Here is a 456,501-nt window from a genome sequence, read left to right on the forward strand (position 1 = left end):
GAAAATTGAGGATGATTCCCATGATTCAGTCATCGACCGGAAATGTTAACTTTCTGTTTCTCTCTCTCCACAGACGCACAGCCTGACCTGTTCAGTGTTTCCAGCATTTTCTCGTTCTTTTTTGCCTCTCAGTGGTAATGTCAGGAAGCCCTTCTTCACAAAAAGGCTAGCGGAACAATCTGAAACTTTCTTTTCCCAAGAATGCTATTGATCTATCGGGGGGGGGGGGGGGGGGGGGGGGGGGGGGGGGGGGAGACGGGGGGGGGGGGGGGGGGACAGAGGGATGGGGGTGGTCAATGCCAATCGAACGCTTTGAAACTAGGATTGATAGATTTTTGTCAGAATGTGATCAAAGGCTATGGGGAGAAAGCAGGATTAGGCTATTGAGTTGGATGATCAGCCATGATCGTGATGAATGGTGGAGCAGGCTCGAAGGGCCAAAAGGCCTCCTCCTGCTCCAACCTTCTATGTATCCATTTATCTATGTATGTAAAGAGGCACGTTCAGAGACTTCATTAGATATTTATCAATAATAATTGTAGAGCAGCCACATGAGTTGTAGCTAGTTCTCAAAATTTCTCTGCCCATGAGCCTTTTTCACCATGGGTGATTCCACACTCATCCTGATTGGTCGCAAAGGCCATGTGATCCTTACTCTGCAGTGTTGCCCTTGAAGAGACAATCACCACATGCTTCCCCCTTTAGCTCCTTTATACAATCTTGAATAACTAATTCACTTAGTCCTAAATACGAACTAAACTTTCTGGAGATGAGTTGGACAATTATAAGTCGAGTCTGTGAAGAAATTTTCTGTTACTTGTGGAGCAGCGTAATTCTGTCTGAGATGCTTCCACAGGATCGACGTTAACCACATCTGTAATAATGGGTACCCCTTCTGGCGTAGGCAATTCAACACTATTTGCTTCTTCGGAGACATCAGTTATGTCGATCATGTAGTTTGATGCTTACGGATTCGAAGACACTGACTGCTGCAGCATCTCTCTACTCCTCAAGTGGTCCATGTGTTTATGAATGATCTGTCATTCCACATCCACTTGGTATGAAAGGGGCCTGGTCTTAGAGACAATAATTCCGGGGATCCAACTTGATCCACTACTGAAATTTCTCATGGATATGGCTTCACTTACCATAAATAATCCTGCTGAACTATATGAATCATGGCTTGCTTTCTGATTACTTTGGCTGGCTTCTACCCTCCCTGGCAAATTTGGAAACATGAGGCTCAGTCTCGTCTGAGAAGCTGCTTCATTAGCAGTGCTGGTGGAATGCCTGTTGTTCTATGTGGAGTGGTATGAGAGCTAAGGAGGAAACGTGAGATGTTAGACTCCAGGGTTCATCCTGATAGTTAGTTTGGGCCAGACTTGAAAGTTTGGACAGCTTGCTTAACTAGTCTGTTTGATGCTGGGTGGTAAGACACAATTTTAGTGTGATTAGTATCATTGAGAGTGGTGAAGGTTTGAAACTCAGCACTTGTGAATTGTCTGATACCATGGCTTCAGGTGATCCGTGAGTTGAAAAGCACTGGCATAATTTTTTGATGGTAGAATGCGATGTAGGTGACATCACCTCAAAAATGTCCATCCATTTAGAGTGTGCATTCATCACGAGTAAAAACATTGTGCCCAGGAGTGGACCAACATAATTAATATGGATTTGTACCCTTGGCCGATCAGGCCATTCCCAAGGGTGGGGTGGGGCTGTAGCAGGAAACCTTTGTTGCAGACTCAAATTTCAATATCGGCATCATTACCAGGCCACCACACATAACTCCTGGCAAACATCTTCTTAGAGATGCCAGGATGAGTGCTATGTAATTCAGCTAGGAGTAGCTTTTTGCCTGGTACAGGAACGACTACTCTTGCTCCCCAGAGTAGGATACCATCCTGACAACTCAATTCATTCTTGCAGATAAAGAATGGTTTAATTTCCTTGGAAACGAGCTCATTTACCCATCCTATAAGTATTTTGTCTCTCACTTTGGACAGAAGTGATTCTCGATTGGTCCAGTTCCTGATCTGTCTCGCTGAGACTGGAACTGTGTCTAAAGAATTTAATACCATGATAATTACTTGTGGTACTGCAGTAAATGTGATAGTCTCTTGCAAGGGCAGGCGGCTAAGAACATCCACATTCGTTATTTGTGTTCCATGTTGGTGCCATGTTCTGTAGACTGGCTGAAGTGAATGATGAACTGCAGAACGTGTAGTTTAAAATAATTTATTGTAGAACAACTGCGTGGTACGATAATGAGGATAAATAAAATAATAAACAACTAACACTAAACAACTATTGTGGAACTACTGCAAGTACATCTATCTCCCAGCACGACCTACTCCCAACTCGCCAGATCACAGGGTCGCCTGATGGATTTACAATGCCACCTAGTGGTCGGAGGTCGTGCATAACATTATGTACAAACTTGCCTTCTGCATATCATCACAGTTGGTGCTTGAAAGTATTCATAGGCAGACAGAATTAGTGCCCATCGTTGAATTCTTGCCATGGCGATTGGTGGGATATCCTTGTCCTCTTTGAAGAGACCCAAGAGCGGTTTGTGCTCAAAAACAATGGCAAAGTGTCTTCCTTTTTAAAAAAAATGTATTTTATTACAAACATGTATCAAAACAGGTTACAGCAAATAAACACCCCAGGAAACATACTTCCCAACAATCAACTATACAGTCTGTACAGATTCTTCCCCTTTTTCACCCTGTCATCATTCTATGCACCACCTTAAACTGTATCATACTCATCCTTGCACAATAACAGGTCCTGTTTACCCTACGCAGTGCCTCACTCCCAATTAATCTCCCCTCCCAACTCCGCTTCCCATTTTTCCTTGATCTTCACCAGCCGCTCACCTCTCTGCTCCCTCAGCCACTTATATATGTCCCCAATTTTTCCCTGCCCTTCCACATCCGGAAGCAGCAGTCGCTCCAGCAGGGTGTATCCCGGCAACCTAGGGAACGCCCTCCAGACCTTCCGTGCAAAGTCCCTAACCTGCAGATACCTGAATTCACTACCCCTCGGCAGGTCTACCCTCTCCCTTAGCTCCTCCAGACTGGCGAACCTTTCCTCCAAATACAAATCCCTCACCTTGACCAGCCCCGCTTCCCTCCACCTCCTGTATACACTAACCATCCCCCACTGGCTCAAACCCATGATTCTCACACAGCGGCGTTAGCACCGACATCCCTTCCACCCTAAAATGCCTCCTCAGCTGATTCCATATTATGAAGGGAATAGATAGGATAGATGCGGGCAGGTTGTTTCCACTGGCGGGTGAAAGCAGAACTCAGGGGCATAGCCTCAAAATAAGGGGAAGTAGATTTAGGACTGAGCTTAGGAGGAACTTCTTCACCCAAAGGGTTGTGAATCTATGGAATTCCCTGCCCAGTGAATCAGTTGAGGCTCCTTCATTAAATGTTTTTAAGATAAAGATATAGGGCGGAATTCTCCGCAACGGCCGACGGCGGCGTGAAACCCAGAGTGTTTCACGATGGCGTCGGAGGCTGCTCCTCGCCCCCTATTCCCCCCCCCCCCACCCCCGGGGGCTAGGAGTGGCGTTTCGTCAATCCCGGCCGCCGGGCCTTGACACTGGCGTCAAGGCGGTGCGCCGAGAATGACGCGGCCGGTGGCTCCTAATGACGTCAGCCGCGCATGCGCAGGTTGGCCGGCTCCAACACGCGCATGCGCGGCTGCCACCTTCCCCTCCACTGCCCCGCAAGACGTGGCGGTTTGATCTTGCGGGGCGGCGGAGGGGAAAGAGTGCGTCTCTTGGAGACGCCGGCCCAACGATTGGTGGGCACCGATCGTGGGCCAGTCCCCTCCCGAGCACGGCCGTGGTGCTCACTCCCCTCTCCGCCCCCCACAGGCCCCAAACTCACCTTTCGTGTGCTGTTCACGCCGGCAGCGACCTGGTCACGCCATTTGGGGGGGGGGGGGAGAGAATAGCGGGGGGTGCCAGAGCGTCCCTCCCGCGATTCTCCCACCCGGCCTGGGGAGCGGAGAATCGCGCCCATAGTTTTTTGAAGAATAAAGGGATTAAGTGTTATAGTGTTCGGGCCGTAAAGTGGAGTTGAGTCCACAAAAGGTCAGCCGTGATCTCATTGAATGGCAGAGCAGGCTCGCGGGGCCAGATAGCCTACTCCTGCACCTAGTTCTTATGTTCTTATTATGTTCTCGTATCTTTGCCGTGGAACTTTTTCCTCCTCGCCAATCCCTCCACGGTGGGCACCCTCGAATATTCCCTGTCCACCTCCACTATCTCACTCACTAGACGGTCATGTTCCACCCTCCTTTCCTTTTCCGCACAAACTGTAAATGAAATAATTTCTCCCCGGGCCACTGCCTTCAGTGCTTCCTAAAAAATGCCCGCCGACACCTCCCCATTCTGATTCAACTCCACATAATCCTTAATCGTCGACCGCACATTATCACAAAAACTTCCATCCGCCAACAACCCCGAGTCAAACCTCCACGCCAGCCCCTGCTCACATCCTGATCTAAACCGAATATCCAGCCAGTGGGATGCATAGTCCGAGATTACTATCCCCGCCTACTCTGCCCCCTCCTCCTCAACCAAAATCTCCCGACTCACTACAACATAGTCAATCCTCGAATTAAACCTTATGGATATGTGAAAAGAAGGAATACTCCCTTCCGCCTGGGTTCTGAAAACACCATGGGTCCACCATACCCATCCTCTCCATAAACTGCCCCCAGCTCCCTCGCCATTCGTACCTTACCCATTGACCTGGGGCTCCAACTATCCACTCTCGGCTCCAGGACACAGTTAAAATCTCCTCCCATGATCAACTGGTGCGTGGACAAATCCGGGGTCGCTGCCAGCAACCCCCTCATAAAACCCACATCATCCCAATTTGGGGCCTACACGGTAAAGTGTCTTTCATGTAAGTACTGATAGAATTTCTTGAAGCCAGGGCAGCACGGTGGCGCAGTGTTTAGCATTGCTGTCTCACAGCGCCAAGATCCCAGGTTCGATCCCAGCTCTGGGCCACTGTCCGTGTGGAGTTTGCACATTCTCCCCGTGTTTGCGTGGGTTTCGCCCCCATAACCCAAAGATGTGCAGGGTAGGTGGATTGGCCACGCTAAATTGCCCTTAATTGGAAAAAATTAATTGGGTACCTTAAATTTATTTAAAAAAAGAAAAAGAATTTCTTGATGCCGGAAACTATTGACAGTCCTTCCTTGTCGATTTGTGAGCAGCCTTTTTCAGTCTCTGAAAGGGTTCTTGACACAAATCCTATCGGACTTCCAGAGCTGTCATCCCACTCATGGGACAACACTGCACTAACACTATGTGGAGAGGTGTCCGCAGATCAATATCAGTTCTGTAGATGAGTCAAAGTGTACTGACAGGTTTGAGGAAGGCTGCAATTGCTTTACTCTGTTGAAAACTGCCTCCTCTTGGAGGATCTTCCAGGATCAACAATGGTGTTTCGCTAGCAGAATATGTAAGGGGGGCTATGGTGGTATGACTAGGAGGTTTACGGTACCTCAGAGTAGTGCTGCCATTGGTGCAGAGGACTCGCTGCCCATTGGCTCAGGCTGGTCATGTGCCTCTTTGCCAATTGCCTGAGGTCAGTCATGTGACTGCTCGCCGATTGGCCGAGAGGCCAGTAGCCCCTCCTACGAGGCGGGGGTATAAGGACCCGTAGCAGCCGGCAGTCGGCCTTTCTCTGTAAGTCGACTGCCGGGCACACAACTAGTTAATTAAAGCCTGATATTTGGAACTTCTTCACGACTCGAGTCCAATTGATGGTGCATCAGGGGCCAATACCTGCGATACATTTGGTGAAAAACACATCCATAGTAGTTTACCATCCCCACGCAGCCAAGAAGGATTGGTCCTTCAACCATCACTGTTTTCACTCGGAGCTGGAGAGACTATTGTCCATAGCTTACATGTACCATTGTGATGTCTTTTATTTTTATTACTTCTCTCGTATAAGTCTTCAACTTGGCAGAAATGCTCTTCAAGTTCAATGGTTGGACTCCCTCTCTTAGGTACTGAAATGTATGCTCACCTATCACAGTGGTTGATGCCCCTGTATCCACTTCAACTTAAAAGGCTTGTCATTTACCCAGAGCACTCCATTAATAGGGTCTACCTTGCCTGTTTTTAGATTAAACAGAGAGTCGATACCAGAAGCACTGGTGCGAGGTTCTTCCACAGTAGATACTTGTACCATCTTGGTTGATTGATTACTCAGCAAACTTCACTTAGCTCTGCGCTGCTTTATCAAATGTCCTCTTTTGTGCCAATAAAAACACTCAGCCTCCTTAAATGACACGATTCGTGAGCATGAGCATACCTCCACATCGGTAACATTCCACTTTAAAAAGTACTGACTGATTGCATATTCTGTACCTTTTTGTTTTATTAGTGGCCAAAATTGTTTCCAGCTGTGTGGCTACTTTGGCTGTTTTGGCCCCAATGGCTGGCTGCAGGTTTCTGCTTAACACATTTTGTGTGCTCTGCAGCTCTTGTGCACTTCCCTCAATGCTTTCCATGGCCAGCACTATCTCCATTGCTCATTTCAAATTTATGTCAAACTCTGCAAGCCATCTGTTTTGATTAGTGTTGTTCTAGGGCAGCACGGTGGTGCATTGGCAGCATTGCTGCCTCACGACGTCGAGGTCCCAGGTTCGATCCCGGCTCTGGGTCACTGTCCGCGTGGAGTTTGCACATTCTCCCTGTGTTTGCGTGGGTTTTGCCCACACAGCCCAAAGCTATGCAGGGTAGGTGGATTGGCTACACTAAATTGCCCCTTAATTGGAAAAAATGAATTGGATGCTCAAAATTTATTCAAAAAAAAGAAGTGTTGTTCTTCATGCTACTGACTAACCTATCCCACAACATGTTGTCTTAGGGCTGCTCCAAAATCATAATACTCTGATAATTGCTTCAGTTTCGCCACTAACAAGTCGCCATTGATGTACCTGGGGCTCTCACCCTTGAATTAAATTTGAATCTCTTTTGTATGCAATTGAGCCTTCACTAAATCCATAAGCTCACTAAATGATTTGAAGTCGGGCATGCTTGGAGCTGTAAGACTGCGCATCAGGTTATAGGTCTGAGTTCCACAAACACTTAGAAAAATTGCTTTGTGTTCCGCCTCCTCCCCTATTTAATTTGCTGGGAAAAATACCCAAGGCGCTTGATATACTGTGTCCAGTCCTCCGTGGAGGAGTCAAATTCATCAATTCACTCAAAGAGAAGCATTGGGGTGAGTACTTCTTTTCCTCAGATTAAAAGAGGATAGTCACAGATATCGGGCCAGAGGCAGTATCAGGGTCATTTATCCTAATCGCCAGATGTAAAGATGGATTTTCACGAATCTCAGTAGTGAATACAAAAGGCATTTATTAATAGGAACTGTACAACAGCCTCAAGGATGTGGCCAGCTCCTCAAAATGTCTCTGCCTAGTAGCCTCTCTCACCCTGGTTGATTCCACACAGGCCGTGTTATCCTGTCTCTGCTGTGTTGCCCTGAAAGGGACAATTACCGCACCCCTGTTTTAAGCTGTTTTCAATGCAAAAGGTAAATTCAAGGACTTGATCACATTTGCTCCTTCCTTGTTGAAAGCCTGCTCAGTCGGTACTCCGTATGTTCTCCACTTCTGGCCTGATCCATTGTGCTTTATGTTGAAGCAAACTGATGGCAAGGATATTGGCCAGTAGGTTAACGGCAATTTTGGGTCTTTGGGAGGCCGATGACTTTCGACACAGATCAGGATTTTGGCAGTCTTCCCTTGCACATGACCATTGTCAAGAATTGGGCCAACCAGGAGCCAAGATGTTTTAGGAACCAGCAGCAGTGCCCAACTTGATCATTTCTCCAACTCTGTTCAACTCCAGGATGGTGAAGGGTTCGCATCCAGAGTTGTGCTGCTTATGGAAGGATCTCTACTTGCTCTGGATTTGCTTCTTCACTATTTTTTCAACGTTTTCTTTCCCAAGTGAAGGAGACAGCTCGCTACCCAATTGGCATTTACCTTTTAGGTGGTTTGGCCTTAATGGTCACTGAGCAGCTCCGAGGTGGCATCGGACTCTCCAACATTTCTGACTCGAATGGGCAAAGTCCAGATTCTTTATTGTATTTTCCCTTCTAGTTTGGCGAACACAGTCCAAGGATTTAATTAGATGGGGCTAAATTCGCCGTTCCTGACACTAAGTGCAGGATTCGTGGACTTCCGCGACAGCAAAACTGCCGCTGGACCTAGACCGATTCAGTGACTATTAAGGTGCTAACACTGGCGCCACGTGGACCGCAATCGATTCCAGAAAGAAATGGTGGCGGGTTCGGTGGATTCGCAATTGACACTCAGGAGGCTGACGAGCTGCAGGTGCACACTGCACTCCACACACACCATCCCAGTCAACACGATGGCGCTGGTTGTGCTGGAGCACGCCCATATAGCTGATGGGTCGGCTGGGGCCAGAGGGCAGCAAGTGGGGTGGCCTGGGGAGACACCCATATGACCCATGACCCTAAGTTCACAGTGGGCAGTCAGCAGCGTGTGCGGCTGCATGGCTGCCTTGCAGACTGCGGCAATGGTGTTCTGTGCCCGTCCACCCCAACACCACAGCCCACCTCCTGCCAACTCCCGCTACTACCCCCAGTTCTGGCAGAAGCCCCCTGGCCAGCGGAACAACTGTCAGCAAAGTATGGCGATGTTGGACACTTTCCGCACCCCCTCTCTCTACCCCTCAGAAGGCCACGATGCCGGTTTCACAATATTTAAAAGCACAAGTGAACCGAGCCATCATGAATCCGGCCTATTGGAGGTGGAGAATCGCGGAGGCCCTGGAGAATACCGGGTCAGGCCCACTAAGATAGGCCAACGGCATTTACGTTCTGGAACACATTGACACTGCTGTCGAGGCGATGGAGAATTAAGGTTTGGCGTGAAACCGGTGTTGGTTACCATTTTGGCATCGGAACTGATTCTCCATCCAATCACGTCTTTGCTGTAAAATTCTATGATTCTATGTTGGGAAGGACTAGGCCATGGAGGGATGTGTTGATGAAGAGATGGCCCCTAAAATAAATTTTTTTGAACAAAGCACTTTCATTTCAAGACCTCAAGACAAGCCAAACCACTTTACAGGCAGCAAAGTGTTTTTGCACTGTGCTCACTGTTATTGTACTGGAAATATATTCGGAGAACCGTGGGCTGGGGCTGGCAGAGACTGCAGTGTTTGGTGAATCAAACGCTTTGTAACAGGCCGGGAAGTAGGAAAACATCCAATCTCACGTAGGTGGGTGTCTGTTACCAATCAATTCACTGTGAAGCATGGGCAACATGTGACGCAGTGGATAGCACTGGCACTGCGGCGCTGAGGACCTGGGTTCGAATCCCGGCCCTGGGTCACTGTCGTGTGGAGTTAACACATTCTCCCCATGTCTGCATGGGTTTCCAGCCCAGAACCCAAAGATGTGCAGGTTAGCTAGATTGGCCATGGTAAATTGCCCCTTAATTGGGAAAAAAATAATTGGGTACTCTAAATTAATTTTTAAAAATTCACTGGGAAGCAGTCTTACCTCAAACATGCCTCTTTGTACTCTGCCTGGTTAAGAGTGGGAAAACCAAAAGGAACAGTAGATGGCACTGCAAGACAGAGTCCAATACCTGTATCTGACCTGTCTAGTCAGTATAATGGGATTCCCGAGATTTCATTCAAAGCCTATTGTTAATTTTAGTTTCTGTAGACTGTGATTGATAGAGAACTGTTGACAAATTCCAGGTCAGTCATGCTGGGCAGTGACTCCAACTGGATCATGGGATGATCTGGCAGCACTGATAGCAGACTGGACTCCAGACTCCTGGGGCGGGATTCTCCGACACCCCGCCGGGTCGGAGAATCGCCCAGGGCCGGCGTCAATCCCGCCCCCGCCGTGTCCCGAATTCTCCGACCGGCAAAAAGTCGGCGTGGCGTCAATCCCGCCGCCCGCCTCGGAGAATGGAGGGGGCTGGCGGGAGGCTATGGGTCCCGGTGCTGCCCGTATTCTCCCGGCCGGATGGGCCTAAGTCCCGCCGACGTGACCATGGGGACCTGTCCGGCATCTCACAGGCATCGGTGCACCGGTGCATCCGGGCAGTGACAGACGCCCGTTATGCAATTGCGGAACGCTAAATCCGGTTCCCTGTGGACCGGGCAAGCCAGGATGCCCGGGCAGTGGGCTTCGCTGCCGTGGCTGGTTTTCCCATGGTCCAGGGGGCGATCGATGGGATCGTGCGGCCACCTGCAGACAACAGGGCTATGTTCACCAATAGGAAGGGGACGTATTCCATGAACGTGCAGGTGGTCTGTGACCACCGCATGAGGATCCTGCACGTCTGCACCCGATACCCGGGCAGTGTTCACGACTCAAACATGTTGTCGCGGTCTTACACCCCTGGGCATGTTTGAGGGACGCCACCCTGGCCGAGGGGCTGGTTGCTGGGCAACAGGGGTTACCCGTTGTGGTCGTGGCTGATGACGCCTATACGGAGGCCACAGAGTGACGCGGAGAATCGCTACAACGATGCCCATGTAGCGACAAGGGGTGTGATCGAGAGATGCTTTGGGCTGCTGAAGATGCATTTCAGGTGCCTGGACACCTCTGGGGGGCCCTCCAGTACCCGCCAGATAGGGATGGCCGCATCGTTGTGGTGTGCTGTGTCCTGCACATCATCGCCCAGCAGAGGGGCGATGTGCCGCAGGCAGAGGAGGGGGAGTGGAGGAGCAGGAGGAAGAGGTGCGGAGAATTTCCCCCCCCAGATGAGGGAAATGGGGGGCAATGGTCAGGGCAGACAGGCTGGACATGGGCGGGTGGCTGCCCACCGTTACTGGCTGGGCCAGCGGGCACGGGACAGGCTGATAGCCGCCCGGTTCTCTCACTAGGGGGTGTACAAATCGGAGAGTATGGCCACATACCGCACACCATGGCAACATCCGACCACCCTCACCACCCCCCCTCTCACCCACCCAGCACCAACTCCCTAACCCCCCCAACCACCCCCACCCCACCCGCATGCACACCACCCCTCCATTGCACATCCACCTGCGTCACGACAGGCCGGGCTCACACGGATGCTGGTGGAAGCATGTCTATTGCAGGCCATGGAGGATGATGACGACACGCTCTGTGATGAGCTCCTGGCTCCAGATCATTGGACAATGTCTGACTAATGGCCACAGTACCACCATCCACCTGGACCATCCCTGCATGCGGCCGTGAGACTGCAGCGCACAATCCCATTCTCGGCCCGGGGGGATGGAGAGGGCGGCCCAGGTGGAGGGGGGGAACACACCTGGGGCCGCGTCAGACCCCCCCTCACACACGCACACTGGCGCTCAATGTACATGACACCCCTGCATGCTTCGGAAAGAACACAAAGGCAGCTTCTGCAGGTGTGAAAGTGATTTTAATTACAAACTGTCCACACATGTGCCCTAGCCCCTAAAACTCGTTCGTGCCTTTCACCCATGCCAACTTACTCAGTGCCTAATTGTTTGGCCTTACGGGCCCTTTGACTACGCCGAGGTGGTTCCCCAGATGGTACAGCAGAACTGGAGGTGGACTCCTGTGATTCCTGCCCTGTGACTCGGGATCCCTTTGGCGGTCGTTTCCTGGGGCGGCCTGGCCTAGACGGGCCAGGCTGCGGCTCGGGAGACTGGGATGGTGAGCTGCCAGCCTGTCCTGCCCGCTGCCCACCAGATGCACCTGGGACGGAAGGGGGGAAGTCCGAGGTGCCGCGGTGTTCCGGGGCCTCCCCTACAGGGGGACCCGGGACGGGCCCCAGCACCTCCTCCTCCCTCGAGGTGCCCGATGGCCCCCAGGCCTCCACATGGGTCGGGGGTGTGAACGGACCGGCCATCCGTCACCCCCCCCGACACCTGGCACTGCCAGTCCTGGAAGCTCGTGCTGGTATTGACAAGGGTCTGTAGCCATGGAGCTCAGGGAGTTGGCCATCCCTGTCTGTGTCTGGGCAACACCGGCCAGCACCTGGGCAATGGCGCCGATGCCCCCAGCGATGGCCTGTTGAGACTGGGCCATGGCCTGCTGAGACTGGGCCATGGCCTGCTGGGACTGGCCCATGGCCTGCTGAGACTGGGCCATTGCCTGCTGAGACTGGGCCATGGCCTGCTGAGACTGCGCCATGGCCTGCTGAGACTGGGCCATGGCCTGCTGAGACTGGGCCATGGCCTGCTGGGACTGGGCCATGGCCTGCTGAGACTGCGCCATGGCCTGCTGAGACTGGGCCACAATGTTGAGCGCCTCTGCCATCTGCAGCTGGCTCTGGCTCATGGCTTCCTGTGCGAGGGAAGCCAAGTCCTGGGCCACGGACGCCGCCTGCACGGAAAGCCCCAGGTCCTGCATCCTCGCATCCTGCTCCCCACATCTGACACCGTCGGCCCCATTGCCACCACCGCGGACGCCACCCGTGCAGTTTCGGCCTGGGTGGCACGCATGCCCAGCACCACTCCCAACTCCTGGGCGCGGGTGGCCTCCTCCACCTGCTCCTGCAGCCGCCGCAAGCCAGCCATCATCCTCTTCCTTCGCCTCAGGTTTGCATCGGGTCTATGGGTGGGTGTGGTAACACCAGGAACCGGTGACCTGTCTGGGAGGCAGATGTTCGCTTGCGCCAGGATGCCTTCCGACCTCCCGGCCCCTCAGCTGCTCCTACCTCCACCTGCTGTACCGGTATGGCAGTGTTGTGCGCACCAGTGAGTGTACCAGAAGCCTCATCACTAAAGTGCCCAACCGAGGTGAGTGTCTGCGATGGTGGAGGGTGTTGGAGAAAGCAGTGGCGTTGTGTCGTGCGCATCGTCAGACTCCGAGTCCATGATCCCCTGGGGTGGCGCCTCATCTCCACCCGTCCGCTGTGTGTCACTGTCCTGTCGTCCAGTCTCATGTGTGGCAGTGTCCTGGGTAGGGCTGTCCTGGGTAGGAGTGTCCTTGGTAGGGCTATCCTGGGTATTGGTGTCCTGGGTAGGTGTGTCCTGGGTAGGGGTGTCCTGGGTAGGGGTGTCCTGGGTAGGGCTGTCCTGGGTAGGGGTGTCCTGGGTAGGGCTGTCCTGGGTAGGGGTGTCCTGGATAGGGCTATCCTGGGTAGGGGTGTCCTGGGTAGGGCTATCCTGGGTAGGGCTATCCCGGGTAGGGCTGTCCTGGGTAGGGCTATCCTGGGTAGGGGTGTCCTGGGTAGGGCTATCCTGGGTAGGGCTGTCCTGGGTAGGGCTATCCCGGGTAGGGGTGTCCTGGGTAGGGCTATCCTGGGTAGGGGTGTCCTGGGTAGGGGTGTCCTGGGTAGGGCTATCCTGGGTAGGGGTGTCCTGGGTAGGGGTGTCCTGGGTAGGGGTGTCCTGGGTAGGGCTATCCTGGGTAGGGCTGTCCTGGGTAGGGCTATCCTGGGTAGGGCTATCCCGGGTAGGGGTGTCCTGGGTAGGGCTATCCTGGGTAGGGGTGTCCTGGGTAGGGGTGTCCTGGGTAGGGGTGTCCTGGGTAGGACTGTCCTGGGTAGGGCTATCCTGGGTAGGGCTATCCTGGGTAGGGCTATCCTGGGTAGGGCTGTCCTGGGTAGGGCTGTCCTGGGTATTGGTGTCCTGGATAGGGGTGTCCTGGATAGGGGTGTCCTGGGTAGGGGTGTCCTGGGTAGGGCTATCCTGGGTAGGGCTATCCTGGGTAGGGCTGTCCCGGGTAGGGGTGTCCTGGGTAGGGCTATCCTGGGTAGGGGTGTCCTGGGTAGGGGTGTCCTGGGTAGGGCTGTCCTGGGTAGGGCTATCCTGGGTAGGGCTATCCTGGGTAGGGCTATCCTGGGTAGGGCTGTCCTGGGTAGGGCTGTCCTGGGTATTGGTGTCCTGGATAGGGGTGTCCTGGATAGGGGTGTCCTGGGTAGGGGTGCCCTGGGTAGGGCTATCCTGGGTAGGGCTGTCCTGGGTAGGGCTATCCTGGGTAGGGCTGTCCTGGGTAGGGCTATCCTGGGTAGGGCTATCCTGGGTAGGGCTGTCCTGGGTAGGGGTGTCCTGGGTAGGGGTGTCCTGGGTAGGGGTGTCCTGGGTAGGGCTATCCTGGGTATTGGTGTCCTGGGTAGGTGTGTCCTGGGTAGGGGTGTCCTGGGTAGGGCTATCCTGGGTAGGGGTGTCCTGGGTATTGGTGTCCTGGGTAGGGGTGTCCTGGATAGGGGTGTCCTGGGTAGGGCTGTCCTGGGTAGGGGTGTCCTGGGTAGGGCTGTCCTGGGTAGTGGTGTCCTGGGTAGGGGTGTCCTGGGTAGTGGTGTCCTGGGTAGGGGTGTCCTGGGTAGGGGTGTCCTGGGTAGGGGTGTCCTGGGTAGGGTTATCCTGGGTATTGTTGTCCTGGGTAGGTGTGTCCTGGGTAGGTGTGTCCTGGATAGGGGTGTCCTGGATAGGGGTGTCCTGGGTTGGTGTGTCCTGGCTCGGCTGCGACGGGGGCCTGTGGTTGCTCCCCTCGTCGCTGGGTGTCACACGCCTGCGTCGCTGCACCCGCACGAGACGCGGGCGTCGTCTCCGTGGTACTCCATGTCTCTCCCTCTTCCATGGCCGCCCTGGGGGGGGGCCTGCGGGCATCGCACGCCAGATGGGCCGGGTCTCTCCCTCCTGTGGCCGCCCTGGGGTGTCCTGCGGGCGTCGCACGCCAGAGGGGCCGGGTCTCTCCCTCTCCTGTGGCCACCCTGGGGGGGCCTGCGGGCGTCGCACGCCAGAGGGGCCGGGTCTCTCCCTCTCCTGTGGCCACCCTGGACCATCCTGCGGGTGGTCGGCATCCGCGGGGACGGGTGCCTCGACGGGCAGTGATCGGGTGATATGGAGGAGGGGGGATATGGGGAGAGGGGATATGGGGGAGGGGGGATATGGGGAGAGGGGATATGGGGGAGGGGGGATATGGGGAGAGGGGATATGGGGGAGGGGGGGATATGGAGGATATGGGGAGGGGGGATATGGGGAGAGGGGATATGGGGGAGGGGTGATATGGGGAGAGGGGATATGGGGGAGCGGGGATATGGAGGATATGGGGGAGGGGGATATGGGGGAGGGTGGGGATGGGGGAGGGGGAAGGGCTGTGGGTGGCTCACTTTCTGGTGGGTCCCCAACCTCTGCATCGGCAACCTCCCGGTCTCAGGTCCACCTACCAGTTCCAGGGCCCTTTCCTCATGGACGGAGAGTGGTCTCTCATCAGCTGTGCCCCCTCTAGTCCTCTGATGCTCCCTGTTGTTGTGTGCACGCTTCTCCTGTGGGGGGCGGGCAGGTGGGTGGCAGGGGTAAAGGGCAACAATGTTAGACAGGTATATGACTGCACGACAGCGGTTGCGCATATATTGGCAGAGGTCGCAACACATTAGGGTTAGGGTCAGGGTTAGGGTAGATTCAGGGTTAGGGTAGAGTCAGGGTCAGGGCTAGAGTAAGGGTTAGGGTTAGGGTAGAGTCAGCGTTAGGGTTAGTTGCATGTGGGGGTGTGCCGCTCATCGGGGGGGGGGGGGGGACTCACCCTGGCTGTCCTGACGAGGCCGTTGACCTTCTTGTGGCACTGGGTGCCTGTCCTCGGTGTTGCAGCCACAGCGCTAACGGCCTCTGCTACCTCCCTCCACAGGCACCAGCTGAGGCGTGGGGCGACCCTGCGGCCGTGTCCGGGGTACAGGGCCTCCCTCCTCTCTTGAACAGCGTCTAAGAGCGCCTCGATGTTGCGCTCCTGGAACCTCGGGGCTGTGCGGCGGCTGGCCATGTTTGGAGATCTTCCGGAGGGGAGGGGGGAGGCCATCTTTTGTGCTGTGATGCCGAGCGGCGTTGATTACGTCGCCCGGCGTCAAGTGATGCGCCGCGTCCACAGCGGGTGACGCCATCGCGAATATCGTCACGCCGCTGCTAGCCCATTTGGGCCCGGAGAATTCGCGACGTTTAGGGGGGCCCAACCTCGGAGTGATCCGCGCGGTTTTTGACGCTGGGTCCCGGCCATCGCGCCGATTATCGGAGAATCCCGCCCCTGATGGAAAAGGTAAAAGATGCTGCACGACATCTTTAGCAACTCTACAGGCAAAAGCTCATCATAGATATACCTGGTCACGGTTGGTCCGTCCGCTCCAGGATAGACTTCCTGTTTGTGTCCCGGGCTTTCGCGGTCACATCCACCGACCTCAAGCCGATGTTCTTCTCTGACCTCTGCCTCTTATTGGCCGACTGTCACTTGCAGGAAGACCAGGAGAGGTGGCAGTGGGACATGGAAACTTAACGTGAAACTGTTAATCCCAGAGGTCCTCGAGGAACTCTAAAGGGATTACAAAACTGGAGAACCATGAACCTCTCTTTGAGTCTCTGTCACTCTGGAGGGAAGTAATTAGGGTGAACAGCACATGGTTTTTCATCCTTAAAGGTGTTCAAAGGCGACAGAGAGCTGGGGGAGATGTCCCAAAACCAGAAAGACATGCTGAATGTGCTCTGGCTGCAGTCAATGGAGGTTGATGTCAAGGAGGATCTCCAGGAGGTGATGAGCCAGCAAGGTTCATTTTTTGCCTTGGAGACCTTCAAGGTAACCTTGAGTCCAGAGTCCATCCCGTGATAGATAGAGATAGATAGAGAAATACAGCACAGAACAGGCCCTTCGGCCCACGATGTTGCGCCGAACTTTTGTCCTAGGTTAATCATAGAATTTTGGACAATTTGTCATGGCCAATCCACCCAACCTGCACATCTTTGGACTGTGGGAGGAAACCGGAGTACCCGGAGGAAACCCACGCAGTCACGGGGAGGATGTGCAGACTCCACACAGACAGTGACCCAAGTCGAAATCGAACTTGGGACCCTGGAGCTGTGAAGCAATTGTGCTATCCACAATGCTACCGTGCTGCCCTTAAGAAGTTAACCTACACTCCCTTATTCTACCCTAATCCAAGTACCTATCCAATAGCCGCTTGAAGGTCCATAAATTTTCCGACTCAACTACTACCACAGGCAGTGCATTCCATGCCCCCACTACTCTCTGGGTAAAGAACCTACCTCTGACATCCCCTCTATATCTTCCACCATTTATCTTAAATTTATGTCCCCTTGTAATGGTGTGTTCCACCCGGGGAAAAAGTCTCTGACTGTCTACTCTATCTATTCCCCTGATCATCTTATAAACCTCTATCAAGTCGCCCCTCATCCTTCTCCGTTCTAATGAGAAAAGGCCTAACACCCTCAATCTTTCCTCGTATGACCTACTCTCCATTCCAGGCAACATCCTGGTAAATCTCCTTTGCACCTTTTCCAAAGCTTCCACATCCTTCCTAAAATGAGGTGACCAGAACTGCACACAGTACTCCAAATGTGGCCTGACCAAGGTTTTGTACAGCTGCATCATCACCTCACGGCTCTTAAATTCAATCCCTCTGCTAATGAACGCTAGCACACCATAGGCCTTCTTCACAGCTCTATCCACTTGAGTGGCAACTTTCAAAGAACAATGAACATAGACCCCAAGATCTCTCTGCTCCTCCACATTGCCAAGAACCCTACCATTAACCCTGTATTCCGCATTCAGATTTGTCCTTCCAAAATGGACAACCTCACACTTGTCAGGGTTAAACTCCATCTGCCACTTCTCAGCCCAGCTCTGCATTCTATCTATGTCTCTTTGAAGCCGACAACAGCCCTCCTCACTATCCACAACTCCACCAATCTTCGTATCATCTGCAAATTTACTGACCCACCCTTCAACTCCCTCATCCAAGTTGTTAATGAAAATCACAAACAGCAGAGGACCCAGAACTGATCCCTGCGGTACGCCACTGATAACTGGGCTCCAGGCTGAATATTTGCCATCCACCACAACTCTCTGTCTTCTATCGGTTAGCCAGTTTGTTATCCAACTGGCCAAATTTCCCACTATCCCATGCCTCCTTATTTTCTGCATAAGCCTACTATGGGGAACCTTATCAAATGCCTTACTAAAATCCATGTACACTACATCCACTGCTTTACCTTCATCCACATGCTTGGTCACCTCCTCAAAGAATTCAATAAGACTTGTAAGGCAAGACCTACCCCTCACAAATCCGTGCTGACTATCCCTAATCAAGCAATGCCTTTCCAGATGCTCAGAAATCCTATCCCTCAGTACCCTTTCCATTACTTTGCCTACCACCGAAGTAAGACTAACTGGCCTGTAATTCCCAGGGTTATCCCTATTCCCTTTTTTGAACAGGGGCACGACATTCGCCACTCTCCAATCCTCTGGTACCACCCCTGTTGACAGCGAGGACGAAAAGATCATTGCCAACGGCTCTGCAATTTCATTTCTTGCTTCCCAGAGAATCCTTGGATATATCCCGTCAGGCCCGGGGGACTTGTCTATCCTCAAGTTTTTCAAAACGCGCAACACATCTTCCTTCCTGACAAGTATCTCCTCAAGCTTATCAGTCTGCTTCACGCTGTCCTCTCCAACAATATGGCCCCTCTCATTTGTAAATACTGAAGAAAAATACTTGTTCAAGGCCTCTCCTATCTCTTCAGACTCAATACACAATCTCCCGCTACTGTCCTTAATCGGACCTACTCTCACTCTAGTCATTCTCATATTTCTCACGTATGTGTAAAAGGCCTTGGGGTTTTCCTTGATCCTACCCGCCAAAGATTTTTCATGCCCTCTCTTAGCTCTCCTAATCCCTTTCTTCAGTTCCCTCCTGGCTATCTTGTATCCCTCCAGCGCACTGTCTGAACCTTGTTTCTTCAGCCTTACATAAGTCTCCTTCTTCCTCTTAACAAGACATTCAACCTCTCTTGTCAACCATGGTTCCCTCACTCGACCATCTCTTCCCTGCCTGACAGGGACATACATATCAAAGACACGCAGTACCTGATCCTTGAACAAGTTCCACATTTCACTTGTGTCCTTCCCTGACAGCCTATGTTCCCAACTTCTGCACTTCAATTCTTGTCTGACAGCATTGTATTTACCCTTCCCCCAATTATAAACCTTGCCCTGTTGCTCGCACCTATCCCTCTCCATTACTAAAGTGAAAGTCAGAGAATTGTGGTCACTACCTCCAAAATGCTCCCCCACTAACAAATCTATCACCTGCCCTGGTTCATTACCAAGTACTAAATCCAATATGGCCTCCCCTCTGGTCGGACAATCTACATACTGTGTTAGAAAAGCTTCCTGGACACACTGCACAAACACTACCCCATCCAAACTATTTGATCTAAAGAGTTTCCACTCAATGTTTGGGAAGTTGAAGTCGCCCATGACTACTACCCTGTGACTTCTGCACCTTTCCAGAATCTGTTTCCCAATCTGTTCCTCCACATCTCTGATGCAGGATGAAATGTGCTCATGTTTCTTCTTTCAAAAGGTACATAGGCAGAGCTCTGCAATCAACAGCCTGAAGGAAGAAGATGGCTGAGTAAAGTCATAGCAGTCTGACATTCTGAGGATCAGCAAATCCTTTTATGCTGGATTGTATGACCTGAAGCCAAGAGACAGCACGGCCTCCCAGTCCTTCCTGCCCTCTATCACATAGGTCTCAGACAGCAGCGAGCGAGAGAGCCTGGAGAAACCGCTAAATCTGGATGAGCTGATAAAGGTCGTCAAGTCCTTTGTGACAAGTAAAAGTCCCGGAACGAAGGCTTACCGGCTAAGTTGTATTCGACTCTGTGGGATTGGATCGGCCCAGATCTGCTGCAAGTGTATGAGAATATGCTTCTGGACGGCAGCGTGTCAGAATCCATGAGGAAAAGCATCATCACCCTCATCTACAAGCGGAAGGGCGAAAGGGAAGAAATTAGAAATAGGCGACCCATCTCACCGTTGAACGTGGATTATAAAATTCTAGCCAACGTCATTGCTAACCAGGTCAGACCTGCTCTGGAGTTGGTGATCCACCCTGACCAGACCTGTATTGTACCCAGCAGGAAGATCATTGATAACCTCATGTTACTCAGCGATGCAATTGCCTGTGCGCAGGACAGGAGGGTGGCCACCTGCCTCATCAGCCTGGACCAGGAGTTCCTGACAAGGACCTGGTCGCCCATTTGAAATGACCTGTCTCCTTTGTGTGAAACATGCTGTTTCCTCTGGGTGGTCTGCTGTGCCTCCGCCCTATCTGCCAGATTCAGGAAAAGTAAGTCCGATCGGTCTGCAGAGGATGGCCCTTGAGTAATTCCACTGGTGTATCATCAGTGGTGGCATGGGGAGACCGTTTTATAATATAGAAGAAAGTTGGCCAACCTAAGGTGTAGTGGTCGGCTGGACTGCTTCTTCATGGCTGCATTGAATGTTTGCACAGCTTTCTTCGCTAATCCATCAGAGGTGGAGTGATCGGGGGCTGTCCTCATATGGTGGATGCCATTTGTTCAGACAAAGTGCTGAAACTCTTATCCATTGAACGGAGTGCTGTTGTCAGACACTATTACTTCGGGGTGGCCATGGGTTGCAAAAATCCACTGCAGGGCCTCTATTGTGGCCAATGGGATTGTTGACCATATTATTTTGAGAGGGCTTCAACCATGATAAGGAACATTCTGCCCAAGAAAGGGCCTGCAAAGGCCCCGTGTTCCCATGGGCGACCAGGTCATACCCATCCCCAGGAAGGACTTTAATTCTGCCATGTTCTGAGGTGCCAGGACTTCTCTTGGGGCTCTCATGTTGTCTTCGAGTGGGTGCAGGCCTTTAGAGTTCACATTAAACCCAAGGTAAGTGGCCTCGCTAGCTTGAAAAGTGCACTTCACGCACTTTAGTCAGATTCCCGCATTTGTAAATCTTCTCAGCACATCTTCTAGGCTTGCTAGGTCCTCTTCATGTGATGTTCATATTACTCAAACATCATCCAGGTAGATCACCACCTTCGGGATGCCCTGGAGCAGATTCTCCATTGTCCACTGGAATATCGCACAGGCTGAGGAGATGCCAAAGGGTAACCTGGTGTATTGAAACAGGCCTTTATGCCTGTTAATTGTCGCAACCTTCCGGGAATCTTCATCCAGGTCTAACTGCAAATAGGCATAGCTGAGGTTTCGCTCGAGCGAGAGCACAGCGAGGCCGGAGAATAGCGGAGAGGCCAAAACCGAGAACAGCGCCAGGTGCCAAACTGTTTGCGATGCAACCGGCCTTCTCCTGTAGGCAAAATCAGGATCCCGCCGTAGCGTGGCGAGAAACCAATAACCACCATTAAAGCCCTATTTCCATACAACTAAAGGTAGCCACCCCATATCCAATGGCCTCCCATGATTCATCGGCCTCCCCTGGTCACGCTGACGCCAATTAGTACTCCCTGTTAAAATGTCAAACCGGTTGAATGGCTTCTATGTGGCTGAGTACCAATGCTGAATTGACTATCATGGTTAGCTGAGCACTTCACACATCCCAAGTGGATTCTGGTGGGTAGCATGTGGCATGTGGGAGACATTGCCCAGCATCCCAATCAGACTGTGATGCCTGGACACTGCGTCTGAATGCTATCCATGGCTGGAGGGTGGGTGAATGCAACGGGGAGGAGATCGGCGCCCGGTCCAGGTAACGTCATGTGCGGCTGTCAGAGGTACAGGGTCTGGGGTCCGCTGAGTGGAGGAGGGACACTGTGGCTGGGGGTGCTTAGGGCAGTGTGTTCCAGATGTGGGGCAGGGGGACTCAATGGGGGAATGGAGGGTCCCGGGTGGATCTAACACCTTCTCCCAATTCCTTACAGATCTTGAACGGTATGGACAGTATTTTGGACCCCATAGAACAGCGCCTAGTGATGCTGCTGTAGGCCGGGTGGCCAGGCACCAGAGATGGCGGCAGCGACGTCTACAGAGGCTCGAGGTGGTAGCCTATGTGCCAGACCTCAGCCCTCACCCTGAGGATCCGCTGACCATCAGGCCAGGGAGAGGCCCAGATGAGGAGGCCTGTGATGGCCCAGGGTGTACAAAAGTCGCTGGTTGTTCGAGCAGATGATAGATAGCACATGCCGCAGGAGGCTCCACTTCAACAAGGAGACAGCGTGACACCTGTGCCATGTCCTCGTGGACCTGGCAGCACATGAAGAAGGAGGACACCTGCTCTCAGCCAACCTTTACACCTCGGGATTCTTCCAGGGCTCAAACGGGGACCAATGTGGAACTCGCAGGCTGCAGCTCACAGGTGCATCCAACAGGTCATAGAATCGTAGAATTTACAATAAAGAAGGAGGCCATTCGGCCCATCGAGTCTGCACCGGCTCTTGGAAAGAGCACCCTACCCAGGCCCATATTTCCACCCTATCCCCATAACCCAATAACCCCACCGAACACTAAGGGCAATTTTGGACACTAATGGCAATTTATCATGGCCAATCCACCTAACCTGCACATCTTTGGACTGTGGGAGGAAACCGGAGCACCCGGAGGAAACCCACCCACACACGGGGAGAATGTGCAGACTCCACACAGACAGTGACCCAAGCCGGGAATCGAACCTGGGACCCTGGAGCTGTTAGCATTTGTGCTAACCACTATGCTACCGTGCTGCCCATAGGTCATGGATGTCTTGCTTGTCTTGGCAGAAAACTAGATGAACTTTAACATGGCCAAGCCCAACAAGGTGCTCGGGCAGCAGTATTCTCCGGTATTACCAGGATGCCCCAGGTCCAGGGACTGATATACATACAGCCTGCATACATGTCGCCTTGTGCACACCAGGCCAGCTGCGAGTGCCCTACATTAACAGGACGGAGTTCCACTCCTTGAATATCCAGCTCATGTGCGACCACCACACGCAGATCATGCACGTGTGCGTCCGCTTCCCAGAGCGTGTGCACGACAGCTACACCTTGGGACATCAAATATCCCTGGCCTCTTCGAGTTGGACATTCCGCTGAGGCCCTCAGACATGGTGGTCACCAACTGCTGCTGACGTCGTGCACCAGGCTCTCCACTGCGGTCGCCACCCTGGCAGTGTTGGCCTTGGTGCCAAGCATTGAGCCATCTCCTGCGCCCGTTGCCTCCGCGACTCCTTTGATTGGTTATGGGTCTGCTCGACTATTCCTGACATCTACCTCTGAATGTCGAGGCCACTCCCTAAATATCTCCATCAGCTCCAGGATAACCTGGTCCATAGGCTCAGCATCTGGCTGGGACCCAGCTGGGATCTGGAATCCAGCAGACCTCCGACTGCTGTCTCTCCTGGGCGTGTGATGCTCATCAGATTGTGACCCAGAAGCCTGACCCCTAACGTTGCCAACCGAAGTGTTTGTCTCTGCGCTGGTGGAGAGTGGGGTTGACAGCTGTGGCCCATCGATTGTGGCATCCTTGGAGCTCCCCTCTGAGGTGGTCTCAAAGGTCGTGAGGGTCCTTATGTCCAGCGCCTCTCTGCCAGTCTGGGCCTTCTCCTGGCGATTGTGGGAGAGCTTCTCCTGCAGCGGCACAGAGGGGGCATTGTCAGCCACATGGTGTGGGGGAGGGGGTTGGGGGGGGGTGAAGGAAATGTTGGGGAGATTGGAGCGGGGGCACATGGAGGGTTGGGGGGCTGCTCATGTGGGGGGTGGGAAGATCCGGGGGGGTGGAGTGTCAACTCACCCCTGTGGCCTAGTGTAGATCATTGACCTCCTTGCAGCACTGGAGGCCAGTCCTCCTGGTCACGCTTCCCGAGCTGACGGTCGCTGCCACTTTGTCCCCGGCAGCAGTGGCTGCCCTGTCGCTCACCCTCTGGGACCCTCAGGGTAACAGTACATCCTTCTTGGCCTTGACAGCATCTAGGAGTCTCTCCAGGCCCGTGTCTCGAAACCTTGGGGCTGGGCGTCTCGGCGCCATGGCCGCGAGCTGATTGGGGTTGGCTGTGCAAGTGCCGTTTAAGTGTTTCCTGATTTTGTTAGCAGTGGGCTGGCCCGGCAAATTGGCTGGCGAGCCTTCATTTGCGGTGTGAAGCCCATGGGACCTCATTCAGTGGACTAATTAACGTTGTATTGCATTGCCAGCCTTGCCGTGCCGAACGTCGGGAAACTCGCGGCAGTTCCCACTCGCCGCCAATCTTTCCAGAGAATTGTGTTTTATGATGCCATTTTCAACTTCTCTGTTTGCGGACTATGGCTAATTACTTACCTTAAATCATTCATTGTACACTTTTTAAAAATATCTATTTTTATTGAATTTCAAAGGGCGATAAGGAGCAGACAGACAAAGTACAATACAATACAATGAAGTAGCTCTCCGCCAGTAAACAAACGCACACAGAAACTATGAAGAAAAGAGAATAGTTTAAAGGTTGAAGGTTATTAACAGTTTAAAGAAAGAAGCAAAAGGCTGCCATCTACGATAACATTTCTCAGTAGATCCTCTTATAGTATATTTAATTTTCTACAAATAAAGAAAAGACATCAAATCTTCTAACCAGGAGAAAACAGTGGGTGGCTTGGGGAACTTGCAAACTAATAGATTCTGTCTGCAGGCTATAAGTGTAGCGAATGCAATGATGTCTGCCTTAATCTTAGTAGGACTGGCCAGTTCAGATCGGATCCAAATATGGATTTCAAAGGATAAGTCTGCAAGTCAATATCTAGGGCTTTGGAGAGAGTGTTAAAAAAGATGACCAAAAATCAGCCATCTTCGAGCACGAGCAGTATTACGAACCCAGACCAGGGGCTGGATTCCCCCCTTCCCGGCGGGGTGGGGGGTCCCGGCGGGACGCAGTGGCGTGAACCACTCCGGTGTCGGGCCGCCCCAAAGGTGCGGAATCCTCCACACCTTTAGGGGCCAAGCCCTCACCTTTAGGGGCTAGGCCCGCGCCGGAGTGGTTGGCGTCCCGCCGGTCGGCGGGAACGGCCTTTGGCGCCATGCCAGCCGGGGCCGAAGAGACTCCGCTGGCTGGCGGAAGTCCGCACATGCGCGGGAGCGTCAGCGGCTGCTGATGTCATCCCCGCTAATGCGCGGGGGGGTCACCTCCGCGTCGGCCATCGTGGAGGAATAGAGTGCCCCCACGACACAGGCCCGCCCGCGGATCGGTGGGCCCCGATCACGGGCCAGGCCACCGTGGGGGCACCCCCCGGGGCCAGATCGTCCAATGCCCCCCCCCAGGATCCCGGAGCCCGCCCACGCCGCCTGGTCCCGCCGGTAAATACCTTGTTTAAGCAGGACTTCGGCCCATCGCCGGCCGGAGAATCACCGGGGTGGGGGGGGGGGGAACGGCGACAGGCACAGCGCGATTCCCGCCCCCGCTGAATATCCAGTGCCGGAGAATTCGGCGGCCGGCAGGGGCGGGATTCATTTCGGCCCCCGGCGATTCTCCGACCCGGCGGGGTGTCGGAGAATCCAGCCCCAGACCTCAATGGTGGCTAGAATACTGGACTGAAACCCCAATATTTGAGTTTATTTGTAAGACTGCGGAAAGAATGATTTGTTCCAGGAGTGATTGCATGAAAAAATGAGGCTTAGGTATTTTTAAAACAAAACTTCATTATGAATACAATATTGAACTTTATAACTCCACACCCAAAAAGAACAGCTTACAATTACTCCTAAAACACTACTGCCTAATTTCCCGTTAAGCAACAAGAAAAGAAACATACAGCTCTCAATCTATCTTACTGTGGACTTAGCGTCAGGCATATCAGACTTCAACTCCTCTCTCCAAAGTTTCTCGAAAAACTACCTCTCTAAAGCTTTTCAAAATGTCTCCCTGTATTCCTCGGCTCCACCCAACAATGACCTCATCTCCCCAAGCTGAAAAACAAATGATCTCTGCAGGTTGCAAAGCACCATTATCTCCCCAGGGACTTTCCCAGTCAAATCACAGTCCATTAGTCCAGACTGAAAAACACATTCCTTTGTCAATTTCACTTTCTGGCTGCTAAAGCACCCAGGTCTTGCAAACAGGATTATTTTTGAAAAAGTCGATCACTGCAGTCAAACACCTTTAGTCTAACCTAAAGCGTGTAAGCCTTAAATTGCCCAATATTTACAATCCAATATTCCTAAAGTCTTCCACTTGTCACACCAGAACATGTGGGTGTGGTCCGCAAGGGCAAGTGAACCCTTGTCACATTTGCAAAACGTTAAACTGAATTAAGCTTAACTGAGCACAGGAGGATGTGGAGTTGACCATAAGAAGGGCTTCCTCCAACCAATCGTCCGCAGGGTCAAGTCCAAGTTCCGCTCCCAATCATCTCTTACCTTGCGAACAGAAGAGGGCCCAGAGGATAGCGTGATATTATACAATCTTGAGATTAGACCTCCGCGAGTGAGGGGAAGTGACAACATCTCTTCCAATAGTGTGTTTGGACAATGATGAGGTCATAGAGATGAGGAAAGGATAAGCAATGAGATTGAATAAACCCACAGGTTGGAAAATTACAGTAAAGACTAGATTGAAGCCAATTAAATTTGACAGCAAGCTCGTTGAAACTGGCATAGGTCCCAACTACAAACAGATCAGTAAAGCGTTCAAGTCCCCTCTCCCTCCACAAGACAAACGCCAAGCTTGGAATACAAGAATAAGTGGGTGTTACAAATAGAGCCCAATAAAGGAGTGGCAAATTTAAAATGTTGATTAAATTGTTTCCATATTTTTAAAGTAGAAATTACAATGGTGTTTGACGTGTTTGAAGGAGATGGCAGGGCACAAATCAAGGCAGGAAGAGAGGAGAAGCCGCAGGAATGTGCTTCCATAAGACACCAGTTTATACTTGGAGCGTGACACCATATTAAAATATTTTAAATATTGGCTGCCCAATACTAGTACAGCAAGTTAGGTAATGCTAACCCACCATCCCATCTCCATCGCTGAAGTATCGTTTTATGGGTTCTAGGTGTCTCACCTGCCCAGGTAAATGTTGAAATCAGCTTGTTTACTGTACCCAAAAATGATTTTGGTAAAAAGATTGGGAGACATTGAAAGGGCAGGATGTTCATTTTTATAGATTGAATTCTGCCAGCTAAGAGACAAACTATCCCAGCGTTGTAAATCTGCTTTAATTTTGGTGGCCAGGTTTGTAAAGTTTCTTTCATGAACTGAAGCAAGAAAATGTGTTATATTCACACCTGAGTAGCGAAAACCAGCATCAGATATACGGAACAGCAAAGCTTTTGGTGGGATTTGCTTGGCAATAGAACTGACCAGAAAACATTCACTTTTGTTGATGTATAATTTAAAGCCAGAAAATGAGCCAAACATGTTCAGACTATTCATTATGTCGTCAACACATGCAACAGGATTAGTAATATATAATAGGAGGTCATCAGCATGTAAGGACACACAGTGCTCCACAACAGCTCCATGGATACCCTTTAACAGTGCTGACGACTTTAAGGCAATGGACAGACTCTGCACAGACAGTGCCCCAAACTGGAAATCGAACCTGGGACCCTGGCGCTGCGAAGCAACAGTGCTAACCACTGTGCAATGAGCCACATTCTGCAGGGTTCCTGTCTTTTTTGAGTGTAAGTGAAATGGAAGCGTGAGTCAGTGTTGGGGGCAGAGAATCGTGAGACAATGAGTCATTAAACATTTCTAATAATAAGGGAGCAAGCAGAGTGGAGAACCTTTTATAAAAGTCAATAGGAAATCCATCAGGGCCTGAGGCTTTGCCACTTTGCATTACCTTAATACAGTTTGTTATCTCATCCAGACGCAATGGATCGTCCAAGTCTCTGCTCATGCCTGCATCCACAGATGGAATGTCCAAATTATTTAGAAAGTCAGCCATTGCGATGGCATTTGCCGGGGGTTCCAATTTATAACGGTTACAGTAAAAAGAAGAGAAGGTTGAATTAAAATCAGAGGGGTCAGTAATATAGGAGGAGTTGTATACCTGGGAGATAAACCGAGAAGCAGACTGGTGCCTGAGACGGTGGGCCAGAAGGTGACCAGCTTTGCCCCCATATTCATAAAACGCCCCCCTTGACCATTGTACCATGTACTCAGCTTTACTTGTGGAAAGTAAGTCAAATTGAGTTTGAAGTTTTAGCCTGTCTGCACACAGCTCAGGAGTGGTGGTGATGGAATATTGATGGTCAGTTTCTAAAATTGAATCCACCAATTCTTGTTGCATTAACTTTCTTTGTTTGATAATATATGCATTGTAAGAAATTATGTTCCCCCGGAGAACTGCTTTGAGGGTCTCCTATAGCACTGATGGAGTGGTGGATTCAGATTCAGTTGTTTTTATAAAAACATCTATATTGGTGGATTTAAATTTACAAAAATCTTTCTCAGATAGTAAGATTGCATTAAGTCTCCATGAAGACTGGCCTTTAGATTTGGGAGTGAGAACCAGGCCAAGGGAGTGGTGGTCATGGTCTGATATAACTATGGCCGAATACGTGACTGTTTTAACTGTGGGAAGGAGAGCTCTATCTGAAATGAATTAGTCAATACTTGAGAAAGCATAGCAGACATAAGAGAAGTATGAGAAGTCCCTTGTAGATATCTGGAGGAAACACCATCGACCAATATAACTCATTTCAGTCACAAATGTGGAAAGAACCTGATGCACGATTAATTGCACAAAGACGAGAGTTGAATACAACTGAGGCTTTATTGCTTTAAGATGTGAGGCCTCCCACAGCAGCTGGCGAAATGGCTGCTGCACGGAGGACCCACATATTTATACTCCGCTTACTGGGCGGAGCCAGCAGGCAGGGACTACCGCCGTATCTGTAGTACAGATCCTACCATACATCACCTAATATAGGTGCAACAGTGGTTTACCACATTCACCTCTTGTTAAAATTGAGTCCAGCAGGGGTGGTGGAGAACTATATACAACAACTGAATTTTACATATCCAATATTTGTGAGAGAAAAAAAATGTCTTTTGAAGTCCAGTGGACCAGTTAGAGGTTTAACCAGTCCGGGGCCTTGATGTGCTGCTGGGAGCGACGCGGTGGTGGTGGCAATGCCGATGCTGGTCTGGTCTTCGGTGATTCCACGAGCATGCCAAAATCCTCTTCATCCTCGGGCGTGGGCAGGGGGTGGACGGATGGTCCTGGGGGGGTTGCTGCTGGGAGCGCTGGGGGAGGGGAGGGTGGCGTCGAGCCGGGGGGGGGGGGGGTGTGTGTGTGTGTGTGTGTGGAACCTGATGGTGCCAGGTCCCTGAGGGAGACCGTATCCCGGTGGCGGTCGGGGTACGTCATGTAGGCATACTGGGGGTTCGCATGGAGCAACTGCACCCTCTCCACCAACGGGTCTGCCTTGTAGAGTCGGACATGCCTACGGAGAAGGACGGGTCCTGGATCTGTGAGCCAAGTTGGGAGTGACACCTCGTATGTGGACTTCCTAGGGAAGGCAAAGAGACGTTCATGGGGTGTGTTTGTGGCGGTGCACAGTAGTGACCGAATGGAGTGTAGTGCATCGGGGAGGACCTCCTGCCAGCGGGAGGCCGGGAGGTTCCTGGACCATAGGGCCAGTTTGATGGCCCTCCATACTGTCCTGTTCGCCCTCTCTACCTGTCCATTTCCCTGGGGGTTATAGCTTGTCGTCCTGCTGGAGGCGATACCCCTGCTGAGCAGTTACTGAAGCAGCTCATCACTCATGAATGAGGAGCCCCTGTCACTGTGGTGTGGGCTGGGAAACCGAACAGAGCGAAGATTGTGTTGAAGCTTTGATGACGGTGGCAGACGTCATGTCGGGGCATGGGATGGCGAAGGGGCATCTTGAGTACTGATTGACCGCACTGAGAAAATACGTGTTACGGTCAGTGGAGGGGAGGGGCCCTTTGAAATCCACGCTGAGATGCTCAAGGGGGCGAGAGGCCTTCACCAGGCGCGCACGGTCCGGCTAGTAGAAGTGCGGTTTGCACTCCGCACAGACCTGGCAGTCCCTGGTGATTGTCCGTACTTCCCCGACGGAGTAGGGCAGATTGCGGGCCTTTATAAAATGGTACAACCTTGTGACTCCCGGGTGACAAAGGCTGTCGTACAGGCCCCGGAGTCAGTCTACTTGTGCGCTGGCACCTCGGGATAGGGCGTCTGGGGGCTCGTTGAGCTTACCGGGCGATACAAAATCTCATAATTGTAGGTGGAGAGCTCGATCCTCCACCTCAAGATCTTATCATTCTTGATCTTGCCCCGCTGTGTGTTATTGAACATGAAGACAACAGACTGTTGGTCAGTGGGAAGAGTGAATCTCCTGCCGGCCAGGTAATGCCTCCAATGCCGCACAGCTTCAAAGATTGCTTGGGCCTCTTTTTCAACGGATGAGTGCCGAATTTCTGAGGCATGAAGGGTGCGGGAGAAGACTGCCATGGGTCTGCCTGCCTGATTGAGGGTGGCGGCTAGGGCGACGCCTGATGTGTCGCTCTCCACTTGAAAGGGCAGCGTCTCATCTACTGCGTGCATCCCAGCCTTGGCTATGTCTGCTCTAATACGGGCGAAGGCCTGTTGAGTCTCGGCCGTCAGGGGAAAATAGGTTAACTGTATGAGTGGGTGGGCCTTGTCCGCATAGTTTGGATCCACTGGGCGGAGTATGAAAAGAACTCCAGGTGAGCGTTTGTGGGCCTTGGGGCAGTGGGGCAGCGGGAGCTCCATGAGGGGGGCGCATGTGGTCGGGATCGGGCACCAAATCTCTGTTCTGGACTGCATAGCCGAGGATGGCTAAGCAGTTCGTGCTGAACACGCACTTCTCCTTGTCGTAGGTGAGATTGAGGAGAGTGGCAGCGTGAAGAAATTTGGCAAGGTTGGCATCGTGGTCCTGCTGATCATGGCCGCAGATGGTGACGTTGTCTAGGTACGGAAAGATGGCCCGCAAACCGTACCGGTCGACCATTCGGTCCATCTCCCTTTGGAAGACTGAGACCCCGTTGGTGACGCCGAAGGGAACCCAGAGGAAGTGTTAGAGACGACCGTCTGCCTCGAAAGCGGTGTATGGACGGTCCGATTTACGGACGGGGAGCTGGTGGTAGGCGGATTTGAGGTCTACTTGAGAAGATCCGGTGCTGTGCAATCTGATTGACCATATCAGATATGCGTGGGAGGGGGTACGCGTTGAGCTGCTTGTACCGATTGATGGTCTGGCTGTAGTCCACGACCATTCTGTGTTTCTCCCCAGTTTTAACTACTACCACTTGGGCTCTCCAGGGGCTGTTGCTAGCCTCAATGATGCCTTCCCGAAGCAGCCACTGGACCTCGGACCTGATGAAGGTCCTGTCCTGGGTGCTGTACCGTCTGTTCCTGGTGGCGACAGGTTTGCAATCCGGGGTTAGATTTGCGAAGAGGGAAGATGGATCGACCTTTAGGGTCGCAAGGCCGCACACAGTAAGGGGTGGTAGGGGCCCACCGAATTTCAGGGTTAGGCTCTGGAGGTTACACTTGAAGTCCAGGCCTAGTAGTAGGGCAGCGCAGAGATTAGGGAGGACGTAGAGGCGGAAGCCGCTGAATTCTATATCTGGACCGCGAGTGTGACCATATAGTACCCCCGGATCGACACGGAATGGGATCCGGAGGCCAGGGAGAGTCTTTGATTGGCGGGGTGTACCGCGAGGGAACAGCGCCTTACTGTATCCGGGTGGATGAAGTTTTTGGTGCTCCCGGAGTCCAGCAGGTAAGAGGTCACGTGTCCGTCGATCTTAACGCTGGTCGATGCGGTGGCCAGGTTGTGTGGACGAGACTGGTCTATGGTCACTGAGGCGAGTCGTGGTTGGTCGTCACTGGTGTCGGATGATGGGGTGCCTGGGAGGCACAAGTCCTGGAACGCTGGTGGTGCCTAAAGATCTTGGGGAGGACAATATGGCGGGTTTGAAAATGATGGCGACGCCCATGTGCCGCGCGTGTTGCGCGGAGGGGAGTTTGGCGGCGCCCACTGGCCGCGCTTGGTCTGAGGGGGTGAAGATGTCAGGCCGTCTGTGGGGTCCATGATGCGTAGGAGGGGTGGGCCGCGCGGCTGGGAGTGTAGGCCTCAATGTTGCGTGAGGCGACCGTCATAGAGAGCGCTAGCTTCTTTGTCTCTGCGAGGTCGAGCGTGGCCCGTTCTAAAAGTCGCTGGCGTTTGAGGTCTGACCCAATCCCTGCAACAAAAGCGTCCTGCATAAGGAGGTTAGAATGTCCAGTGGCCGTAACAGCCTGACAGTCACAGTCCTGGACTAGTGGGATTAGGGCCCACCAGAAGTCTTCTATGGAGTCACCAGGGAGTTGAGAGCGAGTGGCGAGTACATGCCTGGCGAAGAGCATGTTCATCTTCTGGGCGTAATTTTCTTTAAGTAGCGTCATGGCTGCGGTGTTGTTTGGTGCGTCCTGGATCAGCGGAAAGACGTTGGAGCTCAACCTCGAGTACAGTATCTGTATTTTCTGAGCCTCTGGAACAGGGCTTGGCGCCGAGTTGATGTACGCCTCGAAACAAGCTAGCCAGTACTGAAAGTCCTTTTTGGCGTTGCTTGATTGCGGATCCAGCTGCAGGCGATCCGGCTTGATACGGAGGTCCACCGTCTGAAAATCTTAGAGCAATAAATTGATGCACAATCAATTGCACAAAGACGAGAGTTGAATACAACTGAGGCTTTATTACACTAAGATGTGTGGCCTCCCACAGCAGCTGGCGAAATGGCTGCAGCATGGAGGACACACATATTTATACTCCGCCTACTGGGCGGAGCCAGCAGGCAGGGACTACCGCCCTACCTGTAATACAGGTCCTACCATACATCACCTAATATAGGTGCAACAGTGGTTTACCACAGAACTCTGGACACAGAGGGGTGAAAAGACTTTAGGCTTCAGTGGTCGAGCCCTGGATCCATAACACAGTTTAGATCCCTTCCAAGATTGGGAAGGGAGGATAGAAGTGATGTAATAACTCCTGTATCATCCCAGTTAGGGGCAGAGACATTCACCAATGCCACGGGGGTTTAAAATGTGTGCCACTCAGAGGGAGAACGGCATTCTTTTGTTAATCAAAACTTCTGTCTCCCTTAGCTCTACTGTTAAACTTGGAATGAATCCCCTGGCCAACCCATGCTTTATGTAATCTGGTGTGATCATTAACACAAAGGTGAGCCTACTGAAGGAATGCAATATCACTTTTAGGGCTCTTGATCTGTGAAACGTTTGGAACGTTTAACTGGGGCCACTCAAACGCCTGACTTTCCGTGTGACTCGTCTGATTAAGAGCCATGCACCAACCTGATCATCTGAGCTAGTCCTGTGTATAAAAAGACTTTACTAAGGGATCGGTAAAATGAGAGGAAAAAGATAAAGTTTGAGAGGATCCATTACAAAATGAGAATGGCCAAATCCAAAAAGGTCCTTGGTTACTGTCAGTCATAAAAAAAACTTCCTCTACCTTCCATCCCCGGAACAAGCACCACAGTCCCAAACCATTAGAAATTAAACCAAGCTGTGTGATGATAAACCTTTAGCTCGATAAAACCGTAAGTTAAATCCTAAGCTCACCATGATGGACAAAACGAGCAGCAGGTATTCAATCTTTCAGAGCATCCGTTGACTAAAGAAACTCAATAATGGGGCATGCTCCCGCCAAATGAATTATATTATGTAATACACCATTTAAAAGTTGCTCGTTTCAGTCAAATAGTAAGAGCTCAATGCTGTCAAACACGCCCTAAGATTTGGACCATAGCAAATGACCAATACAGGCATTCAAGTGCGAGATAATGTAGAACAACGACAAAAAAATGTAACAACCTCTTGGTTAGCTCAGTAAATAAACCTGGCTATGTTTAACCTTTCAGCTTAATCCAGGGTAGCCTAATATTCCGTCCATAACTGACAGTATCAGTTCAAAATCACCTCAAAGGAATGGGGATGTACAGCATTAAATTGCCATGAAAATATAAATCTTAGAAGTCCGGTGTGGTCGCTTCCCAAAACTGGAAAACGGTCCAAGATGAAAAACTGATCCACAAATCCACATTCAACAGGTCCGTCTTTAATGACCCTGAGTGTAAACGACAAAGGCCAGGTATTGAAAAAGCATAATTTCCAGATATTGCTCCCATAGAATCCACTGGGGCATCATGGGGCAGCACGGTATCACAGTGGGTAGTACTGTTGCTTTGTGGGCGGCACGGTAGCACAGTGTTTAGCACAGTTGCTAAACAGCTCCTGGGTCCCAGGTTTGATTTGCGGTTTGGGTCACTGTCTGTACGGAGTCTGCACGTTGTCCCCCTGTCTGCCTGGGTTTCCTCCGGGTGTTCCGGTTTCCTCCCACAGTCCAAAGATGTGCAGGTTAGGTGGATTGGCCATGCAAAATTGCCCTTAGTTACCAAAAAGGTTAGGAGGGGTTATTGGGGATAAGGTGGAGGTGAGGGCTTAAGTGGGTCGGTGCAGACTCGAAGGGCTGAATGGCCTCCTTCTGCACTGTATGTTCTATGTTCTACACTGTAAATTCTATGAATATTCACAGCTCCAGGGTCCCAGGTTCGATTCCCGTTTGAAAAAGGCCTAGGGATCAAAATGGGAAGGCACTGGAACACAAAGAGAAACCTCGGAAGGACCGTCATTTTAATCGACTGCACCCTACCCGCTAGTGAAAGTGGCAACATATCCCATCTTTTAAAATCCTCCTCCATCTGCTCCACTAGCCACGTCAAATTGAGTTTATGCAGGGCCCCCCAACTCCCAGCTACCAGGATCCCCAGGTACCGAAAGCTCCTTTCTGCCCTCTTCAGTGGAAGCTCGTCTATCCCCCTTTCCTTGTCCCCTGGATGCACCACAAAGAGATCACTCTTCCCCACGTTGAGTTTATACCCCGAAAAGTCCCCAAACTCCCTAAGGATCCGCATGACCTCCGCCATCCCCTCCACTGGGTCCACAACATATAACAACAGGTCATCGGCATACAACGACACCCGGTGTTCCTCTCCCCCCCAAACCAATCCCCTCCAGTTCCTGGACTCCCTCAATGCCATGGCCAACGGCTCAATTGCCAATGCAAACAACAAGGGGGATAAGGGACCCGCCTGCCTCGTCCCCCGGTACAACCGAAAGTACTCCGACCTCCGCCGGTTCGTAGTCACACTCGCCACAGGGGCTTTGTATAGTAGCCTGACCCAACTTATGAACCCTTCCCCGAACCCAAACCTCTGCAGCACTTCCCAAAGATACTCCCACTCCACCTGATCGAAGGCCTTCTCCGCGTCCATAGCCGCCACTACCTCCGCTTCCCCCTCCACCGAGAGCATCATAATCACATTGAGGAGCCTCTGCACATTAGTATTCAGCTGCCTACCCTTCACAAATCCCGTCTGGTCCTCATGAATCACCCCCGGGGCACAGTCCTCAATTCTCATGGCCAAAACCTTCGCCAGCAACTTAGCATCAACATTGAGGAGCGAGATCAGTCTATACGACCCACATTGCAATGGGTCCTAGTCCCGCTTCAAAATCAAAGAAATCAGTGCCCTGCACTTTGTTGGGGGCAAGGTCCCCTCCTCCCTCGCCTCATTAAAAGTTCTCACTAACAACGGGCCCAGCAGGTCCACGTACATCCTGTAAAATTCAACCGGGAACCCATCCGGCCCCGGGGCCTTCCCCGCCTGCATGCTCCCCATTCCTTTAACCAGCTCCTCCAGCCCAATCGGTGCCCCCAGCCCAACCACCTGCTCCTCCTCCACCCTCGGGAATCTCAGCTGATCTAGGAATCGTCGCATCCCCTCCTCCCCCACTGGGGGCTCAGACCTATACAGATCCCCATAGAAGTCCCTAAATACCTCTCCACCAATCTCCCTCGCCGCCTCCCTCTTACGAAGCTGATGTGCCAGCATCCGACTCGCCTTCTCCCCATACTCATATGCCGCCCCTTGCGATTTTCTCCACTGCGCCTCTGCTTTCCCTGTAGTCAGTAAGTCAAATTCCGTTTGGAGGTTCCGTCGCTCCCTAAGTAGCCCCTCCTCTGGGGCCTCTGCATAGCTCCTGTCCACCCTTAATATCGCCCCCACCAGTCTTTCCCTCTCCCTCCTCTCTCTCTTCTCCCTATGGGCCCGAATGGAAATTAGCTCTCCCCTAACCACCGCCTTCAACGCCTCCCAGACTACCCCCACCTGCACATCCCCATTGTAATTGGCCTCTAAGTATCTTTCGATACCCCCCGAATCCGCCCGCACACCACCTCATCCGCCAACAGTACCACATCGAGGCGCCACAACGGGCGCTGGTCCCTCTCCTCCCCCAGCTCCAGCTCCACCCAATGCGGGGCATGATCCGAGATGGCTATGGCCGAATATTCCATTCCCTCCACTCTCGGGATTAGCGCCCTACTCATGATGAAAAAATCTATCCGGGAGTAGGCTTTATGAATGTGGGAAAAAAAGGAAAATTCTTTGGCCACCCAAGTAAACCTCCATGGATCCACTCCTCCCATCTGGTCCATAAACCCCCTGAGCACCTTGTCCGCAGCCGGCCTCTTACCCGTCCTGGACCTAGAACAGTCCAGTGCTGGGTCCAGCACCGTATTGAAGTCCCCCCCATTATCAAGCTTCCTACCTCCAGATCCGGAATCCGACCCAACATGCGTTTAATAAATCCGGCATCATCCCAATTCAGGGCATATACGTTCACCAGCACCACCCGAACCCCCTGCAACCTACCACTCACCATCACGTATCGACCTCCATTATCCGCCAAGATGTTCAGCGCCTCGATCGACACTCGCTTGCCCACCAGAATCGCCACCCCTCTATTCTTCGCATCTGACCCCGAGTGAAAGACCTGCCCAAACCACCCCTTTCTCAGCCTAATCTGATCTGCCACCTTCAGATGCGTCACCTGGAGCATAACCACATCTGCCTTCAGTCCCTCTAAGTGCGCGAACACCCGGGTCCTCTTGACCGGCCCGTTCAGGCCCCTCACATTCCAAGTTATCAGCTGGAGGCCCCCCCCCCCCCCCACCCCCCCCCGGCCGACTAGCCATCTACTTTTTTAGGCCAGCCACGTGCCCGCGTCTCCCGCACCCTCAAGTCCCCCAGGCAGACCCCGCCCCGACTCCCTCGCCTACCTCCAGCTCCCCCTTGGCCAATGCAGCAGCAACCCAGTTCCGCTCCACCGCCGCCCCCCCCAACCCCCCCAGCTAGATCCTGATCTAGCCATTTTGCTCCCCCCATGGCACTCACGTACGTCAGCTGACTCCTGCTGACCCCGGCCTCTCCCGCCATTCCAACGACCCCCCAGTGTGAGAATCCTCCCCCCCAACTCCCCCTGGCAATCAGTGTGCGATCCTCTCCAGCACCGCCCTTCCCCCCGGCCCCGCCCCCTTCCTTCCCTAGCGCGGGAAAAAACCCACGCTTTCCACCCAAGCCGGCCCCGCCCCCTCTGGCGCAGCTCCCTTTTTGCGGCCTAACCTGATGAGACCATCAATTCACAAGACACGTGATTGGAAGTGAACAGTGGTTTTAATAGTCTTACAACAGAGCCTGCCTGCGACGAGATGAACTGGCAGCAGGCTCACAACTGCAGATCTTTATACTTCCGGTTAGTGGGAGGAGCCATGGGCGGAGCCAAAGGTGGAGCCCAGTACAAACTCATCTGCCCCTATGGGCAGAGCTGCACAACGGCTTGTATACAGAGCCCACAAGGACATAATACATATGATACAACACAGCGTGAATTACTAGGTTTTAAATTCACCACATAACCCCAACTCCCCCTCCCCGGGCCTCCAACCCCCTCTTCCTCCGCGGGGCCCTGCCCCTCCAACTCCGATGCCCAGGGGCTGGTTTAGCTCACGGCTAAATCGCTGGCTTTTAAAGCAGACCAAGGTAGGCCAGCAGCATGGTTCAATTCCCGTACCAGCCTCCCCGAACAGGTGCCGGAATGTGGCGACTAGGGGCTTTTCACAGTAACTTCATTTGAAGCCTACTTGTGACAATAAGCCATTTTCATTTCATTTTCACAAAATCACACAGCCCTCACAAATCCATTCACCCAACTCCACCCAGCACCAAACAAAAACAGTACATTCCGAAAAACACATTCCCAGTAACCCCCATAAGCACCTCCCCCACGACAAATCCTCAGTTCGAGTCCAACTTTTCAGACTGGATAAAGGTCCACACCTCGTACTGCGTCTCAAAGTAGTGGTGTTGATCCTGAAATGTGACCCACAATCGCGCTGGCTGCGATGGAGAACCGCCTTAGCCCGATTGAAACCAGCTCTCTTCTTGGCCATCTCCACACTCCAGTCCTGGTAGATTCCGTATTCTCCCACCTGCTGCTCCATTCTTTTTTGGCCCATCTCAGGATGCACTCCCTGTCCATGAAGCGGTGGAACCTCACCACTACAGCCCTTGGCGGCTCGTTGGCTTTGGATCTCCTTGCCAGGACTCGATGAGCCCCGTCCAGCTCCAGGGGCCTCGTGAAAGCTCCCGCAACCATCAATGAATTGAGCATCGTGACCACATATGCCCCGGCATTGGACCCCTCCACTCCCTCAGGGAGACCCAGAATCCGAAGGTTCTTCCTCCTCGACCGATTCTCCAGGTCCTCAAATTTTTCTTGCCACTTTTTATGCAGCGCCTCGTGCACCTCCACCTTCACCGCCAGGCCCAAGATCTCATCCTCGTTCTCTGAAGCTTTTTGCCGCACCTCCCGGATCGTCGCCCTTGGGTCTACACCAGCTTCTCGATCGATGCCTTCATTGGCGCTAGCATTTCTGCCTTCAGCTCCGCAAAGCAGCGTTTGAGGAACTCCTGCTGCTCCTGTGACCATTGCGCCCACGCTGCTTGGTCTCCACCCGCCGCCATATTGCTTCTCCACCCTCGCATTTTCCGCTGCTCTAAAATCACTTTCTTGACCGCTCCACTCCTGGTCCACTCCATATAGTGCCGGGGGAACCGTGCTGTCACCTTCCCACACTGGGAACCGTCAAACAAATGCTGTTGGGGCCCCTCAAGAGAGCCCAAAAGTCCGTTCCTGGCGGGAGCTGCCAAACGTGCGACCTACCTCGGTATAGTCGTAACCGGACGTCCAACTCACTCACTCATAACAGATAAGACATGTTACTGAACCAGACAATTTACACAGTTTAACTCAATTCTGCAGCATTTAATTAGCAGTTTATATACTCTAACTCTCACTCCCATCACTCTAATCCCCTCACACCCATCACTCTCAGACCCTCACTCCCATTACCCTAATTCCCTCACTCCCATCACTCTCAGACTCTCACTCCCATCACTCTAATCCCCTCACACCCATCACTCTCAGACCCTCACTCCCATCACTCTAATCCCCTCACTCCCATCACTCTAATCCCCTTACTCCCATCACTCTCAGACCCTTGCTCCCATTACCCTAATACCCTCGCTCCCATTACTCTGAGACACTCACTCCCATCCCCTCACTCCCATCACTCTGACCCTCACTCCCATCACTCAAATCCCGTCACTCCCATCACTCTAATCCCCTTACTCCCATCACTCTCAGACCCTCACTCCCATCACTCTCAGACCCTCGCTCCCATTACCCTAATTCCCTCACTCCCATTACTCTGAGACACTCACTCCCATCACTCTAATCCCATCACTCTAATCCTCTCACTCCCATCACTCTAATCCCCTCACACCCATCACTCTGACCCTCACTCCCATCACTCTAATCCTCTCACTCCCATCACTCTAATCCCCTCACACCCATCACTCTGACCCTCACTCCCATCACTCAAATCCCGTCACTCCCATCACTCTAATCCCCTCACTCCCATCACTCTAATTCCCTCACTCCCATCACTCTAATCCCTCACTCTGAGACCCTCACTCCCATCACTCTAATCCCCTCACTCCCATCACTCTAATCCCCTCACTACCATCACTCTAATCCTCTCACTCCCATCACTTTAATCCCCTCACTCCCATCACTCTGACCCTCACTCCCATCACTCTAATCCCCTCACTCCCATCACTCTAATCCCCTCACACCCATCACTCTCAGACCCTCACTCCCATTACCCTAATTCCCTCACACCCATCACTCTAACTCTCACTCCCATCACTCTAATCCCCTCACACCCATCACTCTCAGACCCTCACTCCCATCACTCTAATCCCCTCACTCCCATCACTCTAATCCCCTTACTCCCATCACTCTCAGACCCTCGCTCCCATTACCCTAATACCCTCGCTCCCATTACTCTGAGACACTCACTCCCATCCCCTCACTCCCATCACTCTGACCCTCACTCCCATCACTCAAATCCCGTCACTCCCATCACTCTAATCCCCTTACTCCCATCACTCTCAGACCCTCACTCCCATCACTCTCAGACCCTCGCTCCCATTACCCTAATTCCCTCACTCCCATTACTCTGAGACACTCACTCCCATCACTCTAATCCCATCACTCTAATCCTCTCACTCCCATCACTCTAATCCCCTCACACCCATCACTCTGACCCTCACTCCCATCACTCTAATCCTCTCACTCCCATCACTCTAATCCCCTCACACCCATCACTCTGACCCTCACTCCCATCACTCAAATCCCGTCACTCCCATCACTCTAATCCCCTCACTCCCATCACTCTAATTCCCTCACTCCCATCACTCTAATCCCTCACTCTGAGACCCTCACTCCCATCACTCTAATCCCCTCACTCCCATCACTCTAATCCCCTCACTACCATCACTCTAATCCTCTCACTCCCATCACTTTAATCCCCTCACTCCCATCACTCTGACCCTCACTCCCATCACTCTAATCCCCTCACTCCCATCACTCTAATCCCCTCACTCCCATCACTCTAATCCTCTCACTCCCATCACTCTAATCCCCTCACTCCCATCACTCTGACCCTCGCTCCCATCACTCAAATCCCGTCACTCCCATCACTCTAATCCCCTCACGCCCATCACTCTAATCCCCTCACTCCCATCACTCTAATCCCCTCACTCCCATCACACTGACCCTCACTCCCATCACTCTAATCCACTCACGCCCATCACTCTAATCCCCTCACTCCCATCACTCTGACTCTCACTCCCATCATTCTAATCCCCTCACTCACATCACTCTGAGACCCTCACTCCCATCACTCTCAGACCCTCACTCCCACCACTCTAATCCCCTCAGTCCCATCACTCTAATCCCCTCACTCCCATCACTCAAATCCCCTCACTCCCATCACAACAATCCCCTCACTCTCATCACTCTGAGACCCTCACTCCCATCACTCTAATCCACTCACTCCATTCACTCTAATCCCCTCACTCCCATCACTCTAATCCTCTCACTCCCATCACACTGACCCTCACTCCCATCAATCTAATCCCCTCACTCCCATCACTCTAAACCCCTCACTCCCATCACTCTGACCCTCATTCCCATCACTCTCAGGCCCTCACACCCATCACTCTAATCCCCTCACTCCCATCACTCTGAAACCCTCACTCCCATCACTCTCAGAACCTCACACCCATCACTCTAATCCCCTCACTCCAGACCATCACTACCATCACTCTAATCACCTCACTCCCATTACTCTGACCCTCACTCCCATCACTCTAATCCCCTCACTCCCATCACTCTAATCCCCTCATTCCCAGACCCTCACTCCCATCACACTGAAACCCTGACACCCATCACTCTAATCCCCTGACTCCCATCACTCTGAGACCCTCACTCCCATCACTCTAATACCCTCACTCCTATCACTCTAATCTCCTCACTCACATCATTCTGATCCCATCACTCCCATCACTCTAATCCCCTCACTCCCATCACTCGAATCCCCTCACTCCCATCACTCTCAGACCCTCACAACCAACACCCTAATCCCCTCACTCCCATCTCTCTATTCCCCTCACTCCCATCCCTCTCAGACCCTCACTCCCATCACTCCCAGACCATCACTCCCATCGCTCTAAGACCCTCACACCCATCTCTCTAATCCCCTCACTCCCATCACAATGAAACCCTCACTCCCATCCCTCTCAGAACCTCACACCCATCACTCTCAGACCCTCACTCCCATCACTCTCAGACCCTCATTCCCATCGCTCAAATCCCCTCACTCCAATCCCTCTCAGACCCTCACTCCCAGACCCTCACACCCATCACTCTCAGAGCATCACTCCCATCACTCTAATCCCCTCATTCCCATCACTCTCAGACCCTCACTCCCATCACTCAGAGACCCTCACTTCCATCACTCAGAGACCATAACTCCCATCACTCTAATCCCCTCACTCCCATCACTCTCATCCCCTCACTCCCATCCATGTCAGACCCTCACTCCCATCATTCTCAGACCCTCAAACCCATCACTCTGACCCTCATTCCCATCACTCTCAGGCCCTCACACCCATCACACTAATCCCCTCACTCCCATCACTCTGAAACCCTCACTCCCATCACTCTCAGAACCTCACACCCATCACTCTAATCCCCTCACTCCCAGACCATCACGACCATCACTCTAATCACCTCACTCCCATTACTCTGACCCTCACTCCCATCACTCTAATCCCCTCACTCCCATCACTCTGAAACCCTCACTCCCATCACTCTCAGACCCTCACACCCATCACTCTAATCCCCTCACTCCCAGACCATCACTACCATCACTCTAATCACCTCACTCCCATTACTCTGACCCTCACTCCCATCACTCTAATCCCCTCACTCCCATCACTCTAATCCCCTCATTCCCAGACCCTCACTCCCATCACACTGAAACCCTGACACCCATCACTCTAATCCCCTGACTCCCATCACTCTGAGACCCCCACTCCCATCACTCTAATCCCCTCACTCCTATCACTCTAATCCCCTCACTCACATCATTATGATCCCCTCACTCCCATCACTCTAATCCCCTCACTCCCATCACTCGAATCCCCTCACTCCCATCACTCTCAGACCCTCACAACCAACACTCTAATCCCCTCACTCCCATCACTCTATTCCCCTCACTCCCATCCCTCTCAGACCCTCACTCCCATCACTCTGAGACCCTCACTCCCATCACTCTCAGAACCTCACAGCCATCACTCCAATCCCCTCACTCACATCACTTTCAGACCCAAACCCATCACTGTAATCCCCTCACTCCCATCAGCCTTATCCCCTCACACCCATCCCTCTCAGACCCTCACACCCATCACTCTCAGACCCTCACTCCCATCACTCTCAGACCCTCATTCCCATCACTCAAATCCCCTCACTCTAATCCCTCTCAGACCCTCACTCCCATCACTCTCAGAGCATCACTCCCATCACTCTAATCCCCTCATTCCCATCACTCTCAGACCCTCACTCCCATCACTCAGAGACCCTCACTTCCATCACTCTGAGACCATAACTCCCATCACTCTAATCCCCTCACTCCCATCACTCTCATCCCCTCACTCCCATCCCTGTCAGAACCTCACTCCCATCATTCTCAGACCCTCAAACCCATCACTCTCATCCCCATCCCTCTCAGACCCTCACTCCCATCACTCTCAGACCCTTTCTCCCATTACTGTCAGACCCTCACTCCCATCACTTTAATCCCCTCACTCCCCTCATTCTAAACCCATCACTCTCAGACCCTCACTCCCATCACTCTAATCCCCTCACTCTAATGCCCTCACTCCCATCACTCTAATCCCCTCACACCCATCACTCTAATCCCTTCACTCCCATCACTATCAGACCCTCACTCCCATCACTATCAGACCCTCAGTCCCATCACTCTCAGACCTTCACTCCCATCACTCTAATTCCCTCACTCCCATCACTCTCAGACCCTCACTCCCATCACACTCAGACCCTCACTCGCATCACAATCAGACCCTCACTCGCATCACAATCAGACCCTCACTCCCATCACTCTCAGACTCTCACTCCCATCACTCTCATCCCCTCGCTCCAATACCTCTCAGACCCTCACTCCCATCACTCTCAGACCCTCACTCCCATCACTCTCATCCTCTCACTCCCATCCCTCTCAGACTCTCACTCCCATCACTCTCAGACCCTCACTCCCATCACTCTCAGACACTCGCTACCATCACTCTAATCCCCTCACTCCCATCACTCTAATCCCCTCACTTCATCACTCCAATCCCTTCATGCCCAGCACTCTAATCCCCTCACTCCCATCAGACTAATCCCCTCACTCCCATCACTCTCAGACCCTCACTCCCATCACTCTAATCCCCTCACTCCCATCACTCTAATTCCCTCACTCCCATCACTCTCAGACCCTCACACACATCACTCTCAGACCCTCAATCCCATCACTCTCAGACCCTCGCTCCCATTACCCTAATTCCCTCACTCCCATCACTCTAATCCCCTCACTCCCATCACTCTAATCCCCTCACTCCCATCACTCTAATCCCCTGAATCCCATCACTCTAATTCCCTAACTCCTATCATGCTCAGACCCTCACTACCATCACTCTGAGACGATCACTCCCCTCACTCTAATCCCTTTACTCCTATCACTCTCAGACCCTCACTCCCATCCCTCTCAGACCCTCACTCCCATTACTCTCAGACCCTCACTCCCATCACTCTCATCCCCTCACTCCCATCACTCTAATCCCCTCTTTCCCATCATTCTAATCCCCACACACCCATCACTCTGATCCCCTCACTCTAATCCCCTCACTCCCATCACTCTCATCCCCTCACTCCCAGACCCTCACTCCCATCACTCTCAGAGCCATCACTCTCAGACCCTCACTCCCATCACTCTAATCCCCTCACTCCCATCACTCTCAGACCCTCACTCTCATCGCTGTCAGACCCTCACTCCCATCACTCTCAGCCCCACACTCCCATCACTCTGAGACCCTCACTCCCATCACTCAGACCCTCACTGCCATCACTCTCAGACCCTCACTCCCATCACTCTCAGACCCTCACTCCCATCACTCTAATCCCCTCACTTCCATCACTCTCAGACCCTCACTCTCATCACACTCAGACCCTCACTCACATCACTCTCAGACCCTCACTCCCATCACTTTCATCCCCTCACCAATACCTCTCAGACCCTCACTCCCATCACTCTCAGACCCTCACTCCCATCACTCTCATCCCCTCGCTCCAATACCTCTCAGACCCTCACTCCCATCACTCTCAGACCCTCACTCCCATCACTCTCATCCTCTCACTCCCATCCCTCTCAGACTCTCACTCCCATCACTCTGACCCTCATTCCCATCACTCTCAGGCCCTCACACCCATCACACTAATCCCCTCACTCCCATCACTCTGAAACCCTCACTCACATCACTCTCAGAACCTCACACCCATCACTCTAATCCCCTCACTCCCATTACTCTGACCCTCACTCCCATCACTCTAATCCCCCTCACTCCCATCACTCTAATCCCCTCACTCCAATCACTCTAACCCTCACTCACATCATTCTGATCCCCTCACTCCCATCACTCTAATCCCCTCACTCCTATCACTCTAATCTCCTCACTCACATCATTCTGATCCCCTCACTCCCATCACTCTAATCCCCTCACTCCCATCACTCGAATCCCCTCACTCCCATCACTCTCAGACCCTCACAACCAACACCCTAATCCCCTCACTCCCATCACTCCCATCTCTCTATCCCCTCACTCCCATCCCTCTCAGACCCTCACCCCCATCACTCTGAGACCCTCACTCCCATCGCTCTAAGACCCTCACTCCCATCACTCTAATCCCCTCACTCCCATCACAATGAGACCCTCACTCCCATCCCTCTCAGAACCTCACACCCATCACTCCAATCCCCTCACTCATATCACTTTCAGACCAAACCCATCACTGTAATCCCCTCACTCCCATCAGCCTTATCCCCACACCCATCCCTCTCAGACCCTCACACCCATCACTCTCAGACCCTCACTCCCATCACTCTCAGACCCTCATTCCCATCGCTCAAATCCTGTCACTCCAATCCCTCTCAGACCCTCACTCCCAGACCCTCACTCCCATCACTCTCAGAGCATCACTCCCATCACTTTAATCCCCTCATTCCCATCACTCTCAGACCCTCACTCCCATCACTCAGAGACCCTCACTTCCATCACTCTGAGACCATAACTCCCATCACTCTAATCCCCTCACTCCCATCACTCTCATCCCCTCACTCCCATCCGTCAGACCCTCACTCCCATCATTCTCAGACCCTCAAACCCATCACTCTGACCCTCATTCCCATCACTCTCAGGCCCTCACACCCATCACACTAATCCCCTCACTCCCATCACTCTGAAACCCTCACTCCCATCACTCTCAGAACCTCACACCCATCACTCTAATCCCCTCACTCCCAGACCATCACTACCATCACTCTAATCACCTCACTCCCATTACTCTGACCCTCACTCCCATCACTCTAATCCCCTCACTCCCATCACTCTGAAACCCTCACTCCCATCACTCTCAGAACCTCACACCCATCACTCTAATCCCCTCACTCCCAGACCATCACTACCATCACTCTAATCACCTCACTCCCATTACTCTGACCCTCACTCCCATCACTCTAATCCCCTCACTCCCATCACTCTAATCCCCTCATTCCCAGACCCTCACTCCCATCACACTGAAACCCTGACACCCATCACTCTAATCCCCTGACTCCCATCACTCTGAGACCCTCACTCCCATCACTCTAATCCCCTCACTCCTATCACTCTAATCCCCTCACTCACATCATTATGATCCCCTCATTCCCATCACTCTAATCCCCTCACTCCCATCACTCGAATCCCCTCACTCCCATCACTCTCAGACCCTTACAACCAACACTCTAATCCCCTCACTCCCATCACTCTATTCCCCTCACTCCCATCCCTCTCAGACCCTCACTCCCATCACTCTGAGACCCTCACTCCCATCACTCTGAGAACCTCACACCCATCACTCCAATCCCCTCACTCACATCACTTTCAGACCCAAACTCATCACTGTAATCCCCTCACTCCCATCAGCCTTATCCCCTCACACCCATCCCTCTCAGACCCTCACACCCATCACTCTCAGACCCTCACTCCCATCACTCTCAGACCCTCATTCCCATCACTCAAATCCCCTCACTCCAATCCCTCCCAGACCCTCACTCCCATCACTCTCAGAGCATCACTCCCATCACTCTAATCCCCTCATTCCCATCACTCTCAGACCCTCACTCCCATCACTCAGAGACCCTCACTTCCATCACTCTGAGACCATAACTCCCATCACTCTAATCCCCTCAATCCCATCACTTTCATCCCCTCACTCCCATCCCTGTCAGAACCACACTCCCATCATTCTCAGACCCTCAAACCCATCACTCTCATCCCCATCCCTCTCAGACCCTCACTCCCATCACTCTCAGACCCTTTCTCCCATTACTGTCAGACCCTCACTCCCATCACTTTAATCCCCTCACTCCCCTCATTCTAAACCCCTCACTCCCATCACTCTCAGACCCTCACTCCCATCACTCTAATCCCCTCACTCTAATGCCCTCACTCCCATCACTCTAATCCCCTCACACCCATCACTCTAATCCCTTCACTCCCATCACTATCAGACCCTCACTCCCATCACTATCAGACCCTCAGTCCCATCACTCTCAGACCTTCACTCCCATCACTCTAATTCCCTCACTCCCATCACTCTCAGACCCTCACTCCCATCACACTCAGACCCTCACTCGCATCACAATCAGACCCTCACTCGCATCACAATCAGACCCTCACTCCCATCACTCTCAGACTCTCACTCCCATCACTCTCATCCCCTCGCTCCAATACCTCTCAGACCCTCACTCCCATCACTCTCAGACCCTCACTCCCATCACTCTCATCCTCTCACTCCCATCCCTCTCAGACTCTCACTCCCATCACTCTCAGACCCTCACTCCCATCACTCTCAGACACTCGCTACCATCACTCTAATCCCCTCACTCCCATCACTCTAATCCCCTCACTTCATCACTCCAATCCCTTCATGCCCAGCACTCTAATCCCCTCACTCCCATCAGACTAATCCCCTCACTCCCATCACTCTCAGACCCTCACTCCCATCACTCTAATCCCCTCACTCCCATCACTCTAATTCCCTCAGTCCCATCACTCTCAGACCCTCACACACATCACTCTCAGACCCTCAATCCCATCACTCTCAGACCCTCGCTCCCATTACCCTAATTCCCTCACTCCCATCACTCTAATCCCCTCACTCCCATCACTCTAATCCCCTCACTCCCATCACTCTAATCCCCTGAATCCCATCACTCTAATTCCCTAACTCCTATCATGCTCAGACCCTCACTACCATCACTCTGAGACGATCACTCCCCTCACTCTAATCCCTTTACTCCTATCACTCTCAGACCCTCACTCTCATCCCTCTCAGACCCTCACTCCCATTACTCTCAGACCCTCACTCCCATCACTCTCATCCCCTCACTCCCATCACTCTAATCCCCTCTTTCCCATCATTCTAATCCCCACACACCCATCACTCTGATCCCCTCACTCTAATCCCCTCACTCCCATCACTCTCATCCCCTCACTCCCAGACCCTCACTCCCATCACTCTCAGAGCCATCACTCTCAGACCCTCACTCCCATCACTCTAATCCCCTCACTCCCATCACTCTCAGACCCTCACTCTCATCGCTGTCAGACCCTCACTCCCATCACTCTCAGCCCCACACTCCCATCACTCTGAGACCCTCACTCCCATCACTCAGACCCTCACTGCCATCACTCTCAGACCCTCACTCCTATCACTCTCAGACCCTCACTCCCATCACTCTAATCCCCTCACTTCCATCACTCTCAGACCCTCACTCTCATCACACTCAGACCCTCACTCACATCACTCTCAGACCCTCACTCCCATCACTTTCATCCCCTCACCAATACCTCTCAGACCCTCACTCCCATCACTCTCAGACCCTCACTCCCATCACTCTCATCCCCTCGCTCCAATACCTCTCAGACCCTCACTCCCATCACTCTCAGACCCTCACTCCCATCACTCTCATCCTCTCACTCCCATCCCTCTCAGACTCTCACTCCCATCACTCTCAGACCCTCACTCCCATCACTCTCAGACACTCGCTACCATCACTCTCATCCCCTCACTCCCATCCCTCTCAGACCCTCACTCCTATCATTCTCAGACCCTCACTCCCATCCCTCTAATCCCCTCACTCCCATCACTCTCAGAGCCTCACACCCATCACTCTAATCCCCTCACTCCCATCACTCTAATCCCCTCACTTCATCACTCTAATCCCTTCATGCCCAGCACTCTAATCCCCTCACTCCCATCACTCTCAGACCCTCACTCCCATCACTCTAATCCCCTCACTCCCATCACTCTAATTCCCTCAGTCCCATCACTCTCAGACCCTCACACACATCACTCTCAGACCCTCAATCCCATCACTCTCAGACCCTCGCTCCCATTACCCTAATTCCCTCACTCCCATCACTCTAATCCCCTCACTCCCATCACTCTAATCCCTCACTCCCATCACTCTAATCCCCTGAATCCCATCACTCTAATTCCCTAACTCCTATCATGCTCAGACCCTCACTACCATCACTCTGAGACGATCACTCCCTCACTCTAATCCCTTTACTCCTATCACTCTCAGACCCTCACTCTCATCCCCCTCAGACCCTCACTCCCATTACTCTCAGACCCTCACTCCTATCACTCTCATCCCCTCACTCCCATCACTCTAATCCCCTCTTTCCCATCATTCTAATCCCCACACACCCATCACTCTGATCCCCTAACTCCCATCACTCTGATCCCCTCACTCTAATCCCCTCACTCCGATCACTCTCATCCCCTCACTCCCATCACTCCCATCACTCTCAGACCCTCACTCCCATCACTCTCAGACCATCACTCTCAGACCCTCACTCCCATCACTCTAATCCCCTCACTCCCATCACTCTCAGACCCTCACTCTCATCGCTGTCAGACCCTCACTCCCATCACTCTCAGCCCCACACTCCCATCACTCTGAGACCCTCACTCCCATCACTCTGAGACCCTCACTCCCATCACTCAGACCCTCACTGCCATCACTCTCAGACCCTCACTCCTATCACTCTCAGACCCTCACTCCCATCACTCTAATCCCTTCACTTCCATCACTCTCAGACCCTCACTCTCATCATACTCAGCCCCTCACTCACATCACTCTCAGACCCTCACTCCCATCAATATCAGCCCCTCACTCCTATCACTCTCAGACCCTCACCCCCATCACTTTCATCCCCTCACTCCAATACCTCTCAGGCCCTCACTCCCATCACTCTCAGACCCTCACTCCCATCACTCTCATCCTCTCACTCCCATCCCTCTCAGACTCTCACTCCCATCACTCTCAGACACTCACTCCCATCACTCTCAGACCCTCGTTCCCATCACTCTCATCCCCTCACTCCCATCCCTCTCAGACCCTCACTCCCATCACTCTCAGACCCTCACTCCCATCCCTCTAATCCCCTCACTCACATCACTCTCAGACCCTCACACCATCACTCTAATCCCCTCACTCCCATCACTCTCAAACCCTCACACACATCACTCTAATCCCCTCACTTCCATCACTCTAATCCCCTCACTTCATCACTCTAATCCCCTCATGTCCATCACTCTAATCCCCTCACTCTCATCACTCTAATTCCCTCAGTCCCATCACTCTCAGACCCTCACACACATCACTCTCAGACCCTCAATCCCATCACTCTCAGACCCTCGCTCCCATTACCCTAATCCCCTCACTTCCATCACTCTAATCCCCTCACTTCATCACTCTAATCCCCTCATGCCCAGCTCTCTAATCCCCTCACTCCCATCACACTAATCCCCTCACTCCCATCACTCTAATCCCCTGAATCCATCACTCTAATTCCCTAACTCCTATCATGCTCAGACCCACACAACCATCACTCTGAGACGATCACTCCCCTCACTCTGATCCCTTTACTCCTATCACTCTCAGACCCTCACTCTCATCCCTCTCAGACCTCACTCCCATCCCTCTCAGACCCTCACTCCCATCACTCTAATCCCCTCTTTCCCATCATTCTAATCCCCACACACCCATCACTCTGATCCCCTAACTCCCATCACTCTGATCCCCTCACTCTAATCCCCTCACTCCCATCACTCTAATCCCCTCACTCTCAGACCCTCACTCCGATCACTCTCATCCCCTCACTCCCAGACCCTCACTCCCATCACTCTCAGACCCTCACTCCCATCACTCTAATCCCCTCACTCCCATCACTCTCAGACCCTCACTCTCATCGCTGTCAGACCCTCACTCCCATCACTCTCAGCCCCACACTCCCATCACTCTGAGACCCTCACTCCCATCACTCAGACCCTCACTGCCATCACTCTCAGACCCTCACTCCTATCACTCTCAGACCCTCACTCCCATCACTCTAATCCCCTCACTTCCATCACTCTCAGACCCTCACTCTCATCACACTCAGACCCTCACTCACATCACTCTCAGACCCTCACTCCCATCACTATCAGCCCCTCACTCCTATCACTCTCAGACCCTCACCCCCATCACTCTCATCCCCTCACTCCAATACCTCTCAGACCCTCACTCCCATCACTCTCAGACCCTCACTCCCATCACTCTCATCCTCTCACTCCCATCCCTCTCAGACTCTCACTCCCATCACTCTCAGACACTCACTCCCATCACTCTCAGACCCTCGTTCCCATCACTCTCATCCCCTCACTCCCATCCCTCTCAGACCCTCACTCCCATCACTCTAATCCCCTCACTCCCATCACTCTAATCCCCTCACTCACATCACTCTCAGACCCTCACACCATCACTCTAATCCCCTCACTCCCATCACTCTCAGACCCTCACACACATCACTCTAATCCCCTCACTTCCATCACTCTAATCCCCTCACTTCATCACTCTAATCCCCTCATGACCAGCTCTCTAATCCCCTCACTCCCAACACACTAATCCCCTCACTCTCATCACTCTAATCCCCTGAATCCCATCACTCTAATTCCCTAACTCCTATCATGCTCAGACCCTCACTACCATCACTCTGAGACGATCACTCCCCTCATTCTAATCCCTTTACTCCTATCACTCTCAGACCCTCACTCCCATCCCTCTCAGACCCTCACTCCCATTACTCTCAGACCCTCACTCCCATCACTCTCATCCCCTCATTCCCATCCCTCTCAGACCCTCACTCCCATCACTCTAATCCCCTCTTTCCCATCATTCTAATCCCCACACGCCCATCACTCTCATCCCCTCACTCCCATCACTCTGATCCCCTCACTCCCATCACTCTAATCCCCTCACTCTAATCCCCTCACTCCCTCATTCTCAGACCCTCACTCTCATCACTCTCAGACCTTCACTCCCATCACTCTCAGACCCTCACTCCCATCACTCTCAGACCCTCACTCCCATCACTCTCAGACCCTCACTCCCATCACTCTCAGACCCTCACTCCCATCACTCTCAGACCCTCACTCTCGGACCCTCACTCCTATCACTCTCAGACCCTCACCCCCATCACTCTAATCCCCTCACTTCCATGACTCTGAGACCCTCACTTTCATCACTGTCAGACCCTCAATCCCATCACTGTCAGCCCCTCACACTCAGACCCTCACTCCCATCACTCTCGGACCCTCACTCCTATCACTCTCAGACCCTCACTCCCATCACTCTCAGACCCTCACTCCCAATACTCTCGGACCCTCACTCCTATCACTCTCAGACCCTCACTCCCATCACTCTCAGACCCTCACTCCCATCACTCTCAGACCCTCACTCCTATCACTCTCAGACCCTCACTCCCATCACTCTCAGACCCTCACTCCCATCACTCTCAGACCCTCACTCTCGGACCCTCACTCCTATCACTCTCAGACCCTCACTCCCATCACTCTCAGACCCTCACTCCTATCACTCTCAGACCCTCACTCCTATCACTCTCAGTCCCTCACTCTCATCACTGTCAGACCCTCAATCCCATCACTCTCAGCCCCTCACTCCCATCACTCAGACCCTCACTGCCATCACTCTCAGACCTTCACTTCCATCACTCTTAGACCCTCACTCCCATCACTCTCAGACCCTCACTCCCATCACTCTCAGACCCTCACTCTCGGACCCTCACTCCTATCACTCTCAGACCCTCACTCCCATCACTCTCAGACCCTCACTCCTATCACTCTCAGACCCTCACTCCTATCACTCTCAGACCCTCACTCTCATCACTGTCAGACCCTCAATCCCATCACTCTCAGCCCCTCACTCCCATCACTCAGACCCTCACTGCCATCACTCTCAGACCCTCACTCCCATCACTCTCAGACCCTCACTCCCATCACTCTCGGACCCTCACTCCTATCACTCTCAGACCCTCACTCCCATCACTCTCAGACCCTCACTCCTATCACTCTCAGACCCTCACCCCCATCACTCTAATCCCCTCACTTCCATGACTCTGAGACCCTCACTTTCATCACTGTCAGACCCTCAATCCCATCACTGTCAGCCCCTCACACTCAGACCCTCACTCCCATCACTCTCGGACCCTCACTCCTATCACTCTCAGACCCTCACTCCCATCACTCTCAGACCCTCACTCCCAATACTCTCGGACCCTCACTCCTATCACTCTCAGACCCTCACTCCCATCACTCTCAGACCCTCACTCCCATCACTCTCGGACCCTCACTCCTATCACTCTCAGACCCTCACTCCCATCACTCTCAGACCCTCACTCCCATCACTCTCAGACCCTCACTCTCGGACCCTCACTCCTATCACTCTCAGACCCTCACTCCCATCACTCTCAGACCCTCACTCCTATCACTCTCAGACCCTCACTCCTATCACTCTCAGACCCTCACTCTCATCACTGTCAGACCCTCAATCCCATCACTCTCAGCCCCTCACTCCCATCACTCAGACCCTCACTGCCATCACTCTCAGACCTTCACTTCCATCACTCTTAGACCCTCACTCCCATCACTCTCAGACCCTCACTCCCATCACTCTCAGACCCTCACTCTCGGACCCTCACTCCTATCACTCTCAGACCCTCACTCCCATCACTCTCAGACCCTCACTCCTATCACTCTCAGACCCTCACTCCTATCACTCTCAGACCCTCACTCTCATCACTGTCAGACCCTCAATCCCATCACTCTCAGCCCCTCGCTCCCATCACTCAGACCCTCACTGCCATCACTCTCAGACCCTCACTCCCATCACTCTCAGACCCTCACTCCCATCACTCTCGGACCCTCACTCCTATCACTCTCAGACCCTCACTCCCATCACTCTCAGACCCTCACTCCTATCACTCTCAGACCCTCACTCTCATCACTGTCAGACCCTCAATCCCATCACTCTCAGCCCCTCACTCCCATCACTCAGACCCTCACTGCCATCACTCTCAGACCCTCACTTCTATCACTCTCAGACCCTCACTCCCATCACTCTCAGACCCTCACTCTGATCCCCTCACTGACTCTTTCTGCCCCTCCCCAGTGTGGATATGGTGAGGCTGACCTGGGCTTGGCTGGCCCGGGGTAAATGGCCCAGTCAGACCGCAGATGGAGTCGGTTGAACAGGCGGGGGAAGCCTGGAGGCAGTGCCCGTCAATCAGAGCGGGGCACTCAGCCTCTGCTCCCGGGGCCGCTGCTGGTTAAACTCTGTCCCCTTCCAGCGCGAGGGGCTGCAGCCTGCAAGTGTAGGCAACCCCCCCCCCCCCCCCCCCCCCCCGGGCCGGCATCCTGCACCATCCACCCAGCCAGAAATAACCCTGTGTGTGGAGCAGCGGGAAGCAGCTTCAAGCCCAGCTCCGAGTCCCTGAACTCAATCGGAGCTGCTGCTGGAGTCTGGGCTGCTCTGGGATCTGCCGGCACTGACCCGGATCTGTGATGGAGTCTGGCGGGGGGGGATAGAGTCTCGGTGTAAATTTACACCCACTCCCCCCACAAACTCCCGTCCCCACAAAGGGGCAGAGCACGAGTTGGGCTGCTTCCAATCTCCAGCGAGGATTGAGAGTGTGAAACAACCCCCCCACCCGGAGCTGCAGCCATGTCCCCCCGTCAGTTTCCAGCTGATTTGGGAATCTCCTGGTTGCCGAAATTGACCTGAGAATCTCCAGGAGAGAGAGAGGCAGGGAGGGACAGGGCGGGAGGGGCTGCTCCCTACTCCACACTGCCGCTAGCCATGGGTTACTGTGGCAGGAAAACTAAAACTTTGGTCTCCACTTGTGTAATCCTGAGCGGAGTGAGCAACCTCCTCTGCCTCATCTATGTCGGCTGGGTTACCAACTACCAGGGCACTGGCTCCATCAAAGTGCAGCCGCCGTTACCTGAACTTAAACTGGAGGAGGACAAGAAGGAGAACGTGAGGCTGAGGGAGAGGTTGGATCGGCTAGAGAACGTTGTGAACCAACACTTACAAGGTAAGAAGATTCGGCTCCATCAACCCCAGAGTCTGTGGACCCAACCTCCTCCACCCCCCCCCCCCCCCCCCCGTCCCACTCTCCTACCCCTATGTTTAGGTTAAATGTCAATATGGCTCTGACCTTGTTTCACAATTGTAATACTCTGTTGCTTTACATAAAGGTCCCCAGGCACTCCGTAAAGACACAGGTTGTGTTCTTAATCCTGGAATAGGTTAATGCCCCATCAGTCTGTCCCCCCAATGCCCCATCATGTCTGTCCTCCCAATGCCCCATCAGTCTGTCCCCCCAATGCCCCATCAGTCTGTCCTCCCAATGCCCCATCAGTCTGTCCCCCCAATGCCCCATCAATCTGTCCCCCCAATGCCTCATCAGTCTGTTCCCCCAATGCCTCATCAGTCTGTTCCCCCAATGCCCCATTAGTCTGTTCCCCCAATGCCCCATCAGTCTGTCCTCCCAATGCCCCATCAGTCTGTTGCCCCAATGCCCCATCAGTCTGTCCTCCCAATGCCCCATCAGTCTGTCCTCCCAATGCCCCATCAGTCTGTCCTCCCAATGCCCCATCAGTCTGTTGCCCCAATGCCCCATCAGTCTGTCCTCCCAATGCCCCATCAATCTGTCCCCCCAATGCCCCATCAGTCTGTCCTCCCAATGCCCCATCAGTCTGTCCTCCCAATGCCCCATCAGTCTGTCCTCCCAATGCCCCATCAGTCTGTCCTCCCAATGCCCCATCAGTCTGTCATCCCAATGCCCCATCAGTCTGTCCTCCCAATGCCCCATCAGTCTGTCACCTCAATGCCCCAAAAGTCTGTCACCCCAATGCCCCATCAGTCTGTCCTGCCAATGCCCCATCAGTCTGTCCCCCAATACCCCATCAGTCTGTCCACCCAATGCCCCATCAGTCTGTCCTCCTAATGCCCCATCAGTCTGTCCCCCAAATGCCCCATCAGTCTGTCCCCCAAATGCCCCATCAGTCTGTCACCTCAATGCCCCATCAGTCTGTCCTGCCAATGCCCCATCAGTCTGTCACCCCAATGCCCCATCTGTCTATTCCCCCAATGCCCCATCAGTCTGTTCCCCCAATGCCCCATCAGTCTGTCCTCCCAATGCCCCATCAGTCTGTTCCCCCAATGCCCCATCAGTCTGTTCTCCCAATGCCCCATCAGTCTGTCACCCCAATGCCCCATCAGTCTATTCCCCCAATGCCCCATCAGTCTATTCCCCCAATGCCCCATCAGTCTGTCCTCCCAATGCCCCATCAGTCTGTTCCCCCAATGCCCCATCAGTCTGTTCCCCCAATGCCCCATCAGTCTGTCCTCCCAATGCCCCATCAGTCTGTCCCCCAAATGCCCCATCAGTCTGTCCCCCAAATGCCCCATCAGTCTGTCCCCCAACGCCCCATCAGTCTGTCACCCCAATGCCCCATCAGTCTGTTCCCCCAATGCCCCATCAATCTGTCCTCCCAATGCCCCATCAGTCTGTTCCCCCAATGCCCCATCAGTCTGTTGCCCCAATGCCCCATCAGTCTGTCCCCCCAATGCCCCATCAATCTGTCCTCCCATTGCCCCATCAGTCTGTTCCCTCAATGCGCCATCAGTCTGTCCTCCCAATGCGCCATCAGTCTGTTCCCCCAATGCCACATCAGGCAGTCACCCCAATGCCCCACCAGTCTGTCCTCCCAATGCCCCATCAGTCTGTTCCCCCAATGCCCCATCAGTCTGTCCCCCAATGTCCCATCAGTCTGTCCCCAAATGTCCCATCAGTCTATTCCCCCAATGCCCCACCAGTCTGTTCCCCCAATGCCCCATCAGTCTGTTCCCCCCAATGCCCCATCAGTCTGTTCCCCCCAATGCCCCATCAGTCTGTTCCCCCCAATGCCCCATCAGTCTGTCCTCCCAATGCCCCATCAGTCTGTCCCTCCAATGCCCCATTAGTCTGTTCCGCCAATGCCCCATCAGTCTGTCCCCCCAATGCCCCATCAGTCTGTCCCCCCAATGCCCCATCAATCTGTCCCCCCAATGCCCCATCAGTCTGTTCCCCCAATGCCCCATCAGTCTGTCACCCCAATGCCCCAACAGTCTGTCACCCCAATGCCCCATCAACCTGTCCTCCCAATGCCCCATCAGTCTGTCACCTCAATGCCCCAACAGTCTGTCACCTCAATGCCCCATCAGTCTGTCCTGCCAATGCCCCATCAGTCTGTCCTCCCAATGCCCCATCAGTCTGTTCCCCCAATGCCCCATCAGTCTGTTCCCCCAATGCCCCATCAGTCTGTCCTCCTAATGCCCCATCAGTCTGTCACCTCAATGCCCCAACAGTCTGTCACCCCAATGCCCCATCAGTCTGTCCTGCCAATGCCCCATCAGTCTGTCCCCCAATACCCCATCAGTCTGTCCACCCAATGCCCCATCAGTCTGTCCTCCTAATACCCCATCAGTCTGTCCTCCTAATGCCCCATCAGTCTGTCCTCCTAATGCCCCATCAGTCTGTCCTCCTAATGCCCCATCAGTCTGTCCCCCAATACCCCATCAGTCTGTCCACCCAATGCCCCATCAGTCTGTCCTCCTAATACCCCATCAGTCTGTCCTCCTAATGCCCCATCAGTCTGTCCTCCTAATGCCCCATCAGTCTGTCCTCCCAATACCCCATCAGTCTGTCCTCCTAATGCCCCATCAGTCTGTCCCCCAATGCCCCATCAGTCTGTCCCCCAATGCCCCATCAGTCTGTCACCCCAATGCCCCATCAGTCTGTCCTCCCAATGCCCCATCAGTCTGTCACCCCAATGCCCCATCAGTCTGTCACCCCAATGCCCCATCAGTCTATTCCCCCAATGCCCCATCAGACTGTCACCCCAATGCCCCATCAGTCTGTCCTCCCAATGCCCCATCAGTCTGTTCCCCCAATGCCCCATCAGTCTGTCACCCCAATGCCCCATCAGTCTGTCCTCCCAATGCCCCATCAGTCTGTTCCCCCAATGCCCCATCAGTCTATTCCCCCAATGCCCCATCAGTCTGTTCCCTCAATGCCCCATCAGTCTGTTCCCCCAATGTCCCATCAGGCAGTCACCCCAATGCCCCATCAGTCTGTTCCCCCAATGCCCCATCAGTCTGTTCCCCCAATGCCCCATCAGTCTGTTCCCCCAATGTCCCATCAGTCTGTCCTCCCAATGCTCCATCAATCTGTCACCCCAATGCCCCATCAATCTGTCCCCCCAATGCCCCATCAATCTGTCCCCCCAATGCCCCATCAATCTGTCCCCCCAATGCCCCATCAATCTGTCCCCCCAATGCCCCATCAATCTGTCCCCCCAATGCCCCATCAGTCTGTTCCCCCAATGCCCATCAGTCTGTCACCCCAATGCCCCATCAGTCTGTCCTCCCAATGCCCCATCAGTCTGTCCTCCCAATGCCCCATCAGTCTGTCCCCCAATGCCCCATCAGACTGTCCCCCCAATGCCCCATCAGTCTGTCCTCCCAATGCCCCATCAACTTGCCCCTCTCATGCCTAAGGTCCCATTCTTAGGTGATCCAGTCAGTAGGTAAATGAAATATGTGAGTTGGTTGTTCCTCCAGAGCAGCCTTTTGATAACATCTCCTGGATGCATTGGGGAACAATTAAGGCAAAGCAGTATGCTGACCCCTTTGCTCCCCTTCCTCAGCTCCTCGGCATTTTTTGTTATCCAATGTTGACATCAGTCGAAATAACGGTCCCACGCGGGTGATGAGTTATAAATCACTCTGATGAAGAACATTGGGTTGTTTCTTTTAAGGCAGAATTGATAAAGTCCGGCACAGACTGAAATTTGATAATGAATGAATGACCTTGGGAATATCGCCCAAGGCAGAAAGTGTGATTGTAGCCCAGGGACGGTTCCAAATGGCTGTCTAAATCACCCCAGGATGGAGGATATAGAATCCCATAGGATAGAATTAAACACAAAACCAATTCTTCATAAACAGGGTTACACACTACATCTGTTTGAGTGCACTGGGCGAACTAATAATAAACAGCATCTGAACTCTGAGTAAATGGGCTTGGAGTTTGAAAACTGATCACAATATCGATTTAACTGGAGAAGATAAAGGTATTACAGCGGTGAAAAGTCCATTGATGATGTAGCAGAGAATGATTAACGTTGTTAAGTAGATTCACTATATATTATTTATCCCAGACATTTCATCTTGCAGGTGTCTGGTTGTTGAGGGCCTCAGTATAGACTGGAAGAAGCCTCAGAGGTTTAGAGGTTGCAGACCACTCTCGCTGTTTGGGTATGCAATGTTGGCTGATACAAGGGTTTTAATCAGTTTTTATTGCTGTCAGACATGGCTCAATATGTAAGAAATAGGAGCTGGGCTGGGCCTTATGGCCCCTTGAGCTGGTTCCGTCTTTCAGTATAGAGTCCAAAACTATGAACAGCACTCCATGTGTGGTCTCAACAGAGCCCTGACAATTGTAGCAACATTTCTTCATTCTTATACTCCAATCCCCTGTGTAATAAAGGCTAGCATGCCATTTGTCTTCCTAATTGCTTGTTCTACCTGCATGCTAATTTTGTTAGTCCTTGTACAAATACACCCAAGCCTCTCTGAACATCAACATTTACAAATTTCACAAACGGTTAATGTCTCATCTTAAAAATGGCATCTTTGACAGTGGAGCACTCCCTCAGTACTGCGCTGGAGTGGCAGGCTGGATTTTACGCTCACATTTCTGGAGTGGGACGTCAACCATCTTACTGAGTTCTACTCAGAATTTCTCATGTGTTTCATCACCTCTCACACAGGCACATCTACAAAGACCCAGGAAAAAGTTATGAATGAATTATTATTTTTTAAGCTTTTCCACACATGCTGTTGTTACTATACTGTTCATTTGCTCTGCACAGTGTATTCTGGGTGAATTCGTATGAAAGTGTCGTAGGCTGGCATGGAGAATATCAGTGGCCATTGAGAATAGGTGCAAGGGCATAATTGTTGGTGCCTGGAATGAGGTTGAAAATCCTAGAATTGGGTCCCTCTCACTATTTTTAAAGTCGGCATAATCTCCCGATTCCACTTTCATGGACAAAATTTAGATGTTTCCTTTTACTGCCTGTCATGTTCAGTATGTTTGTGTCATAGGGCTGAACTTTCTTACCCTCAGGGTGAGAATCTCAATTAACTAATTACAGAAGCAAAGATTTTAGTGAGTTTAAAAATAAAATAGTTTATATATCGCACACTTGCCCTGGAATTTAAAACATGATGACTCACTCAGCTGCCTCACAGACACATTTATACATAAGCAAAGACTAGATACAGATGAAGGAAAATCAAAAAGTTTGAACTGATAATTATCATTGTCTCTTTCATTGCAGTCCTGTAGTTTCTTGGATTAACTTGATGCTTTGGTTGGAGTGACGCTTTTGTAAAGTAGAGAATTTTTAGTAAGATGCGAGGCGACTTGTAGTCAAATTTCCAGGAGGTTGGTTGAAGTTGGAACCAGTTTTGGGGGAGGTGGTGGGAAACAGTCCTCCCACTTTCAAGGTATTGCGGTTTATTATCTTGACTGTTTGGATGACTGGTGTCGGTGGAATTCAGTCTATAGAACAGGATCTGATATTTTTAAAAGCAACGAGAAGGTATGGCTGTCTCATCATGTGACTTGCACAAATTTAAACTCCTTTTCCAAAAATACGTGAGTGGTTAGGTCAAATATACATCCTGTATCGTGGATGTCACAATCATCAGAATTTGAGACAGCCTGTAGCCTTTGTATTTGAAAGGCCATTCAATTAATAACGCTCTTTTGAATTTGTTTCAAGAAAAGCACTGAGCCAGCATCAGTCTGGAAGGTTCTTTTTGTTTTATCTTGAAACAGGTGATCCTCAGGTGGCCAGTGTTTTGTAGCCTTTTGTGGTCGTTTTATAAAATTATAAAAATCAGTCTGAAGTACAGACATGCAAAAATCCGGCCCATATTTTCTGCCTCCTTTGCTGACGCAGGAAGTGAATCCCACAGCCTCACGCCGATCTGTGTGAAGAGGTTTCTCCCGCCCACTGGCCATTGTTCAAAGTGTCTTACATTTCAGCTTGTATCATTGCCTTGTTAGTTGCATGTTAATTGTATTGAATTGTATGCAGAAAGTAAGCATTAACAGGGGATTCGCTTGCTCTCCTATAGATAGGAACACATTGAAACTGTGCTTCATAGAAACAGAAGATGCTGGAAATAGTCAACAGGTGCGCAGCATCTGGAGAGGGAGAAACTGAACTCTGTGGGCAGAATTTTATCTGTGGCACAGCTTTTTAAAAAGAATAATTCATGGGCATTGCTATCTTGGCTAACATTTATCATCCATCCCGGCCTGATCGCCCATGACTGAGTGACTTGCTAGGCCATGTCAGGGACAGTTAAGAGTCAACCACATTGCTGTGGATCTGGTGTCACATGTAAGCCAAACCAGGGGAACACAGCAGATTTCCTTCCGGAAAGGAAATTAGTGAACCCGGTAGATTTCTACAACAATCGGCAATCATTTCATGGCCATCATTAGACTTTTAATTCCAGATTATTTTTATTGAACTCAAATTCACCTTCTGCTGTGATGGGATTCAAACCCAGGCCGCCAGAGCATTACCTTGGGTCTCTGGATAACTACTCCAGTGACGATACCAACTACGTCATCACTGTTCCCAACGGCGACACAGAAACTGCGTGCCACTTCTGCTCTCTTGCTTATTGCTGGTCCCCACGCGATTAAAATTCTAATTTGAAATGTACCAGATCGCACAGCGGGAAAGTTGCTCAGAGGTCAAACCCACCATGAGCTGACAATGCAGCAAGTACGGGTGAGTTTTAAAAGAGCCTGCTGGTGAAACAGGGGGCGCGATTCTCCGACCCCCTCGCCGGGCGATTCCTGCCACACCGCCCTGGCACCCGCACGCGATTCTCCCATCCCCCCCCAAAACGGCGTGCCGTGTTTCAGACAGGCCGCTCGGAGAATCGGCGCTCGCCGTTTCTAACAGGCGAGCGGCGATTCTCCGGCCCGAATGGGCCGAGCGGCCTGCCCAATCCGACGGGTTCACGCCGGCGCCAACCACACCTGGTCACTGCCAGCCTCAACAGCGCGTGAACGCTGCGTGTGCAGCCTGTGGTGGGGGAGGAGGGAGGATCGAGCACCAGGGGTTGCTCAGTAGGGGTCTGGCCCGCGATCGGTGCCCACCGATTGGCAGGCCGGCGTCTCTACAGGATGCACTCTTTTTCCTCCGCCGCCCCGCAAGATCAATCCTCCATGTCTTGCAGGGTGCCCGCGGGGAGGCCGGCAACCGCGCATGCACGGGTTGGCACCAGCCAACCTGCGCATGCGCGGGTGATGTCATTTAAGCGCCGCTGGCCGCGTCATTTATGCGGCGCCGCTTTGATGCGGCGCCAAGGCCCGGCGTGCGAAATTGACGCGGCGCCGCTCCTAGCCCCCTGGGGGTGGGAGAATAGGGGGTGAGGAGCGGCCTCCGCACCGGAGTGAAACACTTCGGTTTTCACTTCGGCGTCGGCACTTAGTCTCCCTTTGGGAGAATTGCGCCCAGGGTTTCTTCATCATGGCCACAACTTTGTTGCCCAACTCCATTTCAATTAACATAAGGCTTATTGAGAACACAAAGCTGGCAAGGCTGTTATCAAATGTAAATTTCACTTATTAATATCTCACATTATATTTGCTTCACTGCATGATTCATCATTTGTTTATTGACTAGTTTAGTCAGAAATGTACTGGCATGTCTCAAGATTGACATGCATCATGGGTACTGGGAGATGAGGGACATTTCCTTCTTATGTGTTAGGATACCAGACCAGACCCCAATTTTTGTTGGGGTACCAGACGAGAAACCCCAAACAACTTGAAATTTGTGAAACTGTGGAGAAAGGATAATTCACCCCAGGTGCGATTACTGTAACTAATTAGTATCTTTTATGTTAAAACAAACTTTAATTTAAATATAGATTAACCACATTAACATCAAAGAAATAGATTTACAATTACGGGAGTACTGTGGTCAGCACTGCTGCTTCACAGCACCAGGGTCCCAGGTTCGATTTCCAGCTTGGGTCACCGCACCGTCTGTGCGGAGTTTGCATGTTCTCCCCCGTGTCTGCGTCGGTTTCCTCCGAGTGCTCTGGTTTCCTCCCACAAGTCCCGAAAGACGTGCTATTAGGTGAATTGAACATTCTGAATTCTCCTACCATGTATCGGAACAGGCGCCGGAGTATGGTGACTCGGGGATTTTCACAGTTACTTCATTGCAGCGTTAATGTAAGTCTACTTGTGACAATAAAGATTATTATATTATAGATAATGTGGTATTTCTCTGCACTGTGAGCACCGGGAAACACCCTGGTAAATGTGCTCGCCACAGGACTTTGTTGCAATTTGGTTAGATCAGACCCAACATTTCTGCCACAAAATATAATATGTAACAATTTCTTACATTCATCACACGTGAAGAAACAATGAGACTTGACATGCCACCAATATACTTATCTCTGCATCTCAACAAATTCAGTCACCCCATGTGCCATGTTTCCTGTTCTTACAGACTCCATAAAATACCCCCCATTTCTCTCTCACCACAGATACTGCCAGATCTGCTGAGTATTTCAAGGACTTCTGTTTTTACGTTAGATTTATGCAATAAGAACAGAACATAGGAACTAGGAGCAGGAGTAGGCCATCTGGCCCCTCGAGCCTGCTCCGCCGTTCAATGAGATCATGGCTGATCTTTTGTGGACTCAGCTCCACTTTCCGGCCCGAACACCGTAACCCTTAATCCCTTTATTCTTCAAAAAACTATCTATCTTTATCTTAAAAACATTTATGAAGGAGCCTCAACTGCTTCACTGGGCAAGGAATTCCATAGATTCACACCCCCTTGGGTGAAAAAGTTCCTTCTAAATTCAGTCCTAAATCTACTTCTCCTTATTTTGAGGCTATGTCCCCTAGTTCTGCTGTCACCCACCAGTGGAAACAACCTGCCCGCATCTATCCTATCTATTCCCTTCATAATTTTATATGTTTCGATAAGATCCTCCCGCATCCTTCTAAATTCCAACAAGTACAGTTACAGTCTACTTAACCTCTCCTCGTAATCCAGCCCCTTCAGCTCTGGGATTAACCTAGTGAATCTCCTCTGCGCCAGTATGTCCTTTCTCAGATAAGGATACTCCAGGTGTGGCCTCACTAACAAATTATACAATTGCAGCACAACCTCCCTAGTCTTAAACTCCATCTCTCTAGCAATGAAGGACAAAACTCCATTTGACTTCTTAATCACCTGTTGCACCTGTAAACCAATTTTTGCGACTCGTGCACTAGCACACCCAGGTCTCTCTGCACAGCAGCATGTTTTAATATTTTATCATTTAAATAATAATCCCTTTTGCTGTTATTCGAACCAAAATGGATAACCTCACATTTGTATTCCATCTGCCAGACCCTAGCCCATTCACTTAACCTATCCAAATCCCTCTGCAGACTTCTGGCATCCTCTGCACTTTTTGCTGTACCACTCATCTTAGTGTCGTCTGCAAACCTGGACACATTGCACTTGGTCCTCAACTCCAAATCATCTATGTAAATTGTGAACAATTGTGGGCCCAACACTGATCCCTGAGGGACACCACTAGCTACTGATTGCCAACCAGAGAAACACCCATTAATCCCCACTCTTTGCTTTCTATTAATTAACCAATCCTCTATTCATGCGACTACTTTACCCTTAATGCCATCCATCTTTATATTATGCAGCAACCTTTTGTAAAAGCTTTCTGGAAATCCAGAGATACCACATCCATTGGCTCCCCGTTATCTACCGCACTGGTTATGTCCTCAAAAAATTCCTCAAAATTAGTTAGGCATGATTTGCCCTTTATGAACCCATGCTGCGTCTGCCCAATGGGGCAATTTCCATCCTGATGCCTCGCTATTTCTTCCTTGATGATAGATTCCAGCATTTTCCCTACTACCGAAGTTAGGCTCACTGGCCTATAATTACCCGCTTTCTGCCAAGCTCCTTTTTTAAACAGTGGTGTCACGTTTGCTAATTTCCAATCCGCCGGGACCACCCCAGAGTCTAGTGAATTTTGGTAAATTATCACTAGTGCATTTGCAATTTCCCTAGCCATCTCTTTTAGCACTCTGGGATGCATTCCATCAGGGCCAGGAGACTTGTCCAGCTTTAGCCCCATTAGCTTGCCCATCACCACCTCCTTAGTGATAAAAATCATCTCAAGATCCTCACCTGTCATAGCCTCATTTCCATCAGTCACCGGCATGTTATTTGTGTCTTCCACTGTGAAGACCGACCCAAAAAACCTGTTCAGTTCCTCAGCCATTTCCTCATCTCCCATTATTAAATCTCCCTTCTCATCCTCTAAAGGACCAATATTTACCTGAGCCACTCTTTCTTATTTTATATATTTGTAGAAATTTTTACAATCTGTTTTTATATTCTGAGCAAGTTTACTCTCATAATCTATCTTAGTCTTCTTTATAGCTTTTTTAGTAGCTTTCTGTTGCCCCCTAAAGATTTCACAGTCCTCTAGTCTCCCACTAATCTTTGCACTTTGTATGCTTTTTCTTTCAATTTGATACTCTCCCTTATTTCCTTAGATATCCACGGTTGATTTTCCCTCTTTCTACCGTCCTTCCTTTTTGTTGGTATAAACGTTTGCTGAGCACTGTGAAAATTCGCATGGAAGGTTCTCCATTGTTCCTCAACTGTTTCCCCATAAAGTCTTTGTTCCCAGTCTACCTTATCTAGCTCTTCTCTCATCCCATTGTAATCTCCTTTGTTTAAGCACAAAACACTAGTGTTTGATTTTACCTTCTCACCCTCCATCTGTATTTTAAATTCCACCATATTGTGCTCGCTCCTTCCGAGAGGATCCCTAACTATGAGATCATGAATCAATCCTGTCTCATTACACAGGACCAGATCTTGGACCGCTGGTTCCCTCGTAGGTTCAATGAGGGAGGATTAATTCATGATCTTATAGTGAAAGCGCCCCAAGGAAGCAAAAACCATAATATTTTGAGGGTGAGAAGAATAGATCCAAGACTAGTATTTTAAACTTAAATAGGGGCAATTATGAAGCAGAACTAGCTAAAGTGAACTGGCAAATGAGGTTGAGGGATCTGTCAATAGAGATGTTGTGGTGGACAATTCGAAAGATATTTCATAATACTCAAAATGGATACATTCCAAGGAGCAGATTCACCATCTGTGGCTAAGTTAAAAAAATTAAAGGCAGTATCAAACTTAAAGAAAAAACATATAATCACGCAAATATGGGTGACAGGTGCGAAGATTGAATCCATAAAATCCCTACAGTGCAAAAGGAGGCCATTTGGCTCATCGAATCAGCACTGACCCGCCAAAAGAGTACTCTACCTGGGCCCACTCCCCCACCCTATCCTCATAACCCCGTGTATTGATCATGGCCAATCCACCTAACCTGGACAGAACATCAAAAAACAGCAAAGACGGAAATGAAATGAAAAATGAAAATCGCTTATTGTCACAAGTAGACTTCAAATGAAGTTACTGTGAAAAGCCCCTAGTCCCCACATTCCGGTGCCTGTTCAGGGAGGCTGGTACAGGAATTGAACCCGCGCTCCTGGCCTGCCTTGGTCTGCTTTAAAAGCCAGCTATTTAGTCCTGTGCTAAATCAGCCCTGTAATGACTAAGAAAATTGATAAGTCAGGAAAAATTAGAGTACAAAAGGGAGCTAGCTAGAAATGGGAGGCTACACTAAGAGTTTCTATTGCTATTTAAAAGGAAGAGTTGACAAAGTGAGTGTTGGTCCCATAGAAAGCGAATCTGAGAAATGAATAAGAGAGGGTAAGGAGGTGGCAGATGATTTGAATAAGTATTTTGCATCGGTCATCACTATAGAGGATACACGTAATATTTTGCAAATAGCTGTAAATCAGAAATTGGAAGGGAAGGAGGAACTCAGGAAAATCACCAGAAAAGTGTCAGCAAATTGTTGGAGCTGTGAGCTGGCAAATCCTCAGGTCCTAATAGACTTCATCCTCGGGTCTTAAAATAAGTAGATCGTAAGATAGTTTCTTGAAAAATATTTTTATTAAGGCATGTATAATTTTAACAATTTTCAAGAGGAAAAGCAACAAAGTAAATAGCACCCACCCAAACAACAATCAAACCCAGCCAACATAGCTTACATACACAATTCCCCAATGCCCCTTACCTACTAATTGATTCCCACCTCAACCAACCCCCATGCCTCCCTCCCTCCCTCCCTCCTTTTACCCCCCCCACCCCCCCCCCACCCCCCACCGACAGCTTAATTTTCTCCAAAGAAGTCGATAAACGGCTGCCATCTCCGGGTGAACCCTCGTATCGCTCCCCTCAGGGTGAACTTGATCTTCTCAAGCCTGAGAAAGCCGGCCATGTCACTAACCCATACCCCCGATTTTGGGGGCTCCGAGCCCCTCCACGCTAATAAGATTTGTCTCCGGGCTACCAGGGAGGCAAAGGCCAAAACATCAGCCTCTCTCGCCCCTGGACACCCGGGTCTTCCAACACATCAAAAATCACCACCTCTGGATTCGGAACCACCCGTACCTTCAGTGCCTTTTTAAAAAAATTCAGAGTACCCAATTATTTATTTCCAATTAAGGGTCAATTTAGCGTGGCCAATCCACCTAACCTGCACATCTTTGGGTTGTGGGGGTGAGACCCACGCAGACATGGGGAGAATGTGCAAACTCCGCACGGACAGTGACCCAGGGCCGGGATCCGAACACCTTCAATACCTTTGACATGACATCGACAAATCCCTGTCAAAATCCCCTAAGCCTTGGACATGCCCAAAACATATGGACATGATTTGCGGGCCCACCCGCACACTGCCTGCATCTGTCCTCCACCCCTTCAAAGAACCTCCTCATTCGGGCCACAGTCAAATGCGCGGTCGTGAGATAGTTGATACGTTGGTTTTAATTTTCCAAAATTCCCTAGATTCGGGGAAGGTTCCAGTAGGTTGGAAAATAACAAATGTAACTCCTTTATTCAAAAAGGGAGGGAGACAGAAAGCAGGAAACTACAGGCCAGTTAGCCATTCATCGGTCATAGGGAAAATGTTAGAAGCTGTTATTAAGTATGTTATGATAGGGTACTTAAAAAAATTCAAGACAATCAAGCAGATTCAACATGGTTTTGTGAAAGGGAATTCATGTTTAACTGATTGGAGGTCTTTGAAGGACGTACATGTACTGTAGATAAAGGACAACCAGTGGATGCACTGTATTTGGATTTCCAGAAGGCATTTGGTTAGGTGCCACATCAAAGGTTATTGTGGAAAACAGAAGTTCATGGTGTAGAGGATACCATATTGGCATGGATAGAAGATTGGCTAGCTAACTGTTGGCATAAATGGGTGTTTTTCTAGTTGGCAGGATGTGAGGAGTGGTGTGCCACAGGGATTAGTGCTCGAGCCTCAACTTTTTACAATATATATAAATGACTTGGATGAAGGAATTGAAGGAATGGTTGTTATATTTGCTGATGACACAAAGATAGGTTGGAAAGTAAGTTGTGGCGAGAACATAAGGAGGCTACTAAGGGTCTTAGATAGGTTATGCGAGTGGGCAAAGGCCTAGAAAATGGCGTATAATGTGGCAAATATGAAATGGTTCATTTTGGCAGGAAGCATATTGTCTAAATGGTGAGAGATTGCAGAGCTGAGGTGCTGAGGGATCTGGGTGTCCTTGTGCATGAATCACAAAAGGCTATTATGCAGGTACAGTAATGGGAAGCACGGTGGCGCAATGGTAGCACTGCAGTCTCACAGCGCCGAGGTCCCAGGTTCGATCCCGGCACTGGGTCACTGTCCGTGTGGAGTTTGCACATTCTTCCCGTGTTTGCGTGGGTTTCACCCGCACAATCCAAAGATGTGCAGCGTAGGTGGATTGAACATGCTAAATTGCCCCTTAATTAGAAACAAATTAATAGGGTACTCTAAAAAATTTTTTAAATGCAGGTACAGTAAGTAATTAGGAAAGCTAACGGAATGTTATTTATTGTGAGAGGAATTGAATATAAAAGTAGGGTGGGGTTATACAGGACACAGGGCGGCACGGCAGGGTAGCAGAGGGCGGCACTAGCATAGTGGTGTGGTGAATGTACATGTAATTCACACTGTATAGTATTGCGTTCACACTATATAGCATTGTGTCCTGGTGGGCTCTGTCTGTGAGCCGTTGCATGGCTCTGCCCACAGGGGGAGATGAGGAGCTTGTACAGGGCTCCACCCTCGGCTCCGCCCATGACCCCTCCAACTACCGGAAGTATAGAGTGCTGCAGCCTTGTGAGTCTGCCCTCAGTTCTTCTGGTCGCAGGCAGGCTCAGTTGTAAGTCTATTAAAACCACAGTTTACTTCCTATCGAGTCTCGAGTAAATTGATGGTCACATCAAGTGGTTAGCACAGTTTCTTCACAGCTCCAGGGTCCCAGGTTCGATTCCCGGCTTGGGTCACTGTTTACATGTTCTCCCAGTGTCTGCGTGGGTTTCCTCCGGGTGCTCCGGTGTCCTCCCACAGTCCAAAGATGTGCAGGTTAGGTGGATTGGCCGTGCTAAATTGCCCTTCGTGTCCAAGATGTTAGATGGGGTTACTGGGTTATGGGGATAGGGTGGAGGTATGGGCTTAGATAGGGTGATCTTCCCATGGCCCTGTGCAGACTTGATGGGCCAAATGGCTTCCTTCTGCACTGTAAATTCTATGATTTATGGAAAGACCAGTTTGGTAGTGAGACTTCGAAGTTCCCTTCCTCAATAGACAGTGGGAGCAAAGTTTAGAATATTTTAAAGGCAGACCTAGATAGATTCTTGCTTAAAAAAAAGTTATTGAAGGTAGGCAGGAAGTTATATTAGATCAGCCATCATCTAACTGATTGGTGCAGCAGGTTCGAGGGCTGAGAGGCCTACACCTGCTCCTAATGTGAGGTTATCCGTTTTCAAATGTGAGGTTATCCATTTTCAAATGTGAGGTTATCCATTTTCAAATGTGAGGTTATCCATTTTAGTAGAAATAACAGCAAAAGGGATTATTATTTAAATGATAAAATATTAAAGCATGCTGCTGTGCAGAAGGACCTGGGTGTCCTAGTGCATAAATGGCAAAAAGTTGGTTTACAGGTGCAACAGGTGATTAAGAAGGCGAATGGAGTTTTGTCCTTCATTGCTAGAGGAATGGAGTTTAAGACTAGGGAGGTTATACTGCAAATGCATTTTTTTCTTCCTTTACTGTCACAAGTAGGCTTACATTAACACTGCAATGAAGTTACTGTGAAAAGCCCCTGGTCACAACATTCTGGCGCCTGTTCGGGTACACAGAGGGAGAATTCAGAATTCTCAGCTGGTTCGAGAATTGAACCCGTGCTTCTGCCCTTGTTCTGCTCACAAACCAGCTGTCTAGCCCACTGAGTATAAGGGGTGGGATTCTCTGATCCTGAGGCTAAGTGTTGACGCCGTCGTCACCGCCGTTGCGTTTCTCGATGGCGTCAACATGGCCTCAGGAGCAGTGATTCTGACCCCTACAGGGGGCCCGCATGGCACTGGAGTGACCCACGGCACTCCAGCTGCCGATCCCCGGTGTCATATGGGCGCCGCAGGTCAGCGCATGCGCAATGGGGCTGGTGCCAACGCATGCATGTGTAGTGGGAGCGGCGCGATTGCCGCGTATGCACACTGGCTCCCTTCTCCTACGCTGGCCCTGACGCAACATGGTGTAGGGCTACAGGGGTCGGCGCGCAGCAAAAGAAGCCCCCAGCCCGAGAGGGTGGCTCACCGATTGGTAGGCCCCGATCGCGGGCCAGGCCATAGCGGAGGGCCCACCCCCCTGGGTTCAGGCCCCCTCCCCCACCACCAGGCCGCCCCCGGATGCATCCATGCCGAGGTCCTGCCGGGTAAGAGCAGGTGTGAATGGCGCCAGCGGGACTCGGTTTTATTTGCGTGGCTGCTCGGCCCATCCCGGGCGGAGAACCGCGTAGAGCGGCCCCCGACTGGCGCCGTGCCAGCACCAATGGCACCGATTCTCTGCTCTCCGGAGAATCGCCGGACCGGCATTGGGGCAGTGTGGCACGATTCGCGCCCGTCCCAGCGGTTCTCTGGCCCGGCCCCGGGTTGAGATAATCCCACCCAAGGTGTTAGTGAGGCCACACCTGGAGTATTGTGTTCAGTTTTGGTCTCCTTACCTGAGAAAGGACATACTGGCGCTGGAGGGTGTGCTGAGGAGATTCACTAGGTTAATCCCAGAGCTGAAGGGGTTGGATTATGAGGAGAGGTTGAGTAGACTGGGACTGTACTCGTTGGAATTTAGAAGGATAGAACATAGAACATAGAACAGTACAGCACAGAACAGGCCCTTCGGCCCTCGATGTTGTGCCGAGCAATGATCATCCTACTCAAACCCACGTATCCAACCTATACCCATAACCCAACAACCCTCCCCCCTTAACCTTACTTTTAAGGACACTACGGGCAATTTAGCATGGCCAATCCACCTAACCCGCACATCTTTGGACTGTGGGAGGAAACCGGAGCGACCGGAGGAAACCCACGCACACACGGGGAGGACGTGCAGACTCCGCACAGACAGTGACCCAGCCTGGAACCGAACCTGGGACCCTGGAGCTGTGAAGCATTTATGCTAACCACCATGCTACCGTGCTGCCCTACATCGGGATGTGGGAGGATCTTATAGAAACATATAAAATTATGAAGGGAATAGATAGGATAGATTTGGGCAGGTTGGTTCCACCGGTGGGTGAAAGCAGAACTAGGGGGCATAGCCTCAAAATAAAGGGAAGTAGATTTAGGACTGGGTTTAGAAGAAATGTCTTCACCCAAAGGGTTTTGAATCTATGGAATTCCCTGCCCAGTGAAGCAGATGAGGCTCCTTCATTAAGTGTTTTCAAGATAAAGATGGATAGTTTTTAAAATAAATTTAATGTACCCAATTCATTTTTTCCAATTAAGGGGCAATTTAGCGTGGCCAATCCACCTAACCTGCACATCTTTTGGTTGTGGGGGTTAAACCCACGCAGACATGGGGAGAATGTGCAAACTCCACACGGACAGTGACCCAGGGCCGGGATCCGAACTCGGGTCCTCACCGCCGCAGTCCCAGTGCTAACCACTGCGCCCCATGCCGCCCCCAAGATAGAGTTTTTTGAAGAATAAAGGAATAAAGGATTATGGTGTTCGGGCGGGAAAGTGGAGCTGAGTCCACAAAAGATCAGCCATGATCTCATTGAATGGCGGAGCAGGCTCGAGGGGCCAGGTGGCCTACTCCTGCTCCTAGTTCTTATGTTCTTATGTAATTTGTATGGTTCTATGTATTCGCAGTTTACACAGGGAGAGATACTGGCTGTTCATGCCGGCGGGATATCCGGTCCCACACTGGCACACGGATTTCCCGGCAATGAGGAGTGCAGTCATCGGGAAAATCCCGTTGACAATGGCGGGGTCGGTAAATTCCGCTGGTGAGCCATGTCTGCCGCTGAAAAACACACGGCAGGTTGGTCGGTAATACCCGCCAATAGTGCTTTGCTTCTGAAACTGTGGTTATTGGGTTTGGAGGTGTATGCTTGTACTGTGTCTCTGTAATTAAAAGCAGTAAAGTTTAAGCTGTAGTTTCACTGCCTGTCTATCTTAACTAGAACATTGCTGGCGAAGAAGGTTGAGAGTAAGAAGGGTAGCAGCACAGACTGACAAAAAGTAGGAAGTGGTGTGCCACAGGGAAGTTACAAAGAAACTTAATATGTAACAAAAACCTGCCAGCATTATAGTTTCACGGTGCTATATGCTCCCTTTCTGTATATGACCCAGACTTCGAGGGATCAGTTTGGGTACAGTGGGGTTTGGGGAGAAATTAATCAGGAAAACCTTTAATTATTTTTTCGGTGCTCCATATACTCCTCTCTCCCTCTATAAAAGCTAAGGGGTCCTGAGAAGGTGAATTCAAATGGCAATTTATTTTAAGCCAAAAGAAAAGGCTGCAATGTGGCACAAAGGTTCCAACCGGAACTACCGATCATGACGGTCCCAATCTGGGCCGGTCCTTTGCCCATCAGCGGGGGAGCTCGTATTCTCTATGGGGAGATCTATGGGGCTGTCCCTGTGGGTCTCGTGGGAGTTATTACACCCTCCTAATTGGCCCATGCAGGGTACCAATCCTCTGGAGGGGGCGGGGGGGGGGGGGGGGGGGGGGAATTGGGCAGAGATGTGGATGGCAGTGGCCCCTACAACAAGCACTCTTTGGGGTTATAGTCACGTAACGATCATTTTACTGGACTAGTGATCCACAGTAAATGAGTTCAGATCCCCAACATAATATTCAACCTTTTTTAAAAAATAAGTCTGGAAATAAAAACAATCTGGTTATCAATAAAAATGCCAATGGAGCAAGACTCATGGTTAATAGTTCCAAAAGATTCACCCACCTTCTCAAAAGCAATTAGGAATGGGCAATAAATGGTGTCCCTGCCTGTGATACCCTGAATGAATAGTACATTGCTTCCAGCCATGTGAATAGGTAAACAGCTGGGTTGAGGACAGTGGGGATTCTAGTTCAGGAACAAGTGCTGCATTTTTTCAATTTAAGAGAGTTGAGTAAACAAAGAACCAGTTCCAGTTGCAGGAGGATTGGTAAACAGAGGACATTGATTTATGGCGATTTGAGGAAATTATTTTTTAAAATTGTTAGCACACTGGGCTAAAATGCTGGCTTTGAAAGCAGACCAAGGCAGGCCAGCAGCATGGTTCGATTCCCGTAACAGCCTCCCTGAACAGGCGCGGAATGTGGCAACTAGAGGCTTTTCACAGTAACTTCATTGAAGCCTACTCGTGACAATTAGCGGTTTTCATTTCATTTCATGCTGTGATCTGGAATGCGCTGCCTGTAAGAGCATCAGCGGCAGATTCAATAATAACTTTCAAAATGGAATTCAATAAATACTGTGCTGGACGATATGGGAAAGAGCCTTCTTTCAAAGAACTAGCACAGGCATGATGTGCCAAATGGCCGCCTTCTCTTCTGGATCATTCTCTGCTTGATGTAGCTTTAAGAAAGATGGGAATGAATTTCCCAGCCCCTCAAAATACTGCAGGTGCTGACAGTGGCTAGAATGAAGATGGGGAATTTGTGACTGTAACAGCTTTAAATAAGTAAGCCCTTTATTCAGAAGCAAAAAGAGCCCATGGGATTTATTCATCACCACATTCATTAGCTGCAGCTCAACATATTTTGCATCACAGCCATAGATATCTGTACAAGTGGAGAATGGCTAAGCAGGCTATATATAGACAGCTATAACCCCCAGGTATAAATCACAATGGATATTATCAATGCAGCAATCTTTAATGCATAGGATGGAGTAGATTCTCTTTGGCGTTTTGAGAACCTTTGGAATATATGTAAAATTAATTTGTGATGGATCATTTCACCATCCCTGGTAAATACTGCGTAGGGTGTAAGGCTAATGAAGATCATTTAGAGCTCCCAACAACCCTTTCTCAATGATAGATTAGCCTTCGAGTGCTGCATAAAGCAGTTTCAATCATGATTAGAATCATATGGGTACATCTCACTTACCTGTAGTGGAACTCAAGACACTTTATATTGCTGCCTAGAAACTGTATGAAGATGCTGCACAGGTTTGCCTGTCAGTGACGCACAGATTACACTTTCAATTACTGACTGCATTCCAACGAAGCCAAGAAGTTGCTGTTCTGCACTATAAACAGGTTAGAACAAGACAAATGAGAAGGGAAGCAGGGGAGCAGAAACCAGCTTTGAGTTCCTGTCTCAAATAAAGGAATGGATTGAATGGCAAAATGCACCGTGTGTGCCTGCTGGATTTGTGTGTGGGTTCAATTGGGATCCATCCTGTTGGATGCATTGTCAAATCCTGGGCTCTGGGGAAGGGGTGGGGGGGGGGGGGGGGTAGAGGGTGTGGTGGCTGGGTATGGATGTTGAAGACACACAATGCCACGGAGACTCTGGAACCAGGCACTGTGTCTAATTCCATTGGCTCACTGATTGTATAGGTCCAAACCTTTCAGCAGACTGATGCTTCTGTGAGAGGCACGTTTCTAACGTTGACAGTGTTTTGTCAGAACCCTCAGGGCACAAACACAAGTCTTTCAACAGTTGCGGCATGTACACCATCCGTCTGCTGCACTTCCAAACAGCCTTTCTGCAACTTCTGCAGAATAATCGTGCGAAAGGTTTAATGCGTCGGAGTCATTTGATTCAGAAGTTCAATTTTTGGTGACAAGGGTGGGCAGTTTAATCAGTACACGTTCACATTCTATTCTCACGATTCTAAGTCAAGTAATTGGGGTGGATTATGACAAGGTGGCAAAGTGCCAATAGTAGCAATAATTTACAAAGCATGATTTATCAACAGCTTTGCTGGCAAAAATTCAGATGAACTTTACTGATCTCCCTCAAGCGCTGAAGATTTACGATCCTCGTTATTTCATTTGAAATTATTGAAAGAAAATGGCAACAACTCTTCAAAACCGAGTGTTGACGCATTTATAGCACACTCCTTTGCCAATTACCTTGACTCACAAGTAAAGGTATGTAACTGTGCACTAAAGGTGGGGTGTTATCCTGGACTGTGCTCCATGTTTTTCTTCAATGTATCCCGAAGGAATGTGAGCAGACGGTCCTTGACTGACCTTTAAACATGATGTGGAGATGCCGGCGTTGGACTGGGGTGAGCACAGTAAGAAGTCTTACAACACCAGGTTAAAGTCCAACAGGTTTGTTTCAAACACGAGCTTTCGGAGCACTGCTCCTTCCTCAGGTGAATATATCTTCACCTGAAGAAGGAGCCGTGCTCCGAAAGCTCGTGTTTGAAACAAACCTGTTGGACTTTAACCTGGTGTTGTAAGACTTCTTACTGTGACCTTTAAACAGTCTGCAGGGTTAATGCAGGAACAGTTCAAATATTTGGACTGCAGCGCGGAATTAGCCCTGCACCAATATTGCCCGCGGGCTTCCTGCTCGAGTCTGAACGGCAACCTTGAAGGTTTCAGACTCTCCAGTGCACCCAGAATGGTTAGTGGCGGACTGGCCAGGGTGTCAGCTTGCCCGATGGCAAGTGGGCCCCTGATGGAGTGGGCCCCCTATATCAAATAAAAATGCAATAAAGAAACAAACACAGACAACTGTTTTAGTAATAAAAAGGAATAAGAAAAAAAAGAGAACAGGACACAAATAAGCAGTGCATGAAAAGGAACGAAGCAGGGGAGGTAGTGGAAGGATGTGGAATAGGGGGGCCGGGTCGGGCATAATTAAGGAAATTCCATGTTTTCAGCAAGAGTGTGTAAATTTAAAGATAAAGTTACAATTCGTGATTTGAGATGGTCGGCAACTTCAAAGGATATCAAGCAGTAGTCTTGGTTCAGCCGGTACATCGGTCCGGAGAGCCAAGAAGGGGCCCGTGAATCTCTGAAGGGCGCTTAAAAATTATAATTAATTAGATAAATAAATCTCCAACTTCTTTCCTGAGATTTGTATTCTAACTTAATAAAATATAATTGTTTTTAAAAAGAGCAATATCAAATAAAAATGCATTAAAGAAACATACAAATAATCACTCAGTGTATGAAGGAACAAAGCAGTGTTAAACGGATGTGAAAAGGAGTGGAGGGGGGTGGGGGGTGGGGGGGCTGGTTCACCTGGGTTGGACATAGTTGGAAATCCACGTTTCTAGCAAGAGTGTGTGAATTTAAAGATAAAGTTACAGTTCGTGATTTGAGATGGTCGGCAACTTGAAAGGATATCAAGCAGTACATAGGGTCGTGAGGTCACCGAAAAGGAGAAGCAGTACCTTTGACCGTGAATCATAAGGTCAAAGATATTGAAGTGATAAGCCATGATCGGTAAACTCAAAGGGTTGCGACTTGTAACACTACACTGGTATCAAACTGGACATGTTAACTTTGGTCGTGGGACCATTCTTAATGTCTTACTATAGTCGGACCAAACTTCTAAGTTTCAACAGTTGTCTCAGTTGCTTGCTGGTGTGAACACTGGACAGTGGATTGTCTCCTCTTCTGAAGCTGCATAGGCCACAGTAGTATTGACTAATGAACATAGCCTATTGAAGTGTAAGTAAGTTATTTTATATTTTTTATCAAGTAGGGGTTTATCTGGCGTTCCTTCAAGTTATTCTTGCAATCATCAATATTCATTTTTCCCAAAGTGGGCTATTTTTAATTAAGTTTTTATTTCAGGAATATTACCCCTACCAGCATGGAAAAGAAAAAGCATAAATCTGGGTCACTAAAACGCAAAGAACCAAAAGAAGCAGAAAGGAAGGAATCAGCCAAGCGATGCAGGCCTATTACAGAGTTTATAATACCACAAGCACAATCCACATCAATATCCAGTTCTGCAACAAATAATCAAGAAGCAAGAAACAATGCTCATGGTGATGATGCAATGACATGCGAGTTACAAGAACAGAGAAGAGCTACTTTGAATGTAGAGACAAATACAAGTGCATCCATTACTAATCAACCCAGGCCCAATATTTCTTCTGGCTTCCTTGTTCCAGTATCTGTACTGCCTGTAGTTGCAACATCTGAACACATAGCTTCAACTAGTGACAGGGAATCAGATATTCCTTCAAGCATAAATGACTTGGTTTCTGAAGCACATCCTGTAAATGAACCTACGCAAGAAAATGAAAGATCAATTACTGAAATCTTCCAATATCCATCACGAGCAAAGCTAAAACAGTTTTTTGCTGAACATCCACTTCAGCCACTTGATGATCTGCCATTTGATGCTCGTTTGTATGAGGGGAAAATTATGAATAACTCAGTCCCAAAAAAATGGCTAAATAACAAAGAAAATAGATGCTTATATTGTTCATACTGCTTAGCCTTTGAGTTTCCCAACACTTGTAATCCATCACCCTTTGTACGTGGCTTTAGTGACTACAGGCGTATTAGCCAGAGCTTGACTTTACATGAATCGACAACAACACATGTCAGAAATGCTCAGCAATATATCAGTGTGGTTAATGATGGCACCTTAGATAAATTTTTTGCAGCATCACTAATTAAAAGGAAAGAAGTATTGAAGCAGAGAAGTATTGTCATGAGGATTATTGACATCATAAAGATGTTAGGCAAGCAAGCACTTCCTTTTCGAGGTCACAGAAATGAATCGGCCTACACTCTAGATAATGAGGTTCTGAATCATGGCAATTTTTTAGCTACAGTGCAGTTGATGGCAAAATATGACCCCATTATGGCAGCTCACATTTCTGCAGTGCAAAACAAGTCTAAACAAAGAATCAAACGATTAGAGCAACAAGGAAAGGCTCAAAGTAAAGGCCGTGGTGGACTTGTTACATACCTGAGTAAAACAACTATAAACATGTTAATCAAAATTATGAAGAATATGATACAAGAAAGAATTAGTCATGAAGTTTCTCAAGCAAAATATTATTCTATTTAGGTTGATTCAACACAAGATAATTCATCCATCGATCAGTTTAGCATTATTATCCGGTATGTGCTTAAAGGTATTATCTGTGAGCGACTACTTTCAGTTGTGCCAAGTAATGATGGTACAGGACAGGGACTTTTTGATCTATTGATTGAAACATTACAGTATCTTAAAATTGACCCCCAAAAATGTTTATCTGATAGCACAGATAGCGCTGCAAGCTACCATGGCCAGTATAATGGTTTACAAAATAAAATTGCTGATGTGGCTGATCAACATGTTCATATATGGTGCTATGCCCATGTCTTGAATTTGGTGATAACTGAAACAACAAAATGTTGCGTGCCTGCAGTTTCTTTTTTCAATTTGCTCCAGAATATAGCAACTTTTCTGAAAGCATCATACAAGAGAATGGCTGTATGGATAAAAGTTGTTGGAAAACATCTAGGACAAGAAAAAATGAAACGATTAAAGCTAATTGGTGAGACCAGATGGTCAGGAAAATCCAATGCAGCAACAACTATATTTGGACGTTTTGATGATGCCGCTGCCAGTACTTTCGTAAATCTATTGACATGCTTATCAATGATACAAGATTCAGAAAAGTTTGATGCAAAAACAAAACATGAAGCAAATGTTTTACTTCAAAGTCTTCTAAAGTTTGAAACCATATTGACAGCATTTACTTACTTGTATATATTTGAAATTACAACCCCGTTATCAAGTTATCTACAGACAAGTGGTTTAGATATGTTTACTGCATGGAGTTTGGTAGATTCAGCTACAACAAAGTTGAAGGAACAGACAAGAACATTTGATAACGTTCACAGCAAGGCTTTGGAATTTGTAAATAAATGTAATGACAGGATTTCACAGATGAATATGGATGAAAATCAAACATTGGAAATTGATGCGTTGGAAACAGCATTGCCAGTTAAGAGGCAGAGGAAGAAGAAAAGAATGGCAGATGAGCTTATTGATGATGAAAGAAATTCCTCAGATTCTCTAGCTGATTTTCGAGTAAATGTGTTTAACCTAATAATGGATCGCATTGTCCAGTCACTAGAATCACGCTTTGTAAAACACAAACAGTTGTATAAAGATTTGTCCTGCTTGGACCCAGCAAAGTTTAAAACTATTGCAGAGAAGGGCCTTGAAGATGAAGCATTGGAAAGTATTATTAAGCTGTTTCCACAAATCAGCAAACATCAAGTAATATTGGGATTGTTTTCTTTTGCTTCAAACTTTGATGTATTAAAGCTATTGCTTAATGATGGTGAGAATATGGATTCCAGTTGCAACAATTGTAAAATTTGCAGCACTTGCCCATCGTGTGTACTAAAAATTCTAGCATCCAACAGACTTCATGACAAGGCATATGATAACCTTTATGAACTTTATAAAGTCATCTGCACACTGTCAGTTACTCAAGTCCAATGTGAGAGGACATTTTCAAAGCTAAAGATCATAAAGACAAGGTTAAGAAATTCGCTGTCAGAGGAGAATTTGGAATCATACATGTTGCTATCCATTGAAAAGGAATTGTTAGATGAATTGGATGCTGAAGCAATCATTGGCAGATTCGCACAATCATCTAGCGAACACAAACAATTGCTCTTAATATAGTGGACTGCATGCAATGCTCTATTGTGCTTTTGAACTATCTGTTAATGTGTAAATTGTGCAGTAAACTATTTAAAAATATCAACCAATTACTTAAAATTTAAAAAAATTAATAAAAAATTCAATTATAACATTCTGTATTTACATTTGGTATCTACTGCCAGTAATATGTACAGTACATGTACACTGTAATTACTAAGAAATACACATTTTTTTCCACAAAAATTTTAATTGTACCCTTTTTTCCACATGTATTTTTTGAAAATTTTATTTATTCGTTATGAAAATTAAATGATAGCATTCTAGTTGTGGGTGGGCCCCCTTTGTCTCCTGGCAATCAATATTTTTAGACCCAGTCTGCCACTAGTTAGAGCATAGTGTCGGCATGGTTACATCGTTCAGAGGGAACCATGGTTTAACTTTATACCCTGCAAACTACACCCTGTGTTTCTTTTGGTTAATTAAATCAACAGATTGAGGGATAAATTAAAAATGCAGCTCCTTAAAGGGATACTGCATCAACGGAATCCCAAAGGAAACTTGAAACATCAAAACAAAATGTGATTGTAGGGGTTGATAATGCACCCCAATCCCCATGGTGCCCGCCGGGCACGGAAGGTCTCGATGGTGCCAGCAGATATTACGTGCTCCGTTTCCGGGAAAAACCTACATACTGGGCGCGATTTAACGATGGGGCGAAATTCTCCCCTACCCGGTGGGGCAGGGGTCCCGGCGTAGCGGAGTGGCGCCAACAGTGGCGCCGAATTCTCTGCACCTTTAGGGGCCAAGCCCTCACATTGAGGGGCTAGGCCCGCGCCGGAGCGGTTGGCACCACTCCGACTGGCGCCCAAACCGGCTCCAGCGACCTGTGACGCCCGCCGCCGGGGCTGGCTGAAAGGCCTTCGCCAGTTTTTCGCATGCGCTGGTGCGTCAGCTGCCGCTGACGTCACCACTGGCGCATGCACGCTGGGGGATTCTCTTCAGCCTCCGCCATGGTGGAGGCCGTGGCGGCATGGGAAGAAAATGAGTGCCCCCACAGCACTCGATCGCGGGCCTGGCCACTGTGGGGGCACCCCCTGGGGTCCAATCGCCCCACATCCCCCCCAGGACCCCGGGGTCCCGCTCGCACCACCGATCCCGCCGCCACCAGATGTGGTTTAAACCACGGCAGCGGGAGAGGCCTCCCAGCGGCGGGACCTCAGCCCATCGCGGGCCGGAGAATCGCCGCAGGGGGCACACCGATCAGTGGGGCGTGATTCCCGCTCCCGCCAATTCCCAGGTGGTGGAGAATTCCGGCCACGGCAGGGGCAGGATTTACTCCGGCCCCGGGCGATTCTCCGACCCTGCAGGGGGGGTCGGAGAATTTCGCCCCCTACGATCAGATCTCCCAGGCCTTTTGATTCCAAGCCTTGGAGTATTCCAGCGCAGACACATTTAAGTGAAACTAACTGCTCACTTCCTATACAAATCTGGATCTTGCCCAGTGAGGGCGAAATCCAAATAGTGCTTTTTTGCATCACCGAGTCAGGTACGACAAGGCCGCATGATTCCAGCCCCTGTGTGTGTGCAAGCAGTTGTATGCACACAAAACAACATATGTGCCTTTGGGGAGAGCTGCATCTGCATATTTGTGTGCATTTCTGCTTAAATATGTCATTGCACCTGAAAAATGTTTTTAAAACAGGCACATTTTCTGCTGCTACAAGCAAATTGAGTGATGCAATACCTTATGTTGTCCTGAGAACCAAAATAAATCTTGTGTCGAAGAAGGGAAGATCTGTGTTTGTTTTTATACAATTTTAAATAGAGTTACTTAACAAACAGTGGATGATGGGTCAGTTTGGCTCAGTTGGCTGGGCAGCTGGTTCGTGATGCAGAGTGAGGCCAACAGTGTGGGTTTAATATCCCTTTATTGGCTGAGGTTATTCATGAAGGTCCACATTCTCAACCTTGCCCCTCATCTAAGGTGTGGTGATCCACCACCAGTCAGCTCTCCTCCCTCAATGGGGAGAACAGCTTATGGTCATCTGGGACTATGGTGACTTTACGTTTAGGATGATGGGTATTCAACCATGGTTCAGTTCTTCATTGTCTGGTTTTAGCTCTTGATACAGTTTGTAGAATTGATATTTGGACTCTATGAAATGGGGCAAGACTATCACCTCACCTGGAAAGAAAATTAGGGAAGTCTTTGAAGACTATTTCTTCCAAAAATCATAGCAGGCTATCAAAATGCGCAAAGGCAATAAGACCTAATGATCTATTGTGGGCCAAATCAATCTTTAATTGATAAGTATTTGAACTATTGATAACATGTAGTGTTTTTCTGCTGCTGCATTATCTTATTTTTAAATACATGTTTTGAATTCATGAGCAATTCCCCTGCTCACAGAAATTGTCTTCCATGAACTTCAATTAAACGTATTGTGAAAGGGTTAGAATTGTAACATTCAAAGATTTAAAATAATTGGTTAAAGAACTAAAGAAAGCGAAGAAAACATTATTTCATAAAGAGGACGTGTGATTGAAGTCAAATTCACCATGTGCTCAAAGGGATTACAGGGCGATGGAGAAATTGCTGGTGTAGAACTAGTTGGAAAATAGTCTCAGAGAGGTAGCACAGGCATGATGAGATGAATGGTCTGCTTCTGTACTGTCAGGTTCTTGGATTCAATGGTCAGCCAGCACTCAGTGCATTATTCTGGTGCTAAAATGGAATTATGTGTAAAATCACCTTTTGTTTAAGATCTAATGAAACTCCCTGCCTGGGCTTAAGATCATTCAATTGCTGTTTGGTGGGCAAAGTTTGCAAGTTGGAAGCTAATTTTTCAGAAAACTAACATACCAAGGCCAGAGCAAACTATACCGGATTATGGCAGCAGGTCAATAGATATTTTCATCACAAAGCCAAACAATATTGTTACCTCAGAAAGGTGATTAAAGTAGAATGTCAGTCTTCAAACTTTCCAAAAGATATTGCACACACATAACCTCCCCAAGTCAGATTGTGAAGTTCACAATGTTCTTCCAAACCAAGGACAGCAAATTCTACAGATTGGCATTTTGAAAAACCAGCTTCCACAGATGTATTTTATAAGATGTACACAGCTGGTGCAGTGGATGAACTCTGTATGAGTGCTTTAGCTATCAGCTGGTACTTGATGGGTAACCAACCTTTTTTTGCTAATATGTATTTCATTCATAAAATATTTGAAAGAACATCACAAACATTTCAAAATGGTCATCTCACAAAGTGCAATCATTTTTTCTACAAACATCATTGTTGCATTCTTTGCAGTCAAAGAAACATTAGACATTTTAAAATAGTCGTTACAAATAGTGCAAAGGTGTTTAATTGATCAAGTTGGACTCTTGAGGTGATTCGTTGCACCCCTGCAGTGACTGTCCAAAGCTTTAGTGCATCCCTCAGCACATAGTCCTGGGCTTTGGACTGTGCCAGTCTGCAACACTCAGTCGGGAACAACTCTTTGCACTGGAAAATCAACACGTTTCAGGCAGATCAAAGAGCGTCTTTCACCAAGTTGATGATCCTCCAGCAACAGCTGATGACTGTCTCAGTGTGCGTCCCTGGGAACAGCCCATAGAGCACAGAGTCCTGCGTCACGGAGCTGCTTGGATAGAACTTCGGTACGGTGGTCCCGTGGTTAGCATTGCTGCCTGACAGTGCCAGGAACCTTGGTTCAATTCCAGCCTTGTGGAGTTTGCACATTCTGCCCGTGTCTGCGTGAATTTCCTCCAGTTGCTCCTGTTTTCTCTCACAGTCCAAACACGTGCAGGTTAGGTGGATTGGCCATGATCGATGTGCAGGGTTGCGGGGATGAGGCAGGGGGGTGGGTCTGGGTGGAGTACTCTTTCAGAGGGTCGGTGCAGACTCAATGGGCCGAATGACCTCCTTTTGCACTGCACAGATTCTATGGATCTATGGAAAAATCACCTCCTCTCTCCAGACCTTCTTTGAAAAATTCCACAAGGAGGTGGACAGTGAGCTCGCCCCTATCACAGCCACCTCAGGGGCAATGTGTGGATGGAGTAAGACTCTGGGCATATAGGAAGGATCTGACGTGGAGCACCTTTCTCACCACTGGCCAAGCTAGGTCTTGGTGATTGTTTGAAATTTCTGGTAATGATGCAATCTGCCAAATGACCTTGGCAGGCTCCTCAGGGAACTGACAGGAACCACCGTCTCCACATCCAGTAGGACCTCCAGGACGTTACCTGCAGACCACTGCCTGGTGAACTTTTTCACAAGGGACAGATGGTACTGCACGGTCCAAGTACTTGGAGCGTTCCACAACAGCGTGACCAGACCCATCCTTCACACCACTGGGGACAGGTAGAATCTCAATACGTAATGACACTTGATGTTTGTGTACTGAGGATCTACACACAGCTTGATGCATCTACACACAAAAGTGGTCATCAGGATTAGGGGTATATTGGGCACGTTTCTTACCCCTTTAGAGGTGTGTGCACCAAACACAATCCATTTACCACTTCCAGGTGAAGGGGAAAATGGTCCAGGTGATCCCCACAGCACAGGAGTGAGGAATGGGACAGGTCTGCACCACGTACAGCAACACCGAGAGGGCCTTACACCTGATAACCTAGATCTTGCCTGCAGTGGAGAGGGAACATCGCTCCCATATGCTCAGTTTTTTTTTCATTATATGTACTCGCTCCTTCCAGTTTCTACTGCATGCCCTGGTCTCTCTGAACTAATCCCCAGCTCCTTCAGGCAGTCTGACTCAGCTGATAGTACTCACCTCCAAATCAGAGGTTTGTGGGCACACATCCAACTCCAGAGACTTGAACAATGCACCCAGTGCTGTACTGAGGGAGCACAGCACAGTCAGAGCTATTGTTTATAGAACATAGAACAGTACAGCACAGAACAGGCCCTTCGGCCCTCAATGTTGTGCCGAGCCATGATCACCCCACTCAAACCCACGTATCCACCCTATACCCGTAACCCAACAACCCCCCCCTTAACCTTACATTTATTAGGACACTACGGGCAATTTAGCATGGCCAATCCACCTAACCTGCACATCTTTGGACTGTGGGAGGAAACCGGAGCACCCGGAGGAAACCCACGCACACAGTGGGAGGACGTGCAGACTCCACACAGACAGTGACCCAGCCGGGAATCGAACCTGGGACCCTGGAGCTGTGAAGCATTTATGCTAACCACCATGCTACCCTGCTGCAAGGTCATTTGGCAGATTGCGTCATTACCAGAAATTTCAAACAAGCACCAAGACCTAGCTTGGCCAGTGGTGAGAAAGGTGCTCCACGTCAGATCCTTCCTATATGCCCAGAGTCTTACTCCATCCACACATTGCCCCTGAGGTGGCTGTGATAGGGAAGAGCTCACTGTCCACCTCCTTGTGGAATTTCTTTTGGATGAGGTGTTAAAATGAGCCTCTACCCATCTACTCAGATTTTATTTTTGATTATAACATCTCTTCCCTTTTAGTTATCATATCCGCTGCCTGTTTGTTTTATTTTTTCTATTTGTTACTCATATTTCCCTTTCTTTGCATTTGATTGGCAGCTATTCAAAATTCAGCCAGTCATGTCACCTCTAGATACATCTTTTGTTTCTTTAGTTGTCCCATTGCCATTCTCTTGGGTTTTATACCATGAAACTTTTTGTCATTTAATCTCTCCTGTCTTCCACCCTATCACAGACCTTCCCTTTATTCTTTTTCCCACCTTTATTTCCTCAAATCCTATCACAGTATTATCTTTCCGTCATTCTGCTGAGAGATTGCAGATCTGAAACATTCGCCTGAATTTTACTGTGAGCCTCAGGATACAGATATGGGGACGAAGAGCCGATCCCGAGAGCTGCACTTTCCGGCAGTGGGACCTGCTCAGCAACTTTATCACAGGGGCCTCCTAATTTCCTGTCTGTGTGTCCACCATCCAATTAAGGACAGAGGCTGGGCTCCTGATGCCGCCAGACCAAAGATGGGGCCCACAGGCCTAAGCCAAAGCAGCACCACCAAGTGAAGTGGTGGTTGCCAAAGCAGCCAGGAGACCTCGATCCACCCACCGGAAAACTAAAAAGGTAACATCCCGATGACCAATGACCAAAAGGCAAACCCTTTTCTGCCTGTGGCCCCCTCTTTGAACCATGAAGCTTCTGGTTTTGATGTCCCATTCTCTCTTTCCCCCCCCCCCCCCCCCCCCCCCCCTCCGCCCAACGGCCTTGACTGATGGGATGAAGACCGAGCCTGCTGTCTCTTTCTCCTGTTTATTTTGCTATGGAGTGAACACGAGCACAGTGGTTAGCACTGTTGCTACACAGCGCAAGGGTCCCGGGTTCGATTCCCAGTTTGGGCCACTCTCTGCGCAGATTCTGCATGTTCTCTCTGTGTCTGCGTGGGTTTCCTCCGGGTGCTCCGGTTTCCTCCCACAAGTCCTGAAAGACGTGCTGTTAGGTCATTTGGACAATCCGATTTCTCCCTCTGTGTACCCGAACAGGCGCCGGAATGTGACGATGATGGGATTTTCACATTAACTTCATTGCAGTGTTAACGTGAGCCTACTTGTGACAATAAAGATTATTATTATAATAATTAATAAGCTGGGGAATTGTTTCTGGAGTGCTGTATTCAGTCAATGCAGCTCTCTTGGAATCTATTCTCAGAGATGTGTGACCAGGTGCAGTGCAAATGAATTTGGGTGTCAAGATGTACAAATCAGTAAAAGTTAGTTCAGGGAAGCTTAAGTGGGAAGAGGAGCTCGGAGGTGAGATAGAAGAGGGCTTATGGGCGGAGGCGTTGAGCAGGGTAAACGCGACCGCAATATCCGCCAGGCTCAGCCTGATTCAATTCAAGGTCGTCCACCGGGCCCACATGACAGTGGCCCGGATGAGTACATTTTTTGGATTGGAGGACAGGTGCGCTAGATGTTTGGGAGGGCCAGCGAACCATGTCCACATATTTTGGGCATGTCCAAAGCTCGGGGGGTACTGGCAGGGATTTGTGGACGTTATGTCCCGGGTACTGAAAGCAAGGGTGGTGATGAGTCCAGAGGTGGCCATTTCTGGGGTTGCGGAGGACCCGGGAGTCCAGGGGGAGAGAGAGGCTGACGTTTTGGCCTTTGCTTACCTGGTAGCCCGGTGACGAATTCTGCTGGCGTGGAGGGACACAAAGCCTCCGAAGTCGGGGGCCTGGCTATCAGATATAGCGAGCTTTCTCAGTCCGGAGAAGATTAAGTTCGTTTTGAGAGGGTCACTGTATGGGTTCGCCCGGAGGTGGCGACCATTTATCGACTTCTTCGCGGAAAATTAATCGTCAGCGGTGGGGGGAGGGGGTTAGGGTAACGTAGGTTAGAGGGGTAGTTCGGCTGGTCCTTGTGGGAGGGGAGCTGGGTTTCTTGCACTATAACGATTGTTTTTTTGCACACTGTTTTATATTATTGTTGTTTATTGTTACAAAATGTCTTAATAAAATTGTTTATCAAAAAAAAAGTTAGTTCAGAGGCACAGCAACTAATCAAAAAGGCTGGTGGAATGTTGGCCCTTATCTGAAGGGGGTTGGAATACAAAGTGATGCTTCAGTTGTACAGGCCCTTGGTCAGACCCCATCTGGAGTAACAGTTCTGGGTAACACACCTCAGCATGCACAGCTTTCACACGTCTGGAATCTTGGTGTCGGGAATTTCAGACAAATATTTGCCTCAGGCAACTCAGGTAGAACGTTCATCGGAAATGTCAGAGCAACCTCCACACCTTAAACTTTGGGAATGCCAGGTGAAAGGAATGAGTGAGCAAACATCCAGACATGCTTCAACGTCACAAGCTGGATTCTCACCTTCCATCCTTTAATTGAGGTTTTCATTAGGATGAAGAACCTCTGTGTTTACCACTCATCTGGTTATTTGGTCCCCCCCCCCCCCCCCCCCCACCAGCTACATTGTCAGCAGTTAGTATTTCAGGGTAAGACTCTGCAGCACTTTTACTGGGGCAGAGCAATGCAACATCTGCTGATTCAGCTCCCAGCCTATGCTTGAACCTTGACCTCAGACTGAGCACCGCCTACTGTGCAACTTTGAGAAACTCGATTCTTTCTTTTTTAAACGTGACCAACTGTATATCAGTGGAGTATAAAAACAAAAACGTTACACTGATTACAGTGCTTAAGTGTCCAGTTCCTTGCATATTGTGCTCTCAACACTAGATGGCTATCTGATGTTCCCTTGCATTGTTCGATTTATCCTTTGATGGATTTTTCTCAAGGGTCTGAAACTAAAAGCAGCCAGTTATTAGCAGGCCAATTGGAGTGTTTATTCAGATGCAGCATTAGTGACCATCTCTCTGGGGCTGCCAGCTGGGAATAAGCTGAAAGCACTAAAAAAGACACAGCCATTATGGGATGTTTTGAGCAGACATTTCCTTCATTATCTGCCAATTTAAGATGCACTGAAAGAGAAAAGAGACTTGCATTGATAACGTGCCTTTCACAACCTCAAGATATCAATATATTTTTGAAGTTAGGTCACTGCAATGAAAGGGGTTGTGGCAGCAACATCCCGGAAACAGCAATAATGTGATGACTAATAAAATCATCCCTTTTAAGAGCAGCATGGTAGCACAAGGGCAGCACGGTAGCACAGTGGTTAGCACAGTTGCTTCACAGCTCCGGTAACCCAGGTTTGATTCCCGACTTGGAGCACTGTTTGTGTGGAGTCTGCACGTTCTCCTCTTGTCTGTGCGGGATTCCTCCGGGTGCTCCGGTTTCCTCCCACAGTCCAAAGATGTGCTGATTAGGTGGATTGGCCATGAAAAATTGCTCTTAGTGTCCAAAATTTTTAAGTGGGGTTACTGGGTTACAGGGATGGGGTGGAGGCGTGGGTTTAAGTAGGGTGCTCTTTCCAAGTTCCGGTGTAGACTCAAGTGGCCGAATGGCCTCCTTCTGCACTGTAAATTCTAAGTGCTGATTGAGGAATAAACTTTGACAAGGAAACCAGAGAAACTCACCTGTTTGGGTGGGATCTTCTTTTACCAATACCTCAAGAAGGCAGATGGGGCATCAGTTCAATGTCTCATCCGATAGATGGCGCCTCCGACAGTTCAGCACTTCCTTAGGACTGCACTGGGAGTGTCAGCCAGGATTCAGCTACTGCTTCAGTTGTGTCAGCACCACAGACTAATCCGCCAATGGCTTGAGTTAAATCAGACATGACCTGCTGAGAAGGTAGTTCTTTTTTTTAAATTTAGAGTACCCAATTATTTTTTTTTCCAATTAAGGGACAATTTAGCGTGGCCAATCCACCTAACGTGCACATCGTTAGGTTGTGGGGGTGAAACCCACGCAGACACGGGGAGAATCTGCAAACTCTACACAGACCGTCAAGGTGTTGGCTAATGTAGACTTGAGAGATGAACAGACACTTCCAACACTGATGAAGGTTCAACTCAATTTTATTAACTAACTTCTAACTAGCTAACACACGATGACTGTGGGTCCAAATGATGCTAACTTAAACTAGAGACAGCCTTGTCCGAACCAGTTGATTCTCTCAGCACGTGTTGTAAATCTGTGCTGGGCTGGATGAGTTCTTGTTACACTCAGAGGCAGAACCCAGAATGAGCGGGAACCGTGGTGCCCTCTGCCTTTATAGTGTGTGTATTCTAACTGGTGATTGGCTGCAGTGTTTGTACATGTTGATTGGTCCCTGTGTGTGTCCATCAGTGTGGGTCTGCACCATGATATATTGGTGTATATTATGACAACAGTGTGAGAGGGTAGTTCTGATGATGGAAACTTGTACCTTCAGTCTTGGGGGTGACACTTGAACCCACAATTTCCAGAGTCAAGGCAAGAGAGTTACCCACTTGACAAGATGGGTGACACTAATACATCATCACGAATACTAATGAAGAAGCAAAATTGTGCCCCAAATACTTTCAACTGTTACTATGCTGGAGACATCTGGGGCGGGATTCTCCTCTACACGGCGGGACGGGGGGTCCCGGCGTAGGGGAGTGGCGCCAACCACTCCGGGGTCGGGCCTCCCCAAAGGTGCGGTATTCTCCGCACCTTTGGAGACTAGCCCCGCGCCGGAGCGGTTGGCACCACGCTGACTGGCGCAAAAACTGGCACCAGCGGCCTTTCAGGCCCGCCCGGCAGCGGGGCTGGCCAAAAGGCTTTCGCCGGTCCGCGCATGCGCCGGCGGTGACGTCAGCAGCCAGCTGCCGCTGACGTCACCACCGGCGCATGCGCACTGTGGGTTTCTCTTCCGCTTCCGCCATGGCGGAGGCTGTGGTGGAGGCGGAGGAGAAAGAGTGCCCCCAGGGCATTGGCCCGCCCCCTGATCGGGGGGCCCCGATCGCGGGCCTGGCCACTGTGGGGGAACCCCCCGGGGTCCGATCGCCCCGCGCCCCCCCCCAGGACCCCAGGGGCCCGGTCGCGCCGCCGATCCCGCCGCCACCAGAGGTGGTTCAAACCTTGGCGGCGGGAGAGGCCTCCCAGCAGCGGGACTTCGGCCCATCGCAGGCCGGAGAATCGCCACAGGAGCCTCGTCGATCGGAGTGGCGTGATTCCCGCCCCCGCCACTCCCCGGGTGGCGGAGAATCTCTGCCACGGCAGGGGCGGGATTTTCGGCGGCCCCAGGCGATTCTCCGACCCTGCTGGGGGTCGGAGAATTTCGCCCCCGTTCTCTTTTTGTGTATTTGTTGAAGTTATTCTCCTATCTTCTAGAGTTTAGACTATCATCATCATGTGTATTGTGCCCAAAGGCGAATCCTTGCCTCATGGCAGTATTTCCGTTTCTCTCTGCCCTGTGCCTGTCTTTTCATTTGCCAATAGCTTCCTTTAATTTTCCAGCTGTTTGAATATACATCAATGTATTTTGAAATTCTGTTTTCCTGATCATGATAATCAGTTCCTTGGAGCCAAAAGGATAAGAATCCTGTCTTTTCGATCGAATGTCCGTGAAACCCGATGTGATTATACCTGAGCTGCAGCCTAGTGGGTTATGGCCCTTGTGTCACTTACCATTCCCCCAACCCAGCACCTCCTGGCCAAACAGCCATTGTTCCCTAATCTCCAATATTTTTCGAACTGTTAAACAAAAGAGTTCAAAGCAAAAAAAATCACTCGAGCAATTATTTTTAAATCATCAGGATTATTTTCTTTAGGTGTTACCTCAGTGTCCCAAGGATTAACCTTTCATTCCTGGAAGATTAGCAAACCTATTCAGGGCACACATAATTCCGTGGTGCCTTGGGCCACACTGCCAACAAAATGTGCAGTTCTGGAATCCACCTTATAGGAGGGATGGAAAGGGTGCAGAGGAGATTTACCAAAATGCTGCCTGGGCTGGAGAGTTCTAGTTATGAAGAGAGAGTGGATAGACTTGGATTGTTTTCCTTGGAGCAAAGAAGATTGAGGGGTGGACATGATTGAAATGTATAAAATTATGAGGGCATAGATAGAGTGAACAGAAGGAAATATCCCCCCCCCCCCCCCCTCCCCCGGTGGAGGGGGCCAATGCCAGTGGGACATAGATTTAAGATAAGGAGCAGGTGGTTTAGAGGGGATGTGAGACTCGATGTGTGAAATGGCCTCCTTCTGCACTGTAAGTTCCATGAAAGCTATGGGCCAAGTGCCGGAAAATGGGATTAGAATAGTTAGGTCGTTGTTTTTGACCAGCGTAGAAGCAATGGGCCGAAGGGCATTTTCTGAGCTGCAGACCTCTATGACTCGATGGTAGAAGGCAGCAGCTGTCAAGAACTGAGTTTTCGGGGTGATTTTAAGACTGTTGAGGGCATGTTTGGTGTGGTGAATGTAATATATAGACGTATATATGTAAATTCACACTGTCGTTGTAAGCGCAGTAGCGCCATCCTACCACTAGGGGTCACTACTAGTAGCGCTGGGAGCACTCAGGAACTTGTACTGGGCTCCACCCTTGGCACCGCCCACAACTCCTCCCCCTAGTGCAGCTGTATAAATACCCTTGTCCAGAGTCAGCCTGAGTTCACTACGAGTTCATCAACGGGTAACAGGCTGGCTCTGAAGTAAGTCGATTAAAGCCTAGATTCATATCGGCAACACGTGTCTGGTGAATTGATGGTTCCATCATTTGGTAAATCCGAAATGAGAAGGACGGGTGTGAAACGGGATTGAGAAAAATGATTCAATTTAAACTCAGGTTATGTTACCTTCTGCTACAGCCAGCAGCAGTTGATTTATGAAGCACTGGTGTCTGCGTTCCCCTGCTTCTGAACAGCCCTTTTAAAAAAAATATTTTATTAAAGTATTTGAAAATTTGTATAACAGTAACATAAATAATGACACCAACATGGTAAAATAAACATTTCCCCCCCCAACCCAATCTTCATGCACCTCAACCATACAACAACAACTCCCCCCCCCCCCCCACCCCCCCACCCGCTTTGGAATACTGCATCTGCTGACATTTTAAATTTCCCCGAGAAAGTCGCCAAACGGCTGCCACCTCCGGGAGAATGCCTAACATTGAACCTCTTAAGGCAAACTTTATTTTCTCGAGACTGAGAAACCCAGCCATGTCACCAACCCAGGTCTCCACACTCGGGGGCTTCGAGTCCCTCCACATTAACAGGATCTGTCTCCGGGCTACCAGGGAGGAAAAGGCCAAGACGTCGGTCTCTTTCGCCCCCCTGAACTCCCGGATCTTCCGACACTCCAAAGATCGCTACCTCCGGACTCGGCACCACCCGTGTTTTTAGCACCGTGGACATCACCTTAGCAAAACCCTGCCAAAACCCTCTAAGCTTCGGGCATGCCCAAAACATGTGGACATGATTTGCTGGGCTTCCTGCGCATCTCGCACACCTATCCTTAACCCCGAAAAATCTGCTCACCCTAGCCACTATCATGTGTGCCAGGTGGACTACATTAAACTGTATCAGGCTAAGCCTGGCGTATGATGAGGAGGGCCCATCTGCTTAGGGCATCTGCCCATAGATCCGCCTCTATCTCTCCTCCTAGCCCGTCTTCCCATTTGCCCTTAAGCTCCTCCATCGGGGTTTCCTCCACCTCTGAAAGCTCCTAGTAAATATCTGAAACCTTGCCCCCTCCCACCCAGGTACTGGAAACTATTCTACCCTGTAGCCCCCATGGCGGCAGCAGCGGAAAGGCCGGTACATGTGTTCTCAGGTAGTCACGCACCTGCAAATACCTAAAACCATTCCCTGTTGGCAATTCAAATTTATCCTCCAAGGCTTTCAAGCTGGGAAAGCTCCTGTCTATAAATAGATCCCCCATCCTTCCAATTCCTGCCCTCTGCCAACCCCAGAACCCGCCATTTAGCCTACCCAGTACAAACCTGTGGTTATTAGAAATCGGGGTCCAAATCGATGCTCCCTCCACTCTCTTATATCTCCTCCATTGCCCCCAGATCCTCAATGCCGCCACCACCATCGGACTTGTGGAGTACCGGGCCGGCGAGAACAGCAGAGGTGCCGTTACCAATGCTCCCAGACTGGTGTCTTTACCTGGCTCTGCCTCCATCTGCTCCCATGCCGACCCCTCTCCCACTATCCACTTCCTAATCATGGCTATATTAGCTGCCCAGTAGTAATTACAGAAGTTCGGCAGCGCCAACCCACGCTCCCCTCGACTGTGCTCCGGTAACACTTTCTTCACTCGTGGAGTTTTACTCGCCCACACAAAGCCCAAAATAATCTTATTCACCCGCTTGAAAAAGGCCTTAAGGGTGAAGATGGGGGGCACTGAAAGACAAACAGAAATCTGGGGACGACCGTCTTTTTCACGGTCTGTACCCTCCCCGCCAGTGACAGCGGGAGCATGTCCCATCTCTTAAAGTCCCCTTCCATTTGTTCTGCCAACCGGGATAGGTTTAACTTCTGTAGTACCTCCCATTTCCGGGCCATCTGGATTCCCAGAAACCGAAAGCTCTTCCCGACCATTCTAAGCGAGAGCTCTCCCAGTGTCTTCTCCTGTCCTCTTGCCTGGATCGCAAACATCTCGCTTTTCCCCTTGTTCAATTTATAGCCCGAATAATTGCCAAATTCCCCCAAGATTCACATTACATTCTCCCATCCCCTCCAACGGGTCCGCAATGTACAGGAACAGGTCATTTGCATAGAGCGAGACCCGGTGCTCCACAACACTCCCCCCCCCCCCCCCCCCCCCCTTCTCCCCCCCCCCCCCCCCCCCCCCCCCCCCCCCCGCCCAGCCCTTTCCAGTTCCTAGAGGCTCTTAACGCCATGGCCAATGGCTCTATGGCCAGAGTAATGGGGAGAGGGGGCACCCATGCTTCGTCCCTCGGTGTAGTTTAAAATACCCCGACTTCAGCCGGTTCGTACGCACACCCGCTACTGGTGCCTGATAGAGCAACCGCACCCAGTCAATGAAGCCCTCACCAAACCCAAACCTTCCCAGCGCCTCCCACAGGTAATTCCACTCCACGCGATCAAAAGCCTTCTCCGCATCCATCGCTACCACCACCTCCGCCTCCTCTCCTTCTGAGGGCATCATAATAACATTGAGCAGCCTTCGAAAATTGGCCTTGAGTTGCCTGCCCTTGTCAAATCCCGTCTGGTCTTCCCCTATCACCTCCCGGGACACAGTCCTCTATCCTTGCGGCCAGTACCTTAGCCAGCCTTTTGGCATCCATATTCAGTAGAGAAATCAGCCTGTATGACCCGCATGGCTCCGGATCCTTTTCCTGTTTCAGGATCAATGAAATCGAGGCCTGCGACATTGTTGGGGGCAGGACACCCTTCTCTCTTGCTTCGTTAAATGTCCTCATCAGCAGTGGGCTCAATATCTCTGAAAACTTCTCATAGAATTCCACCGGGTAGCCGTCAGGCCCTTGCCCAACTGCATGTCCTTCAGCCCCTTGATTATTTCCTCAATCTCAATTGGGGCCCCAGCCCCTCCAATAGGTCCTCCTCCACCCTCGGGAACCTCAACTGATCTAGACATTGCCTCATCCCCTCCACTCCAGCCGGGGGTTCCAACTCATATAATTTACTGTAAAAGTCCTTAAACACCTTGTTCACCCCCGCAGGGTCTAGGACAGGATTGCCGTCCCTCCTCTTTATTTTACCTATCTCCCTGGCCGCCTCTCTTTTCCTGAGCTGGTGCACCAACATTCTGCTTGCCTTTTCCCCGTACTCATAGATTGCCTCCATTACCTTCATCAACTGTTCCACTGCTTTCCCTGTCCAAACTCCACCTGTAAACTCTGCCGCTCCCTCAGTAGCCCCGGATCCGGGGCCTCCGAGTATCTCCTCTACTAATCTATCCCTCTCAGTCCATTCCACCTTTTCTCTGCGGGCCCGTATCGAGATTAATTCCCCTCTGACTGCTGCCTTCGAAGCTTCCCAGACCGTCGCTGCAGAGACCTCCCCCGTATCATTTGTTTCCAGGTAGTTCTGGATGGACTTATTAACCCGCCCACAGATCGCTTCGTCCGCTAGCAACCCCACATCCAGTCTCCACAGTGGGCATTGCCCTCTCTCCACACTAACCTGTAGGTCCACCCAGTGCGGGGCATGATCCGTCACTGCGATTGCCGAGTACTCAGTATCCACCACCTTCGGTATTAGCGCCCTGCTCAGAACACAAAAGTCGATGCGAGAGTATGCCTTGTGGACATGTGAAAAAAAGGAAAACTCCTTCGTCCTCGGCCGTGTAAACCTCCATGGGCCTACTCCCCGCATCTGTTCCATAAAACCCTTCAATTCCTTTGCCGCAGCCGGCCTCCTCCCAGTCCTGGATTTTGACTGGTCCAATTCCGGATCAATGACTGTGTTGAAGTCAGCTCCCATGATCAGGTTATGTGACCCCACGTCTGGGATCTTACCTAACACCCACCTCATAAATTCCACGTCATCCCAATTCGGAGCATATATGTTCACAAGTACTACTCGCACCCCCTCCAGCTTCCCACTCACCATTATGTACCTACCCCCCTTGTCTGACACGATTCTCCCTGCCTTGAATGCCACTCGTTTACTGATCAAGATCGCTACTCCCCTGGTCTTTGAGTCCAGCCCTGAGTGGAACACTTGGCTTACCCACCCCTTCCTCAATCTCATCTGGTCTGTCACCTTTAGATGTGTCTCTTGTAGCATTGCCACGGCTGCCTTCAGTTCCCTCAAATGCACGAACACGCGAGCACTCTTGACCGGCCCATTCAGTGCTCTCACGTTCCATGTGATCAGCCTGGATGGGGGGCTTCCAAACCCCCCCCCCCGCCGACGAGCCATCACCCTTTTTAGGCCAGCCTTGAGCTCGCGCCCTCCCCTTCTTCGAGTCCCCACTCGGGCTGTCGCCGTTCCCGACCTCCGATTTGTTCCCTAGTAACAGTTCCTCCCCTGTCAGCAAAGCAGCTCTCCCCTCTCCCCACTTCTCCCCCCCCCCCAAGCAACAACACTAGAAACCCAATCCCCCCAAGTCAAGCTCTAGCTAAACACCTGCTCACCCCCCACCGTGCTTCCAAGAGTCAGCTGACCCACGCTGATTCAATAGCGCCCGCCACGGCACCAAGCAGTCTGTCTCCCTATTGTACACTCCTCTCTCCCCCTCCACATGAATAAATATTTTAAAAGCATCACATTCCCCAGTAAACAAACAACAGAAAAAACAGTGAAGAAACAGTTACTTCAGAAAAATAGTTACCCAAAAAGCAGAATTAAATTCAAAGCCCATCTCCCCCCACTAACAAGGTCCCTGCAAGACAGATCAACATTTAACCATCCACACAGCCCATTATTTCACTTAAATTTATACAATCCAGCGCCACAAATCACTGCCACAGTACTTCTCCAAGGCTTAATTGTCTTTTAATTCGCCTCCAGATTCATTTCTTTAATAAAGGTCCAGACTTCGTCTGGCGTTTCAAAGTAGCAGTCCCGTTCCTCATCTGTGACCCACAGACGGGCTGGGTACAGCATCTCGAACTTCATCCCCTTCTTAAAGAGGGTCGTTTTTGCCCGATTGAACCCAGCTCGTCTCTTGGCCAAATCCCCTCCCAGGTCCTGACAGACGCGCAACTCACAGTTCTCCACTTGCTGCTCCATTCTTTCTTGGCCCACCGCAAAACCTGTTCCTTGGCCATGAAACGGGGAAAACGTACCACCATGGCCCTCGGCGGCTCGTTCGCTCGGGGCTTCCTCGCGAGGGCTCTGTGCGCTCTGTCCAATTCCAGGGGCCGAGGGAATGGACCAGCTCCCATCAATTTTTCCAACATGTCCGTCACATAGGCCCTCGCATTCGATCCCTCACTGCCTTCAGGGAGGCCAACAATTCTGAGATTCTGCCCCCTGGACCTATTCTCCGCGTCCTCCAGCTTCTCCTGCATTCTATTCTGGTGGTCGTTCATTATCCCCACCTTGCTTTCCAGCACAGTTATATACTCCTCGTGCTCGGACACCTTTTTCTCCACCTCCTGCATCACTCTCCCGTGGGTTTCCTGATCCTGAACTACTTGATCAATCAAAGCCTTAATCTGCTCCAGTGTGTCCTTCTTCAGCTTGGCGAAGCAATCCTCGAAAAACTCCACCCGCTGCCCCGTCAACCACTGTGCTGTCTCTCCGCGACCCTTACTCTCCGCCATGCTGTCCCGTGTTACCAGCTCTGCTCACGTCTCCCTTATAGGACTTTGTCGTCTCACACGGCCACTTCTGGTCCAATTCCCCATACACCAGACGAGGATTTCTCCTTCCTGTCTCACTCTTCATTGATTTATCCGATAAAATCTGAAAGCAAACGGGGGAAAAAGGTGCAAACGTCCGTTACAGGCGGGAGCTATCAAAGGTGTGCCCTACTCCTCCATGGCCGCCACTGGAAGTCCCGAACAGCCCTATTGCTGGTCATGGCCTGCTTCCTAATAGACTGACACAACCATGGAGTAAGTGAAATCTATGATACCCATGGATCGGAGCAGGTCCCCGAGCTTCTGGTCTCTGACTGTGCACTGTTTCACAACTTAGAAAAGTAGAAATACAAAGAATATTAGACCACAAAAAAAGGTGATTCAGCACAATGGTCTTTGTAAATGTTTTTAATCCCCTCAAGCCTCCTTCCATTCTCACTTCACCCACCGCATCAGCATAACCGTCCAAACGACTCAAGCCACTGTACATATTGACACACTGTCGGGGACCCACTGTAAATACTGACACACTGCCGGGGACCCACTGTAAATACTGACACACTGCCGGGGACCCACTGTAAATACTGACACACTGCCGGGGACCCACTGTAAATACTGACACACTGCCGGGGACCCACTGTAAATACTGACACACTGCCGGGGACCCACTGTAAATACTGACACACTCCTGGGGACCCACTGTAAATACTGACACACTCCCGGGGACCCATGTAAATACTGACATACTCCCAGGGATCCACTGTAAATACTGTCACACTGCCGGGGACCCACTGTAAATACTGACACACTGCCGGGGACACACTGTAAATACTGACACACTGCCGGGGACCCACTGAAAATACTGACACACTCCCGGGGACCCACTGTAAATACTGACACACTGCCGGGGACCCATTGTAAATACTGACACACTCCCAGGGATCCACTGTAAATACTGTCACACTGCCGGGGACCCACTGTAAATACTGACACACTGCCGGGGACACACTGTAAATACTGACACACTGCCGGGGACCCACTGAAAATACTGACACACTCCCGGGGACCCACTGTAAATACTGACACACTCCCGGGGACCCACTGTAAATACCGACACACTCCCGGGGACCCACTGTAAATACTGACACACTCCCGGGGACCCACTGTAAATACTGACACACTCCCGGGGACCCACTGTAAATACTGACACACTCCCGGGGACCCACTGTAAATACTGACACACTCCCGGGGACCCACTGTAAATACTGACACACTCCTGGGGATCCACTGTAAATACTGTCACACTGCCGGGGACCCACTGTAAATACTGACACACTGCCGGGGACCCATTGTAAATACTGACTCACTGCCGGGGACGCACCGTAAATACTGACACACTGCCGGGGACCCACTGTCAATACTGACACACTGCCGGGGACCCATGTAAATACTGACATACTCCCAGGGATCCACTGTAAATACTGACCCACTCCCGGGGACCCACTGTAAATACTGACACACTGCCGGGGACCCATGTAAATACTGACACACTCCCGGGGACCCACTGTAAATACTGACACACTCCCGGGGGCCCATTGTAAATAATGACACACTGTCGGGGACCCACTGTAAATACTGACACACTCCCGGGGACCCACTGTAAATACTGACACACTGCCGGGGACTCGCCGTAATTACTGACACACTCCCGGGGACCCACTGTAAATACTGACACACTGCCGGGGATCCACTGTAAATACTGACACACTGCCGGGGACCCACTGTAAATACTGACACACTGTCCGGGGACCCACTGTAAATACTGACACACTGCCGGGGACCCACTGTAAATACTGACACACTCCCGGGGACCCACTGTAAATACTGACACACTCCTGGGGACCCACTGTAAATACTGACACACTGCCGGGGACCCACTGTAAATACTGACACACTCCCGGGGACCCACTGTAAATACTGACCCACTCCTGGGGATCCCACTGTAAATACTGACACACTCCCGGGGACCCACTGTAAATACTGACACACTCCCGGGGATCCACTGTACCCGGGGTCCCACTGTAAATACTGACACACTGCCAGGGACTCACTGTAAATACTGACACACTGCCGGGGACCCATGTATATACTGACATACTGCCAGGGACCCACTGTAAATACTGACACACTCCGGGGACCCACTGTAAATACTGACACACTCCGGGGACCCACTGTAAATACTGACACACTGCCGGGGATCCACTGTAAATACTGACACACACCCGGGGACCCATTGTAAATACTGACACACTGCCGGGGATCCACTGTAAATACTGACACACTCCTGGGGATCCACTGTAAATACTGACACACTCCCGGGGACCCACTGTAAATACTGACACACTCCCGGGGACCCACTGTAAATACTGACACACTCCCGGAGACCCACTGTAAATACTGACACACTCCCGGGGATCCACTGTAAATACTGACACACACCCGGGGACCCATTGTAAATACTGACACACTGCCAGGGATCCACTGTAAATACTGACACACTGCCAGGGACTCACTGTAAATACTGACACACTGCCGGGGACCCATTGTAAATACTGACTCACTGCCAGGGATCCACTGTAAATACTGACACACTCCCGGGGACCCACTGTAAATACTGACACACTGCCGGGGACCCACTGTAAATACTGACACACTCCCGGGGACCCACTGTAAATACTGACACACTCCCGGGGACCCACTGTAAATACTGACACACTGCCGGGGACCCACTGTAAATACTGACACTCTCCCGGGGACCCACTGTAAATACTGACACACTCCCGGGGACCCACTATAAATACTGACACACTCCCCGGGACCCACTGTAAATACTGACACACTCCTGGCGACCCACTGTAAATACTGACAGACTCCCGGGGACCCACTGTAAATACTGGCACGCTCCCAGGGACCCACTGTAAATACTGACACACTCCCAGGGATCCACTGTAAATACTGACACAGTCCCGGGGATCCACTGTAAATACTGACACACACCCGGGGACCCACTGTAAATACTGACATACTCCCAGGGATCCACTGTAAATACTGACACACTGCCGGGGACCCACTGTAAATACTGACACACTCCCGGGGACCCACTGTAAATACAGACATACTCCCAGGGATCCACTGTAAATACTGAAACACTCCCGGGGACTCACTGTAAATACTGACACACTCCCGGGGACCCATTGTAAATACTGACACACTGCCGGGATCCACTGTAAATACTGACACACTCCCGGGGACCCATTGTCAATACTGACACAGTCCCGGGGACCCACTGTAAATACTGACACACTCCCGGGCACCCACTGTAAATACTGACACACTCCAGGGGACCCCTGTAAATACTGACACACTCCCGGGGACCCACTGTAAATACTGACATACTCCCAGGGATCCACTGTAAATACTGACACACTCCCGGGGACTCACTGTAAATACTGACACACTCCCGGGGACCCACTGTAAATACTGACACACTCCCGGGGACCCACTGTAAATACTGACACACTCCCGGGGACCCACTATAAATACTGACACACTGCCGGGGACCCACTGTAAATACTGACACACTGCCGGGGACCCACTGTAAATACTGACACACTGCCGGGGACCCATGTAAATACTGACACACTCCCGGGGACCCACTGTAAATACTGACACACTCCCGGGGGCCCACTGTAAATAATGACACACTGTCGGGGACCCACTGTAAATACTGACACACTCCCGGGGACCCACTGTAAATACTGACACACTGCCGGGGACTCGCCGTAATTACTGACACACTCCCGGGGACCCACTGTAAATACTGACACACTGCCGGGGATCCACTGTAAATACTGACACACTGCCGGGGACCCACTGTAAATACTGACACACTGTCGGGGACCCACTGTAAATACTGACACACTGCCGGGGACCCACTGTAAATACTGACACACTCCCGGGGACCCACTGTAAATACTGACACACTCCTGGGGACCCACTGTAAATACTGACACACTGCCAGGGACTCACTGTAAATACTGACACACTCCCGGGGACCCACTGTAAATACTGACCCACTCCTGGGGATCCACTCTAAATACTGACACACTCCCGGGGACCCACTGTAAATACTGACACACTCCTGGGGACCCACTGTAAATACTGACACACTGCCAGGGACTCACTGTAAATACTGACACACTCCCGGGGACCCACTGTAAATACTGACCCACTCCTGGGGATCCACTCTAAATACTGACACACTCCCGGGGAACCATGTAAATACCAACACACTCCCGGGGTCCCACTGTAAATACTGACACACTGCCAGGGACTCACTGTAAATACTGACACACTCCCGGGGACCCACTGTAAATACTGACCCACTCCTGGGGATCCACTCTAAATACTGACACACTCCCGGGGAACCATGTAAATACCGACACACTCCCGGGGTCCCACTGTAAATACTGACACACTGCCAGGGACTCACTGTAAATACTGACACACTGCCGGGGACCCATGTATATACTGACATACTCCCAGGGATAAACTGTAAATACTGACACACTCCTGGGGACCCACTGTAAATACTGACACACTCCCGGGGACCCACTGTAAATACTGACACACTCCCGGGGATCCACTGTAAATACTGACACACACCCGGGGACCCATTGTAAATACTGACACACTGCCGGGGATCCACTGTAAATACTGACACACTCCTGGGGATCCACTGTAAATACTGACACACTCCCGGGGACCCACTGTAAATACTGACACACTCCCGGGGACCCACTGTAAATACTGACACACTCCCGGAGACCCACTGTAAATACTGACACACTCCCGGGGATCCACTGTAAATACTGACACACACCCGGGGACCCATTGTAAATACTGACACACTGCCAGGATCCACTGTAAATACTGACACACTGCCAGGGACTCACTGTAAATACTGACACACTGCCGGGGACCCATTGTAAATACTGACTCACTGCCAGGGATCCACTGTAAATACTGACACACTCCCGGGGACCCACTGTAAATACTGACACACTGCCGGGGACCCACTGTAAATACTGACACACTCCCGGGGACCCACTGTAAATACTGACACACTCCCGGGGACCCACTGTAAATACTGACACACTGCCGGGGACCCACTGTAAATACTGACACACTCCTGGGGACCCACTGTAAATACTGACACACTGCCGGGGACCCACTGTAAATACTGACACACTCCCGGGGACCCACTATAAATACTGACACACTCCCCGGGACACACTGTAAATACTGACACACTCCTGGCGACCCACTGTAAATACTGACAGACTCCCGGGGACCCACTGTAAATACTGGCACGCTCCCAGGGACCCACTGTAAATACTGACACACTCCCAGGGATCCACTGTAAATACTGACACAGTCCCGGGGATCCACTGTAAATACTGACACACACCCGGGGACCCACTGTAAATACTGACACACTCCCGGGGACCCACTGTAAATACTGACATACTCCCAGGGATCCACTGTAAATACTGAAACACTCCCGGGGACTCACTGTAAATACTGACACACTCCCGGGGACCCATTGTAAATACTGACACACTGCCGGGATCCATTGTAAATACTGACACACTCCCGGGGACCCATTGTCAATACGGACACAGTCCCGGGGACCCACTGTAAATACTGACACACTCCCGGGCACCCACTGTAAATACTGACACACTCCAGGGGACCCCTGTAAATACTGACACACTCCCGGGGACCCACTGTAAATACTGACACACTCCCGGGGACCCACTGTAAATACTGACACACTCCCGGGGACCCACTATAAATACTGACACACTGCCGGGGACCCACTGTAAATACTGACACACTGCCGGGGACCCATTGTAAATAATGACTCACTGCCGGGATCCACTGTAAATACTGACACACTGCCGGGGACCCACTGTAAATACTGACACACTGCCGGGGTCCCACTGTAAATACTGACACACTCCCGGGGACCCACTGTAAATACTGACACACTGCCGGGGACCCACTGTAAATACTGACACACTGCCGGGGTCCCACTGTAAATACTGACACACTCCCGGGGACCCACTGTAAATACTGACACACTGCCGGGGACCCACTGTAAATACTGACACACTCCCGGGGACCCACTGTAAATACTGACACACTGCCGGGGACCCACTGTAAATACTGACACACTCCCGGGGACCCACTGTAAATACTGACACACTCCCAGGGACCCACTGTTAATACTGACACACTCCCGGGGACCCACTGTAAATACTGACACACTGCCCCCGGGGACCCACTGTAAATACTGACACACTCCCGGGATACATTGTAAATACTGACACACTCCCAGGGACCCACTGTTAATACTGACACACTCCCAGGGACCCACTGTAAATACTGACACACTGCCTGGGACCCACTGTAAATACTGACACACTGCCGGGATCCACTGTAAATACTGACAGACTGCCAGGGATCCACTGGAGACACTGACACACTCCCAGTGACAACACTGTAAATACTGACACACCCCTGCGGACCACTGAAAATACTCACACTCCGGCGGACCCACTGTAAATACTCACGAACCCCCGTGGATCGACTGTAAATAACCAGAATCAGATGGGAGATCATGTTCAGTAGGATCCCTGCCTATTTGTGTCTCTGGCTGTCTCTTCCGTGTAAGAAAGCAATCCACCCTCACAGTCCTCTCGCTTCGCTTGCTAACAGCTAGAAGATGGAAGAAGCTCTTCTTCATGACTCCATGCCACTCGCAGGCGCTTGACGTCAAGTGTACTCGCAGGGCGCGCTGACCTGCTCACTGCTGCCAGAGGACTGCCCACAACCTCATTTTGTTTTCATTTTAAAATGGTAGCGGCTGCCATTCTCAATTTTAATGTCAGTAGCGGCCAATGGGCACATTTCCCCCGATCGGGTCCATGCGGGAAAGCCGCGACTGTTTGTTTCACGACCCTCCCAATACCCCCCTGCGACCCACCCATGGGTCACAACCCACATTTTGAAAAGCCCTGATCTAGATGATATTCTCGTCACCGGTTTAAGTGAACAAGAATATTTGCAGAACTTGCAAGCTACTCTGAAACATCAACAAAACTATAATCTCCAAGTTAAGAAGCAAAGGTGAGACTTTGTCCAAGACATCCATTAATTACCTGCGTCACATCATGGACAAAAAGGGCTTACACAAGAAGCCGAAAAGATGAAAGTGATCTTCAATGCACCATGTCCTCAAAATTATAGATGTCTCTGGGATTAATCAATTGTTATGGTAAATTTGTTCCAAATTTAGCAACATGATTGAAGCCCTTACACACGTTGTTAGTGCCAAACAGGTATGGCACATGCCAGAAGGATATGAAAGTGCATATCGTGAGCTAAAAGATGCCTTGGAAAAGTCAGAGCTCTTGGTTCACTACATTCCAAAGCAGAACGTACTGTGATGTGTTACCCTATGGGGTTGGCGCAATTGTCTTGCACATTTTGCCTTCAGGAGAGGAACGACCGATAGCATTTGCTTTATAAACTCTTCCTCGCACAGAAATGAATTATTCTCATCTAGAAAAAGAGGTTTTGAGCATCATTTTCGGGATAAGAAGGGTTAACCATCACCTTTATGGATGTCATTTACTCTTGACGACAATCTTTGGGCTGGATCACGGTATTCCTTCTTTAGCAGCTAGTAGGTTACAGAGTTGGTCTTAGATATCATCGGAGCACACTTGCGATATTCAATATCGTAAATCGGAGCAACATGCAAATGCAGATGCTTTGTCAAGATCATTCCAAGTCAAGCAAGAACCTGAAGAACATTTGGTCAACATCCGATATTTCTCACTCATGGAGAATGTACCTGTCACTTAATGTCAAATTCAGAGATAGACAAGAACCGATCCAGTGATGGGGAATGTGATGGGCGCTGCCAAAAAAGAAAGATGACAGACCTACATTGTAAAAATCCAGACCCCAAGAAGACTTGAGTTGACAGTCCAGAATAAAGTTTTATTATGGGAAATCCAAGTGGTTATTCCTCCGTGTCTTTGACCAACTACCTGAGGGACATCCTGGTGTGGTGAGGGTGAAGAAACTTGCACACAGCTATTTTTGTCGGGCAGGATTAGGTGCTCAAATCAAAGAGATGGGGCAGTAATTGCGTGGAACTAATTTGCTCTGTTTTCTATGAACAGGCTATACCTGTGCAATTTCCACATTTTTGGGTAGATTGCTTTATTGGAATATCTTGGTTAAGGACTTGGTTAGTTCTGGAGCACAGTGCCACAGCCAGAAGGTTGTCAGGATCCATAGTCATTTCTTGATATCACATGGAGTGCATCAAATTAGCTGAAGACTGACATCTGTGATGCTGGGGATCTCAGGAGGAGGCCAAGATAGATCATCAATTTGGTATTTTCACATGTTTGCAAATGCTTCAGCGTAATCTTTTGCACTAGCATGCTGGGTTCCCCTGCCATTCAGGATGGGGATTGTTGTAAAGCTTCCTCTAGCTAGTTATTTAATTGTCCAAAAACCGTACATGACTTTGATCTTATCAATTGGTTGTTAGATCGCTTAATGCAGGCTCCAGCAGGCTCCTTCCGCAGTTTAACATGTATTTATTCCTGTATCTTAGCTTTACCAGATTTGCATCTTTTTGTTTAAAGCTGTTCCTGGCATGCTGCCCACACTCCTCAGAGAACCAGAGTTGATCCCTGGTTTGATGGTAATGATAGAGTGAGGTAAGAGCCATGAGTTTACAGATTGTGGTTGAATATGATGGTGGAAATAGTTGGCCATTGCGTCTTTGAGTATCAAAGGCTGAATGTAATGTATATTCTGTGCAATATTTATTAAGAGTGGGCTCTGTATAGTTTTAAGATTGTAAAAATTTGAATTAAGTTTCTGGCATACCCAAAGTTGACAAATTCCCACTCGAATAGTCTCTAATTCTCGCCTGGCAACTGCACCAGTTATTATAAAACTGAAGCCCATTAACAAAAAAAAAAAAAAACACTTTTTGTGGAAACCTTGGAGGCTGGTTTGAATGGAATGAGCACTGAACAAACTATTGCTGGTTAAAGTTCGAATGTAATGTTCGAATGTGGTTTAATTACTGAAGTTGTAGAACAAAAATGTAACAATTATTGTGACCTTACTGATAAGTTTCCTGTATCACACGATTGTTTTATTTCTGTCAGTTCCCAGCACTGTCTGTTGGACGCTGAGACACTATTAGTGATGCACTAGCAATTTGTATTTGTTTGGTTATTACCTCTAATGATGGTGCGTGTACAATGCCTCTCATTGTATTGGCTTGTGCTGTGGTAATACAGAATGCTGCTCATGCCTTGGAAGAGACAGAGCGAGCAGGCAGCGAACATGAGATCAGTCACATTCACCTATAGAAGGAACAGAATCCAATACCTCAAATATCTGACGGCACATTAGAAAGATTGCATTCAGAAACTAACATTTAGTGACTCAGCCTGTAAGTCATTTGAGGCAAGAGATCTAGTAAACTTAATGCGCTTGGAGGATGGTGTGGGGGGAGAGAGTGGGTAACTTTGGACCAATTGTTCCCAAAGCCCTCCATCACTTGGGTCTCTGCAAGAACAGTTTGGCTAGCTCCACTCCACGGACCCTTCACCGTATCCCTGCAAATACTTCTCTACAGGTGCTAATCCAATATCTTTTAGATTCTGGAAACACAGAATTGTTAAGATACAGAAGGAAGCCATTCAGCCCATCGTGTATGCACCAGCTCTCCAAACGAGCATCATGGTTTAGTGCCATTCCCCTGACTTTTCCCATCCCCCTGTACATTGCTTCTATTCAAGTAATCATCTAATGCCCTGTCGAATGCGTTGGATAAACCTGCCTCCACCACACTTCCAGGCAGTGCATTCCAGACCCAAACCACTCGTGTGAAAAGGTTTTTTCACCTCACATTTGCTTCTTTTGCAAATCACTTTAAATTTGTGCCCTCTTCTTTTTGATCCTTGTATGTGTGGGAACAGTTTCTCTGATCGGCCTCCTCATGATTTTGAACATCAAATCTCATCTCAGCCTTCTCTCCAAGGAGAACAGGCCCCACTTCTCCAATCGATCCTCATAACTAAATGTTCTAATTCCTGGAACTAGCCTCTTCTGCACTCTCCCCAATATGTTCAGATCCTTCCTATAGTGTGTTTCCCAGAACTGTACAATATTCCAGCTGAGGTCTAATTAGTGCCCTTGTATATGTTCAGTATAAACTCCTTTCTCTTGTATTCCATGCCACAATTAATAAAGGCCACAATTGCTATCTGCTGTTTTTACTGCTCTTTCCACCTGTTCTAACACCTTCAATGATTTATTGTTATGATTCCAGTTGGTGTTACAACTTTAAAACATAGAACATAGAACAGACAGGAAGATCCTGGAATGGACCCCGGCTCAAAAGGTCGCACCTTTTTTTTTAGAAAACATGGAGGAACAGGACTGCTAACTACTTTTAACATGAAAAAAACATTTATTAAACATGAAATACTGGATTATAATAAAATACTCCTTTACTCCCCCCTTAGCTTAACAGATATACACAAATTTAAAGATGAAGTAGGATTACAAAGTACATCTTAAGCGACAATGTTCTCATTAACACAAAGGGTCCCTTTTAAGCACACAAGACGACTGTGATCAATTACACTCTCCACTTATAATAATAACAATCTTTATTGTCACAAGTAGGCTTACATTAACAATGCAATTAAGGGCGGCACGGTGGCCTAGTGGTTAGCACAACCGCCTCACGGCGCTGAGGTCCCAGGTTCAATCCCGGCTCTGGGTCACTGTCCGTGTGGAGTTTGCACATTCTCCCCGTGTCTGCGTGGGTTTCGCCCCCACAACCCAAAAATGTGCAGAGTAGGTGGATTGGACACACTAAATTGCCCCTTAATTGTAAAAAATAATTGGGTAATCTAAATTTATAAAAAAAAACACAATGCAATTAGGTTACTGTGAAAAGCCCCTGGTTGCCACACTGGTACCTGTTCGAGTACACGGAGGGAGAATTGAGAATGTTCAAATTACCTAACAGCACGTCTTTCAGGACTTGTGGGAGGAAACCGGAGCACCCGGAGGAAACTCATGCAGGCACAGGGAGCACGTGCAGACTCTGGACAGACAATGACCCAAACCGAGAATCGAACCTGAGAACCTGCCGCTGTGAAGAAACAGTGCTAACCACTGTGCTATCGTGCTGCCCTTTGTACCCAAGTTAGTGTCATTTCTCGTCAGAATTCCCACAGATAATTATCAAGTGAGAGTTGCCAGACTCCACTCCCACGAAAAATCTTTGCTCACAGTAATTCTTTCCAATGGCACAGTGATTAGCACTACTGCCTCACAGCGACAGTGACACCTCTTCGATTCTGACCTTGGGTAACTGTGTGGAGTTTGTATGTTCTCCCCGTGTCTGCGTGGGTTTCCTCCAGGTGCTCCGGTTTCCTCCCACAGTCCAAAGACCTGCAGATTAGGTGGATTGGCCATGATGAATTGCCCTCAGTGTTCAAAAAAAAGGTTAGGAAAGATCATTGGGTTATGGGGTAGGGTGGAAGTGAGGACTTAAGTGGGTCGGTGCAGACCCGATGGGCCGAATGGCCTCCTTCTGCGCTGTATGTTCTATGTTCTAAAAGCAAGCGTCCCAACACTGACTCCTGGGGAACATTACTACAAACCTTCCTCAAGCCCAAATATATCTATTGACATTACTCTCTGCTACTTATTATTCAGCCAATTTTGTATCCGTGTTGCTGCTGTCGCTTTTATTCCACGAGCTGTAAGCTTTCTCACAAGCCTATTGTGTGGTACCATATTGAATTGCTTTTGAAAGTCCATGTACATCACATCGACAGCATTAACCACATCGACCCTTTCCGATACCCTTCAAAAAACTCCAGCAAGTTAGTTAAACATAATTTTCCCTTCAGAAATTCATGCTGGTTCTTTCTAATCAACCCACTTTTTTTCACGTGACGAATAACTCAATCCCGAATAATGGTTTTGAGAAGTTTGTCCACCATTGATGTTGAACATCCTGATCTGTAATTACTGGGCTTATCTTTACAGCACCTTTTGAACAAGGACGTAACATTTGCAATTCTCCAGTCCTCTGGCACCTCGCGAATCCAGAGAAGATGAAGATTATGGCCAGTGCCCTTGCAATTTCTATTCCAACTTCCTTGAAAACTACTATTGTTTCCACCACTCAAGATATAAAAGATGTTTTTCCACACGTTGCTGTTGGTTCTTTTGTAATCACGTTAAATCTGGGTCCTCTGGCTCTTGCCTCCTCCATATTAAGAAAGTTTTAGTTCAGATATCCCTCAGCAATAAGACCATAAGACCACAAGACATAGGAGTGGAAGTAAGGCCATTCGGCCCATCGAGTCCACTCCACCATTCAATCATGGTTGATTTCAACTCCATTTACCCGCTCTCTCCCCATAGCCCTTAATTCCTCGAGAAATCAAGAATTTATCAATTTCTGTCTTAAAGACACTCAATGTCCCGGCCTCCACCGCCCTCTGTGGCAATGAATTCCACAGACCTACCACTCTCTGGCTGAAGAAATTTCTCCTCATCTCTGTTCTAAAGTGACTCCCTTTTATTCTAAGGCTGTGCCCCCGCGTCCTAGTCTCCCCTGCTAATGGAAACAACTTCCCTACGTCCATCCTATCCAAGCCATTCATTATCTTGTACGTTTCTATTAGATCTCCCCTCAACCTCCTAAACTCCAATGAATATAATCCCACGATCCTCAGACGTTCATCGTATGTTAGGCCTACCATTCCTGGGATCATCCGTGTGAATCTCCGCTGGACCCGCTCCAGTGCCAGTATGTCCTTCCTGAGGTATGGGGCCCAAAATTGCTCACAGTATTCTAAATGGGGCCTAACTAGTGCTTTATAAAGCCTCAGAAGTACATCCCTGCTTTTATATTCCAAGCCTCTTGAGATAAATGACAACATTACATTTGTTTTCTTAATTACGGACTCAACCTGCAAGTTTACCTTTAGAGAATCCTGGACTAGGACTCCCAAGTCCCTTTGCACTTTAGCATTATGAATTTTGTCACCGTTTAGAAAATAGTCCATGCCTCTATTCTTTTTTCCAAAGTGCAAGACCTCGCACTTGCCCACGTTGAATTTCATCAGCCACTTCTTGGACCATTCTCCTAAACTGTCTAAATCTTTCTGCAGCCTCCCCACCTCCTCAATACTACCTGCCCCTCCACCTATCTTTGTATCATCGGCAAACTTGGCCAGAATGCCCCCAGTCCCGTCATCTAGATCGTTAATATATAAAGAGAACAGCTGTGGCCCCAACACTGAACCCTGCGGGACACCACTTGTCACCGGTTGCCATTCCGAAAAAGAACCTTTTATCCCAACTCTCTGCCTTCTGTCTGACAGCCAATCGTCAATCCATGTTAGTACCTTGCCTCGAATACCATGGGCCCTTATTTTACTCAGCAGTCTCCCGTGAGGCACCTTGTCAAAGGCCTTTTGGAAGTCAAGATAGATAACATCCATTGGCTCTCCTTGGTCTAACCTATTTGTTATCTCTTCAAAGAACTCTAACAGGTTTGTCAGGCACGACCTCCCCTTACTAAATCCATGCTGACTTGTCCTAATCCGACCCTGCACTTCCAAGAATTTAGAAATCTCATCCTTAACGATGGATTCTAGAATTTTGCCAACAACCGAGGTTAGGCTAATTGGCCTATAATTTTCCATCTTTTTTCTTGTTCCCTTCTTGAACAGGGGGGTTACAACAGCGATTTTCCAATCCTCTGGGACTTTCCCTGATTCCAGTGACTTTTGAAAGATCATAACTAACGCCTCCACTATTTCTTCAGCTATCTCCTTTAGAACTCTAGGATGTAGCCCATCTGGGCCCGGAGATTTATCAATTTTCAGACCTTTTAGTTTCTCTAGCACCTTCTCCTTTGTGATGGCAACCATATTCAACTCTGCCCCCTGACTTTCCTGAATTGTTGGGATATTACTCATGTCTTCTACTGTGAAGACTGACGCAAAGTACTTATTAAGTTCCTCAGCTATTTCCTTGTCTCCCATCACTAGATTACCAGCGTCATTTTGGAGCGGCCCAACGTCTACTTTTGCCTCCCGTTTGTTTTTAATGTATTTAAAGAAACTTTTACTATCATTCCTAATGTTACTGGCTAGCCTACCTTCATATTTGATCCTCTCCTTCCTTATTTCTCTCTTTGTTATCCTCTGTTTGTTTTTGTAGCCTTCCCAATCTTCTGAATTCCCACTACTCTTTGCCACATTATAGGCTCTCTCTTTTGCCTTGATGCATTCCCTGACTTCCTTTGTCAGCCATGGCTGCCTAATCCTCCCTCTGATAACCTTTCTTTTCTTTGGGATGAACCTCTGCACTGTGTCCTCAATTACTCCCAGAAACTCCTGCCATTGCTGTTCTACTGTCTTTCCCACTAGGCTCTGCTTCCAGTCGATTTTCGTCAGTTCCTCCCTCATGCACCTGTAATTACCTTTATTTAACTGTAAAACCTTTACATCTGATTCTACCTTCTTTCTTTCAAATTGCAGACTGAATTCTACCATATTATGATCACTGCTTCCTAAGTGTTCCCTTACTTTAAGGTCTTTTATCAATTCTGGCTCATTACATAACACTAAGTCCAGAATAGCCTGTTCCCTCGTGGGCTCCATCACAAGCTGTTCCAAAAAGCCATCCTGTAAACATTCAATGAATTCCCTTTCTTTGGGTCCACTGGCAACATTATTTACCCAGTCCACCTGCATATTGAAGTCCCCCATGATCACTGTGACCTTGCCTTTCTGACATGCCCTTTCTATTTCGTGGTGCATTTTGTGCCCCTGGTCCTGACCACTGTCAGGAGGCCTGTACATAACTCCCATTATGGTTTTTTTTGCCTTTGTGGTTCCTCAACTCTACCCACACAGACTCCACATCGTCTGACCCTATGTCGTTTAGTGCTATTGATTTAATATCATTTCTAATTAACAAGGCAACCCCGCCCCCTCTACCCACCTCTCTGTCTTTTCGATAGGTTGTAAATCCCTGGATGTTTAACTGCCAGTCCTGAACCCCCTGCAACCACGTCTCTGTGATGCCTACCACATCATACCTGCCAGTCACAATCTGGGCCACAAGCTCATCTACCTTGTTCCGTACACTGCGGGCATTTAAATATAGCACCTTTAATTCCCTATTGACTGTCCCTTTTTGTTTTCTTAGTGTGGTGGACCTTGGTTTACTGAGCCTTTCCATACACTGTGTCATATTTTGTGAGATGGGGACTATCGTAACCTCTCCTGAGCTCTGTCTTTTCGTGATTTTTTGTAATCCTAAGGAGCTACGCTTCCCACTGATCCCTTCACCTCTTGGTTCCCTGACTTTCCCTTCCCCCCCAATCTCTAGTTTAAAGTCCTATTGACCACCCTATTTACTCTTTTCGCCAGAACACTGGTTCCAGCTCGGTTCAGGTGGAGACCATCCCAACGGTATAGGTCCCCCCTGTCCTGAAATAACTTCATTTTCTTCATTTCCTGCCCGCCATGGAAGTTGTAATTCCTGCGAATTCCCACCAGCGTGAAACCAATTTGCATTGCAGTTATGGGATGTAGATGATGACCTGATCAGAATTGACACCTCCCATGCTAAATTGTCCATGCCATTAGTGGGAAATCACGTGGCAATTACATATCGGCACTTACCTTCAGAAGGCTTGGAGCTGCGTCCAGAATTCGGGAAGGAGGCTCCAGCTACCATGGACCCTGGAGCCTGTAGCAGTGGGTGGGGGGAGCATCTATCAGGTGGATCTTCCCGATTCAATGTCTTCAATGAGGTCCGACATCCAGCTTCAGTGTTCCTGGAGATCTGCTTCTTTCTTAAGGAGCACCACCTTCTTCAATGACTGGTCAGCTATGTCCAACGCCTTTTCAAAGTGACCACCGGACATGATGGCATTTAAAATATATTTTAAAATAATTTACAGAATGTGGGTGTCGCTGGTTAGGCCAGCATTTATTGCTCATCCCTAGGTGCCCTTCAGAAGGTGGTGGTGAGTTGCCTTCTTGAACCGCTGCAGTCCTTGAGGTATAGATAAACCTGTTAGGGAGGGAGTTCCAGGATTTCACCCCAGTGACAGTCAAGGAATGGTGATATCATTTCAAGTCAGGTTGGTGAGTGACTTGGAGGGGAACCTCCAGGTGGTGGGGTTCCCAGGTATCTGCTGCTCCTGTCCTTCTAGATGCTAGTGATTGTGGGTTTGGAAGGTTGTGTCTAAGCTTGGAAGGTCAAGCTTCTTGAGTGTTGTCGGAGCTACACTCATCCAGGCAAGTGGAGAGTATTCCATTACATTCCTGACTTGTGCCTTGTAGATGGTGGACAGGACTTGGGGGGGTGGGGGGGGGGGGTGGGGGGGGGGGGGGGGGGGGGGGGGGGAGTTAGGAAGTGAGTGATTTACTTGCCATAGGATTTCTGGCCTTTCACCTCCCTGGTAGCCATAGTATTAATATGGCTAGTCTAGTTCAATTGCTGATCAATGGTAACCCCCAGGTTGGGATTAAGTGCACCTCGCGGTGTATTCCCCGCTGTTGCCCATAAATGAAGTCGAGCCCCTTTCTTGGTACTGTCAGCACCGGGAAACACCTGGCTAAATGCGCCTGACATTTACGTTAAATTGTATCATCGTAGAATTTACTGTGCAGAAGGAGGCGATTCGGCCCATCGAGTCCGCAGTGGAAAGACCAACACACCTAAACCCACAGATCCTCCCTATCCTCACAACCCAGTAACCCCACCTAACGTTTTTGACACTATGGGCAATTTAGTATGGCCAATCCACCTAAACTGGTTTAGCACAGTGGACTAAACAGCTGGCTTGTAATGCAGAACAATGCCAGAAGCGCGGGTTCAATTCCCGTAATTGCCCCCCGAACAGGTGCCAGAATGTAGCGACTAGGGGCTTTTCACAGTAACTTCATTGAAGCCGACTTGTGACAATAAGCGAATATTATAATAATTATTAAACTGCACGGGCGCGATTCTCCGCTCCCACGCCGAGTGGGAGAATCGCGGGAGGGCCGCTCTGGCACCCCCCGCGATTCTCCCACCCCCCCCAAAATGGCGTGTCGCGTTTTGGGACACACCGCTCGGAGAATCGTGGGCGGCCCGTGATTCTCCGACCCGGATGGGCCGAGCGGCCTGCCGTTCCCGACCGGTTCACGCCGGCGGCAACCACACCTGGTCGCTGCCGGCGTGAACATGGCGCCAATACCTGGTTTGTGGCTTGTGGGGGGCGGAGTGGGGAGTGAGCACCACAACCGTGCTCGGGAGGGGTCTGGCCCGCGATCGGTGCCCACCGATCGTTGGGCCGGCATCTCAAAGGGACACACTCTTTCCCCTCTGCCGCCCCGCAAGATCAAGCCGCCACGTCTTGCGGGGCAGCGGAGGGAAAGACGGCAACCGTGCATGTGCGGCTGACGTCATTAGGCACGCCGGCCGCGTCATTCCCGGCAGCCAAGATTTACGGCACAGCCCTCCTAGCCCCCCGGGGGGTGGGAGAATAGGGGGCCAGGAGCGGCCTCCGACGCCATCATGAACCTCTCCGGGTTTCACGACGGCGTCGGGCCTTGCGGAGAATTCCGCCCCACATCTTTGGACTGTGGGAGGAAACCGGAGAACCCGGAGGAAACCCACGCAGACAAGGGGAGAATGTGAAAACTCCGCACAGACAGTGACCCAAGCCGGGAATCGAACCTGGGACCCTGGCGCTGTGAAGCAACTGTGCTAACATGTAGACGATGACCTGTCCAGAATTGACACGTCCCATGCCAAATCCCACTGTGCTATCGTGCTTATATAATTGTGGCATATATAATTAGTGTACGATCTGCCTTGCCTCAACAGTCCAGTCCAGTGATTTATTTTTAAAATATTCTTTCATGGGATGTGGGCATCGCTGGCTGAGCCAACGTTTATTGCCCATCCCTAATTATCTTTGCATTTAAAAGTCAAACACATTGCTGTGGATCTAGGGTCACATGTAGGCCAGACCAGGTAAGGATGGCAGATTTCCTTAACTAAAAGACATTGATGAACTAGAAGGATTGTTTTTATGACAGTTGACAAAGGATTCATGGTCATCATTAGATTGTTAATTCCACCATCTGCCATGGTGGGATTCAAACCTGGATCCCCAGAGCATTACCTTGTGTCTCTAGATTACTAGCCCAGCGACAATACCACTATGCCACACATTTGCAAGTGATTTATTCCATCCACCTTAAATGGCAAAAGCAAAGGTCAACATGACTACCATCAGAAGATAAATCAATAGCAGTCCGACATAATAAATTTCAGGACAATCTGATTAACTCTTCCCCCACAGTTCAATGTGGGAAAAGTAAATTTTCATCTGCATTTGAAAAGGCGATGAGGCCCCAGGGACTAGTTTACAAGAAAAGGTGTGTGTTGCAAAAATTTGAGTCTTGTTGTTGCTTACCTAGATCTTGCACCGAATCATCAGAGAATGTTACCATGTGGTCAGAGCAGGATGAGATTTGGGAGTGTGTGAGGTGGGGTGGGGCGTGAATTTGGCGAGCAGGCTGGGTGTGGTGGGGTGGGGTGGTGGAGGAAAGGGGTGTTCAGTGTCTTCACCTCTTCTGTGGCCCAAAGGAGGTGCACTCCTACTTCTTCAGTGTCTGAACAGGTTCTTGCTGTCATTGCTTTCACAATGAGCATCCCTCTGACTTGCTGCTTAAATTGGCGGTGGGCTGCCACCCATGAATTAGGACCCCATCTTTGCATAAATGCATTGTGCTCCTGTTCATTTCAGGCATTTACCTTTCCCCTTAATATCTTTCATTCACAAAAGTCGATAAATGTCATTTAAAAAATTTAAGAATTAATCTTGCATTAATTGTGTAAAGAATGGTACCAAAAATTGTGAACAGTCCAACAATCAGCAGAGACCCCAATAGGCTCAGTTATGCAGGATAGGAAATCAGGAGAAATTGCTTCGGTTGCAGGGAAGAATATGGGACTTGCTTACATTTGGGGGAGAAAAATCTAAAACCAATAAATAACTAATTAATGGATACTTACTGTAACTTTATATTGTCTCCTTAAAAGCCCAGAATATATGTAATGGTTATCCTTAATGCTGGAACTAAAGGCACTTTACCACTTCCAGTAAAAGGCCAACAGTTGATAAATTGATTGCTCAAAGTTGCCATTAACCCCCACAAATACACTTTGATGTAAAATGTCCTTCTGCCATCGGCTGGTTATATTACATTGAGGGGGTGGTCCTCTGCATTTGGCACATACATAGATTCCTGTTTGATTGTGAATTGCTGTGAATTCTGAACATCATGCTGTAATAACTCACAGGAGAGCCATTATCAACCACCTCCTCCTCACACCACACCCTTAAAGGATGAAATAATCACAGGAAATATTCTAATTTGAACCTTTTCTACATTTGTAAAATTCACCTGCAGGTGGTAAGATCAATTTCTTCCAGAAAATAACATTTTGGGATGTAGGAGAGGAGGAATTTATGATGTACTCTACGGTAGGTGCAGTATGTGTAGACACTAAAAGACCCAGATCCATCTAGTTCACCACCCTGGTCATCACGTGACCCAATAATGGAGTTGTTGACCAATCATAGTGATCAATCCCTATCGATGAGTCTACAAAAGACCTATTGAGCCAAGGGGTGGAGAGCTTTGGGAATCATAGGTACAAAGTCACCTGTTCCTCCTGAGACTCGCCGCACATCAAGTCTCAAATTACTCACAGCTGGGGGTCTCAAATTTATTTAAGGTTTCTTATTGAAGATGATAGAGTTAAACAACTTACTGATTTGCAGACCCAATCTTATTATGAACCCCGCTGATGTTCAATCTAATTACATCCCAAATCCTAGAAAGGAAACTTGGAATGCCGGTTCTTATCTGTTTATTTTTGAGATTTGGAAAAAACGTGAGTAAAGAGATGAAACCTGATGAGGAAAGGGATCACTCTTGTTGTAAATTATTAAAATAACAAAATGTTTATTAAACTTTAAAATGCACAACAAGAAAGGCAACTGTAAAGAACAGCATTTACAATTAACTATAATAATATTTACCCAGACAGTATATTTAAATTGCTCCCAATCCTAATCTATCTATTTTCCTAAATGCTGAGGATACACATTACCTAAAATAATATCCCATAGGTTTTAACACTCAGCCAAATCCAACAAATAATTACCACATATGACCTGTAGCTTTCTTTTGGGAACCTTTTTTCTAGTTTGGGTAGAACCTATGGGGGTCTGACACAGACAGACTTCCGTTTTGTTTTCTGCACGACAGCTTGATTCTCTGTGAGAGTTCTGCTTTGCAATTGTGTGTGGCTATGATCTAGATCCATAGACAGCTAGTCTCCACTTTGCTTGACAAAGTATCTGTCTCACCCAGCTACTGCACTAATTTGCATGCCACAAGTCCTCAGTGCAGCTAAATGCCTATCAGTTTATTTTTAATATTCTTGCCAAATAATTTGAGAAAAATGAAATGAAATCGCTTATTGTCACAAGTAGGCTTCAAATTAAGTTTCTGTGAAAAGCCCCAAGTCACCACATTCTGGTGCCTGTTCGAGGAGATATGTACTTAATCGAATGTACCGCTGATAAAAACAAGATCAGCCAATGCTGCAGTTACTCAGCAAGACAGCCATCATCTGTGGACGGAGAAACAGTAGAGTAAATGTTTCAGAATGCTAACCTTTCATCAGAACTGGGTGCTATTAGACATTGAATGTGCTAAATGAATTATCGAACCAGGGAAAAGTGGAATATAAGGGGCAGAACAATTAATGGGAAGTAACAGACTGGAAAGGTCATTGGGAAATCTTGCCAAAAGGAGAGTGCTCCAATTGTCCACGAATATATCCGACAAAGGTGGGTAATCCCTGGATGTGTTGAACACCCTTTGGCTGAAATCACCAACCCTAACACCAAATCACATTTGCATCGCTCCAAGTGACTCTATCATCTGCCGAACATTGCTCTAAGGAATTCGTGGTTACGACTTAGAAGTTGTGAAATACCAATGGTAGGAAATAACCTGACTAATCAAAAAACCCAATGTTGTTTCTCATTGTACTTAAAAGTGGAATAGTGTATATGAAGCTCAGGAAACGCATGTTTGGGCAGCTCCGGCTTATCTGATGAACAGCTGGAGTTGGTGGTCTGGACCATTTCCCTCCACCAAGTCCCATTAATAAATTCAGAAGGACACATTTGGGATTAATGTGTCCAGTTTCTGCCATTTACCATCACTGTGAGAAGTCCTCTCCCTCCCTGAGAATATTTAAATCTGGTTACTGCAATTGTTTCCTTAGCTCAGAATATTTTGTTTATTCTTCCTTGAATTTTTCAAAAACATGTTCATAAACAGCTTCTTCCCCGTAGGTACAAAACTCCTGAATGACTCTCTTATGGACTTATCTGATCTGTTCACACATCTTCTCCGTATGCTCAGCCGATGCCTGTGCTTATGTATTGACATTGTGTATTTATGTATACCCTATGTTTTCTTTTCATTTATGGTATGTTCTGTCTGGACTGTACGCAAAACAATGCTTTTCACTGTTCCTTGGTACATGTGACAATAAATCAAATCAATCAATCAATCAATTCTGAATAATACCTTGCTTTCAGTTCCCTTAAATTCAGTCACCTTATGGCATTCTTCAGTGGGCCACAAATTAGTCCAAATCCCAGCATCAGATCCCAGCCGGGTCTGCTCTGTCGTTCCATACTTTATGTAGAACTTAATCATGAATGTCCTCGGGCTCCCCACCCCTTAGCAGGGGGGGGTGGGCTTATATTCAGTGAGACCCACGGGGAGACTGATTGCTCCAACCCCATAGGTCTTGTGTGGTTTATATCAAATTCTTTCTGTCCCAATTCCCTGATTATCTGGACAGTAATTGGTTCTTTGGGAAGTCTGCCTCTTTGCAGCTCCCGTCCTGTCCAGCCGTTCTCCTGGCAGAGTTGAGAGATGCTCACCCTGCAGTGTCCTGTCTCCAGCTGCCAACAAATTCAGCTAAAACTAAGAAGAAAGGAAACCCCTTTTGTCTGGTAAGTGGCCCCCTGTTGCTAAGCAACGACTTCTCCTTCTCTGTGCTTTTATTTACTCTTCACGCTGCAGCCTTCTCTGACACAAATGAATTACAGTTGGAACTTAACCAACTCCGACACATACAAACACCTTTGTCTAGCATGAATCTAACTATAGTTTTTACCCTTCCACAGAAACATTAAACTAAACACACTTAAAACTATACCTTATTTCTAATGTTTACCAATAAAAACAGAAATCCCTTAAAACTGCCTTTGTTTTCCAAACAGCGAGATTAAAGATGTTGTGTAAATTCAACTTGTTGTCATGTATCCCTGCTCTGTACATACATTACACACTTACCTGTTTCATGAGCTGTCTAAGTAGAGCCATGATCCAACAGCCTTCCCTTCATGAACAATAGATTTACTCATCCCTTTCAATCTCAAGGTCCCCACCTAGCCTCTCAGCCCACTGCCCCACCACTGACCACACCAAAATTAACAAACACATTTAATGGAATAATTGGTGCATAGTGGAGTGAATAAAAGGTATGGGGTTTGTAGTAATCAAAGTTAACTTTGTTTATTTATAACACAAATGTAAAGCCACTCAAAAGTGGCATACAACAACAAAGCCCCAGCTCGGAGCTATCAGATTAGCCGGTCCATGTTTGGGCCGGCATTTAAAGAGTTAGCGAATCCCCAGCTGGGTAGGCCTACGCCCATTACCAGGGAAACTCGTACTCCATGAGCCTAACGGGGATATCCTTTTTTAGTTCCCCCGTGGTCCTCATGGACGTTATCACATCCCATCCTCCGGGCAGCACGGTGGCCTAGTGGTTAGCACAACCGCCTCACGGCGCTGAGGTCCCAGGTTCGATCCCGGCTCTGGGTCACTGTCCGTGTGGAGTTTGCACATTCTCCCCGTGTCTGCGTGGGTTTCGCCCCCACAACCCAAAAAAAAATGTGCAGAGTAGGTGGATTGGCCACACTAAATTGCCCCTTAATAGAAAAAATAATTGGGCAATCTAAATTTAAAAAAAAAAAATCACATCCCATCCTCATCACCAATGTAGTAATCTGGGAGATATGGCCTTGAAGGTTAACTTTGTTTATTTATAACTCAAAAGTAAAGCCACTACTGTGGCCTACAACAACATATACCCAGCCCGGGGCTACCAGATTAACTGGTCCAGATTTGAGCGGCATTTCAAGGGCCAAGTTAATGAGTCCCAGCTGGGTGGGCTTCTGCCTGCTATCACGGGAATATGTGCTCCCCGAGCCCCATGGGGAGATCCATTATTGATCCCCTGTGGGTTGTTCTCCTTAGAGCAGAGATGGTTAAGAGGAGATTTATGACAAAATAATAAGGGACATTGAAAGAATACATAGAGAGAAACTGTTTCAAATGGCATGAGGGTCAGTAACCAGATTGTAGAGATTTGAGGCAAAATACCTGCAGAGAATTTTCTTTTTACATAGCAAGTTGTTGTGTTCTGGAATGCTCTGCCTGAAAGGATGGCAGAAGCAGATTCAATAGCAACATTCAAAAGGACTCTGAATGCTTGAAAGAGAAAGATTTACAGGGCAGTATGGCGAAAGAACAGGGGGAAGTGGATGAACTGGATAGCTTTTTAAAGAGTCAGTACAGACGTGATGGGCCAAAGAGTCTCCATCTGTACTATGATTTTCTGTGATAGCACACAAACTGGCTGGGCTGAATGGTTAGTTTCTGTGCTTTAAATTCTATGGCTCTGAATGAAGGGTTGCCTCCCACAATGAGAAGCGGGCATTGTCTTTCCGAGGCTGGTCGATCCAAGGTTTGATTTTGGCGCTTACAGTCTTTGCTGCATACTATCAGAATTATTTGTTGTTTTATTATTTTTGCTCCTATTAAATTCAGATTATAGGTCTCCTCATTAACCAGCCAGTTAGGACTCCACAGTGTTTTACTGAAAGAACTGAGCATAAAGCAGAAACAATTTTCTTAACTACTGGTAACCATCACCACCGCCTTGCTGCTGCCTATTAACGCCGTCACATAAAAAGTGTTTGCACAGCTAGCGCTGTGAATGAGCAACACTCAATGCAAGATCCATCTGTTCCTCCACTGTTTATTGCCTCCCAGTTCCCCAATACATTCAAAATAAAATTCAAATCCTTGTATTCAGTCCCTTCTGTGGCCATCTCTTTGACAGTGCTGGGCAGCAGTTCTGAGTAAGCGCAAGTGGCGGGGGAAGGGAGAGTTTGGGGAGGAGGGTGTTGCCTTGGGGGAAGGGGGGGGAGGTCATAAACACAAGGAGGGGAATCTTAGGCATTGAATGATGAGAACAACAAGCTTCTTTTGTGAGCTTTCTCCCAATCCCACCCCCACAGATCACTTTTCCATAGCATTTCTAAACCACTTACCTTAACTGACTGCAGCTGTAAAGGCAAAGTCCTGGGGTATATTTTATTAACTCTACTGATGTTGCTATATGGGTTGGATGACTGTACCTTGACGTCAGTATGTTTGGATATGTATTGGCCATCGAGCAGCAAGGCAGCACAAGCTTTGACCCAGAATAAAGGCCAATGAGCTGGGGTTAGATTTACTGAGGTATGGAGCAAACCCCCAGCCATACACCCAAACTTTGACATAGAGTTGAAACTCTGGAATTTTCTTTCAGTAATTTAAGGGGGGGCACAGTTTAATGGCCATTCAGCTCATTTGAATATGCATAAGCGGTGTTCTCCCCGTGTACAGGACTTCACGGCCGTGCTTCGGAGACCTCGTCAGGGCGCCGTTTAGTACTGGTTTCCACAAATGAGGAGCGGTTGTAATGACACATGGGAGGGTCTCCCAGGCCATTAGAAACCCCAGGGTGGACGAGGACAGGGCAGGGTGGCACCCTGGCATTCCCTCTGCTACCTGAGCACCATGGCACTGCCAGACAGGCACCACCACACAGGCACCCTGGCAGTGCCAGGTTGACAGGAGCACTGGCAGAGTTCCAGGGTGATAGAGCCAGGGTGCCCAGGTGCCAGGTTGGCACTGCCAAAGACCAGGCCCGGGGAGGGGATTTTACCAGGTGGAGGGGGGGGGGGGTGAGTGATGTTCCCGGGGGCCTCCCCGAGGTTTGGGGGAGGAGGGGAAAGGAGGTAGCTGGCTGCCTCAACCTCCGATGTGCATCCTGGGGACACACTAGATGTAGCGGTGGAGCAATGAAGGCTAAGCATCATTGAGGGCACCGGGTGAGGGGCATGGGAGGGTGGTAGGGGGTGGGTGAGGGGGTGGTGGTGAGAGTGGGGAGGAAACATTGGGAGAGTGGGGCATTGTTGGACATGTGTAACACATTAAAAACCCTTCACCACAACCAGTATAATGCCTCTGTCGTTATCTTTCACAATGCGGGCTGACCGCTGAACTTGGCCCATCTCTCCAGGCACCCCCCCCCCTCCACAGGAGCACCATGTGCAGGTGATGGGTGTGAGCGAGCACTCAGCAGACAGGGCGGGGTCAGACTATGGCATAGATTGAATGGCACCAGCACTCAGCTCTCTGCGGGTTCTCATCACCCCTCTGCCCTCGACAATGACTTGTTGTAGCGGGTCTCCTCATCGCTCTGTGGCCTGCGGATAGGCGGCATAGCTATGACCGCAGTGGATAACCCCGTCACCCAGGAGCCAACTCCCCAGCCGGCTGCGGGCATCTCAAACATGTCAGGAATCATCTAGTGTGCCAGGATGAGGTGTTGTGCATAATGCCCGAGTATCGGGCACAGACAAGCATGTTGTGCAGCTGATGGTCACACACCAGCTGCAAGTTCATTGAGCGGTACCTCTTTCAATTTGTGTAGAGTGACCCCTCATCTGCAGGTCCTTGTGGAGGACATGCATCCTGTTCATCACCCCCTGGACCTGGAGCATGTCAGCAATCATGGCAACCCCACTTTCCGAACATCCTGGTGGGCCCGTTCGACATTGAAATAGATGTATTGTGCTGACTGGGCATATAGGGTCTCCGTGACGGCATGGATGCACCTGTGCACCAAGCTCTGTGAGATCCCAGATAGGTCTCCACTCGGCGCCTGGAAGGAGCCCGTGGCGTACAAGTTGAGGGCAACCATCACCTTGACGACCACCAAGAGCGGGTGTCCTCCCCCATTTCCCCGTGGTGGCAGGTGTGCCATCACCTGGCAGATATGTCGCACTGTCTCCCTGCTCAGCCGGAGTCTTCGCTGGCATGCCCGGTCCGGCTGGTTCTCAAATGACAGGCGATGCCAGTACACTCAAGGCCTCATGCGACGCCTCCTTTGCACCTCCTCCTCGGCCTGTTGGGCGGCCGACTCTCCATCCTGGGCAGCTGCCTCTTGTTCCTCTGGGGCAGGCTCCACTGTTGGAGCTTCCTCCTCCTCGAGCAGCTCCAGCTCGTACAGCCGCAGTGCAAACCCCAGGACTGCGGCAACTAGAAGGGAAGGCCGCCATTGTTGGTTGAATTTCAACATCCATTGGTAGCAGGGGGTGAAAGACTGACATGTTATCATGGTACCTACCCCTCTGCCTAACCAGGTCCACCAGGCTACATGGTGTCCCCGGATGGCACTGTGAGCTCTGCCCCCGCATAGTCCCCCTATCTGTGCACTCCTGGCCCCGTCGTTGCCCGCATCATGGGGCCTCTGGCCATGGCACCTGTCCCTGCTGCCAAGGGTGCCATCAGGTGCCCTTGCCAGTGGTACGTTCCACGGCCCCCGGGTGGCGCCCCAGGAGGGGTTACTGTGGACATTGCCCTTGAGTGGCCGTGTCATGCCATGTCGATATTTGCCGGCTGGGTGGGTGGGGGTATGGCAGAGGGTGGGGTACATGAGTGGGGAGGTGGGTGCACCCACACAGCCGGTGTCACTCTGCAGGACCAGGGACCAAGGTAGGTGGTTAGTGAGAAGGGGTAGACTGGGTTAGGATGGAGGAGGAATCTTGTAAGGGGACTTGTTTAAGAGCTATGGTGATGGCAGCGTTGCCAATGGCTCCGAGTAGGTATTCAGGGAGCCCGGTGGTGCAGTCCATGGTGAAGATTTGAAATAAGTTGAGAAGGAGTTTTAGGGTGGAAGGGATGTCGGTGTTAATGCCGCTGTGCGAGAATCATGGGTTTGAGCAGGGTGGGGGGGGGGGGGAATGGATAGTGTATACAGGAGGTGGAGGGAAGTGGGGGTGGTCAAGGCAAGGGATCTGTATTTGGAGGAAGGGTTCACCAGTCTGGAAGAGCTAAGGGAGAGGGTAGAGCTGCCGAGGGGGAGAATGAGTGGGTTCGTTCAGGGGGTAGCAGATGAGTGAAAGGTGTGGGCGGGGCCAGCGAATCACACGCACATGTTTTTGGGTTGTGAGAAATTGGGAAGATTCTGGGCGGGAGTGTTTGCGGTCTTAGCCAGGATAGTGGAGGAGGGAGTGGACCCGGACCCTTTGGTGGTGATATTTGGGGTCTCAGAGAAGCCGGGGCTCATGGAGAGGAGGAAGGCCGATGTCTTGGCCTTCGCCTCTCTGATTGCATGGTGCCAAATTTTGCTGGAGTGGCGGTCGGCATCGCCACCGGGGGTAGCAGCTTGGTTGGGTGACCTGTATGACTTCCTGCAGTTAGAGAAGATAAAGTATGAGTTAAGGGGCTCTGCAGAGGGATTTGAGAAAAGGTGGGGGATGTTTGTGACTGTGTTTGAGGAGCTGTTCGTCGCGGGGGGGAGGGGCGAGGGTGGAAAAAGGGAAAAAAAATGTGTACAGACTGGTTGATTGCTGGGATGTATGTATTTATCTGTTGTAACCTGTTTTGATACATGTGATAACAAAATACATTTTTTTAAAAGGTGGGTGGTCAGTGGGGCGTGCAGCAAGATGGCTGCCTTGCAGGGTGCAGCAATGGCGGTCCGTACCTGGACACCACCCCAGTCCCATGGGGGGGGGGGGAGTCACCCCAGCCACTCAGCCCGCTCCCCGCCCCAGTCACATGGGGGGGGAGTCACCCCAGCCACTCAGCCCGCTCCCCACCCCAGTCCCATGGGGGGGGGGGGGGGGGGGGGGGAGTCAATCCAATGAATCAGCCCGTTCCCCGCCCCAGTCCCATGGGGGGGGGGGGGAGTCACCCCAGTCACTCAGCCCGCTCCCCGCCCCAGTCCCATGGGGGGGAGGGAGTCACCCCAGCCACTCAGCCCTCTCCCCGCCCCAGTCCCATGGGGGGGGGGGGGAGTTACCTCAGCCCGCTCCCCGCCCCAGTCCCATGGGGGGGAGGGAGTCACCCCAGCCACTCAGCCCGCTTCCCTGCCGCAGTCCCATGGGGGGGGGGGGGGGAGTCACGCCAGCCACTCAGCCCGCTTCCCCGCTGCAGTCCCATGGGGGTTAGGTCACCTCCATACCCAAGGTGGGAGGCACACCCCGCAATCCGGGGGTGGGGGGGCTGATGTGCGGGGAGGGTATCAGGATCAATTTGCGATGCGGGTGGGAGGGGGTTCATGGCCGATTTACGCTGCAGAGGGGAGAACTCCTCAGTGCAGGGCAAGATTGGGACCACACCTTGATTAGATCTCAGGATCTCATATCAGAGTGAGACTAGCTGTCTCACCCTAATATGCAGATTTGCCAGAAAGTGATGCCGCCTACAATGAGTGGGATTCACTTTACGACGTTTCGCTAGATCGCATTAGATCCCGTGAGGCAGTGCGAGCCAGATAAATCCCGGAGGTGGGATCGTACGGCGTTCCACCGCGTCACGCTGCTTTTCGGGTGCAACGTGACCGGTAAATCCCGCCTGATACCTTCAATCCTGATACCAGATTAATTGATCTATAATTATACGCTCACCCCATCACACTCAGTTTATTTGTGTTAAGCTTTATTTTCTTTTGCTACTTGCCAGAGGTCCAGTACAATGCTCTGTTTATAGAATTCCCATATTTGCTAACTAATTTCCTTACTCATTCCCCACAGGACTCAACTAAACCAGATGGTTTCCACACCCGATTTTCACTTTGATTTCCTGCATTATACATGAAGTCATAACAAATTTATTTCTGACAACATCAGATGTATATTTCCACATGTCATTCTGGGATCTTTGTAGAGATATTTCATTTAGGCAGACTGTTGTCAGACTGCGTTCAGCCCAACTGGCACTACTTGATAGTTTCCCTTCCCCACACCCTCCCAATCCCAGACCACCAAAATCTAACAACCCTGAAACATCAATTTTCACCATTAAATCTCCACCATTCCAGAATGAGAGGAGAATCTCGGGCCATTCCTTCACAAAGGCAAGTGGAACACACATTGGACATACCAATTGAAAAGCAGAAGACTGCAAATACTGGAAATCTTACGACGCAAGAGCGAGGTCGGTAATCAGAGGCTTTAATCTACAGAGAACAGGACAGCATTCGTGAGAAGTGTGCTCGCCACATGGAGCCTTATCCTATATACCATTTCCTGGGGGCGTAGCCAGAGGCGGAGTCCCCCAGGGTTCCAAGCCTCTTAAAGGGGCAAGGTATTAAAGGTCAGGTACCGTTTACGGCAGTTATTAATACCGTTCATCACATTCACCCCCTGTTTAAAAAAAACACATAGTGCATCAGGGGTGAAGTGGAGTTATAAGTTCAGTCTTTGTTGTGGTCTGATCATCCGTGCTGACTTTCGCTGCTCCGGTGGTGGCGCCGTGGATGCGGTCGGTTCCGATGGTGGTATATCCGGGAGCACGGTTGACTGAGCTTTTGCCCGCCTTGGAGGGTAATTAGGGTGGTCGGTGCCGGCGCCAGCTGGGGGACAGGGGGCGCTATGGGGGGCGCTGTCGGAGTCGGCGGTCGGTGCGGGGCGGGGAGCGTCGGTAGAAGGGGGGGGTCGGTGGGGAAAACATCGGGGTCGGTGGGAGAGTCGGTGGGAGAGCCAGCGGGTGCCAAGTCTCTCAGGGAGACGGTATCCTGCCTGCCTTCGGGGTGCTCGACGTAGGCATATTGTGGGTTTGCGTGCAGCAGGTGGACCCTCTCGACTATTGGATCCGTTTTATGGCTCCTCACGTGTCTCCGGAGTAGGACTGGACCCGGACGCGTCAGCCAGAGTGGAAGCGAGACCCCAGAGGTGGACTTCCTGGGGAAGACAAACAAAAGATTGTGAAGGGTCTCGTTCATGGCCGTACAGAGGAGCGACCTAATGGAGTGCAGGGCATTGGGTAGGACCTCCTGCCAGCGGGCGATAGGGAGACTCCTTGACCGTAGGGCTAGGAGGACAGCCTTCCAAACTGTCGCGTTCTCCCTCTCCACTTGCCCGTTTCCCCGCGGGTTATAGCTCGCCGTTCTGCTCGAGGCGATGCCCTTGCTGAGCAGGTACCAACGCAGCTCATCGCTCATGAACGATGTACCCCAGTCGCTGTGAATATAAGCGGGGAAACCAAACAGTGTGAAGATGCTGCGCAGTGCCTTGATAACGGAGGCCGAGGTCATATCGGGGCAGGGGACAGCAAAAGGGAAGCGGAAGAATTCATCGATGATGGTGAGGAAATAGATGTTGCGGTTGTTGGAAGGGAGGGGCCCTTTGAAGTCCACGCTTAGTCGCTCAAAGGGCTTAGAGGCCTTTATCAGGCGGACCTTTTCTGGTCGATAGAATTGCGGTTTGCATTCCGCACAGTTCTGGCATGCCTTAGTCATGGCCTTGACCTTCCCTGTGGAGTAGGGTAGGTTGCGGGACTTGATGAAGTGGGCAAGCCGGGTGACCCCCGGGTGATAGAGGTCATCGTGGATGGATCTCAGGCGGTCCAATTGCGCGTTGGCGCACGTGCCGCGGGACAGGGCATCTGGAGACTCGTTGAGCTTCCCTGGGTGATATTTAATATTGTAATTATAGGTGGAGAGCTCTATTCTCCACCTCAGAATTTTGTCATTCTTTATTTTGCCCCGTTGTGCGTTATTGAACATAATGGCGACCGACCGTTGGTCGGTGATGAGGGTGAACCTCCTACCAGCTAGGTAGTGCCTCCAGTGTCGCATGGCCTCCACTATGGCTTGTGCCTCCTTCTCGACTGCAGAGTGCCGAATTTCCGAGGCGGTGAGGGTTCGGGAGAAGAACGCTACTGGTCTGCCTGCCTGGTTGAGGGTAGTAGCCAGGGCGACGTCTGATGCGTCGCTTTCTACTTGGAAGGGAATGGCTTCATCCACCGCGTGCATGGCGGCCTTGATGATGCCGGCCTTGATACGGTCGAAAGCCGACTGGGCCTCATCCGTCAGGGGAAAAACCGTGGTCTTAATGAGTGGCCGGGCTTTGTCCGCATATCTGGGGACCCACTGGCCGTGATAGGAGAAAAGCCCCAAGCACCGTTTGAGTGCCTTGAGGCTATGGGGGAGGGGGAGTTCCTTAAGGGGACGCATGCGGTCGGGGTCCGGGCCTAGGACCCCGTTTTCCACGACGTAGCCGAGGATGGTTAGCCGGGTTGTGTGGAACACGCATTTCTCTTTGTTGTACGTGAGGTTAAGGGCCCGGGCAGTCTGGAGGAACTTCCTCAGGTTTACGTCGTGGTCCTGCTGGTCATGGCCACGCGTTGCGTGGTCTGTGAGACCGGGAGCTTGATTTCTGGGCCTGGTGAGGGTTTCGTTTGTGGCCTTTGGGGCCAGCCAGGCAGACTTTAGCGAAGTGCCCTTTCTTCCCGCAGTCGTTGCAGATCGCGGAGCGGACCGGGCAACGCTGACGTGGGTGCTGGCCTTGCCCACAGAAATAGCATGGGGAGCCCCCGGAGTGAGCGGATCGCCGCGCGCACAGGCCTGTAGCGTGGCTGAGTCTGGAGGAGATCGAGAGGGGTTCGCAAGGTCCGCGGAGAATGTACGGAGGTTATGGTGGGCCGTTTCGAGACAAGAGGCGAGCGTTACCGTGCCCTGGAGATCCTTTGCCCCGTCTTCTAGGAGCCGCTGCCGGATGTACGAGGACCTGATACCGGACACAAGGGCGTCGCGAATATGTAAGTTCCTGTGTTCGTCTGCCGTCACTGCTTTGTGGTCGCAGTTCCTCGCGAGCGCATTGAGTCTTTCCACGAACTTGTCCAGCGTATCCCCAGAATGCTGGCTGCAGGTTGAGAGCAAATGTCTGGCGTGTACCTCGTTAGTAGGTTTTATGAAGCGTTTTCGATCACGGCGGAGAGTCGGTGGCCCACCCGGCCATGTAGTAAACGCAGCTTGCGAGTGCTGTCGACATCAGTAGTTGAGGAGTCCAGGTAGTCCTCGAAACACCGGAGCCAATATTAAAAAATTTCCGGGGCTTCACGCGACCTGGCATCCAGGTTGAGTTTCTTCGGTTTTAGAGATCAGTCCACCTTGATGTGTCTGTAGATTAAATTGAGGCCCCCTCAATTACAACGCGAGATCGAGGTCGGTAATCAAAGGCTTTAATCTACAGAGAACAGGACAGCATTTGAGAGAAGTGGGCTCGCCACATGGAGCCTTATCCTATATACCGTTTCCTGGGGGCGTAGCCAGAGGCGGAGTCCCCCAGGGTTCCAAGCCTCTTAAAGGGGCAAGGTATTAAAGGTCAGGTACCGTTTACAGCAGTTATTGATACCGTTCATCACACATAACAAATTTATTTCTGACAACATCAGATGTATATTTCCACATGTTATTCTAGGATCTTTGTAGAGATATTTCATTTAGGCAGATTGATGTCAGACTGCATTCAGCCCAACTGGCACTACTTGATAGTTTCCCTTCCCCACACCCTTCCAATCCCAGACCACCAAAATCTAACACCCTTTAAACATCAATTTTCACCATTAAATCCCCACCCATGCAGAATGAGAGGAGAATCTCGGGCCATTCCTTCACAAAGGCAAGTGGAACACACATTGGAAATACCAATTGAAAAGCAGAAGACTGCAAATACTGGAAATCTAGCCATAGCCACAGGCCCTAGAAATAAAAATAGAAAATTCTGGAAAGAACTCAGCAGCTAATTAACATCTGTGGAGAAACATTTCAGCTCTGTGACCTATCATCAGAACCAGCATCACCAAATCCGGCAGGATGTATTCTGGGAAATGTTAGCTATGGTAGTCAAGGAGGAGTCCGGAAAGGAAAGTCAAAAAAGGTTTATTTCCAACCCTTGCTTTAGGAAAAATTTATATAAGCACCAGTTCAAGTCCCAGCCGGGACTATTCTGTGAGCCGGGCTCCTATCAGGGCTGGGTTTTATCCTGCGGAATTAACGGGCCCGCTGACGGGTCTCCGACCCTCAGTGGGGAAGCCCGTACTCCACGAGGCTCATGGGGAGATTAATTGGATCGCCCCCTTGGGGCTTGTGCGGGTTATAGCATCCTTCCCCACCCCCTAAAGTCTGTAAGTCCCTCTGAAGTAGGGAGCGTAGGAGGTCGTCTTCTCCTCTTTGCCTACAGCTTCACCTCCTGTGGCTGCGGGGCTGGGGCGGTGGGGGTGTGGTGTCTGGGGAATCGTTATTTCTTGGACGACCATCTAGGGGGTACCGCTGGAGACTGCTCCCTGGTAAGGTCTGGGTCTCCATCTTGGATTCTGAATTCATCACATCTTGCATCTGTGCCAGGGCCCCCAGGGGCAACACTCCCAGGCCCCCATGTGGTGGGCTGATGTGGCTCAAAGACAGTTCCTCTGGTGGGGCATTCACTATCATTGGCTCCCTGCACCTGAGGTGATCAAGGTGCTGCCGCACTGTCCGTTCGTGAATCGTTACAGTCCGTGTGCATCTGGCGTGGTCTCGTAACTAAATAGAAATCATGCTAATCTCGTTCATCCCTCTCTTGAAGGCCTGCACCGCTCGCTTGGCCAACTCATTTGAGGAGGGGTGGTATGGGGCCATCCGAATGTGTCTCACTCCGTTTGCTTTCATGAAGTGTGCAAACTCGTCACTGGTTAACGGGTACCATTGTCAGTAACCAGCACCTCCGGAATACCTTGGCTGCTGAGGAGAGTCATGGCTACTTCATGGTGGCCTCCAATGGATGAGCCTGTGCTGGCCTTGGCTTTTTGCCAGGGTAATACATGTTTTGCCGAGTCCGGCAGCATTGCCTTGGTTGTACCCGTCTGCAGTTCTTACAGTAGTCCAATAGCTGGCACTTTCATTCCTCCGGAGTGGTGCATCTGGTATACTTGGAATTATCAAATGGCGTCCTTGACTGCCAGGGAGACCTTGTGGAATTTTGGTCAAGCAATGGGCGACTCCCATAGGCACCTTCATCTAGGTATGGACTTTCTTGTGCGAGGCCCCTCCCCCCAATGTGAGGATGCTACTGTCCAATGTCCCTTACAGTTCTTGAGCCCCTTTGTCTGCATTCTCCAGGGACAGGGCTATCTCAATTACCTTTTTCAGGTCTAGATTAGGCTCTGCCAGTAACCTCTTTTGCGTGGTGACATTATTTATTCCACACACCAACCTATCACGTAGCACCTCGGTCAGGGATGGACCAAATTCGCAGCATTCCACAACCTACTGAGGAATTCAGTGACGGGTAAAATAGGCTTTTTATTTTGATGAACATTGGGGACATGCAAGATGTCAGGAGGATTACTGTGTCTGCTTCACTCTGAAGGCTGCTCAGGAATCTCGATTTTACACCTCGTTGTCAATCTAATAACTTCGCCAAGGCCAGGATTCATACAAACTTTAGTTTATTTGGACAACAAAAGTAGCCCCTGAGGTGGCAAACAATGCTTGCGTCCCAGCCCGGGGATCATTGCAAATGCCTGTCGAGGCCTGTGCTGCAGGTTTTAAACTCCTGTTGAGTAGCTCCTATTGGGTGACACTCTGCCTGTTCAATATTCTACAAACCCCGTGGGGGGATGTATCAATGATCTCCCATGGCCTTCATGGTCGCCATAACAATATCTAATTGAGAAGTAACTGCTGCATCAAATTGTAAAGCACAGATAAATCCAAAAGTGCATTGAGCAGGCTGTCACTCATTCCAAACAAAAGATGACCTCTCACACAGGAAGGACAACAACAGCCGCATACAAGTCTGATCTGTCCTCTCTCTGCTTCTCATTTTCTGAGCTGTGCGTGTCCCTCTCCAAGGTCTTTGCCCTTTCCTCTGTTTTTGTCTTCATATATTTTCATTTATTTATTTTATTTAAGTTTTATTTAGCCAGGTGAGTCAATTGCGCTCCAATTCTCATTTACTCATGACCTGACCAATATGGTTGACTCTTTAAAAAATGTCACTCAGTTCAAGGGCAATTAGGGATGGGCAACAAATGCTGGCCTTGCCTTCGACGCCCACATCCCATGAACGAATAAAGAAAGAAAAAGAGGCTAATGCCTGTGGTGAATGTAACGTAGTAATTCACACTGTATTTACCAATACCATTGTAAGCGCAGTAGCGTTATCCGACCACTAGGGGGAGTAGCTCTGGGAATGCTCAGGAGTTTGTACAGGGCTCCACCCTTGGCTCCGCCCATGATTCCTCCCCCTTGACTACTGTATAAATAACCGTGTCCAGAGCCAGCCTGCAGTTCATCGAGAGTTCAACGGGTAACAGGCTGGCTCTGTAGTAAGTGGATTAAAACCACTGTTCATATCTTAAAGCACGTGTCTCGTGAATTGATGGTTCCATCAATGCCGCAGGAGCAGAAATGACACAATACAATTAATTACAATTAATGAAATACAAATTAGCAGTGGAAGAGAATTGACAGTTTAGTAGTGTGTCTCCTCCCTCTCACCTCTCTCTCTCTCTCTCTCTCTCTCATATGCGTGCCTCTTTCCACATCTCTCCCCCTCTCAGTCTCTGTCTCTGTCCTGTGTCAATCTTTCCCTCAATACCTCTCTCAATGACCTCTCGATCTGCCTCTGTCCTGCGTGTGTGTGTTTGTATCTCTGTCTTCATCATTTGTACACATCTTTCTCTTATTTTCTCTCTCCTTGTACCAATTCCTTTGATGAGGGTAATCTAATTTCCATAAATCTGGAACAATCTTTGAGGATGTAGTGTGACGGAGCGCAGCAATATGTCAGTACTGATAGCAGAAATGCTTTTTTCCTCTCATCAATATTGAAGCCTGGGGTAGTGCATTATAGAGATATTCCAGGGTTCTGCTTTTATCGCTGTTTCTAGACTGACAGCCAGCAACATTAAAGATGAAGAGCCTGCGCTTTTAGCATATCTCCCGACACTGCAAGCAATGAGCCTGACAAGTGTAATAAAATGCGCTTTACAAAACTGATCCTAGGCTGTGATTTCTGGGGGAGATTGGTCAAAGGAATTGAGGCCAGCAACATTGAGAACCCTTCCAATTCTCTCACAAAACCCATCTCGCAGAGACAGGAGTGCACAGCTGGCAGGTTGTAAAAACATCCTCTCTGCCTTGAAGTTAGATCTCCTAACCATCGATGCTTGCGCACATTTTAGGAACTGAAACTGCCAGGGCATTGCAAATTCTGCTGCTGTTGAAGGAGTTTGCCTGTTTCACCAGAGTTGGGGAAAGTATGTAACAGGCTTGTAACGGCAATCTTGACAAAGCATCAGCATTTGCACTTTGCTCTGTCTTGCAATATTGGATATCGTACGTGTGTGCCGACAATATAATACAATAGAATCTCTACAGTGCAGAAGGAGGCCATTCATGCCATCAAGTCTGCACTGACCCTTGAAAAGTATGCTACCTAAGCCCATGCCCCGACCCTATCCCCATAACCTAATAACCCCGACTAACCTTTTAGACACTAAGGGACAATTTAGCATGTCCAATCCACCTAACCTGCACACCTTTGGACTATGGGAAGAAACCAGAGCACCCGGAGAAAACCCACGCAGACACAGGGAGAAAAATAAAATTCACACAGACAGTGACCCGAGGCCGGAATTGAATCCGGATTCCTGGTGCTGTGAGGCAGCAGTGCTAACCACTGTGCTACGATGCAAAACTATCTTCGTAGCCCACTAGCTGCTAAAGAGAGAAAACCTTCATATGGCCTAAAGATTGTTGTCAAGCATCAATGAACCGTCAAACAAGTAAAATGACACCCATCAATCTGAGTATCATTTACTTTGAAAATGATACTCAGAGCCTCTTTTTCTAGCTGAGCGTAATTTTTGTGCTGGGATGAATTTATGAAGCAAATGCTATCAGCCTTTCCTCTCCTAAATACAGTGGGCAGGATTCTCCGTCACCCAATGCCAAAATTGTATTCAGCGATCGGGTGGAGAATGGGCTCTGATGCCAAAATTGGTGCCAGTGCCGGTTTGTCACCGGTCAGCCATGCGACGCCCCCTCCAATCTGGCATCATGGTGACGTGTGCTGCACGCTGTTTCAACGCCGTTGGCGCATCATCGGCCGGTCCTCCCGCGATGCTCCGCCCCCAATGGGCTGAGTTCCCGACAGCGCGGGACACGTGTGGTCTCAGCGATCAGGAACCCGGTGCGCTGGCTATGGACTGTGTCCAGTGCCGCTGGCCATGGGGCGTCTGCGAGTGCCGGGCGGAATGCTGGGGGTGGCCAGGGGTTGGGCTGTGGGGTTGTGGATGGTGGGTCGGGTCCGTGCAGGGCCGGTGCCATATTGTATGGCGTGACCGCTGCAGGTCGTCAGCCGTGTGCATGCGCGGACCGGGACTCGGTCATGCTTTGTCTGTTTTCACCTGTGCTGCTGCTAGTCCCTCACTGGTCCCGGAATCAGTGAGGATTTCAAGCCGATTTTTTTGGCGTATAAGACCACACAGGCTCCCCTGACGCCGGAGAAAACAGCCCATTATGTGCAAGACAACTGCACCAACCCCATAGGGTGACACATCGCAAGCAAGTTTTAACTTCAACTTGGGATTATAGCGAAGCAACAGCTCTAACTTCGACAAGGCATCTTTTAGCTCATTGTACGCACTTGCGCATTCTTCTGACCAGTGCCATATCTGTTTGGCAGATAACAAAGTTTGTAAAGGCTCCAATCATGTTGCTAAACTCGGCACAAATTTACCATACTAATTGATCAATTGTGAAAAGGACCTAAATTGTGCCACATTTTGAGGACTTGGTGCTTCTAAGATTACTGTCATCTTCTTTGGTTCCTTGTGTAAACCATCTTTCATTCGAACATTCTTTCATTGCTAGCTCCATAGATGTGGCAACTTCAACAGCAGCTTTGGGAGTTTCAGTAGTACAGTGGTTAGCACAACTCCAGGGCCCCAGGTTCGATTCCTGGATTGGGTCACTGTCTGTGCGGAGTCTGCACGTTCTCTCTGTGTCTGTGTGGGTTTTCCTTCGGGGGCTCCGGCTTCCTCCCAGTCCAAAGATGTGCAGGTTCGGTGGATTGGCCATGATAAAATGCCCTGAGTGTCCAAAAATGTTAGGTGGGGTTACTGGGTTAGAGGGATAGGGTGGAGGTGTGGGCTTAAGCTCTTTCAAGGGCCGGTGCAGACCCGATGGATTGAATGGCCTCCTTCTGCACTGTAAATTCTATGATTCTAAGTGAGCAGCTTCCTCTGAATAGCTTCACTGTGGAGTCCACAAACCAGCCTATCATGGAGAATATCATCAGTATCATAGAATTTATCATAGAATTTACAGTGCAGAAGGAGGCCATTCGGCCCATCGAGTCTGCACCGGCTCTTGGAAAGAGCACCCTACCCAAGGTCAACACCTCTACCCTATCCCCATAACCCAGTAACCCCACCCAACACTAAGGGAAATTTTGGACACCAAGGGCAATTTGTCATGGCCAATCCACCTAAGCTGCACATCTTTGGACTGTGGGAGGAAACCGGAGCACCCGGAGGAAATCCACGCACACACGGGGAGGATGTGCAGACTCCGCACAGACAGTGACCCAAGCCGGAATCGAACCTGGGACCCTGGAGCTGTGAAGCAATTGTGCTATCCACAATGCTACCGTATTGCACCAAACGCGCAGTATTTCGCTGACGTTTTAAAAGTCGCTACAAATTGTAAAATGCTTTCATCTTCTTCCTGACTATGGTGGCAGATTCTAAACCTTTCTGCAAATAACAAGTCAAGGTGAGAAATGACCTTCTAAAATCTTCATTAGTTCGATATCGGACTTATCCCTGGCTTTTCTAGATGGGTTAAATTTTGTAGCAGGATAAAAAATTTACGCTTTACTGAACTGAGAAAAGTTGCGAACTTTAGGTCCTCCAGCGTTTGATTCGCTATGAGATATAACTGGAATCTTTCCCTCATACGAGTTCCAAGTCTCATAGTCTTCATCAACGTGCCTGTTTTTCCCATCATTCCAGGTCCTGGCTCTTGGGGTCTATACTTCACCCAACTCCCTCAGTACTGCGCCTCTAATAGTGCAGATCTTCCACAGTACAGCCCTTCCAACAGTGCACCACTCTCTCAATTCACTCCCTCTGACTGTGCAGCGACGCCTCAGCACTGACCCTCTGACCTTGAAACACTCCCTTAGTACTGCCCATTCGACACCGTGAGCATCGGATCCTTCCCTTGGCCTGGAATGACTTGCAAAAGGGCAGGGGTAACCCACCCGTTGATGTCTCAGGTTACACTATTCCTACAATAAATAGTTCAATAACAAAAGGCTCACTTTGGTGGAATAGCCAAAGTGTCCAATGGTGGGATTGAGTTGCATGGGAACAATATCCTGCTCTTGAAGTCACATAAGGTAAACTGAACGGAGAATGTGAAGCTAAATGTCTTGTGGGCATAATTAAATATTTACATGTCTAAGATCAGGATTTCAGTAGCTCCACTTAGTAATGTTAACTGAAAGTGACTGATTTTGAAAATCCAAAGGGGTCAGTCCAACATTGCTAGTGCTTGCATTTCTATAGCACCTTTCATAACTCTAGGATATCCCAAACCCCAGCCAATGAAGTGTATTAATGAAGTACTTTTGACATGCAATCACTATTGAAATGTAGGAAATCTGGCAGTCAATTTGTGCATAGCAAGATCCCACGAACAGCAATGAGGTAATCAGCGGTGGTGTTGATTAAGGGGTAAATACAGAGCAGGACATCGGGACGAACTCCCCTCCTCTTTTACAAAATAGTGCAATGGGATGTTTTAGATCCACTGGAGATCGCTGATTGGGCCTCTGTTTAACATTTCACCCACAAAAACCTGTTATAATCATGCATTCCCTCAGCACTGCCATCCAACAATGCATATCCTCTGTATTGCCTGCTGATTGTGCAGCATTCCCTCTGCAATACACCTCCAACAATGCAGTACCCTCTCAGTATTTCCCCTCCAACAATACAGCACTTCCTCAGTACTTTCTTACCAAATGTGCAGTGCATCCCTGTGTGCTGACCCTCTAATAATGCAGAACTTCTTCAGTACTGTCCCTCTGACAGTGCAGCACTCCCTCAGTACTGACCCTCTGACAGTGCAGCACTCCCTCAGTACTGACCCTCTGACAGTGCAGTGCTCCCTCAGTACTGACCCTCTGATAGTGCAGTGCTCCCTCAGTAATGACCCTCCGTCAGTGCAGCTCTCCGTCAATACTGACCTGACAGTGCAGCACTCCCTCAGTACTGACCCTCTGACAGTGCAGCACTCTCTCACTACTGTCCCTCTGACAGTGCAGTGCTCCCTCAGTACTAACCCTCCAACAGTGCAGTTCTTCCTCAGTACTGACCCTCTGACAGTAGAGCACTCCCTCAGTACTGACCTTCTGACAGTGCGGCACTCCCTCAGTGCTGACCCTCTGACAGTGCGGCACTCCCTCAGTACTGTCCCTCTGACAGTGCAGTGCTCCCTCAGTACTGACCCTCCGACAGTGCAGTTCTTCCTCAGTACAGCCCCTCTGACAGTGCAGCACTCCCTCAGTACTGACCCTCTGACAGTGCAGCACTCCCTCAATATTGCCCCTCTGACAGTGCAGCACTCCCTCAGTACTGCCCCTCTGACAGTGCAGCACTCCCTCGGTACTGATGCTCTGACAGTGCAGTGCTCCCTCAATAATGACCCTCTGACAGCGCAGCGTTCCCTGAGTACTGACCCTCTGACAGTGCAGCACTCCCTCAGTACTGACCTTCTGACAGTGCAGCACTCCCTCAGCACTGACCCTCTGACAGTACAGCACTCCCTGAGTACTGTCCCTCTGACAGTGCCATGCTCCAGCAATACAGGCCCGAATGCAAACTTTCATTTTATTTTAGCTTTAGTCCTGGAGTGAGACTTGAATCCAGACCCTCATGACTGAGAAGCAAGAAGCATACCAACTGAGCCATGGCTGGCACAACATTACAATCACAGAATCAAAGCATCGTATATTCATCCTACCAGTGCTGGGTCTCTGAAAAAGTGGACATGTCCAGCCTTACATTCCTGCTTTTTGTCTGTAACTCTGTAAGTTCCTCATGTTCACATACCCATCTGATTCCATGTTAAAATTATTTTTGGTATCAGCTTCCTCAGGTTGAATGTTTCAGATCTCTGAGTATGTTCAAGGCTCAGTTAGACAGATTTTTGATTGACAAAGGAATAAAGAGTTATGGTGGAGTTGGGGAGGGGTGGGGAGCTGGTGTGGAGGTGGCAGGAAAATGGAGTTCAGGCCATAATCAGATCAGCACTGATCTTAATGGTAGACCAGGCTCGAGAGGCTGAATGGTCGACTCCTGTTCCTGTTCTTTTCTCGGCAACTTTCTGAGTGAAAACATTCCCCCTCATCCCCCATCTGGATCTTTTTTTGCCATTGAATTTAAATCTTTTTAGTGGAAAATGTGGCAGCCCATTGTGCACAGCAAGCTCCCACAGAGAGCAATGTGACAATTGACCAGGTAAATAGATTTTTGTAATATTAAACGCGGGATAAATATTGACCAGGACAGTGCACCCTGTTCTATTATGCTCACTGGAATGCTGTACTTTGAATCAGAACGTTATTTAGGAGAGGAACGTAATACAAGAGCGTTCACAGTTGCCCCAGGGTTCAAACCCATTTGAATGGAGGTATATGTTACTCAAGGAGATATCTCATGTCTAACACTGCCGCTCTCTCTCTTTCTCTCTCTGCACCATCAGCTATAACACTGGACTTCATTCAGGCTGAACCTCTGTGTTGTGGTTTTGTCAAAAGAATATAGTCTGGCAAATACATGCAGCTCTGAATGACATTGTTAGATGACATTCAGCAACCAGTCAGCTCTGCATATCGGGAGTGCTGTGAGTGGATTTTTCTATATAATCGTGAAAGATTTTTTGCAACACAGAATGCATTACTTAAAATTCAGCAACAGACAAACAGGCCATTTGGCCCATCTGGCCCATGTTAGTGATTATCCCCCACACAAGCCTCCTCCCACCCCTCTTTATTTCACCCTATTAGCATATCCCTCTATTCCTTTATCTCCCATGTGCATATCTGTTTTATTCCCATAAATGCCATAGTCGCAATTTTATAGTTATGGCTCTAAGTTCTTGTCTACCACAAGAGGAAATGTCCTTTTCTCATTTATTCTAACAAATTCCGAGGCTACCCCTCAGTCTTCCCTTTGTTAAAAAGCCCCAGCTTGTTCAACCTCTCAGGTATAATCTCGCAGTTATCCCCTTCATTTTCTCCCTTTTCGGAAGGATAAGAATAAAACAGTTGTGTGATAGAAAAGGAGCCAACCAAAGGGTGACAATGAAAAGTGATACATGTACAATTTGAGTGGCAGGAAATGTGCCTGTATGTGAATTAAAGCAATCTGTCAAGTCAAAAAATGAACAGTTAGAAATTTTCACCGTTCAACACTTCAGGAATCGATTGGCACAACTTGGAGATGACAAATGCTTCTCTTAGAAAATACAAAAAATGTCGACGGTTTCACTCTACTCATCTCCTTTAATCTGACTTTGGGTTGGATAATAATATAACCAAACTGTTACATAATCAAACTGTACCGCCCCCCAAAAATAACTGGCCGAAAAGGTCTCTGGGCTCCTCTTCAGTCAGTGTGTTTATCACTTCAAGCCGCACACAACCTTAAATAATGAACCAAGAGGAATGGAAACACAGCCCCCATAATTAGAAACAGAATATACAGCACAAGATGTGGACCATCTGATCAACTAGTCAGTGCGTATGAGGAATGTGGGGGATCAGGTTAGTACTTTACTCTATGCAATAGGAGCTATAGCAGATGGCATCAGACAGGGCATTGATGAGGCTTCAAGTTCATAAAAGGAAGTCCTCCAAGCATTTGATTTGTAATTCAGTATTCAAAAAAATGTGACAATTGAGTGAGAAAAATGTAATAAGAGGCAAAAACGGGGCAAATGCATGGTCTCATTTAAAATGTCCTGTATAGAGACACAGAGCACTGCACCTGTGAGTACCTCAGAGTTGAATTAATATAAGATTCAACAGTAGTTGAGGGTCTTAGATGAAACCCTATCAGACCTTTTGCAAATGGGGGAATAGGTTAACTCTTACTTAGGAAGACAGAACTTCAGAAACTAAACCGAGGGGTTGCTCATGGGGCAATTGATGTCCTTGTGAAAAGAATGAGTGAAATATTTCAATATGTTGGACAGAAAAGAGAAGCGCAATGAAGTAAAATCGTAAAAAAGCCCACCATTCACCATCATGAGATGCTCCTTGTGTAGTGGGAAAGCCCTATGGTAGTGGGAAGAATGCCCAGCAGGGGGAGCTGGGCACCACAAATGTGGGAAGTTACAATTTTAAAAAATATTCTGCAGATCTATCGTTCCTATAGCTCATAGGAAGAAGGAGATAAGAATGAAACCAAATAAAATCCAAGAAGTGGACGAGCCACAGACAAAAAAAAATAGATAAACTTCTTAAGGGTAGTCAATCAAACAGAAAATAATTATTGGAACATTGAATTAGAAGTTGATGGTTACTCCACAGAATTCAAGCTAGACACTGGTGCAAGTGTTTCAGTGTTATCTGATTAAGTAAAAACTTCACATTATATAATATTCTTTCCAATTGCAAGGTCTAGGAGGGACTACACTAAAAGAAATAGACCAACATTTGGCAAGATTAAAGATACAAAGAAAAATAAATTATTGAACTGCTTTTAATTTTTACAGAATCAGGTGTCATCATTGTTGAGCAGGGTAATATGTTTTCAGTTGAGGCTGATTTACAAGTTTGATGGAATTCCTGATGAGCAGTCCAGTAGTGTATTCGGGAATGAACTTCCATCCCTATTTTCTGCCTTAGGAAATCTGAAGACACACTATCACATAACCTGAAGTGCAGATGGTAAACTAATATGTCTCTTCACAGTGAGTAATCATTGACTTTGGTTACTTAATTAAATATGATGAGCGAGCTGCTGATTTTGCCCACTTACAGGATTATGGGGGTAGGTAGGGAGGTGGTGGAGTTGGTAATTGCTACATTTTACATGCCCCAGACCCACTGAATACATGCTCGGTGTAGGTATGGAAAATCCAACCCTTTGATTCAACATTCTTCAGAAAATCCATTCAAGACACTTGGGGAATAGTGAAATGAAGAGCAAGAGTCCAGTAGTCAGCCTGATGGCCAGGCATCAATCACTCCATTGAAGAGTGAATCACAAATTGCCTATATATACAATGAATAGCCACCAAAGCGAACCACTGGCATCCTCCATGGCAGCACCTGGCAATAGACTTCATTGAGTTCAAAGGCAAAGTTTTCATCCTCGTCACTGACTACCACTCCAGATGGTTTGAAGTGAGTAGACTGCATAGCATCGCAGTGGAGACAGTCATTACATCATCATTACATCACTAAGAAGAAGCTTCACAACACATGACATCCTGAACGTTGTGGTGTCAGGCAATGGACCTCAGTTTGCTAATGAACTGTTCCATGACTTTGCAAAGGAATATGTTATCATGCGTGAGACCCATTCACCTCGATATCCCCAGTCAAACAGAGAAGCAAAGAGAGGAGTTTGAACGATCAAGGAATTCATGAAGAAAGAACAAACTTAGCTGTACTTAACAACATAATCTCATCACTAAAATATGGGTCCTCGGCATCAAAACTATTGATGGTAAGGCAGCTGTGAACACAACATCCAGCTTTACGATAAACAATACAATATCAAATCCTAACATTACCTCAGTTGAGTGTGAGGAATTTAGGAAGAATGAGAAGCTCCTAATTTTAACTTCAGGCATAGTGCACGAGGCCTGAAGTGTTTTAGCCCAAGGAGAGTGTGAATATAATATAAACAGAACAAAGGCATTGTAATAGAAAGGGCTCCACAGCCAAGGACTTATAGAATTGATACGGACCAGGGAAATATCAGAAGGAACCAAAGAGCTTGAATATCTTTGGAAGAAAACTAATGGATCCTTGGACACACTATTTAGATCCGGATGGGAACAAGAAATAAGTAGGAAGTCTACAATCAATTAGGTGGAAGTTGCTGCAATTAAGTGATGAGAGAGTGCAGTTTGTCCTCAACCTCGAAATGCAATCAGGACCAGCTCATGGAGATTGGTCAACGCAGCACGGAGAGTAACCCTGTGAAGTCTGAAACTTTGGAGGGAGGTACAGGAGGATGTGTATAATTGGGATGAAAGGTTGAGGAGAGACGTAAAGGATTAACATCAGGAGTACCGAGACTAATATAACTATGATGCAATGTTACATAACTAAGAGACAGATCTGGTGGGAAGCAGAAGGACAAATCTGGTGTAGAGCGGTGGTCCCCAACCTTTTGTCTGTCACAACACACTTTAATATTATAAAAGATTTTGAGGCATGTCTCCTGTTTTCTCCAACGGAGCCAGCCTCGAGCAAAAGCCTACTTCTGAAAACAAGCCAAGCCACCATTTGATGCAATTTTCATTACTTTAAGAAGTTCATAATAAAACGCCTTATCACAATTTGCTAGTCAAACAGGGAAACTCTGGCCCTTATTTTTATTAAACAGGTACACAATTTAAAAGCATTTCCCAGTAAAGATTTCAACTGTTTCCAGTTTTTTAAGTCTGTACCGCTCAATGTGAAAGTTCAGAAATGAAGGAAACACTGTGAACAGCATTTTACTGATAAGGTTAGTGTGACACCTGGGTCTACCACTGTGAACAGAGTCTATTTAGCCAGTGAGGAAATTATGACAAGGAAACTCGCAGGTCTTAATCCATGGGCAAGTGCTCCCTCCTTGTGTTCTTTACAGAAGTCAGTGCTGAGAATGCCAACTCGCACAGGTAGGATGTGGGAAACGATAAAGGTACTGCTAAAGCGCGATCAGAAATAGATGGATACTCTTGACCCACAAGCAATCAAAATGTGTCCAGAGGCAAATCTGCAAACTTTGGTGTACGATCCATCCTCAGCGCTGCAAATTCCTCTTGTTCTTTTAATGACAATTTCATTGATGATTCAAAAGAAAGTGAACTAAATCGATCACGTACCCAGTCAAAGTCTTCCATACTGGTGGAGAGAGAGCAGCATTTAAACTGCTCTTGTGGCGTTTTAAGTTGTGTGGAGATGGGGGTTGAGTATAGTTTTGTCAGCAGGATTTGCTGATGGAGCTTGAACATCTCAATTGTCCCACTCGCCACTTTTTCCTGCCAAAGGGCCAGCCTTCAAGTTGATCTGTGGCAATCTGAATGTTCTCGCTTTCCCCTGTATTTAACATTCTGCTCAGTCAGGTGGCTGACTGTATCTGGAAGTGGTGTACGACTTCTTTGATTTCACTATGGCCTCGGCCTCCTGTCCATTATCTGAACTCTCCCCCCCCACACCATGATATGTTGACTTTGCTTGAAGTTTTGTTCTCTCAGGTGCTTGAAGTACCTTGCTGGAAGGTGGATGGTGTGTTGTATTGAAATGGCGTTTCAACTTACTTGGTAGCATTGCAGCGTCCGAGAGCTTTTCCCTCTAAATTAGACATTCTGGGACAGGGCATGAGGCATTATCAGTCCACATAACTCCAAAGGCCAAGTAGCTGTTGCTGTATTATAGTGTCTGTGTATAAGGTATTTCTGGATCAGAGCGTGATTCTTCACTTCTCTTCAAGAATGTATCCACGGTAAACTGATCAAACACAACCACACTACACAATAAGTACCTTGAAGCATCAACTTACAAGCACAATTTCAGCTCTTTGGCCGATGAAAACTACTGACCTTGCAGCAGGGAGGTACAAATCTTCGGTTGCCTTGACGGATCTTCGGGTCTTCTTTTGCGGTCTCTTCGATGACTCGGGCTATTCCTGAGCCCGCCTCACTCAAGGTTTGGTCCTTGCAGCCTTTTCTCTAATTAAAGTCTGCTTCTCCTTTTTTCAGCTTCATTGGTTCCTGGTTCGTACTTCTGTCTTCTTCCCTGACTGGGAACATTGGGTGAGATCTTCTGGCTGTTCAGGCCAACGGGATCGTCCGTGGCCCTGCCATGGCTCATCCCTGCCGTGGGTTTCCCAGCAGCTTGGAGTGGATTCAGTGGGAAATCCCATTGACAGCGGCGGGACCAGAAGATCCCGCCACCCACTAACCCATCACGGGAAGGTCAGAGAATCTCCCCCATTGCTTTTTGACTTCTCCCTGTCTTCTCTCCTGTTTTTTGCCAGCCTCTCCCTGTCTCCCTCACTTCGACTGGGATTTTGTGACCTTTTTGTAGGCATCTTCAGATCTGGGGCCGGCATCTTCAAGTCCTGAGAAATCTGGGAAAAGACCACACATGTGCCTTTGTGTTTTTTACATTGGTCAGGTTGAACTCAGGAGCCGGATCATTGTAAAGGGCGTGATCTAACGGAACTGTTTCTAAGTGCAGTAGCGTGCCTGAACTGCCAGGGATTTCTTTTCTTAAATAAATTTAGAGCACCCAATTTTTTTCTGATTAAGGGGAAATTTAGTGTGGCCAATCCACCTACCCTGCACATCTTTGGGTTGTGGGGGTGAGACCTATGCAGACACGGGGAGAATGTACAAACTCCACATGGACTGTGACCCGGGGCCGGATTCGATCCCGGGTCCTTGCCATTGTGAGGCAACAGTGCTAACCACTGCACCACCGTGCCGCCCTCCTTCGCCGGGTGTTTTCTGATGGCTGACCCGGTGAGGCCATCTCCGGTATCTGATGTTACTTAGGGCATTTAAGCCTGTCCCATGGGCTTCATGACGGAAAAGACTCCTGCCAGCTGCTTCGCTTGGACCGCTCCCGGCAGCTGCCCACTAACGAGGGGTAACAGGTCTTCCGCTGATCCCCCAGGGAAAACCACAGACTGCACGCAGCCATGCCACCGCGCAGACCAGCTCCACGATTCGGAGATACCAACCTGGACAGACTGATAGACGCATTGGACTCCAGACGGATAGCCTGTTCCCCGAGGGGGTCAGAGAGTCAGCAACAGGATAGGCTGTCCCACCTGGGAGGCAGAGTCAGCGGCCGTCAGTGTGGGGAGTGTCACCAGGAAGACCGCCACCCAGTGCCGCAAGAAGCCAAACGGACATTTGTTCCCATTTTCAATATTTTTATATCTGGTAATGAGAAGTGTTCAAAGAAATGACAAGAAAACAATGTTTTTTAATGGCCCAATGATTTTCTCAAGGATTGAACACAACAGTGTACTGGAGATTGATCGTCAATCCCTGGAGACTCCAGACCAATCCAGGATGGTTGACAACGCTACTTTGGGGCAGCAAGGTAGCACAGTGGTTAGCACAGTGGTTAGCACAGCTCCAGGGTCACCGGTTCAATTGCCGGCGTGGGTCACAGTCTGTGCAAAGTCTGCACGTTCTCCTCGTGTCTGCGTGGATTTCCTCCGGGTGCTCTGGTTTCCTCCCACAATCCAAAGATGTGCAAAGGTGGATTGGCCACGCTAAATTGCTCTAAGTATCCAAAATGGTTCGGTGGGGTTACGGGGTTAGGGTGGAGATGTGGGCTTAAGTGGGGTGCTATTTCCAAGGCCCGATGCAGACTCGATGGGCCCAATGGGGATTCGACGAGAGAGGGAGACTAGGAAATGGGATTTCTAGGAGAGAAAGAGACTCAGGATTGGGGATTTCGAGGAAATGGGGATCAGAGTCTCTCTCTCTCGCTGCAGAGCCCCCCCCCCCCGTTCCCATGTCTCCTTCTCCGCAAAGTCTCTCCAGCTTTGTAGGCCGTAAGAGAGTTTGTCTTCCTTCCACTTTGACTTCTCTTTTGTGTGATAAAACAATTCTTGGCAAGTCTGGTTTTGGAGTGGCATAATATCTATTAGGAATGGAGCAGAATTCCCCAAACACATTGGGTTGGGGATCCTTGACAATAATGAAGGGATGACAGTGTTAGTCATTAAACAAAAACTTATTGCTGGAGTCAAACAGTAAGACCACAAGGAGAGTATAGACTAGTTAACATGTCGAGTTTGGAACCTTCATCTGAAAATTAAGAGGAAGGCAGGTCTTTTAATGCAATTAGTAAGAGAGGGATAATACATAATATAATATCGCAGGCAGAGCAGAGGAATCATGAGTAAAAGGGTGATGCTGATCATTCTTATCAAGTCACAGACCTGAGAATAAAAATACATTAAGTTGGCAACAGGGAAACAGCCATTCAGCCCAACCAGTTTGTGTTAGCCTTTTAACTCTTTCTGAGCAACACTCTTCCAAATTTCTTAATATTTAATCTCTATCCATAGTCCCTCATTTTTGAACCCTTAAATTACAGGACATATGTCCCCTGATTCTATGTCCCCTGCCCCACCCTTTCATTGGTTATTGTAATCTGCATTGTTCTAATGAAAAATACACAACTGTGCAAGTCTTTGTTTGTATACCTTACACCAGACATCATCCACAAGTTCTCTTTGTCTTAAAATCTCCTTAAAGCCTCAATACCTTACTTCTAAACTGGATACAGATCCACAAGTGGAACCTGACCAGCCTGGTGGAGGAAGTAAGAAAATACTTCAACGGTGGGGCTCACTCCCACTCTCCCTGGCGGGGAGAGTGCAGACGATCAAGATGAACGTACTGCCAAGGTTCCTCTTCCTGTTTAGATCCATCCCAATCTTCATCCCCAAGGCCTTTTTCCAAAAGATAGACAGGCTAATCATGGCGTTTGTGTGGGGGGGGGGGGGGGGGGGGGGGGGGGAGAGACGACAAGAACCCGAGAATTCCCAAACCGACACTGCAGAGGGAAAGTCAGAGGGGGCCTGGCTCTACCGAACCTACAATACTACCACTGGGCAGCAACGGCAGAAAAAGTGAGGGGATGGGTAGAAGAACCCGACACAGATTGGGTACAAATGGAGGAGGCATCCTGTAAAGGAACAACCCTCCGTGCCCTGGCTACAGCAGCACTCCCATCCTGCTCAACAAGGTACACAATGAGCCCACTGGTAGCGGCCACGCTGAGAACGTGGACCCAGTTGAGGCAGCACTTCGGGATAACCAAAATGTCCCTTATGGCCCTCATCTGCGGCAATTACAGATTCCCCCAGCCATGCTAGATACCACCTTCAAAAGATTGAGGCGGGACGGGGGCACACTGATGGTCGGGAACTTCTACGTAGGGCGCAGACTGGCGACACTGGACAAACTGACGAGGAAATGGAAACTAGCAAGAGGACAGGAATTGAGACACCTCCAAATAAAACACTTCCTCTGCAAAGAGACAGTAGGGTACCCCGGGGCCCTAGAAAGCACACTACTAGAGGACCTGATAGGCACAAGCAGCAAGAAGGGGGTCTATGTGGGAAAATATACGGACAGCTACTGGACAGAGCCCGAACACCACTGGACGGGGCCAGACAAAAATGGGAGGACGAACTGGGCACAGAGATGGGATGGGGACTCTGGAGTGAAGCACTGAGCAGGGTGAGCTCTACCTCTTCAAGCGCAGGGCTGAGCCTAATGCAGCTCAAAGTGGTGCACAGAGCGCACCTGACCAGAACCCGAATGAGCAGGTTCTTCCCGGAGGTGGAGGACAAATATGAACGGTGCGAGAGGGGCCCAGCCAACCACACCCACATGTTTTGGGCTTGCCCCAAGCTTGCTGGGTTCTGGACAGCCTTCTCCAAGGCAATGTCCAAGGTTGTGCGGGTGAGGGTGAAGCCATGCCCAAAAGTGGCAATCTTCAAGGTATCTGAGCAGCCAGAGCTACACATGGGGAAGGGAGCCAACGCCCTCGCTTTCGCTTCCTTAATCGCACGCCGGAGAATCCTGCTCGGCTGCCGATCAGCAGCACCACCCAAAGCTGCAAACTGGCTCGCTGACCTCTCGGAATTTGTCCACCTGGAGAAGATTAAGTACGCCATCCGAAGGTTAGAGGAAGGCTTCCTGGATACTTGGGGGCAGTTCGTCGGCCTGTCCAAAACCTGTTCGAGGCCAGCAATGAGGAGTAAGCCGGGGAAAAAAAGATGAAGAACCAAAGGACTGCGCAACCCGGGGAGGAGGGGGAGGGGGGGAGAAAAGTGGGGAAACCACAAGAGAAGAGGAAGGGTGCTGAAACCAATGGGGGAGGGAAGGGGCGGAGGAGGATGGGGATATCATAGAGCGATCTAGAGGGCAACAAAATGTACGTGCAGTTAGTCTAAATGAAGGGCAAAACAAACCTGACTAAAATAAAGCAAATTGGCGCAGGCAAGAAAAATGTAAGGTATATAAGTAACAACTGTTTATAAATATGAGAAACGCCAATAAAAAGATTTTCAAAAAAAAAATCTTACTTCTAGTACGCAGCCCAATGCTGATCACGGTACTCGAACTGTGCATTAGTCATTAAACAAAGAAAGGATATGTGAATGGCTGAGGAAGTGGGATGCCTTGGGAAAATGGTGGTCGGAAAACTTGGTGGAGGTGGGGAAGCTCAGTCAGTTGTCAAAACAAAATCGAAAAAATACTGCAGTCAGTGTTCAGACCAGGGTGGTGGTGGGGGGAGGGGGGGTGGTGGGGGGGCTGGTGGCTGCTGTGTGTCCAAGAGCATCATTCGAAGCTTGTGTGTAGGTTTCAGGGGTAATGGTGGAACAATGCCTTTGTTAGGTTGACAGGCCGAATGCCCTCCTCCTGCCCTGTAACAATGCTGCGCTTCTCTGAGTTAATTGCTTTGGGAGATGTGGTGAGTGTGAAGATGAGAGAGAGAGCAAAGAAATGATAGAGAGGGCTGAAAGTCACAAATATTTCTCTCCAAGGACAGAAGGTCTGAGCGCGATAAGGATGTAATTAACTGTACTCCCACAGACACTAGACTCTTAGATGAAAATTGTAATACCTTAATTAAATTTAAGTTCGTTTTGAGGGTGTTGCTATGGATACAGAAGTATGATGGAGGAAATGTCACCGTTCAGTGCCAGTTTGACCGCTCAAGTGTGTGAAATGTCCGGAGAACAATGGGCAACTTGAACTGTAATGCAAGTGATCACGAAAGGGATGTTATCTACGTGACTGCTCACACACTAACCTGACACATTGAACTGTATAAAACACACTCCAGATACGTTTGGACCTCTGTGTACTGTGAACGCTGGAGAATCATTAGCCTTGGCACCAGTCTGCTGAATACTACTGGTAGATTTGTGTTTATTAATAAATGTTGTTAATCCAATGTCCATAATTCCTGGTCCTTGATTCAACATTGCAAGGTGAAAATATAATCACAGCATTCAGCAACCCTAGCTGGAAAGCAACAGTGAGTTGCACCCCAGTGAGAGAGAGCTATAGTGTCAGGGCGTGATTCAGAGTGGAGAAATGGCACTGGGAGATGTTTGAGAGCAGGTTGTCAATATAAATGAAATCTGAGGCACGGAGTCTTCAATGAATAATGGATAAAATAGTTAACTTACCTTTTGGGAAAGTGACGTTCAAATACTTTCTTGTGAAATTTTGAAACTCCAGCCACTCTGGGGGGACCCCCTTGCTGCTTGTGTTACTTGTCCCAAGAAATGCAACCATATTCATGCAGGACATTTTGGAATATGGAAATGGAATAGTGCACTCGTGAATCAGCAAAAATAAAGAAAAGCACATGCGATGACTTCTGATCGCCCTGGCCGCCCGGAGTCCTGCACTGCCATTTAAAAACCGACACCTTGGGGTAAAGGGGTATCGTCACCCCCCCCCCCCCCACCCCCCACCACCACTACCCCGCCGCCCCCACCACTCACCACAATGTCCCCCTCCGATATCCCTTCCCGCACACCTCTCCGACTTGCTGCTATTTTGTCAGAGGGACATGTAAGCCTCCTGAAGCCCCACAACTCTCCGGGATCTCTGTGCTCCTCCAATTTTGGCCGCTTGAGCATTCCCAATATTAATTGCTGCACCATTGGTAGCCATGCTGCTTAGATCCCATGTTCTGGAATTCCAACCCTAAACCTCTCCACCTCTTGCTCCTTTAAGACATTCATTAAAACCTACCTATTTGACCAAGGGCTGCACGGTGGCACAGTGGTTAGCACGGTTGTTTCACAGCTACAGGGTCCCAGGTTCGATTCCCGGCTGTGCTGAGTCTGCACATCCTCCCCGTGTGTGCGTGGGTTTCCTCCGGGTGCTCCGGTTTCCTCCCACAGTCCAAAGATGTGCAGGTTAGGTGGATCGGCCATGATAAATTGCCCTTAGTGTCCAAAAAGGTTGGGTGGGGTTATGGAGACAGGGTGGAGGTGTGGGCCTCAGTGGGGTCCTCTTTCTAAGGGCTGGTGCAGACTCGATGGGCCAAATGGTTGCCTTCTGCACTGTAAATTCTATGATTCTATAATTTTTTTGTCCTAACATCTCCTCAAGTGGTTCAATGTTTTAATTTGCCTTATAACACTTCTGTGAAGCAACTTGGTTCATTTTGGCAGAGATCAGTTGGGCCAAATGGCCTGTCTCTGTGCAGTAATTTCTATCTTCCAGAACATTAAAGGCACGGTATTAAGTTTCCATGTGTCCCCTTTCAGATTCTCTTTCCTGTCTGATACCTGCGTAAATCCACAGTATGAACAAATTCTGCAGCAGGGATAAGCCACTGCCTTGTACTGGTATAAATTATGACAAGCTGCTTAAGATAATAAAGCTTCTAGATTATATCATTGCTCAGGAACGAGGCTGAGAGACGGTACCTGAGTCAAGTATTATTTGTGTCTCCAGCCTTCCCTGTACAATTGATGTTGAAACATGCTGTGTTCGGGTGCATGACACAGTATGAGCAAAACTTTGAGAGATTGTTCCCCAAAGATAAATTCTCGCTTTTAACCTTATTTAGCAATTAACAGTCTGTCACTCCAGTGTAACTAGGGCTGCTTTAGCATAGGGCTGGTTTAGCTCAGTGGGCTAGACAGCTGGTTTGTGATGCAGAACAAGGCCAGCAGCGCAGATTCAATTCCCGTACCAGCTTACCCGAACAGGCGCCGGAATGTGGTGACTAGGGGCTTTTCACAGTAACTTCATACTTGTGACAATAAAAGGTTATTGTTATTATTGTAAGCTAATGTGCAGTAGGCTGTTTCCATGGGATTGGGGGTTTGAAAACCTACATTGTATTCCATCAATTGTCAGTGAAAAATGTGGGAATCAAATGGTTATCCAGCGTACATTCTGCCTTTCTGGGTTTTGGCACTTGGGGTGGAATTCTCCGGCTGTTGGGATTCTCTTTCCTGCTGGCAAGCGCACTCCTGTACATGGGTTTCCCAGTGGCATGAGTGGCTTCAATGGGAAATCCTATTGACAAGCTGCAGGAAGAGAGGATCCACTGCCAGCGAATAGGGGGGCGGGCGGAGAATCTCACTCGAAGTGTGGGCATGATTCCCCGGTCTCGTTGTGCTCTCACTCAAGCAAAACGAGGTTGGTGAATAGCGGGAGAGGCAGAAAACGAGATCTGCGCCAGGCGCCAAACGGTTTGCGATGCAACCAGCCTGCTTCCGTAGTCATGGGACCAGCAGACCTTACTGCTGTCACGCCTGGGGGTTCCTGCCTCTACCGGATGTACATCAGCAGCAGTGTGGTGCTCACCGGATTATGCCCCAGAAGCCTGACCACTAACATGTTCCACCGAGGAGTGTATATCTGCGCTGGTGGAGGGTGGGGATGACAGCTGTGATGCAGCTATTATGCTGGCTTCCTCGGAGCTCTCCTCCGAGCTGGTCTCATGGAAGACTGGAGAGGGGGCCACCTGGGATGGCCGGCGCTGTCGGCTGGTGGACCCTTGGAAGAATGGACATGTGCTCAGTGGGAGGGATGGGTCAGTCAGTAAGGCAATAACAACTGACATTTGGTAGGTCCTCCGGGTGGGGCCCGGTGGTTCCTCACCACTGCAGCGCCGCCAACCTCCGTACTGGTGACCACCCTGTCCTCGGCCACACTGGTCACCTCCAGGTGGTAAAGATTCTGATGTTTGGCACACCACCGGCAGTCTGGGCCTGCTCCCAGCGATTACATAGAACAGTACAGCACAGTACAGTACCTTCGGCCCATGATGTTGTGCTGACCACTTATCCTAATCTAAGATCAACCTAACCTACACCCCTTCAATTTACTGCAGTCCAAGAGCCTGTCCAAGAGTTGCTTAAATTACCCTAATGACCTCTGCTGGCAGTGTATACCACACACCCTTCACACTCTGTGTAAAGAACTGCCCTCTGACTTCTCCCCTCTACCTTCCTCCAGTCACCTTAAAATTATGTCCCCTCGTGACAGCCATTGCCGCCCTGGGGAAAAGTCTCTGGTTATCCACTCTATCCATGCCTCTTATCACCCTGTACACCTCTATCAAGTCACCTCTCGTCCTTCTTCGATCCAATGGAAGAACTTTTCCTGAGGAGACACAGGGTATCGTTAGCCACACGTGTGGTTCACAGTGGTGGGAGGGGGTTGTGAAAGAAGGGTTGAGGAGGTTGAAGAGGAGGGGATGGAGGAAGGTTTGGGGATTGCATTCCGAGTTGGGGGGTGGATGCTCTCGTGGGGATGAGGGCGGGGGGGGGGTGCTGCGTTAGTGTTTACTCACTCATGCTGCCCGATGTAGTTTGTTAACCTTTTTCCTGCACTGGAAGCCAGTCTTCCTAGTCACACTCCTGGTGGCCGCCTCATCCCACTTAGCACTGCCTTCGCAATGGCTGACCCTCCTAGACCCTCAGGGGAACGGGACATCCCTCCTGCCCTCCACAGCGCCCAGCAGCCTCCCCAGGTCTGCGTCCTCAAATCTTGGGGCTGGTCTCATAAGCGCCATTTTTGCGAGCTGGCTGGGTTGGGCTGAGTAAACGCTGCTCGGTCTTGTTAGCGAGGGGCTGGCGAGCGCAATGCCGGAGAATCAACTGCAGAGCCTTCATTTGCGGCAAGAACCCCGTGAGGCCTCATTAAGTGGACCAATTAACGTTGAATAGCATTACCGGCCTTGCTGGGCCAAGCGCCTGGAAGCTCGCGGCAATTCCCGCTCGCTACAACACTTAGACGTTTTTCCAGAGAATCGCACCCTGTGCGTCAGGTGGGATTAGGGGTGACTTTCCCGCTGATTGGTGAATTGGGAGATTTGCCCATCCTTGCATTTGGCATGTCATTAATTGTACACCAGTAAGTAGCTCTCCGAATCAAATGGCAAAGGTGACCAATAATTTGTCTGCACTGCCGTAACCTAATGGGGGTCAAACGTCCTGGCACCATTTATAACTGCCAGTCGAACACACACATTACTCTCTGCAGTCCGACTGTGTGGACCACCAAGGCTGAGATGACTCCAAGGAAACAGAAAGCAGCTCCAGGGTTCAGCAATGACTCCTTTGAGGCTCTTATTCGTAGCGTGCACCAGCACCAGGATGTTCTCACACCAGCACCATGATGTCCTCTACCTGAGGGATGGTCCCAGGAGTCCACCAACCTCACCTCGCCAGCCTGGGAGGAGGTTGTGAGGGAGGTCCGCTCCATGGGCAAGCACCAGAGAAATGCCATCTAGTGCAGGAAGAGGATGAATGACCTCATCCATTCTGTCAGGGTGAGTTGCCATTCAGCTCATTCCAAACCCATCTCATAATGGCATTATATACCCAAGCATCACTCAGTTCAGGGATCTCACACAATATTAGCTGGGGAGATATCAGCATCAAAGCCTATTTACCAGCATCTCATCTATCATCCTGCACAGACATCAACCTCAGCCCTTACTGCAGAGGATTCAGTAGACACGACAGGCTCGCAGGCTTCCTCTCTTCTCATCACATCCCACTCATCAGTCTTCATGCAAACCAAGCTTTCCCACAACAAAAGGGAGATATCCCAGATTGGAAAGGGGATGGTCAATGCCCTGCTGTTCTCCAGCTCTGAGGAGGATACGGCAGAGTTGGCAGGGGAGGCCAGAGATCGCTCCTGTGCCGAAGGTGAGATTGGCCTCTCCCAGCAAGCCAATATGGATGAGTTGATCACATCCTGAAATTCACTGTGAGTGGCATGCAATGTTGTATTTAGCCTGTTCATTAACTAAATCTATGTTCTCTTTCTTGCAGGCAGCAGCAAGTCCAGACAGGCCAGCTCAGGCAACATACACCCTAGTCCCCAGGTTACCTCAGAGGAGGCTGTTGAGCAGCCTTTTGTAGAAGGCCCATCACAGCGTCCACCTGCAGCTCCAGCACTTCAGAGGCTCACACCCTAGTGGCCATAGATTTAGATTAGGCTTGGGACTATATTCTGGGGAACACCTCACTGACATATCTCCACAGCAGGCAGAGGCAGTGACAGCACAGATCTCTGGCCCTCAGGGGACTGCTAGAGAACAGCCCCACCCTCTGAGTCTGAGGAAGATTCTCTGGAAATGTCCATTGCAAACATGCTGGAGATGCAAAACGTCAGAATGTCTGATAGACTAGAATGAAGGATGGAGGAGTCTGTTCATGTTCTGTCTGATGTTGTGGATCCGACATGCGAGCACCTTGAGCTCTCCCTGTGGAAGCTGGTGGCCACTTTGGACACCTTGGCCCAGCAGGTTTTGTCGGATTTGTGCTCGGACTTTCACTCCGTTGTTATAGGCATTGGTGGAATCCATCAGTGACTAAGCGAGTGGGGCGCTGGGCACCTCAACCTCCCTCCAGGTGACCATTCTCCTCGAGGAGTTAGGTAAGGGCCTTCAGGCACCTTCAGGGAGGGAGACCAACAGATAGTGACACCCAAGGCCATCCACTCATGTGACTCTGCGAGTGTTTATCCGACCCCAGTGACCCCATCATCTCCAGTTGCACTGGCCGAGGAGGTTGCAACCGCCTCTTCCATGCTCAAATTGATCAACTACATTGTGAATCCAATGACTCCTGCAGTCTATCTATCCAGACATCAATGTTTCCAATTGCACCTTCTCAATAACCCTTTCCTGAATTCTATCAGCTCAGACTCCATTTCCAAGATGTTCCTCTAAACCAGTTTTGTCTTAATTAAATTTAACCTGGCTTTTTGACCATCTACCCTAATGTGTCTCTGTGCCAAATGTTGTTTGAGAATGCTCCTTGGGATGTTTAATTTCATGGAAGGCACTATATAAATGTGAGTGATTGTTGCTGCACCAAGTACAGTGTTATATCAGCCCCGCCAATCTGGGAGCAATGGGCTGAGTTTGGTTCAGGTACCAGCAGCTCGTATTTCCAGCTGTTCCTTACAGGCAGCCTTCATGTGGTTGAGTGAGAGACTTGTACTGAATTTTAAAATTTGCAATTTAATACCAAATGTGGGAATAATTTAATTTTTTTTACAGTATCCAATTCTTTCTTTTATTTCCAATTAAGCGGCAATTTAGCGGAGCCAAATCATCTACCCTGCACATCTTTTTGGGTTGTAGGGGTGAGACGCAGACAGGGGGAGAATGTACAAACTCCACACGGACAGTGACCCGGGGCCAGACCCTCAGTGGTGGGAGGTAGCAGTGCTAACCACAAAGTAAGGCTTTGAGGATCATCTCAAATTCCATTGGCCCTCCAGCATTGGGGAGCCTTCCCGCCTTCTCTGATTGGACCTCCAGCCCGCTCCCTGGCCTTTAATTAGCTGAAACAATTACACTGGAACCCTTAATCCCCCAGTCCCCTCCCCCTGCCCCTGCATCCCTGTCCAGTTCCCAGCCTCTGACTAAAATTCCAATGACCAACCCCTTTATCACCTGTCCTAATATTGCCAAATGCGGCTTGGAGTCAAGTTGTGTTTGCTAATGGCTCCTGTGAAGTGCCTTTGGTTTGTTTTAATATGCTGAAAACGCCTTATCCAAGTAAATTATTATTGAGAAAGGAATGGAAGGATATGTTGATTAGGTTAAGATGGAGAGAGGTGTGATAAGATTGTTATGGATCTTGGACCTGTTGGATTGAATGGCCTGTAAAATCTGTGTGAAATTGTTGTTTCTGCTGCAATATCAAGTCCCTCTTTTAAAAATAAACTCAAACACGGAAGCTGGTAATGACTGTGTGGGTTCAGGCAGCACGGTGGCACAGTGGTTAGCATTGCTGCCTACGGCGCTGAGGACCCGGGTTCGAATCCCGGCCCTGGGTCACTGTCGGTGTGGAGTTTGCACATTCTCCCCGTGTCTGCGTGGGTTTCGCCCCCACAACCCAACGATGTGCAGGTTAGGTGAATTGGCCACGTTAAATTGCCCCTTAATTGGAAAAAATAATTGGGTACTCTAAATTTATAAAATAAAAAAAATGACTGTGTGGGTTCTGCACAAGTCTAGAACTGTACCAAATGCCAGTTTACTGAAATAACAGGGAAGGCTAAACCCATGTCTGTTTGTTTAATTCTACTTTGCACACTGTTGGGTGGCACGGTGGCACAGTGGTTAGCACTGCTCCCGCACAGCACCAGGGACAAAGTTTCAATTCCGGCCTTGGGTGACTGTCTGTGTGCAGTTTGCACATTTTTCCCCGTGTCTGCGTGGGTTTCCTCCGGGTGCTCCGGTTTCCTCTCACAGTCCAAAGATGTGCAGGCTAGGTGGGATTACGGGGGCAGGGTGGGGGAATGGGCAGAGGTAGGCTGCTCTTTCAGAGATTCGATGCATCAAATGTTTTCCTACTGCAGTGCAGGCATTCTATTCTATGAACTTCTGATTTCATCTTGTTTTAGCAGAAGCTGGGTAATGTTCACCAGCTTTATCGAACAGACCCTGTGACTTTGAGAGTGGAGGATTCGGCGATGTAATGCCATTGAATGTCAAGTGTGTACAATGTCAAGAATGTCAAGTACATATGTTTGTATGTACTTTGTCTTATTTTTAATCTGTTCACATTTGAAGGTTTGGCACTGGTAGGGAGATGATGCACCATCCATACTGATGGAACCTTGTCATGTACACTCCCAGCACCAGACTCATTTCAATTCATACTATTTTGCAGAAGATTGATTTTAGTATCCATTCCACTATAGCGTGCTAACTGGGGATGGACGGGGTTTGGAGTGAAGGGATAGAGTTTGTGAATGGCGAAGAACGGTGTTGAAGGATATAGCGTAGGACCATAGGGACAGCAGGAGGCCATTCAGCCCCTCAAACCTGTTTTACCATTCATTTACGTAATGACTGATCAATATGTCAAATCCTTTTTTTATTCTCTTATGAGATCACTGGCGATCTCAGCATTTATTGTAAATTAATTGACCTTGAGAAGGTGGTGGTGAGCCACCATCTTGAACCAATGCGGTCTGTCAGGTGCAGTTATACCCAAAGTGCTGTTAGAAAGGGGACTGCAGAATTTTAACCCAGAGACACTGAATGAATAGGGACGTATTTTCAAATCAGAAGGGTGTGTGGCTTAGCGGAGAAATTAAAGTTGGTGGTGTTCCCATGTTACCCTCGTGTTTCTAGAGGTCACAGGTTTGAAAGGTGCTGTCTGAGGAGTCTTGGTGCGTTACTGCAGTACATCTTGTAGGCAGTACACACTATTACCACTGTGTGTCAGTTGGTCAAATGAGTGAATGTTTATGTCGGCGGATGGGGTGCCAATCAAGGGGGCTGCTTTGCCCTGGATGATGTTGTGGTAAGTGTGTAACTACTATAATTCACACTGTACATTACTGTGTCCCTGTGGACTCCATTTGTGAGCCGTTGCGCTGCTCTGCCCACAGGGGGAGATGAGGAGCATGTACAGGGCTCCACCTTTGCCTCCGCCCCCTTCAGGAATTATAAGTGCTGCGGTCCTGCGAGTCCGCCCTCAGTTTAGTACAGTCGCAGGCAGGCTCAGTTGTAAGCCGATTAAAGCCACAGTTTACTCCAACTCGTGTCTCAGAATGAATTGATGGTCGCATCAGATGTCAAGCCTCTTCTGTTTTGCTAGAGCTGCACTCATTCAGGTATTCCTAATTGTAGATGGTGGACACGCTTTCGGGGATCAGGAGGTGAGTTTCTCATAGCAGAATTTTCAGCCTCTGACCTGTTTTTATAGCCACAGGGTTTATGCGGCTAGTCCAGTTGAGTTTCTGGTCAATGGTGATCCTCAGGATGTTGATGGAAGGCGATTCAGTGATGGTAATGACATTGAATGTCAAGGGGAGATGGTTTGACTCTCTCTTGTCGAAGATGGTCATTGCCTGGCACCTGCGTAATAATGCAAATGTTACTTGTCACTTGTCAGCCCAAGGCTGGATATTGTCCAGGTCTAGCTGCATATGGACACTGACTGCTTCAGTACCTGAATTGAGCACTATGCAATCATCAGTGAACATCCCCACTTCTGACTTTACATTGGAGAGAAGATTATTGATAAAGGGCTATTACCGGAAGTAAGGAGGACCAAGAAAGAATGGCCCTGGAGAATGTTTGGGCCTAGGACACTACCCTGAGCAATTTGTGCAGTGATGTCCTGACATGGAGATGGCTGGCCTGCAAAAAACAACTTCCATTGTGTTAGGTGTGTTTCACTAACTTGTGGAGGCTTCTGAAGAAGCAACAGAGGTTGATGAGGGCAATGCTGTTGGTGTGGTGTACATGGACTTCCAAAAGACATTTGATACAGTGCCGCACAACAGACTTGTTAGCAAAGTTCGTGGAATAATAGGGGAAGTAGCAAGATGGATATGAAATTGGCTGAGTGACAGGAAACAGAGGGTAGCGGATAATGTGTATTTTTGCGTTGGAGGAAGGTCTGTAATGGAGTTCCCTGGATTCAGTGTTGGGACCCTTGTTTTCCTGATATCTCTTAATGACCTCTTGGTGTGTGAGGCACAATCTCAAAATTTGCAGACAACACAAAACTTGGCAGTATTGTAAATAGTGAAGAGGATAGTGCAGAACTTCAAAAGGACATAGACGAGTTGGTGGAATGGGTAGGCAAGGGGCAGATGATGTTCATTACAGAGAAATGTGAAGCGAGTCATTTTGGTAGGAAGAACATGGAGCGACAATCCAAAATAGGGGGTGCAGGAGCAGAGGGACATAAGACATTGAAAGTGGTAGGACAGGTTGAGAGAGCGATTAATAAAGCATACAAAAGGACAGCCCGGTGGCATAGTGGTTAGCACTGCTGCCTCACAGCGCCAGGACCTGGGTTCAATTCCAGCCTTGGGTGACAGTGTGTGTGGAGATTGCACTTGCTCCCCATGTCTGCATGGGTTTCCTCCAGGTGCTCCAGTTTCCTCCCATAGTCTAAAGATGTGCAGATTAGGTGGAGTTATGGGAATAAGGCGAGGAGTGGGCCAAAGTGGAGTGCTATTTCAGAGGGTCAGTACAGACTCGATGGGCTGAATGGCCTCTTTCTGCACTGTAGGAACTCTATCGTCTATTGTTCTAAAATCTGAGGCTTTATTAATAGAGGCGTAAAGGACAAGAGCAAGGAGGTTATGTTGAACTTGTATAATATAGTGGTACGGCCTCGCCTGGAGTATTGCATCCAATTCTGGGTGCTGTACTTTAGGAAGGATGTAAATGCATTGAAGAGAGTGCAGAAAAGATTAACGAGAATGGTTGCAGGGATGAGGAACTTCAGTTATGAAGATGATTGGAGAAGACAGGACTCTTTTCCTTGGAGAAGAGAAGGCTGAGAGGAGATTTGTTGATGTACTCAAAATCATGAGGGATCTGGACAGAGTCAAAAGGAGAAACAGTTTCCACTTGCGAACGCATCGGGAACGAGAGAGCACAGATTTAAAATAATTAGTAAAAGAAGCAAAAGTGACATGAGAAATAGCTTTTTCATGCAACGAGTGGTTGAGCTCTGGAATACACTGTCATAGAATCATTGAAGCCCTACAGTACAGAAGGAGGCCTTTCGCCCATTGAGTCTGCCTGGCCCTTCGAATGAGCAGACTACCCATGTCCACTCCCCCTTCCACCCACCCTTTCCCTGTAACCCGATAATCTACCCTGCACATCCCTGGAAGCTAAGCGGCAATTTATCGTGGTCAACCCACCTAACCCAAACATCTTTGGACTGTGGGAGGAAACCAGAGCACCCGGAGGAAACCCACGCAGACACGGGGAGAGTGTACAAACGTCACACAGTCACCCAAGGCCATAATTGAACCCGAGTCCCTGGCGCCGTGAGGCAGCAGTGTTAATCACTGTGCCGTGTCTGAGAGTGTAGTGGTGGCAGGTTCAATCAAAGAATTGAAAGCCAAATTTGATTTATCTGAAAAAGAAGAATGTGCATGGTTATGGGCAGAATGCGGGAGAATGGCATTAAGTAAATTGCTCATATCACTTCTCAGCCTTTTGGCTAAGATCACGCATCAGATCAGGCCCATGTTATGTTATAATCTTTATTGTCACAAGCAGGCTTACATTAACACTATAATGAAGTTTCTGTGAAAAGCCCCTAGTCGCCGCATTCCGGCGTCTGTTCGGGTACACAGAGGGAGAATTCAGAATGTCCAATTCACCAAACAAGCACGTCTTTGGGGACTTGTGGGAGGAAACCGGAGCACCCGGAGGAAACCCATGCAGACACAGGGAGAACGTGCAGACTCCACACAGACAGTGACCCAAGCCGGGAATCGAACCTGGAGCTGTGAAGAAACAGTGCTAACCACTGCGCTACTGTGCCATCTGTTTGGAATTCAATGGTATATATTTCAGAGTTATTCAATTCGAAATGAAGACACATGTAATAAATAAATATGCTGATGTTAAGAATTGAATAACGAAACAAATATTGAGAAAAGCTGGCTGAATTTTTCTGTCGGAAGATAAGAACAATGTATTAATAATTGAAGAGAAAGCATTGCTCCGTTGATGAGGTTCCATACTGTCATGGAAATCATAATAAAGACAAATTCCTCGAGGTTTGATTTAAGGAAATTTATTGACACAAATATATTTGTGGAGAGAGAGTGTTCCAGCTGCAAAAGCTAGTGCACTGCACTCTGAGTTATACAGTCAAAAACCATTATATTTAGAGTGTGAAATCAACAACTTTGAAGAGATAAAGCTTGGGAACATACGCAGGAGGAAATATGAATGTTTTGCCCTTGGTTTAAAAACAATTCGAGTACGCATTTTGTTGTCCTTCGGAAGAACAACTTATTATCATAATAAGGCCGAGTACAAGATACTAAGCAGTATTTAGTTAACATTATTTGACCTACTTATTTTCGCTCAAAAGCAGTGTTAAAATATAGTCAATATTCCCAGCATGCTTCTAAATTGGTAACTCATTAACTTCCCTTCCACACATACCTTTTCTTGTCAGCTTGGATCTTGTATGTCTCTCTTGTGAAGACCATGAATTGGCTTCAGTTTGATTTTGAACTGGTTTTTGGACCGAACAATGAGATGGATGAAGGGTTTGCCCTATCCATTGCTTTGTAACTTTAAGGATGGGATAAAAAAATTTAACTTAAAAAAAAAGTAAATCTTTAATTCGGCGATCTGGTGCCAACACGATGGGCCAAATGGCCTCTTTCTGAGCTGTAACAATTCTGTCATCAGCTGAGGGCGGGTGTGAGGAGGAACGGATTGGGTTACGAAAGGCAGTAATCAACAATGATGTGTTGGGTACTCTGGATCTGTGGAGACTGCGTTTACCTCAGCAGTAACACATACAGGCTACCAACACTTGAAATAGTACAACACTGTTTTATTAAGCTAGAAACTGTTGAACATACTTTCACTGTGACACTATGTTAGATTAAACTGAAGACCTATGCCTATCCTAACCAGTCTATACTATCAGCACATGGTAAAGATCTGTGCTACAAGCTGTGAGCTCTGTCCTTCTTAGAGGCTGCATCCCGAAAGTGCCCTCTGTCTTTATAATGAGTGTGCTCTAACTGGTGATTGGCTGCGGTGTTGTGTGTGTTGATTGGTCTTGCAGTGTGTCAAGTCAGTGTGTGTCTGCACCATGATATACTGATGTGTATATTGTGACAAACACTTTGGCTCCACAGTCCCTTCTCCAAACAAAAGTCTACCAATCTTAGTTTTGAAATTTCTAATTGATACTCAACATCAGCAGCATTTGTTTGGGCCGAATGGGTTCCAGATTTCCACCACCCCATGCATCACACGTTTACAGAAGAAAGCCCACTAACCCCTTCTGAGGTCAGGGTTGGCGATAAACGCAGGCCTCGCCAGCGATCCCAAGAATTTCTTTTAAAAATGCACAGCTCATGTTTATCCATTGTGGTAAACAAGTACAGACTGAGCAGTGCTCAGTGAGCATTTAAAAATTTACTGCATGCTGTGCTTTCTCAAGATCCAGCCGAATTGTCTGAGGGCAAAATCATATTTCTACTTCAAAGCCTGTTAGTCTGCAGCTGTCATTAATCTGACATTATGTGTTCGAATGACGGACAAGAGGAAATTCAAGGAGCAGGGATGAACGCTCAGGATTCAAAAGAAATTAGCCAACTTGGTGTTTAATCGCATCTCCTGAGAAAGATGAGTGATGCAATCCTCTTGCAGCAGCTCGATTAGTCTCTGGGGTGAATTGAAGGCCACGACATTTTCCAGTCTATTTATTCATGGCTTAGTGTACTTAGTGTGGCTTCTGCTGCTGTGCATAGCGACAGCTCTGAAATGGTTATTGTCTATCAAACATTAATCCTTTTTGGACACATTATACTGCACATATAAAAGTGAAAAGGTTTACAGGGAAACGACGGGGGAGTGGGACTAGCTGAGTTGTAGAGAGCCAGAATGGACAGAATGGGCCAAATGGCCTCCTTCCATGCCACATATGGTTCTTCAGCATTTCTCGCTTCTTTCTTGCCCTCCATCAGTTTGATAAATATATTAGTTTAACTTTAAGGATAATGATCCACACTGATCACGGCCTTGTAACTGGTGGCTGATGTGCTTCAAACTTTTTAATCAAGCTCAGCTCAGGAAAATCTTCGATCTGAGATGTCACAGCCTGTATACTTGTCTTCCAAACGCAATCATTTAAAATCCGGAATAAACTTTTCATCAGTGAATCACTGCCGCTCTGAAGGACCAAACTCTGTTCTTCCTTCTAACCAGGGAGCAGAATGATTTGACATGAAAAGGTTCTTTTTGGAGTGTAATGTTTTTGTATCCATTTGCCTGCCTGGTGGTGGCACACTCAAATATCACATTTTCGTCTGTGGCTGGAGTAATCTTACCGGTAGCAGAAACAGAAAGTGAACCATTGGAAATTCATTGCGAGTGCCTCTGCTTCACCTCATTGCTTCCCATTCCAATTCTCTTCCCATATCTAGTCATGCAGTCAGGCAGACCTTTGTCTGTTTCCATAGCTAGTTATTCCAGGAACAGGTTGCTAGTCTGTCGCCGGAGGCTTATTGTTTGAGGGCACCGCTTCACATCAAGCATTACTGATCAAGAGTCTCTATTGATCTTATCGCCAGTCTTCAGCATGTTTGGAAGGATTTGCAGGTTGACACTCAACCGAGTGCCAGAGGCAGGAATGCTACCCACTCTGCCACAAGACCTCCTTCCCATTGCTTCACAAGAAACTATCTTTACTTGATTGGATCACATGAAGACTATTTCCCCAAATAAGTGGTGGTCTTAAAGAAACAAGCGGGGGGGGGGGGGGGGGACTAAATTTCACAAGCAGTCTCCCAATCCCAGACTCTGCGTGACCAACAGCATGGCCGGACCATCAGTGAGTTTATCCAATAATGCAGAGTCTATAAGGCTGGAGATGTTGCTGTATCAGACCATCAATATTTATTTTTCGAAGGAATATGGAGCAAAGGTGGGAGGATGGGTGCAAGTGCCGATGACCTATGATCTGACTGAATGGGGCATGAGGCTTGAGGGTTTGAATAGTCACCTGCTCCTGTGAAATGGCCTGTTTGATTTATCCACAGCTTAGAATAATCTTGAAGCAGAAACACTCTCTTGACAAATTAGTCACTGTTGATCTAGAGCCGTTTTGGAAAACTGTCAATCGATTGTGAAGGATATTGTGACTATACTGTGCGTTAGACTAATAACACACAAAAGGAGGGATAGTGGATTTAAAGGACTGAGTGTACCCAGGTTCGATTCCCGGCTTGGGTCACTGTATGTGTGTAGTCTGCATGTTCTCCCGTGTCTGCGTGGGGTTTCCTCCGCTTTCCTCCCACAAATCCCGAAAGACGTGCTGTTAGGTAATTTGGACATTCTGAATTCGCCCTCTGTTTTTCCGAGCAGGCGCCGGAATGTGGCGACTAGGGGCTTTTCACAGTATCTTCATTACAGTGTTAATGTAAGCCGACTTGTGACAATAAAGATTATTGATTGCTCATTGATTGATTGCAGCGGTTGAAGAAGGTGGCTCACCCCCCAGTTTCTCAACGGCACTTCGAGATGGGCAATAAATGATGGCCTAGCCAATGATGCCCATATCCCATGAATGAATAAGAAAGAAATTTCCTTTTATGTTTAATAATGATGGTGTGATATTTAAGGCCCTATGTTCTGGTCTCCCCTGCAGCTGAAACATCTCTACATTTAAGGCCCTTCCACAATTTTAAAAGCCTAGGTCCGATCACTCCTCACTCTTCTTTATTCTGGAGAAGAGTCCCAGCCCATTCAATATCTTTCATGATAGTTATAATTTCCCAGTTCTGGTATCATCAGGGATCAATACTCAGCAGGTCTGGCAGCATCCATGGAGAATGAAAAGGATTCCTTCACCTGTTGTTCAAATTTTTGAGATAAGGCCGTTCCAGGATAATCTGAGGGAGACCTAAAAAATTTGGCTACGCAAGTGGTATTTTCCACTAGCAGAATGCTGCCAGCAGTCAAAAAGACATTCTGCCTACCACACGACTGAGCAATGTCATGTAAGAATTTTGGTGTTTTCAAATACATAGGCCGATTGGATCAAAAAGCATGTTGCTTTATCTGTTCATAACAGGAAGACAGTACAGACAGTACTCAACCATATTGCACTTGCAAAACCCAAAATAAAACATCTACTGTTAGATGTGTTTCCACAATAGGGCAGGCAGCACTTGCTGAACAATCCTGATTGCACTCAGAGCTACGCTAACAACCAAACTAATCAGTCGAGCTCAAGGCATGGCTCATTTATGCTTGCCAGAAGTGACATACGATCAGGGATATGCCCTCTGCAAAGAAAGGAATGTGTTCAGGCCTTGTAACTGTTTCGAATTTCCTGGAAGCTTGGGGAGCCTACAGGCTAAAGGGTGGCAGATTTAAAATATAAATGAGGAGAAATTGCTTCACTCAAAGGGTCGTGAATCTGTGGTATTCTGTACCTCAGAGTGCAATGGACGCCGGGAAACTAAACAAATTTAAGGAGGCCATAGATAGGCTTTTAATAAGTAGGGTGATGAAGGCTTATGGGGAGCAGGAAAAAAGTGGAGATCAGGCTCAGATATGATCCGCCAGGATTGTGTTGAATGGCGCAGCAGGTTCAAGGATCCGAATTGCCTACTCCTGTTCCTAGTCCTTATGTTGCTTTCTCCATGGCAATACCTTGGCCAATCGAAGTTCACTTGCCAGCCAATCAGGACCCTTTTGTTGTGATCCTTTGAAGTTTTGCATTCTTGCCGTCATCCTGATGGATGAAAGCTGAGGAGCATTGGCAACATGTCTCTCTTTTCAGCAATATGTGAATGCCAAGTTCTTACCAGTCTGTGTAAAGGAGTTGCTCCTGAATTCCCTATTGGAATCTTATATTTATGACCCCCTCGTTCTGATCCCCCTTTAGGTGAAACGTGAAACACGTCTACCTATCAAGCCCCTTCACAATTTAACAAATCTCTATCTGCTCACCCCGCACCTTTCCCTTTTTTGTGGAAAGAGCCCAAGCCTGTTTAATCTTTCCTGCTTTAGGGCAGCACGGTGGCATTGCTGCCTCATGGCGCCGAGGTCCCAGGTTCGATCCCGGCTCAGGGTCACTGCCCATGTGGAGTTTGCATATACTCCCTGTGTTTGCATGGATTTCGCCCCCACAACCCAAAGATGTGCAGGGTAGGTGGATTGGTCACACTAAAATTGCCCCTTAATTGGAAAAAATGAATTGGGCACTCTAAATTTAAAAAAAAATCAAAGTCATATGTTCTGTTCTTATTTTTTATATTTCCATTGTAAATTCCTATGTCCACATCCATAATAGAAAATGGCTATGTGAATGTCATGCTATAATTATACCCTTATCTTTTGCCTCAACATTCTGCATTTGACATTGTGTTTAATAACTTTAGATCATAACATCTTGATTATGTGCTCTCTTCTTTTTGTGTTGCTGCCTCGATCTTCATCTTGTTTCTTTCTTTAACCCTTAATGTTTAATTCAGATGTTTTTTATGCAGCAATACATGCCTCATTTTGACACAACCTGCATTTCTTTATTCATCATCACTCTCTTTGCCGGTTCTATTATGAAATAATTTGTTATTTAGGGATGCATTATCCTGCCGCGGGAATCATCGCCCTTAATCTCCGCTGCCCTATCCACCCTATCACTGACCTTCTCCTTGTTTTTTCTGCCTGTTGCCCACATAAAAACTCCCACATTTTTATCTTTCTCCAGTTCTCAGGTAAGGTCCCTGACCTGAAACATTTACCATTCCTCTCCACGGATGCTGTCTGATTTGCTCTGTTTTTCCAATTTTTCTTTGTTGTTATATATGCTGTCAGTGGTGGTATGAGCAGCCACATGATTTTCTGTCTTCCTGTGGCTGGCAGGTGCTGGAGATGTACCCATGATGGCCCACATATTCTCTAGCCGCTTGTAAATGGGGCAACACGGTAGCACAGTGGTTCAGCACTGTTGGTTGACAACTCCAGGGTTCCAGGTTCGATTCCCGGCTTGGTTCACTGTCTGTGCAGAGTCTGCACGTTCTCCCTGCATCTGCGTGGGTTTCCTCCGGGTGCTTCGGTTTCCTCCCACAGTCCAAAGATGCGCAGGTTAGGTGGATTGGCCATGCTAAATTGCCCTTTGTGTTCAAAAGGGTTAGGTAGGGTTACTGGGTTACAGGGATGGGGTGGCCCTAAGTGGGGCGCTCTTTCCAAGAGCTGGTGCAGATGGGCCAAATGGCCTCCTTCTGCACTGTAAATGCAATGTTTCTATGATAAATTAGGTATGAGGTACCCCCAACTAGTAAGTAAAGTCGCCATAGTCGGTGGGTTAACCTGTTTCACCACACCTCAGGCGAAGAGCAAAGTTGAGAAGGCGGGGCCTTCCTGAATAACCTCAGCTGGTACAGGAATTGAACCAGCGCTTTTTGCCTCGCTCAGCATCATGAACTAGCTGTCCAGCCAAGTGAGCTAAACCGACCCCCCAACTAACTCAGGGGTCAATACTGGATGTCACTGATTGATGGGAAAATCCTTGTGCCACAACTCAGGATTGCAGTCTGCTCTTTCTATCTTTCTCCCTGTTTTATATCACTCTACAGAGGGTGGGGATTTCCGCACCCACCCCATCCCCCTCACGAAAAGATGACAAATCCCCTGGATTTTAAAGGTAGTAGTGAGAACATTGCAAATACTCATTGGAAACCCAATGCTAATTCTCTCAGGATAACTTATCACAGAGCAATCAAATGTTAGGAAAGTGCGTCCAAAGAAGTACCATCATTTGCAAAACAATTCAACTCTGTAGCTAACACCCCCCACCCACAATCCCCTCCAACCCTCACTCCAACTTTCCCCCCCATGCCTCCTGTAACCTCTTCCTCAAACCTTCCCTCAATCCCCACTCTAACCTTCCCAAAACATTCCTCTAACATCCCCAACACTCCTCCAACTTCCCTCACCCCATCTAACTTCCCCCAACATAGGTAATTAAAATGACATAAAGAGGTAAAGAAAATACTTAGAAAAGCAAATGAAATGCTGGCCTTTATATCTAAAGGACTAGAATACAAACGGTGACTGTATTGAGTATTTAACAAGCAAAGGCGAATGGATAGAGATAAATTATTTCTGCTGTTTGGGGAGTCTTGTTCTAAATATTTAAAGCTGACCTCTCAGGAATGATAAGACATACTTTTGCATAAAAAGAGTGATAGAATTTTAGAGTTCTCATTGGCAAATCACAATCAATGCTAAATTAATTGTTAATATTAAATTTGAAATAAATAGTTTTTGTTCACTAATAGTATTAAGAGTTATGGGACAAAGGAGAATGAATGGAGTGAGGTTGCAATGATCTCTTTGAATTGGGGAACAGGCTTGAGGGGCTGAATGGCCTCCCCCTGTTCCTATCATGGGAGTGTGGGGAGATGGGGGTAATTGGTCAAAATGCCAGTTGGGGGAAGTCAGAGGCGGGGAGGACAGGTGGAGAGGGCATTAGAGAGAGTGAAGATGAGGTTTACCAGAATGGTTCTGGGATGAGAGACTTCAGGTATGAGGATAGATTGGAGAGGTTGGAACTTTTCTCCTTGGAGAGAAGAAGGCTAAGGGGAGATTTGATGGAGATGTTCTGAATCATCAGGGGGCTGGAAAGAGAATATAGGGAGAAACTGTTCATGCTCAAACAAGGATCAAGAACGAGACTGTGTGGATTTCAGGTGATTTACAAAAGAAGCAAATGTGATGTGGGGAAAAAACTTTTCCACACGAGTGAGTTGGGTCTGGAATGCACTGCCTGGCAGTGTGGTGGATACAGGTTCAATTGAGGCATTCAAGTAGGCATTAGATGATTAATTGTATCAAAACAATGTTCAGCTGTATAAGGCTCTGGTCAAACCTCATTTGGAGTATTGGGAGCAGTTCTGGGCCTTGTATCTGAGGGAGGGTGTGCTGGCCTTGGAAAGGGTCCAGAGGAGGTTCGCAAGAATGATCCCTGGAATCAAGAGTTGTCACATGAGGAGTGGTTGAGGACTCTGGGTCTGTACTCGTTGGAGTTTAGAAGGATGAGGGGGGAATCTTATTGAAACTTACGGGATATGGAGCGGCCTAGATAGAGTGGTCGTGGAGAGGATGTTTCCTCTAGTAGAAGAAACTACAACCAAAAGCACAGCCTCAGACTGAAGGGACGATACTTTGAAAGACAGATATAGATAGGTTCTTGATTAATAAGGGGATCGGGGTTATGGGGAGAATGCAGGAGAATAGGGATAAGAAATATATAGGTCATGATTGAATGGCGGGGCAGACTCAATGGGTCGAATGGCTTAAGTCTGTTCCTATGTCTTATATCTTATAGTGTACCAGAAAAACAGTAAGAAGTCTTACAACACCAGGTTAAAGTCCAACAGGTTTGTTTCAAACACGAGCTTTCGGAGCACGGCTCCTTCTTCAGGTGAAGAAGGTCACCTGAAGAAGGAGCCGTGCTCCGAAAGCTCGTGTTTGAAACAAACCTGTTGGACTTTAACCTGGTGTTGTAAGACTTCTTACTGTGCTCACCCCAGTCCAACGCCGGCATCTCCACATCATGTGTACCAGAAAAAGGCATTCAAAGGCATGATGCTTGTTTAAAGGAACAGTGCAGACACGATGGGCCAAATGGCCTCCTTCTGCACCATGACAATTCTGCGATTTGCAATCAAATGAATCATTAAATAAACTACCATTGCACTGCAGGACTATGAAAAGAAGAAAGAAGGACACAAAGGAGCAATATAACAATAGCAAAAAATCTATAATAGCCTGAGCTTCCATTACTCCACTGAATGCCCTGCTTAGTTTGTGCCACTTGTATGAATGATGTCTAGATCTGCGAGTGTCTTTGTAAGGCACGGCTAGGGGAGAGGAGTGGAAGAGCTTTGAATTCAAAAGCATGGATGGACTGAAGCTGTTTGGGATGAAAACTGAATTTTCTGTCATTCATACTCAATGTGGCATTGATCAGTACACCTAGGCCCTAGCTGATGTATAATTAGTTAGCTAACCCAATCCGATTTCTCGCTATCTTAAATCAAACTGATTTATAGATGCCCCTGATTTACTGGAGCAGTTGCCTAAGGAACATACATTATTGAACAATGCGCATCTTCCGTACATTTAGATTTGAAAACGTAAGTAAACGTGAGATCTTTTGATAATTAAGTCAGTAAATCATGATGAAAATGTGCATTACCCCTGTGATTAACGGGTATAATGGATCGATTAACTGCCTTGATCTGCATTGACTGAGAGAGTGAATGTTAGGAACTGCTCTGTGAAGAAACTCCATCTAGTTCTTTGCTCATTCTGGCCACAATTCTGAGGCCAATTGGAGCTGTCACACTGAGATTGACAGTTTTACTTTAAGAGTTATTGAGCGAGAAGGGGCAGAGGCAGACAAATGGGGTTACGATACTGATTAGCCGTGGTCTAATCTTGGCCTGTTGTGTTCCTGCCAGTTCTCTGAGAGCAACTCAGCTGGTTCGGCTGCCCCAATCTTTCCTTGTAGCTCTGCAAATCTTTTCTCTTCAGACAATTATCCAATTTCCTTTTGAAGGCCTTGACCAAATCTGCCCCCACCACACTCTCAGGCAGCACAATCCAAATACTGACCACTCGCTGCATTAAAAAAGGTTTTTCCTCATATTGTCTCTCAGGTGCTAATCACCTTAAATTGATGCCCTCTGTTTCCCAACCCTTCTGCCAATGGGAACTGTTTCTCCCCATCTGTTGAGCCTCACATTGTTTTGAATACTTCTGACAAATCTCTTCTCAACCTTGGCTTTTCTGAGGACAACAGCCCCAGCATCTCCAATCGATTCACAGAGCTGAAGCGGGCTCTTGTTTCCATTGTTTCGAATATGGGGTGAGGAAAAGCCCAAATGGGGTGGAGTCTTCCACCACTGACCACACATCATGGACAACACCTTCTGCTCACTCCAGTAGCGGGTAGCCAGATGTGCAGGAGGGCAAAACTCCGTTTCCCAACGTGGGGGAACTAGTTCGGAATCCTTTCTCCCAATTTTCATGAGGGGTGATGGGAGGTTCAGGTGTCCCGATGATCTATCTTGGGAACCACATCTCAGGAATGCTCAGTAAAAGCCCACTACATCGGTTTCTTGACCCCGTCCAAATTTAGCCAGGAGGAATTTGGGATTTTATGCTTCACAACTGTGCATAAGCGGTGTGTTTTGCTGGGTGAGCTGTACTTCTTCCTGAACTTTTGAGGTCAGTGGACGCTGCTTTTACCTTCCTTTCATGCTATCACCAAGAGATATCAGCTTCCCATGGCACATGCTGTGCCGGGGCTGGGCACAGGGGAGGGGTGAGATTGAGCTAGAGCTGGAGGAGGAGTCATAGAGCTGACTGGGTGGATGAATGGCTATCTGGGAGTCATTCAAAAATGGCGACCGGCCGTTGGTGCCTATGAGATGACGGTGGGGCGGGACACTTCCAGCCCACCCTGCAGCAAGAGTTGATGTGCTCCTCATGGCTGCATTATTAATGAGCTGAACAGCACAAGATCGCGTGTGATCTGCCAAAATCACTTTGACTTTTGCTTCCACTGCCGAACTTAGTCTCAGGAATTAAAAATTCAGCCGCCTGTCTCAAACTATGTTAGATTGTGGTAGGAGTCAGTGTTTGCAATACAAGCAGTGGGAATTAAATACAGTGCATATTTATCAATCATCTCTAGACAATTCTAGAACATTAATGGAGGGAGGAATGTGGAGCTGGCATTAGATTGGTAACTGAAAAATGTCTAATTTGGGATTAACTAATTAAAAGGATTACAGGCCAAACCTTGCAACAATGGCCTTTCCAATGTGTTTGGAGGTTCCGGACAGAGATCTGGGCTCATCATGCTCGGCTGCCTTCCCCAATCCTCCACCTAATTCCAGCTTTTTAACAGCTGGAATGTTAATTATTCCCACGAGAACATACTTTACGAGCCTCACATCCATTAATCCCCCGTACACCACAGCTAATTGGTTGCTGCTGCATGCCTGCTGTAACTGTGACCAAAGTGAGACAAATAGCTCTTGGTAGACCTGAGCTATACTGCTGGCTGTGCCATGGGTTAATTGGAGATTAGATGGAAAAAAAAACATGAAGGATATTAATGGAGTAAAGAAAGAGAAACTGTTTCCACTGACAGGAGGGTCACACAGGAGAACACAGTTTTAAAATAATTGTCAAAAGAACCAGTGGGTAAACGAGGAGGCATTTATTTATACAGTGACTTGTCAGACTATGGTACAGATGATGGGCTGAATGGGCTCTGGTGCTGTATATATTTGAATGTAAACCGACAAAGCAAGATTCCTACCGGCAGTCAAACAACGTTACGGGTTTCACTCGTTGGACCAGACCAGAGAATGGGCGCAATTTACTGGCCGCGTCATGCCGGAATCGGGGTGCGGCTGGCAGGTCCCAGGAGAGGCCTCACCCAGGGCTCCCGACAGTGGCTAGACCTTGGCACTGCTGATACCACCTGGACACCTTGGCAGTGCCAGCCTGGAACCCTGGCAGTGCCACCTGGGAACCCTGGCACTGCTACCCAGTGCCAGCCTGCCACTCCCAGAGTGTCCAGTTGACACTGCCAAGCTGGCTGGGGCACTGCCAAGGTGCCAGGCTGGCAGTGCCAAGTTGCTTGGGTGGCATTTTGCCAAGTCGGGGATTGGGCCCAGGGGTCCCCTGCCCACGTGAGGTGGGGCATAGGGGGCTTGTAGACCTCCCAACAGGTGAGGTGGGGCATTGGGGAGATCCGGGGAATGCGTTTGGGGGGGGGGGGGTTGAGACATCAGGGTGCCATTTTAAAATAGGGCCCTGATTTCCTCCTGCACTGAGGAACTCCACAGAGTGCAGTGCCAGGAATGGCCCTTCTAATACCACCCAGAACAGAATATGTTTCTTTTTGGTTAGATCGCACCCAATGGGGGCGGCACTGTAGCGCAATGGCTAGCACTGTTGCCTCACGATGCTGAGGACCCAGGTTCCATCTCGGCTCTGGGTCACTGTCCATGTGGAGTTTGCACATTCTCCCCGTGCCTGCGTGGGTCTCACCCCCCACAACCCAAAAAGATGTGCAGAGTAGGTGGATTGGTCATGCTAAATTTCCCCTTAATTGAAAGTAATTGGGTACGCTAATGTCCAAAGTCTCTTTGTTCAGGAAAAGGTCAAAAGCCACTTTCTCTGTCTCAACTCCTCCTCTAGAGCATTGTAACTGGTGAGTGGAATCAGCAAAATGGAAAAAGAAATGCCTATGTATGTACTTGGAGCATGGGGTGTGTGCGCACAAACCTTCTCAGCAATCAGTGTACATTTTTTTTTCTTTGTTAAATTATCCAATTATTTTTCCCAATTAAGGGGCAATTTAGCATGGCCAATCCACCTGTACTGTACATCTTTTGGGTTGTGGGGTGAAACCCATGCAGACACAGGAAGAACGTGCAAACTCCACACGGACTACGACCCAGGGCCGGGATTCGAACCCAGGTCCACAGCGCTGTAGGCAGCAATGCTAACCACTGTGCCGCCGTGCCGCCCTTGAATCAGTGTACATTTTGACTGGGTTCCTGTGAATGTCACCACTTTTAATATTGTTGCAAATGTGTTTTTTTATTGATATGTTTCTATTCATCATGAATCTAATGATTAATAAATGATGGAGATAATAGCTGTTAGTTTGACTGGTTGGCTGTTTATTTTGACAGGGGGGCTCTCGCGTGAGAGGTGAATGTAATAACCACTACACGACTGAAACAACTGTTGTTAAAATAGAAAATAAAACAAATTTACAGCTTATCATGAAACACCTGCGAGAAGGGACAAAAACTGTGAGCTGGTCAAGAAACAAACTATAAAAAGCATCAGTCTCACTGAGTCCCATTTGCCCCTTCAGTCTCAATCTGTGCAATGATTTTTCTCTATGGTTTTCTCTCTCTCTCTCCCTGCCTCTATGGAATATCATTGGAAGGTCAGTACTGAGCAATGCTGCACTGTGTCTTTCAACTGAGGCATAAAACCAAAGCCATGTCTGTCCGTTCAGTGAAACATCCTGGGCGTGATTCTCTAATCCCGCGGCAGAGTGTCCACGCCGTAGTAAACGCCGTCACATTTTACAATGGCATGAACATGCCAAGCCGAGGACTAATTCTGGCCCTTACAGGGGCCAACATGGCACTGGAGCGCTGCCGATCCCGGCGCAAACTGGGCACTGTGGGATCCGCGCATGCGCAGTGGCCTCCTTCAACGCGCCGGCCCCGACGCAACATGGTGCAGGGCTACAGGGGCCAGCGCGTAGGAAAGGAGGCCCCCAGCCAGAGAGGCTGGCCCACCGATTGGTGGGCCCCGATCGTGGGCCAAGCCACATCAGAAGCTCCCCCCCCCCCCCCCCCCCCCCCCCGCCCCCGGGTTGGACCTCCCCCACAGGCTACCCCGACCCTTCAACGCCGAATTCCCGCCAGCTGAGAGCAGCAGGACTCAGCGTTGTTACGATGGCCGCTTGGCCCATCCTGGGCCGAGAATCAGCGGGCCGGCCGCATAGAGTGGCTGCCGACTGGCTCTGTGGAGAATCACGTGACGGCGTCGGGTCGGCGTGGCACGATTCGCGTTGGTCGCTGGGATTCTCTGGCCCGGCCCCGGGCTGAGAGAATCCCGTCCCCTATTACATTATATGAAGAATAGTTGGAAGTCACCCACTCCTCCCCGCTCCCCTCGCCTCTGCTATCCTGGCAAATATTTATCCCTCAATCAATATCACAAAGTAAGAAGTCTTACAACACCAGGTTAAAGTCCAACAGGTTTGTTTCGAATCACTAGCTTTCAGAGCACTGCTCCTTCCTCAGGTGAATGAAGAGGTGGGTTCCAGAAACATAGACAAAGTCAATGATGCAGGACAATATTCTGTATGCGAGTCTGTGCAGGTAATTAAGTCTTTACAGGTCCAGATGGTGCGACAGGAGAGAGGGATAATCACAGGTTAAAGAGGTGTGAATTGTCTCAAGCCAGGACAGTTAGTAGGATTTCGCAAGGCCAGGCCAGATGGTGGGGGGTGAATGTAATGCGACATGAAGGAAGGAGCTGCGCTCTGAAAGCTAGTGATTCAGTGCGTGTGCATGTTTTAACAGCAGTTCAGTAAACATCCTGGTGAGTTGATATATCATGTTCCTCCTAACTATCAGCAGGGGTGTATTTGCTATTTAATTATCTCCCTCTCCGGATTTTCAGCATCCCAAGGATGAGGAGAGCAGTCCTGTTGTTTCCGCACTATCATCGCACAGAATCCACTGTCACTGCACCCCAGCAGTCAAATATCAGCCGCTAATCCCAGATAGTAATTAAAACTCAGGCTGTCCTCACCCTCTCTCTTGCATCCCCCTGTGCTTTCTCTGTCTTTGTCTGTTTCTCTTGTGCACTCTCAGTCTCTCTCTCTTACCGTCTCTATCTTTCGCTCTTACTCTCTCTCTCTCTTCTCTGTCTATTTCTGTCTCTCTCATGTTCTCTGTTTCATGCTCCCTGTCTCTTACTTTCTCTCTCTTATCCTCTCTGTCGCTTGCATTTTCACCCTCTCTCTAATGCTCTCGCTCTCTCTCTCATCCTCTAATTGTGTCTCGCTCCTTCTCTCATGATTTCTGTCTCTCGCTCTCTCTCTTCTCCTCTCTCGGTCTCCTGTTCTTTCATGTTCTGCCTCTCTTGCTCTCTCCCTCTTCAGCCCTCTGGTTCTCTCCTGCTTTCCGTCTCTGTCTCTCTCTCTCTTATCCTCTCTGGGCGCGATTTAACGGCTGCGCCGTGCCGGGTGCGAATCCGCATGAGCCAGTTAGATCACAGGAAATGGCAAAGTGGGGAACCACGCTGGACGCTGATCGATTTACGATCTAACCGGTCCGCTCCTATTGACGAGATCCCGATCCTGGCGTAGCGAGAAACCAATAATCACAAATTAAGGCCAACCTCCATCTTATTAAAAGGAAGGGCCGCCTATCTAACGGCCTCCCGTGATCTAACCAGCTCCCCAGCGATCGGTCACGTTGGTGCGGTTTAGTACACTTTTTTAAAGGTGAAAGCAAGCGAAATGGCTGCTGTGGGGATTGGAGGAGATGAGTAGCCATCTTCGGATTTGGGTAGTCAGCCTGGGGGCTGCTTCCCTGGTGCTTGGGAGGGGTGGGGTGAAATTGGTTGCGGATCGTGCTTGAGCTGGTGGGCGAGTGGTCCAGAGCCCACACGTCCGGTATGCCACTTCTGAAGCCTGGAATGAGGCAAAGGAAAGATGTGAACAAGCCTACTGCCAGTCTGTATACCCATATTGGGGGCATCTCCAGCTGCTGCCTGTCTGTCCTACCGAACACCGCCAGGATAGAGCCTTGGTAATATGATGCGGGTAACTTTAACTCCCTCTGACCGTGGCAGCTGCTGGCCGCAAAGCTGAAGACTATCGCTAATAGGGAATTGGCAATTCTAGTAATGTGAGCACTTCCCAGCTCCCAAGTGGCTTCAAGTTGTGTGTGCTCTGTGCATCTTTCTTTTGGCTGCAAAACTGCTTGAAGACCTGGGGTGGGATTCTACGATCCCCCGCCGGGCCGTAGAATCGGCGGGGGGGGGGGGGGGCGTCGTAATCCCGCCCCGCCGCCGGCTGCCCGGATTTTACGGCAGGGGTGGGAATCGCGTTGTGCCGGTCGGAGGCCCTTCGGCATTGATTGCCGTGGCTATGTTTTCTGTTACTGTGGTTTCAGGTACTGAATGTTCCTGTTTTGAGATCCTGCTGCTGGAAGCTGCCAGAGTGGGAGAGAGAGGAGGAAGGTCTGATTGCTGCTGCAATGTTTGGGGCTGTGTTTCTGCTTGCAGTTGCTTTTATAGAATTTCATAGAATTTACTGTTCAGAAGGAGGCCATTCGGCCCATCAAGTCTGAACCGGCTCTTGGGAAAGAGCACACCACTTAAGCTCACACCTCCACCCTATCCCCATAACTCCAGCTTACCTAAGGGTAATTTATAATGGCCAATCCACCTAACCTGCATATCTTTGGACTGTGGGAAGAAACCAAAACACCCGGAGGAAACCCACACAGACACGAAGAGAACGTGCAGACTCCGCACAGACAGTGACCTAAGCCGGGAATCGAACCTGGGACCCTGGAGCTGTGATTCAACTGTGCTAACCGCTGTGCTACTGTACCATCCCTTCTGCTTCTTTGACCTGGAGTGAGGCAAGGTAAGGATTTGGGCTGGCTTGTTCCTGGGCTGAAGGTGGAGGAGGGTTTGCTTTTGCAGTTTGTTGACAACTTCATTGCAATATTTTGTTTATTGACTTTTGACTGTTTATTGACTTATGTCTGGAACTGTATGTCACTTGTTAATGAGACCGTATGCCAGTACTGCAAGAGGGGAGGGGTAGGGGCCCGGTTCAACTGAGCAACTCAAAGGTTGTGTCAGGATGCCTTTGTGGACTAATGGTGGCTTTTTGTGTTAGTGGCTATCAGCTGCTCTTGGTTTGGCAGCTGTGCAGGTTGCTGTTTTTTTTTGTTTCCTTTTGTACTGTTGTTGGTTTATGGTTAATTGGTGGAGAATTGTATGCTTGAGAATTGAAATCATGTTATTGTTGTTTATTGTTTCCTGCCTGCAGCTGTGTGCCCGCCAGTTGCAGCCCCTTTTGCTTCTGTAGCCCGAGGTTTGGCAAGCTACCCATGCGCGGTTGCCGTCCTCCCCTCCACTGTCCCGGGAGAGATGGAGGATTGATCTTGCGGGGCGGCGGAGGGAAAAGAGTGCATCTTTCAGAGACACCGGCCCGACGATCGGTGGGCACCGATCGTGGGCCAGACCCCTCCTGAGCACCCTCCTGGTGCTCGATCCTCCCTCCGCCCCCCCACAGGCCCCACACGCAGCGGCCGCGCACTGTTCACGCCGGCAGCGACCAGGTGTGGTTGGCGCCGGCATGAACCAGTCGTATTAGGCAGGTCGCTCGGCCCATCCGGCCGGAGAATTGCCGCTCGACCTGTCGCAAAACGCAACACGCCGTTTTGGGGGGGGGGGTGAGAGAATCGCATGCGGGTGCCAGGGCGGCATGGCGTGAATCGCCCGGCACTCCCAGCGATTCTCCCACCCGGCGTGGGAGTCGGAGAATCGCACCCAGGGTCTACAGGCATTTAGAGAGGCAAGGACTGATTAAGGACAGTCAGCATGTCTTTGTGAGTGGAAAATCATGTCTCACGAATTTGATCATGTCTCACGAGATTTTTGGAGGGGTAACCAAGAAAGTAGATGAAGGCAGTGCAGTCGACATTGTTTGCATGGACTTTAGCAAGGCCATTGACAAGGTATCTCATGGTAGGTTGTTGCATAACGTTAAATCTCATGGGATCTAGGGTGAGGTAGCCAATTGGATACAAAATTGGCTTGACGACAGAAGACGTTGTAGAGGGTTGCCTTTCAAACTGGAGGCCTGTGACCAGCGGTGTGCCGCAGGGATCAGTGCTGGGTCCACTGTTATTTGTTATTTATATTAATGATTTGGATGAGAATGTAGGAGGCATGGTTAGTAAGTTTGCAGATGACACCAAGATTGGTGGCATAGTGGATAGTGAAGAAGGTTTTCCAGGATTGCAAAGGGATCTTGATCAATTGGGCCAGTGGGCTGATGAATGGCAGACGGAGTTTAATTTAGATAAATGTGAGGTGATACCTTTTGGTAGATCGCATCAGGGCAGGACCTACCCAGTTAATGGTTAGGAGTTGGGGAGAGTTATAGAACAAAGAGATCTAAGAGTACAGATTCATAGCTCCTTGAAAGTGGAATCACAGCTGGACAGGATGGTGAAGAAGGCATTCAGCATACTTGGTTTCATTGGTCAGAACAATGAATACAGGGAATTGGGATGTTTTGCTGAAGTTGTAGAACACATTAGTAAGGCCATAATTGGAATAATGTAAGCAGTTCTGGTCACCCTTTTATAGGAAGAATATTATTAAACCAGAAAGAGTGCAGAAAAGATTTACTAGGATGCTACTGGGACTTGATCGTTTGAGTTGCAAGGAGAGGCTGGATAGATTGGGACTCTATTCCCTGGAGCGTAGGAGGCTTAGGGGTGATCTTATCGAGGTCTGTAAAATAATAAGGGGCATATATAAGGTAGATAGTCAACATCCTTTCCCAAAGGTAGGGGAGTCTAAAACTAGAGGGCATAGTTTTAAGGTGAGAGGGGAGAAATACAAAAGGGTCCAGAGGGGCAATTTTTTCACACAGAAGGTGATGAGTGTTGGGAACGAGCTGCCAGGGGCAGTAGTAGAGGTGAGGTAAAGAAATTTGTCTTTTAAAAAGCATTTAGACAGTTTTTGGGTAAGATGGGTATGGAGGGATATGGGCCAAATGTGGAAAATTGGGAGTGGCTTAGTGGTAAAAACTAAGCGGCATGGACAGGTTGGGCCGAAGGGCCTGTGTTCATGCTGTAAACCTCTATGACTATGATTCTCTCCCGTGCTCTCCCTTCGTTAATTTCTCTAAAAGTTTTTTTTTAAGACGTTATAGAGTTATAGAACAGTACAGCACAGAACAGGCCCTTCGGCCCTCGATGTTGTGCCGAGCAATGATCACCCTACTCAAGCCAACGTATCTACCCTATACCAGTAACCCCCCCCCCCCCCAATTAACCTTATTTTTTAGGACACTAAGGGCAATTTAGCATGGCCAATCCACCTAACCCGCACATCTTTGGACTGTGGGAGGAAACCGGAGCACCCGGAGGAAACCCACGCACACACGGGGAGGACGTGCAGACTCCACACAGACAGTGACCCAGCCGGGAACTGAACCTGGGACCCTGGAGCTGTGAAGCATTTATGCTAACCACCATGCTACCGTGCTGCCCCATCCTCTGTCGGAGGAATCCTTCGGTCCGCCGGCAGCGCACCCACGGCCACGGGTTTCCAAACTTTGTGAGGGGGCCACAATGGGAAACCCCATTAGCTGGCTGCGGGAACGGAGAATCCTACTGCCGGCGGGGGGGGGGCGCCATGCCGGAAAACGCGGCTGGCGGAACAGAGAATCCCGGCCATAGTATTTATTATTATTCACAGTTTGCGGCCAATTACATAGAATTTATAGTGCAGAAGGAGGCCATTCGGCCCATCGAGTCTGCACCGGCTCCTGGAAAGAGCACCCTACCCAAGGTTAACACCCCACCCTATCCCCATAACCCAGTAACTCCACCCAACACTAAGGGCAATTTTGGACACTAAGGGCAATTTATCATGGCCAATCCACCTAACCTGCACATCTTTGGACTGTGGGGGGGAAACCGGAGCACCCGGAGGAAACCCACGCACACACGGGGAGGATGTGCAGACTCTGCACAGACAGTGACCCAAGCCGGAATCGAACCTGGGACCCTGGAGCTGTGAAGCGATTGTGCTATCCACAATGCTATCTTAAGTCCTTGTTAAATGTACCAGTATGTGCTTTTAACAGACAATGTTTGCATTAGTCTTTGTAGCCATTCTAAAGAATGCACATACTAACATGAAGTGGCCATTCAGCCCCATTGAGTCTGTTCTGCCATTTAAATAGCTGATCTGTAATTTAATTCCATCTACCCATCATGGTTCTTTAACCTTTAAGACGCCTACCCAACAAACGTCTTATCAATCCCGGGGTGAAATATACATCTAAGTTACATAGTTTGCTGTAGACTGTTAAGTTAAAATTTGAACACGGTTTTATTTAATACTTTTCCCAATTCTACTTTCTACTTCCATTGTGAACAATAACACATCAGCCAATAGTTTGAAGAGTTCAATATGATGGAAATTGTTCTGGCTTTGCAAATCTTCTAGAGAGAGCGACATGGGTCTCTGGTTTACTCGGTTGAGATTAGTCACAAAGAGCCTTCACTGTGAGCAGATGGAAGAGATTTATATTTCACTGGACTGGATATTAACCAAGGTCCCAGAGGTGAAGGATCAATGCACAAAATCACAGAACCTTTGTTCTTGTTTCTAATAGTTTGTACTCAGTTGATCTGGAGCATGGCTATGATGTTTAGTGGATGAACTGGAACTGTATTTAATCTGCTCCTTCTCTTTAAGGTTGCTTAAGTATTTCATGTCCAAATCAATAATTGTAATTGCTCTTGAAAGGTGAATGGAACTAACTATAAACACTTTAAGATCAGAGAATCAAACATAAAATGACTGGCTGTTTTAAGGATTATTTTGCATCTGTAATGGAGTGTGGGGAGCACTGGGAGTGTTGCGCGGGGTGGGGGGAATGGGACGGGAATGTGGGGGGATAGGAGTGTGGAGGTCACAAATAACAGCCAAGGCTTTGTGAGGCTGGGCAGCTGGTTTGTGATGCAGAGCAACACCAACAGCATGGGTTCAATTCCCGTGCTGGCTGAGGTTATCCATAAAGTTCCCACTTTCTCAACCTTGCCCCTCGCCTGTGGTGTGGTGATCCTCAGATTAAATCACCACCAGTCAGCTCTCCTCCTCAAAGTGGAAAGCACCCCATGGTCATCTGGGACTATGGTGACTTTACTTTAAGACTTAAAAATATGTTAATAGATTGTCACAGTTGGATGTGCAAGTTCTGATTGCTATTTTTTTTGCTGTAGATTTTAACCTGTGAAGAGCCGGGATGAGATAGTCCAGCTCAAATATCCCGTTGGATACTGGGGTGGGATTTACCGGCTGTTCATGCCGGCGGGAAATTCCGGTCCCACGCCGGTGCAGTGGTTTCCCGGTGGCGGTGGGTGCTGTCAACGGGATATCCCATTGACAATGGCAGGACCGGAAGATCCCGCTTGGGGGCTGCATTCCCCGCTGAAAAACAGGCGGTGGGGTGATCAGTAAATCCCACCCTGAATCTCCAATCTTTCACGTTCTTCAGAGGGAGCTGGAAGGCTGGTCTCACTGGTGAGAATTCTGGATTTTACTGTGGTTTCTGCACCATTGGTCTGTTCACTTCTATCAGTAGAAACAAAATGGTGTTGTTCTCCCTTCATCACAAAGGTGATAGAGGGTGAGCTGTTAATGAGTTCAGATGTTTCTCCAGCGACAAAGCTATCAGTGGATTCTGAGGGTCAGTTCGGCAGGTCTTTGGGGCTGGTACCTGTGTCATTTCTCTTGTTACATCTTAAGCTTGAGAGACCTACAAACTCAGTTACTGGAATTTTCAAGCTAGATCTTTTCATAATATCACACTGCTTGAAGGAGGCCGTTCAGTCCATTGTGTCCGTGCTAGCTCTTTGAAAGAGCTATTCCGTTAATCCCACTGCATACTCTTTTCCCATATCCCTGCAATTTTTCCCTTTAAGTATTCATCTAATTCTCTTTTGAAATTACTATTGAATCTGCTTCCACCGCCGTTTTGGGCAGCATGTTCAAGGTCACAACTACTCACTGAGTTAAAAGAAATCGCCTTATCTTTGTCCCCAGCACTTTTGCCAATTACTTTAAAACAATGTATTCTAATCACTGATCCTCACAGAGGTCCACAGCACAGAAAAGGCCCTTTGGCCCATCACATCTGCGCCGGCCGAAAACAACCGCCTAACTATTATAATCCCATTTTCCAACCACTTGGTCCATAGCCTTCTATGCCTCAGCACATCTAAATACTTCTTAAATGTTATGAGGGTCTCTTTCTCCCTCACCCTTATGGGCATGGAGTTCCAAACTCTGGCCACCTCCTTCCTCACATCCCCTCTAAACCTCCTGCTCCTTACCTTAAGTCTATGTCTCCTGGTCACTAATCCCTCCACGAAGGGGAAAAGTTTCTTACGGTGTACTCTTACTATGCCATTCATAATTTTATACATCTCAATCATGGCACCTTCAGTCTCCTCTGCTTCAAGGAAAACAATCCAAGTCTATCCAATCTCTTTTCATAACTAGAACTCTCCAGCCCAGGCAACATCCTGGTAAATCTCTGCACCGTTTCCAATGCTATCACATCCTTCCTATAATGTGAATTCCAGAATTGCACATAACACTCTGGATGTGACCTAACCAATGTTTTATACAGTTCCAGCACAGCCTCCCTGCTCTTAAACTCCATGCCACGGCTAATAAAGGCAAATATACCATATTCCTTCTTAAGCACTGTATCCACTTGCCCTGATACCTTAAGGACCGGTGTACATACACACCAAGGTCCTCCTGCCAGTGGAAATAGCTTCTCCCTCTCCACTCCATCAAAACTCTAGTGTCTGCACATAACTGAAGCCCCTCATGGCTGGTACCATTCCAGTAAATCTCCTCTGTGCTCTTTCCAAAACCTTGACATCCATCCTAAAGTGTGGTGCCCCGCATTGGACACAGTATACTAGCTGGAGCTGTTAGTTTTAGTAAAGACGTCAATGGAATTTGGTACTCAGTGAGATTGGCTGCTCCACCCAGGTCCTTGATTCTCAACAGCGTGGTTCCTCCTCTTTTTGCTGGCTACTATCTCGCCTGACGGTGGTGAGTATGGTTTCACCGAATTCAGTGATCTTCCAGTAGCTCAGCCAAGATATTCTTCTATGTGTGAACCTTAGATGTTGAGTGCCAGGAGGCTAGTCAACTCTGGGTAGCATCATAGTCCAGCCAAATCTTGTTCTCACCTGTATTCCGTACATGCATCGGCAGGAATAGAGCCAGGAATGGGGTGTCAGTTTTGATTTTGGTTTTTGCCCAGGCATGCGCCAAATCCAGGCCATTCCAGGAACATTGAGGCCAACTCTGGAGTCCCGACTGCTAATTTTTCTGAAATAAGTTAATTCAGAGAGTGGACTCATTCCTGGGAAGAAGGGCTATCTTATGAAGAAAGGTTGAACAGGTTAGGCCAATACCTATTGCAGTTTAGAAGAATGAGAGGTGATCTTATTGAAAGATCCTGAGGGAACTGGACAGGGTGGATACCCAGGGTGTGTTTCCTTGTGTGGGGGAGACTAAATGTAGCGAACATAGTATATAAAATAGGAGGTCTCCCTTTTCAGACAGAGATGAGGGGAACATTTTGCTCCCAAAGGGTCAGTTGATGTGTGGAATTCTCTTCCCCAGAAGGCTGGGGGCCGGATTCTCCATTCTGGAGACTAAGTCCCCAAGCTGGCGTGAAAACTGTGGCATTTTACACCAGGAAAACTGGCACAAAACGGCCACCGATTCCGTGTTCTAGGGTGGGCCAGCCAGACAGCATAGAGCTCCCGGCTCTAGCTGCCAAGATGGCCCGGGTCCGTGGCTGTGCATGTGCAGATTGCACCCAGTCACTCCGTACTTCATGGCGGATGCTGCTCGCAGACCTGGCCCGCGAAATAGTCCCTCCTTTGGCCGGCTCGCATGCCCCACACCACCCACCACAGTGCCCCCAGCCCCGAATATGTCCCCCCTGCCCGTGGGCGGATCGGCCCTCCCTCCCCCGACTGCGGCTGCGCTGGACTGAGTCCGCAGCCGCCACGCTGAGTTCCTGACGGGTGAGATCAAGAGAGACCCACGCCATCGGAAACTCAGCCGGTCGGGGACAGAGCATCGCGGGGCGGGCCTCAGCCAACATTCGGAGGCCGTGGATACTGCATGCGGCGTACTCTCAGGGGGCGGAGCATCGCAAAAGTGGTGCCACCCCCAATTTCGACATCATCGGGGATTCTACGCCCCATCGCCGAACGCGATTTCGGCGTCGGGGATCGGAGAATCCAGCCCTGGGACTCTGAATTTGCTTAGGGCTGAGTGAGACAGATTTTTAGTTAGGCAGGGGAGCCAAGTATTATTGGGGGACACGAGATGGGTGAGGGTTTGTGGCGAGGGCAGTGGTAGCAGACAGGGTAGTAGAACTGAGACCCCAACCAGATAGGCCATGATCTAAATGATGGTGCAAAGGGCCAAATGACCTACTTCTGTTCCTATGTTTCAGTGTTCCTATGGATAGAATTATCCCATGTGTGACAACGTTCGTGGCAGGGGCTGGAATGGGGCGTGTTTCCCACTGTGGAGGCCGACGAGAAACTATGCCATATCTTCCAGCCCAAACCTCATTAATTATGAACCTGGGAGCTTAGCACTGTATTCTGTGGTGGAGTAGCCAAGATGGCGTTCGTCCCACCATCATATCTGGGCACCCTATTGAAAATGTGCCTGGCATCACTGACCTACCATTGAAGAAAGAAGATAGACCTCCAGGAACATTCTGAGGGTGGAAGATGAACCTCCTCGATAACACTGAATCCAGAAGATCTAGCTGTAGATCTCCCCCCCCCCCCCCCCCCCCCCCCCCCCCAACCAACTGCTGCGGTGTTCTGAGGTCCAGTGCTGCTGGTGGCCTTCATCCCGAATTCCAGAGGTGGCCCTAGGCATTCTCCAGGTGAGACCTGACTTCTGCATGCCACGTTGTTCCTGACATGTTCTGGACTGGTATGATTTCCTGCTGGCATCGTGGTGAATCGGGCTTGGGTGAAAGATTCCAGTCAGGCCTTCATCTGCTTCCTTATAGCGGGATGCAAATCACGTTCACACCGGCCTCCAGCGGGTTCCCTGATCCACCGTGGTGGTCATCAGTGGAAGATCCCGTGGGAAATTCACACCAGTATGAAACCAATTTTTGGACTCCCACTGAATTCTGCCCTAACCTGCCCACCCAACATTGAACCCACTGGTGGGAGCCATGGGCAAATTCCACCCCTGACTCTGGCGATGGTGACATCAATCGCATGACATAAATCATTGTGACATCAATCGCATGACATAAATCATTGTGACATCAATCACGTGACATAAATCATTGTGACATCAATCACGTGACCAATTTATTGGATGAACCGTAACCAATCACAAATAAATAGAAGTAGCATTGCGGTTTAATAAAGCTATTTAAAAAAAACAAGCACTAGGATTCTTCCCAGAGGAAAATAATCAAAATGTCGAGATGTTATGTTATCCTTAATTAGAATGCACTTGGAGGACTTCTGGCCTCAATATTATAAAAAGGATATAAAGATAATCGAGAAGTTGCAAAAAGGATTAAAAAAGATAATAGGGGAACTGAGAGGCTATAACAATCAAGGAAGATTTACTTGTTTTCTAGAGAAAAGATGACTTGGGGGTGACTGGATAGTGGTCTTCACAATTATTTTTTTTTAAATATTTTTTATTCTCCTTTTTCACATTTTCTCCCAAATATACACCCAACAATAAACAATAATCAGTAACAAATGTAATGTCAATCCCCATATCAATAACAACAATCCCCAGGGCAGCACGGTGGCCTAGTGGTTAGCACAACCGCCTCACGGCGCTGAGGTCCCAGGTTCGATCCCGGCTCTGGGTCACTGTCCGTGTGGAGTTTGCATATTCTCCCTGTGTCTGCGTGGGTTTCGCCCCCACAACCCAAAAATGTGCAGAGTAGGTGGATTGGCCACGCTAAATTGCCCCTTAATTGGAAAAAATAATTGGGTAATCTAAATTTATAAAAAAAAAAATAACAACAATCCCATCCTCCCACGAACATTAGCCCGCATGTTCCCATTACCACATACAGTCTCCCTCCCCCCAACCCTCCCAGCCCCCAACCCCCCTAATGTTCGATGTGATCCAATTATTGAAAGTCCATAATGAATAATGCCCATGAACTGTAGAACCCTTCCATCCTTCCCCTCAGTTCAGATTTGCCCTTTTCAAGCATCAAGAATTCCAGCAGGTCCCCCCGCCACGGCAGGGCACAGGGTGGAGAGGTTGATCTCCACCGTAACAGGATCCGCCTTCAGGCGATCAACGATGCGAAGGCTATAACATCTGCCTCTGTGCCCGTTTCCAACCCCGGCTGGTCCGACACCCCGAATATGGCCTCCCGGGGACCCGGGTCCAGTTTCACTTGCACCACTTTAGAGATTACCCTAAACACCTCCTTCTAGTAATCCTCCGGCATTGTACAGGGCCAAAACATATGAACGTGGTTTGCGGGGCCCATGCCCGCAACATTCACACACGTCGTCTACCCTCTCAAAGAGCCGGCTCATCCTCGCCCTTGTAAGGTGCGCTCTATCCACCACCTTAAGCTGTATCAGCCCCAACCTCTCACACGAGGTGGAGGCATTCACCTTCCAGAGCACCTCACACCAGAACCCCTCCTCCATATCCTCTCCCAACTCTTCCTCCCACTTTGCCTTGATCCCATCCAGTGGTTCCTTCTCCTCTTCCAAAATAGCCCCATAAACTGCCAATACTACCTCCTTCTCCAGTCCCCCTGTCGTCAGCACCCCCTCCAGCAATGTGGAAGCTGGCTCTACTGGGAAGCTCTGTATCTCATTTCTGACAGAGTCTCGAACCTGCATGTATCTAAATATTTCCCCCTGCTCCAGCCCATACTTTGCTCCCAGCTCCTTCAATCCGCAAAACCACCCCCAAGATACAAATCTTTAAGTGTCCTAATTCCTTTCTCCTCCCATCTCCGAAAATTTCCATTCCATTTCCCTGGCTCAAATCTACGGTTCCCCCGAATCAGCATTTCCCTTGACCTTGCCCCCAACCTGAAGAGTTGTTGAAACTGCCTCCAAATTCTCAACGAAGATATTACTACCGGACTCCCTGAGTATCTCCCCGGGGCCGTCGGGAGCGGCGCTGTCGTTAGCGCCTGCAATCCTGACCCCCCTACCCAAACTCTCCTCCATTCTGGGTCTTTACAATTACAAAAGGACTTACATGGTAAATGTAGAAGAGGGACAGAATTCTCTGGCCATTGGGATTTTCTGTTCCCACCCGGCTTCAATAGGAAATCCCATTGACAAGCAACGGGAGTAAAGAATCCCGCCAACAGCCAACATCGCAAAACCGAGAAGCACGCGGCTGGGGAACCGGAGAATCCAGCCCAAAATGTAGCACTTCTGGGAGAGACCAGAATCATGGGCCATAAATATAAAATAATTACTAATAAATACAGTAAGGATTTCAAAAGAAACTTCTTCAAGCATAAAGTGGTGAGAATGTGGACTTTGTTACCACAGGGAGTGGTTGAAGCAAATAACATATGAGGGAGAAAGGGATAGAAGGTTATGTCGGTAGCCTGAGCTGAAGGGGATTGGAGATGGTTTGGTGGTGCACAAACACCAGCATGGAACCAGGTGGGCCGAATGGCCTGTTTCTGGGCAGCAAATACTGTGTAGCCTTGATATAGTTCATCATAAAACGAGGACAATTCTGGATATACTCAATAGGTTAGGCAGCCTCTGAGAGAGAAGCAAAGGCCGGGATTTAATACGGGGTTTATGGCCTTGTCCACCGGCTGGAATGTTAGGGACGAGTCCAATTCCACCAGCCCTGGAAACTACGGTTCTATTTTACACTCGGAAAATTATTCTTGCCCAAAGTCCCAGCAGCACCGATGAGTAACTGATGATAAGGTCACTGATGATAATTGGCCAGAAGATTGGCTCTGCCTTTCTTTATCTTTCAACACCCATGAGTAAATTAAAATCTTCATCCAAACTTGCTTTAAATGGTCCTTTTGTCCTTTTTAAGTAGGTTGCTCTTTAACATGGTAATGTTTTTTTTGTAATGAGGCAGTGACACAATGTGCTTCTTGCTCTGGTTACGTATTACTGGATTGGATGGAAGAAGAGAGACTCATTCTCAAGGACAATCTCTTCTCTCTTCAGTCTCAATTGGCACTTCCTCAATAGCTGGGAACTCTGCCTCCATCTGAAGAGTAGAATGAGCACAATTATGGACCAATTATAATCCATCCAGCCCAGGGCTTTTAAGCTTTCCAAAAGCAATCCTGAGAAGTGAGTGAATAAAGTAGATTTTTTTGCAACATTGCCTCCCCCCATCTGTTTCATGTACATTGAAAATGCGTGAACTCACCAAGCCTTTTCTGTTGAAGCTGCAGTCCCCTGGGAGATTTCAATCCCCTTCTCTTGAGAAACCAGAAACCAAATTCTTTGCACAAAGGGTTGTGAGATTGTGCGGCCCCTGAAGACCATAGATGCAGAATCAATTACGGTGCACAAAGGGGAGGAAATGCCTTATTTAGGAGGTGCGGATTGTTTTTGAAACAGAGAAGGCTCAGGGGAGATTTGATAGAAATGTTCAAAATCTTTAAGGTTTTGGTAGAGTTACATTGGGCGTGATTTAACGTGAAAAACAGTCCCATTTTGAGTGTGTATAGCGGGCGTTTCTCAGGACCGACAGCACCAAGAACCCTGTTATCTAACAAGACCGCCATTTGTTTCGGCCTCGGTGGGGAACCCTGCAACAAGGCCACACTTACCTCATTTCCTGCACTAATGCAGGAACAGTATTTGTGGCGCCCCGATTTCAGCACCCCCCCTCCCCCCTGCTCCCCACCACAGCTGCCGGACCCCCCGCCCCACTGCCCCAACTTATCTCTTTGGGGGTCCTTGAGACCCCCATCACCCCACCTCTCAAGGGCAGGGCCCGAATCCTGTCATCTTGGCCCTGCCAGCCTGGCATCCTGGCAGTACCACCTGGACACCCTGGCAGTGCCATGGTGGCAGTGCCAATGTGTCCAGGTGTCAGCGGGAGGTCTCTCGCGAGATAAAACTAACTTGTCACGTCACCATGTCAGACATTTGCACCTATCTAGTCTACAGCACAGAAACAAGCCATTCAACCCTATGGTGCATTCTAGAACCCATACAAACCTCCTCCAACCCCTCTTCATCTCATTCCACCCTTTTATTCATTTCTCCCGTATGTGTTTATCTAGATTCACCATAAATATATCTAGCATGGTGGTTAGCATAAATGCTTCACAGCTCCAGGGTCCCAGGTTCGATTCCCGGCTGGGTCACTGTCTGTGCGGAGTCTGCACATCCTCCCCGTGTGTGCGTGGGTTTCCTCCGGGTGCTCCGGTTTCCTCCCACAGTCCAAAGATGTGCGGGTTAGGTGGATTGGCCAGGCTAAATTGCCCTTAGTGTCCTAAAAAATAAGGTTAATGGGGGTTGTTGGGTTACTGGGATAGGTATACGTGGGCTTGAGTAGGGTGATCATTGCTCGGCACATCATCGAGGGCCGAAGGGCCTGTTCTGTGCTGTACTGTTCTAATTCTAAAAATATATCTATGTTATTTGCCTCAACTACTTCCCGTAGTTGTCCATACTCTAGCCACTCCTTGGGTGAAGAGATTTCTTCCACTGAAGAACGTAAGAGATAGGAGCTGGCTCGTTGAGGATAGGCTCATTGAGATTGCTCTGCCATTCAGTAAGATCATCCACCCCAACGTCTCTTTCCCATCCGACTGTCACATCCTCTGATTCCCTTAGTTCAAATCTACCGACCTCTGTCATGAATATACTTAATAATGGAGCTTGGACAACCCTCTGGATAGAGCATACAAAGAGTCACACCCCTCCGAGTGAAAATCTTTCTCCTCGTCTCAGTCGCAGATGACCAATTCTTTATTCTAAATATGTGACCATCCCCCTGCCTGTCCACCTGCCCCCATGTTCTAGACTTCCCAGTCAGGAGAAACGATCTCTCAGCATCTACCCTATCAAGACCACGAGCAATTATATAATCCCATTATCTTAAACTCCAAACAAAGATTTTATATGAACTGAAGGTGAGGTCTAGAGGTAGAATTTTAAATTTGTGCTTTCGATGTGGGGACCATTGGCAAGGCTAGCATTTGTTGTCTTCCCCTCTTTGCCCTGAGAAGGTGGTGATGGGCCTTCATGAACTGCAATTTACATGTGTAGTGAATGCGCTGTTGGCTAACAAACAACAACGGGTTTATTAACAAACAAACTATATACAGTGAACAATAATCAAAGCCTTTATTCTCAGCACAAGGATCACAACTGACTGGAAAGGCCCGATTTCTGTACTGAGATCTCTGCACTCATTTCCCATTGGCCGATCAGGTCACATGGCCCTTCAGATGTACGCCTCCCTTAGAGGGCTGAGCTACTACATCCCTCCCCCTTTAAGTCCCTTAGCACCTGGATAACTTATACAATTTTCAAAACAATAACAATAATGAATAATTTTTAAGAGTTTATCAGAAACTCAGTCTGCCAGGGGACTTCCTCTTTCTCTCAGAATGACGCAGCTCAACTGGTTGAGGTTCTGCTGTAAGATATCTTCGGATGGAGCTGCTTCACTGGAACTCTGGTGTCTTAGAAGGAGCACATCAATTTCCACTGTTTGCTCACTTCCACTGGGAGCAACACTTTGACCTGCCATTGGCTGATCAACTGCTTCACTCCTTGGACAAACAACAATGCTATTTGCTCAATGGAATCAGGCAGAATCACTGGCCTTTCGGAGGGCCCCTGTCTCTGCAAATGATCCATGTGTTTCTTCAAAAACATGTCCTGCATTTTCACTTCATAGGACAGTAGCCTGGTCCTGGCCACCAAACACCCGGGACCCAACATGGTCCACTTCCTAAATTCTTTACCAAAACTGGATTGTTTATCTCAAATGCTCCTTCCACATTTGCCGAATCATCGTTCCTTTCCTGATAGCTCTGCCTTGACACCCCCTTCCCGCCAAATTTCAAAATACCAGGTCCAATCTCGTTCTCAAGTATCGCTCCGTCAGCAGATCAGCTGGAGCTATGCAAGTAGTGGTATGTGGGTGGTTCTGTAGACTAACAGGAACCGTGCTATCTTGGTTCCCAGTAAGTAGCACAGCTGATTGCTTCTTCAGAAAAGCCTTAAACATCTGAACTGTTCATTCAGCCAACCCATTTGACGAGGGATGATATGGTGCACAAAATATGTTTTATTCCATTAAATGTCATGAACTGCTGGAACTCCACACTTGTGAACGCCGTTTCATTGCCTGAGACAAGTACTTCTGGTACACCACGTGTGGCAAAACATTGGCCCAGTTTCTCAGTTGTGGGGTATGAAGTTGTTGACTTAATTTCAAACACCTCCATCCATTTTGAATAGGCGTCCACAAGCAAAAGGAACATAAAGGGCCAACACATAAACTCTCATCCGTGGTCGGCCTTCCCAGGAGTGCAAGGGAGCTGCAGCTGGCAACTTCTGGTATGACTGGCATTGGCCACATTGTTTCACAACCCTTTCCATATCTATGTCGATGCCAGGCCCCCACAAGTAGCTTCTCACTAGTATTTTCATCTTGGACACCCCGATTGGGCGCTATCCAATTCTTCCAGCAGTGATTCCCTTTTTTGGAATGGGGATGAACACTTATGTTCCCCGAAGGATGACACCTTCCTCACAACTAAGCTCATCTTTCCTGAGTTGATAAGACTTCATTTCCTCCAAAGCTTTCTCATTCCGCCATTCATGGTGTATAATCTTTGATACCAATAGATCTCTATTAGCTCAGTACTTAATTTGTTGTGCTGTCCCAGGTAAGGAGTCCAGAAGGTTTAAGACCATTACAATATCTTGCAGTACTAGAGGGGGTTGTGTGCTTTCTGGTAACGGAAGTCTACTTGAGGGTCTGCATTGGCGATATGAGTCACCTGTATTTCTAAGATTGTTTTGTGTGTATCTCAGATGTGGCCCAGTTGGCACCACACAAGATTCTGGGTTCATGTCCCACTCTGGGGCTTGACTGCAAAAAAATCAAGGTTGATTATAGAGCAGCACTGATGGAATGGAGCGGTGTGGAGGTGCCCTCTTCTGGGTGTGGTGTTAAACCATGGTTTAATCTGCCTGTTTGGGGTGGATGAAAAAGATCCTGTGGCACTGTTTTGTTGTAGGGCAGGTGAGTTATCCCCAGTTAGTGGCTGGTTAATTTTCTCATCTGGGTTCCTCTGTATTCTAAAATGCCTTGTTACGCAAAGGGATGTAAGTGATCAAAACAACCAGGACAGTTCAGAAGCAAAAGCAGTGGAAAAAATTCCAGCCACTCTCATTGTCCCTGCTGAATTTAGTAGCTGTCGTGGTCGTAATGATATCACTCTATATTTGAAAGAAAGAAAGGCTTGCATTTATATAGCATCTTCCATGCATGTCCTAAAACACTTTCCAGCCAATGAAGCACTTCTGAAGAATAGTCACTGTTGTAATGTAGGAAAGGTGGGGGCTATTAGCACACAGCCAACTCCCACAAACTGCAATGTGGTAATGACCAGGTGAGCAGATTTCACTGATGGAGTTGAAGGATGAATGTTAGCCGGGAGACAGGAAGAACTCCCTTGCTCTTCTTCCAAATAGTGCCCTGCGATCTCTCATGCCCACTCACTTGAAAGGGCCGGTGAGGCCTGGGTTTTCCATCTCATCCAAAAGTTGGCTGCCAGACAGTGAAGCACTCCCTCAGCACTGCCCCTCCAATGCTTTCTCAGCGCTGCCCATCCAAAAGTACTCAGTATTGAGCTCCTCCTACAGTGCAGCACTCCCCTAGTACTGCCTCCTGACACTGCAGCACTCCCTCAGTACTGTCATTTTAACAGTGCAGCATTCTGTTGATAGTGCTCCCCCGACAGTGAAACAATCCCTCAGTACTGTCACTGGAAGCTTCTGGAAGCCTGTATGCATCTCGCGATGACTGTGTCTATGTATTTACATTGTGTATTTTACCTTTTCCCTATGTATTTTCTTTTCATGTACGGAATGATCTATCTGAACTCTACGCAGAACAATACTTTTCACTGTACCTTGGTACACGTGACAATAAATAAATCCAAATCCAAAAGTGTCAGCTTGAACATTTGTGCTTAAATCCTGGAGTGGGATCACATCTTCTGGCATAGACCCACTGAGCCTTGATTAACACAAATCTTATATTGAGATTGTTCCCGAGAAATTACTATAAATTGAGCACCAATAGCTTGCATTTATGTGGTGCCCTTAATGTGGAGAAATGCCCGAAGGAGCAATAATCAAAGACAGATTTGGCAGGGAAGGTACAGCTAGGATGTCCTTCAGTTGTAAATAATAGGAGCAGGAGGAATATGATGAGTCAAACAGCTTCCTGCTATGCCATAAATTACATTAAACTGGCAAACGTTCAAAAGCTGACAGATTCTGCAACCTTCTATATGTCGATGTGTTGTGAAAACCTATTGGACAATGATGCAAATGTGTGCTGCATGTTAGTTGAACTGTTAACTTGTACCACCGGTTGACATATGTAAATAAGCATCTGATGTTTGACTGACCAATCAGAACTGCAATGCAATGATTCATCTTCCCAAAATTGTCAACAATCGCTTCCGAGCCCGCAGTGATAAAGATCGATGAGAAACCGCTGCAAGAGGATCACCTTATCCAGTGAACAATGGACCCGTCATCACAAAACCTCCTTTTTCCATTTCCAATTTGCTTTTATCAAGATCTTTTCTTGTGTTTAGCCAGAGAAAATAACATAGATAGGAGCAGAAAAGTATATTAATAGATAAAGTGAGTGGGCCAAACTGTGGTAATTGGAGTTCCACATGGAGGAAGTGTGTGGTCATCCACTTTATTTCCATGAAATACAGATCATGTTGTAATGCTGAGAAGGTGGGATGTGTGGAGGAGCAGAGAAATGTAGGGTTCATAAACAAATGCTGCAAATGCAGGAAATCTGAAGCAGAGAAAATGCTTCAAAACCTTAGCAGGTCTGGCAGCATCTGTGAAGAGAGAAACAAGAGTTAATGTTTCGAGTCCTTATGCCCCTATGAACAAGTCGCCAAATCGCTCAATCCCTGCCTGCTGTCACCCCCTAAACCTCGCATCCAGCCCCACTGGTGCAAACCTATGATTATTACAGATCGGTGTCCACACCGAGGCACCCTGCAGCCCCGGAGGCTGCCTCCACTGCCTCTACACACTCAAAGCCAACACCAAACCGGGCTCGCAGAGTACCTGGCTGGTGAAAGCGGTAAAGGTGCCAACAACACAGCCCTCACACACGTACCCCTGCACGATGCCGCCTCCACCCGCCCCCACACCAACCTTTCTCCACAGCCCATTTCCTTAGTTCATCATGTTCAGCAGCCCCTCGCCCTCGCTCCAGGAAAGACTCCTTCAAACCCATTTTTAAGAAGTAGATTTACCAGTCGGAGTCCAGAGTCTGTACACTTGCAGTTTCCAGTTGTTGGATCTTATAGGGAAACTACTGGACAAAATTCTGAAGGAGAGAATCTATCTCCACTTGGAGAGGCAAGGTCTGATCAGGAATAGTCAGCATGGTCTTGTCAGAGGAAGATCATGCCTAAAACATTTGATTGCCTTTTTTGAGCATGTGACCAGGTGCGTAGATGGGGGTAGTGTAGTTGATGTAGTTTACATGGGTTTCAGCAAAGCCTTTGACAAGCTCCCACATTGGAGGTTTATAAAGAAGGCAGATGCACATGGGATATAGGGGAACCTGATAAGGTGGATTTAAAATTGGCTTAGCTGTAGGAGACAGAGGGTGATGATTGACGGCTGTTTTAGTGACTGGAAGCCAGTGTCCAGTGGAGTACCACAGGGATCTGTGCTGTGTCCCCTATTGTTTGTAATTTCTATAAACAACATAGATGACTATGTGTGTGTGTGTGTGTGTGGGAGGGGAGGGGGGAGAGAATCAGTAAGTGTGTGGATGACACAAAGATTGGCCGGGCGGTTAACAGTGAGGTTGAGGTGTTGGGTTACAGGAGGATATGGACGGGGTGGTCAAATGGGCAGAACAATGGCAGATGGAATTTAACCCTGAAAAGTGTGAGGTGAAACACTGTGAAAGGAGTAATTTGACAAGGAAATATTCAATGAATGATATGACTCTGGGAAGTTCTGAGGAACAAAGGGACCTTGGTGTGTTTGTCCATGGATCTATGAAAGCATAAGGGCAGGTTAATAGGGTGGTGAAAAAGGCATATGGGGAGCTTGCCTTTATCAATCAAAGCATAGATTACAAAAACCAAGTGGTCATGTTGGAGGTGTATATAACTTTGGTGAGGCCACAGCTGGAGTACTGTGTGCAATTCTGGTTGCCACATTATAGGAAGGATGTGATTGTACTGGAGGGGTGTAGAGGTGATTCACCAGGATGTTGCCTGGGATGGAACATTTAAGTTATGAAGAGAGGTTGGATAGGCTTGAGTTGTTTTCGCTGGAGCAGAGAAAACTAAGGGGTGACCTGATTGAGGTGTACAAGATTATGAGGGGCATGGACAGGGTGGATAGGGAGCAGCTGTCCCCTTAGTTGAAGGGTCAGTTACAAGGGGACACAAATTCGGGATGAGGGGTGGGAGGTTTAAGGGGAATTTGAGGAAAATGTTTTTACCCAGACGGTGGTGACAGTCTGGAATGCACTGTCTGGGAGGGTGGTAGAGCTGGGATGCCTCATATCCTTTAAAAAGGTACCTGGATGAGCACTTGGCACGTCATAACTGTCATGGGTGCGTCCCTTTAAGAAAGGCTTTTGTCTTATCACATGGCTTCAGTGATGTCATTGTGTGGGTGGAGCTGGGCTGTGGTTCTGTGAGCAGTTTTTGCTTTCGCTTTCATATTTGACTGCTGTGGACTCAGACAGGAGGAAGAAGTGTTTGGGCTTGTCTCTCTCTATTTCCATTTTAAATATCTGTTCCAGTAAAAAAAAACATTAATTCTAGCTACTTGCTGTTTTGGTAACTTTTAAGATGAAATGAAATGAAAATCGCTTATTGTCACAAGTAGGCTTCAAATGAAGTTACTGTGAAAAGCCCCTAGTCACCACATTCCGGCACATGTTTGGGGAGGTTGGTACGGGAATTGAACCGTGCTGCTGGCCTGCCGTGGTCTGCTTTAATATAGTTTGCTTTCCAGAAGGGTTTAAACCTACTGGTGAGACAGGGTGAGAATCTCAGAAAAAGCCAGTCTTATTCAAGTGAGAGTGCAGAGTGCTGGGCCACGCCCTTGAAAAGGGGTTTTTAATTTATGGATTTTATTTTTGATTTGGAACAGTTAAGGGGGAATTCATTAAGTGTTACACATAGATTACTGTAGCTGTGGGGTATCTTTATGTTTGTAATTGATACAAATTATTGCTGTGCGTTTATATAAATTTTAACTAAGTTCTCGGAATAAAAATTATTTTGATTAAAGTGTCCAGGGAGACTTTTGAATCACACCTCAATGAAGGCTCTTGTGCTCATCCTCGCCAAATTCAACAAAAAGTTATAGGTCAGGTGAACTCCATAATATACTTTGGAGTTTCTCAACCCTGGCATTCAAGGCTATGGGCCAAGTGCTGGCAGGTGGGATTAGGTGGGCAGGTCAGGTGTCTTTCATGCTTCAATGCAGACTCAATGGGCCGAAGGGTCTTTTCTGCACTATTATTTTGTGTTTCTGTGTGATTCTGTGCCTCTTCTTCAGAGCCATATGGACTCGAAACGTTAATTCTGTTTCTCTCTCCACAGTCACTGCCAGACCAGCCGAGTCTTTCCAGCATTTTCTGCTTTTTAAAATAAATTTAGAGTACCCAATTATTTTTTCCCAATTAAGGGGCAATTTAATGTGACCAATCCACCTATCCTGCACAACTTTGGGTTGTGGGGGTGAGACTCACAGAGACACAGGGAGAATGTTCAAACTCCACACGGACAGTGACCGGTGCTGGGATCGGACCCATGTCCTTGACCCCGTGAGGCAGCAGTGCCAACCACTGTGCCGCCGTGGCAGCATTTTCTGTTTAAAATCCAAAAACAAACTGATGGGATGTTGTCCTTCATCTCAAGAGGACCTAAATATAAAGGAGTGGAAGTGATGCTCTAGTCGTACACTGCTCAGTGCTGTGCGCCATCTGGGGTAACCACATTCAGTCCTGGACACCACAGCTCAGTAAGGATATATTTGCCTCGAGAGGGGTGCAGTGCAGTTCACCAGAATATCGGGGTTAAAAGAGTTTGAATTATGAGGACAGGATGCACGAACTGGGTATGTCTTCCCGTGAATCCTGAAGATTGAAGGGGTGGTCTGATCGAGGTGTTTAGGATGATTCACCCAGTTAGTGGGGGAGAGAGGAGGACAGCATTCCCTCTGCTGGGAGGAATCCTGAAAAAGCAGGCAGATGCTTAAATTTGAACCAGACCGTTCAGGAATGATGTCAGGAAGCAGGTCTTCACATATAGGGTAGAGGAAATCTGGAATTCTAATCCCCCCCCCGACCCCCAAAACCAACTGCTGAGGCTCGGGGTCAACTAAAAATGTGGGAACTGAGATTGATAAGATTTTTGCTGGCTAGGGGTTAAGAGATTGGGAACCAAAGCGGGTGAAGAAATGTAAGAAAGGCACTATTGTAGCGCTTTTAACGATTGCCAGACACCTCGAGGCATTTTACAGCCAATTAAGTACTTTATGAAGAGTTGTCACTGTTGTAATGTAGGAAATGCAGCAAGCAATATGCACACAGCAATGTGATAACAGCCAGACACCTGTCATTTGTGATGTCGATTGAAGGAGACACATTAGCTAAAGCATGAGCGAATATCTCCTAGCTCCTATTTGAAATAGTGCAATGGGATATTTAACATCCGCCCAAGCAGGCAGATAAGACCTCGGTTTAATGTCTCATTGAAAGACTGCACCTTTGGCCTTAACTTTCATGCTCAAGCACTGGAGAGACTAGGGCCCCAGAGCCTTGTGACTCTGAGGCAAAAGTGCCACCAAATGAAATGTGCATGAGTTAATTTGAGTTGCTACCGTGCAGAATAGCCTTGACCTCATTGAATAGCAGCAGATGTGGCTTGAGGGGCTGAATGTCCTCCCCTTGTATCCATATACTTGTGAAGGAATAATGTATTTTTGAACCTTTATTTCCATGCAAAGCTTCAACAGTTACAGTTAAGGCATAGCATGCTCCCAATGCAAGGTGAGACTTCAAATGAAGGTAGGCTTCAAATGAAGTTACTGTGAAAAGCCCCTAGTTGCCACATTCCAGCGTCTGTCCGGGGAGGCTGGTACGGGAAATGAACCGTGCTGCTGGCCTGCCTTGGTCCGCTTTCAAAGCCAGCGATTTAGCCTTGCGATGGCAATCTCCATTTCAGGTAAACAGAAAAAATGAACACACATTAATGAAGCACCTTTCAACAGCTCAGGATATACCAAAGCTCTTTACAACACTTTTGAAGGTTTTCTAAAAATTCATTCTCAAAAATATATAAAATTCATAAAAAATTGAAAAGTGCACTGCCCAAGTGTTCAAATTTGATATTATGTGATGTGCAAATAAAATCTGTTCCTTTCAAAACTGACCTTACTCACGACATTTAAAATGTCAGTTAATATTTACAAGATTCATTACATACCAAATGCAGCCTTACGGGTTTTACCCAGTTCCCATCCCCTCACTGGACTACGGATGGCAATGACCTTTCCCCTTTGCCTTTTTGGCAGCTGCCCCAAGCTTTAGTGCATCCCTCAGCATGTAGCCCTGGACCTTGGAATGCGCCTGTCTGTAATACTTGGCCATGGATAACGCTTGGGACTGGAATACCAAAGGCATCAATTGGTGCTCTCCAATTGCCCTTGACTTACCTTCTTAACCTGCTGCAGTCCATGTGGTGCAGGTGCACCCACAGTGCTGTTCGGGCAGACAGTGTTGATCTGTAATAAACGTGGCAATGATGACCTGATAAATAGCACTGACCAGATCAGCGGTTTTCGTGGGAGAAATATTGACTGGCACACTGAGAACTCAACTTTGTTTATTTGGAATAGTGACATGGGGGTGCCATTCAGCAGACATGAAACAAAGTCTGCTTTCGGGTGTGTTTGTCGGATTTGTCGGGGGGTGTGTCGGATTCACCGGCAGTTTGCCAGTTTTTATGCCTGGGGGAGCTTCACCCCGCCGACGCCACACTTTAGTGATTTCCTGCACTGTCGAACTGAGCAAGGCCCCTCACCGGGCACAACCCCTGGCAGTGCCACCCTGGCACCTGGACACCATGGCACTGCCAAGGTGCCCTGATGGCTCTGCCAAGGTGCATGGGTGCCAGGGGGAGTACCAGGTTACCACCCGGCCCTGTCCCCCGACCACCCGGGGGTCTCTAATCGTCTGCGAGACCCCCTCGAGGTGACGTCACACCTGGTCCATGTTTGTGGAAACCAGTTTTAAACACTCTCGCAGGCGCGAGCATTGACTCCTGGGCCGCGGGTGAAATTAGCATCTGGCTCATTTAAATATGCTGATCTGGATCTCGCTTAGAAAGGGTGTGATCCAGATCATGCTGGATGGTGCGAGTTGGGTGACTCGCGATTGGCCCGGCTCCCGGCGCGGAGCCCAATTTGGGACACTCTTGGGATTCACCCGTTACATGTGGTGTCTGAATTGTGCCCTGGATCCTTCAAGTCCGCCGTACTGTACAGGCCATTTCATCTGCCAGAGGGAACCACAAACAATGCAATGCTCCTTTGATACTGACCCTCTGATAGGGCAGTGCTCCCTCGGTCCTCAGTTCCTCCTGAAAGAACCTCCAGTGGTCTCATGCACAATGGCAGGAGGGCACGAGACGCTCTCATCATGACACAGTTTCAGGAAGTCCATGATTATGGAGAACCCATGGGTGACCCTTCAGGACGTGACCCCGCCTATGTGTCCAGGGAACGCGAATGGGTGAACAACTCAGGGAGCTAGTGATGAGGAGTCTCCGCATGCTAGCTGCCCATTCAATGCGGGAGGGTGATGATGACTTACAGTGAGGAAAGGGCTGCGATTTTCCTCAAAAATATTGCAAATGTCCGACTCCTGTCTGGCTGATGGCATAGTGGGATGAACTATATATAATCATCAGTGTTCTACATCCCTAAGTGCCTAACATCATCTGTGCCCATACTGTGTGACTACAATTTCTTAACCCTCCTAACTCAAACGTTACATCTAGGTGTCTCCCCAGGATCCACATCTGAGGTTGATACGGCCTGCTGTCTGCCATGCCCTGTGTCTGAGATGACCTTGACCTCCGGCCTACCTACGGGTGGTACAGGTGTTGTGGTGCCACCCTGCTCTGTCTGCTGGGCCAGAGGCACCTCGGTCTCTGGAAGGGGTCAGACAGATGGTCTGGACACTACCAGGGTCTCTTTCCCACCTGTGAGTAAATGGTTGCCCTCCTCTCCTCCGCAGCATCCACCATCTGTATCAGGGCACCCTCTGTGAACTTTGGAGTTAGATTTCTTGCTGCCATCCTCCAGGCTGCACTATGAGCAAGTGTTGTGGAGCCGATTAAATGCAGCGTCCCCTCGATTGAACAGTTTAAATGACCCCGGGGCGGCCGATTCAGACACATTGCGCCATGGGTACAGCAATATTCCTCAGGAAAAAAATGATTTTCCAAGATTCTAACAATTCCAGTCTAGGTTGTTCAAACTGCGCCTGCACATTTACTCCAGTTTTTGCACCAAAAATGGGCCAAGTTTTGGGAAGATTCCCTCCCTATTAGTTTCCATATGCACATTGATTACACCCAGCTCTAACTCACCTGCACTGTTCTTGACTCCTGCACTATTGCTAAATGATCAGACTCATAATCCAACATTTGGTATTAGATGGACTAAAATTTTCTGCAAACAAATATTGGGAAGACTTTAGTTCACCCAGTACTAGATATTAGCAACAGTGCACGAGTTGAGAGAGATGCTGGGGAGGTAGAGTTGGGTGAAATCAGTGTGCATGGGGTAGGCAATGCTGCTGTGGCTTCACATGTCACTGAAGGACAGCATAGAGATGGGATTTGGGAGAGGGCCAAAGATTGATCCTTGCAGACACCAGTGGAAACAATGTGGGAGCAGTCAGAGGAGCCAGTGCAAGTGATATTCTGGCTGCAGTTAGATAGGTAAGAATGGAACCAGGTGAGAGCACATGCACTCAGCTGGAAAGATATGGGAGATGAAAACATATGCCTGTACTTTGAAGAGGAAATGCAGGTCGGAGATAGGATACTAGTTTGGTTTTTGAGGTGATGGGGAAGCACCCAAGGCAAGAAAGCCATTAATAATATGATCAGCTAACATAGGAGTCAGGAAGTGACTTTGGGAATAGGGTGAAAAGAGCATGATCTCAAAGACAGGATTGAAATGGAGAGGGCATGAGGGGAGATGATTGGATGGTCTTATTCTTGTTGTTTGAGATGAGAATGGAGGAGAAGAGCGGTTTTAAGGAGACAGTTTGCAGAAGAGTATTGAAGTTGGGGTATCTGTTATCTGTTCTCTATGTGTGATTAGTTAAACCTGGGTATGGTGAATGAGAAATAGAAACTAAACCATTGGCAACTAGCTGGAGGGATGGGAGCAGGCATTTTAATGCATTGAATAAGGCTCCTGTACATATAGAAACGGGTATATCTGTATATCGCCAAGGCATAAAACACAACACCTGGAATGGTGAGACATTTTGCAGACAAGAGCAGGTCCCAGTGGCACATTACGTAGTCCATCCAGAAATGCCAGTGAATGGCTAAAATGGTTATTTGTCCGCAATTTCCATTTAAGTTTGTGTCCCTGGCTGTTAAGGGAATGAAGATGAGGGGCATACCGGGAGAATGACCAGGGTGAGAGAGAGTAATGGTTTTAATGGGGACCAGGGCATTGAAGGTAGAGGGCATCAAAAATACTTCTGTAGCTCTCATGGGGCATGTTGAGATTGTGAAAGGTGCTACAGAAATACAAGTCTTTCACATTCAATGAGACATTTCCATTTCCCTCGCCAGCTGTTTTGGTGATTGCACGGGGAAACACTAAATTAGTGCCCATCATATGTGATCATGGGCCATTTATAATGTGCTTTGGCACTTAATTCAATTCAGATTCCAGGTCCATTTTAGTGAGGGCATTTACAAGTGGGTAAACAGAGGTGACTCCCATATCTCTGAAGTCTGAGCCGAGTGACAGCCTCATCCCAGAAATGAAAAGGTCTATACTGAAGTCCATTCTCCCATCTCAACCTTGTTTCCCATGTGAACTCCTGTAAATAGAGTTGGCCTTTTCTATGTATTGTCTCTTTGAACAAAGTTGCAGGTGAGCTTTGAGTGTCTTGTTCTGTATCTACATTCTATAAATTTCGAACCATATCTAATGTAGATTTCTAGTTTATGATGGAAAGCTGTAAGAGAATTACATATTATGCGAATGACAAGTATCCACATTTCTTGGGGGAAAGGGTTGGCAAACAGAACCTTGCGCAATCAATAACTAATTACAACAAGCTCATCAGATTCCTCCGAGCCTTCACCATTTAATATCCACTGGCCGCGTTTAACATTGATTTAATCTTCTTAATAGAGCTCACACTCGCACCATTTAACCAAGCGATTGTTTAATTAATTCCTGACAGCATTGCAATCAGGTTCAATATATATATAGCTGACGTTTTTCCACGCATTACTGGGTTACCAGAATGATTCAATCAATTGTAAGATTATTTTTAAAAGGCTTTTTTTCCCCACAAAAAATTGTCTATTCAAACAACGTCAATGCAGTTTGAAAATCAGAGCATTTCAGAGCACAGAAGAAGACCATTCAGCCTGTGTCAGTCTCTGAGAACGCTGCACATTTCATTTGCATTCCGTCACCTCCTCATACCCTTTTTCAAAAGTACTTTCTCCTTCAAACCTATTCACCTGCCTTTTTAAAGTGACAATGGATTCCCATTTCACCTGGAATTTCTATCCTTCTCCATTTTTATGGTGATAATCTCACCTGTTCTGGCAAATTACCAATTTACCAAACAATTAGCAGTAATCAACACAGAGCAAAGGAAAGAAAGAACTTGCATTTTCTATAGCACCTTTCACAGCCTCGGGATGTCTCAATGTGCTTTACAGCCAATGGAGCACTTGGCTGAATTGCAGTAACTGTTATATTGTAGGGAATGTGGCAGCCAATTAGCATGCAGCAAGTTTCTCTAAACAGCAATGTGATAACAATCTGTTTTGCGTCTATTCTCTCTGTCTGTTCCAAAATTCTCTGTTTCCTAAGTGCCAAGGGACAAATGGTCATCATTCAAGAATTGAACATTTTAATCTACCTTCATTGCAGGAATATCTTCACTGGACTGAATTGCAGTTCTGTTGTGAAAGGCGCTGAACCAGTTAATGACTTTGCTACACAGTGTTAATGAATGCTTTCCCTAGGTCCTAGTCTGTCAGCCTCCGCAATGAATTGACTGAATACACACTTCACAATTAAAGGCATTGCTTTCCTTTCACAATTGAATGTTCAGAGCTGATGTTTAATGGACCAACTACCCCATTCTTTGAGCGCAATTGACTCAATTACCCAAATAGGGGAAATAAAATGTCGGGTTTCCATGTCTTTTTATTAAAACAGTAAAAAATATATACGGGCAGCATGGTGGCACAGTGGTTAGTATTGCTGCCTACGGCGCTGAGGACCTGGGTTCGAATCCCAGCTCTGGGTCACTGCCCGTGTGGAGTTTGCACATTCTCCCCGTGTCTGCGTGGGTTTCGCACCCACAACCCAAAAGATGTGCAGGGTAGGTGGATTGGCCACGCTAAATTGCCCCTTAATTGGAAAAAATAATTGGGTAATCTAAATTTATAAAAAATACATATATACAAGGCCAAACGGTACAAACACCAATTTTGTGTTGTACCGTCCTCTCAGTGCCAACGTATGGGGAGGGGGGGTAAGATACTCTGATTATTAAAACAGTTCACAACACAGTTGTACCAGAAGCAAATGGTACAAGCACTAAGCTTTGTGCTGGAGAGACCAGATACCCTCGCCTCTGTACCAACAGAAGGGAAAGGAAGGGGGGTGGTGGGAAGGGAGGGAATCGGGATGTTGGTGGAGCGGGGAGGGCCCAATAGGATGTCGGGTTTCCATCTGAAATATGTTCACAGAGACTTTAATTCACGCGTGTGACTGCAATAAACATGCCATCAGTTCGGAGTATCTTGTGAATACCTCTGATGGGACGCCTTGATTTTAAATGACAGATGACTCACCGAATGCATTCTGACTATTGAAGACAATATCAATGTTGCAGTATGACCAATTTCTTTTAATCTTCACTGCACTAGTTAAAACATTCTGTAAGCTGGTGGTGAACTGTGGGGGTAGCTTGGATGAATCATTTATTATTGTGACAAAGCTTCACCCAATGGCCTGTGTCGCTAACTGAGAGAGATTGTAAAATACTGCAAATGTGGTAATGGGTAATTCTGCCAAAAGACAGAGTGCACACTGTTACTCTGCCAAACATCGCTAAATTACCTTTGAAAAAAATGCCATCAAAGCCTCTTCTAATTATAGCAAGATGAGTTAGTGGCCAGTACTGGGAACAGTAATGTTTGAATGTAAATCCATAATTGTAGCTGTTCCATTCTTAACGCCTTCCAATCTCCACATGTTCACCTCGTCCACTCCAGTCCATCCAATCTCAATGTGTTTGTATAGTCCACTCCATACCATCCAATCTCCCAGTATTCGTACCTTCCACTTCAGACCATCACATCTCCATGTGTTTATATAGTCCATTCCAGATCATCCAATCTCTATGTGTTTGTATTGACCACACCAGACTACCCAATCTCAATGTGTTTGTATAGTCCACTCCATACCATCTAATCTCCCGCTGTTTGTATTGGCCGCTTCAGACAATCACGTCTCCGTGTGTTTGTATAGTCCATTCCAGACCATCCAATCTCCATGTTTTATCAGCCCACTCCAGACTATCCAATCTTCATGTGTTTATATAGTCCACTCTATACTATCCAATCTCCACATTTTCCTCTCGTCTATTCCACACCATCAAATCTCCATGAGTTTGTATAGTCCACTCCAGACCATACGATTTCCATGTGTTTGCTTAGCCCATTCCAGACTATCTAATCTCCATGTGTCTGTGTAGCCCATTCCGGACTATCCAATCTGCATGAGTTTGTATAGTCCACTCCAGACTATCCAATGACCACTCCAGATGATGAGTACTGAGGCAGCACCGCAGTGTTGAAAGGGCAGTACCGAGGGAGTGTTGTATTGGCAGAGGATGCTCAGTACTGAGGCAGTCCTGCACTGTCAATATGGCAGTACCAAGGGAGTGCTGTATTGGCAGAGGACGATCAGTCCTGAGACAGTGCCACATGTCGAAGGGCAGCACCGAGGGAGTGTTGTATTGACAGAGGACGCTCAGTACTAAGGCAGCACCGCACTGTCGAAGGGGCAGCACTGAGGGAGTGTTGTATTGGCAGAGGACGATCAGTACTGAGTCAGCACCGCACTGTCGAAGGGGCAGCACCGAGGGAGTGTTGTATTGACAGAGGACGATCAGTACTAAGGCAGCACCACACTGTCGAAGGGGCAGCACCGAGGGAGTGTTGTATTGACAGAGGATGATCAGTACTAAGGCAGCACTGCACTGTCGAAGGGGCAGCACCGAGGGAGTGTTGTATTGACAGAGGACGATCAGTACTAAGGCAGCACCACACTGTCGAAGGGGCAGCACTGAGGGAGTGTTGTATTGACAGAGGATGCTCAGTACTGAGTCAGCGCCGCACTGTCGAAGGGGCAGCACTGAGGGTGTCCTGTGCAGCCGGAGTGGTAGTTCTTCTTCATCCACTGATTTTGACTTATTGAGCTGCTCTACGTCAGCAACCTGCAAATGACCCATTAAATTGTTCTATTGGGAATGGTTGGAACTGATTTCTGTTAACATCAGATGAGATGTTAAAGTGAGGCCACTTCGGCCGTCAGATGGATGTAAAAAAATTACTGTAACTTCTGCCAACAAGCAAAAGAGTGGCAGGAGCAGTCATGCATCTGCATCCAGACTCAGTCCGCTATCACAACTATTAGAGGGACCACCTTTTGCTTGCAGCATTAAACCAAGGAATCACCTGCTTTCTCAGGAGGATGTAAAAGATCCCATGGTGCTGTATTTTGATGAAGAACAGCAGAGTTATCCCTGGTTTCCTGGCTAATATTTATCGCTGAATCACGCTCATTAAATCACTTGTTATCTGGATATGATTGCATTGTTGGATGTGGGAGCTTGCTCTGCACAAATTGGCTGCCACACCGCCTACATTAAAATAGTGACTACACTTCGAAAGCATTTCACTGGGCGACATGGTGGCACAGTGGGTTGGCAGTGCTAAACTGCCCCTTATTATCCAAAAGGTTAAGTGGGGTTATTGGGTTACGGGGATAGGGTGGGTCTGACTCGAGGTAGGGTGCTCTTTCAGAGGGTCGGTGCAGACTTGATGGGCCGAATGGCCTCCTTCTGCACTGTCGGGATTCTATGATTCTATGTTTGTAAAGGGCTATGGGATGCCCTGAAGTATGGTGAAAAGTGCTACTGCAATTCAAGTCTTTTTTTAGGTCTTTGATACTATTCAGCAGCAGGTTTGTTGGAATTATTACGTTTACCATGGCTCATTTTTTAAAATTCGCTGGTTGGACCAGCATATATTGCCCATTCCTGAGGGAATCAACCACATTGCTGTGGGTCTGTAGTCACATGTAGACCAGACCAGCTGAGGATGACAGATTTCTTTTCCTAAAGGACATTAGTGAACCAGATGGGGTTTTATGACAATGACAATGGCTTCATGGTCATCTGTAGACTTTTAATAATTCCAGATTTTTTTTATTGAATTCAAATTTCACCATCTGCCATGGCGGGATTGCCACCTGGCTCCCCAGACCATAGGCTGGATTCTCCGCCGACGAGATGCTCCGTCTTCCCGATCGGGGTTTCCCGATGGCGTGGGGCTGCATGTCAGTGGAAACCCCAATGACCGGCCGCCGTAATGGAGCATCCCGCCGGCGGGGTGAAGCGGAAATGTGGTGCGGCGAGGCGGAGAATCCAGCCCCGTGCCTCTGGGTCTGTGGATGACAAAATGCGCCCCCTGCTGGGCATTTAGTGAGTTTCAGGCCTTGGACTTTCACAGAAAGTCCAGCTGAGGATTAGAATTGGATTTTGGTGCAGCCAGTGGTATCTGCCTACCCAGCACCTGATGCTATTTACTGTGTATGTGGTGTGGGTGTGTGTGTGTGTGTGTGTGTAGGGGGTGGGGAGGGGGAGGTGGTCGGGTTTGGAGATTTTATTTCACGAATTAGAGATTTTTCTCACTCCTCCCCGTGTCAACCTCACCCCCCATCCCCAACATAGGCCCCAGCATGTGCGCTGTACCCCCATTTGTAAACTCCCTGCGAATGGTCAGTCTTCACAGCGCCAGGAACCCGGTTTGATTCCTGACTTGGGTCGCTGTCTGTGCTGAGTCTGCGCGTTCTCCACGTGTCTGCGTGGGTTTCCTCCCACAAGTCCCGAAAGACGGGCTGTTTGGTGACTTAGACATTCTGAATTCTCCCTCAGTGTACCCGAACAGGCGCTGTAGTGTGGCGACTAGGGGATTCTCACAGTGAAGTCATTGCTGTGTTAATGTGACCCTACTTGTGATACTAATAATTATTATTGTTTAGTATTCCACTCTAACTGGCTGCTGTTTGACATGTAGCCACAGTGTGAAGGAGATTGTTAACCCATGGAGCATAAACCACTAAATAACCAAATTCAATTTCAATTTCAATTAGCAGCTTTGAGTTGTTTTAAACAGTATCTCTGCAAGGTCAGACTTACAGCATTTGGACTTGCCTCACTTAGGTTACAAGCTGTTGCATGGGTTCACAGAGCTGATTAATCTCTGTAGCAGGATTCCGTACAGAGTGATGAGTCCAATTAGTGTCAAAGATTTATTTTTAAAATTATTCGATTAGAGATTTCACATTTAATAATACATTTTACAGCAAAACCCATATTACCCACAACAGATGATACACAAGCCCAACAAAACAAAAAACCCAACCAACCAGACCCCCCCCCCCCCCCCCCCCCCCCCAGCAACTGATGGTGACTAATTCCTTAAAGTAGGTAATGAATGACTGCCTCCTCCGGGAGAACCTTCAACTCACCCCTAACTGTGTACACGACTTTCTCCAGGTACAAGAATTCCACTACGTCACCCAACCATACTTAGGTGCTGGGCAGAGAGGAGGATTTCCACCCCAACAGGACTTGCCTCTGGGCGATCAACGAGGCGAAGGCCCCGGCGAGGCCTACACTCCAAAAATGGTCACCAGAAAACCAAGGCTCCAGATCGATATTCAGAATCGCTGACGTGGTGCTGAAGAAGGAGACCCAAAAGATTACCAATTTGGGACAAGACCAGAACGTGTGTGTGTGTCATGGCTGTCCTCCTGGAACACAGCTCGCATCTGTCTTCCATCTCTGGAAAAAAAAACACTCATCCTAGTCTTTGTCAGGTGCACCCTGTGTACCACCTTAAACTGGACTAGACCAAGCTGTGCGAATGAAGACATGGGGCGAAATTCACCAAGCTTCCGTGCCAAAATCCCGATCAGCGCGGGGCGGAGAATCGCTGCGAATCGGACGCGCGGTCTATGCGGCGCGGGTAAGGGACCATTGACAGAGGCCCCCGTAGCGATTCCTCGACGACAACTGGCCGAGTTCCCGACGACGTGGTTCTAACCTCATTTTGCCTGTCGGGAACGGACGGAGGTGGCTGCAGAGTCAATCCACAGCCGCCCTGATGGTGGGGACAGGGAGATCCTTCACCGGGAGGGGGGGCCTCCCAGACGGCCAGGCAAACCATCTGTGGCCACCGATCCGCGGGCACGCGCAATCTCAGGGGGGCCTATATTTACAGACCCACTCCGTGGTGTGAATCCGCCATGTCTCGCAGGGCGGCCACCGAAGGCCACTGCCGTGCGCATGCGTGGACTCCGGACCAGAAGTGCAGGGCTCCATATCGGCAGGCAGAGTTGCGAGGCCTACTCTGGGGCCCTCCTAGCCCCCTTCAGGTAGCAGAATCACTCTGGACTTACTTCAGGAAAGTCCAGAGTGAAACGCCCGGATTTTGACGTTGGAGTGGGGATAAAGCCCCATTATTGGAGAATCCCGCCCATGAAGTTCACCCTGCGAAGGGGCTCACTCCACACTTCATCATCCAGTATAGGTCCCAGCTCCCTCTCCCACTTTGCTTTCACTCCATCCACCAAGTCCAAATCCTTAGACAGAATTTGCCCATATACACCAGACGTGCTACCCACCTCCTCCTCTGATCCCGACAGCGAAAGGATCCTTTCCAACAGAGACGTCCGCGGTGCCTCGGGAAACATTGGGAAGATCACCCATATAAAATTCCCCCACAAGCCCAAACTGCACTGACATTTCCACCAAACTGGAAAACCACCCCTCAACAAACAAATCCCTGAATCCCTCAAGCCCCTTCCCTTCCCACATCCGAGCGTCCAATCTCGACAGCTCAAATAAGTGATTGTCACAGATAGGGGCCAACCTCGATGTGGATCCAGCCTAAAATGCTGCCTGATTTGCCTTCATATCCTAAAGTAGACACATCCACTGGGTTCCGGGAATACCTAGCCAGAGAAAACGGAAACAAGGTCGTCAACAATGCACCCAGACTAGATCCCCTACACGACCTCGCCTCTATCTGTCCCCATACGGTACTGGGTCACTGCACCACCACAGCACCTTCTCAGCATTAGCCGCCCAATAATAATAAAGCAAATTCGGCAATGATAGGCCCCCCGACTGCCTATCCTTTTGAACAACTACCCTACGGATCCTCAGAGTCTTGCCTGCCCACACGCAGGATGTGATCAACCTGTTAACCCTCACAAAAAAAGATTTATTGAGGAAGATAGGAAGACATTGAAAGAAAAACAAAAGTCTTTGAAGAATATTCATTTTAATAGACTGGACTCTGCTCTCCAGGGCCGGGGAAGGCTGTCCCACTTTCACAGATCTGACTTAACGTTGTCTGCCAGACTTACCAAGTTCAATTTAATAAGCCGGGCCCCCAAACGTGCCCCCCCCCCCCCCCCCCCCCCCCCCCAGCCTCCCAGATACCTGAAGCTAGAGCTGGCCACACAAAAAGGCAACACCCCAAGTTGGCTCCTCTCCTTGGGGGGTGGGAGGAAACTTTTGCTCTTTTCCAGATTCAACTTGTAACCTGAAAATGAACCAAAGCTCCTCAATAGCTCCATTATATCACCGTTGGTGAGGACCGGATCTGTAACATGAAGCAGCAGATCGTCAGAACATAGCGATACCCTATACTCCATTCCTCCCCTCTTTATCCCCTTCCACTTATCCTCAAAGCTACGGCTAAGGGCTCAATCGCTATTATAAATAGGAGGGGAGACATCGGACACCCATGTCTCATCCTCCTATTCAAATGGAAGTGCCCCAAACTCAAGGAATTGGTACAAACACGAGCCAAGGGGGTCCTGTACAACAACTGTACCCAAGAAATCAATTTTGGCCCCAGGCCGAACCTCTCCAGAATTTCCTATCTCCACAGTACCTCCACTCCACTCAAATGCCTTCTTGGCATCTAAACACACAATCACCTCTAGCTCAGGCTCCTCGGACAGGGAGAGAAGAACATTCAATAGCCTCAGAATATTGGCTGACAATTGCTGGCCCTTAACAAAACCTGTCTGATCAGCCACCATCACGTCAGGGAGACAAGCTAGAGCCTTACCACCAACACCTTAGCAGGATTTTGGCACCCACATTTAACAGAAAGGTAGGCCAGTATGACCCACACTCCATTGGGTCTTTATCCTTCTTCAGCAGCAGTGAAATAGAGGCCTGCGGGAATTTAGCCGGCAGGGATCCCTGGGACAGAGAGTCGTTAAACATATTTTCCAGCAACGGAACCAACCGATGTGCAAACGTCTTCACAGATCCCGTTTAACTGGATCCCAGTCCATTCTCTGTAACAAAAGCTTCGGCCTCCTCTGAAGTATCAAAGTAATGGTTTCTTTACCCGATGCTAACGCGCAGTCTCACAGTGTATGCCACTCCAAACCTCACTCCACTCTTGTCTAAAGCCGCTTTAGCTTTATTGCCCGCTTCATGGCAAGTTCTGCACCGACATCCTGATATATTCTAACATGACTTCCTTACCATCTTGGACTACGATTCTCCTTGGCCCACTTCAGGACCCATTCCTTCTCCTGGAAGCTATGGAGTCTGACTATAACTGTTTGTGGTGGCTCTTTCATCCGAGGCTTCTGCGGAGTGCTGACTGGGTCCTTTTCAACTCTGGAGGGGACACCAGTATCACCTCCCCCACCATCTTACCGATCATCTGCAAAAGGTACACAGTTGGATTCAGGCCCTCCACACCCTCCGGCAACCCGGAGGTTTTGTCTCCTCGACTGCTTCTCCAGGTCATCCACCTTCACCCTCAGATTCTTATTATTCTCTGCCACCACTGAGATTTCAGCCTCCAGCGAGGCAGTTTGGTCGCTGTGCCTTGGAAAAGCCGCATCCACCCACTTCCACACCTCACCATGTTCCTTCACAGCTTCCGATGTCCTCCCCAACTTTTTGCGGACAGGACACAGCGTCTCCTCAATCGATTTACGGAGAGTATCGAACATCACTTTCCATTGCCTCTCAAAATGCTTTTAAAATTGTTTTCCAAATTCAGTAGCCCAGTTGGAATATTTGTCATGATCGCGGCAGCCAGAACTGCTGGAATCGTTGTCGCCATCTTACCTGCTGAGGCTCGCTGCCAAGCCTCTGAGTCGGTTGAACAATTTCCACCCACAGACTTCTTAGTTGTAACCTTTTTCTGAATCTTCCACACTAGGACCCCTCTACTTTCTTATGGGAAGAGTTTGTCCACCAAAAAGTCACCAAGGAACTGAGCAAAAAGGGCAAAACAAGTAAACTGGCAGGAGATACCGAGTATACAGCCACCTCTTACATCCCACCACCGGAAGTTAGCAATGCCTGAGATTTCTTGACTGCAGTTTGTTCTTCGAAATTTGTGTTAGATTTGCAGAATGAGTCAATCAGGAAAAAGACCACTCGCCAATTAATCTTAGTATTTCTGAAAAAAAAAAATTGTATCCGGTTTTAGAAGTCGAAAAGACAGACTTGCATTTATACCGAGCCTCTCACAGCCCCAGGGCACCGCAAAACACATTACAGCCAGTGAAAGATTTTTTTGAAGTATGGTCTTTGTTGTAATGCATGATTACCGACACTCCTCCAAATGATCACTATGCTACAATTTCCCTAACTTTGTACCTTTTGTAACTGCTCCCAATTGAATTAATCATACAATTGGAAAGGTGTTGTAAGGTTGACCCCCTCCAGTAAATCTGACAGATACTGCAGAACACCTGCCTAATTCGACAGTTGATATCCAGCACGAGAAGCACCATTTGACCTGACTTTGTCATCTGCTCAGCAACAGTGGATCCGAGGGAGAATATTAAACAGAGCAGAAATAAAGATAATTGGAATGAGAGGAAACTTCAAAGAAGCATTGAACATCCACACCAAGAGACAGATAAAGTAGGCAATGTAGTTAGTCAACCCTAGTTATTGTGAATACTGGTGTGTAATTTTCACTGGGACACAGACCAGGAAAAGCTGTTGACCCAGTCTTACACTTCTGGTTAAAATTGTATTGTTTAGTTTATATTGTCTCTCCTCACTTTCCCCTCCAAAATGCATCACTTTGCACTTCTCGAGGATAAACTGCATCTGCCCAATTTACCACTCTGCCTCGAAATCTGTTACTTCATTGTTTACTGACATTCCTGGGTTTTGCCATCTGCAAATTTGGAAATGATGCTCTTTTTCCATAGTTCAGGTCATGGATTTGCACAGAAACATAGAAACATCGAAAATAGAAGTAGGAGGAGGCCATTCGGCCCTTCGAGCCTGCTCCGCCATTCATTATGATCATGGCTGATCATCAAGTTCAGTACCCTGATCCTGCCTTCCCCCATATCCCTTGATCACTTTAGCCCCAAGAGCTATTCTATCTTGAAATTATGCAACATTTTGGCCGCAATTACTTTCTGTGGTAGTGAATTCACCACTCTCTGGGTGAAGAAATTTCTCTTCACCACCGTCCTAAAAGGTTTACCCCTTATCCTCAAACTATGACCCCGGGTTCTGGACTCCCCCACCATCAGGAACATTCTTTCTGAATCTACCCTGTCTAATCCTGTTAGAATTTTGTAAGTTCCCTCTCACTCTTCTAAATTCCAATGAATATAATGTAATTTAATTTATAATCAAAAATAGCTGTGATGTCAACATGACTCCTGGGGAACCCCATGGAGACTTCCCTCCAATCTGACAAAAATAACTGTTGACCACTGCTCTCTATTTTCTGTCTCTTATGTAATTTTGTAATCACATGGTTTCTTTGATCTTGAGGGCATCTGTGAAAGGTGTGGGGGATGGGTGGTTGATGTTTTGTTTCTTTGTTTATATGGGGGGGAGGGGTTGGGGGAGGGACAGAGTTTATGTGGCGCAGTTGGTGAAGGGGAGATGGCGATGGACATCTTGTCAAGGCTCAGAGGGTGGGTGAGGCCTGGACCTGGGGAGGCTGGTTAAAGAGGGGCTATGGATGACCGGGGGGGGGGGGGGGGGGGGGGGGGGGGGGGGGGGGGGGGGGGAGGTGGTGTTGGGTCCCGCTGACCCGGTTGATTACGTGGAATGTTTGGGGGTTGACGAGGTCTCACATTTTCGCTCATTTGAGAGATTTGCAGGCGGAGATGCCTTTGCAAGTGAGGTTGAGGAAGGGCTGGGTGGGGTAGATATTCCATTCGGGGTTGGATATGAAGATGAGGGGGGGTGGCAGTGTTGATCAATAAGAGGGTGGCTTTTGAGGTGGGACGTATAGTGACAGACCCTGGAGGTAGATTTGTGACGGTGAGTGGGAGGTGGGAGCCTGTGGTGCTGGTGAACGTGTATGCCCAAAATTGGGACAACATGGAGTTTTTGAGGTGGGTGTTCGTAAAAATTCCGGATCTGGAGACCCACCGGTTGATTATGGGGGTTTCAATACAATGCTGGATCCTAGGCTGGACCGGTCATGCCCCAGGTCCCTGACAGTGTCGGCTATGGAAAAGGGGCTGTTGGGTTTATGAAGCGTATGGGAGGGGCAGACCTGTGGTGGTTTGAGCGGCCGAGGGCGAAGGAATTATCATACTTCTCGCACGACCGCCGGGTGTACTCCTGGATTGATTGCTTTGTCCTGGACAAGGCGCTGCAGGCGGGGATGGTTGGATCAGAGAATTTGGTGATTGTGGGGTCTGACCATGCGCCATATTGGGTGGTTTTGCGGGTGGCAAAGGGGAGTCCACAGTGGAGGCTGGATTTGGGGTTATTGGCAGATAAGGAGGTTTGCGAGAAGATAGGGGCAACTATCTGGAACTATGTGGAGTAGAATAAGGCGAGGGAGGTTTCTGCCTCCATGTTGTGGGAGATCCTGAAGGCGGTGGTAAGGGGGGAGTTTATCTCAATCTGAGCGCACAAGAAGAGGGTGGAGCGGGCTGATAAGTTGAGGCTGGTGGAGGCTATTCTGACCTGCTGTATATTTCCGACCCGGTGGGGAGCTTTGATAGGACCATGGAGCTTTTGGGTGAGCTTGGTCTCTTTTCAAGGTATAAGCTCAACATGGGCAGCACGGTAGCATAAGTGGCTAACACTGTGGCTTCATAGCGCCAGGGTTCCAGGTTCGATTCCCCGCTGGGTCACTGTCTGAGCGGAGTCTGCACGTTCTCCCCGTGTCTGCGTGGGTTTCCTCCGGGTGCTCCGGTTTCCTCCCACAGTCCAAAGACGTGCAGGTGAGGTGGATTGGCGATGATAAATTGTCCTTAGTGTCCAAAAAGATTAGGAGGGGTTATTAGGTTCTGCGGATAGGGTGGAAGTGAGGGCTTAAGTGGGTCAGTGCAGACTTGATGGGCCGAATGGCCTCCTCCTGCACTGTATGTTCTATGTTTCTATGTAAAAGTGAGATAGTTCCAATTAATGCCTGGGGGCAGGAGAGGGGCTGTGGCGGCAGCTGTTTTGATGGGTAGTTTGTATCTTGGAATACAACAGGAGCTGAGTTGGGCTCAGCTGCCCCTACAAATTGATTTTGGCATAGTTGGTGGACGGAATGAAGTGCCGGTAGCATTTTAGAATGGAAAGCATGTCCCTGTGGGTACCGATCTGCGACAATCATAAGTTTGCTTTGGGGTTGGATGCGAGGTTCCAGGGGGTGGTGGCAGGAGGGGATAGTGTAAGAGATCTACCATGCGGCATTAGTGAGAAACTTGCGACACTGAAACTCAGTAGAAATTTGAGCTAAAACTTCCCGGATGCAAACAAGAATCGTTTATTGCCTCTACTTGATTACAATTGGGAGTCACTTAAATCTTATTCTCTAATAAGTCCAGCTAGCAAAAAGGACTTAAAGAGAAGCAACTTGTACACAATTTAACTTTTAAAATAATACAGAAATGGTTTCTTGCTTACGGCACAACAGCTTGCATTTACTTCAAGAGTTAGAGCGGAAAAGTGAATAATAGAGATAGCGAATAGTTTAGATCAAAGTATAAAATGATCCGGATAAAGATGGTCATACGGACCTTCACGGTTATAGGAAATCATATCAGTCTTTAGCCATCTATCTACACCTCTAAGTCATCCTAATTGGTTTGGGTTAGAATCAAATGAGTTTGATTTGACGGTTAGCTGTCAATCTTTAATGTGCAACATTAGCTTTAAATGTTTCATGTCTGAATACTTTTGCATGTCCTGGAATGCAATTCTGTGCTGTTATCATGACCAGTTTAAACTGGACTTCTGCTGACTTAGCTGTTAGCCACAGTGTAGACAATAGCGCCTTAATGTTGCTATGGTGCCTGCCCTGTCCTTGGATTGATATCTGGTACGGCTTGTGTTTTAATGGCACACTGCCTTGCAAATGTATTTGCTAGAACAATGGAGCTCAGTAAAAGTGAATTATGCTGTGACATGCTGTTTTGTTTCTCTATTGAAGCTGTATGTTTTGAGATGACCTGAGGTTATGAGTGAACTTAAAATGGGTATTTAAAACTGGGGCTTAATATTTTACGCTAAATAGCCATCTTTTACCTATCAGGTATATTAGAAAATAGTTGGTTTCTACAGTCCCCGCTTTGATAAATCGAAAGAATAAGTGAGATATATCGCAATAAGATAAAAGATACAATTAATGCGATAAGATAGGTGAAAACGCAAAGAATAACTCATTCATATATTGTCATTGCAGTTTTAAACAATAGAGTGGACAAGCATTGCATCACAAGCATTTCAGCAAAATGTATTATTATTCTTAAAGAATCATTATTATAAAATAACAATTAATCAAATTTGATTCTACTGATTCAGTATTAATATATTAACAATATGTTAATAATACAGTCACATAATTGATTGATCAGTAACATTTCAACAATAATACTTCATTTCTATTTCATCTAATGGTGGTGCAGTAGAGTTAGTGTGAATCATTCTGACAATTGGGCCCATGCGTTTAGCGAATAGTTCTTTGATGCACTTGATACATTGGCATGTTATGTAAATGATGAATCCAGCTACACAGAGGAATAAGATTATTCTTACTGTTGACATTCCAGTGTGTCCCAACCACCCGCAAAGTTTATCCCAGAGAGAGAGAACTGGGGGTGGATCAAGTTTCTTGATTTCTTTTTAGATATGTGATGCCAGATCTTTAACTTCCTGTGAATTATCTGGAATGAAAGTGCAACACTCCGCACTAATCAGGGCGCAGGTGCCACCTTTTGCGGCTGGCACATAGTCAAGTGCCATTCGATTTTGTAATGCCACGGTTTGAATTGCTCGCATTTCGTCAGAAATTTTACTTAGGGTAGTGGCGGTGTAATCGGCTACATTTTGTATGATGGTCGTTACTTTAATCAATTCATTGGCCACCCTTACTTCCCAATAGAAAGGAATAACTCTAGCATAAATTGCGTTTCGTAATGTTATACCACTGATCTGAGAATGTTTTATTAATTGTGTTGTTACGTATGCCTGTTATTTTTGAGGACCGTTTATTTCTTTGTAATACATTTTGTATACATTTATAATCTGTGTTAATATCTAAATAATTAGTCCAAACACTATTGACCATTTTCATCCCTTCAGAGTGATTACTAATGAGGCATATTGATCCTTTTTATTTAATATTAGTTGGGAGGCTAATGTATTGAGGATTTCTGTTAGGGTTATATTTAAGTTGGTGCCATCCCGAAAAAGTGTTTAGTGGATAGCCTGCTGATTTCCATAAGTTAATAAATTTCTCTAAATAAATCTTATACCTTCCTTTTTCACATGAATATGCTCCAGAACAGACCACTACCGAGCGAGGGACGCTTTGATAGATGTACCATTCTGCTGTTTCTGAAGCATGAAAGGGAATAATTGAGAAGGGAATCCCTTCTCCTGAGTTAGTAGGGGTTGCATTGCATACCCAACAATTGGAAATGTTGAAATTTTTAGCATATATCTTAGATGTGTGAAGGAATGTGTTTTTATTTAGTTCTGGTATAACATTTACAAAGCCAATCAAATAACTGAAAATCAATATTACGGTAAACATTTTACTGATCTTAATATTTATACGTGCGCTTCACATGTGGTGCGTGGATCCAACTTTTCTTTCCTTTTAACTTTACAGCGGATTGGGTGGTGAGAAGGATTACGAATGGTCCTTCCCACTTCGATCCTCGGAGTTCTTTTTGCAGCTTTTTGACGTATACCTCTTCACCGGGCACCAGGTCGTGCCACCTTCTGGAGGATCTCCCCACGTAGCTAACACCTGTTGAGAGGCAGAACTAACAACATTTGTTATATTTTGACAATAAGTCAGCAAAGTATTACTCATTAAATGACAGTCTGCTTTCCGCAAATCAATAGTTCCTGGCAGAGACATTGGTCTGCCTGTGATGATTTCAAAAGGACTCAGGCCTGTTCTATTTGGTGTAGCTCTAATACTGCATAATACTATTGGCAAAGCTTGGACCCAATTCATGCCGTCCTAGCTGTATTTAGACAGTCTTTCTTTCAAAGTTCGACTCATACGTTCCACTTGTCCTGATGATTGTGGATGATAAGGACAGTGTAAATTCCAGTCAATGTTTAATAGTCTACAGACTTCCCTACAAACAGCACCTGTAAAGTGGGATCCATTGTCTGAGTCAATGCTAGCTGGTACTCCCCATCTGGGGATAAAGTCTTTGCATAGCATTGTGGCTGTATGGGCAGCTGTCCCTCTTCTAGCTGGAGCAGCTTCCACCCAGCTGGAGAATTTATCCACTATTACAAGGGCGTCATTGTATTGTTGACATTTAGGAAGGGTGATGTAATCGATCTATATATCCTGGAATGGTCCTGCGGGAGCAGGAGGTCTTAATTGAAGCATTGATGTTATGGGTCCCAAGTTATTCTTTTGACAGGTTACACAACGGTTGATACTAATTGTGCATGTTTTTGAATCCTTTACCACACCACCTTTTATGGAATCGATCCTTCATTTGTTGAGGTGATATATGTCCCCATTAATGAATTTGTTGAGCTAAGAAGGGCATTAGTGATTGTGGTGCGACTGGTTTATCATTTTGAACTTCTCTCCAAATATTGTCATCATACGGCTGAATACCATGATTCTAACCATGTCTATTTTTCTTCCTTTGTACAATCATGCTGCATTTCACGTAAACCATGTAATAAGGTGGTTACTCCCAATTTGTAAATGTGATTGAATTCCTTATGCCACTGGGAGGCAGCTTCCCTTGCTGCTTGGTCCGCAAGAGCATTTCCTCTTGCTTCCATAGTGTCCTCATGAGTATGGGCTTTACATTTTAGAATTGATACTTCTTTTGGCAAGGTCATAGCTTCCAGGAGGTCTCATACTTCCTTTCCATTTCGGATAGGTGTACCTGCTGTTGTGAGAAATCCTCTTTTTCTCCACAGATGGCCAAAATCATGTGCTACTCCAAAACCATATCAGTATAGATATTAGTAGTTTTATCTCTTGCCACATGACATGCTTCTGTAAGTGCCTTTAATTTGGCCTGCTGAGCTGATGTACCGGGAGGCAAACTTCCTTCAGCTGTTACGTCGTATGGGCTTGTGACTGCCCACCCAGCTTTTCTGATACCCTTGTCAATAAAAGAAGAACCATCAGTGAATAGGACTAAATCTGGGTTCTGTAGTGGCTCTTCTTCTACTAAGCGTACTTCTTCCATTTCCTCTATTATTTTCACACAGTCATGCCCTTTCCCCTCTCCACCCTTTTGTTCCTCGGGAAGCGGGAGCAAAGATGATGAGTTTACTGGACTGGCTCTGTGAAAATATAGGTTGGGACCTTCCAAAACTACTGTCCATCTCACTAATGTAACTAGGGATACTCTGTTCATGGATAGAAGAGAATGGACTGAGTGTGGACATTTAATGGTTAACTTTTGGTCCAGGACAAGGCCCGATGTTGCCATTACAGCTCGACATGTAGCTTCCATGGCTCATAAACAGCTGCCAAATGCCAGTGCCACATTGTCAAGTTTGAGGGAGTAGTTTCCAACCGGTCTTAACTGATCACCATGTTCCTGGGCCAGTACTGCAGTCATGTAACCATCTTTTTCATGAACAAACACGGTGAAAGGTTTTCCGTTGTTTGGAATACCCAAGGCTGGTGCTGAACACAGGGCCCTTTTCAAATTTAGAAATGATTGCTTCTGTTCTGATTTGAGTTTAACTGAATCTTTTGATTTCCGGTTTCCTTGTAAAAGATCATTTAATGGTTGGGATAACTGAGTGTAAGAATCAATCCAATTTCTGTTAAAACTACACAGTCCCCAAAAATGATCTCACTTCCTGAACAGTTGAGGGTCCTTTAGTGGCTTTGATGGCAGCCGTTCTGTCCTGAGTAAGTTCCCTTTTGCCTTTGGATATTTTCTGACCTAACTAGATAACTTCTTCCTGGGAAATCCGGGCTTTGGCAAAGCTAGCTTTGTGACCATTATCACTGAGGTGGTTCAGGATACTCGTACGTCTTTCTCATTATCATCTTTATTAATGGAGGCTATCAGAACATCACCTACATACTGGATAATGGTGGAAGGCAGATCAGGAAGTTGCCTGAGATCATTCTGTAGAGCCATGTGGTAAACAGCTGGGCTATTGTGAAAACCTTGCAGTAGTCTAGTCCACGTGTACCGTTGTTGATTAACGGTGAAAGCAAACCATGGTTGTGCTTGCTTGGCTAGTGGTACTGACCAGAAACCATTTGCCATGTCAATGACTGAAAACCATTGAAGGTCAAGTGTTAAAGAGTTAAAGATTGTAGATGGATCTGCCACTAAAGGAGCTTTTCTGACAATGAATTGATTTGCCCTTCTGTAGTCAATAGTAAGGTGCCATGTGCCATTAGCCTTTTAAACAGGCCATACAGGGCTGTTTGATGAGCTGTGAATGTGCACTACAATACCCCTTTCTTCAAGTTGTTTTATTATAGGTAGAATGCTTTGAATTGAAGTTTTGTTAATGGTGTGTTGTTTGGTACAAGGTGGAGCAGATCCCATGAAAGTCACTGGTTCCATTTTTAAAAGGCCACATCCATTTTTGTCTTTTGCCCAAATTGGATGATTCTGTATTTAATCTTTTTTGATGTGTCTAATGGACCAGGTGATTTTTCCATTATCAAAATTAAGTGAAGAATTTCGTTGAGATAAGATGTCCATACCTGGAAGTGCTTGTGTAACCGGACCTACCCAAATTGATGCCATCAGTTGATGTGGTCCAAATTCTAAAAGCAGTGGCTCAGTTTGTCGCAGAACTAAAGAATCTCCTCCTGCAGCAAAAGCATTAATTTTTCCTGCAGTTAGGGGAAATAAAGCAGCATTGGTTTGAGTAACACAGGTAAGTTCAGCTCCAGTGTCAAAAAGAAAATCAATATGGAAACCTCCCACTCTTAGCGAAATATAGCCCATCCTTTTCCTGTTCCAAAAGTGCATGTAGAGAAATACGGAAAGAGTGGGGTTCATTAGTTTTCTTGAACGATCAAACATAAAAACGCCTTTGAGCTGGAGTGTAGCTGTTTAACATTTCATTCATGCCGTTGTCGTCATCATGTGCATCCCTACGTGGGAACGGCTGTGAGGGTCTAGAATCCCTGTATGCAAGTTTGGGTGTGTCTTGTCGGAAGGTAACCCAAGGTGTGTCTTGTCTGTGCATGTTACGTGATTGGCCACGAGGTGGATACATATTGTAGGAATCATTGCATACTTCATTGTCCTCTCTTGACTCGAGCCGTTGTTTATGATAACATGATACCATCCAATGCCTAGTTTACCACAGAAAAGGCATTGTGGTATTTTCTTACGTGATTTTAATGGAGCAAAGGTGCATGCTTGTCCCGATGCTTCTGGGGAGGTTGTAGTTACTGCTGATATCCCTGCAGGGGCTGCAGCAGCTGCCGCTGAAGCAGTGGGTAACACAGGCTGAATTTGAGCAGCTGCAGTGTTATAGTTTGTCTGGTTATGCATACCGTGATCTATCTGAAAGCATCGGTCAACTGTCTCGCGATAGTTGGTGACAGCTGGGCCACCAGCTGTGGCCCAATTTGGTAAAATCAGATTCAAAGCATTAGAAATTTCAGGTTTAATACCTGCAATAAAAGCCGTCTTAATTGGACCTAAAGTGCTTGTGTCAGTCTCATCTTGGAGTGTCATTCCTGAATGTTCTATCCATACATGTAAAAAATCTGTCTTCGAAATCCTGTATTTCTTCAGTATATTTTTGAATGCAACATGTGATTTTAGACCAATCGGTTTCCGGAGGACAACATTTTAATAGCCTATTTTTGACTGCTAGCCAACCAGCTGCTAAAATTTTGCAAATCATCTCCAAGGGTAACTTCTACTTCTTCTCCAAGAGTTACACTGTCACGAGTGCCGACCATAATAGACAGAATTTGTACTCCATCTAATGGGTGGAGGTGATAAATGGATTGCAATCAAACCACCCCTTTTTTGGGTGTTGAAGATCTTTAGACCATCTGTCAATTTTTTCAGGGTCTGCGACCTCATGTACCCAATGATAGCCAAATACAGTTTTAGTGGTTGTCAAATTGTTTTCTTTTATTTCTTTACTTCCAATTTTAACCCGTTTGCGTCGTAAAGGGGCTAATCGAATTACTTTTGTATTTTGCATTCTAGGAACGCTTATTTCATCACTTTCTTCATCTGAGTCATTTGACAAATGAAAATTAGGTTTTGATTTATTACTAACACTTGATCTTGGCAGTGGAACTGTTGTGGTTTGTTGAATTGGAATTGTTTGAGGAACTGGAATTGTTTGTTGAATTGGAATTGTTTGAGGAACTGGAATTGGCTGTGAGATTGAATTTGGAGGTGAAACTGGAGTTGGAACTATGTTGCTCAGAGTACTTACTCCAGCATCAGAACTAACATTCACGTTTGTGCTTTGATTTAAATTATGTGCTGCAAGACAGTCTGTCAAGATTTTGCAGTGACCTTTAAAATTGCTCATTTCACCTTCCAAAACACATCTTCCCTCGACTAACTGACAATTTTGACTTTTGATTTCATCAAATTGTTTTTGTAACTGTTGGTATTTGAACTCTGATTCAATGGGCGAGGTTCTCCGCAAATGCGGAGAATCGTAAAGGCTGCCATGGGACAGGACGTGACCCATGGCAGCCTTCACGCCCACTTCCGGGGCTGATTCTCCCCCCCCCCGGGCGGGGCTAGGAGCGCGGCCTTGATGACGGTCGTCAAGGCCGCACGTCAAGCGTCACGCCAGCTGACGCAGCCGATGATGTCAGCCGCACATGCGCAGGTTGGACAACGCCACCCCGCGCATGCGCAGTTGGAGTCTTTTCCCTCAGCCGCCCCGCAAGACGTGGCGGCTTGATCTTGCGGGGCAGCGGAGGGAAAAGAGTGCATCCATTACGGACACACGGCCCGCGATTGGTGGGCACCGATCGCGGGCCTATGCCCCCCTTGGCACGGCCGTGGTACTGCCGTGCCAATCGGGCCCCCAGATGCCCTAAACAGACATCTGGCGCCCGTTTCACGACGGCAGCGAGCAGGTGTGTTTTCTGCCATGTTGAAACGGGCGTGAAGGCCCGGCCGCTTGGCCCATCGGCCTCGGAGAATCGCCGCTCGCCGTAAAAAGCGGCGAGCGGCGATTCGTGGCATGGGTTGGGCGTGGGGGGGGGGGGGGAGAATAGCTGGAGGGCGTGAAAAATGTCGGGAGGCCCTCCCGCTATTCTCCCACCCGGCGTGGGGGCGGAGAATCGCGCCCAATATTTTTACATTGTAATTCTCCAATTTGAAATAATTGTTGTTGAACTTTAAAGGTATCGTTTTCCAATAATGTTCTAATTTGATCACATTGCTCAAGTCTAGCTTTTGCATCTCGGAATTCTTCAACAACTGCGGCTAGTTGTTCTTTAGTGGACTTAATGTCATGATCACTTCTATATTTAACGATTACCTCTTGCTGTCTGCGAAGCTGTGCCATTATTGCAACAGACCATTGTGCATGTTTTTCACCGTTTAAGCGTGTGCTTATTCCCCATGCCCACTTGGTAATATCGAGGGACCACTGTCCTTTGGGGATATCATATTTTGATTCAATTTTTCTTGAAACTTCAGATAGTCCAAATTGTCTACGAATCAAAGATCCAAGATCACCCAATATATCGTCAATAGAGACTCCGGTACAGCGCGACCTCCCTTGGAAGTTGTAGGAAGTAGTTCTCCACCATTTGAAGGTTCTGAATCTATTTTAGGATTCATTTTCACCATAAACTCAACCTTACACCCAATCGTTTGGTCGCCAACTCTGTGTAATCCGTGTACACTACCGCGACTATTCTTTCAGTCCCGTTTTATTTTAGTTTCAACGACCGGCACCCGATTGAATTAACGCAGTCTATAAAAAGGTCCTGTCTAGGGGTCGAAGCACTGCTTGATGTGGCTTTAAGAGTGGGTGAAAAAGATGTTTCTTACCCCAGTCTAGCCGTTTTTCTTTGGGTCTTCCGTCCTTCTGGGCTTTCATTAGCGGTATGATCGTTCGTCTTCTGACGTCCTCTTATTCTCCCCAATCGTCTCCGGCTTGTTTCCGAACCTCTGATTTTATCCGATTTCGTCTCAGCACTCCTCCCCTTTTGCCGAACTATGCCAGTTGTAAGACATCTACCATGCGGAATTAATGAGGAACTTGCGACACTAAAACTCAGCAGAAATTTGAATTAAAACTTCTCGGATGCAAACAAGAATCGTTTATTGCCTCTATTTGATTTCAATTGAGTCACTTAAATCTTATTCTCTAATAAGTCCGGCAAAAAGGACTTAAAGAGAAGCAACTTGTACACAATTTAACTTTTAAAATAAAACAGAAATGGTTTCTTGCTTACGGCACAACAGCTTGCCTTTACTTCAAGAGTTAGAGTGGAAAAGTGAAAAATAGAGAAAGCGAATAGTTTCGATCAAAGTATAGAATGATCCGGATAAAGATGGTCGTACGGATCTTCATGGTTATAAGAAATCATATCAGTCTTTAGCCATCTATCTACACCTCTAAATCATCCTAATTGGTTTGGGTTAGAATCAAATGAGTTTGATTTGACTGTTAGCTGTCAATCTTTAATGTGCAACATTAGCTTTAAATGTTTCATGTCTGAATACTTGTGCATGTTGTGGAATGCAATTCTGTGCTCTTATCATGACCAGTTTAAACTGGACTTCTGCTGACTTAGCTGTTAGCCACAGTGTAGACAATAGCGCCTTAATGTTGCTATGGTGCCTGCCCTGTCCTTGGATTGATATCTGGTACGGCTTGTGTTTTAATGACACACTGTCTTGCAAATGTATTTGCTAGAACAATGGAGCTCAGTAAAAGTGAATTATGCTGTGTCATGTTGTTTTGTGTCTCTATTGAAGCTATATGTGTTGAGATGACCTGAGGTTATGAGTGAATTTAAAATGGGTATATATAACTGGGGCGTAATATTTTATGCTAAATAGCCATCTTTTACTTATCAGGTATATTAGAAAATAGTTGGTTTCTACAGTTAGAGTATTTTAGAGATTTATGTGTTGGACTTTAAGAGGTGGTATGTGCTGCCATTGTCGTTGGCTAGTCGGATCAGATGGTAAAGATGCCGGTGTTGCCGAAGTTCTTGTTTGTGTTTCAGAACCTCCTGATCTTTGTGACAAAATCCTTTTTTAGGAAGGGCAATGGGATGATTTTGAGGTTAGTGTGGGTGGGTAAGGTTCCACGAGCTAAGAGGGTGTTCTTGGAGAGGGGTAGGTAGGAGGTGGGGTGGTGGTTAGCGTTACCGAACGTGCAAAATTATTGTTGGGCAGCAAACATTGTAACGGTCAGGAAATGGGCGGTGGAGGAGCAATCGGTGTGGGTGGATGGAGGTGGCATTGTGAGACCAGATTGCGGGCACTTTTGCTGGTGTCCCTTCTATACTTGCCAGCTAAGTACTCCACCAGCCCGGTGATGGTATCAGCACCGATCTCTGACCATCATAGACTTGCTTCGGGGTTGGAAGTGAGGTTCCGGGGGTGTTGGCAGGTGAGGATAGAGTATTTTAGGGATTTATTTGTTGGAGGGAAGTTTGCAGACTTGGAGGATCTGGAGGGGACATACCAGTTGCCAAAAGGGAATGGGTTCAGGTATCTGCAGGTGAGGGATTTTATGAGGAAGGGGGTGCCGTCATTTCCAACGCTGCCACCCCCATCGCTGGAGGACAAACTTCTGTCTCAGGAGGAAATAGGAAAGGGCAAAGTCTCTGATATATATGGGGAACTGTTGAAAAGAGAGAGAGAGAGTGCTCCTGTGGAGGAGGTTAGGCAAAAGGAGCTGGTGATGGGCGCTAGGGGCTGGAGTAGGGAGTGAGGCTTTGCACAGGGTTAATTCATCCTCTTTGTGTGCAAAACTAATCTCATCCAGTTTAAAGTGGTACACAAGGCCCACATGATGGTGTCTCGGATGAATCGGTTCTTTGCAGGGGTGCATGATCTGCCCGGGGGCTGGAAAACCATGTTCATATGTTTTGGCCGTGTCCGCGGTTGAGCAGGCTCAGCACAAAGACAATAGAGTGGTACCAGGGCAAAAATGTTTCAATTATGAAGACTTATGTAAAATCAGGCTATGGCTCAGTTCGTAGCACTCTTAACCTCGATGGTCTGGGTTCAAGCCTCCCTTCAGGATGTTAACACAAATATCTACAGTGCTATATTGTCAGTAGTGCCTGTGATGGGAGGCATAAAGCAATTCTGTACATGATACTGTACATGACCTCTGACCAGCAGGTGGCAGTGTGGCAGTGTAAGTCTACCGTGCGGCTCTGTGCCTTAGAGGGTTGGGAGTAAGTAGTGTTGGTGGATAGACATATTTTGCAGTAGCTCTAGAATAGTTTTTTTTCAATAAACATTTTATTGAGTTTTTTTCAGCATTGCAATATAAACAATGTACATGAAAATATAAACATAGTGCAAATACCACCTCCCTCCCCAACAGGTCCCACCATTAATTAACCCCCTAATCTATGCTAACCTAAACCCCCCCCCCCATCCCCCTGCTGACAATTAAATCTCCGTGAAGAAGTCGATGAATGGTTGCCACCTCCGGGTGAACGCTAACCGTGACCCTCTCAAGGTGAACTTAATTTTCTCCAGACGGAGAAAGCTAGCCATGTCCGATAGCCAGGTCTCCAACTTTGGGAGCTTCGAGTCCCTCCAAGCCAGTAATATCTGCCTCCGGGCTACCAGGGAAGCAAAGGCCAGAATGTCTGCCTCTTTCTCCTCCTGGATTCCCGGATCCTGCGACACCCTGAAAATCGCTACCTCTGGACTCAATTCCACCCTTGTATTTAATACCTTGGACATGACATCAGCAAACCCCTGCCAAACTCCCCCCCCCCCAGCTTTGGACATGCCCCGAACATGTGGACATGGTTTGCTGGTCCTCCCACACATTTTGCGCACCTATCTTTCACCCCAAAGAACCTGCTTATCCGGGCCACTGTCATGTGAGCCCAGTGAACGACCTTGAATTGAATTAGGCTGAGTCTGGCACAAGTTGTGGTCGCGTTGACTCTACTCAACGCGTCCGCCCAAAGGACCTCCTCTATCTCTCAAGCTCGAGAATAGTTAGTGTTAGTGGTTTACTATATATTTATTCCAGTTATCTTTACCACACATAATAAATAATGTATTAATAATAAATTATTAAACTGGATATTCTGTCGTGCATCATTCATATCGGCCAGTCCACAGAACATGACAGCACCATCTTTTGGATGAGATGTTAAACTGAGACTCCATCTGGCTGCTTGGGTTGGATTGGGGGGTTGGATTGGGGGGGGGGGGGATAAGTCCTAGGGTGCTCCATTGCTAGTTTCAAGAAGATCAGGGAAGTTCTCTCTGGCCAATATTTATCTCACCCATCAACAGAAAAAAAGGAAATCACATTATCACATTGCTTTTTATGGGATCTTGCTATGCACATTTTGGCTGTCACATTTCCCACATATCACAGCAGTGACTGTATTTTAAAACTATTTCATTGGCTGTACAGCATTTGGAGAGATGCCTGGCGAGTTTGGAAAGTGGTTTATAAATGAAAGTCTTTCTTGTACTCCCTTGAGTTTAGATGGTTGAGGGAATTTGTAGGGTTGGTATTTCTCTATGTATATACTATTTCATTTAATGGGGAAATTTAGAGAAAGTCCTTCGAATTATAGCTGGCCTGTTCAGGGCTGATGGCAAGAAGCACTGCTCCACAAAGTTTACAGTGGAACTCTCTCTCAACCAAAAGCTGTTGAGGCTGGAGGACAATTAAAAATGTCAGGACTGAGATTAATGTCAGGACTCTTACTGGTGTAAAATACTGTGGGTGCTGGACTTCTGAAGAAAAAATAGGAAAACAATGCTGAAAATAGCTGAAAAGGTAGCATCCATGGAGAGAAACTAAATTTAAGATTTCAGCTGCAGTGAACGGTCACAGCCCTGACATGTTAACTCTGTTTCTCTCTGGGTAGATTGTTGCCAGGCAAGGGTATTAAGGGTTACGGGGCGCAGGGGAAAAAAAGGGAATTAATGTACAGATCGACCATGGTATGAATGAATGACAGAACAGCTTTGAGGGGCTGAATGGCCTATTCCTATGTTCCAATAAACATTCGGAGCAGCGTATCGAGCGACACGGGATCGAGTAGCTCAGTCGGGTATTGAGGAAGCACCAGCAAAGGTTTGATGGTATTTTGTAAGGTGGAATTTCGATGGCTTGCTGTGACAATCAAGGTGCGTTTTTGTCTGCATCTTGAAAACCAATGAGATGCAGATTTGGTGCCAACATCAAAGGTCACTTTCATTCCTTGTTAAAAGCCCTGGTTGTCTTGCAGTTGGAAAGTTCGTTCAGAATGAAAGCAGAGATTGTTATGTGTCCCCATGTGTCCTGTGAGTGTGGCATCCACAGCAGGAGCAAAGCCAAATCCCCATGTTCTGCTTTCCAAACCCGGAACCAGACTGCATACTAATTGGTAATTACCTTCCATTTGTCACCACGCTTCAGTGAGCAAATAAAGTGGGTCTTGAAAACAGAGAAATCAGGAATGTGCTGCCCGAAAGGGGGATGGAAGCAGAGCCAAGAATAACCTTCAGAAAGAAATTGGATAAATACTTGAGTGGAGACAAAAGGCTGTGGGGAAAGAGTACTGGGAGTGGGACTATATTGGATAGCTCTTTCAAACAGCCAGCACAGGCATGTTGGGCCGAATGGCCTCCGTCTGTGCTGTAAACTTCAATGATTCCATAAAGCAGCTCTTTGTGGAGATTGCAAACACTGCCAATAGCTGAAGTCATCTGTTTTACCGGCAGAGTTTGAAGGAAACTGCGGAAAGGACCATGTTTATGGAATTGAATTTATGCTGAGCTTTTGTCTAAGATTCCTCTCTGTTAATTCACCTGAGAATTTGTTGTAAGCTGTAAAAGACTGGCAGAGTAGCAGAGACAAATGTTAGATGGACATATTAAGACTTTGTATTGAAGAGTTGTAACCTGCTCAGGTACGGACCAGGTGCTGGAAAGTGGGATTAAAATGAGTGGCTAGATTTTTTTGGACTGGAGCAGACACGATGGGCTGAAGGGCCTCATTCTGCACCGTTATTTTTCTATGGTTCTCTAGTTCTTGTTGAATCGCACTGTACTTGTGAAGCTGATGGAAGAGTTTATGCACTGCAGTGTTATGGCTAATGGCTCACAGGAGAACACTGAATCACTTTGTTCCGAGATCCTTATTTCCTCTTTGACATGTGAGCAAGTTTTCAGTGCAGGTGAGAGCTCAAATGAGATCAACCTGTTTGAATGAAGCACTTGTGTCTCCTGTGGCAGATTTGTCCAGATGCCAAACGCATAAAAGAGATTATTTAACAAGAACAGGGGATACAAGGTTATACTTAGCTGGTTAAAAGGAAGCTATAATTACTCCTTTCCCAACAGACTTTATCAAACCCGCTTTATACATCTATATTCCAGTAAGTGCTGAGAACTCCACTCTTGTAAAGCCCTATCCCTAATTTCTAATCATTGATTTACAATGATTTGCTAAATCAACCGTACTGCAGTAAATATATTATGGATTTTTAAAAAAAATTCACGGGATGTGGGCATCGCTGGCTACACCCTGAGGTGTAGGTACACCCACAGTGCTGTTAGGGAGGGAATTCCAGGATGTTGCCCCAGCGACAGTGCAGGAACGGTGCTATATTTCCAAGTCAGCATGGTGAGTGACTTGGTGGGGAAACTCCAGGTGGTGGTGTTCCCAGGTGTCTGCTGCTCTTGTCCTTCTAGATGGTAGGGGTCGTGGATTTGCAAGGAATTTGCCAGGATTAGGCATTTGCTGCCTAAGGAATCTTGGTGAGTTCCTGCAGTGCATCTTGTTGATGATACACACGGCTGCCACTGTTCGTCGGTGGGACTTTAGGGAGTCAGGAGGTGTGTTACTTGCTGCAGGATTCCTCGCCTTTGACCTCCTCAGGTAGCTACAGTATTTATATGGCGAGTCCAGTTCAGTTTCTAGTCAGTGATCGGTTATCCCCCCCCCCCCCCCCCCCCCCCCCCCCGTCACAAGGCTGGTTTCCTGTGTTGCGCTGGTTCTCTCTCAAAGATCTTATGAATTCTCTCTTAAAAAAAAGAATAGTTTTTTTCTTCCTCCAGTAAGATTGGATGTCATTTTATTGAAGCTGCAAAGGACTGAGATTAAAATTCAGCCAAGCTTTGATGCGTGACTCACTGTGTGGCGTTTGCACGCTCTCCCCATGTCTGCATGGCTTTCCCCCCCACAACCCAAAGATGTGCAAGTTAGATGGATTGGCCACTCTAAATTTCCCCTTAATTGGCAAAAAAATAATTGGGTACTCTCAATTTAAAAAAGTGGTTTGTTGCGAGACAAAGAGTCTTAAGGGAGAAGTAGAATCAAAGGTGGATGTTTGAGTTGAAGGCCCAGTCTAACAAAGGCTAAAGTGTCTCTCCAGCAAAAATGCTACTGCCTGTGAGTTCTGAATGAATGTTTCTGCGAGAAGACCATCACCTACTGTACACTGGTGGCATATCGATCATTCAGCTGGGAGGACAGTCTGCTGCAAAGAATTCAGCATTGAAAGCAAGGACTCTTATTTTTCTTCTTACCTTAATCCCTATTATTTTTATCCCTTTCCACCCCTCTGTATTTGTTTGTCTTGTGTGTGTGTTGGTAGAGGGTGGGCCGGTTAAAGGGGGGGGGGGGTAGTAGGTTAACTTGCCGTTATTCCATTGTAATTGTTGAATATTTCATCTTTATTTCTGTTATAAATAAACAGTAATTGAGTTTCAACTTACAAACCTGGTGACTGTAAATTCTTGTGCAGCCAAGGGCCAAAGATCTTGGGAATTTTACATGAATTATTGGTTAATTCACTTGTGGTGGGACTCCGGTGCCTGTGGGGCTGAAGTTGACCGTGCATCAGCCCAGGGTGCTGTAATACTAAAACAATTTTTTTTATAAATACAATATCAAACTTTTAACTTCACACCTGAAAAGAAATGTTTACAATTACTCCTCAACACTTTCTACTCAATTTTCCATTTAACAAGAAAAGACACATACAGCTCCCAATCCACCTTAAAGTTGAGAAGGGCAAACAGTAATACTTGCTTTTCAGAACAGATTCGGGCGCCGGTTAGAATCTCAACAGACTCTGTCATAGAGTCATAGAACAGTACAGCACAGAACAGGCCCTTCGGCCCTCAATGTTGTGCCGAGCCATGATCACCCTACTCAAACCCACGTATCCACCCTATACCCGTAACCCAATAACCCTTAACCTTACTTTTTTTATTAGGACACTACGGGCAATTTATCACGGCCAATCCACCTAACCCGCACATCTTTGGACTGTGGGAGGAAACCGGAGCACCCGGAGGAAACCCACGCACACAGGGGGAGGACGTGCAGACTCCACACAGACAGCGACCCAGCCGGGAATCGAACCTGGGACCCTGGAGCTGTGAAGCATTTATGCTAACCACCATGCTACCCTGCTGCCCATCTGGCTAAATATCTTCAGATAGCTGTTTTAACTGGGTTGTTTCAACCTCTTCCTTGTCATCAGACAAGACTGCTCTGTTTTTAAAATATCATTATTCTCTTTCTTAGCTCTCCGACTGGGAAAGAAAGCAGCCTTTACTCGTGATCTAACAAAAACATGGATTGCCAGATCAGACTTCACTTCCAAAAGTCTTTCTCCAAAGCTTGGTCTCTCTAATGCTTTCAAAATGGCTCTCCGCCTTTCTCGGCTACACCCAGCAATGACCTCATCTCCCAAGCTAAAAAACAAATTAACTTTCCAGGGAATGAAAGCACATTAACTCCCCAGGGACTTTCCCAGGCAAACCACGATGCATTAGCCCAGACTGAAAAGTACATTCTTCATCAATTTCACCTGCTAACTGCTAAAACCATCCAGGTCCAGCAGAACAGAATTATAAAAAAAAAAACACATGACTATTGCAATCAAACACATTCTAATGCCAGGCTTTGAACTCTTAATTTTCCCAATACATTTATAATGCAATTTTCCTAAAATCTTCCAATCATCACATGTCAAGGTGAAATGAAATGAAATAATGAAAATCGCTTATTGTCACAAGTAGGCTTCAAATTAAGTTACTGTGAAAAGCCCCTAGTCGCCACATTCCAACACCTGCTCGGGAAGGCTGGTACAGGAATTGAACTGTGCTGCTGGCCTGCCTTGGTCTACTTTCAAAGCCAGGGATTTAGCCCTGTGCTAAACAGCCCCTTGAGTTCCCTCGAGTCCCTTGAGTGACTCTTACTGCATCTCTGGCATTTAGCTCTTTTGTCCATGTTTGAACAAAGGGTGCAATGAATTAAGGAGCTGTGTGACCCTGGCATAACCCAAACTGAGCGTCCATGAGCAGGGTATTGCTGAATAAAAGCCACTTGATAGCACTGTTGATGACCTCTTCCATTACTTTGCTGATGATCAAGAGTAGACGGATAGGGCAGTAATTGGCCAGGTTGGATTTGTCCTGTCTCTTGTGTACAGGACACGCCTGGGCACTTTTCCACATTGCCAGGTATATGCCAGTATTATAGTTGTACTGGAATAGCTTGGCAAGGGGCACGGCAAGTCTTGGAGCACAAGTCTTCAGGACGATTGCCGGAATATTGTCAGGGCCCATAGCCATTGCAGTATCTAGTGCCTTCAGCCATTTTTTGATATCAGGTGAAATAGTTTTGGGTTGTAGGGATGAAACCCACGTAGACACGGGGAGAATGTGCAAACTGCACACAGACAGTGACCAGGGACCGAGGTCAAACCTGGGTCCTCAGCGCTGATGGCAGCAGTGCTAACCACTGCGCCACCGTGCCGCCCCATATCAGGTAAAATTAATAGAATTGGACAAAGACTGACATCTGTGATGCTGGGGACCTCCAGAAACCAAGGTGGATCACCCACTCAGCACTTCTGGATGAAGACTGTTCCGAATAGTTCAGCCTTCTCTTTTGCATAGATGTGCTGGGCTCCTCCATCACTGAGGATGGGGATATTTATGGAGACTCCTCCTCCAGTGAGTTGTTTAATTGTCCACCAGAATTCACGACTGGTGTGGCAGGACTGCTGAGCTAAGACCCGATCTGTTGGTTGTGAAATCGCTCAGCTCTGTCTATTACTTGTTGCTGTTGTTTAGCACACAAACGATCCTATGTCGTAGCTTCACCAGCTCAACATCTAATTTCTAGGTGTGCCCGAATGCTCCTGAACAGAAAGAGGGCCGAGAAAGAGATCTCATTTTATCTCCGATCCGGTCTAATCGTGTTCTTCAGTTGACTTTCCAACTTTCATTATAGTCTAAAATCCCACTCTCCTGTTCATCCTTTAGTGTTCCACCCAGTCTAATCCCACTCTCCATGCTGGATTTTCAACTCGGAGGCAGGGAGCTGGAGTCGGGAATATTCCCGGCTCGGCCTGCCTGCCTCCCTCAGGAGAAGGCACCAGGTAAGAATGCAGGATTTTCATTAAATCTTTGGGGTGGGGCAGCACGGTGGCACAGTGGTTAGCATTGCTGTCTAGCGGCACTGAGGTCCGCTCTGAGTCACTGTCCTTGTGGAGTTTACACATTCTACCTGTGTTTGCGTGGGTTTCGCACCCCCATAACCCAAAGATGTGCAGGCTCGGTGGATTGGCCACGCTAAGTTGCCCCTTAATTGGAAAAAATGAATTGGGTACTCTAAATTTAAAAAACAAGTCTTTGTTGGTGTGGGGAGGAGACGGTGGGGTTTGCGCGCTACAGTTGGACCAACTGACCCAGGAAAGAGCCCAGAGATAGCCAAGGGGTCTATAGGGTGCGGGGACAGGCTGTTTTAAAAGCCTGCTTGGTGATTTGGGAGTTTGATCTGCACTCCTCACACCCTCTCATGCACCAACTAGGTCACCTTATGATCCCCCATTTCACCCCTATGGCCCCTGATGCCCACCCATGCCAAATGTACATCCTCCACACAACCCTATGGCTCCTCATGTCGTACCATATCAATCTTTGGCACTTCCACGCTCTGTCACCCACTATACAATCTATAGAACCAATGAACTGACAGCAAGATGCGCAAAAAAAGCTTTTAGAAAACAGTCATAAATGTATAACTTTCCACTTACTTTTAAAAATCCTCTTTTTATACCGGAGGACAATAAAAGTGGCAATCATCCAGACACTTTAAAGTGTATATGGAAGAAACTGCAAACACTTGGAAACTATTGTGTAAATAAACATTATGCAATTGACAGAAGAGATCAGAGAGTCAGAGCTGTCAATCTAACAGTGCTCTCCCTGAGCTCAGCTGTTTCATACTCTGGTGGATTCATGATTACTCAACCAAGTTTCATTCTTGGTTGAGAGCCCATTAAAATATCGAACCACCCGAGTCCCAGGGAAAACATTGCTGGTTTCAAAGCATGCAGAATCCTGAATATAGTGTTCAATGATTTGATTGATCTATGTTTGATTATGTTAGTCAGATCTCTTGATTTATGTCACTGTACTTGATTCCATAACCCTGTGGGTGGATATGGAGAGCTAATTATACAGAGATGCTTCTAGAGAAAATGCCTAAACTCTGGCTGAGAACATGTGTGTACAAATCCTGCAAGTGCTGAGATGTTTTAAAGTATTGTAAATGAACCTGCTATAGATTTGGAGCTAATGTCACCTCAGCATTGTTGTGAGATAATTCAGACATCTAAGATATACAGCAAACTAGCAAATGTGTTATGTACAGAGGCAGAGCACAAACATAGTGAAGCAATAGTGACCATGAGACCTTTTATGTCCAGATGGGACCCTCTCATCTGACATATGGTACCTGCGGCAATTGGCATTCCCTCAGGAATGCACTGGGTATTCTGGAGTGAGTCTTCAACCCAAAACCTTCTGACTTAAGAGGACAAAAGAAAAGAAGTACATTTGTCTCAGAAACTTAAACTTCTCAGTTTTCAACAGCAACACTACCACTGCCAAGATGGAGGCATATGGTGGGAACTTGGGACACACTGCCTGAAAGAGTGGCAGAGGCAGAAACTCTCACCACATTTAAATAGCACTTGGAAGTCTGCCTACTTGATGACCTGCAGCCTGCAGGGTATGGTAGCAGTGCAGGAAGGTGGGATTGGGCTAGTTTTGACACAGTAGGCTGAAGTTTCTACGATTTCTGTGTTACAAGCGTGGCAGTGGTTAGCACTGCTGCCTCATGGCACTGAGGACCCGGGTTCGATCCTAGCCCCGAGTTTTGCCCGAGTGGAGTTTGCACATCCTCCCCATGTCTGCGTGTGTCTAACCCCTACAACCCAAAAAGATGTGCAGGTTAGGTGGATTGACCATGCTAAATTGCTCCTGAATTGGAACAAAAGAATTGGGTACTCCAAAATTAATTTTTAAAAAATGATTTCTAGGTTACAAAATCTTTGGACAATTGGAAGGAAAGATTTATGCGGACCAGAGCCTTGGTTTCCTCAGAAAACACGTTCTTGTCTGTTAAAGCAGCAGGCTGTGGTTCCAGGGATGTGGCTCCAATGGTTAGAATTCCTGCTCCCTCTCCACGTTGGCAGCGTGTTGTTGGGTGGTGGTGTGGAGAACAAAATACTGCCCGGAAAACCAGATGATGAACGAGTGAGCAGGACTGAGACATAAAATAGACAAGAAACCGTAGCAGACACATGGGTTGCACAGCAGAAGTAGATTTATAGAAGCATCTGTGAAAGCCAGTCTATTCAAATCAATTCAACATCCTGGTAATAAATTTTAAGAAAATCCTTCAAAAGGCAACCAGACCGACTGAAAGATCTCCTTAGTTACCCGTTTGTGTTTTCGAACATTTATTGATGAAATGCTCCTGATTCTGTGTGTGGTCTCGCCTGCCCAGAATATATTCTCAGCCGTGCCTGCTGAAGCGTTTGATGGGATTACAAGCGGGACATTTTGTTCAGCTCCAGTCACGTGCGCAACACAAGATTGTTCTTGTTAGTGACAGCTCACAAAGTAAAACCAAAATAAATCTAAACTACGAAGAGTTTTGATGGGAGTTGATACAGAGGCGCTGTTTCCACTGGCGGGAGGTCAGAGATTTAAGATGATCTGCAAAAGAAGCAGAAGGGCGAGGAGCCGTTTCTTTTAAAAACACAGATTTATTGCGATCTGTGATGTGGTGCCCGAGGGGGGGTTGGAAGCAGATTCAACACTAACTGTCCAACAGGAATTGGATAAATACTTACAAAGAAAATTTAATCAGGGGGGGGGGGGGGGGGGAGAGCAGGGAGGGTGTGCCGTGGCACCGACTGGACAACTCTTTCAAAAAGCTGACACTGGAATGATGAGCTGAATTTTCTTTCAAAATTTGGCCTTGGGATGTGGGCGTCACAGAATTTATTGCCCATTCCTACTTGCCCTTGAGAAGGTGGTGGTGAGCTGCCTTCTCGAGCCTCAGGTGGCATCTGGTGTAGGCATACCCACAGTGTTCAGATTCAGCTGAGTGAATTGCTTGGCCATTTAGAGGACGGCTAAGGGTCAACCACATTACTGTGGGCCTGGAGTCACAAATAGGCCAGACCAGGTCAGATGACAGATTCCCTTCCCTCAAAGTCACCAGTGAGTCCGATGGGTTTTTGCGCCACTCTGTTAGTTTCATAATCATTTTTAATTAGATTGATTTTTCATATTATTAATTATTAATGGTTCTACTCTCATCTGCCAAAACTACCCACTATCCCAAGATCAAACATTCTTTTTAAACCCACCTCCCCCATCTTCTCCACTCTCACCTTCAACAAGTGTGAGGAGCTCATGGACTCTTTAGCCACTAAGATTGAGAGAATCTGATCAGCTACCTCTGCCATGCCACTTCCTTTCACTAGCACCCCTGGGGAAACAGCCATTAATGTTCCTCCCTTCAGTCCCCTGCACTAAACTTACATTGTTTTTTAGTTTCTGCCCTACCTCCCTGGTTACCCTCTCTGAGCTCATTCTGTCCATGAGACCCAACTCCTATTCCCCCTCAATCTCATTCCCACTAAACTGCTGATCACACAACATCCCCTCCCGTCTCCCAAGTCAGTTGATATTGTGAACACTTCTGGCTCTTCAAGTGTTGTGCCTCTCTCCCTTGAATCTGCTGTTATCACCATTCCTCAAATGATCAAACTCGCTCCATCCTTGCAAACTTCCATCCTACCGTCAACTCCTTCCAATGTCCTTGAATTTGTTTTCAACTCCCAAGTCCAATCTCATCTTTCCCGGAACTCCATATTTGAATCCCTCCAATCACGTTTCCTTCGCTGCCACGCTATCAAAGTGACAGATGACATCCCATGTGACTGTGACAAGGGTAAATTCCTATCCCTCCTCATCGTTCTTGACTTGTCTACTGCCATGGATGAAGACACCATCCCACTCTAAAGATCGTCCATTGTCTCCTAGCTCAGTGGAGCTGCACTCTTCTGGTGCCATTTTATATTTATCTAATCACAATGACTCACCTGCCATGGCTGTTCCTCCTGCTACCAAACTGTTATCTCGGCGACCCCCCTCCCCCAAGGGTATATCCTTGCGCCCCCCACTCCGGTTACTCATCTATGTGCTGCCCCTCAGAGACATCACCCAAAGGCACAGTATCAGTTTGCACATGTGAACTGATGACACCCAGCTCCACCTCCCCACCACCTTTCCCAAAGCCACCACGGTTGCTGAATTATCAGACTGATCACCTGACATCCACTACTGGATGAACAGATGTTCCCTCCAATTAAACATTGGGAAACTAAAATGGTTGGTGCGATTTTCCTCTCCCTGTGTTCTGCAGGGATGGAGGACGGCTTGCCAGTGGCCAGCAGCTTGCCATTGTCAATGGGTTTTCCCATTGAATGCACTCCTTGCCATTGTGAAACCTGCAGCAGGGGGATGCCATCGGCTGCACCGTCAGATCCCGCCAGTTTGAATGGCCAGACAATCCCACCCATTGTTTCTGGTTGCCACTCCAATTCCATTCCCTAACTCCCAACTCCATGGCAACAGCCGGAGATTACACCAGTCTGTTTGGAACTTTCAAGTCACATCTGATCCCATAATGAGCTTCGTACTCATGTTATCACAACGTCACAGATTTTATGGGCTTTCTTACTGCCTGCGATCAGCATGTTGTTTATGTGAAGAGTGTGTTTTCTTGCCGTCAGAGTGATTGTCCCAACTTAAATAATTCCAGCAGGAAGCTCTTGTGAATCTTACAATAAGGAAGGTTATTTAATATCACACACTTGTTCCAGTGGATTAAAAATGCGAAGTTGCATTCACTCAACTTACCCACTGTAATAAGTCCATGGAGGCAGAAGTTCCGTCACCAGAATTCCTTTTATTTACAAAACCAACAGCCAAACAACCATGTCCATTCAGTTTGTTGTCTGCACCGGGAATGCAGAGGATCTGACACTCACTGTTATGTACACAGAAAGGGGGTTTCCTAATTGGGCCACTAATCAGGGAACCCATATTCTAATTGACCAATCTCAATGGCCTAAGTCATTACACCCCTTCCCTCCCAAAGTCTGAGGAGCCCCCTGGTCCTTGTGACTCACGGGTCTCCTGCTTATTTTCTGGGCCGGATCCGGATCCTCCACTTCGGCCTCTGATGTGGGGGTGTAACGGATAGGCGCCCGTCTTTTCCGTTGAGAGCGCCTGAGGGGCGGTTCGCCCCCTTCCTTGGGCGACAGGGGGACAGCCGCAGCACCATCCATGGTGTCAATATCAGAGTCCGATATCTTCACCAGTGGTGCCGGAGGGGCGTGAATAGTTTGTGGGGGAGGACTCTCCACGGTCCTCGGTATGTCAGCTCCGGGGGAGGAAACGAATCTAAGGCCCGGACCTGGTCCAGGTGCTTTATTTACTGCGTGTTCTCCCACACGTATCTGATATATCACAAGTCCTGTCCTGGCCTCGACCATTCCTGCTACCCATATGGGGCCATTCGCATATTTTCTGATCCATACCTTTTCACCCACGTTAAACTGCCTTTTTCGGCAAGTGTTGTTGTGGCCCCTGCATTGGGCCTCTTGGTGTCGCTCTACACTTCCGCCTAAATTTTGGAATAGTAGACTCAGCCTGGTTTGGAGTCGTCTGGCCACGAGTAGCTCCACCGGTGCTATTCCCCTATCACTGATACGGCTGCTCCCGTGTTGACTTCCATTAATGTTGGACGTCCATTCAACCTTATGGTTAATTTAATGGGTTTTGATTTAACCATTGTTACACAATTTAGTTGTTCCTCGTCGGAGTTAGGTGGGGTTTCCAGGATGTGCATTCTCCTGTACTCTGACCTATGTGTCCTTCTCCAAGAGGTTGGTTTTGGGTTTCTATTTCTCCTCTCTGGCTCCGATCTCTGGCAACAATTACAATATATGTTGCCAGGCGAAAGGCTGCATGGGCTGCCGTCCGTCTGGCCCTAATTTTCCCTTGCTTGGGATTAGTTCTGCGAGTCGGCCTGGGTAACTTAGTATCCAAGTCATTCCTTAGGGTGGCTATGCAGTTGCCTGTCCCCCAGCGGTAGTTCCTTGGCTCAGTTTTACTGGTGTGGGCGTCGACCTCCAACAGAGTACTCTATAACTCATGTGCTCCACTTGCCGCTTTTTCTAAGGACAAAGCCAGCTACAATGCTGGTTTGCAATCCAGCTCGGCCTCTGCTAGCAGATATTTTTGTATTGTGAAATTATTTATTCTGCACACCAACCGGTCTCGGAGCACCTCATTTAGCATCAGGCCAAGTTTGCACGTCTTTGTTAATCGCCTTAATTTGTTAAAAAGTTAGTGACTAACTCCCGTGTCTCAGAATGCTGTGTAAAACCGGTACCTTCGCAGGATCAGGGTCATAGCACTCTTAGTGGGCAGCACAGTAGCGTAGTTGCTTCACAGCTCCAAGGTCCCAGGTTCGATTCCCGGTTTGGGTCACTGTCTGTGCAGAGTCTGCATGTTCTCCCCATGTCTGCGTGGATTTCCTCCGGGTGCTCCAGTTTCCTCCCACAGTCCCACAAATATGTGCGGGTTAGGTGGATTGGCCATGGTAAATTGCCCTTAGTGTCCAAAAAAAAGGTTAAGTAGGGGTTACTGGGTTACAGGGATAGGGTACAGACGTGGGCTTGAGTAGGATGCTCTTTGTAAGGGCCGGTGCAGACTCAATGGGCCGAATGGCCTCCTTCTGCACTGTAAGTTCTATGATTCTTTTACTAAGTCCACCAATTCCTGGAGAGTTTTCGTGTCCGGTGTCTCCAGAAAAGTGAGACTGCACATAATGGCAAAAGCTGCTGGCCCACACACGGTCAGCAGAATGACCCGTTGCTTTTCATCCGGAATTATATTGTTTGCTCTAAAAATGTGCTTCACCCGCTCTACATATTGGGCCCAGTCTTCCACTGCAGGGCCAAAAGAATCCAACTTCCCAAATAAAGGCATTTTGCCAGTCAGTGGCTTGCCCTCAATATATGGCGGCTGCTAATGAGCAGGTTCCTTCGGGTCATTCCGTTTTCCTCATCGCCACTGTAATAGGTCCACAGAGGCAGAAGTCCCTTCACCAGAATCCCTTTTATTTACAAAACCAACAGCCAAAGAAACAGGTGCATTCAGCTTGCTGTCTACACTGGGAGTGCAGAGGATTTGACACTCCCTATTATATGCACAGAAAGAGGTTCTCTGATTGGCCCACTAATCAGGAAACCCGTATTCTAATTGGCCAATCTCAAAGGCCTGGCAAAAGTCATTACACCCACACTGTTATTTGCACAAAGATACTAGTGTGAAAAAAAAACAAGAAAATTACAATTTACAATTGTCTCAGGCTTGTTCATTGCAGATCGGTAGTTTCTTAGATGAGTTGATCATTTAGATGAAGTGAAGGTTTTGTAAAGCAGAGAATTTTTAATAAGCTGTGAATCCTCTTGTAGTTGACTCTCCAGGAGGTTGTTTCTCAGGTGAACTTAAAGTTGGAACAGGATGGGGAGAGTCTGCCTCCCACTTTCAAGGTATGTCCTTTTATTACCTTGGCTGCTTAGTAGATGAGTGGATGGTTCTATGGCTGTCTGATGAATTTCTGTCCCCAGAATAGCTATTATTGTTTCAAGAGCAGTGAGCAAACTTAGTTAACTCACAATATGACCTGTTATAAGTCAAAAGCCCAATGGCAAATAAAGTGGGTGGTTGGGTCGATTATATATGCTGTGTAGTGACTTTCACATCGTAAGCATTTTGGGACAACTAGCGTCTTTGCACCTGAAAGATCCATTTAATTTGAAATTACTTTTTTGAATTAGCTTCAGGAAAAACCATTGAGTCCATATCACGCTGGAAAGTTCCTTCTGTTCCTTCTTCAGCTAGGGGAGTGTTTCAATCAACACAAGAAGTTGGGCAACGATCTTTTTTTAGCCTTTTGTGTGTTTTTAAAAATTTATGCAGGACTGACTGAAGGCCATAGTATATTGAAACATAATATGCTGAATGTAAAAAAATGGACTGTGACGACATTTTCTTTACATGGCTTCCTTGCAGAGCAATAGAAAAATGTATACATGCACTCTCCAACCCCTCAGACAGTCACATACAGTAGTTCAGAACAGTTACTATGTCCACTATTTGTTGCATTCCATTTTCTTACCATCCCCCAGTAATGTATTAACCAGTGAATATGTATGAACATTGGTACATGAGGTTTCGAGAATTGTTACTCGAACCGATATATGGGGCGGGATTCTCTGACCCCCGCCGGGCCTGAGAATCGCCGGGGAGCGGCGTGAATCCTGCTCCCGCCAGCTGCCAAATTCTCCGGCGCCGGAGTTTTGGCGGAGGTGGGAATCGTGCCGCGCAGGTCGGTGGCCACTAGCAGCGGCCCCCCGGCGCTTCTCCGGCCTGCGATGGGCCGATTGGCTGCCCGTTTTCTGCCGGGCCCGCCGGCGTAAATTAGACCTGGTACTTACTGGCGGGACCTGGCTCTGTGGGTGGCCTGCAGAGTCCTCGGGTGGGCAAGGGGGGATCTGGCCCCGGGGGGTGCCCCCACAGTGGCCTGGCCCACGATCGGAGCCCACCGATCCGCGGGCGGGCCTGTGCCATGGGGGCACTCTTTCCCTCCGCACCGGCTGCTGTCAACCTCCGCCATGGCTGGTGCGGAGACGAACCCCCCTGCGCATGCGTTGGGATGACGCCAGCACACGCTGCCGCTCCCGTGCATGCGCCAACCCGCGCCGGCCAGCGAAGGCCCTTCGGCGCCGGTTGGCGAGGCGCCAACCCCGCCAGCACCGGCCTAGCCCCTGAAGGTGCGGAGGATTCCACCCCTTCCAGGCGGCCCGAAGGTGGAGTGGTTCGCGCCACTCCTCGGCACCGGGACCATCCACCCCACCGGATAGGGGAGAATCTTGCCCATGAGTCTCAATGCAGTTAGCAGTTGGGGAAAATTCAAATTCCATGCTAGCTCCAAGAGTGAAGCCAGGTGTGACCAGCTTAGATTCTGTTTTGAAGCTTGCAATATGTCAGCTACCCAGATTGCTTTCCTTGATTGCCAATTGATGCACGTTCAATCACTACTGAAGGGATTTCCTGGCTGCCGCACTACACAAGCTTGTGGGGAATTTAGGGGTCCACCCTGTCCATGTGGATACCACGCGGTCGAAAACGTAGGCCTGGACGTTGCGGGAGGCTACATCTAGGCAGTGCGCAAGTTTCCGTGCCTCTTTAAGCCCTAGCATGTCGTTTTCCAGCAGTCACTGGCGGATTTTAGAGGAAAGCATGCCCGCAACAAAAGCATCCCGTATTAAGAGTTTGGGCTAAATCGCTGGCTTTTAAAGCAGACCAAGGCAGGCCAGCAGGCCAGCAGGCCAGCAGCACGGTTCGATTCCCGTACCAGCCTCCCCGAACAGGCGCCGGAATGTGGCGACTTTTCACAGTAACTTAATTGAAGCCTACTCATGACAATAAGCGATTTTCATTTCATTTTAATTTTCATTGGCTGAGTTTGTGGACAGTTACAGTTTCTACCTAACACTAACAATGCACGGTAAAAATCGGCCCATAATTCCCCTGGGATCTGCCGTCTGGTAGCTAAAAGATGCCGAGCGTATACTTGATTCACAGTGTGGACGTAGTGTTCTTTTAACAAAGTCATTGCATCCTCGAAACCATCCGCATCTTCGATAAGCGTGTAGATTTCTGGGCTCAGCCTTGAGTGGAGAACTTGCATTTTCTGTTCCTCCGTGGGGGTAGTCGGGGCCTCCTGATGTACCCGTTGAAACATGCCAGCCAATGTTTAAAAGTTTCTGCTGCATTTGCCACGTGGGGGTTGATTTGTAGACACTCTGGCTTGATGCGGAGAGCAGCCATACTTCAATTTTGTTAATTAAAGTGATTCACGATCAATCACTACTGAAGCGAGATTGTAGTCCAATCGAAGGCTTTAATGAACAAGTAGTTACCCCAGCAGCTCCGGTACAGAATGACTGCTGTGGGTGAAACACAGACTCTTATGCTCCGCCTGCTGGGCGGAACTAGCAGGCAGGTTCTACCACTCATACTACAGTATAAGGTACATCCCACCTAGGTACCGCGATACCCCTAATATAGCCTACCACACCAATCAAGTGCTTAACCCTTTCATAGTGGCGCTCACAATCGGTGAGTCTGATCATTTAGGCTCATGCCCACTAATAATCTGTACTTCTAGAATGCTGGTGTGGGGTGTATTGTTTGTAGACCCCTGTGAGCTATCTGAGTTCTCCCCCCTGCATCCTATTGTCAGTGGCCTTAGAAATTGACTTGTATTCAGGTTTTGAACCTGATTCCTGTGATGGTTCTGCAGTAAATTTTGTGTTAGCCGCATTTGTACTTCCCACGGGCGGCTAGCCAACTTTGGCACTCCTGCCCTGGGGCACTTTGACTGGGTGACGCATCTGTCTCACCGTCTGCCTGCTGGTTTGGGAACTTTCTCTGTCCCCATTAAAATTATGAAAGAAAGTGTCAGCCCCGTTTATTTTTAATTTCTTGGCCTCTTTTAAATCTACTGACTTGCATTTGTCCTCTTGAACTGTTATGGATTCCATCTTTTTAATACCAGCAGGCTCTCTTCTGGCCTCTGGAGGGTTGTCAGGCTTTCCTCTTATTTGCCTAACCCCTGGTAGGATGTTAAGCACATCTTTAGCTCTCTGTTGCTGAGCAGAATGTTTCTGATTCCCTTCTGTTTCCCCAGTCTCTGGGCATTGTGTTTGACCCTCTTGGCATAGTATCTGGTACCCCGCCAAGTTATTCCCCAATAATAGGCCCACTCCCTCTGTGGGTAATCCACTTACTCTGTAGTGAATTGCTTCGAGGGTAGCCCTGTGCCAGTAAACCCTTTTACTAGCATTGCGGTGTTGCTCTGCCTTTGGGTGGCAAGTCCGCAGCCTTTCCTCACGTGAAAACACCATGGGGTATGTTTTCTGGTCCCGCCCGCCACGGGAATTGTGGCAGGCGGGCCAGGCAGTTTGCAGTAAGCCTACTTATGACAATAATAAAGATTATTATTATTATTGTTCATATTTCTCTTCACCCTTTGCATATGCGGTCAATTTTTAAAGCTCGGACCCACCAGTCAAATGCTAGCTGTTTGATTCTCTCCAATTCCATGAAGGCTCATCACGGGAGTTACAGAATTGTTGATGGTTTGCCTCCAGTATGAGTTCACTGGCACTCAGAACCTTTGTCTGATCATAACTGGCAGAACTATCAGTATGGAATAAAGCTCACAGGCTTTTCCGACTAGCTGACCTTGTGTCAGGTGTGCCTCAAACTCTTGGCGTGTGGCAATTGAGCGGACAGTTTTTCGGAGGCTGTGAAGAAAGTTTCCATGTCCTCCTCTTCAAACTTGGGAATGTTTTAGTCAATCAAAATTTGTTTGCGGGTGAAGGGCATTTAAATAAGCACTAGGTAAATTCAGCTTCTTGCTCGCTGCTGGTTTTTCTGAGCCCGCAACTCTCTTGTCAAACCTTTCTTGCTGGAAAGCACACTCCTCCTGTCTCGCTTTCTTTCTTTTCTTGCCAGAATTCTCTCTCTCTTTTCCCTACAACTCTAACTCCCGCCTTCTCTCTTCTAGGTGAATTTTGGCTATAATATTCCGGTCTGTTTCAGGTTGTGTATCTCCTACCTCTTCTGAATATGGAGTGAGGTTGAGATTCTCGGACAGGATTGTTAGTACTCAGGTCTCGATGCTTCATTACCTACATTAGGTTCCACCTGCTTAGCTGTGCCTCTTAACTGTTAGATGTTTAGGGACGTTAATTTTTGCCAAGTTAAATCATCCTCTTGCAGAAAAGCTTTCACATCAAAAATAAACATCTTGTTTTCTACTGTTGGTATTAACAAAGCTTACAGCTTTAATCCCCTTTGTTTCTTGTTTCAACATGTTGGCTTTATGTTTCTGTTCTTTTTTCACTTCCAATTGCTTCAAAGTCAGATTTGGCTCATTTGCAATGGTTTTGATCCCAGCTGCAGCACCTAATTTGTCATTCTTACCGCCCATGATCAGTGTTGGTTGTATGAACATAAGAACTAGGAGCAGGAGTAGGCCATCTGGCCCCTCGAGCCTGCTCTGCCATTCAATGAGATCATGGCTGATCTTTTGTGGACTCAGCTCCACTTGCCGGCCCAAACACAATAACCCTTAATCCCTTTATTCTTCAAAAAACTATCTATCTTTACCTTAAAAACATTTAATGAAGGAGCCTCAACTGCTTCATTGGGCAAGGAATTCCATAGATTCAAAACCCTTTGGCTGAAGAAGTTCCTCCTAAACTCAGTCCTAAATCTACTTCCCCTTATTTTGAGGCTATGTCCCCTAGTTCTGCTTTCACCCGCCAGTGGAAACAACCTGCCCGCATCTATCCTATCTATTCCCTTCATAATTTTAAATGTTTCTATAAGATCCCCCCTCATCCTTCTAAATTCCAACGAATACAGTCCCAGTCTACTCAACCTTTCCTCATAATCCAACCCCTTCAGCTCTGGGATTAACCTAGTGAATCTCCTCTGCACACCCTCCAGTGCCAGTATGTCCTTTCTCAAGTAAGGAGACCAAAACTGAACACAATACTCCAGGTGTGGCCTCACTAACACCTTATACAATTGCAACATAACCTCCCTAGTCTTAAACTCCATCCCTCTAGCAATGAAGGACAAAATTCCATTTGCCTTCTTAATCACCTGTTGCACCTGTAAACCAACTTTCTATGACTCATGCACTAGCACACCCAGGTCTCTCTGCACAGTGGCATGCTTTAATATTTTATAGTTTAAATAATAATCCCGTTTGCTGTTATTCCTACCAAAATGGATAACCTCACATTTGTCAACATTGTATCCCATCTGCCTGACCCTAGCCCATTCACTTAACCTATTCAAATCCCTCTGCAGACTTCCAATATCCTCTGCACTTTTCGCTTTACCACTCATCTTAGTGTCATCTGCAAACTTGGACACATTGCCCTTGGTCCCCAACTCCAAATCATCTATGTAAATTGTGAACAATTGTGGGCCCAACACGGATCCCTGAGGGACACCACTAGCTACTGATTGCCAACCAGAGAAACACCCATTAATCCCCACTCTTTGCTTTCTATTAATTAACCAATCCTCTATCCATGCTACTACTTTATCCTTAATGCCATACATCTTTATCTTTTGCAGCAACCTTTTGTGTGGCACCTTGTCAAAGGCTTTCTGGAAATCCAGATATACCACATCCATTAGCTGCCCGTTATCTACTGCACTGGTAATGCCTTCAAAAAATTCCACTAAATTAGTTAGGCACGACCTGCCCTTTATGAACCCATGCTGCGTCTGCCCAATGGGACAATTTCTATCCAGATGCCTCGCTATTTCTTCCTTGATGATAGATTGCAGCATCTTCCCTACTACCGAAGTTAAGCTCACTGGCCTATAATTTCGTGCTCTCTGCCTACCTCCTTTTTTAAACAGTGGTGTCACGTTTGCTAATTTCCAATCCACCGGGACCACCCCAGAGTCTAGTGAATTTTGGTAAATCATCATTAGTGCATCTGCAATTTCCCTAGCCCTCTCTTTTAGCATTCTGGGATGCATTCCATCAGGGCCAGGAGACTTGTCTACCTTTAGCCCCATTAGCTTGCCCATCACTACCTCCTTAGTGATAACAATCCTCTCAAGGTCTTCACCTGTCATAGCCTCATTTCTATCAGTCGCTGGCATGTTATTTGTGTCTTCCACTGTGAAGACCGACCCAAAAAACCTGTTCAGTTCCTCAGCCATTTCCTCATCTCCCATTATTAAATCTCCCTTTTCATCCTCTAAAGGACCAATATTTACCTTAGCCACTCTTTTTTTGTTTTATATATTTGTAGAAATTTTTACTATCTGTTTTTATATTGTGAGCAAGTTTACTCTCATAATCTATCTTACTCTTTATAGCTTCTTAGTAGCGTTCTGTTGCCCCCTATGGGAGGAATGTGTGTTTTCTTACCCTCAGAGCATTGTCCCAATTGAAATAATTGCAGCAGAGAGCCAAATTTAAATATAAAGAAGGTCATTTATTACACACACTTGCCCCTGAGGTTAAAAATGTAATGTCTCACTCACTTGACTGACCCAAAGATGGTCTCAGTCTCTTTCACTGCAAGCCTGTAGTTTCTTAGATTAATTGATGTTTTGGTTGAAGTAAAGGTTTTGTAAAGCAAAGGGGGCGGAATTCTCCCAGCCCTGGCCAGGTCGGAGAATCCCCGTGAACGGGCCTCGTCGCCCCATGCCAGCATGTGATTCTCCAGTGGAGAATCGGTGCCATTGGCGCCGGAGTGGTTGGCGCGGTGCCAGTCGCGGACCGCTCTACGTGGCTGATCATGCAAATTCCGTATCCCACTCCTGCTTTCTCTCCATACCCCTTGATCCCTTTAGCCGCAAGGGCCACGCCCTGCTCCCTTTTGAATATATCCAACAAACTGGCCCCAACAGCTTTCTGTGGCAGAGAATTCCACAAGTTCACAACTCTCTGAGAGAAAAGGTTCTTTCACATCTCAGTCCTTACTCCTTATTCTTAGGCTGTGACCCCTAGTCCCAACATCGGGAACATTCTTCCCACATCTAGCCCGTCCAGTCCCATCAGGATTTTATATGTTCCATGAGGTCCCCTCTCATTCTTCAAAACTCCAGTCAGTACAAGCCCAGTCGATCCAATCTTTCTTCATATGTCAGTTCTGCCATCCCAGGAATTAGTCTGGTGAACCTTCGCTGGACACCCTCAATAGCAAGAATGTCCTTCTTCAAACTAGGAGATCAAAACTGCGCATAATACTCAAGGTGTGGCCTCACCAAGGCCCTGTATAACTGCAGCAAGACATCCCTACTCCAGTGGCGTGCAGAGGTCTGGTGATGCCCGGGGCAAAACTTGATTGTATGCCCCAAAGACTCAAGTATAAGGCCTAATATACTGAGAAATATTATGAGAAAGGAAAACATTTTGAATATATAAACACAGATGAAACATGAAATAAACGCTTTATTCGATTTTAATATAAATCAATCAAATTTATTAAGTTCTTTTCCCCAAATGATACCTCCTGTCACAAAACACCTGAACTACTTCACTTTTTACATCAACTGTGAGAAATTCTTTTTCAATGCTTATTAAAGCCAGGTTGGTCAGTCGCTCCTGTGACATAGAAGACCTCAGATATGTTTTTATTAATTTCAGTTTTGAAAATGACCTTTCACAGCTTGCGACTGAAAATGCGATTGTAAGCAGTAATCTGTATGAAACACACAGCATCAGAAAGACATCCCTCCCATACTGCAGTAAAGACTCCAGAGCATCTTTAGGATCAGGGGGAACTCTATTCCCTCCAGCTCGAAGGAGCATCACAAAATCAATAATTTTGTCATATAACTGAATGGCAACCACATCATTGTCATAATAATTTGCAAAGTCTGAACATTCCTTTTTTAATTTCTCTCTTTCTTGTTCATCTTCAATCACTCCTGAATTCAAGTTCAGAAGAAAAGAAAATCGGTCACTGAGTCTTTGAAGACGGACACTGCGGTCTTCAATTTCAGTTTTTAATCTGTTCACAATCTCTACCATTACTCTATTCATTTCTTCTTGTGCCGTCAGTCCACTATCTCTTGCTGACTCTCCAGGCATTATTCTTCTTCTCCTTGTTCGTGCAATTGGTATTCCCCAATTTTGACAATATTCATTGGCTAAATCTATTGCATTGTGGATAATTTCCTCATTCTTCAAATTCAAGATATGAATAAGTCCTCTCAGATCACAAGAAGCTTCATGGAACCCCATTTTCGGATCCTGCAAACGTTTTGAGACTTTATCCACTGATGATAAAACTGAGTACCAAAAATTTAATAAAGCTATAAACGGGAACTGTTGAATAGAGTTCAGTAGCGATCCTGCATCAAATTTAGTTTCCCTTGAAAATTCTCCTTCCAGCAGGTGTTGAAGGCTTGCAATAACGTTGTCACACTCTTCGTGGATTACTTGCACAGCATCATGGCTGGAACTCCATCTTGTGTCACATTGTCTTTTCACAGTCCGAGTGACAAATGATTTTAACACATCCCAACGAGAAGTAGATGAAGAAAAAAAAGTAGAGTTTTTCTAGAATGCCAAAAAATGTAACAACAACAGGTTGCACCTCACTTGCATGGACACAGGCCAAATTGAGGCTGTGGTTCTCGCAGTTCACAAACACAGCTTTTGGGTTAACTTCAAGAATTTTTTGTTGAACACCTCCTCTCACTCCAGCCATAACTGCTGTGTTATCATATGCTTGACCACGACAGTCATTCATGGAAATTTTGTCTTCTTCCAATTTTTCCTGAATTTTATTTACCAGGCTGACTGCATCTTTCTTGTTGACTTGAAAAAATCCCAGAAATGTCTCCTTTATTTCTACTTTTCTGTTTTCATCAATATGAACGTAACGCAGAATTTCAGAAACCTGATCTTCATGGGCAATATCTGGAGTTGAATCCAGCATTATGCTAAAATATTTTGCGTCCTTAATTTCGGAAATTATATTTTTCTTGACAGTTTCACCAAGAAGATTGATTATTTCGTTTTGAATTCTGTTGGACAAGTAGGTGACACTTTTTGGTTTCTCTTTCCCTCTCTGCAAGTGTTTTGCTAAGATGTCATCATATTTGGCCAAAAGTCTGATTGTTGCTAGAAAGTTTCCTGTATTTTCACTGACTGTCTCCCCTGGCTCTGATAACCCAGATATTCCTTCTCCTCGATGTCCACGATAGGCCAGATTCTGTTTTGCCAGAAAGGATATAACCTCGACAATCCGTTCAGTTATAGCTTTCCATCTTTTCTTTTCAGCAGACATTTGCTGTTGAAGTTCAGCATCTATCGTAGTTGAATGATGGAGTCGAACTACAAGGTTCAGGTATTCCCTCATGTGAGCTCTATGAGAAGGGCTTTTCTCATGGTCAGGTATTGTTGAATTTAATTTTCTCCAAGTGGAGAAACCGTCTTCCTTTCCAAAGTTTGACACAGACAACAAATGCTCCTTTGAAAGCAAAAAGCAAACAAAACAGTAGCATGCTTTCCGATATGGAGAGTATAACAACCATTTTCTCTCCACAATTTCTCCGTTTGTGGAAACTTTATCAAACCACTGTTTGGAAAATGATCTCCCATCCTTCTCAGCAAATGGACCACTTTTATTCTGATATCTTTCAGGGCCATGTTGTAATATTGTCATCTTCAAATGATCTGGAATCGGTTTCTTCAAACAGCCAAAATCGCTTCTTTGCAAAAATATGCAAATATCTTCTTTATTTTCTTCACATGGATCATCATCCTGACAACGAGACTGAGGAGAGAGAGTATTATGTTCTGACCGAGCTGAATCCGTATCAGAAAAATCCTTCTCTGCACCCACATCATCTTTTACTTCTCCAGGTTCTCCTACTTCTTCTTTACTTCTTTTTATCCATGCATCTAATGCCCCTCTTTGATGGGACTCTTCTTCGACTCTGGCCCTCTTTTTTTTCCTGTTCTGTGCTCCACTCGGTTGTACACGAAATACTCGTAACATTTCATTTTCTATCTCAAAAACCGTAAGACGCATGAGAAAATGGGAAGAAAATAGTAAACAATCGGTCAGTTGCAGACGGATAAACCATATTTCATTTCTTTGTTCCTTCGTATCAAATTATTTCACACTGATTCTCCACTGATAATTTTGTGCAATTTATATCTTGGACTTGCAAATTAGTGGTATCTGTATTCGAATATTAGCATGTTAAGGAATAAATGTCTCCTATTCCGAGATTAAATACCATAGCAGTCCTCTGATCATCCAGGCTTCACTCTTGCTACATCCCACGTAAATATTTCATTAAATATTGCCAAAAAACCTATAAAAACCGTAGTTGCACCTGTTCTAGAGCTTTTCACTGACCTGAGTAGGTAAAAGAACTAATCTAGATGCACAAAAAGCTAAAGAAAAGACGAGTTATGACTCGAGGAAACGCAGGAACGAACAGCCACGTCTGCTTGTTGCTTTTGATGGTTGCACCACGTACATCATGCGCATACGTGTGGGGGGGATGGGGAGAAGGACCATTTTCTCTAGACAGAAAGGGTATACCATGTTAAAGGAATAAAGGGCTAACAACTGCCTCTGCAGTGTGGTGAGCCTCCAAAAATTGATTTATCACCGCTGAAATTTTAAAATTACTATCTTATTTCCTTCTCTGGGGCAGCACGGTGGCCTAGTGGTTAGCACAACCGCCTCACGGAACTGAGGTCCCAGGTTCGATCCCGGCTCTGGGTCAATGTCCGTGTGGAGTTTGCACGTTCTCCCCGTGTCTGCGTGGGTTTCCCCCCCACAACCCAAAGATGTGCAGAGTAGGTGAATTGGCCACGCTAAATTGCCCCTTAATTGAAAAAAATAATTGGGTAATCTAAATTTTTAAAAAAAAATTTTAAAAAAAAAAATTTTTTTTTTTTTTCCCCTTCTCTGATTGGATGCCCCCATCCAATGGATGCCCGGGGCCAATGCACCGTCGCCCCCCCCCCCTCTGCACGCCACTGCCCTACTCCCATATTCAAACCCTCTCGCTCTGAAGGCCAGCATGCCATTAGCTTTCCTCACCACCTGCTGTACCTGCATGCCAACCTTCAGTGACTGTTCCACCATGCCACCCAGGTCTCAGTGCACTTTCCCTTTTCATAAGCTGCTGCCATTCAGATAATAATCTGTCTTTCTGTTTTTGCCACTAAAGTGGATAACCTCACGTTTACCCACATACCATTGGGCGGCATGGTAGCACAGTGGGTAGCACTGTTGCTTCACAGCTCCAGGATCCCAGGTTCGATTCCCGCTTGGGTCACTGTAGATGTGGAGTCTGCACGTTCTCCCCGTGCCTGCGTGGATTTCCTCCGGGCGCTCCGGTTTCCTCCCCGAAGTCCCGAAAGACGTGCTGTTAGGTAATTGGGATATTCTGAATTCTCCCTCTGTGTACCAGAACAGGTGCCGGAATGTGGTAACTAGGGGCTTTTCACAGTAACTTAATTGCAGTGTTGTGTAAGCCTACTTGTGACAATAAAGATTATTGTGTTATTATATTGCATTTGCCAAGTATTTGCTCTCTCAGCCAGCCTGTCCAAGTCATCCTGCAGCCTCTCTGCATCCTCCTCACAGCACACACTGTCACCCAGCTTAATGTCATCAGCAGATTTGGAGATATTGCATGCAATTCCTTCGTCCAAATCATTGATGTGTATTGTGAACAGCTGGGGTCCCAGCACTGAACCCTGTGGTACCCCCATTAGTCACTACCTGCTACTCTGAAAAGGACCCGTTTATTCCCACTCTCTGCTTCCTGTCTGCCAACCAATTCTCTATCCCGTCAATACATTACCCCCAATTTAGTTTTGCTCACTAATCTCTTGTCTGGGACCTTGTGAAAAGCCTTGTCAAAGTCCAGATACACAACATCCACTGGTTCACCCTTGTCCACTCTACTGGTCACATCCTCAAAACTTAGGGAAGATTTGTCAAGCATGATTCCCCTTGAGTGAATCTATGCTGACTTGGACCGATCCTGTCCCTGCTTTCCAAATGCTCAGTTATTTCATCCTTAATAATTGACTCCAGCATTTTCCCCACCACTGATGTCAGGCTAACCGATCTATAATTCCCCATTTTCTCTCTCCCTCCTTTTTTAAAAAGTGGGGTTGCATTAGCTACCCTCCAATTCATTGGAACTCTTCCAGAGTCTATAGACTGCTGAAAAATGATCACCAATGCGTCCACTATTTCTAGGGCTACTTCCTTAAGTACTCTGGGATGCAGAGCATCAGGTCCTGCAGACTTATCAGATTTTAATCCCATCGATTTCCCCAATACTATTTCCTGACTAATAAGGATTTCCTTCAGTTCCTCCTTCACACTAGACCCTCTGTCCCCTAGAATTTCTGGAAGGTATTTTTGTCTTCCTTAGTGAAGACAGATCCAAAGTATTTGTTCAACTGGTCTGCCATCTCTTTGTTACCCATTATGAATTCACCTGATTCTAACTGTAAAGCACCTACATTTGTCTTCACCCGTCTTTTTCTCTTCACATATCTATACAAGCTTTTGCAGTCAGTTTTTATGTTTCCAGCAATCTTACTGTTTTTCCCTTCTGAATTAAACCCTTTGTACTTCTCTGCTGAATTTTAAATTTCTCCCAGTCCTCATGCTTGCTGCTTTTTCTGGCCAATTTACATGCCTCCACTTTGGCATGAACACTACCCCTGATTTCCCTTGTTATCCATGGTTGAACCACCTTCCCCGTCTTACTCTTGTGCCAGACAAGGATATAAACAATTGTTGAAGATCATCCATGTGTTCTTTAATAATAATAATCGCTTATTGTCACAAGTAGGCTTCAATGAAGTTACCGTGAAAAGCCCCTAGTTGCCACATTCCGGCACCTGTTTGGGGAGGCTGGTGCGGGAATTGAACCCGTGCTGCTGCCTTGATCTGTATTACAAGCCAGCTGTTTAGCCCACTGTGCTAAACCAGCTCCTATGTCTGCCATTGCCTATTCACCGTCAACCCTTCTTTTTTATAAACAATTTTATTGAGGTATTTTGTGCACGTAAAACAATGACATTGTATAGTACTGTACAGAAAGAAAAGCAAATAACGCGTAGCACAAACCACAACTCCATTCTCGCAAGGACCTGCCTAAACCACCCCCTACTCTACTCTACCTTAGCCCCCCCCCCTCCTGCTGACGATTAATTCTCCGCGAAGAAGTCAATGAATGGCTGCCACCTCCGGGCGAATAGGTGCAATAGAGGTTACCATATTCACCCCCTGTTAAAACTGAGTCCGGCGGGGGTCGTGGAGAACTATATACAACAAATGGTTTTTATATTTACAATATTCGATAGAGAGAAAAAAAGTGTCTTTTGAAGTCCAGTGGACCAGTTAGAGGTTTAACCGGTCCGGGGCCTTGATGTGCCGCTGTGAGCGACGTAGTGGTGGCGGCGATGCCGATGCTGGTCTGATGTCCGGTGACTCCAGGAGCATGCCGGAATCCTCTTCATCCTCTGGCGTGGGCAGGGGGAGGACGGATGGTCCTGGGGGGGGTTGCTGCTGGGAGCACCGGGGGAGAGGAGGGTGGCGCCGGGCCGGGTGGGTGTGTGTGTGTGGAACCTGATGGTGCCAGGTCCCTGAGGGAGACAGTATCCTGGCGGCCATCGGGCTACGCCACGTAGGCAAACTGGGGGTTTGCATGGAGCAATTGCACCCTCTCCACCAACGGGTCCGCCTTGTGGAGTCAGACGTGCCTACAGAGCAGGACGGGTCCTGGAGCTGCGAGCCAAGTCGGGAGTGACACGCCAGATGTGGACTTCCTGGGGTGTATTGTTAGTGGCGGTGCACAGTAGTGTAGTGCATCAGGGAGGACCTCCTGCCAGCGGGAGGCCGGGAGGTTCCTGAACCTTAGGGCCCTCCATACCGTCCCTTTCTCCCTCTCTATCTGTCCGTTTCTCCGGGGGTTGGAGCTTGTCATTCTGCTGGAGGCGATACCCCTGCTGAGCAGGAACTGACGCAGCTCATCGCTCATGAAGGAGGATCCCCTGTCACTGTGGGTGTAGGCAGGGAAGCCGAACAGAGCGAAGATTGTGTTGAGGGCTTTGATGACGGTGGCAGACGTCATATCGGGGCATGGGTTGGTGAAGGGGAATCTGGAGTACTCATCGACCACACTGAGAAAATACGTATTACGGTCGGTGGAGGGGAGGGGCCCTTTGAAATCCACGCTGTGGCGTTCAAAGGGGCGGGGGGCCTTCACCAGGCGCGCACGGTCCGGCCGGTAGAAGTGCGGTTTGCACTCCGCACAGACCTGGCAGTCCCAGGTGATTGTCTGCACTTCCTCGACGGAATAGGGCAGATTGCGGGCCTTTATGAATTGGTACAACCATGCGACACCCGGGTGACATAGGCTGTCGTGCAGGGTCCGGGGTCGGCCTACTTGTGTGCTGGCACATGTACCTCGGGATAGGGCGTCTGGGGGTTCGTTGAGCTTATCGGGGCGATACAAAATCTCGTAATTGTAGGTGGAGAGCTCGATCCTCCACCTCAAGGTCTTATCATTCTTGATCTTGCCCCTCTGTGTGTTATTGAACATGAAGGCTACCGACCGTTGGTCAGTGAGGAGCGTGAACCCCCTGCCGGCCAGGTAATGCCTCCAATGCCGCACAGCTTCATCGATGGCTTGGGCCTCTTTTTCGACGGATGAGAGCCGAATTTCTGAGGCATGAAGGGTGCGGGAAAAGAATGCCACGGGTCTGCCTGCCTGATTGAGCGTGGCAGCTAGGGCGACGTCTGATGCGTCGCTCTCTACTTGAAAGGGCAGTGTCTCGTCTACGGCGTGCATCCCGGCCTTGGCGATATCGGCTCTGATACGGGCGCAGGCCTGTTGTGCCTCAACCGTCAGGGGAAAATGGGTTGACTGTATGAGTGGGCGGGCCTTGTCCGCATAGTTTGGGACCCACTGAGCATAGTAAAAAAAGAACCCCAGGCAGAGTTTGAGGGCCTTGGGGCAGTAGGGGAGGGGGAGCTCCATGCGGTCGGGATCGGGCCCCAATTTTGGACCACAAAGCCGAGGATGGCTCAGCGGGTCGAGCTAAACACACACTTCTCCTTGTTGTAGGTGAGGTTTAGGAGAGTGGCGGTGTGCAGAAATTTGGCACGGTTGGCGTCATGGTCCTGCTGATCACGGCCGCAGATGGTGACATTTTCTAGGTACGGAAAGGTGGCCCACAATTTGAAAAGATCCGGTACTGTGCAATCTGATTGACCATATCAGATATGCGTGGGAGGGGGTACGCGTTGAGCTGCTTGTACCGATTGATGGTCTGGCTGTAGTCCACGACTATTCTGTGTTTCTCCCCAATTTTAACTCCTACCACTTGGGCTCTCCAGGGGCTGTTACTGGCCTCGATGATGCCTTCCTGAAGCAGCTGCTGGACCTCGGACCTGATGAAGGTCCTGTCCTGGGTGCTGTACCGTCTGCTCCTGGTGGCGATGGGTTTGCAATCCGGGGTTAGATTTGCAAAAAGGGAAGGCGGATCGACCTTTAGGGTCGCGAGGCAGCACACAGTAAGGGGTGGTAGGGGCCCGCCGAATTTCAGGGTTAGGCTGTGGAGGTTGCACTGGAAGTCCAGGCCAAGTAGTAGAGCAGCGCAGATTTTAGGGAGGACGAAGAGGCAGAAGCCGCTGAATTCTACGCCCTGGACTGTGATCCCACATCTGTAAGTACCTAAAGTACCTCCCGCCAGCCCAAACTTCTCCTCCAGCTCGGGAAGCTCCCTTCCAAGAACAGATCACCCACCCTTGCAATTCCCGCCCTCCGCCACAGTCGATACCCACCGTCCATGTTCCCCGGGGCAAAACGGTGATTACCGCAGATTGGGGACCACACCGATGCTCTCACTTCTCCTATGTGCCTCCTCCATTGGCCCCAGATCTGCAGAGCCGCTACCACTGTAGGTCTGGTGGAGTACTGATGAGACCATCAATTCACGCGACACACGGTTAGAAGTGAACAGTGGTTTTAATCGTCTTACAACAGAGCCTGCCTGTGACGAGATGAACTCTAGATGAACTGGCAGGCAGGCTCCGACTGCCAAGCTTTATACAACCAGTAGGGGGGAGGAGTCATGGGCGGAGCCAAGGGTGGAGGCCAGTACAAACTTCCGTACATTCCCAGTACACCTCCCCCTAGGGGCAGAGCCGCGCAACTGCTCATGTGCCGAGCTTACAGAGGCATGGTACAACATGTGTGATAACAGTGTGAATTATGCTATTATGATTCACCACATTCACCCCCTGTAAAAAAAATCAAGTCTGGCGGGGGTGATGGTTTACAGATTGAGCCTGTCCGGTGTCGAGTTGTCCGTTGTGATCGGCAGAGCACCGGGGTTGCAGTCTCTTCTGGTGGCTGGATGATCACGGTCGGTTGGGGTACGATGGCAGACTCCGGGGGTGATTCTGTCCGAGCTTCGTACCCGCTTGGTTCGACTGGGGAGTGGGGGCGCTGGGAGCTTGTGGGTGCAGGCGCATGGAACATGTGTAGCGAGCGGGGGCGTGGGGCGCTGCGAGTTGGGTGGGATGTAGTGTGAGTGGTACCTCAGCGGTGATAGTGGTGGGGTTTGATCCTGCAGGCGCTAGGTCCCAGAGGGATGCGGTGTCCTGACGGCCGTCAGGGAACTCTATGAAGGTGTATTGGGGGTTCGAGTGTAGTAGGAGCACACAAGCTCCTACTACACTCGGGTAGCAGTGTTAGCAGTGTTTCCACAAGCGGGTCAGTTTTGTGTGCCCTGACGCGCTTCCTGAGGAGCACTGGGCCCGGTGTCTTCAACCATGCCGGGAGCGAAACCCCCGTGGTAGTGCCCCTGGAAAAGATAAAGAGCCGCTCGTGAGAGGTCTGATTGGTGGCGGTACACAAGAGGGACCTAATAGCGTGGAACGCGTCTGGGAGGACTTCTTGCCAATGGGAGATCGGGAGATTCCTGGACCGGAGGGTCAGTAGGACGGTCTTCCAGACCGTCGCATTCTCCCTCTCCACCTGCCCGTTCCCCCTGGGGTTATAGCTGGTAGTCCTGCTCGAGGCGATGCCCTTGTCGAGCAGGTACTGACGCAGCTCGTCGCTCATGAAGGACGAACCCCGGTCGCTTTGTACATATCTGGGGAAACCAAACAGGGTGAAGATACTATGCAGGGCCCTGACGACTGTGTGGGAGGTCATGTCGGGGCACGGGATAGCAAAGGGGAATCGGGAGAACTCTTCGATGACATTTAGGAAGTACACATTCCGGTTAGTCGAGGGGAGTGGCCCTTTGAAATCGATGGCGAGGCGTTCAAAGAGCCGAGAAGCCTCGATCAGGTGGGCCCTGTCTGGTCTATAGAAGTGCGGTTTGCACTCCGCGCAGATCGGGCAGTCCCTGGTGACGGCTTTTACCTCCTCGGTGGAGAAAGGCAGATTACGGCCTTTAATGTAGTGGGCAAGCCGGGTGACCCCCGGGTGGCAGAGGTCATTGTGGATGGCTTTTAAGCGGTCGCTCTGCGTGCTGGTGCATGTGCCGCGGGATAGGGCATCCGGAGGCTCGTTGAGCTTCCCCGGTCGATACATAATACCGTATTTGTAGGTGGAGAGCTCGATCCTCCACCTCAGAATTTTATCATTGTTAATTTTGCCCCTTTGCGAGTTGTCAAACATGAAGGCAACCGATCTTTGGTCGGTGATGAGGGTGAACCTTCTACCTGCGAGGTAGTGCCTCCAGTGATGAATAGCCTCCATAATGGCTTGTGTTTCCTTTTCGACCGAGGAGTGTCGAAGTTCCGAAACGGAGAGGGTTCGGGAGAAAAATGCGACTGGTCTCCCTGCCTGATTCAATGTGGCTGCAAGAGCTACCTCTGAGGCGTCGCTCTCAACCTGGAAAGGGACGGATTCATCCACCGCCCGCATGGCCGCCTTGGCGATGTCCTCCTTGATGGAGTTGAAGGCCTGGCGAGCCTCAGCTGACAGGGGAAAAGTGTGGCCTTAAAGAGTGGGCGGGCTTTGTCCGCATATTGAGGGATGCACTGGGCACAATATGAAAAGAACCCCAGGCACTGTTTGAGGGCCCTGGGACAATGAGGAAGAGGGATTTCTTAGAGGGGACGCATACGGTCCGGGTCGGGGCCCAGGACTCCGTTTTCCACGACATAGCCGAGGATGGCTATTCTGGTTGTGCGGAAAACGTATTTCTCCTTCTTGTACGTGAGATTAAGCTTTTGGGCCGTCTGGAGAAATCGATTGAGGTTGGCATCGTGGTCCTGCTGGTCATAGCCGCAGATGGTGACGTTATCCAAATACGGAAACGTGGCCCACAGCCTGTACTGGTCCACCATTCGGTCCATTGCTCGTTGGAACACCAAGACCCCATTTGTGACGCCAAAGGGAACCCGGATGAAAGAGGCGGCCATCGGCCTCGAATGGCGTGAAGTGGCGGTCTTCCGGGCGGATTGGGAGCTGGTGGTATGCAGACTTCAGATCCACCGTGGAAATAATCCGATACTGGGCTATCTGATTCAACATGTCTGCAATCCTGGGGAGGGGGTACGCGTCGAGGAGCGTAAACCGATTAATAGTCTGACTATAGTCTACGACCATGCGGAATTTTCCCCCGGTCTTGACGACCACCACCTGAGCTCTCCAGAGACTATTACTGGCCTCTATGATCCCCTCACGTAGGAGCCTCCGGACCTCGGTTCGAATGAACACCCTGTCCTGTAGGCTGTACCGCCTGCTGCGAGTGGCTACGGGTTTACAGTCCGGAGTGAGATTGGCAAAGAGAGGGGGGGGTGATTCGCAGCGTGGCTAGGCTGCAGATGGTGAGTGGGGGTAGGGGTCCGCCGAAGCTGAGGGTGAGACTCTTGAGATTGCACTGAAAATCGAGTCCCAGTAAGAGTGGGGCGCAGAGTTCGGGCGGGACGTATAGTTGAAAATTAGAGTAACTAGCGTCTTGGATCATTAGAATCGCGACGGTACGTCCTTGGATGTGGACAGAGTGGGAACCCTAAGCGAGGGAGATAGTTTGCCGTGCAGGAAAAACAGGGAGCGAACAGCGCCTTACCAGATCTGGGTGTACGAAGCTCTCGATGTTCCCGGAGTCGAAAAGGCACGGTGTACTGTACCCATTGATTTGGACCGTCGTCATAGAGTTGTGGAGATGTTTTGGGCGCGATTGGTCCAGTGTGACTGCGTTGAGTTGCGGGTCGTCGGTGGCTCGGTCGGCTGCGCTAGGGTGGCCCCGCGATGAGTGCCCGCTGAGGTTGCAGTCTTCAATAAAATTTTCCGAGTTTGGAGAGGATGGAGCCCAAGATGGCCACCCCCGTGGATCGCACGTGGCGGGCGGCGAGGAAGGTGGCGTCCTAGATGGCGGCCCCCATGAGTCGCACGTGGTCGGCCGGGTGGTAGGGGTCCACCAACATAGCGACCCCCATGGATCGCACGTGGCGGGCGGGGGCGGAGTCTGTGTATAGGCCGCAGCGTTCCGGGGCCTGAGGGCCTGCGAGTGCAGAGAGCGGTTGCTTTGTGCCGCGGGAGGATTAGGGGCTGGGGCCTTCCTTGCCAGACACACTCTGGCGTAGTGACCTTTTCACCCGCAGCTGCTGCAGGTCGCATTGCGGGCCGGGCAGTGCTGCCGCGGGTGCTGGGACTGGCCACAAAAGTGGCAGGCTGGGGCAGCATGGTGGCTGGGCAGCCGCACGGCACAGCCTGGGGCAGTCGCTGGTCGGGGGCCCATGAGGGGGTCGACAGGAAACAAGGTGAGGCTACGAAACGAGACCTCCATAGTTGTAGCAAGTTCAACAGTTTCTTCTAAAGTTTGAGCCCCTTTCTCCAGCAGTCGCTGGCGCACGTAATTCGATCTAAGGCCTACAACAAAGACATCGCGGACAGCAAGTTCTCTATGTTCACCAACATTTACTGCCTGGTAATTACAGTCCCGGGATAAGGCTTTTAAGTCTCTTAGAAATTCTTCTAGCGATTCTGTGGGGCGCTGGTGGCGAGTAGTAAAAACGTGGCGGGCGTAGACCTCATTGACAGGCCTCACGTACATTTTGTCGAGTAGGACCAGGGCCTCTGTATATGAGTCGGTACAATTAAGTTGAGTAGATATACGATGGCTCACCCTTGCGTGCAGTAGGCTGAGTTTCTGCTCCTCCGTCGTTTCTGGGGTGCTTGCTTCAGCCAGGTAGACCTTAAAACATCGGAGCCAATGTGAAAAGATTTCTTTCGCCTCTGCATCCTGTGGGTCGAGTTCCAGTCGATCAGGCTTGAGGGCTGATTCCAAAGTCGTTCCTTACTGTTTCTTAAGACGATTAAATTGATGAGACCATCAATTCACGTGACACACGGTTAGAAGTGAACAGTGGTTTTAATCGTCTTACAACAGAGCCTGCCTGTGACGAGATGAACTCTAGATGAACTGGCAGGCAGGCTCCGACTGCCAAGCTTTATACAATCAGTTGGGGGGGGGGGGGGGGGGGAGTCATGGGCGGAGCCAAGGGTGGAGCCCAGTACAAACTTCCGTACATTCCCAGTACACCTCCCCCTAGGGGCAGAGCCGCGCAACTGCTCGTGTGCCAAGCTTACAGAGGCATGGTACAACATGTGTGATAAGTGTGAATTATGCTATTATGATTCACCACAAGTACCATGCCGGCGGGAGTGGCAGAGACGCTGTAACCAGGGCTGCCAAACTGGTGCCCCTCCACGAAGCAGCCTCCATCCGCTCCCAAACCCCATACCCACCATCCATTTCCTTATCATCGCTATGTTGGCCGCCCAGTAGTAGTTGCTGAAGTTCGGCAATGCCAGCTCCCCTTCCCCTCTGCTCCTTTCGAGCACCACCTTCCTCACCCGTGGGGACTTCCCGCCCAGACAAATCCCAGGAGAATTTTATTCAGCCTCTTAAAGAAGGACCTCGGAATGAAAATGGGGAGACAAGAATCTCGGGAGAATTGTCATTTTAACAGTCTGCACCCTCCCCGCTAGTGACAGTGGGAGCGCATCCCAACTCCAAACCTCCTCCCTCACTCATTCCACCAGTTGGGACAGATTGAGCTTATGCAACCTGCCCCAGTCCCGTGCCACCTGTATCTCCCAAGTATCTGAAGCTTTCTCCTACCAGCCTGATAGGCAACCCCTTCAGCCTACTCTCCTGCCCCCTCGCCTGAATTACGAACAACTCGCTCTTAGCCATGTTCAATTTATATCCTGAAAACCAGCCAAATTCCCTCAGGATTTCCATGATACTGTCCATCCCGCCATTGGGTCCGATACGTATAACAGCAGGTCATCCGCGTATAACGAGAATTTATGTTCCACTCGCCCCCGGACCAGCCCTTTCCAGTCCCTTGAAGCAGCTCTCAGTGCAATTGGCAGCGGCTCTATGGCCAGCGCAAACAGCAGTGGGGAGAGAGGGCAGCCCTGTCTTGTCTCACGATGCAGTCTGAAGTAATCTGAAGTCCGTGTCTGTCCTAACACCAGCCTCTGGGACCTTATATAACAGCCTAACCCAGTCAATGAACCCCTCCCTGAACCCAAACCATTCCAGCACCTCCCACAGATAGTCACACTCGACCCGGTCAAAAGCCTTTTCCGCATCCATGGCTACCACTATCTCTACCTCCCTACTCTCCGGGGGCATCATAATCACATTGAGCAACCTTCTTAGATTGGCCACCAGTTGGCTACCCTTTACGAACCCGGTTTGGTCCTCTGCAATTACGTCCGGTACACAGTCCTCAATTCTAGTCGCCAAGATCTTGGGCAGTAACTTAGCGTCGGCGTTGATCAAAGAGATCGGCCTGTAAGACCCAGAAGCCTCTGGGCCTTTACCCCGTTTCAGGATAAGCAAAATAGTGGCCTGCGACATTGTCGGGGGTAGAACCCTGACCAGCACCGGCCCCATTATCTCGGCAAACTTTTTGTAAAACTCCACCGGATACCCATCCAGCCCCGGGGCATTACCCGACTGCATGACCTTCAGGCCCCCAATACCTCTTCGATCCTGACCAGGGCCCCCAGTATGTCTACCAACCCCCTACCCACTCTTGGGTAGGTCAATCCATCGAAGAATCGCCTCATCCCCTCTGGTCCCCTGGGGGGGTTCCGAAGTGTATAGCTTACTATAAAAGTCCTTAAACACCTTGTTCAGCCCTGCTGGGTCCCCCACCAGATTTCCCTCCCCATCCGCTATCCTACCTATCTGTCTAGCCGCTTCTCTCTTCCTTAGTTGTTGCGCGAGCATTCTGCTGGTTTTTCTCTCCATGCTCATATATCTCGCCTTTTGCTTTTCTAAGCTGCTGTACGGCCTTGCCTGTAGTTAGCACCCCGAACCCGGCCTGCAGCCTCTGTCGTTTCCTGAGTAACTCTGGCCTCGGGGACCCCCTCTTGGCTCCTGTCCGTCTGTAAAATTTCCTTAACCAGTCGGTCCGTTTCTGCCCTATCTGTCCTGTCCCTATGAGCCCGGATTGAGATCAGCTCCCCTCTCACCTCTGCCTTCAGTGCCTCCCAGAGCACCGCTGCTGAGACTTCTCCAGTGTCATTTACCTGCAGGTAATTCTGCATGCATCTCCTGAGTCTCTCACACACCGCCTAGTCCGCTAGCAATCCAACTTCCAGCCTCCATTGTGGGCGCTGAAATCTATCCTTACAAATCTGTAGTTCTACCCAGTGCGGAGCATGGTCCGATATGGCAATTCCTGAATATTCTGCCCCACCATCCCAGCCAGCAAGTCCCTACTTATGACAAAGAAATCGATTCGGGAATACACCTTGTGGACGTGGGAGTAGTACAAAAATTCCCACGGCCGGCTAAATCTCCATGGTCAGCTCCCCCCGTTTGCTCCATGAACCCTCTCAGCTCCTTTGCCATCGCTGGCAACCTGCCTGTTTTTGAACACGATCCGGGCTCTGGGTCCAGGACTGTTGACTAGCCCACCCAGCTAGCCTGGTGGCTCCCAGCTTTGGTGCCAGCGCGTCTTTCACCCATTGTTCCCTGGCTCCCCTCCCCCCGGCCCATCCATACCACTTCCCCGAACCAGCCCTGCTTAAACAAATACTCTGTACAAGTCAGACACATCCCCAACAATAGTGCAATTTAAATCAAACAGATAGAGATAAGAAGTACCAGGCACTTTCAGCCCTTCCCCTCCAAACACAGAAAAAGATTGCAAAAGAAATTCCCCCGAAACCCCCATCATAACCATACCTTTTTAACTATTTTATTTTTTATTTTCCCCTGACCAAAACTCCAACCATATAAGAAACCCAAAAAGGAAACATTCAGGGAAACCACGAAAAAGAACAAGAGAAACCCATCACAACCAAAATACAGCAACCTAAAAAGGTCAAAAAAACAAAAAGAATGGACCCAAGCATTCAGGCATCTCTCACAGCGAGAGAGAAACAAAATAGACTTAAAAGTTCTACCATGAGTCCAAGAGTCCTCGGCTCAGGGCCAGCCCTTGCTTCTGAACAAAGTCCATCGCCTCCTCGGGTTCCTCGAAATAGTGCTGCTGAATCTCATACATAACCCACAGTCACGCAGGAAAAAGCAGCCCGAATGTCACCTTGTTCTTATACAAAACCTCCTTCACCTGCCTGTAGCCCTCCTCCTGGCCACCTCAGTGCTCAGGTGTTGGTAAACACGCCGGGTGCTATTGTCCCAGGTACAGCTTCATGTGCTCTTGGCCATTGCAGAACCCGTTCCTTCTCCAGGTACCTGTGGAACTGGATCACCATCGCTCGTGCGGGACCTCCTCGTCGCGGCTGCCTCACCTGCACACTGTGTGCCCTGTCCACCACCGGCGGGCGAGGGAACACCTCGGGCGGAATTCTCCGCAACCGGAAAAAATCGGCAAAGCCGTCGTGAACTCAGTCGAGTTTCACGACGGCCTCGGAGGCCCCTCCTTGCCCCCTATTCTCCCCTACCGTCGGGGCTAGGAGGGCCATGCCGGGAAAGTCGGCCGTCGGGCCTTGTCCCTGGCCTCAAGGCCCGGCGCACCAAGAATGACGCCACGGCGGCGCATAATGATGTCAGCCGCGCATGCGCAGGTTGGGCAGCTCAAACCCGCGCATGCGCGGTTGCCGTCTTTCCCCTCAGCCGCCCTGCAAGACGTGGCGGCTTGATCTTGCGGGCGGCGGAGGGGAAAGAGTGCGTCTCTTAGAGACGCCGGCCCGATGATCAGTGGGCACCGATCGCGGGCCCGTCCCCTCCCGAGCACGGTCGTGGTGCTCGATCCCTAATCCACCCCCCACAGGCCCCACACTTACCTGGCACGCCATGTTCACGACGGCAGCGGCCAGGTGTGGTTGCCGCCGTCGTGAACAGGTCGGGAACGGCAGGCCTCTCGGCCCACCCGGGCCAGAGAATAGCGGGGGTGCTGGAGAGTCACCGTTCTGCCTCTGTCGGGCGACTCTCCGTGGATTTCCGCGAGTATGCCGACCACGGATATTTGGCCGGTGGGGAGAATAGCGGGAGCGCGTCGGACTGGCGTCGCGGGAAAAAACGGCGCGGCCCGCTATTCTCCCACCCATTGTGGTTGCGGAGAATCGCACCCCTCGTTCACCAGCAGCTTCTGAAACATACCCTCCACATACGCAGCAACATCCAGCCCCTTAGCCCCCTCCGGGGGGCCAACGATTCTTACATTCTGCCGGCGAGATCTGTTGTCCAGGTCCTCCAGCCTTACCAGGAGCATTTTTTGCTGATCCCTCAACCTCTGAATCTCCACATCCGTTATCGTTTGAAAGTCTGCCTGCTCCTCCACCGTCTTCTCCAGCTCCTGGAGCTTCTCAGCCTGATCATCCAGCCATTTTCCAATCGGTCCATCGACTTCTGGAGCGGCTCCAAATTATCAGGCTTCAGAGCTAAAAAGCCCTCCTGCATGGCCTGTAGCAGCTGCTCCATTGTGGGCTGGGCTGTCGGCGCCTTGCTCTGGACATCGGCCATATTGGTCTCTCTCACAGCCTCCACCGTGCCCTTGCTTGACCACTTCTTCTGCTGTTTACGGTCCCTCCGACTTCTTAGGTCCATACAACTCTGTAAGGGTTCAGTGCCTGAGTACTATTGCTTTCCAGTTCCGCGCTCAAAAGCGCAAAAAAGTCGGGGGAAAAGGTCCAAAAGTCCGACCGAAACGGGAGCCCCCAAATGTGCGACCTACTCCCTCGCAGCCACCACCGGAAGTCCCACCGTCAACCCTTTAAGTATCCTTTGTCAGCTTATCCTAGCCAATGCACCTCTCATACCATCAAAGTTAGCTTTCTTTAGGTTCAGGGCCCTAGTCTCAGACTTGTGTCTCTCTCCATCTTAATGAAGAATTCTATCATATTATGGTCACTCTGCCCAAAGGATCTCGCACCACAATTTTGGTAATTAAGCCTCCCTCATTGCACAATACCCAGTCTAGAATGGCCTGCTCTCTAGTTAACTGCTCCTTGATACCAATTCTTTGGCTACACACAGTAGTCAAGGTGACTGAGTTGACTTCTCTCAGAATCCTCTTCTGCCGCCTCTGCTGGATGGTCTTCCTCCTGTTTGTCACTGGAGGGGTTCTTCAGTTACCCACATGGCTGTCTCACCATGTGATCTGTTACAAGTCCAAATACCTTTTCTAAATAAGGTGTGTGGCTGGGTTGATTATATCTGTCGTATGATGATTTTCACACCTTGCGCGTTTGGAACAATTGGGGCTTTACATCTGAATAATCCATTCAGTTTGAAATTGCCTTTTTGAATTAGTTTCAGGAAAAGGCCAACATCAGTCTGGAAAGTTCATTGTGTTCCCTCTGGAGACAGGGCAGTGTTTCAATTCACCAAAGAAGCCGGGTGATCTTTGGGAGGCCATATTTTTTGTTGCCTTTTGTGTTTTTAGTAGAATATAAAGTAGTGACTGAAATTCTATAATATACTGGAATAGAAATACTGAGACCATCTTTTCCACCTCTGTAACATCGTTCAACTTCGCCCCTGTCTCAGTTCATCTGCTGCCAAAACCCTCATGAATGCATTCATAACCTTCAGATTTGACTATTCTCATGTGCTACTGGCAGATCTTCTACTTTCTACCCACTGTAAACATGCTTTAGAAATTATTGAGAGTAGCATTTTATTCCAGCCTTGTCAAGTATTGAATTTCAGTACCACAGCTGCCAGGGTGGGATTTCAACTCATATCTCCAGAACATTAGCCCCCGGCCTCAGGATTACACACCCAGTAATATTACCATTATGTTACCAACCCCATAACAGCTGGCTGTTGTGCTGTATCATTTCTATGAATAGCTGGCAACAGAAAAATGTTACACCTGTACATAGGTGAGAACAGATGTTGCCTCACATTAGGACATAAGTCCCAATGCAATCCTGAAGTGTATGTAGTTTTCCTGAAGTCTCATTTGCAGAGTTGATGATACACATGTGGGCTGCACGGTAGCACAAGTGGATAGCACTGTGGCGTCACAGCACTAGGGTCCCAGGTTCGATTCCCCGCTGGGTCACTGTCTGTGCGGAGTCTGCACGTTCTCCCCGTGTCTGCGTGAGTTTCCTCCGGGTGCTCCGGTTTCCTCCCACAGTCCAAAGACGTGCAGGTTAGGTGGATTGACCATGGTAAATTGCCCTTGGTAACCAGGAAGGTTAGGAGGGGTTGTTGGGTTGCGGGGATGGGGTGGAAGTGAGGGCTTGAGTGGGTCGGTGCAGACTCAACGGGCCGAATGGGGTGTCCCGCCGGCGTGGGTTACGTGTGCATGTTCCTTCTTGAATCTATCGCTCTTGATCATACATTCACCTGCACACACTTTAATGTTAAACCACAAGTATGTTTTGAGCTACAATTCTTGTTCTGTCATGAATAATCTACACAAAACTCCTCTTGACACTTCCAGTGCAATACAGAGGGAGCGTTACACTGTCAGAGGGCAAGAATTGAGGGACCACTGGATACTCAAAGGGAAAGTACTTACGAACTGCCTTGGCAAAAGGGCAGTACAGTGGAAAAGTTATACTGCTAGAGGGGCAGAATAGAGGGAAAGTTGCACTGTCAGAGGGTCAGAACAAAGGGGAAGTTGCACTGTCACAGGGGCAGTACAGAGGGAAACATACACTGCCAAAGTGGGCGTACAGAGGGTAGCTGCACAGTCAGAGGGTCAGTACTGAGGGAGCACTGCACTGTCAGAGGGTCAGTACTGAGGGAGTGCTGCACTGTCAGAGGGTCAGTACTGAGGGAGTGCTGCACTGTCAGAGGGTCAGTACTGAGGGAGTGCTGCACTGTCAGAGGGTGAGTACTGAGGGAGTGCTGCACTGTCAGAGGGTGAGTACTGAGGGAGTGCTGCACTGTCAGAGGAGCTGTATTGAGGGAGTGCTGCACTGTCAGAGGGTCAGTACTGAGGGAGTGCTGCGCTGTCAGAGGGTCAGTACTGAGGGAGTGCTGCAGTGTCAGAGGGTCAGTACTGAGGGAGTGCTGCACTGTCAGAGGGTCAGTACTGAGGGAGTGCTGCACTGTCAGAGGGTCAGTACTGAGGGAGTGCTGCACTGTCAGGGGGTCAGTACTGAGGGAGTGCTGCACTGTCAGAGGGTCAGTACTGAGGGAGTGCTGCACTGTCAGGGGGTCAGTACTGAGGGAGTGCTGCACTGTCAGAGGGTCAGTACTGAGGGAGTGCTGCACTGTCAGAGGGTCAGTACTGAGGGAGTGCTGTACTGTCAGAGGGTCAGTACTGAGGGAGCGCTGCACTGTCAGAGGGTCAGTACTGAGGGAGTGCTGCACTGTCAGAGGGTCAGTACTGAGGGAGTGCAGCACTGTCAGAGGGTCAGTACTGAGGGAGTGCTGCACTGTCAGAGGGTCAGTACTGAGGGAGCACTGCACTGTCAAATGGGGACAGTACCGAGGGAGCTTTGAACTGTTAAAGGATGCTGCACAGTGACAGAGGTATACCAAGCGAGTGGTACACTGTCAGATTTGTAATATCAAGGAGTACTACATCTGCGCAAGGGAAGAACTGATGGAGCACTGCACAGCCGTGGCGGTACTGAGGGAATGTTTCATTGTCAGAACGGGAGAACTGAGGGAATGCTGCACTGTGCTGTGGAACTGCTGCAATGTTGGGGGGGGGGGGGGCAGACCGAGGAAGTGCTAGATTGTCGGAGGGTCTACACTGAGCGATAGTTGCACCTTTTGCCCTTTTGTGGGGGCGAGGCAATAGTGAGGGAACCCTGCCAGAGGCGCAGTACTGAGTAAGTATGGCACTGTTGGAGTAGCCCTTTCTGCCCTCTCCGGAGAGCATTAATCTGAGTAACATGGGGGATTCTCCCTGCCAGTGGCATCAATGTTTATGTCTTAATCAACATCATTAAATTCTAGCTGACCTACTCATTATCACGTTGCTGCTTATCAGCACTTGCTGCATGTAAATTGGCTGCCACTTTATCCTACATGTCACTTCAGAAGTTTTTCGTTGACCCTAAAGTGACTTGGGATTTCTGAGATAGTGAAAGGTGCTATATAAATGTAAATGTTCTTTTTGACTGGAAAGGCCATGTGAGGCTGCGGAGGAGTTTTATTTAAAGGAGTTGGAGTTTTGTTTCTTGAGGACAGGGTAACAGAATCAACGTGTTTTCAATATATATATAAAGAGTCAAATGACGGTTGGCTCCTGTATAGTGATGAAGTAGTTGAAAAATGAATGAAAATCACTTATTGTCACGAGTAGGCTTCAATGAAGTTACTGTGAAAAGCCCCTAGTCGCCACATTCCGGCGCCTGTTCGGGGAGGCTGGTACGGGAATCGAACCGTGCTGCTGGCCTGCTTGGTCTGCTTTAAAAGCCAGCGATTTAGCTGAGTGAGCTAAACCAGTTAGTTGGTCACATTTTTAATTGGCGATTAATCCAGAAGAATGTGAATTTCAACCCCTCTTTAAATATTTGATTCCAGTTTTTAAAAAAATCTGGAAATAAAATACCACGGTCGGGTTTCTCCGACCCCCCCGCCGGGTCAGATAATCCCCGGGGGGGCGGCGCGAATCCTGCCCTGCCGCCCCGACACCGGCTGCCGTATTCTCTGGCGCCGTTTTTCGGGTAGGGGTGGGATTCACGCCACGCAGGTCGAGGGCTGTTGGCAGCGGGCCCCCCGGCAATTCTCCAGGCTCCGATGGGCCGAGCGGCCGTCCGTTTTTGGCCAGTCCCGCCGGCGTGGGTTACGCACGGTCCCACACGGCGGAGACCTGGCAGGTAAGTCGGTGGGGGTGGTCCTCTGGGGGGCGGGGGGGGTAATCCGACCCCGGGGGGGGGGGCACGGTGGTCTGGCCCGCTATCGGGGCCCACCGATCTGCGGCGGGCCTGTTCTGTGGGGGCACTTCTTCCTTCCACACCGGCCCCTGTGGGGCTCTGCCATGGCCGGCGCAGAGATGTGAACCCCCCCCACCCCGCGCATGCACCAAAATACGCCGGCCAGTCTGCGCATGCGCGGAATCACGCCAGCCCTTTGGCGCATGCGCAAACTCGCGCAAGTCCCTTCGGCGTCGGCTGGACTGGTGCCAGCCCCTCCGGCATCCACCTAGCCCCCAAAAGTGAGGAGGATTCTGCACTTTCGTGGGCTGTTGACACCAGAGTGGTTGGCACCAGTTCTCCTGCCGGCGTGGGGACTTAGTCCCCCAGAAGGGAGAATCCCATTGCAAATATCAGTAAATGTGACCACAAGACTGATTGTCAGGACAACCCAACTGGTCATTTATTTCAGCCTCTGTTTGACCTGTGCCATTATTCTTTCTTGCCCTTTTTTTTGACAAGTTTCTGTTTGTTCCACTGCCTTCGGGGTCACAGCAGCAAAGGGTTAGGAATCGGAGAGACAATCGATGACTCCCTCTCTCACCATTCATCTTGCTCCAGTTAAGATTATGTCTGATTTTGGTTTCCGCCTGGCTGCACATCATGGCGGGACGCAATCGTGCATACTCGACTGACGCCTTCCTCAGCGTTTGAAATAACGACGGTCCCAGATCTTTAACTTGTCACTTTGAAAAGGATTTGTCTTGATTGCGGTGTTGGGAATGCAGCTCATGTTAAAGGCATTCACGTTCCCTCAGGTTAATCACACAATGGAACCCATTGAGCAGAAATGGGATCGCACAGACAGATATTGTGCTAATTGAGGAGGCTGCCATTGGCCGTGGATCGTTGCTGGCCTTAACCCTGACTCGTTTTGTGTCATCGATATCCTGTTGTTAACTCCAGTGCTGGCAACATCAAAGGAGATATTCATTTTAAGACTGTCTTGGCTGTTATTGCAGAAAGACAATATGGCAATTTGAGCTGGGATGTTTAAATGTAGTTTTCCTACTTTACGCAATTGTTTTTTCTTCTTTCAGAAGCTGTGCAATGTACTGATAAGTGTGGTGAACGTATTGCAGTAACCATTCACCATATATGTAACTGTACCAAGTTGTTGCCCATGAGGGCTCCACCTATGGACCATTGTAAGGTATTATCTGTGATGTGTCATGTTGGTGCCTTTGTGGGCTCCGCCCCTGGCTCCTCCCCTTGAGGGGAGGTATAAAGAGCAGCTGCCCTCTAGGCGGCTCTCAGTAGCAGAGCATGTCGCAGGCAGGCACTGTTCTAGTCGATTAAAGCCACAGTTTACATCTGCACTCTGTTTCGCGTGAATTGATGGTCGCATCAATTTAATCGACTACAACACCACTATGGAATCTGCCCTCAAACCTGACTGACTGGAATTCTACCCACAGGCCGCGGAGGCCAAAGGGATTTTTTCACACTTTTTTTCACACTGGCTCCGCTGTTTCGAGGCCTACCTCGCCGCCTCCTCCTCGCCATCCGTCTCCGACGATCAGAAGCTGAGCCTCCTCCATGCCCGGGTGAGCCATCGAATCTCTGTACAACTTGAGGAAGCTGCCACCTACGCAGACGCCCTCGCGATGCTGAAGCGCCTATACGTAAGACCCGTGAATGAAGTGTACGGGGCATCTCCTCACTACTCGCCGCCAACACCCCAGGGAATCGCAGGAGGAGTACCTACGCGACCTCAAAGTTCTTGCGCTAAGTTGCAACTACCAGGCTGTTATGGCCACTCAACATATGGACCTCGCAGTCCAGGACGCCTACGTGGCTGGAGTCAGGTCCAACTACCTGAGACAGCGCCTACTCGAGAAGGGTGCCTTGGATCTGGAAGAGACGATAAAGCTAGCCTCCTCCCTAGAAGTAGCGTTCCAAACCCTAAATGCGTTCCCCTCTGATCACGCGACCCCTTGTGGACCCCCGACCAAAGAGTACCCCAGGCCTGTGCCGCACGGCTGCCCGCCCAACACGGGGGGGGCTACCCTGCTATTTCTGTGGCCAGCATCAGCACCCTAGGCAGCACTGGCCAGCCCGGAACGTGAACTTCAGCGACTGCGGGAAAAAAGGACATTTTGCTAAGGTTTGCCTGGCCAGGTCCAAACCCTCAAAATCGTAGGCCCGACCCTCAGACTCACAGGCCAGCAGATCCCACAGTGTAGCAGCTTGCCTGCCGGCTCCACTCCCGGATGCGTCATCGGCCTTGTGCTGTCCTTGGGGGCAGCTATCTCCAAGCCCGCACAACATGTGCGACTCACGGGGGCCGCCATCTTGGCCATTCTCGTCCACGCGGCACGCCACGTGCGACTCGTGGGGGTGCCATCTTGGACGCCATCTTCCTCGCCGCCCGACATGTGCGACCAACGGGGGCCGCCATCTTGGCTGCCATCTGCAATGCCGCCCGACACGTTCGACTGACGGGGGCAGGGGCTGGTTTAGCTCACTGGGCTAAATCGCTGGCTTTTAAAGCAGACCAAACAGGCCAGCAGCACGGTTCGATTCCCGTACCAGCCTCCCCGGACAGGCGCCCTCCTTTGCATGGCCACAAACGAGACCCCTCATGAAAGTCTGTTTGTTTTCCCCAGGAAATCCATCTCCGGGGCCTCGCCTCCGTCCTTGCTGAAGACACCGGGGCCAGTCCTACTCAGAAAGCACGTCAGGAGCCATAAGTCCGACCCCCTGGTCGAAAGGGTCCACCTATACACCAACCCCCAGTACGCATACATAGAACACCCCGACGGCCGACAGGATATGGTTTCCCTCCGGGACCTGGCACCCGCAGGTTCCACCACCACTGCCACCCCAACTTACCTCGCCCAACCTACGCTGACCAAGGCCCCCGCCCCTACATGGCACCCGCAGCCCCTCCCGTCCCCATTCCCCCTTCACCGACCCACAGGAACGATGCTCCAGAAGACACGCTCCCGGAGTCCGCGTCTGTACCTGCACTGGCAACTTCACTGCCCATACCCACATGGATGAGTTCGACACCCGGGCCAGCTGCGATACCAGAGCTTCAGCGATCACAGCGCACGATCCGGGCGCCGGACAGGCTGAACTTGTGAACCCTTCACCCCCGCTGGACTTCATTTTTTTAACAGGGGGTGAATGTGGTGAACGTATTGCAGTAACCATTCACCATGTATGTAACTGTACCACGCTGTTGCCCATGAGGGCTCCACCTATGGACCATTGTAAAGTATTACCCATGATGTATCATGTTGGTGCCTTTGTGGGCTCCGCCCCTGGCTCCACCCCTTGAGGGGAGGTATAAAAAGCAGTAGCCCTGTAGGCGGCTCTCAGTAGCAGTGCAGTCGCAGGCAGGCACTGTTCTAGTCGATTGAAGCCACACAGTTTACATCTAAACTCTGTTTCGCGTGAATTGATGGTCGCATCAATAAGAGGTTGAGTAATGGTGTATGTAGGGACACAGGCACCTCACCTTCATTCACATCTACAGTCTCATTCTTAATCCCCCCAATCCCAATCTCTGACTGTCCTGCTCAGTGTTCCAGCCACGCCCTGTCCCATTCCCACCTTCACTTTGAAACCTCTCCAGATGCCAAGTTTTGAACATCTGGCCTCCCCTGTGCCTTTCAAAGACCAAGAAGAAACACACAATGTTTATATTTGTTCAGGGAATGTGGCCCAGCATTTATTGCCGGCCTCCATGATTGCACTTGCACTGAGTGGCTAGCTAGGCCATTTAATAGTCAAGTGGATCTGTAGTCACATGTAGGCCAGATCAGGTAAAGGTGGCAGATTTCCTTCACTAAAGGGCATTGTTGAACCAGATGAGTTTTTACAGCAATCGCCATGGTAATCATTAAACTTTCAACATTTTTATTCAATTCAAATTTCACCATTTGCCGGGGTCCCCAGAGTTTTACCCCGAGTCTCTGGATTACTAGTCGAGCGACCATACCACTCCACCACCTCCCCACAGCACTATATAGCGCTTTTAACATAATAAAGCATCCAAAGCCACTTCCGAGGAATATTATAGAGCCACATAATGCAATATTCGAGCAGGTGGCCAAAAGCTAGATCAGAGAGGTAGGTTTTAAGGAGCATCTTCAAGGAGGAGGGAGAGGTAGAGGATTGGAGAGGGCTGTGAAAGGTGTGGTAGAAATCCGAGTCTTTTTGAATTCGCGCTAAACTGAGGGGCAGGAATAGACCAGCTGGTCCGTTGTGCCTGCCCCACCCCCATCACAACGCTGGAACTTTGTGGATAGACCCAGCCTCAGTAGCGCCTCTCTCAACCCCTAGTCATGTAACTCAGGGAAGCGATGCCATGGGGAGTTTAATGCGCTAGTCGCAAAGGGACAATTGAATAAATAACTACGCTTGGATACATCTGCACCCACTGGAACCACAGAGCCAGAATTCAGGTCCCACGGAGCCCTTCTTAGCTCTAAAACGCCGGTGCATTTACCCAATTCCCAAATTGTCCTCTCCAGCCGTTTCGCTGTGGAAACACTAGTTTATCCTCATGTGAAACGAATAAATGCATTGCTCGCGTTGGTGTGAAATTCCGACTTGTCCATCTGCCTCACTAATGTTTTTCCACCATTTGATTACTGATGTACAACCTGCTATTTGCCCTTCAAGTTTCCTACATCAGTAATCAGTGACTACACTTCAAAGCTGCAAATGCTTTGGGATATCGTGAGGATGTGGAAGGCGCTATATAAATGTGAGTTTCTTTTTTTTCCCCCCCCCAGAAGTTCCACAGAAACTGGAGGAGAATGTGGCTGCTGATGTCCTCTCTGATTCTTCCCTCTTCACTCACTGGGGCCGTGGCCTTACTCCTGAAAATCGAAGAGTTGCTTTGAAGAAGTTCCAGTATTATGGTTACAACAGCTACCTCAGCGACCAGCTATCATTGGACAGGTCTATTCCGGATCTCAGGCCTGATGGGTATGTTGTACACACAACTCTGCGTCATTATTCCCTTTTTCCAGGAAGTAGGCGAGATAACCGTGATCCTGAATTTCTTGGCCAATTGCGCTTCACTTAATTGGTGGGAAACTAGCAGAAATTCCACAGGTAATGATCAGATCCTTCCCAATAGGAAGAACAGAATTGTTGGTTGAAGAGCCCAAGGTCCATCTTATTCACCTTCTTTCGGCCTGGTGGTGCCCTGGTCCAAGGATAATGGATTTATTGACCAATCGCAGCGATCAATCCCACCAATGAGACTACAACAGACCCAGACATGAGGTGAGGAAATCCCCCAGTGGTGGAGAGCTTTGGGAACCATGGGTACAAAATCCCCTGTTCCTCCCAAACATGTGTCACTCACCACACATCATGCCCCCCCCCCCCCCTCCAGCCTCCCCCTCCAGCCCAGCAGGCCCCAATATGCTAGATTAGGTGAGCCAGCCAAAGGTCCATTTAATTTGGTGGGATCAGAAAACCCTGCCATAAGTCTCAAATTCCTCCTAGACTCTGTCACAAAACCTTATTTTCTGTCGCCCCCCCCCCCCCCCCCCCCCCCCCCCCCACCACCACCATTTGATTGGATGGTGGTAGGAATGGGCGATAGCAAATGGAAAGTCCAAGCCTCTCGAGAGAGGCAGGTTAACAATTTCGATGTTATTCGATATTACAGCGATATTGGCTCACTGTTTCGTCAGATCCACGGCTTTCCTGAACGTCCTGAAATTCACCAGTGGAACCGACACGGGGCTTTAGTAGCTCCCGTGTCTAGTCACGAGGCTGACCGTTCTCTCCTACCCACAGTCAATGTTCTTTAGCTTCACTTCAGCCTGTGCTGACCAGCTGGAGATCCAGATTGACAGTGTGGTGTCAATTCATCCTAGCTTGCCCTCTTCTTCTGCATCCAGTAGGAACCCATTGCTTGCCCCGATGGGCAGGCCACGGTGGCGGAGGTCGGGTGACATGACCAAGCTAGCTTGAACCATCTTTTGCAAATGATGGATGAAACTGGAGGCTGTTCTGAATGTTTTCTCACTCCAGTGCTGGGTATAAATTCCCACCGATGTATTGCCTAGAATCCTTCAAAGACATCTGGTATGAAAGGCATCCAGTTTCCTTTCTTGGCAGGTTTTCAGCTTCTAGATTTCACAACCATAGTGGAGGGCACATTTGCATTTCAGAACCGAAGTCTTATTTTCATGGAAAGCTTTTAACTGTTCCTGATCTTTTTCCAGTTGGTTGAAAGCTGATGATGTTTTACCTATGCCCACATTGAGGCCTTTGTCTGAGGCTCCCCGGATATTAATATTAATGAAACTGCCCAGAAAGGTGAAGTCCTCCACACTGTCAATCTTGTTTTGATTGACGTAAACTCGATGGCATGACGGATCTGGAGAGGGCTGACACACTCTCAGGCAACGATCTCAATACGTACTCAGTCTTTTTTTTTTACACTTTGGGACTTTGCTGCATCACCTCAGGATGAAAGCTGCTTTTTCTGCACGAGTTTGCAGCACTAGCAATAGAGGCCACACCACCTTGCTGTTCACAGACCTGTAGCTACACAGCAGAGGAGAGCAGTTGGGGGGAGCAGGAGATGACAGGGGGGTGGGGAGCTGTGGGGCAGGAGAAGCTTGGAGCAGGAATCGCAGGGAGCAGGAGGGTGGTGGGTGTGGGGGAAGGAGACAGGGGGAAGGAGGGGGTCAGGAGACAGAGGAGCAGGAGATGCGGTGGGAGGGGTAGTAGCGGGGTGGAAAATAAGAGAGAAGTTAAACCGGAGTGGGAAGAGCAGGAAATGGGGGGAGGTAGCAAAGGGGGAGCACTAGAGGTTGGAGGATTCGGAGGGAGAGGGGGAAGCAGTTGAGGAGGAAGACGATGAGGGGCAATGTACCCTGAGTTCCCACACTGCTTCTCCAAATGCCAGGGATGTGCTTCTTGATGCAAGATTCCTCCAAGACAGAACCTAACCATCTCCCTTTAACATTCAATGGCTGAATTCCCCCACATCAACATCGGGGAGTTACCTTGGGCCATAATCTTAACTTGATCAGTTGTATAAATACCGTGGCTACCAGAGCAGGTCAGAGGCTCGGAATCCCACAGCGAGAAACCCACCTCCTGAATCCCCTACCTACAACGCACAAGTCAGGAGTGCAATGGATTCCTCTCCACTTGCCTGGATGGGTGCAGCTCCAACAACACTCAAGAAGTTTGAGATTACTCAGGACAAAGTAGTGCAATTAACCGGTACCCCATTCCCATTTTGAATGTTCACTCCCTCCACCACTGTCACATAGTAGCTGCAGTGTGAACCATTATTGCGCCCCTGCAACTTGCCATGGTTCCGTCGACAGCACCTTCCAAACCTGCGACCTCTAAAGAGGAAGGGCAGCAGGCACGAGGGAACACCACCACCAGGAGGCTCCCTTCCAAGTCACACACCATCCTGCTCTGTCGCTGGGTCAAAATCCTGGAACTCTTACAGCACTGCGGGTGCAGTGATTCAAGAGTCCCCTCCGCACCACCTCCTCAAGGGCAGCTAGGAACGGTTCAGAATGCTGGCTTTGTCAGCTACTTCCACACCTCATCAAACAATTTTTTTAAAACTAGTAGAGTGAATTATCCATAAGATTGCAAATGTTTCACCCATTAGAAAGATTATTCAGCGGGGACAGTGAGGGATAAGATACTGAAAAGAGGTTGAAATGGATTCACCGTTGTTATGGCAATAATAATTACTGAGACAATCAATGGTGTGATGAATCACCTGGCTGTAATAGGTACCCATTCCCACCCACAGACAACCAATACAAGGGAGAGCGTGCAGACACAGATGGGACACGCATAGCCCATTTTGCAAGGGCATCTGTATAATCTTGCTGTTGGTTTTTAAAATGAACCTTCTTATTTGTTTTTCATAATTTGCACAAATTACAAACGACTCGAGCGCAGAAAATAGGGACCCACATAAATTGGCACAGAATTAACGCTATTTAAATTATTTCCAATGAATTGCCAGCTTCAGTGATTGGAATATTTAATTCTGAAGTAATCTAAATGTAGATTGGATTGTTGGAAGGTTAATTAGTTGTGTATTTTTGTGTCACTCTGGAGTACTTTCCACCTTTGTTTCAAAGTAGGTGTGATTTAAGAGTAACTGAATTTGTACTCTCCACACTCGGAATGCTGTACCCTGGAATACGCTTGGTGTAATGTTATCTGTTTTTTATTCATTTGCAGATGTGGGTGTTGCTGGCAAGGTCAGCACTTATTTCCCATTCTATAATTGCTCTTTAGAAGGTGGGGGTGAGCCAGTTTCTTATCATTACTGACACTAATATTTTTATTCCAGATTTATTTAGTTATTTAAATTTAAATTCCTCAACTGCCATTGGTTTGAGTTGTACTCATGTGCCTGGATCTTTAGTTAAGGCCTCTGGTTAAGTAGTCCAGTAATATAATCATTCTGCTTCTACCCCCTACTCCCCAAGCCCTCGCTGGGCATGATCCAGATACTGATATTTAAAAGAGCAATTAGGCTAATTTAAAATGTATGGCCTACCTGTATGCACAGGAGGTCACCGGCTGCACCAACATTTACTGCCCATTCCTAGTTGCCTTTGAAAAGGTGGTGGTGAGTGTGGTGATATGATTTGCATAGCTGTCTGCCATTGGGGCAGAACACCGGCTTACCATTGGCCCTGGTCGGTCATGTGCCTCTCGACCGATTGGTTGAGACCAGGCATGTGACAGCTCTCCGGTTGGTCGAGAGGCTGAGTTAACCACGCCTGTTTACCGAAGTATAAATAGTCGAAACGCCCGGCGGTCGTCCATTTTATTGTAGACAACCGCAGGGCTAAGTTCTAGCTTATTAAAGCCTAACTTTTATAAAGCAACTCGTCTCTCGTGCAGTTGATGGCTCATCAGTGAGCTGCCTTCTTGAACCGCTGCAATGCCTGAGGTGTAGGCTCACCCACTGTGCTGTTAGTGGGGGAATTCCAGGATTTTGACCCAGCGACAGTGAAGGAACGTCGACATATTTGCACATCAAGATGGCGAGTGACTTGGAGTGGAACCTCCAGGTGGTGGTGTTTCCAAGTATCTGCTGCTCTTGTGATCATTGGTTTGGAAGGTGCTTGCTAAGGTGAGTTCCCGCAGTGCGTCTTGTGGATGGTACACGCGGCTGCCACTGTTCGTCGGTGGTGGAAGGTTTGAATGTTTGTGGCAGGGGTGGCAATCCAGTGGGCCGCTTTGTCCTGGATGGTGTCGAGTTTCTTGAGTGTTGTTTGAGCTGCACTCATCCAGGGAAGTGGAGAGTATTCCATCACACTCCTGACTTCTACCTTGTAGATGGTGGACAGGCTTTGGGGAGTCAGGAGGTTCCTCACCTTTGGCGTACTCTGGTAGCCACAGTATTAATGTGGCTAGTCCAGTTCTGTTTCTGGTCTATGGTAACCCCAGGGTGTCGATAGTGGGGGATTAAATGATGGTAATGCCATGGAACATCAAGGAGAAATGGTTAGATCCTCTCTTGTTGGAGATGGTCATTCCCTGGCACTTGTGTTCTACAAATTTTACTTGCCACTTGTCAGCATTAGCCTGGATATTGTCCAGGTTTGCTGCATTTGGACATGGACTGCTTCAGTGTCTGAGGAGTTGCGAAAGGCGCTGAACATTGTGCAGTCATCTGGGAACGTCCCCACTTCTGACTCTATTATGGAAGGAAGGTTTTGGATGAAGCAGCTGAAGATAGTTGGGCCCAGGACACTACCCTGAGGAACTCCTGCAATGATGCTGTGGGACTGAGATGATTGACCTCAAGTACGTATAAAAAAAACTGATAGCCCCTATTTTGAGGAAGAGGAGGGGGATTTTCACCGGTCTCCTGGCCCACATTCATCCCTTGACCAGCATCACTGAAAACATATTATCTGGTTATTTTCCCATTGATATTCTTGGGATCTTGCTGTGTACACATTGGCTGCTCTGTTTCCTGCAATATGATGAGTGCATTTCGAAACGACTTCATTGGCTGCAGAGCCATTTGAGATGTCCTGAGGCCACAACATATTTCAGAGAAATGCAAGCCTCTCTTTGTGTGTTCCTTTCTTGTGTGTTTCTGGGGTCACTTTCTCCACGCCAATTTCAGATCACTTGATTTCAGAAATGTCATCTCGAGAGATTTCTGACTTGCTGGGTGAGAATCCCTTGGCAACACATCCCTTTTCATGAAACCAGCAAAATGCTTTGATTCAAGCTCTTTCTCCAAGCATTTCTTTAAATGAAAGAAACAATCTGTGCACTTGAAAACCAAGAGAGCTCTGTTCTTGGAAGAGAAGGATTACAATTCAGAACTTCATCCAGAGTCAGCACTTAGCATGTCTGCAAAACCAACACTGATGCACAGGCCAATATTCATCACTGCAGGTCCACTGCTAATCAGTGCACTTATCAAAGGAACATATTGATTGAAGCTATAAAAGAACAAATTCCCCTTCACGTGGCTGATTTGTAAAAAGATGAATACTACTCAAGGGTTTCTGCTGGCTACAGGCTGCACGCTTTCATTCAAGACATCTCTGGAACAATTTTAACCCTAAACATCCATTGGGAAATTTGTGTATGGCACTTTGAAAAGCCCAAGTTATTCACCACAATCTACAGTTGTCCTGAACAGGCGCCAGAGACAGGGCCCTTGTGGTGAATGTATTCACCATAATGCATGACATTGTAACCATTGTCTCCACCTAATGTAACCTATGACCTGGAAGTAGCGGCTTCCAGGTACTGTGCTGTCACCCCGGTGGGCTCCGCCTCTGGCTCCGCCCTCACCGGGGCCATATATAACCCGGCCACCTGCGGGTGGCACTCATCTGCATGACCGACTCTGGCTAGGCAAGTTCATGACTAATAAAGCCTTATGTTCACTCGCTCTCTCTGCCTCTTGGTGAATTGAAGGCATATCAGCCCTTCTGTTACATTTGGGTGCTGAATCTCAGACTTATTTGAGGTCCGTGAAGTACGAGTCATGGAGGAGCTGGCTTGACTCCACGAAAGTGGAGATGCCTACCCACCACGACAGTTCTGACCAGGTCAGGAGTGTAGGGTGCGAGCTCACTACCTTATACCACGCAAGCAAAAATTGGGAGCACCAGGAAAACGGGCAGAAATCCTTAAATGGGGTCCCACCTACCATTTTCAAATGGCTTTGGAGCCGTTCCGACTCTGCGAAAATCCAGGCCATGGTGTGAGGGGAATTTCAGTATCATTGCGCCCTTCTTTGTGTTATCTCTTCCAGTCTGGATGGTCTCACTCTTGTGCGGGATACACTTGTTCTTTCTGGTTTTGACACTTGCTGCTTTAGTCTCTGGGTAGTTTGATAAAAGGTCAATTTCCTTGCGCTCCAAGTGCACACTTGGGGTAGAAGAAGAAATCACACACCAACCATTGGATGGCCGCAAGGGTAACTACAGGCATTTTATAGTTCCTCTCATCTTGGAACATTTCAGTCATGGTGAGAGGGGAACAATGTGTGAAGACTCCAAAAAAAAGCACTGTGACTGAAAGATTACCTGCAGGTGAGAAAACTGCGATGAATTGTTGGAGTATCTATTTGTTGCTTTAGATATTCTATCAGTCTCTCTGTCTTGTAAAGCTTTTTTCTATCTCCCTCTCTGAGCTCTCCCCACATTCCTTTATCTGTTTCTTCCTCTTCATTTTCTCTGCTCTTTATTTCCAACGCTTCCCCTGCCAATGACTTCTTTCCCTCCTGAGGAAGGAGCTGCGCTCCGAAAGCTAGTGATTCGAAATAAACCTGTTGGGCTTTAACCTGTTGTTGAAAGATTTCTTACTATTCTTTCCCTCTGTAAGACGTATATTCTCTCCCATTCTGCTGGCTCAGTGAGTTGTGTTTAGAACATTTGCAGTGGGCTTTTCAATGGTGAAGGTCGAGACCACGTTTTAAAGCTGGAGACAATGTGCGCGATTCAGTGGCCTTGTTGCGCTCTAGAGGTCAAAAACGAGATCCATGCCAGGCGCCAAACCGTTTGCAATGCAACCAGCCCTTTCTCTGTAGGTGAAATTGGGATCTCGTCGTAGCATAGCAAGAAACCAATTATCATCATTTAAGCCCTATTTCTATACAATTGAGAAATGAAATGAAATGAAAAATGAAGTGAAATGAAAATCGTTTATTGTCACAGGTAGGCTTCAAATGAAGTTACTGTGAAAATCCCCTAGTCGCTACATTTCGGCGCCTGTTCGGGGAGGCTGGCATGGGAATTGAACCGTGCTGCTGACCTGCCTTGGTCTGCTTTAAAAGCCAGCTCTTTAGCCCTGTGCTAAATCAGCCCCTGAAAAAAAAATCGCTTATTGTCACAAGTAGACTTCAATGAAGTTACTGTGAAAAGCCCCTAGTCGCCACATTCCGGCGCCTGTTCAGGGAGGCTGGTACGGGAATTGAACCCGCGCTGCTGGCCTTGTTTAGCCCACTGTGCTAAACCAGCCCCCAATTAATGGGAGTGACCCCATATACAACGGCCTCCCGTGATCCAACTGCCTCCCAGGATTAGTACTCCTTTTTTAAAATGTGAAGCTGGCGGAAGGGCTGCTGTGGGGACCCGGGGAGGTGAGCAGACATCTTTGCTCACAGGCAACGAGCCTGGGGGTGCTGGGGTTGCTGCCCCTGTGCTCTGAAGGGAGTGGCACTGCGAGGGGAGGGCACCCTTGGCTGGGAGGGATGTCAGAGCTGAGGAGGAGGAAGAGGGGGAAATTGAGCGCTGCTCGGACATGCCAGCCCCTGGAACATGTGTACCTGTTGTGGGGCAACCCTAACCCTGCCCGTCTGTCCCACTGACCACCCATAACCCCCACCGCGGAGGCCTCTAACCGTGCAGCTGAAGGCTGTTGCTAATAGGCAATTGGCAGTTGTCATTAAGTGAGCACTTCACACATCCCAAGTCGGTTTCCTTAGGTAGGTGGGCCATTTGGCATGTGGGAGTCATTGCCTCGCATCCCAATCCGGCTGTGATGCCTGGACACTGTACCTGAACACTGTGGGAGGCAACACCATGGACACAGCAGCCAACATCCCCAGCACTAGGGATATGCATTCAGCCAGAGGGTGGGGGAGTGTAATGGGGAAGGTGTCAGCACTCGGTCCAGGTAACGTTATGTACGTGTGTCAGCGGTACAGGTCTGAGGTCTGGCAGGCTCCCGCTGCGGCTGGGCGTGTGTGGGTAGGGCATTCCAGGGGTGGGTGGGAGGTGGGGTGGAAGGACTTTCTATGCCTGGGGAGATGGGGCAAGGGTTCGGGGGGTTGGAGCTCCATCCGTATAGCAGAAGAAAGTGACAGAGTTTTCATACTGGTTGTGGTGGAGGGTCCCCGAGCAGTAGTCAGGATGTGGGGCACTAATCATGGGGGACTTCAATATGCAGGTGGACTGGGAAAATCAGGTTGGTAGCAGATCCCAAGAAAAGGAAATTGTGGAATATCTACAAGAGGGTTTTTTTGAGCAGCTTGTGGTAGAGCCCACGAGGGAACAGGCAGTTCTGGATTTGGGGACGTGTAATGAGGCAGACTTGATGAGGGAACTTATGGTGAAGGAACCCTTAGGGGGCATTGATCACAGTGTGATAGAATTTACCCTGCAGTTTGAGAGGGAGAAGCTGGAATCAGATGTAAAGGTATTACAATTGAATAAAGGGAATAAAGGGAGAAGCTGGCCAGAGTTGATGGGAAAGGGAGCCTAGCAGGGAAGACAGTGGAACAGCAATGGCAGGAGTTTTTGGCAGTTATTCGGGAAACAGAACAGAAATTCATCCCAAGAAGGAAGAAACATGCTAAGGGGAGGATGAGGCATCCATGACTGATAAGTGAAGTAAGGTACAGCATAAAAGCAAAAGAAAAGGCACACAAGGTGGTGAGGGTTAGTGGGAAACCAAAGGATTGGGAAGCCTTTAAAAGCGAGCAGAGGACAACTAAAAAAGCAATAAGACGGAGAAGATGAAATATGAGTGTAAACTAGCTAGTAATATAAAAGAAGATAGGAAGAGTTTTTTCAAAATATAAAAGCTAAGAGAGGCAAAAATAGACATTGGACTACTGGAAAATGAGGCTGGAGAACAAAGAGCAAAGAACAAAGAAAATTACAGCACAGGAACAGGCCCTTCAGCCCTCCCAGCCTGCACTGATCCAGATCCTTTATCTAAACCTGTCGCCTATTTTCCAAGGATCTACTTCCCTGCCCGTTCATATATCATATATTCTTAAATGATGCTATCGTGCCCGCCTCTAACACCTCCGCTGGCAAAGCACTTTCCACGCACATCTCCCTTAAACTTTCTCCCTCTCACCTTGAAATCGTGACCCCTTGTAATTGACACCCCCACTCTTGGAAAAAACTTGTTGCTATCCACCCTGCCCATACTTCTCATAATTTTGTAGACCTCAGTCAGGTCCCGCCCTCAACCTCCGTCTTTCCAACGAAAACAATCCTAATCCACTCAACATTTCTTCATAGCTAGCACCCTCCATACCAGGCAACATCCTGGTGAACCTCCTCTGCACCCGCTCTAAAGCATCCGCATTCTTCTGGTAATGTGGCGACCAGAACTGCACGCAGTATTCCAAATGTGGCCTAACCAAAGTCCTATACAACTGTAACATGACATGCCGACTCTTGTACTCAATACCCCGTCCGATGAAGGCAAGCATGCTGTATTCCTTCTTGACCACTCTATCGACCTGCGTTGCCACCTTCAGGGTACAATGGACCTGAACTCCCAGAACTCTCTGTGCATCAATTTTCAAATGTACAGAGGTATATTGTATTAATATAAGTAGTAATAGGAAATGAAGAAATGGTAGAGGAACTGAATAGTTACTTTGCATCAGTCTTCTTGGTGTTTATTTTTCTTCTCAAAGTTTACTTGCCCCAAATTGGCCACAGTACTCCAGCTGGGGCCTATTCAGTGATTTTTAAATGTTTGGTATAAATGTCTTTTTTGTGTATATCTCTGTTTATCAAGCCAAGCTTTTTAACAGTTTTATCAATTTGTATTGCCACCTTCAACGAACTGCATGTCCTCCAGATCTTTCTTGTTCTCTGTTCCCGTAAACCCTTTAATATTGTTGCATTAAATTTAAATAGTCTCTACTGAACTTGGAGCAAAGCAGAGTGCGATTCCTCGCTGTGTGACTCTGAATCTGAATCATTTCTTTGGAGTTGGGATGAAGTGAAGCCCCATTCACACTGTGTCGCAGTTTGTAGTTTCAGTTCAGGAGAATTCACGTGTGGGAAAAAAGAGAGAAGCGTTTAAAATGTACCCAACGCGACTGATTTCTATTTGTGATTGTGTTGTTCCAGGTGCAGAAATATCACCTACCCAGCAAACCTCCCTCAAGTCAGCGTGGTGTTTATTTTCGTGAATGAAGCTCCCTCCGTTGTTCTACGCTCCATGCACTCGGTCATATCCAAAACCCCAGCTCACCTGCTGAAGGAGATTGTGCTAGTCGATGACCACAGCAACAATGGTGAGCGTATTAGTCATTGCTTGTGGCTGGGTTGCATCATTGACTCTTAAGAACATGGCTTTTTATGCACAGCAGGAGCCCATTCGGCCCAGTTAACCATTTGCAGAGTTCACAACCGTTTCTTTCAACTGTTCCCGCCTCTCAGCAAACCCATCCACCTGCCTCTTGAACCTATCCTGCTTATTTCAAAGCCTCCCTCAGTAATTACAATGCTGATTTATTGTTCTCTACTTTTCTATAAATACTCGCAGATCTCTCATGATTGCCCACAGTGAGTCACAAATTGCTCTGCCTGATAAAGCCAGGAACATTTTACATGTACATGCATTTTACATGCATGCATGTGCATGTTCATGTGGTTAGCGTGTAAGATTTTGCATATGCATGAGCGTGGACACGTTTGCATCTGTGTGTGTGTCCCTGCCCATGTAAGTGCATGCGTGTGTGTGTGTGTGCATGTGATATGGTGAAAGGTAAGATGAAGAGCAGAGCGTGTGATTTGTTTTGATCATTGGGGTTGCTTTACATCCTTGATCACCGAATATCGCTGACGTTTAGTACATATACACTTGTGTGACCATTCATCTGAACTGCGTGTGTGATGTTTGTAATATCCTGCACGAGACTTACGGGGTGGGAATGATTATCTTCCCTGTGATTCTCGCGGAGTACGAGCTCCCCCACTGAGGGGCGAGGAAATTCCATTTAGCAACGTATAAAAGGTTGGTCAGTAAGACACTGACCAGAAAGAGACCCGGTAAGGATCTACTGGGAGGTGTACACAGTGTAATTGTAAATAAATCAAAGTTCTTTATTTTACTCGTGTCTGGACTTCCATTGACGGAGATGTGCTGATTGGTCACATATCAGGTGACTCTCCTCCGAGACACAGCAAAATAGGCACTTTTGGTTGAATTTAACCCTTACAATCGGACTCATTCATCCCCTCACCCACAGAGAGGAAAAGAATGGCAGGAAGCAGTAGCTCAAAAGGCCGCAGGGAAGCCAGAATCTACGGAAAAGGGCATGAACAGCGAGCAAGCAGGTCAGCGGACCCACGAGGCCAGTGGTTCCCGGCCACCCCCGAGAGAGGGAGAGCAGTGACCCGGAAAGCGCCCCCCCCACCACCACCACCACCACCAGGAGATGGTTGGAAGACATTCCTAACTGAGGAACTAACCACGATGAAGGAAAAGATTAAGGCGGAGATCCCAACGGTGGTCAAGGTGGAAGTGGCGGAGACACTGGCCGCCATGTGGACGGTGCTCGATGGCATGGGGAAAGAGGCTGAAAACCCAAGGGAAAACGATACAGGAACTCAAAAAGGCATCGGCGGACCACAGCGACCGAATCGTCGCCCTGGAGGCCGAGATAAAGAAGTTGGTGGCGACCCAGGGGAGCCTGAAAGGGAAGGTCGAGGACCAAGAGAACCGATCCAGGTGACAAAATATTAGAATAGTGGGCCTGCCAGAGTGGATTGGGGCAGAGGCCCCAGCGACTATGTGTCCCAGATGCTGGGCAGCCTGGTTGGAAGGGACAGCTTTCCCACGCCGCCGGAAGTCGAGAGGGCCCAGCGGTTGCTCCGACCAAAGCCCAAGGCCAGGGAGCAGCCGAGGGCGACAATAGACAAGCTGCACAGATACCAGGATCGGGAGAGAATTCTGCACTGGGATTGGTAGACGATGGCAAGCAGTTGGAAAGGACACAAGATAAGGGTGAACCAAGACATTGGGACGGACCTGGCGAAGCACAGGGCCGAATTCAACTGCACAAAGTCAACCCTGTACAAAACCAGTGTTACATTCGGGATGTTATTCCCAGCCAGGCTCTTGGTGACGTACCAAAACAAGGAGCACTATTTTACTACCCCGGCAGAGGCAGACAAGTTTGCCCCTATGAACGGACGAGACAAAAGGAAAACGAGGCAGGGATGAGAAAGACACAGAGAGAGAAAGCGATGGAAATGGACAATTTTGCACAGGACTGCACTGCCTGGCTATGAGTAAGGGAACTAGCTGAAAGGGAGGAAGGGCAGCAGAGTGCAGGGGAGGGTGAGGAGGAGACAGAGAGGACACTAACGAAATGGGCGTAGGAGGGGGTCAGATCAACCCTGGAATGCGGGCCACCACACTAGCGGGGAAAGCTAGCGCCTGGAAGCATGAGAGAGAGGGGGGCCGTGACGCATCTCCCAGCGGGGAGAGAGTGTCGGGCGGTGGGGGTGGGGGGGGGGGGGGGGGGGGGTACAGTGGTAGGGGGAGATTAGGAGGCAGATAGAAAAGGAGGGGCATGAAGGGCTCTCTCTTCAGCAGGTCAAGTTCGGAAAGATGGAACGAGACGGCACCGTAAGCAGCCATTTTGGAGGGTCCCTAAACAAAGGGAATCGCTGGGGTGCAGGGGCTCACCCACAGTTGGCGTCCATGTTGGGTTGCCCTGGGACAAAGGGAAACCGCGAGCGCAGGGCCTCATGATGACCATGCCCATTTTGGATGGCCCCTTAACAAAGGGGTACCCCGGAGTGCTGGGGCGCATCCACCAGGTATGTCTGGTTGATCCCGCAGAAAGAGGGGAACAGAAACGCCCCACCAGGATAGTCACCTGGAACATTAGGGGACAGCATCCCAGTGAAAAGATCCAGAGTCTTGGCCCACCTGAAAAGTATGAGAGCCGACATAATCTTCCTCCAAGAGATGCACTTGAGGTAGAAGTACCGACTGCAGGTAAGGACGGGCTGGGTGGGACAGACCCTATCATTCTTACTCCAGGACGAGAGCCCGGTGTGGGGTAGCAATTTTGATAAGCAAGAGGATGGTTTTCTCAGCGATAAAAACGGTTATGGACAAAGGGTGGGGGCCATATATCATGGTCAGTAGTGTCCTAGATGGTGCCCCGGTAGTCCTGGTGAACGTGTTCGCGCCCAACTGGAATGACACGGAGTTTGTAAGAAAGACCATGGTGGAAATCCCTGACATAGATACATACCGAATAATCATGGAGCGGGGAGGGGGGGGACTTTAACTGTGTACAGACTATTAGCATTGGGACTATGGCGCTAAGGACCCGGGTTCAAATCCCGGCCCTGGGTCGCTGTCCGTGTGGAGTTTGCACATTCTCCCCGTGCCTGCGTGGATTTCACCCCCACAACCCAAAGATGTGTAGGGTAGGTGGATTGGCCACGCTAAATTGCACCTTAATTGGAAAACATGAATTGGGTACTCTAAATTCATTTTTTAAAAGTGACCATTTCACACAACCCAGGTGGATTCCGGATTCCCCATAGTCCGCACCATGGTGTGGGTGGGTGGGCCATGTAGCAGGTGTCATTGCCAAGCATCCCAATCAGACCATAATGCCTGGACATTGTGCCTGAACACTGCGGGAGGCACCATCCAAACACCCAGGGGATGGGACAAAGCTGCGGGGACGGGACAAAGCTGCGGGGACATGTCCACAGTCAGAGGGTGGCTGAGTGCCGTGGGGAGGGGCCAGCGCTCGGTCCAATTGTCGTTGTGAGTTGGTGTCCAGGGTACAGGGTCTGGGGTCCGGTGAGGGGGGCCCGCTGCGGCTGGAGTGCGTGGGCAGGGCATTCCGTATAACCTTTGACATGGACCAAGCCCAACAAGATGTTCAGGCTGCAGGAATCCCGCCATTGCCGGATGCCCCAGGTCCAGGAGGTAATAGATGCCACGCATGTTGCCCTGAGCTCACCGGGCCATCTGGGGATGCCCCACGTGAACAGAAAGGATGCCCTCAGCATACAGCTCGTGTGCGACCACCAGATGAAGATAATGCTTCCCGGGGAGTGTGCACGACAGCTACATCCTGAGGCAGTTGGTCATCCCTGCCCTCTTCAAGGAGCACCCCAGGGTGGGTGGCTGGCTCTTGGGCATAAGGGGTATCAACTGAGGGCCTGGCTAATGATGCCAATATGGAGGCTGGAGACCAAAGACAAGACGCAATACAACGAGACCAATGCAGCTACCCGGCCGGTCATTGAACGGTGCACTGGACTCCTCAAAATGCGGTTCTGATGCCTCGACTGCACCAGTGGTGCCCTGCTGTACACCACCTGGAGGGTCACCCACTTTGTTGTGGTCTGCCATGTCCTCCACAAGTTGGCACAGCAGCGGGGCAACGTGCTGGAGGTTGGTGATGAGGAACATTTGGCCACCGAGGAGGGGGCCGAGGACGAGTATATGAGGTGCCGGACAAGCAGGGGTTGGAGAACGAGGCAGAGGAGGATCCTGAGGCCCATCTGGAAGCTGCACGGCAGGCGGCAGCGGTGAGGGTCCGACAAGACCAGAGGGCCAGGGAGGCGCCTATATGCCTGCTTTTCCTAGGAGATGGCCTGGTCTATGACGCATCCCCATGATGCACTCTGAGGTGGAGGCAGCCTGCTGTTTACCTCGTCCCGTGGCCTTTGATGCCCCTGGCGGGTGTCCTCTGGGGCCAGAAGGCCCCGGCTCACCATCTGCATATACACAGTTGTGCCGCCCTGTCCCGTGTGCTCACCCTGAGACGCGGCCTCATCAGAAGGGTGGGACTCGGGAGAGCTGGTGGTCACCGTCGCCATCCCATGGGACGGATCTGGGTTGGCACTCAGCACCTCCTCCTCCCGGTTTGTGTCCATAGGGCCCTGGGGTCCACCTTGGGACAAAGGGGCAGGTGGTTCGAGCCCGGCTGCTCCTGCATCATCTGGCTCTGCCATCCCTGATGGTTCCCCGTAGTCCGCACCATGGTGTCTACACCCTCGGCAATGCCCAACTGCAACCGGGACAAGCTTCACCTCTTCCATGCTCATCTGAGAGCAGGACATGTCCCACAGAATCTCATCAAGGTTGGCCTGGTACTGGGTGACATCCCCAGTGAGTCAGACATCCTTCCGAGACCCTCAACCACCCCATCACCGACTGCACGATGCCTTGGACACCTTCACTCATTGTGCCGATGTCATGCACAGGCTCTCCACTGCGGTCGCCACCCCAGCAGTGTTAGCTTCGGTTCCACTTATTGCCGGCGTTATCTCCTGTGCCCCTAGCCTCTGGGATTCCTCCAATCAGCTATGGATCTGCTGGAGTGACGTTGACGTCTCCCTCTGAACGTCCTGGTCGCTCCCTACCATCTCCATCAGCTCCGGGTAACCCTGTTCCAGAGGCTCAGCATCAGGTTGGGAGCCAGCTGGTTTCTGAGATCCAGAAGCCCTCTGACTGTTGTCTTGCCTGGGAGTTCCTGCCTCCACCTGATGTACATCAGCAGCTGTGTGGTGCTCATCAGATTGTGCCCCAGAAGCCTGACCACTAACATTTCCCACCGAGGTGAGTGTATCTTTTCTGGTGGAGGGTGGGGATGACAGCTGTGACGTGACCACCATTGCATCCTCAGAGTTCTCTTCCAAGGTGTTCTCCTCGGAGTCAGGAGAGGGGGCTGCCCAAGATGGGCCGCGCTGCTGTCTGGAGGACCTGTGGGAGAATGGACCTGGGGTCAGTGGGAGGGATGGGTCAGTGGGAGGGATGGGTCAGTGGGAGGGATGGGTCAGTGGGAGGGATGGGTCAGTGGGAGGGATGGGTCAGTGGGAGGGATGGGTCAGTGGGAGGGATGGGTCAGTCAGTAAGGCAATCACTCCTCACGTTTGAGTAGGTGGAGCCGGTGGTTCCTCAGCGTCCGCCAGCCTCCGCGTTGGTGAGCGCCCTGGCCTCAGCCACCTCCAGGGTCCGCTCCGCGAAGGCAGTAAGGATTCACAAGTCCCGCATCCCACCACCAGTCTGGGCCCTCTCCTGCCAATTGTGGGAGAGCTTTTCCTGAGGAGTCAGAGAGGGCATCATTAGCCACACGCGTGGTTCACAGATGTGGGGCTATTTTGGTGTGGGGAGGGGTGGTGGTGGATGCTCCCTTGGGGGGGTAGGGGGCACGATGGTGCCTACTCACTCTGGCTGCCCGGTGTAGATCGTTGGCCTTCTTCCTGCACTGGAGGCCAGTCCTCCTGGTCACACTCCCCGAGTTGACTGCTGCGGCCACCTCGTCCCAGAAAGCACTGGCTGCCCTATGGCTGACCCTCTGGGACCAATGGGGAACAGGACATCCCTCCTGGCCTCCACTGCATCCCTGAATCTGGGGGCTGGTCTCCTCGGCGCCATTGTTGCGAGTTGGCTGGGATTGGCTGAGCAAGTGCAGCTTAAGGGCTGCTCGACCTTTGTGTGTGTGTGTGTGTGTGGGGGGGTGGGGGGGGGGGGGGGGGGGTGGGGGTGTTGAAATAGGATGGGGACTCTGGAGCGAAGCACTGAGCAGGGCCAACTCCACCTCCTCCTGCGCTAGGCTGAGCTTCGTGCAGCTGAAATTGGTGCACAGAGCGCACCTGACCAGAACCTGAAAGAGCAGGTTCTTTTCGGAGGTGGAGGATAAATGTGAACGGTGCCAGGGAGTCCCGGCCAACCATACCCACATGTTCTGGGCCTGCCCCAGACTTGTCGGGTTCTGTACAGCCTTCTTCGAGGCAATGTCCAAGGTTGGGGCAGCACGGTAGCATGGTGGTTAGCATAAATGCTTCACAGCTCCAGGGTCCCAGGTTCGATTCCCGGCTGGGTCACTGTCTGTGCGGAGTCTGCACGTCCTCCCCGTGTGTGCGTGGGTTTCCTCCGGGTGCTCCGGTTTCCTCCCACAGTCCAAAGATGTGCGGGTTTGGTGGATTGGCCATGCTAAATTGCCCGCAGTGTCCTAAAAAGTAAGGTTAAGGGGGGGGTTGTTGGGTTACAGGTATAGGGTGGATACGTGGGTTTGAGTACGGTGATCATTGTTCGGCACAACATCGAGGGCCGAAGGGCCTGTTCTGTGCTGTACTGTTCTATGTTCTATGTTCTATGTTGTGGGAGTGAGGGTGGAGCAGTGCCCAAGAATGGAAGTCTTCGAGGTATTGGACCAGCCAGAACAACAAATAGGGAAGAAGGCTGATGCCCTTGCCTTTGCTTCTCTAATCGTCCGTGATGAATCCTGCTTGGCTGGCCATCAGCAGCACCCTTATCGGAATTTCTCCACCTGGAGAAGATTAAGTTCACCATCCGAGGGTCAGAAGATGGCTTCCACAAAGTGTGGGGGCCATTCACTAACTTGTTCTAAGACTTGTTCGAAGCCAACAACCAAGAGAGCGGGGAGGCGTGATGCACAGGAGCCATCGGAACCACAGAGAGCAGACACAAATGGGAGGGGGGAATGGGCAGGGAGAGGGGGCAGGGGAGACCAGAGGAAACAACAAGGGGGAGGCCAGAAAGCAGCCGACACAAGGACCAGAGGGGCCAACACAAGGCCACATGAAAGATCACCCTGAAAAGCAGACTGACAACAGGAGAGGAAGGGAGGGGTGGCCAAGCGACAGGGCGAGGGAAGGGAGAAGGAGGACACTGCCCACAGACAAACACCGAACAACCACCCGCGGTGAAGTAAAGGGCCAGGGAAAAGATGCTGAAACAGTGAAAGAAGGGAGGTGGAGTGGGGGGGGGGGGGGGGGGGGGGGAGCAAGAGGGGGGAACGGGGGAAGGGGAGGTAGATACCGAAAAAAACCAAGTTGTAAATTGTAATCATCTCATCTATCTTTAATGAATATACAGTGCAAAAATGAAAAACGTCAATAAAATATTTGAAAAAACTCGTGTCTTCGTGTCCTTATTAAAATATTATCTACTAAAATTAGCACATGGATTTAAAAGCCTCACTGCAGCAATTCCTTAAAACCTCTTGTAGTTTTGTCAATTTTGATTAATTTCTCAACTTTGTTCCAAATCCAGTGAGAAAGCGAAGCTTTATCTTTGACTATTTGCTCTCAACTATTGAACATCTCATGGCATTGCTCACATATATAAAGGACTGTGTGGTGGGGGGAGGGGAGAAGTGGGGGCAGGGAGTGGTGGGGGGGGGGGGGGGGGGGGCGGTGTACCATGTGTTGGGTTTTCATTCCTTCTGCTGTGAGTACTGATGGCTGGGCAGAATTCTGGGCCTGGGGGGAGTTGGTTGAGGTAAAGACCATTTTTTAAAGTAAAATCAGATAAAGATTTGAAGTGAAGGAATATACAGGACTGTTGATGTGGAGGAGTTGGGTGTAGGGATGGATGAGCATAATGGAATTAATTTACCTGAAAACCAGCACTTAGCCTATGGGCCGAATGGCCTCATTCATCTCTGTAAATTCTGATCTTACATTCCGGTTTAAAGGAAGACCAGATTAACCTCTTCAACAAAATCATTGTGAGAATTTGGAGCTTGATGCATGGGATTTTAATTTTTATTAAAATTAATTTATTCAGTGGTGCAGGAGTCACTGGCTAGGCCAGCATTTATGGCCCATCCCAAATTGTCGGTCAAAAGATGTGATGAGCCGGCCCACCTTGAACTGCTGCAGCTCCATGTGGTGTAGGCAGACCCACAGTGCTGTTAGGGAGAGTTCGGGTCTCTGGATCTTTACCCACAGACAATGAAGGCACGGCGATACAGTCCTCAATCCCAGCTGCAGGATCAATCAGTATTTACAACGCACTTACCCTTTAATGGAATACAGAGAAAAAGAGAGAAGCTGGGTTTGAAAGGGTTAAAGTGATTTGCCTTTTTACAAATGGTGAATTTCTAATGGGCTGAATGGACTCTTCCTGTTCTGATAACTCAGTATTTCCCAGTAATAGTCCCGTGTCCATTCTTGTGGGTGTGATAACAAATTTCTTCACATTCTGTAGAGTGCAGCCAAATCAAAGTGTTTCAATAATCACTTTGATGTGGCAACTGGGTGGGCCGATTATGAAGTGAGAAACCTGTGACCAGGATCTCACTGCGGCTGATATCTGCAGTCATTATTATGGGGTTTGCAAGTTATTGTCAAGAAGCTGAAGCTTTGAGCCGCTTTCCCTCCTTCATCGTTGTGTCCGCTTGTGGAAAATTCTGGAACCACTCTCACACACAGTTACTTGATCCAACGCAGCCCTATTTCCAGTCACTGGAACTAAAGGTTAACACTGGGGTTGAGACAGTCCCGAGGCCAGGCTGAAGCATAAATAGAAGTGTGGCTCATTCATTCGTATTGCTGCCCCACCCCCTCCACCATCTGGAGTTGAAGTAGTTTCTATTCAAATGTAACTAAGGAAATGGCGGTCCCTGGTGGCACCAGCTTTAACAGCGGCCATTTAGCTTTGTGAATGGGATGACTGGGCTGGATTGCCGAGGCTGGCAGTGGGAAATGAGGTGGGCACTTAATTGTGCGACAAGCAAAATGTCAGATTCTTTTTTTTTGGAAAGTATTTTTATTCAACAAATTTTCAACAGTTTTACAATACAAAACAACCCCACATATATTATAGAATTATAGAACCCCTCAGTCCACCCAACCCCCTCACCGTACCCCCCCCCCCTTCACCCCCAGAGCAAACTTCATCTTTTCCAGGGTAAGAAATTCCACCCTGCCACACCGAGGCACAGGGTGGAGACGTTGACCTCCACCCCAACAAGACCCGCCCACGAGCAATCAGCGAGGCGAAGGCTGAAACATCTGCCCCCGCACCCGCCTGCAGCTCTGGCCAGTCCAACATCCCGAATATGGCTTCCAGGGGACCGGGCTCCACGTCTACATGTAGAACCCCCAAAATGGTGCTGAACACCGTCCTCCAAAACCTTTCCAGATTCGGGCAGGACCAAAATATATGCACATGGTTCACAGGATCCCTCCCATATCACTCACAGTCATCCTCCACCCCTTTGATCAGCCGACTCATCCTAGACTTTGTATGGTACAGCCTGTATACTACCTTCAGCTGTATCAGTCCCAGTTTTGCACACAAAGTTTAAACATTTACCCTCCGTAGCACCTCGCACCAAAGACCCTCCTCCAGCGCACCCGCCACTCTTCCTCCCATTTTGCCTTAACCCCCTCCAAGGACGCACCCTACTCCCCCATGATCCTCCTGTAAATTGTGGAGACAATCCCACCCCTCCAAATCGCCCACCGACAGCACCGCCTCCAGCAACGCGGAGACAGGCACTATTAGGAAAGTGGGGAAGACCTTCCTCACAAAGTCCCGCACCTGCATACACCTGAAGCCTTCGCCCTGCGTCAGCCCAAACTTCTCACCAAACTTGCAAATCGCCCGCCCAGAAACAAATCCTTAATTTCCTTAATCCTCCTCTCTTCCCATTCCCGGTACCTTGCATCCATCCTCCTTGCTTGAACCCATGATTCCCCCGATCGGCATCCCAACGACTCCACCCCCCCCCCCCCCCCCCCCCCCCCCCCCCCCCCCCCCCCCCCCGCCAACCCCCCGACCCAGCTGCCAACCTAAAATGCTGCCTAAACTGTCTCCTGATCTAAAATGTGGCCACCACCACCGGACTCACCAAGTACTTCCCTTGGTTTCGCTCACTCGGCTGAATCGCTGGCTTTTAAAGCAGACCAAGGCAGGCCAGCAGCACAGTTCGATTCCCGTACCAGCCTCCCCGGACAGGCGCCGGAATATGGCGACTAGGGGCTTTTCACAGTAACTTCATTGAAGCCTACTCGTGACAATAAGCGATTTTCATTTCATTTTTCATTTTCATTCTCGTCGTAAAGGCTGCCGTGAAACTGCCCGTGTTTCACGGCAGCCTCCGCGCTCCCTCCCAGGACCCGATTCTCCCCCCGGGCGGGGCTAGCAGCGGGGCCCCGTGAAGCACGGCATCGCGGGCTTAGCGATCGTCGCTAAGTCCGCGCGCCTAGCGTCCCGCCGGCTGACGCGCATGATGACGTCATCACGCAGACGCGTCAAACCCGCGCATGCGCGGGCCGTCATGCCCCTCAGCCGCCCCGCGGACTGATCCTGCAGGGCGGCGGAGGAACAAATAGTGCGCGGGTATCGGACCCGCTGCCCGCGATCGGTGCCCACCGATTTCAGGCCCATGCCACCCTTGGCACGGCCGTGGTGAGGCCGTGCCAATCGGTGCCATGGTTGTCCGGGACGGCACTTTGCGGCCATTTTCACGAACGGTGAGAGCAGGTGTGACTGCGTTCGTGAAAACAGCCGTAAAGGCCTGGGAACTCGGCCCATCGGCCTGGGGAGAATCGCTGTTCGCCGTAAAAAACGGCGAGCAGCGATTCGTGTCGTGGGGCGGTCATGGGGGGGGGGAGAATAGTGGGAGGGCGTGAAAATTTTCGGGAAGGCCCTCCCACTATTCTCCGACCCGTTGTGGGCAGCGGAGAATCGCGCCCCAGGTTCGCGAAGGCGAGTGAAAGTAGCGAATTAAGGTTGTGGCGTCGAACTGAAGGTGGATTAACCAGCCAGGTGGCAAGAGTTGGGAAACTATTTTTTTTTTTTTTTTTTTAAATACTTTTTATTGAAGAAATTTTTCAGAGTACAAACATTTTAACCCCCCCTACATTTGAATTATATCAAAACAAAGTCAAAACCCCCCTACTTAACAAGAATCCCCCCCACCCCTACCCGCGCGCCCACCCCGCCTCCCCCCCCCGCCTACGAACCGGCCGCCAGACCACCTTGTCGTTTCTGGCAGTGTCCTCGGGCAGGCCTTGCCCGTGACACCACCGATACCGTGTTTCCTTCGTTGTTATCCCCCCTCCCCCCCCCTCCCCTCCCCCACACCCTCCCCCCACCCTCCCTCCCGCCCTCCCCTCCCTTCCCGGGTTGCTGCTGTCACGACCTCAGTTTCTATCTCTGATCTAAGAGGTCCAGGAAGGGTTGCCATCGCCTGAAAAACCCCTGCACCGACCCTCTCAGGGCGAATTTGATTCTTTCCAATTGGATGAAGTTTGCCATGTCGTTTAACCAGGTGTTAACACTTGGAGGCCTTTCGTCCCTCCACTGAATCAAGATCCTCCTCCGAGCCACCAAGGACGCAAAGGCTAATATTCCAGCCTCCCTCGCCTCCTGTACCCCCGGCTCCACCCCAACCCCGAAGATCGCAAGTCCCCATCCTGGCTTGACCCTGGACCCCACCACTCTCGAGACCGTCCCTGCCACCCCCTTCCAGAACTCCTCCAGTGCCGGACATGCCCAAAACATGTGTGCATGATTCGCAGGGCTTCCCGAACATCTGACACACCTGTCTTCACCCCCGAAAAACCGACTCATCCTTGTCCCCGTCATGTGGGCTCTATGCAGTACCTTAAATTGAATGAGACTCAGTCTCGCACATGACGACGACGAGTTGACCCTCTCTAGGGCGTCTGCCCATGTCCCATCCTCTATCTGTTCCCCCAGCTCTACCTCCCACTTGTCTTTCAACTCCTCTACTGGTACCTCCTCCACCTCCTGCATAATCTTATAAATGTCCGAGATCTTCCCCTCCCCAACCCAGACCCCTGATAGCACCCTATCGCTCGCCCCCCTGTCGGGAAGCACGGGAAACCCCTCTACCTGTCGTCTAGCAAACGCCTTCACTTGGAGGTACCTGAACGTGTTCCCCGGGGGGAGCCCAAATTTCTCCTCCAGCTCTCCCAAGCTCGCAAACCTCCCCCCTATAAACAAGTCCTTCAGTTGCCTAATGCCCACCCTCTGCCAGCTCAGAAATCCCCCTCCTGTATTTCCCGGTGCAAATCTGTGGTTCCCTCTTAGTGGTGCCCTTATCAAACCCCCACTTCCCCCCTGTGTCGCCTCCACTGCCCCCAGATCTTGAGGGTGGCCGCCACCACCGGGCTCGTGGTATACCTCGTGGGAGGGAGCGGCCATGGTGCTGTTACCAGTGCCCCTAAGCTTATGTTGCCACAGGACGCCCTCTCCATACGCTTCCAAGCTGCCCCCTCCCCTTCCATCATCCACTTTCGTACCATCGATGCATTTGCCGCCCAGTAATATCCTGAAAGATTGGGTAACGCCAGCCCTCCACTATCCCTACTCCGCTCCAAAAAGACCCTTCTAACTCTAGGGGTGCCATGCGCCCACACGTACCCCATGATACTACTCGTTACCTTCTTGAAAAAGGCCCTAGGGAGGAAGATGGGCAGACACTGGAACAAAAACAAGAACCTCGGGAGGACCGTCATTTTAACTGACTGCACCCTCCCTGCCAGCGACAGCGGCACCATGTCCCACCTCTTAAACTCCTCCTCCATCTGTTCCACCAGCCTAGAAAAGTTCAGCTTGTGGAGGGTCCCCCAGTTCTTTGCCACCTGCACCCCCAAGTACCTGAAACTTTTTACTGCTCTTTTGAAGGGGAGCCTCCCAATTCCCTCCCCCTGGTCTCCCGAGTGTATTACAAAGACCTCACTTTTCCCCAGATTTAATTTATATCCCGAAAAATCCCCGAACTCCGCTAGTATTTCCATAACCTCCGGCATTCCCCCCTCCGGGTCTGCCACATACAGCAACAGGTCATCCGCATAGAGCGAGACCCGATGCTCCTCCCCTCCCCTCCCCTTGTCAGTCCCCTCCACCCCCCTGAATCCCTCAGTGCCATCGCTAACGGTTCAATCGCTAATGCAAAGAGTAAGGGGGATAGGGGACATCCCTGCCTAGTACCTCGATGGAGCCCAAAATATTCTGACCTCCTCCCGTTTGTTACCACACTCGCCATCGGGGCCGAATAGAGCAGCTTTACCCACTTGATAAATCCCTCCCCAAACCCAAACCTTTCCAACGTCTCCCACAGGTATTCCCACTCCACCCTATCGAATGCCTTCTCCGCGTCTAGCGCTACCACTATCTCCGCCTCCCCTCCACTGCCGGCATCATGATCACGTTTAACAATCTCCGGACATTTGTGTTAAGTTGGCGTCCCTTCACGAACCCCGTCTGGTCTTCATGGATTACCCCTGGCACACAATCCTCTATCCTGGTTGCCAGGACCTTTGCTAACAGCTTGGCATCTACATTTAAGAGGGAGATAGGCCTGTAGGACCCGCACTGGACCGGGTCCTTGTCCCGCTTCAAAATCAAGGAGATCAGGGCCTGCGACATTGTTGGGGGCAGAACCCCCCCCTCGCGCGCCTCATTAAAGGCTCTCACCAGCACTGGGCCCACCAGGTCCACAAATTTCCTGTAAAACTCCACCGGGAACCCATCCGGCCCCGGCGCCTTCCCCGCCTGCATCTGGCCTATCCCTTTAATTAGCTCCTGCAGCTCTATCGGCGCCCCCAACCCTTCTACCAGCTCCTCCTGTACCTTTGGGAACCTCAATTTGTCAAGAAAGTTCTCCATTCCCCCCTCTCCTCTTCGGCGGTTCAGACCTATACAATTCCCTGTAGAAGTCCCTGAAGACCCTATTCACCTCTTGCCCCTTCTGCACTACGTCCCCACCCCTCTCTCTCACTCCCCCAATCTCTCTGGCTGCATCTCGCTTACGAAGCTGGTGTGCCAGCATCCTGCTCGCCTTTTCCCCGTACTCATACGCCGCACCCTGCGCCCTTCTCCACTGCGTCTCCGCCTTCCTAGTGGTCAGTAGGTCGAACCTGGCCTGTAAACTGCGCCGCTCCCTCAGTAGCCCCTCCTCTGGTGTCGCCGCATATTTCCTATCTACTTCTAGGAGCTCCCCCACCAGCCTCTCCCTTTCCTGCCTCTCCTTCCTCTCTCTGTGTGCCCTTATGGAGATCAGCTCTCCTCTAATCACTGCTTTCAGGGCCTCCCAGACCGTCCCCACCTGCACCTCACCCGTGTCGTTCGTACCCAGATAGTTCTCAATGCCCGTTCTAACCCTTCTGCACACCTCTTCGTCCGCCAACAGCCCCACATCCAGGCGCCACAACGGGCGCTGATCCCGCGCCTCCCCCAATTCCACGTCCACCCAATGTGGTGCATGGTCCGATATCGCAATGGCCGAGTACTCCGTGTCCTGCACTCTCGGTATCAGCCCCCTGTTCAATACGAAAAAGTCTATCCTGGAGTACACTCTGTGGACGTGGGAGAAAAAAGAATACTCCCTCGCCCTAGGCCTACCAAATCTCCATGGGTCTACCCCTCCCATCTGCTCCATAAACCCCCTTAACACCTCTGCCGCTGCCGGCCTCCTATTCGTCCTGGAACTCGATCTATCCAGCCCAGGGTCCAACACCGTATTAAAGTCCCCTCCCATGATCAGGCCCCCTGCCTCCAGTCCCGGGATGAGGCCCAGCAGGCGCCTCATAAAGCCCGCGTCGTCCCAATTCGGGGCATACACATTCACCAGCACCACATTCTCTCCCTGCAACCTACCCCTCACCATCACATACCTGCCCTCCTTGTCTGCCACCACTTCTGCCGCCACGAACGACACCCTCTTTCCCACCAGAATCGCCACCCCCCCGGTTCTTGACATCCAAGCCTGAGTGGAACACCTGTCCCACCCACCCCCTTCTCAGGCGGACCTGATCTGCTACCCTCAAGTGAGTCTCCTGCAACATCGCTACATCAGCCTTCAGTCCCTTCAGGTGCGAGAAGACCCTTGACCTTTTAACCGGCCCATTCAGCCCCCTTACATTCCACGTAATCAATCGGATCGCTGGGCGACCCGTCCCTGCTCCCTGTCGATTAGCCATGTTCTGTCCCTTGCTCGCCCCGGGTCATCCCCCCCTTTCTGACCCGTTTCCCATAGCGATGCCCCCCCCCCCCCCCCCCCCCCAGCTCCCCCCTTCTCGTCCCTGGTCTTTCCAGCAGCAACCCGGTATCTCCCCCTAACCCTCCCTCCCCCCCCCCTCCCCCCCCCCCCCCCCCCCCCCCCCCCCCCCCCGGCTAGGACCCCTCCTAGCCGCGATGTGCCCAACATCGTACTCCCGAGAGTCAGCTGATCTCCGCTGACCCGGCTGCTCCTGCCACACTCCGACTCCTCCCGGTTCTAGGGGGGGGAGGGGCCTCCCCCCCCCCCCGCCATTCCACTCTGACCCCGCTCCAGCGCGGGAAAGGCCGCCATTACTGGCCACGCCCCACTCTTCTCCCCTCCCCCCTCCTCTCTCCTCCATGGGAAACTATTTTTAAAGGATTAGATTGTCGTGCATACTTCTTAAAACACTTATTTTGCCAATTTAAATGATGCCTTTGCAATTAACTGTGCAGCTAACGAGAAACATGTGCCTTCAGATTCACAACTGGTTAAAGGCGGCATGCAGTGGGTGAGCTCATCTTCCTGATGGCTTTACACTGTGTAGGGGCTTTTCTTTCATGGGCAGCTTTGATGGACCACGGTGATCGAAGAAGGGTGGGTGGGTCGTGGAAGACCCACCGAGGGCACGTTGGGGGAGGGGGGAGCAAAGGGAGAAAGTTGAGCTACACATGAGAGAATGCCAATGTCCACCAGATGGTTGGATAAGCATGATCATGGACAAAGTCAGAGTTATCCAGGTAAGGTCAATGGTGAGTTCCTGAGAGCCATGGGTAACACAGGATAGGCCAAGGATGATGGACGAAGGTTCAGTTTTGACCAATGGCAGGTCAAGGGTAATGGGCGGCAGGCAAGGGTAAATGAATAGGGTGAGGGAGACAACGGCATAGTGGTAATGTCACTGGACTATTAATCCAGAGGCCCAGGCCCTTGCTCTGAGGACATGTGTGCAAGACCCAGCAGATGATAATTTGGAATTGAAAACCAGTCTCAATCAAGCACTGAACAATTGCACAATTTTTTCCCTCTTGTAAAACTGAATAAATGAAACCATCCTTTTTCTTTTTTTTTTATAAATTTAGAGTACCCAATTCATTTTTTCCAATTAAGGGGCAATTTAATGTGGCCAATCCACCTACCCTGCACATCTTTGGGTTGTGGGGGTGAAACCCACGCAGACATGGGGAGAATGTGCAAACTCCTCACAGACAGTGACCCAGGGCCGGGATTCGAACCCGGGTCCTCAGCGCCGTAGGCAGCAATGCTAACCACTGTGCCACCATGCCGCCCAATGAAACCATCCTAAACAACAAACAGATTGAGTCATTTATTACAGTTCGGCGTGTCTATTTTCTCTAAATACAAAAATACTCTTTGAGATATGAAAGTTGCTGATGATGGTGCTGAGATTGATGAACTTGAGTTTGTGGTTCTGCTTTGACCAGCTGGCAGATAATCACATGGTAGTTGTTCATCGTGAAATGAAGTGTGTCCTTAATCACTGTCTTTCGATATCATAGGCTTCTCTCCAAGCAGCATGGTAGCGCACTGGCTAGCACTGTTGCTTCACCGTGCCAGGGTCCCGGGTTCGATTCTCGCTTGGGTTGCTGTCTGTGCGGAGTCTGCACATTCTCCCCGTGTCTGCATGGGTTTTGTCCGGGTGCTCCGGTTTCCTCGCAGAAGTCCCGACAGACGTGCTTGTTAGAGGAATTGGATGTTCTGAATTCTTCCTCGGTGTACCTGAACAGGCGCCAGAGTGTGGCAACTAGGGGATTTTCACAGTAACTTCATTGCATTGTTAATGTAAGCCTACTTGTGACACTAATAAATATTACTATTATTATTATCTAGGCTTTCATTTTGTATTGTCATCCAACAGATGCTACTGAACAACTGCTTGACTGCTCTGGTCCTGTTGAGATGATAAAAGTTTATGGTCAATATTTGGCTTGTTTAATGTGAACCCAATCTCCAACGGCAAATTGTGGTTCTCTTGCGTGTGTTTGCTTGCTGAAGTACTTGCTTGCTTTAACTTGTCACTTTGCGATTTCTTCAGCTTCTTGCTCTCATTGATGGCAGTGGTGGCTTAAGAATGCCAGAGTCAGGACCAGTCGTAGGTTTGGCTGATGCCTCTCTGGCTGGGTATGGTGGAGTGGATCGAGATGTGTGAAGTAGGATGTGAATAGATTGTTCAAACGTTTTGCCCTCCAATGTACTAGGTCTCAGACTGTCCTTGATCACTGTGTTGAATCGGACAACACCACCGTTCTATTGCATGTTATATCCTGATGCCAGACGGTGGTGAATTACGTGGATTCTTAGGAACTCCGTGAACTGACTGGAATCAAATTGTGGTCCATTGTCTGGAGTGATAGTCTGACAAACCCCATTCCGTAAACAACTTGTCTGGAATATCAATGACTAAAATGGTGGTTATATAATTTGTTGTAGCAATTTCCGTCCCTTTGCTAGGTAGATCTTGAACAACAAACAAAGTAGTTTATGATGTGTTGGTATGCTGGGTCTGCGAGGACTGTCAGGCAGTCAGTACTGAGGGAGTGCTGCACTGTCAGAGAGTCACTACTGTACTGAGGAAGCACTGCACTGTCAGAGGGTCAGTACTGAGGGAGTGCTGCACTGTCAGAGAGTCACTACTGAGGAAGCACTGCACTGTCAGAGGGTCAGTACTGAGGGAGAGCTGCACCGTCAGAGGGTCAGTACAGAGGGAGTGCCACACTGTCAGAGGGTCAGTACTGAGGGAGTGCTGAACTGTCAGAGAGTCACTACTGAGGAAGCACTGCACTGTCAGAGGGTCAGTACTGAGGGAGGGCTGCACTGTCAGAGGGTCAGTACGGAGGGACGCTGCACTGTCAGAGGGTCAGTAATGAGGGAGCGCTGCACTGTCAGAGGGTCAGTACGGAGGGACGCTGCACTGTCAGAGGGTCAATACTGAAGGAGAGCTGCACTGTTAGAGGGTCAGTACTGAGGGAGCACTGCACTGTCAGGGTCAGTACTGAAGGAGAGCTGCACTGTCAGAGGGTCAGTACTGAAGGAGAGCTGCACTGTCAGAGGGTCAGTATTGAGGGAGCGCTGAACTGTCAGAGGGTCAGTACTGAAGGAGGGCTGCACCGTCAGAGGGTCAGTACAGAGGGAGTGCTGAACTGTCAGAGAGTCACTACCGAGGAAGCACTGCACTGTCAGAGGGTCAGTACTGAGGGAGGGCTGCACCGTCAGAGGGTCAGTACAGAGGGAGTGCCACACTGTCAGAGGGTCAGTACTGAGGGAGCACTGCACTGTCAGAGGGTCAGTGCTGAGGGAGCACTGCACCATCAGAGGGTCAGTACTGAGGGAGTGCTCACTGTCAGAGGGTCAGTACTGAGAAAGCACTGCACTGTCAGAGGGTCAGTACTGAGGGAGGCTGCACTATCAGAGGGTTAGTACTGAGGGAGTGCTGCACTGTCAGAGGGTCAGTACTGAGGGAGTGCTGCACCATGAGAGGGTCAGTACAGAGGGAGTGCTGCACTGTCAGAGGGTCAGTATTGAGGGAGTGCTGCACCATCAGAGGGTCAGTACTGAGGGAGTGCTGCATTGTCAGAGGGTCAGTACTGAGGGAGTGCTGCACTGTCAGAGGGTCAGTACTGAGGGAATGCTGCACTGTCATGGGGTCAGTACTGAGGGAGCGCTGCACTGTCAGAGGGTCAGTAATGAGGGAGAGCTGCACTGTCAGAGGGTCAGTAATGAGGGAGCGCTGCACTGTCAGAGGGTCAGTACGGAGGGACGCTGCACTGTCAGAGGGTCAGTACTGAAGGAGAGCTGCACTGTCAGAGGGTCAGTACTGAGGGAGCACTGCACTGTCAGGGTCAGTACTGAAGGAGAGCTGCACTGTCAGAGGGTCAGTACTGAAGGAGAGCTGCACTGTCAGAGGGTCAGTACTGAAGGAGAGCTGCACTGTCAGAGGGTCAGTACTGAAGGAGAGCTGCACTGTCAGAGGGTCAGTACTGAAGGAGAGCTGCACTGTCAGAGGGGCAGTACTGAGGGAGTGCTGCACTGTCAGAGGGTCAGTACTGAAGGAGAGCTGCACTGTCAGAGGGTCAGTACTGAGGGAGTGCTGCACTGTCAGAGGGTCAGTACTGAGGGAGCACTGCACTGTCAAATTCAGTACAGGAGGCACACTGTTCTGTCAGAGAGTCAGTACTGAGGGAGAACCACACTGTCGGAGTGCTAAAGAATATCTGATGAGAGTGGGAATTTGATGCAGAGGGTAAGCAGGTGCTAGGTACTTTACGCCAATGGGCATCAGTGAATGTGTCAATAATCTGTCCGTACGGATTTTCTCCCCTATTGCTCACATCAGCGTCCTAAAGTGTTGGCAACCCTAATTCACCTGGAATAAAGGAGTCTTCCTCTACACCAGCTCTGCAAGAGCTCGGTCTCCACACTGCATTCCAATAAGTGAAGTTTCTACTGTCTCCCAACAGCTGTATCTCACCAGTGCAAGACATTACACAGAAAAGTCAAAATAAATCTCTCCAAGTGTAGAACTGGATATAAAACTGGAAGGAGGCATTCAAATGGTTCATAAACCTTCTAATATCTTTGTCAGAGAAGATTTATGTTCTCCCCCTCCCTCAATCTGTAAATGTTTAAAATAACTGGACTACAATCGGGAATGGGAGGAGGCACCAGGGGGCTGGTCTCTGCATCAAAAAGTGTTTAAATCACAAATGGCTGTAGCTCAGGTTTTGATTGCGCAAGCTGCCAAAGAACCCCCAACCCATCTCCCCAAGCCCCATTGGACACTCCCGGAAGTAATTGAATCTCTACTGTGGTCACGTCTGAAATTTTTGTATTTATGGATTTACTTGTTTCACACAATGAGATGACAATTTCACATCCTATTGTGAAACTACATTGCCTTCTGGGAATTCTGCTGTGTTTCTGTATCATAGATTCATAGACTCCCAAACAGGCAGAAGGCGGCCATTGGGCCCATTGAATCTGCACCGACCCTCCAAAAGAGCACCCTACCCATAATCCCCCCCCCCCCCCCCCCCCCACTCCCAGTAACCTAACCTGGACACTCAGGGCAATTTAGCATGGCCAATGCACCTAACCTGCACAACTTTGGACTGTGGGAGGAAACCGGAGCAACCGGAGGAAATCCACGCAGACACGGGGAGGACGTGCAAACTCCACACAGACTGTCATCCAATATCGGAATTGAACCCATATCCCTGGTGGTGTGAGGCAGCAGGGCTAACCACTGTGCCACCATGCTGCCCCAGGTGTGCTTTCCTCTCAGTTCATGTGCAGGGTTCTCCCTCTATTGCTGCTTCTCTCTGTGCCTCTCCCTCTCTGCATCTATCCCCATCTCTCCATTGCAATCTGTCTCTCTTTTTCTCTCTCTGTCTCCCTCTGCCACTCTCTCTCCCTCTTGTCTCCAATGAGAACATAAATAGCCAGGGAATAAACAGTTACAGAACAGGATTATAAAGATACAGTGCGAGGAGCTGCTATTAAAACTACCTGTACAGCAATGCGCACAGTGTCCGATATAAAACAAGGGAGCTGGAGGCAATAACACATTGTGAGGAACTAGACATAGGAGCAAATACAAAGAATTAACAACAGAAAAATCAGGCCAGGGAATTAAAGATTGCAGCGTATTCTAACGTGTTAATAAAAGATAGAGAGGGAACAAACGGAGTTTCTGTATTTACTAGGGAAAAATAAAAGCAGGAGAAAAAAGGAGATTCAGCTACCAGCAAGACAAATTTGGAATGCATATGGACAGAGAGGAAATATAATGAAGGATTAATCACACTAATGGGTGTAATTTGCAGAACACCTATTGGCTTTTTGAAATAAAATTTTAGAGTACCCAATTTTTTTTTCCAATTAAGGGGCAATTTAGCATGGCCAATCCACCTACCCTGCACATCTTTGGTTTGTGGGGGTAAAACCCACGCAAACACGGGGAGAATGTGCAAACTCCACACGGACAGTGACCCGGGGCTGGGATTGAACCAGGGTCCTCAGTGCCGTGAGGCAGCAGTGCTAACCATTGTGCCACCGTGCTGCCCCAGAACGCCAATTGGTGGATGGGAGATAGAGGAAGAAATATGCAAACAAATTGGGAACGAGTGTGCAAAATATGGAATAATGATCACTGGAGTATCTAGGCTAGGCTTGCCCCAGGTGCAGCCCTCGAGCTGGAAGTGATCCCCCGATCCATTTTCCAAAATTCCTGCCAAAGAGGCACGTTTCAATGGAAAAATCGGCATTGAGTTGCTCCTCCAATCAGTGGTTTATTCCTCTCCCACTTCTGATAGGCTGACTAGTGAGCTTGTCAGCAGCAAATGAGGGGGTGAAGCAATCTCTCATTGGAAACGCAGCAAACCTTGGAATTGGCGATGAGGTCTTGCTGCCTAAGGGAAGTGAAGGTTACGGCGGGGTAGGAGGCCAGGAAAACAGGTTTGGTGGCCCGTGAAGGGCAAAGTTTTGTCGGGCCTGGGAAGGACTAACTTTGGGCAGGCCTGCATGGGCGATGTTTTGGTGGGCCCAAGGAGGGCCAAATATCGATGGACCCAGGGATGGCCAAGTATGTGGGAGTGGGAGTGTGTGTATGGGTGGGAGTGAGAGACTGACTGTGTGTATATGTGCCTGGGAGTGTGAGATTGACTAAGTATGTGTGTCGATGGTTGTGACTCTAGGCTGGAGGGAGTGACTGGGGATATAGAGGGGAATGCCAGAGACTGAGTGAGTTTATAGGAGTGAATGTGAGTCTGCCTTAGGCCCAGTCTCAGATTTCTCACTCACTCTCACCGCCACAGACTGACCATATACACCCCTGAGTGAAAAGGTTGGACAAACCTGATCGAGGCAATAGTGATCATAATAATATTCTATGCTTTAAGATTATGATAGGGAAGGACATAAGTATAAGGACTAAACCTTCTGGATATAATGGAAAGGAGAAACATTAATTTTGAGGGGCTGTAAATATTTTACTGAAACAAGAATTGAATTTAAAACTGGATTATCTACTAGAAATAAGATTGCATTTTCTTGTTTTCCCGAGAACTTTTTAATGTAGGAATTGGTTGTTTTCGCCACACTGAGAATTCCATAAACATCAATATGGTTTAGAATCTATGGGGGTGATCTAAGGGCCGTGCCACGACCTGCTTGGGACTCAATACGGCCAGTAAATCTTGAGAGAGGACTCTTGCGTAAGGTTGGGCATGTTTGGGGGGGGGGGGGGGGGGGGGGGGGGGGGGGGGGGGGGGGGGGGGGGGGAGTCCGGGGGTCGTTGTTGGGAAGAGCTGAGCTCCTCAGTGCTGCAAATGAAGGTATGTGCCACCTTGGCGGGGCCTTCATTGCCAAGGCCTGAAAAAAGAACAGAGTCCGTTTAATAGCGGGGTTGCTCTCAGTGCTACAAGCACTGGGAAACACCCCACTAATATGCGCGACACAGGACTCTCTCTTTCCCATTATATCAAACCCTATATTTTCTCACATAGTGCTCAGTATTGCTAATTTGTGAGCCTGCCTGATATAAATCAGATTTCCTGATTATCTATAGATGAGGTAGATAAAGGGTTTAATTAAGAAATCATTAAGAGTAATTGACTAAATCATATTAACCATGAGGGTGAGGAAAGCTGACTAGCTGGAAACTAATCAGATAAGACTTTAAATGTTCACATTTTGCAAGTTGTTCGAGACTGGCCAGAATCCAAGGCCAACGATAAAAGACTCCATTGTATGCAGATGCCTTCCCAGGCCTGCACAGATCCGTTTCCGTGGTAACAGTCAGTCAGGGTCATAATGATTTTTCAAAAATTGTGTTAATCTAATTAATGTTCAAGGCATAATTGGCAAGCCAGACTATGGAAAATTACAAAATCACACTAAAACATTTATCTCTTAAATTGACAGACAGACAGTTTGGTCGAATTGAGTGAATTATAAATTAGTTGAAGCCAATCACAGCTGTAAAGAAGACAAAAATTTAAGATAATGATCTCCTTAAAAATCAGTTGTCGGGATGGAAAAATCCATTCCGGAATGAATCTATCACTCTCTGAAACCTATGTCTTGCTGCTGCCCTTGCTATCACCATTTTTCTTTTGTTTAAATCAGTACATTATTTTGTACTGTGTATCATAATTTGAAGAAATTACCACGAGTTGTATTTTAAACGCAACCACTGTATTCGCTAAAGATAATCAATCTGACCTAAGTTTGTATTGCAACCAAGAGTTTACCAGTAGACACTAAAGCTGACAAATAAAGTTCAACGTAACTTTACCAAAACACAGCCTGAATTTCTGTTATTTGGAACTAAGAAGGGATAACGTAATCCAGGGATCCGAATAGATACAGAGATCCATCACCGACTCTGTACCCTGTTTGGTGGGAGAGTACATCACGGAGGAGTTATACCCAGACCTATTGAATATTATTTGACCTTTCTTTCTCAACCTAAAGTTGAAGGAAATCATCTGAGAAGTACTCCTGATGAGGGATTGTCCCTAAAAGGGATTAGGATTATAAACCACAGGTTGGTACCTTGATGTGACTGACTGGTTAACTGAGGTAGATGATCAATACAAACTGCTGTTAGAGGAAGATATTTGTCTATTGCTCTCATTCCAATACACAGAAACATTCTTGCCGATGTGTTCGCCAGGTCCCCTTCAATTAATGCTCTCTGTCTCCTGGATAATCAATAGCTTTTCTGAGACAAACAGCATCGAGTGTTGAACTTGATCAGTTTGAGCACTCATCTTGTGTTATTTATAGATGGTTACTGGATCATGCTGCATGCTGGGATAAAGCTATCTTGCTGATTAACTCTGCTTCCTTTCACCCCATCAGTCAGTCATTCCACACCATTAAAACCGCGGACAGTCGGATTAATCAGAATACGGTGAAGCAACTGCTCATCCAGTGTCTGCACTGTCATTCCCCCACCCCCCAGCCTTCCCCATTTACCCTCCTCCCCTTCCTTTCGTTTACTCTCCCCCTTCCTGCTTACACCCTTTTTTTTTCATATTGCTATCAAGATACAACCCAAATTACAAGATGTATTTTCCGGCCAATCCCGCCGGCGGGATCTTCCAATCTCGTCGATAGTGTTCCAACCCGCCACCCACCCCCCTGCTGCGGGTTCCCTGGTGGTGGGGCGGGGGGCTGCAAACAATGGGGGAAACCCATTGACAGCGGCGGAAGATCCTGCCGCTGGACAATTGCCTCTGCTGCTGCAGAATGCGCTGTGGGGGTGACGAACAATCCTGTCCATTGTGTACCTGTTAGTTCAGGCTTTAAGTAATCAAGTATATGACACATACATCCAGGGCCTTAACCCTGTAATTCCCGCTCTAAATTTGTCTACTTCCGTACCTCTTCATTTTAAGACACTCCTTAAAACCTACTTCTTTGACCAAGCTTTTGGTCACCTGGTCTCAGTGTCAAGTGTTGTTTGCCATTTTTAAATGTCGAACCAATCTTTAGACCCCTGTCAGCCATCCCACTGCGTCCAATTTACCTCTTCATAGGCCCTCCAACCGCCCCCACCCCCCTCATCACCCTATCTCTTAAGGGCAAGGCACCCCCGGGCCCGATCCCTGGCACGGAACCCAGGCACTTTGACACTGATAGTCTGGCACCCTGGCAGTGCCCTGGTGCCCAGGTGTCAGTGCCAGGCTGGCAGTGCCAAGGTGCCTCGGTACCAGCAGGAGTGCCAAGATTCCACCCTGCCACGTCCCCGACCCCCTGGGTCTCTAATGGCCTGAGAGAGACCCCTCCCCTGGTGCAGACATATTTAACTGAGCCCTAATGACTCACTTTAATCTGCTAATGTGGACCTCGCCCAGATCCCATTGTATCTCACGAGATGTTTCGAGCATTGCGAACCTCTTGAGAGGCCACACCTGCCTAACTTTCTGACGCGACGAGGCTGGTAAATCACACCCGACCTCTTTAGACAAGCATTTGGTCACATGTCCTAATTGTGGTGATATGCATCACTGTAAATACACAAAGGGTTAATGTAGATCCACTAGGGCACTGTAAATGCACAAGGGGTTAATGGAAATACACTTAGACTAGATAAACAGTAGAGGGAGCACCAGAGACATCATGACACACAGATATTCAATCAATAGGTCAGTAAGATAGAACACGACCAATGGGCAGTAAAGACACACCCAGAGGTGACACTACCACAAGGGGGCGAACCCATATAAAAGGACAGGGCACACATGCCTTTTCCTCTCCTTTTCCACAGGTGATCCCACTCAGAGAGACAGGGGCAGATCAGGAAGCATCACACACCCCCCCACATTGGATTAGAGGCAGACTGAGCAGCTTTTTTTTTATAAATAACTTTATTAAGATTTTCAAAAAAAACATATCAAAAACATAAACTAACAGCAAGAAAACCGTATTAACAACAACAAAAATAAATAACACCATAACTCCCAAACCAAACCCCCCCCACCCCCCCCCCCCCCCCCCCCCCCCCCCCCCCCAGTAACTACAAAAAGAAGAAATAGATAAGCACCCGGCATTAGCACCTGAAACAGGAACAAAAACCTCGGGAGCACCGTCATCTTGACGGACTGCACCCTGCCCGCCAGTGACAGCGGCAACATGTACCATCTTTTAAACTCCTCCTCCATTTGCTCCACCAGCCTAGTGAGGTTAAGTTTGTGAAGGGCCGCCCAGCTCCTAGCCACCTGGACTCCCAGGTACCGAAAGCTCCTCCCTGCCCTTTTCAGTGGGAGCCTACCAATCCCCTCCTCTTGATCCCCCGGGTGCACGACGAACACCTCACTCTTACCCAGGTTGAGCTTGTACCCAGAAAAGCCCCCAAATTCCCTAAGGATCATCATCACCTCCGGCATTCCCCCCACTGGGTCCGCCACATATAGCAACAAGTCATCTGCGTATTGTGAGACTCGGTGCTCCTCCCCACCCCGCACCAGACCCCTCCAGTTCCCTGACTCCCTCAACGCCATGGCCAGGGGCTCAATTGCCAATGCAAAGAGCAAGGGGGACAGGGGACACCCCTGTCTCGTCCCCGGTACAACCAAAAGTACTCCGATCTCCTCCTATTCGTGGCTACGCTCGCCATCGGGGCCTCATATAACAGCCTCACCCATCAGACAAACCCCTCCCTGAACCCAAACCGTTCCAGCACCTCCCACAAGTACCCCACTCAACCCTATCAAAGGCCTTCTCCGCGTCTAATGCTACCACTATCTCTGCCTCCCCTTCTACCGCCGGCATCATGATAACATTCAGAAGCCTACGTATATTGGTGTTCAGCTGCCTTCCCTTCACAAACTCCGTCTGGTCCTCATGAATGACCCCCGGCACACAGTCCTCTATCCTTGTGGCCAAGATTTCGCCAACAGCTTGGCATCCACATTTAACAACGAGATCGGCCTATATGATCCACACTGCAGTGGGTCCTTGTCCCGTTTAAGGATCAAGGAAATCAGCGCCCGTGACATAGTCGGGGGCAAAGCCCCCCCCCTCCATTGCCTCGTTAAAGGTCCTAACCAACAGGGGGCCCAACAGGTCTGCTTACATTTTGTCAAATTCGACCGGAAACCCATCCGGCCCCGGCACCTTCCCCGACTGCATGCTACCTATCCCTTTGACCAGCTCCTCCAGCTCAATGGGCACCCGCAGCCCCTCCACCTGTCCCTCCTCCACTTTCGGAAATCTCAGCCTGTCCAAAAAGCTCCCTATTCCCCCGCCTCTCCCTGGGGCTCGGACCGGTACAATTCCCCATAAAAGTCCCTGAAGACCCCATTAATGTCCACCCCCCTTCACACCACATTGCCTCCCCTATCTGTCACTCCACCAATCTCCCTGGCCGCGTCACGCTTACGAAGCTGATGCGCCAGCATCCTACTCGCCTTCTCCCCATATTCGTACACCGCTCCCTGTGCCTTCCTCCACTGAGCTTCCGCCTTTCCGGTGGTCAGCAAGTCGAACCTGGCCTGAAGGTTACGTCGCTCACTCAAAAGTCCCTCCTCCGGAGCCTCCACGTATCTCCTGTCCACCCTCACCATCTCCCCCACCAACCTCTCCCTCTCTCTTTGCTCTCCCCTCTCCCGATGGGCTCGGATGGAAATCAACTCCCCTCTAACCACCGCCTTCAATGCCTCCCAAACCGTCCCCACCCGGACCTCCCCATTATCATTGGCCTCTAAGTACCTCTTGATACACCCCCGAACCCGCCTGCCCAGCTCCTCATCCGCCAGCATCCCCACCTCCAGGCGCCAGAGCGGGCGCTGGTCCCTCTCCTCCCCCAGCTCAAGGTCCACCCAGTGCGGGGCGTGGTCCGAAATGACTATGGCCGAATACTCGGCATCCTTCATCCTCAAAATCAGCCCCCTGCTCAGGACAAAAAAAATCGATCCAGGAATAGGCTTTATGCACGTGGGGAAAAAATGAATACTTCCTGGCCCTCGGCCTCGCGAACCTCCACGGATCCACCCCTCCCATCTGGTCCATAAACCCCCTCAACACCTTAGCCGCCGTGGGTCTCCTGCCCGTCCTGGACATGGATCGATCCAATGGGGGATCCAGCACCGTGTTAAAGTCCCTCCCCCAGTATCAAGCCCCCCATCTCTAGATCCGGAATGCGGCCCAACATGCGCCACATAAAACCCGCATCGTCCCAATTTGGGGCATAGACATTCACCAGCGCCACCCGCTCCCCTTGCAACTTGCCGCTCACCATCACATACCTCCCTCCCACTGTCAGCCACCACTTTTGACGCCTCAAACGACACCCTTTTTCCCACCAGAATCGCCACCCCCCCGATTTTTTGCATCCAGTCCCGAATGAAACACCTGGCCTACCCAGCCCTTCCTCAGTCTAACCTGGTCCGCCACCTTCAGGTGCGTTTCCTGGAGCATAGCCACGTTCGCCTTCACCCCTTAAGGTGCGCAAACACCCGGGCCCGTTTGACCGGCCCATTCAGCCCCCTCACATTCCAACTTATCAGCCGGATCAGAGGATCCCTGCCCCCCTCCCCTGCCGACTAGTCATAACCCGTCCCCTGCCCGCCCCAGGCCAGCGCCCCCCCACTCGGCCCGTTCCCCCCCCCCCCCCCCCCGGCTAGGACCCCTCCCAGCCGTGCTACTCCCACCATAGCACTCCCGGGAGCTCCCGCCACACCTCCAACCCCTCCCAACGTGGGGCTACTCCTCCTCCCCGAGACCCATCAGCAGACCCTCCTCCTCCCCCTCCCGCTCTTGCGCGGGAAAAAAGCCCGTGCTTCTCAGCTCCGACCCCGTCCCCATCCACCCTCAGCGCGGGAAACCGAAGAAAAGCCCGCATTTCCCCCTGCCCGACCATGCCCCCGGAAAAAAAGACAGCACCCCACCCACCCTAGAAACAACACACAACCAGCTTAAAACAGCATGAAACTGCATAAAACAGAGACCCTTCCCACCAAAGGTTAACACAGTTCTTTACAAACCCCCGACCCTCAGTCAGAGTCCAACTTCTCGGCCTGCACAAAGTGCCGGTCTTTGTAGGTGACCCACGGACATGCCGGCTGTAACATGCCAAACTTCACACTCTTTCTGTGGAGCACCGCCTTTGTCCGGTTGTACCTGGCCCTCCGCTTGGCCACCTCCGCACTCCAGTCTTGGTAGATCCGCACTACCGTGTTCTCCCACTTGCTACTCCGCTCCTTCTTGGCCCACCTAAGCACGCACTCTCGGTCAACGAACCGGTGGAACCGCACCAGCACCGCCCGTGGCGGCTCATTCGGTTTGGGCCTCCTGGCCAGTATTCTGTGGGCCCCCTCCAGCTCCAGGGGCCCCTGGAAGGACCCAGCTCCCATCAGCAAGTTCAACAAAACGACCACATAGGCCCCCAGGTCTGACCCCTCCAGCCCCTCCGTGAGGCCCAGGATCCGCAAATTTTTCAGCCTCAACCGGTTCTCCATCTCCTCGAACCGCTCCTGCCACTTCTTGTGGAGCGCCTCATGCATCTCCACCTTTACCGCGAGGGCCGAGGCCTCATCCTCTCTTTCGGAGGCTTGTTGTCGGAGCTCCCGGATCTCCACCCCCTGGGCTGTCTGCGTCGCCAGAAGCTTGTCCGTGTTCGCCTTCAGCGAGTCCAGCAGCTCCACTTTGAGCTCCTGAAAACAGCGCTGAAGTGTCTCCTGCTGCACCTGCCTCCATTCCTCGAGGCCTCCGCTGGCCGCCATCTTGATTCTCTTCCCCCGCTTTTTCTTAGGCGCTGCCACCACTTTTCTGCTGGCCCCACTCCTCGTCAAGACCATAGACCACTGGGGATCCGCTGCAGACACCTTCCCACATCGGGAACCGTCGAGCAAGTACCGCTGGGGGCCCTTAAAAGAGCCCAAAAGTCCGTTCCTGGTGGGAGCTGCCGAACGTGCGGCTTAGCTCCGCATAGCCGCAACCGGAAGTCGACTGAAGCAGCTTATGCTACATGAAGAAGCATAAAACAACACTACTACCTTCTTAAATAAAAACCGCAAATACTCAGCAGATCAGCCAGAATCTGGGGAAAGAGGAACAGAGCTAACATTTCAAGTTAATGAGCTTCAGCAGGACTTAAAAATATCAGAGAATTAGCAGGTTTAATGTAAATACAAATTCAGGAAAAGGCGGGGGGGCGGAGGAAAAAAAGGATAAAAAGTGATAGTGACATGACAAAAGGGATGATAGCCAATGAGAGGATGGGGCAGATGCTGCGAACCTTGCCAACAATATGTTTAATTTCCAGCACCCACAGTATTTTACTTTTATAGTGATGTACGACCCTATGTAGCTTCGTAGCAATTTATGAGATCCAATTTCTGAGAAGGTCTTAGGATGTTTTATTGTTCTCAAGGCGCTAGTCGGTCGGCAAGACTCCAGTGTGACTTTACTAATGACTAATATTTCTTCAACTTGCAGACGAACTCAAAGAGAAGTTGCAAGCTTATGTTGATGAAACGAACGCACGTCAGCCAGGCTTTGTAAAGATGATCCGACACACCAAACAGGAAGGCCTGATCCGATCTCGAGTCAGTGGCTGGAGAGCAGCGACAGCTCCCGTTGTTGCCCTCTTTGACGCACATGTCGAGTTCAGTGTTCAATGGTAACTATCATTTTGTGCTGTAAATCCATGGAATTCTCACCGTCAGACTCCACCCAGCCAAAGTTGGCCACATCCTGATTTCCAACCGTGCAATGAGAATGTGACACTTAAAGAGTAAATAATCCAGGCACAGCGAAAACGTTCATCGAATGAAACTACTTCCTGTTATTATAAAGGACGGGATTTACCTCCATCGTCGCGCCCAACCTGGTGACGCGATGATGCCTTTGAATTTTGCGAGAGGCCTCCCGGGAGATTTGCAAAGCTTAGACGTCTCGCGAAATTCGTCCAAACATCACGAGATGTCACTCTCTTGATCTCGCCCTCACTGGACGTGATCCAGATCAGCATACTTAAATGAGCCATTAGACTTATTTAAATACGTCTGCGCCATATTTTCCCGGAACCCAGGAACTAAAGGCCTCCCCAGTGAGGCCTCGACCAGGCGCCGTTTAGTACTGGTCTGCACAAACGTGGACCATTCGTAAAAGCACCTGGGGATGCCTCTCAGGCCATTGGAGACCCCAGGGTGATCGGGCTCTGGGTAGGGTGGTACCCTGGGCACTCGGGCACCTTGGCACTACCAGCCTCACAACTGTTTTTCCCGTTAAATTGTGTCCAAAGCCATGCAAGAAAGAATGTTCTGGCATGTATTCAACCCGGAACATCGAGTCTGTCCTGATGTTTGACCCCACATGATTCACCCTAACCCAGTCTAATTTCCCCTCCCCCTCACTATCCAAATCTTTTAATATTTCACCCAGTCTAGTCCCACTCACCACCTCACTCCTCATCTCCCTGAATATTAGACGGGTTTCATGCCAGTTTTCTCTCACACCGAAATGAATGGGCTTTCTTACAGAGTTGGCGGGGGGGGTCTGATTGAGAGTAGAGGCTTGATAACGATATGCCGATGTGTGGGAATAATGGCCCCGACGTTGATCATCAAGAAACACATTACGTCACCAGCGGTGGAAGGGACAATCGTGTCACACTTTTATGGCGGCATGAAAGACCATTTGGGCATCTCATGGGATTTTCCGCTCTCATCCTGAAAACGGGAGCGGAACATCCTGGCCACAGTCCCAAAACTTAACTGCCTTATAAACTTCATAATTGTAACAACCCTATTGCGCCTTCCCCGCCAGTCAAAAGGATGGTGGCTGATCCTTTACCTCAGTTACACTATGCTCATATCCCTTAATTCCCTTAGTAACTAAACGTCGATTGACTTTGACCTTGAATATACTCGCTGACTGAGCATTCACAGTTCGCGAGGGTAGAGAATTCCAAAAATTCGAAACCCTTTGAGTCAAGAAATCTCACCTCCTCTCAATGCCAACTGGCCAACTGTTTACCCTGGGAGTGTGCTCCTCGTCCTCGACACTCCAGCCAGGGGAATTGTTTTATATTCTTCTACAGAATGTGAGCATGGCTGATACGACCAGCATTTGTTGTTCATCCCTAATGACATGCGAGGAGGTGGTGATGAGCTTCCTTTTTGAACCACCGCAGTTCATGTGGTGTTGGTGCACCCACTGGGTATTTTGACCCAGCGACAGTGAAGGAACGGCGATATAGTTCCAAGTCAGGATGATGTGTGACTTGGAGGGGAACTTGGAGGGGTTATTCCATGGATTTGCTGCTCTTTTCTCCGAGGTGCTGGGGGTCGCAGGTTTGGACGTTACTGTCGAAGGAGGCATATTGTGTACCTTCATATGGTGTCACGGGGCGCTGGTGGGGGAGGACGTCACTGTTGAAGGTGATGGATAGGGTGCCGATGAAGAGGGTTGATTTGGCCTGGATTGTGTCGAGTTTATTGAGTGGTTGGAGCTCCATTTATCAAGTGGAGAGTATTCTACCAAACTTCTGATTTGTTCCTTGTAGTTGGAGGCATTGGGGAATCAGGAGGTGAGCTACTCACTGCAGGATTCCCAGTCTCTGACCTGCTTTTGGAGCCATAGTATTTATATGACTAGTCCAGTTCAGTTTCTGGTCATTGGTCACCCCTCCAGGATGTTGATATTGGGGAATTCGGCAATGGTAATGCCACTGTCAAGAGGAGATGGTTGGGTTTTCTCTTATTAAGATGGTCGTTCCCTGGCATTTGTGTGGCACGATTGTTATTTGACATTTATCAGACCAAGCCTGAATGTTGTCCAGATAGCATTTAAACCTATTTGCACTCAGATTTTATGGGGGCAGGGCAGAACGGTGGCGCAGTGGGTTAGCCCTGCTGCCTCATGGCGCCGAGGTCCCAGGTTCGATCCCGGCTCTGGGTCACTGTCCGTGTGGAGTTTGCACATTCTCCCCGTGTTTGCGTAGGTTTCGCCCCCACAACCCAAAGATATGCAGATTAGGTGGATTGGCCATGCTAAATTGCCCCTTAATTGGAAAAAATGAATTAGGTACTCTAAATTTTAAAAAAAAATGATTTTATGGGGGCGCGTCTCCGCTCCGGAGACCAAGTGCCCGCGCTGTCGTAAACGCCATCGCATTCATGCCGCTCCCGCCGTGCCAACCCGCACATTTGCAGTTGGGGCAGCTCAATCCTGCACATGCGAAGTTGGGCCGCGCCATCCTGCGCATGCACGGGGAACTTCTTACGCGCGCCAGCCCCGAGGCAATATGGCGTGGGTGTTCAGGGGCCGGCCGCGGCGGAATGTAGGCCCGGAGGGGGGTAGAGGCCGGCCCGCCATTCGGTGGGCCCTAATCGGGGGCCAGACCTCTTCGGAGGCCCCCCCCCCACCCCGGTGAAGGAGCCCCCCCTCCATCCCCCCATAGGCCTCCCCCCCGAGCATTCCTGCAGAGTTCCCGCCTGCAGAGACCGGGGTGGATGGCGCCGGAGGGACCTTGTCGTGTCGGAGCGGCCGCTCGGCCCATCCGGGCCGGAGAATCGGCGCTCACCGTTTGAAGCGATTCTCCAAGCGGCCCGGCGCATTTCGCGCGCCGCTGGTTTCGGAGGGGGGGGGGGGGGGGTGGGGGGGGGTGGGGGGGGGGGGGGGGGGAGAATACCGCCCTATATATTTCATGGCTGGTCTGTGCCTCAACCATGTGGAGCCTTGGCTCCGTAGACCTTGATTCCAATACCTCACACTTAAGATGGCGGAATTCACAGCAACTCCATCTATTTTAAAACCCTTTTGCAACGCAGCACCAAAACATAGGCAGAGACCTGCGTCACCTCCCCCCGACACCCTCAATCAGGCCTTTGTCGCTGCCAGACTCCAATGCCACCCTGGCTGTTCTCCCACATTCTACACTCAGTAAATCCTGTCAAATCCTGTTCCTTTTTCTTATGTTCTCAGGATAAAAAGAAGCTTAAAAATAGCTGCAGTTCATAATAATTGTCTGTTGCCAATGGAGACTGGAAACAAACATTGTTCGGATATCAGTAGTATGGCATCAGATTGCCTAGAAAGAAAAAGGCAGCGAGCCGCTGACGCACTCAATCACAGCTGCCAAAAAGCAGCCCACTCAATTAACATGAGCTGAGAGAACAAAGAGGATGGCCCATCACAGTTAAACTATTGCTCTATTATTGTACGTCGACAGGCTTTTCTATTCACCATTTCATAATTTCTTTGATTTGAGGATTTTTCCAGTCAGATTTCAAGGGCCTCTTGTCAGGCGGAGTGGCATTGTGTAATGAAACTGGTCTCAGGAACAAACTAATTAAAGAGCTTGCAAACTCCATGAATGTTGGAAAACTAAAATAAAAGCAGAAAATGTTGGGAATTCTCAGCAGGTCTGTGGAGAGAGAAACAGAGCAAAATCAACAGCCGTGCCGCACCCGGTAAATCTCGCATGAGGCCAGTCACGGGTTTACCCAGCTTGCCACGCCTCATGGCATTATTTAACACTGCAGTAAGCAGCACTTTGGAATACATTCGCCTGAGTTACCCAGGGCACTGGATCTAACCCCCATGCCTCGGAGACCCTGAGCGAACGCCAGTTAGTACTGGTATCTGTAGTGATATTCAGATATCAATATACATGATCAACGTATGTAAATGTAGTACAGTCATTTCAACACTAGATGGCTCACAGTCAGATACTATAAGAACTGATTTCCCGCCTTTTCTAAGTCAGATGCGGATGTGATCCAGAACAGTGAACAAGCAAGACATAGAATCGCTAGAGTGAGAGAAGTTAGAACTAGTTTGTTATAATAGTATTTAGTTATATAGTTATCTGTATTGTACTTTAATTCTTTATTGTTAGTTTAGTATTGAGTAAAAGAACACAGTTTATTATTTTGTTACTCATTAAATACTCATCTTTCAACAAGAAGACTAATGGTCATTTTATCATCCTGGTGGATTCAAGAGTAATGTATATATTTTAGATAAGTCATTATTTAAAATATAACATGGTACTAGCGAGTTATAAATCTTTTAAGAAAGACTAACAAAGGTTTAGCATAAAAAAGAAGAAACAAAAAAGCACAAACGGATTCAACTATTCGACTGTAGCAATCATCGCAACTTTGAAAACTTCGACGCGAACGACCTATCAATGGACCAAGTTCAAACACCAAGACAGCTCAAGACCACTGGTAATTTAGATTTAAATTGGAAGTTGTTCAAGCAGCAATTTCAACTTTTCCTGGAAGCTAGTGATTTAAGTGCAGCACCAGAAGCTAGAAGGATCGCATTATTTCTATCTCTTGCAGGACAGCAAGCAATTGAAAAATTCAACTTGTTTCATTTTAGTGCTAACGAAGATAAAACCAAATTTGATCAAGTGTGATATCACTCTTGACTCCACCAGGGTGATAAAATGACCAATTGTCGTCTTGTTGAAAGGTTAATTATTTAATGAGTAATAAAATAATAAACTGTGAGTTATTTTACTCAATACCAAACTAACTATAAAGAAATAAAGTACAATACAGATTACAAACTAGTTCTAACTTCTCTCACTCTAGCAATTCTATGTCTTGCTTGTTCACTGTTCTGAATCACATCAGCATCTGACTTAGAAAAGGCAGGAAATCAGTTCTTATAGTATCTGACTGTGAGCCATCTAGTGTTGAAATGCTTGTACTACATTTACATACATTGATCATGTCTATTGATATCTGAATATCACTACTCTATCCACATACGGGGACCAGGAGTACCAACACTTGTGGGGGTCTCCAAGCGTATCGGGGTCCCCTGGGTGACTGGACTCTGGGTAGGTGGTGTCCTTGCATTCCTGATGCCACTCAAGCACCCTGGCACTGCCAGCCTGGCTCTCTGTCAGTGCCACCTGGGCACCCTGACAGTGCCACCTGGGTGCCACCCTGGCACAACACCTCCTCAATGCAGTAAATGGGACTGGTGTCTACCTTTCTGGCCTAATGGGCCCTAACCCTACGCCTAGGTGGATCCCCAGATGGGTACATCAGGAGTGGAGGCAGCCTGCTGTGATTCCCACCCTGTGGCCTGAGTCCCCATTGGCGGGCGCCTTCTGGAGCAACCGGGCCTGGATGGACCCGGCTGCTTGGGTGTCCCAGATGACGTGGTGCTGCCCTGTCCTGCCTGCTGCCCACCTGATGCTCTAGGAACAGGGGAGGGGGAGTCTGAGATGCTGCGGTGTTCCTGCACCTCCCCTACATCACGGGCCACACGTCCTCCTCTCTCGGGAGCCCAAAGGCCCCTGGGCTATTCCCGGACAGAGCTGTCCCCTGAGGCTCTACCACCACCTGACGCTGCCAGTTCTGGAGGCTGGCTGCCACCTCCACCAGGGTCTGCATGCCCGCCCACGGTCATGAAGCACAGGGAGTGGACATCTCCGTCTGGGATTGCGACTGTGCCACCACCGTCTGGGTCTGTGCCATATCAGCCAGTGCCTGCGCCATCTTCCTCTGGGACTGGGCCAGCTCCCTCTGTTTCTGAATCATGTCAGCCACTGCCTGGGCAATACCACCGAGTTCTCAGCCACGGCCTGCTGTTACTGGGCCACGCTCAGCAGTGTTGCTGCAATGTCCAGGTGGCTTTGGCACATGGCTGCCTGTGAGAGGCTAGCCCTGTCCTGGCCTCGGCCACCACCTGTACAGAATGCCCCAGGCTTTGGACATGCTGATCCATAGCCGAAACCCTTGCCCCCAAAGTCTCCACCACGGATGCCACCCAGGCGGTGATGTCCTGGGTGGCACGAATGGCCGGAACTACGTCCTGCACCTGCATGCGGTTGGACTCCTCCACCTGTGCCTGCAGATGTTGGATGCTCACCGGCATCGCCTCTTGTAGTCCCTGGGTCTGCGACTGCATCTCCACAATCGATGGGACTGTTCCAGAAGCCCGAGACCCGTCTGATCAGCAACTAGTCCTGGGGTTGACCTGCCCTCCGACCGTCTGCCCCCTTGGCTGCTACTCCCCTCCACCTGTTGTATCGGAGCATGTGTGTGGTGCGCACCAGATAGTGTCTCAGGAGCCTCTTCACTAAAGTGCCCAACTGAGGTGAGTGTCTCTGGGATGGTGGAGGATGTTGGAGACAGCTGGGACAGGAAATCTGTGTCATTCTCGGATTCGAACTCCGAGGTTTCCCGAGTCTCGGGTCTATGGCTCGCGTCTGTGTCCTCGTTGCTGGTCGGCACCTGCGGCTCTGGCTGTGGCTGGGACGGGGGCAGGGGACACCAGAAAGATCTGCCCCATTAGCAATACCTCCTGCAAGACACAAGACAAAACGCATAATTAGTCTGCGGGGCTGGGGGCTGTTGGGGAGCGGCGTGTGTTGGGGAGAGGTGGGTGTGTTTGGGATGGGAGTAGGGGTGGTTGTGGGAGTGGTGTGGGGGTGGTAGGGAATGAGGGAGTGATGTGGGGTGAGAGTGGTGTGGGAGTGAGGATGGTTTGGGGTGAGGGTGGTTTGGGGTGAAGGTGATGTGGTGTTGGGGGGGGGTGACACGCGTGTTACGGGGAAATGCAATTCGGCAGGATATTACTTCTTCGCCCGATGCCGATCTCCACCCCAGCAACTGCCCTTTCCTTGGGCCCGCGGACCACATCCAGGGCCCTCTGGTCTGCCGCGGTGAGGGGCCGCAAGCCCGGCAGTTCCCCTCCAGTTTTTTTCCCACTCCCAGCAGTAATGGGTGGCCTTTTCCTGGAGACGGGAAACAGAAAACGCAGTGTTAGACAATCCGATGCCTGCAGCCCAGGGGCTGGATAGCTGGTGACTTCAGTGGCCAGGGCACCCGGCTATCGTGGCCGGTATGGGTGCCGGCATGTCATGCAGGGTGTGAGTTCAAACGCCTTCCGGGTGTGGGGGGGGGGCAATGGTTATGGGTGTGTGGGGCGGGTTTGGTGCCAGGGGCACAATGCTACCCTGGCCACCCTGAGGAGGTTGTGCAGTTTCTTACGGCACTGCTGGCCAGTCCAGATAGTGTTTCTCACGGCGCGTACAGCCTCTGCCACCTGCACCCAGGCACGGTAAACAGCAGTGGCTGGCAACTGTCTTCCTGGGCCGGGGTCTCCTTCACAGCGTCTAGCAGGGTCTCAAGTTGGGCGTCTGTAAAACGGGGTGCCGCTCTCCTTGCTGCCATCTGGTTGGCTGTGGTGGTGTGTGTGGGGACTGCAGTGTGTATACGTGGCTCCAGCTTGTCAGCCTCCTGAGTGTCAATCGCGAATCCGGTGAATCCCACACCATTTCTCATTGGAATGGATTGTGTTCCGCGTGGCACTGGTGCTAACCCCTTAACGGTCATTGATTCGGTCCAGGTGTGGCGGCAGTTTTGCTGTCGTAGAATTCCACGCATCCTGCCCCGACAGTCCAGGAATGGAGAATTCCGCTGAAAATGTTTGGCCTCAATTGTTTCCTGTGGTTCCACAGGCTCACCGCTCCCTGGGTGAAGAACTTTCTCTTCAATTCAGTCCAAAATGGTCCAACCCTATCCTCAGACTGTGACCTCTGGTTCTGGACCCCCCCACCATCAGGAACATGCTTCTTGCATCTACCCTGTCTAGTTCTGTTAGAATTTTAGAATTTTATTGCTTTCTATGTGCCCCCCCCCCCCCCCCCCTCCCCCCCATCATTCTTCGAAACTCAAATATAATCCTAACCAACTCAACCTCTCCTCATATGTCAATCCTGTCATCCCAGGAATCGGTCTGGTAAAACTTTGCTTTACTCCTCCGGGTGCTCCGGTTTCCTCCCACAGTCCAGTGCAGGTTAGGTGGATTGGCCATGATAAACTGCCCTTAGTGACCAAACAGTTTAGGAGGGGTTTCTGGTTTATTGGGATAGGGTGGAAGTGATGGCTTAAGTGGGTTGGTGCAGACTCGATGGGCCGAATGGCCTCCTTCTGCACTGTATATTCTATGTTCTATTTCAAAAAACTTGTCCAGATCACAATGAAGCATCTCTGCATCCTCCTCACAGCTCACCCTACCCACCCAGCTTTGTGTCATCTGCAAACTTGGTTATATTGGGTGGGATTCTCCGACCCCCCGCCGGGCCGGAAAATCACCTGGGGGCAGCCTGAATCCTGCCCCGACGCCGGCTACCGGTTTCTTCGGCGCCGGTTTTTTGGCGGGGGCGGGAATCGCGTCGCGCCGGTCGGGGGCTGCTGGCAGCGGTCCCCCCCCCCCCGGCAATTCTCCACTCCGTGATGGGCCAAGTGGCCGCCCGTTTTCTGCCGGTCACGCCGGCACAAATCAAACCAGGTCCGTACCGGCGGGCAGGCCTGTGCCCTCCACGCCAGCTGCTGTGAGCCTCCGCGATGGCTGGCACGGAGAAGACCCCCCCCTGCGCATGCGCTGGGGTGACGCCTGTACACACTGGCGCTCCCGTGCATGCACCAACTCGCACCAGCTGCGGAGGTCCTTCCAGGCGGCTCAACGCTGGAGTGGTTCACGCCACTCCGCGGTGCCGATACAGCCCGCCCCGCCGGGTAGGGGAGAATCCCGTCCATTGCATCTAGTTCCTTCATCTAAATCATGAATATATATTGTGAATAGCTGGGGTCCCAGCACCAATCCCTGCAGTAGCCCACTAGTCACTGCCTGCCAATTTGGAAAAATACCCGTTTATCCCGACTCTTTGTTTCCTGTCAGCCAACCAGTTTTCTATCCATCTCAATACACTACACCCAAAGGCAGCACGGTGGCTCAGTGGGTTAGCCCTGTTGCCTCACAGCGCTGAGGTCCCAGGTTCGATCCCGACTCTGGGTCACTGTCCGTGTGGAGTTTGCACATTCTCCCCGTGTTTGCGTGGGTTTCACCCCCACAACCCAAAGATGTGCAGGGTAGGTGAATTGGCCACTCTAAATTATCCCTTAATTGGAAAAAATGAATTGAGTACACTAAATATTTTTTTAAAATACACTACACCCAATCCCATGTGTTTTAATGTTGCACGCTAATCTTTTACGTGCGACTTTGTTGAAAGCCGACTCAAAGTCTAAATAAACCACATCCACTGGCTCCCCCTCATCAACTCTACTAGTTACATCTTTGAAGAATTTCAATCGATTTTTTCACGCATGATTAGGATTTTATGACAATACTGGACAACTTTCAGGGTAACGTCCTCTGCTGCCTGTCCACATATTCCGCATTTCTTTATATTACCATATCATGAGCATAATGGTAGTGTAAGTCTGGGCCAACCCACACAGATAATTCCAAATTTGGAACTGATCCAGTGGAACTTTAGCTGAATATAGAAGCAGACTAATCAGGCTTCTGATGAAAGGCCACAGTTAACTCTGTTCCTCTCTCCGCATATAAAGCCAGACCTGCTTCGTATTTCGGTATTTTCTGGTTTTATTTCAGATTTACGGCAGCTGCGGTATTTTGCTGCGGTAGTAATCTGGAGGGCTGGACTAATGACCTGGAGAAATAAGTGCAAATCCCACCATGGCAACTTGGGAATTTAAAAGTTTAGTTTGTTAAATAAAATATGGAATCTAAAGCTCGCTATCAGTAATGGTGACTGTGGAATTGCTAGATTGTCATTAAAAACTCATCTGATTTCCTAATGTGTTTAAAGGAAGGAAATCTGCCGTACGTATTTGGTCTGGCCTGGATATGACTCCTGACCCTGAGCAATGTGGCGGACTCTTAACTACCTCCTGAAATGGCCGAGTATGAATTGAAGAAGGTAGTAAAGGTAGTCAAGCAGGTTGCTCATCAGCGCCATCTCGAGGTCAATAAGTGCTGGTCTTGCCAATGACATCCACATTCTAGGAAAGAAAGATCACTCATTCAATATTTCTTTACCTTTCAAGGGCTGAGCCAATTCTCTCAAGAATAAAGGAAGATCGAACACGTATCATATCTCCTTCCTTCGATAACATCAAATATGATAATTTTGAGATTGAAGAGTATCCCCTGTCAGCCCAGGGTTTTGACTGGGAACTGTGGTGCCGTTACTTAAACCCTCCCAAGGAATGGTGGAAGCTGGGAAATTCAACTGCTCCAATCAGGTAACTACCCTCCAATCAGGTAACTACGCACCAATCAGTCGTACCACCACCGGCCTGGTTTATTTCTTATTCACATCTTCGCAGTCGTTCCATCAGGAATAGTCTGATGCGGTGGACAGGGTGGCAATGAGAGCAGATAAGAAGCTGGGAATTGTGCGGTGGGTAATTGACCTCCCCAAAGCCTGTCCGGGGCACCAGAACGGGCAATTGAAACATTACCACTTGCTGGGTAAATGGTTAGTCTGTGGAAATGAAAACATTCTTTTCTGGTTTGAATTAGACTAACCCGTGATTATGTTTCCACGGGAAAAGGGACCGACCTGAACTCAACAAGCAGACCTGACACGTACTGAGCAGTGGATCAAATAACGGCCGGGATTCTCCGTTGTGAGTCTGCCCCGCTACTTGTTGCTAGCCAGGATGGAGAATTTGGCTGCACCATTCACTGGCAGCGGGATTCTCTACTCTCAATGCTTATCGATGGGATTTTGCATTGAAGCCACACCATACTGCCGGAAAATCTGCGGGGGGTGCACTGCCGATGGGACCAGGAAATCCTGCTGCTAGTAAATGACGGAAGAATTCCAGCCAATATCAGAATAGAAAACAGGAATAATTGGTGACAATTACTGCTACACTCATTCAGAGTATACACCCTCAGTAATATATCCCTTCAAGGTACCAATCCTCATCAGGGGCTGGCTTAGCACACTGGGCTAAATTGCTGGCTTTGAAAGCAGACCAAGGCAGGCCAGCAGCACGGTTCAATTCCCGTACCAGCCTTCCCGAACAGGTGCCGGAATGTGGCGACTAGGGGCTTTTCACAGTAACTTAATTTGAAGCCTACTTGTGACAATAAGCAATTTTCATTTAATTAATCTATCCTATTCAGGCTACATAACCTCACGGATATACCAACATTCAGACATCACAGTCTAACTGATCTTGCACATTCCGAGTACAGGCACTCACTGATAAACTCCAGTCAGTGCTACCCACTGTGCTATATTGGGAACTGATGGGGTCATCAACTCAACTGAGTTACAGTCCTGAAGTACACAATCAATATGGCTTTGTATCTTCCATGTGCCCATCTGACAAACCAACTCTTGTGCTTTTGTACTTCTCCTGCACACCTCCACCCTTCACAACCGCACTCTGGAACATGGTCATAGACACAAAGAAAATATAAGCAGGAAACCATTTGGTCTTTCGAGCCTACTCCGCCATTCATTGTGATCATGGCTGATCATCAAGTTCAATACTCTGATCCCGCATTCTCTCCCATATCCCTTGATCCCTTTATCCCAAACTTTAATCCCAGAACCTTTAATAACAACTGATATTCCAAAGTGTTTTACAGCCAATGGAGTCTTTCTGAAGTGTAGTCACTCATGGTGTAGGAAGCATTCAATGAAGAGGTTTTCACTTTTGACTTGTTGAAGAAATAGTTTTGTGTCATTTATGGTCATGTACGTGACATTCTACTATCTTAAATTTCAAGTTCATTTAGCTGCTTCCTCTTACAGGGTTTTACTTGTCACTGATTATGAGGCGCTAGGAGTGGATTACTGCAATTTCATGGTGGCCAGATCATCCCTTTATTTTACTGGTTAGTTGAAGGATAAATAATATTCCCAAGACACCGAGGAGAACTCTCCTGTTCTTCATCGAAATACTTTGCAGGATCTTTTCTGTCAATTGAGAGGGCAGGTTGTGCCGTGGTTTAACATCTGGGCTGGTTTAGCACACTGGGCTAAATCGCTGGCTTTGAAAGCAGACCAAGCAGGCCAGCAGCACGGTTCTTCCCGCACCAGCCTCCCCGAACAGGTGCCGGAATGTGGCGACTAGGGGCTTTTCACAGTAACTTCATTTGAAGCCTACTTGTGACAATAAGCAATTTTCATTCATTTCATTCATCTAATCCCACAGCGCTATCCGGGAGGGAATTCCAGGATTTTGACCTTGTGACGGTGAAGGAATGGTGATATAGTTCAAAGTTAGGGTGGTTGTGGCTTGGAGGGGAACTATCAGGTGGTGGCGTTCCCATGCATCTGCTGCCCTTGTCCCTCTAGGTGGTAGAGTAGTGGAGTGTGTAATGTGCTGTTGAGGGACCCGTGGTAAGTTACTGGAGTGTGTCTTGTAGGTGGCACACGCTGCTCCAACTATGCATCAATCATTTTTTTATTTTATTTAGAGTATCCAATTCATTTTTTCCAATTAAGGGGCAATTTAACGTGGCCAATCCACCTATCCTGCACATCTTTTGGGTTGTGGGGGTGAAACCCACACAAACACGGGGAGAATGTGCAAACTCCACACGGACCCAGTGCCGGGATCGAACCCGGGACCTCGCCGCCTTGAGATAACCGTGTTAACCACATGTGCCACCATGCTGCCCAACTATGCATAAATCATGGATGGACCCTCCCATAGTGCGTTCAGGCTGAGGGGGTGGGGAGGGGGGGTTGGGGGTTTGCTTCGGGGGCCTCGGAGATCAGGACACCATTTAAAAATGGCGTCCTAATCTCTCGCTACAGTGGTGAGTTCCAGTGAGCACTGAGAGTGCTGGGAAACACATGCTCGCTATCGGACTTTGTTCCCAATTAGTTGATTCGAGCCCCGAGTTATTGTTTGGGAGAATTGCGGCCAATATTCCAGATCGGCTTTTGTCATGTCATTTACATTTTCTTTCTGTCTAAGGTTACCACCAGCCCACAGCCCACTTGGTAACCATCCCAGGTCTCTTCATCCTTTCCTCATAACTCAGTCCCTGTTAATCCAGAGATCAGTCACTGCCTCCTCTCTGCTCTGTCTCCGGTGTGGTAATGTTTCTCCTTTGTCTCTATGATGAAAACTAGTGGACACAGTCTTCGAGGTGAGTTTGACCAGAACTGGACACAGTCTCGAGGACTGTGGGTCAAAATCAGAACAGAACACAGTGTCAGGATTGGACTGATGAGAATCTGACACAATTCTCAGGGTGACTCTGACCAGTACTACATAGTGTCAGTGGGTCTGATCTTAACAGTGTACTGTCTGAAAATGACTTTCGCTGACTTGCCACCAACTCTGTTTAGCTGTATAATTGATGACAAAGTGACAACCTTATGACGTAAATCACATTGCACCCACCTATTTTGTTGTGAATCTGAATTTGTCATTGGATTCATCCTCACCTACACAAAATGAAAAATATTCAGGAGCTGGTCAAATCTCCTCACACATTTTATAATTTGAGAAATCTCCACCAGCAAAGGTCTTAACTCTGCTTTATTACTTTGTATTGTTTTGTTGTTTTGTAGAAGCCCTGCTCTGATTGGTTGCTTTGTGGTAGACAGACTGTACTTTGAGGAGATTGGCTTGCTGGATGAAGGCATGGAGATCTACGGAGGGGAGAATGTGGAACTCAGCGTCAGGGTAACTATTACGCAGAGCCGATCAACCAACTTCCTTCTCCATTTTCTCTTTGAATTGGTTGTGAAACTTGGTTTGGGGAAGAGCATTGAAATTGAGGTCTAGTGGGCAGCACACTTTAGGAAAGATGTAAGCACATTAGAGAGGACGTAAAAAAGATATTTGTGAGAATGGGTACAGGGATGAGGAACATCAGTGACGTAGATAAATGGGGAAACTAGGGATGTTCATCTTTGAGAAGAGAAGGTTGAGAGGAGTCTTGACTGAAGTGTGCAAAATCATGAAGGATCTTGAGTAGATAAAGAAAAGCTTTACCCATTGAGGAGGGATCAAGAACCAGAGAAAACCGATTTAAGATGAATGACAAAAGGATCAAAGGTGTCATAAAGAAAAAGCTTTATGCACAGCAAGTGTTGAGGATCCGAAATTCATTGCTTGACTGCTGCACTGTCAGAGGGTCAGTATTGATGGAGTGCACTGTCAGAGGGTCAGTGCTGAGGGAGTGCTGCACTGTCAGAGGGTCAGTGCTGAGGGAGTGCTGCACTGTCAGAGGGTCAGTACTGAGGGAGTGCTGCACTGTCAGAGGATCAGTACTGAGGGAGTGCTGCACTGTCAGAGGGTCAGTGCTGAGGGAGTGTTGCACTGTGAGAGGGTCAGTACTGAGGGAGTGCTGCACTGTCAGAGGGTCAGTGCTGAGGGAGTGCTGCACTGTCAGAGGGTCAGTACTGAGGGAGTGCTGCACTGTCAGAGGGTCAGTACTGAGGGAGTGCTGCACTGTCAGAGGGTCAGTACTGAGGGAGTGCTGCATTGTCAGAGGGTCAGTACTGAGGGAGTGCTGCACTGTCAGAGGGTCAGTACTGAGGGAGTGCTGCACTGTCAGAGGGTCAGTATTGAGGGAGTGCTGCACGGTCAAAGGGTCAGTATTGAGGGAGTGCTGAACTGTCAAAGGATTAGTGGTGAGGGAGTGCCGCACTGTCAGAGGGTCAGTATTGAGGGAGTGCTGCACTGTCAAAGGGTCAGTACTGAAGGAGTGCTGCACTGTCAGAGGGTCAGTACTGAGGGAGTGCCGTACTGTCAGAGGGTCAGTGCTGAGGGAGTGCTGCACTGTCAGAGAGTCAGTATTGAGTGAGTGCTGCACTGTCAGAGGGTCAGTATTGAGGGAGTGCTGCACTGTCAGAGGGTCAGTACTGAGGGAGTGCTGCATGATCAAAGGGTCAGTACTGAGGGAGTGCTGCACTGTCAGAGGGTCAGTACTGAGGGAGAGCTGCACTGTCAGAGGGTCAGTATTGAGGGAGTGCTGCACTGTCAGAGGGTCAGTACTGAGGGAGTGCTGCACTGTCAGAGGGTCAGTATTGAGGGAGTGCTGCACTGTCAGAGGGTCAGTACTGAGGGAGTGCTGCATGTCAGAGGGTCAGTACTGAGGGAGTGCTGCACGGTCAAAGGGTCAGTATTGAGGGAGTGTTGCACGGTCAGCGGGTCAGTACTGAGGGAGTGCTGCACTGTTAGAGGGTCAGTATTGATGGAGTGCACTTTCAGAGGGTCAGTATTGATGGAGTGCTGAACTGTCAGAGGATTAGTGGTGAGGGAGTGCCGCACTGTCAGAGGGTCAGTATTGAGGGAGTGCTGCACTGTGAGAGGGTCAGTACTGCGGGACTGCTGCATTGTCAGAGGGTCAGTACTGAGGGAGTGCTGCACTGTCAGAGGGTCAGTACTGAGGGAGCGCTGCACTGTCAGAGGGTCAGTACTGAGGGAGCGCTGCACTGTTAGGGGGTCAGTACTGAGGGAGCGCTGCACTGTCAGAGGGTCAGTACTGAGGGAGTGCTGTGCTGTCAGAGGGTCAGTACTGAGGGAGTGTTGCACTGTCAGAGGGTCAGTACTGAGGGAGTGCTGCACTGTCAGAGGGTCAGTACTGAGGGAGTGCTGCACTGTCAGAGGAGCTGTATTGAGGGAGTGCCGCACTGTCAGAGGGTCAGTGCTGCACTGTCAGAGGGTCAGTGCTGAGGGAGCGCTGCACTGTCAGAGGGTCAATACTGAGGGAGTGCTGCACTGTCAGAGTCAGTACTGAGGGAGTGCTGCACTGTCTGAGAGTCAGTACTGAGGGAGTGCTGTGCTGTCAGAATCAGTACTGAGGGAGTGCTGCACTGTCAGAGGAGCTGTATTGAGGGAGCGCTGCACTGTCAGAGGGTCAGTACTGAGGGAGTGCTGCACTGTCAGAGGGTGAGTACTGAGGGAGCACTGCACTGTCAGAGGAGCTGTATTGAGGGAGTGCTGCACTGTCAGAGGGTGAGTACTGAGGGAGCACTGCACTGTCAGAGGAGCTGTATTGAGGGAGTGCTGCACTGTCAGAGGGTCAGTACTGAGGGAGTGCTGCAGTGTCAGAGGGTCAGTACTGAGGGAGTGCTGTACTGTCAGAGGGTCAGTACTGAGGGAGTGCTGCACTGTCAGAGGGTCAGTACTGAGGGAGCGCTGCACTGTCAGAGGGTCAGTACTGAGGGAGCGCTGCACTGTCAGAGGGTCAGTACTGAGGGAGTGCTGTACTGTCAGAGGGTCAGTACTGTGGGAGTGCTGCACTGTTGGAGGACAGTACTGAGGGAGTGCTGCAGTGTCAGAGGGTCAGTACTGAGGGAGCACTGCACTGTCAGAGGGTCAGTACTGAGGGAGCACTGCAGTGTCAGAGGGTCAGTACTGAGGGAGCACTGCAGTGTCAGAGGGTCAGTACTAAGGGAGTGCTGCAGTGTCAGAGAGTCAGAGAAGCAGTATAGAGGGGGTGCAGCGCCAACAGAGGGGCAGCACTGAGGCAATGCTGCATCATCAGAGGTGCATTACTGAAGGGGCGCTGTGATGTTGGGGGGGCAATACTGAGGGATTGCTGTGCCAGCAGAGGAGCAGTACTAAGGCAGCGCTGCATCATCAGAGGTGCAGTACTGAGGGAATACCGTGTCCTCGGAGGTGAACGCGACAGTGTTGGAGGGGCACTACTGAGGTAATTTTATTCTTCATTACTTTGTAATGAGCAAATGCATGTGTTCATGCCTTTATGATTGTTCTCTGGGATTTTAATCATTGTGGTTCCTGATGAAACATCTTGAATTCCTGGAGATTCCAAGATGAGTGTATCTCCCCCTTATTGCCCCTTCCAACCTGGATGAACAGTGGCATGATTCTCCAAAGAAAATCAGTTAATTTCCCGCTGGCTATGGCACTTGGAAACTTTTTTGGAGAGGATTGGGTTTTGCACTGGCCTTGAGAGGGCCAGGGCCTAAACTCACTAACAGGTTCCATTCAAGGTTGCCCCAATTGCAGAATAACATTGCAGCTTCCCCCCACTGACATGCCCCCCCCCCCCCCCCCCACCGAATCGCTGATACGTTCCCCCCTCAAGTGAGCAAAACCCTGTTATGGGCTCGCCAAATGCTCCCTGTCAGGACTCCCTGCCTTGAGGCCCCCCTCCTTCAGACCCCCCTCTTCATTACCCCCTCTCAGGTTCCCCCTTCAGCACCCCCCGCCAGTCCGTCCTTCAGACCCCCACCAATAGCACTGCCAACCTGATGCCATGGACTGCCAGAGGGGGGGGGGGGGGCAAGGCGGTAAGTACACTCTCTGCACTTACCTCCATGGTGCTGAAGGGACTCCTTCAAGGGAGGACGGAGGTGCTTGGGCTGGGCTGGAGGGGCTCAGGTCAGGAGTTTTTCTCGGGATGTAAGTCGTGTGGCAGATTTTCCATCTCCATATTTGAAAATCAATAAACTGTCTTTCAGCCTCTCAAGTTGTCGTTAAAAGTCTTCCTTCTGATGTGTTGGAACCGTTTAATGTCTCTCCCAGCATGTCCAGTTCAAAGATCTGTCAGATGAAGGTAAAATTCTTCCTATTGATGTGTTGGAAACATTTGAAGTTGTTTTATCACAATTTTATTCCCCTTAAACATTTTCAAGCCTCCGGGCATGCTGAGAAGTCTAAAAACTTTGACTTGCATTGTTTACATTTGATTTCACAGTCCATTACCTTTCAGAAGCCTCTGGATTGACAGGTCCAGGCTATTTCAAAGAGGGATTTAGCTTTGTTTGTTTTCCAAGCTCTTCACAGTCCATTATCTCTGAAGTGCTTCCTCTTTTGAGCAGATGTGGTGTCTAGCCACAGTTTTTTGAAAGAGGTTGTTTCTTTGTTCTGAAGACCTTCCAAATAAACCCAAGTGCTCTGTGTGAGAGCTGATCCCAAACCTGAGGGGGGATTCTCCGACCCCCCCGCCGGGTCAGAGAATTGCCGGGGGGCAGCGTGAACCCCGCCCCTGCCGGCTGCCGAATTCTCTGGCACCGGAGATTTGGCGGGGGCGGGAATCATGCCGCTCTGGTTGGCAGCCGCTGGCAGCGGCCCCCCCCCAGTGATTCTGTGGCCCACGATGGGCCAAGTGGCTGCCCACCTTTTGCCAGTTCCCGCCGGCGTAAATTAGAGTAGGTCCTTACCGATGGGACCTGGCGGTGCAGGCAGCCTCCGGGGTTCTCGGGGGGGGGGCACAGGGGGATCTGGCCCCGGGCGGTGCCCTCACGGTGGCCTGGCCCGTGATCGGGGCCCACCGATCTGCGGGCAGGCCTGTGCCGTGGGGGCACTCTATTCCTCTGCATCGGCCGCTGTGGTCCTCCACCATGGCCGATGTGGAGACGAAGGGCTCCCGAGCATGCGCCAACTCGCGCCGGCTGGCGGAGGCCCTTTGGCGCCGGTTGGCGTGGCGCCAAGTCCCTTCCCTGCTGGCCGGCGGGGCGCAAACCACTCCAGCGTGGACCTAGCCCCTGAAGGTGCAGAGGATTCCACACCTTTGGGGTGGCCTGACGCCGGAGTGGTTCACGCCACTCCTTGGGCGCCGCTGGGACGGGGAGAATCCCACCCCTGGTCTTTCTGGTCAGGACCTGTAAATCATTGCATTGTCAAAGTAATGCACCAAGAAATTCAATGTAAACAATGCAGTCCAAAGCCTTTAAAATTCTCAGCCTGCCCAGAGGCTTGAAAAAGTTAAAGAGGAATAAAATTGACTTTGAAAAAGTAGTTCAAAGGTTTCCAACACATCAAAGGGAAGACGTTTACCTTTATCCAGCTGATTATTGTTATTAACATGCTGGGAGAGACATCAAACAGTTTTAAGGCGATAGATGGAAGACCTTTATCCTCATCTGACAGATCTTTAAACTTGACATGGTGAGAGAGACATGAAAGGTTTCCAGTACATCAGACGGAAGACTTTTAACTACAACTTGACACGCTGAGAGTTTAATGATGTTCAAAGCTACAAAGGGAAGACCTGCCACACGACCCCAATCCTGCAAAAGACCCCCGACCTGAGCCCCTGCAACACAATATGAGAACCCCCCAACCCACATCTCCCCGAAGGACTCCCCTCAACATCCTGGAGGTAAGTGTAGAGAACCTACTCATCTGCTTTCCCACCCTTCAGTCATTGGCACCTGGTTCCCGCTTGTCAAGACCAGAAGAGATTGCCGCCTGTGGAACTTCCAGCTTGGGGGGGGGGGGGGGGGGGGGGTGGGGTGTGCAGGGGGAAATTTGAGGAGGCCAGAGCATCTGGTTTAAAACCTGGTAATTATACTTAAGTGCATGTAGATCAGCTGAATTATGGTTCTCGCCCGCTCCCTTTCATGCTGGCACTCACAGGCCACTTCATCCCATCAGCATCCATGGCCTTTAACCTTGCCCAAATGTAATAAGTCCATGGAGGCTGACGTCCCCTCACCAGAATTCCTTTTATTTACAAATCCAACAGCTGAACAACCATAACCATTCAGTCTGCTGTCTACACCGGGAGTGTAGAGGGTCTGACACTCCACAGAAAGGGGTTCCCTGATTGGACCACTAATCAGGAAACTCATTCTAATTGGCCAATCTCAAAGGCCTGGCCTAACTCATTACACCAAACTAATAGCATCAGGGACTGGGCCTCAATGCACAATCAGGAGCAACCCCTCAAACCCCAGGGTTGGGGTTCAGGCCTACCTGCTCCTGATTCCTCACTGATGTGACTGGACGACAAACCTGTCTATCGGGTACCAGCCAGTGAATGAACAAAAGATCTCAGCTTTGGTCATAAACCCCCCCCCCCCCCCCCCCCCCCCCCGCACCCTCCGCAGGCGTTAGAAACCTTTTCTTTAAACCTGAGTAGCCTTTTTAAAGATAAAAATGGCTAAAATAAAAACTCCTACGAGATGCAAGATGAAAATCGGCAAGAATCTCTGCTGGAGTGTATAATTTGCATATATAAGTAAAATGCATGTATTGAATTTATGTATCAAGTTTTAAAAAACAAAATTAAAATAGACCCCAACTTGTGTATTTTGATATTTATTTTTAACATACATTTTTCAATAAAGTCATCTTTAAAACAAATATTAACTGATGTATAGAATTACGGTAATTTTTCAATTATTGATTCTCGTGGTAAAAATAAAGCTACTAATAGCACGTTTAGGATAATTTATTGTCTCAGCCATATTAAAAACAATAATGGTTGAAACCAGTCAAACCTGTCAGTGAGCCAAAATATGTATAACCATACTGCAACATTTGGAACAAGTTTATTTACAGCACAATATTTTTTGTCAAATTATTCTTCTGAAAACATAAAGTGAAGCATAAGGATCAATTTCTTCTCCCCCCCCCCCCCCCCCACACACACACACACTACACCCCCATATAAACATGATTCTCACTTTTCTATGTTTTTAGGTATTTTTTATGCTAATTTCATCCAACTGGGGGCGACATGGTGATGCAGTGGTTAGCACTGCTGCTGCAAGGCGCCGAGGGCCCGGGTTCAATCGTGGCCCCGGGTCACTGTCCATGTGGAGTTTGCACATTCTCCCCATGTCTGCATGGGTCTCACCCCCACAATCCAAAGATTGGCCACGCTAAAGTGCCCCCTTTGTTTGGAAAAATAATGTAATCCAACTGGGAAATGTTGGGAGTCACAAATGAGATGTTCCGCGTGTGGCTCCGGAGGTGCAGATTGTAGATGTCCTGCCTCATAGCATTCGGGGAAACGCAACTGGGTTTACCATACAACAGTCCATTCCCCCCCTCCACCTTCCCCATAACCCACTCATGTTAACATCCAGGCTGGGAAGCCAGGGAAGGAAGCTGTGCCTTTTTTTTCAGCCGTGTCATTTTTTCCCCCAGGAGGCAATGTCAACACGTCTTGGCAGTAAACAATTTTCTTACAATAAACAAGCTCAAATCCTTCTAATTCTATTGTCAAGCCCAGCCAAAACCAGATAGATTAATCATTCATTCCTGCAGTGCGGTTCACATGATAGTTAGGCATGAGGAAGATAATTCGACTCATACTTCTTCAGTCATCCAAAACAACCTATGCTCCAGGCGTTGCATCCAATTCTACCTTAAGGGTTTCTGTGTTTGCTTCATATCCGATAGAATCACATTGTGTTTATAACTCATCATTCAGATCAATTGATCCGTGCCGGTGATTATGCGCCACACAAGCCTCCTGCCACCGCATTTCACTAAAAGTATCCTTCTATTTCTTTCTTCCTCATGTACTCTTCTCACTTTGTCTTCAAAACATAAGAAATAGTCACCTAAAATATTCTGGAGAAAAGCATGGTCAATATTTCCCTATAGTTATAACCTCTCAGTTCTAACATCTCTGTTGAGGAAAGGAGAGGAACATATTCCTGAGAAACTGGAGAACAGTCACTCGCATGCCAGTTTTGGGTCATTGCTTACAATCTATCCTCATTGAACCTGAAGCCTAAATCGTGATCCTCGTTGAGAATGGCAGTCAATTCAGTTCAGCTTCAGAGTATAAGCACTTCTACTGTTTCGGTCTCCATGGCATACAGAGGTAGAAGAGTAGGCCATTCAGTCCCTCTAGCCTGTACTTTTTAATTAGATCATTGATAATCTGAACCTCAATTCCATCTACCCACCTTTGCTCCATATTCCTTGAGAACGGGATTTCCAACTTGGGTTGAACATATTTCTGGAGGTTTCATCATGTGACATCTTGCCTCCCCTGCCACTCCTACAATTTTTCCCCATCAGTTACCAATCGCCACAATACCCTACCTTCTCAAAGCCAACTAAGGAGAACAGACTCTTCAATATCCAAATGGGCATTTCTTAACCGACAGTTAAACAGCCCTTTTCCCATCTCAGTGTCTACAGTGAGTACAGAAGCAAGACTATTTTGCTGCAGCTGTACAGGGCCCTGGTGAGACTACACCTGGAGTATCGTGTGGGGTTTTGATCTCCTTATCTAAGAAAGGATATACTTGCCATAGAGGGAGTGCCGCAAAGGTTCATCAGACCGATTCCTGGGATGGCAGGATTGTCATATAAGGTGAGATTGGATCGACTAGGCCTGAATTCCCTGCAATTTAGAAGAATAAGAGGGGATCTAATTGAAACATATAAAATTCTGACAGGACTGGACAGATTGGATGCAGGGAGGGTCTGGCTCCTCTGGCTGGGGAGGCAGAGAGTTGGGGGGGGGGGGGGGGGAGGGGTGGATTCTAGCAAGGGCTTACAGTCTCAGGATATGGGTTGGCCGATTACGATTGAGATGAGGAGAAACCTCTTCATTTAGTGGGTGGTGAGTCTGTGGGCTTCTATACCACAGAAAGCTGTGGAGGCAAATCACTGAAACATTTAAAAAGGAAATAGATACATTTCCAGGCCCTAAAGAACGGGAGAACAGTCACTCTCATGCCAGTTTTGGGTCATTGCTTACAATCTATCCTCATTGAACCAAAAGCCTAAATTGTGATCCACGTTGAGAATGGAAAGTGCAAGGAAAGTGTGTGGCATTGAGATAGAGAATCATCCATGATCATGTTGAATGTAAGCTTAAAGCACCGAATGGCCTACTCCTTTTTTGAATGTTTCTATAATAGTAAATAGTATTCAAAGTAAATGAAAAACGGGCACAAATCTTTTGGTGCTCTCTCTCACTGATGTTTGGTTTTTCCACATGGCAGTGACCTAGGGATTAATCTTCAATTGCTGGAGGATTGGCAATCCCACTGCAAATTGAATAGAAATCAATCTCAACAACACCGACCTTCATTTGAAAAGCACCTTTAACATAATAACATGTTTCCAAGATGCTTCACAGGAGCGCCAACAACAAAAATTCGACACCGAACCACATAGAGACACATGAGGACAGGAAGCCAAAAGTTTGGTCAACAAAGCTTTTTTCTTTTTTTTTACAAATTTAGAGTATCCAATTCATTTTTTCCAATTAAGGGGCAATTTAGCGTGGTCAATCCAGCTACCCTGCACATCTTTTGGGTTGTGGGGGCGAAACCCACACAAACACGGGGAGAATGTGCAAACTCCACACGGACAGTGACCCAGAGCCGGGATCGAACCTGGGACCTCGGCGCCATGAGGCAGCAATGCTAACCACTGCGCCACCGTGCTGCCCACTTCAGAAGGATCTCAAAGGAGGAAAGAGACGGGAAGAGGATTAGGAAATTTCAGAGCTTTCGGAATCAGGCAGAGGGAGTCACATTTGTAATAGGTTCCAACTGAAGAGTTAGGATTTTTTGTTGAAGCATTTCAGGAAGCAGCTGGGGGTATCCAAAGTTGTTGTTGTCTTAACACCAATACATTTACACAGGAGCCACCACACATCCACTGAGGTTCTGGTAGAAATGATTTTGATGGCTGCTGCATCATTGGACATCAGATGTCCAGTGTTCCGCTGTCCAGAATCTGCTTTCTCTGCATCAGTTTCATTTCCTGTCAAAGGACATTCCCCCCTCCAGCACAGAGGTTTCTGATTGACATCTCCAAAAATGCCCTATTTATCAAAACGTTTGGCTGATGCTCTAATCGTGAACCTGTTGGAATTCGGAGTGGGCAATTATAGTGAGCATTGTTTGGAAGAGTGCTCTATACTCACATGTTAAGTTTTCAGGTGAATCTGTATGTGTTATCTGCCCTTCCATGCCTTCTCTACCTCGAGGGTAAAATGTTGCAAATCTCTCCTGGCCACTCCCCCATCCCTCCTCAACTTTTAGCCTCTTGAGCATTGCTGGTTTTTATCCTTCTGCCGTTGGTGGCCGTGTCTTCCACGGTCTGAGTCCTAAATTCTGGAATTCCCTCTCTAACCTTCTGCACCTCCCGACGCCTCTCTCATCCTTTAAGATGCTCTTTTAAATCTACCTTGCCGCCTGTCCTGATATCTCCCTCAGTGCCAAATTCTGTTTGAGAATTGCCACTGTAACACACCTTGGGGTGGTTTCACTGCATCGCTGTTATTGTGCTCAGAGCACTGATGGCTGCCCGTTAGATACATTTTAATAAACATTGTCACTCAGAAGAAGTGATTAATTAACTTGTTTTGGGCTGAAATGCACGCATCCACATAATAAGAAGTAATCTCGACATTGATCATAGATGATTACAACCCTACACGAGCCTAATGTCCCCGATCATTACTTACAGAAATCCAAGTGGGCGATCTGCTTTTTGCTGAACATTTGTTTTTGAATGTCCTCCTTTGGCATACCCTATAAAACCTCAGATGGAGTATGAGGTACAGTTTAACAGTAGGTCGCAGATACAAGGTGAAATATTAAGAGATATAGAAGAGCGGGCTGCTGATAATGTACCATTCACTTTCAGCAATAGAGGCTGAGGCACAAGCCAATATTAACATTAGACTGGAGGAATTTTGTTCTCTTTTCCAATTCCTTGTGCTTTGTCTCAAACTCGGGGTTAAAAAGTTGACAGGATGAGGTCGTGGAATGAGTTCTATGGCCTCTTGTTTCAACCATAATCCTACATAGGCCCAGATCTCTCGCTCTCCGGAGGCACGAACACAGAAGGTATTCCGTAAAATGTACTTGGGGAGCCCATGGACGTTCACATGCTGGAACTGCACGAGAATTCAATTTGTGTTGGCAATCACTCTGCGTCTGGAATCCTCTGAAACTCCAATTTAAATTTCACTTATTTAGCCCCGTTCCCTGGACTCCCAACTAACTCCCCAATATCCCCCACAACCCTGATGTTCCCCCACCTCCGATTACCCCCACTAGACCCTGACAACCCAAATAACCCCCCCCCCCTGACTAAACTCCACATCCCCAAACCTCTAACCCCGATTACCCCTGGCAGGCTCGGGGCCTGGGTCAGACGTCAGAGAGAAATGTGCAACTCCAGCCTAAGGTAAGTGAAAAGGAATGGATTGACAATCCACTGCAATCCATGGAAGTTGCGGCCCTGAGTTTATTAAGAACTAATTGCTCGTCCATGCAGTGGAGTTTCCTATTTACCTTCATAAAACATGTCCATTTTTCAAAATTAAATAGTTGAAATGCTCCAAGTGAATTGAAAGGAAAGAGCATTCTGAACATATCTTTTCAAATGCTCATCCTGCGGTGCACTCTAAGCAAGACCGCCAATCAATCATTTAATATGAAATTCAGCTTTCTCTGGTCAGTGATCAATGACAATACAAAGGAGGTTTTTTTTCTCCCAGGAACGAGCTTTACGTAACTGCTCACCATGGCAACCAAGTATTGATGTAGTCATTAATGTTTGAATGGGAGGAAGGCAATCTGAAGACCACTGTGTAGTTTTTTAATAAAAAATTCTCAGTGTGTGTCGCTGGCTAGGCCAACATTTATTGCCGTCCCTAATTGCCTTTGAGAAGGTTATGGTTCCTTCTTGAGCCCCGCTGAGTCCATGCCTTATAGCAACACCCACAGTGTTGTCAGGAAGGGAGTTTTAGGATTTTGACCCAGTGACAGGGAAGGAACGGCAAAATAGTTCCAAGTCAGGATGGTGTGTGTCTATTTTTTTAATGTACTTTATTCCAAACATGTGTAAAAAACAACAAAATATACAAAACAAACTCCACTAAATCACGGTTTGTACAATTTTACCCCTTTTTAACCCCTCCCCTTTGGCGATGAACAGTTCCTCAAACATCGTCATGAACAACCCCCACCGCATCTCAAAGCCCTCCGCTGACCCCCTCAACTCAAACTTAATCTTCTCCAACCGGAGAAAGTTGTAAAGGTTCCCCGGCCAGGCCCCAAGCCCAACCTCCAACTAACCAGGATCTTTCTCCGGGCAATTAGAGAGGCGGAGGCCACAACATCGGTCCACTTCTCCTGCAGCAGCTCCGACCCCAACAAATGCCCACCACTGGGTCCAGCCTGACCTCCACCTACCCAATCTTAGGTAGCGTCCCAAACACCGCTTCCCAGTTTCTCTCCAGTATCTTGGAACACAAAACCATTCACGCACGATTCGCCAACCCCCACCCACACTTCACACACTCATTGGCCACCCCAATGGTCATTGACCACCCCACTCATTGGTCATCCTCGTCCAAGAGGCAGTTGAGTTCGCCCTCCGCCTCGCCTCGCACCACAGTTCCCAGCCTATTCCTCCCCCCCCAACTCTTCCTTGATAGTGTGTGTCTTGGAGAGGAGCCTGGAGGTGGTGTTCCCATGCGTCTGCTGCTCTCATCCTTCTAGGTCAATGGTTCCCAATTCACAGTAATCACATTTTAACACCTGAGAATTAACATGACCTCAGCAAAACAAAATCAACAATGCAGCACAGTAAAATTCAATACACAATTATCAAAGTTTGGATATTATAGATCAGCATTTAAGACATTATATAAACATGTTGGGCGGGATTCTCCGACCCCCCCGCCGGGCCGGAGAATAGCTGGGGGTTGACATGAATCCCGCCCCGACGCCAGCTGCTGGATTCTCCAGTGCTGGTATTCGACGGGGGCGGGAATCGGTCACGCCGGTCAGGAGCCGTTGGCAGCGGCTCCTCCCCCCTCCCCCAGCGATTCTTCCCCCCACGATGGGCCGAGCGGCCGCCCGTTTTTGGCCGGTCCCACCGGCGTAAATCAAACCAGGTCCGTACCGGCGGGACCTGGCTCTGCGGGCGGCCTGTGGAGTCCTCGGTGGGGCACAGGGGGATCTGGCCCTGGGGGGGCGGCATGGTGACCTGGCCCGCGATCGGGGTCCACCGATCCACGGGCGGGCCTGTGCCGTGGGGTCACTCTTTCCCTCCGCGCCGTCCGGTGTAAAGCTCCGCCTTGGCCGGCGCGGAGAAGAACCTCCCTGCGGTTCTCCCTGTTGGGATGGCACCAGTACACGCTGGCGCTCCCACGCATGCGCCAACCGCTGCGGCTGGTGGAGGCCTTTTCGGCGCCGGTTAGCATGGCACCACACCCTTCGGCGCCGGCTGGCGTGGTACCACCCATGCCGGCGCCAGCCTAGCCCCTGAAGGTGCGGAGGATTTCACACCTTCCAGGTGGCCTGAAGCCGGAGTGGTTCACACCACTCCTCGGCACCAGTACGGCCTCTTTCCCCCCCCCCCCCCCCCCCCCCCCCCCCCCCGCTGGTTAGGGGAGAATCCCACCCATGAAAATCTGTGGTTCAAAAGAACTTTAGAAAAATGCTATTATTTTGAGTGCTCCCAGACATTACATACAAGTTAGAATTTTAATTCTTAATTGTCTACTGAGGATTTCAAACAGCGCAAAATAATGCCTGTAGTTTCAGAGACTGCGGTTTCGATGTGGATTCCACTGTGCAATGGTTCCACTTTAATATAAAATAGATTTAGTTCACAAAGTGAATAACTTAGCTGAATTTGGAGCCATGTTCCTCACAACCGGGGATCGTTGAAAGTGGAGTGCTTCTGAACAGACGCCCCTCATTCTTGTCCGCTTTCTCTCATCTATTCATCTTTTTTCCTTTCAAAAACGTCTCGGCTATGTGCCTCAACTCTTTCGGAGATAGCGGATTCCACATTCTAACTATTCTGAGTAAAGAGGTCTCTCCATATTTCCCTTACGGGTTTATTACGCAAAGCATCGGCAACAGCAAATTTTGATTTAATCAGCTCACGGAGTAAAACATCCCAAGGAGATTCATAGGAGTGTCACCAAGCAACATTTCACAACAGGCCACTTAAGCAGATATTAAGACCCGTCACCAAAATCTTTGTCAAAGAGGCGTACCTTAAGGTGCTTTAAAGGAGGAGAAGGAAAGAGAAAGAGAAGAGAGAGAGAGAGAGGGCCAGACGTTCAGGGAGGGAATTCCAGAGCCCAGGGCCCAGGCTCTGAGAGGCACTAGTGGTGGAGAGATTAAAATTGAGGAATCTCAAAGGGCATTAATTAGAGAAGTGCAGAGATTGCAGAGAGTTGTGGGGCTGCAGCAGGTTGCAACAACCATTTACATCTGAATGAACAGCTAATATAAGAGGCACTGTTCGGGTGGGGTCAGCATTTACCCTTCCCTCTGGGGAGCATGATAAGATCCTATCCTCGGGCCAGATCTTACAGCATGCACCATGGATGGGTGAGGGGGGCTGGCTGCCCCCACCTCCCCCAAGCTGATATGCGTTTGCCCAGCGTCAGGGTGCAAAATCCAGTCCTCTATCTCTCCTCTCCATCTGTCTGTCTTTTTAGGGGGGGGATTTTCTGGCCGTTCTTGCCAGCAGGATCTTCCGGTTCCGCTGATGGTGAACCCCCACCCCAGGTTTCCCGGCGGCGGGGTGATGAATTCAATCCCATTGACAGCGGTGGGATCAGAAGATCCCGCAGGCGAGAATGGCCAGAAACGTAAGGCCCAACGTTGCACCCTCGCCCGGGCTATGGCCAATATAGGCTTATCTTCCCTTAATAAATCCCAGCAATGGCTTGTGGTCAGTGACTATGTTAAACCAACGACCTGGTGGATTTTCTTCATACTGTACATAACCATTAAGCCCCCATTTGCAATCTGGGTATAATTCTTTCTCCTTCTGAAAGGGTCCTCGAGGCAAAGACGATAGGGCGCTCCAAACCATCTCCTAATTTGTGGGATAAAACTGCCCCTATAGCATAAGGGGATGAGTCACATGACAGCACAATAGGTTTTCCCGGGTCAAAATGCACCAAGAGGTTTGAAGACTGTAATGCTGGCTTCATGACTCGGAAGGCTTCCTCTTGCGGCTCCCTCCATTGCCACTGCTGATTCTTCTTTACCAGCTGGTGTAATGGTGCCAATGTTGTGGCTAAGTTCAAAATGAGCCTTCCATAGTTATTTACCATAGCGAGGAAGGATTTGAGCTTGCTGACATTTTTGGGTGCAGGGAGGTCTCATATGGCCTTGATGTTTTCTTCCAGGGGATGCAACCCTGTCACATCAACGCAAAATTCTAGCTACGTCACTTCTGGGGCATGCAAAGTATACATTTCGCATTTTAGGCGAACCCCTGCATTCCGAAACTTCTTTAATGCTTCCTCTCGGCTGGCCACGTGTTCTTCTGGTGTAGTGCCAGTGACCAGCACATCATCAAGATAAACCATGACCGTGGAAATTCCCTGGAGGAGATTTTCCATCGTGCACTGGAAGATAGCGCAGGCTGAAGCAGCGGCAAATGGCAGTCTGGTACATTGGAAGAGGCCTTTGTGAGTATTGATTGTAGCAAACCTCTGAGGCTCCTCATCCAGCTTTAGTTGCAGGTAGGCATGTCTGAGGTCCAATTTGGAATAGATAAGGCCCCCTGCCAGCTTAGCGCAAAGGTTCTCGATTTGGGGAATTGGATACTGATCAACCTGAGTAGTCTGATTTATGATCATCTTACAATCCCTACAATCTTGGTTAAGGGCAGGGACTATCAGTGCTGCCTACTATGAAAACTGAACCAGTTTGATTATACCCAGCTCTTCCAATCTCTTTAGCTCTGCTTCAATCTTCTGATGCATTGCGTTTGGCACTGGTCTGGCTCTGAAAAACCTGGATGCCGAATCCGGACTTTGGTTTTGACGCCTTTAATCTGGCCCAATTTCTTATGGATCATGTCTTCATATCTCCTCAGGACACCTTGGAGGACGCCTTTGGATATTAGTTGAGCCTAACCTTCTGTAACCAGTCTCTTCCCATCAGATTGGGTCTATGTCCTTCTGCGACAACGAAAGGCAGTTTGGCCTCCTGCCCTCTGTAGGTTCTGAGGATCTTCAAAATTTCCCCGCTGCATTGGAAAAACATGGTTAGAAGCTTAAAAAGTGAGTTCCTGCATGAACATATTGGAAAGCCTACTCTCCCACTACGGTCACTGAAGTTCCGGTATTGACTTCCATTTTAAGGGGTCTGCCATTTACCCTTAAGACAATTTCAATCGTGGCCATCAATTAGACGGCATTTAACCAATACATTGCATGCTCTTCTCAAGCGCTCTTCTCCACTATGTTCAGTGACGCTGTGGACTGCTGCTGTCGCTTTGCCTCGTGTGGCGACGTGCTTGAATGTGCCCACTTCAGTTGCATTGTAAGCACACAAACTCACAAACATGACAGATTACCTGGGGATGCTCTCCCTTGCAACGATAGCAGTCCACCTCTGACTTGGGTTGATGCCAAAATCTTTTCCTAGTCCTTGGGTTCTGGTCCTGACCTGAGGACCGTATCTATTTCTCCGCTGTGCCTGTTGATTCCATGGCGGACCTTGCAGCCATACCACTTCTTACTTGGTTAACCTCTCCTTCAGTCATGCTTTGGAGCTTAGTGATGCCTTTTTCAGTGCATTCCATCTCCTGAGCTATTGTTCTGTCTGCCAGAAACGTCTTCTGGATATTAAGGTTATGGGACCCACAAACCAATCGATTGTGCAACATATCTCTAAACACAGACCCAAACTCAGAGTGCTCAGTCAGCTGGAAAAGCCTGGCTATGAAGGCTGAAATAAATTCTTCATGGTCCCTCACTGCAGAGTTAAACTTATAACATTGGAGGATAATCGAGAGCCTTGGGTTGAAATGTTCTTTAACCAATTTCACGATCTGGCCAAAGTTCTTTAGGTCACCTCCACGGATTTGACGTTTCTAATCAAATTACATGTTTGGGGCCCACAAACTGTCAGAAGTATTACCTTCTGTTTGTCCTCACCTGTGACATCGATCGCAGTAAAATAATAGTGGACCCGTTCGATGTGCTGACTCCAATCCTCAGCCCTTTGGTCAAATGGGTCTAGTTTATCAATGATAGGCATTTGCACTCACGGTTTGAATGATTCCGACGCTGGCTGAAGTTTCTCTATTTTCCCAACTGCTCCTTCCTTCCCCCTTCAATTGACAGCGATTGAAAACTTTTACCTCATCGCCAATGTGGTGGCTTAATACATATACTGGAAGCTTCCGGTAGTTAACAAAGGGATTTATTGATGAATGGCAAAGGCAATTAAGTAAATAACACTTCTTAACACTTCGGTTCCAATGTCCGCTGCTCAGGGTCCTGCTCTAAGGGCCCCGCCCAAACTTCCTATTGGCCGGGGTTTGCGCACTTCTGCACGGTTGGCCCCAAGCCGGTCACATGGTCCACGAAGCCTGCCCCCTTAAAGGGGCCACACTACCTCAAATTGTTTGGCCATTTCAGAGTCACATGTAGACCAGGAAAGGATGGGTTTTTAACAACAATCAATGATGGCTGTAAGGCCACTATTAGCCATAGCCCAGTGCCATTACCACTATACCACAGTCTCTCCTCAGACAAAGACTTGAAGGGGAAGATTTGCAGGGCTATAGGGAAAGCGCAAAGGAGTGAAACTAATTGGACAGCTCTTTTGAAGAGTTAGCATAGGCAAGATGGGCCAAATGGCCTCTTTCTGTGCCGTAAAACTCAATGAATTGTGAGCACACTGGACGTGACCTTTCTGTGCCTGTGTAATCAGAGCAGAGTATTAGGCTCTGGCTTCTGGGTGTGACAGTAACACTCTGAGAATATATGTTTAAACCAATAAGGTGAAACATTTCTGAAAGTTCATTTCAAGATGACATTTTACAGGGCTTGAATTAGCTTTCTTATCATATTATGAATAACAAATTCTGTTGAACAGAATAATTACACTGTATGGGCACATTGGAGATAGGAAACTGGAAAATTGATAAAGCTACACATATCAAAATGACCCAGTGTTAATTACCATTCTGAATGACGAAGATGAACGTTATTTGAAATATTTAGGCTAATCCTTTTCATACTTGGGATATGGGTGCTGATGGCGAGGTCAGTATTCATTGCCGGTTCCTTGAAAAGGTGATGGTGTGCTGTCTTCTTGAGCCACTACAATCCCAGTGGTCTAAGTACACCCATTATGCTGTTAAGGAGGGAGTTTCAGGGTGTAGTAGTCACCACTAATGTATATATAGTATACAGAAGATGTTGATATAGGTGCTTTACGGTAAGGCCCCTGTACTACAGGTACGGGAGTAGATCCCTGCCGGCTGGCTCCGCCCAGTAGGCGGAGTATAAATATGTGTGCTCCCCGTACAGCAGCCATTTCGTCAGCTACTGTAGGAAGCCACACATCTCAGTGTAATAAAGCCTCGATTACATCCTACTCTCGTCTTTGCGTAATTGATAGTGCATCACAGGGCTTTGGCTCAGCAACAGTAGCGGAACAGCGATATACTGCCAAGTGAGGATGGTGAGTGGTTTGAACATAGAACACAGAACATACAGTGCAAAAGGAGGCCATTCGGCCCGTCGAGTCTGCACCGACCCATTTAAGGCCTCACTTCCACCCTCTCCCCGTACCCAATAACCCTTCCTAACATTTTTGGTCACTAAGGCAATTTATCATGGCCAATCCACCTAACCTGCAAGTCTTTGGACTATGGGAGGAAACCGGAGCACCCGGAGGAAACCCACGCAGACACGGGGTGAACGTGCAGACTCCGCACAGACAATGACCCAGCCAGGAATCAAACCTGGGACCCTGGTGCTGTGAAGCCACAGCGCTATCCACTTGGAGCGGAACTTCCAGGTGGTAGTATTCCCATGCGTCTGCCGCCTTTGTCCTGGTAGAGGTCGGAGCTATCTGTTTTACCAGAGTGGCTGTTTTTGTAACTGCGTCTTGCTTGTGCACTTCCTTGAAAATATGTTGTGTCAAACTGATTACTGTCCATTGTGTCCGGCTCAAAGGCGGTATTAACTTTCTGGAAACAAATAACTTTCCACAAGAATTTGCCACCCTTTCTCATACAGAGAGTTCACTTGAATGTCCCATTCTCAAGAGTATTTTACTGTACAAACGCAGCCCCAGTTTTCTGCGGTGCTTAACCACACGAGGCTTTACATTATTGCAACATGGTGGAAGATCTGAGTAAGTCAAAGTGACAGCTTTGCCATGATTACAAGAATCAAATGAACGAGCGATTAATATAAATAGAGACGGCTGGAAATACTCAGCAGGCCAGACAACTTGCTCACTGCATTAGTCTGCATTGAATGCGCCCGACTATTACAACAGCAATCGGCCTACCCCCCTCCCCGAAGTAAATGGGAGACCCGCTGCTGAAAAGCCTGACAGCTAAGGCATCTAAAGCCTGCGATGAAGGCCGAGTATTTGGGAGCTTTAGTACATTGTCAGCTACACAGGCAGAACTTACACCAACTCTTGTTCATTGATACAAAGCAGGAGGCTTGTTTTTTTTTAATTTTCTCTCTTCTCTTGTATTTTTCTCTCTGCATTCCACATCCTGCTTGCTTCACGGGTGGATGATTATGTTTAGAAGAAAAACAATATTGTAAGATTTGAAAGTCCCAGCACAAAATCGTGAGTGAGCTCAGAGGTTATTGCCTCTCATGTTGTATTTGTAAGAGATGGCATGCTTGCAAAGCTAAGAAGGGGAAACTTACGCTGAAATGTTGGTTGTGCTCCAGGTGATCCCAAAGCAGCATGGATGGCATTGTGGCTGATGGAACCATCAATTCACCAGACACGTGTTTCCGATATGAATCTAGGCTTTAATCGACTTACTTCAGAGCCAGCCTGTTACCCGTTGATGAACTCTTAGTGAACTCACGCTGACTCTGGACAAGGGTATTTATACAGCTGCACTAGGGGGAACGAGTCGTGGGTGGAGCCAAGGGTGGAGCCTAGTACAAGTTCCTGAGTACTCCCAGCGCTACTCCCCCTGGTGGTAGGATAGCGCTACTGCGCTTACAAAGACAGTGTGAATTATTATATATATATTCACCACATTCACCCCCTGCAAAAAAAATCAAGGTGGTGGCCTACAACGTCAGTCTGTCCGGTGGTCGAATTGTCCATTGTGATCTGCGGAGCACCGGGGTTGCAGCCTCTTGCGGTGGCTGGATGGGTGTTGTGTGCTGGGGTACGATGGCGGACTCCAGGGAGGGTTGTATCCGAGCTTCATACACTCCTGGTTCGACTGGGGGCGCTGGGGGCTGGCCGGCGCGGGGGCGCGGAACTGGTGGAGCGAGCTCGTGGGCTCGGGAGCGTGAGGGGGCGGCGGATCCAGCGGGTGCCAGATCCCGGAGGGATACCGTGTCCTGACGCCCGTCAGGGAACTCGACGAATGCGTACTGGGGTTGGAGTGGAGCAGGCGCACCTTTTCAACAAGGGGGTCGGTTTTGTGCGCCCTGACATGTTTCCTCAGAAGTACAGGGCCCGGTGTCTTCAGCCATGCCGGAAGTGAGACCCCCGTGGTAGTGCCCCTGGACGGGGTTGGTTGGTCGCCGTGCACAAAAGGGACCTAATAGCGTGGAGCGCGCCTGGGAGGACTTCCTGCCACTGGGAGACTTGGAGCTTTCTAGACCGGAGGGTCAGTAGGACGGTCTTCCAGACCGTCGCGTTCTCCCTCTCCACCTGCCCATTCCCCCTGGGGTTGTAGCTGGTAGTCCTGCTCGAGGCAATGCCCTTGTCGAGCAGGTACTGACGCAGCTCGTCGCTCATGAAGGACGAACCCCGGTCGCTGTGTACGTAGCTGGAGAAACCAAACAGGGTGAAGATGCTATGCAGGGCCCTAATGATTGTGTGGGAGGTCATGTCGGGGCACGCGATAGCGAATGGGAAACGGGAGAACTCGTCTACGACGTTTAAAAAGTAAATGTTCTTGTTAGTTGAGGGGAGTGGCCCTTTGAAATCAATCGCGAGGCATTCAAAGGGCCTAGAAGCCTTGACCAGGTGGGCCCTGTCTGGTCTATAGAAGTGCAGTTTGCACTCCGCACAGATCGGGCAGTCCCTGGTGACCGCTTTTACCTCCTCGTTGGAGAAAGGCAGGTTTCGGGCCCTGATGTAGTGGGCAAGCCGGGTGACCCCCGGATGGCAGAGATAAGTGTGGATGACTTTTAATCGGTCGATCTGCACGCTGGCGCATGTCCCGCAGGATAGGGCATCCGGAGGCTCGTTGCGTTTCCCGGGTCGATATTTGATATCGTAATTGTAGGTGGAGAGTTTGATCCTCCACCTCAGAATTTTGTCGTTTTTTATTTTGCCCCTTTGCGAGTTGACGAACATGAAGGCAACCGATCTTTGGTTGGTGATGAGGGTGAACCTCCTACCTGCGAGGTAGTGCCTCCAGTAACGGATAGCCTCCACAACGGCTTGTGCTTCTTTCTCGACTGAAGAGTGTCGGAGTTCTGAAGCGGAGAGGGTACGGGAGAAAAATGCAACTGGTCTCCCTGCCTGATTTAACGTGGCTGCAAGAGCTACCTCTGAGGCGTCGCTCTTTACCTGAAATGGAGTGGATTCATCCACCGCCCGCATGGCCGCTTTGGCAATGTCCTCCTTGATGCCGCCGAAGGCCTGGCGTGCCTCGGCTGACAGGGGAAATCGTGTGGCCCTAAAGAGTGGGCGGGATTTGTCCGCATATTGAGGGACCCACTGGGCATAGTATGAAAAGAAGCCCAAGCACCGTTTGAGGGCCTTGGGGCAATGGGGGAGGGGGAGTTCTAAGAGGGGGCGCATACGGTCCGGGTCTGGGCTCAGGACTCTGTTTCCCACGACATAGCCGAGGATGGCTAGTCTGGTTGTGCGGAAAACGCATTTCTCCTTGTTGTATGTGAGGTTCAGTTTCTATGCCGTCTGGAGAAAACGGTGTAGGTTGGCGTCGTGGTCCTGCTGGTCATAGCCGCAGATGGTGACATTGTCCAAGTACGGAAACGTGGCCCGCAGCCCGTATTGGTCCACCATTCGGTCCATTGCTCGTTGGAACACCGAGACCCCATTAGTGACGCCGAAAGGGACCCGGAGGAAATGGAAGAGGCGGCCATCGGCCTCGAATGCCGTGTAGTGGCGGTCCTCCGGGCGGATTGGGAGCTGGTGGTATGCAGACTTCAGATCCACCGTGGAAAAGAGCCGGTACTGGGCGATCTGGTTTACCATGTCTGCAATCCTGGGGAGGGGATACGCGTCGAGGAGCGTAAATCTATTTATGGTCTGACTAGTTGACCACCATACGGAATTTTCCCCCGGTCTTAACGACCACCACCTGAGCTCTCCAGGGACTATTGGTGGCCTCTATAACCCCTTCACTGAGTAGCCTTCGGACCTCTGCTCTGACAAATACCCTATCCTACAGGCTGTACCGCCTGCTACGAGTGGCTACAGGTTTACAGTCCTTTGTGAGATTGGTGAAGAGAGGAGGGGGGGATTCGCAGCGTAGCGAGGCTGCAGATCGTGAGTGGGGGCAGGGGCCCTCCGAAGCTGAGGGTGAAGCTCTTGAGGTTACCTTGGAAGTCTAGGCCTAGTAAGAGTGGCGCGCAGAGTTCGGGCAAAACGTAGAGTTTGAATTTCGAGTAGCTAGCGCCTCAGATTGTGAGTGTCGCGGCGGTGCGCCCCTGGATCTGGACCGAATGGGAGCCTGAAGCGAGCGAGATAGTTTGCTGCACGGGGAAAACGGGGAGAGAACAGCATCTTACCAGGTCTGGATGTATGAAGCTCTCAGTGCTCCCGGAGTCGAAGAGGCATGGCGTTTTGTACCCGTTGATATGGACCTCTGCCATCGTGTTTCGTAGATTCTTTGGTCGTGATTGGTCTAGAGTGACCGCGCTGAGTTGCGGGTAGTCAGCGGCTCAATCAGTCGTGCTGAAGTGGCCCCGTGATGACTGCCCTCTGAGTTCATAGTCAAATTCGAATTATTCCGCAGTGTAGTCCGAGCGCGGAGATGCCAATCGGGCCCGTGGATCGCATGCGGCGGGCGGCGAGGAAGATGGCGTCCAAGATGGCGGCCTCCATGAGTCGCACGTGGCCGGCCGCGTGGTGGAGGTTTTCCAAGATGGCGGCCCCCATGGATCGCACGTGGCTCGAGGTGGCTGAGTCGGGGCATAGGCCGCAGCGTTTCGGGCCCCGCCTGCCTGTGAGTGAGGGGAGCGATTACTTCGAGTCGCTGGGGAGTTGGAAGCTGGGGCCCTTTTAGCGAGGCACACTCTTGCGTAATGGCCTTTTCGCCCGCAGCTGCTGCAGGTCGCATTGCGGGCCGGGCAGTGCTGCTGCGGCAGGCTGGAGCAGCATAGTGGCTGGCTGGAGCAGCATAGTGGCTGGGCGGCCGCGTGGCACAGGCCTGGGGGAGTCGCTGGTCGGGGGGCCATGATTGGGTCGCGGGGTCTGCGGGGAACGAGTTAAGGCTGCGGAAGACGACCTCCATCGTGGTAGCAGCTTCCACAGTCGTTTCTAAGTCCTGGGCCCCCTTTTCCAGCAGTCATTGGCGCACATAGTTAGATATGAGGCCCGCTACAAAAACATCGCGTACAGCAAGTTCCCTGTGTTCAGCCGCGGTAACCGCTTGATAATTACAGTCATTGGACAAATTATTGAGTTCCCTTAGAAATTCGGCGAGTGATTCTGTAGGCCGCTGGCGGCGAGTCGTGAACACATGGCGAACGTAAACTTCATTAATAGGCCTTACATAAATTTTATCGAGAACTGCTAGCGCCGCAGGATATGAACTGGCCAAGTTTAGTTGCGTAGAGTTTCTGTGGCTCATCCTCGCATGCAGTAGACTTAGCTTCTGATCCTCTGTTGTTTTGGCTGTGCTCGCTTCTGCCAGGTAGGCCTTGAAGCACCGCACCAGTGGGAGAAGCTTTCTTTAGCCTCTGCATCCTGCGGGTTGAGTTTCAGGCGTCCAGGCTTGAGGGCTGATTCCATAATCGATCTTTACTGTTCTTAAGGTGATTAAATTGATGGAACCATCAATTCACCAGACACGTGTTTCCGATATGAATCTAGGCTTTAATCGACTTACTTCAGAGCCAGACTGTTACCCGTTGATGAACTCTTAGTGAACTCAGGCTGACTCTGGACAAGGGTATTCATACATCTGCACTAGGGGGAGGAGTCATGGGCGGAGCCAAGGGTGGAGCCCAGTACAAGTTCCTGAGTACTCCCAGCGCTACTCCCCCTAGTGGTAGGATAGCGCTACTGCACTTACAAAGACAGTGTGAATTATCATATATATATTTATATGTTACATTCACCACAGTGGCAAACACTGCTGCCTTACAGCGCCAGGGACCCAGGTTCAATTCCGGCCTTGTGTCGCTGTCTGTGTGGAGTTTGCAAATTCTCCCTGTGTCTGTGTGGGTTTCCCCCGGGTGCTCCGCTTTCCTCCCATGGTCTAAAGATGTGCAGGTTAGGAGGATTGGCCATGCTAAAATTGTCCCTTAATGTCCAAAGATGTGCAGGTTAGCTGGGGTTATGGGGATAGTGTGGGGGAGTGGGGGAGATGCTCTTTCACAGGATCAGTGCAGACTGGATGGGTTGAATGGCCTCTGTAGTAATCCACGGGAGGCAGGAGTTCCGCCACCACACCAATATTTATTTACAATAACGATATTACAGGAGCAGCTACAAACAGTGCTGCTAGCAGTCCAGTCAACTTAAGACTGGTCACAAAGCCTACACAGGTTATTATATGGGCCCCCTCAATGAGCTATCATTGAGGGACCTCATACTCCAATTGGCCAACCAATAAAGCCAATTGGAGTTCATTACAGGCTCCTTCTGCACTGTAGAGATTCTATAGCAGCCTCTGGTATTCATTCCAAGTACAGAACCACCAAGAGAGCAGACCGAGCAATTGCCTGTGTAAATGTGTGGAAGATTGAACAAGCTGGGGTTCTCAAAAGGCTGAGGGGTGATCTGATAGACGTCTTTAAAACCATGAAGGGTTTTAATAGGATAGTCATAGAAAAGATGTTTCCACTTGCTCGCGAGACCAGAGTGCGGGGCCATCAATATAAAATAGTCATTAATCGACCCAATGGAGAATTCAGGAGAAACCTCTTTTCTTGTGGTGTGGTGAGAATGTGGGACTCACTACCTGAGGGAATGGTTGAGGCGAATAGTAAGATGCATTTAAGAGGCAGCTGGATGAACACACGAGGGTGAAGAGATGTGTTGATAGAGGAAGTGAAGAAGAATGGGAGGAGGCTTGTTTGGAATGGGGGGGGGGGGCAAATAGCTTGTCTGTGTGCTGTTAGCTCCATGTAATATATAACCGGTGTGAGTAACACAAGTCATCAGTGGGGCCTGGTAACAGTGAGCGACCTAATGGTACCAATTTGGGACCGTACAGATTATTTTTTTAATTCCGTTTTGGGATGTTAAGTGTCATTGGCACGGCCAGCATTTATTGCCCATTCCAAATCATCCTTGAACTGAGTCCTAGGTCATTACAGGGGGTAATTAAGACCCATTGCTGTGGGTTTGGAGTCACACATAGGCCAGACCAGGTAAGGATAGCAGATTTCCTACCCTAATGTGGACCAGAAAGAAATGAACAACAGTCTGATAGTTTTATGGTCGCCATTACTGAGAACAGCTTCTTATTCCAGATTTATTCATTAATTGAATTTAAATTCCACAAGCTGCAATGATGGGATTTGAACCTGAATTCACAGAGCAGTACCCTGGACCTTGCGACTGCTAGTCTGGTGGCATTACCACCATGCCGTCCCCTTATTTGAAACCTAATCTACTGAGATCCCACACAGGAGTCAGGTTTTGATTCAATGGTAGCTTTCCTGCTTGTGTGTTAGTATGTCCCAGATCTGAGTGTCCACTTAGCTTCAGCTCTGTCATCCAGTGGTTCCCTCTCCCTCATAGCAATTCTCAGTAGTTTTACAGTATAGTGCACAGGAGCAATAGTTAATTCTGTTGAAGGAGTTTATGGTTTGTGTGTCTCTCCACAGGTCTGGCAATGTGGGGGCAGTGTGGAGGTACTTCCTTGTTCCAGACTCGCCCATATTGAGAGAGCCCACAAACCCTACACTGAGGATCTTACTACACATGTCCGCAGAAACGCGCTGAGGGTGGCGGAGGTCTGGATGGACGAGTTCAAAAGTCATGTCTACATGGCCTGGAACATTCCAATCGAGGTGGGTTCATAGGGAGATGTTAACTAATCCAATGGCTTCATTTGATGGATTTATTCACTTGTGCTCCATGGCAAGAAGATGTTTGTACACGAGATTAGTCACCAAGGCACATTCATCGGCCATCTCCGCCTCTGCTTCAGCTCATCTCCTGCTGAAATCTTCACCCATGACCTCTAGAACTGACCATTCAAATACTCTCCTGGACAGTCACCCACTTGCACCTTCAAAAAAACTCAAGCTCATCCAAAGCTCTGCTGCCCATGCCTTAACTCACATCAAATCCCATTCATCTCTCACCTATTGTACTTGCTGCCTGTTTAGCCTCTATTTTTAAATTCTGATCCTTATTTTTGAATCCCTTCATTGCCTCGCCATTCCCCGCTACTTGTAACCTTCACCAGCCCCACAATTCTCTGAAATCTCTGCCCTCGTCCAAGTCTGGCCTCTTGCACATCTTGCCGATCCTCTGTGGGAAGATTGGGGAGTAGACTGAATAGATCGACACCAAAATATTCCCCGCCATTTCAGATGCTGATGAATAATAACGTACATTTTTACAGCACCTTTAATAAGTGAAGCAAAATGTCCCAAATGTATACAAATAACATTTGAACACAGAGAGGAGATAGTAGCTGATACAATGGGTCAAATGGTTTCCTTCTGTATCGTCCTTCTGTATCGGTGACATCACGAGCATTCCACAGGGTGCAGGGAATCCCCACTGCCGACCCACGTTCCCCTACCCCCAGCTCCCAGAGAGTCATATAGGTTAAAAATTCCAGGGACACCACTGCTCTGTAATTTGAAAACTAGTTTCTAAATCATAGGATGAAAATTAATGAAAGGAAAATCGCCTATTGTCACGAGTAGGCTTCAAGGAAGTTACTGTGAAAAGCCCCTAGTCGCCACATTCCTGCGCCTGTTCGGGGAGGCTGGTATGGGAATTGAACCGTGCTGCTGGCCTGCCTGGGTCTGGTTTAAAAGCCAGCGATTTAGCCCAGTGTGCTAAACCAGCCCCTGGTGTGGGGATAGGAGGGTTTGATCTGGACAGGAGGGGGTAATCCTGCAGCATCTGCTGATATGGTGGGGGTCTTTGGAGGCTTGGGTGAGAAGCTGCACCCCTGGGCAGGGAATGGGATATCGAGAAGAGAGTGTCCAGTCAGAGGAGTCCCTCAGAAAGGCCCACTGGATCCAGAGTATAGACGTAAAGGCCTCTTCTCCTGGTTCCACCAGCCCTCACCTGGATCTAGCTGCTGGGGTTCCTGTAGTGCAGAGAAACTGGCCAACTAGAGCTAAAGCTGAATAATTCAACAACAAAAGGCTCACAATGTATCAATGTGGGGGTTGATCTTGCCTCAGTGAAACCTGGGAATGGGCAGGTTGGAGATGGGTTTATATCAGAAATTGGATCTTAAGGCTTGAATATCCCCAACCACACGACGCAAGCTCTCCCACGCTGCGGTTAAAACTCCCCAGATGTGCTTGGTTCTCCTCGATTCTCGAATCAGGCAGTGAGGTGATTGTTGTGCTTTGATTTGAGACTGTACAAGTGGTTTTTCAGTTTAAATGTTACTTGAACAAGAAAAGCCTCTAATTTCTCCTGAGTGACATGCATGGGTTCAGTTAATAAAATCAAGCCAGGCTTGACAGACCTACATCAGCCTGAGGAAGAGGCATGTGCCACTTCAGATGGCCACATTGTTCACCCTTTGACAAGCCATTCCAACTTTACCTGTCTATGCTCTTCATTCTGCCCAATAAAGCTTCAATTATTAATGAAATAGCTGTTGGAGAGCAGGAAGACATCGGACAGTCATCCACTGAATCATATTAGGAGATGTACAAGTAATTAAAGAGGGTTATGGTTGACTGAAGTATTGAAAGTCTTGAGCAGATTTGGGACCCCCCAGGGGCTTGGCCATGGCTCAGTGGGCAGCATTCATGCTTCAGAATTAAAAGGTTCAGGTCCTAGTTCAGTGACTTGAACGCATAGGGTTGGATTTTATGCGCCCCTGCCAGCAAGTAACAGGTGACCTGTCCACCACCTACCTGCCTCCAACTGCCCTCCACCACAGTTTTGCCAGCAGTAGGATTGTCATCAGGAAATTAATACCCACTTCAGGGCTCATCCTGCCAGGACTTAATCGTCACAGGCAGCACGGTAGCACAAGTGGATAGCACTGTGGCTTCACAGCGCCAGGGTCCCGGGTTCAATTCCCCGCTGAGTCACTGTCTGTGCGGAGTCTGCATATTCTCCCCGTGTCTGCGTGGGTTTCCTCCGGGTGCTCCGGTTTCTTCCCACAGTCCAAAGACGTGCTGGTCAGGTGGATTGGCCATGATAAATTGCCCTTAGTGACCAAAAAGGTTAGAAGGGGTTATTGGGTTATGGGATAGGGTGGAAGTGAGGGCTTCAGTGGGTCGGTGCAGGCTCGATGGGCCGAATGGCCTCCTTCTGCACTGAATGTTCTATTTTCTATGTCAAGCGGCAAGCCTGGCAGATTACACTGCATGGCTGGCAGGCGGGAGACTTGCCTGCTTAATGGGCCTCCTGAGTCCATCAGAGTGACCTCCTCCAAATTGTTGCCCCCCTCCCCCAGGTTCCCATCCTCTCAAACCCTCACTCCCCATCATTGGGGTCTGCCCTCTTGGCACACAGTGAGATCCCCAAATACTTACAACACAATACAACACCTATTGCCCCCGTGTATAGTACTGGCGAGAGCCACCACTCCTGGTGGTGCTACCAGTGGTGGGCAGTCACCGGCCTGTCCTGGAGAGGCAGAAATCCCATCTCCAGTCTATTCATGGCCAGTCAGCTGTTCAATTGTTGCAGGGTGTCTGATCTTGCCCTGGGTGGACTCCTTCCTGACATATTAGCTGGAGGCGGGTGGTGCCTCGGAAACCCCAGCCCATAATCTCAGCTGATGTTCCCAATGGCTGTAGTAAGGGAGTATTTACAGTGCCTTTCTTGGGTGGTGTTAATCCAAGGCCCTGTTTTCCCTCTCGGCTGGATATAAAATTGCTGTAACCCGCACGAGACCCACGGGGACAGACCCTGAGGCCTGTGGAATACGAGCTCCCCTATTGAGGGACGGATGCCCAACGGCAGTGCTCGTTAATTCCCAGAGATAAGAGCCGGCATCTCGGGATGGTCCTGGTTGGGATTTGGAATGTTGCTTAGTTGCTGTACTTCCTAACTGTGAGTAGGCAATAAATTACTTTTGGCTTACCTTTTCGGGGTTCCTCATTGACTGCAACAAAAATATTCCCTGACACTATTTTGTGGAGGAGATGGAAAGTTCTCTCCAGTGTCCTGGGCCAATATCAACCCCTCAACAAACATCACTAATACCTGATCTGACCATTCTTATATTCCCGTGTGGGAGCTTTCTGTTCACCAATTGGCTAACGTCTTTCCTACATTTCAACAGTGACGACACTTCCAAAATGTTTCGTGATCAGATGATAGTGTAGTGGTAATATCACTGGGTTAGTATTCTAGTGGCCCAGGCTAATGCTATGAGGCCCCGAGTTCAAACCCTGCCATGGGGGCTGGTAGAATTTGAATTGAATGAATGAAAAGTAAAAATTTGAATTATAAAACTGGTCTCAGTAATGATAACCCAAGCTGTAGTTTTATTGTTGAAAAACCCATCTGGTTTCACTAAAGGCCTTTCGGGAAGGAAATCTGCCAACCTTAACTCATGGTCCTAACTATATAGGTGACTCCAGACCCAAAGCAACATGGCTGAACTTGCCAGCTCTCTGAAATGGCCTAGCAAACCGTTCAGTTCAGTTCAGGGCAATTAGGGATGGGCAATAAAAGTTGGCCTTGCCATTGATGCCTGCATCCATTGAAAATAAATGACCTTTGAGGGACTTTGGTTAAGAGGGGTGCGGTGTAAGTGCAAGGCTCTCTTGTTTCTGTGACTAAGCAGTTTTCACAGTATCATAACATTAATGATTTTTTAGAATGGCCACTCGAGGCCATGTGACAATAGTACTACTTCCAGGTCAGACATACCTCACTAAGCATCTCCCCTCAACAATGGCAGCTTGCGTTTATATAATGCCATGAAGGTAGAAAAAGGTCTGACATAGCTTCACAAAAGACATGAGGGAAGATTGATAGCAAGGCAAAGAGAAATTAAACGGTCAATCTCATTCTTGACTAAATATATAGATGTTAAGAGGGAGAGAGAGATGGAGGATCAGATAGCTTTAAAGAGGCAATTTTAGATCATTGTAAAAGCACTTAGAACTATAGAATCCTGACAGTGCAGAAGGAAGCCTTTTGGCCCATCGAGTCGCACTGACACTCTGAAAGAGCACCCTACCTAGGCCCACTTCCCCAAGCTAACCCCACCTAACGTACAGGTCAGTTTTAGTTTGGCCAATCCACCTAACCTGCACATCTTTGGACTGTGGGAGGAAACCCACGCAGATGCAGGAAGAAAGTGCAAACTCCACACAGTCACCCAAGGGCAGAATTGAACCCGGGTCCCTGGCGCTGTGAGGAAGCAATGCTAACCGCCCAAAATAAACTTGACTTTGGATTGGCAACAAATACATGTAAAGAGACCTTAACCTTGCTTAGCTCTTCATTAAGCAGAGCTCTGGATGTCTTCAAGCTCCTGAGCGAATGAATTAACTCTATCTCGCCAAACCATTTGTCAGCAATCCGTACCAACTATGAACCATTGGTTCCAAAAATCACAGCATGAGGTTATAGATGGGCTTGGCTTTTAAATGTTACTCAAAAAGATTTGATTCACAAATTCGCACCAAATCCTGTTCACCCACCACCCCATACTCACTGGCCTTATCGCCTCCTGGTTATGTAACACTTTGATTTTTTAAATTCTCATCCTTGCTTTCAAATCCCTCTGTGGCCTCACCCCTCCCTGTTCCATTATCTCTTCCAGCTCCGTAACCCACTGGGATATTAGTGTTTCTCTCATTCTGCCCTCTCTCGTGTCCCCGAATTTCAGCCCTCCACCATTCGTGGCTGCTCCTGTGGCTGTGTGGGCCCTATGTTCTGGAATTCCCTCCTCAAACCTTTCCCCCTCCCTATCTTTCTCCCCCACCTTCAAGTTGCTCTTTCAAACCTATCGTTTTCATCAAGCTTTCGATCATCCGTTCTAATATTTCATGTGGCCCAGTGTCAAATTTTGTTTGATAGCGTGCCCGTGAAGTGCCTCAGGATGTTTCACGGTGTACATCAATGCTAATTGTTTCTGTTGAGTTCTGCAAATGGTTTTCTGTCATCATTAAGGAAAGTTTTGCTCATACATGACTCTTCCTGCTGTAATTATCTGAGAGGATTGAAGACTTGAGTACGTGTCCTTTTTCATCTTATCTCTGCAGAATTCAGGGATTGATATTGGAGATATTTCAAACAGAAAAGCTCTGAGACACCGGTTACAATGCAGAAGCTTTAATTGGTATCTGCACAATGTGTACCCAGAGATGAGAATGTACACGGACACTGTGGCCTACGGAATGGTAAGGACAATTGGGAGAGAACCCTCCTCACACTTCTGGGTTTTAACTTAAGGTGCAAAAGCTCGATGCCGGTCGTGACTCAATGGCAATGCTATTGGGTGTGATTTACCGGCCTCGTCGCACCCAAACTGGTGTCACGATGGGGCCCTTGAATCTCACGAGAGGCCTTGCGAGATTCAACTGGGATTCACACTGGCGCCAGGGTGGCACTGCCAAGGGTTGGGGCCTGAGTGGGGGAACCATGCCCATGAAAGGGGGGATGAAGGAGGGGGGGGGGGGTGGGAGGAGGTATGAAGTGTGGGGGGGAGATCCTCTGGGAGATCCCCACGAGTGCTGTTCTGTCCGGTCCCCGTTTGTGGGGACCAGTGCTGAACGGTACTCGCCCGAGGTCTCTGAGGCAAAAGGATTGAATCCCAAAGCCTCAGGTTCCTCGGAATCTGCACATTAGAGCAGCCTTGCTTTAATATGCAGATTTGCTAAAAAGTGTTCCCACCCACTGTGGGCGGGATTTACATCACAACATCTCGCCAGATCGTGTTGTATCTTGTGAGACTGGATAGATCTCGGGGGTTTTCATTTTTTTTCTTTTTAAATAATTTTTATTCAAGTTTTTTAATAACAGTAACAATAACAAATTTTCTCCCCGCAATTTAAAACAAACAAGGCGTGTTTCCACACCAAAACAAGAAAAGAACAAGAAGAAAATAACATAATAAACCCATCGCCGCAAAAAAAACCCCAACCATCACCAAACCCACCCCCCCCCCCGCCCCCCCCTCTCTCCCCCCCTCCCCCCCGCCCAGTTGCTGCCGAGACCGACCACTCTCTACCCCTTCGCCAGGAAATCGAGAAAGGGCTGCCACCGCCGAAAGAACCCCTGTATCGACCCCCTCAGGGCAAATTTCATCCTCTCCAACTTGATGAACCCAGCCATGTTTTTGACCCAGGTCTCCGAACTCGGGGGGCGCGTATCCCTCCACTGTAACAGAATCCTGCGCCGGGCTACTAGAGACGCAAAGGCCAGTATGCCGGCCTCCTGCACTCCCGGCTCCGAAGCTACCCCAAAGATCGCGAGCCCCCAGCCCGGCCTGACCCTAGATCCAACCACTTCCGACAAAATCCCCGTCACCCCCTTCCAAAACCTCTCCAGAGCCGGACATGCCCAAAACATATGGGTGTGGTTTGCCGGGCCACCCGAACACCTCCAACACCTGTCTTTCCCTCCGAAAAACCGGCTCATCCTTGCCCCCGTCATGTGAGCCCTGTGCAGCACCTTCAGCTGAATTAGGCTGAGCCGTGTGCAAGAGGAGGAAGAATTCACCCTCTCCAGGGTGTCCGACCAAGTCCCATCCGCAATCTCTTCCCCTAGCTCTTCCTCCCATTTCGCTTTGAGCTCATCTGCTGAGGCCTCCTCCTCCTCCTGCATCAGTTGGTAGATAGCCGAGATCTTCCCTTCCCCAACCCACATCCCCGAAAGCACCCTGTCCTGCACCCCCCTTGGCGGCAGCCACGGAAACTCCTCCACCTGCCTCTTAATAAAGTCCCTGACCTGCATATACCTAAAAGCGTTCCCGGGGGGAGGTTCCACTTCCCCACCAGCTCCTCCATAGTCACGAACTTCCCATCCAAGAAGAGGTCCCCAAACTGTCTGATGCCTGGCCCTGTGCCAACTCCCAAATCCCCCACCCGTTCTCCCTGGCACAAAACGGTGATTGCCCCGTATCGGGGCCCAAACTGAGGCCTTCACTTCCCCCCTATGCCGCCTCCACTGTCCCCAGATTTTGAGGGACACAACTACCACCGGACTCGTGGAGTACTTTGCCGGGGGGAGTGGAAGTGGGGCTGTCACCAAGGCCTCCAGACTCGTACCCGCACAGGACGCTACCTCCAGTCTCTTCCATGCGTCACCCTCCCCTGCCGTCACCCACCTGCGAATCATCACCACGTTCGCCGCCCAATAATATCCACACAGGTTGGGCAGCGCCAGGCCCCCTACCTCCCTTCTTCGCTCCAAAAATACCCTCCTTACTCTCGGGGCCTTCTGCGCCCACACAAACCCCAGAATCGACTTATTCACCCTTCTGAAAAAAGCCTTCGGGATCAACATGGGGAGGCCCCGGAAAAGAAACAAAAACCTCGGGAGCACCGACATTTTAAACGACTGGACCCTGCCCGCCAACGAGAGCGGCAGCGCATCCCACCTCTTGAACTCCTCCTCCATCTGCCCCACCAGCCGCGAAAAGTTAAGCCTATGCAGAGCCCCCCAGGTCCTAGCCACGTGGACCCCAAGATACCTAAAGCTCCCCTCAGCCCTCCTCAACGGGAGTTCCCCTATCTCCCTCTCGTGACCCGCTGGGTGCAGGACAAACAGCTCGCTTTTTCCCACATTGAGCTTATATCCCCAAAAAGTCCCCAAACTCCTCAAGTATCCTCAGCACCTCTGGCATCCCCTCAGCCGGGTCCGTGACATACAGCAGCAGATCATCTGCATACAGCGACAACCGGTGCTCCCCCTCCAACCCTTCGAGTCCCTCAGCGCCATGGCCAGGGGCTCAATTGCTAACGCGAAGAGCAGGAGAGACAAGGGGCACTCCTGTCTCGTCCCTCTGGAAAGCTGAAAGTCCTCTGACTTCCTCCCATTCGTCACCACACTCGCCACCGGGGAGCTGTACAGCAACCTCACCCAGCTAATGAACCCCTCACCAAACCCAAACCTCCGCAACACCTCCCACAGTTAACTCCACTCCACCCTATCAAAAGCTTTCTCCGCATCCATGGACGCCACTATTTCTGACTCCCCAGCCACCGGCGCCATCATCATAACATTCAGGAGCCTCCACACGTTGGCATTCAAATGACTCCCCTTTACAAACCCCGTTTGATCCTCATGAATCACTGTCGGGACCACATCCTCCACCCTCCTGGAAAGCACCTTTGCCAACAACTTGACATCTACGTTAAGGAGCGAGATCGGCCTATCAGACCCACACTGAAGGGGGTCTTTGTCCCGCTTCAGGAGCAAAGAGATAATTGCCCTGAACATCGTCGGGGGCGGGGGCAGAGCCCCCCCCCCCCCCCCCCCCCCCCCCCCCTCCCTGGCCTCATTCAGGGTCCTCACCAGCAGCGGGCCCAGCAAATCTGAAAATTTCTTATAAAATTCCACCGGGAACCCGTCAGGCCCCGGCACTTTCCCTGTCTGCATGCTTCCCAACGCCTCCACCAGCTCCTCCAACTCAATTGGGGCCCCCAAACCCTCCACCTGCTCGTCCCCTACTCTTGGGAACTCTATTCAAAAAGCGGTCCATCCCGCCTGCTTCCCCGGGGGGTACCGCCCGGTACAGCCCCTCATAAAAGGATCTGAACGCCCCATTGATGTCCTTTCCACCCCACACTAAGTTCCCACCTGCATCCGTGGCTCCCCCAATTTCTCTAGCTGCCTCCCGCTTCGGGAGCTGGTGAGCCAACATCCGACTTGCCTTCTCCCCGTACTCATACACCGCCCCCTGTGCCCTCCTCCACTGCCCCTCCGCCTTACGGGTGGTTAAAATGTCGAACTCCGCCTGGAGACTGCGCTGCTTCCTCAGAAGCCCCTCCTCCGGGGTGTCTGCATATCACCTATCCACCCTGACCATCTCCTCCACCAGCCTCTCCCTCTCGACCCTCTCCCCCCTCTCCCTGTGCGCCCGAATAGATATCAGCTCCCCTCTAACTACTGCCTTTAGCGCTTCTCAAACCATCCCAACCTGCACCTCCCCGTTGTCATTGGTTTCCAGATACCCCTCTATACCCCTACGGATCCGCCCGCACACTTCCTCCTCTGCCAAAAGCCCCACATCCAACCTCCACAGCGGGCGTTGATCCTTCCCCTCCCCCAGCTCCAGGTCCACCAGATGTGGAGCATGATCAGAAATGGCTATTGCAGAATACTCCGCCCCCACCACTCTCGGGATCAGTGCCCTGCTAAGCACGAAAAAGTCAATCCGGGAGTACGCCTTATGAACATGGGAGAAAAAGGAGAACTCCCTACCCCCCGGCTTCAAAAACCTCCAAGGGTCCACTCCTCCCATCTGATCCATGAACCCCCTCAGCACCAAGGCCGCTGCCGGCTTCCTGCCCATCCTAGACTTTGAGCGATCCAGAGCCAGATCCAGCACCGTGTTAAAGTCCCGACCCAGAATCAATCCCCCTGTCTCCAGGTCCGGGATCAGGCCCAGCATATGCCGCATGAAGCCCGCATCGTCCCAGTTGGGGGCACAGACATTAACCAAGACCACCCGCTCCCCCTGAAGTCTCCCACTCACCATCACATATCGACCTGCCCTTTCCGCCACCACTTTGGACGCGACGAACAACATGCTCTTACCCACCAAAATTGCCACCCCACGGTTCTTTGCATCAAGCCCCGAGTGAAACACCTGTCCCACCAAACTTTTTCTTAGCCTCACCTGATCCATAACCCTAAGGTGCATCTCCTGGAGCATAGCCACATCCGCTCCCAGCCCCCTCAAGTGAGCCAAGACCCGGGATCGCTTCACCGGACCATTCAGCCCCCTCACGTTCTATGTGACCAACCGAACCCGAGGGGCCGTCCCCTTTCCTCTACACAGATCAGCCATAGCCCTTCCTCAACCCGCCACGTGCCCAGGGAACCCCCCCAAGCCCGCTCCCCACAGTGGCAAGCCCCCCTCCCAACCCCCCCCCCCCCACCCCCCCCTTCACCATCCATTCCCTCACAGTCCCTGCAGCAACAACCCGGCATCCCCCCCCCCCTCCTCCTCCCCACCAACCCCCCACCCCCCCAAGCTAGGGTCCCCCCTAGCTGCGTTACCCCCAACATTATGCTTCCGTGAGTCAGCTGACTTCTGCTGACCCCGGCTACTCCCGCTATAACCACGACCCCCCCCCCCCCCCCCCCCCGGATGCAACACAGCCGCCAATCCCTCCCTCCCAGCACCGGCCCCGCCCCCAATTCCTCTGGCGCGGGAAGAAAGCCCGCGCTTCCAACTCGAGCCCCGCCCCTCAACCCAACAAGTGGGAAAAAGACGGACACATGACCCATCGGGATCCCAAACTACTCCCCAACCCACAAGTGGAAAAAACAAAAAAAAGCACCACAGTAAATAACCAATAGCCCCAAAGAAACCCTGAAAGAACCCAAATAACCAGAACTAAAATAGCAAAAACAAACAGGAAACAACCATCAGCAAACACAGCCGCTATAGGCGAAAGGATACCTAAGAGGGCAAAGCCTCCAAGCAAAGTACATTTCCCTCCAGCCCCCCAGTCCTCAGTCCGAATCCAAGTTCTCAGCCTTGACAAAAGCCCAGGCCTCCCCCGGAGAGTCAAAATAGAGCTGGCGGTCCTTGTACGTGACCCAGAGGCGAGCCGGCTGTAGAAGGCGAAACTTCACCCCCTTCCTATGAAGCACTCCCTTTGCACGATTGAAGCCAGCCCATCTCCTCGCCACCTCCGCGCTCCAGTCCTGAAAAATCCGAAGGTCTGTGTTCTCCCACCTGCTGCTCCTCTCCTTCGCCCACCTCAAGACGCACTCCCGGTCAACCAAGCGGTGAAAACGGACCAGCACCACCCTGGGCGATTCATTTGGCCTGGGCTTCCGCTGCAGCACTCGATGGGCGCCTTCCAGCTCCAGGGGACCACGAAACGACCCCGCGCCAATCAGCGAGTTTAACATTAGGACCACATAGGCCGCCAAATCCGAACCTTCCAGCCCCTCCGAGAGGCCCAAAATCCGTAGATTCTTCCAGCGGGAGCGGTTCTCCATCTCCTCCATCCTCGCCTGCCATTTCTTGTGCAGTGCCTCGTGCGACTCCATTTTCACTGCCAGGCCCAAAAGCTCATCCTCATTCTCCAAGGCCTTGTGCCGCAGCTCCTGAATCTCCCCGGCCTGAGCCGTCTGAGTCGCCACCAGCTTGTCCAGCGAGGCCTTAAACGGCTCCAAAATCTCGGCTTTGAGCTCCTTGAAGGAGCGCTGAAGCAGCTCCTGCTGCTCCCGCGCCCACAGCTGCCACGCTGCTGCTGCTTCCCCGCCTGCCGCCATCTTGCTTTTTCTGCCTCTCGCCTCTCTCTGTGGTAATACCGACTTCTGGATCGTTCCACTGCGAGTCAGGTCCATCCATCGGCCGCTGAGCACACTGGCTGTGTTTCCCCCCGGGGGAAAAGTCGAAACAGCGCCATTGCTGGATCTTAAAAGAGCCCGAAAGTCCATAAAAAGCGGGAGCTGCCGAACGTGCGGCTTAGCTCCGCATTGCCGCCACCGGAAGACCCTCGGGGGTTTTCATCGGCTACACTGCACTGCAGCAGCTGCGTTTCTGGTGCAGCATGACCATTGGATCGCTCCCTTAGAAACGTTTTGAATGAATGACAGCAATTATATCTAAGGCCATGTGTTCAAGTCTCACTTGTTACAACACCCTGGGCTAGTGCGCGGTGAATTCCTACTTGGGGCGGCACGGTAGCACAGTGGTTGCTCACCCAGGTTCGATTCCCGGCTTGGGTCACTATCTGTGCGGAGTCTGCACGTTCTCCCCGTCTCTGCGTGGTGTCCTCCGGGTGCTCCAGTTTCCTCCCACAGACCAAAGATGTGCGGGTTAGGTGGATTGGTCATGCTATATTGCCCTGTAGTAACCAAACGTTAGGTGGGGCTGCTGGGTAACAGGGATAGGATGGTGGTATGGACTTAGTTAGGGTGCTCTTTCAGGGGCTGGTGTAGACTCGATGGGCCAAATGGCCTCCTTCTGCACGTAAATTCTATGATCCTATTTAACTTACTCTCTACACACACACATATACACACAAGACAGACAAACACAGAGGAGTGGACACGGGTAAAAATCATAAGTAACAGGAAAAAGGGTCTTGGTTCCAGATGGTAGTTTCCAGCGCTTCACTCCTCTTCAAGTTTGTGGTTTGTTGTCGGTTCATTCAGGTCTCTGCATTTTCAGAAATACAGCCTATCTGGAGAAAGAGAAAGTTCTTTCTGCTGCCAGGAGTCAAACTGAAACTACTGGGCTCTGAAAACATTCCACTGGGATAGAATCCAATCACCACCCATTATGGCAGAAAACGGCCTTTAGGGCCAATTCATTGGCCAGTGACCAATCAATCAAACCGAGTCCCACCCACTCTCTCTCCCTGGTGTTCACAAGTCTGCAACTCCTGTTTAAACCAGCTCATACTAGCAGAATGATATCTCCTGTAGCTTCTGGATTCTGCTGCTTGAATTAAAGATACAGGCTGCTTGCCTGAAAGAGACATGTCCATTAATCATCCATGGATCAAAAATAACAACAGCATAATAAAAGAAATGGGAAATAAGGGAACAAACAAGAAGGACCCTTCCACAATCCATATGTATGTAATCCAGACAAATACACCCACTGCGCTCCCGAGGGAATTCTGCACTGTTGGAGGTGCCACCTTTCAGGCAAATGTTAGGCGGAGGCCCAGTCTTCCCTCTCAGCTGCACATGAAAGATCGCCCTGCTTCTATTTTCAAAGACAATTGGGGGAGTTCTTTTCAGTTTTGTGGGGCCAATATCTTCAGTACAGATTATTGGGGATTCGCTAAAATGAAAACGTGGTTTAGGAATGCACTTTTAACCAAGGTACACCTATATAATAATTTAACGACCATTCGGGTAGAATGGCCTGTTTCCCTGCTGTGCGTTCCATATAGTGTTCCCTCACTTTATTTCAAAACAGGAAGATTGTTGAAAAACTATGTGGACGATTCTCCAAAATGGGCACTAAGTGTCCCCCCACAGGGGGCCAGCACAGCGCTGGAGCGGTTCACGCCACTCCAGCCTCCCTTCCCAACACCAATTGGGCGCCACGCCAACCCGCACATGCACAGTTGGGCCACGCCAATCTGCGCATGCGCGGGGTCTTCTTCAGTGCGCCGGCCCCTACGCAACATGGCGTGGGCGTTCAGGGACGGCCGTGCAACAAAGTAGGCCCGGGGGAGGGGGGGGGAAAGAGGCCGGCCCACCAATCGGTGAGCCCCGATCACATGCCAGACCCCATTGGAGGCTCCCTCCTGGTGAATTAGCACTTTTCCCCACCCCGCAGGCCACCCCCCCCCCCCCCCCCCCCCCCCCCACCGACCCTTCACGCAGAGTTCACGCCGGCAGCGGCCAGGGGTGAACGGCACCGATGGGACTCTGCTTTTTCCGCACGGCCGCTCAGCCCATCTGAGCCGGAGAATCGGCAGCCCCGTCGATTCCAGGCCCGCAGCCGGCGCCGCATCAAACGCACCGGTGCAAATGACGCCGATTCTCTGCACATCGGAGAATCACGCGCCAGCGTCGGGGGGTCGTGCCGCGGTTACGGTGATTCTCCAGCCCGGCGCGGGGCTCAGAGAATCGCGCCCCATATGGTACTGAGAGAGACAGAACGCGAGAGAGAATGGTCCAAAGCTTTAAGATTCAGAGAATGAAGGGGTTTGAGTTGATGCAACAGCACTTGAATCTCACGGCATGAGGTCATATATTTAGTTAGCTGTAGTTAGAACCTAATGAATAGTGCATGTGATAAATCCTGGGCAAAATCATCTAATACAACTATGTTTATTTCTCTATGTCTTTCAGCTCAAAAATGTCCTGAAAAATGATTTGTGTCTTGATCAGGGGCCAGACACAGACAATATTCCAATTATGTACATTTGCCATGGAATGACATCACAGGTATGTGCAACAAAGAAATAAATAAAATTTTAAAAATATATATTTGTTTATTATCTTTTGCCGTGGAATGACATCACAGATATGTGCAATAAACAATAGGGACATCATCCCACAATATTAGTCTTCCCTGTGAGAGGGCTGTTTGTCAGAGTGTGGGATGTACAATAAAAACATAGGAAGAAATGAGCAGACAAAGATACAGAGGCGCATACAATGCTGGACAATGAAAGACCTTCTGATGCACCCAGCCTGATCCACAGGTTAGCACACTGGGCTAAATCGCTGGCTTTTAAAGCAGACCAAGGCAGGCAAGTAGCATGGTTCAATTCCCGTACCAGCCTCCCCGAACAGGCGCCGGAATGTGGCGACTAGGGGATTTTCACAGTAACTTCATTGAAGCCTACTCGTGACAATAAGCGATTTTCATTTCATTTCATTTTCATGATACCTTGTGTATCAAAATATGCAAAAATCCCACTTAAGACCAGGCAGGGGAAAAACATCCAGGGAGTTGGGGAAAAGTAAACTTGAGAAATTCTTGTCCGACCTCTTTTTGTTACCTTACTACAGGCCATTCATAGAAGTGGCTGCAGGATTTCCAATTCATTTAACCCCTAGTAACCCAGTAAAGTGAGTTTCTCAGCATCTTGATTAGGTATTGAAAGGAGAGGGAGGTAATATGTTTCATAACAAATAGAAGCAGCGCTAACATTTCACACAAAGCGAGCCAGGGTTTGAATGGTACTGCGTCGGGTAGTAAAGTAAAAACTACCAGCTCCCGCCCTCATTGCTGGGGACTCCCTTGGAGGCTGTTGGATGTTGGTATCCCAGTAGATTTCAGATGGGCACGCTGAAGTGGGTTTAAAACGAGGCTTGGTCACGCCCATTGTGGGCGGGGTTGTGATTGCAAAACCTTGCGGGGTCCGGGTAGATCTTGTGAGGCATACAGACTGCCGGGAAGCCTGTGGGAGGGTTCTACCAGCCATGTCACACTCCCGTTCGACTGCGACGAGGCCAGTAGATCGCGCCCCAAAATTGGAAGTAGAATGAGAGAATTCTAGATATTTTAGCCCTTGCCCAGTTTATTGAAATTCCAATTCTGCACACGAATTACACCAGCATTGTAATGATGCAGTAATGGCATCTCGATATTGCTTATTCATGTTGGAATCTCTGTGCTTGTTGGCTTATGTTGGGAGGCAGTGTTGGGACCCATTGCTGGGGATGCAGTCGGACTGCAAAATCCCACTCTTTGTGTTCATCGCAGTCTCAACAGAGGGGTTTGTTGTCGATACCCCAACTCACACCAAAGTCCCGTTCACCCCACACCCATATGCTGACTGACTGATATAGGCTCTAGATCCCCCATCTGAACATGCGCATCTGTGTTTTCAAATCCCTCTATGGCCTTCTCCCTCCCTATCTCTGTCGCTGCACAATTTTCACAATCTCTGTGCTGCAGATTTTAAATGATGTGAGTGTTGGAACCAACAATTCTACGGACACGTGCTTGTAGGATTAGAATAGCGGTTTTAATATACTCACAACAGAGCCAGCCTATTAGCCATTGAACTTTCGGTGAACTGGCCGGCTGACCATGTGGCACTGAGCTTTTATACAGCAGCTTCCGGGGGAGGAGTCCTGGGCAGAGCCAAGGGAGAAGCCCCGTACAACTCGAGCATTCCCAGAGCTACTCCCCCTGGAGGACAGGTAGTGCAACTGCACTTACAATACAGACATATGTATACTGTATACAGATTATAATCCGGTGTGAATCACATTCACCACAGTGAGAAAGGAAACTTTTCACACAACGAGTGATTCGCGTCTGGAATGCACTGCCTGGAAGTGTGGTGAAGTGAGGTTCAAGCGAGGCACTAGATGATTATCTGACTAGAAACCACGTGCAGGATACAGGGAAAAGGCAGCAAAAAGGTACTAAGCCATAATGCTCATTCGGAGAGCTGGTGCAGACACATAGAACATAGAACAGTACAGCACAGAACAGGCCCTTCGGCCCTCGATGTTGTGCCGAGCAATGATCACCCTACTTAAACCCACGTAACCCGTATACCCGTAACCCAACAATCCCCCCATTAACCTTACACTACGGGCAATTTAGCATGGCCAATCCACCTAACCTGCACATCTTTGGACTGTGGGAGGAAACCGGAGCACCCGGAGGAAACCCACGCACACACGGGGAGGACGTGCAGACTCCACACAGACAGTGACCCAGCCGGGAATCGAACCTGGGACCCTGGAGCTGTGAAGCATTGATGCTAACCACCATGCTACCGTGAGGCCCCAAATGGGCCAAATTTTCTCCATCTGGGCTGTGAAGGTTCAGCGATTTAGTAATTTCGGCATCTTGCGTATCCCTGGATTTTAATTGCTCCAACATCGGTGACCAGGCTGTCAGCTACCTGATCATTAAGTTCCAGAATTCCTGCCCGAAACCTCTCCCACCCTCTTCTTTAAAATGATGCTTAAAGCCTATCTCTTTGATCAAGCTTTGGGTCATGTGTCCCAATATCTCCTTATGTTGTTCGGTGTCCAATTCCTCTTGATAAATCGCTCCCACGAAGCACCTTGGGATGTGTTAGCATGTCCAGTGTGCTGCACAGTATGAGTCCAGGTTGTGGTTGGTGTTTGTGAGAGGGAAGAAGCAATGTAAATTTACAGACTGGAGTTCCCCATCACAGCCAGCTATTAGAAATCAGAACGGAAAAGGTTGGAAATACTCAGCAGGCCAGACAGCTTCAATGGAGAGTGAAACATTTAACATTTCAGACCACTGAGTTTTCATTGGAACAGGAAGAAGTCAGAGATGCAACAGATTTTAAACAAGAGGCGGGTTGGGGTGGGGGGCAGAAGCTGGAGTGCAAAGGGAAAGGTCTGTGATGAGAGTGGAAGGTCGAAGAGATTAAATGACAAAATGGGTGATGGTGCAAGGCGAAGGGATGCAGTTTTGGGACAGCTACTGTGGTGGTTAAATGTTCAGCTGAGAGCTCCCAGCAATCGGCAGCAGCTTGTTGGATTGTCAGTAACTGTCTGTGCAACCGGCAAACATCACTGAATACGATTCACATTGAGGAGGCTCGCTCACCTTAAACCTTGTCCATCACATTCTGATTGATTATTGTCCACAGTCAACATGTAATCCAGTTGTAACTCTGTGTTATTAAACGGGAGACGGGCTTTCATCGAAGGTAACATCTGAACAGTGTAAAAGCATCTTACGTGTAATTAAAGTGTCAGAAGATGTAAATTCTTTGTATTACCGACTAGTCTTGGTAGGCTTGTGATGCCTCAGTCCACACGACACTGTTTGAACAGTACAAGCAGACTAACATGAAGAGATAAATAATCCCACAAGCCTCGTCCTCTTAGCTAATTATTTTGAACAGCCATCACCACCCTTGCTTTGATTGGTGGTTTCCTCGAGATAGCCAGTCATTACAGATCAGGCGGAACAGAAAGAACTGACATAACCTACATGGCTCACAGTTAACGAGAATCAGAATCCAGTGCTTTGGATTTCTCTCTAAGTATGTCACACTAAATAATTATGGTTCAAAAAGGGGGCTGTTAGGCATTTGTTACAAGGAAGGAACTTGACATTGAAATACATGGGGCTGGATTCTCCGATTCTGCGGCTTTGCCCGCAGGATCTGTCTGGTCATATGACCAAAAAGTCGGCGCTGCCCCCGCACCGATCCTCCGCCCAGTGGGGGGCTAGCAGCTGCATAAAGCCCCCGGCTTTACCTGCGGATACGACCGCAGAATGGCCTGGTCCATGGCTGCACATGTGCAAGGCTGCCTCTGGCAGCCGCGCTGTACAGCATGGTGCCAGCTGTGTGCGGACCCAGCCTGCCAAAATCTGCCCCCCTGCAACCTCCCCTCGCCACCCCCGGACCATCTCCCATCGGTCCCCCCCAAACCCCGCCGAAGCCCCCCCCCCTGCCAGCGGAACAGTTCCCTCCCCCGACTGTGGCGACGCTGGACACAGCCCACAGCCGCCACGCAAGGTCCCCGAAAGTTGTGAGGTCACGTGTCCCACGCCGTCGGGGACTCGGCCCATCAGGGGCGGAGCATCGGGGGAAGGCCTCAGGTGACGTCCTCCTCGAGTATGCCATTTTTGAGGAGGTTGAGCATCGAGAAAACAGCGCTGCCCCCGATTCCAACGTAAAAAGTGTCCAAACATTTACAGGCTATGCAGATAGTGCGATAGGGTGCTCTTTCAGAGGGTCAGTACAGACTCGATGGGGCAAATGGCCACCTTCTGCACTGTAGGAGTTCTGTGGTTCTATGGACGGTGTCATTCTTCTCCACACTGAACACATCTACCACAATTTTGACTCATTTAATCTTTGTAATCCATTTTTCCAACTCACTATGTATACTAATGACATGCTTGCTGGGCACACCAATCAATCCAGTTCCCCCAGAAAGGGGGTCTGAGTCAAAGACATCCCAGGGTGGATGTACAGACAATACCCTAACACCAATTCTCTACCCAAATTCCTTTTAAACGCTGTATCTTGCTGGAAGTATGAGTCAGAGGGTTTACCCTCTTCACGAGGCATCAGAGTAATAATTCACAGAATACTAGAATGATTCAACACTGAAGGAGGCCACTCAGTCCATTGTATCTGTGCTAGCTCTTTGAGAGAGCTATTCACTCCCTTGCTCTTTCCCCAGAGGGCTGCACTGGTTTAGAATGCCAATATTGATTGAACAGCATTAAAAATCTATTACGTTTGATAAAATGTCTGAGAGAAATGTGGTATAATTAACATGCAGTACGCACTCACTGTTCTGTTCAATTAATGCAAATTCATGAAAAATGCAAATTGCATTTCAATCATTTAGGACCACTGTTCTTGAATGTTAACGAGCTATAGTTCTGAGGATATAATTTTCAATCTTTGCTCCAGGGCATCATTAAGTTCATTTATATTCAGATCTATGTTTATTTCTCTCTCCCATTTTTGACTTTTGCTATTTCTTGGTCGTCCTTCTCTCTTGTGCCTGTCTACCTCCCCGCCCACTTTTCTCTCCATCTCTCTTTCTCATTACGGTATCTCACTTTCTGTCAGTTTGTTCGATTCTTCTTGATTTATTCACGTCTCCTTTTATTCTTCTTGTTTTTATTCACTTCCATTTCTCTCTTCACCTATTATTTCTGCCAGGTTCCTAGCACTTTCTGAGTGTGTTATTTATTCACCTGTTCTGTCTGGATTCCTTACTCTCATCCCTCTATTTACCCATTTTCTCCACTCTGGCTGCTCTTGAATACTATCAGAGTTCCCATCATTTCATTGGAGAATGGCTGTCTCTCTTCTGCTTCAATGACACAGTTTTTTTTCTACCAGCAATGAACTAATAATCTGCCAAATGGACACATATATCCAGTCACGCACACACGCACACACACACACACACACACACATACACACAAGTATCCAGACATAGAACTTATTGAATCACTGGTCAGGCCTCAGCTGGAGCATTGTGGACAATTCTGGGCACCAACATTTCTGGAAAGATGTAAAGGAAGATTAGACAGTTGATTAACCATGATGTAATCTCCTCTGGCTCTCCACGATCTCTGTGCTCCTCTAATTCTGGCCTTTTGAGCATTTCCGATTCGAATCACTCCATCATTGGCGGCCATCCAGCTTTGTTTCCATTAATTTATGGGAAGTGGGCGTCACTGGCTAGACCAACATTTATTGTTCACCTTTAGTTGCCATTCAGAAGGTGGTAGTGAGTTGCCTTCTTGAACCACTGCAGCCCCTGAGATGTAGATACGCACACAGTGCTGTTAGGGAGGGAATTCCAGGATTTTGACCGAGTGACAGTGCAGGGACGACGATATATTTCCAACCCAGGATGGTGAGTGACTTGGCAGGGGAATCTCCAGATGGTGGGGTTCCCAGGTATCTGCTGCTCTTGTCCTTCTAGATGGTAGTGGTCGTGGGTTTGAAAGATGCTGCCTTAGGAACCTTGGCGAGATACTGCAGTGCATCTTGTAGATGGTACACACGGTGGCCACTGTGCATCGGTAGTGGAAGAATTGATTATTTGTGGAAGGGGTCGCAATCAAGCGAGCGGCTTTGTCTTGGATGGTGTTGAGCTTCTTGAGTGTTGTTGGAGCTACACTCATCCAGGCAAGTGGGGAGTATTCCATCACACTCCTGACTTGTGCCTCGTAGATGTTGAAAAGGCTTTGGGAAGTCAGGAGATGCATTACTCATCGTAGGATTCCTAGCCTTTGACCTGCCCAGGTAGCCACAGTATTAATATGGCTAGTCCAGTTCAGTTTCTGATCAATGCTAACCCCCAGGATGTTGATTTTGGGGGATTCAGTGATGGTAATGCCATTGAATATCAATGGTCGATGGTTAGATCCTCTCTTATAGGAGATGGTCATTGCCTGGCACTTGTGCGGCGCAAATGTTACTTGTGACTTGTCAGCCCAAGCCTGGATATTGTCCAGGTCTTGTTGCATTTGGACACATACTGCTTCTGGGCATCCATGTTTTTGTCCATGTTTGAACCAAGGCTGTAATGAGGTCAGCTGAGTGACCTTTCTGGAACCTAAAATGAGTGTCCATGGAGCAGGTTATTGCTGAGTAGATTCCACTTGATAGCACTGTTGCTGGCCCCTTCCATCACTTTACTGATGATCGATGGTAGACTGATGGGACAGTAATTGGCTGGGTTGGATTTGTCCTGTTTCCTGTGCACAGGACGTACCTGGGCAATTTTCCACATTGCAGGATAGATGCCAGTGTTGTAGCTGTACTGAAACAGCTTGGCCAGGGGCTCGACAAGTTCTGGGGCAGAAGTCTTCAGGACTATTGTCGGAATTTTGTCAGGGCCCATAGCCTTTACAGTATCCATAGCCTTCAGCTGTGTCTTGATATCACTTGGGGAGTGAATCGAATTGGCTAAAGACTGACATCTGGGGACCTCGGGGGGAGGCCAAGATGGATCATCCACTTGGCACATCTGGCTGAAGATTGTTACAAATGCTTCAGCTTTATTTTTTTGCACAGATGTGCTGCACTCCCCCATCATCGAGATTGAAGATATTTGTGGAACCTCCTCCTCCAGTGAGTTGTTTAATTATTCACCACCGTTCAAATGCCTGGGCCCTAAACTCTGGAATTCCCTCCTAAACCTCTTCATCTCACTACCTTGCTTTCCTCTCTCAAGCCACTCCTTCCTCTATGGCCAAGCTCTTGGTCACCTTCTCTAATATCTCCTTCTGTAGCTTGGTGTCATACTTTGTTTTATAATGTCTCCGTGAAGCGGCTTGGGAGGTGGTGTCATTATATTAAGAGTGCTATCCAAATAAAGCTGTTGTTTCTACCTGAGACCAGTGTCTTCAGTTATGAGGAGAGTTTGGAAAAGTTAGGATTGTTCCCCTTGGAACACATAAGGGCAAGAGATGAATTAATAGAACTAATGAGACTCACCTGATGAAGGAGCTACGTTCTGAAAGCTAGTGATTCCAAACAAGCCTGTTGGACTTTAACCTGGTGGTATAAGACTTCCTGTGCCATGAATAACAACATGTTAATTACACTGATATTTCAAGGCAGTTCAATGAGTTCCTGCCTTTGAATGACCCATTTAAAAAGCTATACTGACTTCAGCCAAACTCGTCCCTGAGGCGGTTCAGTCAGCTGTTCACACCTGTTTCCAGTCCAATAGACCCAGTGATGAGGTTCTTCAACCACCGCTAATGATTAATACACGAGGGATCGCAGTGAAGTTAAACAAAGAGGCTCACTCCATTTAATAGTTTTATTGAATACTGCGTATCAAACAAAATTTTGTCAACCGTATCACAGGGAGATTATGTTAATATCACATAACCAAGGAAATTGCATTAACTGTTTTGCTTTAAAGGGGAAAATTGCATTAATAGTATCACATAATCACGGGGAAATCACATTAAGGGAGGAATTTCTGCTTTGCAGGAATCAGGGCAATTCATTTGGCAAGAGGCAATAATCTGTTTCCCGATGACGTGAGAAGTGCGCGAATTCTGTTCTCTCGACGCTCAGGGCGGGTTCAAGGCAGTTTCAGCTTCTCAATAATGTCAGGGACACCGTTTGCATTCATTAAATCACATGAGTGTTCATTCAAAGGCCACCTCGCAGGAATTAAGTTTGTCCTCCAAATGAATTTTCCTTACCAGTGAGAGCTTAGAACGTTCGGGTTTACAACTACTTACAAATGGCGTGCAACTGGCGATCTTCATCTCTTCCATGGCGTTGAGGTCTGTAGATTTTGCTTGCTCCTTCTTGGGGACAGCACATAACTTCACTCGAGTGTCTGTCAGCAAAGCCTGTGCCAAAACTGGTCTGGGAAGGTAGGTGAAGGCTGGAAGGGGGATCGGCAGGGAGGAAGGGTGGAGCCAAGGCTGGACAGGGGAGGCATTCTTCTCTGGGTAGGGCAGAAGCGTGTCCAGGGAAGAGGATAGGGGAAATGCCCGAGGGAGTGGGTGGGGGAGGGGATGGGTGGGGGATGGGAGGGAGGGGGTGGAGAAGTGGTACAGGGAAGAGGGGGGAGGGGAACGTCCCGGGAAAGGGGGGAACGTCTGGGGAAAGGGGGGAGAGTCTGTTTCTTCGAGGATGGTGTTGACGTTGAGTTAAGTATCATATATTGAGGGGAAAGTGTTGCAAGTATCACATGGAGATATTAACTCCAGTATCACGTAACATGGAGAAATCATGTTCAGTGTATCTCGGAGAAATCAAGTTAACAGTATCATGGGATGATTTAGCTCACTGGGCTAAATCACTGGCTTTTAAAGCAGGCCAGCAGCACGATTCGATTCCCGTACCAGCCTCCCCGGACAGGCGCCGGAATGTGGCGACTAGGGGCTTTTCACAGTAACTTCATTGAAGCCTACTCGTGACAGCAAGCGATTTTCATTTCATTTCATTTCATGGACCACAGGGAAATCACATTAACAGTATTGTACTGGGTTCCATGGTGACAAAGTGGTTTGCACTGCTGCCTCACGGCGCTAAGGACCCAGGTTTGGTTCCAGCTATGGGTCACTCTCTGTGGAGTTTGAATTGGTGAATTGGCCACGCTAAATTGCCCCTTAATTGGAAGAAAATAATTGGCTACTCTCAATTGAAAAATAAATGTAAAAAAGAATATCGTACACCAGGGAAATCACGTTAACGGAATTGTGTACCACAGGGAAATCACATTAACAGTATTGTGTACCACAGGGAAATCACATTAACAGTATTGTGTTCCACAGGGGAATCAGGTTAACAGTATTGTGTACCACAGGGAAATCACATTAACAGTATTGTGTACCACAGGGAATCACATTAACAGTATTGTGTACCACAGGGGAATCAGGTTAACAGTATTGTGTACCACAGGGAATCACATTAACAGTATTGTGTACCACAGGGAAATCACATTAACAGTATTGTGTACCACAGGGAAACCACATTAACAGTATTGTGTACCACAGGAATCACATTAACAGTATTGTGTACCACAGGGAAATCACATTAACAGTATTGTGTACCACAGGGGAATCACATTAACAGTATTGTGTACCACAGGGGAATCACATTAACAGTATTGTGTACCACAGGGAAATCACATTAACAGTATTGTGTACCAGAGGGAAATCATATTAACAGTATTGTGTACCACAGGGAAATCACATTAACAGTATTGTGTACCACAGGGAAATCACATTAACAGTATTGTGTACCACAGGGGAATCACATTAACAGTATTGTGTACCACAGGGGAATCACATTAACAGTATTGTGTACCACAGGGAAATCACATTAACAGTATTGTGTACCAGAGGGAAATCATATTAACAGTACCAGATACCACAGGGAATCACATTAACAGTACTGTGTACCAGAGGGAAATCACATTAACAGTATTGTGTACCACAGGGAAATCAGGTTAACGGTATTGTCTTCCACAGGGGAGTCACGTTAACGGTAGTGTGTACCAGAGGGAAATCACATTAACAATATTGTGTACCAATGCGGAATCAGGTTAACAGTATAGTATATACATTCTCTCATGTCTGCGTGGGTTTCACCTCCATAATTCAAAGATATGCAGGATAGGTGGATTGGCCACGGTAAATTGCCCCTTAATTGGAAAAAGTAAAAAAAACAGTATTGTGTACCACAGTAAAATCGGGTTAACAGTATCGTGTACCACAGGGGAATCACGTTAACAGTATCGTGTACCACAGGGGAATCACGTTAACAATATTGTGTACCACAGGGAAATCACATTAACAGTATAGTGTACCACCTGGAAATCAGATTAACAGTATTGTGTACCACAGGGAAATCACATTAACAGTATAGTGTACCACCTGGAAATCAGATTAACAGTATTGTGTACCACAGGGAAATCACATTAACAGTATAGTGTACCACCTGGAAATCAGATTAACAGTATTGTGTACCACCTGGAAATCAGATTAACACCGTAATCCACAGGGGATCACAATAGCAGTATCGTGTACCACAGTAATATCGGGTTAATAGTATTGTGTACCACAGGGGAAACACATTAACAATATTGTGTACCAGAAGGAAATTCCGTGGACAGTAAAATGTACCACAGGGAAATCGGGTTAGCAGTATCGTGCACCACAGGGAAATTGCATTAAGAGTATTTCTTATCAAAGGAAATTGTATGAACAGTTTGCATATTGCAGGGAAATCACGTGAAGAATAAAAAAGAGGTATGTGATTGTACCCGCAGGACCAATTTCCCCTGCCCCCACTGCCTATTGGTCTAAAATATTCGGAAGGAGTCTTGAATTTCTATGGATGTGCTGTGGATGATTTCTGTTGATACCAAAGATCTTATCACTTCAGGGAGTTCTTCTGCTGTTAGAATTTGTCTCTACATTTAGGCTTTCTCGACATTTGAATTCAGCTAATCATTTCCATCCTGATATACCTCATTATCTTGTTGTAAGTCTCTGCGCATCCAGGAAAGGTATGAATTGTAACCTCATTAGTCCGTGTGGCCTGAATGAAGCAGAGGACAATTACAGAATGAAGAGTGGAACTAATACAATAGTTAATTCAAAAAGCTGGCAGAGACACACTCCGCAAAATACTCCCCGAAAATGACTAAGTGTCATTGTGGGCGGGAATCACAGGATGATTTCCGCTGTGTGTATGGGCATGATTCAGATCACAATTCACCCATACTTGAGGTGCAATTTAACTAAATTTGAACAAGTCCTATAGTGAGTGCGTTTAGCTGTGTGTTTCCGTGCACTCGCAGCGTCGAGAAACACATGGCTATAAAACGAGACTCACGTTTGATAAGGGGCCTCAACAGGCAACGCGTGGCCGAGGCCACACACAGCCCTGTTTTGCACATTGAGGAGCTCCATTTTAAGACTCATTTAAATATGTTGATATGGGTGGCACAGTGGTTAGCACTGCTGCCTCACGGCGCAGAGGTCCCAGTTTTGATCCCGGCTCTGGGTCACTGTCCGTCTGGAGTTTGCACATTCTCCCCGTGTCTGCCTGGGTTTTGCCCCCTCAACCCAAAACATGGGCAGGGTAGGTGGATTGGCCATGCTAAATTGCCCCTAATTGGAAAAAAATGAATTGGGTATTTAAAAAAATATGTTGATCTGGATCACAGCCATCGGCACAAACCCCATTTAAGGGCTCTCCTGCTATTCAATAGGAATAGTGGGATCGGCATTGGGTGCAACACAGATAGAACATTAAGCAGTACAGCACAGTACAGGCCCTTCAGCCCACAATGTTGTGCCGACCACTTATCCGAATGTAAGATCAACCTAACCTACACCTCTTCAATTTACTGCTGTCCATGTGCTTGTCTAAGAGTCGCTTAAGTGTCCCTAATAACTCTGAGACTACCTCTGCTGGCAGTGCATTCCACACACTCACCACTCTGTGTAAAGAACCTACCTCTGACATCTCCTCTATACCTTCCTCCAATCACCTTAAAATGATGTACCCTCGTGACAGCCATTTCCACGCTGGGGAAAAGTCTCTGGCTATCAACTCTATCCATGCCTCTCATAACCTTGTACACTTCTATCAAGTCACTTCTCTGCCTTCTTCGCTCCAGTGAGAAAAGCCCCAGCTCCCTCAACCTTTCTTTAAAAGACATGCCCTCCAGTCCAGGCAGCATCCTGGTAAATCTCCTCTGCACCCTCTCCAAAGCATCCACATCCTTCCTATAATGAGGCGACCAGAACTGGACACAATATACAGATAGAGAATCACACCCAGTGCGTCAAATGGCATCTTTCTGTGCTGTAAGAATTCAGTTCCGCAAAAGACATTTAATAAGGCAGTACTTTGTTTCAAATGAAATCATTGTACCTTTGACTCAGACACTCAGATTTAGTAAACAGGTGCAAACACCCAGAGAAACCCAGGTCAATAAAGAAAGGATCCCATTCATTCTGTGCCGTTGGGATATTTCATTGAAGATGAGTCAATAAAAGAATATGAGAAAAATAGAGTCTGACAACAAATAAATTAGAAGCAAAGACACAAACTTTTGTTATTCTGAAAAGAAGTGAGAGAGTAAGGCAGTAATATTTGTGTCTTATTCTCACGTTTATGCTGCATTTAAAATACCACTTTGCTGATTATTTATGGCTCATGAGAATGCAACAAGAAGGCTAGCCCATCAGCAACATAACCATCACTGTTCGCAGTTCAGTAAATACATTTAAATTGATTATTTTCTGTGGAAAATTTGTCAGAAAATCCTGAAATATGGCAGGTGCATATACAGATATGCACAAATAACACTCATGTACACATCCCATATACATGCAGTTGTGTGCATATTTACTTGTGTGTTGTGACAACTGGAAGACTTTAAGAATATTGGGTTATAAGTATTGAGCAATTTAAGGGTTAAAAGGCTGGGATTAGAGTGTGTTTGACTGCAATGGTTTTTTTAAAAAATAATTTTGTTTTGTAGGGCCTGGGTGTTTTAGCAGCCAGAAGATAAAATTTACAAAGGAATGTGTTTTTTCAGTGTATGCTAAAGGACTGTGGTTTGACTGGGGAAGTCCCGGGGGAGCTAAAGAGCTTTGCAGAGATCATTTGGTTTTCAGCCTGGGGAGATGAGGTCATTGCTGTGTCGAGTCAGGGAATGCAAAGGACAAAGAACATGCCCTTTGGCCCTCCAAGCCTGTGCCGACCATGCTGCCCGTCTAAACTAAAATCTTCTACACTTCCGGGGTCCGTATGCCTCTATTCCCATCCTATTTATGTATTTGTCAAGATGCCCCTTAAACGTCACTATCGTCCCTGCTCCCACCACCACCTCCGGACGCGAGTTCCAGGCACCCTCTACCCTCTGTGTAAAAAAACTTGCCTCGTACATCTCCTCCAAACCTTGCCCCTCGCACTTTAAACCAATGCCCCCTAGTAATGGACCCCTCTACCCTGGGAAAGAGTCTCTGACTATCCACTCGGTCTATGCCCCTCATAATTTTGTGGACCTCTATCAGGTCGCCCCTCAATCTCCGTCGTTCCAATGAGAATAAACCCAGTTGATTCAACCTCTCCTCAAAGCTAATGCCCTCCATACCAGGCAACATCCTGGTAAATCTCTTCTGCACCCTCTCTAAAGCCTCCATATCCTTCTGGTAGTGTGGCAACCAGAATTGAACACTATACTCCAAGTGTGGCCAAACTAACTTGCCAATTTTTATACTTAATGCCCCGGCCAATGAAGGCAAGCATGCCATATGCCTTCTTGACTACCTTCTCCACCTGTGTTGCCCCTTTCAGTGACCTGTGGACCTGTACACCTAGATCTCTCTGACTGTCAATACTCTTGAGGGTTCTACCATTCACTGTATATGCCCTACCTGCATTAGACTTTCCAAAATGCATTACCTCACATTTGTCCGGATTAAACTTCATCTGCCATCTCTCCGCCCAAGTCTCCAAACGATCTAAATCCTGCTGTATCCTCTGACAGTCCTCATCGCTATCCGCAATTCCACCATCCTTTGTGTCGTCCACAAACTTACTAATCAGACCAGTTACATTTTCCTCCAAATCATTTATATATACTACGAACAGCAAAGGTCTCAGCACTGATCCCTGTGGAACACCACTAGTCACCACCCTCCAATCAGAAAAGCACCCTTCCATTGCTACTCTCTGCCTTCTATGACCTCGCCAGTTCTGTAACCATCTTGCCAGCTCACCTCTGAGCCCGTGTGACTTCACCTTTTGTACCAAAATTCAGAGAGACATTTTGAAAATCTTTAGAGAGGCAGTTTTTGGAGAAAGTTGTGGAGAAGAGGAGTTGAATTCTGATCTGCCTGACGCTGAGTCCACAATTCTCTCCACAGTAAGATAGTTACAAAAGAGTACTATGTAAAGCAGAGCAGTCTTGACTGTGGACAAGGAAGAGGCTGAGACAAGCCAGGTGAACCAGCTCTTTGAAGGTATTCAGCCAGAGTCTGAAGGGGTTCAAGCAGGAGTCCAAAACTGTTCAGTGATGCAGGTATCACTCTATGCCATGTTAATTTTGAAGATAGATTGAGAGATATATGTTTCTTTCCTTGTTCTTTAATGGGAATTTGAGTAGTAGTCTTCAAGGGTTAATTGTAAACTGGTCTTTTTGGATGTGAAGATAAAAAAATAATATTGTATTCATAATTATGTTTTGTTTTTAAAATATCCAAGCCCCATTGCTTCATGCAATCACTCCTGATGCAAATCAGTCTTTCAAATAAACTAAAATATTGGGGTTTTGGTCCAGTATCCTAGCTACTGTTGGGGTTTGGTCTGGGGTCGTAATAGTATGCATGTCGCTGTACATGAATACACAAGCCCTCATAGGTGGGTTCTTAGGTGGATGGGGTGAGGGGAGCATGAAATTCCCTCTGGGATCCCCCCACCCCGACTCGCAGACAGTTTACATTGGCGAGGGAAAGGTCTTGGATTGGAAAACCGCCCTTGCCCCAATCGAGGCCCCTAATTGACCAATTACTGGCTATGTAAATGACTTTTCCTGGCCAGCCTCAATTTTATAGGCTAATGGGAAGATTTACCTTGTGTGAAGAAAGCCCAAAAGTGAATGGGCCTGGGCAGGAAGGAGGGGGGGGGGGGGGGTGGGAGAACATCCATCAAATGCCCCCTTCAGACTTTGCCCCCCACCCCCACCCCCAAGGTCTAGTGACCATTGGCTCTCCCTCCCCCTCCAGTCTCTCCAACACCCCAATTACCCACCTTGCTCATCCCAGGCCTACCATACGCTCCACGCCCTGGGACCCCCCACAACTTACCTTGCCATCCAGTCCTGAGACTTAGGCTCTGCCATCCTCTCCTCTCTGGTGGGACTTCCTCCTGAGTAAGGGAGGAAACCAATCGATGCTCATCTGAGTGTTAGATGACTACCGGGCAGTTGGATTCAGTGGGAAGTGCCCACTCTTTGAATGGTGGGAATTTAGACCTCACCATCTGAAATAGTCAGGTACACACACATATATATTATCACACACCCATATGCACATACACAAAGGCATATATTCACACACAAATGAACAAACGCACATTTGGTCTTGGCAGTGGACTGGAAATCTCAATAATGCAAATGTTTTATTGGAGAGTGCTTTGCAGTATTATTAAGTAATGCTTTTATTTTTGAAAAGTAGATAGTGTGTACAATTGCTGCTGTTCAGGCTAATTTGCACAAACCTATTTTCAGCTCTTTAATGAATGTTGTGTGAAATGAAAGTCTTCAACAAGCTACCATTCCTTCAAATCCTGATGGCACCAATTTAATATCAGAATACTATATAGTCTGAGATCTAAAACTTATTATAACAGCAATCTGTGTAGTCTGAGATCTAAGTATAAAATCTTTGACAGGCGAGATTAGAGCTGTCCAGTATGTTAGTCCCTAGACACATGTGGCTAATTGAGAATCCAGATGTGCCTAATCACACTTCTGATGACTGTTATGCATAACAGACAGTGTCGTTGGTCATTGCCAGCTCAATACTTAAATGTGCATGGCGTAAGCGTGGACTTTAGCCTTTTTTGTGTATTTATTGATAAAGTCAAAAGCAGAGTGTGTGAGTGTTCATTCATTCTTGAGTCCTACCTCATTACTCACCCTTGGATGTCTATTACCTGGATCTGGAGCTCTATCAATCCTGCACTCTACTGATCGCTCCAAGGAGACATTGCTATTGATTGTGATATTGACAATGCTGCTCAATACTGAGGAGCTATCCCTCAACTGAAACATAAACATTGCCTACAGGAGATTAGACTGATACAAGATAGTTATTTTGCTGCTCTGCCGAGAGTCTGAATCTGCCTTTCAGTATCCATTAATGGCTCTTGTGAAGCAGGTCGCTGGCTTTAGGGAGTTGAGCCTCCAGTAAATATGGATTATTTGATCACCTTCAGGACTTGGCAAGGCATTTCCCAGAATTTTCCCATAAATAAGTTCCAAGATTTTCCTTTGTCAATCTCCCAACCCATAGCTGGAGGGAAGGGTCCTAAAGTTGTGTAACCTGTGTAACTACTTGCAGTTAAGTAGGTCCATTGATTCAGTTGGCTTCCGATGGGAATCCCCACAATCAGGGTGGAGAGGACAGGATTTTGACAGGGCTAGGTAGATAGGGTGATTGGTTACATATTCTTTATTGGAGTGGGAATTGTCATGTGAGAGTCCCTTTAAAAAAAAGGGTGTTTTATTAAATGTCTGCAGTGATGTCATTGTGTGGGTGGAGCTGGGCTGCGATTCTGATTTACTTTCATTTTGAGCTGGAAGCTGCTTTGTGGCTCTCAGTTTTTTGTGGGTTCGTTTTCAGTTGGGGAGCTGCATTCAAACCAAGAAGTGGTATTTTGGTCTCTCTCTCTCTGCATGCTAAAGAATGTCTCCAGACCACATGATAACTTCAAAGTAATACCTGTTTCTGTAAGAAATGCAAACCTACTGTTTAGTAGGAAAAAACGGTGTTTGGCTTATGGATGTTGTTAGGAAAATTACTAAGGGTTACCTATTGAGTACTGTATCTTGGGGGGAGGGGTATTTGTGTTGGGAGTTGATAAGATGTTTAGTGTGTGTCTATAAAATGTTAACTGGATTCAGAGAATAAACATTGTTTTGTTTAAAAATACTTAAAGATCTCTTTTGCATAACCCACTGGAAAGTGGGCCCTTGTGCTCCTCATAACCAAAATCTATTAAAAGTTGTGTCAGGTGAACTCCATGATACACTTTGGTGTTCCCTAAACCCTGGCCCATAATAAATTGGGATCCGGGTGCTCACTCCACGTCATGTGAAATGAAAATGAAAAATGAAAATCGCTTATTGTCACGAGTAGGCTTCAATGAAGTTACTGTGAAAAGCCCCTAGTCGCCACATTCCGGCGCCTGTTCGGGGAGGCTGTGAGGGTCCCTTTAAGAAAAGGGTGTTTTATGAAATAGCTGCAGCGATGTCATTGTGTGGGTGGAGCTGGGCTGTGATTCTGTCCTGTGATTCTGTCTTTTACTTTCGTTTTGAGCTGGAAGCTGCTTTGTGGCTCTGAGTTTTTTGTGGTTTTGTTTTTCCTCTGGAAGGTAACTCAACAATTTATCCCAATTTTCAAGAGCATCCTCATTTTCCAATTTAATTTGAAGGATGTCAAATTCAAAGTCATCTGGATTCAGTTCTTCACTTTGAGTTAGAATCATTAAAACCTCCTCCTTTTTCTCTCCTTCCCTTTCAAAGTACCTTTTTAGCATATTCACATGACACACTCGGTGAGTCTTCCTTCTATCTGGTGTTTGTACCATATAATTCACCTCACTTAATTTCCTTTCAATCCGTTAAGGTCCACAAAAACTTGCTTTTAAAGGCTCACCTACCACTGGTAACAGTACTAAAAATTTATCTCCACTGGCAAAAGTACGAACTTTTGCTTTCTTGTCCGCTACCCGTTTCATCACATGTTGCGCAACTTTTAAAATGTTGTCTAGCCAGTTCCCTTGCTCTATTTAATTGTTCCCTAGAATTTGACACTTAATCCAATAATGTAAATTCCGACTGCTCACTCACCAATTTTTCCTTAATTAATTTAAGTGGTCCTCTTAGCTCATGACAAAAAATTAGTTCAAAAGGACTGAATTTGGTTGACTGATTAGGTGCATCCCTAATTGCAAAAAGTACAGGTATTGTTTTGAAGTTATCACGTGGTCTGGAGACATCCTTTAGCATGCAGAGAGAGAGAGAGAGAGAGAGACCAAAATACACCACCTTGGTTTGAATGCAGCTTCGAACTGAAAACGAAACCAGAAAAAACTGAGCCGCAAAGCAGCTTCCAGCTCAAAATGAAAGTAAAAGACAGAATCACAGGCCAGCTCCACCCACACAATGACATCACTGCAGCCATTTGATAAAACACCCTTTCCTTGAAGGGACCCTCACATGACAGAATTCACTCCTGCTCCTTGTGACCCTAACCCCCCACCCGCTCCCCATGACAATAAAATGGATATTTTGAATGTTGCTTTTCTGGTCTCGAACCACGACCAACAACAACGGCAAAAAAAACAACTTCTCCTTATATTGCATCGTTATTCTAGTAAAATGCCCAACGTTTGTTCACTGGAGCCATTATCAAACAAAATGTGACAGCAATGGGATGGTTTAATACCTGTGAAATTATATGACACATGCCGACAATTTCAGACATTAATGAAACCTTCCCCAGACAATCCTGTTCAGTGTAATTAATGAAAAATATATGAAACACAGAGAGTAGCAGGATTCAGATTGATGGGGCCGTTGTCCTGCAGGGAATAAGTAAATTAATTATATGGAGCTACAATCTAATCATTAACAAGAAAGTTGTGTTCCTTCTTCTGAACTTTTCGCCTAAATCATTCAGAATCCACAAGAACCAAAACCATAAATAGGCCAAATGTTCTCTTAGTGTTCTTGGGTTGTTGGTGTCACTGGGATGGCTGGCATTTAACGTCCATCCCTTAAACAACTGAGTGTCTTCAGCGGGCAATTAAAAGTCAACCATTTGTGTGGCACTGGAGTCACACTTGGGCCCATATCTGGTAAGGACCACAGACTTCTTTCCCTAAAGGGTCATTAATGAGCCAGTTGAGTTTTTATGACAATCCAGTAGTTTTTTTGGTCACTCTTACTGATTACAAATTTTTAAAAGTTGAATTCAAATCCTCAAATGGTGGGGTTTTGAACCCTCATTCACTGGATTATTAGTCCAGGGGTATGGATAACTGATCCATTGCCACCAAACATATGCCTTTGACCAAATTAAATTTAAACTCAAAAGTGGGAGCAGGATTATTATCACAAGTCACATACATTTTATGCTGCGGTCTGTGTTTGACAGCAACATCTCGTATTTATATAACGTCTTTAGTAAAATAAAACACCCAGGAGCAATTGTGGGATCTAATTTGTTGCCGGGGCACACATGAGATATTAGGATAGGTGACCAGGATTTAAGGAATGTCTCAAAGGAGAAAGGTGAGGTAGAGGGATTTGAAAAGGTAATCCCAGAAGACCCAGGCTGCTGAAGGCAAGTCACTGCCCATCTGCAAAATTCCATTGGAGCTCTGGCAAGACCATTGTTTGCAACACCAAGCAAGGGACTGGGCGCTACAGTCAGGGAATGAACCTACCACCTTTACCAATAAAGTCTACTACCACTATTTCCAGGGGCAGCTCGAGATGGGCAATTAGGGAACGAATTAAATCAATATGTTTGGGGATGAATTGATGGGAGATGTGGCCATGGGAACTGATGTTTCTCAATTTTCCTCTTTCAGAACGTTTACTACATGAGCAACCAACAGATCCGTGTGGGGGTACTGAGTCCCACTATCGATGATGATGACAACAAGTGCCTGGTAGATGTGAACAACAAGCCCAGGCTAATTGAGTGCAGTTACGCCAAAGCCAAGCGAATGAAGCTTTATTGGCTTTTTACTCAGGTGAGAATTTTGGTGCGACCCGCTGAGAAAGATAGTTAAACATCGGGCGGGATTCTCCAGCTGCGTCCGCCAGGCGATCAGAAAATCCCGTCCGATATCAATGGATTTCTCCACTGTCGGTGTCTCGCCTGTGGTGGGCGTGGCGGAAGAATCCAGCCCATAGACTACTGGAGCCTGGAGATTTAATTCATTTACATTTCAACCTAGAATCAAAGACGCGCACAGCACAGAAGGAGGCCATTCATCCCTTTGGCGCTTGTGACAGCTCTTTGTTATCATTATTCAATTAATTGTACTCTCCTGGCCTTCCTCCCTCGTCCTGTAAATAAACTGATGTAGTATTTTAGTTCCTCCAGAGTAATCACAATTAAAACCAAACTGCTTGGTGGACTGTGCTAGTAGATCGAGGCATCCACTGATAATGAACAATCACTTCATTGCCAGGATCAACAGCTGGATCTTCCTGTGTACATTTCGGGGACAACATTCTAAAGTGGTCAATGTCCCACACAGCAAGGCTTGTGATGTGTCTCTAGGCCATTAACTTAGAGCCCTTCTTATCCTCCCAGAAGAGCCTAAGGATTTGGAGCAGGAGAAGGCCATTTGGTGCATTGCGCCTCATCTGCCATTCAGTATTATCATGGCTGACTTGGACTTCAATTCCAGTTTCCCTTAACCTTTTGATTCCCTGAGAAACCAAAAATATGTCCATCTCAGCCTTAAATATATTCAACAATTAAGCATCCACAACCCTCTAATGCAGAGAATTTCAAAGATTCATAATCTTTGTGAAGAGTGAGGAGGCACCTTCTAATCTCAGTCGCAAATGATCTACCCCTTATTTTGAAACTGCACCCCCCTGTTCTAGAATTTCCCAGCCAGCAGAAACAACATCCCAGTGTCTATCCTGTCAAGTGCTTTCAAAACCTTGAATGTTTTAATGAGATCACCTCTTATTCTTCTAGACTCCGGACAATATAGACCCAATTTACTGAGCTTCTCATCATCGAATAACTTTTCCTTTCAGGAAGCAATCTAGTGAACCTTTGCGGAACTGCCTCTAGTGCCACATCCTTCCTTAAATAGGAGACCAAAATTGCACACAATATTCCAGGTGTGCCCTTACCAAAGTCCCTTTGCAACTGCAGCAAGACTTATTTATTCTTGTGCTCCAATCCCTGTGCAATAATGGCTGATATCCCATCTGCCTTCCTAATTCCTTGCTGTATCTGCATGCTAATATTTTGTGTTCCTTGTATAAGTGTTTTCAAGTCTCTCTGAGCATCAAGATTTAAAAGTTTCCCACCTTTGAAACGATATTCTGCTTTTCTAACAAAGCTATGTGCTTTCTGCAGTTATAAAATAGGAGGGTAAAGCACTTATGTGCTTTGAAGTGGCGAGCAGCTGCCAATCAGAACAAGAACGTTGATAAGTATTGCAGTTAGGATCAATGGAGGGTACTTCAGATGCATTCAAGCGTGAAGGGAAAGATAAATAAAAAAACCTCCAGGCAGCTGTCAATCAAAGGCTGACTAAAATACGACACTTGAGATTGAATGAATTCTCAGCATTTCAAAGGATCTCAGAGGATTTCAAAGCTTTTTAAGTGTTGGAGGCTTTCTAGGAAGGCTCTGCCACTTCAAAAGGCAACAGTTTCAAACGTATAGGGCTGAGAGAGCAGATTTGAGGAAACGGTAAATCTTCCTGGCTTAAATCATCAATGAACTCTCTGATCTGCTCATCAGCCATCAGGCAGGGCAGTTCAGAGTGCGAAGGCCACTTCAGAATTTGAACAGGTCAGACAAGGATGCTGATTTTGAACAGAGGGCTCAGGGTTCAGTGCGCAAGGCTAGGGTGTCAGTGCCATGGTGCCAGGTGGCAGTGCACAATTGGCAATGCCAGAAGGTGGGGGCCTGAAGAGGTGAATTTTAAGGGAGTGCCTGGAGGGTGACTGAAGGTTGGTGGCTCAAGCAGGGGTGCTGGGGGTTTGGCTGGAGTGGGGTCGGGTCACTATCATTCATGCGTTGTGTGAGGGGGGGGGGGAAGGATGCCCTCACCTTGATGAGGGGTTGGGGGTTCTCCCCTTGTCAGCAGTGGGGGGGGGGGGGGCGGGTCAACATTTCCATTGAGGGGGGGCCGCCTCTGGATGCAGGGATCAGGGCATCCATTTGAAATGACGGCCTGACACCAGTAAGTGCTGAAAACCCAACGTGTTTGCCACCAGGCATTATTTTACAAAGCTCTGAGAATTCCACCTCGGCAATGCTCCTTACGCCAGCGGGACACAATCCCAATTCTCCGCAAATATGGAGCACTTAGGCTGAAATTCTCCAGTCGTTGCTATTCACTTTTTCCCATGAGCAGCATGGAATGGTTACAGTGGGAAATCCCATTGATGAGCAGCGGGACTATAGAATCCCAGCAGCAGCGAATGGCGCCTAGCCGAGAAACATACAGCTGGGGGTCCAGAGAATCCCACCTGGAATGAAGAATCCCACCCTTAGTCTCTGGAACAGGGAATGCCATCCTTGGGGCTTGATTCTCCGATTTTGAGGCTATGTCCAGAGGAAGTGTCTAGTATTACGATGAAAAAGTTGGCGCCACCTCCGCACCAATGCTCTGCCCGGTGGAAGGCTAGCAGCCGCGCCACGTAAACCCCCCGGCGCTCCCGTCAGAAACGGCCAGAGAATTGCCGGGTCCGTGGCCACGCATGCGCATGGCGTCGACATGCAGCAGTTGCGCCGTACAACATGGCGCTGGCCATGTGCGTACCCGGCCTGTAACCCCCATCGCCACCCCTGTACCACCCCCCACTAGTCTCCCCAGCCAGCGGAACAGCTCGCCCCCCCCCCCCCCCCCCCCCCACGCCTCCCTGATTATGGTGGCGCTGGACACAGTCTGCAGCTGTCACGCGAAGTTGACAAAAACTCAGAGCTCATGGGGTGGATTCTCCGATTTTGAGGCTATATCCTCACACCGGCGTGGGAACGATGGCGATTTATGACCGAAAATGACCGCGCCGTGCTTTTTTTTTTTTTTTTTTTTAATTTTTTTATTGGAATTTTTTGCAGAAAATATAACAAAAAGTATAGCAAAAAGCAGTAATATGCAACTAACAGCCCCATAACACCCACAATTCCCCCCATACCGTAACATCACATGTATCACATTCCCCCAACCCCCCCCCCCCAAACAAGAGAACTTAACCATAAATTAAAATTAGATAAATCAAATTTAAATAAAATAAGCTAACATAATCAACGCCCCCCCCCCCCCCCCCCCCCCCCCCCGGGTTGCTGCTGCTACTGTCCCAGTACCCTATCGTTGAGCCAGAAAGTCGAGGAAAGGTTGCCACCGTTTAAAGAACCCTTGCACCGATCCTCTCAGGGCGAATTTAACCTTCTCAAGCTTAATAAAGCCCGCCATGTCATTGATCCAGGTTTCCACGCTTGGGGGCCTCGCGTCCTTCCACTGTAGCAAAATCCTTCGCCGGGCTACTAGGGACGCAAAGGCCAGCACACCGGCCTCTTTCGCCTCCTGCACTCCCGGCTCTACCCCAACCCCAAAGATCGCGAGTCCCCATCCTGGCTTGACCCTGGATCCCACCACCCTTGACACCGTCCTCGCCACCCCCTTCCAGAACTCCTCCAATGCCGGGCATGCCCAGAACATATGGGCATGGTTCGCTGGACTCCCCGAGCACCTGGCACACCTATCTTCACCCCCAAAGAACCTATTCATCCTCGTCCCAGTCATGTGGGCCCTATGCAGCACCTTGAATTGGATGAGGCTAAGCCGCGCACACGAGGAGGAAGAATATACCCTCTCCAGGGCATCAGCCCATGTCCCGTCTTCGATCTGTTCCCCCAGTTCCCCCTCCCACTTCGTTTTCAGCTCCTCTACTGACGCCTCTTCCTTCTCCTGCATAAGCTTGTAGATATCGGATATCTTCCCCTCCCCGACCCAGACCCCCGAGAGCACCCTGTCACTCACCCCCTTCGCGGGGAGCGCAGGGAATCCCTCCACCTGCCGTCTAGCAAATGCCTTTACCTGCAGATATCTAAACATGTTTCCCGGCGGGAGCCCAAATTTCTCTTCCAACTCCCCCAGGCTCGCAAACCTTCCGTCGATAAACAGGTCCTTCAGCTGTCTAATGCCCGCTCTATACCATCCCCGAAATCCCCCATCCATGTTCCCCGGGACGAACCTATGGTTCCCCCTTAACGGAGCCTCCATCGAGCCCCCCACTTCTCCCCTATGTCGCCTCCACTGCCCCCAAATCTTGAGGGTAGCCGCCACCACCGGACTCGTGGTATACCTCGTGGGAGGGAGCGGCCACGGCGCCGTTACCAGGGCCCCCAGGCTTGTATCCCCACAGGACGCTCTCTCCATCCGTTTCCATGCTGCCCCCTCCCCCTCCATCACCCACTTACGCACCATCGACACGTTGGCCGCCCAGTAATACCCCGAGAGGTTGGGCAACGCCAGCCCCCCCCCATCCCTACTCCGCTCCAAGAAGACCCTCTTCACCCTTGGGGTGCCATGCGCCCAAACAAATCCCATGATGCTGCTGGTCACTCTTTTAAAAAAGGCCCTAGGGATAAAGATGGGCAAGCACTGGAAGAGGAACAAGAACCTCGGGAGAACCGTCATTTTGACGGATTGCACTCTGCCCGCCAGCGATAGCGGCACCATGTCCCACCTTTTAAATTCCTCCTCCATCTGTTCCACTAGTCTGGTGAAGTTAAGCTTATGAAGAGCCCCCCAACTCCTGGCCACCTGCACCCCCAGGTACCTGAAACTCTTCACTGCCCTCCTGAAGGGGAGCCTCCCAATTCCCTCCTCCTGATCTCCCGGGTGCACTACAAATACCTCGCTCTTTCCTAAGTTCAGCTTATAGCCCGAGAAGCCCCCAAATTCCGCTAACAGTTCCATCACCCCCGGCATTCCCCCCTCTGGGTCCGCCACATATAACAGCAGGTCGTCTGCATACAGCGATACCCGGTGCTCCTCCCCCCCCCGCACCAGACCCCTCCACTTCCCTGACTCCCTCAACGCCATGGCCAGCGGTTCAATCGCCAGTGCAAAGAGCAGGGGGGACAGGGGACACCCCTGCCTGGTCCCACGATAAAGCCTAAAATACTCCGATCTCCTTCCATTTGTGACTACACTCGCCATCGGCGCCGCGTAAAGCAGCCTCACCCATTTGATGAATCCCTCCCCAAATCCAAACCTCTCCAGCACCTCCCATAGGTACCCCCACTCAACTCTATCAAACGCCTTCTCTGCATCCAGCGCCACCACTATCTCCGCCTCCCCCTCCACTGCCGGCATCATGATAACATTGAGCAGTCTCCGCACATTCGTGTTGAGCTGCCGCCCCTTGACAAACCCTGTCTGATCTTCATGAATTACCTCTGGCACACAATCCTCTATCCTGGTAGCCAGGATCTTCGCCAGCAACTTAGCGTCTACGTTAAGGAGTGAAATAGGCCTATATGATCCGCACTGCAAGGGGTCCTTATCCCGTTTTAGGATCAAAGAGATCAGTGCCCGCGACATCGTCGGGGGCAAAGCCCCCCCCTCCCATGCCTCATTGAAAGTTCGCACCAGCAGGGGACCCACCAGGTCCGCATATTTTTTGTAAAATTCTGCCGGGAACCCGTCCGGCCCCGGGGCCTTACCTGACTGCATTTGCCCGATCCCCCTGACTAGCTCCTCCAACTCTATCGGCGCCCCCAGCCCCTCAACCAGCCTCTCTTGAACCCTTGGGAAACATAGCCTGTTCATGAAGCTCTCCATCCCCTCTCTCCCCCTCGGAGGTTCCGACCGGTACAATCCCTCGTAAAAGTCCCTAAAGACCCCGTTTACTTCTGTCCCCTTCTGCACTACATTTCCACCCCCATCCTTCACTCCCCCAATTTCCCTAGCCGCATCTCGCCTACGGAGCTGATGCGCCAACATCCTGCTCGCCTTCTCTCCATACTCATATACCGCACCCTGCGCCCTCCTCCACTGTGTCTCCGCCTTTCTGGTGGTCAGCAAGTCAAAATTGGCCTGCAACCTGCGCCGTTCTCCCAGCAACCCTTCCTCCGGTGCCTCCGCATATCTCCTGTCCACCTCCAGAAGCTCTCCCACCAGTCTCTCCCTCTCCTTCCTCTCCTTCCTTTCCCTGTGGGCCCGGATGGAGATCAGCTCCCCCCGGATCACTGCTTTCAGAGCCTCCCAGACCATCCCCACCTGGACCTCCCCCGTATCATTGGTAACCAGATACCCCTCAATGCTTCTCCGAACCCTCTTACACACCTCCTCCTCCGCCAGCATCCCCACATCCAGGCGCCAGAGCGGGCGCTGGTCCCGTGCCTCCCCCATCTCCAGATCAATCCAGTGCGGGGCATGGTCCGAAATCGCTATGGCCGAATACTCGGCATCCTGCACCCTCGGGATCAACCCCCTGCTCAGGACAAAAAAGTCTATCCGGGAATAAACCCTATGGACGTGAGAGAAAAAGGAATACTCCCGCGCTCTCGGTCTCCCAAACCTCCAGGGATCCACCCCTCCCATCTGGTCCATGTATCCCCTCAGCACTTTGGCCGCCGCCGGTCTCCTACCCGTCCTTGAACTGGACCGGTCCAGTGTGGGATCCAGCACTGTGTTAAAATCTCCCCCCATGATCAGGCCCCCTGCCTCCAGGTCCGGGACGCGGCCCAACAAGCGCCTCATGAAGCCAGCATCATCCCAATTCGGGGCATATACGTTCACCAGCACCACCTTCTCCCCCTGCAGCCTACCCCTCACCATGATATATCTGCCCTCCTTGTCCGACACCACCTCAGCCGCCTCAAACGCCACCCTCTTCCCCACTAGAATCGCCACCCCCCGGTTCTTTGCGTCCAATCCTGAATGATAAACCTGCCCCACCCACCCCTTCCTCAGACGGACCTGGTCCGCCACCTTCAGGTGGGTCTCCTGGAGCATAGCCACGTCCGCCTTCAACCCCCTTAGATGGGAGACCACCCTGGTTCTCTTAACCGGCCCGTTCAGCCCCCTCACGTTCCAGGTAATCAGCCGGATCAGAGGGCAACCCGCCCCCCTCCCCTGCCGACTAGCCATAGCTTGGCAGATGTTCGCCCCAGGCCAGCATACCCCGCTCGACCCGTTCCCCATGGCGATAGCGCCTCTCCTCTTCCCCCCCGGCCCTCATCGGCTCCTTCCTAGTCGTTCCAGCAGCAACCCGGTATCCCCCCCCACCCCCCTCCCCCCCCCAGGCTAGGACCCCTCCTAGCCGCGACGCACCCTCCATGGTACTTCCGTGAGTCAGCTGACTTCTGCTGACCCCGGCAGCTCCCGCCAAAACCTATCCCCTCCCGGCTTGGGGTCATCCCCCTCTTGCCACACCTCCTTGGCATTATTGCAGCGCGGGAAAAAAGACCCGTAGAGGCCCTTCCCCCATCGCAAGCTCCACCCCCCTGCCCCGCAGCGCGGGAAACCAGAGGAAAGCCCGCGCTTTCACAATGCCACACCCCATCCTTCTGACGCAGTTCCCCAAAATCCAGTTTCCCCTCAATCCCCAGCCCCGTACAGAAGAGAACATATAGAACACAAACCCCCAACACTCCCCACCTACCCCACAACCATACCCAACAGACAAACCCACCCGTAAACAGAGCAAAAAGAAAACCAGCATACATAACACACATTTCGAAGTTGAAAAAGTTGAAACAGTTGGAACAAAACAGCCACAGCGGAAACAACGCCGGCCAAAGTATGTTCCCAGGCCCTAGTTCAAGTCCAGCTTCTCCGCCTGTACAAAGGCCCACGCCTCCTCCGGGAACTCGAAGTAATGGTGCCGGTCCTTGTATGTCACCCACAGGCGCGCAGGCTGCAGCATTCCAAACCTGACCTGCTTAGCATGAAGCACCGCCTTCGTCCGGTTGAACCTGGCCCGCCGCTTAGCCACTTCCGCACTCCAGTCCTGGTAGATCCTCACTACCGAATTCTCCCATTTACTGCTCCTCTCTTTCTTGGCCCAGCGCAGCACACACTCCCGGTCACTGAATCGGTGGAACCGCACCAGCACCGCCCTCGGGGGCTCATCTGCCTTGGGCCTCCTGGCCATCACTCTGTGCGCTTCCTCGAGCTCCAGGGGCAAATGGAAGGACCCTGCTCCCATCAACGAGCTCAACAACGTGGTCACATACGCCGGGAGATCCGACCCCTCCAGCCCCTCCGCCAGGCCCAGGATCCTCAGATTCTTTCGCCTCGTGCGAACGTCCAGCTCCTCCAAGCGGTCCTGCCACTTTTTATGAAGTGCCTCGTGCAACTCCACTTTCCCAACGAGGACCACGGCCTCCTCCTCTCTTTCAACGGCCTGCTGCTGCAACTCCCGAATAGACTCCTCCTGTGCCGCCTGGGTCCCAAGCAGCTTGTTCGTAGTTGCATTCATGGAGTCCAGCAGCTCAGCCTTCAGCTCAGCAAAACAACGTAGGAGCGAGGCCTGTTGCTCCTGCGCCCACTTCCACCAGTCCTCGGGTGTTGCACCGGCCGCCATTTTGTTTTTCTTCCCACGTTTTTTTTGGGGCGTTTCTGCAGCCTTTTTCACCATATAGTGTGGGGCAAGTTCTTCCAGGCACCTTCCCCCACCGGGATATGTAGCAACAGCACTGTTTGGGGCCCTCAAAACGGCCCAAAAGCCCTTAAATAGCGGGAGCGCCGGCCGCCATTTTGTTTTTTTTCACCCGTTTTTTGGGGGGCGTTACTGCAGCCTTTTTCACCAGATAATGTGGGGCAAGTTCTTCCAGGCACCTTCCCCCACTAGGATGTGTAGAAACAGCGCCGTTTGGGGCCCTCAAAACGGCCCAAAAGTCCCTAAATAGCAGGAGTGCCGGCCGCCACTTTGTTTTTCTTCCCCCGTTTTTTTGGGGGAATTACTGCAGCCTTTTTCTTCTTCCCACTCCAGGTGAGCGACCGCGCCGTGCTTAATGGCATCGCAAAAGCGCTGGCGCCCCTGATTTCAGCATCATCGGGGATTCACCACCCCTTCACCAATGCGATTTTGGCATCAGGGGTCAGAGAATCCAGTCCAGGATTCCAGGTTTAACATAAGGGGCGCGATTCTCCGCTCCCTACGCCGGGTGGGAGAATCGTGGGAGGGCCGGGCGAATCACGACACGCCGCCCTGGCACCCCCGCGATTCTCCCACCCCCCCAAAATGGCGTGTCGCAGAATCGCCGCTCGCCGTTTTTCACGCCGACCGGCGATTCTCCGGCCTGAATGCGCCGAGCGGCCTGACGTTGCCGACCTGTTAACGCCGGCGGCAACCACATCTGGTCGCTGCCGGCGTGAACATAGCGCGAAAGTTACGTTTGGGGCCTGTGGGGGGCAGAGAGGCGATTGAGCACCGTGGCCGTGCTCGGGAGGGGACTGGCCTGCGATCGGTGCCCACCGATCGTCGGGCCGGCGTCTCCAAGAGACGCACTCTTTCCCCTCCGCCGCCCCGCAAGATCAAGCCGCCACGTCTTGCGGGGCAGAGGAGGGTAAGATGGCAACCGCGCATGCACGGGTTGGAGACGGCCAACCTGCGCATGCGCGGCTGACGTCACTTAGGCACCGCCGTCGCGTCATTCTCGGCGCGCCACTTTGACTCGAGCGTCAAGGCCCGGCGGCCGAGTTTCTCACAACGCCGCTCCTGGCCCCCTGGGAAGGGGTGAATAGGGTGCGAGGAGCGACCTCCGACGCCGTCGTGAAACTCGGCAGAGTTCACGACGGCCTTCCCAATGCTGCGCGGGAGCAGAGAATCGCGCCCAAGGTGTTTCTCATCTCTGTACAGTTGTAAATACTCCTGTAAAGATTGGGGTTTGACTATCTGCCCTTTATTCCGAACCAACGGCAGTTCATAATTCCCAGAATTTTGCACGAAATGAGAGCCTCAGTGACAAAGGGGTCATTGTTGATGACGGAACTAAAAACAGAAGTCACCCAGAATTGTTTTTGTCATTCATCCACAGGATGTATCGCTGGCAAAACCAGCATTTGCTTCCAGTGCCTAATTGCCCTTGAGAAGATGGTGGAGAGCGGCCTTCATCTTGTGTAGGTACACCCACAGTGCTGTTAGACAGAAAGTCCCAGGATATTGACCCAGTGACAGTGAAAGATGGTGGGCGCGATTCTCCGATCCCGGGACAGAGCGTCTGCGGTGTCGTGAACACCGTCGCATTTCACAACAGCGCGAAACGGGCGCGGGCAGTAGCGATTCTGTCCCCCACAGGGGGCCAGAACGGCACTGGAGCGGTTCATGCCGCTCCAACCTCACTTCCTGCCGCACTGGGGGGCGGCGCCAACCCGCACATGCACGGTGGCCTTACTGAATGCTGCGGCCCCGACGCAACATGACGCGGGGGTTCTGGGGCCGGAAGCACAACAAAGCAGGCCCGGGGGGGATGGGGGGGCGGCCCACCGATCGGTGGGCCCCGATCACGGGTCAGACCCCATCGGAGGCCCCCCCCCACACATAGGCACTCCCCCCCCCCCCCACGACCCTTCACGCAGAGTTCCCGCCGGAAGCAACAAAATGTGGACGGCGCCAGCGGGACTCTGCTGTTTCCACGCAGCCTCTTGGCTCATCCGGGCCAGAGAAGCGGTGGCCCGGCCTCGTATAGCGGCCCTCGACCGGCACCGCGGCAAACGCGCCAACGCAAATGGCATCGATTCTCCGCTCCTCGGAGAATCACGCGACAGCGCCGGGCGGCGCGATGCGGTTGCGGCGATTCTCCGGCCCGGCGCGGGGCTGGCAGAATCGCGCCCGGTGTGTGAAACTTGCAAGTGGTGGTGTGCCCATGTACCTGTTGCCCTTGTCATTCCAGGATGTAGAAGTTCCAGGTTTGGAAGATCTATTGAAGGAGCCTTAGCGAGTTGATAGAGGTTTTAATATTTGTTTTAAACTTAGACTTACATTACCCAATTCCTTTTTTTTTTCCAATTAAGGGGCAATTTAGCGTGGCCAATCTACCTACCCTGCACACCTATGGGTTGTGGGGGTGAGACCCACGCAGACACGGGGAGAATGTGCTAACTCCACACAGACAGCGACCCGGGGCCAGGATCGAACCAGGGTCCTCGGCGCCGTGAGGCAGCAGCACTAAGCACTGTGTCATCATGCCGCTCTAAAGGTTTTTAGATGATGAAGGATTTTGATGGGATAAATAGATCACAGATGGTGCAAGAGAAGCTTTAGTGCGATGCTGACCCAAACTGTCCTTGATCTGGGACTGGCACTGGCACCAGTTAAAAACATGCCTATCCACTAATGCTATTGCCCTTTGTTTTAATGCTCTGTGAATGGTCCCGTGCCCCCACTAACAGATATCCTTGTAGAATTCCATTTTTAACAGATAGAAATAACTTTAACTCAGATTTTCCATTTATCATTGTATCCAGATGCTGTAGAAAAAGCTCAAAATTCTTGGCTCATTGTAGCTAGTAGAAAGAATCTGTAATTATTTAACTGGGGATAATCAAATTAGATGCCCATTTAATACGTATCTATAAACAGTTTGGAAAATTGCATCATTTAAAAGGGTTGTTGATCTAAATGGGCGAATGGGACACAGGCACAATGGGCCTATTTCTAACTCTTAAGGGCTGCATTTTATGGGTCACCCATGGGCTTCAAATCAGGGAACCATGCCATTGGCATCATGCCCACCAGTAGCCCACTCACCACTGGCCTGCCCACCTTTGCCACAACTGTACACACTTGGCAGGGTGGCATTTGGTGGATTGCCCACCTATAGCCCAATTGAGGCCTTTAACTGCCCAATTAAAGGCCTCAACCCAGCACCACTCTGATTTAACTGGTGGCAGCCTGGCCCTGGCGAGATATCAGACCTGCCTGGATTTTGGGGCATCCATGGTTCCTCCTCTTCCTCCTCCTCCTCCTCTCGAGCCTCCTGCAATACCAGTAGTGGCCACCAAGCCTGTTGTGGCGCAGAGCCTCATTCTAATTAAAGGGCCATCGCTCAAAACAAAAACTCGGCGAGCTAGCCAAGTGGAAGCGGGCTCATCCCCGACATTTACAGTAGTGTGGGGAGAGCCTGCCCTCAATTTATAACCCAGTCCTGAGTGAATGGGTTTCAAGAGAATTTAAAACTTGCCCGTGTCTCAGTCATAGACTAGGTTGGAAGAGAAGTAAACTCACACTGAACGTGCTCTCATTGTGGGAGTGGGAGTTGAACCCATGACCTCCTGACTGAGTGCAATCACTGAAGTGAGATTACTGACTGATCGCGTGGCTGAAACCTGCAATCCGTTATGTAAGAACTTGAGAAATGGGAGCTGGAGTAAACCATTTGATCATCCGAGCCTGCTCCACAAATCAATAAGATCATGGCAGATCTATCTCAACTCTACCTTCACACTCTATTCCCACATCCCTTAGTTCCTTTGGTGTACAAAATCTATTAATCCCTGTCTTGAATATACTCGGGGACTGTGCATTCGAAGCTCTCTGAGATAGAGAATTTAGAAGATTCACAACTCTTTGAAATTCTCTTCATAAAATCACAAACTAATTTTAGATTGTCACGTTCACCGCGGTCTGTGGCGCACTAGCTAACCACCAAGGTATGAATTTGCCTTCACACTTCACGCCTTGCTGAATCATCTTTCATGGCTCATTAATCTCCATTATTGTGACTGCCCAAGTTTCCATTCACAACAGACACTGACACCCTAGCTGTCTGGTTAGAGTGAGTGTTGTTTACTGTCTTCAGGTTCCAGTGGCTGAGATGCAACAGATGAAATCAGTCCTGGAATTGCACCACAGACCTAAGTTAGCCCCGAATGCCAGTTTTCAGCAGACAACAGATTAACACACTAAGCAAGGCTGTCATTTTGGGGCAGTCCGCACTTGACACAGAACCAAGTTTCATGGGAAAATAATCATGCTATTAAATTGTCACAGCTTGGGAATGCAACACTCACGGATAAATCCATCATTGAATCATAGAATCCCTACAGTGCAGAAGGAGACTGTTCGACCTATCGAGTCTGCACCGACCCTCTGAAAGAGCACTCCACCCTATCCCAACAATCCCTTAACCTAACCTCCACATTACTAGACACTAAGGGCAATTTAGCATGTCCAATCCACCTAACCTGCACATCTTTGGACTGTGGGAGGAAACTGGAGCACCCGGAGGAAACCCACGCACACACGGGGAGAAAGTGCGAACTCCACACAGTCACCTGAAGCTGGAATTGAAGCCGGTTCCCTGGTGCTGTGGGGCACAGTGCGAGCCACTGTGCCACCATGTTGCCCTGAAACTTGTACTTTAAATTAATAAAGCACTCCAAGACATTTCATATGAGCATTATAGGCCATAATGTGACATGGAGCCACTTCAAGAAGGTATATTCTCTCTGGTCGTCCCTCGAAGCATGGAAGACGCTTGCCACAGAGTACATTTCATGCCAAGAACCTGAAAAGAACTTTTAACATGGGGAAGACAGAACAATCACACAGTTCTGGCTAACAAGGAAACTCTCCCACTCTTATCACCTGCCATGGGCATGCTGGAAATATCTGCAGATTGATGGTCATCCTGTTTATGAAAGGTCTTACTGTGGCTGTCAAGTCCCGAAGTGGGACTCGAACCCGGAACTTCTGGCTCAGAGGCAGGGACTGTACCCGCAGTGCTTCCCTTAAGGCAAAAGTAGGACAGTTGACCGTAAGTCAAAGAGAGAGAGAGACTGAGGGTTATCGGGGCAATTCTTGAGATTAGGGCCCTAACAACTAAAGGCTCAGTCACCAATCGCAGAGCGATTAAAATGCTCTTCAACAGAAATATTGGGGAGGCGGTGGCATAGCGGTATTGCCACTGGAATGGTGATCCAGAGACCCAGGGGAATACTCTGCGGACCCGGGTTTAAATCTCAGCATGGCAGGTGGTGGAAATTGAATCGAATAAATATCTGGAATTAAAAGTCTAATAATGACCATGAAACCATTGCTGATTGTCATTAAAAACCCAGCTGGTTCACTAATATCCTTTAGGGAAGGAAATCTGCCATCCTTAACTGGTCTGGCCTTCATATGACTCAGTTACCTCTGAAATGGCCTAACAAACCACTCGTCTGTATGACAAAAACCTAAAATGTCAATAAAAAGAAAAGAAACCGGACAAACCTAGACACTGGAAAAAAAATGGCAAACTCAGCCCTGTCGACCCTGCCAAGTGCTCCATAATAACATCTGGGGGCTTATGCCAAAATTGGGAGAGTTGTCTCACAGATTAGTCAAGCAACAGCCTAACATAGTCATACTCACAGAATCATAACCTACAGATAACGTCCAAACACCACTATCACCATCCCTGGGTATGTCACAGAATCATAGAATCTCTGAAGGAGGCTATTTAGGCAATCAAGTCTGCACTGACTCTTCAAAAGACCACCTTATCTCGGTCCAATCCCCCACCTTATCCCTGTAACCCCATCTAACCTTTGGACATTTAGGGGCAATTTAGCATGACCAATCCATCTAGCTTGCACAACTTTGGAATGTGGGAAGAAACCGGAGCACCCGGAGGAAACCCATTGGGGGTATGTGTTAACTCCACACAGACAGTAACTCAAGGTCGGAATCGAACACAGATCCTTGGTGCTGTGAGGCAGCAGTGCTAAACATTGTGCCACCCGGGTCTGTACTGTCTTGTCCCACCAACAGGACATACCCAGCAGAGGTGGCGGCACAGGGGTATACAGTTGGGAGGGAGTTACCCTGGGAGTCCTCAACATCGACATTGGACTTCATGAAGTCAAATGGCTTCAGGGCAAGGAAACCTCCTGCTGATTACCATGTAACTGTCCACCATCAGCTGATAAATCAGTACTCGTCCATGTTGAACGTCACTTGAAGGAAGCACTGAGGGTGACATGGCATAGACCGTACGGTGGGTGGGGATTTCAATGTCCACCACCAAGAGTATCTTGGTATCACCACTACTGACCGAGCTGGCTGAGTCCTAAAGAACATGACTGCCCAGGCAGTGAGGGAACCAACAAGGGGGAAAAAACATACTTGACCTCATCATCACTAACCTGCCTGTCGTAGATGCATCGATCTGTCCATAATTTTTCGGGCAGCACGGTAGCATGGTGGTTAGCATAAATGCTTCACAGCTCCAGGGTCCCAGGTTCGATTCCCGGCTGGGTCACTGTCTGTGTGGAGTCTGCACGTCCTCCCCGTGTGTGCGTGGGTTTCCTCCGGGTGCTCCGGTTTCTTCCCACAGTCCAAAGATGTGCGGGTTAGGTGGATTGGCCATGCTAAATTGCCCGTAGTGTCCTAAAAAAAAAAAAAAGTAAGGTTGGGGGGGGGAGGGTGTTGGGTTATGGGTATAGGGTGGATACGTGGATTTGAGTAGGGTGATCATTGCTCGGCACAACATCGAGGGCCGAAGGGCCTGTTCTGTGCTGTACTGTTCTATGTTCTATAATAGTATCAATAGAAGTGACCACCATACAGTCCTTATGGAAACAATGTCCCGTCTTCACATGGAGGATACCCTTCATCGGGCTAATTGGAATAGATTCAGAACAGATCTAGCAACTCAGGATTGGGCATCCGTGAGGCACTGTGGGCCATCAGCAGCAGCAAAATTGTATTCAGCCACAATCTGCAACCTCATTGCCTGGCAAATCCCCCACTCTACCATTATCACCATTCCAGGGGATCAACCTTGGTTCAATGAAGAGTGCAGGAGAGCATGCCAGGAGCAACACCAGGCATACTTGAAAATGAGGTGTCAGCCTGGTGAAGCTATAACACAGGACTACCGTGTGTCAAACAGCAGATGCAGCAAGTAATAGACAGCTAAACGATTCCACAACCAACGGAAAAAATCTAAGCTCTGTCGTCCTGCCACACCCAGCCGTGAATGGCGGTGGACAATTAAACAACTCGCTGGAGGAGGAGGCGCCACAAATATCCCCATCCTCAGTGATGGAGGAGCCCAGCTCATCGGTGCAAAAGACAAGGCTGGAACATTTGCAATAATCTTCAGCCAGAAGTGCCGAGTGGATGATCCATCTCGGTCTTTTCCTTTGGTCCACAGCATCACAGATGTCAATATTCAGCCAATTCGATTGACCTCACATGATATCAAGAAATGTCTGAAGCCACTGGATATTGCAAAGGCTATGGACCCTGACAATGTTCCGGCAATAGTGCTGAAGACTTGTGCTCCAGAACTTGCTGCTATCTAAGCTGTTCCAGTACAGCTACAACACTGGCACCTACCTGGCAATGTGAAAATTGCCCGGGTATGTCCTGTACACAAAAAGAAATGAAAATGAAATGAAATGAAAATGAAAATTGCTTATTGTCACAAGTAGGCTTCAAATGAAGTTACTGTGAAAGGCCCCCAGTCGCCACATTCCGGCACCTGTTCGGGGAGGCTGGTACGGGAATTGAACCATGCTGCTGGCCTGCTTTGGTCTGCTTTAAAAGCCAGCGATTCAGCCCTGTCCTAAACCAGCCCCTAAAAAGCAGGACAAATCCAACCTGGCAAATTACTACTCCATCAGTCCACTCTCAGTCATCAGTAAAGTGATGGAAGGCGCCATTAACAATGCTGTCAAGCGGCTCTTACTTCGCAAGAACCTGCTCATGGACGCTCAGTATAGGTTCCGCCAGGGCCACTCAGCTCCTGACCTCATTACAGGCTTGGTTCAAACATGGACAAAAAGCTGAATGCCTGAGGTGAGGTGAGAGTGGCTGCTCTTAACATTAAAGCAGAATTTGATCGAGTATGGCATCAAGGAGCCCTAGCTAAACTGGAGTCAATGGGAATCAGGGGGAAAACTCTCCACTGATTGGAGTCATACCAGCACAAAGGAAGATGGTTGTAGTTGTTGGAGGTCCGTCATCTCAATCCCGGGTCATCACTAGAAATTCCTCGGGGTAGTGTCCCAGGCATCTTCAGCTGCTTCATCAATGATCTTCCTTCCAACATAAGGTCAGATGTGGGGATGTTCGCAGATGACTGCACAATCTTCACCTTTGGCGACTCCTCAGACACTGAAGCAACCCATTTGCAACTGCACCAAGACCTGGGCAACGTCCAGGCTTGGGCTGACAAGTGGCAAGTAACATTGGCACTGCACAAGTGCCAGGCAATGACCATCTCCAACAAGAGAGGATCTGGCCATCATCCCATGACATTCAATGGCATTGCCATCACTCAATCCCCCACAATCAACATCTTGGGGGTTACCACAACCTGAACTGGACTAGCCACGTTAATATGAAAATGAAAATCACTTATTGTCACGAGTAGGCTTCAATGAAGTTACTGTGAAAAGCCCCTAGTCGCCACATTCCGGCGCCTGTCCGGGGAGGCTGGTACGGGAATTGTGGCTGCCAGAGCAGGTTAGAGGCTAGGAATCCTGCAGCAAGTAATTCAACTCCTGACTCCCCAAAGCTGTCCACCATCTACAAGGCACAAGTCAGGAGTAATGGAATATTCTCCACTTGTCTGGATGAGTGCAGCTCTAACAACACTCCAGAAGCTTGACACCAGCCAGGACAAAGCAGCCCGCTTGATTGCTCCCCCTTCCACAAATGTTCAAACCCTTCACCACCAATGACCAGTGGCAGCCATGTGTACCATCTACAAGATGCACTGCAGGGACTCGCCAAGGCTCCTTAGGCAGCACATTCCAAACCCAAGACCATTACCATCTGGAAGGACAAGGGCAGCAGATAAATGGGAACACCACCACTTTGAGGGTACTCCAAGTCACTCATCATCCTGACTTGTAAATATATCGCCGTTCCTTCACTGTCGCTGGGTCAAATTCTTGGAACTTCCTCCCTACCAGCACCATTGGGGGGGGGAGATGGGTGTACCTAGACCACATGGACTGCAGTGGTTCAAGAAGGCAGCTCACCATTACCTTCTCAAGGGCAATTAGGGATGGGCAACAAATGCTGGCCTAGCCAGTGAAGCTCAATGAATTTGAGAATGAATTTTTAAAAAATGTATTTATTATTACTGGCAATTTAGGGAGGAAATTGGTGTTGATGATGATATTGGAAAAGTTTTGGGGGACTTCCGGTGGCGGCCGTGGAGGAGTAGGTCGCACATTTGCTAGCTCCCGCTTTAATGGACTTTTGGACCTTTTTCTCCCGTTTTCTTCCGGAATTAATGGGATAAATCGGTGAAGCGTGAGACCATGAGGAGAAATCCCCCTCCAGTGTATGGAGAATTGGACCAGAAGTGGCCGTGTGAGACGACAAAGTCCTATAAGGGAGACGTGAGCAGAGCTGGTAACACGGGACAGCATGGCGGAGAGCAAGGGTCGCGGGGAGACGGCACAGTGGTTGACGGGGCAGCGGGTGGAGTTTTTCGAGGATTGCTTCGCCAAGCTGAAGAAGGACATGCTGGACCCAATTTAAGGCTTCGAATGATCAAGTGGTTCAGAATCAGGAAAACCACGGGAGAGCGATCCAGGAGGTGGAACAAAAGTTGTCCGAGCACGAGGAGTATATAACTGTGCTGGAAAGCAAGGTAGGGATGATGAACGACCACCAGAAAAGAATGCAGGAGAAGCTGGAGGACCTAGAGAATAGTTCCAGGAGACAGAATCTCAGAATTGTTGGCCTCCCTGAAGGCAGTGAGGGATCGAATGCGAGGGCCTATGTGACGGACATGTTGGAGAAGTTGATGGGAGCTGGGGCGTTCCCTTGGCCCCTGGAATAGGACAGAGCGCACAGAGCCCTCGCGAGGAAGCCCCGAGCGAACGAGCCGCCGAGGGCCATGGTGGTACGTTTTCATCATTAAATGGACAAGGAACAGGTTTTGCGGTGGGCCAAAAAAGAATGGAGCAGCAAGTGGAGAACTGAGTTGCGCGTCTGTCAGGACCTGGGAGCGAATCTGGCCAAGAAGAGAGCTGGGTTCAATCGGGCAAAAATGACCTTCTTTAAGAAGGGGATGAAGTTCGAGATGCTGTACCCAGCCCGTCTGTGGGTCACATATGAGGAACGGGTCTTCTATTTGAAACACTAGATGAAGTATGGACCTTTATTAAAGAAATGAAAGATGGAACACACTCCCGCTCTCCCTCGCGGGGAGAGTCCAGACGATCAAAATGAACGTACTGCCCAGGTTCCTTTTCCTGTTTAGATCCATTCCGATCTACATCCCCAAGGCCTTTTTCAAAGCGCTGGACAAACATATCATGGCGTTCGTATGGGGGGGTAAAAATGCTAGGATCCCAAAGAAGGTCATACAAAAAACAAAATCCAGGGGGGGGCTAGCCCTCCCGAATCTACAATTCTACCACTGGGCGGCAACAGCCGAGCGAGTAAGGGGATGGATCCAGGAGCCAGAAGCCGAGTGGGTGCGTGCGGAGGAGGCCTCCTGCATGGGAACCTCCCTCCGGGCCCTCGCCACGGCAGCACTCCCATCCCCACCCAAAAAACACTCCACCAGCCCAGTGGTGACAGCCACCCTCCAATCCTGGAACCAACTGCGGCAGCAATTTGGCCTGTACAAAATGTCGGACAAGGCTCCCATCTGCAACAACCATAGGTTCAAACCAGCACTGACCGACGCCACCTTCAAAAGGTGGAGGCAGGACAGGGGGACACTGACAGTCAGGGACCTATACACGGACGACAGGATCGCAACACTGGACGAACTGACAGAGAAATTTCAGCTAGCTGGGGGGAACGAGCTACGGTACCTGCAGCTCAAAAACTTCCTACGAAAGGAGACAAGGACGTACCCACAACCGCCACGACAGACACTATTGGAAGACCTACTGGACGCAAGTATCCTAGAGAAAGGGAACTGTAGTGACATGTATGACCGACTGGTAGACAGGGATGACACCGTACTGGACGCAACAAGAAGGAAATGGGAGGACGACCTGGGGATGGAGATAGGGTGGGGACTCTGGAGCGAAGCACTGCATAGGGTCAACTCCACCTCCACGTGCGCAAGGCTCAGCCTGACGCAACTAAAAGTGGTACATAGAGCCCACTTAACGAGAAACCGTATGAGTAGGTTCTTCCCGGAGGTGGAGGACAAATGTGAGCGGTGCCAGAGAGGCCCGGCCAACCACGCCCACATGTTCTGGTCTTGCCCAGACTTGTGGAGTACTGGACAGCCTTCTTCGAGGCTATGTCCAAAGTGGTGGGGGTGAGGGTGGAGCCATGCCCGATAGTGGCGGTCTTCGGGGTTTCAGACCAGCCAGATCTATTCCTGGGGAGGAGGGCGGACGCCCTTGCCTTTGCCTCCCTGATTGCCCGCCGTAGAATCCTGTTTGGCTGGCGGTCAGCAGCACCACCCAGAGCTGCAGACTGGCTGTCCGACCTCTCGGAATCTCTCCAAATGGAGAAAATCAAATTCGCCATCCGAGGGTCGGACGACGGCTTCCACAGAACGTGGGAGCCATTCATGCAACTGTTCCGGGACCTGTTTGTGGCCAACGTACATGAGGAAGAATAGTCGGGTGGCCAAGAACCAGGGGAAAATGGGCGGGAATCGGGGGAAGGTAGCCGGGGGGAGGGGGGGGGGGGGGCTACGGGCTCGGTATGGGGGTTTGATGGCAAGCCAAGGCCCAAAACCAAACTAAATAAATGCCTATAAACATGTGCCTCGGCCATATTGGGGAATGTAAAATATGTATGCTGGCTAAAGGGGGCGGCCACAATTATTGTTATGAAGATGCTTACCTGTAAATATTCATGTAAAAAATTTTTGTGTTTTCCTTTTTTTTTCTCTCTCTCTAATAACTTGTAATTTGTCATATATAAAATATGAAAACTCAATAAAAAACATTTATAAAAAAAATTAAAGAAATGAAGCTGGAGGTGAATTAAAAGACACTGAAGCCTTGAAGAAGTACGGCGGCAGCGATTTGAGGTGCTGGATTGTATAAATTTAAGTAGCGCTATGTGAAATAATGGGCTGTGAGGATGGTTAAATCTTGCTTTGTCTTGCAGGGAGCTGGTTGGGGGGGGGCTTTGGGGTTGGTTCTGCTTTTTGGGTGACTATTTTTCTAAAGTGACTGGGTGAAATTCTCCGCACCCGCGGAAAGCCGTAAAACCGTCGTAAAAATCGGGAGCGTTTTACGACGGTCGCGAAGGCTTCATTTCCCGACGGATTCACTTCCTGGAAATGGGCTAGTAGCGCGGCCGCGTCAATTACGTGCGTGATGACGACGGAACGCGACGACGACACGATCACGCCCACGTGATGCCGCCCGACGCCGTAAAAAGGCGCGGGCGACCACAGAATCTGTCGGGCAGGATGTCGGAGCCGAGGAGAGCTGCTCCTCGCTTTGTAGATGCTGACGTCGAGGCGCTGCTCGATGCCGTGGAGCAGAGGAGGGGCATCATCCGCCCGCGGAGAGGGCATCGCCAACCTGCCAGCGCGGTACGCCAGGCCTGGCGTGACGTGGCTGCTGCCGTCAGTGCTGTGGGGCGGACCCCTCGCTCAGCAGAGCAATGTAGGAAGAAGCTACACAACCTCACCAGGTCTGCCAGGGTAAGTGCCATGAGGGTGCCCCCTAGTCACAACCATCCCTCCCCCTTAACTTAAGCACCCCCCCCCCCCCCCCGGCACGGGAGGGGGGGAGGGGGGAGAGGGATTGGGGCAGAGTTATTTGAGGGTGGTTCACAAAGTTGTCACAGACCCAGCGCTCTGGCCCCGAGGAGAGATGCAATCGTCTTATGACAACTTGCCCCCCCCAAACTGTGCCAGTATCTGAACGGACTGCTGATACCTACCGTTTTGTAATGATCTACCTATGTTCCCTCCCCCAACAGGCCAAGGCCGCTCATAACCACCGTGAGCGGCACAAGACTGGAGGGGGTTCGCCCAACCTGCACCCCCTCAGCACCTTTGAACAGAGGGCCCTGGACCTTGTTGGGGGGTTTGCCACCCGCGATATCGCGCAATGCGAGGTTGGCGGAACTGCAGCAAGTGAGACAACCCTCCCTGACAAACACTCACCCCTCCCCCATCCTCTGTCCCTTCACACACCCTGCCCACTGGGACACCCCCCCCCATCCTCTGTCCCTTCACACACCCTGCCCACTGGGACACCTCCCCCATCCTCTGTCCCTTCACACACCCTGCCCACTGGGACACCTCCCCCATCCTCTGTCCCTTCACAAACTCTGCCCACTGGGACCGTCCAGCGGCCTGCCGAGCAAATCGAAATAACCCGTCTCATTCTCTTCCCTAGGACGTGATGCCGAACGACCAGGGCCGTCTGCCTCCAGACGGAGACAGGAATCTGCCGCCACCTCACCCGGGGCCTCACAACAGAGGGTGCCCGATCAGCGGGCAGCCCTATCCGCCCCAACCCAATCTGCGGACCAGGACGCACAGAGGGTTCGAAGTCCACCACCACCACCAGAAATGGCCAGGGACAACCCTCCTGTCGCTGAGCAGCCCCACACCCTGGAGGAGGCCCTAAACGTTGAGAGCGTCGGGCTTGCGGCACTGCTTTCTCCCACCACATCCATCATCCCAGAGACACACACCCCGGCGGGCCTATTTAGTGATGAGTCTCCTGGGGCACAGTCTGGTTGGCACATCACAGCTGAGCAGGTACAGCAGGTGGAGGTCGGAGCAACAGAGGGCCCGGACTGGCGGAGGCCAGACCAGGCCCAGGACGCAGCTGGCTCCCAGACGTTTTCTGAGTTCCTGGAGTTTATCAACCCACCCGCACAGCCGATGCTTCAGGAAACCCAGGGAAACAATGGCGGGAGGAGGGCAGCCTTCCTGGCTCTGCAGACGCTGTTAGAGGAGTCGAACCGCGTCCAAGAGCAGGGAGTGGTGCCGCTCATGGCAGAGACCCAGTCCGACACCGCACGGGTGGCATCCGCGGTGGAGGCAATGGGTCAGGTTATGCAAGATGTTGGGGTTAATGTGCACGCGTCATCCTCGGCCCTGGACAGGGTTGCCCTCTCACAGGCAGCAATGTGCCAGAGCCAAAACGACATTGCCGGCGCCCTGCGGGCCATGGCCGAGTCTCAGCAGGTCATGGCCCAGTCGCAGCAGTCGATAGCACAGTCGCAGCAGTCGATAGCACAGTCGCAGCAGTCGGTCGCGGAGACCATCAACCGCCTGACACATGTGCTGGATGGCGTCGTGCACTCACAGGTTGAGGTCGCACAGTCCCTGGTGGGAATGTTTAACTCCCTGGACTCCGTCTCTGCAAATCTTCGGATCCTGGTGGATACCGTTGCAGGCCTCCAGGACTGGCAGCGCCAGGTGTCGGTGGTGCGACGGGGCACCTCCCCGCTCGCACCTCTGTCCCAAAGTGAGGCCCGGGGGCCACCGGGCTCCCCGAGGGAGGAGGAGGTTTCGGGGCCCGTCCCATTAACTCCATCACGGGACGTCCCGGAATTCTCGGCCTCCCCCCGTCCCATCCCTGGTGCATCGGGTGGGCAGCAGGCAGAGCAGGGTGGCACAATGTCACCCGAGACGCCCGCAGAGCAGCCTGGCCCATCAAGGCCGGGTCGCCCCAGGAAACGCTTGGCCAAGGAGAAACGAGTCGAGGGGGGCGATTCGCAGCAATCCTCCTCCACTCCTGCTGTATCATCTGGGGAGTCACTTAGACGTAGTGGTAGGGCCCGTAAGGCAACTAAGATAGACACTGAGTAAGTTGGAACGGGTGAAGGGCACAGTTTAGTTGTAGGGGCTAGGGCACCTGTAAATAATTGTTAATATTAAACGCACTGTTCCACCTTACTTGTAATACCATGTGATTGTTCCACAGCCACAGGAATCGTGATGGTGACCGAGTGTCGCTGGGGGTGACGGGTGGTGAAACCTCGGTGCCGGGTGTGCAGTCCCTGCCCCTACCCCCTCCCACAGCTAGCCCACGCGGGCACGTGATGGAGTGTCAGTGACGAACTCAGCGGCCACCAAGGTGGATGGTTCAGCTATTGCCATGGGTCAGACTCTCTCTAACGATTCTGAGCTCACAGCTCTTCGCAGAGCGGGCTGTCATCATTCCACATGGCACTGATCACACCCGCTGACACAGCCATCAATGTTGTGCCATACCGTCTGGACCCAGTGGTAAGGGTGATGTCGAAGTGGAGCAGTGTACACTGAGAGGGGGGGGGGGGGGGGTTGTGGTGGTGGCAGTTGTGTGGTGACCCTCTGCATGACTAGCGATGCAGGTGGTGGTTTGGTGTTCATCGGGGACGTCACATGCGATGCGTGAACCGTGCTGCCACCAGGGCGTCGCGTGCCCGCCGTCCTTGCCGGGTCCGTCGTGCCGCCTCCTGGACATCACCAGCACCTGGGTCGTGTCTGCGTTCTGCGCCCGCCACTCCGCCAGCCTCCTCCTCTTCCTCCTCCTCCTCCCTCGCCTCCTCCTCCTCCTCCTCTGTGCTGGCACCACTGCCATTAGCTTCTCCCTCCGCCTCCTGCAGCAGGTCATCTCCCCTCTGCATCGCGATGTTGTGCAGCGCACAGCAGACCACTACAATGCGAGCGACCCTGTCGGCCTGGTACTGCAGGGCCCCTCCGGAGCGGTCCAGGCACCTGAATCTCATCTTCAGGAGGCCAAGGCAGCGCTCCACCACACCCCTGGTTGCTGCATGGGCCTCGTTGTATCGTGTTTCCGCATTGGTCTGAGGCCTCCGTATATGCGTCATCAGCCAAGACCTCAGCGGATAACCCCTGTCGCCTAGCAACCAGCCCCTCAGCCGGGGGGGACGTCCCTCAAACATCGCAGGGATGAACGACTGCGCTAGTATGTAGGAGTCATGCACACTCCCTGGGAACCTTGCACAGACGTTCATGAACCTCATGTGGGGGTCGCATACCACCTGGACATTAATGGAGTATGTCCCCCTCCTGTTTGTGAACACTTCCTTGTCCACAGCAGGCGGGCGCATGGGGACGTGAACACAGTCGATTGACCCTTGAACCCTCGGTATCCCGGCCACACTGGCAAATCCACGGGCTCGTGAGTCTTGACTTGCTTGGTCCTCGGGAAAGGTGATGTAGCGGTCCGCGATGGCATAGAGGGCGTCGGTCACATCCCGGATACACCTGTGCACCGATGACTGGGAGATCCCGGAGACGTCCCCGCTTGGAGACTGGAAGGAGCCGGTAGCATAGAAGTTCAGAGCGACCGTCACCTTGATGGCAACCGGGATCGCGTGTCCTCCCCCCGTTCCACGTGGGGCGAGGTGCGACAGGAGTTGGCAGATATGTATCACCATCTGCCTACTCAGCCGGAGTCTTCTCCTGCAGGTGATGTCCGGCATTGTTAGGAAAGAGACCCGGACACGGTACACCCTCGGCTTTGGTCGTCGCCTCTGGCGCCGTGGCTGCACCCTCACTCTCTCCTCTTCCTCTTCCTCCTCCTCCTCCTCCCCCCCCCCCCCCCCCCCCCCCCCCCCCCCCCCCCATGCTGCTCGACGACTGGCAACTCCTCGGCCCTTCCCTCTGCTGCTGCAGCTGGCCCTGCAGCCACTGCGGGTTGTGGGTGTGGATGCTGCTGCATCTCCAAATCCAGTAGAGCGGCCCCAACCACTGCGCAGAACATCGCCGTTCTGTTCCCATACATCGTGCTAACCTACAGAAGGGTGGTGGGAGGCAGAGAAACGGGACATGTTAGACGGAGGTTAGTCGACACCTCGGCAGCCGCCAGCCATGGGATACCAGTGTGTCCCGGTGGCCTGGTCGCGCTGCTGACACGCGGTCAGCCTAACCCCTGGTCACTTTCTGCATCCAACGGCCAGTAAACTATGGCCTCCTCACGGGTGCGTTAGTGGCCTGTGTCCGGAAGCCACAGGGGAACCAGCGGCCGTGTCCTCGTCACCGGCACACCATGGCATGCTGGCAGACATTTTGTTACGGGGTTGGACGGCTCACTCTCTACCTAACCCCCCCCCTCCGTCGCCCCCCACTGCCTCCCCCGTCGCCCCCCACTGCCTCCCCCGTCTCCCCCACTGCCTCACCCGTCGCCCCCCACTGCCTCCCCCGTCTCCCCCACTGCCTCCCCCGTCGCCCCCCACTGCCTCCCCCGTCTCCCCCACTGCCTCCCCCGTCGCCCCCCCACTGCCTCCCCCGTCGCCCCCCACTGCCTCCCCCGTCGCCCCCCACTGCCTCCCCCGTCTCCCCCACTGCCTCCCCCGTCGCCCCCCACTGCCTCCCCCATCGCCCCCCACTGCCTCCCCCGTCTCCCCCACTGCCTCCCCCGTCTCCCCCACTGCCTCCCCCGTCGCCCCCACTGCCTCCCCCGTCGCCCCACACTCCCCCCGCTCTGGACCCCCTCCCGTTCTCAGGGATGCCTTCCCCGTTGTGGCCAGACTCGAGCGGTGCGCTGAGCGGTGCGCTGAGCGGTGCGCAGAGTGGTGCCATGACCTCCTCCAAGCTGTCGTCAGCCAGGCCGACTGGTTGACGAATTTAAAAAGCAGGTGTGTTTCACGACGTGCAAACAGGGCGCCATGACGTCGGGACTTCGGCCCATCCGGGCCGGTGAATCAGTGGCGATTCTGGTCGTGTCAGGGGCGGGAAGGAGGCGTTTGTCGGGAATGGCGACTCCGACATTTTGCGGGGTTTGGAGAATAGCGGGAGGGCGTCGGAACAGCGTCGCCGTAAAAATTTCCGACGCCCGCTATTCTCCGAACCGTCGTGAGTCCGGAGAATCTCGCCCACTGTTTCTTCACTTTTTTCTGATGTTTGTTTACTGGGGAATGTGATGCTTTTAAGATGCTTATTCATGTGGGGGGAGAGGGGAGAGAACAATAGGGAGACAGACTGCTTGGTGCCAGGGGCAGGAGCTACCAAGTCAGCATGGGTCAGCTGACTCTCGGAAACTCAGTGGGGGGTGAGCAGGTGTTAAGCTGCAGCTTGACTTGGGGGATTGGGTTTCTAGTGTTGTTTCTAGGGGGGGAGGGAGTGGAATAGGGGGAGGCGGAGCTGCTTTGCTGACAGGGGAAGAACTGTTACTAGGGGATAAGTGGAAGGTCGGGAACAGCGACTGCCTGAGTGGAGACTCGAGGAAGCGGAGGGCACAAGCTTGAGGCTGACCTATAAAGGTTGATGTCTAGTCGGCGGGGGGGGGGGGGGCGTTGGCGTTGGAAGCTCCCCCTTCCAGGCTGATCACATGGAACATGAGAGGACTGAATGAGCCAGTCAAGAGGGCTCGTGTGTTTGCGCATTTGAGGGGGCTGGCGGTGGACTTGGCAATGCTACAAGAGACACATCTAAAGGTCACAGACCAGACGAGATTGAGGAAGGGCTGGGTCAGCCAAGTGTTTCACTCAGGACTGGACTCAAAGACCAGGGGGGCAGCGATCTTTATCAGCAAACGAGTGCCATTTGAGGCAGGGAGAATTGTGTCAAGACAATAGCAGGTAGGTACATAATGGCGAGTGGGAAGCTGGAGGGGGTGCAAGTGGTACTTGTGAACATATATGCTCCGAATTGGGATGACGTGGAATTTATGAGGTGGGTGTTAGGTAAGATCCCAGACTTAGAGTCACATAACCTGATCATGGGAGCGGACTTCAACACAGTCATTGATCCGGAGTTGGACCGGTCAAAATCCAGGACAGGGAGGAGGCCGGCTGCGGCAAAGGAATTGAAGGGTTTTATGGAACAGATGGGGGGAGTAGACCCATGGAGGTTTGCACGGCCGAGGGCGAAGGAGTTTTCCTTTTTTTCACATGTCCACAAGGCATACTCTCGCATCGACTTTTTTGTTCTGAGCAGGGCGCAAATACTGAAGGTGGTGGATACTGAGTACTCGGCAATCGCAGTGTCTGATCATACCCCGCACTGGGTGGATCTACAGGTTAGTGTGGAGAGAGGGCAATGCCCACTGTGGAGACTGGATGTGGGGTTGCTAGCGGACGAAGCGATCTGTGGGCGGGTTAATAAGTCCATCCAGAACAACCTGGAAACAAATGATACGGGGGAGGTCTCTGCAGCAACGGTCTGGGAAGCTTTGAAGGCAGTGGTCAGAGGGGAAGTAATCTTGATACGGGCCCACAGAGAAAAGGTGGAACGGGCTGAGAGGGACAGGTTAGTTGAGGAGATACTCCAGGTGGACAGGAGATACTAGGAAGACGTCGGGCTACTGAGGGAGCGGCGGAGGCTACAGGTGGAGTTTGGACTGTTGACCACAGGGAAAGCAGTGGAACAGTTGAGGAAGGCAAAGGGGGCGATCTATGAGTGCGGGGAAAAGGCAAGCAGAATGTTGGCGCACCAGCTCAGGAAAAGAGAGGCGGCGGCTAGGGAGATAGGTAAAGTAAACAGTAGAGACGGTAATACTGTCCTGGACCCAGCGGGAGTAAATGAGGTGTTTAAGGACTTCTATAGTAAATGATGTGAGTCGGAACCCCCGGCTGGGGTGGAGGGGTCGAGGCAGTTTTTGGATCAGTTGAGGTTCCCGAGGGTAGAGGAGGACCTGGTGGAGGGGCTGGGAGCCCCAATTGAGATTGAGGAAATAATCGAGGGGCTGGGGGGCATGCAGTCGGGCAAGGCCCTGGGTCCTGACGGCTACCCGGTAGAATTCTATAAGACGTTTTCAGAGATATTGAGCCCACTGCTGGTGAGGACATTTAACGAAGCAAGAGAGAAGGGAGTGCTCCCCACAACAATGTCGCAGGCCTCGATTTCATTGATCCTGAAACGGGAGAAGGATCCGGAGCAATGCGGGTCATGCAGGCCGATTTCTCTACTGAATATGGACGCCAAACTGCTGGCTAAGGTACTGGCCACAAGGTTGGAGGACTGTGTCCCGCGGGTGATAGGGGAGGACCAGACAGGATTTGTTAAGGGCAGGCAACTCAAGGCCAATGTTCGAAGGCTGCTCAATGTTATTATGATGCCCTCAGAAGGAGAGGAGGCGGAGGTGGTGGTAGTGATGGATGCGGAGAAGGCTTTTGACCGGGTGGAGTGGAATTACCTGTGGGAGGCGCTGGGAAGGTTTGGATTTGGTGAGGGCTTCATTGACTGGGTGCGGTTGCTCTATCAGGCACCTGTAGCTGGTGTGCGTACGGACCGGCTGAGGTCGGGGTATTTTAAACTACACCGAGGGACGAGGCAAGGGTGCCCCCTCTCCCCGTTACTGTTTGCTCTGGCCATAGAGCCATTGGTCATGACATTAAGAGCCTCTAGCAACTGGAAAGGGCTAGTTTGGGCGGGGTGGAGGGGATGGGGGAAAGAGGTGGAGCACCGGGTCTCGCTCTACGCAGATGACCTGCTCTTGTACATTTCGGACCTTCTGGAGGGGATGGGGGAAGCAATGCGAATCTTGGGGAAATTTGGCAATTTTCCGGCGTATAAATTGAACATGGGGAAAAGCGAGATGTTTGCGATCCAGGCAACAGGACAGGAGAAAAGACTGGGAGAGCTGCCGCTTAGAATGGTAGGGAAGAGCTTTCAATATCTGGGAATCCAGGTGGCCCGAGAATGGGAGGTACTGCACAAGTTAAACCTATCCTGGCTGGTAGAACAAATGGAAGGGGTCTTTAAGAGATGGGACATGCTCCCGCTATCACTGGTGGGGGAGGGTACAGACTGTGAAAATGATGGTCCTCCCCAGATTTCTGTTTGTCTTTCAGTGCCTCCCCATCTTCAGCCCTAAGGCTTTTTTCAAGCAGGTGAATAAGATTATTTCGGGCTTTGTGAAGAAAGTGTTGCTGGAGCACAGTCGGGATAGGGTGGATTGGCGCTGCCGAACTTCTGTAATTACTACTGGGCAGCTAATATATAGCCATGATTAGGAAGTGGGGGAAGGGTTGGCATGGGAGCGGATGGAGGCGGCGTCATGTAAAGACAACAGTTTGGGAGCACTGATAACGGCACCTCTTCCGTTCTCGCCGGCCCAATACTCCACAAGTCCGGTGGTGGTGGCGGCTCTGAGAATCTGGGGCCAGTGGAGGAGACATAAGAGAGTGGGATGGTCCAGAAGGATCACGTTCTGAAATCACACTGGCCCAATTCCCATTTTTGGCTCCTTGTGATATTTAGCGGCCATGACGGGATTTGCGCCCGTGGCTAATGGGCCCGCTAAATCCCGCCCAAGGTAGTTCCTGATAGTTCGATAGGGAAATAAGAAGAGAACTCTCCACTCTAAGAGTGGTTAGAGTATGGAACTGACCGCTACTGGAAGTAACTGGTATCTTTCTGTGCCATCTACGCCATGTAATTCTGTGTCATGTGTGAAACAACCTCTGGTCAAAGTATACAAACGCATCAGTTAACACTAAGAACAAATTCTGTTCTATAATACCTCCGTGCTTGCCATTTGTTTTTAACGTATTCTTTCATTGCTCTGATCACAAGCTGCTGTGCAGGATATTTTGACCTCATAAAATGGGACTGTAAAGCGATGTTTTTACCAGTGTTAACTCTGAAGCAATATTCTCAGGTGGATCGTTTATCTGCTTCGCTTCTCTGATTCATTTGTGAATTTATTTTCACCATCATTGATGTTCATGCATATAAAATGAAACAGTCATTACTTGGAGTAATAACAAGCTCCCTGCAGTAAAAAAAAACACACACTCAACATCACTTCAATCAACTGCTTCATGGTTTCTGCTGAATTCAGACAACTTTACACCAATTTCCTGCAAATCAACTGCCCGAAGCAAAGGGATTTGGGGACTTTGTACTTCCAAGCTAAGCACATCTGCGATGGAGACTCACAACACGGGCTCCGCCATAATGTTATCTTTGAGTCATAGGGCTGGATATTGTGCAGCTCATCATGGCATGAACCATGGTAGCTGGGCCCAGCTAATTATGGATTAGGTCTTATGTCCGTCTATTGGCAATGGGAAGACTTCCTCCGAATGATTGTGGTAGGGCTGACCCAGGGATTAGCCACCGCCGGTGAGATTTCAATCAGGCTCATTAATTAATGCAAGCTTAAGGATTAAATGGAAGCCACATAAATTTCCCACACCATTGAAAGGCCACCCAGCTTTTGTCAGTGGCTTGCTAGGCCATTTCAGTGGGGGCAGTTAAGAGTGAATCGCATCGCTGTGTGGGTCTGGAGTCACATGTAGGCCAGACTGGGTAAGGATGACAGATTTCCATCCCTGAAGGACATTAGTGACCCAGATGGGTTTTCACGACAATCAGCGATGTTCTTTCATGGTCATATTTTGCTTTTAATTCCGGGTTTTTTATAGAATTTACAGTGCAGAAGGAGACCATTCGGCCTATCGAGTCTGCACCGGCTCTTGGAAAGAGCACCCTACCCATGGTTAACACCTCCACCCTATCCCCATAACCCAGTAACCAAACCCAACACTAAGGGCAATTTTGGACACTTAAGGGCAATTTATCATGGCCAATCCACCTAACCTGCACATCTTTGGACTGTGGGAGGAAATCGGAGCACCCGGAGGAAACCCACGCACACACGGGGAGGATGTGCAGACTCCGCACAGACAGTGACCCAAGCCGGAATCGAACCTGGGACCCTGGAGTTGTAAAGCGATTGTGCTAACCACAATGCTACCATGCTGCCCTTTTTTTTTCTATTGAATTCTAATTTCACCATGGTGGAATTCGAACCCAGGACCCCAGAGCATTACCTGGGTCTCTGGATTACTAATCCAGTGACAATACCTCTGTGCCACCGCCTCCCCACAAGGGTGTGTTCCAGCACTGAACAGAGGGGTGGCTACTGAAAGCCTCCCCGCTGCCCTTGCCTTACACTCCACTCCCACAGCCTGACAACCTGTGATTTCCCCCACCGAAATGCCACTCATCCTACGTCCTTTAAAGGAGACTGAGTGGTCCTGGGATCTCCCATCATCTTGGACCCTGGAAGAATACAATGCCGCTAGCAGCCGTCGTTCTCACTGGCATCGGGGGCATGAGCAGCTACAGGTCTCGGATTGGACATCAGCTCTTGCAGACAGGACTTCTGCCACTGAGGACCTCAATCGCAGGAAAGGCATCAAGGTGGCCAGTTGAGTGCCTGTAGGGCACATGATTCCACTGGGCCTCCTCAAGGAACTGATTGGGAACTCCCCACTAATTCTCTGCTTGCTGGGAAGGATCCTAATTGGCCTGACAACATCATGGCCAGCAAGCCATTACAGCACTGTAGGAGGCCATTTGGCCCATCGAGTTATGCCGGCTGTCTGTAGGGCAATCCAATCAGTCCCATTCCCCCACTTTAACTCCATAGTTCTGCAAGATTTTAATTCCATTAATACCCGTACAAATTTCTTTTGAAATCATTAATAATCTCCACTCTCATCACCCTCATTGGTAAGTTCCAGATCATTACCACTTGCTACAGAAATAACCTCTTCCTCACGTACCACCTGCTCAAAATATTAAATAATTAGCGAAGGGGAACAGGTTTCATCTACCTTGAATACCTTATCTAAACCTGTCATAATGTTGTACGTCTCTATCAAATCTCCCCTCAACCTCCTTTGCTCCAAAGATACAATGAACCTCAGCTTTGAGTTCAAAAATGGGATTTGTTTACAGCCCAAAGTACTTTCCATCCCTTGGATACTTGAAAATTTTCATTCCACCCAATTCATGTAGGTTATAGATAGAAAGATGAGACACAATGTAACATGGGCTGCAGATTCACTGTGGCCCATTTTCCACTACTGTGAAAGTCCAGATTCACTACACAGGGAGTGAAGGAGCCTATGGGTGACAGCATTTTATTAAGTGCACGGATTTCTCTGCAATCATTATTTTTTTCTGGTATTTCTTCAAAAACAAAATGCACCACCAGCCATCAAACTTTTTATGTTATTTGATTTCAGGATGTGGGCATCGCTGGCAATGGCAATATTTATTGCCCACCTGCCCAGGGAGTCACAGCTCTTTGTATAACTGGGGACCTTGCGAGGCGTTCAGGGCAGTTTAATGTCACTCGCATTGGGGTGTCGGACTGGAGTCCTGTATCGGCCAAGACTGGGTCAGGACGGCAGGCTTCATTCCTGAAAGTTCAGCTGTAAGCCAGTTGGGTTTTGGAACAATCCAACAGTGTATTATATATTTTTAATATATTAGCTTCATTGTCGCTTTTGCTGAGACTAGCTTTTTATTTGCAATTTTTAAAACTGAATTCTTGCCTTGCCTCCTGGACTTTTCTCTTTGTGCCTTTGCCTCCCACTTAATCCTTACTCCCTTTATCTTCTTTCCCCCTCCACCCTGCCCCATGTCCGCTCATTCTGCACTGTTCAGCAAAGCAATCTGTGTGTGCCCCTGTCTCTGGTACAGCCGCACTTGAACCAGTTGCCACGTTTTGTAAGGAAATCTATTTAAGCTGGAGAGCACTGATGTTGAAGTATCTGACATGAAGAGATCAGGAGCTTGTAATTCTCCCCTCAGGGTTTACAGTTCAGCTCGAAAAATGTTGAAGAATTGAACAAAAAATGCTGAAAACATTTAGCAAGTCAGGCAGGATGTATAACGAAAGGCACATATTAGCATTTTGCAGGGAAGTTGAAATCGCGAGCCGCTAAAAGTTCAAGGTCCCTCTCGCTAAACATCTGCGATATTCATGTGATACAATGATAATGGAGTTATTGGCTAATCACAGCAAAAAACCTCAAACAAGAGGCTGAAATTTTGCCAGGTGAGTGAGGTTATCAGACATAAAGCAGGAGTCTGAGGCCGTACGTGACGGCAGTGGTTGCTTGGCGATTTTACCACAGTGGGCCTCACATTTAATTAACAAAGGCAGGTGGGCTCTCTATACAATCAGCCCAATTGCAGGGCCGGCACTTAAAGCCACAACCACACCACTGGGACAGGTGGCTGCTCCTGAGGAGTGCAGGAAATCTCAGCATCGAGGCAGATAAGTAAGAAAAAAGATTTAAAATTCATGGTAAGAGATTGCAGAGCTCTGAGATGCAAAGGGATCCAGGTGTCCTTGTGCATGAATCGCAAAAGGTTGGTGTGCAGGTACACAAGTAATTAGGAAAGCTAATAGAATGTTATCATTTATTGTTATTTATTTATTTTTTAATTTAGATTACCCAATTATTTTTTCCAATTAAGGGGCAATTTAGCATGGCCAATCCACCTACTCTGCACATTTTTGGGTTGTGGGGGTGAAACCCACGCAGACACGGGGAGAATGTGCAAAGTCCACATGGACAGTGACCGGAGATCGAACCTGGGACCTCAGCGCCGTGAGGCGGTTGTGCTAACCACTAGGCCACCGTGCTGCCCGTTATCATTTATTGTGAGGGCAATTGAATACAAAAGTAGGGAGGTTATGATTCAGTTATAGGAACATTGATGAGACCTCATCAGGAATACTGTGTACAGTATCGGTGTCCTTATTTATGGAATGATGTGAATTCATTGGAAGTAGTTCAGAAGTGGTTTACTAGACTAATACCTGGAATGAGAAGGTTGGAAAGTCTAGACCTGTATCCGCTAGAAGAGTAAGAGGCGACTTGATTGAAACACATAAGATCCTGAGAGGTCTTGTCAGGGTGGACGTAGACCGGATGTTTCCTCGCGGGAGAATCTAGAACTAAGGATCATTGTCCAAAAATAAGAGGTCGCCCATTTAAGACCGAGATGAGGAGAAATGTTTTCTCTCAGAAGGACATGACTCTCTGAACTCTCTTCCTTAAAAGGTGGAGGAAGCAGAATATTTGAATATTTTTAAGGCAGAAGTGGATAAGTTCTTGCTAAGTCAGGGGGTTAAAGGTTAATGGTGGCAGACAGGTATGTGGAGTTGCGATTTCTATAAGATCAACCATGATCTTATTGAATGGTGGAACAGGCTCGGGAGACTGAGTGACCTGTGCCTGCTCCTAATTTATATGTCCGTATGTTCTTATGGGTCGGAGAGTCAGAGGGCAAACCTCTCCTGGGAGGTTATTGGGACCATGGGTGCTGTTTTACCTCCTAAGTAGCCTCTTCTTTAGCCCATGGACCCCCTCCCCCTCCCCCCCAGTCTGTTGGGAGGCCACCTCCATATAACTACTTTTGTGGCATGTGATTGCCCCACCATTGGCAAAGATCCAAGATGGCTCCCCATGATTTTACCAGCCCCTGCACGCTCCTGTCCACCTCCCCAAGGACAAGACAAATTCAGCCCAATGAATCCGCAATCGACTCAGACATGAGTGGTCAACAGCTTTGGGAACCATTGATCCAAAGCCACCTGTTAGTGTCAAGCATGTTACACTCAGCACCCATCATGTCTTAAATTACCCTGAGTATTGTAATCTACAATTTCATAACTGATAGATTTTTGTTGGAAAAGACGAATAAGGGTGAAGGGAGCAAGGCGAGCAAATAGAGTTAAGATACAAATCGGCAATGATGCAACTGAAGGCAGAACAGGCTTGAGGGGCTGAATGGTCTCCTGTTGCTTCTTGTAAATTAAGTTTCAATGGCAAGTTACTGGAACTGTATAGATTGATAATTGATAAAATCGGGCAACTTCACACAAAGCCACTCTGACTGGAGGGCAGATGCGGCAAGGAGTAGGTGACAAAAACAGCACTCACTAAAAATACATAAATCTTGTCTCTGCCTCTCTCTCCCTCCCTCTCTTCCTCTCTCGCTCTCTACTCCTGCCCTGACCAAGCGACCTTATAAGGAGTTTTTCCATGCCTCTTTCATTTGCGTGGGAATGAATCAATGCTCTCTCCTCCAGCATCTCCCTCATGATTCTGTTCCATACATTGACTCCTCACCCACTGGAAAATTGTTTCCACGGATTCATTTTGAATTTCTCCTCTTCCGGGGTTGCAGACTATGTACTCTGGTTCTCCTATTCCACAGAAGGTGAAACCTTCGTCTTCACGCTCTGCATTATCGCTAGTCCAATTATGATTCCAGAAAGTGCAGTTGTATCAATTCCGGTGAGAACGTGCCCAATGCTAATGCCTCCAGCTCCTGAATCATTGGTTCCCTGGCAGCATCGCAGCAAACTTGGCCAATATAACTATTAGCTAATTGGCCAGGAAAAGCCAATTTATTGGAGGATTATGAAAGTGAAATATTCAGCTCATTCGGAAGCCTTCCAAAAGTTTAGGTTTACAAAAAGTAGTTCTACATTGCAGTGGTGAAGTAGTACCATCCTCCCTTCACTACCGGTGGGAGAGTACAGAACGGAGCGAGGGGTGGCATAATCTGAAAATTGGAGGCAAGCATATGAAGTCGGGGCGTGTTTCTTTACGCAAAGGGTCGTGGAAATCTGGAACTCTGTGGATTCTGGAGGTCAGGTCAAGCTTTGAAGGCTGAGATCAATATTGGGTACAGGAGAACCAAGTTCTCAGAATCATAGAACCTGACAGCACAGTTGAAATGAAATAAATTGCTTATTGTCACAAGTAGGCTTCAAGAGAGGTTTCTGTGAAAAGCTCTTAGTCGCCACATTCCGGCGCTTGTTCGGGAAGGCTGGTACGGGAATCGAACCCACGCTGCTGGCCTGCCTTGGTCTGCTTTAAAAGCCAGAAATTTAGCCCTGTGCTAAACAGTTGGCGGTCATTCAAGACATTGTGCTCCTTGTAGGAGCTACCCAATTTGTCTCTCATCCCTACTGTCTCCCCAAAGTCCTGCAAATGTCTTTTCTCTCAGTATTATAAGCCATGCCTTTATTACTGTTGGCAATGGGCAATTACAAACCCAATGGGTGGATAGTGCTTTCATTATTTTTTTTCTAATTTTTGCAAATATCTTTTTGGGAACCATTTGAGAAGACTGCAGTGAACAGTGTGATGCTTTCTCTGTAGCAGTTGGCAAGATAATTGTTACCAATTTTCAATAGTGATATTTCTGATTGCATAACAGGCTGTTTGCTTTGGCAGTAGCATTGGATATCTTACTGTCAATTGTAATATGTTCTTTATAAACTTTACTAAATTACACCAGTGGCAACACTTCACAAGCGCCCCATTGACTGTAAAGTGCTTTGGGATATGCTGAGGTGTGTGAGGTACAGTACTGTAGAAATGCAAGACTTTTTTCTTTTGGCCAGTATGTTGCTATTCAATAACTGAACAGCTATTGGATATGGACCAGAATAATCATAGGTTAATGGGATACAGTATCTTTTCAGCCAGAGTTTGTTTTGAAAGGTTTTTCCATGCTTTCTCTATCATCAGTTAGCAGCAGCAGAGGGGTTCATCAACAGGGCAACACAATGGTTAGCACTGCTGCCTCACAGCGCCAAGGTCCCGGCCTTGTGATGACTGTCTGTGTGGAGCTTGCACGTCCTCCCCGTGTCTGCGTGGGTTTCCTCCGGTACTCTGGTATCCTCCCACAGTCCAAAGATGTGTGGGTTTGGTGGATTAGCCGCGATAAATTGCCCTCCGAATCCAAAGATGTGCAGATTAGGTGAAGTTACGGATATAGGGCAGGGGCCTAACTAGGGTTCTCTTTCAGAGGGTTGGTATAGACTTAATGGGCCAAATAGCCTCCTTCTGCACTGTAGGGATTCTATGGTTCTATACTACACTTCACATCTTTGGTTTCTGTCCAATCTAAATAGACCTATAACCAGCAACATTCCAATGAGTAATGACTACCCATTTTTAAAAATTCTTTCATGGGACATAGTGGGCATTGCTGGCTGGGCCAGCATTTATTGCCCATCTTTAATTGCCCTTGAACTGAGGGGTTTGCTAGGCCATTTCAGAAGGCATTTAAAAGTCAACCACATTGCTTTAGATACGGAGTCACATGTAGACCAGACCAGGTGAGGATGGCAGATTCCCTTGCCTAAAGAGCATGTGTGAACCAGGTGGGGTTTTTTCCCCGACAATCAATTCTTGGCCATCGTTAGACTTTTCATTCCAGATTTTTATTGAATTCAAATTTCACCACCTGCCGTGGTGGGATTCAAACTCCGGTCCCCAGAACATGACCCTGGGTGTCTGGGTTACTAACCAAATGACAAAAACACAACACCACCATCTCCTCTTTTTAGGCTGATATAAAGAAGGGACTGCTGTTTTAAAAGTGTACCTGTTAAGTGGTGAGCCATGATCTAATTGAATGGTGATATAGACTGAAGGGGCTGAATGGCCTCCTGCTGTTTCCATGTTCCCTGCCAAGGGCATTCTGAAGTACAGGGCTGAATGACTGGACGCAGCTCTCTGATAGTTCCAAGGGCTGGGCCGGACACCCATCCACATCTTTCAACCCTAAGCACTTTCCCCTGTCCATCACACTCTCTTTGCCCTGCGATTGGTGGCTGCTTGGCCGCTAAGATGTGGAATTCCCTCCCTATGATAACCCTCATGAGGATTATGAGTAATCACTTAGTGATCTCACTGTGGGGTTCGTGGAGTACCCATGGTAACGGGCTGAGGCCTGTCCAGCAGGGACCCGTTTTAAATACAGCCCCAGACCCGGACTGGAAGTTCCTATTAGTCCCGGGCTGGGACACCAGTGCTGTTTACTGCTGGTGAGGCTTTACTTTTCAGTTAAAATAAATTTGGTTTAACCTTTATCTTTGTGTCTCCTGGATTACTACCCTCCCAAATTTTCTCTCTCTCCTCCTTTAAAATGCTCCTTAAAACTAAGCTTTGCGTGCCCTTTACCTCCTTATGTGGCTTGGTCAATTTGCTGCTGAGAAATGCTCCTGGACATGTTACTCTGCTGAAGGTGCTAGTTAAATACAGGTGGTTGTTGTTGTGAGGTGAGAGAACTTAAGATCCTGACTATAACCAAGAAAAGTGGGGAATGGCGTAGGGTGGAGTTGAGTCTCCATTTCAGCCACTTTCCCCCTTCTCCAGCCTTTAGTGCTGACAGTGATAGAAAATAATCACAAATGCCTTTGGGCCATGTGGAGATCAGCATACAGCATACAGCATAAATATTGTAACCATGCTGGGAATGTCTGAAGAGGAGAAATGAAAAGATTGAAATGTTAAGGCACTTTGATAAGAAGAGAAAGAAATGATAGATCCGCCTGTGGCCTTGTCTCATGATGATCAAGATTATGAAGATAAAACCTAATCCATGACAAGCAATGTTTCTCTGTTCTGTGACTCCATCAGTCATTCTCTCTGATACTTCCATCAAACCTGTATTCAATTTTAGTATATTACCTGACACAAATTCCTCCTTGTTCTTGGGCAGTCCCTCATGGTCGACGATGACTTGTTTCCTCTCCGGGGACTTGGGTTCTGCGGTGGTTGATCCTGGATCCAGAGACTCTGCCACAGGTTTGGCAGGTGGTGTTTGATGAGGTGGGTGGGTGGGCCGCTCTGGATTCTGCACACTCTTTCTGCTGTTTACACTTGGCCTCCGCGTGCTCCACCCTGCAACGCTCGAGGTGATTGGCGCCTTTGTGGATGCTTCTTCTCCAGTTTGTCAGTTCTAAAGCAAGCGATTCCCACGTGTCGAAGGGGATGTTGCATTTATTTAGGGTGGCTTTCAAAGTGTCTTTGCAGCGTTTCCTCTGCCCTCCTAGTGATCGCTTGCCATTGCGGAGCTCGGAGTAGAGCACTTGTTTTGGGAGTCTTGTGTCAAGCGTCCGGACAATGTGGCCGGCCCATCACAGCTGGTTGAGCGTGACCAGTGCCTCGTTAGGGAGAAGACAGTCACATTGGTGCGCCTATCCTGCCAGTGGATTTTCAGGATTTTGCGGAGGCAAGGGATTTGAGGTGTCTGCTGTAATTTGTCCATGTTTCTGATGCATACAGGGGGGCAGGGACCATGGCTGCTCTGTAGACCATCAGCTTGGTGCTGGATTTGAGGTCGCGGTCTTTGAATACTCTTGTTCCTCAGGATGCCTGATGCAAAGACTGCACTGGTGCATTGAAGTCAACGGTGGATTCCATCGTCAATATCTGCTTGCTCAGTGAGGAAACTCCTGAGGTATGGGAAATTATCCACATTGTCTAAGGGCTCACCATGGAACTTGATGGTCGGAGGGCAGTTTTGTGTGGCAGGAGCAAGCTGGTAGAGAACCTTTGTTTTCCAGATATTTAGTCTGAGGCCCATTCTCTCATAGGCCTCGGTGAATGCGTCAATGATGGTTTGTTGCTCAGCCTCTGACTGTGTGCACACACAGACATCATCTGCATACTACAGCTCAATGCCAGAAGTTGGAGTGGGCTTGGTTTAAGGCCGGGAGGCATTGGAGGTTCAACAGTGTCCCACTTGTAGTATAACTCTACTCCACTGCGCATCTTCAAAGTGATGAGGGAGTGTTGCTGCGAGGAAGATAGAGATGAGCATTGGTGCAGTTATGCGTCCCTGTTTGACCCCAGTTTGCACACATACTGGGTCTGTGGTGATTCTGTTAGTAAGCATAATGGCTTGCATGTCATCTTGGAGCAGGCGGAGAATGCTGACAAATTTTAGGGGGCAGTTGAATTTGAGGAAGATGTTCTACAATCCCTAACGGTTGAGAGTCGAAGGCCTTTGTGAGATTGAAGAAGGCCATGTACAGAGGTTGATGCTGTTCTCTGCACTTTTCCTGGATTGTCGTGTGCTGAAGATCACGTCCATTGAGTCTCTTGATGGGCGGAAGCCGCACTGAGATTCAGGGAGGAGCTCCAGCTCTTCTCTCGATGACCTTTCCCATGGCGAGAGTAGGGAAATCTTTAGTGAGGGCCACAAAGAATCCAGCATGAGTTTTCAGGATACAAAGAAATAACATTTATTTACAATAACATATATATATATATATATATATATATATATATATATATATTATATATACAACAGCAGCAACTTCCCTTGCTGCTCACTCCTCTCTCTCTCTCTGTTGGTTCCCAACTGGCCAGCTCTATTTATGCAGGGAGTCTGCTAATGGTTTCTCCGCCCCCTCATTGGGGAAGCTCATACTCCCATAGGATTGTGGGATTGTCATTAGTCCCCAGCTAATGGTAAGCAGGCAGGTTATAACAAAATCCCTGATCTCCACCTCCAATCTCCACCATTTAATAAAATCATGACTGATTTGATAGTAACCTCCAAATCAGCATCCCATCAACCCCCATTAACCTTGCTTACCAAGAATCTATCCGCCACTGACATCAAAATATTCAAAGACTCTGCTTCCACTTACTTTTGAGGAAGAGAGTCCCAAAGGCTCACGACCCTCAGAACATCCACTCTGTCAAGACCACTCAAGGTATTGTATGTTTCAGCCAAGACGCTTCTTACTCTTCTCAACTCCAGCGGACACAGGCCTAGCCTGTGCGAGGGCATACCGACGTGAATGGGCAGTCCAACATGGAGGGACCATCAGGCGTAAATACCTGATCTGCATTGCAAGTGGGATGTAAGTGGTGATCCATAATTTTAAAGTCCCCGTTACATCATTGGTGGGGAGAAGGGGGGAACAATCGAGTGGGAAAATCCCACAGACGTAAAAGACGTTTTGGCCTTCCTGCTCAAATCTCGACCCCTCCACCTTTCCTGCAACCACCTACCCCCACCCCACCCCTGTCTACCGCCTCTCAAACAGGGCGGGAACATTTCCCCTTTGCATTCCAGTCCACTGGAAATAAAGGAAGACCAGCATTCTGTCAGCTTTTTTTTGGATTATTTTCTCCGCTTGTTCATGATGTTTTATTGATCATTGCACTAAGAACCTCCAAATCTCTATCAAACTCTGCTGTTCTGCTTTCCCCACCCACACCACCCCCTCCCTGCCCCAAGTACCCTGACATGTCGTTTTTTCAACCCAGAACAGGCGCTGGCCTCTTTCCTGCGAAACTTGTCATCGTCCCATCTATTTTAGGTCCATAATGAAATAAAAATCAGCAGGCCCTGATTTCTCCGTTAGCCGGAGCATTGCTAGCCTTTGGCATCTGCAGTCGCAATGTGGGGTATGTGGGAGTGGGTTTGATGAATTGAAGTGAGGCTCACAACCAGGAGAATAAATGCCGAATAAAACCCAGCAAGGAATATATATGAGATGAGGTTAAACGCAAATCTGGCAAGGGCTGAAAGAGTAATAGCGGAGAAACAATTGTATTCATCACACACTCGCTTATAGATTCATTTATATTCAGAAGGCATGTCCTTGCTTTGGCCCTATTCCATTTTTTAAGCGCTAGGGGATGTAGAAGCAAGTTTTATTACTCAGAACATGTAGCAAGGTTACAAGAATGATAATCTGCTGGGATTCACAGATGTGATAAATCTCCTGATACCTTGGTTGAGGGATCTTTTTGATGTATTAAAATAACAGTGACAAGCTTCTCAGAAACAGTTGATTGGCTCTCTGGGACGTCCTGTGGTTGGGACGAGCATGAAATAAACACAAGCTCTTTTCATCTGTTTCTTTCCAAATCAGATTATTAATTTTTTTATTTGTAAATTCACGCAAAGCTGTAAATCTGCAAATCTCTGCCCCGCAGCCTGCTTAATTATTCATTCAGCAATCCCGGGCAAACAGGGAGATTGGAAAAATACAGGGAGCAGCTGCTGCTGCTGTTGAAATGTCGCATTTTCCTGGACTGAGGTAGCGCCAGAAGAGTTCATTCGGCCCATCGTGCCTGTGCCAGCTCTTTGAAAGAGCTAATCAATTTGTCGCACTCCCCCAGGATCTTTCCCCATAGACCTCCAGTTTTTTTTTCTTCAAGTATTTATCTAATACTATCAACAGGCTGTGGTGCAGCCAGATTGGATGCTCTCTATTGCACATCTGTAGAAGTTTGGCAGTGATTAAATTGAGAGGGGGAAAGGGCCCAGCGTTACTGAGTCCAGCTTCCAGAGAAGGCCTGGCCTCTGGTCCATGGTCGAGGGGAGCTCCAGCAAGACCCAAAGGTTGAGGAGGTCGGACCCATCCCAGAAAGGCGATTTGCCTGGACAAGAGTCCACCAAAGAAGACTTCCCCATCTAGAGATGAGCGGAAGATAATGCCACGCCTGTCTGCACTTGCCAAGAGAAGTGGTGGGTCATCTCTGCCACATTCTGCGGGAGGTTCTAATGCCCGTAGTTTGGGGCGACATCCCGTCAATGGCACTGAATGTCACCGGCACTCAATGTTTTTGCCTGTCGATCGTTCCACTCACAGTCCTCAGCACATAAATAAGGAAAGGAGATGACAGATGCCCTCTACAGTAAGGCTCATCATTATGTGAACTTCACACTTGATGAAGTTAGCCAGGCTGCTAGATTTCAGGAGTTTGCGGCTATCTCAGATTCCCTAGAGTACAAGGTGCAATCAAATGCACCCATGTGGCATTGAGAGCTCCTTGACACCAACCCTGATGTTCATCAACAGGAAAGGTTTCCACTCCCTGAGAGTGATAGTCACCACCACAGCAATGATGCTGTGTCAGAAAACTTGATGCAGCAGCGGCCATCTTTATGAGATGCTTTTTGTGGACATTGAGATGTGAACATGAGTAAAGGGAGCATCGTGGCTGCAGATCTTTGGCACAACCAACAATGGCGGCCTTGTCATTTGGAGTGATAAATTATCACTGATAATTACCCCTCCAAGGTGAGTGAGGATACCTAGCTCTATGGAGGCTTGTTGAGTATGATTGCTAATGAACTTTGCAGACACCTAAGTAAGGAATTTGACACATCTCCCTGACATAAACACAAAGGTAGAGTAACCAACAGAAGTCAGCTGCACATCATATGAATGATAGGCGCTTGCCAAGGGAGGAGAATACTGAATGGGAACACTGCTCACTCTCACAATAAGAGGACACATAAATGCATGTGCACAACACTTTCAAACGATGAGATCTTTCCCATGAAAAGCAAATGTATTTGCAAAGGTGCATGATATTTGCAGTGATTGAAAACCCATGACCCAGAATTGATTTCAAAGCTTCTTAGTTTCCTAAACTTACCGCAATGTCTCGGTGCATGCCCAACATCCATAGCAGATGTGGAGGCAGCCTGCTGACTGGTATGCCCTATTGTCATTGATGAGTTTGGCAGGTGTCCTCAGTCAAGAGAATCAGGTATTGGAGAGTCAGTCTCGGCCTGTTTTGGGGCAGGTGCACCCTCCTCGGCGTGTACAGCTGGAGGGTATAGGCTGGGCTCTCAGAATGACATGGCTGGATGGACCCGGGGTCTACAGATGCTGGTCCTCCTCCTTGTTGGCACCTGAGGGCCCCTTCCTGACTCCCTGAGGAGAAGGGGCACCTAGAGGGAGGTCAATGTGCCTTTGTCTAGCCACTGATGAATCCCACCAATGCCTATAGCGACGGAGTGTAGATCTAAGCGTAGTTCCAGCAGGATCTGCTGGGCCCAGGTCTTCAAGGCACCTCCCACCCTTCTCGTGGTGACCTTGAGATGCTCGCATGTCGGAGCCATGGCATCGGACACAACACGGGTGGACTCCTCCATCCTTTGGTCAAATCTGCTGGCTACCTCACGCAACTCTACCTGATATTCCTGTCTTTGTATCTCATGCGTGTTTCCACCAGCCACTTCCAAGGGCTCACCATTTGACTCCGACTCCACGTGTGCCTGTTCTCCAGAAGTCCATCGAGTGCCAGGGACCTGGGCTGTCACTGCTTCTGATTGCTGCAGAGACATGACAGTAAGGTGTTCCCCAGAATGTGACCGAATCTAATGTAGATCCATGGACTACTGGGGTGTGCGTCTCTGAGCTGCTGGAGGGTGCAGGTGGACGCAGTGACTTCCCTCATGGCTCCTCCGCTTCCTCCTCTGAGGTAGCCTGGAGACTGGAACATATGGTGGGTCTCCACAGAGCAGATGGATATAGCTCATTACCAGAATGAACACAACATTGCATTTCACTTACTGAGACTATCAGGGTGGGATCAACTCGTGGAGAGCCAATCTGTGCTGCTGGGAGAGGCAATCTCTGGTCTTGCCCGCCAACATGGCAGCATCCTCCTCAAATTTTCTCAGATCCAGCATTTCGGCTTTCCCTCCTCCAGTCTGGGACCTCACCGCCTTGCTTGGCTGCGATGGAGATAAATGGAATGCAATGAGATGAGATGGAGGAGAGGTTGGGAAGCTGCTTGTCTGCTGTGCCCTCCGCAGTAAGGGCTTAGGATGGAGTTGATCCAGGATGATTGATGAGATAGTGGCGAAGTTACAGTGCACGTGAGATAATCAGTGGTGATGTGCCCCCCCCCCCCCCCCCCCCCCCCAAAATATTGTGTGTAATCCCTCTGGATGGTGAAAGTGAGGGTGCCGATTAAATATGGCGCCCGGACCTACGGCCCCATTAGGTGATGGAGGAGCGGACGAATCAGTTCCTGACTCGCCAGGTGATTTTGGGAGAAACTCGACTATGCATAATTTATGAGCTTCGGAGTACAGTGTCAGGCGCGATTTCCCACCACATCCTCCAACGGGAAGGTCGCCGTGGAACCAGCATGCCACGGAAATGTCAATTTCCACCTGATGATTCAATGCCTACTTTTATCAGGAAATCAGCCTAGATCAACTGGTCACGCTGTAATTACATCACCAACGGCACTGCAGCCACCTCCACTGGCAGGAGTTTGTAATTACAGTGGGACTTAGATTGGAAACAATTGACAGAAATTGCTGGAATGTATTTATTTTTTTTTTTATAATTTCATTTGCATTAAAATGATTTGAAGATGATTCGTCAAGATTGGATTGGTTAAGGAGAAGGTGTAGGAGGCTTTTGGAAACAGGGCAGGATTTGGACTATTTTCTCAGAGGGAAGGTTATATGGACTGGTTGGGACTTGCTGTACGCGCTGCTGTCTCTCAGGTCAATTCTATACTTCCAGGAATGGCGGATGCACAAACTGTCCAAGAAGCAGTGCTGTGCCCAATCATTGGGTGGAATTTTACTCTCCTCTCCTGTCCGCTGGCCAGATCTTCTATTCCCATGAGAGTCAATGGAGCTTTGAATGGCTTGATGGATATTGCGGCCCTGCTCCCACCGTAAAATTCCACCCATTAATTTCATTACAGCGTCCTCCCTCTCCCAAATTCCCATCTCGCAGTTTTGTTTTTAATTTAGAGTCCCCAATTATTATTTTTTTCCAATTAAGGGGCAATTTAGCGTGGGCAATCCACCTAACCTGCACATCTTTGGGTTTTGGGGGTGAAACCCAAGCGGACACGGGGAGAATGTGCAAACTCCACACGGACAGTGACCCAGAGCCGGGATTCGAACCCGGGTCCTCAGCGCCGCAGTCCCAGCACTCTCCACTGCGCCACATGCTGCCCTCCCATCTCGCAGTTGACCCATTCTCATCCTGATTGCCCTCTGCTCTCAGCGACTCAGTGGTCTGAATTTGAAATGCTCTGGTCCGGCGAGCTGGACATCCAGAAAGAGCCCACAGCTCGCCTCCTGGTCTATGTCAATGATGGGCAATATCGAGGGGAGGTTTGGGCATTGGGTGTGTCTGTGCTAGAGCAGGGATCAATTTGTGAACCTGCTTTTAGGCTATTATGCACTCATCGATCTCTTAGCACCTATGGGATCTTACTGTGCTGAGCTTCCCTCTTTCTTATATCACAAAGCAGAGTAATATCCCGCATGGGACTTACTTCCAGGAAGTAATTACTCAAAGCTTTCAACATCGGCTTGGGTCTCTATAATTACAAGTTCTTTATGCCCATGTCTTGGGGTTGGTCCACACCAAACCCCCCCCCCCCCCCCCCCCCCCCCCCTCCACCCCGCCACCTCCACTAGTCTTTAAATGAGGCATGAAAAACAAATATTTACACCTGATCCTCAGGTTTCTGTCTTCAACTACTCATACAGAGCCTAAAACCAGCCTATACGAGTTTCTAGACTTTAGTCTCAAACTTCACTGTTTATGATGGTATTGATGGTCATCAGAGGTGGAGCAATTAAATTCGGGGATGCTCAAAAAGCTAGAAATGGAGGAGTGCAGGGATCCCAAAGGGTTGTAGAGCTGGCTGTGTTGCAGAGATAGGGACATGAGAGGGACAAGTATTTGAAAACAGGGGTGAGAGTTTTAAAATAAGGCGATGCTGGGCATTTGGCCAAAATAAGTTGGCGAGCCACAAGCGTGTCTGGTGGTCTGGACCTCAAGGTTACAAATGGTAGAATATGACAAACCAGCCAGGAATGTTGGAATAATCGAGTATAACGGTAACAATGATGTTGATGAGGATTTCAGCAGCAGAACAGCTGAGGCAGGGATTGAGATAGATAATGTTGTATCTTTAGACTAACAGTACAAAAGAAATAGACTGCGTGTGGGTTGAGCGCAACATCAGCAGAGGTTTATTAACTAGGTCTTCACTGTATAAAGACTGGTACTAGACTCAGGACAAAAACTCATAATGTAGCCAATGATGCCACTTTTGTCACATGATGCCATTCTTAAAGAGACATTGCACGCATCTACAATAACCCACATATATGTAACATCCCTCCCTCTTTAATTCTATTGTTCAACACAACTAATAACTAGTATTTTAACATCATCATTTACATATATATACAAGTTCAGGCATCAAATATTACATTGTAACAATACAGTTGTTAAGATAGACAATCATGTGAATGTCTATTTCACACTGGTTGCCTGGTTGCTCATTTCCGGGACTTTGTTCTTCTCGACCTTGGATGTATTTTCAGGTTCTCCAATAGATTTATCTAGCTGGAAGACATTACAATCTCTTTTTCTGATGGAAGACTTGTAGTAGCAGGTACCTCTGATGCAATCTCTTCTTCTGTAGATGAACTAGATGTTACATAGTCAGATGGAATGGAGACCATTACCTCTTGAGATTGTGCTGGCACTGGTACACTAACACGTGTTGACAATAATTGATGTGCATGGCATCTCCTCACATCGGTCATTTGAACCGTGTAGGATATGGGACCAGTCTGAGCCAATACCGTCACCAGCACGCATATCTCACTAGTCCTGTAGCTGCCCGCTAACACTTATTTGCCTTGTTGAAACAAGCACTTTCTTGAGTTACCTTCTCGCCTCAAGATCTGTGACTGTTGGTTTTGCTCTACTATGGCAGATGCCGCCTCTGGTAAGAATAAATCAAAGGTAATCCTCGACTTATTTTTCACCAAGAACAAAACTGGTGATCTTTGTGTAGTTGCATGTGTTGTATTTCGGTATGTTGCTAAAATCTTGTTCACACGGCGATGAAGTGAACCTTGGTTCTTGGAAGCTTCCAGTTCCTGCTTCATGGACTGGACAAACCTTTCAGCTAAACCATTCTTGGATGGGTGGTAAGGTGCCGACTTTATATGTTGAACTTCACACATCTTTAAGTAGTCTTTGAATTCTTGGGCTGTAAACTGTGGTCCATCGTCGCACATGATCTGTTCTGGTTTTCCGAATCTCAAAGATCTCTCAATGGTTTGTTTCGCAGTGATTAGGACCACCTCAGGCCACCACAACAACCATGAACATGTGCCCTCGAATGGACCAGCAAAGTCAATGTGCAGACGTTGCCATGGTATTTCAGGCCACTCCCATGGATACAATGGTGGTGCGACCCTTACCCACGCACATGACTGGCAAAGTCTTGCTTTTTCTTCTATCTGGGCATAAATTCCTGGCCACCAAAAGTAGCTATGTGCTAAATCCTTCTTTCAAACTGTACCTGGATATCCTTCATGTAGTTGTCCCACTATATTTTGTTGCAAATTTGGAGGAATAATTACTCTCAGCCCCGACAACAGACATGTGTCCTGTGCTGTTAAATCAAGTCTCCTGGAAATGTATGATTTTAATTCAGGATGTTTTCCTGCTATCCTCCTGTTTAATACCATTTCCAATACCTTCCCCATCACAGGATCATTTCTGGTAGGCCTTTGGACTTGAGCTGTAGTGACTGAAACATTCTCAGTCTGTGAACAGTATAAAATGTTATCGTAACTAGGTGGTATCTGGGCAGCTGGTAAAGGCAGACATGATAATGCATCCGCATTGGCATGATTTACTGACTGATGGTATTAGATCTCGTAGGGATGTGCAGAGTATTAAAGACCATCTTTGGATTCTACTTGCAGCCAATGAAGGGATCCTTTATGTGGCCCAAATACAGCTGTTAAGGGCCTGAGGTCTGTCAACAATGTGAAGTGACAGCCATTCAGATATTGGTAACATTTCCATACACTAAATATGATAGTCAATGCCTCCTTCTCCAACTGAGCTTAGTTAGATTCTGCACTTGTTAATGTACGAGATGCAAAAGCTACTGGTCTGTCTTCCCCTGAGGGTAGTATATGTGTCGCCACCACTCCAACACTATACGGTGAAGCATCACAGGATAGTTATAACGGTAACCTTGGATTGAACTGTACCAACACTCCTGACTTCTTCCGGGCTTCTTTTGCTGATTGATGAGCTTTTTCGTATTTAGATGTTCACTGCCATGCCTGTTTTGCGCACAACAAGGTGTATAACGCTTCAATAGGGCTGCCAGATTCTGGATGAATTTTCCATAGTAGTTGATTAACGGCAGGAATGGCTGAAATGGCCTGTAAGCCACTAAGGATCTGGTCAATTGATCTCTGAAATTAAGTTGATGTTTTTCTAAAGGGTAATCTCTTGTATCAGAATGGGCCTTTGTGAGTGAGATTTGTGAGCAGGTGTTAAGGTACAGCTGCCCCCTTCATTTACTGGCTGGCCTGCCATAGGTCAATCTTGCTGGACTTCTGTCCTTCTGCTAGGCCTGCAAACAAATGTTTAATCAATGATAGTGGGTATTGATCAGAGCACAGAACTGACTTAATTGTTATCTTAAAATTTCTGCAGATACTGAATTGTATCATCATGCTTCATGACAGGTACAATAGGGGTTGCCCATTCACGAGCAGTGACCGGTTCTAAGACTCCTGTTTCCACAAGTCTCAGTAGATCAGATTCAACCTTCGGACATATATCATGGGGTCAGCTCTAGCTTTAAGACATTCCACCTGGCTATTTTCTTTAATCTTCAGGAACACTCAGTACTCCATTCAGGGGCCAGTGTGTCATCAAAAACACTGCTACATTTTTCCATGATGGTCTTGAAGTCCGACTTTGAATCAATTAAGTTGTCTACAGCACTCCAGTTCAGTTCAACCCTTTCCAGTCAAGAGCGGCCAAAGTGAGCTGGAAAACTACCTTGGACCACATGGTTTGGTAGCTTTACAGTTTGACCACTTAGTTCAACTTTGACTGTAACCTCTCAGAGGCACATCTGCTGGTTTCAAAGGCAGTTTCCATTCATAGATGGTCTCAGGAATTAGGGAGACAGCAGCCTCCATATCGACCTCCATTTTGACAGGTTGTCTATTCAGTTTTGGGACTACCCAGAAATGATGTGGACCACCCTGGGCTGACAGGTTCATTTCTTCATCAGAATGAATTGCTACAGCTTCACTGTGGTTGTTGTTCTTTTCTTCCACGTTGTGAGTTTTCGGAGTTGAATTATTTTTGTTTCTTCCTTTTAGATGAGTTCTGTGTCTTCCGCGTCCATCTGTGGAGAAGTTGTTTTACTCTTGCTGTGAGACTAATTCTGCCACAATTTTTACATGGGCTGTCCTTGCTCCAGCAATCAGCCAACGAATGGCTCGTTTTTGCACAGCGATGATATGCCTGTTGCTGGGTAAAACCTTTCTGGGCGGCAGCCAGTTTATTGATCCTGGTGCTTGTTCTGAGCTGAGAAGCCTCCTTAGCAACCTCTCCACGATAATTAACGGGCTTTGGTGAATAATGGTCTTCTGATATTTTAATATTTAACCAATTCTTGATACATCTTATCCCTGGGTTTCTTGGGTTCAAGCAAGCTTCTTGACGAACTGAAAGTTTTGCTTCCAGTGTGCTTAGGAATACAGGGACCTTAATGTCTTCCGAAATCGTATTGGCTAGGATATAATAATGGAATCTTTCCAGTTCTGAGTCTTCATCAAATGAGCCCATTGCGCCAAAATTTCCCGCCATTTGGATTGGATTTGTTTATTGTCACGTGTATCAAGGTACAGTGAAAAGTATTTTTCTGCGAGCAGCTCAACAGATCATTAAGTAGATGAAAAGAAAAGGAAATAAAAGAAAATATATAATAGGGCAACAGAAGGTACACAATGTAACTACATAAACATCAGCATTAGGTGAAGCATACATGGGGTGTAGTGTTAATCAGGTCAGTCCATAAGAGGGTTGTTTAGGAGTCTGGTAACAGCGGGGAAGAAGCTGTTTTTGAGTCTGTTCGTGCGTGTTCTCAGACTTTTGTATCTCCTGCCCGATGGGAGAAGTTGGAAGAGTGAGTAGGCTGGGTGGGAGGGATCTTTGATTATGCTGCCTGCTTTCCCCAGGCAGCGGGATTTTTAACGGTATTGGAATGCTGTCCCAACAACTCTTAAATTAATGGTCTAGTTAAATAATTACAGTTGAATTACCAATTTGTAACAGCTTTAACTCGCATCGCAAGCTACACAAATCTTTTGTTCTCTGCCCTGCTCTACTTCCATGTCTTTACATGGTGAGCTCTGCAGCCTGAGCTCCTCAGAGTGCTGTTTTAAAATCGGTACGGGCCCTTCCTTTGAATCTTTGCGCCAATAATCTTACCGGTTCCAATGCCAGGTGCAATTTCTGACCTTATGTTAATCTGCTTGATCGATTTGTTCTGTTGAAGCAGTTCAATTCTTCTACATCAACCTTTGAAGTTCTGACCATCGAAGTTCGGCTTTTACTCTTCCTTCTGAAAATATTTTTTATTTTCTGATCCGCTCGTCTCCGATAGTTTTTTTTTTTGTAAACTGTTGTATGGACTACCAGTACAAAATAAATAGATTGCAGATGCACGTGGGTTGAGCGCAACATTAGCAGAGGTTTATTAAATAGGTCTTCACTGTACAAAGGCTGGTTCTAGACTAAGCCCGCGAAGTAGCCAATGATGTTACACATGTCACATGACTGGGTTCTTAAAGAGACATTGCACACAATCACATTAACCCACGTATAGATGATGTTATCGAGGTTGAAATAGATGGTCTAGTTGAAGGAATGGTTATTTTGTTTTGTTTTAAATTATATTAGAGACTAGGCTCTTTAGCTGGTCTTTAACCTTCTAAATTCAATTGGAATGCAATCCAGTACTCATTTATCATAGAATTATCATAGAATTTACAGTGCAGAAGGAGGCCATTCAGCCCATTGAGTCTGCACCCTACTTAAGGCCCACACCTCCACCCTATCCCCTTTATCCCCGTAATCCAACCTAACCTTTTTGGACACTAAGGGCAATTTAGAATGGCCAATCCACCTAATCTGCACATCTTTGGACTGTGGGAGGAAACTGGAGCACCCGGAGGAAACCCACGCACACACAGGGAGAACGTGCAGACTCCGCACAGACAGTGACCCAAGCCGGGAATCGAATCTGGGACCCTGGAGTTGTGAAGTAACTGTGCTAACCACTATGCTACAGTGCTGCCCGATGTTCATGCCAACTTGAAAAGATAATAAAGGTCAGACTATTGACTTTTTAAATAATTGAATGATGCAATTGATTGCCTGGTGTTTTTGTCAATCACTGAATTTAAGTGGCCACAGATAATGAATAATGGACAAGGTGATGAACTCAACTACTTAACATGTTGATGCAGGAAAGCACCAGTTTAATGGACTCTCGTTGGTTGTGGCAAGGCTTAAACAACTTAACGGGCTACAAAGCAAAGTCGTGTAGAATCTCTGGCAGCAGCGCACCCCTCCACGATGAACTCTATGCTCGGTTCGAGCAGGAAAACATCAAAATGTTGTCAACAGTCCCAGCAGTCTCGGATGAACCCATTCCTACTGTTACAGCTTCCGAAACCAGGTCGGCCTTCATAAAGTGAACCCGCGGAAAGCAACGGAGTCCCTAGTCGTGCACTCAGATCCTACATGGACCAACTGGTGGGTGTGTTCGTGAACATCGTCAACCTCTCCCTACTCAGTTCCAAGGTTCCCACCTGTTTCAAGAAGACCACCATCATACTGGAAAGAAGAACCAGGCAACGTGCCTCAACGACTACCATCCGGTGGCCTTGATACCTATCATTATGAAATTCTTCAAGAGATTAGTCATGTGTCACATCAACTCCATACTCCCAGAATGCCTTGATCCACTGCAATTCGCATACCTCTAGAACCAGTCCATAGTTGACGCCATCTCCCTGGCCCTACATTCATCCCTGGAGTATCTTGACACCAAGATTCCTACGTCAGACTCCTATTCATTGACTACAGCTCCGCCTTCAACACCATAATCCCAGCCAAACTATGGGACTTGGCTCCTCCCTCTGCAACTGGATCCTCAACGTCTTGACCCATAGACCACAATCAGTAAGGATAAACAACAGGGCAGCACGGTGGCCTAGTGGTTAGCACAGCTGCCTCACGGCGCTGAGGTCCCAGGTTCGATCCCGGCTCTGGATCACTGTCCGTGTGGAGTTTGCACATTCTCCCCGTGTCTGCATGGGTTTCACCCCCACAACCCAAAAATGTGCAGAGTAGGTGGGATGTGGGTGCCGTTGGCTGGGCCAGCAATTATAACCCATCCCGAATTACCCTTGAACTGGCTGGCTTGCTTGGCCATTTCAGAGGGCATTTAAGAGTTAGTCACATTGCTGTGGTTCTGGAGTCACATGTAGGCCAGACCAGGTGAGGATGGCAGATTTCCTTCCCATGAGTGAACCAGATGGGGTTTTCCAACAATGGTTTTGCGATCATCATTAGATTTTTAATTCCAGATTATTTTTTATTGGATCAACATTTCGCCACATGCCTTGGTGGGATTCAAACCCGATTCCCTAGAACAGTACACTGGGTCTCTGGATTCCTAATCCAATGACAATACCACTGTGCTATCACCTCCCCCAAGAAATTTAAGGTTCTTCCATTTCTTCTCTGACCAGCTCATGTTATACCTCCGGAGTCCACTTTAATTTCACCTCATGTTCTCAATCTGGCACTGTTGTAGCCTGTGGTAATACGTCCAGGCAGTGTTAAATCACAATGGTGATTTATTTAACAAAGAAAGAGTTTTATCATAGAATTTACAGTGCAGAAGGAGGTCACTCGGCCCATCGAGTCTGCACCGGCTCTTGGAAAGAGCCCCCTACCCGAGGTCAACACCTCCACCCTATCCCCATAACCCAGTAATCCCACCCAACACTAAGGACAATTTTGGACACTAAGGGCAATTTATCATGGCCAAACCACCTAACCTGCACATCTTTGGACTGTGGGAGGAAACCGGAGCACCCGGAGGAAACCCACGCACACACGGGGAGGATGTGCAGACTCCGCACAGACAGTGACCCAAGCCAGGAATCGAACTTGGGACCCTGGAGCTGTGAAGCAATTGTGCTATCAACACAACTCCAACACTGAATTAATTCCTTTGACCCCCCAGGCTTATGCTGATAAACCCACAGTTCCGGATCAGTGCCATGGCACCTGATAGGCTCAGGTTCGCACATTCCATCATAGGCTCCGAGCAGGTCAGGTGGCCGGCGAAGGATCGCCCCTTAAAGGGGCCACGCTACCACAGGAACTTAAGCTCCCAGATCTCTTTCTCTCTCTGCAGGGCTTCCATTGCCAATCGCTTTGATTGGTTTTACCAGGCAGGTGTGGCTATTTTCCTGTTTAGCACTTCCTGCATTGTGACTCCAGATCTGGAACACCCTGATTCCCAGTCATAGAATAATAGAAAAGTTACAGCACAGAAGGAGGCCATTTGGCCCATCTTGTCCATGCCAGTCCTAGAACGCCAAGGACACCCAGGTTCCCTTCCTAATCCCACCTTCCTGCACCTGGTCCATAATCCTGCACCTTACAGCAAGTAAGGTGCCAATTCCAGGTACATTTTAAAAGTGGTCAGGGTCTCTGCCTCCACCACCAACTTGGGCAGCAAATTCCAGACTGCCACTACTCTCTGCATAAAAAAGTTTTTCTTTATGACCCCTCTACATCTTCTGCCACTTATCTTGAATCTATGTCCCCTGGTTCTAGAATTCTACACCAGGGGCAATAATTTTATCCTGTCTCTTTCCCTCATAATTTTGTAGACCTCAATTAAGTCACCCCTCAGCCTTCTTTGTTCCAAGGAAAATAACCCCAACCTACACGATCTCTCCTCGTAGCTACACTTTTTGAGCCCTGGCAACATTCTTATAAACCTCACCTGCACTCCAGAGCAATAACGTCCTTCCTGTGATGTGGCGCTGGCTCTTATGCTCCTTGTTCTGGCTGCTGGCAGATATAAAACTGATTTCTAATAGTCTTCCAAGCTGAGCCTGCTGACTGCTTTCTGCCACAAGGTCTTTTACTGATTATAAAATTGTTCCTCATGATGTGGGCGTCGCTAACGAGGCTCGCATTTATTGCATGCTCCTAATTGCCCTTGACCACCTTCTTGAACCATTGCACTCCCTGTGGTGTTGATACTGCAGGCTTTATAAAGAAGTGCTATTAGGAAGTGAGTTTCATGATTTTGACCCAACAGCAGTGAAGGAATGGCGTTATGTTCCAAGCCAGGATTGCTTAAGGCGGTGATGTTCCTTTGCATTTGTTCCTTGTCCTTCTAGGTGGTAGAGGTTGCGAGTTGTTTCCTCTAGGTTCAAGCCAGGCAAATCTTCCAGCTTCGTTCCCCTATTACAAATTGCAGATGAGCTTAAGCTGCCATTTCCGTTAGTATTTTCTCTGCTTAAGTTATAGGCCTGACTAATATTTATCTCCTTTTGCTTCCTCGACTCTCAGCTGCAGCCTACACCAGAACAAACCTGCAACTACTTTCTGTGAGAAACACCCACAATAAATTAAAACAATGGAAGCTCCTAACCCCAAAGCCCATCTCCATAACAATATGGCAGAGGGATGTTCCAATAAAATGTAAAGGGTTTATTTTTACCTTCAACACAAGTCTTTGATTATGTAATAATCCCATTTCTGGCGACAAACTGTCCACAAGCCTGCTGACTCCCACAGCTATCTTGACTACCACTCTTCACAACCCACATCCGATAAGGACGCCATCCCATTTTCTCATTTCCATCACTTCATCTGTTCCGATGATTCCACTTTCCAAAGTGATGTTGCTGACTTGTCTGGCTCCTTCCTTAATCGTGGTTTCTCAGCCACTGGTTGACAGGGCTCTCAACCGTGTCCGACTCATCTCCTGAACCTCTCTTCTCACCACTTCTTCTCCCTCCCAGAACCAGGGTCCATCTTGTCCTCATTTTTCACTCCACCAGCCTCAGCATTCAAAGGAGCATCTTTCGCCAGTTCCATCATCTCCAGCAGGATTCCACCACCAAACACATCTTCCCCTCACTTCCCCCTGTCAGCATTCCACAGGGACCATTCCCTTTGAAATAACCTGGTCCACTCCTCCAGCACCCCCAACTCTCCACCCTCTTTGCTTGGCGCCTTCCCATGCAGTCACAGAAGGTGTAACACCTGTCCCTTTACCTCCTTCCTGCTCACCATCCCAGGGCTTAAACACTCTTTTCAAGTGAGGCAGCACTTCACGTGCACCTCCTTCAATTGCATTCACTGCTCCCAATGCGGCCTACTCTACATTGGAGAGACTAAACATAGACTGGGTGGCGCTTTGCAGAACACCTTCAGTCCGTCCGTAAGCAGGTGCTAGACTTTCCTGTCGCTTGCCATTTCAACTCACAATCCTGCTCTCATGTCCACATGCCTGTCCTTGGCCTCCTGCAGTGTTCCAGTGAAGCCCAGTGCAAACTGTAGGAATAGCACCTCGTCTTCCGAGTAGACACATCACAGCCTTCCAGACTTGTAAAAAATATATTTTTATTCAACATTTTCAATTTTACACATAACAATAAAACAATAACCGAGCAACTCAAAACCATCCCCCCCTCCCCAAACGCCCTGCAAACAAAAAGTCCCCTGCCAAACTCCCTCCTCCCCCTACCCCGCTACCCAGCAACTCACGGTAACCTGCTCTTTAAAGTACAGAATAAGCGGGTGCCATCTCTGGTAGAACCCCTCAATTGCTCCCCTCACGGTGTACTTGATTTTCTCGAAGTATAAAGACTCCAAAAGATCCTCCAGCCAGGCAGCACGGCAGCAAAGTGGTTATCACTGCTGCCTCACGGTGCCGAGGACCCGGGTTCTGACCGTATGGAGTTTGCACACTCTCCCCGTGTCCGCGTGGGCCTCACCCCCACAAACCAAAGATGTGTAGGGAAGGTGGACTGGCCACGCTTATTTGCCCCGTAATAAAAAATAGTGATTCAAGGGTCGGGATTCTCCCCGGTGGGGTGGGGGGTCCCGGCGCGGAGGAGTGGCGTGAACCACTCCGGCACCTTCAGGGGCTAGGCCGGCCCCGGAGTGGTTTGCACCGCGCCTGCCGGCAGGGAAGGGGCTTGGCGCCACACCAACCGGTGCTGAAGGGCCTCCGCTGACCGCTGCGAGTTGGCGCATGCGTGGGAGCGCCAGCGTGTACTACCATCATCCCAGCGCATGCGCAAGGGGTATCTTCTCCGCGTCGGCCATCGCGGAGGGCCACAACAGCCGACGCGGAGGAATACCACGGCACAGACCCATCCGCGGATCGGTGGGCCCCGATCGCGGGCCAGGCCACCTTGGGGGCATCGCCCGGGGCAAGATCCCCCGCACCCCCCCAGGACCCTGGAGGCCGCCCGCGCCACCAGGTCCGCCGATAAGTACCTACTCTAATTTACGCCAGCGGGACCCGGCCGAAAACGGGTGGCAACTCAGCCCATCGTGGGCCGGAGAAGGGGTGGGGGGGGGGGGGCACTGCCAGCGGCAGCCGACCAGCGTGGCACAATACCTGCCCCCACCAAATCCCCGGTGCCGGAGAATTGGGCAGCTGGCGGGGGCGGGATTCACGCTGCCTCCCCGGCGATTCTCCGACATGGCGGGGGTCGGAGAATCCCGCCCAAGGTCTCCCAACCATACTGAGGCACTGGGCAGCGAAGCTGACCTTCATCCCATCAATACCCGAGGTACTGGTTTAGCATGCTAGGGGCTGGTTTAGCACAGTGGGCTAAACAGCTGGCTTGGAATGCAGAACAAGGCCAGCAGCGCGGGTTCAATTCCCGTACCGGCCTCCCCAAACAGGCGCCGGAATATGGCGACTGGGGGCTTTTCACAGTATCTTCATTGAAACCTACTTGTGACAATAAGTGATTATTATTATTATTACTCGCCTTCAGCAATCAGCGAGGCGAAGGCCAGAACTTCAGCCTCCTCCCCTGCCTGTAGCTCCGGCAGGTCTGACACCCCAAATATGGCCCCGAAGGGATAGGGCTCCTGTTCAATTTGCAGAATTGCTGACATGGAGCTAAATAAGGAGACCCAGAACCTCATGAGCTTAGGACACAACCAGAGTATGTGCGCACAGTTAGCCAGACACCTCCCACAACGTTCAGACTAAACCCACAAGACATAGCATTCACCCTCCGCAAGGCCTCGCACCAAGCCCTGTCCTCCAACTCCAACACCTCCCACTCAGCCTTAACCCCTCCACAGTTACTGTGTCCACCGCCATAATCCTTCCATAAATCCTCGATTCCTCCCCTCCTCCATCCCTTTCCAGCAACGAGTACAGCGGCACCACAGGGAATGTCGGAAAGATCTTTTTCACAATATGGCGAACATGTAGATCCAACTGCGAAAGCCCAAATTTTTCCGACGACTCCAAGCTCGCAAATCACCCCTCCAAAAACAAATCCCTCATTCCTTCCACCTCCTTCCTCCTCCCACCCCCTAAATCTGACGTCCATCCTCTCTGGCTCTAACATAATGGTTCGTACAAATCGGTGCCAGCTTTGATACTGCCCTGATCTAAAGTGCTGCCGAAATTGTCTCCATATCTTCAGTGTGGAGACCACCACAGGGTGTGCTGAATATTTCCTTGGAGAAAATGGAAGCGAGACCGTCACTAATGCCCTCAATGCCTACCCCCTACATGAACCCGACTCCATACAGTCTCAGGATCCCGAGAAACTTTGCATTCTCCTACCAGTAATAATATATCAAGCTCGGCAACGCCAAGCCCCCTGACTGCCGGTCCTTCTGAAGGACAATCTTCTGAATCCTAGCTACTTTACCCGCCCAGATAAAGGACAAAATCAATCTCTCAATTCCCCCAAAGAAGAATTTCAGCAGAAAAAACGGCAAACACTGGAACAAAAACAGAAATTATGGTAAAACGATCATCTTCACCGACTGAAATATACCTGCCAAGGACAGAGGGAGACTATCCCACCTCTGTATCTCGGGCTTGACCCTACTCACCAAGCCCGCATGATTCAAATTACGAAGCCGGGCCCAAACCCAAGCTTCCTACAACCCCAAATACCACAAATAAGAACTCATTAAACGGAATGACAGCATCGCAGATTGCCCTCCCCTCCCTGGCACAGTGGCCAGAAAACACTCACTTTTATCCCAATTCAATTTGTACCCTGAAAAAGTCCCAAAATGCTTCAACAGCCCCATGATATCACCAATTGTGGGATTGGGTCCGTCACATACAAAAGACAATCATCAGTTTACAAGGACACAGTGTTCCATGAAATCGGTTAGAACGACCCACACTCCCCCGGGTCCTTCTCCTTTCTTAACAGAAGCCAGCTGGACCCTTGCATCATTTTCTCTGGAAAAGACCCCCCCGCACTCCTGAATCCTCAAGCATCCCCCACCAGTAACAGTACCATCCTTCGGCTATGGCTGGAGCGAACACTGAGCTCTATCCAATCTGCAGATTCTGCCACCGTGATCTGTCCTCCAGGTCCTTGACTTTGGCTCTCAGCCCTTTGTTGCTCCTCCACCCTCCGTAGCCCCTCACCCATCGGGGTGAGCTGGTTACTGTGCCGCGACAATGCTTTCAACACCTCCCGCACCGCCGTCAACGTCTTTCCCAGAGCCTCCTTTATCGGGGCCAGCGTATCATCCACCAACTCCTTGAGCGAGGCCACCATCTCCTTCCGATGCCTGTCGAAATGTTTGACGAACTGCCACTCCAGCTCCACCGCCATCACCTCAGCCAGCTTGTCCACTGTAATCAGTGCAGGCCCCACCCAGCGAGCTTGCTCCCCCATCTTTCCTCCCACAGAACTCTGCGCCAAACCCAAGCTCTCAGGCGGACTAGTGCTCGCAACTTTTTGCCACGTATTCTTCTCGGTTTTTTAGATCCTTTAGTTGTCACAACCTTTCTCGAGATAAATCATATAAAATGTTCCCCCTAAATCTGTGTGAAAAGCAGCCACCCAACTTGAAAGCACTTAACCTAGAGTAAATAACGTGAAATTGACAGTATAGATCAGAGAGCCAGAGCTGTAAATCAAGCAGTGTTTTCTCTAGAACTCGGGGCGGGATTCTCCGCCGGCGGGATTCTCCCTTTTGCCGGCACCCGGGGGTTTCCTGATGGCCTGGGGTTGCCCCACAATGGGAAACCCCATTGATCGGTCGGTGTAATGGAGAATCCCGCCGGCGGGTCGGGGCAGAAATGTGGCACGGCGAGGTGGAGAATCCAGCCCCAGGTGTTTCAGCAAGCTAATGGATTTTGGGGCCCTCAGGCAAGTCTCATTATGTATTCTTTGCTGAAACTTTTCCTGACTCTCACTACCCACCTGAAGGATGATAATGCAGCCCATTATCTCCTTATGTGGCTGAGTGTCATTTTTAGTTTTAGAATTCTCCCGGGAAGCATCTTGGGATGTTTCATTACGTTAAAGGCACTATGTAAATATAGGTTGTTGCTTTTTCACCAATATGTCAGGACACCAGCTTCCTGCAATTACCATCTGCCCCACCCTCCCTAATATCAGATGCTCAAGCATTCATATTGCGCGATTGAATTTTGAGGCCATACTGTTTTCATCTTGTTTATGTTTCTTAGGGTGGTTCGATACAGAACAGAAAATCAAAGAGGTGCCTGGAGCTTCAAGGAAGTCCCGAGAATGAGTTTGGGTTCCAACTTTTACTTCAGAAGTGTACTGGCCAGCGATGGACCATCTCTAATGTCTTAAAGAAGATCACGTCTCAGTGAACCTCCGCCCCCTACCATCCCATCCTTGCTCTTTCTGTGCTACTGTGTAGCACGTTTTGCAAAGTCCTGCTGTAATTATCTTTTGTGCCTCAGATTTGTGTGTGGGTGAAGAGGATTTTTTTTTTGCAATAGAGGATGAAGTTGTACATGATTTACCAGGAGCTGTTTGTCAGGAAGGATGAAACTAGAGTCAAAATAACTAAATATTTTCCATATGAAAATAGACACATGACAGATGTACTATATTTACAATGGCTGGCTTGTTACAATGTTATGATGTAAAACATATGCTATAATGGAGGTGAGCAAATGGTTTGAGGAAAGAACCCATTCGTCCAATCAGTGATATCTAGGCCGGTAACACCTAAGCTGTGGAGTGTCATACCCAGGGGGAGTTAACGAAAAAGATACACAGGGACACTGCCCCCTCTCCACCCCAGATGTCTCCCTGTAAGAATTGGGATGGTAACTGTCCAGGAAGTCCAGACTTTCGGACTTCCCTTGACCAATTGCCCTGCGATTCCCATGGGTGAAAGCAGAACTAGGGGACATAGCCTCAAAATAAGGGGAAGTAGATTTAGGACTGAGTTTAGGAGGAGCTTCTTCACCCAAAGGGTTGTGAATCTATGGAATTCCTTGCCCAGTGAAGCAGCTGAGGCTCTTTCGTTACATGTTTTTAAGATAAAAATAGATAGTTTTTTGAAGAATAAAGGGATTAAGGGTTATGGTGTTCGGGCCAGAAAGTGGAGCTGAGTCCACAAAAGATCAGCCATGATCTCATTGAATGGCGGAGCAGGCTCGAGGGGCCAGATGGCCTACTCCTGCTCCTAGTTCTTATGTTCTTATGATGCATACCCTACAAAGCTCCAAATTAAATCACAAACTTGGGATGAGTCTGGTGGTCTTACAGCGATAGTTACTCAGAGAAAATTTGAAGAATTAAAGCCACTTATAGGGCGGCACGATGGCATAGTGGTTAGCACTGCTGCCTCACAGCACTGAGGACCTGGGTTCGGTCCTGGCCCCGGGTCACTGTCCGTGTGGAGTTTGCACGTTCCCCCCGTGTCTGCATGGGTCTCACCCTCACAACCCGAAGATATACAAGGTAGGTGGATTGGCCACGCTGAATTGCCCCTGAATTGGAAAAAAAATAAATGAGTACTCTAAATTTAAAAAAAACACTTCTAATATCCAGGGAACAGTTCTACTGGCCCAGCCTGACAACCCCTCCGTACCCACATACACCCCTCCCCCTCCAACTCACCCAATAGATTCCTTGACTACCTCCCTGAATAACTCCCTCCTTCCCAGGCCACCTCCCCCTTCCCGGCAATACCCTGTCTACACCTCCCCAGCCTCCACTACCGTGAAACCACTGGATTATTCACCCAACCTTCCCCCCCTTTGACTATCATCCTACGCTTGACGACAGCTCCCTCCATGATGCTCCACTGACCACCCCCCCATTCACCACCTGACCCCCACACCAACCACCTTCACTCACCACCTGACCCCCACACTAGCCAGCCCAACACTAATCACCTCCACTCACCACCTGACCCCCGCACTGACTACCCAATCCCATTGCCTACCGCACTGACCTCCTCACTAATCACACCCTCACACATACTGAGCACCACCACCCTCTGATCACCCTACCACCCACACTTGCCTTCACCCTGGCTTCTTAAAGTGGCTGGATCGGGAGTGGATTGGCAATCTGACTGTGAGTACCACTCCACGGGAGTTACAGCCCGCACCTCACTAAAACCCATGTAGGTGTAAAACCAGTTTCTGGACAATAATATTCTTTGCTGTTTTGGTTTGTGTTGGGTCGCATCGAAAGTGTTCCAACCGATCTTCTCAAAGTTCGGAAGGAACGTCATGAATTGGATGGCCAGGTTTAATGCAAGAGGCCATTGGACAGGGAATGAGCTGGGTTGCGATGGAAGAGTGTATATTCACACACACACGCACTAGGCAATCTATTGTGACCTTGCCATGATAGACCACCCATTAAAAAGTACTGGGCAAAGTTTGTGGGAATACTGGAAATGTGCTGCTCCCAAGCTATCGTCGGAATCCTGTGCTCAGTAGGAGGCATTCTTTTTGAATGTGGCTAACCGTTTGGAATGTCGGATCATTCAATTCATCCGATAACTGCTGTAATACTCCAACATGAGGTTCTACACTGACATTGTAAATAAAGTTACCCAATGTTTATATACCTCCATATTACATTCATCCTTTTGGTCATGTCTGTTTATCATTAAATCTTGGGGTGTAGACCTCACTAGGCAAGCCCGGCATTTGTTGCCCATCCTTAATTGCCTGCGCTTTAAATTAATCTGTAGGGGTGTAACATAGATTCAAATGTAG

The 456,501-nt window shown here is 49.1% G+C and overlaps 1 protein-coding gene across 2 annotated transcripts; it reads left to right on the forward strand.

Annotated features, from left to right (window-relative positions):
• Positions 1–54,703: 54,703 nt before the first annotated feature.
• LOC119971809 (polypeptide N-acetylgalactosaminyltransferase 18-like) lies at positions 54,704–454,773 on the forward strand. Of its 2 annotated transcripts, XM_038807980.1 has the most exons (12): positions 54,704–55,364; positions 277,531–277,726; positions 288,115–288,281; positions 318,768–318,951; positions 329,165–329,362; positions 332,668–332,782; positions 358,767–358,952; positions 364,320–364,457; positions 373,063–373,158; positions 393,030–393,194; positions 426,001–426,191; positions 453,973–454,773. In XM_038807980.1, the coding sequence occupies exons 1-12, from the start codon at positions 55,127–55,129 to the stop codon at positions 454,100–454,102; spliced, it is 2,004 nt and encodes a 667-aa protein (XP_038663908.1). In that variant the 5' UTR covers positions 54,704–55,126; the 3' UTR covers positions 454,103–454,773. The 2 variants fall into 2 exon arrangements, with proteins under 2 accessions (XP_038663908.1, XP_038663909.1); XM_038807981.1 differs by lacking the exon at positions 426,001–426,191 and having other exon boundaries at positions 54,706–55,364.
• Positions 454,774–456,501: the final 1,728 nt, after the last annotated feature.

This window comes from Scyliorhinus canicula, chromosome 9 (assembly GCF_902713615.1).
Source record: "Scyliorhinus canicula chromosome 9, sScyCan1.1, whole genome shotgun sequence".
NCBI lineage: Eukaryota > Metazoa > Chordata > Chondrichthyes > Carcharhiniformes > Scyliorhinidae > Scyliorhinus > Scyliorhinus canicula.

What these genes read in the sequence shown, in the direction of transcription:
- LOC119971809 (XM_038807980.1), top strand. Translation starts at nt 55,127, where the DNA reads ATGGGTTACTGTGGCAGGAAAACTAAAACTTTGGTCTCCACTTGTGTA. An exon ending in AATTCAACTGCTCCAATCAG is followed by an intron (nt 329,363 to 332,667) that starts GTAACTACCCTC and finishes GTTGTTTTGTAG; the next exon opens with AAGCCCTGCTCTGATTGGTT. An exon ending in ATGTGGAACTCAGCGTCAGG is followed by an intron (nt 332,783 to 358,766) that starts GTAACTATTACG and finishes GTCTCTCCACAG; the next exon opens with GTCTGGCAATGTGGGGGCAG.